General features: G+C 42.2%; 3 protein-coding genes and 2 non-coding genes across 7 annotated transcripts; 4 read left to right on the top strand and 1 right to left on the bottom strand.

Annotated features, from left to right (window-relative positions):
* The first annotated feature begins 6,446 nt into the window (after positions 1-6,446).
* On the top strand, positions 6,447-226,637 carry LOC126458550 (L-threonine 3-dehydrogenase, mitochondrial). Of its 3 annotated transcripts, XM_050095670.1 has the most exons (7): positions 6,447-6,651; positions 70,074-70,253; positions 83,192-83,305; positions 108,444-108,593; positions 200,849-201,109; positions 225,040-225,306; positions 226,136-226,637. In XM_050095670.1, the coding sequence occupies exons 2-7, from the start codon at positions 70,085-70,087 to the stop codon at positions 226,267-226,269; spliced, it is 1,095 nt and encodes a 364-aa protein (XP_049951627.1). In that variant the 5' UTR covers positions 6,447-6,651; positions 70,074-70,084; the 3' UTR covers positions 226,270-226,637. The 3 variants fall into 3 exon arrangements, 1 of the variants encoding a protein (XP_049951627.1); XR_007585657.1 differs by lacking the exons at positions 6,447-6,651; positions 70,074-70,253; positions 83,192-83,305; ... (1 more) ...; positions 225,040-225,306; positions 226,136-226,637 and adding exons at positions 195,755-197,246; positions 198,178-198,382 and having other exon boundaries at positions 200,849-200,987; XR_007585656.1 differs by lacking the exons at positions 6,447-6,651; positions 70,074-70,253; positions 83,192-83,305; ... (1 more) ...; positions 225,040-225,306; positions 226,136-226,637 and adding an exon at positions 195,755-198,382 and having other exon boundaries at positions 200,849-200,987.
* Positions 226,638-304,784: 78,147 nt separating this feature from the next.
* Positions 304,785-390,360, bottom strand: LOC126456707 (DNA primase large subunit). Its single transcript, XM_050092447.1, has 10 exons — positions 390,091-390,360; positions 381,555-381,713; positions 350,636-350,757; positions 341,341-341,559; positions 336,756-336,989; positions 323,062-323,202; positions 317,973-318,155; positions 317,697-317,892; positions 317,438-317,608; positions 304,785-305,295 (listed from the first exon to the last, which is right to left on the bottom strand). Exons 2-10 carry the CDS (start codon positions 381,706-381,708, stop codon positions 305,147-305,149), a joined length of 1,569 nt encoding a protein of 522 aa, XP_049948404.1. The 5' UTR covers positions 381,709-381,713; positions 390,091-390,360; the 3' UTR covers positions 304,785-305,146.
* Positions 347,831-347,905, top strand: Trnas-uga (transfer RNA serine (anticodon UGA)). Its single transcript has one exon. It is a non-coding gene; the product is annotated as a tRNA-Ser (tRNA).
* A 124-nt stretch (positions 390,361-390,484) lies between the features above and the next one.
* On the top strand, positions 390,485-547,242 carry LOC126458549 (Golgi apparatus protein 1). Its single transcript, XM_050095669.1, has 16 exons — positions 390,485-390,875; positions 419,472-419,810; positions 427,108-427,350; positions 427,458-427,638; positions 427,753-427,973; positions 428,051-428,172; positions 449,972-450,236; positions 450,828-450,997; positions 451,086-451,412; positions 461,498-461,705; positions 491,799-491,984; positions 495,106-495,306; positions 502,983-503,102; positions 521,446-521,674; positions 536,815-536,921; positions 544,716-547,242. Exons 1-16 carry the CDS (start codon positions 390,576-390,578, stop codon positions 544,878-544,880), a joined length of 3,384 nt encoding a protein of 1,127 aa, XP_049951626.1. The 5' UTR covers positions 390,485-390,575; the 3' UTR covers positions 544,881-547,242.
* Positions 441,774-441,848, top strand: Trnas-cga (transfer RNA serine (anticodon CGA)). Its single transcript has one exon. It is a non-coding gene; the product is annotated as a tRNA-Ser (tRNA).
* Positions 547,243-551,146: the final 3,904 nt, after the last annotated feature.

The raw sequence follows: 551,146 nt of genomic DNA, 5'->3' as shown, positions 1-551,146 counted from the left end.
GCTGTCACACCACTCTCGCCAATGGGCGAAAATACAAAAAACATTAGCGACGTCTCGATGGAATCTGCAAGGACGAGTGGGAGAGGCTAAAGAAGAAACGCCCTCCACCTCAGCGCAGCAGCGCCCTCACACGGAGGCCAACACAGAGCCGGGCATGGTAGCACTCCGCCCCTGTCCGTGACCTCAGTTGGAGCAGTCAGCATCAGCGAGTGGGACTAGAGAGTTATTCAAGTCACAGATGGAAATGTACTTTTGTCAGGGATGAATATTGTACTTCGAGAGAACAGTTTACTAATAATTGCACCAAGTGATGCCTTAATAGTCAATGACACTTGTAAATCATCAAGTGCTCCTCTGTCAAATGATTCTGTCAAGATAAGTAAATCTTTTTATTCATTCATGTAATAAAGTGAACTAATATTTCATATACTGTAGTTCGATGAGCAACCCCCAGAGCAATCTAAGAACCTACAGCTATGGCCGGATTGCTGTATGGTGTGGCAGGTGGCAGTTGACGCTAAATAACGAAAAGTGTGAGGTGATCCACATGAGTTCCAAAAGAAATCCGTTGGAATTCGATTACTCGATAATAGTACAATTCTCAAGGCTGTCAATTCAACTAAGTACCTGGGTGTTAAAATTACGAACAACTTCAGTTGGAAAGACCACACAGATAATATTGTGGAGAAGGCGAGCCAAAGGTTGCGTTTCATTGGCAGGACACTTAGAAGATGCAACAAGTCCTCTAAAGAGACAGCTTACACTACACTCGTTCGTCCTCTGTTAGAATATTGCTTCGCGGTGTGGGATCCTTACCAGGTGGGATTGACGGAGGACATCGAAAGGGTGCAAAAAAGGGCAGTCCGTTTTGTATTATCACGTAATAGGGGAGAGAATGTGGCAGATATGATACGCGAGTTGGGATGGAAGTCATTAAAGCAAAGACGTTTTTCGTCGCGGCGAGATCTACACTCCTGGAAATTGAAATAAGAACACCGTGAATTCATTGTCCCAGGAAGGGGAAACTTTATTGACACATTCCTGGGGTCAGATACATCACATGATCACACTGACAGAACCACAGGCACATAGACACAGGCAACAGAGCATGCACAATGTCGGCACTAGTACAGTGTATATCCACCTTTCGCAGCAATGCAGGCTGCTATTCTCCCATGGAGACGATCGTAGAGATGCTGGATGTAGTCCTGTGGAACGGCTTGCCATGCCATTTCCACCTGGCGCCTCAGTTGGACCAGCGTTCGTGTTGGACGTGCAGACCGCGTGAGACGACGCTTCATCCAGTCCCAAACATGCTCAATGGGGGACAGATCCGGAGATCTTGCTGGCCAGGGTAGTTGACTTACACCTTCTAGAGCACGTTGGGTGGCACGGGATACATGCGGACGTGCATTGTCCTGTTGGAATAGCAAGTTCCCTTGCCGGTCTAGGAATGGTAGAACGATGGGTTCGATCACGGTTTGGATGTACCGTGCACTATTCAGTGTCCCCTCGACGATCACCAGTGGTGTACGGCCAGTGTAGGAGATCGCTCCCCACACCATGATGCCGGGTGTTGGCCCTGTGTGCCTCGGTCGTATGCAGTCCTGATTGTGGCGCTCACCTGCACGGCGCCAAACACGCATACGACCATCATTGGCACCAAGGCAGAAGCGACTCTCATCGCTGAAGACGACACGTCTCCATTCGTCCCTCCATTCACGCCTGTCGCAACACCACTGGAGGCGGGCTGCACGATGTTGGGGCGTGAGCGGAAGACGGCCTAACGGTGTGCGGGACCGTAGCCCAGCTTCATGGAGACGGTTGCGAATGGTCCTCGCCGATACCCCAGGAGCAACAGTGTCCCTAATTTGCTGGGAAGTGGCGGTGCGGTCCCCTACGGCACTGCGTAGGATCCTACGGTCTTGGCGTGCATCCGTGCGTCGCTGCGGTCCGGTCCCAGGTCGACGGGCACGTGCACCTTCCGCCGACCACTGGCGACAACATCGATGTACTGTGGAGACCTCACGCCCCACGTGTTGAACAATTCGGCGGTACGTCCACCCGGCCTCCCGCATGCCCACTATACGCCCTCGCTCAAAGTCCGTCAACTGCACATACGGTTCACGTCCACGCTGTCGCGGCATGCTACCAGTGTTAAAGACTGCGATGGAGCTCCGTATGCCACGGCAAACTGGCTGACACTGACGGCGGCGGTGCACAAATGCTGCGCAGCTAGCGCCATTCGACGGCCAACACCACGGTTCCTGGTGTGTCCGCTGTGCCGTGCGTGTGATCATTGCTTGTACAGCCGTCTCGCAGTGTCCGGAGCAAGTATGGTGGGTCTGACACACCGGTGTCAATGTGTTCTTTTTTCCATTTCCAGGAGTGTATTTACGAAATTTCAGTCACCAACTTTCTCTTTCGAATGCGAAAATCTTTTGTTGAGCCCAGCCTACATACGTAGGAATGATCGTCAAAATAAAATAAGAGAAATCAGAGCTCGAACAGAAAGGTTTAGGTGTTCGTTTTTCCCGCGCGCTGTTCGAGAGTGGAATGGTAGAGAGATAGTATGATTGTGGATCGATGAACCCTCTGCCAAGCACTTAAATGTGAATTGTAGAGTAATCATGTAGATGTAGATGTAGATGTAGATGATTGCAGTTTCGTCTCGTCATAACATTCTCCGATTCCAGTACCCTTCCTGTTAGCTTCCTATGAAGCGACGAAGGTATATTACAACACACCATCGACAAAACGTCTTTCATTTTAAACGTTTCAGGAATTACTGCAACCAATCGCCGTCTTTGTCTTTCCTCTTACTTTGCCAGCTACCTAAACGTGAAAGGATAGTAGACACTGTTGTAGCAACATTTATTTTATCCTTTTTGAAGTATAGATTATACTGGTTTATTTTTAAGGGGATCCAGGTGATTACGAAAATCTCGGTTTTGAGTCTTTTGTATTCTAAAACAGTAGTGACTTTCCCCTCTAAAAACATTTATTTTGCAGTTAACTTAATCTTGGTATTTTTAATTTATTTCCTAAAAACTCCGCACCCGGTAGCTGAGTGGTCAGCGCGAGAAAATGTCAATCGTAAGGGCACGGGTTCGATTCCCGGGTGGGTCGGAGATTTTCTCCGTTCAGGGACTGGGTGTTGTGTAGTCCTAATCATCATCATTTCATCCCCATCGACGCGCAAGTCGCCGAAGTGGCGTCAACTCGAAAGACTTGCACCCGGCGAACGGTCTACCCGACGGGAGGCCCTAGTCACACGACATTTCCTGAAAGTATGCTGGGACAGATTTGTCGCGACTTCCTTTCTGGAAAAATTTATGACATTCAATCTATTTAGTAATTCCACAGATGAAACACCAGCTCCGACATTCAGTGCAAAGAATCATAGTAAGCACATTGTCCATATCCTCGTTCTCCTTCGGTGTACGACCGTAAACACATTTATTTAATTACACAATATCAGACGTATTTCTCAAAATTATCTTTATAATGTCCATGACAGCTCTTGATACACCGTGGTTAGGTCTACAAAAATGCTCTAATCCTTGGTATCTATTGTATTTGCAGCAAGTTCCTGGACACTTTGGACATATACTGAGGCGCAAAACTTAAACATGAAAGCAATATTCGCGAGTTGTGTCGCTGCCAAGTACATAGCTCACAAATTGTTCAAATGGCTCTGAGAACTATGGGACTTAACATCTTAGGTCATCAGTCCCCTAGAACTTAGAACTACTTAAACCTAACTAACCTAAGGACACCACACACATCCATGCCCGAGGCAGGATTCGAACCTGCGACCGTAGCAGTCGCGCGGTTCCGGACTGAAGCGCCTAGAACCGCTCGGCCACCTTGGCCGGCGTACATAGCTCGATTAAATTTGGACCATACATAGACAGGACTTCTACAGTATAATACAGAAGACAGCTCAAAGATACACACAATGAGACGAACATAAATGGCAGTTTCATTCAAATACAATAGATACACTGAAGTCTCCACGATTCATTATGGTGGACGACGCTGTATGGTTTGCAATGTGCTCCTTTGCCGGCCACCAGTTTGGTGAGGAATCCTTGTGGTAGGGCGTTCCATTCCTCCACCAGAGCGGTTGAAATTACTGGATAGTCGCTGATGAGTGTGAGTGCGCTGCAAACTTCCAGCTTCATTTTGTATTATAATATATCGCTGCTACATGTGTGCAGGAATACATCTTACTTCTGTACGTTGTTGTTGTTGTGGTCTTCAGTCCTGAGACTGATTTGATGCAGCTCTCCATGCCACTCTCTCCTGTGCAAGCTTCTGCATCTCCCAGTACCTTCTGCAGCCTACATCCTTCTGAATATGCTTAGTGTATTCATCTCTTGGTCTCCCTCTACGATTTTCACCCTCCACACTGCCCTCCGATACCAAACTGGTGATCCCTCGATGTCTCAGAACATGTCCTACCAACCGATCCCTTCTTCTAGTCAAGTTGTGCCACAAGCTCCTCTTCTCCCCAATTCTATTCATTACCTCATCATTAGTTATGTGATCTACCCATATAATCTTCAGCATTCTTCTGTAGCACCACATTTCCAAAGTTTCTATTCTCTTCTCGTCTAAACTATTTATCGTCCACATTTCACTTCCATACATTGCTACACTCCATACGAATACTTTCAGAAACGACTTCCTGACATTTAAATCTATACTCAATGTTAACAAATTTGTCTTCTTCAGAAACGCTTTCCTTGCCATTGCCAGTCTACATTTTATATCCTCTCTACTTCGACCATCACCAGTTATTTTGCTCCCCAAATAGCAAAACTCCTTTACTACTTTAAGCGTCTCATTTCCTAATCTAATTCCCTCAGCATCACCCGACTTAATTCGACTACATTCCATTACCCTCGCTTTGCTTTTGTTGATGTTCATCTTATACCCTCCTTTCAAGACACTATCCATTCCGTTCAACTGCTCTTCCAAGTCCTTTGCTGTCTCTGACGGAATTACAATGTCATCGGCGAACATCAAAGTTTTTATTTCTTCTCCATGGACTTTTCTTTTGTTTTCTTTATTGCTTGCTCAATATACAGATTGAAAACATCGGGGATAGGCTACAACCCTGTCTCACTCCCTTCCCAACCGCTGCTTCCCTTTCATACCCTTCTGCTCTTATAACTGCCATCTGGTTTCTGTACAAATTGTAAATAGCCTTTCGCTTCCTGTATTTTACCCCTACCACCTTCAGAATTTGAAAGAGAGTATTCCAGTCAACATTGTCAAAAACTTACTCTAAATCTACAAATGCTAGAAACGTACGTTTGCCTTTCCTTAAGCTTTCTTCTGAGATAAGTCGTAGGTTCAGTATTGCCACACGTGTTCCAAGATTTCTACAGAGTCCAAACTGATCTTCCCCGACGTCGGCTTCTATCAGTTTTTCCTTCGTCTGTAAAGAATTCGCGTTATTATTTTGCAGCTGTGACTTATTAAACTGATAGTTCGGCAATTTTCACATCTGTCAACACCTGCTTTCTTTGGGATTGCAATTATTATATTCTTCTTGAAGTCTGAGGGAATTTCGCCTGTCTCATACATCTTGCTTACCAGATGGTAGATTTTTGTCACGACTGGCTCTCCCAAGGCTGTCAGTAGTTCTAAGGGAATGTTGTCTACTCCGGGGGCCTTGTTTCGACTCAGGTCTTTCAGTGCTCTGTCGTGCTTCTGTACGTATGTTGTACAAAATATGCCACAATTGCACAGAAGATGTATTCCTGTCCACGTGAATATTATAATGTAAAATGAAGCTGGAAGCTTACGATACCTGCTTGAAAATGACCAAAAGTCGAAACTGACCAATCGCATAGATAATTAAAAAAAAAAAAAAAAAAAAAAGACAGCCTACCTGGACCATGTTTTCATTCTTGAAGCTGTCTTGATCCTGCGTGGTGTAAATACGAGTTTTCTTCAGACTGTTTCTCTCTTTAATTAGTGTTAGTGTGGACTGTGATATCCATGGATGTTTTTCACTTTGTTCAGATTTCGGAAGTGACGAGGAAACGACCTCTTTCATTTGGTCGCACGACATAGGGTTGTGAAATCAGACGCTTCTTTTTGAAAGACGAACTGCGTCAACTTGCGCAGTCACGGAACTCGCGTCTCCTGTTACACGAGATTTCAGGAAAAGCTGTCAACATGTATGACACGCCTAGTCGCGAAAACGGACTTATTTTTATGAAATGGTAAGCAGCTGTATCCAACAACGGGTGGCGTGACCCACGCCCAAGGTTCTCCCGTAGTTCATGCTCGCGCAAACTCGTTCTGTTTGTCATCCGCACGCGCCAATACGGAAAAAAAGCAAAAAAACTCTCGGCGGCCGCCGGAGCGAGCCTCAGCAGCGCAGTCGGTGATTGGCGGAGCGGCGGCGCGCCTCCGCGCTCCACAAGGTGAGCAGGTCTCGGCTGGTGGCTGGCGGCTATCCCACTGTACCACGAGCCGGAGGCCCCAGTCACCGCCTGCTTCCTCGAGCTTCAGCAGTCTGGACTAGAGGACGGTCGGCATCCGCATCCAGCGACTAGGAGATCTAATCCGCCAGCTGAACTTCCACGGAGGAATCGCCTCTGCTAATCAGCCATCCCCACAGAGATTGAGGTAGGTCGGGTATTTAAAAATGAAGCAGTCGTTACACTAGTGACAGTTTCAGTACAGTTCTTCACCAGGCTGGGAAACTATATGAAACTCTGTTCTCTCAGCTGCCCGGCACTAATGACTGACATCAGCGAAACATTCAGGGGGTTCAGGTGGAACGCTACTATTTTCATCAAATTTCTGACTAGACTGAGGATAACTTGGTAGGGAAGAGGCAACATGTTATAACGGATGAAGAGTCTGTGACAGATGTAGAAATAATTTCAGGTGTGCCCCACGTAAGTATTTTGGGACCTATGTTTTTAGCCGGCCGGATTGACCAAGTGGTTCTAGGCGCTTCAGTCTGGAACCGCGCGACCGCTAGGGTCGGACGTTCGAATCCTGCCTCGGGCATGGATGTGTGTGATGTCCTTAGGTTAGTTAGGTTTAAGTAGTTCTATGTTCTAGGGGACTGATGACCTCAGATGTTAGGTCCCATAGTGCTCAGAGCCATTTGAACCGTTTTGAACCTATGTTGTTCATGTTGTATATTACTGGTCTTGTAAACAATATTAGTAGTAACCTCAGACTTCTTGCTAATCTAGATCTGCATCTACATGGTTACTCTGCAATTCACTATTAAGAGCTTGGCACAGGGTTCACTGAACCACTTTCAAGCTATTTTTCTACCGTTCCACTCTTGAACAGCGCGCGGGAAAAACGAACACTTAAATATTTCTTTAATTTCTCTCATTTTACTATGATGACTATTTTTCCCTATGTAGGTGGGCGCAAACAAAATATTTTCACGCTCTGAGGAGAAAGTTCAAGTGGTTCAAATGGCTCTGAGCACTATGGGACTTAACATCTGAGGTCATCATCCCCCTAGAACTTAGAACTACTTAAACCCAGTTGTGGTAAGAGGTACCCTCCGCCAAGCACCGTATGGTGGATTGTGGAGTATGTATGTAGATGTAGATGTAGAAATCTCACTAACCTAAGGACATCACACACATCCATGCCCGAGGCAGGATTCGAACCTGCGACCGTAGCAGTCGCGCGGTTCCGGACCGAAGCGCCTAGAACCGCTCGGCCACCTCGGCCGGCTGAGGAGAAAGTGGGTGATGGAAATTTCACTAGAAGATCCTGCCGCAACGAAAAACGCCTTTGCTTTAATAATTGTTACCTCAATTCGCGTATCATATCCGTGCTACTCTCGACTGTTTCATGATAATACAAAACGAGCTGTTCACAAAGGGATGTCCTCCATCATTCCTATCTGATGCGGACTCCAAACCCAAGGCAACACTCCAGAAAAGGGCGGACAAGCGTAGTGTAAGCAATCTCTTTGGCACACCTGTTGCATTTTCTAAGTGCTCTGCCAATAAATCGTAGTTTTTGGTTTGTTTTCCCCACAACATTATCTATGTACTCGTTCCAATTTAAGATATTCGTAATTGTAGTCCCTAAGTATTCAGTTGAATTTAGCCTTTAGATTTGTGAGATTAATCGTGTAACCGAAATTTGGCGGTTTTCTTTTAGTACTCATGTGGATGACTTCGCACTTTTCATTATTTGGAGCAAATTGCCACTTTTCGCACCAAACAGGTATGTTGCCTAAATCATTTTGCTATTGGTTATAATCATATAATGCCTTTGTAAGACGGTAAATGGCAGTATCTTCTGCAAACAATCTAAAAGGGCTTCTCAGATTGTCTCCTATGTCATTTATGTAGATCAAGAACAGCAGAGGGTTTATAACACTTCGTTGGGGAACGCCAGATATTATTTCTCTTTTACGCGATGACTTTCCGCCAGTTACTACGAACTGCGACCCTTTTGACAGGAAATAACGAATCCAGTCTCACAACTAGGAAGGTTTCTCGTAGGCAAATCGCTTATAATGAACAGTGTCAAAAGCCTTCTCGAAACCTAAAGATGTTTAATTTGACGTCCCTTGTTGATAGAACTGATTAATTCGTGAGAATAAGGAGCTAGTTCTGTTTCACAGGAACGATACTTTCTGAAACCGGGTTGACTGTTTGTCAATTAATTCTTTTGTTCGAGATAACTCATAATGTTCGAACACAATGTACGTTCCGAAACCCTATTGCAATTCGACGTTAACGATATGGGTTTGTAATTCTGTGAATTATTCGTATTTTCTTTCTTGGGGATTGGTGTGGCTTGTGCAACTTTCCAGTCTTTAGGTACGAATCTTTCTATGAGCGAGCGGTTGTTTATTACTGTTAACTACGGAGTTATCCTATCAAGATACTCTGGAAGCAACCTGCCTGGTATACAATGCGGATCGGAGGTCTTCCTTTTATTAGGTGATTTAAACTGCTTTACTACACCGAAGGTGTCTACTTGTAAGTTACTCACTATGGCAATTGTTCTTGATTCGAATCCTGGAGTATTTACTTCGTCTTCTTCGGTGAACGAATTTTGGGAAAATGTGTTCACTAACTCCGCCTTAGAGGCACTGTCATCAGTAACACCATCATTGTTATCGTGGAGTGGAGGCACTGATTGCGTCTTCCCCTCGTGTACTCTACATACGTCCAGAATCTCGCTAGGTTTTCTGCTTGGCTTCAAGGCAGAGTTTCATTGTGGAAACTATTAAAAGCATTTTGCATAGATATTCGAGCTAAATTGGAGCTTATGTGAAACTTCACCAATCTTGGAAATTCTGCGTACTTTTAAATTTGACATGCGTTTTTCGTTGCTTCTGCAACAGTGTTCCGACCTGTTTTGTGTGCAATAGGGATCAGTAACATTTATTATTAATTTCTTCGGTATATACACTATGTGATCAAAAGTATCCGGACACCTGACTGAAAATGACTTAAACGTTCGTGGCGCCCTCCATAGGTAATGCTGGAATTCAATACGGTGTTGGCCCATCCTTAGTCTTGATGAAAACTTCCACTCTCGCAGGCATACGTATAATCTGGTGCTGGCAGGTTTTTTGGGGAATGGCAGCCCATTCTTCACGGAGTGCTGCACTGAGGAGATGTATCGATGTCGGTGGGTGAGGCCTGGCACAGAGTCGGCGTTCCAAAACATCCCAAAGGTGTTCTGTGAGTTTCAGGTCAGGACTCTGTGCAGGCCAATCCATTACAGAGATGTTATTGTCTTGTAACACTCCGCCATAGGCCGTGCATTATGAACAGGTGTTCGATCGTGTTGAAAGGTGCAATCGCCATCCCCGAATTGCTCTTCAACAGTGGGAAGCAAGAAGGTGCTTAAAACATTAATGTAGGCCTTTGCTGTGATAGTGCGACGCAAAACAACAAGGGGTGCAAGCCCCCTCCACGAAAAACACGACCATACTTTCACACAATCGCCTCCGAATTTTACTATTGGCACTACACACGCTGGCAGATGACGTTCACTGGGCAATCGCCATACCCACACCCTGCCAGCGGATGGCCACATTGTGTACAGTGATTCGTCACTCCACACAACGTTTTTCCACTGGTCAATCGTCCAATGTTTACGCTCCTTACACCAAGCGAGGCGTCGTTTGGCATTTACCGGCATGATGTGTGGCTTATGAGCAGCCGCTCGACCATGAAATCCAAGTTTTCTCACCCCTCGCCTACCTGTCATAGTACTTGCAGTGGATCCTGATGAAGTTTGGAATTCCTGTGTGATGGTCTGGATAGGTGTCTGCCTATTACACATTACGACCCTCTTCAAAAGTCGGCGGTCTCTGTCAATCAACAGACGAGGCCGGTCTGTACCCTTTCGTGCTGTACGTCTCCCTTCACGTTTCCACTTCCCCATCACATCGGAAACAGTGGACCTATGGATGTTTGGGAGTGTGGAAATCTCACGTACAGACGTATGACACAAGTGACACCCAATCACCTGAACAAGTTCGAAGTCCGTGAGTTCCGCGGAGCGCCCCTTTCTGTTCTCTCACGGTGTCTAATGACTACTGAGGTTGCTGGTATGGAGTACCTGGCAGTAGGTGGCAGCACAATGCACATAGTATGAAAATCGTGTGTTTTTGGATGTGTCCGGATACTTTTGATCATTAGTGTACTTTCAATTGCCGTCAGTGCACGCTTACGTAGTCAGATTGGAAGAAATGGGCGCCGCCACTTAGCAAGGCGTCAGATGACGCAGTTTTCTACGAGTATAATAAGGAACTTTCTGAAAGAAGCTGCACAGATATCCAGTCAGACCTTGGGAAAATTTCAAAGTGCTGCACAAACTGCTAATTAGCTTATAATGTACAGAAACGTAAAACTGTGCACTTCAAAAAACGAAGAAATATATTTAGCCTATAAGATCATTGAATCTCCACTGAAAACCGTGAACTCATAAAAATAGCTGAGTGCAACACTTTTTAGGGATATGAAACGGAATGATGACATAGACTCACTCTTAAGTAAATGCAAATGGCTGTAAGCACTAAGGGACTTAACATCTGAGGTCATCAGTCCCTTAGACTTAGAACTACTTAAACCTAACTAACCTAAGGACATCACACACATCCATGCCCGAGGCAGGATTGGAACCTGCGACCGAAGCAGCAGCGCGGTTCCGGACTGAAGCGCCTAGAACCGCTCGGTCACAGCGGCCGGCAGTCTGAGGTAACACAGGTGGCAATCAGTCTAGAAAGCGCAATGCTTACAAATAACTTGTGCGTCTCATCTTACACTACTGCTATATTGTGTGAGACCCATACCAAACAGAACTAACAGGGTGTAGAGAACGTGTAGAAAGAAGGGCGACACGAATGGCCACAGGTTTTGTTTGTGCCACTTCAATTGGCGGACGCTTGAAGATTGACGCAGACTAACTGGCGAAAGCATCCTCTAAAAGTTTCAAGAACGACCTTGAGGACAGAACTAGACTAATTACATCACGCACGCACATTCATTCCTCCCTCGCTCCATACGCTATTGCAGTGGGAAAAAGCTCTAATATTCGGTATCAAGCTACGGACCGTCTTGCACTTCAGAGTAGTTTGCAGAGTATGTACGTAAATAATAATAATAATAATAATTCCATGTGGCTCGGTGGCCTCTGTCAAGTCTTGTCTACAAGAAAGCAGCAACGCCAGGAGACAGTATAGATTTCAGAACGACCTGAAGATGACTGATGAATGGTACAGGCTCTGGCAGTTGACCCTGAGGGCAAATAAATGTAAAATACAGCGTGTCCCATTCAAACTTCCCTGATTTCAAAGGCCCAGAAAAAAAGAATTTATTTATTTATCTTCAGTACACCTCTATATGTGAATCATTTGTAGCACGAAGAATATCGACTCTGTATTCAATTTATTGCCAAGTTCTTTGTAACATTTCCTCTGTTAATTTTGCAATCGCACTAGTGATACGATGTCGCAACGTGGTAATATCATCCACTTTGGTCACATACACGCGGTCCTTCACGAGTCCCCACATGAAGAAATCAAGCAGCGTAATGTCGGGCGAGCGTCGTGACCAGGCAATGGGTCATCCGCGTCCGAACTAACGACTGGGAAATTTCCTATCCAGGAATTTGCGAACAGCCGTTGACCAATCCGGCGGAACTCCATCTTGTTGAAAAATGGTGTTGGGTTGGAAGTCTTGTATCAAGGGGTACACACACTGCTCCAGCATGTCCAGATACACTGACTCATCCACTGTTTGTTTTGCATAGAAGAACGGTCCAAAAATCCTGTCGTGCATTAGCCCGCACCAGACGTTTAGTTCACAGCTATCACGAACATGTTCAATGAGAATGTGCGGATTTTGCGAACCCCAAATCCGAACATTATGCCTATTAACCGTTCCTGATAGATGAAAGGTTGCCTCATCTGAGAATAAACATCTTTCCAGGAAGCTGGCATCCATATCAATACGCTGCAGCATATTCGCAGCAATTTGTTGTCGGTGTGGTTTGTCGTTTGGCGTCATATGTTGCAGAATTTGCACTTTGTAAGCACACATACGAAGACTCTGGTGTGCTACACGATGCAATGTTGATAGAGAGGTACATCAAGTTGCATAGATGCTTGACGAATTGACTTACGTGGGCTTCTGAGAAACGTCTGTCTGATGTTCTCCACTGTCTCTTCTGAAACTCCGTAACGTGCACCGCCAGAATGTTTCAGAACACTTCCTGTTGCCCGAAACTTCATATACCATACCTTAATTGTTTTCCAATCAGGTAGATCATATTTGTACACACGACGATAATTTTTTTGCACAGTAATCGGCGATTTTGTTTCTGCAAACCACACTACTACTTGCTCGTGCTGATGTGGAGTCGCCATTTTCGCTTCATGTGACCATGCTGCACTCTGGCGACGATACTTGGCATTTCTGATGCGGGAATTTAAATTATTTGAGATGCTCTACAATGTGGTGCATTTTTCAGTGTCGTATCTACTGTCGTTTTTCTCTCCTGGGTCCTTGAAATCAGGGAGGTTTGAGTGGGACACCCTGTAGTGCTCATACATAGGAAAAAAACTACTACTGTAGAACTACATTGTTGATCAAAAATTGCTATAAACATTACCTACCGTAAAACATCTAGGAGTAACTACCCAGACCGACCGTAAGTCAAATGACTACATAAAACAAATAGCAGGAAAAGTATATGCCATACTGAAATTCACACGAAGAATCTTGAGGAAATGTAACTTATCCACGAAGGAAATGGCTTACAAGGCGCTTGTTCGACTATTATTGAGTATTGTTCATCTACCTGGGGCCGTTACCAGGTAGGACTGATAGAAGATACAGAGCAGATCCAATGAAGAGCGGCGCGTGTCGTCACGAAGTAGTTTAGTCGGCGAGAGAGCGATACAGAGCTGCTCAACGAACTCCAGTGATAAACATTACAAGAGAAGCGTTGTGCATCACGGAGAGTTTTACAACTGAAATTTCGAGTAAGCATTTCCAGGGAAGAATCGGACAACTTATTACTTCCCCCCAGATACATCTCATGAAGTGACCACGGCGAGAAAATGAGAGAAATTAGAGCTAATGCAGAGGCTTACCCGACAATCATTCTTACCAAGGGGCATTCGGGAGTGGATCATTACCACGAGGCATTTGGGAGTGGATCAGGAAAGGGGGGGGGGGGATCAGCTACTGGTGCCTGAAGTATCCTCCACCACACACCGTTGGGTGGCTTGCGGAGTATGATGTAGATGATCCATATCATGTGTTTCAGTTACCCGACTGGGAACAGTGGACCTACAGTTCAACGTGGGATCTGATTCTCTTGTCGTTTCTGGGGAACCTTCACTCTATTTGTAGGTGAATGCTAAAAGGCTGAGTGAAAATCCCATGGTCCAACTGGGATTCGATCCCGTGACCTCTGGGTGTCCAAGCTCTGGATTTAATGCTGGGCCACCAGATCCGACTGTATATAGATGTAAATGTGTAACTGTAGATGAGAGAAAAGAAACTCTTAAATTTTTCACATAGAAAGAGTTTTCCTAAAGAAACAATTATCCACGTGTTGAATTTATATCGCGCACAATGACTTTTGTTGGAACATTCGACATTACTGCAAACTGAAGTAGAATTAGAGAATTTTTTTGTTGAAATGTTGATTTGTCTGATGTCTTTCATGCTTTACTAAACACGTCGCCAAGTGCTGATATTTGTAGTGACTTACATACATCCTAAACTGCGTGCAGGTCATCGCTAAATTCCCATTATTGAAAGAGAATCGGTATCAACACGTACAGTAGGAGGATTACGATGTATGCTGTAGGGAACGGGAAAACAGTCGTCCCCTCGCTCCATTCAGCCATACGGCGGCCTGTGGTCTGTTTTATTGGCAGAGAGAGAAAGCATTGCCTAACCAGTACGCTTAATGGACAGCTTTGTTGTGTTCCATTGTTCGCCGTTTATGGTCTCCCCGTGTTTTTATTTATTTTCCCGTACACTGCTAGTGAGAAAGAGGAACATTCTAGTGAAACATTCATGCAGACATCAGATCCAAACTGTAAGCAAGAAATACACGAATAAACCCAAACACTAACCGTATGTTAACTTAATAGAAAGTAAAGTGTATCGTAACGAAAACGCCATTTCAGAATTTGCATAAACAGTTACAGTATCAGTAAATCTTTGAAACAGCAGCTAATGATACCATGTATATACATAAACACACACACACACACACACACACACACACACACACACATATATACACACACATGGAGATATTATTTCAGAGGTATCAATGCACTGAAGAGGTGAGACGATTTAATATATTTACGTCACTCGAACCCCTCCATTCATTCACAGCCATAGCGTTTGCATAATTGCATTCATGAATTCTATTTTTCCTAGTGCATGTCACAATGCACTCCCAACCTTCTGTAACATACCTGTCGCGCGTACTCCTACCAGGTGTAGGCAATACATATAGTAGAATAATTTTCGTTCACGACCGGGCGAGCTGGTCTAATCGTAAAGACACTGAACTCAAATTCAAGAGGGAACTGTATTCAAATCCCAGTCTCGACATCTAGAATATCTGATGTTGCGCTTCATCTATAGCGATTTCGTCCTCAATGAGGAGTTAAACCCCAATTTTCCTTCCTGCTCGACTCCAGTTTAACGAGCTTCTTTTAATGACAGGTTCCATTTTAATCAATTTGTTTTCACCAACTCTACAGTTTTAGTGGTTATTTCTTTTACCACATATTCCGGACGTAATATCGCTTGTAAGAGCGGCCAAGACAGTCACTTTTTATTGTTTTAGTCTGCAGTCGCACTTTATTTTGTCAAATGACTGCTGGTTTCGTTATCACCATAATGATGTACCTCCCGGGAAAGCGATTGTATTGGCAATGCGCCAGGAGATGTACCTGCTTGGTACTGAAACCGGCAGCTGTTTGACAAAATACAGGTGCTGCCATACGCTAAAGAAAAACTAAGCTCAGCCCACAGACATTACTGGATGAGAATATGGAGAGGCATGTAGTCAGAATACCGCTCTCCCGGCCGTATGTCATACACTAAAGCAAATACAAATATTTCTTTCCTGCTGTAGTTTACTGCAAATGCTACCAAGTGCTGTGAGCACGCAGAAAAATGAAAAGTAAATGATGGACAAATCAAAAAATTTGGGAAAAAGATTCTGATTCGTTAACATTCATTCTAGAAAAAGCCACAAGCAGTAAGACATTTTGCCGGTCGGAGTGGCCGAGCGGTTCTAGGCGCTACAGTCTGGAACCGCGCGACCGCTACGGTCGCAGGTTCGAATCCTGCCTCGGGCATGAATGTGTGTGGTGTCCTTAGGTTAGGTAGGTTTAAGTAGTTCTAAGTTCTAGGGGACTGATGACCTTAGAAGTTAGGTCCCATTTGAACCAAGTAAGACATTGTTGACTAGTGGGGCCATCTGTAAAACTGAAAAAAAAATGCCTTTTCAACTTTAAAACTGTACGAAGAATCGAGAATCTAACTCTGTCCCTTGCCTCCAGAAACCAATAATCGCATCGATTAAGTTAGCCACGCACAGCGCACTCACGGTTACAGGCCGAAACTTTCATTTTAAGTAATGTTGACTTTATTCGAGCGCACTGAAACATTCTTCGCGAACTACACTACTGGCCATTAAAATTGCTACACCAGGAAGATAACGTGCTACAGACGCGAAATTTAACCGACAGGAAGAAGATGCTGTGATATGCAAATGATTAGCTTTTCAGAGCATTCACACAAAGTTCGCGCCGGTGGCGTCACCTACAACGTGCTGACATGAGGAAAGTTTCCAACCGATTTCTCATACACAAACAGCAGTTGACCGGCGTTGCCTGGTGAAACGTTGTTGTGATGCCTCGTGTAAGGAGGAGAAATGCGTACCATCACGTTTCCGACTTTGATAAAGGTCGGATTGTAGCCTATCGCGATTGCGGTTTATCGTATCGCGACATTGCTGCTCGCGTTGGTCGAGATCCAATGACTGTTAGCAGAATATGGAATCGGTGGGTTCAGGAGAGTAATACGGAACGCCCTGCTGGATCCCAACGGCCTCGTATCACTAGCATTCGAGATGACAGGCATCTTATCCTCATGGCTGTAACGGATCGTGCAGCCACGCCTCGATCCCTGAGTCAACAGATGGGGACGTTTGCAAGACAACAACCATCTGCACGAACAGTTCGATGACGTTTGCAGCAGCATGGACTATCAGCTCGGAAACCATGGCTGCTGTTACCCTTGACGCTGCATCACAGACAGGAGCGCCTGCGATGGTGTACTCAACGACGAACCTGTGTTCACGAAGGCAAAACGTCATTTTTTCGGATGAATCCAGGTTCTGTTTACAGCATCATGATGGTCACATCCGTGCTTGGCGACATCGCAGTGAACGCACATTGGAAGCGTGTATTCGTCATCGCCATACTGGCGTATCACCCGGCGTGATGGTATGGGGTGCCATTGCGTCGCAGGTATTCATTAGCTCTTGCATAATACCTACAGAGACCGGGCAGTGAACAAAAGTACGGTGAATCGTTGGGCGAGCCGTCTGTCATCAACTCAACAAGGTCGCGCAAACATGTCCATCTACCACGTGCCGGCCGGCAGCTTTGGAACGTGCGGGTACTTTCATCCGCGATGATCGACGCATCACAATCAGACACCTCGCTACCTAACTGGACGTCACTGTTCGTAGTAATGGCGTTTTCGTCCACCAAGTGGGGTACTCAAAAGTGTGAACATGCTGCCAGCTAACGGAAGACTACAAACAGCAACGAAGGACCATCTGTGCAGAATTGCTTGCCTGTTACGAGGCTGAATGTGACAATTTCTTGTTGAGCATCGTCACAGGCCGTGAAACATGAGCTTAATTCCATTGGACTGTTCTTGCTCATCCACCCTAGAGCCCGTGTCTCGTACCTCCCGACTTCAATCTGCTTAGCCCAATGAAGGATGCGCTCCTTGGGAAACATTACAATGATGTTGGGGAGGTTATTGATGCAGCAAGACGTTGGCTCCGAAGGCGACGAGTTGAGTACGCATACAGGCCCCCTCAGTAATTTGGAGCAAGGCCGTCGCATCGAATGGAGATTACGCTGAAAAATATGGTTTTGTAGTCAAAAGAACCAACTGGTTTAAAGAAACTGAGAAAGACGTAGTAGAATTAAAGCTTTCAGAAAATTCACTTATCGATGGAATAGCTAAAGTAATTACTAAAGATGTAAACATAAGGTTCCAGGACAAATCTACACAAAAGTCCAAGCCCTGCATCCCGGAAGAAGAGAGGAAAAGAAGATCATAAAGAATGGGGAAATACTGGACCCTAAGAAAAAAACAACGCACAAAGAAATGATTGATGCAGCGTAAACCTAAAGAGGGTGAAACGAAAGAAGAAGAAGAAGAAGGGGGAATATTATGGTGTACTGGAACCCTGAATAAAACAAACCTGCTTTCAGAAAAAAATATGTTGCATTACTTATTGAACGTCCGTCGTAATACATTTTTTTCTTAAGGTTCTTAACATGGCTGTCAATCACCGACTGTTGTATAATACAAAATTTTGAAAAACACAGACCTCAGTCGCGAACACAATTAATTTGTAACCTAGGTTTTGGTGTCACAAGTGACGTTATGCTGTAACATTTAGTTTTCATTTTGTCCGAAGAAGGTGTCCCTCGTGACACCGAAACCTAGGTTACAAATTAATTGTGTTCGCGACTGAGGGCTGTGTTTTGCAAAATTTTGTTTTACATTTTTTTCTGTTTTTGTCTATCATTTACATTTTTATGCTACAAGCTGATCAATGTGACACGCTACACATACGTTACATCACTTCTAATGTGTCACAAATACGTGACAGCACTTATGTAAAATACTGTAATTCTGTTCTTTCGACTTGTCATATGTCGGAGCACCGGTGATTTTGATCGTACTTTTCTTCAGATGACGTCTTCTTTATCATAACCAAGCGGAAAAATTACCATCACACATGGTTTTATTTGTATGTGTTTCATGGAAGCTGATAGTAGCACTAACTCACTGACCGTTCTACATAGTAGTTGAATTACTGGACTAATATTCGATGGCCAACCATCGCGGTTCTGGTTATCGTAGCCCAGTGTTGGGATAGTCCCTTCTACGATCCCACTGCCAAATCTTTCCTACATCCTTGTTTTGCTGATACAGAAGTCTGTTTTGATGACATCTGTATCAGAGAGATATAAAATTCAAACAGTATTAAAGGATGACTAAGACTTTATTTTCTTGCGTACACAACAACCCTGCTCAGACAAAAAAGGATCTTTCTTCTTGTCTGTAGTCTTTCTGTTTTCTCTTTCGTTACAACCCGCATCTTACTTCCTTTCAGTGTAGCCGGAATATTAATGGTTTCACTAAAATTAGATCATGGCCTCCCACCTTATTTTCTTTTTTTTACTTTCGTCTAATGTGTGACATTAATGTAACAGAATCTTCCTATTGTACTCACAGATCTCTTTTCTTTAGGAATGATAGTGTTTACAAAAATTGTTACGTTCTATTATTACTGTTATTATTGGCATTAGTAACCTCGCAGTTTGATTCCTTAAACCCCTTATAACCAACCAATTAATCAATTATTATTATTATTATTATTATTATTATTATTATTAATGTTATCTTTGTTGTTTTGAGACTGAAGTTTCATAATTTAATGTTTTATTATTGCGCTTGTTCCACGTAAAAACGTACCTAGTTCGTTAAAAAAAATAATAATAACACTAGCCTGAAAAGTTATTTTCTACATTTAATAGATTGAGGTGCTCTAAATGCTATCACTTTTGTATTGTTTTACGATAGGATTCCAAAATAAACACACTAAAATGTTAGAGGTACTAGAGCACCGTTTCCCAGCTAGGGGTTCTTGAAGGATTTGGCACTGGACTTAGCTCAGATCAACATTCGCAGTTGTTTTGACAGCCTCGTGGTCTGGACAACTAGCTTACATGAGTTGCGTTTTTTTTCTGTTTAAAAGAATGATTTGGCCCAGTTACATATATAATTCCGATTACCTTAAAATTTGCTCGCCGGCCGGAGTGGCCGAGCGGTTCTAGGCGCTACAGTCTGGAACCGCGCGACCACTACGGTCGCAGGTTCGAATCCTGCCTCGGGCATGGATGTGTGTGATGTCCTTAGGTTAGTTAGGTTTAAGTAGTTCTAGGTTCTAGGGGACTGATGACCTCAGAAGTTAAGTCCCATAGTGCTCAGAGCCATTTGAACCATTTGAACCAAATTTTGCTCGAATGATTTGGGCCAACTACATGTACAATACTGGTCATCTCAAAATTTGATCGCATTTAAATTGACGCTTTTGGAAAGACCTAGTTTTGATCTTCCGGAAAACATCTTCACTAGAATCAAAATACCTTCATGAATAAAAGCACAAATCGAGTATTATGCGTTTAATCAATGAGTTGCTCTAATTCTTGTGATCTGGTGAGGGTGGGTGCCCGAAGATGCAACAACGATTATGTGAAACATGCGTTTTAAGGTGATTAATACAAAACGAGGGCGCGCTGAAAATAAATGCCTCCGAATTATTTATGTGAAAACTCTTAAAGCTTTTTAAAATAAAACAAACATTATTAACATTCTACACCTTTATTCTTCATGTCTACATCTTTGCGCCGGCCGGGGTGGCCGAGCGGTTCCAGGCGCTACAGTTTGGAACCGCGCGACCACTACGGTCGCAGGTTCGAATCCTGCCTCGGGCATGGATGTGTGTGATGTCCTTAGGTCAGTTAGGTTTAAGTAGTTCTAAGTTCTAGGGGACTGATGACCTCAGAAGTTAAGTCCCATAGTGTTCAGAGCCATTTCAACCATTTGAATCTACATGTTTGCAGGTCTCTACCTTAGAGTACTCCGAATCGCAGAGTGTAACAGTGCGGTGTGTAGCGCAAATGTGTCGGTGGGTGAGAAACAGAGCGCTGTAATCGAGTTACGAATTCGAACAGTCCGTCCACACGTGGAGTACCGTTTCCTTGAGCATGACAATGCCTGACCACACGCGAACGCACCGACACTGCAGCAATCCGACACCTCAGGTTCACTGTCACACACAGTTCCGACTTGGCCCATTAGATTCCCATCTGTTTCCAAAACTTAAAGAACACCTTCGAGGACTTTACTTTCATAGTGATGAAGCGCTGTAAGCAGAGGTGAGGTTGTGGCTTCGTCAACATTGTCATACATTCGGCACTGACGGTACCAACTGGTCTTTTGTTGGGAGAAAAGTCTTCGTCGCCAGGGTGACTATGTTCACATATAAATATGAAGATATGAAGAATAAAGGTGCAGACTCTTAAAAACGTTTTAAAAAGCTGTAAGAGTTCTCAGATAGAAAATTCGGAGCTATTACTTTTCAGCACGCCCCCGTACATACGGTTTGAGCCGAATTATTCTGCTAAACAGTTAATTTCAAACCGCGATATTGCTTCCACCGCTTGTTGGATATAACTGAGTAGCTCTGTTTACTCATAACCTGAATTCTGGTTTCATAGCGTGAAATTTAGTTAATTATATTTTGCTTCAGTAATATCTAACTGAAAGTTCAGTGAAGCGACTGAACGCTGGAACGTGCTTCTGCAAGTCTGCAAGGAAACATCGAATGTCTGTGCGAAAGCTAAGTGTCTGAGAGAGCTAATACGGTGACACCACCAGCCGTGACTAAACATCTTACTGTTTGCCAGTGTTGTTGTCGTTCTGCAACTGCAGAACTGGCACGTGCCGGGAGAGACACGCTTGAAGCACCGCCGCTATCAGCGACTGAGGTCACGTTGGTTTTTCCCTCACTTTTTGTGGCTGTCTTTCTGGTTTTAGATGGTGATCGGCACAGGAGGCCTAGGAATGACTGGCCACTCACGTTTTAATACACAAACGGAGAAATTTTTGGATACGCTGATAGGTGGGACAATGGTTAAGGTACTGAGCTAGAAAGGTATCTCAAGTCTCTGATCTTTGAAAATCCCGAGACCGATTCTCATCCACCTCCTTCTCAAACTTAGCAAATGATTTTTCACTCTGACAATAATTCCTTGGGAGGATCGCCGTATTGTGCGTCAGTCACATCGTAATCCCTTCATCATATCTCCACCTGCCATCTGAGAACAAGTGATCGACTCCCTACAACATCCTGCGTCATCCTGCGCCATTGATCGGAGGCTAGCAGCAACAGAATGAGGCAATTACTGTCCCATGAGCAGCCTGTCCGGTTAACACTACAACAGACGACTGCGTTTGGACTGTTGCCGTGACCGGGAAGCACGGACAGTTGATTAACAGCATGGCATTACGTTCACAGCGATGAATTGCGGTTCGGCCCTAGCGTCAACAAGTACGGCGGCGACCGCGGTAGACGTCCCATTCGTCCAATGGAGGAGCACATAGTGTGGGCAGCCGTTGGTTTGATTTCAGGTGCCAGCTGGTAGTCACTACTCTGACGACACAACGGTACGTCATGGACATCATGCTTCCTCATGTTTCATCTCTCATGACACAGTGTTGAGGTGCCACTTTTCAGCAGAACAATGCTCGTCCACACAGGGCAAGGGCCTCTATGAGCTGTCTGCGTGGTGTTCAGGTACTCCCGTGGCCAGCAAGATGGCCAGATCTGTCCGCTACAGAACATTTGTGTTAGCAGCTCGGGCGTGAACTCCATCCCAGAGCCATTATTGAGAATATCAAGGACCAGTCGGCAACGTGCCTCAGGAGAGGATAAAACAGCATTACGATACCCATTCCAGCCGAATCGGTGCATACACCCAGACTAGACGAGGTGCAATTTCGTACCGATAAGTAGGCTCACACTGCCTACTGATTTTGTAAACAATGAAATAACATTACGTACGGTCTCAACCCGTTTAAATTCATTTCATTTCCTCCTGACGTGTGCAATCATTACACCCTAAAGTACATCAAAATCATCAAATGCCGAGAAAACTCGTGAAATAAAAAAAAAATGGATCAAATGGCTCTGAGCACTACGGGACTTAACATCTGTGGTCATCAGTCCCCCAGAACTTAGAACTACTTAAACCTAACTAACCTAAGGACATCACACACATCCATGCCCGAGGCAGGATTTGAACCTGCGACCGTAACGGTCAGGCGGTTCCAGACTGAAGCGCCTACAACCGCACGGCCACACCGGCCGGCAAACTTATGAAATCACTGTGACAGAAATGCACATGAAAGTTCAGCGGTAACGATCGTAACAAAGACAATGTTGTTCTCTGATCCCTAAACCTGTTTTATAAACCTTGAGAGTCGGTATTCTAGGTAGTCTGTGCGAAAGTCCAACAGCCTGCATAGTACACTACTGGCCATTAAAATTGCTACACCACGAAGATGATGTGCTGCAGACGCGAAATTTAACCGACAGGAACAAGATGCTGTGATATGCAAATGATTAGCTTTTCAGAGCATTCACACAAGGCTGGCCCCGGTGGCGACAGCTACAACGTGCTGACATGAGGAAAGTTTCCAACCGATTTCTCATACACAAATAGCAGTTGACCGGCGTTGCCTCGTGGAACGTTGTTGTGATGTCTCATATAAGGAGGAGAAATGCGTACCATCACGTTTCCGACTTTCGTAATGGTCGGATTGTAGCCTATCGCGATTGCGGTTTATCGTATCGCGACATTGCTGCTCGCGTTGGTCGAGACCCAAAGACTGTTAGCAGAATATGGAATCGGTGGATTCAGGAGGGTAATACGGAACACCGTGCTGGATCCCAACAGCCTCGTATCACTTGCAGTCGAAATGACAGGCATCTTATCCGCATGGCTGTAACGGATCGTGCAGCTACATCTCGATCCCTAAGTCAACAGATGGGGACGTTTGCAAGACAACAACCATCTGCACGAACAATTCGACGACGTTTTGCAGCAGCATGGACTATCAGCTCGGAGACCATGGCTGCGGTTACCCTTGACGCTGCATCACACACAGGAGCGCCTGCGATGGTGAATTCAACGACGAACCTGGGTGCACGAATGGCAAAACGTCATTTTTTTCGGATGAACCCAGGTTCTGTTTACAGCATCATGATGGTAGCATCCGTGTTTGGCGACATCGCGGTGAACGCACATTGGAAGCGTGTATTCGTCATCGCCATACTGGCGTATGACCCGGCATGATGGTATGGAGTGCCATTGGTTACACGCCTCGGTTTCCTCTTGTTCGCACTGACGGCACTTTGAACAGTGGGCGTTACATTTCAGATGTGTTACGACCCGTGGCTCTACCCTTCATTCGTTCCCTGCGAAACCCTACACTTCAGCAGGATAATGCACGACCGCATGTTGCAGGTCCCGTACGGGCCTTTATGGATACTTAAAATGTTCGACTGCTGCGCTGGCCAGCACATTCTCCAGATCTCTCACCAATTGAAAACATCTGGTCGATGATGGCCGAGCAACTGGCTCGTCACAATACGCCAGTCACTGCCCTTGATGAACTGTGGTATCGTGTTGAAGCTGCATGGGCAGCTGTACCTGTACACGCCATCCAAGGTCTGTTTGACTCTATGCCCAGGCGTATCAAGGCCGTTATTACGGCCAGAGGTGGTTGTTCTGGGTACTGATTTCTCAGGATCTACGCACCCAAATTGCGTGAAAATGTAATCACATGTCAGTTCTAGTATAATATATTTGTCCAATGAATACCCGTTTATCATCTGCATTTCTTGTTGGTGTAGCAATTTTAATGGCCAGTAGTGTACATTTCGCGTAACATGAGAGTGATCAGCGCACGGACGAGGAGGACACACATGTGTCGTTTTTCCCTCGCTTAATGTACGTACGGAATAGGAAAAGAATTTTCCAATATTTGATAAGCAGCCGCCTCCTCCGAACACAGTGCAGTGGGTTGTAGAGAATGGAGACGTTAAGGCGGTTCCAAGGAATGTCACCTAGTTGGTCCAGCTGCCGACTGATTGAAAAGGCGTTCCTAGCCCACTTACGAGCCGTATTGTCCGGACAGCCAATCACAGCACTCTACTGTCGCACAGCACTTTAAAGCCGAAGGCCAAGTTCTCACTTAGGATAATTACAAGAATTATTTCTCTGTCGTGCAGCTGTCGTAGTCCATTGCGACAGATCGCTTGTTTTTACGTGCTTACCGCTCCACTTTTCCGAACCTTAGCTTTGTTATCTACATCCCCAAACTTTTATTTATGTTCTGATGTGCATCGCGCACTTTCTATCCGTACAGAAGCGATAGGAGGGGATTGTACTATATTTCTAAATTCTCGCTCAATACGCTTTCTTGAAACTTTCCAAGTAGACGTTAGTGGGTTTGTTGGCGTCTGTCTTCAAAGGTCTGACAGTTCATGTTTCTCATCAACTCAGTAACGTTCTCCCGTGAGTCCAACAAACCTGTGGCCATTCTTTGTATGCATTCGATATTCCCTGTCAGCAGTATTGGTACACATTTACATCTACATGAATACTCTGCAATCACTTTATCACCTGGCAGAGGGTTCATCGAACCACCTTCACAATTCTCTATTATTCCAATCTCGTATTGCGTGCGCAAAGAATGAACACCTATATCTTTCCGTACGAGCTCTGATTTCCCTTATTTTATCGTGTTGATCGTTCCTCCCTATGTAGATCGGTGTTAAAAAAATATATTCGCATTCGGTGGAGAAAGTTGGTGATTGGAATTTCGTGAGAAGATTCCGTCGCAACGAAAACCGCCTTTCTTTTAATGATGCCCATCCCAAATCCTGTATCATTTCTGTGACACTCTCTCCCATATTTCGCGATAATAGAAAACTTGCTGCCTTTCTTGGAACTTCTTCGATGTACTCAGTCAGTCCTATCTGGTAAGGATCCCACACCGCGCAACAGTATTCTAAAAGAGGACGGTCAAGCGTAGTATAGGCACTCTCCTTAGTAGGTCTGTTACATTTTCCAAGTGTCCTTCCAATAAAACGCAGCCTTTGGTTAGCCTTCCCCACAACATTTTCTATGTGTTCTTTCCAAATTAAATTGTTCGTAACTGTAATATCTAGATATTTAGTTGAATTTACGGCTTTTAGATTAGACTGATTTATCGTGTAACCGAAGGTTAAAGAGTTCCTTTTAGCACTCATGTGGATGACCTCACACTCTTCATTATTTAGGGTCAACTGCCACTTTTCGCACCATTCAATATTTTTTCTAAATCGTTTTGCAGTTTGTTTTGATCTTCTGATGACTTTATTAGTCGATAAACGACAGCGTCATCTGCAACCACCTTAAAGTTATTCCTCTACTTTCCACTCTCGAACAGCTCATTGGGAAAACGAACACTATATCTTTCTGTGCGGGCTCTGTTTTCTCTTGTCCTATTAACATGATCATTTCTCCTTATGTAGGTGAGCTCAAACAAAATATTTTCACACTCGGAGGAGAAAGTTGGTGAATGGAGTTTCACGAGATTATCCTGCAGCAACGAAAAAGGCCTTTGTTTTAATTATTGCCACCCCCTTTCGCGTGTCATATTCGTGGCACTCTCTCCTCTACATCGCGACAGTACGCAACGAGCTGCCCTTCTCTGAACTTTTTTGACGTCCTCCGTCAGTGCTATCTGATGACGACCCCACACCGCACACCAGTGCTCCAGAAGACGGCCGACAATCGCAGTGTAAGCAGCCTCTTTAGTAGATCTGCTGAATTTTGTAAGTGTTCTGCCAATAAACCGCAGTCTGTGTATAACACCCCCCTGCTTCCCGGGGTTTGCGAAATTACAAGTTGACGATGACCGTGAATTATGAATTTTGACCCGCGTCGGGACAAGGCATCCTAATCCGAAGTAAATAATGATTATTCCGCGGGAAACACGATACGTTATAACTTGATCGTTATTGAATGAGTAATTTCATTCAATAACGATCGGTAAATGAAATAATGGAAATAATTTGGAAATAAATTTTGCCATTGGAAATTTTGCCGAAAGAAATGATTAAGTTGTAAAAGCAATTAAAAAATCGGTCGCCAGCTCAACTGATGAGCGACAGTGCTGTTAAGTACGTGAATAATTGTGTCAAAAAATAAAGTTTACCTGTTTGTAGCGCAGCAGGTGGAACGGGAACTTTTACGTAAGTGCTGTGTCAGGCTCAGTAGTCGTATAAAACCATGTCGTAACAATCTAACTACACTTATTTTGTTCATAATTTGTCAGCTAAGTGCAATGCTGACAACGCAGATAATTATCTATCGAGATTTTGAATAATGGACTGTCATTCTGTCTTTAAAATTAGGTACTTTGCACAGTTTAATCTACTGATAATGAAATATATGCCCAATAATTGATTAACTATGTTTTAACTGATAATAATTCATTAATTGGGGAATTTTCAGGTGGAATAACCTTTATAGTTTCATGAAATATCCTTGAATTAACTTTAGCTGAATATACATTGAAATAAATCTTAATAATCAAATTTATTACTTCAGTCTATTATTCCAAGTTACTACGGTTGCGAGGTGCCAGGGCTAGCAGTGTATTTAACACTAAATTCTTCTAGAATCTACAAATGTAAATGATGCTCTAAGCCCCCCCCCCCCCCCCCCCCCCTGTTCTAACTCCGACTTTTGCTGTTGCACATGGATTAAAAAGATACGCGAACTGACTGTAATCAACCCTGCAAGTGGAGTAGAAAAAGAGTTTGGCACCTGCAATAATTTAATTTGATAAATAAGTTAAATAGAGGAAGGTTTCATTAACGTAGTGAGAAATGATAGGGTTGCTCTACCGATTAACAGAATGAAAGTTCTGTCCAAAATAACAATATGATTTATTAAGACCAAACACAAAATAACAAACAAAAACACATGAAACATTTACAATACATCAAATTGGCTCAAATTGGATACTCAAATACACGCTGTGAAGGTGAAGTTGTCCCTAAACTAGATTGTGACGTTTATGACGAAGCGGTATGTGGAGCCAATTCCTAGCAACTCAAATCTTAAGAGAGACACACGGCTAACCCAACATTAATTGCTGCTACATTAGTGAGAACTCAGACAATGAACACCCAAGACAGAACAAAGTTAGAAAAGACGAACAGGCGCGCTCTGCTGAGCTCTGATTATCGCCTAGTAAAAATGCCTGCTTTGCTGGTGCTGCGGACGTACATTACCAAGCTGTCCTCTTAGCTGCAAGGACACGATCTGGCGTACTGGAAGCGATGGCTGGTTGCTTCGACGTCCCGTCGTGGTGATGATAATGTCGCGAGTATAGCCCGAAACAAATTGTCCTGCTCTGGTTGTTCCAGACTAAAGACTTCCTAGCAATACAAATGCGCCTCTAAGGGATACGAAGAAGGCTTGCCACACAATCACTGACGGTACAGTGATTGATTTTAACAAGCGAAGTCACACAGTAACTACGATACAGTCAACTTTAGCCAAAACTGCTCAAGACAGACAACATAGGCCTCTTGTACGCAGAACGCTCAATTGCCAACTGTACTTGGAAAGTTACGTTGAAGTCGAAACTTCAGCAACTTTGTCAAGCAGTTACAATTAAATAAACGTATATTAGACAGCCAACGGAAGCAGGCTGACCAGAGCAGCGAGAGCTCAGTCTTGTAACCCACTCCGACCGAAAGGCGAGAGCCGACTACCCCTAGAGCACCCGTACAGGCCGAACACCGAATATTCCCGCCCCCACGACAGTGGCCGTGGTTAAACGTTCCAATCAGCAACTCAAAAACCGGCGGAAAATTCCACTCTATTGCCCGAGCACTACCATTCCACCAATGGAGATTCTTGGCGCCAATTTCTGCGCTGATTTTGCTACGTCACAGAGCTATGCCCTGAGCAAGCCAATCATAGTTACTATTTTGCATAAAGCGCGGGAATTTTCCCGCCACAACTGCCTGGGTACACAAGTCATTCCCACGCCTCGCTGGTAGCCCGCCAGAAAGTGTTTTCGCTAAGTTTCTGCGAAGTAACGGAACCTCTAGCCCAGCCCTACTTCAGGCCCCTCCGGGCGTGTCTTTTGACAATGTCGGCGTCGACTCCCTCACACCCGTCAGCTTACCCTTTCAGGATCAGCAGAGCCCACCTGTCACCGGACCACCTGGGTGACGAGAGACGCTGCGTGAGAAGTCCGCGTGTGAAGTAATAGCAACTTTTCACCGCATGCAATTAGAGAGGAAAATCGTAAGATAGAAATATGAGAGGGGGCTCATGCCACCTCTCATGGTTGGCGTGAGCTTATTAAGTGCAACAGTTAACTACGGTAACCAGTCTGAAATTTACTCTTCACCGTCTATGCAAATAATTTGATAATTAACATATTTTCTATTGATAATGGCGTGACACACTCGGTTCCATACGGTAAGGATTGGAAGGAACCTACTTGGTGTTATTGTGGGGTGGAATGTAACTGCAACACTTCGATTATAAAGTGCTTGTTATTAATGGTTCAACTTCAGAGAAAAGCACAGTCACTCGCAAGCCTTCTACAATTTTATCCTACGAAAATTACGTAGATCTTACTTCCCTCGTTGTCGGTGGATCGACGGAACGCCACGGCAGCGACACAATGTGGCATTGGGCTTTTACTGTTGTGACTTGCACCCACAGTGCGCTTCACATTTAAGTCCTCGTTTGTTCAGCACTATGCCCATTAATCCATAGTAACTTGCCCTGCCATGCTTCCAGATATGCCGACCATTACTTTCCCGTCATACTTAGATCCACACACTAGCCGTTAGATGTAACACAATTAGGACTGGCAGCACTCGACTGTACTTCTTACTCCGATGTAGCGGGACTTTGAATTTCGCCGCGCTACAATCGTTCCCTCAGATATAAATTATACCGTCGCAGCGCTATGAGCGCTCGACGGCAGAGAAAATACTACAATGGTAACTCTTTTTTTCTATCCGTTTCTTTTGTCTCTCGAGAGCGGAAGCTTAATGCAGACGTAAAAAAATTATTAAAGTGTAGACATATTGTGGAAGTTATTATGAAATTTGGAGGATGGAAGTAGCAACGTAAAATAAATTGCATTCAGTGTCAAGATGATTTTAATTTGTATAAATTAGTGATTCCTGGACGATTGAAAGATTTCGGAGCAGCTACTATTTTTATGCAGAAATGAAGTAGGAGATTTTTGAAGACCTGGACGCCGGACGAAAGAAGACATGTTAACATGGTAAAGGATGAACTCTAATCTACGCCATTTCCCTCTGTTAGTCACATTTGTTATTCTCTGTTTTTATTTTCAAATAATTTTTGTAGTGGAAATTGGTTTGACTTTTGCTTAGAAATGCCACAAGGACCACCCCAACAGTAGCTTTTCCGCATCACGAAGTCCGGTAACTTTTCTGTAATACGAGGTGCATTCAAGTTCTAAGGCCTCCGATCTTTTTTCTCCGGACTGGAACGAGATAGAAACATCCGCATTGTTTTAAAATGAGGCCACGTTCATTGTTAATACGTCCCAGGGATGGCAGCACCATACGGCAGATAGAATTTTATCGCCAGCGGCGAGAATGAGAACTGTTTTAAATACTTAAAATGGCGAAGTTTTCTTTACTTGAACAGCGTGCAATCATTCGTTTTCTGAATTTGCGTGGTGTGAAACCAATTGAAATTCATTGACAGTTGAAAGAGACATGTGGTGATGGAGTTGTGGATGTGTCGAAAGTGCGTTCGTGGGTGCGACAGTTTAATGAAGGCAGAACATCGTGTGACAACAAACCGAAACAACCTCGGGCTCGCACAAGCCAGTCTGACGACACGATCAAGAAAGTGGAGAGAATTGTATTGGGGGATCGCCGAATGACTGTTGAACAGATCGCTTCCAGAGTTGGCGTTTCTGTGGGTTCTGTGCACACAATCCTGCATGACGACCTGAAAATGCGAAAAGTGTCATCCAGGTGGGTGCCACGAATACTGACGGACGACCACACGGCTGCCCGTGTGGCATGTTGCCGAGCAATGTTAACGCGCAACGACAGCACGAATGGGACTTTCTTTTCGTCGGTTGTGACAATGGATGAGACGTGGATGCCATTTTTCAATCCAGAAACAAAGCGCCAGTCAGCTCAGTGGAAGCACACAGTTTCACCGCCACCAAAAAAAGTGCGGGTAACCGCCAGTGCTGAAAAAATGATGGTGTCCATGTTCTGGGACAGCGAGGGCGTAATCCTTACCCATTGCGTTCCAAAGGGCACTACGGTAACAGGTGCATCCTACGAAAATGTTATGAAGAACAAATTCCTTCCTGCACTGCAACAAAAACGCCCGGGAAGGACTGCGCGGGTGCTGTTTCACCAAGACAACGCACCCGCACATCGAGCTAACGTTACGCAACAGTTTCTTCGTGATAACAACTTTGAAGTGACTCCTCATTTTCCCTACTCACCTGACCTGTCTCCTAGTGACTTTTGGCTTTTTCCAACAATGAAAGACACTCTCCGTGGCCGCACATTCACCAGCCGTGCTGCTATTGCCTCAGCGATTTTCGAGTGGTCAAAACAGGCTCCTAAAGAAGCCTTCGCCGCTGCCATGGAATCATGGCGTCAGCGTTGTGAAAAATGTGTATGTCTGCAGGGCGATTACGTTGAGAAATAACGCCAGTTTCATCGATTTCGGGCGAGTAGTTAATTAGAAAAAAAATCGGAGGTCTTAGAACTTGAATGCACCTTGTACGAAGTCCGACTTGTATTTCATTCTTTCCCTTTTTTCACGGTCATTAACGATTTTAAAACCCCTTTTTATTCACCATTTCTTCCCACATTTTCAACCTTTTCTTTTCTTCTCTTCTCTTTTTCTTTTTTATTAACCACTGCACCGAGCATGGCGTTACTGCTACTAGTACCCGCTGGCGCGCTCCCGCGCCCAGCGGCGCAACAAAACAATCTCTCTGACTTCAACATTAACTAAATATGCCCTACTTGTCAGTGTTAAATATTACATAATTTAAACATAGTATTTACAATACATATTTACACTAGACAATACATCGTACACAGTTTCATGTATTAAGTAAGCGAAAAAGTTCATAGTAAGGACTGCGTTGTAGCGTCACATGTGGTTTGCTTTCCCCCGTAACATTATCTACGTGATAGTTCCAGTGTAAGGAAATCGTAAAGGTAATCCCTAAGTATTTGCACTGGACCCGCATTCGGGAGGACGACGGTTCAATCCCGTCTCCGGCCATCCTGATTTAGGTTTTCCGTGATTTCCCTAAATCGTTTCAGGCAAATGCCGGGATGGTTCCTTTGAAAGGGCACGGCCGATTTCCTTCCCACTCCTTCCCTAACCCGAGCTTGCGCTCCGTCTCTAATGACCTCGTTGTCGACGGGACGTTAAACACTAACCACCACCACCTAAGTATTTGACTGAATTTGCGGCCTTTAGATAGGGAGAAATACGGATCAATCGACGACGTGCACCCTTACTCGTATTCGGAAGTAGCATCGGTCCGTCCTAAGTCAGATATTTTGTAGAACCCCAGTGACATTTCGTCCGGGACGCCGTGGAGGAGGCCTTCCCCGTGCGAGTGCTTCGTCTCTAATGAGTGTTTGTCGTCACCGCGTCACTTCCCTGCTTGCCGGCAGTCACAGCTTATAAACGAGGTCGGCCCAGCCGGGCCACCGTAGTCCCCCGAGGAGCGGGTGAGGCCCACCGCTTTGACCGGTAGCCGCGTCCGAGGATGACGGAAGCGCAAGTGTCGGCTGCGGGCTACGTACCTCAACTTCAGTCCACGGCAGGCGGCGACCTTGGCGGTCCACAGCTCGCCGCCCGGTCCTGGCAGCGCCCACGCTCCAGCTTAGAGAGAGTCTCGATGGGCGCGGCCGGCATCGCCAGTCTGCAAGCAGGCGGCGCGACCGCAATGGAAATACTGCAGGACTTGCTCAGTTTGGGTCAGTAGCACCTCTCGATACAAGCGGCGATTGTACGCTGCTTCACGTCTACATCTACATACACTCCTGGAAATTGAAATAAGAACACCGTGAATTCATTGTCCCAGGAAGGGGAAACTTTATTGACACATTCCTGGGGTCAGATACGTCACATGATCACACTGACAGAACCACAGGCACATAGACACAGGCAACAGAGCATGCACAACGTCGGCACTAGTACAGTGTATATCCACCTTTCGCAGCAATGCAGGCTGCTATTCTCCCATGGAGACGATCGTAGAGATGCTGGATGTAGTCCTGTGGAACGGCTTGCCATGCCATTTCCACCTGGCGCCTCAGTTGGACCAGCGTTCGTGCTGGACGTGCAGACCGCGTGAGACGACGCTTCATCCAGTCCCAAATATGGTCAATGGGGGACAGATCCGGAGATCTTGCTGGCCAGGGTAGTTGACTTACATCTTCTAGAGCACGTTGGGTGGCACGGGATACATGCGGACGTGCATTGTCCTGTTGGAACAGCAAGTTCCCTTGCCGGTCTAGGAATGATAGAACGATGGGTTCGATGACGGTTTGGATGTACCGTGCACTATTCAGTGTCCCCTCGACGATCACCAGTGGTGTACGGCCAGTGTAGGAGATCGCTCCCCACACCATGATGCCGGGTGTTGGCCCTGTGTGCCTCGGTCGTATGCAGTCCTGATTGTGGCGCTCACCTGCACGGCGCCAAACACGCATACGACCATCATTGGCACCAAGGCAGAAGCGACTCTCATCGCTGAAGACGACACGTCTCCATTCGTCCCTCCATTCACGCCTGTCGCGACACCACTGGAGGCGGGCTGCACGATGTTGGGGCGTGAGCGGAAGACGGCCTAACGGTGTGCGGGACCGTAGCCCAGCTTCATGGAGACGGTTGCGAATGGTCCTCGCCGATACCCCAGGAGCAACAGTGTCCCTAATTTGCTGGGAAGTGGCGGTGCGGTCCCCTACGGCACTGCGTAGGATCCTACGGTCTTGGCGTGCATCCGTGCGTCGCTGCGGTCCGGTCCCAGGTCGACGGGCACGTGCACCTTCCGCCGACCACTGGCGACAACGTCGATGTACTGTGGAGACCTCACGCCCCACGTGTTGAGCAATTCGGCGGTACGTCCACCCGGCCTCCCGCATGCCCACTATACGCCCTCGCTCAAAGTCCGTCAACTGCACATACGGTTCACGTCCACGCTGTCGCGGCATGCTACCAGTGTTAAAGACTGCGATGGAGCTCCGTATGCCACGGCAAACTGGCTGACACTGACGGCGGCGGTGCACAAATGCTGCGCAGCTAGCGCCATTCGATGGCCAACACCGCGGTTCCTGGTGTGTCCGCTGTGCCGTGCGTGTGATCATTGCTTGTACAGCCCTCTCGCAGTGTCCGGAGCAAGTATGGTGGGTCTGACACACCGGTGTCAATGTGTTCTTCTTTCCATTTCCAGGAGTGTATATACTCCGCTAGCCATCAAGAGGTGTGTGGCGGAGGGCACAATTCGTGCCAAAGTCATATCCCCCCCCCCCCCTGTTCCACTCGCGGATCGCGCGAGGGAAAAACGACTGTTTGAACGCCTCAGTACGATATAGCGATATGTTTACGTAATGTGTATACATAAACATACACTTATAAATGTCACCGTTCGTAGTCGCTAATTATAACAATATATTTACATTTGTGCTGTAACATATAGCTATAATCAGCGGTGGAAATATATTTGCGAACGCCGACCGTGTGCGGCTCTCTCTTGTTTTATCGTCTGATCAGTCGGAAGTTGCATTGCAGAGGAGAGTGAATGCCTATTCAAAATATAATTATTTTTGGATAGCTCAACATGAATTTCCTAAGGGACCGTAGTTTATCATGCATTTACCAGTAGAATATGGCGCGGAGAAAATATTTCGCCGCATGCAACTTCCGTCCGAGCTCGACGAAAGAATTCGTGACTGTGAACTCTCTATTTGGCAGAAACGTAAAGAAAATTAAATAACTTCATGAAAGAGTGAGACATAGATTCTATAAAAAATAAAGAGTCCATACACCAGTGCCATTTAACTCTGAATTTGAACCGCGCGAGGTGGCGAAGTGGTTAGCACACTGGACTCGACGGTTCAATCCCGCGTCCGGCCATCCTGATTTAGGTTTTCTGTGATTTCCCTAAATCGCTTCAGGCAAATGCCGGGATGGTTCCTTAGAAAGTGCACGGGCGATTTCCTTCCCCATCCTTCGCTAATCCGAGCGTGTGCTCCGTCTCTAATGACCTCGTTGTCGACGGGACGTTAAACAGTAATCTCCTCCTCCTCCTCTGAATTTGTGGCAATTAATAGATGAACTTACACTGCCATGAAGGATTTAACATGGATGCCGTTTTGACTGGCACTTCTCGTAATGAAAATAATTCCTTTGACGTTTTCACATACACGTCGCACAATAAATCTACTGCTATGCAGTATTGCACTTTTACTTTACACTAAAATAATATTATTTTTAACAATAATAATAATACGGTTAATAATATGCTGAGGGAATTAGATTAGGAAATGAGACACTTAAAGTAGTAAAGGAATTTTGCTATTTGGGGAGCAAAGTAACTGATGATGGTCAAAGTAGGGAGGATATAAAATGTAGACTACCAAAGGCAAGGAAAGCGTTTCTGAAGAAGAGAAATTTGTTAACATGGAGTATAGATTTAAGTGTCAGCAAGTCGTTCCTGAAAGAATTTGTATAAAGAGTAGCCATGTATGGAAGTGAAACATGGACGATAAATAGTTTGGACAAGAAGAGAATAGAAGCTTTCGAAATGTGGTGCTACAGAAGAATGCTGAAGATTAGATGGGTAGATCACATAACTAATGAGGAGGTATTGAATAGAATTGGGGAGAAGAGAAATTTGTGGCACAACTTGACTAGAAGAAGGGATCGGTTGGTAGGACATGTTCTGAGGCATCAAGGGATCACCAATTTAGTATTGGAAGGCAGCGTGTAGGGTAAAAATCGTAGACGGAGACCAAGAGATGAATACACTAAACAGATTCAGAAGTATGTAGATTGCAGTAGGTACTGGGAGATGAAGAAGCTTGCACAGGGTAGAGTAGCATGGAGAGCTGCATCAAACCAGTCTCAGGACTGAAGACCACAACAACAGCAGTAATACGGTGGCAAGACATGCGCGTCCGACACAAGTTACAAGAGACAAGAGAAAATGAGTAACTGCGTAACTGTTCAGCGAGAATATCTCGTACATCAAAAGAATGTGTGAAAGTGTTCTTCTTCTGTCTGTTTTTCGCGCCGCGGTTTTCAAAGTCAGTAGCTCAGTGCATCTGTGATGGCGCTTCAACAATAAACACGTTACGTCACAGGTCGTTCACCTTTTACATTCTCACAACATTATTTGCTAACTGTAGCTGATGCCGAGCGACTGCTCGATTAGTGAATGATTTAAAATGATAAGACAATCACATAATGTTACAACGAGCTCTAATTTCCCTTATCTTTGAATGATGATAATTACGCGATTTGAAAGTTGCTGGTAATAATATATGCTCTACATCCTCGCTGAAGATCGGATTTCGGAATTTTGTGAGCAGCCCCTTCAGTTTAGCGCGCTGTCTATCTGCAAGTGTGATCCACTTCAAACTTTCTGTGAGATTTGTAACGCTCTCGCGATGGCTAAATGTTACCAGTCACGAATCTTGCCCCTCTTCTTTGAACCTTCTCAATCTCTTGAATCACACCCAACTGGTAAGAGCCCCATACAGACGAACAATACTCTAAGACTGGACGAACTAACGTATTGTAAGCTATCTCCTTTGTTGAAGGACCGCATCGCTTCAGGATTCTACCAATAAACCGAAATCTAGAGTTCGCCTTACCCGTTACTTGTGTAATCTGGTCATTCCATTTGAGATCATTTCGAATAGTCACACCCAGATACTTGACTGATGTTACCGCTTCCAAAGACAGGGCATTTATTTTGTACTCATACATTAAGGGGGATTTTCGCCTTGTTATACGCAGTAGGTTACACTTACTAATATTGAGAGATAACTGCCAGTCATTACACCACACATTTATTTTCTGCAAATCCTCATTGATTTGTTCACAACTTTCGTGTGATACTACTTTCCTGTAGACTACAGCATCATCGGCAAACAGTCTAAGGCCGCTGTCAATGCCATCACCCAGATCGTTTATGTCAATCGTAAAAGCAGAGGACCTATTACGCTGCCCTGAGGCACACCTGAAGTTACTCTTGTTTCTGTTGAAGTTACCCCGTTCAGGACGACATACTGCTCCCTGTCTGCTAGAAAACTTTCTACCCAAACGCGTATGTCATCGGACAGACCGTAAGCGCGCACTTTTTGGAGCAAGCGACAGTGCAGAACTGAGTCGAACGCCTTTCGAAAGTCGACAAATATGACATCAACCTGGGAGCCGGTATCTAGAGCGTGTTGTACATCATGCACAAAGAGGGCCAGCTGTGTCTCGCATGACCGCTGTTTCCTAAAACCGTCTTGGTTTCTGCAGATGAGCTTTTCAGAGTCTAGAAAGGTCATTATGTCTGAACACAAAATATGTTCCATGGCCAGTAATTATGTGCATCCGGCTTTCTACCCTTTTCATAGATTGCTATGACCTGGGCCTTCTTCCAGTTCCGTTCCAATGATCTCTGACAGATGACGGATAAGAATGGTGCTATATTTGTAGCATAGTCAACATAAAATCTTACGTGGATACCATCTGGGCCAGATGCCTTTCTGGCGTCTAAGGATCTTAACTGTTTTACAATCACAGATACACTAAACACTATGTCAGCCATCCTTTCGTTTGTTCGATAATTGAAAGGGGGAATGGTGCTGCAGTCCTCTATGGTAAACGAGTTTTTGAAAGCTAGGTTTAGAATTTCGGCCTTCTGTTTATCATCATCAGTTACATTCCCCGTACTGTCAGCAAGAGAAAGTATTGAATTATTTGTAGCGTTCATAGATTTTACGCACGACCAAAATTTTTTGGGGTTATTTTTAGAATCTGCAGATAAAATATTGCTTTCAAATTCGTTAAAAGAGTCTCTCATTGTCCTTCTGACAACTGCTTTCATTTCGCATAATTTCTGTTTGTCAGCGGGGCAGTGACTACGTTTAAAACGACTGTGCAAAATTCTCTGCTTTTTGAGCAACTTCCTAATATGTTTGTTGTACCAAGGTGGATCCTTTCCCTCCCCTATACTTTTGCCAGGCACATACTTCTCTAGCACATGGTGGACAATACCTTTAAATTCCGGCCAAAGACGTTCGATATCTTTGTGTCCCGTCAACTGAATATCTGCCTCAACAGAGAACGTTGTTTATTTCACATCAACATCTATACCCCGCAATCGACCTTGAAGTGTGTGGTGGAGGGTACCTCTGATACCAGTATCACTTGACTTTCCCTGTTCCTTGCGCGGTTGGTGCCTGGAAAGAACGACTGTCGATAAACTGCCGTATGAGCTCTGTAGTCCGATTAAAATTACTTGACAACTGACGTCTGTCACATGGCGCTGCAGTGTTGCCACATCTGCTGACACTCGGTTAAAGGCGACACGCACACCGACCTGTGTGCAGCATCAAAATGGGTACAGGATAAACCTTAAAGCTCAACCCATCCGCCGCGCGGGATTAGCCGAGTGGTCTAAGGCGCTGCAGTCATGGACTGTGCGGTTGGTCCTGGAGCAGGTTCGCGTCCTCCCTTGGGCATGGGTTTGTGTGTTTGTCCTTAGGATAATTTAGGTTAAATAGTGTGTAAGCTTAGGGACTGATGACCTTAGCAGTTAAGTCCCATAAGATTTCACACACATTTTTTTTTCAACCCATCTAAAATGCTAGTGATACTAGTTGATCATTTTAGGCTCATTAGTCCGAAATATCGGGAATCCCTACCATCTTTAACCACAAATGAGACTTATATCAGCTCTCCTTCAGGAATGAGTCTTGGAGTAATAACAGACGAAAATGTAAATTGGACTAAGGACATAACTACAACGTGCAAGAAGGCATCAGTATCTCCCCATACCCTACAAAAATATAAAAAGCTCTTCACTTTTAGCCGGCCGCGGTGGCCGAGCGGTTCTAGGCGCTACAGTCTGGAACCGTGCGACCGCTACGGTCGCAGGTTCGAATCCTGCCTCTGGCATGGGTGTGTGTGGTGTCCTTAGGTTAGTTAGGTTTAAGTAGTTCTAAGTTCTAGGGACTGATGACCTCAGAAGTTAGGTCCCATAGTGCTCAGAGCCATTTGAATTTGAATCTTCCCTTTTGACCTGAAAAAGAAACTTGTACAGACTTTTACACTTCCAGTTATTGATTACAGTGATGTTATCCTACATGGCCTTTCAAAGAAAACCTCACGGCACATGGAACTGGTAATGAATTCCTGTGTTCGTTGCATCTGTGATGTTCGACTCTTTGATCGCTTTTAATTATCTTATGCACAACCATCCTGGTTGCGTACAGACAAGCGCAGATATTTCCATACCTTCTGTCTTCTGTACTGTCTAATGAATGAACACTATCCCTCGTATTTCTCCTCCAACTTAACGCTCTTGTCTGAACAACACGGTAGAAACATCCGCTCCCATCTGAGCAAAATCCTTTCTGTCCCACTCCATCGTTCAGCCGCCTTCTCGAAGTCCATCTCAGTACGAGGTGCATTCAAGTTCTAAGGCCTCCGATTTTTTTTTCTCTGGACTGGAAAGAGATAGAAACATGCGCATTGTTTTAAAATGAGGCCACGTTCATTGTTAATACGTCCCAGGGATGGCAGCACCATACGGCAGATGGAATTTTACCGCCAGCGGCGAGAATGAGAACTGTTTTAAATACTTAAAATGGCGAAGTTTTCTTTACTTGAACAGCGTGCAACATTCGTTTTCTGAATTTGCGTGGTGTGAAACCAATTGAAATTCATTGACAGTTGAAGGAGACAGGTGGTGATGGAGTTATGGATGTGTCGAAAGTGCGTTCGTGGGTGCGACAGTTTAATGAAGGCAGAACATCGTGTGACAACAAACCGAAACAACCTCGGGCTCGCACAAGCCGGTCTGACGACATGATCGAGAAAGTGGAGAGAATTGTTTTGGGGTGTCGCCGAATGACTGTTGAACAGGTCGCCTCCAGAGTTGGCATTTCTGTGGGTTCTGTGCGCACAATCCTGCATGACGACCTGAAAATGCGAAAAGTGTCATCCAAGTAGGTGCCACGAATGCTGACGGACGACCACATGGCTGCCCGTGTGGCATGTTGCCAAGCAATGTTGACGCGCAACGACAGCATGAATGGGACTTTCTTTTCGTCAGTTGTGACAATGGATGAGACGTGGATTCCATTTTTCAATCCAGAAACAAAGCGCCAGTCAGCTCAATGAAAGCACACAGATTCACCACCACCAAAAAAATTTCGAGTAACAGCCAGTGCTGAAAAAATGATGGTGTCCATGTTCTGGGACAGCGAGGGCGTAATCCTTACCCATTGCGTTCCAAAGGGCACTACGGTAACAGTTGCATCTTACGAAAATGTTTTGAAGAACAAATTCCTTCCTGCACTGCAACAAAAACGCCCGGGAAGGGCTGCGCGTGTGCTGTTTCACCAAGACAACGCACCCGCACATCGAGCTAACGTTACGCAACAGTTTCTTCGTGATAACAACTTTGAAGTGATTCCTCATGCTCCCTACTCACCTGACCTGGCTCCTAGTGACTTTTGGCTTTTTCCAACAATGAAAGACACTCTCCGTGGCCGCACATTCACCAGCCGTGCTGCTATTGCCTCAGCGATTTTCCAGTGGTCAAAACAGACTCTTAAAGAAGCCTTCGCCGCTGCCATGGAATCATGGCGTCAGCGTTGTGAAAAATGTATACGTCTGCAGGGCGATTACGTCGAGAAGTAATGCCAGTATCATCGATTTCGGGTGAGTAGTTAATTAGAAAAAAAATCGGAGGCCTTAGAACTTGAATGCACCTCGTAGCAGGAACCCGACTCTGAAACATCCTCCCGCATTATATTAGAGAACTAAGTAACATCGCCATCTGCAGAAGTCAGCAGATTATATATCTACTGAAGCAACAATAATATTACTGTTGTCCCTGTACGCACTCGTGACCCATGTACATCGCTCTTTCTAATCTGTTCTTCCTCATTTTACACGATTCTTACGCGATATAGTCTCCCTAAATTTCATTTTCTCAGATTTCGCTGTATCAGAAAACATCTATTTTGCACATCTATAACTTTTTCTTTTATCTGACACCATTATTGTTGTTGTTAATGTCACAATTATTGTCGTTATTATTATCATTATCATCACTATTAGTGGCTGCAGTTGCAGTAGTAGCAGTAATGACAGTATTAACTTTGTTGTTTCATATCAGTATAATTTGGTCACACCGCCAGTGCAGACAATCAAGTCATTTTAATACTAGTTGTCATATTAGAACTGTTTTAGGTAACTGTGATGTAATGTATACTGCACGTGTGATACCCTGGTCCGACGTAAGAGAGGGCCTGATGGTCCTAACCAGATAGGGTTAAATACATAAACGTACTCGTACACGGCGGGTCACTCCGCGTGCTGAAGTACTGTCCATATAACGTTTTGCAATGTTGGAAGCGACTGCTGCAGTTGTGGCGGGAACGCGAGATGCTCTGCCCACAGTTGATTTTAAGTGACCAATGACTGGATTGCGGCAGATGACGCATTTTGTAGCCCTGTATTTACACTCGTGTTCTAAGCTCTTCACAATCTCGAGATGTGCAATGTCTTCTAGTAAACAGCCGTCAGAAGCCTGCGTTAGAGCTAACAGCTGGAAAGAATAGAATTTGTTAGTAAATGGCTCAGTGTGAAAGCACAATTATGAATACTGCAAGACGAGAGCAGGGTACGTATCTGGCTTCGCAAAAAAAATCCCTGATGCCCTATCCTTGCAGGAATGTCGACATGTGAAAGCTATCTTAATAAAAATTATATGATTGTTGTTGTTCATTAAAAGGTTTGCTTTCTGGCAATTTTCGCTTTGTTCACGGCAATTAAAGCTGAACTCTAAGTGAAAACTCAAGATAGAACAATTTCAGTTTCAGCACTAAAAGCAAACTTTAACTTCTCCCTTTGATCGGTTATCTGAAACTATCTTCGCACTGGCTAATCGAGATGACGCGACACCGACAATGAGTAGTCCTGGTCGACACAGGCAGATTCCAAACGAAAAATGAATGATAGGAAGAAAAAATAAGTTGTTGTTGTGGTCTTCAATCCGGAGACTGGTTTGATGCAGCTCTCCATGCTACTCTATCCTGTGCAAGCTTCTTCATCTGCAAGTAACTACTGCAACCTACATCCTTCTGAATCTGCTTAGTGTATTCATCTCTTGGTCTTCCTCTACGATTTCTACCCTACACGCTGCCCTCCAATACTAAACTGGTGATCCCTTGATGCCTCAGAACATATTCTACCAACCGATCCCTTCTTCTAGTAAAGTTGTGCCACAAATTCCTATTCTCCCCAATTCTATTGAGTACCTCTTCATTATTTACATCATCTACCCACCTAATCTTCAGCATTCTTCTGGAGCACCACGTTTCGAAAGCTTATATTCTCTTCTTGTCCAAACTATTTATCGTCCACGTTTCACTTCCATACATGGCTACTCCTTATACAAATACTTTCAGGAACGACTTCCTGACACTTAAATCTATACTCCATGTTAACAAATTTCTCTTCTTCAGAAACGCTTTCCTTGCCTTTGGTAGTCTACATTTTATCTCCTCTTTACTTCGACCGTCATCAGTTATTTTGCTCCCCAAACAGCAAAACTCGTCTACCACTTTAAGTGTCTAATTTGCTAATCTGATTCCCGAAAAAATAAGAGCAAATAATAGTAGTCAATACAATGATAAAAATGATTTGATCAAAGACTAAAAATACAAAAATTACATTTAACCAGTTAATTGAAATCGATAATAATCAGTCATTTTGATACAAATTTACAAATAAAACAAATTATTTCATCTGGCAAGATTCGAACCCACGACCTTCTGAAAGTCAAAATTCTACATTAACAACAGCACTACGGAATCATATTTATTGCTCCATACAACCAGATGCAAAGATGATTTGCTGCCTTCAGAGAGTTCCGTTTCGTGCAATTCCTTATGAAGCTCATCTACTGCAGGCCGAGCTCTGTGATGATAGTTACTGAATATGCGACGCTGAATAGCGTCTTGTGCCAAAGGATCCAGTAGTGCTGTGTACGAAACATTCGTATTTCGTTAACATCGGTTTGTGTGCGTTGCTTTTGGTGTGGTTATCATGTCTGATGAAATGCAAAATAAACGAGCCATTTCTAGAGTTCAGGGGCCAAACACATCGAGGAAAAAAAGCGAGACAGCCAATTAGAATTGAACTGATCATTTGCTGCGGCAGTTTGACAGCGGCGAACATTTCGGCCGTGACGTTTTGCGTTCTAATTGGAGGAAGGCAGTTCCAGCATGTGAAGTGTCAATCAGACTACAATTTCTCTCATTTGTTCGCAGCCCTCTTGTAGCGATTGGCACTGGAGATTGTGTAACATCCCGTTAACACAGTGGTTCCCATCCTGGGAGTAATTACTCCCTCAGGGGTAAAATGAAATTTTCTGAGCGGTAAAAACAAATGGTTCAAATGGCTCTGAGCACTATGGGACTCAACTGCTGAGGTCATTAGTCCCCTAGAACTTAGAACTAGTTAAACCTAACTAACCTAAGGACATCACAAACATCCATGCCCGAGGCAGGATTCGAACCTGCGACCGTAGTGGTCTTGCGGTTCCAGACTGCAGCGCCTTTAACCGCACGGCCACTTCGACCGGCTTCAAATGGGTTTCAGTGTGTTTATTTTTAAAAGATTATTTCTATTATCAGCATTTTATAATACTGAAATACTGATTACGTAAGATACCAATAATTGCAGTTTTAAGATTCATACTACAACTGGTAAAGACAGAACCCTTAAAGAATCACTTTGTTGTCCTTCTGCCTGTCCGTCTCTTAAGAACACTTTTTCTCAAAAACGAGTAGGAGTATCAAGTTGAAATTTATGTCAAATACGAAAGTCTACGGTTCACCGGCAGTGTAAAAATTGAAGCTTCTAAGCCCAAGTGATCAGAAGATACGCCATTTATGTCACATATTTTGATACTCATACATGGAAAGCTATCTATCTACATTGCGCAATTAAATTAAAGGCATACTTTTTCGAAACCCCGTAGCTGCCTCCCAATGCGACACATAAGTTTGAAATTTCGCACAGGGGTGTCTACAACCGACCTCTGTAATGGTAACCGTCATCCACGGGCTCGGCGACTCTTCAAACAGGAAGGTTCGACACATTCGAAAGAAAGGCCACGGCTTAGAAATTTACGTGAGCTATACGGTGAGTTTAAAATGTCACACAGGTAACAAATTTCGCCACAGTCCCGCACAACACCACTGTAGACGTGTCAGTTGATGAGAAGGTCGTCATAGCCCCTCTCACCCACATTTGACTCCTATTTTTGACGTCTCTGCGGTAGAGCTCAGAACCGTGACACCCAGGGTTTAAATCACGCGGTTCTCTTATGTGTGGCCGAGGAAAACATTGTAGACACATCTCCACCCACAAAAAAAATGTTCAAATGTGTGTGACATCTTGTGGGACTTCCCAGAATGAGATTTTCACTCTGCAGGGGAGTGTGCGCTGATATAAAACTTCCTGGCGGATTTCATATCAGCGCACACTCCGCTGCAGAGTGAAAATCTCATTCTGGAAACATCCCCCAGGCTTGGCTAAGCCATGTCTCCGCAATATCCTTTTTTTTAGGAGTGCTAGTTCTGCAAGATTCGCAGGAGAGCCTCTGTAAAGTTTGGAAGATAGGAGGCGAGGTACTGGCGGAAGTAGAGCTGTGAGGACGGAGCGTAAGTCGTGCTTTAGTAGCTCACTTAGTAGAGCACTTGCCCGCGAAAGGCAAAGGTCCCGAGTTCGAGTCTCGGTCCGGCACACAGTTTTAATCTTGTGGGACTTAACTGCTAAGGTCATCAGTCCCTAAGCTTACACACTACTTAACCTAAATTATCCTAAGGACAAACACACTCACCCATGCCCGAGGGAGGACTCGAACCTCCACCGGGACCAGCCGCACAGTCCATGACTGCAGCGCCATCTCCACTCACAATCGACATGAAAATGTCTCATGGGGTGGCATAAAAGGTTCAGTGAAACCCCCATACATTGAAAAGACATTTTACAGTGCAATAAGCAACAGGAACATTTCTCGACATCCTTTCACATTGCTGACATCCTTGCACCTTTCAATCCTTCTCTAAGGACAATGAGGCCTGCATCACCTGTGAAAGTGATGGCTCACCATTGGAGCGCAGCACGACCGCAGTTTTTGCTCCCGTGTATAGGTTGGAACCACTAAGGACCGTTCAAAACCATTCGACGAAATGTGAGTGTTATCCGAAGCTACTTTTTCAATCCTCCTATTTTCCGCCCTCCTGTGCCGTAATCACGCGGAAGTGCAAGATTAACATGTGCGGGAAGAAAACGGTAAAGAGTCCCTCTACCACGTGTAGAAGTATGAAACCGGAATTTCCCTGTAGATGGTGCTAGCCGTAGGGCCCGTGACACCGCGTCTACCTGTAACGGTTGACGACGAATGACAACACACAGTAACCCAAGTTCCATACATCGGTATCTGTTTCAAACCTGTAAACACGTGGAGATTTATGCCTGCGAATTTCGATTTGCGGACAGCATTGGTTTTCTGTTATCATTTGCAGAATCGCATCGATTGCTCGTCGAAGCTTCCGGCGAACAATCTCTTGCGAATTTTGAGTGGTTCAAAAAATTCAGAACTGGTGATTTTGACGCGAGAAACGATGCGCGCGGGAAACCACCGAAAAAGTTCGAAGACAACGAATTGCAGGCCTTATTGGATGAAGATGATACTCAAACTCAACTGGACCTCGCGTAACAATTGAACGTGACGCAGAAAGCTGTTTCTCTTGGGCAGAACGCTAAGGGAAAGGTGCAGAAAGTGAGAAAATGGATTCTGCATGAATTGAATGAAAGACAACAAGCATATCTAAAGACCACTTGAAAATGCTGCTCGCCAGATAGAAAAGAAAGTATTTTCTCCATCAAATACTGACAGGTGATCAAAAATGGATATATTTTGAGAATCCTATGCATCGTAAATCATGGGTGAATCCAGGCAAACCATCGACGTCCACTGCAAGACCAAATCGCTTTGGAAAGAAGACAATGCTCTGTGTTTGGTGGCATGAGAAGGGTGTCATGTATCATGAGCTGCCAAAACCTGGTAACACATCGTCATATTGGTCCATGATAATGCCCCATCACACACAGCAAAACTGATCAAGGAAACTATCGAGGGGTACAGTTGGGAAATACTAGGGCATGCGGCCTATTCTACAGACTTGGCTCCGTTCGATTATCATCTATTTGCATCACTGGGACACGCTCTCGCTGGACAACGCATCAATTTGAATGAAAATGTACGAAAATGGCTAGCTGACTGGTTCGCTTCAAAAGAAGAACTGTTTTTTGGCGCGGCATTCATAGCCTGCCGGAGAGGTGGGAGAAATACGAGGGCGGTTCAGAAAGTAACCTCCGATTGGTCACAGTGCAGGTTGTGGGGGGAGTAGCGACGCCATCTGTGCGTTCACGCACTCAACAGGTCAGTCGGCATCAAGCCATGGTCGAGTGAACGTCGTACCTGCGCTAGTTTAGTTTTTGTGGCAGTTTGAAATGTGTGCTGCAATAGAAAACCCCGCCAAATGTGAAGTGCGTGCTGTCATAAGGTTTTTTACAGCCAAAGGATATTCTGCAGCAGCTATTCATCGTGAGCTTTGTGCCTTGTACGGACCAAGAGTTATGAGTGAAGGAGTTGTCCGTGAATGGGTACGTTTATTTAAAAGTGGACGAGAAAACGTTCATGATGAAGAAAGGAGTGGTAGACCATCATTGGTGACTGACGAACTCGTTCAGACAGTTGATGCAAAAGTTCGTGAAAATCGACGTTTCTCAATGTCGGAGTTGTCTACTGGTTTTCCACAGATTTCTAAGACACTCTTGTACGAGATAGTGACAGCAAGATTGGGTTACCGTAAGTTCTGTGCACGATGGGTGCCCAAAATTCTTACCGACCACCACAAAACTCAAAGAATGGCCTCTGCATTAGACTTTCTGTCATGTTATGAGGACGAAGGAGAACCATTGTTAAACAGAATCGTGACCGGTGACGAAACCTGGATTAAGTACGTGAACCCTGAGACAAAAGAACAATCAAAGATGTGGGCACATTCAAATTCGCCTACCAAACCAAGAAAAGACTCGCAAGATTTTTCTGCCAGAAAACTGATGGCAACGGTGTTTTGGGATGCCAAAGGGGTGTTGTTGGTTGAATTCATGGAACGTGGTACGACCATTAATCAAGACGTGTACTGTGAAACAATAAAAAAGTTACGACGAGCTATACAGAACAAACGCCGTGGTATGCTGACTTCCGGTATCGTTTTTTTGCACGATAACGCCCGTCCTCACTCTGCTCGCAGAACAACGGCCCTTCTTGAGTCCTTCAAGTGGGACGTTATCAACCATCCACCTTACAGCCCAGACCTGGCGCCAAGTGATTATCACCTCTTCATGCATTTGAAGAAATGGCTCGGGTCACAGCGGTTTGATGACGACGAAGAGCTCAAAGATGCTGTCACAGGCTGGCTCCAGGCACAAGCGGGTGATTTTTATGCAGAAGGAATTTCAAAGCTTGTGAAGAGATACGATAAGTGCCTCAATCGCTATGGAGACTATGTAGAAAAATAGTGCAAAGATGTAGTTGTAAGATGTATATATTAAAATATTTTTATTTAACTTGGTGTATTTTTTTAAATCAACCGGAGGTTACTTTCTGAACGGCCCTTGTATATAACCAGCAATGGAGATTATTTCGAATAAAATATTGTTTATTAGTTTCAAACAGCAGACGTGTAATTCTTGCAACCAAATTCCGGTTTCATACTTGTACACCTGATAAGGCGGCACCTGATAAGGCGGCAACACCATCGGTGCCACCCAGGCAACGTACTGACCACGTTACAAATTTACCTGTCAGAAACTTCAATATCAATTCAGCCTGGCGGCTGCTCTATCTCCTTAAGGTAGCAAACACCACCCAAGGTTGTCGCTCAACAGAATGACAGATTTCTCTAAATACGCTGGTAACATCACATATTTCTGGTTCGTTGAGTCTGAGCACGTATGATAGTCTACAGTTGTGTTTGTGTATTGGTACGAGCGAACACTGATATCAAAGGAGTAGTCGGGGTTACATTCGCATTCAATACTCAGGCAGCTCATTTCTCAAATGACGAAATGGTCAACAAGACAAAGTCCACATTTGTCAATGAAACATCACCAGCAGTGCCTCATAGAATTGCGAACATTGCATAAAGGTTTCGGATTTAAAGAGAACCAGGGTAACAACAGGTTTTTCGCTAGACGAAGGTTCAAAATGTTTCAAATGGCTCTGAGCACTATGGGACTTAACATCTATGGTCATCAGTCCCCTAGAACTTAGAACTACTTAAACCTAACTAACCTAAGGACATCACACAACACCCAGTCATCACGAGACAGAGAAAAATAATCCCTAGAGGATGAAAATTATTTTCTCCATTGGAATTATAACTGCCTATTTTAGGATATAGCATCTGAAGTGTTATCACTGCAGCATTCTTCAAACACATAACTTGTATTCATCATTCATTCCCATGTCCGGTCAGCATTTCCAAAAAATAGCAGCTGCGATAGCTTGGTCATTTTCTTCGTAAACATCTTGTATTGTGCACAGGTTGTTTCGGAGGGGGCATAGAAGTAGGTGGTTTGGACCTTCATCAGCCCCGCAGTCGCAAAAGGTGCCAGCGCTCGCTGGAACGATTCCCCTTTTCTTCAGGTTGGTCTTACATCGGGGGACGCCCACTCTCCGGCGATTGAGAGACCACCATACAGGGTATTGTAGGTTTGCGCCAGGGGCTAGTTCTTCTTTTGGTGAGACGCCTACGGGCAGTGAGGTCTTCCATGTTGCAAAACGAGTTGCGTCTGTTGCTCCCTCCAGTGACGCAGTCCTAGCAAGGAATCTCTAGCGGGATTTAAGGCAGGATCTTGCTGCCTGATGGCCATACAGGGGATGTCGGCGGTCTTGCTCCCCCTTTGTTCTCTCATTGACTGCAGCAGTGGCCCTCCGGATGCTGGGTGGGGCTATTCCAACAATCGGAGACAATTTCTGCACTGGTGTTGGCTTCAAGCATCCTGAGATGATCCTTGCAGTATCGTTGACCGCAATATCGACTTTATTAGCACGAGCTGAAGCGTTCCACACAGGAGCACCACACTCAGCGGCTGATACACAAAGCGCAAGTGCGGAAGTCCTTAGGATGTGCGGGTTGACTCCCCAGTCGGTATGAACGTATGCACGAGCAGCATAAATATCTTACGTAATGCGTTTAACGAGTTTCCTTGGGAATTTCTAACGCAGGAAAGTTGTTTACACTTTACTATACGGTTACGAAACAGCCTTCGGAGGCTTTTTGGCGACCATCTGATGCTTCAGAAACCTGCTACAGTCTGCAGATCTGATGAATGTGTCAGCTAAAGGGCGATGTGACGTAGTCCCAGAAATGGATAATGCCTTTCACTCTACTAAACGTCATAATGCGAAAAGAGCTAACATATTCAGTTGGCTATATATGTGTCGCCGCGTACAATCTTACACGTTTACGGACAGCAATAGTCCAGTCGGCAGGTACAGTAGTCGTTACAAAAAGTTCGAATTTTATGAACTTCTAGTATGTTATGCATACGTTCTGTGTTTTGGACCTCTAGAACCGTGTGCTAACTTGGGTGAAGCCGAAAACCCGCCAAACTTTACAATTTTTGCAGTTTTCCCTCTACGATTTCTTTCCCTTGCGTCCTATAACAAAAGCACCCAGACCTATCCTGCAGAAAGTTAAATTTCTGGCAATTCACATTGGCTAAGTGTACTTTTAACCGTATAGTTACCAAGATTCAGAAGTTCAAAGCAACGATAAAATTCTCAAATTATCAAAAGACTGCAAAAAGGACAAGCTTTAGCATTAGAACTTTACTTTTGCAACTTTTTTAAAAATAATAATGGTAGGTACTCGTACTTGTCAACGCATAACATGAAGAACCACCTCGGCCCCCAACCCCAATGCCATCCCCAACTCGATGCTCATTTCTGTTGGATGCGTACAAACGGAAAAAAAAAAGAAAAAGCAATACGTTTTTCGCAGTATGTGCTTCTAAATACCAAAGTTTAACAACCACAAGAACATCTCCCCCTCCTAATACAATGTCAATGGTAACCAGCTAAATGCATATTTAAACAACTAAATTTACTGGGAATGACAAAGCGCGTAACAGAACACAGAATGAGACAAAAATTTATCACCTTATCTTCTTTGGTCCACGAGACAAGTAAAATCGACCTTCAGCTTTTCCCTCCTGTGCGACGTTATCATCGATTAGGGTTCACTCGTTGTCGACGTATCCCTCGGCGTTTTCTCGTCAACGTCCAGAACGGGTGAACTGTCGCATGCATTGTCACAACAGTGTTTGCCAATGGCAGAGTACAGGTGTCCTGTTTTCTTAAAGTTGCAGGCCCCTGTGCAACATGTTTTCGTACGTTTGCAAGAAATGGTTTTCAGTAAGGAGTCTGGAGCTGCACGGAGATCGCCCCTCTTTCATCAGCGTCCAGCTCCAAGCTGATTGAATGTTTTCGTTACCCCGCCATGCCTGTACCTGTGAGTACGTACGAAAGGAATCTCGACAATATGGCAGTCTCTCAAGTCGGAATTTATGTTTTGCCACAGATCTAGAGAATAGTCAGAGGCAATGATCGTCCGTTGTATCTTTGTTCGTTCCTCCACCTTACAATGTCACAATAAACCTTTCCATTACTCCACATTTCGGTGTGCTATTGTGTCTGATTGTTTCAATGCAGTACAGATTTTTCTCGTAAACGATGCTGACTTTCTTCAGCCTTCGTCCAAATGGGACTGAAGTAGTGTCACACTCGCTTCCTGCGTGAATGTTAAGAGTATTGTGTAAACAGAATTTGCATAATGACAGATCGCTGAAGGAATGTTATTTTGAGGGGACGCTAATGCTATCAGTGGTGCCAGAATATCTACGTCTTCATCTGTGATGGTAACACTGTCATACTGAGCATCCTCTGATATAGCTGTGTTAATTATCATCACTTAGACACCTCTATTGCTTTCTTAACAACAATGCTATTTGCTGCATTGAAATAATGCTCTTTTTTTGTATCGCGTGATAAAAAAAAATCATTGGGACATTATAATGGCTGTTTTAGCGGAGAAGGCTAATTTTGTGACCAAGTGCAGTAAAGCTTGCTGTTTTGGTGTCGGACGTCTCTAGAATATCAGTGAAAAACTACTACAGCATTACATCCTACGTGTTTTAGCACATTAGCCATGTAATTCTTGCACACTGATTCGAACTTCTTGAGGTTTACCGTTGGAGGCATGTAGCATCATGATTTCCAAAAAAAATGTAAAATTGAAGTTATGATGCTAAAAGATGGAGATGATTGCACCAGTTAAATTTCCTTCGAAATCTTAATCGAGTATAAAGCGACAGCATTCAAGCATTTTGTGAAGGACATCATCTCTACGCCAGTGACTGTTATAAGTTTTTACTATACTATTGCAACTTCGGCCTTAGGCCATTATCAAGTGCTGATATTATGGCTTTAAGCCATGTCAACGTAATGTAAGCTGACACATTTGTATGTCGTTGCCACTACTGTTAAATACACTCGTGACGTTGTCTGCTTAAAGCCTTAATATCAGCACTTGATAATGGCCTAAGGTCGAGATTGCAATAGTGTAATAAAAACTTATAACAGTCACTGGCGTAAAGATGATGTCGTTCAAAAATTTTTATGACTGTGAATCACAGCCAGAACAAGCATGCAAGCATGTTTTTAGCATATCACAGTGTACTGACAACACCTTTACGACAGGTTCCTCTGCAACTATAACATACTTTGTACAGTATGTCATACAACTTTCGCACTGTAAGTAGTTTTAAAAAAAAAATTAAGCTTTGCAAACATAGGATCAGAACCCAATTGCAATTGACTGAGTTGTTTAACAGATCTAAAGATGGGCGCCGTTTCCCGAAAGCGGTATCTATGTGTGTATGTTCTACATCTCCTCGAAAACCGCTAAATAGATTTCAATCCACCATTATCGGCAAGTCGCGACGAACATACCACAGCCTTGCAAAATATATTGCCCAGATACGTAGATGGAAAACAAATACACTCCTGGAAATGGAAAAAAGAACACATTGACACCGGTGTGTCAGACCCACCATACTTGCTCCGGACACTGCGAGAGGGCTGTACAAGCAATGATCACACGCACGGCACAGCGGACACACCAGGAACCGCGGTGTTGGCCGTCGAATGGCGCTAGCTGCGCAGCATTTGTGCACCGCCGCCGTCAGTGTCAGCCAGTTTGCCGTGGCTTACGGAGCTCCATCGCAGTCTTTAACACTGGTAGCATGCCGCGACAGCGTGGACGTGAACCGTATGTGCAGTTGACGGACTTTGAGCGAGGGCGTATAGTGGGCATGCGGGAGGCCGGGTGGACGTACCGCCGAATTGCTCAACACGTGGGGCGTGAGGTCTCCACAGTACATCGATGTTGTCGCCAGTGATCGGCGGAAGGTGCACGTGCCCGTCGTTCAGGGACCGGACCGCAGCGACGCACGGATGCACGCCAAGACCGTAGGATCCTACGCAGTGCCGTAGGGGACCGCACCGCCACTTCCCAGCAAATTAGGGACACTGTTGCTCCTGGGGCATCGGCGAGGAACATTCGCAACCGTCTCCATGAAGCTGGGCTACGGTCCCGCACACCGTTAGGCCGTCTTCCGCTCACGCCCCAACATCGTGCAGCCCGCCTCCAGTGGTGTCGCGACAGGCGTGAATGGAGGGACGAATGGAGACGTGTCGTCTTCAGCGATGAGAGTCGCTTCTGCCTTGGTGCCAATGATGGTCGTATGCGTGTTTGGCGCCGTGCAGGTGAGCGCCACAATCAGGACTGCATACGACCGAGGCACACAGGGCCAACACCCGGCATCATGGTGTGGGGAGTGATCTCCTACACTGGCCGTACACTGGTGATCGTCGAGGGGACACTGAATAGTGCACGGTACATCCAAACCGTCATCGAACCCATCGTTCTACCATTCCTAGACCGGCAAGGGAACTTGCTGTTCCAACAGGACAATGCACGTCCGCATGTATCCCGTGCCACCCAACGTGCTCTAGAAGGTGTAAGTCAACTACCCTGGCCAGCAAGATCTCCGGATCTGTCCCCCATTGAGCATGTTTGGGACTGGATGAAGCGTCGTCTCACGCGGTCTGCACGTCCAGCACGAACGCTGGTCCAACTGAGGCGCCAGGTGGAAATGGCATGGCAAGTCGTTCCACAGGACTACATCCAGCATCTCTACGATCGTCTCCATGGGAGAATAGCAGCCTGCATTGCTGCGAAAGGTGGATATACACTGTACTAGTACCGACATTGTGATGCTCTGTTGCCTGTGTCTATGTGCCTGTGGTTCTGTCAGTGTGATCATGTGATGTATCTGACCCCAGGAATGTGTCAATAAAGTTTCCCCTTCCTGGGACAATGAATTCACGGTGTTCTTATTTCAATTTCCAGGAGTGTATCAATCGTGAAAGACAAAGATTTAACGAAACTACTAGATTTCATACCTGGAGTGGGCAGATAGGTTTCTCTGAACCTCATGTCACAGAATGTGCTTAATGAAGATGATAACGAGGATAATGAAGCTGTTGAAATAGGTCATAATTGTGTGTGTGGTGCATTCAGTATCTGTTGTTTAAGTTATGATTCTAGTTTCACATTAATTACGTACTTTACAACTGTCAAAATGACACTATTGTCATTAGCGCTATATAACAAAATTTTGCGAATTAACATTAACAATAACAATCCAAAATATTAATAAAAATTTCATAACATAAAGTGGGTCTTTATTTTTTGTAGGAAATATAGGATGTTGAATCTTGATTAAAAAGCAAGTCAAACCTTTGAGATTGTTGGTTTACCTACAAATATGATTTTCAGAAACATATGTTGTTCTCGAAACTTTGTGTCTGTGCTTTATGCCCTTGTAGTCCTCAGTGTCTCAGCTAATTACACACATCGACTGATTGGAATAACTAGATTTCAATTATTTAGCAGCATCTGCAATAGATCATCAAATATTTACCATCCAATTTATTTAATGTGATTTCTAGCTTGTTGCATGTGTTTCGTTTTGTGGCCTGTGTGCCAATTTCGCTTCCTCATTATTGAAATATCTTCTCCCTTGACCTTACGTGACTAAGTGGAGCCCTTTTCACACTTTCTTGTCCCAGAAAAACTTGAGGTAGTTAGCAGAGACAAGGACCTGAACCTCGTCATCTGCACGCAAATCTGAGATGATGGATCCTGGGTGAGTGTAATCTCAGTGACCTAGAATATGTCTGGAGAGAACCTGAGGAGGACTTTATTCCAGAACAAACTGCTTCAGTATCGGAAGATAACCTTGAAGTGAATTCAGAAGGAAGTGGCATTGCCAGGCGAAACCGATGGGGATTCCGACGGAGGGTATGTGTTTATTGAACAGTCATTTCAGTGTTCCCGCGAGTCGCTGTCATCAACAACAGTGTCAATGAATCTTCCAGGCCAAATAATGCAAGTGATCTTGCACCCACAATGTCCGAAATTTTCAACATGTTCTTTGATAGCCAAATTGTATATACTAAATGCGTCTTCACGAATGCTAAAGCGTTACCTGTTGTTCAGCATTGCAGTGCAAATGCTGCTCTGGACAGAATAAGAATTAGATCAGACCCAGATTGTGCCAAACTGAGAGTGGTTTTCGATATGCTACTTTTGGAGCACTTTACCGCAGAAAGGAATCAATTTCTGAAATGTGGGCAACAGACGAAACTATTCGACGTGTAGTCTTTACAACAGTCCTGGCACGGGTTCGATTTGCGCATATTTTTCAGTTTATCACATTTGACGATAAAGCAACAGACCAACAATTAAATAGATTTGATATGTTAAAGGTTAACTCACTGATCTAATTTCTTCAGAATGTGTAGGTATAAGTGAAGTGTATTGAATCAGGTACGGATGAAAGAAAAATAAATCAACAGTATCTTACATAAGGAGGAATTTCCATAGTACTAGTTGATCTAATTTTTCTTTTTGCTACTATGGAAGACATGTAGCAGAGTATTGCAAAGACGAACGAGCTGTAGCATGGGGATAAAAAGAAACCGTGTTTTATACGGAACTGGAAGTTTCTAACGCCTCACAGTGTACAAATTTTTCTCGTTTTGACGGGGGATTTGGGCTTTATTACGAAATGCGTAATAACGTAAATAACTGCGCTCAAAACTAAAGTCGTCAAAACAAAATTTAATTAAATAACTTCATGCCTTTTCGTACGTGCATGATTCATTGATTTACCTAATATCCAACGTCATAACAGGAATACAACTTGTACAAATCTACAGATTTTACGCTGTAACCGCTCACAATTTAAGACAATAACTTCATATAAAATATTTCAAAGTGTAAAATTTCGTTTCAACGCTAAATTTCTTGACATTAATCTTTTTATATTTGAGCAGTTACAATATATACGAGGTACGACAATAAAGTAATGAGACTGATTTTATTTGCAAGCTATGGCAACCCTGCAGGCTTGCGGAGGCACAATATCTTTGACCTTGGTCTATAAGCTACTTCTAGTCCAAGCAGCATATCGTTGCAACTGTTCAGTCGTGAGTTGTGCTGTAATAAGTTAACACATGTTTGTGTCTCTCGTCACGGAAATGGAACCGTATAATATTGCGCAAAGGTATGCCATTTCTTTTTTAAATTGAGTGAAAACGCGACGACAACTTATGGTAAGCTTCAGAAGGCTTTTTGAGAGGAGGTTATGTCAAGAGCTCAAGTGTTTCGTTCGCATAAAATGTTTAGTGAAGGTAGAACGAATATTGAAGATGAAGACCGCAGTGGGCGACCATCAACCTCACTGACAAATGTCAACTTGGGCAGGGTGCGTGAACTCGTACGATCTGATCGAAGATTATCCGTCAAAATGATTGCAGAAGAACTGAAAATCAACCGAGAAACGGTTCGTCTAATAATAACTGAAGATCTTGGTATGAGAAAGATTTGTGCAAAAATTGTCCCCAAAAATCTCACGCCACAACAGCGAGAATCACGGAAAAGTGTGACAGCCGATCTGTTAGAGCAAACAGAAATCAATCCAGAATTGTTGAGCCGTGTTATCACTGGTGATGGAAGTTTTTTTTTCAGTACGATCCAGAGACAAAACGCCAAAGTTCGCAAAGTTCACCCAGACCAAAAAAAGCTCGCATGTCAAAGTCAAAAGTAAAATGCATGGTTGTGTGCTTCTTTGATTCCAAGGGAATTGTTCATAAAAAGTGGGTGCCTCCTGGACAAACAGTTAACCAATATTACTACAAAGAAATTTTAGAAAGACTTCGTAAAAGATTTCTTCGTGTCCGTGCCAACATTGCTGATAATTGGATTCTGCATCACGATAATGCGCCATCCCATACTGCTCTGTCAGTACAGAAATTTTTAACCTCAAAACAAATTTCAGTACTACCACAGCCAACTTATTCACCAGATATCGCTACGTGCGACTTTTTTCTATTTCCAAGAGTCAAAACGTCGGTCAAGGGACACCATTTTCAAACAACACAAGATGTCCAAAAAGCTGTGACAAGGGTCTTGGAGGATATTACAGAAGATGAGTTCCAGAAATGTTACCATCAATGGCAGAAGCGCTGGAAAAAGTGTGTGCAATCAGAAGGGGACTACTTTGAATGAGACAACACTAAACGTGACTAAAACGGTAAGCAACAATTTTTTTCACATCAGCCTTATTACTTTATTGTCGCACCTCGTATATTACTTTTCATTCGCTAGGTAGGACGTCCCGTTCGAGTAATGATCCACTGTAGAGTGAGGGATTTTTCAGTCAAACATCAAGTGAGCTTGTGGTGCAGCTTTTTCTTTCCATTCCATCTATGAAGGAGATGTACGGTTGCTCTAGGGTGCGGCCCTTTTCAGCCAGTTGTAGTTAATGATGTTGTGGCATTATTTATTTTTGGGATTCTTATTTGCTTTGGACATAGTATCTGATGCTGGTGCATGGGAGGAAGATGTCCGTACAATTATTACTTAACCCCAGCATTCGCCGCACAGATAAGGAAAAATATCCCTGCAGAAAATCCTCAGTTGAGATTGCCTGTCTTATGTCAAAACATTTTGAGTCCTTAAAATTTTGTTATTGTGGGAGTCTACAGCCTCACAACAATTTATAAAATAAAACGTGGCTCGCAGCAGCTTGTAACGCAGACGTTCTTTATTTAAATCGCGCGATTAGCTTATTTCGACCATAAGTCATTTTCAAGTACTTGTTTGATATTACATATTATATACTGCATTTATCAGATGCTTTTTACTTTCCAAGTATAACACCATACGTCACATGTTGATAACTGTACTCTTCAGTACTACAGCTCGACTGGTTGTCAACTAGTACAGTTACCAGTATGTGACGTGAGATTGTAACGTTTTTGATGTGCATTCATTCCTAATGTAATTATGGAATATGCCTCGGTATTGTACGTGTAAAGTAAAAAAATCTAATAAATGCAATATATATAAGAAATGCACTCGAAGTATGAATTAAAAAACGCCTTCAGTCACAACTTTTCGTGTTTTATTCAGTACACGATGCATTTCGGACCCTGTGGATACATCTTCAGGTGTAATTCGTCTTAATACATGCTTTACTTTTTCTCTTGAATGAGATGAAATGCGTATTCCTGTCACGAAAAGGTCTGATGTTAGGTTACGAATTTCGTAAGCCAAACGCGAAAATATGTGCGAAATAGTGGAAAAGATGAACAGTGTAAACTTACCAAATAATCCAAGAAAATCGTTTTTAACGTTTTAGCAACATGCTTCGTAGCCTACACAAGTCCATCAAGAGCGAACGGCCTGGGCTGCTCACGGAGGGAGTGGCTCTGTTCTACGATAACGCGCCTCCAAACGTCTTCAAGGTCACAGGAAGCGCAAGGGCCAAGTTCAAGCTGGAGCAGCTTTGGCATCTACACTGCAGCCTGGACATGTCCCCCTGCGCTTTTCATGTGTTTAATCCGCGGAAAAAGAAACATCTCAGACGGAAGCGCTTTAACTTGGACGATGAACTGAAGGACACCATTAAGGACTGGTTCCTGTTAGACCCACAGAAATTCTGGGAACAGGGAATCCTTTGGTTCATAAGACGGAGGGAACGCTGTGCCCGTGCCTCTGGTTATTAATTTTAAGTAAAGGCTTCAATTACACCCGCAGTGTGGTTTCGTATCTTTTCTTTTAAACAGCCATCATATCATATTTAATGTAAAAAATGTGCCTGAAATGACTTATGGTCAAAATTAGCTAAATGTACGATTTAAATAAAGAACGCTTACGATACAGGCTATTGCAGCCCATGTTTTCTTTTATAAAATTTTGTGTCCTGTTGCTTTGGATAGTCTGACTGACAAATCAATAATTCCTTTTGTCGTGAAGTCATATCTCTTCTATTCTAGCTAATCCCTCTACGCCTCTATGCTAGAGCATCCCATAATTTGGTTCATGTAGCTGATCTATGTAGGCTATGATTTATTTATTTATTTATTGTTTACGAGTGACTCGTAGAGTATATCTGATGTGGCTTCAAGAATGACGTGTGGGCATATGTCGATGTTGTGGTCTTCAGTGTGAAGACTGGTTTGATTCAGCTCTCCATGTTACCCTATCGTGTGCAAACCTCTTCATCTCAGAGTAACCGACATCCTTTTGACTTGCTTACTGTATTCCTCTCTTGGTCTTCCTCACAGCTTTTACCCCCACATCTCACCAGTACAAGTTCATGCTGAAGGAGAGAGTTCTCGGATCCGCAATATTTTAACCTGCTAATCTCAAAAGTAGCTCATTGCTCCTTGAATCTATCTTGTATTTTCTTTGTATAGAGATCAGGCAGGAGAGATGTAATGAAGCAGCAGAAAAGTCATATGCTAGGTCTCCAGCTATCTATTCTCTCTACTTGTCTAATTTCGTATGTTGTATTGTCCCCCAATTTGTCTAACTGAATTCTAACGTATTTCAACACGTTTCTGGATTGATTTCCTGTCTACAGAGACGGATATTTAATTAGTACACTATCTGTGCTTACAGATTAATAATTTGTTAATATCAGAACATTTAATTAGTACATTTTCCGTGCTTACAGATTAATAATTTCTTCGTATCAGAACAATCTTAATTAGCTTTTTGTGGGATTAGGTCTTACCCTCCACTTGCTTAGCACAAATTGATTCATCGCATTGTATCGGTCACCCCTCGGGTCAGGAGGGTAGCGGTCGTCGAGGTTAGACAAGTGAGGCAGTAACATTACAGTGTGTCGGAGGCCGAGTGTTTTCTGCAATGAATACTGTCTGCCCCAGTGCTCAGGAACAGGCCGGGCCGCTCACCCTGTCGTCGGCGAGAAATGCTGGACACAGCACCCAAACAGCTTAGTAGTGTGCGGCAGGTCAGCTACCCTGAGTGGGGGCGGCAGCGGCAACTTGTGTGGCGGCCCGGTGAACTCGATTGCCTCACTCAGCGCATTCGAAGAGGGGAGCGCGCTTAGACCCTGTACCAACGGCATCTTCCGGATGGCGATGGCGTTCGTCGTGAACGCGACAGCCCAGGGCTCCCTCAACACACAGCCAGCATCGGAGACGGCACTCAGGCGTCAACCCAGCAAGTAAAAAATGGCAGCTTGTAATCAGTCGGCTAAGTCCTTCACCAATGGAAGGCTCCATAGGTCTGCATCTTTTGTCAGTCACGGTTGCGACCTATAAGGAGCGACGGCGTGGAGTGGCCAAGTCCACCCACAGACGGCATGCTGCAGTCTCACAAAGTGAAGCGCCAAAGGAGCTGGTATAGGCATGCGCATTCAAATACAGATATATGTAAACAGGCAGAATACAGCGCTGCGGTCGGCAACGTCTATATAAGAAAACAAGTGTCTGGTGCAGTTGTTAGATCGGTTGCTGCTGCTACAATTGCAGGTTATCCAGATTTAAGTGAGTTTGACCGTGGTGTTACAGTCGACGCACGAGCGATGGGACACAGCATCTCCGAGGTAGCGTTGAAGTGGGGATTTACCCGTACGACCTTTCAAGAGTGTACCGTGAATATCAGGATTCCGGTAAAACATCAAATCTCGTAAGTCGCTGCGGCCGGAAAAAGATCCTGCAAGAACGGGAGCAACAACGACTGAAGAGAATCGTTCAACGTGACAAAAGTGCAATCCTTCTGCAAATCGCTGAAAATTCAATGCTGGGCCATCAACAACTGTCAGCTTGCCAGCCATTCAACCCAAACATCATCGATATGGGTTTTCGGAGCCGAAGGCCCACTTGTGTACCCTTGGTGACTGCACGACACAGCTTTACGCCTCGCCTGGACCCGTCAACACTGACATTGAACTGTTGGTGACTGGAAACATGTTGCCTGGTCGGACGAGTCGCGTTTCAAATTGTATCGAGCGGATGGACTTGTACGAGTGTGGAGACAATCTCATGAATCTATGGGGTTGTTCAATCTGGTGGAGGCTCTGTAACGGCGTGGGGCGTGTGCCGTTGGAGTGATATGGGACCCCTGATAGGTCTAGATACGACTCTGACAGGTGACACGTAGGTAAGAATGCTATCTGATCACCTGCTTCCATTCATGTCCATTGTGCATTCCGACGGATTTGAGAAATTCCAGCAGGACCATGCGACATTCCACATGTCCATAATTGCTACAGAGTGGCTCCAGGACACTCTTCTAAGTTTAAACACTTTCGCTGGCCACCAAACTCCCCAGACATGAACATTATTGAGCATATCTTGGATGCCTTGCAACGTGCTGTTCAGAAGAGATCTCTCCCCCTTGTACTCTTACGGAATTTTGGACAGCCCTGCAGAATTCGTTGCGTCACTTCCTTCCAGCACTGCTTCAGACATCAGTCGAGTCCATGCCACGTCGTGTTGCGGCAATTCCGCGTGCTCGCGGGGGCCCTACACGATATTAGGCAGGTGTACCAATTTCTTTGGCTCTTCAGTGTAACTGAAGTCATCAGATCAGCGGCAAGCAGCACATCATGGTACGCCAGCAACGAAACCGTAACTGTCATTCTGTCGGGGCCAGTGACGCAAACGGAATAAATAGACACACTGAGGATGAGCTGTCCTAAGCACAAGTACACAAATATCACGTCAGTTAGCATTTTAGGTGGCTACTTGCTCTTGTTTAAACAGACGTGTCAGCGATACTGTCTGTTGTGGCGTAACAAGACAGCTACGCCACACTGAAGTAGCCGAAAGGCACGCGTTTAGCAGGCAAGTTATAGGTCTGTAACAGGATACGTGATGAATGTGATAAAGAAAAGACCGTAGCTACTAGAACACTTAACTTTTATATCTTCCTTTGGTATACAGCATTCTTGATGATACAAGTGAGACTCATTAAGATACATGCAATGGTACAAATGGCGCCTTGCTAGGTCGTAGCCATTAACTTAGCTGAAGGCTATTCTAACTGTCTCTCGGCAAATGAGAGAAAGGCTTCGTCAGTTTAGTCGCTAGCAATGTCGTCCGTACAACTCGGGCGAGTGCTATTCCGTATCTCGAGACCTGCCTTGTGGTGGCGCTCGGTCTGCGATCACACGGTGGCGACACGCGGGTCCAACATGTACTAATGGACCGCGGCCGATTTAAGCTACCACCTAGCAAGTGTGGTGTCTGGCGGTGACACCACACTGTCCACACCGCGGTGTCTCAAACACGGACGGTTTTTCCTCCGACTGCATTTCTCATTCGTAGTAGCAAGCTTTGGAGCGGCGAAGCTCGTAAGCTGCATGTTATTACTCCGTACTGCAGAGTTTTCAGAACGACGTTCTGGTTGCCGTCATTGTGCACCGTTTGCGCTCCTTGCTGTAGTTCTGCTCGCTGTGTAGCAATGAGGGTTGGGCGTCGCCCTGCTTTTGCAGTGCTGACATTCTTCGTGTACTCTATTGTACGGTCGTGACATAAGGTGTGAGTTGAACTTGGTTCTTTTGCCATCACTGACGAACAATAGCTTCGCAAATTTATTAGTGCACCCGAAAACAGGGTTGCTATGCAACAGCATGTTGGAGTGTGACACCAGTTTGCAGTATCATTAGCGGTTTAGGAAAGTCGGCTCTATAGATTCTGTACGGTAGTGGACACGTGACTGCTCTTTGTGGCGTCCTTGCCATACGCGTAAAGCATGTCGATAGCTGATCAATCGCTTAGCCTTGCACTTTCCTCCGCCTGTGAGGTTCGCAATTAATTGCACTACTTCGCAAGGGAATCTGAAATGTACGTTTTGAAGAGCAACGCACACCCATTCGAACGCGGATTCGATATCCAAGAAGAGCGCTGTTATTGTGTCTGCCATGTTGCATGCTCTGTCGCTTTACTGGTTATCTTAGAACTGGGTGGGCTGTGCTGTGGTTGTCCATGAAACCGGTTTGTTCTAGTGCAATTATATTATTCACTTCCGCGTATTTTAATAGTCTGTGGATTATGATTGTTTCGAAAGTTTTTACTGTCACTGAGAAAACGATAACTGGTCTGTGTAAGTTTGGATTCCTTTTTTGTTTATTAGGCTATTAACACACATTAAGTTGTGGGCTGCCCCGTAACTAAGTTAGGTATTATTATTTAACAATATTCAGTTTTCAATCACATTTTTTGGTTTTGCAGTTATTGTCCAACGCATTTCGAAGCTGCAACCCCATTTCCAAGGACTGTATGCACATAACTGGCGCTACGTCCTCCTCAGTTTTTCACCTAACCGTAACAGATTTAACGAGATACAGTATACCTCAGGCGTGATTAATGAGAGTACGCTAGAGAAATGAGGGAAAACATGACACCTGCATTTGACCGCACAGCAGTGGTCTCCCACATTGGCGAAAAACTTTCACATTGTGCTTACATTCTGAAACTATTTAACATGTTTATGACAGTACTACATGTCTCAAAGGATGCATATTTAACATACGTTATAGTGATGTGATGAAATATTAACTTCAGTATTATTTTATTTACATAACTGACGAAAAAAGTAAGAAATTAAAGAAATAATTAGAGGAATGATAGCCATTTTAGTTTTATATGCTTACATATTCAAAACGAAATTTGACATGCTTATTTACGTACAGAATAGCGTAATATTCAAATGGTTCAAATGGCTCTGAGCACTATGGGACTTAACATCTGAGGTCAGCACTCCCCTAGGACTTAGAACTACTTAAACCTAACTAACCTAAGGACATCACACACATCCTTGCCCGAGGCAGGATTCGAACCTGCGACGGTAACATCTACATCTACATCTACATCTACATGATTAATCTGCAATTCACATTTAAGTGCTTGGCAGAAAGGTTTATCAAACCACAATCATACTATCTCTCTACCATTCCACTCCCGAATAGCGCGTGGGAAAAACGAACACCTAAACATTTCTGTTCGAGCTCTGATTTCTCTTATTTTATGTTGATGATCATTCCTACCTATGTAGGTTGGGCTCAACAAAATATTTTCGCATTCGGAAGAGAAAGTTGGTGTCTGAAATTTCGTAAATACACTCCTGGAAATGGAAAAAAGAACACATTGACACCGGTGTGTCAGACCCACCATACTTGCTCCGGACACTGCGAGAGGGCTGTACAAGCAATGATCACACGCACGGCACAGCGGACACACCAGGAACCGCGGTGTTGGCCGTCGAATGGCGCTAGCTGCGCAGCATTTGTGCACCGCCCCCGCAGTGTCAGCCAGTTTGCCGTGGCATACGGAGCTCCATCGCAGTCTTTAACACTGGTAGCATGCCGCGACAGCGTGGACGTGAACCGTATGTGCAGTTGACGGACTTTGAGCGAGGGTGTATAGTGGGCATGCGGGAGGCCGGGTGGACGTACCGCCGAATTGCTCAACACGTGGGGCGTGAGGTCTCCACAGTACATCGATGTTGTCGCCAGTGGTCGGCGGAAGGTGCACGTGCCCGTCGACCTGGGACCGGACCGCAGCGACGCACGGATGCACGCCAAGACCGTAGGATCCTACGCAGTGCCGTAGGGGACCGCACCGCCACTTCCCAGCAAATTAGGGACACTGTTGCTCCTGGGGTATCGGCGAGGACCATTCGCAACCGTCTCCATGAAGCTGGGCTACGGTCCCGCACACCGTTAGGCCGTCTTCCGCTCACGCCCCAACATCGTGCAGCCCGCCTCCAGTGGTGTCGCGACAGCCGTGAATGGAGGGACGAATGGAGACGCGCCTTCTTCAGCGATGAGAGTCGCTTCTGCCTTGGTGCCAATGATGGTCGTATGCGTGTTTGGCGCCGTGCAGGTGAGCGCCACAATCAGGACTGCATATGACCGAGGCACACAGGGCCAACACCCGGCATCATGGTGTGGGGAGCGATCTCCTACACTGGCCGTACACCACTGGTGATCGTCGAGGGGACACTGAATAGTGCACGGTACATCCAAACCGTCATCGAACCCATCGTTCTACCATTCCTACACCGGCAAGGGAACTTGCTGTTCCAACAGGACAATGCACGTCCGCATGTATCCCGTGCCACCCAACGTGCTCTAGAAGGTGTAAGTCAACTACCCTGGCCAGCAAGATCTCCGGATCTGTCCCCCATTGAGCATGTTTGGGACTGGATGAAGCGTCGTCTCACGCGGTCTGCACGTCCAGCACGAACGCTGGTCCAACTGAGGCGCCAGGTGGAAATGGCATGGCAAGCCGTTCCACAGGACTACATCCAGCATCTCTACGATCGTCTCCATGGGAGAATAGCAGCCTGCATTGCTGCGAAAGGTGGATATACACTGTACTAGTGCCGACATTGTGCATGCTCTGTTGCCTGTGTCTATGTACCTGTGGTTCTGTCAGTGTGATCATGTGATGTATCTGACCCCAGAAATGTGTCAATAAAGTTTCCCCTTCCTGGGACAATGAATTCACGGTGTTCTTATTTCAATTTCCAGGAGTGTAGATCTCGCCGCGACGCAGAACGTCTTCGCTTTAATGACTTCCATCCCAACTCGTGTATCATATCTGCCACACTCTCTCCCCTATTACGTGATAATACAAAACGAGCTGCCCTTTTTTGCACCCTTTCGATGTCCTCCGTCAATCCCACCTGGTAAGGATCCCACACCGCGCAGCAATATTCTAACAGAGGACGAACGACTGTAGTGTAAGCTGTCTCTTTAGTGGACTTGTTGCATCTTCTAAGTGTTCTGCCAATGAAACGCAACCTTTGGCTCGCCTTCCCCACAATATTATCTATGTGGTCTTTCCAACTGAAGTTCTTCGTAATTTTAACACCCCGGTACTTAGTTGAATTGACAGCCTTGAGAATTGTAATATTTATCGAGTAATCAAATTCCAACGGATTTCTTTTGAACTCATTTGGATCACCTCACACTTTTCGTTATTTAGCGTCAACTGCCACCTGCCACACCATACAGCAGTCTTTTCTAAATCGCTTTGCAACTGATACTGGTCTTCGGATGACCTTACTAGACGGTAAATTACAGCATCATCTGCGAACAACCTAAGAGAACGGCTCAGATTGTCACCCAGGTCATTTATATAGATCAGGAACAGCAGAGGTCCCAGGACGCTTCCCTGGGGAACATCTGATATCACTTCAGTTTTACTCGATGATTTGCCGTCTCTTACTACGAACTGCGACCTTCCTGACAGGAAATCACGAATCCAGTCGCACAACTGAGACGATACCCCATAGGCCCGCAGCTTGATTAGAAGTCGCTTGTGAGGAACGGTGTCAAAAGCCTTCCGGAAATCCAGAAACACGGAATCAACTTGAGATCCCCTGTCGATAGCGGCCATTACTTCGTGCGAATAAAGAGCCAGCTGCGTTGTACAAGAACGATGTTTTCTGAAACCATGCTGATTACGTATCAGTAGATCGTTCCCTTCGAGGTGATTCATAATGTTTGAATACAGTATATGCTCCAAAACCCTACTGCAAACGGACGCCAATGATATAGGTCTGTAGTTCAATGGATTACTCCTACTACCCTTCTTAAACACTGGTGCGACAGCGCAATTTTCCAATCTGCAGGTACAGATCTATCGGTGAGCGAGCGGTTGTATATGATTGCTAAGTAGGGAGCTGTTGTATCAGCGTAATCTGAAAGGAACCTAATCGGTACACAATCTGGACCTGAAGACTTGACAGTATCAAGCGATTTGAGTCGCTTCGCAACCCCTAAGGTATCTACTTCTAAGAAACTCATGTTAGCAGCTGATCGTGTTTCAAATTCTGGAATATTCCATTCGTCTTCCCTGGTGAAGGAATTTCGGAAACCTGCGTTCAATAACTCCGCTTTAGCGGCACAGTCGACGGTAACAGTACCATCGGCACTGCGCAGCGAAGGTATTGACTGCGTCTTGCCGCTTGTGTTCTTTACATACAGTCGCACGGTTCTAGACTGAAGCGCCTAGAACCGCTCAGCCACACCGGCCGGCAGCGTAATACTCATTGGAGTTTACTGTTTCTTTTGCTAAGTATTAAGTTATGCTTCTTGAGACTGTAACTTGTTTCATCAACATCTTTGTCCTCCTGATCTTTCATATGCATTTAGTCCCTTCTTCTTTTACTTGTACTGACAGACCATCCACCGGTCTAGGGAGTTGCTCTTTATTACATCACTGTTTCATCCATACATCGAGTCAGATGGGACGATGGGGGGAGGGTGAGGGCGGGGAGAGGAGGGGAGGATGCCTCGCACTGTAGATAAGACCAGACGGGTCCCTACATGCTCCCTGTGGTACAGAACCCTCAGGAAGCGTAGTATAGCAATGAAGGAAGCACGTAACAAAACCCTCATTCGACCGACGCTTGATTATTGTTCGTCAGTGTGCGAGCCTTACCAGATAAGACTGATAGATGAAATACAGAACATCCAAAGAAAGCTAGGTTCGCTTAGTAAACGCAAAAGCGTAATGAAGATCAAATCAAATCCTTTTATTTGTCTGAAGACAATATTTCTGTTGCATGAGACATCGTCACTCATTCACTCTGGTAGACTTTGCAAGAGAGGCACTGTGCACCGCGGCGTAGTTTACTGTTAAAATTGCGAGAGCGAACATTTGTAGACCAGTCACCCAATACATTGTTTCATGCTATACATATTTCGCGATTAGACGATGACGATAGGATCGGAGAGACTCGATTTTTCTCGAAGGCTTAACAACAATCGTGCCTCCCGATCACTATTCGCGACAGGAACAAGAAAAGGCGGGGGAGGGGGAGGGGGTGACAGTAGTAAACCATGTACCCTACGCCACACACGAAAGGTGGTTTGTGCAGTATAGGTATAGATATAGATACAGAAACCGACCCAACCCAGCATCCACTTTACGTCCTACGCAACTACTTTAACTCCAGGCTTCGTTATTGCCCCGAACGCCTCGATCCTACCATAACTACATATCACAGTAACGCGACCAGGTGACCTTCACTACTAGCCGGTGACACTACGCCTCCTAAGGTTTGTTTTGTGAACTAAGGAGAGATGATCTGAATAGCTTGGTTCCTTAGCCTGTACACAACCATACAACGAGACCTGAGTACTGCTCGAGTGTTTGGGATCCCCACCAGATCGGATTAAAGGATGACACTGAAGCAATTCAGAAGCATGCTGCTAGATTTGTTAGCGGGAGATTCGATCAACACCTAGGTGTTACGCAGATACCTCGTAAACACAGATGGGAATCCCTGGAGAGAAGACGACGTTCTTTTCGCGAAACGCTATTGAGGAAATTTAGAGAACAGGCATGTGCAGCTGACTGAAGAACGATTCTACCGCCACCAACGAACATTCCGCGTAAGTACCGCGAAGACAAGATAAGAGAAATTAAGACTTGTGCGGAGGCATATAAACCGTCGTTTTTCCCTCGCTGCAATGGAAACACACCACGGGTTCCGGTAAGGCCATTATGACTTTTTTTCTAACTGCAAGGGCACGCTGCTCTTGCTACTCGAGCGTGGAACCATAATCAGCAACCACGCGGCTGCTGTGGTCGCAAGTTCGAATCCTGCCTCGGGCATGGATGTATGTGATGCCCTTAGATTAGTTAGGTTTACGTAGTTCTAAGTCTAGGGGACTGATGACCTCAGATGTTAAGTTCCATAATGCTTAGAGCCATTTGAACCATAATCAGCGCGCAGCGCTATGAAGACACTGCGGAAACTGCGACGCACCGTAAAGTCAAAACGCCCAGGAATGCTGCCGGACGGAATCTTCCTACTGCACGATAATGTCCGCCCACAAACTGCTAATCTGGCGAAAGCTAAGTTTCAGCGATTTGGTTGGGAAACAATGCAACGTCATCTGTACAGTCCGGATCTTTCTTCGCGACATGGAAGAAGACATGCGTGGACGTCGGTTTCAGTCAGACCAGGAAGTGCAGGAGTGGGTGCCGTTTTGGATCCGTCAGGGACCGACCGCGTTCTACGAAACAGGATTTGATCGACTCGTCTCCCAGTGGGGTAAATGTTGTAATGTGTGTAATGATCACTTTTGAAAGGAACCATTCCACGGTCACATTGTGGCAGGTGCTCGGTTTTGACTTGACTGCCCGATATACGAGGTAGCCTATACCGTATACCATACTGCCGCTTGCGACGCATGTGGGCATACCTAGATGTACACTAATGGCCATTAAAATTGTTACACCACGAAGATGACGTGCTACAGAAGCGAAATTTAACCGACAGGAAGAAGATGCTGTGATATGCAAATGACAAGCTTTACAGAGCATTCACACAAGGTTGGCGCCGGTGGCGACACCTACAACGTGCTGACATGAGGAAAGTTTCCAACCGATTTCTCATACACAGACGGCAGTTGACCGGCGTTGCCTGGTGAAACGTTGTTATGATGCCTCGTGTTAGGAGGAGAAATGCGTACCATCACGTTTCCGACTTTGATAAAGGTCGGATTGTAGCCTATCGCGATTGCGGTTTATCGTATTGCGACATTGCTGCCCGCGTTGGTCGAGATCCAATGACTGTTAGCAGAATATGGAGTCGGTGGGTTCAGGAGGGTAATACGGAACGGTATGCTGGATCCCAACGGCCTCGTATCACTAGAAGTCGAGATGACAGGGATCTTATCCGCATGGCTGTAACGGATCGTGCAGCCACGTCTCGATCCCTGAGTCAACAGATGGGGACGTTTGCAAGACAACAACGATCTGCACGAACAGTTCGACGATGTTTGCAAGCAGCATGGACTATCAGCTCGGAGACCATGGCTGCGGTTACCCTTGACACTGCAACACAGACAGGAGCGCCTGCAGTGGTGTACCCAACGACGAACCTGGGGGCACGAATGGCAAAACGTCATTTTTACGGATGAATCCAGGTTCTGTTTACAGCATCATGATGGTCGCATCCGTGTTTGGCAACATCGCGGTGAACGCACATTGGAAGCGTGTATTCGTCACCGCCACACTGGCGTATCACCTGGCGTGATGGTATGGGGTGCCATTGGTTACACGTCTGGATCACCTCTTGTTCGCATTGACACCAATTTGAAACAGTGGACGTTGCATTTCAGATGTGGCTCTGCCCTTCATTCGATCCCTGCGAAACCCTACATTTCAGCAGGATAATGCACGACCGCATGTTGCGGGTCCTGTACGGGCCTTTCTGGATACAGAAAATGTTCGACTGCTGCCCTGGCCAGCACATTCCCAAGGCCTGTCACCAATTGAAAACGGTGGCCGAGCAACTGGCTCGTCACAATACGCCAGTCACTACTCTTGATGAACTGTGGTATCGTGTTGAAGCTGCATGGGCAGCTGTACCTGTACACACCATCCAACCTCTGTTTGACTCAATGCCCAGGCGTATCAAGGCCGTTATTACGGCCATAGGTGGTTGTTGTGGATACTGATTTCTTAGGATCTATGCACCCAAGTTGCGTGAAAATGTAATGAGATGTCAGTTGTAGTATAATATATTTGTCCAATGAATACCCGTCTATCATCTGCATTCCTTCTTGGTGTAGGAATTTTAATGGCCGGTAGTGTAGATTTAGGTGTGGAATCGTTCTGTCTTCATTCGTTCCTTGCTTCCTTCGGACAGACAGCAACCGGGAAGTAACGTGCTTGTTGATGCAATGTCAACAGGAGAGGCCGTGATGTGGCTGGCTGGGCAGCTGGCGGCAGCGACGAAGAGAGCGGCGAGGAGCTGCCGGAAGTTGCTGGGGGCGGCGGCGGTGACGGCGGCCAGGAGCGAGCCGTCCAGAGAACGAGCCACCAGGGGCTTCTGCTCTGCTGCCGGGCGCCCGCCACGTATCCTCATCACAGGTCAGTGGCCACTGCCTCTCCGTGTGCCTTACATGTATGTACAAATGTTCGTTTACGAAAGAAAATACACACGTGCTGCCCCAGTCTAATTCTCGCACAAAGATGACTTGTGTACACTGATGACTCAGAATATTGCGACGCTGCCCAAAACAAGATTAAATGCCAACTGGTGGGGCTGAGGGCACGTCACAAAGTAAGGAGAATACACTGAATGATTCAGCTGCCCATACCAACCCCATATGAGACAACAGTGTTGCTGGAAATTTCGCTTTGCAGCGGCGAAGCGCGTTGTCAAACTATCGCAGATTAATTGGTGGAGTAAACCAAGACATCTTATACCTAATGTAAAAATTTTGTTTATGAAGCTATTTTAGCGCATTAACGCAGCGAGTCAGTCTTTTTATAGAGTTATATACAGGAAACTTTCTCTTCCACACTTCTCATTTTGATATCACCTGTTACTTTCGTGCCGGCGGTGAAACAGAGTGCATAAGGCAACTTTTCTGAACCATTTGCGAAAGATAAAGTACTATAAATAAAATAAACTTACAGAGACATCCAAAACGTGTATGACTTCACCGCTAATTACACAAAGAAAATGGCTCTGAGCACTATGGGACTTAACAGCTGTGGTCATCAGTCCCCTAGAACTTAGAACTACTTAAACCTAACTAACCTAAGGACATCACACACATCCATGCCCGAGGCAGGATTCGAACCTGCGACCGTAGCACTCGCGCGGTTCCGGACTGCGCGCCTAGAACCGCGAGACCACCGCGGCCGGCAATTACACAAAGAATGACCGGAGACACTTGGATAAGTACGGCAGAAGTACGACACATCTCGGTCCTAAGATACATCTACACCTGCATATATACTCCGCTAGCCACCAAGCAGTGTGTGGCGGAGGGCACAATTCGCACCAAAGTCACATCCCCCCCCCCCCCCCCCCCCCCTGTTCCACTCGCGGATCGCACGACAGAAAAACGATTGTCTGAACGCCTCAGTACGAGCTCTAATTTCCCTTATCTTTGAATGGTGTTCATAGCGCGATTTGAAAGTTGGTGGTAATAATATATGCTCTACATCCTCGGCGAAGATCGTATTTCGGAATTTAGTGAGCAGCCCCTTCCGTGTAGCGCGTCGTCTATCTGCAAGTGTATCCCCGTGCAACTCACGATCAATCTTCACTTGTACGTCTTTTTGACAGTACGATTCCGTTTACCCAAAGCTCTGAGAGGAAACCGATATCGATTACACGGCTGTCGTCTGTCTGGGTCCCATTCCTGATACTGACGTAGTGCAGATCCCATAAAACGACATCGGTAGGGGCAGCTGAACCACCCCGCATAAGCAGAGCAGAGATGAACGGGGAATCAGTCAAGTGAGGTACGAACCCAAATGAGTAAATCCACTGGCATAAGACAGATAAGCGATTTTGATGAAGGGTAGGTTGTTATGGCCCGGCGCCTGAAAATGAGCACCTGATAAACGACGAAGCTGGTTGAGTGTTCACGTGCTACTGCCGTAAGCATTTACAGAAAGTGGTTAACAGACGATTAAACCACTAGTATGTGGCAAGGTGTTGGCTGTCCGTGTCTCGTCACATATCGTGGAGGTCAGAGGCTTGCCCGCTCTGTGAAGCAGGATAGGTTTTTTTTTTTTTTTTTTTTTTTTTTTTTTTTTTTTTTTTTTTTTTTTTTTTTTGCCAGATCTGACGACAGAGTACAGCCCTGGTGCAGGCACAATTCTTTCTGAGCACACTGTTGTTGAGCCCGGGGCTCCACAGCACACAACCGCTACATGTTCCCAAGCTGACCCAACGAAATCGTCAATTACGGTTGCAGTGGGCACTGTTTCACGAGAATGGACCATAAATCAATGAAAACTTGCTGCCTGGTCGGATGAACTGAATTTCTGATTACACTGGATGAATGGTCATACCCAATACGCTGCCATCCTCTGAGCATAGGCCTACGCTCGAAACATCCACCTCGCCACGGACACAAATCGGTGGGGGCAATGCGATGCTGTGGGGGCAGTGACCTGCGATTCCATGAGATTTGTGGCAGTTATCGAAAGCACAATGACAAATGTGGACTACGTGAGATTTTTTTTATTTTTTAAATTAGTTATATGTGCTGACTTCAATATTAATTTAGTATATGACGGTGCAAGAAACAGGATGTTGGTAGATACCCTAAATTCATATGATCTGATGCAGACTGTTTTTTCCAGCTAGGGTGCAGGGGAACAGTAGCACAGCCATAGACAATATTTTTATTCATTCTTCATTACTAGATGGGCATTCTGTTAGTAAAAGCGTGAATGGCCTTTCACACCATGATGCACAAATTTTAACACTAACAAGTTAATTCAACATCAGTAGAGAGTTTTTTAAACCTTTTCAAGGAACAATAGTGGCAGGATGTTTATAGTGCCAATAACATAGATGATAAATACAATGCTTTCCTTAATACATTTCTCATGCTCTTTGAGAGTTGCTTTCCATTAGAGTGTTCTAAACGGGGTACTAGCAGTAATAGGCAGCCAGGGTGGCTGACTAGTGGGATAAGGATATGTTGTAGAACAAACTGGGAATTATATCAAAACGTTAGAAGTAGTCATAATCAAGCTACACTAGCCCATTACAAACAGTATTGTAAGGTGCTTAAAAATGGCCGGCCGGAGTGGCCGAGCGGTTCTAGGCGCTCCAGTCTGGAACCGCGCGACCGCTACTGTCGCAGGTTCGAATCCTGCCTCGGGAATGGATGTGTGTGATGTCCTTAGGTTAGTTAGGTTTAAGTAGTTCTAAGTTCTAGGGGACTAATGACCTCAGAAGTTAAGTCCCATAGCGCTCAGAGCCATTTTTTTGGTTAAAAATGTTATTAGGAAGGCAAAGAGTATGTGGTTGTTGTTGTTGTGGTCTTCAGTCCTGAAACTGGTTTGATGCAGTTCTCCATGCTACTCTATCCTGTGCAATCTTCTTCATCTCCCAGTACCTACTGCAACCTACATCCTTCTGAATCTGCTTGGTGTATTCATCTCTTGGTCTTCCTCTACGATTTTTACCCTCCACGCTGCCCTCCAATGCTAAATTTGTGATCCCTTGATGCCTCAAAACATGTCCTACCAACCGATCCCTTCTTCTAGTCAAGTTGTGCCACAAACTTCTCTTTTCCCCAATCCTACTCAATACCTCCTCATTAGTTACGTGATCTACCCACCTTATCTTCAGCATTCTTCTGTAGCACCACATTTCGAAAGCTTCTATTCTCTTCTTGTCCAAACTATTTATCGTCCATGTTTCACTTCCATACATGGCTACACTCCATACAAATATTTTCAGAAACGACCTCCTGACACTTAAATCTATACTCGACGTTAACAAATTTCTCTTCTTCAAAAACGATTTCCTTGCCATTGCCAGTCTACATTTTATATCCTCTCTACTTCGACCATCATCAGTTATTTTACTCCCTAAATAGCAAAACTCCTTCACTACTTTAAGTGTTTCATTCCCTAATCTAATTCCCTCAGCATCACCCGATTTAATTTGACTACATTCCATTATTCTCGTTTTGCTTTTGTTGATGTTCATCTTATATCCTCCTTTCAAGACACTGTCCATTCCGTTCAACTGCTCTTCCAAGTCCTTTGCTGTCTCTGACAGAATTACAATGTCATCGGCGAACCTCAAAGTTTTTACTTCTTCTCCTTGGTATGTGGTATGCAAATAGAATAGCTAATTCTCTTGTATCTCGCCTGGAAGGCGGCGTGTGGGTCTGCTCCTGGAAACTGAAAGGTAGGCCGAATGAAGGAAGCGAGTAGGAGCAGGTGAGGTAAAACACGTCGGTACTGCGGGTAAAGCAAAAGTGGTTTTACTATAGTATAAACATATGCTAACATATAACATAACTTTAGGTGATGAGCGCGTAGGTGTGCAGTCAAAGTCCAGATAAGAGAGTCTCAATAGCAAGCTAAGCTAAAGCGATGGTTCTCGGGCGTCTGCTCTTCGCGTGGAGCAGCGCTCGTAGAGCTGCACAGCATCGGCTAGAGGGCGCTGTGGTCTGCGGAGATTTTCCGCTCTCGTAGTGCCAACCTACTCTGTGGCATCGGAACTATCGATACCACAGCCCTCCCACTGAAACGGCGCACCGTCGTTGAGTAGGGCTTCCGACGGCAGGTGGTGGCGCAAGTGAGGGGCCGAACAGCGGAACTGCCGGGGCGTGCCGCCCACCCGCGTCCCCGAATTGCTCGCGAGGGGGCGAGGTAAACGCCCCGTTGAAAACCCGCCCAGGACACGCACCGCCACTGGGTATGCTCGGATGAGGAAGCGGAGCAACAACCTCCATGGGCGACGGCGACGGCGGCGGCGTGACGGCAGCCTCAGCGAGAGAACCGTTCCGATGCCGTGAGAAGATGCATCGACAGCCAAAACAACTGGTTTGGAGGGATCGAAAGGAATCAAACAGCGATCACTCGACAAAGCAGATTTGAGCTTGTGAAAAGCAGAGTCACACTCCGAAGACCAAACAAAACAAACGTTCTTACGCCTAAGGCGATGCAAAGGTGCTGCAATCTGCGCTGCATTTGGTATAGCCGCGCGAGATTAGCCGAGCGGTCTAGGGCGCTGTAGTCATAGACTGTGCGGCTGGCCCCGGCGGAGTTCGAGTCCTCTCTCGGGCATGGGTGAGTGTGATTGCCCATAGGATAATTTAGGTCAAATAGTGTGTAAGCTTAGGGACTGATGACCTTAGCAGTTAAGTCCCATAAGATTTCACACACATTTGCATTTTTTTTTTTTTCATTTGGTATAAACCGAACATAATATGTAGTTTTGCGCAACACAGACTGAAGTTTTTTCAAGTTCCTGGGTGCTGGCAAGTCTAATCACACGGGGATGTGACGGCGAGGGTTGGATACCCTGTCCGTTAATCATATGTCCTAAATACCGAACCTCAGTTTGAAAAAATTTGCACTTGTCTGTTGCACTTGCTGAGGACGTCTTCCACCCTGCATGAAACTGTCCTTTCGGAGCATTGCGCCGTGTCTTGCAGTCGGTACAAATTCACGTTCCAGTGCCTGTCTGTAATATTTGTCCGCTGTGACAAGTCCCTCAATGAAAATGGGCCCAGTAATGCGTTGTGCACTGCCAGCGCACCAGTCAGTGAATTTTTTGATGATGAGGTTGAGCAGCAGCTTTAACGCGTGGATTGTCAGAACCCCTGTGATGTCACTTCTGTTAGTTGACAGACCCACGGGGATGGAAGTGTATCTTACCACTGAGCCTCATCAGATCCGTATCGACTGTTCTATTTTTTGTGGACTGGCAAGACAGCCAGTCCACTAGGACGGGAGGTCGAAGGGCACGCGTTTAAGCTCACGCAGGCTGGCGTGAGGTCTGGAACAGGACACGGAAATGAGAACTTAGAAAAACGTACGTAGCTTCTGGAATACTTAACTTTAATCCATAATTGGTGAACACCGGTCTGACGGTACATGCATCACAAGATAAATAGCAATTGATAATGGCGCCTTGCTAGGTCGTAGCAAATGACGTAGCTGAAGGCTATGCTAACTATCGTCTCGGCAAATGAAAGCGTAATTTATCAGTGAACCATCGCTAGCAAAGTCGGCTGTACAACTGGGGCGAGTGCTAGGACGTCTCTCTAGACCTGCCGTGTGGCGGCGCTCGGTCTGCAATCACTGACAGTGGCGACACGCGGGTCCGACGTATACTACCGGACCGCGGCCGATTTAAAGGCTACCACCTAGCAAGTGTGGTGTCTGGCGGTGACACCACACTATTTTCAAATGTCTCAATAACCAGGTTTCCAAAAGAATATCGCCACTTCACATCCATCTCCTTCAGAGGTTGGAGCTGTTGAATTTTGTGACAGAAAAGGTGAAGTTTTTCTTCCATTATCCTCTGGAGAGTGCTATGTACTACTTTGTACAAAACGGTAAGGACAGGTGCAGCAACTGTTGCCATAGGGAAGCTGGACAGGAGCAGAAATTATTAGTCAACAAGTAATACAGCAAACAGTAGTTTTACTTAACAAGTAGCTTTCTCCAGGCGTTGAGAAGAAACATTATAAAAGAACAAACAGCAATAAAGTCCAGCTACAACACGAAGCAAACTAAAAAGGGTCGCGCAGTTTGTGGCTTCCCTTACTGATGCACTAATGAGCTTTCGAAAAGTGACAGAGACTGAAGATTGTCGAAAACTGTTTCTGCAACTGGGCGTACAGCACCCACCGGCCATTCTACATGGTGATTCAGAAAGAATACCACAACTTTAGGAATTTAAAACTCTGCAACGACAAAAGGCAGAGCTAAGCACTATCTGTCGGCGAATTAAGGGAGCTATAAAGTTTCATTTAGTTGTACATTTGTTCGCTTGAGGCGCTGTTGACTAGGCGTCAGCGTCAGTTGATGCTAAGATGGCGACCGCTCAACAGAAAGCTTTTTGTGTTATTGAGTACGGCAGAAGTGAATCGACGACAGTTGTTCAGCGTGCATTTCGAACGAAGTATGGTGTTAAACCTCCTGATAGGTGGTGTATTAAACGTTGGTATAAACAGTTTACAGAGAATGGGTGTTTGTGCAAAGGGAAAACTTCTGGACGGCTGAGAACGAGTGATGAAAATGTATCTGGAGATGTTAGAGAATTGGCTGTTCCCTCAGCTCGAACAAGAAGCACAACAATTCATATTTCAGCAGGATGGAGCGCCACCCCATTGGCACTTATCTGTCCGTAACTACCTGAACGTCAACTACCCGAGGCGATGGATCGGCCGCCAGGCAGCCCGTGACAGAGCACTTCATCACTGGCCTCCAAGAAGCCCTGATCATAGCCCCTGCGATTTTTTCTTACGGGGGTATGTTAAGGATATGGTGTTTCGGCCACCTCTCCCAGCCACCATTGATGATTTGAAACGAGAAATAACAGCAGCTATCCAAACTGTTACGCCTGATATGCTACAGAGAGTGTGGAACGAGTTGGAGTATCGGGTTGATATTGCTCGAGTGTCTGGAGGGGGCCATATTGAACATCTCTGAACTTGTTTTTGAGTGAAAAAAAAACCTTTTTAAATACTCTTTGTAATGATGTATAACAGAAGGTTATATTATGTTTCTTTCATTAAATACACATTTTTAAAGTTGTGGTATTCTTTTTGAATCACCCTGTATAAGGCGGAGGGCATTCGTAGTCGGATCCACTGAAGGCCAGTGAGCGCGCGTCATTGGATCCGCTAGGTCCCCACGCGGCCGATATCGGCGTCTGTCGGAAACGCGTGCTTCCGTTACAAACTGTGAGACGCCGGTGTGGGTCGTATCGATCTATGATACTACAGAGAGACAATCGTGACATTCTCAGTCATTGTCCTGCATGTCTTGCTGATGCATGGGCTCCCCACTGAATCAGGTTTGCACTCTTTCTACATTCTTCAGGGTTACACCTGAGGTCGGTCGTTCTGACTGGCCTTTTGTGGAATCATGTAGGGATTCGGTCTTTTCAAAACATTTCATCAATCTGTTAAAAGATAGAGAAAACATCACACAAAATCTGTGTGAGAGGATGCATAAATTTTGGCATCACAGTTTGACTTGAATTCTGTGCTGTAATCTCATCGAGAAATGGTCACTCCAGATTGTGCTGTTCTGGGACTAGATGTGCTGTTGAGTACACGCCTCATCACATCGATACATCCAGAATTTGAGTAAGATGTCTTTACGATCAACAAATGCTGTTACAGTGTTAGTGCATCCATTCTGAAAATTGAATTGGGGCATCGATGAGAGAGGTATAGAATTTTCAGAGCTACAGAAAAATTATATCACAAGGGAAATCATTTACGGCGCACATTAAAACCACAGGAGACAAATACTTTCTAACGTCTATTTTGTGCCACCCTGTAATTTGTAGGGACGTGGAATGGCAGTGAATCTACAAAAGGGACTGCTTAGAAAGCACTTGTATGCCCCATCTTAGAATATTGTTCGAGTGCGTGGGATCTATACCAAACAGGACTAACAGGATTCATTAAACGTATACAAACATGGCGGCACGAATGGACATGGGTTTGTTTTAGGCATCGCTTCCGTAAAGACTGCAAATGCGAGATTAGACTAACTATAAGCGGACACAAAGATATTTAAGCAGTCGTTCTATTGCTCTGCATGCGCTATTGATATGGGAAGAAACCGTAACGTGTGATGCAATGCTTGACCAAGTGATGCTGATCGGCAAGTCCAAATCTTGTGACATGCGCTTTCCATTTTTTCGACAAGCTTAAAGACATTTTCCAACGGTGAGGACATTCACACAGCGGTTCTCGTATGGCTTCGTGGCCCGGGTTGCTATCGCCGAGGGATTGAACGATTCGTCGAACGTTCCTACTGCTGTTTATAGAAACTGGTCGACTACACTGAAAAACAATGTCTTGTATCTATATGACTTTGAAGTGTAGTGCGACATTCAACAAGAAGTTACTTGGCCTGGCATAGCAATGTGTAACCTACTCTTTGAAGTCCCGTTATATGTTATATGTAGTTGTAGACGTACACTTGACAACGAGAGAACAGACTCAGAGACCGAATGACTTCGAAGGGCATCGGCCTACTATCCTTCTATAATGTGCTCATCATAAGAATAAACCTGACGTAAACATAACACCATCTATTCTTCAGCGTTTGTTTGAATGTCATTGGATTTCGTTTCACAGTGGAGCGGAAGCCAAGCTGTGTCCAGTACAATCAAGTACGATCATTAAGTATACGTTTTGTGCTGTGTTACACCCACACAGGCTGAGCGATAATGCGGGCGCATTTAACTTGAATAACACGGGCCAGCCAGCTGCTCCAACTAACCCGCAATGGCGTGAGCAGTTAAGATGTACAAAGAGACGAGCAGACAAATAATAATGCTTCGAATGTCATTAAATTTTTAAAGAGAATGAAATAATATTCGGCAGAACTCCAGACTACCTCACGCTTCTTAGGTGACCAGACAGGAAGCATAAAATGAGATCGTTCTCACCTAACATAGTATTATAATCACAAGCAAGAGTGGTGAAAATTCCTAACTTAACACAAGAGTAATTTTTCTATGCGTGATGCAAAAGCACACTGCAGGGGTTTCACAGTGTTGTTGAATACTGAAGCCACTGAAGGTGTTAATTACAGTCAGTCGTCTGGTAATCTCTTAGCTCATTCCTTATCGAATCCGAGAAGAGCATTTCAGTTCTGGAACTGTGATCTGCTACGTTAGTAACGAGTCGATCAACAACGCAATCCACGAAGCCATCCAGGCGCTGCATTTTCTCCTCTTCTTTAATGAGGTGACATTCTATAGCCCTCCACCATTTGGCGGTGACATGTGAAAAAGCTGCTTGTGTTAGTTCCAGTACGTCTGTCAGCTTAACAGTCTTGTTATATCTCGCGACAGATCCCTTAACTTGGCTCCAGGTCAGTTCTGTTGGGTTCATATTTTTATGGACAGGGGCAAATGTAAAAATTATGCATTTATATGGTGCGTTCGTAGTTGTGAAAATGATTGTTTTTCATGTTTCTATGACAGTTATCACACTGGTTCGTGTGAAACTACATCTGTGGTATACAACAATGGACATAGTCCAAATAGGGAGTATTTGGTTTTTCACATTTTTCCTAAAAAATTAAATTATGTTTTCTTAATTTAAGTAATATTTATTAACAATCTTTCATTAAACATAGATAATTAAGAATTTATAATCGAAATGAAAACAGAAATTTCACGTGCAATATGAAATTAGAAACAAGAAGACGTCTATTATTCATAACAAATGATAATGAATTTTACAATTACGAGTTGTATGTATTCAAATTGAATGGAAGAAAGGATAATTAAGGTGAGACTTGAACAAGCAAGTGACGTACAGCACGAGATTATCAGTCTAATCCGCTACCGATTACGCTATACATCCATTACGTAGTAGTATTTCGCTACTGATCCCGCTATACATCCACTACATTTATATTAAACAACTGCATCAAATAAATCGACCCGGGAAATTTCAGAGCCGATTTTCTGTAAATTTATGAAAAAAATTAAGAACAACCTTTATCTCGGTTCTTTTTAACAGTGTCGACGCGCGGGTTTCATTACGGAGCAGTAAGCACCTTCAGTATTTTCATACTGGGTATTAACACCGCGACAACAAAGCCTAATAGCACAGAGACTCCGACCGTACACGATTTCTGAACAAAAAACCTACATAGCTAAAGCGTGATTAAGAAAACCGTTGATGGTTGTTAATATATGAGAATATCTTAAATTTTCATTTGACGTAACTTGGTAATAAGATATCAAATACATAAGGACCTACTTCCAAGAGCTTAACAACATCAGTGTACGTGTGCTATGGCTTCTGACCAATCATTCACGACTGTGTTCGTTTACGTCAGGTTTATGTTTATGATGAACGGAATATAGTAAGGGAGTACTAAACGGCAATTCCTGCGAAAGAGTTTGCTCAGATGTTGCTTCCATTTGCAAAAAAAATTACACTTTGTGATCAAAAGTATCCGGACACCTGGCTGAAAATGACTTACTAGTTCGTGGCGCCTTCTGTCGCTAATGCTGGAATTCAGTATGGTGCTGGCCCAGCCTTAGCCTTGATGACAGCTTCAGTCAAGTGCTAGAATGTTTCTTGGGAATGGCAGCCCATTCTTCGCGGAGTGCCGCACTGTGGTGAGGTATCGATGTCGGGCGGTGAGGCCTGACACGAAGTCGGCGTTCCACAACGTCCCAAAGGTGTTCTATAGGACTCAGGTCAGGACTCGGTGCAGACCAGTCCATTACAGGGATGTTATTGTCGTGTAACCACTCCGCCACAGGCCGTGCATTATGAACAGGCGCTCGATCGTGTTGAAAGATGCAATCACCATCCCCGAATTGCTTCAACAGTGGGAAGCAAGAAGGTGCTTAAAATATCATTGGAGACCTGTGCTGTGATAGTTCCACGCAAAACAACAAGGGGTGCAAGGCGCCTCCACGAAAAACACGATCACACCATAACACATTTTACTATTGGCACTACACACGCTGGCAGATGACGTTCACCGGGCAATCGCCATACCCACACCCTGCCACCGGATCGCCACATTGTGTACCGTGATTCGTCACTCCACACAACGTTTTCGTTTTCCCACTGTTCAATCGTCCAATGTTTACGCTCCTTACACCAAGCGAGGCGTCGTTTGGCATTTACCGGCGTGATGTGTGGCTCATGAGCAGCCGCTCGACCATGAAATCCAAGTTTTCTCACCTCCCGCCTAACTGTCGCAGTACTTGCAGTGGATCCTGATGCAGTTTAGAATTCTTGTATGATGGTCTGGATAGATGTCTGCCTATTACACATTACGACCCTCTTCAGGCGTCGGCGTTCTCTGTCAGTCAACAGACGAGGTCGTCCTGTACGCTTTTGTGCTGTACGCGTCCCTTCACGTTTCAACTTCATTATCACATCGGAAACAGTGGACCCAGGGATGTTTAGGAGTGTGGAAATCTCGCGTACAGACGTATGACACAAGTGACACCCAATCACCTGACGAGGTTCGAAGTCCGTGAGTTCCGCGTAGCGCCTCATTCTGCTCTCTCACGATGTCTAATGACTACTGAGGTCACTGATATGGAGTACCTGGCAGCAGGAGGCAGCACAATGCGGCTAATATGAAAAACGTATGTTTTTCGGGGTGTCCGGATACTTTTGATCACATAGTGTGCGTTAAAATGTCATGGCGAAGGATCCGTTTCTGAGTTGGCCGGATCGTTACAGCGCCCAAAAATAGGGAATTTTGTTTATACATAACAGGTCTGCAAGCTGAGAGTTTCCCTGAATTCGGAGAATAGTGATTCCATCCGTAAGAGATATACTTGAGCAGGAAAACATACATAAGTCGGGGCGGTGGCCAGGTGACATAACAGCTGCGTTACGATCTCAGTCATCTTCTGCGTTCGTGGAATCGAATCCCATAAGTTGCACAGATCTTTTACTCTTTCGCAAGACAGTAAAAAATTTCGCAGAATTTGAAATTAAACAAATTTGTTTGTGTGTGAACGAGAAAGGTGATTTGCGTACGTGCCTACTAATTTTGACGTCAAGTGTTTGATCCTCAATGTAGACTATATGTTTTTTGTGTTTCTTCTATGTTTTTGTCATAAAATATGAAATCTTTACTGCTGTGATGTAGTTGAACACATTTATATGTTGCATGGAGTGTAGACTTTTAAGGAAGTGAAACGTGAGCGACATACAGATCAGACCAGAACAGAATAGAATCTTTTCAAATGTTGTGCTGCTGAAGGCTGCTGTAGATTAAAAGGGCAGATGGCATAACTAATGAGAAGGGGAGAAAAGAAACGTATGCAGAATATTATTAAAAGGAGGGCGCGGTTGGAAGGTCACATAATGTTGCACAAAGGAATAATCAATTTGGTAATTGAGGTAAGTGTGGGTGGAAAAAAATTGTAGAGGGAGACCAAGACTTGATACAGTAATCAGATACAAATGAATGCAGGTTGCACTACTTGAGTGGGATAGACTAGAGAAGGGAGCTGCTTCACAACAGTCTGTGGACTGGCGACCATAACAACAGCATCTAACTTGCATATTAACTGGTAAGTTTCGAACAGGCCAAACTCGAAAAGAAAATCTTCATCTGCAACAGCGTTTTTACTTAAGCCGTGTTACGCGTTCTACCGTACAGTCTGCTTAAGTATCATCTTGTTTGACACGTAGTTATTTGAATTATCATTGTGTATACAATTTTCCTCGATTATGGAAATTAGTCTCTGACAAAACGCCACTAAATGTCGAGGCTTGTTCGTACGTTTTACAGAGACGAAGCTAGTGTTTGCGCCATACGTATAACGTGCATTTCTCTTGCAGGGGGGCTGGGCCAGCTAGGCACCGAGCTGGCCAAGTTCCTGAGGAGCAAGTACGGCGCGGAGAACGTCATCCTCTCCGACATCATAAAGGCCAGCGACGAGGTCGCCAAGTGCGGTGAGTGTCCACAAGCAGTCTCCAAACTGCCTCTGCTTACATTGTTAGAAAGAAAATCCTTAAAATACGCGGTGTACATGCCGTATCAATACAAAAAAGTAATCAGGTCATTTCATTTAATACGAGGGCTGATCAATAAAGACTGAGACTGATTTTTTTTTCGAAGATGTTCATGACTTCATTCTGATGTTTACATGATATTTTTCAAAATACTCCTCTCCTACTTGAATGTGTTTTCATAGTGTCTCTGCCAATGTTCGAGCACATGGTGCAGGCTATTCTTTCTCAGGTTCTCGAGAACTGCCTCACTTTTCTTGAGCGCTGCTTCAAAGTTCTCAAATCGAATGCCCCGAAGATTTGCCTTTAGTGACGGTGTAGGGAAGCAGCCTACTCACGCCGTATAAAATTCACATCAGTCTTTCCATTGTGTGCCAGCCAGTCCGCTGTAACTAGCTCTGACGTCATAAATGTTGCGCAATACTTTAAAAATGAAGTAAATAACCTGAAACGTTTCTAGCATGTCAGGAGTAATACTAAATCAATATGTGTTGAATATCAGTTCAATAACTTTAACCATTTTCGAAATTTGGATGTTTTTCTGTAAAAATCATTGGCGCAACAGAAAAGAGCTAGAAACTTAAAAATTTATATTTGGATTCCTTTTTCATAATAATTTAGTAGAAGCAGTATTCTGGATCTCACAAATTAAAATTTTAGTTGAAATTCATGATTTTCTGGTTTTTGTCTTAAAAATTAAGGAAGTAAGATAGATTAAGTAGGCGAATAAATAAGGCTAGGACGTTTAAATTTAAGTAGAAGGGAGATCCGCTATAATCATAAAGATGTGAGAAGTTTCAACTGAATAACTATAAAACTATAGCGATAGCGTATCTCCAAACGGCAAGTTCAGAGCTCGTCTACTGCGTGTAGTGTAATTAAATTAATTCTCTCGCCCAAAATATTTGACTTAGCCACGTCAGACTTTTATTATGATTGCTTACCTCTGTGCTGATTGCACATTTAAATCGAGAGATTCATCAGCCATCAGCAAAGGAAGCAATGATTTATTCGATAACTTAAAGTGGTGCCTTACTAGCCCAGTGGCTAGTCGGGAGAGCCGATTTGATCAGGCGTTGTTCCCTTAGCCGTCCGCACCGCGGCTTTATATATAAGAACGCTGCGCGAGAGAGGAAGGCCCCAGTTCTCTCCAGACACTGATTAGCGCACCATCTGTGCCGGGAGTCGCGTCGCATCGGTATCATTGCTATAAACAGCCTCGGATGCCGTAATAAGTTACTCGGGATACGCGTAACCATGAAATCATTTTCGAGTGAAGTGTTAATTCTGGGATGACTTTAATGGATCATCTTCAGTTTGCGTATGTCGTATTTTCACGTGCCGCTGCGGGACAGACATTCTACCATTACTTAGCGTGGCGTTTGATGAATATTATCATCAAATTATGGCGAGCATTCACTTAAACCTTTAATTTGAACAGTTATAGTTGCATCAGCGCATTAGACTCTGAACTGATCTGGTAGTTGGATTGTGTGGATTCTTTTTTGGTCTGTGACTTTCAGAATATAGTGAACATTTTAGAGAGAATCGTTTTTTGATTATGAATCCCAGACAATCTCCTAATTCCTCAGAGCTATAAGCTGTAGCTATAAGTGTATTTCTCAGATGAAGTGGGCACTAGGAATTCTAATTACAGGCTTCACGTTTTGCTAATCACTTTCTGGTTGCCAATATTGTAGTAAGAGAGCCAGTGTTGAGAATGGCAAACAACAGCATTAAATAAATAAATAATAGGAAACATTTTATATAACAATAATTCCACCCGCCGCCCCACATATGTTGCTAATCGGCCGGGAAATGCATCTTTTCTACATTACAAACCAAACATTATACAACAACAATTATTCCACCCACCACCCCACATATGTTGCTAATCGGCTGCGAAAAACAAAACATTTTATAATAACAATTATTCCACTCGCCGCCCCACAATGGGAATCAAAAATAAAATAAAAAATATCCAGAAACGCACCCCTCCAACAGCAAAGAGACGCAGCACCTCACCGATTGACTCCATTCGCACAGCGTTTTGTTCGCGAATCAACAGACGTGACATCCAACGGGCATAACACGGATCATACAGCGTTGATCATGCGCAGTCGTAAAGACACTGCCATATAAAATATTTCTCAGCACTTCCCTGAGTTTACGTAGCGTTATCCGCCGACCCTCAAGGACAATCATAACAGTTGTGTTGGTGTTGACTTCAGTCGCAGTTGTTGTTGTTGTGGTCTTCAGTCCCGTGACTGGTTTGATGCAGCTCTCCATGCTATTCTACCCTGTGGAAGCTTCTTCATCTCCCAGTACCTACTGCAGCCTACATCCTTCTGAATCTGCTTAGTGTATTCATCTCTTGGTCTCCCTCTACGATTTTTACCCTCCACGCTGCCCTCCAATGCTAAATTTGTGATCCCTTGATGCCTCAGAACATGTCGTACCAACCGATCCCTTCTTCTAGTCAAGTTGTGCCACAAACTTCTCTTCTCCCTAATTCTATTCAATACCTCCTCATTAGTTATGTGATCTACCCATCTAATCTTCAGCATTCTTCTGTAGCACCACATTTCGAAAGCTTCTATTCTCTTCTTGTCTAAACTATTTATCGTCCATGTTTCACTTCCATACATGGCTACACTCCATACAAATACTTTCAGAAACGACTTCCTGACACTTAAATCTATACTCGATGTTAACAAATTTCTCTTTTTCAGAAACGCTTTCCTTGCCATTGCCAGTCTACATTTTATATCCTCTCTACTTCGACCATCATCAGTTATTTTTGCCCGCATCTCGTGGTCGTGCGGTAGCGTTCTCGCTTCCCACGCCCGGGTTCCCGGGTTCGATTCCCGGCGGGGTCAGGAATTTTCTCTGCCTCGTGATGGCTGGGTGTTGTGTGCTATCCTTAGGTTAGTTAGGTTTAAGTAGTTCTAAGTTCTAGGGGACTGATGGCTATAAATGTTAAGTCCCATAGTGCTCAGAGCCATCAGTTATTTTGCTCCCCAAATAGCAAAACTCCTTTACTACTTTAAGTGTCTCATTTCCTAATCTAATTCTCTCAACATCACCCGATTTAATTCGACTACATTCCATTATCCTCGTTTTGCTTTTGTTGATGTTCATCTTATACCCTCCTTTCAAGACACTGTCCATTCCGTTCAATTGCTCTTCGAAGTCCCTTGCTGTCTCTGATAGAATTACAATGTCATCGGCGGACCTCAAAGTTTTTATTTCTTCTCCATGGATTTTAATACCTACTCCGAATTTTTCTTTTGTTTCCTTTACTGCTTGCTCAATATACAGCTTGAATAACATTGAGGAGAGGCTACAACCCTCTCTCACTCCCTTCCCAACCATTGCTTCCCTTTCATGTCCCTCGACTCTTATAACTGCCATCTGGTTTCTGTACAAATTGTAAATAGCCTTTCGCTCCCTTTATTTGACTCCTGCCACATTCAGAATTTGAAAGAGAGTATTCCAGTCAACATTGTCAAAAGCTTTCTCTAAGTCTACAAATGCTAGAAATGTAGGTTTGCCTTTCTCTAAGTCTACAAATGCTAGAAACGTAGGTTTGCCTTCCTAGAAACGTAGGTGTGCCTTTCCTTAATCTTTCTTCTAAGATAAGTCGTAGGGTCAGTATTGCCTCACGTGTTCCAACATTTCTACGGAATCCAAACTGATCTTCCCCGAGGTCAGCTTCTACCAGTTTTTCCATTCGTTTGTAAAGAATACCTGCCCGATTAAGGGATCTGACATTCCACGCTGCGATCCGTAGAACGTCAGTCACAGTAGAAGCCTGAAACACAGGCCCCACCTTGCCTAACACAGACAAGTCGGTCTTCTTTGAAGTCGTTGGACCAGCTAAACACTGCTCCACGGGTAGTGCATCTTCACCGTACGTTTGCTTCAGTTTTTTGTAGGTGTTAGTGGCTGTATGGTTTAAACGAACACAGAATTTTATTGTGCCTTACTGCCCCTCTCGCGTCCCCTCCATTTTTTGGTATGCGAAATGCAAACAGCGTCTGCAAAATAGAGCACTACCACCAACCTACCCAAACGAGAGTGCTGCCACCTGTGGACATTATACATAAAAACCCGCTATTTTCAAATATTCGTGGTACAGGCAGGGAACTACCACGGAAACTAAATGAAAAAATCAGTTGTTGATCTGACGGCGTACAGGCTGCGCCGCTTAAGTCTGGGCAAATGAAACTTTTTTTAAACAAATTTTTAAAACAAAATACAAATGAAAATCATTTAACATATACGTTGTGGTGTCTCTAGAGAGCAACATTACTCGATGTAACCACCTTCAGCCGCAATGACTGCCTCCAATCCTGTCCTGAAGCGATCGCACGCACTCTTTAAAACAGCGCTGTCCATATTCGCGGAAGCTGCCTCGATAGCGGTGCATAGACATGCGACATTAGGGTGCGTCTTATTGATAACTCTTTCGACTACGCTCCAAACATAGCAGTCGAGGGGGTTCAAATCCGGGCTATTCGGGAACCAGAACTCATTTGACCAGAACATGCCAACGGTATCCGAGAGCCAGTTTTCGATTAAATGGCTCGTTTGAGGTCCTCCTCTGCCATCCGAGGCATTGTTCGCTCACTAACATTCAACAACGACGCCAATTTCCCCAGTGATTGCCCCGGTTCCTCCGAAATCTTCACCTGAGCCTTTTCGATGACTGCCGCAGTTCGTAACTCGCGTTTCCTCAAGTAATGTTTCCTTGCCGGGTTAGCGGAACCTTCCCCAGACTTCTCCAAATCATTACGTATACTTGGCCACATCGTAAACAGCTGATCTCGGATACCCGAAGAATCGAACTATTTCAGTGGGCGAACACCCAGCACGAAGACTTTCGATAACCGCAGTTCTGTTGTACTCCGCACTTGTCCGTAACATCTCGGCTATTTTGAGGTTCTGACTGTTTACTAGATGACTATGGATTTCGCGAACGACAATCGCGACCTCCGGCGGAACTACGATATGGCGGTAAATTCAAATTGAAATTTGTCCGGATCTAAGCGCCGCACCCTATACAGAGTGGTCCATTGATCGTGACCGGTCTAAATATCTCACGAAATAAGCATCAACCGAAAAAACTACAAAGAACGAAACTCGTCTAGCTTGAAGGGGGAAACCAGATGGCGCTATGGTTGGCCCGCTAGATGGTCTTGCCATAGGTCAAACGGATATCATCTGCGATTTTTTAAAATAGGAACCCCCATTTTTTATTACATATTCGTGTAGTACGTAAAGAAATATGAATGTTTTAGTTGGACCACTTTTTTCGCTTTGTATCACGTAACAATCCGCCAATGCGGACGGTATTTGCTTCGTGATACATTACCTGTGTTAAAATGGACCGTTTACCAATTGCGGAAAAGGTCGATATCGTGTTGATGTATGGCTATTGTGATCAAAATGCCCAACGTGCGTGTGCTATGTATGCTGCTCGGTATCCTGGACGACATCATCCAAGTGTGCGGACCATTCGCCGGATAGTCATGTTATTTAAGGAAACAGGAAGTGTTCAGTCACACGTCAAACACGACCTGCAACAAATGATGATGACCAAGTAGGTGTTTTAGCTGCTGTTGCGGCTAATCCGCACATCAGTAGCAGACAAACTGCGCGACAATCGGGAATCGACAATCGGAAATCTCAAAAACGTCGGTGTTGAGAATGCTACATCAACATCGATTGCACCCGTACCATATTTCTATGCACCAAGAATTGCATGGCGACGACTTCAAAGTCGTGTGCAGTTCTGTCACTGGGTACAAGAGAAATTACGGGACGATGACAGATTTTTTGCACGCGTTCTATTTAGTGACGAAGCGTCATTCACCGGCAGCGGTAACGTAAACCGGCATAATATGCACTATTGGGCAACGGAAAATCCACGATTGATGCGACAAGTGGAACATAAGCGACCTTGGCGGGTTAATGTATGGTGCGGCATTATGGGAGGAAGGATAATTGGCCCCCATTTTATCGATGGCAATCTAAATGGTACAATGTATGCTGATTTCCTGCGTAATGGTCTACCGATGTTACTACAAGATGTTTAACTGCATGACAGAATGGCGATGTACTTCCAACATGATGGATGTCCGGCACATAGCTCGCGTGCGGTTGAAGCGGTATTGAATAGCATATTTCATAACAGGTGGATTGGTCGTCGAAGCACCGTACCATGGCCCGCACGTTCACCAGATCTGACGTCCCCGGATTTCTTTCTGTGGGGAAAGCTGAAGGATATTTGCTATCGTGATCCACCGACAACGCCTGACAACATGCGTCAGCGCATTGTCAATGCATGTGCGAACATTACGGAAGGCGAACTACTCGCTGTTGAGAGGAATGTCGTTACACGTATTGAGAAATGCATTGAGGTTGACGGACATCATTTTGAGCATTTATTGCATTAATGTGGTATTTACAGGTAATCACGCTGTAACAGCAAGCGTTCTCAGAAATGATAAGTTCACGAAGGTATATGTATCACATTGGAACAACCGAAATAAAATGTTCAAACGTACCTACGTTCTGTATTTTAATTTAAAAAACCTACCTGTTACCAACTGTTCGTCTAAAATTGTGAGCCATTTGTTTGTGACTATTACAGCGCCATCTATCACAAAGCGAAAAAAGTGGACCAACTAAAACATTCATATTTCTTTACGTACAACACGAATATGTAAAAAAAAATGGGGGTTCCTATTTTAAAAAACGCAGTTGATATCCGTTTGACCTATGGCAGCGCCATCTAGCGGTCCGACAATAGCGCCATCTGGTTTCCCCCTTCAAGCTAGGCAAGTTTCGTTCTTTGTAGTTTTTCCGTTTGACGCTTATTCGGTGAGATATTTGGCCCGGTCACGATCAATGGCATTTCCCTGGCATTTTTTTTTTTTTTTTTTTTTTTGTCTGTAGATTTCGTATATAATCTTGCATTGACGAACAGCTAAATTACGTAATAAAATGAAACACTTGCAGCCTTTCTTTCAATATTATTTATTATACAGCTACCAGTTCCGGTGACTCAATAAACAGTCTTCAGACCTTAACTGACGCTGAGCAGGTGATCTCAAATCCTACACGCGAGCACATCAGTGGCCAACAACTATGAACTGGCTTCCGTAGACTTCAGTAACAGTGATGTTGCGCCTGCAGCCATTAATTACCAAGTTTGTAGTTGATGGTTGCAGACATAATATCGCTGTTACTGTAGTCTACGGAAGGCAGTTCATAGATGTAGGCCACTGATATGATCGTGTATACGATTTGAGATCACCTGCTCAGCGTCAGTTAAGGTCTGAAGACTGTGTATTGAGTCACCGGAACTGGTAGCTGTATAATAAATAATATTGAAAGAAAGGCTGCAAGTGTTTCATTTTATTGTGTAAGTGAACGTCCCATAAACCTTTAATCAGAAGGAAGGACATACATCTACATCTACATCTACATCTATACTCCGCGAGCCACCTTACGGTGTGTGGCGGAGGGTACTTATTGTACCACTATCTGATCCCCCCTTCCCTGTTCCATTCACGAATTGTGCGTGGGAAGAACGACTGCTTGTAAGTCTCCGTATTTGCTCTAATTTCTCGGATCTTTTCGTTGTGATCATTACGCGAGATATATGTGGGCGGTAGTAATATGTTGCCCATCTCTTCCCGGAATGTGCTCTCTCGTAATTTCGATAATAAATCTCTCCGTATTGCGTAACGCCTTTCTTGAAGTGTCCGCCACTGGAGCTTGTTCAGCATCTCCGTAACGCTCTCGCGCTGACTAAATGTCCCCATGACGAATCGCGCTGCTTTTCGCTGGATCATGTCTATCTCTTCTATTAATCCAACCTGGTAAGGGTCCCATACTGATGAGCAATACTCAAGAATCGGACGAACAAGCGTTTTGTAAGCTACTTCTTTCGTCGATGAGTCACATTTTCTTAGAATTCTTCATATGAATCTCAATCTGGCGCCTGCTTTTCCCACTATTTGTTTTATGTGATCATTCCACTTCAGATCGCTCCGGATAGTAACTCCTAAGTATTTTACGGTCGTTACCGCTTCCAATGATTTACCACCTATGGCATAATCGTACTGGAATGGATTTCTGCTCCTATGTATGCGCATTATATTACATTTATCTACGTTTAGGGAAAGCTGCCAGCTGTCGCACCATGCATTAATCCTCTGCAGGTCCTCCTGGAGTACGTACGAGTCTTCTGATGTTGCTACTTTCTTGTAGACAACCGTGTCATCTGCAAATAGCCTCACGGAGCTACCGATGTTGTCAACTAAGTCATTTATGTATATTGTAAACAATAAAGGTCCTATCACGCTTCCCTGCGGTACTCCCGAAATTACCTCTACATCTGCAGATTTTGAACCGTTAAGAATGACATGTTGTGTTCTTTCTTCTAGGAAATCCTGAATCCAATCACAAACCTGGTCCGATATTCCGTAAGCTCGTATTTTTTTCACTAAACGTAAGTGCGGAACCGTATCAAATGCCTTCCTGAAGTCCAGGAATACGGCATCAATCTGCTCGCCAGTGTCTACGGCACTGTGAATTTCTTGGGCAAATAGGGCGAGCTGAGTTTCACATGATCTCTGTTTGCGGAATCCATGTTGGTTATGATGAAGGAGATTTGTATTATCTAAGAACGTCATAATACGAGAACACAAAACATGTTCCATTATTCTACAACAGATTGACGTAAGCGAAATAGGCCTATAATTATTCGCATCTGATTTATGACCCTTCTTGAAAATGGGAACGACCTGCGCTTTCTTCCAGTCGCTAGGTACTTTACGTTCTTCCAGCGATCTACGATAAATTGCTGATAGAAAGGGGGCAAGTTCTTTAGCATAATCACTGTAGAATCTTAAGGGTATCTCGTCTGGTCCGGATGCTTTTCCGCTACTAAGTGATAGCAGTTGTTTTTCAATTCCGATATCGTTTATTTCAATATTTTCCATTTTGGCGTCCGTGCGACGGCTGAAGTCAGGGACCGTGTTACGATTTTCCGCAGTGAAACAGTTTCGGAACACTGAATTCAGTATTTCTGCCTTTCTTCGGTCGTCCTGTTTCGGTGCCATCGTGGTCAGCGAGTGACTGAATAGGGGATTTAGATCCGCTTACCGATTTTACATATGACCAAAACTTTTTAGGGTTCTTGTTTAGATTGTTTGCCAATGTTTTATGTTCGAATTCGTTGAATGCTTCTCTCATTGCTCTCTTTACGCTCTTTTTCGCTTCGTTCAGCTTTTCCTTATCAGCTATGATTCGACTACTCTTAAACCTATGATGAAGCTTTCTTTGTTTCCGTAGTACCTTTCGTACATGATTGTTATACCACGGTGGATCTTTCCCCTCGCTTTGGACCTTAGTCGGTACGAACTTATCTAAGGCGTACTGGACGATGTTTCTGAATTTTTTCCATTTTTGTTCCACATCCTCTTCCTCAGAAATGAACGTTTGATGGTGGTCACTCAGATATTCTGCGATTTGTGCACTATCACTCTTGTTAAGCAAATATATTTTCCTTCCTTTCTTGGCATTTCTTATTACACTTGTAGTCATTGATGCAACCACTGACTTATGATCACTGATACCCTCTTCTACATTCACGGAGTCGAAAAGTTCCGGTCTATTTGTTGCTATGAGGTCTAAAACGTTAGCTTCACGAGTTGGTTCTCTAACTATCTGCTCGAAGTAATTCTCGGACAAGGCAGTCAGGATAATGTCACAAGAGTCTCTGTCCCTGGCTCCAGATCTGATTGTGTGACTATCCCATTCTATACCTGGTAGATTGAAGTCTCCCCCTATTACAATAGTATGATCACGAAACTTCTTCACGACGTTCTGCAGGTTCTCTCTGAGGCGCTCAACTACTACGGTTGCTGATGCAGGTGGTCTATAGAAGCATCCGACTATCATATCTGACCCACCTTTGATACTTAACTTAACCCAGATTATTTCACATTCGCATTCGCTAATAACTTCACTGGATATTATTGAATTCTTTACTGCTATAAATACTCCTCCACCATTGGCGTTTATCCTATCCTTGCGGTATATATTCCATTCTGTGTCTAGGATTTCGTTACTGTTCACTTCCGGTTTTAACCAACTTTCCGTTCCTAATACTATATGCGCACTAAAAAAATAGATAAATTATACTGTTCTCGTACATTTCTTTTGAAGTTTTTACAACTTATTTTACCAGTCTCTCTCTTTCCTAGCGCTTTACAAGTTGTACTGTTCCGTGGAACTCATGAGTTGCCAAATTTATTTTATTTCAACTTTGTGGCTGGATGGCCTCCCCGTCGCCCACTGTATTCAATAAACCTAAGGAAGGGAACTCGAGTGCACCATTTTTGTGCGAATCGAGTAAACTTCGTCCCTTGTGTTACCACATTTAACTGTTTCTGTGCCGTATTTTCTGAGGCGGAGATCGCTGTCCAGCCCGGCATTTACCTCACGACCATGGGAGACCGGCTAACTCCACACTCTTGCTGGCCGATGTAGATGACCAACAGCGGTTAATCCGCCTCAAGGTTTCTGCCGTGGCTCGCTCACCTCCCAGACCAGCGAGGTAGCGCACTGCATATTGAGCTGTACGATCAGGCTTAGAACTACTCAAGTATGACAAGATATAAGAGGAAATTAACATTTCGTAACATTTTCTTCGTATTTGCTTAGTGATTACTTGTCTAAGTAGATAGGCACTAATAGGTTAGCACTGACGAACAACAAGAAATACTTTACACCGTGAGTATTCTTCTGCCATAAACTAATACAACCACGTGCTTCTTTCATTCGAACGATTTTGTCGAATAGACTGAATTTTATAAGTTCCTCACAGAAACTACTGCCTTCTAGGTGTCAAAAATAATAATTTTAAGAGCAATAGTATTGTTCATTTATTTCATCTTTATGTGGTTCTGCCATATGTCGTCTTTTAATATTCATGTTTCTCAAAACATGCTTTTAAACATACTGTATTCTCTACATTTATGCGAGCGTCCCAAAATATGGGACAAAATGAAAGAAATGATCGTTCATCTCTCCCTGAACAGGTTACTAAGACCCCTCAAGCAAACAATCCCTGGATTTCGGACAATACTCTACCACTCATCGAAGAACGGAGCACACTAAAGAAATGTAGCATAGAAACGGCTGAAGATGAAGAAGAATACAAAGAACTTCGCTGCAAAATACAGCGCAGCTGCCGAATTGACAACACACTGTATCTCACCACTATTTGTGATGACATAGAACAACATCAAAAAGTAAATGAAACGCATGACCTATTCAAGAAGATAAACAACATCACTCGAGAGTTCAAACCGCGTACGTGGATGGTAGAAGATATAGATGGCACTGTTATTAGTTACAAGCAATTAGCAATAGCTAGGTGGAAACAACACTGTGAAACACTGCATTGCAAAGGGAACAACATCGAAGAAGAGAACATTTGTATGGAATCAAATAAAGAACTTGATATTCTGTACAGTGAAATCGAAAATGCCATCAAGCATCTGAAAAACAACAAACCCCCAGGTATAGATGGTATTTCCAGAAAAATGCTGACTGCTATGGGAGAGGAAGGCAGCATGCCCTACATTTAATATGTAATAAGGTGTGGAAAACCGGTGAATTGTCTAAAGAGTGTCCTAATTCCTCTGCACAAAAGAGGATCAGTTACGGACTGCTCCAACTGTAGGACCATAGCATTAATATCACATGCTAGTAAAGTCCTGCTGCATATAATGAATCAACGCCTAAAAAATTTTCTGCAGTCTCAGATTTCCGCAGAACAAGCGGGCTTCGTGTCAGGTAAAGTTCTCGAGAGGCAGTCTAGAATTTAAGGTAGATAATTGAAAAATGTTATGAGTTCTGTGTCCCTGCCTCCATCTGCTTCCTAGATTATAAAAAGGCCTTTGATTGTGTCATGTGGGACAAGTTGTAGCATGTGCTCAACGAGTCTGGGGTTCTAAAACACCTGCTATCCTTACTAAAAGATCTTTACAACAGTCATACCGCAACCATAAAAGAAGATGGTGAATACTTGGAATTTTTCGATGTGACAAATAGCGTCAGACAAGGTTGCATACTGTCACCTCAGCTCTACAGTATCTATGCAGAGTGTGTAATCAAGAAAGCGCTGGATGGCTGGGACGGTGGGATTTCAATTGGCGGCAGGAAAATCAACAATTTACGCTTCGCAGATGATACTACACTCACAGCAGGAAGTGAGGAAGAACTTGGTAACCTCTTCCCAGGAGTGAAAGATGTTAGTCTAAACCTTGGCCTAGAGGTAAACATGAAAAAAACCAAACTAATGGTTATAAATCGCCTAGACACCGATCAAAATCAACTTACAGGATGCTTAAGGAATCTGGAGATAGTGAGTGATTAAGTATCTCTAGGTTCTCTGATTAACTGCACAGGAAAGTGTGATAAAGAGATAAGACGACGAATCTTTCTTGGCCGAGCCGCAATGGTTCAAAATGGTTCACATGGCTCTGAGCACTATGGGACTTAACATCTGTGGTCATCAGTCCCCTAGAACTTAGAACTACTTAAACCTAAATAACCTAAGGACATCACACACATCCATGCCCGAGGCAGGATTCGAACCTGCGGCCGTAGCAGTCGCGCGGTTGCCGACTGCGCGCCTAGAACCGCTAGACCACCGCGGCCGGCGAGCCGCAATGGTCAAACTCACAATGATATGGCAGAATCTGGCAATATCGAAGACAACTAAGATGCGCTTGGTAAAAGCATTGGCGTTTCCTGTAGTCTTATACTGATGCGAGACCTGGACCGTGAAAGATAGTGATAAGAGCCGCATTGATCCGTTCGAGATGTGGTGTTGGCGGAGGATGCTACGTATACCGTGGACACAAAAAAGAGAACAAATGTTTCAATAATACAAGAACTTAAAATCACAAGAAGGTTATCTTCTCATGTCAGCTAAAGATACCTTCAGTTCCTTGGGAACATCTTGAGAAGGAAAGGGGATAATTTAGAGAAGACCATCGTCCAGGGAAAAATTGAGGGCAGAAGACCGCTTGGGAGAGCAGCAAACAGAACATTACCAGCCTGCCTCTTCACATCATATTAAGAAAGGCCGAAGATCGCTGTGGATGGAGACATTTGTCTGAAGTTTCAACTACGTAAGAATGATGAGGGAATGAGGTCATGACACTCAGCAATGAGTAAAACGACTAATGATGATGAAGCTAGTGTTCACGCGGGTACAACGCTTTTCGTAGTGCTTTGTCAGAATAATCGTAAACAGAATACATACTGCCCATAAAATGAATTGCTGACTCTACATATATGCAGATGTAAATGATAAAACTACAGTTTTAATGAGAAAACATCTATACAGGACAATTCAAAATGAATATAGCGATTGCCGACCGAAGTGGCCGTGCGGTTAAAGGCGCTGCAGTCTGGAACCGCAAGACCGCTACGGTCGCAGGTTCGAATCCTGCCTCGGGCATGAATGTTTGTGATGTCCTTAGGTTAGTTAGGTTTAACTAGTTCTAAGTTCTAGGGGACTAATGACCTCAGCAGTTGAGTCCCATAGTGCTCAGAGCCATTTGAACCATTTTTTTGAATATAGCGATTACAAACGGCTATAATCATTTAATGCATCGCGATACATCGATAAGAATCACAGAGAATATAAATTTAGCGGAAAATTTCGTTCCTTGCATGAGTGAATAGTTCTGTGTCATAAGTGAAAATGACGGATTCTGTACAACAGGCATTCTTCATGTTAACGGTTAAAAATCGTCGTTTTGTCTTCATAGTGCAAAGAGGATTTTGTCAGCGATACTATCAAGCAGCTCCAAATGTCAGTAACATCCGCATAACGCGCCGACAGTCAAAGAAACAGGATGTTTGCACAAAGGATGAAGTACAGGCCAGCAAAGAGTGTCACTATAAAATGTTCAAGGAAATTGCCCTTCGTGTGAACGCAGACCACGGAAGCCGACGTTCGAATATCACCAACAAAGTTCTGACATATTCTGGAAACGAAGCCAGTCGGGGCGGCCGTGCGGTTCTAGGCGCTACAGTCTGGAACCGCGCGACCGCTCCGGTCGCAGGCTCGAATCCTGCCTCGGGCATGGATGTGTGTGGTGTCCTTAGGTTAGTTAGGTTTAAGTAGTTCTAAGTTCTACGGCACTGATGACCTTAGACGTTAAGTCCCATAGTGCTCAGAACCATTTGAACCATTTTTTTTTTAAACGAAGCTGAAAATGAAACCGTACATATTTCAAATTTTGCAGGAAGTGAAACACACGATAATGCAGCAAGCCATAGAGTAAGAAACATTTTCTGCACGTCTCTTTTTTAGCGATAAGGCAGTCTTCCACGTATGTGGCAAGGTTAACCGGCAAATTCGAATACGGGATACAACAGAAAAAGCTTCGTGCGTTACTGAACATCAGCCCAATTCAGCCAAAGCTAATATCTTCTGCGCGACGTCGCATAAAAACTGTACGTTGTATTTTTCTTCATTGAGCAAAGCGTTTCAACAAACTTTTACCTAAATATGAATAAGCAATGGTTGATTCCCGCAGCTTGACGCTTATTCCGCGGATTACATCTTTCAGGAAGATGGAGCACCCCACACTGGTGTTCAGAGGTTCGCACGTTTCAAAATCAACGTCTTCCAAACCGTTGGATCGGCCGTGCTCGACATGACGATGCTGTGTGCTGCTCTTCACTACATCTGTCTTTTTATGGGGTTATATGAAAGATCTTGCGTATGTGCTTCCTCCTTTTGTCGGAAAAGTTATAGAATTCAAAATGCATACCTCTAATGCGCTCGCCCGGATGACTCCAGATTTGCTTCAGAATGTAATGCGTCAAATGGATTACCGCTTAGCGTTGCCCGTGTGACCGAACGGAGTCATATAAGAACACCTCTAAAGCACGTAAAAATTTTGAATTTACTTTGATATTCCCTGTAATTCTTATCGATTTATCTCTATGCATTAAGTAGTTACGTATTTAGAGCCCTTTCTGTTCGCTATATTCATTTTGAATTGCCCTGTTCAATGAAATACTTTTGTTCCAAGCAAGGTGATGAAGCTAATATTGGAAGGGGTAATCTCTTCTCACAAATTCATGGTCTAAATCTACATTTGCACGGAAAGCACCCGTTTAGTGTGTGTTGGTAGGTAAGCTCCCCCCCTCCCGCCCTGCCATTACGTCGTTTTACGATTTGTGGGCTATGCACAGGAAGAGTGAGTCATCACGCCTCGGTACAAGCCAGTGGGTGTGGCTAAGCAACTACACACGGAGCCTTCGGTTTTACCTTACGCAACACTGCAGCAACTACAGGTAGGCTTGCAGATCTTCTTCCTCTTCTTTTTCTTCTTCTTCTTGTATTTCTTCTTCTAGAAGTATTCCTTCAGACATCGTCGGTCATCAGTCACCATGAATCGCTGCCTCACCCTGTTTCTTTCTCAATTTTTCGAGAACCACGTGAATTTCCCGTTTCTCTTGACTGAGACTGAATTTCGGAGAGCTGACCCAAATATTCAGTTTCCATTCTGTGGGGTAGTTATTGTTTGAGTTGCTGTTCCCTAGTCAGACTGATTTCTCAGGCAAAAAGTTCTAATAGCCCGAAGAGAGAAATTACAAAGCAATAGAAACGGCACCACTCATCCTACGAATACTCTAGTGGGGACGATGTGAAAAAAAAGAGAACAGGAGTGATAAAGGGAGAAGAGGCTAAACAAAAGGTCAAAAATAGTGATCAGACCAAGAAATAAAACTTCCCTTGTCATCTGTACTACGAGTTCATTCAGCCTTTTACCAATTATATTCGAAGCAACCCGTAAGGGTACCCACTCTGTAGATGTGAGAGTCCTCCAGACAACATATCATTCACTGCAATAAAAGCCTGTGTCTTTAAAAAATAACAAAACGACATAGCAGTAAAGATTCAATTTATTGTTCATTCCATAACTAAAATAATCAAAATTAAGCATAAGAGATAGAGCACTAAATGGAAAACAAGTAAGAAACTTGTTACTAACGCATGTAAATGGAATTTATATTCTTTTTTGGAGGTATTTATTCGCTTATCACATGATACATTCCATTAACAGAAAATCCAAGATGATATGTTGCTTCTGGTAATATTATTTCTGTATTTTCGGAGGACAGGGCCTTATTGAACGCGCCTTCAGACAGAGCAGGATAATTTAGTGTGCCAAGGACTAGCAAGCCAATGGCCCCCGAAAGCGAAATACCTTAGTGGAGAAGCAGACTTAAGGCTCCTAATTTAAGATAGTTGAATCCAGCACCCAGTAGAGAACTAAACATTGATTAGACAAGCTCTTTCTCCAAACTGGAAGCTGAAGCTATCGATCTGCTGCAAAGTATCTCATAAGGGAGGCCTGTGCCTCGAGTTGAAATTGTGAATGAAAAATTTGCATGAACTTGGTATTTTGGCATGTACAATGAATACGAATCAAAGATAAAAAGGTGTAATAGAATTACGCGCACATAAAATACATATAGTAATACTCAGAAAAAAATAGAGGATATAATATCAAAAGTGACACTACAGTGAAATAAACAGAGTTATTTAGGTAGGGATGTGACTGGTTATGAATACAAGGCTAAGAAGTTAGATAAAAGACTGAACTGCAAATAGAGAAATGATAATAGCAATATAAATGAAGACGAAGGGAAATTGTATTGTGTTAGCTGCTTTCTACTTCCCTTACACAATATCCTCGCAAAAGAGGATATTATGACAACCACTGAAAAACAATGGCAAGACTGAAGAAATTTATGTCTCAGGAAATTTATTCGCAAGAGTAAAGAAGATATTTAAGAGCACGCAATCGGTCGATTAAGCGAATTATTTGCATACAAAAATGATAGCATATTAACTCAAATACGTTGACAGCTTTGTGAGATTTGGTTTAAATTACATCAGCAGTCTTTTTCAGACCGTACGCTGCTCATACACACACGTCCACAACCAGAACAAAAAAGCCAAAAATCAATTGCTAACCTTGTATCCTAACAATAGAGTTTGGGGGTAAAAAGAGGAGCACAATGCGTATCACTCCGCTAAATTTAACCATTTTTTTTCATTTACATGCCTCACCCATGACTGTAATTCAAAAATTAATTTTAGAATGAAATATCATCCCGAATCATAATTATCTTTTATTTTCAGTGTACAATGAATGCCGAAACATAGCAAAGTGTTAAATGACACCTATATTAAAGTTACTCGTTGTTTACTCATTCTGTCAATGAAGAAAAGGATTTACAGTTAATTAGTTCTGCAAGATGATTGTTAGCATCTGAAAATAGCCCACAGGCTTCAAAACGCTTTACGAATAGCTAATAAATTACAGTTGTGACTCGACAACGCAATTCATTACACACTTCTTTACAAGACCATTATTTAGTTACGGTATAAGTATGAAAAATAACTGTAAATATATGATACAGTAAACAGTGCACTAACAGGTGCCTGTAACATAGGAAGCTTCCAAAATAACTCAGAATTATCAGAGCGAATTGGAGACGCGAGTGTTGGTTCAACAACCGAAATTTGTGGGACATGAAACAATATCTGCAAAAAGTACAGAAGAAGTGGACGGGGAAGCGGCGAGATTCAACGAAACAACGAATAAGAAGAAAAATAAATGGAATAAGGGAAAAATGATTAAAAAGGCAGAACCTAACTTACGCTGTCATAGCTGCACTGTCATGGGTATGTTAGATCGTTTAAATTCAGAAGTTGAGTTTAGTTTAGTTGTGTATTGTTCCGTAGATAATTTTCACGATTATTTTATCGATATGATATGGAACAAGTCAGATTACAAGATACATATACACACACATGAGCAGTGCTAATATTAATATTCCTGAAATTTTTAGTTCTACATATGCAACTACAGTTAGAGGTGCATTTTTTTTACCTGTTCTGAAACAGAAACTCGTCCATGGAATAGAAAGTGTTGTCCAAAAAAAATGATTTTAAGCTAGATTTAAAACTTGATCTGTTACCTGCCAGACACTTTATGGTGTTGGGCAAACGATCAAAGATTTTTGTTGCTGAACAATGTACTCCTTTTTGAGCAACTGACAGCTTCAATAACGGATAGGAAAGGTCATTTTCCCTCTAGTGTTGTACGTACGAATATTTCTGTTCTTCGCGAATTGAGATGGATTATTTATAACGAATTTCATTAGCGAATATATGTAGTCTGATGGTGCAGTTAAAATACCTAACTCTTGAATAGGTGCCTATATGACGTCCTTGGGTGAACACCACTAATTGTTCTCACTGCTCTCTTTTGTGCAATCAATACTTTATGTCCCAGCAGTGAGTTACCCCAGAAAACTATTCCATAAGACATTATTGAGTGGAAATATGCAAAGTACGTTAGGAGGCTGATCTGTTTATTAGCAATACTAGCGATTATACGAAAGTGAAAGAAGCTGAACTTAGTTGTCTGAGAAGCTCAGTAATATGCTTCTTCCAGTTCAAGTTGTCATCAATTTGAACACCCAAAAATTTGGAGAAATCTACCCTGTTAACTGAGCCCTGTTCATATGTTACATAAATTGTCGCTATGACTTTATTTTTTGTACAGATATAGCGAGTTTTTTTCAAAATTAAGGGACAGTCCATTTTCTGAGAACCACTTAATAATCCTTTGAAAGACATCCTTAACAATATCTTCAGCTGCTTATTCTGGAATGGGATTTATTATAACACTCGTGTCATCTGCAAAAAATTTCTGCTTGCTGAACGTTAAGTGAGAGGTCATTCACATGAATAAGGAACAGTAGAGGACCCAAAATTGAACCTTTTGGGACTCCCTTCGTCATAACTCCCCATTCACTAGAATTTACCACCCTCCCAACATTATTTGTGTTATTCAGCACAACTTTTTGCTTTGTGTTCATTAAGTATGATCCAAACCAGTTGTGTGTGTAGCCTTCAATTCCATAAAACCTGAGTTTTTCTAAAAGTGTGACATGATCCACACAGTCAAATCCCTTGGAAAGATCACAAAATAATTTGTTATTTAGGGCTTGTACTATTTGATGGGTAAATCCAAACTGTGACATGCTGAGTAAATTATTTTCACTTAATTGTGAGACTACTCTTGAATACATAACTTTCTCGTATATTTTAGAAAATGAAGTCAGCAATGAGATTGGTCTATAATTATTTAAGTCACTCTTGTCCCCTTTCTTATGAAGAGTTTTGACAATTGCATATTTCAATCTGTCTGGAAAAATTCCCTGTGCCAGAGAAGCATCACATATATCACTGAGGACTCCACTTATTAAATTAGAACAAAACTTCGAAATTCTGTTAGAGACTCCATCAACACCACATGAGCTCTGGTTTTTCAGTATATTTATAATTCCCTTAATTTCAGTGGGGGATGTTGGTGCTATTTCTAAAGGCCTGAAGTCCTGGGGAATGACATTTTTAACATATTTTTTGCTTCTTCAACTGAACTCTTTAACCCTATTTTTGCTGCTACATTCAGAAAGTGATTGTTAAAAACACTTGCAACTTGTGAATTATCACACACAACATCATCATTTAGCTTTATTGCTATGGTATGCTGTACACTGTCAGGCTTCCCCATCTCCCGTTTGACAATATTCCATATAGTTTTAATCTTATTATCCGCATTATTAATTTCTGTCAGAACACATATGCTTCTCGACTTCTTAATGACTTTCCTTAAAATATTACAGTATCTTTTGTAGTAAGCAAGTAACATCGGATCCTATCCATATATTTCCCTCTTCCTCTTACACACTATCTTAATTCCCTTAGTAATCCATGGCTTACTTGACTTTGTAATTGCTTTTTTGGATAACGTTTCAGGAAAGCAACTCTCAAATATTGAGACAAACTTACAGGGCATCAGAATCATTTTCTGTGTATACTTCATCCCATTCTACCTTTTCTAGGGTGCTCTTAAAACTCTGTACCCTGTTCGCATCAATAAGCCACCCTGCCTTGCATGAAACTGCCTGAAGCCTATAAGGTGCTACATGTGTTATTTCCATTAACTGTGCATCATGATCAGATATCCCATTAACAACTGCGTAGACATTAATTGTTTCTGCCTAAGCACCATCAATGAAAATGTTATCGATAGGTGACCTACTATCCTGCTGCACACGAGTTGGAAAATTTATAACAGATACTAGATTGAAACAACCAAACAAAGATTCTAGCTAATTTTTCCTCTCTGTATCTTTTAGGAAATCAACATTAAAATCACCACAAACCACTAACTGCTTCTTTCTATCTGAGGTCGTGCGGTAGCGTTCTCGCTTCCCACGCCCGGGTTCCCGGGTTCGATTCCCGGCGGGGTCAGGGATTTTCTCTGCCTCGTGATGACTGGATGTTGTGTGATGTCCTTAGGTTAGTTAGGTTTAAGTAGTTCTAAGTTCTAGGGGATTGATGACCATAGATGTTAAGTCCCATAGTGCTCAGAGCCATTTGAACCATTTTTTTTTTCTATCTGACAGGTAGCTCAATAATGCCTCTAGATTTTTCATGAATAGCTGAAAGCTACCTTGAGGGGATCTGTAGATTGTTACAATTACTATGGAAGCATAATGCAGTAGCAACTTATACAAGCACATGCTTCAAGGATTTGATCTACACAAAAGCTATTTGTTTCAATATTTTTGACTTGTTCCAATTTTTATATAAGTAGGAACTCCTCTTTTTCCATGTTGACTCTACATGAATAAGATGCTAATCTGTAATCCCTGAAATTTAACTTCTCCATCCCTGCAGTTACATGGTGTTCAGAGAGACACAAAACATCTATACCTTCAGAATTTACCCCATTTTCTGTGCATACAAGAAGCTCATCTATCTTATTTTTCAATCCTCTAATGTTCTGATGAAACACACAAATTTTATTTCTTTGGATACTGCTACAGACATTATGGCACTGTTCTGTTTTAATCTCTTTCAATACTCTCTGTCTGTAACCTGACTCTAACCTAAAAAATGTGTCCCTCTGATTCCAGTAATCACAGGTGTTTTGTCTTGTGTGCATGTGGCCCCCCCTTACATTTTCTGCAAGAAGATCAACTAATCTACCCTTCCCCCTCCTAGTCAGGTGCAGGCCATGACTAATGTAACCCCATCTCCAAATTGCATCAACAGGTATGAGATTTAGTTTCTGCCAACAGTAACCACCCGCCTCTGTGTTAACACGGCTGACAACCGTATTAACCTAGGGCTGCTCATGGCCCTGCAAAACATCCACAAACCGCACACGTGTGCGAGCTGTTGCTGCTCCTATTACACTACTGGCCATTAAAACTGCTACACCACGAAGATGACGTGCTACAGACGCGAAATTTAACCGACAGGAAGAAGTTGCTGTGATATGCAAATTATTAGCTTTTCAGACCATTCACACAAGGTTGGCGTCGGTGGCGACACCTACAACGTGCTGACATGAGGAAAGTTTCCAACCGATTTCTCATAAACAAACAGCAGTTGACCGGCGTTGCCTGGTGAAACGTTGTTGTGATACCTCGTGTAAGGAGGAGAAATGGGTACCATCACGTTTCCCACTTTGATAAAGGTCGGATTGTAGCCTATCGCCATTGCGGTTTATCGTATCGCGACACTGCTGCTCGCGTTGGTCGATATCCAATGACTGTTGGCAAAATACGGAATCGGTGGGTTGAGGAGAGAATACGGAACGCCGAGCTGGATCCCAACGGCCTCGTATCACTAGCAGTAGAGATGATAGGCATCTCATTCGCATGGCTGTAACGGATCGTGCAGCCACGTCTCGATCCCTGAGTCAACACATGGGGACGTTTGCAAGACAACAACCATCTGCACGAACAGTTCGACGCCGTTTGCAGCAGTATGACTATCAGCTCGGAGACCATGGCTGCGGTTACCCTTGACGCTGCGTCACAGACAGGAGCGCCTGCGATGGTGTACTCAACGACGAACCTGGGTGCACGAATGGCAAAACGTCATTTTTTCGGATGAATCCAGGTTCTGTTTACAGCATCATGATGGTCGCAACCGTGTTTGGCGACATCGCGGTGAACGCACATTGGAAGCGTGTATTCCTCATCGCCATACTGGTATATCACGCGGCATGATGGTATGGGGTGCCATTGCTTACACGTCTGGGTCACCTCTTGTTCGCATTGACGGCATTTTGAACAGTGGACTTACATTTCAGATGTGTTACGACCAGTGGCTCTACCCTGCGAAACCCTACATTTCAGCAGGATAATGCACGACCGCATGTTGCAAGTCCTGTACGGGCCTTTCTGGATACAGAAAATGTTCGAGTGCTGCCTTGCCCAGCACATTCTCAAGATCTTTCACCAATTGAAAACGTCTGGTCAATGGTGGCAGAGATACTGGCTCGATGAACTGTGGTATCGTGTTGAAGCTGCATGGGCAGCTGTACCTGTACACGCCATCCAAGCTCTGTCTGACTCAATGCCCAGGCGTATCAAGGCCGTTATTACGGCCAGAGGTGGTTGTTCTGGGTACTGATTTCTCAGGAGCTATGCAGCCAAATTGCGTGAAAATATAATCACATGTCAGTTCTAGTATAATATATTTGTCCAATGAATACCCGTTTATCATCTGCATTCCTTCTTGGTGTAGCAATTTTAATGGCCAGTAGTGTACATTCAGGTCACACCTAATACTATAGTCCGAATTGCTAGCCAGGGCTGTTTCCTGCTCCTCCTACTATAAGAACATGGTCCTCACCATCAAAATCTTTGCACAAGGCCCCTAGGTTTTCTGTAACCTAACTAAGCTTAGCACTAGGTTTCAAAATGCTTGTGACCTGGTACTCGACTCCTAGCCTATCCTGTTAGCAACTGGCCTACACCTCTCCCGTGACTGCTACCTAAGAGCGGGACTCTTTTTTTTTGTGCTTGACTTTACTCCCGACCTAGCATTACAATTGTTACTACGAGTCCGCTGCACCCTACTTTGCTCAAAAACTGTTTGAAGCTCTCCTACTTCAGGCAACAAATCAAACTGATTGCTCATTGAAGTCTGAAATTTGATTTCTGGGGTTTTCTCCTCTGACTACGACTTTTTACCTGTTCCCAGCTTCTATTGTCTCTTTCCCTCTTCAACCTGTCTAATTCTAAGTACACCATTTCTAATTCAGCCTGAAGGACACAAATCTTTTTTCCCTGTTCCATGATTTTCTTGTCCCGGCTATATAATCTACAACTCCTTTGGCCATCCTCATCTGGTACAATAGCAGATTCCCCGCTACAATCACCCCAGTGAAACACCAACCCACAATCCGGACATTTCACTCCCGTGCTCACTAATCTACGACAAAATCCGCATTTGTCATACATGAGACAATAACACATCTGATATTAATGAACTATTGAAGACAGTCATTTAGTATTTAATAAAAGCAGCACTGTAAACAACTTTTGGCAGTTATAAGGCAGTCGTCTGCAGGTGTGTCTTAAGAGGCCTCCACGACAAATGCCAAATATTTAACGTAGGATACATGTAAAGAGTACTAAAGCTATGAAAAACAGTTACTCCCCTGGCCATTTGGAATCTTTGAATCTTATCTAGTTAGACGCCCAAACGAAATTAATAACTCTAACATCATCTACGCGTGGCGCCAGTACCTGCATACTTCAAACATGCAAATGAAGTTCTGGTATTTAGAAGGGGCAGAAATTTGTGCTCCAATTACAGAGAAATTCTCTTCTCTACTACCAGACCTTATGAAGTAAAGAAATGTAAACGAGGGCATTCGGAGATCAGAAAACATTCAGGAAAAGAAAACTATGTGGGGACAACTTGTTTGCGATGAAGCGACTTGTAAATAAATCGACAGGGAAGGGGACAAAGGCGACGGTTGCAGGTGGCCGAAATATAGGCCTATAGCTACCTATACACAGAAAAACTAGTATTACGTATGAAACCACCGTGAAATATACGATCGCTCAACTGGAGTGTAACTGGGACTCACTCCAAAAACGATTGTCTTGATGAAAGGTCTTAAACCACGCCTATTCCCGAAACTTCCTGGCATATTAAAACTGTGTGCCGGACCGAGATTCGAACTCACGACCCGTCCTCACAGCTTCAGTTCTGCCAGTACCTTGTCTCCTACCTTCCATACTTCACAGTAGCTCTTCTGCGCCTATACCTGTCACCAACCTTATTTAATATATTCAACGCATTAAAATAATAGTGAAGAAAGAAATTCAAACTGACCTGAAGTTGAAGAAAAATAATATGTGTAACTTGTTTCTTGCCGATGGAAAAGTTATTCTTGCTTAACAACGAGATGCGATCGGATTTAAGGCTAGGAATTTTGTAGAATAAAACATGTTGCTTTGGCATGCACGAAAATACCGTTAGGACACCAAAATGAGTATCAAGGGGTACAAGATATTCCAGTGAGAGAAATAATAAAAATGAATAACATCAAAGAGTAAATATAGCAGTGAGTTACCATCATTTAAGACGAAAAACACTTTCTTTGTTTTAAAGTGGGTACCTGTAAAGGCAATTCTGTTTAATTTCAATGTGCATAACGCTAATATCCAACCAAAATTTTAAAAAAGTGACAACAGAAGATAAATAGTGCAGAGGATGCATTCTTAGAGACAGCAGTGTGGTGTTAAGTCATACGATAAAAATCAGTATGCATAAATTAAAATGTCGGTTATGGAAACACCTCTTGATTCAGTTATAGAAAACGGTAGCATTACCTAGATCCTTCAAAGAGTTAGCACACGTAGAAGACCAAGCAAAGAATGGGCAGAAGAAATAAAACACACTAAGGCAACATGAAGATCACAAGACGAAACCTTTTGAGATATCAAGATATGGAGCTTCGTAAAGCGATAAAAGACGCCAGAAGGGCAAAACCGCCGATAGGTGCTGACAAGCTACGGTCAATTACAAACGCGTTTATTTACACTCATTTTGTTTCCTTTTCAGGGCCGTACATATTCGCTGACATCCTGGACTTCAAAGGCTTACAGAAGATCGTCGTCATGTACCGCATCGACTGGATTATACACTTCAGCGCTTTGCTGAGCGCCATTGGAGAACAGAACGTACCGCTCGCCGTGAGGGTCAACATAGAAGGTACCAGCTTTTGAATTACGCTGCAAACATCACTCATATTACAATATTTCTTATTGCCCTTTGTTTTCAGAGACAAACCAGGAGGAAGACTAATAATATCCTCTGATTCATAGGATAAAGCAATTGAGACTTCCTGTAACGCGTTGTATAGTACAGACGTTGTGTTTACTTTTTTGTTTATGCAACGAAGAATAAAGATAAAAAAGCAATGGAAACTTCCCTTTTGCCAAAGGTGTCTTTATGGCTACACAAGAGACATAGTCCAGTTGCGAACTATCGTAAAAGAAAATTTTGAAAAGACAATATTCTAAAAGCAAATCTCCAACGGCATGTTTTGCAACTCTGGAGTTAATGTAACAGTGTTATACTTCTGGAATGAAATGATCGTGTGACATTATTGGCCAGGACGCCCCATCTGGCGGTCTGGGATTGTTCGGCCGCCTAGAACAAGTCTCTTCATTTTACGCTGCTTCAGCGACTCGCACGTCGATGAAGAGGAATGATGGTGAGGACCACAACCCAGATATGATCTCTGACTCGGCCGGAACCGACCGCGGGTCGCCCGCTTGGTACTCAGTCGCGCTGGCCACATTTTAAAAGATTTTTTTTATTATTTCGATTTACTGGCTCTCGGTTCGCGCCCATTCAGTCATCTCAATAATGGTAAGACGATACGACAGCGTAATGGAGCCGTTTTTCTTGTCAGATATGATGATACAAACCTAAAGACAAGACAACAGCCAGTCCCCGAGCGAAGAACCACTTAACTATCGAGGTGAACGTACTACTAACATCAAAGAAAGATATATTACGCTACGTGTAACATAAAGACAAAATGTTCTGCGTATTTTCTTCGTTTTGAAACAATTACGAAACCATTCTCTGAATAATAACTGATTACAGTTTATTGTCAAACGATAGCTGTATTGGTAAGAGCTCTAGAGGAAAAGTAGCTCTAATTTTATTATTTGATAGCAATTCTACTCCTTACAAATGGTTGCGACAACTGCTGAGCTAAGGAGATGGCACAGCCAAGTTTTAGAAACATGCAGTTCCTATGTTTCGTAGCTGATATCACTCTTCGGATAGGGCTCAAACAAGAATATGATGGCATATTCGAACATTTGATACAAAGAAATACGCCTTGCCTCAGATAAAATCATCAAAACATGTTCAGAGTGCATAATAAGATTTAACGTCTCGACAGCTATCGTAATAAATACAGAACCCGTTTTCAAGGTAAATGGGCTGGTCGAAACGAGTACCTGCCAGCCTGTACGAACCACCGCCGCATTTGTTAAAAGCATTTCAGGTAACACACAAAGTAGATGAAAATGGTTGAATCGCAAAGCAAATGCGGCGCTACCATAGAGGCCGCATCACTTAACGTGGTGGGGTGCCCACAGAAATCATGTTTTTGGTCTCGAACCGATAAAACTGCAGATCACAATTTTCATGTGATATGTTAATAGGTAAACTCAGTGAATTGGAAACTGAATAGGAAGGTTAGAGTTTCAAGTCCGTTGGCAATGAGATTATCGGAAACGGACCACAGGTTCAGTGGGACACGGATGAGGCAAAAAACTATTATAACCCTTTTAAAGGAACCACACAGGCGCTTCGAAGGTAACTGAGAGTGTGGCTAGTAAAGCACTGTATTGATCAGGATTGGCGATTACTTCGCTTTTATAAGATTCTTCAACTTTATTTTATACTGCTCGTTTGATGATATTTTTCCTAGTTCACTCAGTGTCTGCTTTATTACCATCAAAATGGTTCAAATGGCTCTGAGCACAATGGGACTTAACATCTGAGGTCATCAGTCCCCTAGAACTTAGAACTACTTGAACCTAACTAACCTAAGGACATCACACACACCCATGCCCGAGGAAGCATTCGAACCTGCGACCGTAGCGGTCACGCGGTTCCAGACTGTAGCGCCTAGAACCGCTCTGCCACAGTGGCCGGCTATTACCATCACGTACATGGGTGCGAGAAAAGCTGTAATGCCTGTACAGTAAAATAGCAACTACGTTACAGTGTAAAGCGTTACATTCAAGGACAAATACATTAACTGATGAAGCAAATGTGGAAACCAAGCAGAAAATTTAGTAAAAACACATCCATAGCACCTCCTCGTAACTAGCAGTAGCTAACATACTGAAGCACACTGTTTGTCTTTACTGCAGTGTCCCTTCGAGTCATGCGCCAAGCGGCTTTCTCAGGAATATCAGTCACTTTGACTTCCTCGTCTACACAGATACCCCGCAAGCCACCGTGCGGTGCATGGCGGAGGGTACCCTGTGCCACCACTAGTCGTTTCAATTCCGTTCCACTCGCAGATAAGCGAGGATAAAACGACTGTCTGTATGCCTGCGTACGAGCCCTGATTTATCGTATCTTGTCTTCATGGTGCTTAGGCGAAATGTTATGATGCCGGCAATAGGATCGTTCTGCAGTCGGCTTCAAATGCCGTTTCTCTAAATTTTCTCTATAGTGTTCCTCGAAAAGAAGTCGCCTTCTGTCCAGGAATTCCCACTTGAGTAGCACTCGCGTGTTATTCGAACCAACCGGTAACAAATCTAGCAAGTCGCCTCTGAACTGCTTCGCTGTCTTCCTTTAATTCGACCTGGTGCGGGTCCCAAAAACTTCAGCAGTACTTAAGAATAGGTACTACCGTCCTATAGGCGACCTCCTTTACAGACGAACCACACTTTCCTAAAATTATCCCAATAAACCGAACTTCTTGCGGAGGGCCACGTAGAGGACATACATCGTAACTTGGTCCGACGTATTCAGTCGCGTTCAAATCACGAACTTTAGCAAGCCGACCAACTTACATCATTTAACTCTTATGAACAACACCCTCCTAGACACTTCTATTGCCGTATGCTTATTAATGACATTATCAGTGAAACTCAACCACTCTGTTACCTCCATTCTTCAAAAACAGTATATTTTATACTGTATACTGGAGTACTTACATACAAAAACTGCATACACAGTGGGCCTGTACGTGCACCATCGTGCCTTACACGGAGGTCTGTATGTCCCCAAGTCCTTCTTGACATCTTGCGGAGCATCTCAGGCGTTATACTTCAAAACTTTCGTCAACACTTTCGTGGAATTCTTCCATAGTCTTGTACCGACTTTGAGCCACTTGAGACTTGATCATTCCCCATAATGTGTTGTCATTATGCCCTATTCTTCGCCCTGAGATGTTAATCACGTTTGCAACATGTCCAAATGCGGATTTTCATTCACGCACGCTTCAAAGAAATATGGCCCAAACAGTTATCGTGATGAGATCCCGACACGTATAATACTTTAACATAAGAAGGGTCCTCTCCAACTCTTGCACACAACGGGGTTTTACCTTAGACCAGAGAACCACATTCCTTCAATGTGGAATGCAACAAATCGCCCATTTATCATAAAGTAGCGCTATTGAGCGAGAAACGGCCTTTGGAATTAGACTGAGCGATGGTGGCACACCTTTCCTCTCACGGTTTCTTACGTCCATCATGAGGTGGAGCAGTGATAGCACGCTGGACTCACATCCAGAAAGCCGTCACTTCAAATCCTCGTCCACCCATCCAGATGTAGATTTTCCGCGATTTCCCTAAATCATTTTTTGCAAATATCGTGATGGTTCCTTTAAAAGGGCACCGCCGATTCCCTTCCTCATCTTTCCCTAGTCCGAGTTTATGCCCAGTCTCTAATGACCACGTTGTGGACGGGACCTTAAATACTAGTCTTTCTACATTCCTCCCTTGTCTTTGGCACTGCCTAAAACAAAGGCCCCTTTCTCCCCATCAAGCATGGTTACTTTACGAGGCGGAATGCTGCCAAAGTAAGGACACCAATAAAACAACTGTTTATGTCCCCAACCGAACAAAGTCAAGAGAGGTACGGGGACTTCTCGTACACAGTGCGCTACTTTCCCTGTCAAGTAAATTATGTTACCTCTAATGTGCTTAGAATATAAATCGCTCATCTCAGAAACTCTGGTATGAACCACTTGCATGCGAAATTGGGCGTCTTACCACGAGAGACATTGAATGATCACCTTTTCAAAGTGTAAAAGACCCTACACACATACCAGGCTGTCGTCCGGCCAACCAGCCAACCATTTTCGTGGCAGGCTCCACACCTCCCGACCAACTGCATCGATTGTAGCGCCGCCCTGTTCCCTATCGCTGGTTGCGAATTGTTTATAGTAATTTCATTGAGGCTATGTTTGACAAGGGGCTGCTTTTTTTTTTACACAGAAACAAAACTGGTATTTGGTTATTTTAGAGGTAACAAGGCCAAGAAAAGCCGAAAGAAAGCTGTGGGGAAAGAATGGCATATGCAAAGAAACAAATTCACCCACGCTCTTGTTACTTAAGGAGCTAGAAGCCGATGATTTTCGTAATTATCTAAGAATGGATGAAACATGCATTTCGGAGCTGCTGAACATCATGAAAACATTCTTATAGGAAAGGAATACAGTCATGAGCGAGACTGTAATCTGCAAGGATGGTCTGTTAGCTATATTACGGTTTCTAGCCACTGGAAAAGTTACAAGGATCTCAAATTTAGTGCTGTTGTATCTCAACAAATACTATCGAAAATTACTCCTGAAACCTGCAAAATGATTTACAGTTGCCTGAGGGAATATATCAAGGTAATACAAAGCAAACATGAATTTTACGCCCGTACCATAAATAATAGTAATAAATAATAGTAATGAAAGAAACAGAAGATCCCTCATTTTTGGAAAATCACAAACTCTGTAACCACATCTCTATCTGCCTCGCCATCTGCGACATTTTAAACAGCGTATATTTTCGCACGGACGGACAGCGCTATACACGGCACAGTTTGTTGGATGAATTGTGGTGAGGTAGGCTATCGCCAACCGAACGTCCGAAGAGAAAAACTGGTCGTGTAGTGCCCAAACTTGGTACGTAAAAGACGAACTTCGGTAACGTGGCCGCGCGGTTTAGCCGCGCGGTCTTGGGCGGCTTGTCACAATCCGTGCCGCCCCCCCCCCCCCCCCCCGTCTGAGGTTCGAGTCCTCCCTCGGGCGTGGGTGTGTGTCTTTGTCCTTAGGATAATTTAGGTTAAGTTGTGTGTAAGTTAGTTTAAGTTAGATTAAATAGAGTGTAGGCTTAGGGATGACCTCAGCAGATTGGTCCCATAAGACCTTACCACAAATTTCCAATTTTTCGGTAACGTGTGGAAACAAAATATTGGTATAAGAGGACCAAAAACACGTGTTATTCAATGTCGTGACTTATGGCTATCTGTCCCAGTGTTTAATGTAATTACGCTATCTGAACAACGAACTTTTTCCAGTGGCCTGATAGTGTAGCACAGCTATTCAGTCTTCAAAATGCAGGTCTGGGATTTCAGTGAAGTGGTCAAAGCAAAGTGGAACAGAGCAACATGTACATCCGTTAAAGCCATTTTCTCACATTTAACATCTCTTCTGAATTCAAGCAGTCCAATATGAAATGCCACACTAATTACATTTTCAAAAGATGGTACTGGTATGCCTAGGGCTGCTACACGTCCCGATTAATCGGGAATGCCTCGATTTCTCAGTCTTTGTCCCAGTGTTGCAAAAAGGCTCAATCGGGACGCTAAATGTCCCGATCTTCAAGTAAGATTTATGTTCTAATGGTTCAGTATATTAAAACGAATTAATATATGACATATAAGTAGCCACCAGTTGTTGGCTCTCATATTGGGTCTCATGTATTTGATTGCAGTTGGCAACGCTGTATAACAACCATCATTCACTTGTTCATATTTTTGAGTAGCTTGAGTTCCATGAATTCATTTAGCACTGCAGCGCAGTGTGTGAGTTCTCATTGTTTCGTGATGCCAAAAGCGAAACGTATGTAAATGACGGATACAAAAAAAATGTCCTTTCATAAAGAGAGGCAACACAAATGGGAAAGCATTCTCCAAATTTTGTTCCTGTTATTTTTCAGGTAAGTCTAGTGAGAAATGACTTCACACCATACTGAGACTCAAAAGCACGAAAGAAACACTCAAGGAGAGTATCTAAAGTTGCTATGTTATACTGTGCTCTTTTCAAATATATTTTAGTATTATGCTCAGTAATGACACATAGGTCGGTTTTTCGAGCCGTCTGAAGTCTCTCCTCACCCTCATCTTATGATTGGATTTCCGTGGATTTTGTCCCGATTTTAGTACCAACATTTACGGCAATCTCAGACATGCCAATATCATAACCTGGCTTTGGCCAAGCAAACTGTAATGCAGGCTTGTAATTCGGCGTAGAGAGTTAACTTTATAACACAGAGAAAAAGTCTGAGGATGAAAAGACAGTAGTGTAAATTTACTTAAGGTTTCTCACGTTGAAGTCTTACAAAATCAGCGATCCTTCTCATGACGAGCTTTTATTATGTAAAGAAGTACACAGCGTTAAGTCACGATATATAAATATGTGTGGTTTGGTCCTGTTGTTCAGTTCTTTTGTTTCTTCGCGTTACCAAATTTCGTCTCGTATACCTCGAATAGGTGATCATTGAAATATCTCTCTTGGTAAAACGACCAATTTAGCATGCGAGTGGCTCGTATCATTGTTTTTTGGGACGGGCGATTTATATTCTAAGCACATTTTTGTGCGGTTCTGTGCGTAGGAGCCATGTACTTCCCTTGTAGGAGCTGCAGAGTTGCGTAGATGATGTTCATATGACGTGCTACAAACGCACACTCCTCCTAGGAATGTGATTTGGTGTACAGTGATTCAACATTCCATGTGGGAAAACGGCGTCGCTCCATTCAGAACTGAGTCTGTGCCCTCTCACGCAACAGAGTGCCTGAAACGTAGTGACAACAACGAGCACAGAAAACAAAACTAATCAGAAAAGCATACACAGTGCAAAGCCGCCAGTCACCGCAATAACCGGTTCCGTTAGTTGGCCGGCCTTAACACGAGAGTCCTTGCCTTGTCTGGGAGGAGAAATTATTTGAAGGTGAACCACAGCGGGCCGTGAATGTTCGCCAACCGCTTCCGGATAACCGTGGCTCAGTGTTGTTGTTGACACTACGCCGTTCTACCCGTTGATCAGGAATTAGACATAGGCAAGAAACCAAGGATAAGTTCTATTTAGTCCCTGATTCATTAACTGCGTTTATATATCGGTGACTATGACCTAAGTCCGAGCCCAAACAGTTTAGCTTCATTTCGTATCTAATATTATGTAGTTCTTTTTACGTACAGTGGTGTCCAAAATTAAAACGGAAATTTTGCAATGTTTCGTTTATTTTGCCGCAAATGGTTCAAACAGGTGATAGTAAAGTAGAAACAATGTAAAGAATCATAACGTAATCAACTACACCAAGTATAATGGTAGACAAAAATGTTCTTCGTTTTTTTCCAACTTAATGGATTTGCACACACTTTCTGACAATTGGTTAATGTGCTCAGTATGGGGTGTGACCACCTCTGGCACCAATGCAGACCTGATAACGACGGGACTTGCTGTGAGTGATGTCATCAATCTGGTGTTGAGGCAATAACGCCCATTCTTCCTGCAGAGCTAGCCACAAGTTTTGGAGAGTGGTTGATGGATACTGACGTGATGCAACCCGTCTGCTTTGTGCACCCCAGACATGCTCTATGCGATTCAAATCGGGAGAGCGAGCACGCCACGCTATGCGCGCAAAAAACATAAACCATCCATGCTCTATGAGGTCGAGCATTATGGTCCATCAGTACGAAGTCTGGGCCCAGAGCACCTCACAACAGCCCAAGATCTCCTCACGATACCTGACAGCAGTTAAATCTTGCTGATCCAACCGTACAATTTCACGGAGAGATGTTCGAGTGGTCAACCTGCCACACCATTAGGGATGCTCCTCGATGTCGGTCTCTTTCCACAGTGTTTGGGTACCAAAATCGTGTTCCACGTGTCCTCCAGATGCGAATCCGTCGAGAATCACTTTCCAGACCAAATCGGGACTCATCTGTGATAAGAACATTGGCCCACCGTTCGGCGGTTCAGGTGGCATGTTGACAGCTCCACTCTAGACGTTCCCTTCTGTGAAGACACGCCAGAGGTAAACAGAGAGCAGGTCTCCAACAATAAAGGCCACTCTGCTGAAGCCTTCTGTATACCGTTTGCCTCGATACAACACGTCCAGGGGATGCTGCGGGGTCAGATGCCTGTATGTGGTGTGCGTACTGTAAGACCTTCGGTACACACACCATCAGATTATTTGACTTGTCGCTCTAACGAAGTAAGCGAGTGTCAGCAATATGTCTCGTGGTCTTATTGTGGCGTGTTTATCTTCTGCCGTTAGGTCAGACGAAAGAAATGCCTCTTGCACGCTTAGAGTAGCTGATTGATGGTGACCAACTTTAAACAGAACTTGATTAATTTTCACACACATTTATTAAAATAACAAGCATAAAAATTACTTAACTTGGTTCTGGATGCTATTTACAATTGACAATCTGAAGTTCCTTTGGTATTGGTACGTTAATCTTATTCTCACATATATCTCTGATACTTGACAAAAGTATCTACACATTTATCTTCATGGCTATGTACAGAAACATGGTAATCTTATTAGGCGCAGACGGAAACTTGACTATAGACTGGTACAGACAAATGTAGAACTCGTACAGACTGGTGCAGACTGACTGATCGGAGGTCTGTCCACTCGTTATAATACCTCGCGCGTTCAGGTATCACTGCGCAAGTGTGATCCGCGAGGAGAAAAGGTTCTACGCTAGCAGCAATCTCATTGGCTGCGTTACATATTAATATGCGGATCGGCGGAAGCAGAATTTGGTCCATCTCTATGGCAGCGCCATCTCGTAGTGCGGAGACGGACGAGCACTGCGCCTGCGCTGTTGTGCTTAGCGGGGCGCGCTCTAGTGGGAAAGTTGTGTACGCACTGACTACGCGGAACTATGTACACAACACTGTACTAAGGCGATACCGTCGTGTCCTTACAGCCAAATAACGGCCCACTCTTTCTGATGTCACCCGAGGTCGGCCCTGTCCTTGTCTCTGGGATACAGTTTCGGTCTCCATAGACTGTCACCTCATCCGAGAAACAAGAGAACGATCCACATTAAGCCATCGGGCCTCATATGTTTGCGACTCTTCTGCTTCCGTTTTTCCTATGGTCCTCCACATCAAAGAGTCAGTACTTTTGCCGGCCAGAGTGGCCGAGCGGTTCTAGGCGCTACAGTCTGGAACCGCGCGACCGCTACGGCGCAGGTTCGAATCCTGCCTCGGGCATGGATGTGTGTGATGTCCTTAGGTTAGTTAGGTTTAATTAGTTCTAAGTTCTAGGGGACTCATGACCTGAGATGTTAAGTCCCATAGTGCTCAGAGCCATTTGTCCGTTGATCGAAAAGCCATCTTCCGTACAGAACACGATCGTAACAACATCTGTTGACAGTTTGTATGGTTATATCGTGAATTAGACATAGGACGGGGATATAGCAGTTTGTTGCTTTAATTTTGGACTCCAATGTATAGTACCAGACGTTCTGTTCACTCGGTGTTTCTTTACTAAGACGGAGAAAAAAAATCTGCCCGACACAAGATAACTGTAAACAGTTATCTTTGAGATGACGAGCACTGGCCGGCAGCTGTGGCCGAGCGGTTCTAGGCGCTACAGTCCGGAACCGCGCGACTGCTACGGTCGTAGATTCGAATCCTGCCTCGGGCATGGATGTGTGTGATGTCCTTAGGTTAGTTAGGTTTAAGTAGTTCTAGGGGACTGATGACCACAGATGTTAAGTCCCATAGTCCTCAGAGCCATTTGAACCATTTTGACGAGCACTTCTCCAACGTTCTACTTACAATCAACGTCTGGAGTTCGCAACATTTAGATTATACACTGTTCGTCATAAAGGCTGTCACAACTATGGAAATCATTCTAGCGCTTGTTGCAGCTTTCAAGAGAGAAGCTTGTAAATTGCATCCTCCTCAGTATTTTCAGTTATCCTGGGTACTGGTTATCAGAGAATTATCAGCAGAGTCGCAGCGGACTGAGGGAAAAACGTGCATAGTATCTGTTATCACTGCTGTTGTTTTCATATGACCCGGCGTCTAATATTTGTCCTGACTGTATTTGTTCTCAAAGCGCTGCATCCATCCGCGAATGTATACATTGTTGTCCGTGCCCCCACCGCGTGGAGGTAGAGAATTATACTTCCATTTTTATAGTTTCTTTCCTGCTGGTTTCACTGCGGTAATATCGGATCATTTATCAAGGGCTGTCTACACTGTTACATCACATTTCGGTGACTTGCGAATTGTTACCGGGTAGTTGTATACTCCTTGGAGGAGGCTTCATTTTAACTTGACTACCGGATTTAATAATCACTTACGATCAGCAAAAAAAATTCATAGTTTAGCTCTAAATACACACAGCCATAAAAGTAATGTATGAGTCTATGATTCGACATCACTATCATCAGAGTGCGGTAGAACGCAAGAAGAATACTGTTTATATGGCTTTATGCGCTTTTCATTGTACTGATTCTGGAAAATTTGTATGCAGTCATTCGCTGGATAGTTGGTTATATCTTCAAGTGTCTGCTAGTACAGTTTTATCAGCATTTCCGTGAAATTCTCCCGTGAGTCAAACTAACCTGTGGCAATTCATGCTGCCATCTATCTACTATTTATCTTCTATCTTCTACACATATATAAAGTTCTGCCTGCATGTTCAAGCTAATCCCAGCAACTATTAAAAGGATTTTGATACTGTTTTCAGTAATAGAGGAGCTGGTTCAAGCGAACGGTTTCTGTTTATAATTTATAAATATTTCATGCAAACTGACTGAACTATGATGAATTAAATTTCCCCCACTGCTGTGAAAAGACGCTATTGCAATCTAGTGGTGACTGGGAAAACTCCTTGTGATGATCGATACATATTGTAAATTAAAGTCGTCAGGTGCTTCTTTCTATCCGTGTGTGAAGGCTAATCTCAGGAACTACTGCACTGGTTGTGAAACGGTTTTCACCGACAGGTAGACGGATTCACGAGCAAGGTTTGTGGGCACAGGACACACTTGTAAGGCTGTCGAGCTACAATGCCAGGCCGGCACGAGATGGCGCTACTGGGAGGAATGCACGAGCTACTGTTGACTTCTTAAACGACCTGCGATGCACAACAAACAAAAGCTGTTAAGGGTAGATTTTCTTGTATAGAGTTAATGTTTAAGGAGTGCGAATGGGAATGCGGAAAAAAGACACACAGAAAATGTAGCTTGCACCAGACTGTGTTAAAGTTGGGCAACAGACAAGTTGCCATAGCCCGTACCGAACACCATTGCAGTCAGGCAGACCGGGCCGTACTGGCACTGCAGTTGGTTGGACCGGGCAGCACAGCAGCTCGCAGCTCCATCATTGGCACGAGATGTAACTCCAAATGCCAATCAAATACGAAACGGATAACATTAGTGCATCCTGAGAACTTCCCTGGTGCGCACTGCTTATATACACTCCTGGAAATTGAAATAAGAACACCGTGAATTCATTGTCCCAGGAAGGGGAAACTTTATTGACACATTCCTGGGGTCAGATACATCACATGATCACACTGACAGAACCACAGGCACATAGACACAGGCAACAGAGCATGCACAATGTCGGCACCAGTACAGTGTATATCCACCTTTCGCAGCAATGCAGGCTGCTATTCTCCCATGGAGACGATCGTAGAGATGCTGGATGTAGTCCTGTGGAACGGCTTGCCATGCCATTTCCACCTGGCGCCTCAGTTGGACCAGCGTTCGTGCTGGACTTGCAGACCGCGTGAGACGACGCTTCATCCAGTCCCAAACATGCTCAATGGGGGACAGATCCGGAGATCTTGCTGGCCAGGGTAGTTGACTTACACCTTCTAGAGCACGTTGGGTGGCACGGGATACATGCGGACGTGCATTGTCCTGTTGGAACAGCAAGTTCCCTTGCCGGTCTAGGAATGGTAGAACGATGGGTTCGATGACGGTTTGGATGTACCGTGCACTATTCAGTGTCCCCTCGACGATCACCAGTGGTGTACGGCCAGTGTAGGAGATCGCTCCCCACACCATGATGCCGGGTGTTGGCCCTGTGTGCCTCGGTCGTATGCAGTCCTGATTGTGGCGCTCACCTGCACGGCGCCAAACACGCATACGACCATCATTGGCACCAAGGCAGAAGCGACTCTCATCGCTGAAGACGACACGTCTCCATTCGTCCCTCCATTCACGCCTGTCGCGACACCACTGGAGGCGGGCTGCACGATGTTGGGGCGTGAGCGGAAGACGGCCTAACGGTGTGCGGGACCGTAGCCCAGCTTCATGGAGACGGTTGCGAATGGTCCTCGCCGATACCCCAGGAGCAACAGTGTCCCTAATTTGCTGGGAAGTGGCGGTGCGGTCCCCTACGGCACTGCGTAGGATCCTACGGTCTTGGCGTGCATCCGTGCGTCGCTGCGGTCCGGTCCCAGGTCGACGGGCACGTGCACCTTCCGCCGACCACTGGCGACAACATCGATGTACTGTGGAGACCTCACGCCCCACGTGTTGAGCAATTCGGCGGTACGTCCACCCGGCCTCCCGCATGCCCACTATACGCCCTCGCTCAAAGTCCGTCAACTGCACATACGGTTCACGTCCACGCTGTCGCGGCATGCTACCAGTGTTAAAGACTGCGATGAAGCTCCGTATCCCACGGCAAATTGGCTGACACTGACGGCGGCGGTGCACAAATGCTGCGCTGCTAGCGCCATTCGACGGCCAACACCGCGGTTCCTGGTGTGTCCGCTGTGCCGTGCGTGTGATCATTGCTTGTACAGCCCTCTCGCAGTGTCCGGAGCAAGTATGGTGGGTCTGACACACTGGTGTCAATGTGTTCTTTTTTCCATTTCCAGGAGTGTAGTTTAAATTATATGAAAATGATGATATTCAGTTACCTAACGCTGTTCTCTCAATTTTATTCCTAATTCTACACGGTGGACCATAAACTGAATTACCTCTACACAAGACAATTCGTTTGGCTGTACATACTCAATGCTATCCTTGTGAAACCGTTCTGGGTTGTAGTACTTCTATATTTTCAATATCCCCTGTTAGACCTTTTTCGTACAAATCTCACACACTTGCACAATAATCTGGGCTGAGACGCAAAAGTGTTTTCCAGACTGTCTCACTTGTAGATTGACCAAGTTTTTCCAGTCCTCCTACCAATGATAGGAGGTCTGACACCTACTTTATCTGTGACTAGCGGCTCGAGTTGCAAAACTGCCCTAGGCTACCGTAGACTAGCTTATGATAGCGTAGGCTATCGTAGTTTTCCTAGTAGCCTTAGTCAGTTAAGATCGTTGCCTGTACGTTAGGTGTATTGCATATCTTTTGTGCGTTACCTCAGTTCGACTGCTTCGTTTGTGTATGCTATCAGTGTCTTACTAATTACCCTAGACACCCGAAGCAGAGAACTGTCTAGAAACTGAGTGAGGATATATAAAAGGACGATTGGTCTGCATAGTTATGCTCCTGCCTGTTACACAAAAACAAACATTATATATAGTAAAATCGGAACTGTCAATGAATAATTCAAGTTTTATTCGAAAACTATTGATTTGTAACGCGAAACAGAGGGACGATGTAGTAGTGAAATAGAGGGATGTTGTAGTAAAAATTTAAAAAAAATACAGATTTTTCATAGGAGCTAGAAACCGCAGTTTCCTCAAAAAAAAAGGTAAAATAAGAGCAACTAAAAAAAACCATATCAAATATGGTTTTAAAATCTCATCGAGCTTACATAAAATATGTTTCTGTTCTTCGTAAACAATCACGCCTTATCAATAATAAGCCTTCCATCGCGATGACGAGCGTTCTGTTGACTACAAAATAACAACAATAATTATGTAGATTCTTTACGTTTCTGTATGTAAACTGAACTTGCATCGAAAGAGATCGCTTTGATAACATAAAAGCACAGAATTTTCGCAATCAACTCTTTTTAATACTTACTAGCGAACCTAGCAAAGCTTTGCAATTGCTAAATATGTATGGGAATTGCATATACATCTTAAATTCCTTGCCCTCTCTCTCTCTGTGTCCATCTTTTCATCCCCCTTCTCTGTCTGTATATCTCCTTCTTGTCGCTCTCTATGTCCATTTACGTCCAAATGTTCATTGGAGTATTGTGTAAAAATTGAAACTAAATCGGCCAAGAGCTTTTCGAGATTTGCGGTAACAATGCTTGTGTGTGTGTGTGTGTGTGTGTGTGTGTGTGTGTGTGTGTAGTTATCTGACCTATATTTAATTGGCGTTTGGAGTGACATCTCGTAGCAATGCTGGAAGCTATGAGCTGGTCAACTACAGAGGAGGCGGTATCTGGTGGGAAAAGCAGTAATCAGTCGCCTCAACTCCCGAGAACAGTGAAGTTTGACCATAATCTATACATACCTGCTGTACATGTTATAAAGTTCCCCAGCACATTTTTCTGTCGCTATGTGAAGGCTAATCTCAGGAACTACTCGTAGGATTCTGATACGATACTCAATAACAGAGATTCAGAAGGAAGATTTGTGCATTAATTTATTACTGCTTAGTGCTGCTTGCGTAAAGCCGGTGTGGATCGCTGTAGATGAGCCGACGTTAAGCTGATCCCTGAGAGCTGCAGTGTGATGGGCGCGGCAGCTCCGCAGGCCTACCCCAGCCAATAATGCAACACAATTTTGTAAACGTCTCTATGGCAACGCTTCACCGTTGTCACAGTTGTGTAGACGGCTACTGTTTTCGCCTGCAGCCGTTAGAGCTTCGCAGCAACAGCGCTATGAATTGCTATGGAGCTACTTACGCCATCTCAGATATAGTGCTCACTAAGTATTCGCCTGTCATCTACGTAAATAAGGTATTAACAAACGATTAAGACTGCTCAAAGCACATAACGCACCACGCCCCGACAGACTTCTATCTTACACTGAATATGCTGCAGAATTACACACATTCTTAACCCACATGTATCGAGAATTTCTCACACAGCGAATGGATCTATGTGAATGAAAAGAGTGCAGGTCATTCCTGTTTATAATAAGTGTACCGACACCAATAAACAGAATTACGACCAATATTCTTGTGTTGCAAGACCGTCCAGCTTTTTTTTAAGCTCGAACATTATTACATTCCTAGAGGAAATGAAGTGTCTCACAGATCAAGGCAGTCTGATGGATGCAGCGTTTCTTGGTACCCAAAAAGCTTTTGACTCGTCACCACACCAATGTTTATTAACAAAATGTCTATTATGTGGCGCAGAAACGAAAGTGTGGCTTAATGAGAATTTCTTGGCAGGGAGCACACAGAATGTTATAATCGAAGGAGAGTCATAAACAAATGTTGAAGTAACTTCAGGCATGCCCTAGGAATCTGTATTAGGACTCTTGCTATTCATGCTGTATATTAATGACCTGACAGGCAATGTAGTAACCTCAGACAGTTTGCAGAGAACGCTATTATCTGTAACTATCGTTCCATCCTGGCCTCACATAGGTATCTGCTGCAGAACGACTTGTATGCTATTCTCATCAGGTTAGTATCTGCTTTGTATTGCATCACAGGGCATTTAAGAAGTTGATCCATCCTGGCCTCACATAGGTATCTGCTTCAGGACGACTTGTATGCTTTGTATTGCATCACAGGGCATTTGAGAAGATGATGGTAACCCGCACTGGCTTCGTGGTAGTGATTGTTCGCACCAGCCTGGCACTGCAGCTTGGCAGCCTTTTGTCTGTCTCCTGTGCCAACAAGCCGTCCTCGTAAATCAATCTATCTGTTAGTGGAAACCATATAAGAATCTCGGCAGTAGTTCCTAAGATTAGTGTTGTGTATGAAGCGGAACTATGGGCCTCGTGGAAAAAGGGCGACCCGGCTGAGTCGCGATTTGACTCTTAGTATCACAAGGGGGTGGCCATTACTTCACGCGTTGATCACGTACGCTGACATGAGGATCAATGAACTATACTTGACGGAATGTTTCAGGAACATCTTAGGTGATTAGAAGTTAGTAGATAGGAATACAATTAAATACACTCCTGGAAATTGAAATAAGAACACCGTGAATTCATTGTCCCAGGAAGGGGAAACTTTATTGACACGTTCCTGGGGTCAGATACATCACATGATCACACTGACAGAACCACAGGCACATAGACACAGGCAACACAGCATGCACAATGTCGGCACTAGTACAGTGTATATCCACCTTTCGCAGCAATGCAGGCTGCTATTCTCCCATGGAGACGATCGTAGAGATGCTGGATGTAGTCCTGTGGAACGGCTTGCCATGCCATTTCCACCTGGCGCCTCAGTTGGACCAGCGTTCGTGCTGGACGTGCAGACCGCGTGAGACGACGCTTCATCCAGTCCCAAACATGCTCAATGGGGGACAGATCCGGAGATCTTGCTGGCCAGGGTAGTTGACTTACACCTTCTAGAGCACGTTGGGTGGCACGGGATACATGCGGACGTGCATTGTCCTGTTGGAACAGCAAGTTCCCTTGCCGGTCTAGGAATGGTAGAACGATGGGTTCGATGACGGTTTGGATGTACCGTGCACTATTCAGTGTCCCCTCGACGATCACCAGTGGTGTACGGCCAGTGTAGGAGATCGCTCCCCACACCATGATGCCGGGTGTTGGCCCTGTGTGCCTCGGTCGTATGCAGTCCTGATTGTGGCGCTCACCTGCACGGCGCCAAACACGCATACGACCATCATTGGCACCAAGGCAGAAGCGACTCTCATCGCTGAAGACGACACGTCTCCATTCGTCCCTCCATTCACGCCTGTCGCGACACCACTGGAGGCGGGCTGCACGATGTTGGGGCGTGAGCGGAAGACGGCCTAACGGTGTGCGGGACCGTAGCCCAGCTTCATGGAGACGGTTGCGAATGGTCCTCGCCGATACCCCAGGAGCAACAGTGTCCCTAATTTGCTGGGAAGTGGCGGTGCGGTCCCCTACGGCACTGCGTAGGATCCTACGGTCTTGGCGTGCATCCGTGCGTCGCTGCGGTCCGGTCCCAGGTCGACGGGCACGTGCACCTTCCGCCGACCACTGGCGACAACATCGATGTACTGTGGAGACCTCACGCCCCACGTGTTGAGCAATTCGGCGGTACGTCCACCCGGCCTCCCGCATGCCCACTATACGCCCTCGCTCAAAGTCCGTCAACTGCACATACGGTTCACGTCCACGCTGTCGCGGCATGCTACCAGTGTTAAAGACTGCGATGGAGCTCCGTATGCCACGGCAAACTGGCTGACACTGACGGCGGCGGTGCACAAATGCTGCGCAGCTCGCGCCATTCGACGGCCAACACCGCGGTTCCTGGTGTGTCCGCTGTGCCGTGCGTGTGATCATTGCTTGTACAGCCCTCTCGCAGCAAGTATGGTGGGTCTGACACACCGGTGTCAATGTGTTCTTTTTTCCATTTCCAGGAGTGTATTTAGCTTTAATTCACCATCAGCGATGAACGTCGATCTTGACTTTGTACAATAATATTTACAAGAGCAGTTATAGACTAAACTGCGATAACTGCTTTACAATTCTGATCGCTTCACACATATAGATCAATTGTCAATGCATAAACTGTATGTGGCGCCTGGCTAGGTCGTAGCTACTGACTTAGCTGAAGGCTATGCTAACTAGCGTCTCTGCAAATGACATCTCTGAAGCTATAACAAGTGAACAATTCCTATTAAATTCGGCTGTAGAACTGGCCAGTGCGCTAGCTCGTCTCGTAAGACCAGCCGAGTGGCGGCGCTCGGTCTGCTAGCGTCGACAGTGGCGACTCGCGGGTCCGATGTGTACTGATGGACCGCGGCCGATTTGAAGCCTACAACCTAGCAAGTGTGGTGCCTTGCGGTGACACCACAATTAGCCTAAATATAGTTATATAAACTGCATTGTAGCACTTAAATTTATACACTGCCACAAAAAAGTTAGTACACCCTTTTAGAGGTTTCCAGTTAACTCAAGATTTAGTGTTGCAACAGAGCATATGAAGTACATGAAAAGATTACATTTATAGATCAATAGAACAAGGTACCAGGTATCGACTCACGTGAAACCCTCATATTAGTACGTGGTGTAACCTCCACAGGCGGCAATGCAGGCGCTGACTCTGACATCCTGTCCATCATACAAATGGCGAATACTGTCCTGCTACACGCTATGCCACGCCTGCTCGAACTGTTCACGTAGTTCTGTAACTGTTATTGGTTGAAGAGGTGCATCCTGTCTCATCATATCCCACAAGTGCTCAAATGAAGACAAGTCCAGAAATCATGCTGGACATGGAAGTTGACGAACGTCTAGTATAGCATACTGGATTTCACGGGCTGTGTGTGGGCGAACATTATCCTGTTGGAACACCATATCACCTTCCTGTTGAAAGAACAGCAAAAGATTGGGTCTAACAACATGCTGCATGTACCGAGTGCTGATTAGTTCAAATGGTTCAAATGGCTCTGAGCACTATGGGACTTAACTTCTGAGGTCATCAGTCCCCTAGAACTTAGAACTACTTAAACCTAACTAACCTAAGGACATCACACACATCCATGCCCGAGGCAGGATTCGAACCTGCGACCGTAGCGGTCGCGCGGTTCCAGACTGTAGCGCCTAGAACCGCTCGGTCACTCCTGCCGGCTGCTGATTAGTGTCCCATCCAAAAACACCACAGGTGAGCGAGAGCTGTAGCTTGTCACACCCCACACCATAAGGCCTGGGGTGAGCCCAGTGCGTCTTGGACGAATGCATTATTCTGTGACAGAGCTCTCCACATCTAAGTTATATGCTCAAAAGACCATCGCTTGCATGCAGGCAAACTCAGCTTACATCGTTGAAGACCACGGCGCGCCATTCCATTTTTCAAATGATCCTGTGACGGCACCAGTCGAGCCGTACACGTCGAGTGGAAGATGTGATGACCTCAATCCACAGGAAAAATAATTATCAAAATCTGAGCTGTGAAGTCATCCAAAATTCTAGTTGGAAAAACCACACTTTTTGTTATACTTCTCAATTGCTCACGATCCCACTTTGTTTATGTACTGAAAACTCTAATATTCACGAGAAACTGCTCTGAAATTAATCTGAACCGACAAAATTGTGTATATATTCTCTGAAACTTCAAAGACATCTAAGACAATATCTGAAAGGAATTAGAAAAAGTGACAAAATTTCGTGAATCACACACAATACTGTTAATAATTGCATGAACACTGGGGTTCACCATACATCTACCCACTTTTGAGTAGAACCAGTGTCTCTTATTACTACGACTCGTAGCAATACAATATCAAAAACTTTTATTACTGGGTAAACAGTCCCTACGTGATTTGACAGTTAACATTTATAATTCACGCTCAGGTCAGGAAATGCACCAGTACGGGAATAGTAGCTTTTACGTTATTGGTCAGAGCGCAAACAATTACGGCGGTCGCCGTAATTTTCGCGCGACGCCATATTTCGCGACAAAATACTCTTATTAGTCACTGCCATATATCTAGTCTCATAACAATACATAAAATTAGATAAAATAACTACAATAATTTTGACATGCAAGGAGAATTAGTTCTAGTGAGAGGAAGAAGTTTATATTTACTGGTGTTTCAATAATAAATACCAGGCAACTTTTAATTCACTGATTGTAACTTTATTTTCGTTAGCAGAAAGCAAACATAAACTAAACAAAGAATTTATTTGAATAGAGTCTGTAATTCTTATACTTTTAATAGAGAAACCCTCTGGGGTTGTAGGCACATCACGGTACACATTCTCCTTTAACGTACCCCACAGAAAGAAGTCCAGAGGTGTAAGATCAGGAGAACGGGCTGGCCAATTTATGCGTCCTCCACGTCCTATGAAACGCCCGTCGAACATCCTGTCAAGGGTCAGCCTAGTGTTAATTGCGGAATGTGCAGGTGCACCATCATGCTGATACCACATACGTCGACGCGTTTCCAGTGGGACATTTTCGAGCAACGTTGGCAGATCATTCTGTAGAAACGCGATGTATGTTGCAGTTGTTTGGGCCCCTGCAATGAAGTGTTTGTTACAACACGCAACTGAACGTCGGAGGTTTCAAGCGTCAACTTTAGGTTACAATATCTCCGGATGTAATTAACATTTTACAATGCAACAAACGGCACTGATTACGTATTTGTTTATATGTTCAGATGTGCTAACAAAACTAACGTGGTTCCATTTAAAAAAACGTAGGTTCGTGTTAAAAAACATACTTCCGTGCATTTTTTTATGGTTTGTATTAAACAATTACGCTAGCCCCTCTCCTCATGTTCGGTCTGTGGAATCGGTTCGTCAGTATTTGATGTGGTTTACGAAATATATCCAGCGGTAACGTTAGGTGACTCACCCTGTATATATATATATATATATATATATATATATATATATATATATATATATATATATATATATATATATATATATATATATATATATATATATATATATATATATATATTCAAAAGTCATGTCCTATGGTAAAAAGCCTGCCTTGGTGAATCAGTAATCTTGTCCCATAGGAAAAAGTCGTAATTAGCGAAGATAGTGAAAATATGAAGAGACAAACATGCTACAGATATGTTTTAATTGTACAAACAAAATGTTACATCAACTGTCAATGATGGCCTGAAACGTAACAGTACTAAGCAACTACCTTCCGCAGTCAGTTGTTCACACATATCTCTAATGCAAAAGGTCTTCAAACTAACTGCCATCCTGCAGACGACACATCTGAATATGGCGATGGGCACTGTTTGACACTAGCCATAACATCACTATTGGTGTTGCTGTGTAGGCTCTGGTGGTATTCTCCTGCGGCTCAATTAATGTTGTTGGTGTGTTGGTGTCCATGCATGTGACTAATAATTTCGTTGGTGTGGTGTAATGGGTCATTCCTCTCGTTTTAGTTTTCACTGTCTCCACTAATACCGAATTTGTCATCTGAGAAATGACTTTTGAATCACCCTGTATATACAGCAGCAAGCATATATATATGTATTTATGTGCAGGATGTCCTCCTAAATACCTGGATAGATGTCAACCAAATTTGACACACAAACAGCAAACTTTATGAGTATTAGCAGTGTGGGGTTTACAACCTCCTATCTCCAAAACAAGCAAGACACAGGGAGACATGTGTTTTTCTGATCATCCCATACAGGCTACCCTACATGACAGAACTGTTGTGTGGGAGTACTATTGGGCTGTCTTATTGACCTGCTTTATATAGCAGGCTACAAGCGAGGGCAAGAAATGGTTTTCCAGCCTCTGACATTTAGGCAGCCCTGCATGACAGGTGTGTTGTGTTACAATAGTATGAGGCCGTTTTACCGACACACTTTATATGGCAGACTACCCACCAGGAGCAAAAACGGATTTTTAAGTTCCTGATGCGTAGGCTGCCCTGTACAACAGGTGTGTTGTGGGTGTAGTACCAGACTTCTCCATTTGTCTGTTTTGCATGGGCTACATGTGCAAATGGGCACAACTGGGGCAGGGCTGAGAAGGATAAAGAAGGGGATGGACAGAGACAGAAGGCAGGAGGGAGATGTACAGAGAGGCAGGGGTAGGAGGGATGGACAGAGAGGGAAAGAGGGGAGCAACAGAGAGATGGATGGAGAGAGGGAGAGGAAGGAGTGGGGCAAAGAGGTGGAAGAGGATGCAGACAGAGGGGGGGGGGGTGACGTGAGATGGTCATAAGAGAGGAAGTGGGAGCTGGCTTGAGAGAATGGGAAGGAGGAGGCTGGCAGACAGAGTGGAGAGGAGGAGATCGACAAATATAGGGGGAATGATGAGGTCATAAAGGGTGGGAGGAGGAGATGGACAAAGAGAGAGGAGGAATGAGAAATTGGACAATGAACTGGGTGAGAGGGGATGGACAGACGGTAAGGAGGAGGAGGAAATGGACATAGAGAGAGGGAAAGATGATATGAACAGACTGTAATAATAAACACCTCATATCTTCTGCACAGGGAGAAGGAGTGAGGACGAGGTGGACAGAGAGGGGGGGGGGGGCTGGAGGATATGATTGCAACATATGTTTTGGTCACGTACATGGGTGAAGCCGCAGGGAAGACGCTACAAATTAATAGGAGGAGATCATCTGACTGCAAAACGAAATAGAATTCCAAACCAAATTAATTTATTACAATAGTTCTGCTGTTTAAAAACATGTATATAAATTTGATTACAAGGTAAAATTAAAGTTCAGGGATGGCAAGAACATAGAATGAATAATCGCTTAACATGAAGCAAATGAATGTCTTGGCAAAAACTGGAAGGTAATGAAAACATGTGAAGTTGTCACCTACTAACTCCCAACTTCGTTGTGAAAGTACAAACTCTGAGGTGCCTGATCAGTGATTGTGGATTACCCCGAAAGAATGGTGAACTGCCACATTCATACTATGTTGCAGAATGAGTCGTGAATGACCTCTCAAACTTTCCATGAATTTATAAGGTTAGTAACAGTTACTCACTCCTATCATCGTGCCTACAAATTATTTCTGGGACTCATCACCTGTTGCCTAAGCTCACATAGCCTCACGAAACTCTGCAAGCCTTTGCCTGCTGGAGAAAAAGTCCTTACTTGTTGCCCACTGACGAAGAAATGTTTTTCAACGCCAACGAAGGAGAAGTGATTCCTGCTCGTTTTCCAGGCAAAGTCTCACTTCTGAGCCTCTACAACTTTCTGTGCACCAATGATACGGATTTACAATAATCTGACCAAAGATATAGCAGTAAATACACCAACAAATTTCCGAGTTGGCAACAGTTTTGTAGTATTAACCTGTCAACAGATGCAGTTCTTAACAATTCTGTCTGATGTCTCCTCACTACAGTCGAGTTTTCTCACCAGCCAATATGTTGGGCTCCACGTTTAGATTTCCTGCAAACTAGACTTTGCCTCCTCCCCTCTGCTAAATGATTACTGTTAACCAATAGGCACCCAGCGGAAGAGGGCTTTCTCGTTTCTCACGGCGCCGTGAGGTGGCTGGTGCCCAACTCCACTCTCTTCTGGGTTCACTTTCCATGGCGAAAACAAAGTTCTTTTGTGAACACTTTTGGTCGGGTTGCTAAATCTGCGTGTCAGCCCTAACTCAAAACCGAGAGAGGTAGTGCAGTGGTTAGCACACTGGGCTCGCATTCGGGAGGACGAAGTTTCAAACCCACGTCTGGCCATCCAGGTTTAGCTTTCCCGTGATCTCCCTGAATCGCTTAAGGCAAACGCCTGGGATGGTTCCTCTGAAAGGGCACGGCCGATTTCCTTGACCGTCCTTCCCTAATCCGAATTTCTGAGCCTTCTCTAATGACCTCATTGTCGACGGGGCAGTAGACACTAATCTCCTCCTCCAAACTCAAACGTTTCCCGCCGATTTTCTTAGGAAGCCGGCCGGGCGACACTTCACATGCAGTGTAATTAGTGAACCGCTATGCTGCCAGAAGAAGGACGAACGCAAGGCCCAGACAAAGCCATGGCTTTTCCGGCAAGGTCGCCCCACTTCCTGGTTCACAAAAATGGTTGGCTCTGAACACTATGGGACTTAGCATCTGAGGTCATCAGACCCCTAGAACTTAGAACTACTTAAACCTAACCTAAGGACATCACACATATCCGTGCCCGAGACAAGATTCGAACCTGCGACCGTAGCGGTGGCGTGGTTCCAGACTGAAGCGCCTAGAACAGCTCGGCCACACCGGCCGCCACCTCCTGGTTCCTAAGCTAAAAGGGTGGTCGTCCTTGCAGTCCTTATGGGATCTCTACATCGTCGTTCGCAGGCTGTTTACCAGTTCCAAGAAAACTACAGAAAGTATTACATGCAAATCCCACCAGTATATAGAGAGAAGTAACATATCAGTTGACATCCTAATCCTCACAATCACTGAGTTTTCTTGCTATAAACGTGAGCATTTAAGATCTAGCATTTATCGAACTGAAACCAAATGAATTTAAATAAAGATAAGAAAATGAACGTGAGAAGTTTCAATCTACCAGTGGACCGTCATGTACCACAGTATATTCTGGCATGCAAAACTTAAGGACGAAAGTAATTTTTGCTTGATAAGTCACTGTCAAGTGACACAACTCTATGAAACTTGGACCATACATAGAAAGAACTGCTGCTGTATAGTACGGTACGGAAGGTAACTGAAAGAAATACGCAAAGAGACGAAGAGGAATGACACTTTTATTCAAAAACAATATTTACATTGAAGCCACTGCGATTTATGATGGTCCCCTGGGCATTACAAGTGGCTGGACGTGGTGCCTAATAGAGTACGGTATGTGTTCACCATGTACGGCAGTGCATGCAGCGCAACGTGCTTCCACGCTGGCCACACTGGTGGTAGGGAGTTCCTGTGGTAGGGCGCTCCATTCCTCCACTAGCGCCGTTGGCAACTGTTGCCAGGTCGCTGAGCACGTCTTCCAACACGTGCTCGACTGGATTTAAGTTGGGGGAATGGGCAGGCCGGTCCATTTGCTGAATATTTTCTCATTCCAAGAGCTCCTCCACCTGCACTACTAGATGTGGTCGCGCTTTGCCATCCATAAAACTGAAGTCAGGGTCCAATGCACCCTTGAAAAGACCTGCGCTGGAAAGGAATACAGTGATACAATAATGTTGGCTGGTGAATGTACCGTTTTCAAAGATTTGGAGATCAGTACACCCATGCAACATTACGTCTCTCCACAGCGCAACACTTGGGCCACCAAAACGATCATGTTCCACAATGTTCCTGGGTGCATTGTGTGATCCCCCTCTCGACATATGAGAGTATATCCAGCACTGTCAAAAAAGATCGTTTTGATTTTTTAGGTATCATGGTGCAGGCATGATGTTGCATGGGTCGCCATGTGAGAGTATATACAGCACTGTTGAAAAAGATCGTTTTAATGGTCTAGGTATTATGATGTGGGCATAAAGTTACATGGGCACACTGACCTCCAGAAAACTGTACTGTCACCTGTCAACGATATTGTGACTCTAATCCTACCCCATGCGCGTCTTTCCATGGATGCATTGGACTCTAACTTCATTTTTATGTATGACAATATGCATCCGCATCGAAGTGCTCAGGTGGAGCAGTTCTTGGAATGAGCGGATATTCGATGAATATACTGGCTTGCCTGCCCCCCCCCCTTAAATCCCACTGAGTACCAGCAGTAGCCGGCCGCGGTGCCCGAGCGGTTCTAGGTGCTTCAGTCCGGAACCGCTTGACTGCTACAGTCACAGGTTCGAATCCTGCCTCGGGCATGGATGTGTGTGATGTCCTTAGGTTAGTTAGGTTTAAGTAGTTCTAAGTTCTAGGGGACTGATGACCTCAGAAGTTAAGTCCCATAGTGCTCAGAGCCATTTGAACCATTTTTTGAGCACCAGCAATTGTCAACCAAGCTGGTAGAATAATGGAACACCGTCCCACAAGAACTCCTTACCAACCTTGTTGCCAGCCAGCACAGGAGTGTGTTCCAGAGCATGCATTGCCATCCATGGTGCTCATAAACCCTAGGCCAGCATAGGAGTATGTTGCAGAGCATGCATTGCCACCCATGATTAACACAAACCTTATAGGGTGTGTGATCATCACATGCTCTGCAACAGGTATTCCTGTCTGTGGTGATCACACACCCTGTAAGGTGTGTGTTAATCATGAGTGGCAATGCATGCTCTACAACATACTACAATGCTGGCCTAGGGTGTGTGATCATCAAATGGTTCAAATGGCTCTGAGCACTATGAGACTCAACTGCTGTGGTCATCAGTCCCCTAGAACTTAGAACTACTTAAACCTAACTAACCTAAGGACATCACATACACCCATGCCCGAGGCAGGATTCGAACCTGCGACCGTAGCAACAGTGCGGCTCCGGACTGGAGCGCCTAGAGCCGCACCGCCACCGCGGCCGGCTGTGTGATCATCATGGATGCCAATTCATACTCTGCAAGACATTCATGTGCTGCCTGGCCACAAGGTTGGTAAAGAGTTCTTGTGGTAGGGCGTTCCATTCTTCCACCAGTGCAGTCGACAACCTCTGGTGCTCAATGGGATGACATGCCCTGCTGCTTGTAATGCCCAGGGGGTCGTTAAAATCGTGGTGGCTTCAGTTTAATTGAAATAAATAGCTGTAGCTCCTTTATAAACTGCATTGAGAATTATCTTTTTTATTTCTCGATGGTGACTAGTTGCAGACACCTGTGTCCATTTTCTTCCCACCCGTATCGTAGGTCTGACAATACAGGCGATTGCCTATGCACAAAAACTGCTCCCGTTCTCTAATACCCGTGCTGTGTAATCTACTTAATGTTGTTGAGTCGGCCATACTGCCGCTTTGATAGTCACTGCAGTGGCAGTTTTTGTACATAGGCTATCGCCTGTATTGTCGCACTTACGATACGGATGGTTTGAAAATGGACACAGATGTCCGAAACTACTCACCATCGAGGAATAAAAAAAACGGTGTTTCTCAGTGTAACTTGCGACGGAACTGCAAACATTTATTTCAATTATAAAACAAATTGCGGACCTATTTTTCACCTGCAGCATGCTGCAAATTCGTGCGGTGTCATTATTGTCTTCAAATAAAAGTGCCATTTCCCTTCGTCTCATTGCATTTTTTTTCAGTTACCTTCTGTACTATACCGCAGCAGTTCTTTCTATGTATAGCCTATTTTACATGACGACACTAGGTTGCAGGCAACCGCGCTACCGGCCACTGCGCATGCGCTCATGGCGTTTGCGCAATTCGTTGGTGAAACTAAACACTTTCGGCGTGTTCCAACTTTGGCGACACTAGTTTCATGAGGTTAGAGGTTATGTGTGTTCGTAGAGTGTAGACAAACTGAAATATGAAGTGGGGAACGGAGAATAATGTTCGCCTTTTGGATATCTGTGATTTGCATAGGTGTTTGTGGGATTTTAGTTCAAAATGGCTCGGAGCACTATGGGACTTAACATCTTAGGTCATCAGTCCCCTAGAACTTAGAACTACTTAAACCTAACTAACCTAAGGACATAACACACATCCATGCCCGAGGCAGGATTCGAACCTGCGACCGTAGCAGTCCCGCAGTTCCGGACTGCAGCGCCTAGAACCGCACGGCCACCGCGGCAGGCTGGGATTTTAGTGATGCTGATTACAAAAATAAGCAACATATTGCTGCCGCTGAGCCTTCATCATAACATAGATGGTTTGACAGTATCTGAACTGCAGGGCAAAATTTAATGAGATAGGAGCACATATACAACTGAATTAAGAAAAATACAAGCAAATGTAATTCTAGCTGTGGCAATGCTCTCGTCTACAAGACTAAAATCCCTTCGTTTCAGTTGGCCAACTCTTTGTTAAGGAATATTGTTGACAGGAGGAAAGGCTATTCAGATTCAAGAAGCTGCATTCTTTATGCAATATTCATCTGTTTAAAACGTCGCTGCAGTGCTCCCCATTCACATATGTTAGAATTTTGAAATATTGCCACTGTATAGATCTACCTTAAAGAGAGTAGTTTGCAAACCATTCTCTTCTTAATGCGGCCTGCTTCGAATAATTATTGTTGCTAATGTTAATAATTATTGCTGTTAATGAAAAAGCGTCATCGCCAACTAAAAGCGTATCTTATAGCATGCTGAGTGTTCTCGATTGTAATGCACGCAATATGATATGTAATTTCAGTTCTGGCGACAGTGCTTCATGCATTACAGTACCTTTAGTCCTTATCGAATAACTAACTCTATTTAGAAGAAACGTGAACAGTTCTGGTGACATTCTAAGATAATTAAAAGAACTTCTTGGATCTTCCTTTATAAATTATTTCAGCAAGGATGCTGAGCAACCGAGCTGTTGTCTTTTCTTCATCCACTCACGAATAGAAACGTTTCTTTTTTTTTTTCTTATGCAGCGATTCCACGCAACAACCTTTAATTCCATCACAACTCATGCGACGTGCAGCTGCCAAACGTTTCATTTCAGACACGACTCAGGGACCCACAGAACAACGAAACTGACGTGTATACTGGCGTCTCAGTGTCTACAGTCATATATGAAACCACTTGCGTGCAACTCATTCCACGCAACGAGTGGCGCAACCCAATGTTGTCATGTAAACTAGGCTTATGCTACAAGTTTGATCGTGATGTGTTACTCGGCAGTGACATATCATGCACAAGTTACTTTCGTCCTCCAGTTTTGCACACCAGAAAATGTAGTCGTAGAATCAAAGAAAAAGATTGCTTTATTCACATACGATAGCTTGCAAATAGGAAGTGCATGTGAAGAGACAGGGTCAGTCTTCGTGAAGTCCCGACTGGGAGTCGATACTGTATCACGTTGTGGACTGCTAACAAAAATACTACTATACTGGATATCTTCAGGGATATGGCATTGGTTCAGTGAAGTTTTGGCTAAGAGACTAGTAGGTTTTAATTGCTGACGAACGTTCAATAAAAACGAAAGTAATGTTGTGAGCGCCGCAAGGAAAGTCATAAGACCACTATACATCGATCAGAATAATAAGCAATTGACAGTCGAGCTTACGAGGGAGCGATGTTGTCGGTTCACATTTGTCTGCGCATACAATAATGGCCGTGGCAGCAATAGGCGCGCATTTTCCATCTAAATACATTCACATCTGCAGTACTTGGTTTGCTTAGTTGATACTAATGTTGTTATCACTTTTATGGGCACTTACTTAACAAGTTGAGGACGATCTGTCAAGTAAAGTAAACACGCCGCACAGAGAAACAATGTAATCAAAGACAACGAGTCGCGAATCCACCGGCTGCAGCCGTCTTCTGCAGGTGACGCAACAGGGGACCAGAGGCAGCAGGGCAATATAACAATGGTATGCGGAATAGAAGACACGTCTAGCCTCATTCTCTTATTGATTGTTGCTATGGTAGCTGTCCTGTAAACAAATAGCTGTCACTTCCTTATTGTGATCCAGGTATAATGCTCTCAGTGTACATAAACGATATATCAGCGAGGGTGTGGAGCATTTTCAGATTGATCATTAACAACGTTGTTTTCCACAGTGTGCCGCTGGTTGGCACTATTGCAGCCGACTGCCGCGCGGCGGCGATGTCATAGATTTTGTAAGGTCATACCATAGAGTATGTATATCTATGGAGTGAGCAGAGCCTACTGTTCTCAACATAAAACCGGGCTATTCATGTGATTTTGGCACGTCGCTGCTTGTCTACAATTTGAGGTAATAGCGAAACTTGAATATTACATGTAGGTTTTGTGTATGTTTCTGTATGTTGGGCTTTTAGCAACGGCTGTGGTGCACGTTGTTTTTGCTACAGATATAATGTGAGATATGTGAAAGCAGGAGCAGTTACTTTTCATAGGTACATATGTACAACAAATGTATGATTGTAAATCTCGTATTGATATGACGCACTTTATATGTTGAAAAATATCGAGAAATTTTATTATAAAGTCTTATACTGTATATATAATTTCTGCAATTTTATGGCCATGTGTTTACGAGATAAGTGCTACATAAATCTGCAAGTGTGTCTGACGGTGAGTTAACTGCTAATCACTGCATACATATTGGCGCAGATAAAATTTATACATGGCAGCCTGATTAATTTCCTCCAGGTCATGCAGTTCTTCAAATCCTTGAGTGTATCTAAGGATTTCTGCATGAGACAGTTTCCTGTACAGTGTCATTGTAACGTAATTAATTGTAACAGATTCGACAATATCAATCGACGGAATAGAAAACCTAAAAAAATGTTGTTGACTATCACTTCTTTTAGTACTCCAATTTGTGCTTAGTGCGTGGTTTTACTTTTCTGATGAGACGGCGAGAAATTGTTATCGATATTTTACTTGTCTATAAAAAACAGAAGGGCAAACAAAGAAAAACTGAAAATAATAATGCACAAGCAGGTGGTGCGAATCGCTTGCCGTATTTACTGTAATAATTTCATAGTTCCAAATGGATTGTTTTTTCGTGACATTTCGGAGCCGTCTACGGTATCAAATGGTTCAAATGGCTCTGAGCACTATGCGACTTAACTTCTGAGGTCATCAGTCGCCTAGAACTTAGAACTAATTAAACTTAACTAACCCAAGGACATCACACACATCCATGCCCGAGGCAGGATTCGAACCTGCGACCGTAGCGGTCGCTCGGCTCCAGACTGCAGCGCCTAGAACCGCACGGCCACTCCGGCCGGCGTCTACGGTATCATTGTAAAGTAATTAGCTAGTATAGAGATTCGACAATGTGAATAAGTTGCAACAGAAAACGTAAGACAATATGGTTGACTGTCACTTCTTACCCCATTACTGAAAAAAAATTAAATAAAGTGGAACCTGAGCTATGATAGTATTCGAAAAAGCACTATACCATTGCACTTCACATCTCCAAACCAACTTCATTTCCTGCTATACAACGCTTCACGGTACTTCTGAAGGTGATATGTCTGTAGCAGAGAAGAAATAAAATACGCTAAACGCCATACGGGATCAAATGCGCCGTCCCAAAATCACTGATTTAACTTACAGATGTCGCAACAGAATTCCCGTACTGCGTGTCCAAATGCTCACTCTATAGATATTTACGAATGCACTCTATGGGCCAGGTGACTGCTTCGAGACGTTATCTGAGGAATGTGGAGTGGCAGGCAGCCAACGGATGCTGATGTTCCGACCGGAACGACAGAATTATTTTACAAGTCGCTTAGATGGAAACGATGCCGCGGGCAGGCTGTTAGCTCTCAGGAATGGCACACTGTTTCTGCGGCGTCGAACAGTAGCGTGTTGGCTGCACTGTGATAACGGGCTAAGGCCGGTATTACACTATCAAATTTCTTTGTCAAAGATATTTGATAGTGTAATAGGTACTTTGTCAAATGTCGTCCAATATTTGATCAAATGTAGGGCCTCGCTGTATATTTGATCAAAGAAACCGCTTGTCTTCTGTTCACTGCAATGTGACATGTTACCACATGGAGCGCTAGCATCGCTGCAGCGTTCTGTCGTCTGTAGTGTTTTTATAACCATTGCCGGTAAATACAATTGGTGTGTGCCGACAACTACAAAATTAATAGAGATGTCTGAAGCTGATGAGGCGCTTTACAACGTGAGGCACCCTGAATACAAAAATAGATTAAGAAGATTGGAGACCTAACCTAACTTAACCTAACATAACCCTATCCTGTAGCAAGGAATCTTCTGAAGATGTAGCAGTTCTTAAGTGAATATTGTGCTTTGTGATATGAGGATACACTTCTTTGAGCACATACAGAAATGTATGCTCATCCATTCTTAAGTAATTAATGTACGACTTGACGTCTTCCACTGTAAGCTCACATAACATGTTTTATTGAATGCTTTTATCGTGTCGTCGTAAAACCCACGGCTTCACCCAGATTAGATTAGTTTTTCGTTCCATAGATCCGTGCTGAGGAGATCCTCGTGGATGTGGACCATGTCGATTTTTTAAAGCTGAAATAACAATACTAACAGTATGAATAAATACATCATTTGTTTCTATTAAAAGTTTCGCCAATGGAGTAGAAGGAGTTGGCCAGTAGTAAGTCTTTCAGGCTCCTTTTAAACTGATCTTTATTTCTAACTAAATTTTTTATGTTTCCTGGCAAATTATTGAAGATGAGTGTTCCTGAGTAGTGGACCCCTTTTTGAACTAAAGTAAGTGCTTCTAAGTACTTGTGCAGATCATTTTTGTTCCAGGTATTGTATGTATGAACTGAGTTGTTTGTTGGTAAAAGAGATATATTATTTACGACAAATTTCATTAAGAAGTAAACATACTGAGAGGCAGTAGTTAGTATACCCAGTTCTTTGAAGAGGTTTCCGCAGGAGGTCCGTGAATTTACTCCACAAATAATACGTATTACACGCTTTTGGCCCTTGAAAACTTTTGTTTGACTTCAACATTTACCCCAAAATATTATCCCATATGACATTATGGAATGAACGTATGCAAGCTTTTTCATTTTTATGTTGCCTATGTCTGCTAACACTCGAATTGCAAATACAGATTTGTTAAGGCCTTTCTGCAGTTCTGTGGTGTGCTCCTCCCAACTGAATTTATTATCAAATTGTAATCCCAGGACTTTTAAGACTGTCAACCTTGTATGTATGGTTCCATTTTTTCCCCCCACTTCTTTTCCGCATGTGCACACAATGCAATTGGAGTACGTAGAACTGCTGCAGTTAATAACAAGTTGTTGTCAGCCATCTTGAACTTTGACGAAAAATTTGATGACAGTGTAATACCCCTTGTAGCGCTACGTCAAAGATCTTTGTCAAATGTATTGGACGGAATATTGGATCACATCTTTGATCAAATCTTTGACAAAGAAATTTGATAGTGTAATACCGGCCTACTGGCTGGTATTTGCTGCTGTTGTAATGAAATTCCAGTGCTTCCCAGGTGGGAGCAATTCTTTCCAGATACGTACTACGGCTGAGTGTCTGTGCGTGTGTGACCAAGGTGGCCAATGTGCAGCGACCAGTTTTCATGCAAAGAGCTGGGCGAGTTCAGTCGTTTGGTCGGAAGGGGAGGCCGAAAAGCGTTTGGCACCTTTCGGCCGATCAGCCGTGACAAGAAGCGACGTGCACGCCCTGAAATCTTTCTCAAACGATTTTACAGAAACTATTCGCCAAAAAAAATCATTTTTGTTTTACTTATAGCTTTATATGTCAGGTTCATTACGATGTGTTAATGATCATAGTTATTGTGATTTTACATGGTAGTAAGACACTGCGCGAAATTCTAAATAGTTTGCAATGAAAATTTTGCGTCTGGCGTACATTACTTAATACGTAGCCGCAAAGTATTGAATTTTTCTTTAGACTTGGTTGGAGGTCTCTGTCACCAGGGCCGGCCGGCGTGGCCAAGCGGTTCTAGGCGCTTCAGTCTGGAACCGCGCGACCGCTACGGTCCCCAGGTTCTAATCCTGCCTCGGGCATGGATGTGTGTGATGTCCTTAGGTTAGTTAGGTTTAAGTAGTTCTAAGTTCTATGGGACTGATGACCTCATAAGTTAAGTCCCATAGTGCTCAGAGCCATTTGAACCATCTGTCACCAATCTCAAGAAAACTGATCTGACGTAGCGCATTCATTTGCGATAAAACCAGAGTGAAATACACACATATTCCTCATATTTCATAAATGGTTTGAGATATCGAAATGAGATTTTGGCAAATGATGACACTCAAAGAGAAGAATATTTTGCTGTATGGTTATTATGCAAAACTTTATTATCTACCGTGTTATTCCACTAATCACAGTCTTTTCCGATGAAAAAGCGTCATTTTTAAGGACCATCGATAGCTGGTGAAACGAGAAATGCTATGGGTTTTGGAACAACATAAGTGAAGGCATTTATTTTGTTCCGAGGGGGTGTTTTTTTTTTTTATAAGCTACTGACCTCACTTTTCCTCACTTAATCACTTAATAAGAATTCTCTCGCAATTGCGTCTGTACAACATATTAGTGAGGGAAGACTGTCTAAACTCCGCTGAATTTTGAAAAAAGAAGCAAATTTTAACATGGCAACAAGAGAAATGTGTAGGTTTCACTGAAAATTCCCCACTCATGGCTCTTCTCTGAAAGTAACAAATGGTTAATAAACAAGGCGAAAATAAATCGCTGCATTTTCGGCGGAATTCTTTTTAGATATTAATCAAAGAAGAGGTGACAGATCTTTCTGAATGGCCATCGTGCAAGTGTGGGAGTGGAGGGGCTCCGCTTAATATTTCCCAAAAACGTGAGTGTAGGCTTCAGTTTAGAACGGCGCTTCCCCGCCCCCCTGCCATTGTCTCACTCCTCATGCTTCCCCAGCCGACTGCGCATATGGCGGCCACGGCATTCTGCGCGCACTAACACGGCCACATTCGACAAGCAGTGCTGCGTTGGCCGCTCTCATGTGATGTTTGCTGGGTCATATTTGAATTGGATGATGGTGTGATGATGGGGCCTTGGTTTGGAGGCTGTTTTGCGATACATTGTGGTGAGGCATAAAAGACATTTGTGTGTACACTTGCATTTGTGCATTTTAGTCTCAATGATTAATGTAGACGTTAAGGCTGTAATCTGAACAATAATTGTTTCTGCTTGCTTCAAGATACACACGGATTATTGTAGTTCGTCCAAATTGATTTTAAGAATATTATGATGCTTGCCTTGTACAATATTACTGATTTTTAATCTGTCTGAGGCACCAAATAAAACTGTGGTTTATGATTTATACTGTTGCGGTTAATTTAAAGATTGTCGAGTAAATGTAAGACTTGTGTCAAGGCTGAAGTTTCACTATATAGTTTTTGAGGCGAGATTAGAACCATTTTACATGTCTCGCTTGACCTCATAATGATTTATTGGAACTATTGCGCCTCGCCGTAAAAGGCTGATATTTTTCTGTACGAGATTTAAAAAGTTATGCATTGAGCACTACTGCCACTCTCTTGCTTGTGTATGAACTGCCGTTAGCCTGCGTCTAAATTATGCATGTTTCAGGAAACGAAGTGCGTTATATATGTTCAAAGGCATGCTGGTTTATGTTATAACGAAGGCGGACCTCAGTACGCCCACTGGTCATAAAGAGATGTTCAGCATTTGTGGAATATATGACGTGAAGGGTGCAGTGGTTCCGACGGATCGTTTTGCTTTCCAGACAGCCTATCGCTTTTTGTAAAGTTTGTCACTGTTCTACTGAATGGTTTAGTATTTTATTAACAGAACTGAACAGGCTTTACATAATTTTTTTCGGTTTTATGCAGTGTATTGTGCGTCTTGTTTTTAAATTTGTGTTGGCATTCTACTCTAATTAAAACATGGGAAATTTTTTTAAAAATTGTTGTGACATTGTGGGAGATGTTCCAAGTTTTGGCAAGGTATGTATTGTTAGAGATATTGGCCAGTATCTGTGAACTGTACTGTTACACTGATGTTAAGAAGTTTTAGGCGTGATATTTTCTGAGTAACAATTTTCTGGTTTGAAGATCATCATCATCATCATTTAAGACTGATTATGCCTTTCAGCGTTCAGTCTGGAGCATAGCCCCCCTTATAAAATTCCTCCATGATCCCCTATTCAGTGCTAACATTGGTGCCTCTTCTGATGTTAAACCTATTACTTCAAAATCATTCTTAACCGAATCCAGGTACCTTCTCCTTGGTCTGCCCCGACCCCTCCTACCCTCTACTGCTGAACCCATGAGTCTCTTGGGTAACCTTGCTTCTCCCATGCGTGTAACATGACCCCTGACTGCTACATCTATAGGGTTTATTCCCAGTTTTTCTTTGATTTCCTCATTGTGGACACCCTCCTGCCATTGTTCCCATCTACTAGTACCTGCAATCATCCTAGCTACTTTCATATCCGTAACCTCAACCTTATTTATAAGGTAACCTGAATCCACCCAGCTTTCGCTCCCATACAACAAAGTTGGTCGAAAGATTGAACGGTGCACAGATAACTTAGTCTTGGTACTGACTTCCTTCTTGCAGAAGAGAGTAGATCGTAGCTGAGCGCTCACTGCATTAGCCTTGCTACACCTCGCTTCCAGTTCTTTCACTATGTTGCCATCCTGTGAGAATATGCATCTTAAGTACTTGAAACCGTCCACCTGTTCTAACTTTGTTCCTCCTATTTGGCACTCAATCCGTTTATATTTCTTTCCCACTGACATTACTTTCGTTTTGGAGATGCTAATCTTCATACCATAGTCCTTACATTTCTGATCTAGCTCTGAAATATTACTCTGCAAACTTTCAATCGAATCTGCCATCACAACTAAGTCATCCGCATATGCAAGACTGCTTATTTTGTGTTCACATATCTTAATCTCACCCAGCCAGTCTATTGTTTTCAACATATGATCCATAAATAATATGAACAACAGTGGATACAGGTTGCAGCCTTGTCTTACCCCTGAAACTACTCTGAGCCATGAACTCAGTTTACTGTCAACTCTAACTGCTGCCTGACTATCCATGTAAAGACCTTTAATTGCTTGCAAAAGTTTGTTTCCTATTCCATAATCTCGTAGAACAGACAATAACTTCCTCCTAGGAACCCGGTCATATGCCTTTTCTAGATCTATAAAGCATAGATACAATTCCCTGTTCCACTCATAACACTTCTCCATTATTTGTCGTAAGCTAAAGATCTGGTCCTGACAACCTCTAAGAGGCCTAAACCCACACTGATTTTCATCCAATTGCTCCTCAACTAATACTCGCACTTTCCTTTCAACAATACCTGAGAAGATTTTACCCACAACGCTGATTAAAGAGATACCTCTGTAGTTGTTACAATCTTTTCTGTTTCCATGTTTAAAGATTGGTGTGATTACTGCTTTTGTCCAGTCTGATGGAACCTGTCCCGACTCCCAGGCCATTTCAATTATCCTGTGTAGCCATTTAAGACCTGACATTCCACTGTACTTGATGAGTTCCGACTTAATTTCATCCACCCCAGCTGCTTTATTGCACTGCAATCTATTGACCATTTTCTCCACTTCCTCAAACGTGATCCTATTTCCATCATCATTCCTATCCCATTCTACCTCGAAATCTGAAACATTACTGATCGTATTTTCACCTACATTGAGCAACTCTTCAAAATATTCCCTCCATCTGCCCAAGGCATCCACAGGATTCACCAGCAGTTTTCCTGACCTGTCCAAAATACTTGTCATTTCCTTCTTACCTCCCTTTCGAAGACTGCTAATTACACTCCAGAATGGTTTTTCAGCAGCTTGACCCAATGTCTCCAACCTGTTTCCAAAGTCTTCCCAAGATTTCTTCTTGGATGCTGCAATTATCTGTTTGGCTTTGTTTCTTTCTTCAACATAACTTTCTCTGTCTACCTGAGTTCTAGTATGTAGCCATTTTTTATACGCCTTCTTTTTCCTTTTACAGGCTGCCTTGACTGTGTCATTCCACGAAGCTGTTTGCTTCCTCCTACTTTTACACACTACTGTTCCAAGACATTCTTTAGCCACTTCTAGTACTGTGACCCTGTACCTTGTCCAGTCCTTTTCCAATGACTGTAATTGACTACATTCAACTAACTGGTACCTTTCTGAGATCGTTGTTATGTACTTGTGCCTGATTTCCTTATCCTAAAGTTTCTCCACTCTTATCCTCCTACATATGGACCTGACCTCCTGCACTTTCGGCCTCACAATCCCAATTTCACTGCAGATTAAATAATGATCAGTGTCATCAAAGAATCCCCTGAATACACGTGTGTCCCTCACAGCCTTCCTGAATTCCTGATCTGTTATTATATAGTCAATGACAGATCTGGTTCCCCTGCTTTCCCAAGTGTACCGGTGAATGTTCTTATGTTTACAAAAGGAGTTTGTGATTACTAAGCCCATACTGGCACAGAAATCCAAGAGTTGCTGCCCGTTCCTGTTGGCCTCCATATCCTCTCCAAATTTACCCATAACCTTTTCATACCCTTCTGTTCGATTTCCAATCCTGGCGTTAAAATCACCCATGAGCAGAACACTGTCCTTGTCCTTTACTCTAACAACTACATCACTGAGTGCCTCATAAAAACTATCCATCTTATCTTGATCAGTCCCTTCACAATGCGAATATACTGACACAATCCTAATTTTCTTGCTAGACACTGTCAAATCTATCCACATCAGTCGTTCGTTTACATACCTTATTGCAACTACGCTGGGTTCCATTTCTTTCCTGATGTAAAGCCCTACACCCCATTGTGCTATTCCTGCTTTGACTCCTGACAAGTAGACCTTGTATTCTCCCACTTCTTCTTCTTTCTCACCCCTTACCCGAATGTCACTAACAGCTAAAACGTCCAGCCCCATCTTACTTGCAGCCTCTGCCAGCTCTACCTTCTTCCAAGAGTAGCCCCCATTGATATTAATAGCTCCCCATCTCATTACCATTTGTTTGCCAAGTCGTATCTTAGGAGTCCCTGGTTTGTCAGTTAGAGGTGGGACTCCGTCACCTCCAAAGGTCCGAGGCATTTTGCTCTGATTGTTGCCAGCATCATATTTAAAGTACCAGGGAAGCAGGTTGCTAGCCTTACTTGCCCCGAGTCCCATTGGGTTTTACCCCTAACGGCTGAGGGATTAACCGGTGGATTTGGTAGTCTTTGCCGTATGAGCACAAAGGTGACCACGACTCAGAATGTGTCCGAGATGCCCAGCTTTATTCCAAACTAACTGGTATCCCGACTGTCGGGACCACTTACTTGGCCACTCATACTGGTTTGAAGAAATTATAGATATTTGTTAATTGTGGAGGAGTATTTGTTTTTTTTTTAAATAATAAAGTATCTCATTTGCTTGTTAAATAAAATGGATCCTATCAGTGAATAACAGATACCTTTGGTTGTACTCCTATCCTAACGCCACAATGAGCCATGGTACTTTGGATAGAGCGCTTAAATTAACTAATGACACAACAGTCATTTATTGTCTTAGATGATCGTAAAGAAATGCAGAAAGATTTGAATTAAAATTTCTACATCATACTGTTTGTTCCACAAAGATTCAGCCAGTTTCACAAGACTACATCTTCTACGTTAATGAAGATGGAAGCTTGGAGTGAATTTCAACTTACGCATCGAAAATGAAAGTTCACCTAGGCACCAGTTGTAAGATGTCAGTTCGTATGGTTGCCAGTAGGGGTCTCCCTAGTACAACCGACTTGTTCGTTCATTGCCCAATGTGTATTGAGTCTAAAAGGCGATACCACAGGAACAATAGGCGTTTTGTATCCTCAGCCTTAACAGGTGCTCATGTGTATAAGAGCACTTCTTAACAATAAGCTAACTCAACGATGGATGGGCCACAAGGGGCATGCAGATCTTCCGTTGCACCACTGTCTTTCAAGGTCGCCTGATCTCTTAGTATTTAATTTATGTATGGTTTTTTTTGAGAGATTCAATTTATATGCCACGACTTCCATCACCTTTGGGTGAATTGCAATGCCACACTGGAACAGCTGTGAATGCGGCAACTCCTGACATGCTCGCTAAAGTAATGTATGAGTTTGACTATCGTCTGGATGTTTATCAGTCGTCCACTTGACGGTACAGTGAACACTTGTATGGAGAAATAAAAACTTTGATCCCAAATGCAACTTCAAAAAGTAACTCAAGGTTGTATGTTCATCTACATAAAACGTATATCCTTGTAAAACCAGATAGCTCTGTTGAATAAATTTAGAGCAACGCTGTTTGAGGAAGACTGATCGTCAATTCTGCTGTCACCATTATGTATCTTGCACAGTAAGGATGGGTACAAGAAAAAAGAGATGAGGGCACATTTAGAGACAAATATTCTTATAACTCAAACATTGCCATCACCTGCTCAATAGTACAGGGCTATTACAAATGATTGAAGCGATTTCATAAATTCACTGTAGCTCCATTCATTGACATATGGTCACGACACACTACAGATACGTAGAAAAACTCATAAAGTTTTGTTCGGCTGAAGCCGCACTTCAGGTTGCTGCCGCCAGAGCGCTTGAGAACGCAGTGAGACAAAATGGCGACAGGAGCCGAGAAAGCATATGTCGTGCTTGAAATGCACTCACATCAGTCAGTCATAACAGTGCAACGACACTTCAGGACGAAGTTCAACAAAGATCCCCCAACTGCTAACTCCATTCGGCGATGGTATGCGCAGTTTAAAGCTTCTGGATGCCTCTGTAAGGGGAAATCAATGGGTCGGCCTGCAGTGAGCGAAGAAACGGTTGAACGCGTGCGGGCAAGTTTCACGCGTAGCCCGCGGAAGTCGACGAATAAAGCGAGCATGGAGCTAAACGTACCACAGCTGACGGTTTGGAAAATCTTACGGAAAAGGCTAAAGCAGAAGCCTTACGGTTTACAATTGCTACAAGCCCTGACACCCGATGACAAAGTCAAACGCTTTGAATTTTCGGCGCGGTTGCAACAGCTCATGGAAGAGGATGCATTCAGTGCGAAACTTGTTTTCAGTGATGAAGCAACATTTTTTCTTAATGGTGAAGTGAACAGACACAATGTGCGAATCTGGGCGGTAGAGAATCCTCACGCATTCGTGCAGCAAATTCGCAATTCACCAAAAGTTAACGTGTTTTGTGCAATCTCACGGTTTAAAGTTTACGGCCCCTTTTTCTTCTGCGAAAAAAACGTTACAGGACACGTGTATCTGGACACGTTGGAAAATTGGCTCATGCCACAACTGGAGACCGACAGCGCCGACTTCATCTTTCAACAGGATGGTGCTCCACCGCACTTCCATCATGATGTTCGGCATTTCTTAAACAGGAGATTGGAAAACCGATGGATCGGTCGTGGTGGAGATCATGATCAGCAATTCATGTCATGGCCTCCACGCTCTCCCAACTTAACCCCGTGCGATTTCTTTCTGTGGGGTTGTGTGAAAGATTCAGTGTTTAAACCTCGTCTACCAAGAAACGTGCCAGAACTGCGAGCTCGCATCAACGATGCTTTCGAACTCATTGATGGGGACATGCTGCGCCGAGTGTGGGAGGAACTTGATTATCGGCTTGATGTCTGCCGAATCACTAAAGGGACACATATCGAACATTTGTGAATGCCTAAAAAAACTTTTTGAGTTTTTGTATGTGTGTGCAAAGCATTGTGAAAATATCTCAAATAATAAAGTTATTGTAGAGCTGTGAAATCGCTTCAATCATTTGTAATAACCCTGTATTTTGGCCCAGCTATTGAACTCAATACAGCAGCGATTTCGCATGACGTGGATTCGACAAGTCCTTGGTAGGTTTCCACAGGTATGTAGAACCAGACACACAGGTCAAGCAGTCATCGTAAATTAATGGGCCTGTTGTTTCGGAGCATGGGACTGGTGTCCAATAGCGTCCCAGATGTATTCCATATTGGATAAATTTGATGACCAGGATATCAGTGTGAGTTCGCTATCATGCTTCTCAAGCCACTGAAGCCCAAGTCTGTCCTTGTGACGCAGACGGGTGTTCTCATGGAAGACGGTGTTGCCTTTGGGGAAGACATCAAGCATGAAGTGATGTAGGTGGCCTGCAATGCTGTCTCGTGGAAGCCCTGGTGAATGTTCCCCGTAGCATATTACTGTCCCCACATTCTGTGCGCGCGGCACAGTTCCTGTTTCGAGCAGTCTTTCGTGTGGATGATGACGTATACCGACACGACCATCGATCAGGTGTAACAACAATCATAATTCATGCGACCAAGCGACACTTAGAGCTGATTCACAGTCCATCTCGATAATCTAGTGTCCATTGCCATCGTAACTGCCATCTCGATAATCTAGTGTCCATTGCAATCGTTACTGCCATCTCGATAATCAAGTGTCCATTGCAACCGTAACTGCCGGGTTTCGTTGAATCAATGTTGGAACACGCAGAGGTCGTCTGTTGCAGAACCCTACGCCCAACACTGTGCACTGAACGGGTTGCTCCTACAACTTGTGCCAGCACCAACACTGTTCTATGTCGTTAGACCTGCCACAGATCTCCGTCCATCCTGTTTTAAATGCGTGTGCTCCAAAAACTTGTGCCTGCACCAACACTGTTCTACGTCGTCAGGTCTGGCACAGATCATCGCCCACCCTGCATTAAAAGAGCGCAAGCTGCCGACCCCCATATTCTGTAATGAGGCGTGGATGTCCAACACCTTGTCGCTTACTCGTAGTTTCACCGTCCCTCTGCTGCTTTCTGTAAGTGCTAATGAGTAGCACGCGAACAGCCGACCAGCTTTGCCGTTTCCCAGGTGCCAGGCTATAACACTCGCTTATGTCAGTGGATTCCTCTATTTGCGGCCCGTATCATCTCTAGAATGACTCATCCTCCTTCTCTGCTCTGCTTATATACTGTCCTTATTGCGTCACGTGCCGCCATTCAGTTTCGTGTTGGGCAGTAGTCATGATGTTTGAGCTCATCAGTCTAAACATTCATCTTTCGGCACATTAAACATTTTAATAAAATAGGAGGGTCATTCCATGCCAAGTGGTCTAAACCTTCCCACCATCATGTCTCCAATTTTCTTCAAATTTTATCTGTAGCACTAGTCAAGTGCTAAATTAAGTTTCTCAAGATTTCAAGCCTCTAGCTGCAATACTTGCTGATCTACACCCCCTTGTCTGAAGGGTAGTAAGTTCGCATGCGCGCGACATCAGACAAAATGCCATTTTTGGGGTCTCATAAAATTGAAACCAATTCATAAGAATGGTTAGTAAGATGAGACCCTGTACAGTTTTTTGTGCTGATTCAAACGAAATTAATTATAAGATTACTGATGCAAAATCCGGTCAAACAAGTCGACTCAAAGTGTACCCCTAATTCTGTCGTGACTTAATGCGACAAATTTTGACCAATATTCAGACTGCAATAATTTCCTTGCAGATAAAGATATGGACTTGAACTTTTTACCAAGTCTTATCTTTGTGCTGGACATAATACAGCTGGATTTCCAACTACCCAGGCTTTATAGTCGCCTTGCAAAATCTCTTCAAATTTGGCAGTGTCAGCGCAAATGGCTTTATTTACCAAAGTTCAAAGCCCATTACTACAAAATAGTCAGCCTGGATTTAATTGTGAATAGTATCATCTGAAAGAGAAACTCTTGCTCTACAAGATGGATATATTTTTCTTTTGCAACGCTTCCATTAAGTGCTTATTTACTCAGGTCAAAGTATCTTATATTTTGTGTGCGCAGTGCCCTGCGTTGGTCCATGATGGCTGAGCCATTACTGGTTATCACAATAAAACCAGCATCCCCATCGCCATAGGGGCCACGCCCGATAGCCATGCAGTAACAGCCACGGGTGGGTATCTTTACTGCAGGTTCCCAAGCCTGATTACAGGGTGTCTTTACCACAGGATCCCAAGCCTGATTGTGGGTTTCTTTATGCAGGTTCCCAAGCCTGTCTTCCTCAGTTACTTCATCATTCTGGAAGCATCGTTGATTTGCAAGAGAATGCTTTCAGGAAAACTGTATTGCCGACCAGATGATGTCACTGATGGAGCTGGAATAACACCAATGATAAGTTGTTCTGGAATCCAGCAAGTATCACGTCTTAAGGGCCAATAAAATGAACTTGCAGGACCATGAGGATGCATAAAGCTTATGAAAGCATCTTTCTGTTCGACTGAGATTTCAACGATGTTTCCAATCCACCATTTCTTTTCATAAATGCAAGCAACATACTGCCCAGGCTGAAGATCCATGACTTGAACTACTACTTCAGCAGCACTAATTTTGGCCAAAAAAGATGTCGCATCATTAGAAACTCTACTGACCTTAATTGTCGTCATATCAATGGGCAAAAAATGGTGGTTTTCTCTTGTGCCAGCTAGAGTGTGCCCTTGCAGGAATCTTTCTTCTTGAGAAGCTTTTTCTTCTTCAACTTCCTCTTTGCTGATGAAAAAGAATTTGATTCCATTGATATTATCATTGCAGAAGTTGAAAAGATCTTTGGGTGTTAGAATCTGGTTTTCATATGGACGTTGCAAACTTGCTCTTGCTGCCAACCGTTTTGTTGTGCCTCCAATGCCATCACAAGGCGACTTTCCATGGCTTGTTCCAAAGAAATTCCATTCTGCTGTTATTTCAAAATCTTCTTTGTGATAGCATAAGTTGAGAAAATTCTTGAAATTCTTATATTGTGCAGCTGAACCATCACTGAAGTAGTGGATGTGGCTTATTTTGGAAAATTGCATCTTCAGGTAATTGATTACTTTTCCAATGTAAACATGGACAGTAATCGTATCGTGTCGAAGGCAGTCACTAATAACACAAAGATTCACACATTGCACCTCTTCGTTTTCACAGTAGTAGACTACAAATGGATGAACTGTTGCTTGACTGTTTTCCCAGTGAAAGCCTTGCACTGCATCTTGAACAATAAATGAATAGTTTTCAGCAAAATCCATTAGTATTATGAATTCGCCTTCTTTCAAATCAGTTTTGAGAGCTTTCAGGTGCTGGCTTTGATGCTTGGCAATGTAGTGATGACAAGACAGGTTCCAAATTTTTGCTGCAATATCTTCAACATACTCTTCTGTTGAAAGCTGCTTTGTTTCTAAAGTATCCCTGTCGGTATGAATCCATTGTTTGTACTCAATCAGTTCTTCAGGGTCATTATCTTCAAAATATGTTGCAATAACTGCTTCTACACCTTCTGGACCAGGGCAGTTTTCACAACGATGAAGCATACAATCCTTGTTTTCCAAGCTGCAAACAGCTTTGCTAAGAATTTCCTTGTAGTCTTCATTGATTGATGCACCAGTGAGCATAAGCTTGACATTTTGGTGTATTGTACAGACACAAACTGAGTGCATTCCAGCAGAGCCAACTGTAACACACCATTTTGGTCTAAGCTCGCAAAACTTTGAGAAGCCAATTTCTGGTCCATTTTGCTTCTGATAAGACACGTACATTTCCTTCAAATTGCAAAGCAACAACCGCTTTTGCTTGTACACCTTTGTTCCTGAAATTCTCACAGGCACACAGTCTTTCTTCCCTGGACAAAGTCTGCTGAATTCGTCATCTTGAAAAAAGTCATGTACTTTCTGGACAACTTCATCTGAAAGCTTCCTTCCTTGCCGATTTGCTGGAAAAGCTAGAACACCTTGCTCATTCTTCAGTTTTCTCGCTTGCTTTACCATTCTTTCTGATACATTAAATGCTGTTGTCGTATCTTTAATTGTCCAGCTTCTTGGAACCAAGGTCAATATTTGAACTTTTGTCCTACGATTTGACACTTTACATTTTTCTTTCAACTCTTCTATAAGATTATCAAGATCTGCACAATTATTGCATGGGCGACTTTTACTTGAACTTGGCTGTTCATCGTAATTGATTCCTACAGCAGCAGCAATTTGATTCCCAATTAAACTTTGTGCATCCAAGATCTTTCTTTTTGCATAGCTTTGCTTATCTCTTTTACTTAGTTGTCTTCTTTTCAATGGTGAAGCACCAATAAAAGATAAACTTTTGTTGATGGCTGGTTCAGTTTCATCCGTTGTGAAATCTTGTTCAGATTGGGTTGATAGTGATGATGAATCTTCTAGCTTTTGGTTCAGTGCCGACATGCAGCGAGGGCAAAGCTTCTGACCAGGTTTTATATCAATCACTTCTTTTTTCTTTAACAGGCAAAGTTTGGCAGCTGTTTCATTATCAAGCAGTCTAAGTCCAGCTTTTACATTGTGATTCCTCTTCTTGAATGGATTGCAACATTTCTTTTGCATCGCTTGATATTCATGTAGGAAGAGGGCTTCATGGTGGAAGCAAATGATGGAATTTTCGTCAAGTTTGGCTTCTGAACGCGAAACAAGCAATTTCTGGTCACATTCTGTGAAATCACTAAACGCTTTGAATCCAGTCTTCTTAGCATAGAAGATAACATGGCACTTCGATGCAGCAGCATCTTTTCCAATTGAACAGGGGGCCAACGATTCTTCTTCTTCATTAACTTCTGACATCTCTCACTGGCCAATCACTGAATAAAACACGAATGAAATATCCAATTATATCAGTAATTCTAAGCGACTATTAAGATTCAAATTCCTAGAAATGAAGAAAAATTAGTGCATCGCGCATACAAAATATAACAACTTTGATGTGAGTTAATGAGTACTTAATGGTCGCGTTGCAAAAAAAACAAATGTCAGTCATGTAGAGCAAGAGTTTCTCTTTTAGGTGATACTATTCACAAGCAGATTCAGGCCAACTATTTTTTAGTAATTGGCTTGAAACTTTGGTAAATTTTACCGTTTGTGCTGACACTGCCTAATTTGAAGAGATACTGCAGGGCGACCATATGGCCTGGATCATTGCAAATCCGGCTGCATTATGTCTAGCACAAGCATGAAGCTTGGCCAAAAGTTCAAGTCCATATCTTCAACTGCAAGGAAATCATTGCAGTCTTAATATTGGTCAAAATTTGTCGCGTTGTGTCACGACAAATTTTGAAGTATACTTTGAGTCGAGTTATTTGACCGGGGTTTGCATGAGTAATGTTATACATAATTTCGTTGGAATCAGCAAAAAAAACTGTACAGGGTCGCATCTTACTAACCATTCTTATGAATTAGTTTCGATTTTATTAGACTCCAAATATGACATTTTTTTTATGTTGCATGCACACGGACTAAGTACACTTCAGACAAGGGGGTCTAGATCAGCAGCTATTGCAGCTAGAGGCCTGAAATCTTGGGAAACTTACTTCAACACTTGACTAAAGCTACAGTTAAAATTTGACGAAAATTGGAGACCATGATGGTGGGAACTTTTTTCAGTTTTAGACCACTTGGTGTGGAATGACCCAGGAGGAATAGTCAGAAAAGTGGCTGAAACCGCATGTGTATGGGAAACCGCATGTGTATAGCAGCCGAAATTCTAAATTACGATTGGAAGCTCTCGAGGATCTTCTAGATGCCAAAGGTGGAGCCTTATTTATTGCTCTAAAGAACTCGATAGCATTTACTGAGGTTATTACAGATTCCGAATGGGAAATAATCTCACTGAAAGTAGGCACTAAAGTTGGGCCAAATACAGACCACCTTTCTCAGAAGCTCCATTGGCAGATTGCTTCAGAGAACAGTTGGAGAATATAGTGGGTAAATTTCCTAATAATACGACTGTAATAGGGAGGGTCTTCAGTTTGTCGGGGATTCATGCGTGGTTGTTCTAAACTTTTTTTTCCCTATAGAGTACATCAAGCAGTTAGAGAACAAACTCGTGAGTGCAACGTCTTAGACCTGCTAGTAACTAATAGACCCAATTTTTTCGAATCAATTTATGTAGACAAGGGAATTAGTAATCGTGATGCTGTTACGACGTCAATGACTACAGATGTTACGAGCAATGTTACAAAAGATAGGAAAATCTTTTTGCATAGCAAGAATGACAACAATGAAATTGCATAGTATCTGAGCAGTCAATATCAAATATCCATCTCTGGGGTAAATTTGTGGAGCACAAATACATACGATTCAGTGCCATTGTATAATATATCTTAGAGCTGTATGTGACAAGCAAGATTATGAAGGATTGGAAAGACCGTGCATGGTTCAATATCCAAGTTAGAAAGCTGCTACGGCAGCGAGGAGAGTTTCATAGATTGAAGCACAGTTAAAGCTTTGCTGAAAAACGAAGCTGACTGAAGCCTTAAGTGAGTGTAAGCAGAGCAATGCGAGAAGTATTCAATGAATTCGAAAGTGAAATTTTGCTTATCTGACGTAAAATCCCAAGAAGTTGCCGTCTTCCGTAAAGTCAGTAAACGGACCGTTCAGTCACTCAGTGACCATACTGGCACCGAAGACACAAAATGGCAAAGAGAAGTCGAAAATTATGGATTCTGTCTGCCGAAATTGCATCACTGTGGTAAATCTTAATACGGTTTCTCCTTTCAATCATCGCTGGAATTCCGAAATGGCTGATGAGACAAGTGATCGTGGACTAGAAAATAAATTCAATTAGGAAATAAATATATTGTTTTTTCCCTGGGGTATAGATTGTTCGTGAAGTATTGAGACAGCAGGAAGGCATCTGGATCTGGAAAGGCACCTCTAAGATTCCACATAAATTATGCGAAAGAACATACTCCCTACAAGCAGCAGATTATTGTAGGTCGCTGAAGCAAAAAATGATACCAAGTGATTTAAAAAATGAAAACCGTATGTCTCCTCGTTTCCTAGAGGAGTCGTTGCCAGCACGGATGTACATATTCGCAGCTGATGTCAATCTATTATAGAATAATGGAACACTTTTTAGCTCATCCATTATGACGCTTTTGAAGAATGGAAATCTCCTCTTTTAAAAAAACATAATTCTGTAACAGAGATATTGTTGAACTAAACTCTCTTTGTTTCCCACCCATGAGAACCAGACTGTTGTAGACAATGGCGTCTTTCTTTACTTCCGGAAGGCATTCGACATAGTTTTGTACTCTCGCTTAGTGACTAAAATATGAGTTACCATATATCGGGCCAGTTTTTGTGACTGGATTCAGGGCACAACGAACTGTTACAAATCGGTTACTTCAAGGACTGCCCCGAACCACACACCCTTTAGCGTGCATTCCATTGATCCCAAACCACCGCCATTTGCGACTTCAGTAGTGTCAAGTGGGAGGGAGCTCATTGCAGGGCAAGTGGAGGTCCGCTGTGTTTTGATGAAAGCCTTGGGGCCAGTGATGGCCGTGTGTTTGTAAGGAGGCCAGTTGAGGACCTGCAACCAACTTGTCTGCACGCTAGACATACTGGACATACATCTGGAGTTATGAACATGGGTGCGATTTCATATGAAAGCAGGAACACTCTCGTGGTTATCCCATGCACCCAGATTGCGAATTTCTACGTCAATCTGGTGATTCGATCTGTTGTGCTGCGATTAATGAACAGCATTCCTACAGGATAGCCCACACACCGCAGTGGTAACACAACTTGCCACATAGAGCATCAACATGAGCAGTAGAGTACTGGCAGTGCTGGTACAATTTTGATATCAAATTGATATAAAATTGAAATGCAAATTAATTAATTTGATCAATTAATTACTCCCAACCACGCCCCCCCCCCCTGGATGATGTGTGTTTTCCACAGCCAGCACATAGTACCCCGCACCCTCCCCCATCCCCACCCTTACCTCTCCCTCGCCTCTACCTATCCTATTGGGGGGCATTTCGAATTTTGGCGGGAATTTCGAATTTTAGAGGGAATTTTTTTGGTGGGAATTTGTTTTTGTCCCAGGGCTGTTCTGACATCCCACCCCACCCGCGAATTCGCGAGAAATTATAAACGAAGGTGCACTTTTCTCGGACTAAAACGCTGGTCCTCCTGGACGGAAAGCCCAAGCGCATCCCCTAACACAAAAATGGCTCTGAACACTATGGGACTTAACATCTATGGTCATCAGTCCCCTAGAACTTAGAACTACTTAAACCTAAGTAACCTAAGGACATCACACAACACCCAGTCATCACGAGACAGAGAAAATCCCCAGGTGTGCCGCAGGGGAGTGTCATAGGACCGTTGCTATTCACAATATACATAAATGACCTGGTGGATGACATCGGAAGTTCACTGAGGCTTTTTGCAGATGATGCTGTGGTGTATCGAGAGGTTGTAACAATGGAAAATTGTACTGAAATGCAGGAGGATCTGCAGCGAATTGACGCATGGTGCAGGGAATGGCAATTGAATCTCAATGTAGACAAGTGTAATGTGCTGCGAATACATACAAAGATAGATCCCTTATCATTTAGCTACAAAATAGCAGGTCAGCAACTGGAAGCAGTTAATTCCATAAATTATCTGTGAGTACGCATTAGGAGTGATTTAAAATGGAATGATCATATAAAGTTCATCGTCGGTAAAGCAGATGCCAGACTGAGATTCATTGGAAGAATCCTAAGGAAATGCAATCCGAAAACAAAGGAAGTAGGTTACAGTACGCTTGTTCGACCACTGCTTGAATACTGCTCAGCAGTGTGGGATTCGTACCAGATAGGGTTGATAGAAGAGATAGAGAAGATCCAACGGAGAGCAGCGCGCTTCGTTACAGGATCATTTAGTAATCGCGAAAGCGTTACGGAGATTATAGATAAACTCCAGTGGAAGACCCTGCAAAAAATGGTTCAAATGGTTCTGAGCACTATGGGACTTAACAGCTGTGGTCATCAGTCCCCTAGAACTTAGAACTACTTAAACCTAACTAGCCTAAGGACATCACACACATCCATGCCCGAAGCAGGATTCGAACCTGCGACCGTAGCAGTCGCGCGGTTCCGGACTGCGCGCCTAGAACCGCGAGACCACCGCGGCCGGCGAAGACTCTGCAGGAGAGACGCTCAGTAGCTCGGTACGGGCTTTTGTTAAAGTTTCGAGAACATACCTTCACCGAAGAGTCAAGCAGTATATTGCTCCCTCCTACGTATATCTCGCGAAGAGATCATGAGGATAAAATCAGAGAGATTAGAGCCCACACAGAAGCATACCGACAATCCTTCTTTCCACGAACAATACGAGACTGGAACAGAAGGGAGAACCGATAGAGGTACTCAGGGTACCCTCCGCCACACACCGTCAGGCGGCTTGCGGAGTATGGATGTAGATGTAGATGTAGATGTAGATGTAGACCCCGCCGGGAATCGAACCCGGGCGTGGGAAGCGAGAACGCTACCGCACGACCACGAGCTGCGGACCCCCTAACACAATTATATCACCAGATGCGCTTGGAATTGGCAGGAAATTAAAAATGGTGGTGTCCTTTCTGGGATTCGAATCATGGTCCTTCTGGATGGTGGTGGTGGTTAGTGTTTAACGTCCCGTCGACAACGAGGTCATTAGAGACGGAGCGCAAGCTCGGGTTAGGGTAGGATTGGGAAGGAAATCGGCCGTGCCCTTTCAAAGGAACCATCCCGGCATTTGCCTGAAACGATTTAGGGAAATCACGGAAAACCTAAATCAGGATGGCTGGAGACGGGATTGAACCGTCGTCCTCCCGAATGCGAGTCCAGTGTGCTAACCACTGCGCCACCTCGCTCGGTGGTCCTTCTGGACAGAAAGCCCAAGTGCACCCCGCAACACATGAAACTGTCCAGATACAGGAGAGGAAGGTTAGGTTAGTGTACTTTTTTTTCTTTTGGTAGGGAAACTGAGTAATGATCGGTCCTAATTACGTAATTAATCATACAGATCGGTTCTAATTAAACACCTATATGCATAACGCTACATAAGCACTGTCTAAAATCGCGATACAGCTCAAAAATTGACGATGCCATACAACTGGTCTTATCCTGCTGGGAAAAAAATTTCACAATACCACTCGAAACTAGTGGCAGGTACACTCAAGCCCTAACCTTCAGCTACAAGCTGCCGGGTAAAAGGCTGGCTGTAAGGTGCTGCCTTTATTTATTTTTTGTTAGAAATATATTCAACTGACGAAATGCTGCTGTTGGTCAAAGAGGAGTTTAATAAGTGTATTACCTATAAGCATATAGCTGATGACTGTTTCTATCGCCGTTTGATGTGAGAATTCGCTGCTGACGCCTGCTCGACAATCACCCAGCAGTCCAGGTAACCGAAGCCAATACACGCTACCACAACTGATGGAAAAATGCATACTGTTCTAATTACAGTTAGAAATTATTGTAAAAAACCAGAACTCGTAATGAACGGGTCATAATGCAACACATGCACCGAAGAAAATCGTTGTCCCAAAAGACTGCATTGAGGGGCGGTAGTTCTCCTCAATGTACAATCACAGACTGCCAAAATTCGAGGCCCTCTTACCTCCATCCACCTATCGGGGTGGAGGGGAAGGCTTTTTCAAATGATCAACTGCTATCGCCAAACGCCTCATGGCTTTTCTGCAGCCAACAGCCGTCTCCTTGTGATCGCTGGCAGTCCCCAGCCTTCCGCCATACTCCCAGCAATGCTTGCCGCACCCAGTCTGCCTTCAGGTGACGTCCCTTCGACAACACCCCACCCCTGCATGTGTCAGAAACCAAAACACACCGGACCATCCCCCACACCGACATTTTGCGATGGAGAACGATTGATTTAACATCAACGCATATCTTCTAATCGAGCATCTATTAAAAAGAAACGAAAACACAATCGTGACAATAATAAATGTCCTCTTCCCACACAAATAGGCACGGCTCGTTTTCTTCTAGTTTTGTGAGCAAATTAGGTACAGTTTTTACATTCGAGTGCAGGATGCAATTCGCCGTACGCATGTTCACCCTGCGTAAAACAGGGGGAGGGGGGGGGGGGTACTTCCACTATTTTGTTGCAAAAACTACCGATCGCAGCAGAATGTCCTCGTTATTTGGAAACCGTCATTGGAGTAAAGAATAAGCGAAAATTAAAACTCCGAAGAAAAAGCATCTATGTTAAGGAATTTCTTTCAGCTTGATGGACAAATTACACAATCTGAGAGCGTCTCTTGCATTTCGATAAGTGTCTGTAAATAAACTGTCACGCACATGTGCGCTGCAAACATTTGAGAGTCATAACATTAGAGAACAAAATCTTTCACACCATTGGCTCACATGTCAGAAAATTCCTAAGGGACTAAACTGCTCGTGATGACTGGGTGTTGTGTGATGTCCTCAGGTTAGTTAGGATTACGTAGTTCTAAGTTCTAGGGGACCGATGACCAAAGATGTTAAGTCCCATAGTGCTCAGAGACATTGACTAAACTGCTGAGGCCATCGGTCCCTAGACTTACACACTACTTAAACTAACTTATGCTAAGAACAACACACACACACACACACACACACACACACACACACATGCCCGAGGGAGGACTCGCACTTCCAGTGGGAGGGGCCGCGCAATCCGTGACATGACGCCTCTAACCATGCGGCCATTCCGAGCGGTGGTTAGGAATTACGAAATAACACAGGACTTGTGGTAATGCCTGTTTTTTTAAACTCGCCATCGTGACGATAATAATAAAACAGTGATGATTCCACGAGAATAGATACAGCCGATTTCTATTAATTTTTTTAGCAAAGTTGGCGTAGTTTTGAAAGAACTATCTTCGTCCAAACTTTAAAGAGTTATACCACTCCTTATAAATGAACCTCCTATAAGATCTTACAGCGTCTCTCTCTTTCGATATATTGGAAAAACAAATACCGTCTGCATGTTGACATTGATCATATTACACGTACATGTATGGCCCCGCTGGAGCACGTGGCCAGTGCTCGAAGACCCTTGCACAGATCTGCGTAAAGTTTTGTCATCTGTACTAGAGGAAGGCCATATCTAGCATGCTATCAATCACCAAAGAGAGTTCCTTTATTGGTCCTTCATAAGAAGTTTAATACATTGTTTTTTCAGCTGTAACACATCCAAGGGGTGTACGACTACAGTCATACACTTTGTTTTTCTACCATGACTTCGAGGTCTGTGTCAGGTGGTAAAACGATATTAACACTATCCTTTGGCTCTCACAGAAATCTGAACATCGCATGGTGTGAACTATGCAGCTCCCACAACACACGGGTCGGTAGAAATAAAACACTGAGGTGGCGTTTCTCATTGAAAAAAATGTGGAAACTACAAGAGTTTGCGGCATTGTAGAGCATTTCCAACAGCTATCCGAAGTTAATCTCATCTTCCTCAGCGCTCTGGTAGCAGATGACTCGGTGTTCCGTTACGACGAGCATTGTTTCCCCATTTTGCAGTCATGTACATGATTACTGTTCTGGTGTTGACCATCGCTGGAAGGTGCCGTTCACAACACGCGCAAGGTAGCAGAAATAAAAAGAGGTACTGTTATCTTATTGGCGAAAAAAAAACTTGTGGAGAGCATCACAGCGTATGGAAATAGGACGAGTCTGCAGCATTGAGGAAATCTAAACAACTGTCTGAAGGTGATGACCTCTACATTTAATCCCATGCTCCACAGAGGCGACAAGTAGCAGATATCCGGTGATCCGCTAAGGCTCCCTCCAGCTAACCCAAATGGAGTCAGTCAATGATTATGCAGTAATCAACAGTGTACCAGTGGACAGACGGGTTGGGGAAGACACTGCACTGTTGATATGGGATGATGTACTGTAACACACACCGCATTTTGATAGCCTGATCAATTTTAATAATTTTACCAGTTGCTCCGAAATTTCAACGCCAACCAATACACAGCAGAATGCTCCCAATTTCTGCATCATCACTAAATCAACCCTCCAGTACTTTGCAAGTACCATATACTAGATTTCAAATACAGATAGATGACTGCGCAGTACATCCATTCGGTGATATGCGTCAAAGTATACCCGTTGTTCCATAATTTGAACACCAGCCAATGACACAGCAGAATGTTTCCCAATTTCTGTATCATCGCTAAATCAGCCCTCCACTACTTTGCAATTGCCATATGCTAGATTTTGAATGCAGATAGAAGACAGTATAGTATATCCATTCAACCATATACATCAAAGTATATCAGTTGTTCTGTAGTTTCAACGCCAGCCAGTGACACAGTAGAATGCTTCCCAGTTTCTGTATCATCGCTAAATCACCGCTCCACTACTTTGCAGCTACAATAGACTAGATCGCAAATGCAGCTAGATGAGTGTGCAGCACGTCCATTCGACCATATGCACCAAAGGATAAAGTCGGAGACTGATAGATCCCTACCACATTGTCCTTGACCAATCCTCTGTGTAGCACCAACCTTACTCATGGCACCCATCCAAAAGATAAAGATCTCTCCAAATGCATGTGTGTCGAGGAGGGACAGTGATATAACATGGTGAAGCAGAAACATATGGCTTATACGTGATGGAGCTCCAGACAAACGAAGTTTGAAACATTTCACATAAATTAACTATGCCATCAATTCTGTAGCATTACTCCACTGTCTGGCGTCAATACCAGGAAGGTAGCAGCATGAGAGAAATGATCGTAGAGCATAAGCACAAAATCCTTTGGTTACATGGTTCTGCACCTAAAAATGCTATATTGTTAATGCCATATGGTTTCTGAAGTATTAGTCATGCTGAATGCAACGCCCTTAATACTCTAATGCCTGCAGTTGGAAATTGGCAGATGATTGTAATGTACAAAGCTGTTCTCAAGGCATGCTTTGTTGGCCATCTACCACGAACAATAGATTTGTTTTCGAAGGTTAGCGTCTTCCCCCACAGCTCTGTCCTAACGGAAACACCAACATATGTTTCGAGAGATGCAGCTGGCGTTGGGCATACCAGACTATCTATCTGTCTCACAATGAATGAAGAGTGTTTTTCCACAGATAGAAGTACCCAGGTTTCCAGTCACTTGCAAGAAAACAAAGGGTGTTTGTCTCATAATTCTTTTTTCTCCCACACAGCGGCCACCACACCAATCCCGACTAATGTGTTGTTCTGTACCGTAAATAAGAATAATACTCACGAAGGACTGTCTCCACTTCCGACGAACATCTAGTACACATAATAGTAGAATTGGGATGATAATGTGCTACCATTATGGATATGAGTATAAAAGAAGGTGTAAGGGTCGCCGCAGGAAGCCTTGGTTTGTTGTTATTACTGGAGAATCAAAAAAAATGGCTCTGAGCGCTATGGGACTTAACATATATGGTCATCAGTCCCCTAGAACTTAGAACTACTTAAACCTAACTAACATAAGAACATCACACAACACCCAGCCACCACGAGGCAGAGAAAATCCCTGACCCCGCCGGGAATCGAACCCGGGAACCCGGGCGTGGGAAGCGAGAACGCTACCGCACGACCACGAGATGCGGGCTACTGGAGAATCTAGACAATATTGTTATGAAATAACAGGAGTATAACTTGCACCGAAGATGTTATGCTCTTCAGCAGGATGAATTTAGATGTGCTTCCATCTCCTACAGAATCGTTTTGCAACGACTTTTTCGCTCTTTGTGGGTCTGTAGCACTGTCGAAAATAACATATAAGCGGTTGAAATCGAGACTTCGCGATTGGTAATATACATGCATAGTTGTATGTGTGAGAGCTGTCAGCGGCGGATGGTTGTAGTTCTAATGCATAGCTTGCTAACTGTTCGTCTATAAATTAGGTTGCCGGGGATGCGCACTCTGTAGGTACGGGCAAGATAAACTCTCACTTTCCAGGACGCTAAGTGCTGTTGCCACACTGCCAACTAACGAGTAACTTATTACTAAGATAAAAAAAAATACCCGAAATCTACTGTTTGTAGATGTCCTGACATGGTTGTCGGGGCGTATCAGAGTTGGAACGTGTAAACAAAACTAGCAAAGCTCATCTCATAAGCGATAAGAGCACATACTTCTGGGAAAAAATATCAGAGCAGCAGCAGAAATCAACTCTGTACACATTCAACTCCCTGTTGCAGATCTTCTCTCTGCCCAACACTAGCATTTCGTCTGTTCAATTATTTCCCACCAAAAAAAAAAAAAAATACAAATCAAGATAGCACCTTAGAGCCCAGCCCTTTTCCCGCCAGCTTGTAGGTGAAGGGTAGAGTTTGTGTGCGCTAGACACTAGTTTCGAGTGGTATTTTGAAATTTTTTCCCCGCAGGATAACGCCAGTTGTATGGCATCGTCAATTTTTTAGCTGTATCGCGATTTTAGGCAGTTCTTGTGTAGTGCTACGCATATAGTTGTGTAATTAGGACCGATCTGTATGATTAATTACGTAATTAGAACCTATCTTTAGTTTTTTTGTTTTCCAACCACTATAAATAAAGTACACTAACCTAACCTTCCTCTGAATCTGGGCAGTTTCCATGTGTTGGGGGAGGGGGGGGGGGGGCTGCAGTTGGGCTTTTCGCCCAGAAGGACCATGGTTCGAGTCCCAGAAAGGACACCGCCAATTTTAACTTCCCGTTAACTCCGAGCATCTCTGGTGGTATAATTTTGTTTGAGGTGGGGGGGCGGGGGGTGCACTTGGGCTTTCCGTTCTGGAGGACCAGGATTCGAGTCTCGGAAAGGGCACCACCATTTTTATTTTCCCACCAGTTCCTGGGTGGAGGGTGGGGGTGGGACGTTAGCAGAGCCCTGGGACAAAGAAATTCCCACCAAAATTCGAAATTCCCGCCAAAATTCGAAATTCCTGCCAACAGGGTAGGTGGAGAAGGGGAAAGGTGAAGTGGGATGGTGTGGGGACCCATGCGCAGGTTGTAGAGAACACATGATGTCATCTGGAGGTGAAGGTGAGCGTAGTTGGGGGAGAGTAATTAATTGATCAATTTAATTAATTTGCATATCAGTTTTATATCAAGTATCCTACCACTGACATGTTGCCCTGGCCTGCTGCATCATCAAATCTGTCTCCAATCGAGCACCTACGGGACATCAACAAACGACAACTCCAGCGTCATCCACATCCAGCACTAACCATCCTTACGCTGACCGACCAAACGCAACAGGCATGGAACTCCATCCTGCATCCAGCACCTATACATCACAATACATGCAAGTTTGCATGCTTGCATTCAACAATCTGGCAGGTTACACCGGCTATTAATGTACCAGCATTTCACGTTTGGAATGACTTATTTTGCAATAACAATCTTTTAAACGTATTACCTAGGCAATTGTATTCCCCAAACTTCAGTATTCTACGTTACTTATCTTTTAGTGTTGCGATTTTTTTTCGTCTGTGTATATTATTCCACACCCTATAATGGAACAGTCACGGAGTTCAGCTGCATCCATTAAGGATAAAATTCGAGTAAATAAATGTAACGTATTGTCTATAAATAGGCTGAGATATCAATTACTGTTCGATTACACTATAGACGATATAACAGCTGTCACGGTTCCTTTAGTAAGCGTGAGAGCATTACGGGAATGCTCAGACATTCAGGTAGGCGCTGCAAGTGATTTGTTGCGCATCCTGGAGACGTTTACTGCTAAAATAGCAAGAGCGCTCTTTCTGAGAGTCGGCCAATATATTACTTCTTTCCCGTAGTATAGATTGTTGCATGAAGGTTCAGGCCAACTACTAGATGTCGGCTACCAACATCCTGCAGTTTGCACGAAATTTCGTAGAACATGACAATAACGAGAAAATCAGAAAAAATACAGAGGGTTACCAATAACCATTCTCCCCCCCCCCCCCCCTTCTACCCCATTCACGAATGGAACAGGGAAGGGAGGAAATGATAGTGGTATCAGAAATGCCCTCGGCCACATACTGTAAGATGGCTTGCGGAGGGTAGATGCAAATGTCGATGTAGATCAGAAAATATTGGTTTATGTACCCTCCCACACTCTGAACAAAATTATTGAGTCATATGGGCTAAATGATGTTACTTGATAATAATGACTGTAGTTTTATTTGGTGAGATATTTCGTTTGTCTGATGAACACCATCGTCTTATGGTTTTGAACGGAGTACTGGCTTTGCACTCTACGATGTTCCTTGGATCTTGCGAAATCACAAATAACATATCGTTTGCACCTGCTTTAGCTCTCACCCGTTTGGTGTAGGAGGTATTCAATTCCCGTGTCTCAGATCATCATCTCGACGCGATCAAACGTACATTTTTTTATCTTTTCTTGAGGCATAGAAAGTGTTGCGTGTGGAACAAAGGCGTAAGCAGCATTGCAGCCGCGGGGAATAGAACTGTTACGGGGGAAGACCTCGCGCATTGCTTGCAAGATTTTCCGCTCTTGATATTTTTGGACCTCTTGCTGTGACGGAAACGACGCACGAAAGTAACAAGGTTTCGCGAATGCACACTCACTTGTTACACTTAGCTGTAGCAGTGAATATGAAATGAAGTTAATGCCACAGCTCATTGTCAAACAATAAGTTGTTTAATGCTTACTGGTGACTGCAGAGCCACACTGTGTCAGATCGTACTAACTGGCAGCTGTGTTGTAACTGCTACAGTTACTGCAGCTACACCGAAAAAAAAAAGTTTTCAGAAAATACTGCAATTAGTGCTGGGCAAAAATACCTAGTACAATATTTTGCATCATATTTCATCATCAAACCAGTCTCAGGACTGAAGACCACAACAACATTCATCATCTGAGGAAATGAGTAGGTTTAACAGCCAAACTATCTTCCCTCCTTCAAGTGCGCTCCAATCACATCAGCTGATGCTGAACACAGCTTTTCGATGCATAAAATCTTGTTGGCTGATAACTGACAATTTTTCACATTCGACAACCTGAAAATGACATTGCAATTTATCTCAGACTGAAGTGAATTAAGAACGTTATTTATGGTATTGAAGGACCTTATTGTTCCATTTTATGTTTATGGGGGTTTGGGGGAGGAGACCAGACAGCGAGGTCATCGGTCTCATCGGATTAGGGAAGGAGAGGGAAGGAAGTCGGCCGTGCCCTTTCAAAGGAACCATCCCGGCATTTGCCTGGAGCGATTTAGGGAAATCACGGAAAACCTAAATCAGGATGGCCGGACGCGGGATTGAATCGTCGTCCTCCGGAATGCGAGTCAGTGTGCTAGCAACTGCGCCACCTCGCTCGGTTAAGTTTATGCTTATAGTATTAATTTATTACATAATTTTCGAACGTTTTAATGTTATAATGCATTTTCTTATGATTTAAGTTTCTATCGTTTCACGCATTTTTTTAAACTCTTTTAGAACATCAACATTGTGGCTCTAGTTACAAGGGTTCCCAACGGTTTTGGTTTTAGAACTTTAAGCACTTCATATTTTACAACTAAGGGAACAGAATAGGTAGTAAAATGTTGCTCGCCTAACCATCGAAAACATTTTCCAGCAGATCTTAATCCCTGTGCATTTCCAACAGGTCTACTCCAGTGTAAACTTCCGAACAATGAATGTGTACCCCACGACTGGTTAGTTTGGAGCGAAACTCAACAAGCATTGATTTCCTTGGCATTTTATCTCTAGTTAGACTGCACAAGTTCATGCATACTTCTCTTGAAAATCAGGATATTCATGTTAATTAAAGTGGAGAAAACTATATGACAGGGCCACCAGAACACCAATATAGCGCTCTTCATAAAGAATGTTACTTAAAATGGCGAAAACTTTAGTATTCAGTTAAAGTGCTCTGGTACTATATTCCAAAGAATTCAGAAATATTGAAAACGAATCCTACTCGTATGTCTGGAAACATATACTATGACGATTACTTGATGTAGCATTATTTCTTGCTCAAAGAAACTTGGCCTTCCGAGATTCATGTAAAAAAAATTGGAGAGCCAAATAATGGAAATTTCCTCGTAATATCAGTGCTCTTGAGACCCAGATCTTGCAAAAAACACTAGCAAAGTCAGAGACTGACTGGAAGCTGGAAAGCGTATTATCCGCCTACTGATAATCACACTGAATTTGTTTCTAGTTGTGCCCATCGTGTCCGGAGTGGCATCTTGGAACAGAGAGAAAATGCGAAGTATTGTTAAATGATTGCTGATGCAACTCCGGATTAAAATCATGTTGAGAAGAGAACATTCATCTTGCTTTACGTTCATTTCAATAAGGAAATTGATATATCATATGAAATAAATGAACTGTTTCTTAAGTTCGCAGACTGTAGTCGGAAATCAGAAATTACCATTGAACATTTAATTCGATCAATACTTGTGAATCACTCAGTTCATATCAATGAGTGCCGAGGACAGGGTTATGACAGCGGAAATAATGTGAGTAGGGTCTATAAAGCTCAGACACTTTTTTTTTTCAGTGAAATCCTCTTGCAAAGTTTTCTCTGTGTGGTTTTCGTAGCCTAAGTTATGTGGAATACACGGCAGCTGAGTCATGAAGCTTCTACTTTTTTAAGAATGATTCAATAACTGTTCAGCTGCAGTCCACAACGATGGAAAATTTTAAGACAGTGTGTTGTAAATTCTTTATATCCCAAGCCTGACACCCATTGAAGTGCTCGGATTGATGCTGTAAGACCAACTGCAGCTCACTTGGATAAGATTTCCATTGTATTTGAAACTCTCAGTAAGTTTCGGATTATATGAGATCTTTCAAACGATTAATCATGGCATTAGTTTTACTGAAGTTGTTGGTACCCAGTGACTACGGAAACAAATTACTACAAGTTCGAAGTACTATTATTGTTGTTGAGGTAAGAAACAATGTTTTTTAAATGATTTAAAATACTCGTATCTTCTCGCAAATCGGGACACCATTCTTTCTGAATCCAATTTTGTTGCCAGTGTAATTAATAACGAACATGAATTTCCGGATGCACACACTAAGAACAAGAAATCCTTTCTTGATGAAACCAAAAACGAACTGACAGATGTGAATTCTGTATTAAAGATACATGTTTTTATGCCATTATCGACAATCTAGTGTCCAACCTGGAAACCCAGTATGAAGCAATGAAGATTTTAGATGACACATTTGGGCTTGTATGGAAGTACTCGAAGATTACTGACGATCAGTTCGCATAGGCATGCAACTTACTTATCAACGAATACCGTAATGACGTCACAACACATTCAGAAGAAGAAATTACATATCTGAAAATAATTCATACTTCAAACTTTGGAGACATAGTTTGGAACAATTAGGCCTCTTGAATAAGACGCACAATCTTAAAATTTCGAGCTTACTTCCGAATGATCTAGTGATCATGACCACCTGGTTTAAATTTCCACCTAGAAGATTGTTTACATGGAAGTCTCCAATGGACAGGCCTGGGAAATGTGTGAGAAACCAGATTGATTTCATACTAGTGAATAAAAACGTTTCAGGGACAGTTCCAGATCAGTAAAAACATACCTACAAGCAGACACAAGCTCTGATCGCTTGTAGGAGTTCTTAAAGTTTGAATGAAGAGAGTGAAGGGAAAGGAAGGATAAAGTAGACGTACAATTTGAGGAAAATGAAAGACACAAGAGTAAAACGGAATATACAAGCAGAACTCAACTTGGTAATCAACACAGAAGACATCTCAGGTAACGAGGTTAATTTCTAACTGAACAAATTACAGAATGTTGCACGGCAAATAAAAGTACATGAGAGAGAAAGAAGAGGAAGTTATGGCTGATGGATGAGATTCTGAATCTAATGGAGTAAAGGAGATTAAATAAGGGAAACCCAACGGAGTCCAGGAAGATAAAGAAGGACATCAGAAGAAAAATAAGGGAAGCAAAAGAAAATGAAAAAGCGGAGCAATGCGAGGAAATCGAGTTTTATCAAAGTAAATGTGATAGTTTCAATGTACACAAGAAAGTCAAAGAAATAACAGGGAAATAAGGAAGAACATTAGTTGAAAACTAGTGGATGATGCAGGAAACTTGATGGTGGAATTAGAAGACAAGAAAAAGACAAGGAAAAAATAAATAGAACATTTATTTCGTGACATTAGATGTGCTTTTAATTCAAGTAAAAATGAAATAAGTGGTAGAGATGTACTAGAAGTGTAGAGTTTCAAACACCCCATCAATCAGATGAAGGACGAAAAGGCTGTGGGACCAAATAAAGTTTAAGCAGTATTCTTAAAACTGATGGATGAAAATCATGTATAATGGTTAACCCAAATTTTCAATCAAATTTATGTATCTGGAAACATTCCATTGGAGTGGCTGAAATCAGAATTTATTACTCTGCCCACAAATCCAAATTGTTGCAGAGATTATCGTATGATAAATTTAATGAGCTGTATCTTGAAATTGTTTTTGAGGGTGATACAAAGAAGAATATATGGACTACGTGAGGAACAGGCACAGCCCCTAATCAGTTTGGATTTGTTAATGCCATGGGTACTAGGGAAGCCTTGTTCAATGTATAAGTATTATTTCAGAGATGTAGAGATGTAAATAAAAATGATAAAAATGTATTTGCTTGTCTAATAGATTACCAGAAGGCTTTTGATAGAGTAAAACACGACAAGTGGATTTAAATTTTGAGAAATATTGGAATGGAGGAAAGATATCTGCGAATCATCAAGAACCTGTACTGGAATCAAACAGTGGTGTTGTGTATTGGTGGAGAACACACTGAAGCAGTCAAAATTCTCAGGAGAGAAAGACAGGGATGTATCTTGTCACCCATACCATTTAATATATATTCATAATTCATATTTAGAGAATCCCTGGAAGAAGTAGAAGGAATTTTGATAAACGGAATAAGATTAAACAACATTCGATACGCTGATGATACTACTGTATTCAAGAGTTACAGTTATTAATGGATAGAGCTGTAAGAGTTAGTGGTCAGTGTGGGCTTGAAATAAACACCAAAAAGACAAAACTCCTGGTCATAAGTAAGGAAAATACCAGGTGGTTATAGTTAAATTTTCCCTGTTTCACACGTTATAACACAGACACTAATTACCATACAAATACCAAACTTGGTAGCATTTGCATAATTTCCACGCATCACAGGGCCATCGCCCAGTTCGAACTATGGCTACCAAGTGCCGTGATCAGTCATCGTGATTCATAATCTCAAACACCTGAACAGTTGCAGTGCACTTGCTAACATGTCAACATGAGCTTGGACAAAAGGAGTAGGGCATCACTGGTGAAGCTCTATTATCAAACAAAGAGTAATGCTGCAGCTGCACTTCGAGAATATGGTCGACTGAAAAGATTACGGAAGGAACCTCTTTCTCGAATCAACTGGAGAGCTTGATGTCACTCCAGAAGAGGCCGACGATCGGTTGCACCACACTTGGTTGACGAAATCACTGTTGCTGTGGCAGACAACGCTGGGCGCAATTCCCAATCATCAGGCAATGAGCGTGCTGTGTCACGACAGTTGAACATCCTGTGGTCCACTGTACGGAAGGTGCCTCGAACCATTCGCAAATGGTATCTGTACAACATCCGTATCATACAGCAGCTTGCATCCCAGGACGCACAATGATGCGTTGACTTTGCTCTCCACTTTCTCGAAAGGATTGAAGTTGACGAGGCTGGCCCTGGACCATCCTATGGACATACATAGCTCAGTTTTCCCTGACAGGTGAGATGAACACACAGAATTGTTGAGTGTGATGATCTTCTCCTCTAGTCACTGCACTTGAAGTTACTCTGTATGGTGAACTTGTCACCATATGGCGTGACAGCTATGTTCATCATTGGCCCCTTCTTTTTTGAACAGGTTGGCACTCAAGGACGAAAGTGCGACTGGCCAGCATTACTGTGATATGCCAGCATGTCATACGCGCCTTACAGGAGAGAGGCGCATTAAACTCAACAGCTTTCATGCAAGATGGGGCCCCATCGCACCTGCTTCTCTGAAACACATTTGGAAACGATCGGATCATCTGCCAATCGTCATTTCCAAATGCTTGGCTGGCGCGATCACCTGATCTCCTCCCTATGATTTTTGGTTGTGGGGCTATCTGAAGGACAGGATTTACCAGGATAACATTCACCCACGCTCTGATCTGAAGTGCAGTATATCAAGAGAGGTAGCCAGCATACCTACGGACATTCTGCTGTGCACAATGCAATCCTGCACTTTCAGATCCCTCTGGACACGTGGGTGCGATATTGAACCCCTTTTGTAGTAGTAATGGTACCAGTATGTAATGATATGATATACCACAGCAGCACATTAAAAGTATTTCAGTTGAATTGATTCTGCATCATTTCTCTTCCCAATGACCTTGACATTATTGCTCGTATGGTTATTAGTTTCCATGTTATAACATGCTAAATAGGGAAAGTTCAACCATCCGGTATTACAGGAGTAAACTTAGTCATAAACTAAAGAACTATAGAAACGGTAAAACAATATACATACCTTGGAACCATAATAAATGAAAATTGGGATAACTCGCAAGAAATCAGGATTCGCATCGGAAAAGGGAGAAGTGTGTTTCAGAAAATGAGTGCTCTCTTCAAAAGTCATACCCTAACTCTACGAATAAAAGTCAGACTTTTGCACTGCTATGTATATTCTGTCCTATATGTGATGGAGGCATGGACCTTAAATAAAAACAGAGAAGAAGCTGGAGGCCTTTGGACTGTGGCTTCATAGGCGGATCCTGAAATACCCTTTACCCAGAGTGTGACAAACGTAGGAATTTTGATAGGAATAAACACAACATCTAAGTTAATCAAGATAGTGAAATGTTGAAAGTTGCAAATCTAGAACACATCATACGTAATACAAATAGACATGATTTTCTCCAAAAAATAATTCAAAGTAAAATCAATGGCAAAAGAGGTAGGGAAGAATACGAATATTTTGGTCTGATAACCGTACATACTGGTTCGACATGTCTTCAACAGAACTGTTCCGTGTTGCTACCAGCAAGAGAACAATAGCCATCATGGTCGCCAACATCTGAAACAGATACGCACCGAAAATAGAAGAATTTCCGAATATGTGTAGTTTTGAGCTTATTATGCACCCTCCCACTGACTAGCTGAAAGAGAAAGATCATGCAGCACTCTTACTTGTGTTAAGAACTGTCCATATCAACTATTCATCAACAACGTCTCACATTTTTGCCTCCCTTGGCAATTGTGTCAAATTTGGCAAGACAACTAGACTTCGATAATGTGATTCAAACATCTGCTGACCAATAGGCCTCAAAGTGCCATTGGCAGTGTTGTAGGGAAGTGGTTGTAATATACTACCCGATGTTGAACATACTGCGGTTTACATGCGAGAAGGCTGCTGCTGTTTCCTGAAATGTGTCGGCACATCAGGGACCGTGAGGAGTACCACTTCATATCGCAGCATTACCGACACCAGACTTTCATCAATGTACAAATCAGTTTAATAATTAGTCTTGTGTTTTAAAGTGACATAAAAGTAAATTAAACAAATATACAAAATAAAATTAAATGCAGCTTGCATACATTTTACAATAATTCATTATTGAGTAGCGTTTGAAGTCGAATTCTTAATCTGATCAATCATATCAGTTTTCGCTCTTGGTTGAGCGTCATCCAGTTTCCCAGATATGGTAGTCTTGGGTTCCTGGCAACTATCTTCATCGCTACTTTCCAAATCACTATTACTATTTCTTCAGTTTCCTTTTCCATGAAAGCGTCATATTTAACATTTGCACATTCATTCGTGATTCAGCCGAATTGTATGTTAGTTCTTTCAAAGCTGCAGTGGGTAAGTGGGGACGCGAAGAGGTTTGTTAAGCGGTTGAAAAGCGGGCTCAAGTGCATGCTCAGAGCTGGTTTATGACTACTGTTTTGCTTTATTGCATTCCAAATGCTTCTAATTGTAATAAAATGTTATACAACTCGTATCATAATGACTATTCCCCCTCTTCGGTATATAGGGCGTGAAATCAAATATTTTTCTTAACAAAGCGATGTCAAGAAATGCGTCGTTTTGAACTTTCACCAGGATGAAGGAAAGTGTACATTGAAATAAAACTACTGGAAGAACTTCGTTATGAAACGAGTGTGAAACTTAGAGCAAGATCTTAGCGATAGCAGCTCAAACGAGTGTGCTATAAAAGGAATTGTTATAATTAAATGTAATGAAAATTGCAAATATATTTATAAATGTTATTTAAATTTCTAGCTACCGCAGTGTTCTAATTCTGAGAGAAAATGTGTGTGGAAACCGGAAATTTAAATGAAGAAAATGTGCTCGGAAAAAATTACATATTGGTGGCAGGAAATTTACTTTTTTGCGTCAGTTCTGTAAAGAGGAAGACCATCTTTTCATACTGTAGTAGAAGAACAATATTATGAATTTTAACACCCGAAACTAAATAAACTCATAACAACAAACAAACTCCAGTAGTTCATTGTTTCCAAAACAAAACCAATCGAAACTCTGGGTGATGATTAATGGCTTTTGCATAGAGAGCGAAACATTTGCAGACATTGTGTTACTGATAAGTAATGTTTACGTTCACATTCTCTATGGCATCAGAAAATTAGGAACAGTTATTCTGATATATCTGTATATCAACTTTCTGCTCTGCGTCGGAACACATCGCAAGATTTCTTCAGGGGGCGCCTGCTTTCGAGATACAGTACAATGACGTGTTACAGTCTGTATAATTTCCTCTAAATTATACCGGCCCTGTAATACATGAAACAGAACTTTTGATGTTAATTGTGGCTCGACGATACGCGTCCTTTGATTCAGCGTATTACACGAAAAATATTATTACACCAAAAAAACTATTAGCTCGCTCGAATTCCATCGGCATTATCTCGTGCAATGTATATATCACTAGTGCAAGTTTCATTTGTGAAAGTATGTGTACTGTTTAACAAGAAATTATATTTCTTCTATATTTCATCCTAACGAGTATTTTGTGTAGTTCCAGTGCTCTCCCAATTATATTATGTTTAAATCACATTAAATCATCTTTAAAATAACAAGACGAGGTGGTAGTGTGGCGTTGGACTGCTAATCCAGTGTGCTCTGCACGTTTGTGTTCAAATCCCATTCTCGTCGAATGAAAAAAAAAGTGCTAAAAGGGACGGTTTCCAAGTACTTTAGCTATAGGTTTTCATACAAATTTAAGGCGTTCGCGTAAGCATTAAGTGAAGAATTCCGTTTGTTGTCGTTACACATTTATTTAGTATTGCCGTATCTACCGGAGAATTACAGGTTTTAAGTTTTCTCTTTTATTTCTTTTCAAAACGCGTAAAGTCTATATCGCCCATACACTATCTTCGGCCTAATTTTTGGGGTATACAGGTTTTGAGTTTTAACGTTGTTTTAAGTGCATTACGTTACGATACTAATACTATACACATCTATTAGTATTCCACAGAACTTTATGTGACACTGTTATTGTCTAGATAATTTTTTGTAAAAAGATTGTAAACAACCACGGGCGCGAAGTGTTAGAGCTGCCGTAGGAAAGTTGGTTCTGAGGTTCTATACAGCTGTTGTGATAGACGGTTACATTGAGGGGAATCTAGTGGCATTGGAATTGGGGATGTAAATGGGTCTTTTCCATGGTATTGCAAAATATGTTCAAGTTATAGGAAGATAGCTGAACAGGAAGGGAAGATAGAGCCCTTTAATGCCGAAGAGGATAGTGTTAAGGAGGAACTGATGAGGTTAAGAGGAGCGAAGGGTGAAGACAGCTGGGAAGTGGTAGCAAGAAACAGAAGCCACAGGAAGAGAACAGTTTATGACAACTTAATCATTGGCACAATTGGCAGTTAACTGAGGAAGAAGCTCAAGTAGATGTAAGTGTAGTTAATACTCAACAGACTTTTACCAGGAAACCGACTGTTGCAAAAAAAAATTGAAAGTAGGAGGAAAGTTCTGCTGTTAGGTAGTAGCCATGGAAGAAGTGTGGGCCAGATCTTGCAGGAAAAATTAGGTGCCAGGTACCAGGACACAATTTTTTTCAAGCCCAGTGCATGTCTTAGCCAAGTGATCGCTCTGAGGGTTTTACAAAGCATGATCATGTTGTGATAGTGGGCGGAGCAGGAAACAGTATTGATAGTTATCAAGGCTACAATATTGAGTGTGACCTAGTAAAAATAGCATCTCCAACGAACCATACAAATGTTGGCTTGGGTCCTGCTTTCATGCGATATGATCGACCCCAACTGAACATCTCTGTCAGGAGGGTCAATATGGAGTTAGATCAGCTGCTTCAGGTGGCTACTTTGTTAATTATTTGTTTGGTTCCTGTTGATGCTATTGGTAGGTGACGCTTCACAAGGCATGGCTTACATCCCATTTGGAAAGGGAAGGGTAAATTGGCTGAAATGATAGCAAAACCTTCAAGCAGAGCACTGAAATTCATGTAAATGCCTCTTTTTTAGACAAAGACCAGTGTCCAATGATTCAGCATTGAATGGAATTAAGCTTAATGAGAACCTCAGACAGGCAGGTACTAGAGCTGTTAAAATATCATAATATTCTCCTAAAGATAGAGTGAAAAATGGCATTAGTATATTGTATCAGAATATCAGGGGGTTAAAAAACAAAGTAGATGAGATTCTTGTTTGTTTAGAAGATTCAGATACTGAGGGTGGATAGACAAATATACTGCACTTGTCTGACTATCATGTCGTCACAGATATGGAAATGGTAAATGAAGGTGGATGTAAGCTTTCAGCACATATAAGTAGAGAGACTATAGAGAGAGGAGGGGTTGCCTTATATGTTAAAATAATCATAGTGTGAAAAATTTAGAAACTAAAAATGAAGCCACATATAGAAGCTTGTGTCTATGATATTAAACTAAATAATGGTTCTTTTATAATTGTAGTTGTGTGTAGGTCTCCATTGGGAAATTTTCAGCTATTTCTGAAAAACTTGGATTCTTTGTTGTGCTATCTGTCAGACAGAAGGAAGCAAAATTATTGTCTATGGCATTTCAATGTAGATTTTTGAACAAGTCTGATATAAAGAAGGGACTTGAAGTATTACTTGGTGCTTTCAATTTGAAATCGGTTACTGGTTTTCCTACTGGGGCCGTATAGGAAGGCAGCACACTGATAGATACTGTTTTTATAGACCAAGATACATTTCATAAAATAACAACTTTTCTTGTTAAGCATGGTCCTCCTCATCACGATACACAGCTAGCTACAGTATATGACATAGCTCCATAAAGTAATGAAAAAGTCCTCCAAAACAGTGCATTAAATTAACTATTCAACAGTTGCCAATGTTAGTAAAAGCTTTAGCAATAGATAGACTTGGATGAGGTGTACAGGGAACCTGATGCTAATTTAACATTTAACATATTTCATGATTCTTTTGTGAGTATATCTGAAAAAGGTTCCCCTAAGAAAACAGTGAAACATAATTGTAAAAAACCATCTAAAATGTCGTCACTTACTAAAGATATAAAAATACACACATAAAAAATAGTTTTGCGTCACCTGGTTCCCAGAACTGCTGAAGACAGACGTTGACTGTGGATATTGTACCACAAACACAGTCCCTTTGACTGTTCAGAGGTGTCACCAAACCCGTCCAAAGATGTAAGCAACCACGCATGTGGAGCGCCTACTAGACAGAGTGGATCCAACAGCCGATCAGTTCCAGTCATTCCACCAGGAAGGAGGTACACAGCTTGTGTTGTCTGTAGTTCAACCATGCCTCGACGGTCAATACCGCAATTCGATCGCGTCCGCATTGTTACTTTCGCCAGGAAGGGCTCTCAACTAGGGAAGTGTCCAGGCGTCTTGGAGTGAACAAAAGCGATGTTGTTCGGACATGTAGGAGATACAGAGAGACAGGAACTGTCGATGACATGCCTCACTCGGGCGTCCCAAGGACAACTGCAGTGGATGACCGCTATCTACGGATCATGGCTCGGAGGAACCCCAACAGCAACGCCACCATGTTGAATAATGCTTTTCGTGCAGCCACAGGACATAGTGTTATGACTCAAACTGTGCGCAATAGGCTGCATGATGAGCAACTTCACTCCCGACATCCATGGCGAGGTCCATCTTTGCAACCACGACACCACACAGCATGGTACAGATGGGCAACAAAATGCCGAATGGGCTGCTCAGGATTAGCATCACGTTCTCTTCACCAACGAGTGTCGCATGTGCCTCCAACCAGACAATCGTCGGAGATGTGTTTCGAGGCAACCCGATCAGGCTGAACACCTTAGTCACACTGTCCAGCGAGTGCAGCAAGGAGGAGGTTCCCTGCTGTTTTGGGGTGGCATTATGTGGGGCCGACGTACGCTGCTGGTGGCCATGGAAGGCGCCGTAACAGCTGTACAATACGTGAATGCCATGCTCTGACCGATAGTGCAACCATGTCGGCACCATATTGGCGAGGCATTCGTATTCATGGATGATAATTCGCGCCCCCATCATGCACATCTTGCGAATGATTTTCTTCAGGATAATGACATCGCTCGATTAGAGTGGCCAGCCTGTTCTCCAGACATGAAGCCTATCGAATATGCCTGGAATAGATTGAAAAGGGCTGTTTATGGATGACGTGGCACACAACCACTCTGAGGGATCTACGCCGAATCGCCATTGGGGAGTGGGACAATCTGGACAAACAGTGCCTTGATGAACTTGTGGAGAGTATGCCACAACGAATACAGGCATACACCAATGCAAGAGGACGTGCTACTGGGTATTAGAGGTACCGGTGTGTACAGAAATCTGGACCACCACATTTGAAGATCTCGCTGTATGGTGGTACAACATGCAATGTGTGGTTTTCATGAGCAATAAAAATGGCGGAAATGATGTTTATGTTGATCTCTATTCCAATTTTCTGTACAGGATCCGGAGCTCTGGTGATGCAAAACTCTTTTTGATGTGTGTATCTTGTAAACAGAAAAGGGAAATGCATGTCACAGCTAGAAGGAGTAATGATCCAGAAAGAGTCAAACATTATAAAAACTAGTGCACTGTATTAAGAAAAGTTATTAAAAAGTCTGGAAGTATGTGCACTATGTCTGAGATTAGCATCTCTGATAATAAAGCAATTTAGAATATTGTTAAAAGGGAAATGCGGGAACTGAGAACACAGGAAGACTATTTTTATCAAACTGAATGAAAAATTTGGTAACAAAAAGTCAGAAGTAGAAAATCTTTTTAATAATCATTTTTTTAAGTCTTGTAGAGGAAAAAAGTATCCAACTGTTCATTAGAAAACGCAAGGCTGTAGGAGGAAGATGCAATGCCTATGCAATTTGGTAAAACTGAAATTCAATAAACCTCTCCTACCGAAATTAGGAAAATAATAGAGTCACTAAAAAATTAAAAGTTGGCATGGAACTGATGACATTTCCAACAGAGTACTAGAGTTCCCAACAGGTAAGTAGGATTATCAGCCACATATGTAGTAGCTCACTGAAACTGGGCATTTTTCCAGATAGACTGAAATATGCTATTACATAAGAAGGGGGATAGGTCTGACGCTAACAAGAACCACCCAACCTCACATTCGACAGCTTTATCCAAAATTCTTGAAAAGTAAAGTATCCACAAAAAATGCTATATATGCTTTCAATGATCAAACATTAAATGCTCTGAATTGGGTTTTATTGTTATCTCACAAAGGCTTTTGACTGTGTGAATCATGTAATTCTTCTAGATAAGCTCAGTATTGTGGTATGAGTGGGACAGTGCACAACTGGTTTAATTCCTATTTAACTGGAAGAATGCAGAAGGTTGAAGTTAACATCACAGAGTGTCTGCAAAAATTATTAGAGTCCTCTAATTGATGAGGTATCACAAACGGTGTCCCAAAGGGTTTAGTCTTGGTTCCCTTTGTGTTCTTAATATATATTAATGACTTGCCACTCTATATTCATTAAGATGCAAAGCTAGTTCTTTTTGCTGATGGTACAAGTATATCAATCACTCCCAACAACCAAGAAATTGGAAATAACGTCTTTCAGAAAATTATTAAGTGGTTCTCTGCAAATGGATTCTCACTAAATGTTGAGAAAACATAGTACATACAGTAGTGCACTGTAAATGGCTAGCACCATTAATAAATATAGACTTTTAACGTAAATCTGTTGCTAAGGTAGAATATTCAAAATTTCTGGGTGTGTATTGATGAGAAACTGAATTGGAAGAAATACATTGGTGATCTACTGAAATGTTATGCTATTAGGGTTACTGCAAATTTTGGTGATAAACATGTCAGTAAATTAGCCTACTAATCCAATATCATTCACTGCTTTCGTATGGCATTGTATTTTGGGGTAATTCATCATTAAGAGAAAAAGTATTCATTGCACAAAAGCCTGTAATCAGAATAGTAGCTGGAGCCCACACAAGATCTCCTTGCACACATTTATTTAAGATACTAGAGATATTCACAGTATCTTCACAATATGTGGGGGTACCCAAAGAAAACGGAATTACTTTTTTAAGAGCTACATATTTTCAAATTATTTACAAAACAACTTTAGCTACTTCAAAATACTCTACGTTGCAACTAATACATCTGTACCACCAGTGCTTTCACTGTTGGAAATATTTTTTGCAGTCTTCTTTAGAAATGGCTGACAGCTCCTCCTTCGTTTTTTTCTTCACTTCTTAAATTTTGGCAAGTCGGTGTCCTTTCATGCCCCTTCCCATACGTGAAATAAGAAAAAGTCGCACAGAGCCAGGTCAGGAGAGTAAGGTGCGTGAGGCAGCAGAACCATGCCATTTTTAGCCAAAAACTGTCTAACAGAGATGGCTGTGTGCGCAGGTGCGTTGTCATGGGAGAAGAACCAGTCTCCTGTCTGCCACAAATCTGGTCTTTTTTGATTAACACTGTTGCTCAATCTTCTTAAAACTTCCAAATAAAAGGTTTGATTAATGGTCTGACCTGGGGGGAACAAACTCTAAATGAACTACACAGTTGATGGATCCCCAGAGTGAGGTTTGTCATCAATCGACATGTCGTCATTTTTAATCGAACAAACCACTCGACACTTGAGTTTTTTCCACAGCGTGGTCTTGGTAAGCTGTTTTCAATATTAAAACAGTTTCAATAGCATTTTTACCGAGCAGAAAACAAAATTTCACGGCTGCACATTGTTCACTTAAACTAGCCATCACAAAAAACGAAACAAGAACAAAACAACGATGGCAAAAACAATCACAGCGCTGAACAGAACAAGCCAAATCAACAATACAGGCGGCACTGAACCTTGCAATGAGTTGCGCTATGCACACCTAGCGGCAGAAATGCGTACTACACAAGCTCCGCCCACATTAATGTTATTCGGTATTTTTTTTTCTTTTTGGGTGCCCCCTCATAAACATATTCCCTTATAAAATCTGTTATTAATAGCCCATCCTAATCAAAAATAATAGCAAAATGCGTATAGCTACAACACTAGAAGAAATGATGATCTTCACTGTATTGGGTTAAATCTGACTTTGGCACAGAAAAGTGTAAATTATGCTGCCACAAAAGTCTTTCCAACCAGCATTAAAAGTCTGACAGATAGCCGACCAGCATTTAAAAACAAACTAAAAGGATTTTTGGATGACCCTCCTTCTACTCAGCAGATGATTTTTAGATATGAAGTAGTAACTGTAAACTGAATCATTCCACATCATTAGGAAATGTGGAATTCATTATCTATGGAACAAGTATTAATGTAATGTAACAATGAAGCTGGATTTCTGTATTTGAAAATGGGGCCCAATCATACATCCTACCTCGAGACCAATGCTTGCTCTCAGCGGCCGTAACAGCACGTGTATCAGCTACTTGGAAGACAGCATGACTAATTGTGTCATGTAGTGATTTATTCACCTTTCATAGCGCCAAAATCGTTATGGCTGAGGGCATGGATATAACAGAAGAACAAAATTTATATTCCAGCACATTAGGTGTCGTAAGTTTAAGTTCTGAGCCTCAGACAGATTTTGAAGTTACCAGTTTCGCCGCGAGAGGGGCTTAGTACTATGGCGAGGGGCGTAGTACGGTCTATCTGCGTAAGATCGCGCAGTCTCCATCTTGGATTATATGAAGCGTTCGCCTGAAATTTGCACGCCGAAAAACATGTTAATGAATAGTGAGAACTTCATTACCTCCTCTGAATCTAATATTATGTCATTACTGAGACGAATTTCTGCAATGTTTTATTGTGGATGCATCAACATTATAACCGTTCCGTTACCTTTTAGCGCGTACGTTATCGCTCCCGTATATGTTGTGTGGCTGTTTTATTAACAGAATGGAGTTATCTGGTAGGTCTACGATCAGAAACTAAAGCGATTCCTTACCGACGAGTGCTGTAATTTGCAAAATAAACTTTTACACTGCGGGGAAAGTGTATGGCAACGTAAGAATTGTACGATATCTCAGGAACGCAAATGTCCATGCCAGTAATTTTCGCTCAAGTTCGCTTCGTGTGGGAGGGCGGCCAAATTTTCAACCGTTCTGCGCATCCCTCTCTATTAACTGCAAGCAGCCAATAAAATTCTCTCTCCCAGCGGCTAGCAGTTACAACTAGATTGCGAAAATGTCTCTCCCGCATGCTGCGCTGTTGTACTTCGTGACAATGTAGTTCATTCACAGAGCGACCGAATTATTGATTCAGCTGTAATTGTTACATTCTTGTACCACTATAGCTGTGAATGTCCCTCTGTAAATGTTTTGGTGCGATTTCTAAATACATATGTCAAGTGACAGCAATAAATGCGAAGGCCTCACAAGCAGGAGGGTAGATTTGCTTACTGCATTTACAAATTTCTCAAACGTGGATCTGAAACGGGACTCCTATTTTTGACATACTGAAGATAGAGGAACGAACTGCAGAAGTATGTGTTGGCAAGAGAACTGTATAGCGAATAGTAAATGAAAATGTCAAAGCTACAAAAGTCTCAGGAAAATTTCGTTTTGTGTAGCCTGAAAATATCGAAATCGCAAGACGCCTGTAGCTTATCAAATGGCTCTGACAAGGGAACCTCCCCATTGCACTCACCTCAGATTTAGTTATAAGTCGGCACAGTGGACAGGCCTTGAAAAACTGAACACAGATCAATCGAGGAAATAGGAAGAAGTTGTATGGAACTATGAAAAAAAAAGCAAAATATACAAACTGAATAGTCCATGTGGAAGATAGGCAACACCAAGGTTAATCTGAGTTCAGGAGCGCCGCGGTTAGCGTGAGCAGCTGCGGACCGAGAGGTCCATGGTTCAAGTCATCCCTCGAATGAAAAAATTTTTATTTTCAGACAGTTATCAAAGTTCAGGCACTCACACATAATCAACTTCGCTCTCCAAAATTCCAGGACATGTTCAGATTTGCGTGGACATATGCAGGATTTGACGGTCTACACACGGAAAAATTTGAAAACTTTAAAAACATATGTTTTGACAGAGCATAGGGAAAACTGAGCGACTGTGAAACTGTTGCATTCATTTGTTGCAGTTTATGTGACAAACTCTTATGTTTTTTGGGAGTAATTATCACATCCACAAGAAAACCTAAATCGGGCAAGGTAGAAGAATCTTTTTAACCATTCGCCAAGTGTACAAGTTAGGTGGGTCGACAACATATTCCTGTCATGTGACGCACATGCCGTCACCAGTGTAGTATAGAATATATCAGGTGTGTTTTCCTGTGGAGGAATCGGTTGACCTATGGTCTTGCGATGAAATGTTTTCGGTTCACATTGGAGAGGCACGTCCTTTCGTCTACTAATCGCACGGTTTTGCGGTGCGGTCGCAAAACACAGACGCTAAACTTATTACAATGAACAGAGACGTCAATGAACGAACGGACAGATCATAACTTTGCGAAAATAAAGAAAGTAAACTTTTCAGTTAAGGGAAGACTTGACCCATGGACCTCTTACTCCGCAGCTGCTCACGCTAGCAACGGGACCACGACGCTCCTGAGCTTAGCATATCCTTGATGTTGCTTATCTTGCGCATGGACTATTCAGTTTCTATATTTTGCCTTTTTTTTGTCATAGTTCCACACAACTTCTTCCTGTTTTCTCGATTGATCTGTGTTCAGTTTTTCAAGGCCTATCCACTGTGCCAACTTATAACTAAATCTGAGGGGGGTGCGATGGGGAGGTTCCCTTGTGAGCACTATGGGACTTAACTTCTAAGGTCATCAGTCCCCTAGAACTTAGAAGTACTTAAACCTAACTAACCTAAGGACATCACACACATCCATGCCCGAGGCAGGATTCGCGCGGTTCCAGACTTTAGCGCCTAGAACCGCTCGGCCACACCGGCCGGCGCCTGTAGCATAAATGAATGGTTTAAAGCGCTCTGTGTTTAAAATATACATAAGTAGTGAATACCTGGCATCAGATAAAAACTTGTTAAATTACGCATGTGAAAACTGGCTTCAAAGGCGGCCCTTTGTAAATGCACAGAATTTTAAAAGACCTTTTTTTTTTCAAATATATTAAGAACAGAGTTTTTGATTGAAAGAAGTGACATAGGGGCAGCATGAACCACATCCCTTACAATTAGGCACGGTACGGAGAAAGAGCTTGTTCAAAAGTGTATTGCTTTGATGAAGCCTGGGTGAACCAGAATCATTCCATGAATACCTGCTGGAAAACGAGTGGTGGTACTGGCGGTTTTGAAGTCCCATAGGAAAAGGTTCTCCGACAAGTATTCTCTTCTTATAGATTTGTTGTTGAGAGTAAACTCGTATTTAGGTGTAAGATCAACAGCAGTGACTACATTCGGAAATGAACGCTGTCAGTTTCAAGAAGTGATTCAATGAACAATTCTTGCTATAACTTGCTTCGAAGTCGGTCAGTGTAATTACCGCGACGGTTATCATTCAGCTGTTGCGGAGAAAACGGGAAGTACAAACACCAGGAAAGCGGATACTGTGCTGTGCTTAAAAATAAAAATATTCCGCACAGTATAAGCCAGACTCGTATCGAACTTCCGCAGCTCGTTAAGTTATACAATTCAAGAGGACAGAACGTACAAATCTGACTAACTTGCACGTGAATGTGGTCGCACAGTTTGACGTTTACTCGCAAATCATGTCGGTATAAACAGGTAGATCTGATTTGGGCACAGGTCAAAAGATGTGTGTGGTGGGGTGGGGTGGGGTGGGGTGGGGTGGGGGGGGGGGGCAAACTTTGAAGATAACAGACACTGAATCGTTTGTGCGTGAAACAATGAGCACACTGTGTGGGGCCCGTTGAAAAGTTTCAGAAGGAATACTTAAAGCCCTGTACCTGCCACCCTAAATTTACAATCAGGTGATTCGGACACGGACTGATAGCAATGATGATGGTAGATGTAGACTTTGGAACAAAGTAAAGCGTAAGTATTTCTTGGTTTCAAAGATCCGTGGTTTACAAAACGTGTTTGTCAACCTATCAGTTGCCGCGCGGGTTAGCCGCGACGCTTTAGGCGCCTTGCCACACAGGTCGTGCGGCTCCCCCCGTCGGAGGTTCGAGCCCTCCCTCGGGCATGGGTGTGAGCGTTGTCCTTAGCATAAGTTAGATTAAGCAGTGTGTAAGCCTAGGGACCGATGACCTCAGCAGTTTCGTCCCATAGGAACTTATTACAAATTTCCAAAAAAATTCAACATATCAGTTGCATACATAGAGAGAACTTCCCAGCCTTTACTGATTATGAATTTGTATCTTATGATATATGCAGATTATAATGTTCTGCATATTGCCCAAGGAGAAATAAAGTTTTCCCGGCGTGTTGTATGCTCTAATTACTCGCGAGAATGCGGCCGGATGAATACGCCAAATGGCTCTGAGCACTATGGAATTTAACATCGGAGGTCATCAATCTCCTAGAACTTAGAACTACTTAAACCTAACTAACCTAAGGACAGCACACATATCCATGCCCGAGGCAGGATCCGAACCTGTGAACGTAGCGGTCGCGCGGTTCCAGACTGAAGCGCCTAGAACCTCTCGGCCACACCACGGCTGAATACATCTACATCTACATCTACATTGATACTCCGCAAGCCACCCAACGGTGTGTGGCGGAGGGCACTTTACGTGCCACTGTCATTACCTCCCTTTCCTGTTCCAGTCGCGTATGGTTCGCGGGAAGAGCGACTGTCTGAAAGCCTCCGTGCGCGCTCTAATCTCTCTAATTTTACATTCGTGATCTCCTCGGGAGGTATAAGTAGGGGGAAGCAATATATTCGATACCTCATCCAGAAACGCACCCTCTCGAAACCTGGCGAGCAAGCTACACCGCGATGCAGAGCGCCTCTCTTGCAGAGTCTGCCACTTGAGTTTATTAAACATCTCCGTAACGCTATCACGGTTACCAAATAACCCGGTGACAAAACGCGCCGCTCTTCTTTGGATCTTCTCTATCTCCTCCGTCAACCCGACCTGGTACGGATCCCACACTGATGAGCAATACTCAAGTATAGGTCGAACGAGTGTTTTGTAAGCCACCTCCTTTGTTGATGGACTACATTTTCTAAGCACTCTCCCAATGAATCTCAACCTGGTACCCGCCTTACCAACAATTAATTTTATATGATCATTCCACTTCAAATCGTTCCGTACGCACACTCCCAGATATTTTACAGAAGTAACTGCTACCAGTGTTTGTCCCGCTATCATATAATCATACAATAAAGGATCCTTCTTTCTATGTATTCGCAATACATTACATTTGTCTATGTTAAGGGTCAGTTGCCACTCCCTGCACCAAGTGCCTATCCGCTGCAGATCTTCCTGTATTTCGCTACAATTTTCTAATGCAGCAACTTCTCTGTATACTACAGCATCATCCGCGAAAAGCCGCATGGAACTTCCGACACTATCTACTAGGTCATTTATATATATTGTGAAAAGCAATGGTCCCATAACACTCCCCTGTGGCACGCCAGAGGTTACTTTAACGTCTGTAGACGTCTCTCCATTGATAACAACATGCTGTGTTCTGTTTGCTAAAAACTCTTCAATCCAGCCACACAGCTGGTCTGATATTCCGTAGGCTCTTACTTTGTTTATCAGGCGACAGTGCGGAACTGTATCGAACGCCTTCCGGAAGTCAAGAAAAATAGCATCTACCTGGGAGCCTGTATCTAATATTTTCTGGGTCTCATGAACAAATAAGGCGAGTTGGGTCTCACACGATCGCTGTTTCCGGAATCCATGTTGATTCCTACATAGTAGATTCTGGGTTTCCAGAAATGACATGATACGCGAGCAAAAAACATGTTCTAAAATTCTACAAGAGATCGACGTAAGAGATATAGGTCTATAGTTTTGCGCATCTGCTCGACGACCCTTCTTGAAGACTGGGACTATCTGTGCTCTTTTCCAATCATTTGGAACCCTCCGTTCCTCTAGAGACTTGCGGTACACGGCTGTTAGAAGGGGGGCAAGTTCTTTCGCGTACTCTGTGTAGAATCGAATTGGTATCCCGTCAGGTCCAGTGGACTTTCCTCTATTGAGTGATTCCAGTTGCTTTTCTATTCCTTGGACACTTATTTCGATGTCAGCCATTTTTTCGTTTGTGCGAGGATTTAGAGAAGGAACTGCAGTGCGGTCTTCCTCTGTGAAACAGCTTTGGAAAAAGGTGTTTAGTATTTCAGCTTTACGCGTGTCATCCTCTGTTTCAATGCCATCATCATCCCGTAGTGTCTGGATATGCTGTTTCGAGCCACTTACTGATTTAACGTAAGACCAGAACTTCCTAGGATTTTCTGTCAAGTCGGTACATAGAACTTTACTTTCGAATTCAATGAACGCTTCACGCATAGCCCTCCTTACGCTAACTTTGACATCGTTTAGCTTCTGTTTGTCTGAGAGGTTTTGGCTGCGTTTAAACTTGGAGTGGAGCTCTCTTTGCTTTCGCAGTAGTTTCCTAACTTTGTTGTTGTACCACGGTGGATTTTTCCCGTCCCTCACAGTTTTACTCGGCACGTACCTGTCTAAAACGCATTTTACGATTGCCTTGAGCTTTTTCCATAAACACTCAACATTGTCAGTGTCGGAACAGAAATTTTCGTTTTGATCTGTTAGGTAGTCTGAAATCTGCCTTCTATTACTCTTGCTAAACAGATAAACCTTCCTCCCTTTTTTTATATTCCTATTAACTTCCATATTCAGGGATGCTGCAACGGCCTTATGATCACTGATTCCCTGTTCTGTACATACAGAGTCGAAAAGTTCGGGTCTGTTTGTTATCAGTAGGTCCAAGATGTTATCTCCACGAGTCGGTTCTCTGTTTAATTGCTCGAGGTAATTTTCGGATAGTGCACTCAGTATAATGTCACTCGATGCTCTGTCCCTACCACCCGTCCTAAACATCTGAGTGTCCCAGTCTATATCTGGTAAATTGAAATCTCCACCTAAGACTATAACATGCTGAGAAAATTTATGTGAAATGTATTCCAAATTTTCTCTCAGTTGTTCTGCCACTAATGCTGCTGAATCGGGAGGTCGGTAAAAGGAGCCAATTATTAACCTAGTTCGGTTGTTTAGTGTAACCTCCACCCATAATAATTCACAGGAACTAGCCACTTCTACTTCACTACAGGATAAACTACTACTAACAGCGACGAACACTCCACCACCGGTTGCATGCAATCTATCCTTTCTAAACACCGTCTGTACCTTTGTAAAAATTTCGGCAGAATTTATCTCTGGCTTAAGCCAGCTTTCTGTACCTATAACGATTTCCGCTTCGGTGCTTTCTATCAGCGCTTGAAGTTCCGGTGCTTTGCCAACGCAGCTTCGACAGTTGACAATTACAATACCGATTGCTGCTTGGTCCCCGCATGTCCTGACTTTGCCCCGCACCCGTTGAGGCTGTTGCCCTTTCTGTACTTGCCCAAGGCCATCTAACCTAAAAAACCGCCCAGCCCACGCCACACAACCCCTGCTACCCGTGTAGCCGCTTGTTGCGTGTAGTGGACTCCTGACCTATCCAGCGGAACCCGAAACCCCACCACCCTATGGCGCAAGTCGAGGAATCTGCAGCCCACACGGTCGCAGAACCGTCTCAGCCTCTGATTCAGACCCTCCACTCGGCTCTGTACCAAAGGTCCGCAGTCAGTCCTGTCGACGATGCTGCAGATGGTGAGCTCTGCTTTCATCCCGCTAGCGAGACTGGCAGTCTTCACCAAATCAGATAGCCGCCGGAAGCCAGAGAGGATTTCCTCCGATCCATAGCGACACACATCATTGGTGCCGACATGAGCGACCACATGCAGATGGGTGCACCCTGTACCCTTCATGGCATCCGGAAGGACCCTTTCCACATCTGGAATGACTCCCCCCGGTATGCACACGGAGTGCACATTGGTTTTCTTCCCCTCTCTTGCTGCCATTTCCCTAAGGGGCCCCATTACGCGCCTGACGTTGGAGCTCCCAACTACCAGTAAGCCCACCCTCTGCGACTGCCCGGATCTTGCAGACTGAGGGGCAACCTCTGGAAAAACTCCGATTGCGCGAAGTAAACCCGTATCATTTCGAAGGCACGAGTTGGAAAATGTGTTAAAATGACAGGGTGGGTTACCTGTCGAGATATTGGTGATTTTCGACGCTATCGGTCAGTATTCCCTCGAGCTATTCTCAGAAGATGGTTAATTGTTGGCTTGTTCGATGGACCATAAAAGCGTTCTCTCAGTGCAATGTCGAACGGGTTAATTTACACCCATAACGCCCGTTGACAGCGAAAAATATGATAACATACTGAGAATTTTTACGTTTGTCTTTTGCGCTAGTCTTTTCTACTTGTAATTCTTTTTTACGCTCAGTGATTCACATTTAACTACAGTCAAACACACCCACATACACGCATTTAAAAAATTACATTGAGTAGAAACAATTTCACCATATGCAATGATTTCGATTTGAGTTTGTTGTATTACATTTTGACACATAATATAGCCCCAATTGCAGTAAATGACAAGTATCGCAATCAGTTTCGATTATCTTGTTGTCAGACAAGTCATTTTGAGAAAAATTCTACTTGACGTCTTCACAAAACTGCTTCAGTTGTTGTTCTCTTCCTACGTCACGCAGTCCAAACCTGAGGACCAGCTGACGCAATCTCAAGACGTAAAGTGCAATTTCTCTTATGTAGACGCTTGATCGAAATCGGTTTTAAAATGTATTATTCCTCTCATAGCCAAATCCGTTGTAACCACGCAGACCCTGCATCGCTACGGGACTTAGGCGTAAGCGAAAGAAGAAGAAGAAGAAGAAGACTTGAATGTATAATACGATGTACCATAGGCGAATTAACCTGACTGCTGAACGCAGTAACACAGTTCGGCAACGAGTACTTTAATCATCTTGGGGTTGAAGCTCTTTTCTTCCGTGTTTGCTTTAACAATATGTATATTTTGGATAGGGTCCGCCTTTAACAAAACACATTTTTGTTTTTTAACCCAAACATGCTTCACTGCAGTTGCAGCATCTTCAGTGGGCTTTTATTATCCATCTCTTAAAGACAAAGAGTGTTCTTTGCTGTTTGTATACATGTAGCTATTAGTTTTTAAATCGTAATTACAGATATTAGAAAAAACACATAAATTACGAACCTTTTTACCACATGGTGTGGTTTTTCTGATGCGTTGTGTTTCCACAGTGACCCTTTTTTTTTTTTTTTTTTTTTTTTTTTTTTTTTTTTTTTTTTTTTTTTTTTTGCGCAATTTGTCATCTGCAACCACTTATACCTTAAAGTAGACAAATTGTTTCAGCCAAAATTACGATTTGAAAACTTGTTATTTTTATGTCTGAAATTATTTAATTCTATGTGTGTGTCTATTTACATAATGTTTCACTTACGTTTTCCTTTTAATCATCTTCATCACTGTTGAACACTATATTTTGAGTTGTCACTGTCACTGTAACTGTTTCACTGCTTTACCAGCTATAAAAGCAAACATGGCGGGCAATGGAACAATTGAAGGTCTAAAAACAAGATGGCTGACAGTGGAACAGTTGAAGGCGTTCCTGACGGTTGTTTTGAATCTTTCAGAGGTGTTAGTGATTCTTTTTTCCTTTGTGTGTGTTGAGTGTGAAAAGAGAGAGAGAGAGACAGGGTGACAGTAGGTTAAGGGATTTATTTTATTTTTATTTTGTGTGTGTGTGTGGGGGGGGGGGGGGGGTGAGAGCTCTATTGGTTGGGCTTGTCTGATAATTCCTTGAGTGCCATTGCAGAGAGCTGTGTATTCATTTATCACTTGTTTGCCTTCCAATACAGCTTTTTGTATCTGACAATTTTCCTCAATTATTAGTTTTTGTGGGGGGCTGTTGCTGCATTTGGGAAACACCCACAATGACAAACAGATGGTTCACTCTCACCTACAACAACAAAGTGGTCCACAGAATAGGCAACATACTCAAAAAACAAGGGGTAAAAATAGCCTACAGGACAGACAGCTCAACACAGAGAAAACCACACAACCAACCAACACAAGCACAGAGAAACACAACACATCTGGTATTTACCAACTAACATGCCTGGACTGCAAAGCAGTTTATATAGGACAGACAAGCAGAAACGTTAATACCAGATACAAAGAACACAAAAGAGCATTAAAAAGTAACAGCTGTCATTTCGCATTTGCCAAACACCTCATGGACATGAAACATAACCCAACAAACATCAGTATGGATTTGAAAATTCTCAAATGCAGCAACAGCCCCCCACAAAAACTAATAACTGAGGAAAATTTTCAGATACAAAAAGCTATAGTGTACGGCAAACAAGTGATAAATGAATACACAGCTCTCTGCAATGGCACTCTGTTCTCTGCCCCCTGTTCTCTGCCCTCAAGGAATTATCAGACAGGCCAACCAATAGAGCTCTCACCCCCCCCCCCCCATCCCCCCCCCCCCCACACACACACACAAAATAAAAATCCCTAAACCTACTGTCACCCTCTATCTCTATCTCTCTCTCTCTCTCTCTCCCTTTTCACACACACTCACTCACACACACACACACACACACACACACACACACACACACACACGCACACACAAAGGAAAAAAGAATCACTAATACCTCTGAAAGATTCGAAACAACTGCCAGGAATACCTTCAACTGTGCCACTGTCAGCCATCTTGTTTTTACACCTTCAATTGTTCCACTGCTTGCCATGTTTGCTTTTACAGCTGGTAAAGCAGTGAAACAGTTACAGTGACAGAGACAACTCAATATATAGTGTTCAACAGTGATGAAGACGATTAAAAGGAAAACGTAAGTGAAACATTATGTAAATAGACACACACATACGAGGGGGGATCCAAAGGAAACCGGATTGTTGTCATAAAAAATTTATTGATGAACCTTTTTACAAAATTACTTCAGTCACCTTCAAAATACTCTCCATTACATTCGATGCACTTGTCAAGTCTCTTTTCCCACTGTTGGAAGTATGTTTGGAACTCTTCAAGTTTGATATTGTCCAGTGCCCTTTGCGAAGCTGTTTCTACCGCCTCAACATCGTTATAACGCTCCCCTTTTAGCGTTTTTTTCATTCGTGGAAATAGGAAAAAGTCGCATGGGGCTAGGTCCTGCGAATACAGAGCGTGGGGAACGGCAGACCACCTCTGAGATGCCAAATAGTGGGTCAGTTGTAAGGCCGTGTGTGCCGGAGTGTTGCCATGATGCAGAAACCTGTCACCTTATCGCCAAAGTTCCAGGCGTTTCCTCCTCACATCCTCTCGCAGACACCTTAAAACATCCAAGTAGAAGTGCTGGTTAACAGTCTGGGCAGGGGGTACGAATTCCCAATGCACAATTCCACGAACATCAAAAAAAGACAATGATCATCGTCTTCACATTTGACCTCACTTGCCTTGCTTTTTTTTGGTCTGGGAGAGTTGGGAGTCCTCCACTGGCTTGACACTTGCTTGGTTTCTGGGTCATACCCGTAACACCTAATCTCATCCTCTGTAATGACTTTGTTCAAGAAGTTTGGATAACGTGCAATCTCTGTTTTCAAGTCCTGACACACATTCATACAGATGGTTTTTTGCTCCTGTGTGAGAAGGCGCGGAACAAATTTAGTAGCAACACGTCTCGTGCAAATCCTCATTCAAAATCCGCTGGCACGAGCTCCAACTGATTCCTGTATCTGCTGAAATTTGGTCGATCGTTTGGCGACGATCCTCGTTGATCTTTTGGTGGACCTTTTGAATGTTCACATGTTCACATGTGTGTGAAATCTTATGGGACTTAACTGCTAAGCTAAGCTTACACACTACTTAACCTAAATTATCCTAAGGACAAACACAGACAACCATGCCCGAGGGAGAACTCGAACCTCCGCCGGGACCAGCCGCACAGTCCATGACTGCAGCGCCCTAGAACCTTTTGAATGTTCTCCTCAGTTCACGATGTTGAAGGGCGTCCAGAACGAGCTTGGTCTTCAACACACATCTCACCGCGTTTAAAGCGCCCAAACCACTCGAAAACCTGTGTGCGGCTCATAGCGTCCTCCTGGGAAGCTTCCTGAAGCATTTGGTGTGTGTCTGTTGCAGTTTTTTTAAGCAAGAAACAAAATTTCACATACACTCTTTGTTCTTTTAAAGTTGCCATAACGACTTCGCAGAGGTAACCCGCCAACAGACAGAGAAACACAATACCACACTTGCACGTTCAGCTCTACACTGACGCCGGCTGCACAGCTGTTTCATGGTATCTACTAACACCATCTAGCGTGAGAACCCTGCACTACGTCTACTTTATTATTACTTTATTACTATATCTTCGTCGTTTACCAGCCATGGCTGGACAGACTGCGTCACAAATACAATGTTTATCAACTAACATTTATACAACACCATATACAAAATTTATATTGCAAATGAAATAAAATATTTATGCAGTGCACAAAAACACATAGAACATAGAGAAAATGAAATATAACTAAACAGGAAAGTAAAACTTCATAGCAGCAGATGAAAATACCATAAAGCAAAATGTTTACAAGATCACACACATAAAGTTTCATTTTGGCAAAATGTGTACTTTAAGTAAAACACAAAATTAAATGTGCAGCTAACTGAGAACATAAAAAGAAGATTAAATTTAGGCAAAATTATATATAAAACATAACAATATTTATTATTTTGTCCATGCACTAGAACCACTGTTGAAAAACTCTTCCAAGGAATATAGTGGATGTTGTTTCAAGTCCTGAGCAATTTTTTTCCGAAAAAATTCAGGTGGCAGGGATTTTACTTCTGGAGGCAGTTGATTGTACATTTTTAGGGCGACTGTTGGAAAGCTGTCTTGTGCACTTGATAGGCGACACCTTGGCACTTCAATGTTCCTCTTACAGCGAGTGTCATCATTATGTATTTCTTGTCTTATGCTGAAATTCCTTTGATTTTCTTTTATATATATGAGACAGAAAAACATATACTGGCTAAAAACAGTCATTATGCCTAGCCTGGTGAAAACAGGGTTACAGTGGTTCAGTCTTTTGCTAGAGGATATGATCCTGATGGCTTTTTTTTGTAATAGCAACACATCTTTGCTGCCTGAGGAGTGTCCCCATAACAACAGTCCATAGCTAATGTGGCTGTGGAAGAGTGCATGGTAGACTATTGTGAGAAACTGGTCAGTTATTACCCTCTTCAGCTTCCTCAGGAGGTATATCACACGAGAAAGTTTGGTGCATACATCATTCATGGAGAGTTTGCGCCCTCGGAGTTCGGTTTCTTTTGGGTCCCCCCTCGTAGAATTAAATAATTTCAGACATAAAAATAACAAGTTTTCAAATCGTAATTTTGGCTTAAACAGTTTGTCTACTTTAAGGTATAAGTGGTTGCAGATGAAAAACTGTGCAAGAAAACGGTCACTGTAGAAACACAACACATCAGAAAAACCACACCATGTGTAAAAAGGTATCAATTCGTAATTTATGTGGTTTCATTTTTTCAAATATCTGTAATAACGATCTAAAAACTAATAGCTACATGTATACAAACAGAAAAGAACACTCTTTATCTTTAACAGATGGAAAATAAAAGCCCACGGAAGATGCTGCAACTGCAGTGAAACATGTTTGGGTTAAAAAACAAAAATGTGTTTTGCTAAAGGCGGACCCTATCCAAAAACATACATAACGAGTACTTTGTTTGCCCGCTCTCTGCCGCCATGCATGCGCAGACCTCATCCCCTCCACGTTTGCCCCTATCGCTCCGCCTCTATGCGCGGAAGCGCCCTCCGACGTGACACGGCCTGTAATCGAACAGCCCGCTCTGGCGCAGGTCCAATAACATCCTATCTGACAACCTGCGTCATTGGTTTCTACTGTACGCGACTTGTCGCTGTGTCGTAGTGTGGTCAGTGAAAATAAATTTGTCAGTTTGAAGTGTTAATCGTTAATATCATTTTCATTCGTTTCGTAGAGTGTGAGTGGATGCAGTACACGGAAAGAATAAATAAAGAATCAATAGTAGTATAAATATACTATTTTTATTACTCTCATTGACAGTTGTCGAACGTGCTACATCATGTACAATATGTTCGCTGTTCGTGCGCATAGTGCAGTGATTTGAACATTTGTTTTCTCGGTGATACAACTCTAAACTTGCCATGCAGTCGTTGTGCCGGTGGAACATTAGGAGGAACGTCGTTTTTTTGGCGATGATAATGACAGTGGCAGGCGTACTTGTTCTATATAACAGTGAAGAAGATGACCACGACGTCCGGTCTTCTGTAGTTCAGCGTAACGCTGACGATAAATATGATTTTGTCGTGCATGCTTCGATTCATCACACTGACGATTGCTTTAGGAACAATATTAGATACGGAATCGAGCATCTGTATAAAAATGTTTTATTATGGCGTTCATCTAAGAACAGTAAATGTAAAGCAAGTTTTGAGAAATTTGACAAAATTTACAGAGTAGATATAAGAGAAGGAAAGATATATTTCCATCCAAAGTTTGCAAACAAAGTCCATGAGTGGCTAGGATATGATCCAAAACTCTTCGAAGAAGTTAAACGACAAAAAGTCACCCATGTGTATCATAAATATAGCCACAAACTTACAGCATATAATCCGTTAAGGGCGAAGAGACCTACAGCAAAGCCCCAGAAACCTCCGAAACTATACATAGAAGAACTTATAAATCAAACACTGCCAGGGTGTGACTTTTGTAATGCAGCGATTATGACTGCTGGGGAAATATTTGGGCGCGTTCAAGGGAAATCATCAAGAAGTGCTGCGAACACGTTTAAGATTGATAAATGGCACGGACTTTTCATCCCAGATAAACATAGTATATTAGAAATCACTATTCAAGAGTTTGTTGATCTCTTTAACACTTCGTTGCAGTGGTTTGGCACAGTCGCTTCAATTGATAGAAATGCTCGCTTTCCAGTCCTCTTTTGGGATACGTTCCCTGCTGCAGGAGCCAGCCAGGTGCATGTTCATGTACATGGAATACTTGGAGATGAACTTTACCGTGGAGCATTAAATGCACAGTTACGTGTTTCCAATCAATATATATCGGAAACAAGTCGCAATTATTGGCAAGATTTAGTGGAGGTTCATGACAGATTAGGACTAGCAGCGTTTTTTGGTAAAGCTGTGGCAATTGCTCCTTTAACATCAGAGAAAGATCATGAGTTGCTGCTGATTAGTCAGATGCCCAACACTGACATATACAGTTTATTGTATTTTGTTATCCAGACATACCACAGCATTGATAGATTTTGTTACAGTTCAAGTATGGCACTACCACTTATTGGATATGAAAGGTTGCTGCGTAAATCTGAGTCACTTCCTACAATTATTAGAATTGGTACGAGAGGAGAATGTTCTTCAACAGTTAATGATGTAAGTTCTTTAGAACTTTACACAATGTTCAACATTAATGTAGATCCTTACTATACGATAGAGAAACTGAAAGAGACAATTAGAAGAATGGGCAAAACTGCTGTAGTTGGACCATTGGTAGATTTGTGGACTGTACATGAGTAAAATAAAAAGTTGACTGCAGTTTACATTGACTGCAGTCACTGTCAATGGAATGGAATTTGGACTCGTGGGAATTTTGTAGTGTTAGTTGATGTGATTTGAGATATAATTTTGATCTTGCACCTATTACTCGGCATACTTCAAAATGCAGCACATAGATGTTTCTGTGTTTTTTAGATGTTTAATGTTGCTAAAAAATGTGTGTTGACTATATTATGAAATTTTTCCTGACTGGATGAATTTTATTATAGTAGTGCTGTTGCACTATTCTGGTACATTGATTATTACATTATAATAGGAGCAGTGTCTTTATGGACTAAATCATCCATAAAAGGTCCATACACAAACCATAAAGTATGTGTTAGACATATTGTCATGGCATTTGGTGTTTCTCCTTCACGGTCTTATATTTGGGCTTGAAGACAAATATTATAGCATACAGGGTTGTAATGCTGTTTTGTCATCATCAGATGGAAATAAAAGAGAGGGTACCAGCCTCTTGGTCTCATGAATCATTGTCTATAGTAGTCTGTGCCATACATTGAAGAGATCTGAGATAATGGTTAAGGATGTTTTGATTGAATACCAATGTAAAATGACTTTTAATAATGAGACACACAAAGCTTCTGTTGGCTGGACAGGTTCATGGAGGCAGAAACAGATATGGTAGTACTTTTGCCGTAGATAGCCCCCTTGTAAAGTTTAGCCGTACTGTTGGCTTTCTCATAGACTCTTAGATTAATCGCTTCATTGTTCTTTTTTTTTATTTTTTTATTTGTATCACTTTCAGTAAGTGATGAATTAGTAGGATGCAGTAAAATGTGTACATGCTGGAAAAAGTGTGATGTAGGCTGTTATCTACAGACATACCTCACAACGAAAAGTAATTTTTAAGTGCACTTTGTGTGGCTAATAGTGAGTCCACTGTACATCAAGCCCCTTAACTGCTATCAGCTGTGCAGTTCACCTGAAATTGAGCTCAGCTGATGATCAATGTGAGTATGCATGTTTTACGAGACACAATCGTGTCTTTGCGCCTGATTAACCTGAACACATAATAAATATTTAGAAAGCATCATAAGTGTTGCTGAAATTGCATGTGCTTAACTGTAAGGCTCCTTACCTGTAGTTACTTGATGGTATTAGATTTCTTGGAACATTTAAGTTTTACCGTACTGTGAATTTTCATTTTTATTTTAACATATATTAGCCTACACAAATTGGTTCTTGTATGAGTCTGTCTCAACTACTTCATTTTGTGCTGTACTGGGCCAGTTGAGTTAATCATTATGTTTCTATAGTCTTATAGCCCAAATGCTACACATACAGCTTAACATGCAGCATGCTAGCATGTGAAACTGGGTAGTGAGCCACACCAGGTTCAGATCCATGCAGTGGACTAACATCTGTTTGTCTGGTACGCTGACCAGCTTGAGTGTGGTTTTCAGGCAGTTTTCCACTCTCGTTTTGGTAAATAATGGTCTGATCCCCAATCTCTGCCTCATAAAATAGGATATTAAAAAAGTTAAAAAATGTACATAGTTTATACACAGTAATATATCTTGAGTCACAGATGGGCACAACAATAGGACTATCACAAATAAAGCTTTCGGTCAGTAAGGCCTTTGTCAAAAATAGACAAAAGACACATACACTCACGCAAATGCAATTCTCACACACACGACTGCAGTCTCGGGCAACAGAAGCCACATTGCCAGTGCCAGTCTGTCGTCTATTTTTGATGAAGGCCTTGCTGACTGAAAGTTTTATTTGTGACAGTCTCTTTGTTGTGCCTGTCTGTGACTCAGCGTCTCTGCTATATGGCGAATAACAACTTTCCTTTTCATAATATTGTTATATTCCAGCCTGGACTTTCCATTGTTAAAAGTATTCTTGTTATTTTTGCTATGTCAGTCCTGTAGAACCCATAATAAGGAAGCGCCTCCAGGGATGTAGAGGGAGCCAAGTAGTACCTCAACACTTGGAACAGCAACTACCAGAAATTGAGGAGCAAAAGCACTCATAAGACTACTGTTGTGGTGAATGCACCAAAACAAATTACTGCTCTTGTAATTCTGGGACTATAAGAGAGGCATTCTTAACAAATGAAGCCACTGCTATTTGTTAGTTCATTTAGTGTGAATGGAAGTACGATGAAGGTGGTCGTGGTGGTGGTGGTGGTGGTGGTGGTGGTGGTGGTGGTCAGACTGGTGATCTCCAACAAGAAATATAGCCGGTAATCAGGAGAAGAAGCAAGGAAATTTTATAAAGGAAATAAAGAAAGAACTGGCTCATTATGAGAGTAAAGATGCCCTATGTGTATCTAAATTACAGAGACAGGCAGTCATTGTAATGCAAGAAAGCTGTACTTTTGCTGCATCCAAGTGGCCATTGAAGGTGAAATAATTATTAATTTAATGAAAAGTTGATGAGTGACACAGTAATCGGGTATTAATTCCACAAATATGTCAAAGTCAGAATGTTCCTACCTCAGACCCTGTATAATATTGTGCATTACATATTTTTACCTTTCGAGGGTCGTGGCTCACAAACTGTGACAAGTATATTGTCTTCAATGCATTATGAACATGTATTAAATTGAAGTTCTTAAACTTTACTTTTAATTGATATTTTCCCACCTCTCAAATTGGGCATCTTACTGCTGTAGTGTGTCCTTTGTTGCACCACTTCTCATTGATTTTCTGCTCTCCTGTTTTTGCTTCCACCCAGAAATTCTATGTTCATCTTGACCTGCAACGATTCTATAACAAAATATGTACTGAAGTTGCTTATTTATACGGTATCTGTTTTGAGCTTCCTTGAACATGTAAATTACAACTTTCCATCACTTAGTTTACATACTGTATTTCTGTACTGCATAGTAATTTCTTATAACACGCCAATCCTTTGGTTGCTTCTGAATGTAAAGAACTCATTTTTAAGTTCTGTGAGGACAAGACTTGGCTATCTAGAAGAGTGCTGTAGCAGACTAGGGGTAGAACTAGTTGTCAATTTAGTTTCATCTGCTGACATTTTTGTAGAGTTACAATACTTCCCAATGCTTGCCACCTTTTTCAGCATGCCGTGTTCAAGCATTCTTTCCTTTGTTGTTTGTCACAGACATTCAGCCTTAGATGAACATTTTGTATTCAGAAGAACCTTCCACAGGTTTTCTTTGTGATAATCATTTTTGCTTGTTAGTGCAGTGTAGTGTATTAAATATGAGACATCATTCTGAACTTTAGTTAAAATTCTGGGGGTATGGTTTCAGTTAGTAGATTCCACTCCATAGTGTTAAAAAAAAAAAAACAACTGGTGAACAAAATTATTTGCAGTGTTAATTTGAAAACTATCACAGCACATGTTCCCACTTGTCATTATGTCAAATGAATAGCAGTAAATTTGTTCCTAGTTTAATTTTGACAAATTAAATACTGAATATCATCATTTCTTACTAACAGGTGTACACAATGTCATTGAACTGGCAAAACAGTACAAATTGAAGCTGTTTGTTCCAAGCACTATTGGTGCTTTTGGTCCAGAATCACCTCGCTTACCTACTCCAAATGTGACTATACAACGACCAAAGACGATATATGGTGTGTCAAAAGTTCATGCTGAACTTCTTGGAGAATACTATCATCATCGGTTTGGTTTGGATTTCAGATGTCTTCGTTTTCCTGGTGTAATTTCAAGTGATCCCCCTGGAGGTGGCACAACAGGTATGGGGACAACATTTATTTTTCTCATAGTTTATTTGTGTTATCAGTAGTTCACATGAAATTATGTCATTGATAAAATAACATAACTTAGATTCATATTAACTGTTAACAGGAATTGCACTTGAGCCTAAGATAAGAGTAGATACTAAACTTTGTGTTTGAGAAAGCAAAGACCGCAATTTTAAATTCTGTGAAGACATGGCATTATTTGATTAGAAAAGAAGGAAACTAACTTATAAGAAGTTAAAGAAGTGGAAGACAATATGGTGGTGGCTTAGTTTAGTGTTTTGAATGAGGGTTCAGGAGATATTTTTCTTTTTTCAATCACTTGCTTTATCTGGAAGTGGCTATATACTAGGCCCTCCTACCATACATAAAATTTGCTAAATATTTCCTCCACTCTTAAGAATGAACGTATTACATGGAGTCATAATATCATCAGGTGACTCCATGAATTGTTGTTCGCTAGCACAATGTATTCCTGACTGATGACAATAAGCAGCTCCTTCAAGGAATAACCATAAAATTTTACTAGCTGTACATGATACCCAAGATGCTTATAAACATTCGTCACTCCAGGAAATCCACTGACAGCACAGTGCCTATTTTGTCTATCTCATCAATTCATGAAATTCAGCAAGTATAGCTGATGATTGTTGCACGCAGATGTATGCCTTGATTTAAATTAGTCTCATTATTATTTTATACCTACATGATCACTGCACTGTTGGCAAGACCGAATAGAAAACTGTTATGCCATTTGATATTGCAGAGAACATTATCCAATACAAAGCATATAACAATTGTGCATACTTCAACTCGTTGACAATTGGGATTCTTATTATGGAACCTACAACAGTGTCTCAGATTTCTTTTCTCATTGTGTTTTTGAACTACATTAGTTATCAGATAGAGCAATTGTTCTGAACTGTAGACATTCACTTGAGTATGCCTGTCCTAATCAATTGCATATTCTCTTTTGATGTTCAGAAGAAGGCCTTCTAACTGAAAGCTTGTGTGTTTATTAGTCTTTTTGTTGTGCCTGTCTGCGACCCAACATCTCTGCTATATGGTGCATAGCAATCTATTCTTTTCATAGTATTGTCATCTGTGAGTGGTATGTTACGCATCTTTCGTATTAAGTAGACGCAATGGTGTGGGACACGTAGGAAGCAGTTTTCTGTCTTCTTAAATCAAGGAAAATAAATGGGGAAGCAATTTCATGTAAATAATAGTATAAAATGAGTCGGAGATCAAAGACAGAGAATTACTGTTTTTTCTCTAAATGAATTCCAGTTGTGCAGTACTGTGTAGCAGTTGGATTTTATTGGAATGCTGACTAGCATTACAAAGATGCTTTTGAGCCTTCAAGTTTGCATAAACTACTTATCTCAGTTCCTTTCGATGAAGAGAATTGTAGCATACCTTGTTTCCTCCTTTCTTACCTGGCAACAACTGCTGTGTCAATGAACAGCAAATAACCCCCTCCAGACTGACTGTATTGCTTCCATAATGTTTTTTTTTGTGCACCTGCTTACTCTTCCTGTAAATGTGTGCGCAATAGGTGCCTCTTAAGAAGTAGGCATTATGCCCTTAACTAACACGACAGAGGGTTAAGGGGATTAACCAGGGTAGATCCCATAGTAGCCTAATCTCGAGTTTTACGCCATTTTGTTGTTATTATTCTTGGGTTACTTGACAGATAGCTTTGTTGGGAACAAATATGTATGAGATATTCATCAACCCACACTTCAGATGCCGTGGTGAGCCAATGTCTGCCACTCTCTGGATCAATGTTTTATGAATCATACAGTATGCGACTGTTAAATAACAATATTGAATTGCGACATGGCTTTGCTACCATTTTATCAGCATACGAACAAGCCATTTCAAGTCCAGGTTCTGACTCTTAGAATTATTTGAGCCTGCCTCAGACTGCTGTGAGCATAACGTCTACATCTACATGGATACTCTGTGCAAAATCACACTGAAGTGCCTGGCAGAGGGTTCATCGAACCACCTCCACAATAATTCTCAATTGTCCCACTCTTAAACAGAGTGCAGAAGAAACGAACACCTATATCTTTCCATACGGGCTCTGGTTTACCTTATTTTATTATGATGATTGTTTCTCCCTCGGTTGGTGTCAACAAAATATTTTTGCATTCGGAGGAGAAAGTTGGTGATTGAAATTTTGTGAGAAGATTCTGCTGCAACGAAAAATGCCATTGTTTTAATGGTGTCCATCCCAAATCTTGTATCAGGTCCATGACACACTCCCCTATTTCGCGATAATACAAAATGTGCTGCTCTTTGTTGAACTTCCTTGGTGTACTCTGTTAATCCTGTCTGGTAAGGATCCCAGACCACACAGCAGTACTCCTAAAAAGGATGGACAAGCATAGTGTAGGCAGTCTCTTTAATACATATGTTACATTTGTAGCCTGAAGAGCTTTGCCAAGGTTCAGCACTAGTCACATCTAATATATATAAATGAATATTTATTTGTTTGTTCACCTTCTGTAATATCTTACGCTATTCTTACTTTCAGTGAAACAGGTCAAGCCTTACTTTGGCCAAGAGTAATATTCATTAATTTTAATTGTATAAACATTGTGTTTTATATTGGTTAAGTGACATTGTTCATTTAAAAATGTTAAAAAGTACTCTTCTAAATTAATTAACAATATGTTTCTTCGCTTGCAGTTGTTGTTCCTTTCTCTGTTAAAATAATTACACCCCCTAAACATGCATCAGTTGGTAGATCTACAAGCAGAGCACGAAATGAAATGCTTAAAAGCTTCTCAAACACGCGAGGAATGACAAGAAGCAATGAAGCAGATAGTTCAGGAGCTGCTCAATCACATGCATCGGAATCAGAAAAGTTACAAACAGTAAGAGTCAAAGCAGTACATTTACCAGCAACTCAATCGCACACATTGGAATCAAAAGAGCACCAGACAGAAAGAGTGAAAGCAGAACATTTATAAACAATTTGTTCTTGACAAACAATGTAAACAGACTAGAATATTGGTGCATTTCAGTACAGTGTTAATTACAACTAAAAGCGTAAACATTGGCAAAATGGATAAGGTGTTGAGCATTGTGGTGCATGAAAGAACAACAATGAAACACCAGGAATGTACTGTGCAAATTGCAAACTTAGTGTTCTGACTTGCACCATCACCTGAACCCCTGTGATCAATGCATTCAGAAAAATCGAGTAGATTTGAAGAAGTTTTCACATAACATTTGCAGATACGATTAGGCATTTCAAATGACATTCTTTTGAGCTGGTAACGTATTCCACAATTAATATGTGCCAACTGTCAAAATTCAGTGACAAATATATTATTGCATCAATTGAGGTGGTGCAGTGGTTAGCACATTGGACTCACATTCAGGAGGATGACAGTTCAAACCCGTGTCCGGCCATCCTGATTTAGATTCTCCACGATTTCCCTAAATTGCTTCAGGCAAAGGCCAGGATGGTTCCTTTGAAACGGCAGGGCCAATTTTCTTCCACATCCTTCCCTAATCCGAGCTTGTGCACCATCTCATTGTCTTGGGGTTCTTAAACACTAATCTCCTCCTTCTCCTAAATATATCGTTGCATAGTGCTAGATCTCGAATGAGGAGTTGCTAGATAAAAAGTAATAAGACACAGTAAACAAGAACAAGGGTTTATTGTGACCACAGTAGAGAGATTTAATAACAAAGGGAAAACTCTTCTCAATAAAAAATAATAAAACTTCTCAGACAGTAACAGTCATATGTCTGGAACACACAGTGGGACATGAAGACTACACCACAGATAATCCTTAACAACAGGCGTTGATCATTCAGCGTACTTGGCTGACAGATTTGTCTCGGGCTATTGCTGGAAAGTTGTAGGTCCTGCTGTGGTGGATTCTGACCGGGCTCTTGTCATGGGCTGCAAAGACTGGTGCATGAATTGGCCCAGAGCTGTGGTGGAGCGAACTGCTGACATGTTGGCTTGCTGCGCCCTATACTGCCAATCCAGTTCCACACACGACACAGCAGAGGAAGTGGGTCCCCAGCACAGAGGACCTCCAGTGGCACTTGTCCTGCTGTCTGCTGTCCTTCTTGTGATCTACGCAGTCCAGGATGGCGATGCCTTGTACGTATGCAACCCAATGATACTTCAGTGTCTGAGGGGTTGCCAATAACTGTAGGCCAATGTTGGGTACATGACACATACAATCCCTTCTTCTGATTTCCGATGCTGATCATAAATTTTTACAAACCTACTTCATGGGTGACAATGATGTGCAAGTTGACCAATGATGCCATGTGAATCCAAGCACCACATATCATTTTATATCAACTTTGCAACGCCTTAATAAAATTGTTAAAAAGATTAAATTTATCACTTGCTGCCAGATAATTACACAATCCTTATAATAGTCAAAGAAACACCAATCAGGTAACACATCAGATGCTACAACACTCTCACCATCAATGAAGAAATGATTGTTATAGTTGGAGAAGAATGTAGTATGCATGATACAATTTTTCAGGGGGGCAGAATAGCACAACTGTATGTGCCACCAAAACAGATTGATCTTATGGCAAGTCACAGCATCCCCCCTTTTTTTTTTTTATGTCGGAGGATGGATATGACTTAAGTACTATGCAAACTTACAGTATAAACCTGGTTCCTAGACCTCCGTCTTATCATTATATAATCTATCTGAAACCTTTCGGTATCTCCAGGCCTCTTCATTATTCTTAAACAGGTGTGAGCTATGATTAAGTTATGCTCTGTACAAAATTCTACCAGGCAGCTTCCGCTTTCCTTACTCTCAGTCCATATTCACCTAATACTTTTCCTTCTTTTCCATTTCCTGCTATCGAATTCCAGTCCCCTGTGACTATTCAATTTTTGTCTTCCTTAACTATCTGAATAATTCCTTTTATCTCGTAATATGAGGGTGGTTTGAAAAGTTCTCAGAACTGAATTAAAAATAGTAGTTACATCACTGAAACTGTCTTTTATTTTTCAATGTAGTCTCCTTGTAAATTAATGCATTTGGTCCAATGATATTCCAGTGCCTTGATCCCATCTCGAAAATGAGTTTCCTCCAGGCCTGCAAAATAGTTTTCAATTCCAGCTATCAATTCTTCGTTTGGAGTGAATCTTCATCCACCAAGAAAAGTTTTCAGTTTTGGGAAGAGATGGAAGTCTGATGGAGCTATATCAGGTGAATAAGGCACGTGTGGCAACAATTCATACCTCAGTGTGTGTAATTTTGCGGCGGCGGCGGCACATGTATGCAGGCACACATTATCTTGCTGGAAGATGACTTCCTTCCTTGCTAAACCTGGCCTTGTTTCGCGTATATTTTGTTGCAATTTGTCCAGGAGGTTATCATAGTATTCTCCAGTAATTGTTTGCCCAGTGGGAAGATAATCTACAAACAGAATCCCTTTCGCATCCTAGAACACTGATGCCATGACCTTCCCCGCGAAAGGAATTGTCTTTGCTTTCTTTGGTGGTGGAGAATCAGCATGTTTCCACTGCTTTGACTGTTCTTTTGTCTCTGGGGTATTGTAGTGCACCCAAGTTTCATCTCTGGCCACAAACCGGCACAAAAAAATTTTGTTCGTTTCTCCTAAAATGGGCCAAACATTCCAGAATGAGATTTTCACTCTGCAGCGGAGTATGCACTGATATGAAACATCCTGGCAGATTAAAACTTTACAGAAGAGCTTCTGTAAAGTTTGGAAGGTAGGAGACGAGGTACTGGCAGAAGTAAAGCTGTGAGGACGGGGCATGAGTCGTGCTTGAGTAGCTCAGTTGGTAGAGCCCTTGCCCGTGAAAGGCAATGGTCCCGAGTTCGAGTCTCGGTCTGGCACACAGTTTTAATCTGCCAGGAAGTTTCGGGCCAAACATTGTTCCGATATGTCAATCCTCGTGCGTTTTTGATCCAGCGTCAAGAGTCGCGGCACCCATCTTGCAGATAATTTTTTCATTTCTAATTTTTCACTTAAAATGTGATATACCCTTTCAGATGACATCTGGCAAGCGTGAGCAATTTCATGCACTTTCATTTGGCGATCCTTTGTGCGCTTTTGCAATGATTTCTGGAGTAGTGACACATCTTTGTCGACCACTGCATGGATCATCATTTAAGCTCTCTCGACCAAATTTAAATTCATTTGTTCACTTGGCAACAGCTGAATATGGAGGAGCATAGTTCCCTAGTGTATTCTGGAAATCAGCACTAATGTCCTTTGCTTTCATATCTTTCTTTACGAAGTACTTAATCACTGCTCAAATATCAATTTTATTTTTATTTTTTTCATCTTTGCAAATCGCTATGCAGGAACAATAACAGAGCCACGTCACTGCCACAGCTCTCTTCCAAGAGCACTGATGAGGTACGTGTTTACAGGCAACAGTCCAATGAATATCATGTGAACAATTTGTTGTGCTAGCACTGACCTCCTGTGGTGATTCCGAGAACTTTTCAAACCAACTTCGTACATATCTTCAGTCTCTTCATCATCTGCGGAGCTAGTTGGCATATAAACTTCTACTACTGTGGTAGACGTGGGCTTCTTGTTTATCTTGGCTACAATAATGCATTCACTATGCTGTTTGTAGTAGCTTATCTGCATTCCTACTTTATTCATTATTGAATCTACTCCTGAATTACCCATATTTGATTTTGTATTTATAACCCTGTATTCACCTGACCAAAAGTCTTGCTCCTCCTGGTACTGAACTTCTAATTCCCACTATATCTAACTTTAACCTATCCGTTTCCCTTTTTAAATTTTCTAACCTACCTGTTGAATTAAGGGATATGACATTCCATGCCCCGATCCATAGAATGCCAGTTTCGTTTCTCCTGATAATGATGTCCTCCTGAGTAGTCCCTGCCCAGAGATCTGAATGGGGGACTATTTTACCTGCGAAATATTTTGCTCAAGAGGTTGATATCATCATTTAACTATACAGTAGACCTGCATCCCCTTGGGAAAACTTACAGCTGCAGTTTCCCATTGTCTTCTGCTGTTTGCATTACCAACACGGCAATTCTGTTTTGGTCGATGTTGTAAGGCCACTTCAATCAATCATCCAGACTGTTGCCCTGCAACTACTGAAAGGGCCGCTACCCCTCTTCAGGAACCACATATTTGTCTGGCCTCTCAACAGATACCCCTCCGTTGTGGTTGCACATACGGTGTGGCCAACTGTATCGCTGAGGCATTCAAGCCTCTCCACCGACAGCAGGGTCTGTGGCTCATGGGGGCAGAGGCAGATGTGGACGCTGACAATTTATTGGTAATGAATTGTACATTAAAACTGAAGAAACTGCAAAAAGGAAGGAAGTTAAGGAGATGGGACCTGGATAAACTGAAAGAACCAGATGTTTTAGAGAGTCTCACAGGGAGCATTAGGGTACAGTTGACAAGAGAAGGGGAAAGGAATACAGTAGAAGCAGCATGGGTAGTTCTGAGAGATGAAATAGTGAAGGCAGCACAGGATCAAGAAGGTAAAAAGATGAAGGCTAGTAGAAATCCTTGGGTAACACAAGAGACATAGAATTTAATTGATGAAAGGAGAAAATATAAAAATGCAGTAAATAAAGCAGGTGAAAAGGTGTACAAATGCCTCAAAAATGAGATCGACAGAAAGTGCAAAATGGCTAGGCAGTAACAGCTAGAGGATAAATGTAAGGATGTAGAAAAACATATCACTAGGGGTAAGATAGATGCTGCCTACAGGAAAATTAAAGAGACCTTTGGAGAAAAGAGAACCACCTGTATGAATATCAAAAGCTCAGATGGAAAACCCATCCTAAGTAAAGAAGGGAAAGTAGAAAGGTGGAAGGAGTATATAGAGGGTCTATACAAAGGCAGTGTGCTTGAGGGCAATATTATGGAAATGGAAGGGGACGTATATGAAGATGAAATAGGAGATATAATACTGCGAGAAGAATTTGACGGAGCACTGAAAGACCTAAGTCAAAACAATGCCCCGGGGGTAGACAACATTCCATTAGAACTACTGATAGCCTTGGGAGAGCCAGCCATGACAAAACTCTTCCATCTGGTGAGCAAGATGTATGAGATAGGCGAAATACCCTTAGACTTCAAGAAGAATACAATAACTCCAATTCCAAAGAAAGCAGGTGCTGAATGGTGTGAAAATTACTGAACTATCAGTTTAATAAGTCACAGTTGTAAACTGCTAGCATGAATTCTTTACAGGCGAAAGGAAAAACTGGTAGAAGCTGATGTCTGGGAAGATCAGCCTTGATTCCATAGAAATGCATGTGATGCGGCACTGACGCCACAACTTATCTTCAACAATAGTTTAAGAAAAGGCAAACCTATGTTTCTAGCATTTGTAGACACAGAGAAAGCTTTTGACAATGTTGACTGGAATACTCTCTTTCAAATTCTGGTGGTAGCAGGGGTAAAATACAGGGATCAAAAGACTATTTACGATTTGTACAGAAACCACATAGCAGGTACAAGAGTTAATGGGCTTGACAGGGATGCAGTAGTTGAGAAGGGAATGAGACAGGGTTGTAGACTATCCCCAATGTTATTCAATTTGTACTTTGAGCAAGCTGTAAAAAAAAAAAAAAAAAAAAGAATAGAGTAGGAATTAAACTCCAAGGAAAAGAAATAAAAACTTTGATGTTTACCGATGACATTGTAATTCTGTCGTAAACAGCAACACACATGGAAGAGCAGTTGAACGGAAGGGACACTATGTAAGGTGAACATCAACAAAAGTAAAATGAGGATAGTGGAATGTAGTCAAACAAAATCAGGCAATGCTGAGGAATTAGATTAGGAAACGAGACACTTAAGGTAGTAGATGAGTTTTGCTGTTTCGGCAGCAAAATAATGGATGGTGGTCAAAGCAGAGAGGATATAAAATGCAGACTGGCGGTGGCAAGGAAAGCGTTTCTGAAGAAGAGAAATTTGTTAACATTGAGTATAGATTCAAGTGTCTGGAAGTCTTTTCTGAAAGTATTTGTATGGAGTGTAGTAATGTATTGAAGTGTAACATGGATGATAAACAGTTTACACGAGAAGATAATAGAAGCTTTTGAAATGTGGTGCTACAGATGAATGCTGAATATTAGATAGGTAGATGATGTAACTAATGAGGAGGTACTGAATAGAATTGGGATGAAGAGCAATTTGTGGCACAACTTGACTAGAAGATAGGATCGGTTGGTAGGACACATTCTGAGGCATCAAGGGATCACCAATTTAGTATTGGAGGTGCAGTAGCCACCAGAAAGATAGCGGGAGGCGCACATCGGCATGGCGCATCATGGACAGTAGTTGCCGCAAGTAAATTCCCGTCCACCAGAGGGCACGCGAGAATTCGGCTGTGCCCTCTGCCGGCGGAACAACAACTCGGGCAGCACGGGCTGTGCCCGGTCAGTTCACATCGGGCATGCCCAGCAGACAGTTCCCGGTCTACACTATGTGAATTGCGATGGAAAACGTGAATCGTGTTACTACACAATTGGCGAGGATGGGATCGTTCTTTCGCGTGTTGCGTCATTTTTCCGGTTTCGCAGCTTATCCACAGCATGGAGGATTTAGTGCAGGTTTTGGTTGAGCAGCAGACGGAGCTCATGGCAACCATGAAACAAGTGCTTCCGACGTTGTTCTCCACGCAGTCTGCTCCAGCGCCGTTCCCTCCTCCTTTTCCCCCGTATGACGAGACTGAGGAGGATTGGGACGCATATGAACATCGCCTTCGGCAGCATTTCCAGGCATTTCATGTTGCCGTTGCGGAGGTATGTCGTACTCTTTTCTTGTCTTGGATATCTCCCTTGCTGTATCAAGTTTTGCGGCAGCTAGCGCCGTTGCAGGAACCCTCGTCCTTGTCTTTTGATGCATTGTATTCATTGCTGTCTTCATATCATCGCCGCCGTGCGCATGTTGTGGTGGCTAGGGTCGAGTTCTATCAATGCAAGAAACAGCCCCATCAGTCTTACTGGGTGTGGGCCGCTACCCTGCACGGTCTTGGTCGCAAGTGTCATTTTGTCACGGAGCAGTCACGAGAGTCGTATGCCCACGTTATGGTACGCGACGTCATTGTTCGTTCGGCCCCTGATAGGGAGGTCCGGCAACGGGCCCTGCAGTTAGAAGACCCTACCCTTGAGTAAGTCCTGTCCATTGCTCAATCGTATGAAGTCTCTCACGCCGCAGGTCAACAGTTGGAAGCGTGGTGCATCGTAGCGGCGGTTCAGGCGGCACTGCCGTGTCCACTGCGTCCGGGGTGGACGACATGCGAGCAGTACAATCGGGCCGTTACGGCCGCTCCCGCACAGCGCGTAAACAGAGTTCCGGCCACCGGCCCCTGTTGCCGTCCTGTGCATCGTGCTATATCCATCATGATCGGTCAGAGTGCCCCCAGCGTTGAGCCATTTGTCACAAATGTTATAAAAGGGACACATTGCTAAAGTTTGCCGCTCAGCCTCAAAAGAATCGAAGGAAGCAGGTACAGAGGACATGGACATTGACATTCAAGAAGTTTCATCGGGCCAGGCTCCCGACGCATCGGCACAAAAACTCTTTATCGACGTGTCGGTTCAGTCGCGCCGATTACAACTGCAAGTAGATACTGGCGCGGCAGTTTCCTTTTTGAATGCACAAACTTACTCCGACCTTGGGTCGCCCCCGTTGGCGCCAGTTTACCAGCATCTACGCGGTTATGGTAAACAGTTCATCCCCCTACTGGGTCAATTCACTACTAACGTTACTTACAAATCAGTCACTCGGCCTCTTACTTTTACTGTTGTCAGTGATGCGAGCTCCGCTAACCTTTTTGGATTGGATGCCTTTCAAGCTTTCGATTTTTCTATCGCAGACACCATACTGTTGGTCTCCGAAGACGTTCCCTATCAATCATTGGAATCTTTGATCTCTGACTTTAAGGATATCTTTGAGGAGGGCCTGGGGCGTGTTTCAGACTTTGAAGCTCACTTAACGTTGAAGGCATCAGCTCGCCTGTGTTTTCTACGAGCGAGGCAGATCCCCTTGGCTCTCCGCCCTCAGGTAAAGGAAGAGCTTGACCGGCTGACAGCCCTAGGGGTCGTTCTTCCCGTTTCTTCTAGTGAGTGGGCTTCGCCCCTAGTTATTGTCAGGGAACCCTCGGGAAAATTACATCTTTGTGGCGATTTCAAGGCCACCATTAATTTCCAATTGGTGGTGGACACCTATTCCTTGCCTCGTTCTGATGTATTGTTCTCCGCCGTGGCGGCAGGCCAATATTTTTCGAAAATTGATCTTTCAGAGGCTTATCATCAGATACCACTTGATGAGTACTCCAAACGGCTGGTGGTCATCAACACCCCGTTTGGCCTTTACCGATACCAGCGGTTGGCCTTTGGAATATCCAGTGCCTCGGCGATATTTCAGCGTTATCTTGAGCACGTCACGTCGACAATCCCTCATTGTATTAATTACCTGGATGACATAATTGTCACAGGCCACAGCACGAAGGAACACTTGCACAACTTTCGAACTCTCTTTCTCAAATTCAGGTCCGTGGGCCTGCGTTGCAACCTGCATAAGTCGAACTTCTTCCAACCGTCCATTGAGTATGTAGGCTACACCATCTCTCGGCATGGCATCCAGCCGCTAGGAAGTTTGGTCCAAGGTATCGTTGACCTTCCACGGCCTGCTTCGCTGAAGGAGTTACAAGCTTTTTTAGGCAAGATTGCCTATTACCACTGGTTCATTCCCAGGGCTTCCACCATCGCTCGTCCCCTGTACTCCCATCTGCGCAAGGGTGTTCCTTTTGATTGGTCGCCTGCATGCAAGCGAGCGTTCACTTCGTTGAAGGGCCTCCTCATGTCAGCACCTGGTTTGGCTACTTTTGACCCCAATAAGCCGTTGGTCCTGGCTACAGATGCTTCGCAGTATGGGGTGGTGGCGGTCCTGGCCCATCGCAACGCGGATGGCTCCAAGCAGCCACTAGTGTTGGAGTCTAAAACTCTTAGTCCCGCGCAGGCCCATTACTTCCAGGTGGAAAAAGAGGCTTTGGCTATTGTCTACGCTGTTACCAAGTTTCACCTTTTCTTGTATGGCAAGAAGTTTCAGTTAATCACTGACCATAAGCCATTAATATCGTTATTTGGCCCCGCCTCTCAGATTCTGGATAGGGCGGCCCACAGACTGCAGCGCTGGGCCTTGTTCCTCTCTAAGTACCATTATGACATTCATTTTCGCCCTACTGGACAGCATGCCAACACCGATGCTCTTTCCCGTCTTCCGGTGGGCCCGGATCCTAAGTTCGATCGGGAGGAGATTATGTGTTTTCATTTGGATGTGGCGTCCCGCCAAGTGGTTGATGGCTTCCCGATCACTAGTTCTGGAGTCACCAGGGAAACGGCAGCTGACCCGGTTCTCTGGAAAGTAGTTCACCTCGTTCAGCAGGGGTGATCGTCCTGACCTCCAGGCCGGGCCTAGGACCCTCTTCGTAATTATTTTGTTCTACGAGACCGCCTCTGTGTTGGAAGGAGTTCTCCTTCTGGCTACCGATGATACAGCTCCTCGCGTGGTTGTTCCTGCAAGTTTGCGCAGGGAGGTCCTCAGGGGCACTGGGGTGTTTCCCGTACTAAAACCTTGGCTCGCAGACATGTGTACTGGCTTGGTATTGACAGAGAAATAGAGCACTTGGTGGCCGCCTGTTCCCAGTGTGCGAGCCAACAGGCGTCTCCCAGGTCAGCGTTCTCTTCATGGCTGTCTGCAACCCAGGCATGGGAACGTGTTCACATAGATTTTGCGGGCCCGTTTCCCAACGGCTTTTGGCTCATTGTCATTGATGCATATTCCCAATTCCCATATGTGGTTCGCTGCTCCTCAACCACTTCAGAAGTGCAATCCAGGCACTAGCAAAAATCTTTTCTGTGGAAGGTCTGCCAGTCACCCTGGTATCGGACAATGGACCTCAGTTTATTTCGCAGACCTTCCAGGATTTTTGTAGGCGCTTCGGTATTCGGCATGTTTGCTCTCCCCCCTTTCATCCACAATCAAATGGGGAAGCTGAGCGCATGGTGCGCATCTTTAAGAAGCAGATGAAAAAGTATGTGCACAAATTTCCTGTGGAGGAGGCGTAGACGTTTTTCCTGACGGCATACCGGACCACACCGATGGAAGAACGCAGCCCCTCAGAGCTCCTCCACGGGCGCCAACTTAGGAGTCTGCTGCACCTCCTCTGGCGTGGTCCTCGCCAATCTTCGCAAAACGGGGTACCCGGTTTTCCACCGGGTATGTCGGTCTGGGCACGTGGGTTTGGTCACAATCCACGTTGGATACCAGCGGTGGTCTTGCGCCGCAATGGCTGCCGGCTCTATACCTTGCAGGCGGGGGACTGGGAGGTACGTCGTCACAAAAATCAGCTACGTCCACGTTTGGGCACCCACCATTTGACCCCTCGGGACCGGCTTTCCCATTGCCAGCACCCGTGTTGTTTCTCAGGGGACGCTACCGCCCCTCCCACCTGTGGCTCTGCCACACTGCTATGGTTCTCAGCCTTGGTGGCCTCCAGTAGCTCCAGCACCGGCATCACCATTTTTAGTGATGCCCCGGCGAGAGCCGGCCCCCCTTGCAGGCCCGGTTTCTCAGGAGGCTGGTTCACCTGTGGTCGTCCCTTCCCCATCATCCTCGCCACTGGGTCTTGCCCCTCCCGAGGTGGACTGGGATCCGGACTTCGACGGCTTGTCACCCGTTCTGTCCCAGGCTCTGGTGGTGGGACGACGGGGGCCTCTTCGTGTGGGTCATTTCCTACCGTATTTGAAGGTTCCGGCTCAAGGGTTGGCAGATCCCCCTGACTCCAGCCTTCCAATGGACGTGGAAGTCATCGCTACTGCACGACGCTCCACCTTCCGACACAGTGGATCACAGTGGCTTCACCCCCACCCCCTCCGAAGGAGGGGGAGTGCAGTAGCCACCAGAAAGATCGTGGAAGGTGCACATCGGCATGGCGCGTCACGGACAGTAGTTGCCGCAAGTAAAGTCCCGTCCACCAGAGGGCACGCAAGAATTTGGCCACACCCTCTGCCGGTGGAACAACAACAACTCAGGCAGCACAGGCTGTGCCCAGTCAGTTCACATCGGGCATGCCTAGCAGACAGTTCCCGGTCTACACTATGTGAAGTGCGACGGAAAACGTGAATCGTGTTAATACAGGAGGGAAGAGTGGAGGGTAAAAATCATAGATGGCGTCAAAGAGATGAATACACTAAGCAGATACAGAAGAATGTAGGTTGCAGTAATTAGTTTGAGATGAAGAGGCTTGCACAGGATAGAGTAACTTGGAGAGTTGCATTAAGCCAGTCTTTGGACTGAAGACCACAAGAACAATTATGCAAACTAATCCAGATAAAGGTAATTGTATTTATTCTTGTTTCCACACATTGTATCGTATTAAGAAAGTCACCCTTCAGACACTTCTTTCATTTTATTTCTTGTTATAGGTGAACAACTCATTAAAAAAAGTTTGAGTTATGAATTGTTATTAAAACCATGTAATGACACCTCAAAATGGAACAAATTATAGTCTTCAGTGCCATTAACTGTCTTCAATATGTGATACACATGCATGCAGAAAATTAAATCTGCATGTCTCCTCTTCATTTGTTTGAACCAAAGATGAGATGTGATTGCAACTGATGGAAACAGCAGTGATTTTGGCAAAATGGTCATACTTCCAGCACCATTTCTTGGCACTCTGCAACATTTACTGGCAGCCTGCGATACGTGCATGAATATGCACAAGACGCCATGACACATGCATTCATATGGACATCCTGACTTTTTAATCACATTCACTGGGGATGAAATAACAGGACTGCTATTGCTCAGTCAAGCTCCATCTGATCGACATGATTTGACTGCCTGAATACATATGGACTGAGAAGAGATGATAAGTTGTTGGCATGTGTGAAAACCATATCTCCAATTCAATGGATTTTATTCAACAATTGAAATCTTTGAGGCTGGGTCCTTCAGGTGTATTAGTGAGTTTTGGTGTGGTATCTCTGTTTACACGAGTCCCTTAGTTTTGTTAGTGAAAAAGTAGATGAAGAGTTGGTGAAGCTCTATCATCATGTGCTGACATCCATGTATTTTGTATTTAACAGCAACATTTTTGAACAGAAAGACAGAGTGGCAGTGGGTAGTCCTTTATCACCCATAATCACTAATTTATTTATGGAGGACTTCGAGGATATGGCACTGAGGACTTCAGCTTTGCAAGCAACGTGCTTCTGAAGATATGTGGGTGATACCTTTTTCATCTGGTCACATGGATGTGATGTTCTTAATAGATGTTTGGACCACTCCAACTGTCTTCATCCCAGCATTAAATTTGCCATGGAGGTTGAAAGTGATGGGATGCTTCCATTTTTGGATGTTATGGTTTACTAAAAAACCAGATGGGACTTTGGGACATAGTGTTCAAAAAAAGCCGACACACACAGGTAGGTATCTGCATTCTAACAGTTCTCATCCGTCACACAAATGCAGTGGCGTCCTTAGGACTTTGGTACGCAGAGCATATGCTGTTTTTGATGCGGACAGCTTAACCCAAGAACTTAGGCATCTGATGGCTGTTTTTAAGGAAGATGGATACTCTGAGAAGCAGATTCGTCAGGCTATGGAGTTTGGACCATCACTGGAGGTGCATGAAAAGGAACGCAGATTGGTGGCTTTTTTTCCTTATGCTGGGAGCACATTGTTTAAGATTGGAAGAATTTTAAGGAATTTTAACCCACCTTCCAAGATTAGGGCACTACTCGGCTCTGTGAAAGATGATTTGGGGTTTAGGAAACACGGTGTATTCAAAATTCCATGTCAATGTGGGAAGGCTTATATCGGCTGTTCGATTCGCACAGTTCGTAACAGGTGTGTGAAACATCACTGTCAAGTCAGAAAAATCAGCTGTAGCAGAACACTGCTTAAAAGAGGATAACAGTATGAAATTTGACGAAACTGTGATAGCTGCCAACACTCCTGATTTTTGGTGCAGTGTCTATAAAGAGGTATTTGAAATTAGGTTGGTGGATAATTTAAGTACTAGAGACAATGGATTTCCTCTTAGCAGGATGTGGAATCCTGTACTATCCAGCATCAAAACAGAACATTCTTCAGTGCAGCCTGTTTGAAAATCGTTTCTGAGTGTGATATATCGTTGCAGCCGTTGTTCTACTAAGGACGGCACCAACTGCTCAGTCTTGGAGGGCAGCAACTGTGGTGGGCAGCACATGCACCATGTATGGTACAGAGGCCTATACCGGATGTCGATTTTCAGCATGGCATCAGTTCTCAGCGGGATTCATCAGCAGAAGCAGTGTTCTCCTGAAGATGGCAAACAGTTGGATTGCCAAAATACTGAATTGAGTTGATTTTAGAATCCGGCAGCAAACGCGAAGTGACTTTCAACATTTAAGCTGCTAATCAATGCGGAATATTGAAATCTCATCAAACCAATAAATTACATATGCAAATGTGTAAACAAGGACAGTAATACGACAGTATTCAGTGTTGATAATCCTAATGCATACACAGGTGAACCTATTCAATTTCGGACAGGTCGATATATCAGAAGCAATAAGGTTCAGTCGGCATCCCAACATTGTTCATCTTAGTGTCCTCCTTGAAAATAGATTGTAAGCAGCACATGTGTGCCATCTAATCTTAACATTCTATGGGAAAAATTCAGAAATGACTGGAGTGAAGACATTCTGCACCGTATCCATACCATTAACTATGATAATACCATTCCATTTTTGGCCAACATTTTCAATTAAGCTCTGATAAAAATCAAAAATATGTGCTGAACTGTTAACCACAAAACTCTCATTCATCTTGATATGGTTTCACCATAATATCCTATATATGACATTTATCTTAGAGATTTATTGAGTGAACAGCAGTTCAGTTCTGATGACTTGCACATATTTTTTCGAAGCAAATAAACAACTCTTAGTTGCAGATCAAAAATAGGCCTGTGACACAATTGCAAAGGTGATAGCCAATGGCAGAAGTCAAAAACTGTATACAGAATGTAAGAAAATGCTGAACCGGAAACACAAGTGTAATAACTATTCTGAATTATGTTGTCACATACTTAATATATAAATTATCACTGAGCAATGTTTTACAGGCCACTGACAAAGCTTCAAAAATAAAAGATACAAAAAGTGTCACAACAGAGAAAATTGTCCAAATAAGAAAAAACATCACAAGTAGTGTTATGTATTTGCATCAAGCCTTTTCTTATCTCCCTTTTATAAAATTTTCAATCAGTTTGACCCATGAGGTGTTTCACATTTCAATTAAATATCGTTACATTACAGTAATATGCATTTAATGAAAGAAATAAGTTTCATTACAACAAACATTAATGGTTCTTTTTGTTCTGTGTGTATAATTGTGGCTTGAGGCAGCGTAACTTGTAGCGCACAAATCAGCCAGACTATATCCACACAGTATTTGAGAATGGGAGCATTTGGAGACTTCATACAAATTTTACACATAATTTCAAACCTTGCAAAATTTTCTCACTGCCCCCCCCCCCCCCCCCCCCCCCCCGAGCGCGCGCGCGCGCGCACACACACACACACACACACACACACACACACACACACACACACACACAATGCAAAGGAATGAGTTTATTGCTTACTACATTTTGGGGTCCATACAGCAAAACTTCAGCATCACACATGGCATTTTAATTTATTACTTCTTTATTACTAACTCCATTTGCAATGCGTTTTGCAGACAGTATCTATGTACACCACTGATTGTACATGCAAAACTATATTGTGCAACACACAGTTCAGCAGGTATAATGTCATGAACAAAGAGATGTGTGATAAAATAGTTTTGCTTAAAATGGAGTAAAAATTGCCCAGACTATACCCATCCAGTATTTGACAATGAGAGCACTTCCAAAAAACTTTAAACATCATTTCAAACCTTTTCTAATCTTTGTTCACTTGCGTGCTTAATTTAAACAATTTAACACGTTGTTGTTGTGGTCTTCAGTCCTGAGACTGGTTTGATGCAGCTCTCCATGCTATTCTATCCTGTGCAAGCTTCATCATCTCCCAGTACCTACTGCAACCTACATCCTTCTGAATCTGTTTAGTGTATTCATCTCTTGGTCTCCCTCTACGATTTTTATCCTACACGCTACCCTCCAATACTAAATTGGTGCTCCTTTGATGCCTCAGAACATGTCCTACCAGTCGATCCCTTCTTCTAGTCAAGTTGTGGCACAAACTTCTCTTCTCCCCAATCCTATTCAATACCTCCTCATTAGTTATGTGATCTGCCCATCTAATCTTCAGCATTCTTCTGTAGCACCACATTTCGAAAGCTTCTATTCTCTTCTTGTCCAAACTATTTATCATCCATGTTTCACTTCCATACATGGCTACGCTCCATACAAATACTTTCAGAAACGACTTCCTGACACTTAAATCTATACTCGATGTTAACAAATTTCTCTTCTTCAGAAACACTTTCCTTGCCATTGCCAGTCTACATTTTATATCCTCTCTACTTAGACCATCATCAGTTATTTTGCTCCCCAAATAGCAAAACTACTTTAAGTGTCTTATTTCCTAATCTAATACCCACAGCATCACCCGATTTAATTAGACTACATTCCATTATCCTTGTTTTGCTTTTGTTGATGTTCATCTTATATCCTCCTTTCAAGACACTGTCCATTCTGTTCAACTGCTCTTCCAAGTCCTTCGCTATCTCTGACAGAATTACAATGTCATCGGCGAACCTCAAAGTTTTTATTTCTTCTCCATGGATTTTAATACCTACTCCGAATTTTTCTTTTGTTTCATTTATTGCTTGCTCAATATACAGATTGAACAACATCAGTGAGAGGCTACATCCCTGTCTCACTCCCTTCCCAACCACTGCTTCCCTTTCATGTCCCTCGACTCTTATATCTGCCATCTGGTTTCTGTACAAATTGTAAATAGCCTTTCGCTCCCTGTATTTTACCCCTGCCACCTTCAGAAATTGGAATATAGTATTCCAGTCAACATTGTCAAAAGCTTTCTCTAAGTCTACAAATGCTAGAAACGTAGGTTTGTCTTTCCTTAATCTAGATTCTAAGGTAAGTCGTAGAGTCAGTATTGCCTCACGTGTTCCAATATTTCTACGGAATCCAAACTGATCTTCCCCGAGGTCGGCTTCTACCAGTTTTTCCATTCGCCTGTAAAGAATTCGCGTTAGTATTTTGCAGCTGTGACTTATTAAACTGATAGTTCGGTAATTTTCACATCTGTTAGCACCTGCTTTCTTTGGGATTGGAATTATTATATTCTTCCTGAAGTCTGAGGGTATTTCGCCTGTCTCATACACCTTGCTCACCAGATGGTAGAGTTTTGTCAGGACTGGCGCTCCCAAGGCTGTCAGTAGTTCTAATGGAATGTTGTCTACTCCCGGGGCCTTGTTTCAGCTCTGGTCTTTCAGTGCTCTGTCAAACTCTTCATGCAGTATCGTATCTTCCATTTCATCTTCATCTACATCCTCTTCCATTTCCATAATATTTTCTTCAAGTACATCACCCTTGTATAGACCCTCTACATACACCTTCCACCTTTCTGCTTTCCCTTCTTTTCTTAGAACTGGGTTTCCATCTGAGCTCTTGATATTCATACAAGTGGTTCTCTTTTCTCCAAAGGTCTCTTTAATTTTACTGTAGGCAGTATCTGTCTTACCCCTAGTGAGATAAGCCTCTACATCCTTACATTTGTCCTCTAGCCATCCCTGCTTAGCCATTTTGCACTTCCTGACGATCTCATTTTTGAGACATTTGTATTCCTTTTTGCCTGCTTCATTTACTGCATTTTTATATTTTCTCCTTTCATCAATTAAATTCAATATTTCTTCTGTTACCCAAGGATTTCTACTAGCCCTCGTCTTTTTACCTATTTGATCCTCCGCTGCCTTCACTATTTCATCCCTCAAAGCTACCCATTCTTCTTCTACTTTATTTCTTTCCCCCATTCCTGTCAATTGTTCCCTTATGCTCTCCCTGAAACTCTATACAACCTCTGGTTCTTTCAGTTTATCCAGGTCCCATCTCCTTAAATTCCCACCTTTTTGCAGTTTCATCAGTTTTAATCTACAGTTCATAACCAATAGATTGTGGTCACAGTCCACATCTGCCCCTGGAAATGTCTTACAATTTAAAACCTGGTTCCTAAATCTCTGTCTTACCATTATATAATCTGCCTGAAACCTGTCAGTATCTCCAGGCTTCTTCCATGTATACAACCTTCTTTTATGATTCTTGAACCAAGTGTTAGCTGTGATTAAGTTGTGCTCTGTGCAGAATTCTATCAGGCGGCTTCCTCTTTCATTTCTTAGCCCAATCCATATTCACCTACTACGTTTCCTTCTCTCCCTTTTCCTACTACCGAATTCTAGTCACCCATGAGTATTAAATTTTTGTCTCCCTTCACTATCTGAATAATTTCTTTTATTTCATCATACATTTCTTCAATTTCATGATCATCTGCAGAGCTAGTTGGCATATAAACTTGTACTACTGTAGTAGGTGTGGGCTTCGTGTCTATCTTGGCCACAATAATGCGTTCACTATGCTGTTTGTAGTAGCTTACCCACACTCCTATTTTTCTATTCATTATTAAACCGACTCCTGCATTACCCCTATTTGACTTTGTATTTATAATCCTGTAGTCACCTGACCAGAAGTCTTGTTCCTCCTGCCACCGAACTTCACTAATTCCCACTGTATCTAACTTTAACCTATCCATTTCCCTTTTTAAATTTTCTAACCTACCTGCCCGATTAAGGGATCTGACATTCCACGCTCCGATCCGTAGAACACCAGTTTTCTTTCTCCTGATAACGACGTCCTCCTGAGTAGTCCCCACCCAGAGATCCGAATGGGGGACTATTTTACCTGTGGAATATTTTACCCAAGAGGACACCATCATCATTTAACCATACAGTAAAGCTGCATGTCCTCGGGAAAAATTACGGCTGTAGTTTCCCCTTGCTTTCAACTGTTCGCAGTACCAGCGCAGCAAGGCCAGATCATTCAATCATTCAGACTGTTGCCCCTGCAACTATTGAAAAGGCTGCTGCCCCTCTTCAGGATCCACACGTTTGTCTGGCCTCTCAACAGATACCCCTCCGTTGTGGTTGCACCTACGGTACGGCTATCTGTATCGCTGAGGCACGCAAGCATCCCCACCAATGGCAAGGTCCATGGTTCTTGGGGGGGCTAAACACATTAACTAATATGTAATGTAATCTGATATTTTAAGCTGTTTCATACATGAGAGTTTGATTCTTTAAATAATCAGGAGTGGGGAGGTTTACTGGTTTGTTAGAACTTGCAACAATGTTCACAGACATACAGAGTTTAAAAAATGTAGGATTCACTATTTTCAGCTTTTTTAATCCCATTATCAGGAGCAAGCAGAAAACAATGTTTTACCAATAATTTCCACTTCCTCATGGAGTAATAGTAGAAAGTCTTATGGGTTAGAGATACAATCGAGTTTTTTATTCTGTGACAACTGTTACTCTTATGTAGTGTGCCATTTTCAATAATTAGCTAACAGAGTGCTGAAAGATTTAACTTGAAACAAGGCCCTGGAAGTAGACAACATTCCATTAGAACTACTGATAGCCTTGGGAGAGCCAGCCCTGACAGAACTCCACCATCTGGTGAGCAAGATGTATGAGACAGGCGAAATTCCCTCAGACTTCAAGAAGAATATAATAATTCCAATCCCAAAGAAATCAGGTGTTGACAGTTGTGAAAAATACCGAACTATCAGTTTAATAAGTCACAACTGCAAAATACTAACACGAATTCTTTACAGACAAATGGAAAAACTGGTACAAGTCGACCTTGGAGAAGATCAGTTTGGATTCCGTAGAAATGTTGGCACACATGAGGCAATACTGACCCTACGACTTACCTTAGAAGAAAGATTAAGGAAGGCAAACCTACGTTTCTAGCATTTGTAGACACAGAGAAAGCTTTTGACAATGTTAACTGGAATACTCTCTTTCAAATTCTGAAGTTGGCAGAGGTCAAATACAGGGAGCGGAAAGCTATTTACAATTTGTACAGAAACCAGATGGCAGTTATAAGAGTCGAGGGGCACGAAAGGGAAGCAGTGGTTAGGAAGGGAGTGAGACAGGGTTGTAGCCTATCCCCGATGTTATTCAATCTGTATATTGAGCAAGCAGTAAAGAAAAATTCAGAGTAGGTATTAATATCCATGGAGAAGAAATAAAAACTTTAAGGTTCACCGATGACATTGTGATTCTGTCAGAGACAGCAAAGGATCTAGAAGAGCAGTTTAACGGAATGGATAGTGTCTTGAAAGGAGGACATAAGATGAACGTCAACTAAAGAAAAACGAGGATAATGGAATGTAGTCTAATTAAGTCGGGTGATGCTGAGGGAATTAGATCAGGAAATGAGACACTTAAAGTGAAGGAGTTTTGCTATTTGGGGAGCAAAATAACTGATGATGGTCGAAGTAGAGAGGATATAAAATGTAGACTGGCAATGGCAAGGAAAGTGTTTCTGAAGAAGAGAAATTTGTTAACATCGAGTATAGATTTAAGTGTCAGGAAGTCGTTTCTGAAAGTATTTGTATGGAGTGTAGCCATGTAGGGATGTGAAACGTGGACAATAAATAGTTTATACAAGAAGAGAATAGAAGTTTTCAAAATGTGGAGCTACAGAAGAATGGTGAAGATTAGACGGGTAGATCACATAACTAATGAGGAGGTATTGAATACAGTTGGGGAGAAGAGAAATTTGTGGCACAACTTGAGAAGAATGGATCGGTTGGTAGGACAAGTTCTGAGGCATCAAGGGATCACCAATTTAGTATTGGAGGCAGCGTGGAGGGTAAAAATTGTAGAGGGAGACCAAGACATGAATACACTAAGCAAATTCAGAAGGATGTAGGTTGCCGTAGGTACTGGGAGATGAAGAAGCTTGCACAGGATAGAGTAGCATGGGGAGCTGCATCAAACCAGTCTCTGGACTGAAGACAACAACAACAACAACAACAACAACAACAACAATAGCCGACTCTCACATCTAGCCAGTACTTTGCAGAGTGCTCCCAGATTAGAGAGATATGGGAATCCCACAGTAGATCTCGGATCAGAACATTGTGATCAGTGTTACTAAGTGAGGGCAGAATTATCTGACATCACTTTACAGTACTGGTAAAGAAGTGCCTCAACAGACAAGCTAAACAGATTACTAGCGGCTCTCCCAATAAGTTACCATATCCAACACATTAGAAATTACAGGTACAGCTGCCATCACAACATCAGTGAGCCATATATTCTCAAACACCACATCTACTCTTACCTGAAGGACACCAGGCTACATCCACTGCTAACACGCCTTGCTGCTTGCACTCTGCAGTCAACACTCCAGAGCTTGGCTCATTCACAACTGCCATGACATGGCCCTAAGTAATGATATATATCTCCTTCTGTCAGAGTGCGCAAACTCTGTCTGTCCAGCGAATCACCAAGCCTGGGCAGTGCTAATCTTGTAAAATAAACAACATTATGAGTTAAAGATACAGTTAAGTTTTTTTATTCTGTGTCAACTGTTACTCATGTATAGCATCTACTCCATTTTCAATAATTAGAGCCATTCCCCCACATTTAGCCACAATTTGGCTGTAAGGTTAGGGAGACATGGGAATCCCATATCAGATTTTCCTGTATTGTACATATACATATAAGCTGTGGTTTTTGACTCTTTGACAACATTTATTTTCTGCACATCCTACCTAGATATTGATTGTTGTATTTAGCTGTTTGAGTAACATCTTGATACTTTGTATGAATTGCAGATTATGCTGTGGCTATCTTCCACGAAGCCCTGAAGAATGGAAAATATGAATGTTATCTTCGACCGGACACACGCCTTCCTATGATGCATATCAATGATTGCATGCAAGCATTATGGCAATATATGATTACACCGGATGAGAAACTAAAACGACGAGTTTATAATGTGACTGCTATGAGTTTTACACCAGAAGAATTGGCAGAACATGTTGCCAAACATGTGCCGGGATTTCAAATAACATACAAACCTGACAGTCGGCAGAACATAGGTAACATAAATGTTATTTACTTTGTGCTATAAAAGTCTTTTAATTTAATTTTTTAACATTATTCTCCTGTTTCTTTGTCTTTATTCCATGCCCTCATGGAGTAAGCATGTTAACTATTGAATTTGATAATGTTAGTGGTTGAGAGTGGATGTATGCCCTTCCTGCCACCACCCCTTTTTCTCCCCTCAAGATGGAATTTGCATACCCCAACTGTCTGCATCTAGTGCTGTCCCACGTGAATGTGTGCAAAAGTTTTCTGAATGTTCGTGAATTGTGTAACTGAGGCAGGATATTGGTACCAGCCCAGTATTCACCTAATCGGATGTGGAAAACTGCCTAAAAACCACATCCAGGCTGACTAGCACACCGGCCTTTGTATTTAATCTGGACTGGATCCAGGGCCGACGCACCTCCCCAAATCGTAGAGGCAGCGTGCTAAAGCTCTTGGCTATCCAGGCGGGTAACTTGTTAGTATCATTAATCACTGTATTTTCTCTCTGGCATTGTAATTACATTGTAGGAGTGTAACAACAAATGTAGAGAATTCTTTGTGCCTTGAAAATTTGGAGGATTATAATTTGGTGAGTGAAAGTGTATGAAATATCATAATGGGTTGTGAGTTTTGAGTATGCAAACTCTTGTCTTTAGTATTAGGAGATAGTGCAAATTATTGATAGCTGTTTCAAAAGGAGCACTGAAAGTAAAACTAACAATTCCATTACTTATAAGTCATTATCCTCCAAGCTTTCAATAACTGTGACTATGTAATCTTGTGATGTGTAAGCTAATTTCATTTTCAGTTTTTATGACAGAATTGTTTTTCATGCAGCTGACTCCTGGCCACAAGTGTTTGATGATTCAGAAGCCCGTTCTGACTGGGGATGGAAGCACAAGTATGGTATTGAAGATCTAGTCAGCTTCATGATTGCAGATGTCAAAAAGAACCACATAAGGCAAAATTAATGCTCACTTAGGTTCCTTTTATTTTGGGATCGATACAAACTGATGCTGTCTTATGCAATTAGTTAGCAGGATGGACATTTTTATACTGTCTTTTGTCTATTGTATGTGTTTAGAAAACTGTGTAAAGTAGTTAATGAATGTATTTTAAGTTTAATATTTATGTGAAATACAAAAATATAAGAATAATTTATTTGTTAAACCTTCTGTTGTGATTTTTAATTAAATTTCTAACAAGCAGCATGAGAGCAAACCAGTAAAATTTCTCAAGCTGAAAATGCATGAAGCAATTACTTGGTTCATCTTACTGTAAATTAAAAAAGAATATGTAGGTATTCAAGAATTTTCTAAATAAATTTAGAGACATTCTTTCCTGGGGTTATAATTTCTGGTGTTACATCAACAATAGACATATCACTTAATATGGACACTTTTCAACAGATCAGATTAAGATTTCATGGTTATTAAAGCAATGTGGAAGTTGGTTCTCAAGTTGTAGGCCATGTTGCTGGAAGAAATACAGTTTTTGTCATGTAACTAAAATTTCATTTCTACTCTAGGTTTTTAAATTTTGTCTCTACCAAATCTGACACACACACACATTTTTTTCATCTACTTCAAAATTAAAAGAATTTAGGGTAACAATAAATACAAACAATGAGCTAATTTTAGCAGGTATGTGGCAAAGAACTATAGTAGTACAAGCTGCAGCAACATTAGAATTGTATAACATGACTGCAGAAACTGAATTAAGAAATCCTGCACTCTTGTAACAATTACTTTTTGTCATAGTTTGAGTTCCAAAGATTGTGAACAAAAGCATGCGGTCTAATAATGGAAGTACAAACAAGTTAGCCGTTTGGCCAAAGACTAATGAACATTTCATTTACTGTTCTTAAGTAGCATCTCCCACACAGCTCCCCTGCAGTAGAGCAGAATATGCAGCAACTAGAGTTGCCCTCTACCAGAACTATGTTTTGGTAGTTTTGATACATTACATAAATGAAGAAACATAACTGAATGTGTAAGAGAGAAACTGGGAGTCGACAACTCTTCGTTTTTTATTATTCATTTGGTGGTTTGTTTTGCACATAATTAGAAACACACATTGTTCAGTGTTAGTCCATTCTGTATTTAATATCCTTACAAAATATAAACTACATTTTATAAGTAAAAAAAAAAAGGCTGCTCTCATAACCTCTGTGCTTTTATGAACCAAAACAATTAATTTTTATACAACTACATGTTATATGCATAAATACAAAAAGAATCTATGCGATTATTGTTGTTATTTTGTACTCAACTGAATGGCCTTCATCATGATCAAAGGCAAGAGTTTCCTGTTATAATTGATAAATGCAAAAGTTGTTTAGCAATGACAGAAAATTGTTTTATATAAGCTTGAAGATGTACTGAAGTGATGTTTGATATATTTTTGTTTTGTATTTTTTGTAATGTTACTTTTTTGAGGAAATTGCATTTTCTGGCACTATATGATAAATCTTTGATGTTTTGTTTTGTTTTTTTTTTTTTTTAATTTTAGTACAACATCCCTCTATTTACATTCCAAATCAACAATTTTCGAATAACATGGGAACTAAACAATGACAATTCCAGTTTTGCTATAAATGACGATTATTTTTAAGTAAGAGAAGTAGACTAAGTATGTAAATGAAAATGTTCCTTAGGTTACGTGGCCTTTTATATATTCACACTCACTTTCTAGATGGTTCACCACTTTCAGTTTCTAGGGGAGCATAGTAAGCCACTGGTTGCACACACATACAAAGCAATCAAAATGAGATAACACCCAATAGGCATGCAACACACCTAACATATAGGTAATGCGGATATGATCTTAACTGACAAAAGCTTCTAGGAAAATTACCATAGTATAAGCTTACTTACAATGGTCTACAATAGTCTACAGTAGTTTTAAAACCATAGCAAGAACTTATTGCACAGTTGTCAACCTGATCTTGTGTGGCTGATTTTGTTCCGCCCCTTGTCCAGTGGGAGAGCAGTCACTGTAACGTACCTCTTTTTCTCCCGCTGTTGCGTTGGCATGTCCATAGAGAGCACATATTACACAGGTTTAATCCATTCCCATGGCACTGTCAGAAGCCAGTCATACTTTATTTGAACTGTAGGTTCACTGCGTCTTAACACCCATGGAGGTCCCACATATGGAGGTTGCAGTGGAGCACATCCCAGTGAACGTGTGTACAATCACCTTTCAAACTCCATGAAGCAATACTGGCACTGGCTGTAGTTTGGCCTACTTGCAGCTTCACTTTTCACTAGCTGTAACCTGTACCGCAGCTCTGGTTCCATAGGTGTCTGCTTTTCTGAAAAAATTCTGATGGCAGATGCATCATTTCTCCGTAAACCATTTCTTTGGCTGATGCCCCAATATCCAGTTTAAATGCTGTGCACAGTCCTAACAAAACTAATGGTAGTGCTGCTGTCCAACAATTATCATGGCACATAAGAATCACCTTCAGAGTCGTATGCCATCTCTCCACCTTTCTGTTTCTTGAGGGGTAATAGCTTGTCGTACGGTGGTGCTGGAATCCACTTAAGCTAGACATCTTCTGAAACAATGTTCATTACCTGGTCTATTGTGAGATGTGTGAGACAACCAAACCACGAATTCCATGTAGTCATGGATGCTGTTGCTGTCATCTCTTCAGATATATCCTCTACCAGAATTGGTCCTGCCCAACATATATACCTGTCCACGGTCATAAACAAATAAAGGTATCTGTCCAGTGATAGAAGTGGGCCAACGAAGTCTTTGCGCATGTGGGAAAATTAACTTTTCATTTCTGGGAAGTCTCCCACAGGTTGGTTCACGTGTCTGCCAACTTTGCGTCCTGACAGGCTACACAAGCCTTCGCCTCCATGCGGCAGTCATTCTTTATACCTGGCCATACAAACTTCTCTGTCATCAGCTTGACAATGGTGTTCCCAAGGCTGTGGATGCTGCCATAAACTGACTCATAGCGATTGGGTCACAAAAGGCCTTCATACGGTCCTGGATGTATCACACCAAATAAGGTCTGTCCTGCGCAGCAGCTGAGGTTGTTTCATAACAGCTGTTGTAGCTGCTCATCTGGTCATTATATTACCTGCCTCTTTTGTGTGGTTAATATTGGTGGTAAATTGCCCAATAAATTCCAGCTGGTGGAACTGCAAGGATAACAATCCTCTTTCATACCCTGGAAAGCATATGTGATAATCTTGTATACAGCATATATTTTAAATTGCCATGCTGCAACACATGGTCAGAAGTGCCATATCACTTCATAAATGGCCAGTTAACACTCTAGCATATGTATTCCATGTAGTCTGAGCTTCTGATAGCTTTCGTGAAAGAAAACCTAAATGCTTCCAACTGCCCTCCACACTTCACTGGAGTGCTGCGCCAATACACAACTGACTGGCATCCGTGACAATTGCCAGTGGTGCATTATGAACTGAGTGAGACAATAAAATCAGTTTCTGCAAACTTGTCCTTGTCTTTTTGAAGGCTTGTTGCATCATTGGCATCCATAGCAGGGTTGCTTGTCTGTTGGAATGCTCCCTGCTATTGTGTCCCTCAGGAATACCTGCTGCCCCAGGTAGGTGGCGTCCATAAAAGTTGTTACCTATGAATCGACACATGTTTATCACCTGTCAGTCAGGGAATATTCTGTAGTACCTTCACTTTTTCTTGACAGCATGGATATCCACAGCTGATACCTCGTGCCTGAGAAATGTCACTTGTTCCTGTTGAACGCATTGTATCTCTTTTACTACTAAGCCAAATTTCCTTATTCTGTTGAGTACTGCTTTAGGGTGGTGTTCATGCAACTTGACTGTCCTTAAGACTGTTAATATGTTGTCAAGATATACAAAGCAGAAATCCAGACCCCTCAAACTTCATCTACGAATCTCTGCCACATTTGAGCTGAACCCTGCAATCCCAATGGCGTACATAGGTGTTCAAATAGTCCTAAAGGTGTTATTGTGGCCCTCTTGGGAATGTCTTCTTCAGCAACCGGAATCTGGTTATACACTTTTTTGCAGTCAACTACGTTGAAGAACATGGCCCCAGCTACATTCTTACAATCCCCCACTGGGAGACTGGTTGGCCCACAGTAGTCTTCATATGATTCACGGTCGACTGTACTACTTTCTGTCCATTACTTTGAATCTCATGTATTGTGTCCTGTTTGTTTGTTGCTGTGTCCTGTTTGATTGCTGCTTCTGGTAACATGATGGCGTTGCTGGCACCTCTGCCTACATGCCCGTCACAACTTCACATCTCCACCAAACTTGTGGTGAGCTCAGCTGTAACCCCAGCTCGTGGTGATGGATGAAGTCTGCCCCCAAGTGTTGGTTCACGCACATCAGCCAGCACGAATTTCTCATTTAAAACTCTCGTTGAACGCAGTGTCCACAAAACATGTCTTATTCTCCATAAGTCCTGATGAGTGAGTTGCTAGTAGCAGTTAAGCGGACTGATGTGCCTATCACCTCCTCCTATTTCTGCTCCACTGGCAGTGTGCTAATGTCCGAGCCAGAACCAATCAGGTAGCACCAGTTTGTCCCCCTTTCTGCCATGCAACGGCAATCCGACATCTTTTATTTATTTATTTGTGTAATTATTTTTTTTATCCATCTGTTGACAATAAATATTGTATGGATGTTGTCAAGGGTACATGTAAGCCATTTCAAAGAAATGGGACACAAACAATATATATGTAAAAAAGTACAAAACAAAATAATACAATGAAGTTAATAATAATACAAAGAAATTAATATAGCCTATATACATCCTTGCTTGTTATTTTAAATGCATAGTCTGTTTTTCATAAGGCTTTAGTTTTGTCCTCCCTAAACGGCAAGTCCTTATATAAACAACACTACTTAAGTATATATTTACATCACACAACAGCTGTCCTTTAAGTTTGTAAATGTAATGAATGATTAGGTACAGATAAAGTATTTTCCATTTTGCCTTTATAAATATCATCAGAAAAAATTTATTGACCTACATAGTCATTTACACAATAAAAACATTGTTCTACTAGAAATTTTTTAAATTCTGTTTTAAATTTGTTATCATCTTCTAACTGCCTGATGTTGACTGGCAGTGCGTTGTACGGTTTTGCACCGATATGGCTCACATGCCTTTGTGTATTTGTTCTTTTTGTTCGCTGAGTATGGAGTGCTGCACTACCACGAATATTGTAGTTATGAAAGTCGGCATTTGTCTGAAAATCTTCAATGTGGGTCCTGACATACAATACACATTTGTATATGTATAATGATGGTATAGTAAGTATCCTAAGCTTTTTGAATATGGGTTTGCTGTGTCTGTGGATGACTATGAGTTATTATTCGGATGGCCTTCTTCTGCAACAACAAAATTTGTTTTAGGCGCCCTGTTGTGGAACCCCAAAATATTATTCTGTATGTGGCAAGAGATTAAAAATAGCCAAAGTATGCCATTCTGGCACCCTCTGAGGTACAAACATTTGCAATAATTCTGAGAGCAAAACAGGCTGAATTAAGTTTCTGTGCAAGTTTTATTACGTGGTCATTAAAATTTAAGTTTTCATCCACATGAATCCCCAGCAATTTTGTGGATGTCACTCTGTCTAAGGCTTTGTCACACCACACCCGATCGAGATTTACATTTTGACATCTTTTCCCAAACTGCATATAACTTGTTTTATTTACATTCAATGTCAACCAGTTTGCATTGAGCCAAGAGTGGATGTGATTTAGTACTTTATCAGCAGTTGTTGGTAGCAATTGCTTTGGTGCACTTATTATCACACTAGTATCATCTGCAAATATTATTGCTTTGGCTGCATCATCTGAGGTGTGAAAATCATTTATATGGACAAGAAACAATATGGGCCCAAGGATGCTGCCTTGTGGTACTCCTATTTCTACATATTTTTTGCCTCTGACACTGAATTTATTTTGTGGTTGGAGTAAGTTGATGTCAGTCCTACAACCTGTGTTCTGTTTTTTAGGTATGATTTAAACCATTTTTTTCCTATCCCATGTATACCCAACGCTTCCAATTTTTCTAAAAGAATGTCCTGGTTCACAGTGTCAAAAGCTTTGGAGAGGTCTAAATTTACTCCTACTACACTATAATATTTTTCTAGGTTTTTGATTATTTGTTCAGTGTAGCACATTACTGCTGTTTCGGTATTTTTACGTGCTTGGAAGCCATGCTGATTTCTGTTAAGTAAATTATGGTCATTTAGATATTTGTTGATTCAGTGCTTCATCAGTTTTTCTAATATTTTTGAAAATGCTGGGAGGAGAGATATTTCCTCTTTTGAGCGATCAGTTGTAGAATTTTGGAACACGTATTGTGTTCGAGTATAATGACTTTTCTGGAGACTAGAAATCTACTCTGTAGGAATCAGCATGGGTTTCGAAAAAGACGGTCATGTGAAACCGTATCTGGGAATACGCATTAGGAGTGATTTAAAATGGAATGATCATATACTGTTGATCGTCAGTAAAGCAGATGCCAGACTGAGATTCATTGGAAGAATCCTAAGGAAAAGCAATCCGAAAACAAAGGAAGGAGGTTACAGTACGCTTGTTCGCCCACTGCTTGAATACTGCTCAGCAGTGTGGGATCTGTACCAGATAGGGTTGATAGAAGATATAGAGAAGATCCAATGGAGAGCAGCGCGCTTAGTTACAGGATCATTTAGTAATCGCGAAAGCGTTACGGAGATGATAGATAAACTCCAGTGGAAGACTCTGCAGGAGAGACGCTCAGTAGCTCGGTACGGGCTTTTGTCAAAGTTTCGAGAACATACCTTCACCGAAGAGTCAAGCAGTATATTCCTCCCTCCTATGTATATCTCGCGAAGAGACCATGAGGATAAAATCAGAGAGATTAGAGCCCACACAGAGGCATACCGACAATCCTTCTTTCCACGAACAATACGAGACTGGAATAGAAGGGAGAACCGATAGAGGTACTCAAGGTACCCTCCGCCACACACCGTCAGGTGGCTTGCGGAGTATGGATGTAGATGTAGATACTTGTCGCCGTTTTTAAATAATGGCTTCACTTTTGAAATTTTCAGCCTTTCTGGAAAAGCTCCTTCACTGAATGATAAATAGGCTATGTGTGCAAAGGGCTTTGTGATTTGTGGTGCTGTCCTTGTTATTATTGACACAGGCACCTCATCTATGCCAGCCGACATTTTGGGTTTCAAGCTTTGTATCACTTTCAACACTTCACCCTCATTTGTTGGCTCTACCCTCATTCTACAAGCTGTTTTTGGATACTCAGGTTTTTCTTCGTTTGTAAATTTTAAGCTTAATGAAGTTGTTGCATTTATGAAATAATTGTTAATATAATTTGACAAATCTTGTTTATTAATATTGACATTTTTAAAATTTTTGAGGCTAATGTCCTGGTTTTCACAACTCTTCCCCATTTCAGTCTTCACAATACCCCATATGGCTTTTGATTTGTTTTCAGACTGTCTTATAAAACTATCATTACTCATGAATTTTGCTGTAGCAATTACTTTGCTATATACCCTCTTTTAATTCCTGACATATTCTATGAATTGTGGGTCTGTGGATGTTTTCATTTTAGAAATTAGTCTCTCTAGAGTTCCACAGGAAGTTTTGATGCCAGCTGTGATCCAAGAACTTGGCTTTGTATTGCCATGTAACCTGATTTTTGTCAGCTTTTTTGGAAAACACATTTCAAAATATCCCGTGAAAATGGAAGAAAATGTGTTATATCCATCATTTGTATTTGTTAGGGATAGTACTTCTGCCCAAGCCTCATTAGTTAGCATATTTATGAACTCTACACAGTTCTCTGCAGAAAAATTTCTTTTATACATGAAGTGTGTTTTTTCTCTTTCAGTGGCCTTGAAGGGATTTTGAGGACAAGAGCATTGTGGTCTGATAATCCCAAATCAGTATTTGTTACTTCAACTTCTGTGTGTCCTACATTTGAAAATATATTATCAATAAGACTGACTGTATTATTTTTTATTCTTGTGGGTGTGTGTATATGTGGAAGCAGGTTGAAACTACATAACTGATTTAGGAACTGGTCTTTTAGCCTACTTTCACTCATAAGATTAATACTGAAGTCCCCCACACACAACAACAGTGGCTCTATCAGTGAACAGTGTGTTAAGCAATATTTCTAACTGGTTAAAGAATATGTCTGCATCACCAGTAGGTGGTCTGTATATTGCTATGACAATGACTTTTCCCTGTATTTCATTCAACTGCACAGATGCAGCTTCAAAATGATTTTCCTCACTCAATGATTCAGCTTCACACCTTCTTTTATAGCTGATACTTGGTTTGGTAAATATACACACACCTCCATTTTTGGTATTTTTTCTACAATATTGGCTTGCCAACTTAAATGGATGAATATTAATGCTACTTAGTTCAAAACTGCTGCACCAATGCTCCACAATGCACATGCAGTCAATATTTGCACTGTTCATAGCTACCTCAAGTTCTAAAGATTTATTTCTAAGACACTGAATGTTTAAACTTAGAATCTGCAGGTGATGAGGATGAGAACTGGTTACATTTGTATTTACATTTTGTGGTGTCATACTCCATTCCTTGCCCTGGTGAGGTACCAAAAATCCTCCAGAAGGACAGGTTTTCTGCACCTTGTAGGTCGTTCACTGGGATATGGTGAGTTGCTTGCTGCTGCTGCTGCTGCTGGTGTAGCTCCCGATGTCATTGATGCTGTCATTTCTGTTGTTGTTGCTGTTGCTGTTGATGATGATGATGATGGTGGTGGTGTAGCTGTTTCTGATACTTCAGGTGTTGGATCTGTTGTTATTGATAGGCTTCCTTGTGAAATGCTAGCACTCGGGGTGTTTTCTTGCAATGTCAGAACATCACACTTGTCTTGTAGTGGTGATGATTCATTTTCAGATTCACCAAGTAGTTTTGGGTCTTGTCCTTGAGGGAAATTACGTTTGAAGTCTCACGACTTACTTTCGTTTTGGCATTTACTATTTCTATTATTTTTGCAATTATGAAATTTTTTCCTAATCTATTTAAGTGAAAACCATGTCTAGTATGGAATCTCCTTCCTAGTTTGCTTATATCAATGAAAGGCACATTTTCGAATCGTCTGCATATCTGTTTCATCTCACTATTTGCACTTTCCACTTCTTTGTTAACGCAGGACCATTCCGCTAGGTCATGACGATGTGGTACTGAAAATACAATGACGTTAGTACATCTTAGTTCATTCAGTCACCTTTTTAGTGAAAGCAACAGATATTGTTTTTTGTTTCTTGCGACATCGTTTGTTCCCGCCAGGAAAACGGCAAAGTCTTTGTTGCTTAATGTGGGAATTTTTTCGTGGCTTATTGCAGTTGCTGTGCAGAATTTTGCACCTGGTTTCACCATGGAAGTTAAGTTCACATTGCTTTTATTACAAAAGTCAGTAGCTATGTTTCGCCCTTGGCTGTCTGAATATATTTCGATTTTTGTAATTGTTTTGGAGCTACAAAATGTAGGCCTAACTGCGCTGTTTATTTCCTCTTTCTTTTTCACCCAATCCATCGGAACGACATAAGGTTGGCAGATGTTTGTTTACTAAATTTACGTCGGATTTCTTATTTTTCTGCGTCAACGAATTCTTTTGTTCTGGCTTATTTACAAGATCCTTTTGCTTTTCACATGTTTCATGAGCACTATCACTAAACACTGCACTTCCACAATCTGTTGTGGAAAGTACTTGAAATAAGTTGTCGTGCACAAAGCTTACATTTATTTCACAATTCTCTTGATCTTGTACTTTTTGTTTGCGGCCGCTGCACTTCACCTTTGTCCACTTTTCGGAAACTGTCGAACTATCTTGCAGAAAATATGGCGTGTTCACTTCGGTTTTTCTTTCTTGAATTTTAGTAATATCCATTTTCAGGGCATTGATTACGAACTGTAGGCTACTAATTCGTTCATTTAGCCTTGTAATTTCGCCCTTGCAGTTTTCACACGATTTCTTTGTTGTCGCAAAATTTACGTTTTTGTGGAGAGACACATTTCGAACTTTTACCTTCGATGCCATCTTGGCCATGAGATGGCACGCTTGCTTTAGACGTGTGTGTGTGTGTGTGTGTGTGTGTGTGTGTGTGTGTGTGTGTGTGTGTGTGTGTGTGTGTGTGTTGCCTTAATGTCTGTCTCTTCATCACTACTCTGGCACTCTTGTGTAGCTGTGCAGCTTGCCACACCTATTGCAGGTCGCTGTAGTCATCCTTTTGTGGTACCATCAAACTCTAATATCTATCCCTTCAGGACTTTGCCTCCTTTGTACCCACGTATGCCCTTCCATTTTACCACATTGGACATGGTCTGGTTTGTTCAGCTCTAGTGCCATTAATTGCTTTTGCATTGCTTCCAACTGTGATTTCAAAGCACAGAGCTGCTCGTCGGCAGACCTCCTTGTTTCCTGTTGTATAGTTGCAGTCTCGGCTGTATTTCAGTCATCAACTTCCTGTTTTATCACGTACTGTCGCACACACCCTGTCACCACAGAATTAATGTTGTCTTTTCCATAAGAGACTATTGCTGTCTTCACTGGCTGTGGCAGTTGCACGAGCCACACATTGAAAGGTCTTGTCCAACATTGCTGCTTCTCCAATGTACTCCCGAGATGTCACCAGAATTCTGAAGGCTTCCTGTCTCCTATATGTTCGAACTGTAGGACCTGCTGCATCCTTTGCTTTGACTTTCCCCATGCTTCTAACCACCATGTCTTGCAAATGTTGATAATGCTTGTGCACGTGAGGCTTCAAAATGATGTCCGCAACTGTCTACCATTCATACATCTAGGCTGTTACATGCCCCCACAAATTTTGTATCATCATTCATGACTTTGTTCTATGTAAATGCCAATTCTAACATTGTGAACCAAAGCCCTGGTTTCTCCGGTTGGAACTTCTCCACTTGTCTTTTCATCGTTGGTTTGTCGGCCTCATTAAAAGATGTAGTTCCCGTATCTGCATATATACTGATCTCTGTGCTCTTTCCCATCTTACACATGCCATTCCTTAATCTGCCTTGCCAGTGAGAAAGCTGTTTCTCCATTTCATATTGCATCTCTTTGCAATCCGAATGCACTGTACATGTATTTCTTGCTTTTTTCCCTGAGGTCATCATTTTATAAGCACGGCTCATAATAAATTCTGTTGATCAAAACACCAGTGAATGCTGAACAGGAACTATTTTTATTACTCTTGTTCACAAGCAAAAACTATCTTGACAACCAAGAAAATGCTTTGTCAAGAACATTATAAAACAATATATCTAAAAACAAAGATGATGTGACTTACCAAATGAAAGTGCTGGCAGGTCGACAGACACAAACAAACACAAACATACACACAAAATTCAAGCTTTCGCAACAAACTGTTGCCTCATCAGGAAAGAGGGAAGGAGAGGGAAAGACGAAAGGAAGTGGGTTTTAAGGGAGAGGGTAAGGAGTCATTCCAATCCCGGGAGCGGAAAGACTTACCTTAGGGGGAAAAAAGGACGGGTATACACTCGCACACACACACACATATCCATCCACACATATACAGACACAAGCAGACATCTGATATGTTTGCTTGTGTCTGTATATGTGTGGATGGATATGTGTGTGTGTGTGCGAGTGTATACCCGTCCTTTTTTCCCCCTAAGGTAAGTCTTTCCGCTCCCGGGATTGGAATGACTCCTTACCCTCTCCCTTAAAACCCACTTCCTTTCGTCTTTCCCTCTCCTTCCCTCTTTCCTGATGAGGCAACAGTTTGTTGCGAAAGCTTGAATTTTGTGTGTATGTTTGTGTTTGTTTGTGTCTGTCGACCTGCCAGCACTTTCATTTGGTAAGTCACATCATCTTTGTTTTTAGATATATATTTCCTATGTGGAATGTTTCCCTCTATTATAACCACATTATAAAACAAAGAATAAATAAGCACAAACAACTCAGCCACTTGGACAAAGAATAATTAACATTTAATTTATTGTCTGTAACTCGTGCCTCCCACACCAGTGTGAATCCACAAAGGATAACGTTACATATCTGCTGGTACAAAGAGGGTTGTGTGTACTGTGAATGGCTTCCCAGGCTGTGCCCATTTCAGATGGAGTATTGTTGCAGAGAGCTGAGATTCTTTGTGGGCACATTCCACGAAGAAGACCATGATGATGGCATCAGTTGTTGCTACCGCAAGGTAACTCCTATCCATCTATGCCACTAATGTGCTTACTCAATAAATTCTGATGAGCAGAAACACGCTTGTGGTGTAGACAGCTCCATATGCTAAACTTAGTATATTTTGTGAGTGACAGAAAAAGTCTGTTTGAAGGCATTCCACTACATGTAGTGATTGTGCCTTGACAGGACATGCATAATATAATCACGGAAATTATAAACTATAATTGCATTGTGCCAACAATGTGTGTACGATTGTCCAAGAGTCCTAAATGAGCAAATCCAGAGTCATGTTCCAAAAGCTTTGTAAAATCTAATAAAATTTCTATACAAATACGTGAGAAACATAATACAAGGAAGAAATTTTGCAGAAAAAAATAGTATGATTATCATGTCTTTGATACAGAAAAATCCAAATTGAAACCTGTCATACAGGCTGTAGAATATGGGGTGATATTGGAAAGTAGGGTCAATTCTAAAATTTCAGCAGATTTAAGTGAATCGATTGTTATGGGTGATAAAGAGCCTGTAAGGGAATCTTTAAAAAATTTTAAGCTGTGCGTAAACATATGAAAGAACAGTGATAAAATAGAATTTGTGCTAAAAGATTTTAAGGAACAAGTGGCAAATTGTAAGAAACAAATAGTACGGAGTATTGAGAAATTAAAACTAGAAAATGTCCACAAAGGAACATAAGATTTACAGTGGAAATAAATGAAACCGTTGAAGGGATTAAACAGATATGGGTGACAGACTGACTTCCATTAAAAGAAATAACAGAAGCCCTGATAATGCAGTAAAATACCAGATTTCTTTGTTAATGTGAGAAATATAAAATTAAAGTTATTTGCAATCATCTTATCCTTGGATACATTGAAAACTGTGGAAGGAAATTAAAAGAATTACAGAAGCTTACACTAGTGCATGTAGAGAAATTAAAGATGACAACACTGTGCACTGGGAAAATTAAGAGGCGATAAGTATAGCAGAACTATTTTTTCTAACTCAAAGTTTAACTAAAAGTGAAGTTTACTTCCTACAGAATTTACTAGTGGGTTAAGAAGTGGATTCACAAAAGACTGGTCAGAAATAGGTAAAGTTAGACAAATAACAACTGTGTTTCAAGGGAGGCAGTATTGAATGGGTTCAGATATACCAGAGAGGTATGAAAGTTTTCAAGAATCTACCTGTTTATTTTTAGAGAAATATTGGTCTGCAGAAATGTAAAATCGTTCACTTAATGAAACATGGAAAAGTATTATCCTATGACTACTACATCTATCACAGACAATTTGAATCAGTCAGCTCATAAAATACCTTGAGTGAAAAAACTTATAGATATTAAATGAAATGACCACATAGCCTCAATTGCAGGTAAGACAGGTGATAGACTTTGGTTTACTGACAGAATAATGACGTAATACAGCCAGGCTGCGAAGGAAACTGCTTACCTGTAAGTTGTGCATCCCATCATAGAATACTGTTCAAGTGTTATCTGGGATGGAAACTCATCAGCAGATGTAGATGTAACATCAGATGTGCCCCAGGAAAGTGTGCTGGACCTCTTGCTGTTAATGTTGTATATTAATATTCTTGCAGACACTGTTAATAATAACCTCACTTTTTTGGAGATAATGCAGTGAGGTATAATGAAGCACTACCAGAAAAAAGCTGGACAAAAATTCAGTTACATTTTGAATAGATTACAAAGTGGAGTAAAGACTATCAATTTGCTTTAAATGTTCAAAAGTATAAAATGGGCACTTCACAAAATGAAGAAACATAATATCCTATGACTATGGTATCAATAAGTCACATTTTGAATCGGTCAACTCAAAAAAGTACCTGGGTGCAACACTTTGTAGGAATACGAACTAAAGTGATCACATAGGCTTAATTGTAGGAAAAGCAGGTGGCAGACTTCATTTTATAAGCAGACTGCTAGGGAGACCCAATCAGTTTACAAAAGAGATTGCGAATAAATCACTCACGTGATGTGTCCTAGAATATTGTTCAAGTGTGTGGGACCCATACCAAATACTACTAACAGGGGATACTGTACGTGTACACAGAAGGACAGTACAAATAGTTAAGCATTTGTGTGATCCACGGCAGAGTGTCACAGAGATGGTGAAGAAACTGAACTGGCTGACATCTGGAGATACACAAAACCATCCTGAGAAAGCCTGCTTACAAAGTTTCAAGGACTCGGTTTAAATAATGACTCTAGGAATATATTGCAAAACCTTATGTAACACCACTGTATGGATTGTGAGAACAAGATTAGATTAATTACAATGCACACAGAGGCATTTAAACAGTCGTTCTTCCTACATTTCATATGTGAATGGGACAGGAGGAAGCCTTGCATTTCCCAGTGGTTTGCAGAGTATGGATGCAGACGTAGAAGTGTGGGACTCACGCTGATCAGGACTAACACGAAATATTGAATGTATTCATAGAAGAGCAGAAAAAATGGTCATAGGTTTCTTGACTCATAGGGGAGCTTACAGAAATGTTGAAAACCAGAATTGGCAGATGTCAACTCTCCCATGAAAGCCTGTTTACAATGGGTTGAGAAACAGTAGTAATTATAAGTGAGGAATCTAGAAATATCCTATAACCTCCTACATATCACTCCTGTAGGGACCATGAAGAAATGATTAGGCTAACTACAGCACCCATGATGGCACTCAGGCAAGCATTTTTCTGGCATTTCATGTGCTTTTGCAATGGGAAGAAACCCTAACATGTGGTATCCTGCTCTGTGCTCCCTGCTACACACTTCACAACGCTTTGCACAATATATGAGTAAGCCAGAGAGAAAAAAGGATGTAAGACCAACTTTTACAGTAGGCTGAGGGAGAGATATTTTTTTTACAATGAAATGATAGACACTTTAATGGAAAAGCTGGCTGTTAGTAAACAATGTTAGATGTTTCCCAGTGACATATAAATTGATGAATTTTTTAAGAAAGTAAATGAAGTTGACAGGTGAAGTATCTATGGCTACACAACTGATTTTAGGCACAGTAACAGGCCTCAGAACAATAGGAGGCAGATGAAAAGGATAGCCCCAAATAAGTGTACAGTAGAGGTGGCAAAGGTCATGGTTCTTTTAGAGGAGGCCATCATCAATAAAGGTGTGACTCAAGAGAGGAAAAGTATCACCACTTTTTAACTCACATTAATAAGAACTGTGCAAGTTAAATTCATGAAAGGTCTATGCATTTGAAGATACTAAGAAACAAAATATTATTCTCTCTTAGTAACTGCCTTCACTTTGTATTTTTGCAACTGTGTGAATTTGGAATGTTTGAACTGAGATAATTTGATTTCTGCTGCACAACTGGAATTACTTTTAATTACATTCTGAGCAGGTTCTAAACAATTACTACAATTCATAATTATCTCAGTGAGATGGCTGCAATAGTGGCTATTCAAACATTGCCCAAGCCAGTTATTGCAGTCTATACAAAACCAATCACCCAGTTTTCCACTTCGTAATTTGTTAATAACATAATAGAGAGATTAATGTTAAGAAATAATAAAACAAGAGTCGTTACTGGCACAAATTAGATCATTATTCTCACCAATACATTTACAATGATATAGGGTGACAATAATTGAATTATATGAAATAAAATCGTCACAACTTCTGAACAGTTTGTGTTGGGACATTCAAACTACATGGTTGGCCACAGGGGATGGGAATTAGTCTGCACATGCATGTATGGTTTAGCAACAAAGCCCACTTTCATTTGGATGAGTTCATCAACAAGCAAAACGGACGCATTTGGGGGACTGAGAATCTGCATTTCGTGATGAAGTAGTCTCTTCACCCTCAACAGGTGACTGTGTGATGTGCAATGTCCAGTCACAGAATAATCGGTGTGATATTCCTTGATGGCATGGTGATTACCAAGCAGTACGTGAAGGTTTTGGAAGATGATTTCATACCCATAATCCAAAGTGATCCTGATTTTGACAACATGTGGTTCATGCAAGATGGAGCTCAACCCCATTGAAGCAGATGATGATGAACTTTGGGGAGAGCATTCTGGCTCTGGGGTACCAGAGGCCACTGGCAGTGGCCACGATTGGCCACCATATTGTCCACATCTGAACACATGTGACTCCTTTTTGTGGGTCTATATTAAAGACAAGGTGTACAGCAATAACCCCAAAACCATTGCTGAGTTGAAAGCAGCCATTCAGGTGATCATCGACAGCATCAATGTGCTGACACTTCAGCAGGTCATGCAGAATTTCACTATTCGTCTGCACCACACCATTGCCAAAGATGGCAGGCATATCGAACATGTCATAACTTAAATCTAAATGTCTTTAGTGACATTTACATGTTGAATAAAATGTGTGCACACTGTAGTTTGTAACATTTACGTTTCTTTTCATATAGTGCAATAATTGTCACCTTGTACATACATTTTAACACACCAAGGGCAGGAAGTATTGGCTGAAGTAGACATGCAGTAATGAAGAACAAGAAAACAATATGGGCTCAGCAGATCTAGTCAGCCCCTAGAAAATGACAGACATTGGGAAGAAGATAAAGTTAATATATTTCTAATTAATCAGGAAGTCATTGTGGCAGGAGAGCAAGAAGAAGCAGGAGATAGTAAAGTAGAGGTGAAAAAATTGAATGCTAAGACAGAAACGGATAAAGATTCACACGCACAAAGAAAGGAGAGTGACAAGTAGAGCTAAGAGATTGTAGAGAAAGACCTACTGCAGGAAGAGGATGTTGAAGGAAATGTAGGAGTAGGGCAGATATCAGTGTAGACACACACAGTGTAAAGTCAAAAACTTTTAACTGATTGTGGGAATTAGATGAGTGTTGTTTCTGAGAATCTGCTTGAACAGTTGAGAAATATTAGATATATGACACAACTGCCAATGTCAGGTTTGCGGGTAAAGGAGCCACAGAGAAGCAGAGTAAGCTTATTGAGAACAAATAGTCAACAATTTGTGATAAAGTAGAATACAGGTTGCTGGTGATTCCTGACCTTTGAATGGGTGTTGTTATTGGGTTGTACTGGTTAGTTAATATAAGGGAGAAATAAATTGTGAGTGTTATTATTTAAATTTTAAAACTGAAAGTGTAGCAGTAAATGAAACATTACTGGATATGTTACATGTCGAAGAGGTTTAAATAGTTTGTATAACAGAAATCACTGTTGGTGGGGAAGAAATGTCAAGATCAAGAAACCAAGACAAAGAATATAACTGGGGTCAGGAGGAATAAGAAAAGAGTAATGATGAAGCTATCCTGGCGAAAATAAATCAAGTGCAAGAGGTAATGGAGCAGCAAAGTAATCCAGTGGAACAAATATTACGGGCAGAGAGGAAGGTACTTTCAGGGGAGACAGGAACACATGGAGCAAAAGCCAAGCTATCTTGAGTACAGTCACATACGATATCTTGAGTACAGTCACATACGATAACACAGATACATTTTATCTATGCCATTTTATGCTATGTGTTACATGCACATCTACTAGAGATATTATGGGACAACTCTGACATACAGCAAATGCTGATATGCATAAGGGAAATGACAGCAAGGGACAGGAAACAACAGGTGCACTCAGTGTGTATGTCTGGGAGTCTCATTCAACATGTTGAAGAGGCTACTCCAGCAGCCACTGAGGGAACAGAGTGCAACCAACTGACAATTGTAGTAAGCATTGGAACAAATGATGCCTGCCATCTGGGCTCCAAGGTCATTCTTGGGCCAGTCCAGTGACTGTCAGAGAAGGTTGAGTGTGGAGTTTCAACATAGCTCACAATTTGCAGCATTGTCCAGAACTGATCGTCGCCCTTTCATTCTGAGTCAATTGGAAGGTCTGACTCAGAGACTTCGAAAGTTCTGTGGCCAGCTAGACTTGCAGCATAGGGTGGAGAACTGTAGAGTCCCCCTAAATAGGCCAGGTGTGCACTACACATCAGAGGCTGCTATTCAGATAATTGACTGTGAGCAGAGTGCACACAAGGGTTTTTTAGATTTGTTGACTCTCGACCCAATCCAGATAATGATAACTGTAGGAAAACCAGTAGTATCAATGTAAGATCGAAAGAAATGGCTCCCATAGGGGAGAGTATTAAAATCCTACTGGTAAAATGCCGAAGTATTTATGACAAAGTGGCAGAGTTTTAAGCACACACGAAAAGCAATGGAGCTCATATAATACTAGGTACAGAATGCTGGTTGAAAACTGAAATTGATGGCAGTGAGATTTTCGGGGAACATTTAAGTGTATATCGAAAGCATAAACAAATGGTGTATTTGTCACAGTAGACAAGAAACTCAAATCCACCGAGATAGAAATTGAAACTGCATTTGAGACTGTTTGGACAAGACTCGGTATTAGGGGAGGGCATAAAATGATAATTGGATCCTTCTCTCGCCCATCAGACTCAGCTCCTGATGCAACTGAAAACTTTAGAGAAAATCTTAGTTCACTTGTACGTAAGTTCCCCAATCACACTGTAATCATCGGTGGAAATTTTAATCATCCAACTATTAATTGTAAAATTAGAGTTCTGTTAGTGGTGGCTTTGATAAGACATCCTGTGAAACTTTACTAAACGTCTTCTCTGTAAACTAACTAGATGAGATAGTTAGGAGCCCACTCATGATGGAAATATATTGGAGCTAATGGCAACAAATAGACCTGACCCCTTTGAGGATGTCTACATCAAAACAGCTATACAATACAAAGGGCAACTAAAATAAGCAGAAAAAAAGAATATATATATTATTTTGCTGAAATGCTTAACTCCATTTTCAAATGTTCTGTTACAATGGAAAACCCAGAAGAATTGCACCAATTTAATCCTTGTACCACAGAACAGATGAATGAAATAATGTTGAGTGTCAGTGGTGTTGAGAAACAGCTGAAATCATTAAAACTGAACGAAGCTCCAGGCCCCAATGGAATCACTGTCTGATTCTATACTGAATTTATGGCTGAGTTAGCCCCTCTTCTAACTATAATCTATCGTAGATTGTCAAACAAAAAATCATGCCCAGTTCTTGGCAAAAGCCACAGGTCACATCCATATACACTACTGGCCATTAAAATTGCTACACCAAGAAGAAATGCAGATGATAAACGGGTATTCATTGGACAAATACAGGGTGTTACAAAAAGGTACGGCCAAACTTTCAGGAAACATTCCTTACACACCAAGAAAGAAAATATGTTATGTGGACATGTGTCCGGAAACGCTTACTTTCCATGTTAGGGCACATATTATTACTTCACTTCAAATCGCATTAATCATGGAACGGAAACACACAGCAACAGAACGTACCAGCGTGACTTCAAACACTTTGTTACAGGAAATGTTCAAAATGTCCTCCATTAGCGAGGATACATGCATCCACCCTCCATCGCATGGAATCCCTGATGCGCTGATGCAGCCCTGGAGAATGGTGTATTGTATCACACCCGTCCACAATATGAGCATGAAGAGTCTCTACATTTGGTACCGGGGTTGCGTAGACAAGAGCTTTCAAATGCCCCCATAAATGAAAGTCAAGAGGGTTGAGGTCAGGAGAGCGTGGAGGCCATGGAATTGGTCCGCCTCTACCAATCCATCGGTCACTGAATCTGTTGTTGAGAAGCGCACGAACACTTCGACTGAAATGTGCACGAGCTCCATCGTGCATGAACCACATGTTGTGTCATACTTGTAAAGGCACATGTTCTAGCAGCACAGGTAGAGTATCCCGTATGAAATCATGATAACGTGCTCCATTGAGCGTAGGTGGAAGAACATGGGGCCCAATCAAGACATCACCAACAATGCCTGCCCAAACGTTCACAGAAAATCTGTGTTGATGACGTGATTGCACAATTGCGTGCGGATTCTCGTCAGCCCACGCATGTTGATTGTGAAAATTTACACTTTGATCACGTTGGAATGAAGCCTCATCCGTAAAGAGAACATTTGCACTGAAATGAGGATTGACACATTGTTGGATGAACCATTCGCAGAAGTGTACCCGTGGAGGCCAATCAGCTGCTGATAGTGCCTGCACACGCATGGTACGGAAACAACTGGTTCTCCCGTAGCACTCTCCATACAGTAAGAATTGCCTCGTCCATTGCAGCTCTTCCCCAGTCATGAGTCATAGGCTGGAATGTTCCGTGCTCCCTAAGACGCCGATCAATTGCTTCGAACGTCTTCCTGTCGGGACACCTTCGTTCTGGAAATCTGTCTCGATACAAACATACCGCACCATGGCTATTGCCCCGTGCTAATCCATACATCAAATGGGCATGTGCCAACTCCGCATTTGTAAACATTGCACTGACTGCAAAACCACGTTCGTGATGAACACTAACCTGTTGATGCTACGTACTGATGTACTTGATGCTAGTACTGTAGAGCAATGAGTCGCATGTCAACACAAGCACCGAAGTCAACATTACCGTCCTTCAATTGAGCCAACTAGCAGTGAATCGAGGAAGTACAGTACATACTGACGAAACTAAAATGAGCTCTAACATGTAAATTAAGCGTTTCCGGACACATGTCCACATAACATCTTTTCTTTATTTGTGTGTGAGGAATGTTTCCTGAAAGTTTGGCCGTACCTTTTTGTAACACCCTGTATATTATACTAGAACTGACATGTGATTACATTTTCACGCAGTTTGGGTGCATAGATCCTGAGAAATCAGTACCCAGAACAACCACCTCTGACCATAATAACGGCCTTGATACGCCTGGGCATTGAGTCAAACAGAGCTTGGATGGCCTGTACAGGTACAGCTGCCCATGCATCTTCAACACGATACCACAGTTCATCACAAGTAGTGACTGGCACATTGTGACGAGCCAGTTGCTCGGCCACCATTGGCCAGACGTTTTCAATTGGTGAGAGATCTGGAGAATGTGCTGCTCAGGGCAGCAGTCGAACATTTTCTGTATACAGAAAGGCCCCCACAGGACCTGCAACATGCGGTCGTGCGTTATCCTGCTGAAATGTAGGTTTTCACAGGGATCGAATGAAGAGTAGAGCCATGGGTCGTAACACATCTGAAATGTAATGTCCACTGTTAAAAGTGCCAAATGTGAATAAGAGGTGACCGAGACGTGTAACCAATCACACCCCATACCATCACACCGGGTGATATGCCAGTATGGCGATGATGAATACACCCTTGCAATGTGCGTTGACCGCGATGTCGCCAAACATGGATGCGACCATCATCATTGTAAACAGAACCTGGATTCATCTAAAAAAATGTTTTGCCATTCATGCACACAGGTTCATTGTCGAGTACACCATCGCAGGTGCTCCTGTCTGTGATGCAGCATCAAGGGTAACCGGAGCCATGGTTTCCGAGCTGATAGTCCATGCTGCTGTAAACGTCGTTGAACTGTTTGTGCAGATAGTTGTTGTCTTGAAAACGTCCCCATCTGTTGACTCAGGGATCAAGACGTGGCTGCACGATCCGTTACCGCCATGCGCATAAGATGCCTGTCATCTCGACTGCTAGTGATACGCGGCTGTTGGGATCCAGCACGGCATTCCGTATTACCCTCCTTAACCCACCGATTCCATATTCTGTTAAAAGTCATTGGATCTCGACCAACGCGAGCAGCAACGTCGCGATACGATAAACCGCAATCGCGATAGGCTACAATCCGACCTTTCTCAAAGTCGGAAACGTGATGGTACGCATTTCTCCTCCTTACACGAGGCATCACAACAACGTTTCACCAGGCAACGCCGGTCAACTGCTGTTTGTGTATGAGAAATCGGTTGGAAACTTTCCTCATGCCAGCACGTTGTAGGTGTCGCTACTGGCGCCAACCTTGTGTGAATGCTCTGAAAAGCTAATCATTTGCATATCACAGCATCTTCTTCTTGTCGGTTAAATTTCGCGTCTGTGGCACGTCATCTTCGTGGTGTAGCAATTTTAATGACCAGTAGTGTATATGAAGAGTAGTAGAAGTGACCCACCAAACTTGACATCGATTTGTTGTATAATCCTTGAAGATATCCTGAGCTCAAACATAATGAGGTATCTTCAACAGAATGACCTCCTCAGTGCCAACCAGAATGGATTTTTCGAAAACAATGATGATGTGAAACCCAACTCGCACATTTCTCACATGACATACGACACTGAAAGCTTTGGATCAACATAATCAGGTAGATGCAGTTTTCGTTGATTTCTGAAAAGCATTTAACTCAGTCACACACCTACACTTATTATCAAAAGGTCAATCATATTGAATATCTAATGAAATGTATGACTGGATTGAGGACTTTTTGGCAGGGAGGATATAGCATGTTATCTTCGATGGAGAAGTAACTTCGGGTGTTTCCCAAAGTAGTGTGTTGGGACCCTTGCTGTTCATGTTGTATATTAATGACCTTGCAGACAATATTAACAGTAAAATCAGGCTTTTTGCAGATGATGCAGTTATCTACAATGAGGCACTACGGTACATCTTAGATAAGATTTCAAAGTGGTGCTGAGATTGGCAACTTGCTTTAAATGTTCAGAAATGTAAAATTGTGCACTTCACAAAACGGAAAAACGTAATATCGTATGACCATGATATCGATGAATCATTGTTGGAATGGGTCATCTGGTACAAATACCTTGGTGTAGCCCTTTGTAGGGATATGAAATGGAATGATCACAAGGTTCAGTCGTGGGTAAAGCAAGTGGTAGACTTCGTTTATTGGTAGAATATCAGGGAAGTGCAATCAGTCTACAAAGAAGATTGCTTACAAATCACTCATGCGACCCATCATAGAATACTGCTCACGTGTGCGGGTCCCGTACCAGGTAGGACTGGCAGTGGATATTGAATGCATACAAAGAAGTACAGCACGAATGGTCACAGGTTTGTTTGATCCGTGGGAGATGTCACTGAGATACTGTAGGAATTGAACTGGAAGACTCTTGAAGATAGACGTAAACTACCTTGACAAAATATTTCGACAAAGTTTCAAGAACCGGCTTTAAATGATTACTCTAGGATTATACTACAACCTCTATGTCTCGCCCACATGGGGATCATGAGGATAAGATTAGAATAATTACTGCCCGCACAGAGGCATTCAAACCATCATTCTTCCCGCGCTCCAACGTGAACGGAACAGGAAGAAACCGTATTAACTGGCACAGTGGGACGTACCCTCAGCTATGCACCTCACGATGATTTGCAGAGTATAGACGTCGATAAAGATGTAGGCAGCACTGGCTAGCCAGCTGATCCAACTAACCTGCCGTGATATGAACGGCTGCAAGCAGAGAAACAATATAGCTTCGAATGTCACTTAATTTTTTAACGGAATAAAAGAATATAAAGCAAAACTCCGGCAATCCGCTTCTTATGGAGCCAGAAGAAAAACATAAGCTCTCATTCTTATAGTATCGTACTTAGAAACAAGAGTGATGAAAATTCCTAACTTAAAAACAGCCCACAGGGTAATTGTTCCGCGTAAGCTACGGTATGTGTGACACAAAAGTGTATTGCAGGGAATTCACCGTATATTATATGAGGGTATTAGTTAGTTCTCTGGCAATCTCTAAAAACCTTCCATAGCCGAATCCGACAAATATCTTTCAGTACTGAAATTGTCATCTGCGTCGTTGCTAACAAGACGATCAACAATACAATCCCACGGAGCCATTCAAGTGCCACGTTTTTTTTTTTTCCTCTTTTTATGATGATGTGCTGTTCAGCATCCCTCCAGCGTTAGGCACTGCCATGTGAAAGAAGCTTCGTGCATCAGTTCCAGTATGTCTGGCAGCTTGAATGTTTTTGTTATTTTTCGCGACAAATCCTTACCTCGTCTCCAGATTAGTTCTGATGAGTTGAGACTAAAGTGGTACAGTTGCAGCTTCAAAAATGTGTCATCTACATGGTGCGCTCGATGCCGTGAAAACTGTTTTCCATTTTTCTACGACGCTTATCACTAAGGATCGTGTGGGACGACAGCTGTGATATCAGACAATGGAAGTAGTCCAAAAAAGAGTGTTTGATTTTTCATTTTTCTCCCAGAAAATTAATTTGTAATGTTTTCTTGATTTAAAAAATGTTTATCAAACATCTTTTATAGAATATCGGAATTAATAACTTATATTTGCAATGAAAACAGGAATTTAGCATGCGATATGTTATAAAAAAGACGACGTTCATTTTTTACAAAAGATGATTAGATAGCTGCTAATTAGGATGTATTGTATGAATTTTATACGTAAATAATGTAGGTATTCGAACAGAGCGAAAACAAAAAAGACCACAACAAGATTCGAACTAGCGATTCATAGCATACAGGTGCAAGACTGCAAATCGCCAATCGGTTTAGTCACGCACCTCTTTTACAGAAACGACTGTTCTTTGGAAAACTTCAGAACCACTTTTCTCTGTAAACTCGTGAAAAACAATTTAAGAATAACCTCCTCCTCAATAATTTTTAACGGTGTTCCACGCGCTTGTTTCACTATCAAGCAGGAAAAAGTATCAGCCATTTTCGCACTGCTATTAACAACGTGGAGAGAGGGACGTGGCTAAATCGACAAGGCATAGCCTTTAGTTTATGATGGTGATTAACAACGCGACAACCAGAGCACAACAGTACAGATTGCAACTTGTAAACGATTTTTTATGTAAGATCTACATAGTTAAAATACGATTAAGAACATTGATAGCTCTTGATACAGTGGAATACCGTAAAATTTCATTAACAGTAAAATTTTACTAAAAGATATCTAATATAGAAGCAGATCTACATCTAAGAGCTTAACGACAGCAGTGCGCGTTAGTATTTGTTTACATCAGGTTCATTCTTACAATGAACGAAGTTATGTGTGTCACATGATCTCTAGTAAAGGATGTTCTAACAAATTATTAGATATAAGATTTTAAAAGAATTGTTTCTAGGACACATTCCACGCGGAATTATAAGTGGCACCGGAAAACACAGCCTAACTTATCGCAGAACCTCCACAGTTCTGGTTCAAGGAGGGTTGCCTAATCTACTAGAGGCCTCGTCGGGACACCACAGTCTAACATAATATTAGACTGTGGGGACACTGAGAAAGGGGGTATAGAAATGAAGCAAAAATTTATTTAATGTAATTACTGTTTATTTAGAACACAATTACATGGAACTTGTTGCGGTAGGAGTAGTTTGTACATCATATTTTTCGCAAGCTAAGATACGTTTATTAACCTGTGAAGGTCAACAATGACATTTTAGCCATCGAAGTACATATGTCACTATACACTTCACGTCCGATGTAACCGCAGTAAATACTTCAAACATTACTAACGTGTAATCCAACTCGTATTACGTTACGAAAGAATCGACATATCGGATCACGATTCGGATGGGAACTGCCCAATTCTTCACTCACTTTGACTTTAGGCGATCTATGGATTTCGCTACTTTTATAGTTCTGGCACTAGTAGGGCCTTGCGTACTTAACTGCTGTCTTCGTTTGGCTATTTAATTCTTCTCTGTTTGGTGTGTCTGCTCAAGGTATCAGTCTTGTTTGTCACACTATTTCTCTTATTGCGCGCTTTATTCACGCAATAGGTCCGGCCACCTTGTGGTCAGGCGCCAATGTATCTGGTTGCCCAGATTGGGTATTAATGGGTTCAGACCGCTGCGACTCTTCATAGAACGAGCGGCCTGTTTGATGCGGTCCTGTGGCATTGGAACGCCAACCTTCTTGTGAAGCTACCTGGTGGGTAAGCGTCTGGGTAGGTGCAGAGCAAGGCGTAGATCTCAGTTCTCCACTTTCTGCCGTCATTCAGTGTGGATGTTGTAAGCACTGCCACATACCACAGAAGAGTACTCCATAATGGGCCTAATAAGTGCCAGATATAGTGTTAATCCACATTGGGTGGATAGTGTCTTTATTGGGTTTAAGATTGGGTAAAGCATGCATAGGCGACTCAGTGCTTTTCTTCTACTTCACGGTCGTAAGGTCCCAGGTCATGTGCCAATCTAGGGTCACACTGAGGTATTTCCCAGTTCATGTCCATTGGATGGAGCCTCCCATGATACGAAGCAGTATTAAATCTGCAAGAAGCTTCTTCCTGGTAATGACCAGGGCATGGCTTTTAGTCGCGTTCATCTTATTTGATCACCCAAGATCCAAGCTTATCGCATGCTTCTTGCAGATGACGCCTCATTATGTGGTCACTAAAACTGCACACAAAGAGCATTGTGTTTTCTGCAAAAAGTGCAAGTTCGACTCTGGAAGTTTTTGGCATGTCAGACGTATACAGAGTGTACAGCAGGGAGCCGAGAACAGACCCCTGTGGCACTCCCACCCGGATTCATCTTGCTGTGGGTTTGAACACATCCGTTCGAACATGAAAAGTGCGGTCACTTAGGTAGTATTTGGGCAGGCAGACGTGTGACACCGGTACCTCCAGTATGAGAAGCTTGTACAGGAAGACATTATGCCACATGTTGTCAAATGCCTTGGACACATCAAGGAGCACCACCCCAAGGTATTCCCTACAGTCCAGCACTCCCATTGCCTGCTCAACCAACCTAAGGAGCTGTTGTTGGATCGAGTTCCCCCTCCAGAAACCAGCCTGCTCATCTGAAGGAGGCGCTCATCTTTCACGTGTCTGCACAGCTGTTTGGCGTAAACCCTTTTGAAAACCTTAGAAAGGGCTGGCAGTAGGCTTATCAGCCTATAATTGTGCACAAGTCTTGTATCCTCACCGTGGACTGGAATGTTTTCCGCAAAATCTGTTTGGTGACACACTATGGAAGGTGATTTTATAGCCATTTCGTCACAGGTTGCTATGTCAACTTCCACTCACGAAATATGCAGTTTTTCTCCGTAATCAGTTCCAAGATGTTTGGCAGAAGCTGTCGGGAGAAATCTCGCTGTTGTTGAGGTCGCCAGGGAGTGGCTGCATCAACAGCTTGCAGCATGAGTACTGTTCAAAAATGGCTCTGAGCACTATGGGACTCAACTGCTGTGGTCATAAGTCCCCTAGAACTTAGAACTACTTAAACCTAACTAACCTAAGGACATCACACACAGCCATGCCCGAGGCAGGATTCGAACCTGCGACCGTAGCGGTCGTGCGGTTCCAGACTGTAGCGCTTTTAACCGCTCGGCCACTCCGGCCGGCCATGAGTACTGTGAGCATATCCTCCACACCAGCTCTGTCACAGTTAGCAGTGACAGGAAGGGTGTCCTCTAGGTGCACATTAAAGTGATCCCAGTCAACATTCCTTAACTGTCATTCACTGGGGAATTTCCATCCAGGTCAAAGTCAAAGATAACTGGCACATGATCTGACAAAAGTGGAAGAATATGTCTGATAGCCAGCGCCTTTTAAGATAACAGTGTATAGGACATTAGGGTGGGTACAGTGTGGATAAAAAGTTGGGTCATGTTACCACATCATGCACCTCAGCCACATGCAAGAGGCGATGTCCACTGAGATTGATAATGAGCGAGCTCCATTCGGCATGTTTCGCATTCAGATCACCACGTATGAATATTCTGCTGTGCATAGAGAGTAGCTTATTGACATCTCATGGTACTAAGTTCCTTCTAGGTGGGCAGTATGCCACTATAAATGGTACTTGTCCCATTACCATGCTGACTGAGACACCTGTTGCTTCAACACCTTCGAGCTCAGGAAGCTGAACTAAATGATGTCTCAATTTTGTTTTGACAGAGATGGCAGTGCCACCTCCTGCCGTTTCGCAATCAGTGCGGAAGCAGCAGTAGTTAGCAGTCCGCACGTGTACTCTGGTCTTGCGGTGCATTTCACTCATCAAACAGGTACCTATAGCTTCTTCTCATAGGAACTGACATCCCGTGTACGAATGCCATTGGCATTCCAAGCACACATGGTTAAACCTTGTATCTGTGCACCTTCCATATTAGTTCTGTAGTTTTCCCGCAATTATGGCCTCTAGAGCCAGCTTCATTGCAGCCACAGTGGTAACATTCTACATGCTTCTCCAGACAATTGCAGCATTTTGGTTTATCAGTCCATGATATGGACATTCACAACTTGCATGGCTTCCGGCACATTTAAGGCAATGGGTGGGTGTCGTGCAAAATCTAGCCATGTGCTTGAGTCCTTGGCAGTTAAAGCACTGTACCCTCCTGTGCTTCCGTCTCAGTTCTCAACTTCTACTTTTATATTAACGACGAAGTTAACTTGGAATATTTTCCTGTTTGCAATGTTGTCCTGGAGCAACATGCAGAACAGAGGCTGTTCTTTGTGGTTATTAGGAGACTTCATTTTCCTTACGGAACATGCATTGAAACCCAGAAAACTCAGTTCTTCATGCAAATGACCTGGCTTCATATTGAAGGGCAACTTCTGAAACACTGCCTTAATCAGTTTCATTGGCTCTGAGGCATACATTAAACTATGTAGTTTTTTGCCCCCGACCATTTTTATTGCTGCTATGTAGTCACGTTTGGAGCACATTGTAACTTTGTACAAGTCACGTCCAGTAAGACAAATGGTAAAATTATTTTGCATGACCAATTTGATTTAAAGTTGGAGGTATTTGTAATCCTCTTTCCAGTTAATAACTACCAGTGGTGGAGGTGGTAATCGTTTTCCCTGCTCGGCCAGCACGGATACATCCATGTTGGTTATTGTAGCTTCATTAGCATTGTCATTCAGGCTATAAAAACGGTTATTGGTGTCCACTTGTTGCATTGACATGTTAAGAGTAACTGCTCTTGTGGTTAAGTTTGCGGTTTGGCTTGACAAAACCATCTCCATCAGGCATTTCCTGCACTTGCTGTGCCCTAGTGCCTTTCCCAGATGCTTTACTACAAGTTCTTGCTTGTGGCCTCGCTTCAGCAGAGTGTTTAGTGGGTTTGGAAATCTTGGTCATGTCGGCATGGCGCTTCCATGAATTTGTTTTCATGTGTACATCAGGTGGTCTGGTAGCAGGAGTGATTCCCCATCACAATGGCCAGATTTGCTTCTATGATCTGTGAGTTGCCAGCATTCACATTTGCAGTGCTCACAGGTGGTGTGTTTGCACTGCTGTGAGCAACAGCTGGTGGAGAAAGCTCAATGTCATACTGTTGTTCAGTGGTTTCATCTGCTGCATCATCTTCTTGGTGGAGACGAGCTGTCTGCCAGCCCCCAATGTCCAGTGATCTAGCAACTGCATATGACAGCAATGCCATGAATACAAGCCACTTCTGAACTACTTTATGTGTGTGCAAGCCCTTGGACCCATCCACGTTTGGAGTGCATCTGCCTGAGTGGCAGCACGCTCTGGGAAGTCACTGGAACATCACAGGTGCTACCGTCACCTCATGCAGAGATTGTTGCAGCATCTGACGCTGTCAGTCGAGGAGGAGCACATTCTGGAAAGCCATCAGGCACATCAGAGGTGGTACTGTCACCTCTTTGCTTGTGCATGGCCACAGCCATGTCTGCAGAGTGTGTAGATGCGTGCGGAGCTTGTGCTCCATCCACGTAGCGTACCACCTTCCTCAATGTCAAGCTCACTTCTTAGCCAGCCTACCTGATTCTTCCGCATGGCACTGCTTAAATAGTTCCAGCTCTGTACTACTGGAGAAGTCTCGTATCTTCTCAAATAATAGCGCTAGATCTAGAAGGCGCGTGCACCGTCGATACAGAATACACAACGTGCAACAACATCTGTGAGACAAAGGTGTCAACATACACTTGTTGGCGTAAATAAAACTACTGAGCCTATATTTACATCTTGTGCTAACACATGGTGTTAATTCAGTACTTGAGCCAAGCTCTTAATAGTATTTTGCAAAATCGGAACAAAATTGCATTACGTCGGGCAAGAACGTCCATAATGGTGATGGTCCTGGTATATTGGGATGGATGGCAACCCTATGTTCAAGCCTCCTACTCAACTCAGAACCAAAGTTTGTGAACAATGATTCACATTGTGTGCTTCATTGAAACTCTGTAAGCAAGGGTCATCTTCTCAGCTGACCGTAGAATGGGGTGAAGTGGAACAGATTGTCAGGTTTCCAGTAAACTTACCCATCAACTGTGTTTCCATACTTTATTTAACTTTAAATGTTTCATCTTCTAACAATGTGTTACACTACAGTTTGTGTTCATATTTTTTAAATACCGGTATATTAATTAGAGGGACTTTCTATGGGCTGAAGAACTGTCCTACTTCACCCCCATAGTGGGTGAAATACGAGACATTTATTTGCATTGCAATGACCCTCCAGTTCACTATGGATGTGAATGGGACAGAGATTTTGCTCTTTTTTTCATTAACACAACAGAGTATTGAAAGTAGAAAATTGTTTATTGTAACCATATAAGCAAATTTGGTAGAGAACATTTTTTATGTCAATTTCAGGACCTTCCTCTGAAAATAAGACAATTTTAATATACTATAACATGAAATAAATAAACTTACAAATCTATAAGCAGCTTTGCTATGTAGTTCATTGCTAACTTTCACTTATCAGACTTTTGTAATGTCAACATTCTCAGGTAGTGTTGGGAAGAGAAGTCTTCCTCTCCTGATGTCTTGGTACACATCACATTTCCATCCAATGTTAGTGTACAGAACATCTTGGATGTCAAGTACTTGAGCGAAATGGAACATTATAATTTTTTATCCTTCCCTTTCCTTAGAAATTTGATTTGAATCGTCTTATCCTTTAATATGCCCCTTATTTCTCCCACAAAGAGTTTTGTTCAGAGGTCTTCTTCTATGATCAATTTCACCACAATGAAGTCTCTGGGTTGTCCCCTCATTAATAGTGCAAATTTAGGTTTCATTTCACCACTTATGTTCTTAATTGCAGGGATCTGAATGTCTCCATAACAACTTCTTCTCTTCCATTACCAGTGACATTTCAACCTGTTGATTATCAGCAGAAAACTATTGCTTGGAGATACTGGTAATGGTGGCAGAAGTTGTGGAAACATTCAGGTTAAAATCTGCAGGACAAATGTTCATACCTGATTGAACAGTCAGTTTTCTACTTCTGCTTCTTTTGGAATCACTATACTTCGTTCATCATAAGAATAAACCTTGCATAAACAAATACAAATGTCATGATTGGTCAGCAGCGATAGCATACATACACTGTTGTTGTTTTGCTCATGGAAGTAGGTCTACGTCTACGTCTACATCTACATCTACATCTACATGGTTACTCTGCAATTCACACTTAAGTGCCTGGCAGAGGGTTCATCGAACCATTTTCATACTACTTCTCTACCATTCCACTCTCGAATGGCGCTTGGGAAGAAGGATCACCTAAATCTTTCCGTTTGAGCTCTGATTTCTCTTATTTTATTTTGATGATCATTTCTCCCTACGTAGGTGGGTGTCAACAAAATATTTTCGCATTCAGAAGAGAAAGTTGGTGATTGAAATTTCATAAATAGATCTCGCTGCAAAGAAAACTGCCTTTGTTTCAGTAACTGCCACCCGAACTCACGTATGGTATCAGTGACACTGTCACCCCTATTGCACGATAACTCGAAATGAGCTGCCCTTCTTTGCACTTTTTTGATGTCCTCCGTCAATCCTACCTGGTAAGGATCCCACACTGTGCAGCAATATTCCAGCGGAGGATGGAAAAGTGTAATGTAGGCTGTCTCTTTAGTGGGTTTGTCACATCTTCTAAGTGTTCTGCCAACAAAGTACAGCCTTTGTTTTGCCTTCCCCACAATATTATCTATGTGGTCTTTCCAATTTAAGTTGCTCGTAATGGTAATTCCTAGGTATTTAGTCGAATTGACAGCCCTTAGCTTTGTGTGATTTATCATATACCCAAAATTTATCTGATTTCTTTTAGTACCCATGTGGATGACCTCCCACTTTTCTTTGTTTAGTGCCAGTTGCCACTTTTCACACCATACAGAAATTCTCTCTAGATCATTTTGTAATTGGAATTGATCATCTGATGGTTTTACTAGACGGTAAATTACAACGTCATCTGCAAACAATATAAGAGGGCTGCTCAGGTTATCACCTAGATCATTTATGTAATTCAGGAACAGTAGAGGGCCTATGACACTACCTTGCGGAATGCCAGATATCACTTCTGTTTTACTTCTTATGTACTATGTATCTTATAACCATGTTATGATAAATGAAACTTTAAGATATTCTTAAGTATTAACAACCATGGACGTATTTCTTAATCATATTTTAGCTATGTAGCCTTTTTTTTTCAGAAATCATGCACAATCACTGTCTCCGTACTGCTGTGCTTTGATCATTGCACTGTTAATACATAGTGTGAAAATGGCTGACACTGCTGCCTGCTCTGTAGTGAAACATGCATGTGGAACACCATTAGAAAATGGTAAAAAACATGTTGTTCTTAAAGTTTTTCACAAGTTTACAGAAAAATAAATCAGCTTTGAATTCTTCTGAGAAACTGTGTTTACTAATGAAAGGAACATTTTGAACATGGGAAGCATAGCTGAATTGGTAGTGTGTGTAGTATGGTGAACACCTACAATATTCATTGAGCAAGGGATCAAGCCTCATTCTGGCCGTTCCTTTCTTCTTCGTTTAAGCTGGAATACCTACATCTTTTAAATGTAAAATTCATTAAATATATGCCAATTAACACATTTCTAATCACCATGTCGATTTAAAAATACATGTATTCTTGTTTCTAATTACATACTGCATGCAAAATTCCAGTTGTCATTGCAAATATAAAAGCTTAATTATCAATATTTTACAAAAATTGTTAATAGATCATTTAAATTAAGAAAATGTAACAAATTACATTTTTAGAACAAAAATGAAAAATCAAATACTCTTTATTTGGTGTATGTCCAGTGTTTTATACAACAGATGTGGTCTCACATGAGTCAGAATGATAAGTGTCGTGGAAAAATGGACAACAATAATTTTTACAGCATTGAGCATACCATTCAATTGCTGCATTTTTAAGGTTGCCACCATACCACAAATTGAACTAACCTGGAGCCAAGTTAAGGTTTTTGTCTAGAGAAATAACAAGACATTTAAGTTGCCAGATGTACTGGAACTGATGCACTGAGGTTTGTCACACATCAGTGCTCAATGCTGGTGGGATGCAGAACGGCACACATTAAAGGGGAAAACATGGTGCTTGGTTGGCTTTTTGGATTCCGTTGTTGATCTACTCATTATCAATGTAACAGATGATAGTTCCAGTGCCAAAGTGTATTTCTCAGATTCGGATGTGGAAAGAATCGAGAGAATACCAGATGTCTGAATGTAAGTAATACTTTCAGTGCCTTCAGTATTTAACCATATGGTGAAATCCTCACAATACATTTTGTGTCACACCTATCTCTGAAAACTACCTAGAACAGATAGTTAAGAACCCCACTCACGATGGAAATTTATTGGATCTAATGGCAGCGAGTAGACATGACCTCTTTGAGGATGTCCACACCAAAAATAGTACCAGTGACCATAATGTTGTTGTGTCAACAATGATTACCAAATTGCAAAGGACAACTAAAATAAGCAGAAAGATATATGTGTACAGTAGATAAAAAATCAGTAGTGTACTATCTCAGTGAGGAACTTGAAACTTGCACCTTAGAGCAGAAGCATGTACAGGAATCAGTTTAAAAGAATAATTGACTGCACACTGGATAGATATGAGCCCAGTAGAACAGTTCATAATGGGAGGGAACTTACATGGTATACAGTCACTGTAAGGAAACTTCTAAAGAAACAGAGATTACTGCATAATAGGTGCAAAACAAAGTGTAGACCTATAGACAGAGAGATGATGAATGAAACATGATTGACTTTCAAGATGGCAATGCATGATACCTTCAATTACTACTGTAGCAGAAATTGTCAAATGATCTTTCACAGAATGCAAAGAAATTCTGCTTGTATGTGAAGGCTGTTAGTGGCACCAAAGTTAGTGTCCAGCTCTAGCGAATGAAACAGGAACTGAAATTGAGGGTCACAAAGCAAAAGTGAAACGCTTCACTCCATTTTCAAAAGTTTCTTTACAACGGAAAATCAAGAAGAATCTCCGCAATCTAATCCTTGTATCTCTGAAAAAATTGTATTGAACAAGGCTCGAGACCGCGATGGAATCCCTGTTGGATTCTACACTGAATTTGCAACTGAGTTAGCCCCTCTTCTAACTATAATCTATTGTAGATTGCTCAAACAAAAAAGACCTTGCCCACTCCTTGGAAAAAAGCACAAGTCACACCCACCTACAAGAAGGGTAGTTTGAAGTGGTCCACAAAACTGTAGTCCAATATCACTGACATCAATTTGTTGTGGAACCTTAGAACATATTCTGAGCTCAAACTTAACGAGGTATCTTGAACAGAATGACCTCCTCAGCACCAACCAGCATGGATTCTGAAAACATTGGTCATGTGAAACAAAACTTGCACTTTTCTCAGATGACATAATGAAAGTTTCGGTTCAAGGTAATCAGGTAGATGCAGCGTTTCGTGATTTCTGAAAAGCATCTGACTCAGTACCACATCTATGCTTATTGTCAAAAGTACAATCATATGGAAAGTTGCTATTCACCATATAGTGGAGATGCTGACTCACAGATAGGCATAACAGAAAGACTGTCACAAACAAGCTTTTGGCCAGTAAGGCCTTCGTCAAAAAATAGATCTCCACACACACACACACACACACACACACACACACACACACACACACACACACACACACACACATACTATTGCAGTCTCTGGCAAACTGTTTCTTAGGGAGGAGGCAGCATGTCATCTTGGATGGAGAGTCGTCAGTGCCCTAGGTACGTTTTGTTGTGACCCTTGCTATTCATGTTGTAGGGCTATAATAACAACCTTGCAGGCAATATTAGTAGTTTTACATCAGGTCTTTTACAGGTAATGCAGTTATCTGTAATGAAATAGTATATGAAAGAAGCTGCATAAATATCCAGTCAGATCATGATAAGATTTCAAAGTGGTGCAAATACTGGCAACTTCCTTTAAATGTTCAGAAATGTAAAACTGTACACTTCACAAAATGAAAAAAAATTTAGTATCCTATGACTATAACATCAGTCAGTCACTGTAGGAATCGGCCAACTCACACAAATACCAGGGTATAGCACTTTGTTGGGATATGAAATCGAATGATCACATAGGCTCAGTCATGGGTGAGGCCGGTCAAAGATTTGATCAAAGATGTGATCAAATATTCCATCAAATATATTTGACAAAGATCTTTGACGTAGTGCTAGAAGGGGTATTACACTGCCATCATATTTTTCGTCAAAGTTCGAGATGGCTGACAACAACAACTTGTTATTAACCGCAGCAGTTGCACGTACCAAAATTGCACTATGTACACATGCAGAAGAGAAGCGGGGGAAAAAAAGGAAACATACCTGGGTGATGCCGTGGGTTTTACGACAACACTATAAAAGCATTCAACAAAACTTGTTAAGTGAGCTTATAGTGGAGGACGTCAAGTCGTACATCAATTACTTAAGAATGGATGAGCATACATTTCTGTATGTGCTCAATGAAGTGTATCCTCATATCACAAAGCACAATAGTCACTTAAGAACTGCTACATCTGCAGAAGACAGGCTCATTGTAACACTCCGATTCCTTGCTACAGGAGAGGGTTGGGTTAGGTTAGGTTAGGTTAGGTTAGGTTAGGTTAGGTTAGGTCAGGTCTCCAATCTTCGTAATCTATTTTTGTATTTGGCATGCCTCACGTTGTAAAGCGCCTCATCAGGTTCATACATCTCTATTAATTTTGTAGTTGTCTGCACACACCAATTGTATTTACTGGCAATGTTTATCAAAACACTACAGACGACAGAATGCAGCGATGCCAGCGCTCCATGTGGTAACATGTCTCATTGCAGTGAACAGAAGACAAGCGACTTCTTTGATCAAATCTACAGTGAAGCCCTAGATTTCATCAAATATTGGACAACATTTGACAAAGTTCCCTATTACACCATCATATATCTTTGACAAATATATTGGACAAATATATTGGACAAAGATATTTGACAAAGAAATTTGATAGTGTAATACCGGCCTAAAGTAGGTGGTAGACTTCAGTTTACTGGTAGAATACTGGGGAAATGCAATAAGCCTACAGAGAAGATTGCTTACAAATCACTTGTACGACTCATCCTAAATAGTGCTCGTGTGGGACCCATACCAAATAGGACTAACAGGGGATATTGAATGTATACAGAGCAAGGAAGCACGAATGGTCACAGGTTTGTTTAATCTTTGAGAGAGTGTCACAGAGATATTGAAGGAATTGAACTGGAAGACTCTTGAAGATAGACATAAACTATCCTGAGAAAGTCTATTAACAAAGTTCCAAGAACCAGCTTTAATTGATGACTCTAGGAATATACTACAATCCCCTATGTATCACTCACATAGGTATCATGAGTATAAAATTAGAATAGTTACTGCATGCACATAGGCATTCAATCAATCATTCCTGCGGCACACCATATTGAATGAAATGGGGAAGAGACCCTAGAAATTAATACAATGGTACGTACCCTCTGCCATGCCCCTCATGGTGGTTTGCCGAGTGTAGATATAGATGCAGATGTACATGTACATGTAGATACTTAGTGCTGAACAATTACCCTGTGGTTAAAGTTGGGAATTTTTATCACTCTAGGTTTTAATTACAATAGGGCTACTATGTTAGCTAAGGATGAAAGCATGTTATGCTTTCCTTCTGGACCTTTAAGAAGTTTGCGATATTGCTGGAGTTTTGCTGAGTATTATTTCACTCTTTTTAAAAATTAAATGTCGTTCTAAGCTACATTGTCTCTTCATACGTCGTAACTGTGACTTCTTGCATCACTGTAGGTTAGTTGGACCAGCTGGCTAGCCATTGTTGTGCAAGTTAAATGCTCCGGTAAGGCTTTTTTCTTGCATTATTGCTCAGCTGATGTACATGTAATGCACAGCATAAAATGTGTCCTTATTATCGTATGTGACTGTACTCAAGTCAGCTTGGGTTCTGCCCCACATGAAATGAAATCCAGTGAGATTCCAGCAAATGCGAAAATATACATAGTGCAATGTTTACATCATATTTATTATTATGGTGAACACAGTATAGCTCTGTGGATAACAAAGTTTTCAGTTTTAATGCAATTGGATGGATGAAAAATCTGCTCACCAAGAGGCAGCAGAAAACTTTATAATTAGGCAAGCTCTCAGAGCCAGTTGTTTCTTCGTCAGGCAGAAGGGTTGAAGGGGAAGGAAGAAGGGCGAAGGGAAAGGGGTATATTTTGGAAATGTCACCCAGAACCACATGGCAGAGAGATTTACTGGACAGGATGAGAAGGAAAGACTGATTGTTGGGGACTGCACCAGATGAATTTGAAAATCTGAGAGCTTAAAAGACAGAGATTACTGCTAAAACATTGTGTATGAGATAACAAGAGTGAAAAGCTAAGTGCATTGTATGTAACATAGGAGGGTGGGAGACAGTGAAAAACAGACAGGTAAGAAAATGAAAGATATAGCAAACTAAAACAGAGTGAAAAAAGGAGTAGGTACTGTGAATAAATACTGACGCAGAATAAATTAGGCCAGGTGAGTAGCGAGAACCAAGGACATGTAGTTTTCAGCTAGAACATCTGTCCACATTTTCTCAGACTTGGAGTGCTGAACTCTCCTTGGAATTTTCTATAGCACTTTCTCAAGATCTAATGGCATTATACCATTTGCTCTAAAGCCAGAGGTGATGTTCCTACACCTATTCTCACCCTTCTCTGGTGCCTTCCTTCAGTTTTTGGGAAACTGGACTTCAGACAGACAGCCCTTGTACAGTTTCTTCCAGTTCATCAAAACAGCCCTCCTGCTGCTTTAATGGGTCTGAATACTGCAACATCCAGGGGCTGTGCAAGATGTGTAGAATTTGGAGGTAGCTGTATGAAGGCAATGTTATGATCATGACACAATCTTATCACTTCCTGGGAGAGGTGACTTGGAAGATTGTCCCCAATAACAAACAATGGAAAATCCAGGATGAAATGTAACAATACGAGAGAAGGAAAGTTGCTTCTCGCCATATAGCGGAGATGCTGAGTTGCGATAGGCACAATAAAAAGATTAACAAAATGGCTCTGAGCACTATGGGACTCAACTGCTGAGGTCATAAGTCCCCTAGAACTTAGAACTAGTTAAACCTAACTAACCTAAGGACATCACAAACATCCATGCCCGAGGCAGGATTCGAACCTGCGACCGTAGCGGTCTTGCGGTTCCAGACTGCAGCGCCTTTAACCGCACAGCCACTTCAGCCGGCTAAAAGATTAACACAATCATAGCTTTCGGCCATTAAGGCCTTTGTCAGCAGTAGACACACATACACACACGCACACACACACTCACGCAAGTGTAACTTGCACAAACGTCTGCAGTCTCAGAGAGCTGAAACTACACTGCGAGCAGCAGCACCAGTGCATAATGGGAGTGGCGACTGGGTGGGGGTAAGGAGGAGGATGGGGCGGGGAGGGGGAGGGATAGTATGGTGGGAGTGGTGGACAGTGAAGTGTTGCAGTTTAGACGGAGGGTAGGAGAGAAGGTGCGGAGGGAGGAGGGGGTAAGCAGTGGACAGGAGAGAAATAAAAATAAAGGTAAGATTAAAAATAAAAATAAAAGAAATTAAAAGACTGGATGTGGCAGTGAAATGATAGTAGTGTAGTGCTGGAATGGGAACAGGGCGGGGGCTGGATGGGTGAGGACAGTGACTAACGAAGGTTGAGGCCAGGAGGGTTACGGGAACGTAGGATGTACTGCAGGGAAAGTTCCCACCTGTGCAATTCAGAAAAGCTGGTGTTGGTGGGAAGGATCCATATGGCACAGGCTGTGAAGCAGTCATTGAGATGAGGGGTATCATGTCTGGCACCATGTTCAGCTACAGGGTGGTCCACTCGGTTTTTGGCCACAGTTTGTTGGTGGCCATTCATGCGGACAGACAGCGTGTTGGTTGTCATGCCTACATAGAATGCAGCACAGTGGTTGCAGCTTAGCTTGTAGATCACATGACTGGTTTCACAGATAGCCCTGCCTTTGATGTGATAGGCAATGTTAGTGACCGGAATGGAGCAGGTGGTCGTTGGAGGATGTATGGGACAGGTCTTGCATCTAGGTCTATTACAGGGGTATGAGCCATGAGGTAAGGGACTGGGAGCAGGGGTTGTTTAAGAATGGACGAGTATATTGTGTAGGTTCGGTGGACGGCAGAATACCATGGTAGGGGGGGGGGGGGGAAGGATAGTGGGTAGGACATTTCTCATTCAGGGCACGACGAGAAGTAATCGAAACTCTGGCGGAGTATGTAATTCTGTTGATCCAGTCTCGGATGGTACTGAGTTACGAGGGGAATGCTCCTCTGTGGTCAGACTGTGGGATTTGGGGAGGTGGTGGGAGACTGGAAAGATAAAGCATGGGAGATTTGTTTCTACATCTACATCTACATCTACATTGATACTCCGCAAGCCACCCAACGGTGTGTGGCGGAGGGCACTTTACGTGCCACTGTCATTACCTCCCTTTCCTGTTCCAGTCGCGTATGGTTCGCGGGAAGAACGACTGTCTGAAAGCCTCCGTGCGCGCTCTAATCTCTCTAATTTTACATTCGTGATCTCCTCGGGAAGTATAAGTAGGGGGAAGCAATATATTCGATACCTCATCCAGAAACGCACCCTCTCGAAACCTGGCGAGCAAGCTACAACGCGATGCAGAGCGCCTCTCTTGCAGAGTCTGCCACTTGAGTTTATTAAACATCTCCGTAACGCTATCACGGTTACCAAATAACCCAGTGACGAAACGCGCCGCTCTTCTTTGGATCTTCTCTATCTCCTCCGTCAACCCGACCTGGTACGGATCCCTAATAATCCCCCAAGCTAGGGCTGAGTCTCAACAGATCGCAGCGTGGCAACTGCTCTACCGAGTACAACACCCCGCCCGGTACCTAAGTCGTCTACAGACGATTCCGAGTCCCGACATCGAACTATAGACACCCATGGTCGACCGGTAGGGGCAGGGCAGCGCCGGGAACAGATCCCAGACAGCGCCGCCCGAGTGCCCCGTCCGGCAAACAAGTTGGGCCCGTACGGCGCGGCGCCACGTGGGTCGACCGCGCCTAGTAAAGTCACGTATTTTCGAGCCTTTCGACCCTCGGGACTCCTTAGCGATATCGTTGCCACAATTGCTAGACGGGATTCGGCCTTAGAGGCGTTCAGGGTTAATCCCACGGATGGTAGCTTCGCACCACCGGCCGCTCGGCCGAGTGCGTGAACCAAATGTCCGAACCTGCGGTTCCTCTCGTACTGAGCAGGATTACTATCGCAACGACACAGTACAAGGATGGGAGGATAATTAGGGTCAGTGAAGGCTTCAGTGAGACCCTTGGTATATTTAGAGAGGGACTGGTTGTCACTGCAGATGCGATGACCACAGGTGGCTAGGCTGTACGGAGGGAACTTCTTGGTATGAAACGGGTGGCAGCTGCTGAAGTGGAGGTATTGGTGGTGGTTAGTAGGTTTGATATGGACGGAGGTACTGATGTAGCCATCTCTGAGGTGGAGGTCAACATCTAGGAAGGTGGCTTGTTGGGTTGAGTAGGACCAGGTGAAGCAAATGGGGGAGAAGTTGTTGAGGTTCTGGAGGAATGTGAATAAGGTGTCCTCACCTTCCATCCAGATAGAAAAGATGTCATCAATGAATCTGAACCAGGTGAGGGGTTTAGGATTCTGGGTTTTTAGGAAGGATTCCTCTAAATGGCCCATGAATAGGTTAGCATAGGATGGTGCCATGTGGGTGCCCATAGCCATACCGCGGATTTGTTTGTAGGTAATGCCTTCAAAGGAGAAGTAATTGTGGGTGAGGATATAGTTGGTCATGGAGACTAGGAAGGAGGTTGTTGGTTTGAAATCCATAGGGCATCTGGAAAGATAGTGTTCGATAGCAGTAAGGCCATGGGCATTAGGAATGTTAGTGTACAGGGAGGTGGCATCAGTAGAAACGAGCAGGGCACCGTGTGGTAAAGAGAAAGGAACTGTGGAGAGTTGGTCGAGGAAGTGGTTGGTTCTTTTGTATAGGAAGATAGGTTCTGGGTAATAGGTTGAAGGTGTTGGTCTATGAGAGCAGAGATCCTCTCAGTGGGGGCACAGTAACCGGCCACAAAGGGGCGTCCTGGGTGGTTGGGTTTATGGGCTTTAGGAAGCACGTAGAAGGTGGGAGTGCGGGGAGTGGTAGGGGTAAGGAGACAGATGGACTCTGGGGAGAGGTTCTGGGATGGGCCTCAGGATTTGAGTAGTGACTGGAGATCCTGCTGGATTGCTGGAATGGGATCACTGTGGCATGGTTTGTAGGTGGAAGTATCTGACAGCTGACGGAATCCTTCTGCCATGTAATCCTTGCGGTTCAGAACTACGGTGGTGGAGCCTTTGTCTGCAGGTAGGATTATAAGATGGGGATCAATTTTTAGATGGTGGACTGTGGTTCTTTCTGCGGATGTAAGGTTAGTATGCATGTTGAGGGATTTGGGGAATGGTGAGGCAAGGTTCGAGGATAAGAAATTCTGGAAAGTTAACAGGGGGTGGTTTGGAGGCAGTGGGGATGGATCACGGTTGAATGAAGGAGTGAACTGAGTTAGGCAATGTTCAATGTTGGTCTTTGGTTGAGTCTGATTGGTTGGGTTGGTGGCAAAAAAGTGTTTCCACTGTAGGGAACGGGAGAAGGAGAGAAGGTCTTTAACTAGTCCTGCGTGGTTGAATTTGAGAGTGGGGCAAAAGGTGAGGCCTTTGGAAAGGACTGATATTTCTGTGGGACTAAGGCTTCTGGAGGAAAGGTTCATGACTGTGTTGCGGGTCTGTTTAGGTTTTGAGTTCTGTGTGGTGGTGGGAGGAAGTTTCAGTAGTAGGTCTGCGAGACAAGGTTTGTCAGCTATGAGGGGGTGTGGGGGAGGTTTGGAGGTTGTTGTAGAAGTAGTGGACAGTGGTACTCCGAGGCGGGAGTATGAAGTGGGCATCCTTGCTGAGTTGGTATTGTGAATAGCTGAAAGCAATGGGAAACTACAACCATACTTTTTCCTGAGGACATGCAACTCTACTGTATGGTTAAATGATTATGGCATCCTCTTGGGTAGAGTATTTCAGAGGTAAAATAGGCCTCCAGTCAGACCTTTGGGCGGGGACTACTCAGGAGGACGTCATTATCAGGAAAAACAAAACTCATTCTGTGGATTGGAGAGTGGAATGTCAGATCCCTTAATCCATTGGAATGGATAGGTTAAAGTTAGATATAGTGAGAATTAGTGAAGTTCGGTGGCAGGAGGAACAGGACTTCCATTCAGGTATATAGAAAATCAAGTAGGGGTAGTGGAGGAGTAGGTTTAAGAATGAATAAGAAAATAGGAGCACAGACAAAGTGAATGCATTACTCTAGCCAAGATAGACATGAAGCCCTCACCCACCACAATAGTACAAGTTTATACGCCAACCAGCTCCGCAGATGAGGAGGAGATTGAGGAAATGTATGACGAGATAAAAGAAATTATTGAGATAGTTAAGGGAGAAGAAAATCTAATAGTCATGGGAGACTGGATTTTGACAGTGGGAAAAGGAATAGACGGAAAAGTAGTTGGCGAATTCGGACTGGGAGAAAGGAATGAAAGAGGAAGTTGCCTGGTGGAATTTCACACAGAGCATAATTTAGTCATAGCCAAAACCTGGTTTAAGAATCATGCAAGAAGATTGTAGACATGTAAGAGATGTGGAGAAACCAGAAGGTTTCAGACTGATTATATAATGGTAAGACAGAGATTTAGGAACCAGGTTTAAAATTGTAGGACATTTCCAGGTGCAGACGTGGAGTCCAACCACAATTTATTGGTTATAAACTCCAGATTAAAACTGAAGAAACTGCAAAAAGGCAGGAATTTAAGGAGATGGGGCCTGGATAAACTGAAAGAACCAGAGGTTGTAGAGTGTTTCAGACATAGCATTAGGGAACAAGTGACAAGAACAGGGAAAAGCAATACAGTAGAAGAAGAATGGTTAGCTTTGAGAGAAGAAGTAGTGAAGGCAGCAGAGGATAAAGAAGGCAAAAAGACAAAGGCTAGTGGAAAGCCTGGGGTAACACAAGACATATTGAATTTAATTGAGGAAAGAGGAAAATATAAAAATGCAATAAATGTAGCAGGCGAAAGGGAATACAAACGTCCAAAAAATGAGATCGACAGGAAGTGCAAAATGGCTAACCATGAGTGGCTAGATGACAAATGTAAGGATGTAGAAGCATACATCACTATGGTTAACACAGATACTGCCTACAGGAAAACTAAAAAGACCATTGGAGAAAAGAGCACCACCTGTATGAATATCAAGAGCTCAGATGGAAAACCAGTCCTAAACAGAATTGAAAGGATAAAGGTGGAAGGAGTATATAGAGAGTCTATGCTAGAGGGGAATATTAAGGAAATGGAAGAGAATGCAAATGAAAAGAGAAGAATTTGACAAATCACTGAAAAACTTAAGACAAAACAAGGTCCAGAGGGTAGACAATATTCCTTTTGAGTTACTGATAGCCTTGGGAGAGCTAGACATGACAAAGCTCTTCCATATGGTGAGTGAGATGTATGCGACAGGCGAAATACCCTCAGACTTCAAGAGGAATATAATAAATTCTATCCAAAGAAAGCAGATGCTGACAGATGTGAAATCACTGAACTATCAGTTTAATATGTCGCAGTTGCAAAATACTAACACGAATCCTTTACAGAAGAATGAAAAAGCTGGTAGAAACTGACCTTGGGAAAGATCAGTTTGGATTCTGGAAAAAATGTAGAACTATGCGAGGCAACACTGACCGTATGACTTCTCAGAGAAGATTTAAGGAAAGGCAAACCTACATTTATAGCATCTGTAGACCAAAATGTTGAGTAGAATACTCTCTTTAAAATTCTGAAGGTGGCAGGGGTAAAATACAGGGAGTGAAAGGCTATTTACAATTTGTACAAAAACCAGATGGCAATTATAAGAGTCGAGGCGCACAAAAGAGAATCAGTGTTTGAGCAGGGAGTGAGACAGGGTTGTCATTCAATCTGTATATTGAGCAAGAAGTGAAGGAAACAAAAGATAAATTTGGAATTAGGATTAAAGTCCATGGAGAAGAAATAAAAATGTTAAGGTTTGCCGACAACATAATAATTCTGTCAGAGTCAGCAAAGGACCTGGAAGAGCAGCTGAACAGAATAGACAGTGTCTTGAAAGGATGATATTAGATGAACATTAACAAAAGCAAAATGAGGATAATGGAATGTGATTGAATTAAATCAGGTAATGCTGATGAGGGTATCAGATTACACAATGAGACACTTAAAGCAGTAGATGAGTTCTGCTGTTTGGGGAGTAAAATAACTGATGATGGTCAAAGTAGAGAGGATATAAAATGTAGACTGGCCATGGCAAGGAAAGCTTTTCTGAAGAGCCATAATTTGTTAACATTGAGTCTAGATTCAAAAGACTTCATAGACATTTGTGAAAGTTTTTGTATGGAGTGCAGCCATGTATGGAAGTGAAACAAGGACAATAAACAGTTTGGATATGAAAAGAATAGCAGCTTTCGAAATGTGGTGCTGCAAAAGAATGCTGAAGATTATATGGGTAGATCACGTGATGACTGAAGAGGTACTGAACAAATTTGGGGAGAAGGGGAATTTGTGGCACAACTTGACTAGAAGAAGGGATCACGTTCTCAGGCATCAAAGGATTTCTCTAAGTCTACAAATGCTAGAAACATAGGCTTGCTTTTCCTTAATCTATCTTCTAAGGTAAGTCATAGGGTCAGTATTGCCTCGCATGTTCCAATATTTCTACAGAATTCAAACTGATCTTCCCCATGGTCAGCTTCTACCTGTTTTTCCATTCATCTGTAAAGAATTCGTTTTAGTATTTTGCAACCATGACTTACTAAACTAATAGCTTGGTAATTTTCACACCTGTCAACACCTGCTTTCTTTAAGATTGGAATTATTATATTCTTCTTAAAGTCTGAGGGCATTTTGCCTGTCTCATACACTTGGCCCACCAAATGGAGGAGTTTTGTCATAGCTGGCTCTCCCAAGACTATCAGTAGTTCTGATGGAATGTTGTCTACCCATGGGGCCTTGTTTCAACTTAGGTCTTTCAGTGCTCTGTCAAATTCTTCTCCCATTTCATCTTCATCTTCATCTGCATCCGCTTCCATTTCCATGATATTTCCCTCAAGTACATCGCCCTTGTATGTTGTTGTTGTGGTCTTCAGTCCTGAGACTGGTTTGATGCGCTCTCCATGCTACTCTATCCTGTGCAAGCTTCTTCATATCCCAGTACGTACTGCAACCTACATCCTTCTGAATCCGCTTAGTGTATTCATTTCTTGGTCCCCCTCTTCGATTTTTATGCTCCACACTGCCCTCCAATGCTAAATTTGTGATCCCTTGATGCCTCAGAACATGCCCTACCAACTGGTCCCTTCTTCCTGTCAAGTTGTGCCACAAACTCCTCTTCTCCCCTATTCTATTCAATACCTCCTCATAAGTTACGTGATCTACCCATCTAATCTTCAGCATTCTTCTGTAGCACCACATTTCGAAAGCTTCTATTCTCTTCTTGTCCAGACTATTTATCGTCCACGTTTCACTTCCATACATGGCTACACTCCATACAAATACTTTCGGAAATGACTTCCTGACACTTAAATCTATACTCTATGTTAACAAATTTCTCTTCTTCAGAAACGCTTTCCTTACCATTGCCAGTCTACATTTTATATCCTCTCTACTTCGACCATCATCAGTTATTTTGCTCCCCAAATAGCAAAACTACTTTAAGTGTCTTATTTCCTAATCTAATACCCACAGCATCACCCGATTTAATTCAATTACATTCCATTATCCTTGTTTTGCTTTTGTTGATGTTCATCTTATATCCTCCTTTCAAGACACTATCCATTCCGTTCAACTGCTCTTCCAAGTCCTTCGCTGTCTCTGACAGAATTACAATGTCATCGGCGAACCTCAAAGTTTTTATTTCTTCTCCATGGATTTTAATACCTACTCCGAATTTTTCTTTTGTTTCATTTATTGCTTGCTCAATATACAGATTGAACAACATCGGGGAGAGGCTACATCCCTGTCTCACTCCCTTCCCAACCACTGCTTCCCTTTCATGTCCCTCGACTCTTATATCTGCCATCTGGTTTCTGTACAAATTGTAAATAGCCTTTCGCTCCCTGTATTTTACCCCCGCCACCTTTAGAATTTGAAAGAGAGTATTCCAGTCAACAACTGTCAAAAGCTTTCTCTAAGTCTACAAATTCTATAAACGTAGGTTTGCCTTTCCTTAATCTTTCTTCTAAGATAAGGCGTAAGGTCAGTATTGCCTCATGTGATCCAACATTTCTACGGAATCCAAACTGATCTTCCCTGAGGTCGCCTTCTACCAGTTTTTCCATTCGTCTGTAAAGAATTCTTGTTAGTATTTTGCAGCCGTGACTTATTAAACTGATAGTTTGGTAATTTTCACATCTGTCAACACCTGCCTTCTTTGGGATTGGAATTATTATATTCTTCTTGAAGTCTGAGGGTATTTCACCTGTCTCATACATCTTGCTCACCAGATGGTAGAGTTTTGTCATGGCTGGCTCTCCCAACGCCATCAGTAGTTCTAGTGGAAAGTTGTCTACTCCTGGGGCCTTGTTTCAACTCAGATCTTTCAGTGCTCTGTCAAACTCTTCACGCAGTATTGTATCTACCATTTCATCTTCATCTACATCCTCTTCCATTTTCATAATATTGTCCTCAAGTACATCGCCCTTGTATAGACCCTCTATATACTCCTTCCACCTTTCTGCTTTCCCTTCTTTTCTTAGAACTGGGTTTCCATCTGAGCTCTTGATATTCATGCAAGTGGTTCTCTTTTCTCCAAAGGTCTCTTTAATTTTCCTGTAGGCAGTATCTGTCTTACCCCTAGTGAGATAAACCTCTACATCCTTACATTTGTCCTCTAGCCATCCCTGCTTAGCCATTTTGCACTTCCTGTCGATCGCATTTTTGAGACGTTTGTATTCCTTTTTGCCTGCTTCATTTACTGCATTTTTATATTTTCTCCTTTCATCAATTAAATTCAATATTTCTTCTGTTACCCACGGATTTCTACTAGCCCTCATCTTTTTACCTACTTGATCGTCTGCTGCCTACACTACTTCATCCCTCAGAGCTACCCATTCTTCTTCTACTGTATTTCTTTCCCCCATTCCTGTCAATTGTTCCCTTATGCTCTCCCTCAAAGTCTCTGCAACCTCTGGTTTACTCAGTTTATCAAGATCCCATTTCCTTAATTTCCCACCTTTTTGCAGTTTCTTCAGTTTTAATCTACAATTCATAACCAATAGATTGTGGTCAGAGTCCACATCTGCCCCTCGAAATGTCTTACAATTTAAAACCTGGTTCCTAAATCTCTGTCTTACCATTATATAATCTATCTGATACCTTTTAGTATCTCCAGGGTTGTTCCATGTATACAACCTTCTTTCATGATTCTTGATCCAAGTGTTAGCTATAATTAATTTATACTCTGTGCAAAATTCTACCAGACGGCTTCCTCTTTCATTTCTTACCCCCAATCCATATTCACCTACTATGTTTCCTTCTCTCCCTTTTCCTACTCTCGAATTCCAGTCACCCATGGCTATTAAATTATCACATCCCTTCACTACCTGAATAATTTCTTTTATCTCATCATACATTTCATCAATTTCTTCATCATCTGCAGGGCTAGTTGGCATATAAACTTGTACTTCTGTAGTAGGCGGGGGCTTTGTGTCTATCTTGGCCACAATAATGCGTTCACTATGCTGTTTGTAGTAGCTTACCCGCACTCCTATTTTTTTATTCATTATTAAACCTACTCCTGCATTACCCCTATTTGATTTTGTATTTATAACCCTGTATTCACCTGACCAAAAGTCTTGTTCCTCCTGCCACTAAACGTCACTAATTCCCACGGTATCTAACTTTAACCTATCCATTTCCCTTTTTAAATTTTCTAACCTACCTGCCCGATTAAGGGATCTTATATTCAACGCTTTGATCTGTAGAATGCCAGTTTTCTTTCTCCTGATAACGATGTCCTCCTGAGTAGTCCCCGCCCGGAAATCCGAATGGGGGACTATTTTACCTCCGGAATATTTTACCCAGGAGGACGCCATCATCATTAACCATACAGTAAAGCTGCATGCCCTTGGGAAAAATTACGGCTGTAGTTTCCCCTTGCTTTCAGCCGTCCGAGTACAAGCACAGCAAGGCCGTAGCACCAGATCCAGTTGAAGATGACGAGGAGATATCACTTGAAGTCAGACGAGACATGTTTAATCATCTGACTGTTGATCCAATCCAGCCCAGGAGCTGTGTCGGGGCAATATGCAAGGGCACTGAGGAGCTTCCACTCTGTAAATGGGACTTTATAGGGTCACTGTGGCATGTAGTGAACGAGAGGACTTTCCTTTCCATCCGCCGTTTGAGGGTGCAAAAGGCTGGGGGTAGTTCTCTGATGCAGAGGCTTGAGCATAGCGCTCAGCAATCACGTTTGCGTTGATAGAGAGCACGCCATTCATGTTAACTCCAGGGACACCTGTTGGGGTCTGGTACCCAGAAAGACATCTGTTCTTCGTCCAAACTTGGGAAGGTGATGTATGGCACCCAATGGTCGACATGTACCTCTCCCAACACTCCTGTTTCCGTCATTTTATAAGCAGGTGAATGCAGGCACGGAGCCACTTAAAGGCTATTAGGTGCTCTAGGGAAGGGTGCCGCTTATGTCGCTGTAGAGATTGCTGACGCTCTTCAATTGCCTCAGCGACTTCCAGCGACCGCCAAGGGACTATCTTTCACCGGGGACACCCTAGAGAATGAGGGATCGCGTTTTCTACCACAGAAATTATCGTTGTAGTAACCTGCTGAATCACAACATCGATAGCACCACGTGGGGGAGATTCAACAGTGACAGCAGAGGTGAAGGCTACCCAGTCTGCCTTGTTTATAGCCTATCTGGGTAGGTGTCCATGGGCATGACACCAGGGGAGTGATGGGAAGATGGGGAAGTGGTCACTACCATACAGGTCGTCATGTGCTATCCAGAGGGTAGATGGGAGAAGTCCTGGGCTTCAAATTGATAAATCAATGGCTGAGTAACTACCATGAGCCACACTGAAATGAATGGCAGCCCCAGTGTTTAAGAGGCAGAGGTCGAGTGGGGACAGTAAATTTTTGACATCTCTGCCACAGCCAGTAAGCATGGTGCTACCCCAAAAGGGGTTATGGGCATTAAAATCTCCCAAAAGTAGGAAAGGTTTAGGGAGTTGATCAATCATTGCAGGCAATACGTTCAGGGTTACCGCACCATCTGGAGGGAGATGTACGTTGGAGATAGTTATTTCCTGCGCCGTCTGTACTTTGAGGAGTTTGAAGAGGCACAGGTTCACTACATACTGATTTCAGGACATAAACGTAAACTCCACCTGACACCCTGTTATATACACTACGGTTCTTGTAATACCCTCTGTAGCTGCGAAGGGCAGGGGTCGACATTGCCGGGAACCAGCTTTCCTGGAGGGCAATGCAGAAAGCAGGTGTAAAGCTTAACAGTTGCAGTAGCTCAGCCAGGTGGTGGAAAAAACCGCCGCAATTCCACTGAAGGATGATGTGATCGTGAGACTGGGAAGGCATGAAACACTCAATGAGGCAGTCTACGCCTCAGGATCACCTGCTGCCACAGACTTATTTCCTGAGCAGGCTCTATCCATTGTGTCTGAGGGTCTGGTGAGATCTAGGTCCTTAGCGGACACCAAATCTTCACCTCATCCTCAGATGCAGAGCTTGTAGGCAGCGGTGATATGGGTTCCACCGCAATTCCCTTGGGCTTACACTTCTCCAGCTGAGAAGTGGGGACTGATGTCCCTGATGGTTGAGGGGACAGTGCTCCTGAGGTAGGTGGTGCAGGAGCAACAGGGAGGGAAGTGCCCCCCCCCCCCCCCCCAACATCAAGGAGGCAAGTGTAGTCTTCCAGCTCTGAAAACTGACTGGAACTCATGGTACTGATGGGGCTACAACTGTTCTCGTTGTGGTGGCATAAGAGGAGGTCATAGTCACGGGATGTAGGTGCTGAAATTTCCTCTCGGCCTCAGTGTAGGTCAGTTGGTCCAGGGTCTTGTATTCCATGATTTTCCTTTCTTGCTGTAAAATCCTGCAGTCTGGTGAGCAAGGGGAACGATGATCTCCACATTTGACACAGATGGGAGGAGGGGCACATGGAGTATTGGGATGGGATGGAAGTCCACAATCTTGACATGTGATGCTGGAAGTACAGCGGAAGACATATGGACAAACTTCCAGCATTTAAAGCACTGCATTGGGGGAGGGATATCTGGGTTGACATCGCAGCCGTAGACCATCACCTTGACCTTCTCGGGTAATGTGTCACCCTCGAAGGCCAAGATGAAGGCACCGGTGGCAACCTGATTATCCCTCAGACTCCGATGGATGCGTCGGACAAAATGAACTCCTCGTCACTCTAAGCTGGCGTGTAGCTCATTGTAAGACTGCAATAGAAGGTCCCTGTCGAATATAATACCCTGGACCATATTTAAGCTCTTATGAGGTGTGATGGTAATGGTAACATCCCCCAGCTTGTCATAAGCAAGCAATGCCTGTGATTGGGCAGAGAATGCCTTTTTTATCAAAACTGACCCTGACAGTGTTTTGGACAAGCCCTACAACTCCCCAAACTTGTCCTCTAAATGCTCTACAAAAAACTGAGGCTTCATCGAGACAAAGGAGTCCCCATCAGCTCTTGTACATACGAGGTACTGGGGTGAATAAAGTTTGTCGCCATCGTTAGCCTGGCGGTCCTCCCATGGTGTGGCCAGGGAGGGGAACGATTTAGGATCATACTTCCTTGCATTGTACTGAGAGTTGGAATGTCCAGAGACTGCTGGCATTTGATCACCAGCAAGTGGTGATGTGGTAAGCTTCATTACACGTCATCCACCCTGATGCCACCCCTCCGACCAGGGCCCCTCCCCATGGGCACCACTCAGCTGCAGCAAAGGCCACCTGGCAGATGGCTGTTGCTGTGAGTCCCGATACCCCAGGGTGACAAGCATCTACTCCTTGGCATGCAGGGGGAGCTAACAGCGCAGGCATCAGCAGAGCAATCCCTGTGTAGTCAGGGGGCTACAACCAACAGGGAACATGGCAGCCCCACCACAACATACTGGCTACCGTGCTGGACATGAGGTGCAAAGAATTCCATGGTCATCGTCGGCACAGAAAACGACACTGCACAGTGTGTGGAGGAAATTGCACCCAGGAAGGTGTCCTCACTCAAGAGATGGAGGATGAGTGGGACTGCAATGTCACAACAAGAAAGTGGGTAAAGAACTAAATGCACAATGGACACAATGCAACATGTAAGGTGCCCTTTCCTAAGGCTCACTCTTTGGGAAAATTTTGAAAATTGGAGGTCAAACCCTACAGGGGTCCATCACATAAAGGCCAAAAGGTGTAAGAGTCCTTTTTAGTCACTTCTTACGACAGGAAAACCTCGGGCCTAATCTAACCCCCGGGCCTGCAGGGGGAAGTGAAACATGTTTCTACATCCTTACAGTTATCCTCTAGGCACCCCTGCTTAGCCATTTTGCACTTCCTGTTGATCTCATTTTTGAGACGTTTGTATTCCTTTGTGCCTGCTTCATTTACTGCATTTTTATGTTTTCTCCTTTCATCAATTAAATGTAATATCTCTTCTGTTACCCAAAGATTTCTACTAGCCCTCATCTTTTTACCTACTAGATCTTCTGCTGCCTTCACTAATTCATCTCTCAAACCTACCTATTCTTCTTCTATTGTATTTCTTTCCCCTGTTCTTGTCAATCGTCCCCTAATACTCACTCTGAAACTCTCTACAACCTCTGGTTCTTTCAGTTTACCCAGGTCCCATAGCCTTAAATTCTTAAATTGTGGTCAGAGTCCACATCTGCCTCTGGAAATGTCTTACAATTTAAAACCTGGTGCCGAAATCTCTGTATTACCATTATATAATCTATCTGAAACCTTCCAGTGTCTCCAGGCCTCTTCCATGTATACAACTTTCTTTCATGACTCTTAAACCAAATGTTAGCTATGTTTAAGTTACACTCTGTGCAAAATTCTACCAGGCGGTTTCCCCTTTCATTCCTTACCCCCCAGGCCATATTCACCAACTACTTTTTCTTCTCTTTCTTTTCCTGCAGTCGCATTCCAGTCCCCCATGAGTACTAAATTTTCATCTCCCTTAACCATCTGAATAATTTCTTTTATCGCATCATACATTTCTTCAATCTCTTCGTCATCTGTGGAGCTTCTTGGCATATAAACTTGTACTACTGTGGTAGCCGTGGGTTTCATGTATATCTTGGCTACAATGATGCAGTCACTATGCTGTGCATAGTAGTTTATCTGCGTTCCTATTTTTTATTTTTAATTCATTATTAAACCCACTCCTGCTTTGGTAACAGTGTAAGCAGTAATAATCCTGGCATGAAGAGGATGTCAAAATAAGAACTTTGTACGGATGTTTCAGGACTTACATGTTCAGATAATATTAGGAGCAGATTGTCAAAAGATTATGAGGCCAGGGCTCATTTGTCAGAGTGCGTTTTTCAGTTTAAATGCTATTCTTTGATAATAATAGTTTCTCTGAGAAGGGTGAGATTATCCCAAGACTGATTGTTGTACAAAAATACACTGACAGTTGTGATTTAGCACCTTCAAAAAGTATCAGAATACAAAATATTGGTTTGGTATTTTGGTAGAGTACTAAGCTATAACACACTTGATTACTCTTGTCCGAAACATACAGTGACACAGTACAAACAGCTACAGATCTAATGGCAGGGATCAGTGAATTCTGGCAGCATTGTTGGCAGCTTGCAACCATGAAGCACACAAGGCTGCCAGTAGTATTGAAGCTACATGTTCATAGACATACACACAGCTTTGCAGTATTTATAAGGAAAGCAAAGCCCACAAAACTTGCGTACACACAGCTTTGCAACATTTATAAGGAAAGCAAAGTCCTCAAAACTTCATATGAACCAATGAGTCAGAACCTTGCCTTTAATTTTGTTGTTAGAGGAAGGAAACATCAAGGTCATCATTATCAAATTGACATTCCATCTCACTATTACAGTACTTGCCATTTTTTCTTCTCTGATGCCATCATCTTCCTTCAGTCTTTTAATTTCATTCGACAAATGGTTCACGGTCTTCTGCCATTTGTATGGTGTTATTTGCAGGACAGCTTCATTCACCCGTTTCTTCATGTCTTGTAGTGTAAATGTTTTATTTTGATCTGTAACATCTGCTTTAACTGGAGCCCAGAGAAGTTCAATGGCCCTCAAGGTGCCAACGATTTTGTGAAAGACGTATGGCTTCACAGTTTCTGTTTTGTGTGACTAAGTCATTTGCATACTGTGATTTTGTAGTTTCTATTTTTCTACTAACTCAGAAACATTTATTTCTTGCATACTCTGTTCAAAGTCCACATTATTTTTCTTCAATCACACCAAAATTTCAACCTTCCTCATGGACATCTATTTATCTGAGCAGAATTGTATGGCACATTATCCATTTAAAAAATGCTACTCAAATTGACATTTGGTAGCAACTGATAAACAAACCAATCTTTACTACTGAAAAATCAATATAGCACTGGGGACAAAAATGTTCACAGAGCCAGTGTAAACAACACATCACCTGTTCTTCCTTGTCGGCACACTCTTTATTCCACAGCACGCATCATTGGTCCACACAATGGAACATGTATGACATGTTAATCTTCCATCAGATGCAGTTGAAATTCATACATTTTACAATCACTTTCACTCCTGTTGCAATTATCCATATGTAAGGGTCTACGGGTTTGCACGTAGCCGTGCAGTAGGTAACACGCGCTCGCCATCTGACCTATCTTGGAATGCTGACAATTTGCTTGGTCAGTAGATGTGCATCCGGCCGGAGTGCGCCACAAGAGAGTAAGCCACTGGCTGCCATCCGCAGCGTGCCATATAACTAACGTGGCCTCGGGTGCGAAGATGCCTCTTTCCTTAGCTCACTATGGAGCCTTTCGATATGACCGTAATTAGCCGGCGTTAGCATGTCAGACACAATGATGATAGGTGCACATAGCATGCGTGTTTTATAATCAGTCTTTTGTTAATAGGCTGTTTAAACTTACTTCTCGGTGGTCGTGTATTCTGTACCTCAGGGACCCTCTGCTTACGAATCCTGACAAATATTTTGTGTAATTATCATCCGAGGGTAACAACATGCACAACCTCCTTATAGAAGTGGTGTCAGCATGGGGATAATTATGGAAAACCTACAGTCCTGAAGAGGTGCAGCACAACGTGAACTTCGAGCAGCAGCAGCATGAACATGTTCCGACTACGCGGGGACATCCAACGCTGGAATTCAAGTTGGCCTACTCCAGTTTGCCTAGAATATGAAAGGCAGTGACGGATTTTTATTTTACACTTGAGCGACTCATTGGTGTTAAATTAGACAAAATGTCGCAATACAGTGAGAGTAACATTGTCGATCTACAAACTGTTATTAATGAACTGCAAGAAGAGATTTGGCAGTTAAAAGCAGAAAGAAGTGAGCGTAACATTCCAAAAGACTTGTCAAATGATAATTCATGCAGTAAACTACAATAAAGAATTTTTCATTATTGCCATCAGTACCAGTGTTTAGCGGGAAACCCAAAGATTATGTGAAAGTGTTTTTTCGTAAACTTGAAGGTGCTGTCCTGTTAGGATCATGGACAGATTCCAATAAGATAGTGGTTACCAAATTAAGAATTCAGAGAGCAGCACAATATTTCATTAGTGTGGAGCCTACTTGCGTGTAAACAGAAGATTACAATGAGTTTAGAATGGTTGTTGTTCACAGATTTAAATGTAAACATGCAATCAGATTTTACAGAGAGCAGCTTTACAGTTTGCAAATGTGACAAGATGAAGCTATCGAGTAGTTTGCTGACAGAATCCGAAACATCAATGCTCAGGCGTACAAGTTAATAGAAGATGGAAATGAAAATTGCATTCAGCTGTTCGAAGCCGACCAGACAGCCTTGGACACATTTATTCATGGGTTGTATGGAGAGGAAGTAAGCAAAGCTGTTAGATTGGCACAATGTAAAACGTTTCAGGAAGCAGTAGAATCAGCTGTTGGTTTTGTTGAAGCACTAAGACGACCAAATGAGATGCAGACACAAGGGCGCAGTGTTTTCAGCACAACAGTACAATGCTACAGATGTAATAAGCTGGGTCACAAGCGTAAGGGTTGTAAAGAGAATTGAATCTGCTATCACTGTGGGATGCAGGGTCATGTTGCAAGAGATTGTCGCAAAAAGAAGAAAGGTAATGCGAACAGCAAACAATCTGCCAGATCTTTAAACGAGTACGGGGACGTACGGGCCACCACTCTGTACGCCCCCTGCCAGAGACAGTTAGTTCCAGTGAAAAACATTCCGAAAATGACTTCGTGATAGGTGCTGTATATCGTGGGAGAAACATCAAACTAGTTATTGACACAATATAATAGAAGGAAACATTCCACGTGGGAAAAATTATATATAAAAAGAAAGATGAGGTGACTTTCCGAACGAAAGCGCTGGCAGGTCGATAGACACACAAACAAACACAAACATACACACAAAATTCAAGCTTTCGCAACAAACTGTTGCCTCATCAGGAAAGAGGGAAGGAGAGGGGAAGACGAAAGGAAGTGGGTTTTAAGGGAGAGGGTAAGGAGTCATTCCAATCCCGGGAGCGGAAAGACTTACCTTAGGGGGAAAAAAGGACAGGTATTCACTCGCACACACGCACATATCCATCCACACATACAGACATATGTGCGTGTGTGCGAGTGAACACCTGTCCTTTTTTCCCCCTAAGGTAAGTCTTTCCGCTCCCGGGATTGGAATGACTCCTTACCCTCTCCCTTAAAACCCACTTCCTTTCGTCTTCCCCTCTCCTTCCCTCTTTCCTGATGAGGCAACAGTTTGTTGCGAAAGCTTGAATTTTGTGTGTATGTTTGTGTTTGTTTGTGTGTCTATCGACCTGCCAGCACTTTTGTTCGGTAAGTCACCTCATCTTTGTTTTTATATATAGTTATTGACACAGAAGCACAGACCTCATTACTGTGGTGTTGCATAGATAAACGGGATAAATTGAAACCAATGCTATTAAAAGTGCGAGGGTTAAACGGAGAAAACTACGTAACTATGGAGAAGTTGACGTAGAATTAATTCTTGGCCAAGGCCAAGATGAAGGTGAAAATAAAGATAAAGACAAATACACAGCAAGCGTGCAAGTAGTTTCAAATAACAAAATGCATTATGACGGTGTACTTGGATTAGATTTCTTGTCCACTAATGAGGCAGAGATATTTGTTGCAGAAAGAAAGATCAGACTAGGCCGTAGCAACTACAACCTAGGAAATCGTTCTTCACTTCATACTCAAAGGAGCACCAATACTGATGCCGTGGGAGTGGACCACCCAAACGATGCATCAGTTCAAACTGTCCAAGTGGATGTTCATATTGACCAGCCTCAGCAAATTCCCAAGGGAGCAGGAAAGACAATCTACATTGAAGTTAAGTCACCCCAACGCAAGGAAGGTACTTCGTTATTAATTGAGCAACCCGAGAAAAGTGAGTTACTGGATACAGTGCATTGTTATATTGCTAGATGTGTAGGTCTTGCTACAATGGTGAGACAGAATGTCGCAAGAGTCCTGGTTACAATAATGAATAAGAGCAATGAGGATGATGTTTTGTCATGAGGAACGAAAGTGGCTGAAGTGTCAAGCATAACTACACTCCTGGAAATTGAAATAAGAACACCGTGAATTCATTGTCCCAGGAAGGGGAAACTTTATTGACACATTCCTGGGGTCAGATACATCACATGATCACACTGACAGAACCACAGGCACATAGACACAGGCAACAGAGTATGCACAATGTCGGCACTAGTACAGTGTATATCCACCTTTCGCAGCAATGCAGGCTGCTATTCTCCCATGGAGACGATCGTAGAGATGCTGGATGTAGTCCTGTGGAACGGCTTGCCATGCCATTTCCACCTGGCGCCTCAGTTGGACCAGCGTTCGTGCTGGACATGCAGACCGCGTGAGACGACGCTTCATCCAGTCCCAAACATGCTCAATGGGGGACAGATCCGGAGATCTTGCTGGCCAGGGTAGTTGACTTACACCTTCTAGAGCATGTTGGGTGGCACGGGATACATGCGGACGTGCATTGTCCTGTTGGAACAGCAAGTTCCCTTGCCGGTCTAGGAATGGTAGAACGATGGGTTCGATGACGGTTTGGATGTACCGTGCACTATTCAGTGTCCCCTCGATGATCACCAGTGGTGTACGGCCAGTGTAGGAGATCGCTCCCCACACCATGATGCCGGGTGTTGGCCCTGTGTGCCTCGGTCGAATGCAGTCCTGATTGTGGCGCTCACCTGCACGGCGCCAAACACGCATACGACCATCATTGGCACCAAGGCAGAAGCGACTCTCATCGCTGAAGACGACACGTCTCCATTCGTCACTCCATTCACGCCTGTCGTGACGCCACTGGAGGCGGGCTGCACGATGTTGGGGCGTGAGCGGAAGACGGCCTAATGGTGTGCGGGACCGTAGCCCACGGTTGCGAATGGTCCTCGCCGATACCCCAGGAGCAACAGTGTCCCTAATTTGCTGGGAAGTGGCGGTGCGATCCCCTACGGCACTGCGTAGGATCCTACGGTCTTGGCGTGCATCCGTGCGTCGCTGCGGTCCGGTCCCAGGTTGACGGGCACGTGCACCTTCCGCCGACCACTGGCGACAACATCGATGTACTGTGGAGACCTCACGCCCCACGTGTTGAGCAATTCGGCGGTACGTCCACCCGGCCTCCCGCATGCCCACTATACGCCCTCACTCAAAGTCCGTCAACTGCACATACGGTTCACGTCCACGCTGTCGCGGCATGCTACCAGTGTTAAAGACTGCGATGGAGCTCCGTATGCCACGGCAAACTGGCTGACACTGACGGCGGCGGTGCACAAATGCTGCGCAGCTAGCGCCATTCGACGGCCAACACCGCGGTTCCTGGTGTGTCCGCTGTGCCGTGCGTGTGATCATTGCTTGTACAGCCCTCTCGCAGTGTCAGGAGCAAGTATGGTGGGTCTGACACACCGGTGTCTGTGTGTTCTTTTTTCCATTTCCAGGAGTGTATAAGTGATGTGATACAGTTTCCAGATGAAGTAACAAATGCTGCAGTTATAAACACACATTTTGGTAACAGTACTGCAACGAGGAGATGACGTTAATAATGAACTGAAGTGCAAGATTTGGAAGAAGATAGAACATTTGACAGCTGATGAACAGAAGATTTTAGCACCTGTTTTGTTGGAGTATGCAGATATATTCCAAGAACGTGCAAATTTACCTGTCACTCATTTAGTTTAGCATCGTATTCATACAGGGAATGCAGCCCCAATCACACATAAACATTATCGATCTTTGAAAGCTGTGACCACACCCAATATTTACCCCTTACCAAAGTTAGTGGAAACCTTGGATTAGTTGGGCAGATGTCAAATTTTTTCAGTATGTGATTTAACAAGTGGTTATCACCAGTTAACAGTGCATCCAGATGATCAATCAAAAACTTAATTTGTAACCGCAACAGGAGTATACAAGTATCTTCGTATGCCATTTGGACTTCGTAATGCTCCAGTTACATTTCATCACCTGATGGATTCAGTTTTACGAAGGCTCACCCCAACACAATGCAATAATTTTTGGTGGAAACATGAAGCAGCATGCTGAAAGACTACAAGCGGTTTTTGAGCATATAAGAAGTGCAAACCTGTCTTTGTCAATAGATAAATGTCATTTTGCACAAAGTAAGGTTAACTACCTTGGTTATGTTATAACCAGTGAAGATGTTCAACCTGATCCAAAATTAATTGAAGATGTAAAGAATTTTTCTGAACCACAGAATTTGAAAGAATTACAATCATTATTGGGATTGTCAAATTTATACATACGATTTATAGCTGGTTATGCGAATATAGCATGTCCAATGACACAGCTACTGAAGAAAGGAGAATGCCAAAAGATAATGAAAAAACTTAAAACTGCTCTAACCACAGCCCCAGTGTTAGCCTATCCGGATTTCAGTAAACCTTTTATTCTTTCAACAGATGCATCCAATTTTGCCATAGGTGCAATCTTGTCTCAAGAAGTTGATAGTCATGAACATCCAATCTCATTTGCTCCCAAATAAATAAACAAAGCAGAATGTAATTATACTACTACTGAGAAGGAGCTTTGTGCTTTGGTTTTTGGTATAACACATAACAGATGTTTCTTAACAGGAAGAGAATTTACAGTTATTACAGATCATGCCACACTTAAATGGTTATTGAGCTTAAAGGATCCAAGTTCCAGATTAACAAGATGGGCATTAAGACTGAGTGAGTACCAATTTAAAGTTATTCACTGGCCTGGTAAACAACATGTGAATGCTGATGCAATGAGCTGAAAAGTCAATGTTTCTGTTACAATAAGTCGAGAAAAAGAGTAAAAGGCAGCTCAATAAGAAGATCCACAATGCAAATTATGGAAAAATGATCAACGTTTTGTTGAAATAGATGGAGTATTGTACAAAATCAGTAGTAAAGAAAACCGCCTAGTTACTCCAGAAAGCATGAAAGAGCAGATCGTGAGAAAACAACAGAATTCTTTATTATCAGGACATTGCAGTAAAAAAGCAACAAAAATTAAAATAGCTCAAATGTTTTGGTGGTCGAGCCACAAAGCTGACGTTTTCGAGTTTGTTTCACAATGTAACAATGGAATAATGTAGACAAAAGTAGACACCATTGCAAGCACTGCCAGAGACAAGTGAACCATTTGAAAGATTAGGACTAAATGTTGTAGGACCGTTGCCTAAGACTAAAGATGGAAACAAATACATATTGACAATGTTAGATCATTTATCTAAATACCTTCTAATGATAGCAATACCTGATCAGAGTGCTGAGACTATAGCTAAAGTTTATGTAAAAGAATGGATTCTTAAGTTTGGATCACCATTAAGTATAATTAGTGACCAAGGAACGAATTTTATGAGTGAATTACTGAAACAGACTTGTAAGCTCATGAAAATAACTCAGTTAATGAGTACACCAGCATACCCTGAAGGAAACTGAAGAGCTGAGCAAGTCCATAGAACAATTATTAAAATGATTAGCCATTATGTGGGCAGCAAATACGGCAATTGGGATGTCTGTTTACCGTACTTGGTAAGTTGTTACAATGCCAAAAAGCACAGCTCAGCTGGCCTAAGTCCATATGAGATCGTCTACGGAAGAACAGTGCATTCACCATTGGACTTTGCATGATCGACTGCCAGAATCAGCAATGAACACGTAAAGAATCTAGCATGCAAACTAAAGGAAGCATGGAGGGGAGTGAAACAGCGAAATCATCAATCCTTTCTTCAGCAAGCAAGACAATACGACCACCAAGCAGCAGTGCCACTGTATCATGTTGGAGATCTTGTGTATCTGAGCAACGTGATGTTAAAGAAGATTCAAGTCAAAAAGTTTAAGAAGTTTTGGAAAGGACCATATCCAATCCTGGAGGTGTTGTCGCCAGTCATTCTTAAGCCCCAACTGCCCTGTCATTCGATTGTCATTCATGTCAATCGTGTAAAGTCATTTCTAGGTAGATTTCCTGTAGCATCGCAAGACGACGAGGACCGACTGAGAGGCAGACCTGCTGTTCTCAAACCCAGGAAGTGAGAATCGTGAGGTTGGAGTCCAGACTTCGAGGCCGAGGCATCGCCACGGTCCAAGCTATCCTGTTCCAGACACCCCTATAATCTGCGTAAATGTGTGAGCGTGCAATGCATGTGTTTATTTCAACCATGTGCTTATGTGAATGTGTTGTGAAAATTTAGTATTGAAGCTATTACACGAGTGCACAAGTGAAGCTAAACCTTTTATTCCACAGGTTACCAAAAGCAATTCATTTATTTTATGTTCATTGTTATTCTAATGTTTGCTATGATAGCATATTCTACTAATGCTGTAGTAATAGTACCACAGAGTACAGGTGTTTTGTTTGAACCACAATCACACATGGTAGTTTCAACAAGTAATGCAAAACTTGTACTCAAGTACAATGCAAGTAAAGTCTACATTTGCTAATTATGAACAAGAGATTTACTGTTTTTTAAAGCTTTTGCCACACAAAACTTTAATTAGGCATACACGTGCCTGGTTTAATTTTGGAGAGAGTATCCTTCGTACTGTATATGGTACTTTAACTAGTCGAGGTCTACTGGAAGTTAAAGGCAAAATATTATCTCCTGAACAACAGTCCAGTACAAATTCAACTAACCTCCCTAATGAAATTATCGTACTAAAGAATATGCAAAGAAACATTACTAACCCCACAGTTTTCATTGAACAGATGGTAAAGCAATTTATCTTACATTTCCATGTAATTCATAATGAAACGAATGCAAATATCCAAGAACTCTTCAAAGGATTAAATGCTGTGAGTGCACAATTAGATTTAAACACTCTTTTGTTAAGGATTACTGATAGTTTATCAAATGCTAGAATTGATGCTCTTAACTTAAGAACAGCCTTAGAAAGCAGTTCAAAAGATTGTTTGAGCAGTGTACTACTACATGCAGAACAATTTTTACAGTGAACAAAAGCTAGACGCAACATATACTATGATTTACCCTGTTAACTCTTACAATTATATGCTTACTACAAGTTAACCACCACACACACTTTAATGATTGAAGATGAATTAACTGTTATTGTTTCTATACCCATTGCTAGATCAAACCATAATTTTGAAATGTATAAGATTTATACTTACCCTGTGAAATGGAGACAGGCAGGTATTCATGTAAAGTACGTACTAAATGAAAATGATTTGCATATGTGTAAATGTAGTCATAAGTTAATTTGCCCTGGATTGGCAGTATTCTTAGATTGTAGAGCGTACAGCTGTGAGAAAGAATTGTTTATGAATCATCCCCCAAGAGATGATTGCCCAAGAATTTTAACACATCTTTATCATCCATTTCTTAAACGATGTTCTGAAGGCATAATTTTCACATTTAACTCCATCGTTGATGTCACATTTACATGTAAAAATTATAATACATCTGAGCTACCCTTTACACTCAAATTGAATAATAGTGGACTAATCTTGAATGGCACACATTGCGATTTATCATGTCAACTATTTGATATGCCTAGTGTATTGCCAACTACATTTCATGCAACTGGACATTTGCCATTAACGAGAATGTTACCTTTTTATTACAATGATTCATACACATTAACATATGGAAAGCATTCCTTATCAAGTTTCTCTGAAGATAATAATTTAATTAAGGATATCCATGAAAATGTAATTTCTTCCAATATCAAGTTTTTCTGAGGACAATGATTTAATTAAGGATATCCATGAAAATGTAATTTCTTTCAATTATGAGTTGAACTTCATTGAAGCAGCAAATAGAATTAAGTCCTTCGATTCATCCAGTAATGTTAACACATACTTGATTGTCAGTATTGTGTTTTTATTGCTTTTATTAATTTGTCTTTTGTCAACAGCATTTGTCATGTATGAAATTGTTATCCTGAAAGGTCACTTCTCTGTACGGAACGTTACTGTGTCTGCAAATGAAATACATATTGAAACGCCTTCTGATGCCATGAATGGCGAAATAAGTTCATAATGCACAGGAGGTCGTTTTGAGCCACCTGTGGTTGCTCTTTTTCTCTGGGGAGAGTGATGTAAGGGTCTATGGGTTTGCACATAGCCGTACAGTACGTAACATGTGCTCGCCAGCCAACCTATCTTGGAATGCTGACAATGTGCTTGGTCAGTAGACGTGCGTCTGGCCGCAGCACACCATAAGAGTGTAAGCTACTGGCTGCCATCTGCAGCGTGCCATATAACTAGTGCGCCCTCGGGTGCAAATACGTCTCTTTCCTTAGCTCACGATGGAGCCTTTCAATACGACTGTAATTAGCCAGTGTTAGGACATAAGACACAGTGATGATGCGTGGATGTAACATCAGTCTTTTGTTAATAAACTGTTTAAACTTAATTCTCAGTGTTTGTGTATTCTGTACCGTAGGGATCCACTGCTTACGAATCCTGACAAATATTTTGTGTAATTATCATACGGGAGTAACAACACAAACAACCTCCTTATACATAACAAATTTGATAGAAATAACACCTTCTCATTAGTAGGCATTCTTTTCCAAATACTTTCAATTGTTGTTTGCTTTAGTATCGGAGTGACTGCTCTGTCATTGAGATATCTGGTAATGGCTCAATTTAATATGCTGCTTCCATTCCTGTTTAATTTCTGCTTCCATTCCTGTTTAATTTCAACTCAAATCCGCCGAGATACAAATTGAAGCTGTATGTGAGATTGTTTGGGCAAGACTCAGTATCAGGGGTGGGCATAAAATGATAACTGGATCCTTCTGTTGTCCACCAGACTCATCTCCTGATGTAATCGAAAACTTCAGAGAAAACGTCTGTTCAAGTATATGTAAGTTCCCCAATCGTACAGTAATCATCAGCAGAGACTTTAATCATCCAACAATTAATTGGGAAAATTACAGTTACGTTAATGGTGGGTGTAATAAGACATCCTGTGAAACATTACTAAATGCTTCCTCTGGAAACTACATAGAATAGATAGTTAGGAACCCAACACATGATGGAAATGTATTGGATCTAATGGCAGCAAATAGACCTGACCTCTTTGAGGATGTCCACACTGAAACTGGTATCAATTACCAATGATTACCAAAGTACAGAGGACAACTAAAATAAGCAGAATGATATATACTTTCAGTAACCTAGATAAAAAATCAGTAGTGTACTATCTCAATGAGGAACTTGCAACTTGCACCATAGGGTACGAGAATGTACAGGAACTATGGCGCAAATTTAAAAGAATAGTTGACCACACACTGAATAGATATGTACCCAGTAGAACAGTTCATAATGGGAGAGACCCTTCATGATATACAGCCACTGTAAAGAAACTTCTAAAAAAAGCAGAGATTACTGTATAATAGGTGTAAAACCACCCCATGAACCTTGCCGTTGGTGGGGAGGCTTGCGTACCTCAGCGATACACATGGCCGTACCGTACGTGCAACCACAACGGAGTGGTATCTGTTGAGAGGCCAGACAAACATGTGAGGGGCAGCAGCCTTTTCAGTAGTTGCAGGGGCAACAGTCTGGATGATTGACTGATCTGGCCTTGTAACATTAACCAAAACGGCCTTGCTGTGCTGGTACTGCGAACGGCTGAAAGCAAGGGGAAACTACAGCCGTAATTTTTCCCGAGGACATGCAGCTTTACTGTATGATTAAATGATGATGGCGTCCTCTTGGGTAAAATATTCCGGAGGTAAAATAGTCCCCCATTCGGATCTCCGGGCGGGGACTACTCAAGAGGACGTCGTTACCAGGAGAAAGAAAACTGGCATTCTACGGATCGGAGCGTGGAATGTCAGATCCTTTAATCGGGCAGGTAGGTTAGAAAATTTAAAAAGGGAAATGGATAGGTTAAAGTTAGATATAGTGGGAATTAGTGAAGTTCGGTGGCAGGAGGAACAAGACTTCTGGTCAGGTGATTACAGGGTTATAAATACAAAATCAAACAGGGGTAATGCAGGAGTAGGTTTAATAATGAATAAAAAAAATAGGAGTGCGGGTTAGCTACTACAAACAGCATAGTGAACGCATTATTGTGGCCAAGATAGACACAAAGCCCCCGCCTACTACAGTAGTACAAGTTTATATGCCAACTAGCTCTGCAGATGATGAAGAAATTGATGAACTGTATGACGAGATAAAAGAAATTATTCAGGTAGTGAAGGGAGACGAAAATTTAATAGTCATGGGTGACTTGAATTCGTCAGTAGGAAAAGGGAGAGAAGGAAACATAGTAGTTGAATATGGATTGGGGGGAAGAAATGAAAGAGGAAGCCGCCTTGTAGAATTTTGCACAGAGCATAAATTAATCATAGCTAACACTTGGTTCAAGAATCATGAAAGAAGGTTGTATACCTGGAAGAATCCTGGAGATACTAAAAGGTATCAGATAGATTACATAATGGTAAGACAGAGATTTAGGAACCAGGTTTTAAATTGTAAGACATTTCCAGGGGCAGATGTGGATTCTGACCACAATCAATTGGTTATGAACTGCAGATTGAAACTGAAGAAACTGCAAAAAGGCGGGAATTTAAGGAGATGGGACCTGGATAAACTGAAAGAACCAGAGGTTGTACAGAGTTTCAGGGAGAGCATAAGGGAACAACTGACAGGAATGGGGGAAAGAAATACAGTAGAAGAAGAATGGGTAGCTCTGAGGGATGAAGTAGTGAAGGCAGCAGAGAATCAAGTAGGTAAAAAGACGAGGGCTAATAGAAATCCTTGGGTAACAGAAGAAATATTGAATTTAATTGATGAAAGGAGAAAATATAAAAATGCAGTAAATGAAGCAGGCAAAAAGGAATACAAACGTCTCAAAAATGAGATCGACAGGAAGTGCAAAATGGCTAAGCAGGGATGGCTAGAGGACAAATGTAAGGATGTAGAGGCTTGTCTCACTAGGGGTAAGATAGATACTGCCTACAGGAAAATTAAAGAGACCTTTGGAGAGAAGAGAACCACTTGTATGAATATCAAGAGCTCAGTTGGCAACCCAGTTCTAAGCAAAGAAGGGAAGGCAGAAAGGTGGAAGGAGTATATAGAGGGTTTATACAAGGGCGATGTACTTGAGGACAATATTGTGGAAATGGAAGAGGATGTAGATGAAGATGAAATGGGAGATAAGATACTGCGTGAAGAGTTTGACAGAGCACTGAAAGACCTGAGTCGAAACAAGGCCCCGGGAGTAGACAACATTCCATTAGAACTACTGATGGCCTTGGGAGAGCCAGTCATGACAAAACTCTACCATCTGGTGAGCAAGATGTATGAGACAGGCGAAATACCCACAGACTTCAAGAATATAATAATTCCAATCCCAAAGAAAGCAGGTGTTGACAGATGTGAAAATTACTGAACTATCAGTTTAATAAGTCACAGCTGCAAAATACTAACGCGAATTCTTTACAGACGAATGGAAAAAGTGGTAGAAGTGGACCTCGGGGAAGATCAGTTTGGATTCCGTAGAAATGTTGGAACACGACTTATCTTAGAAGAAAGATTAAGAAAAGGCAAACCTACGTTTCTAGCATTTGTAGACCTAGAGAAAGCTTTTGACAACGGTAACTGGAATACTCTCTTTCAAATTCTATAGGTGGCAGGGGTAAAATACAGGGAGCGAAAGGCTATTTACAATTTGTACAGAAACCAGATGGCAGTTATAAGAGTCGAGGGGCATGAAAGGGAAGCAGTGGTTGGGAAAGGAGTGAGACGGGGTTGTAGCCTCTCCCCCAATGTTATTCAATCTGTATATTGAGCAAGCAGTAAAGGAAACAAAAGAAAAATTCGGAGTAGGTATTAAAATCCATGGAGAAGAAATAAAAACTTTGAGGTTCGCCGATGACATTGTAATTCTGTCAGAGACAGCAAAGGACTTGGAAGAGCAGTTGAACGGAATGGACAGTGTCTTGAAAGGAGGATATAAGATGAACATCAACAAAAGCAAAACGAGGATAATGGAATGTAGTCAAATTAAATCGGGTGATGCTGAGGGGATTAGATTAGGAAATGAGACACTTGAAGTAGTAAAGGAGTTTTGCTATTTAGGGAGTAAAATAACTGATGATGGTCGAAGTAGAGAGGATATAAAATGTAGACTGGCAATGGGAAGGAAATCGTTTCTGAAGAAGAGAAATTTGTTAACACCGAGTATAGATTTAAGTGTCAGGAAGTCGTTTCTGAAAGTATTTGTATGGAGTGTAGCCATGTATGGAAGTGAAACACGGACGATAACCAGTTTGGACAAGAAGAGAATAGAAGCTTTCGAAATGTGGTGCTACAGAAGAATGCTGAAGATAAGGTGGATAGATCACGTAACTAATGAGGAGGTATTGAATAGGATTGGGGAGAAGAGAAGTTTGTGGCACAATTTGACTAGAAGAAGGGATCGGTTGGTAGGACATGTTTTGAGGCATCAAGGGGTCACAAATTTAGCATTGGAGGGCAGTGTGGAGGGTAATAATCGTAGAGGGAGACCAAGAGATGAATACACTAAGCAGATTCAGAAGGATGTAGGTTGCAGTAGGTACTGGGAGATGAAGAAGCTTGCACAGGATAGAGTAGCATGGAGAACTGCATCAAACCAGTCTCAGGACTGAAGACCACAACAACAACAGGTGTAAAACAAAGTGTAGGGCTGTAGATAGGGAGATCATGAATGAACCATGATTGGCTGTCAAGAGAGCAATGCGTGATAACTTCAATGACTACCGTAGCAGTATATTGTCAAATGAACTTTCACAGAACACAAAGAAATTCTGGTTGTATATAAAGGGTGCTATTAGCACAAAAGTTAGTGCCCAGTCGCTAGTGAATGAGACAGGAACTGAAATTGAGGGCAGCAAAGCATAAGCTGAAATGCTTAACTCCATTTTCAAATGTTCCTCTACAAAGGAAAACCCAGGAGAATTGCCCCAATTTAATCCTCATACCACTAAAAATATGAATGAAATAAGAATCAGTGTCAGTGGTGTTGAGAAACAGCTGAAATCATTAAAACTGAACAAAGTTCCAGGCCCTGATGGAATCCCTGTCTGGTTCTATACTGAATTTGCAGCTGAGTTAGGCCCTCTTCTCACTATAATCTACTGTAGATCCCTCGAACAAAAACCCATGCCCAGTTCTTGGAAAAAGCCACAGGTCACACCCATCTACAAGAATGATAGTAGAACTGATCCACAAAACTACCATCCAGTAACCTTGATATCAATTTGTTGTAGAATCCTAGAACATATTCTGAGGTCAAACATAATGAGGTACCTTGAACAGAATGACCTCCTCAATGCCAACCAACATGATTTTCGAAAACTTCAATCATGTGAAACCCAATTTATATTTTTCTTAGATGACATACTGACAGCTTTGGATCAAAGCAAACCGGTGCATGCAGTGTTTCTTGATTTTTGAAAAGTATTTGACTCAGTACCCCACCTACACTTGTCAAAAATATGATCATGTGAGGTATCAAGTGAAATTTGTGGCTGGATTGAGGACTTTTTGGTAGGATGGATGCAGCATATTACCTTGGATGGAGATTCTTCGTCAGCTGCCACACGTAAGTTTTGTTGCAGCCCTTGCTGATCACGTTGTAGTCCTATAATAATGACCCAGCAGACAATATCAGTAGTTACATCAGGCCTTTTGCAGATGATGAAATAATATCTGAAAGAACCTGCATAGATATTCAGTCAGATCTTGATAAGATTTCAACATGGTGCAGAGATGAGCAACTTACTTTAAATGTTCAGAAATTTAAAATTTTGCACTTCACTTCACAAAATGAGAAAACATAGTATCCTATGATTATAATATCAATGAGTCACTGTTGGAATCGGCCAACTCATACAAATACCTGAGTGTAATACTTTGTAGGGATATGAAATGCAATGATCACATAGGTTCAGTTGTGGGTAACGCAGGTGATAGACTTTGGTTTAGTGACAGAACACTGGGGAATTGCAGTCAGTCTACAAAAGAGATTGCTTACAAATGACTCGTGTGGCCCATCCTAGAATATTGCTCAAGTGTGTGGGACCCATTCAAAATAGAACTAACAGGGGATATTGAACATATACAGGAAGGGCAGCACAAATGGTCACAGATTTGTTTAATCTATGGGAGAGTGTCACAGAGATATTGAAGGAACTGAAATGGCAGACTCTTGAAGACAAACTATTCTGAGAAAGTCTATTAACACAGTTTCAAGAACCGTCTTTAAATGATTACTCTAGGAGTATACTACAACCCTGTACATATTGCTCACACAGAGATCATGAGGATAAGATTAGAATAATTAATGCATGCACAGAGGCATTCAAACAATCATTCTTCTCGTGCTCCATATGTGAATGGAACAGAAGGAAACCCTCATAACTAGTACAATGGGATGTACCCTCTGCCATGCAACTCATGGTGGTTTACAGTGTATAGGTGTAGATGTAGACATAAATGCATTTGTTTGGTTATGAATGTACCAGTAATTTATTTTGGTAACAATGAAAATTGTACCAAAAGAAAAATTACTGAAACAACCATCTATGGACATCTCAAGAATTCATAAGGAACTACAGCAGAGGCTAAATCATTATAGGCCAAAATGTGAAGAAGAAACAGAAGAGAAAAACATAAATAAAGGAAGTGCCTTCCAGATGATGCCACCAGCTTTCCTACAGGAAAACCTAAAATCACACACAAAGACATGGAACTGGGGTCAAGAGAAAAGGTATAACGGGGGAAAAAGTCCTCATTTGTTACCACAGTGACAATGACTCAACTGAGTGATTAATATTTCTATTGTTAGTTTGCTCTTATGTCACCTTTGTCTTTCTCTAAAGATATTTGCCATTTATAATGTGTTCTATTGTTGAAATATAATAAACAACAAATTAATAATGGGTGTGATTAACTTGGTATACTGCACATTGTCTTGTTGTGGAGGACACTGTGCCCAACAGAAGGCTAATAAATGTTTCAAATACCTGCATTATATGCTCTGGATTTATTTCTTGCAACTCATGAAGAAAGTGAAATCTCTATGCCACAATATCTTCATATTACATTAGTACTTTTCTTCCAAATGATCTTTTCCACATGACTTAAATTTTTCTCAAAATAATACAAAGGCTTGTCATACTGTCTGCCAGTTTCTTTCTGACAAGAAACAATTAACTTTCTAAGTGCAGGGTGCCTTTTCCTAAAAAAACAGTGACTCCTGCCCAAAATATGACAGAAGCACATTTCATTTCTTGCTTTAAAACATGTGTATGCTTTAGAGGAGGAAAAAGTATTCCACACTTAGAAAAGTTGGTTGTTTCATGTGCGTCTTTTACCCAATTACACTTTCATAAAAAAGCCAATATTTGTCATGTGGGATGATTTCTTCTTGTATTTCCAAGCACAAGAAAAACAGAACTTCCTGCTGAATTTGCTACCTCCCCCTCATTTGTCACTCTCTTCACTGTCATTTTGTAGAGATATTAAACAATTCTGCCTCTCTGTTAGTTGCTTTGCTGGCTGCTATTTAAGGACCACCATTTGTATAGAATCCATGGAATATTTACATGCAAACCTCTAGAGCAAAATGAACTGCTACACAGACTGAAAAGCCGAGTTGCCTAGAACTGCAGCAACACTGATGTGTTGTCATACACATATAAACAAAACCATCTGAAGTGCCTCGTTGTGCGCACACACAAAGCCCACTATAACTGTGGGTGATCTACTCTGAACTACAGTGACAGTTGTCAAAAAATTTACGAGTATTCACTTTTTGTAAATAATAGTTCAACACTGGTTTTTAATGATCTTGTGGGACTAGATGATCAATAAATCAAGTTTTATGTATTTTCTGTGAAAGTGATGTTTTTCCTCATTTATTGTTCGCCTTGTTTATGTTCCTAGTGAGTTTCTCAATAAAAGTTGTCATTGTCATATCTGGGTATTAATTTCTCCTGCATAACCAGTGACCCCTACATAAGCGTAGCTGCGCTGTGTAACACAACTTTCCGGATAATCTGCTATGTGCCTTGACTTTTAATGTGCAATCATCTGCAATGGGTACTCCCACTATGCCGGGAAGTGACATCAAACCAGATATAAAGAGGTTATCGTTTCTGGTGTTCTCATCCGCATCGCAACAGCACACATGGCAAAGACTTCCTGCCAGCTAGCTTGTGTGATTCTTCTCTGCACACATGCAGTTGAGTGCCTTGCTGTTCAAGCCTGAACAATCTAAAATATGGTTTGTGATTCTGGAGAACATCAACAAGTCACTGAAGCAGTTTACACAGGTAATCAGCAACCTGGACTAACGAGTGACCGCTTCAGTTTCGGGCATTATTTGCACCCATACCACTAACGAGCCTACTGTGCTCTCAAAATGGCTTTAGTTGCTCACTGCATTAAACTGCCTGATCAAAAGCTTACACAAATATGTTCTATGAAAAACATGGTTACAAAAACACATCAGAGCTCTGGAGACATTTAGTTATTATGGCTGATACAAGTGTGATTTCTAATGATATATTGTTACATGTCTGGCAACAACAGCTGCCTTCAAAAGTGCATTTAGCTTTGATAATGCACAAAAGAAAACCTATACATCTGTTGCTGCCAGTGGCCGACAGGGTGCACACAATGCTAAACTGAACTGCTGTGGGGGCTGCGGTCTCGGCAACTACCAACATTCCAGCTGAATACACCAATGACCGCCAAGATCACATGAAGATGCTACACTTCATTGTGTTGCCCCCTCATACCAACACTCACCGAGCACAGCCAAAGAGCTCGTTAAGTCTATGCACAACAGTTGAGACAATGGCCAAACAGTTACAGGTTTTACAGTTAAGGACTGACCCCAAAAACTTGACTTGCTCACAACATTCTTCTGTCCCTCAGTCTCAAGATCGCAGCCAATTTGAAGCTAGCTTCACTAGTAACTGCTGGTGTCATAGATATTTAGGATGTCATGCTGCAAAGTGCTCAAAGCCGTGCACCCATCCAAACAGCCGGGACAATTTGGATTAGGCATGACAGATTGCAACACCTACAGACTGCACCGTACAGATGGCACAGACATCTTCTATAGCAGTACAAAACCTGCTCAAATGACAAACACTGCTACTTCTGGTGTGTACTACAGCGGCACGGCACTTACATATTTCTGATGAAATTTCTGATCTGGTTTTCTCGATCAACATCTACACGGAGGTCAAAAAACTGACTGCCTCGTGCACAACTGATGTCAAGCCTTTAAGTTTAATGGCTGTAAACAATTCCATTATCCACACTCATGGTCACAAAAATCTAACGATCAATAGAGATTTTGGTACCCATTTCACGTGAAATTTTATGGTCGCCGAAGTCACTCAGTCTATTCAGTTTCTCATTTTCTTTCAGATTTGGCACTTTCTGTGGGCTTGACAAATCCATGTTTAACAAATAGGTTCGACAACTGCAAAGTGACTGAAATTCATGTTCTTTCTTGCTGTGTATGAGCTGTTCGCCTACTCTACCAGCAATCTTTCTCACACCATTGCCAAGCAAGGGGACTACACAGTGAAGTCACGGGCCCCACACCTGCAGACGACAGCCAAAAGGCCTCTAGTGAGGCAGCATGAGCACCACCAGTAGTCGCTAGTCCCGCGGCCTTGCTTGCTTCTGTGGGGTCATGTGGCTGCAAATAGATCCAGAGTTCGCTAAAGAAATTATCTGAATCTCCGATGGCATGCTACTGCCCTGTGCCACTGCAGTGTGGAGCCACCAATGACTATTTCAGGCATCACCAGGAAGTGACCTCTACACCAGAGATCGCATTTTTGATGGTTTTGCAGGGACTGGCACTTTGTTTTGCATATTTGGGTGATATCCTTTCATCTAACACTGTTACATGATAGACATGTTCACAAAGAATGAGAGAGACTATACGGCCACTGCATTGTGATAAATGACAAATATATTGTCACTGGCCCCTTGGCTGATGGTATCTACTTATTACTAGAGAAGTTATACATTTTACATGATCTTCCAAAGCCAATAGATTACCAATAACTGGGATGGGGCTGGGCATTGTGAATTTTTATTGCAGTCATCTTCTGAGAAAGGGCAAATGAGAACTCAAGTGGGCTCTGAATGAAAATGGACAAGGCTTTTTGTGATTTACAGGTGTCTCTCACAGAGGCACAGCTTCTCATCCATCTTTTACCATCCACTCCATTGGCTATTGCTGTAGGTGCCAGAAAAATTGCAATTGAAGGCACTCTGCCCCAGAAAGTCAACAATCATTGGCAGCCGTTAAGCTAGCCCCTCTTTCCTTACAGCCAGGGCAAAGGAAATGGGAGTGATTCAAATGGAGAGCTGTTGGCAATATACAAGAGCGTGAGGTATTTTTGCCCTCAAATCAAAGCTCGCCCAGTGATGATCTGTACAGATCACAAGGCAATCGTGCCGGCTTTTCAAAACATCAGTGATAAACGTTACCCTCTTCAATAAAGGCACTACTATTCTTGCATTTGTAGTTTGGCAAACATTTTGAACAACAATCTTGCCAAGGCCCAAGCAACAGAGCAACAATTGCAACTTTCACAAAACGATACTTCACTGGCTCAGAGACTGAAGCAAGTCGAGAATCCAGATCTCAACTCTAAAATATGGTGTTACAACTCACAACAGAAGCCACAGCCCTAAGGCTCGCCACAATTTCGCAAAGTGTTACTCGACAGTGTCTACAACCTGGCACATCCAGGTGCAAATGCCATGAATAAATTATTAACTGACCGTTTTGCGTGGCCCTCAATAAAGAAAGATGCTTGGGCCTGGGCTCATGCATGCTTCAGTGCCTGTGCTGCAAGGTGAGAGGCTGCTTTCATACAGACATCAGACATTTCCCTGAATCTCCAAGGAGGTTTGATCACATGCACATATCACTTTATTGGCCCTATGCCTTGCCTTCAGAAGTTCCAGGTATTTGTTCACGGCAGTTGACATATGCACGATAGGCAGAAGATATACCAGTCACAGACATACCTGCGGAGATAATTATAAAAATGTTCAGGATAAACTCGTTAGTGGACTTTGGTTGTCCTCTCGATATTACAACAGACCAGATCCAGCAATTTCAATACAATCTTCACAACGAATTGTCTAAACTGTGCAGTTTCCAACAACATCACACTACAAGATGTCATCCTGTCAGCAATGGAATAGTTGAAAGGTGGCATAGGACTTTAAAGCCCACTCTCATGTCTCCCAGAGAAGCCCTAGAAATGCTTCCTTTGGCCCTTTTCGGGCTAAGGTTTGCTTAAAAATCTAACACAGGTGCACTACTGGCTGAAAAGGTTATGGGGAGCCGCTGAGGATTCCCACGGGCTACCTCTCACCTGCACCACTGCCATACCAGGAGGAACTGCCACCACTGGTACAGCAAATTCAGGAACATATCGCCAATATATACATAGCCACCCGCTTTGCACCACAGCAAACGGCCAGTTTTTGTTGTACGTAAAGCATTGGCAGACTGTTCCCATGTCACGCTCTGCACTGATTCGCTTTGAGGTCCTCTTCAGCCCCCATACACCAGACCTTTCCAAGTGTTGTGACAAAGGGACCACACATAAGACATTTTGCAAAATTACAAATGCAGTAAGGTATTTATCAAGAAATGAAACCAACAATGATCATACTGTCACCACCTTTGGACAGCACACCAATAGCTACTATTCCACAATGTCCTGACTCATCAACACAGACCTCAGCTACAGGGTCAATGCTCACCCGTCCACATTTTTGACCACATTTACAACAGCACCGATGTCACAACCAAATGCCCGCAAAAGAGCTGGACAACAAGTTAGGTTCAAGTACCCCTTTATATCAAGTGCTTTGCACATTAAGGGGGCAGGAGGGTGGGGGCAGCGTGGGAATATACAATCAATCGATCAGGTTTTACATACGTCCTGTGAGAGTGTTGATTGTTTCCTTTCTAATATATTGTTTATCTTCTTCACGTATGAGTTTGCCAATAAAAGAGACTGTTATTATATAGGGTTTCGCACATAAAACTGGTACACCTCAAGCCCGAGATTCAAGTAACAATGATCTAACTAAAATGAACAGATAATAGTAAAGTTAAAAATCATGTAGTTTCCTGTTTATAAGAGATACTGGAGGTTTGGCCACAGACATCCAGGCATTGGAGACTTTGTGTGATGACATTATCAACACCAAACTGCAATTCTGCAGGTGTTATGTTCTTCATTTTTTCCAGTAATGTTCTATTTAAGATCGTCTATTGTGTGAGACTTGTCAGCATGAACTTTGCTTTTTAGTGTGCCCCATAAATAAAAATCACATGATGTTAAGTCTGGGGACTTTGGGGGCCAGAGGCCTCTATTGACAAGCCTGTCTTCAGGGGACACATTGGTGATGTGCACTATATTTTCGCTTGATGGGTGAGTAATAGCTCAGTCTTCTTCAATACTGCATACAGCTTCTCTGCATCTGTTAACTGGGCATAGAAAGAGTCAAGGTTCTCTCTATATCGGGCACTGTTAAAGGTGTAATTGAAAAATACGGGGCCAATAATGTGCATGCAGGACAACACACACCAAACACCTATCTTCTTTGAGTGGAGAGGTTCTTCATGCAGAATGTATGGGTAGTCCTGCGACCAGTATCTGCAATTCTGGGAGTTTACATAACCTGACAAATGAAACCAGGTCTCATCCGACATGGAAGTATACCATATTTACTCGAATCTAAGCCGCACTTTTTTTCCGGTTTTTGTAATCCAAAAAAATCGCCTGCGGCTTAGAATCGAGTGCAAAGTAAGTGGAAGTTCTGAAAAATGTTGGTAGGTGCCGCCAGAACTAACTTCTGCCATCAAATATATGTAGCACTACACAGGCATGCTTTGCAGGCACAAAGATAAATACTGGCGCCAAAACTTCTGCGTCACTAAATAAATTTTTTTTAAAAAAAGGTGTAAGACGAGCTTTTTTCTCCGCCCCGAGTTTCGACCACTGCATTTTCGTACATTATCCAACGAAGTAAATACAAATTCCGTGTTGTTCATCTTCGAATGTAGCAGCATTTCAATGTACTACGAAAATCCGACTGGCAAGACTATTTGGGATGTTTGTCAATATGGCCAACTCTACGTTCTGAATTTTTTCCTACCTGTGAGAAGAGATGGTTGCTAATAGGAACTTTTATGAATTGCGAATCACACGCAGTATTTTCTTCAACATAAGAATAATACGGATATAAACATTTTGCCATGTATTCTTTCGTGTTTGCTGCTATCTCATTTAAATCGTGTCTACCTAATAACCTACGAAACTAGTGTGAGGCAGCAGCAAATACGGAAGAATATACATATCATGTCATGTTTATATTCGTATTATTCTGATGCCTAATAGTGATACAATCAGAAATGAAGCACAGCAATTGACTAGATTTTTAAATCTAAGATGACTAATTTCTGTGCAGAATGTAATGTACAAAAGAGGCGTCTGCAAAGATTTTCAGACGGAGAAAAATTTTAGCTAAACTGTCGTTCAGAACATCTATCATACGCAGTCTATTATTTGGTTCTTGTTGATCATTATCAAAGAAAACACCAGTATAATTAACAACAAATAGCAGTCTCTTGCCATTGTTTCGCTAATGAGACAATTCCTTTCTTTTTATTATTGTAAGCGACGGTAGCGCGCACCTAAGCAAGACATGCCGCGAGCGGCGACAGGTCGTAAACACTTACTATCAGAATGCGACAAACAACACATGACACAGTACAATAATGCATTTTCAGCCTAGAGTGACGTAAACACCTATAACAAAGAGAACGGCACTTATCAGATCAAAGAAAAATAAGCAACCCATTCAAACCAGGCGAAGCACGCCTGACGCATAGCAATGGCTACCTGGTAAAGCTTAACTGCTAAGCTTACGACTCGAACCAAACTACTGTAGCTGTATCGTCATTTATTCTACCTAAATTGTGTCTCATATTGCAGTAGACCAACTTTGTTTCGATTTGGAGGTGCGGCCTAAAACTTTTCTCTCCCCTTGAATTTCGAGTCTCAAATTTCAGGTGCGGCTTAGATTCGGGAAATTTGTTTTCCTTGATTTCGAGTCCATTTTTCAGGTGCGGCTTATATTCGAGTGCAGCTTAGATTCGAGTAAATACGGTAGTAAGGGGTCCAAGTACCTGTTAGCAGTTGATGTCAACAGCCAGCTACAATAATGAACTCTTTTTTCCCTGATCCTCAAATTTCAACTCTTGCACCACACTTACGTGATAGGCTTTTAATTTCATATTTTTTAGTACATGACACGATATATGAGATACATCAACCTGCTGCGATAACCCCCTTACCAACTTGCGGGGTCTTCTTGTAATGTCCATGTGAATTCTGTCTGTAGTTTCAGTGGTCCTCACTGTCAGTCACCTGTTGTTCTGTGCATTCTGAACGGATACTACAGCTCTCCATTTCTTCTGCAGATCTTGAAATGTGCTGGGTGTGGGGAGTTTCCTACCAGGATACTTCACTCGAAACATTTCTTTATGTTCTTTGATGGAGCCTGTCTCCATGTAACACAATGCAAACTGCTCCATTTCTATAATAACTCAACAACATGAGATTCTCACAACTCAAGCAAGAACATACAGCTGCAACACCTTTCTGATAAAATGCAGTGAAGCCAACTTTCGAGACAAGTGTTGCTACTTCATATGCAATTCGACTACAGATGTTTAACTAGTGCATGACGCGTTCCATTTTTATGTGGGCTACTCTCCTATATTCTAAACACACGTTTTGATGCATTTGCTGTGTTTAATTGTCAGCATATAATTGTCATCAACCACAACAAAAAATTGCTGTTACTAAAGGAAATTTCAATGTACAGAATTCCATATTTGTACAAAGTAAAAGCACCAATTGTTGCTTGGGCAAATTCAGTCATGGAACTTACTGAACCTACTGTTCGTAAACATCTCGATGAAGATAAACATGTAATGGTGTAACAAAGAATTCATTGCTGACTGCATTCTTCACTTTCCCCTTGCAGCCACAGTTCCTCTCCTTCTCCATATCAGAATAGTAAAATTTCTTCTATCTTTCATTCTCTCTTAACAGATGAAGAAATTGACATTTCCCACAACCTAGAATTTTCGTTGTTTCATTTGACTGCTGCTGTCTTTTAACTATCATATGTTCCTGGAGTAAATTAGGCAAAAATAAATTAAATTTGATCATCACTTCACTGCTGATTTTAATGAGTAGCACCAGATTTGTACAAGAGACATCAAAGGATTAAAAAAAAAAAAAACAGTCACATGTACATCAGATCAGCAGTCATTACACATTAATATTTTACAACACACAACATATAGTACATAACAGTTATAGTCCAGTTCACCAATGATCAACCCAAGTGAAAGGACAAATAAATTTAAAGAGAAGCAGAGGTTACTACACAGAAGATAAAGACAGGAAAACCATTGATTATTTACATTCTGTTATAAAATGTGCTCCTACTCATCACAACATTATACTGTATAATACTCTTTCTGAAAACCTTTATCACTATCTCTGGTTACGAAGACAGGAAGGAAGCTATTAGCCACTACTGCACACAGTATGAGTCTGTATGACTTTTAGTTATTTTGAGGCATACAAAAAATATGTTTACGAAATGATAGGAGCACAATCACTTTCATTAGGTTCTGTTTTTATGTTTGCTTCAATTTTTGTTAACTCCAGTGAAGTCATATCTATATCATCTCCCCACATGTCTTCTTTTGGCTTTGGCTTTGAAGATGGTTTTAGTGACTCACCTGAAAAAAAATATTTATAAGTAAGCCACACATTAAACCAGATTTGGAATACACACAGACAAAACAAGCTACTCTTGGTTAGGATTAAAAATAATTTCTGTGTGGCCTTCTCCAATGAGAGTTAAAGTTTGAAACAATTGCATTTGAGACAATAACCAAGTACCAGAAATACTCTTTCACTGAACCTGAAACAGCTGCTTACCTTTAATGTAGACTAAATATAAAACTCAACTTAAGTTTATTTAAAGTTTGTAAAAATAAATAAATAATTGCAAATTGATCTTTCGCTGTTAATTATGAATATCTCAGTATAGCGAGCATTAGAATACATTCTTTCTTCAAACAAAATTGTTGAATAGTGTGAACGAAGGCCACCGCTCGAACCACTGTAAAGAAACAGCCAGCAGAAATTCATGATTCCATAGGTACTTAGTTCAGAGTGAGTGCATCTGATGGCGAAACACCCCAAAAACATTTTGCAGCCAGATAATGAAGGCTAAACACAGTGAGGCTCTCGTGTGAATAACTCCAAACGTTCTTGCAATTTCGTGTACTGCCAAGGATGAAATAAAATGCCATACACAGTGATTTATCCTTGTACAAGACCTAGAAAACAAACTGTAACAAACACATGTTGATTTGCCACAGGCTGCCATCCAACTCAACTGATAATTTAAGTAATGGAAATTGCAGATGTGTGAAAAATATTTTTCTTTTAAAATGCATTAATGTTTCTTTTAGCTACTTCCTCATAAAGCTGCTTCAATAAAGAGGCATAAAATGTACTTGTGAAAGTTTTCTGTTTTTCAAGTAACTGATAATATCCGCAATAAAAAGACATAATACCTTTTTCACCTGAAGCGTGTTATGGATCACTAGACCAGGCTCCATTCCTTTAAAGTTTCTGATGTGAGTGCATTCTATTGGGAAACAGCATAAGGTGTTGGAAAAACATCGCCATTGTCATCACAGCTATGAAATGTTCGAAAAGACAAGTGCCACTTTGTCTACGTTTGATTTCCAATTTTTCATCCTAAATCCACAAGCCACAATTCAATTTGTAGTTTGGTAACAGTAGACCAAGTGCCACTTACCGATCTCTGGACCAGCGACAGTATATGTAACCTGTGGCAATTATCAGCCGTTCTGCACATCCCCCTCCACTAGCCACTGGCAGCCAATAATATTCATTCTCTTTCCGACCAGTTAGCAGCAAGTTACAGCAAGAACCTCGCTCTTACATGCTGCACTGTTGCCATACTTCGTGACAGCCAGATTATTCATTCAACTTCGTTTGTGTGCACAGACCAATGCCTTCTTTTCTTGGTCTGTGAGCTGTGTGGTGTCTTTTTATTGTGGGTATTATCAGTTATTTGAAAAACAGAAAACTTTCACAAGTATATTTTATGCCTCTTTATTGAATCAGTTTTATGAGGAAGTAACTAAAAGAAACATTAATGCATTTTAAAATAAAAATATTTTTCACACACCTGCAATTTCCATGGCTAAAATTATCAGTTGAGTTGGATGGCAGCCTGTGGCAAATCAACACGTGTTTGTTACAATTTGTTTTCTAGGTCTTGGACGAGGATAAATCACTGTGTAGGGCATTTTATTTCATCCTTGGCAGATCACAAAATTTTTTTTGCATTCTTTTTTTCTCGTAGCAGTATAGGTGTGAATGTGTACCTGTAAACGTTTAAGTGTGATTAAAAAATGAGCCAGGTGATGGCAATACATCTGAAGTGCTTCACAAGCCGGCGAGGAGGATTACTTACCACATTTATAACTTTAGCAAAGTGAATTTGAAAGTTGGTGTCCTACTGTTGACATCTGAAGTCACAAGAATGTACTCCAGAACCATGTGGTGTTGGCAAGCATTTTTTTTATGGCTTACTTTCATGTCATTCATAATATCATCAGTGTGCAACCATTGTAGCTTCAGTACACTTTCAATGCTTCCAAAATCATTGTCATTCAGCAAAAAGCTGTGCCCTGGAAGACATAATGCAAAGTAATCTTTCCTAACGTAGGGTGATTTACCTACACCGTTACAAATAACAAGACTATTTTATGTTACAATTTCGGCTTCCTCACAAGTCCGACCAAAGAATAAGTTTCATTCCAGTAACATAGTCTTTTGTGTGTTGTTTGAGACAGCTGCCAACCTCTTGTCCATTATCGGACATGCTAATCGTAACATTCACAATGTTACATGTACTGTTGCTGGTCCAGAGATCAGTAAGTGGCACTTGGTCTACTATTACCAAACTACAAATTGAATTGTGGCACATAGTATTAGGTCTGTAAACACCACACACGAAACTGCAAGAAAGTTTGGAGTTATTCACATGAGAGCCTCAATGTGGTTAGCCTTCATTTTCTGGCTGCAAAATGTTTTGGGGAATTATCCATAGAGATGAAAAGAGAGAATTTGTTGGAACACAAATGCTGGAAAAACTAATAACAAATTGCAAAGTTGACACAGAAAAGGACAATATAAATTGGCTAAAAACAAGAGAAATTGTACTGAGAAAGAACAAACCTCTAAGCATTTTTACAAAAATATTGAGACTGCAGTTAAAATAAGCATTCAGAAAGTGGAAAAAAAGTAAGACCTTCCCACCTCTTGAAATTGGTTGAACCTTTAATTCCACTGTGCCCAAGAGGAAAACTGATTTCCAAAGAAAAAGTTGAAATCCCTTCTGCCATTGATCCCAAAAGATGCAAGGCAAACATACTGGTCTTTTCAAGTGATACTAATGCGTAAGACGACATTGAGAGTTTCAATGGACATGTGGTGACTACGACCGCCAAACATTAGCTTTGCCATCAAAACTTATTAAGTGACTATGTTCCTCGATTTTAGTCTGTATTATTCCATATGTTTTTGTGTGCATAACATTCAACCAATAAGTAACACACATACATTCAACTGTTTCATTAGTTCTAGTTCATTTATCCCCCTATCGCCAACAGTGACTCGATTAACCACATTGGTGACACCGAGCTTCTGTGTACTATATCAACGATTGTGTGTTCGCTATAAGCAGTGGATCAGCTGCCATCCAACGATCTGCATTCGGTGTGCCCTGTACCCACTTCAGATTTCGACTGTGAAGCCTATGTGCCATCACTGATGCAAGAGACATATACGACAGATCGTGTACATTTCCCTTTCATCTACACCACAAATGATGCATTTAACCTATCCCGGACATCAATGGTGAGAACAGTGCATGCCATCTGCTTCGTTCACACACGGTCACGCCGACCCTAGTGCTTTGAATACTGCACAGTATCGTGATTTTCTGTCTATGAACCCTGACGTTACTGCACATTGTACAAATGTGTGACATGCATCATTGCCTGTGTTTAGTGATCAGCACATAAGGGGCGGCTACCGACACAATACCTCAGTGCATTGTGCAATTGCCAGGTCCGCTCTGTGCATATTCCCCTGTGGTTGGCACAGCTGTGGCTGGCACACACGCACTGGTCAACCATGGGCACAAGCCATTCACACCGCATTCCTTCTGAGGTTTTGATCCTGCCCTACCCCGTGGACATGCATCTTATGTGGCCACTGACTTCAACTGTCCACCAGGACCTTGGCGACACACTGCTCTGACCTTCGACCCTGCACGATATTTTCAATCAAGATTTTACTTCTGCCAATGTATCGATCTCCCCTTGGCTGCCCACACCTCAGAATGCACCAGCTCATCCACACTTAAACAGCACGTTATGACAAGCAGCGTTCCAACAATGCTGCTCCTACAGAAAGACAATCCCAAGATATGGTTTGCATTGGTACACAACTTACTCGACATACATGACGTCAGTGATGACACACGCTCCATCTGCTTTGTTATGATCACATTGATCTCATCAGCAATTTGACACTTTGCCCTCCCACCTAGCCTAAGTATGCCACCGCTAAAACTACTGTTATCAAATGCATATCATGTCCTGAAGATGTCACTCATCATATCATTCACAATGAACATCTGGGATCCTGAACTCCATCGAAACTCTAGCGCCACTTGTCAGTCCAAGTCAACTGTGGGATCATACCAGACATTGTGTTGTGGATGCTGTAGCTTGTCAAACTTCATGAACTGCAGTTAAGCTTCTTTAGCACTTGTCTAATACACTGGAGATCAAACTTCACCTCGCTGGCTAAGTGAACTAGATCATCTGCCATAGAAAGAGCAATTCCCTAGCACCAGCAGTTATTCTGATGACAAAGTTGGCAACAGCATCCCCCCTCCCCCAGCACCACCTGTCTGTTCGCTCAAAGGCAAATGTAACACAGCACAGCGATACACAGCCATCTTGTGGTAACCAGTGCACACTGCCTCCACTAGACCCCCAACCGACACCAACTCCACTCAAAGCCAACACTGAATGCATGGCAGACTTCCACTGAACTCAACAAAGGGCATGCACAAAAGGCTGCAACGCCGATCTATTTGGCCTGCTGGTTTCATACCACATTTGGTGATGCAGCAAGGAATTGCCACTCACCTTGCATATTCCCAAACTGTATGCGCAGGCCAGTGTAGGCAGCCCAATCCACAACGATCCCGAACAGCAACCTTGTCAAACATCTTTCATTGAACATTTCGAACAACTCGAGCAGGAGGCTCTATGTATCTAAACACAACTTGAAGATTCAATTCCTTGTCAACACATGAGCAGAGGTCAGCATCATCCCTGCATCCTTGACACCAGCTCACATCTCTCCAACCTAACTTGTGCTATGCACAGCTAACATGTCGCACATCAGCGTACATGGGGCAGCTGACCTCTGGGTCTACCTTTAGGCTCGACCTAAACTTTACGTCGACATTTCGTATTGCCAAAATTGATGAACCCGTGCTTGGTGTGAACTCTCTCAGGCATATTGGTTTATCTCCCGACATCTTGACACTGTCTCAGCTGCTTCACGCAGTTGGCTCATGTATACGAAGCTCATTCTGCCTCACTTACACTGCCACACAAGTTCGCAGGACCCACTGTTTCACACTCGCTCCAAGTGCTATAAGTTGCCAGCTTGATTCACTTCCTCCCTGGTCGAGCTTACGGTCAAGCACTCTACTGCTGTCAGTCTCTGAGCTCACAACATTGAGTTCTGAATATTAATGAATGACAGTTCACAGAACTGTTGTGCACTCATCGCACACTGTGCCGCATCACTGTCACACAGCTACATCGTACCCGCAGCTGCTGCCACATCCCCCTACAGCAGTTCAGCAACTACAACAATGACAGCGAACTAAGGTTAGTGACCTTATGCTATCCCCAATGTGTTCTCCCAGTGCATTCCTCCCCAGCAAATCAACAACAGTTCTCCTCCCATGTGTGTGCATGATGCTACAATAGCCACAATTACGAGCAATACTTGTCACATGATTAACACAATGGAGGGTCTCCTTGTGTGCCATAAAGGCCCGCCGCCTCACTCTGACGAAATTACGTCAAGTGAAAGCAATCATTCAAGAACTTCTTAACACTGGTATCATCCGCCCTTCAGACAGTAACTAGTCATCTCCCATCCACCTACAGGGTTTTGAATTCACTCCATTCAGTATCTTTTAAATACTGCTTTATGCCTTACGGTCTCAAAAATGTGACTCTTTACTATTCAACCTCCCATTCCTGTATGCCCATCTCGATGACATTCGATATTCTGATCCCCCCTCCCCCTTCTGTCGAGAAATGTGAATCCTACCTGGCTCATATACAGGCTACACTCCGCTACAACAGCATTGAGATCAACTGTGAAAGATCAAAACCAGCATTTGACTCCGTAATTTCCCTTGGCTATTCTGTGACTGCCAAACATATCTGTCCGATATCCAACCGAGGAGATTTCAATCGTTACCTCTCACTACCTACAGATCATCATGAATGGGCCGATTTTTCAGACTATAAAGTTCTACCGCCAACGCCTGCCACATGCAGCTCCATCCACGCACCTCTTACAGATGCTTCGGCCGGGAAGAATATCTCCAGCAAACGGAAAGTATGCTGGACGGAAGAAATGATCTAAGCTTTCAAGGGTCTCAAATAAGCTCATGACGTTTAGGTGCTTGGTCTAGTGACGCATAACACTGTCCCTATGTAGGAAGGTTTTCACATTACTGGTGATACTTTCAACTTGAAAGTAATTTATCCACTCATCATCGATCATGCACAGCACCACAAAACTCACTTCAATTTCTTCATTTTAATACATCAAATTACTGCTAGAAAACACGTACATAGAATTTGAGATTTTGGTCAACAGACAGCAACTGTAGCACACCCTCTCCTTCCTGCCTTCATAACAACTTCCTCATAATCAAATGTTTGTGCAGTACATTTAAAGTCTTCACTACCTCATAGATCTCCACTCACAATTAGCATTAAATGTTAGATTTTATTGAGCGTCACTCCAGTGAATGTCCCAAATGTTTGGGATCATCAGACCTAACGCAACCACAACTTATTGCAAAAGCCAAAACACTGAACCAGAGTTCTTTTAATACTTTCCCAATTTACTTGATAATCTTTCATTGCAAGACAGTGTTTTACAGATAATTTGTTGGATTCATATTTCTCCATCTCAGAACAGAAATACATATTTGAGTTATTTTTGTTATGTGGGCATCAGGCTGCAGTCTAAAACATGTTTCTGTGCCTAATGTTTCATCTCCTAATGCTGAAGGCATCATCTGAGGCTATGAAGGTACAATTACTATTCTCAAACTTGAGCGAGCTCAGCAAACAGCACTGTTTATATAGTAAACACACAATGATTGAGTCACAATGTTGCCAGACTGCTGCTTAAGATCGCTTAGTACCACTGACGTGTGTCACTGAGCTTGTACTGTGGAAGAGTTGGTGCTGTTTGCTTCACTTAATACTAAGACCCAAAGCTCATTTAATTTCAATCCTGCTCCTGTTCTGTTATTGCCACTTTTGTGCTTTTGAAATTCTATGGCCTCTGTACATCCCTGCATGTTGTGATTCCCTGGTCTCAGTGCATCACTGGCTTCAACAGTAAGCGCTTCACAAAGTATAGAATTTTAAAAGACGTTGGTTCCTGATATGTCAACAAGTGAGTTTTTAGTTCAAAGAAGTGACACAGATGCAGCACAAACTGCATCCCACAAAGATTCACGATACAAGAGAAGGAGGTAGTTCAGCAGTGTATTACCTTGATGAAACATGGGTCAATTAGAATCATTCCAGGAAGACCAGCTGAGAAAATAAGTGATGGTACTGGCAGTTTTAAAGTTTTCATGGAATAGGTTTTCTCAGATAATTATTCTGCATGCTGGCTATTCATCTGGTTTTGTTTCCGAGAATAAAATTGTATTAACTTGTAAGAAAAACAGCAGTGACTGCCATTCAGTAATGAACGCTGTCAGTTTTGTGATGCGATTCACAATTCTTGTCATATTTGCTTCGAAGTCAGCCACTGCCAGTTATAATTCAACTGTTACAGAGAAAACATCAAGTATAAACACCAGAAAAGCAGATATTTTCCAACCCGAAACATCGGTCTATCAGACCTCTCGTTTTTCTTAGATGTCGAGTGTGGCAGCACTGCAAAAAAGGGCGGCTTCACTTTCCTAATACCTTCGCCGCAATACTTGTTGCTTGTAAAGCAGCAGTCAACAATCAGTTTTACTTAGTCAGTGAAGACATACAGAGTATTGTTTAGAGGAGTGTGCGAAGTCGTGTGCCTGAGATACCTCACGTTTCGTATTACGTACAAGAATTTGGTACGTCCAATAGACAGCATGTTTCAAATTATGACATATTCTGCTTTAAGAGGCAGTTATTTTATAGTGTCTTCTTCTACGCGTAAATTTATGTCATATTTCATGTATAACATGGATCGACTTTCTAAGAAGAGTAACGTATCTGCAGCTAGACCAGATTTGGAAGCTTGGGTGCAAGCGCAGTTACGGGATTTAGATGAAGAGGAAAATGGGATTGATGACAACACATTTGACGATTCTGATGCTGATCCAGATTTCGTGATAGGTGACAGTCACCATGAAACAGAGGGTGATACTAATGAATTTTTATTGGAAGAAGAGCCTGGAGTATTCTATACTACAGATAATACCTTACAGCAAACACAGTATTTTTATGGTAAAAATAATTTCCAATGGGAACGTTCTGAGTGTGTTAGAACGAGAAGAGCACCAGACCACAACATTCTGAAAGGAGGAATGCCTGGCCTAACAGCCAAAAGTCGAAGTTTGGGATAAAGTCTACTAAATCTCAAATGTGGGATATTTATTTGATGATGACATTATAGATGAAATAGTTTTACATACAAACGTGAAACTGAATACAATAAGGGCAAACTTGCAGGAAACAACCAATCCGTCCAATTACAAAGATACTGACAATGTTGAAATCAAAGCTTCCATAGGCCTTCTAATGATGACATCAATATTCAAATCGTCTCATGAAGATATGTTGTCTCTTTTCGAAAAGGTCTGACCGGTCATCCTATATCTGTGGTGACAATGTCAGCAAAGAACTTTGAAATACTTCTAAGTAGCCTAGCCTGAGACTTGATGATGTGATTACCATAGACAAAAGAAAAAAGTCAGATCGAGAAGCTGCAATATCAAACATTTTTGAGAAATTCATTTTCAATTCTCAGCAATTATACTGTGTAAAAGGCAAAGTTACAGTGGATGAAATGTTCTGAGAAATAGAAGACTAACATACATAGGAACGGACCAGAAAGAAAAAACATGAAATTCCTCAAGAGCTTTTTGCTGATAAAAGTAGGCCAGTTGGGTCATCAGCATTATATGGATTCTCTGAGAATACAACACTGGTTTAATTTTAAAGAGAAACAAGGCAGTAATTCCTGTGTCTTCAATGCATCATTCCATTGAAAATGATACCATAAAAAATAAGGCAGAAATTATTTGTTTCTACAATGCAACAAAATCTGGAGTAGATTTGCTCGACATGAAACGTGCCAATTATTTGCCAAACAGATGTACGAGGCGCTGGCTGATGGCAGTCTTTTACACACTTGTAAACATCAGTTGCGTGAACAGTTTCGTTCTGTATTTGTGCTGCAGAGGATACTCCATGCTAACTCATCTCAAATTCATCAAAAAGTCTGGCCATGGAGCTGACAGAGCAACATCTAAGAAGATGCCTGGAAATTCAAAATTTACCTAGAAATATCAAGGAAATGATCTACAAAGTTCTGGGAGACACTCACCAATCAAGTGAAGGTATACCAAGTGATAGAATGGACAAAAGGAAGATGTGTATGAAGTGCCCTGCATCCAAGAAGAGGAAAATGGCGTATGAGAGCATCAAATGTGGTCACCCAGTTTGCATGGAATGCAGCAGGAAGATGTGCGTCGACTGTGCAAAAGAGATGTGATTTAATATTTCAGTTCAGTTGATTATTATCTTTTTTTTTTTTTTTTTTTTTACATTTTCTGCAACATTTTATTTATATTTATGAATATATTTTCTGGTACAACAGTGTTGAAAATCATATGAAATCTGACAGTGAATGACTGCATGTACTTGTGATAGTTAATGTTTATTTTATATAATTTAAACAACAAAGTGTTTATATGGGCTGAAAAGTACTAAATTTAATTATAACATGAATTAAGTGACTATTTACTTGATTTCTGTCAACATATGTGGAGTTTTGTGAGATAAACTATTAGGTGGTCTGAGAGACGGCATGTTTCTAGTTACGCACATTTCAGAGATGTTTCGGGTAAGCGTTAAAAATAAAAATATCAAGCACGGTATAAACCATACTTGTGCCGATCTCCTGTAGCTCTTTAATTTATACAAGTCAAGTGACAAAATGTACAAACTTGACTTCCTTGCATGTGAATGGGGTGACAAAGTTTTGCATTTACCCACATCTCACTGTAGCCCTATGGAATTAATTTGGGAAAAGGATAAGGCTGTGTATGTGTGTGTGTGTGTGTGTGTGTGTGTGTGTGTGTGTGTGTGTGTTTGTGGGGAAGGGGGGGGCGCAAGGAGGGGGGGGGGGGGAGGAGAGAGAAAGATAACATTCACTGAATCACTTGTGCATGAGGCAATAAACAGTACCCCACCTGTATCGTGGGCACAGTCTGTTTGGCATGCTGAAAAGCTTCAGAAAGAATAATTTGACAGGGAAGTGATGATGAATATAAGCCTTGAACCTATCATCATAAATATACGTTCAGGTTGTTCAGAAACAGATTCAAATAGAAGTCACTGTGGTATTGCGATGTAGACTTTGGAACAAAGTAATAATATTTCTTAGTTTTAAAAAATGTGTTTGTCAACATATCAGTTGCGTACATAATGAGACCTTCCTAGCCTCTTTGATTAGGACGTTGTATCCTTGGAATTATGCAGGCTATAATGTTCACATATTACCCATAGAGAAGTTAAGCTTCGCACACCATGTTGTATGCTCTAATAACACATGAGAATGCAGCTGGATAAATCTGTCAAAAGTCCGATATTTCCACATGTAAACACCTGCCATTTTCGAGGCACGAATTGGATAAGGCCCTAAAATGACAGTATCTGTTACTTGTTGAGATATTGGTCATTTTCAATGTTATAGGTCATCATTCCCTGGAGTTGTTTGCAGGTGATGATTAATTGTTTGCTTATTCGATGCATTATAAATGTGGTCTCTCACTGTAATGTCGAACAAGTTAGTTTACACTCTTAACGCCCGTTAACCGCGAAAAATAAGACAACTTACAGACCATTTTTACAATAGTCTTTTCTATCACTAATTCTTTTTTATGCGCAATGATTACACTTAACTACAGACAAACACATCAACACACACGCCTTATACACAATTTTAAAAATTCTATTGAGTAGAAACAGTTGTCAAGCAAATATCATGATTTCAGATTTTGCTAGGAGTTAATTTTGTTACATATTAAATTTTTAATTATAATACAGTTCAAATAGCAATAAATGATAATTATTGCAAGCATTTTCAATGATCTTGTCATTAGACAATTGTCATGTTGAGAAAAATGGTACTTCACGTCTTCACAAAGCTGTCAGATGTTTTCGCCTCCCAATGTTACGCCGAGGAAATCTGTGGGGCAGTGGAGGTAATTAATATTTCTCTCATGACAACTGTTCGAAATTAGTTTTAATATTTCCTATTACCCTCATAGATTTGAACAGATAATGTGATGCACTGTAGGCAAATGAGCCTGACTTTCACCCGCAGCAGTGCAGTTCGGCAACATGGATTTTGTTTGTTTGACTGCTCTCTGCTGGCGCGCATGTGCAGCTCTCACCCCTTCGCTGCTCCGCCTATACCCATGGAAGCACCGTCTTACATGACGCGAGCTATAGTTTTGAGGTAGAAATTACAATTCATCCTAAGTTTCTGTCTTCATTTTCGGTCTTGTGAAATCAGATAAAATCTGTTTGAAACTTGCTGTATATTATATTTTGTGCCTGTTCATCCTACAAAAATACCAAAAAACTGAGGGGAATTTGGAAAAGTAGGAAATATGTAAGCATTCACAGAAACTTTTCATCCATGTCTGAGGTAAGCTCAGACATTTAGTTGCCAGAGAACATCCTGCGAAAAGGAAATTGTTAGCTCAGATTGCAATGTGGTACACAATTACAGTTTTATAGAAGAAGTAAGATTAGAGTCTAATATCCTATTGGCGACAAGGTCTTTAACAACTTGCCCTATATCATATTGAAGAAGGGTGGGGAAGGAAATTGCTTATGCCCTTTCACCAGAACCATCCCAGAATTCGTCTTTATCAACTTAAAGATGCCATGATAACTTAAAACGTGGATCGATGGGTGGGGACTTGAGCCACTGACCTGCTGAGTATGCGTCCTGTGTGTTACCACTCCGATACCTTACTCAGACTTACCAGAAGACAGGAAATCCGATACTGTTCTTGCAAAAGGCCTACATGTCTCTCTCAGTCTCAGTCATGGGAACAGTTATCATTCTGAAGGCATCACAACAAGAGTGAAACAAGCAAATAAACATAAGCAAACAAGTCACACAAAGAGTACTTCCGTAAACAGCTTGCTTGAAAATGTAAGGCAGGAAAAAGATGGAAAGGTGGAATGTACATACCATTTTCTGATTTGAAATGTTTTCCAGCGATAAGCTTCTGACTCTCTTCAAAATATTTATTGGGATGATTAACACCACTGTCAATAGGTGCACTGTGAGTGATTTCGAAATACTTGGCACATGCAATTTGAAAGTGACCACGAGATACATAATCTGCCATTTCTTGAATACCTGCAAAAGGATAAACATTAGTACTAAAATATTCCAGACGATGACAGCTATTATTTAAACATATAATAACTCTCCAGATATTTTTTACCTGCTGCAGGTAATCCATAACTTAGGAGTAGCTGTTTGAGGGACGATAAATCATTATGTTTAAAAGGGCAGCCATGAGTGTCACCAGGTCCAACTGATGACATTATGATTTTGGCACAGCTGTAAGGTGTGTAGTTCACCCTTTTCCCTTCTTTTCCATAATTGTGGCGTATGTTGTAGGCATACTGTTTGTCAAACTGCAATAACCAAATCACAGAGTCAAAGAACTGAAACATTACATCAACTAGATGACAAGTGTACAGTTATTGTGACATACCTTATCTGCATCCATTGCTTTTACAAATTCTTCTCTCCAGAATTTCATAGCATTTTCCAGAGATAAACCAATGCCTTTTAAGAAAAGACCATACTGCATACGGCCACCATATTTCAAATGATGAGCTTCTCGCAACTTCTCATGAATGCGACGCATGCATAATGGGAATGATGATCGCGACAACTAAAATGAATAAAGAAGAAACTTAAAAAAAAAAAAATACATAAAGTAAAATAAAATTTAAGACCCAATCACAGGTATTATAACAAGTGGATACTTCATAATTTAACAAGAAATGGGGAGGGGGAGAACTTCAGTATGTTAGTTTCATTACTGCCACTGCTTCAGAAACTGTTGTTATTTATGTGGCATGCAGCAGGAGTATAACTCAGTATTTCTAACTACATGTCAGTTTGTTTATCAGTAGACTATATAAATAGGGAAAATTTCTTGGGGAACAGATGAACACGGAAAATAAGACACTAATTTAAGGACATAAATGTTCAACATTTTTATAAATGGTGGTTAGGCAGAGCATATTGGTTTCATTTTTGAAACATCAATACACCAAATGTTTTGACTCAAGTAACTACTCCAAAAAGTGTTTACCCTAGTCCATGTCCAGAAGCATTATTCCATAAACAGCTCAACCTGGAGCAAAGACTGTCAGCTGGCCTCAAATGTAAGGATAAATTTCTATATTTTACAAATACGTAAATTTAATACAAGTTGTGTACATGATTTAAGATCCACAACCAGTGTTATTCGTGCCACAAACACCTTGAGTAATAAAGCATCAGGCTATGAAATGTGTCAATTCAGTCACAAGTGAAGACAATGGCACATTCACAGTTATTGGCAAGAAAATGGAGGACTGTTGGATTAAAATGGGACAACGAATGAATACAAGAAAGGGCAGCATGGATAATCTTGTTCGTTTTCCTTATGAGCTCCTTGTCCAAAAGTCGCACATGTGCGATGGAGTTGCTTCCAGAACAATGATGGGACTGTGTCCAGACATGTCACCATTTCAGCATGTGCCAGGTCACTAGTGCTGTTGCTGAGTATTATTATTGCCGGTAGCACAAACCAAAGTTGTAGCGATAGATCCTCCACTGTGTTTCAATTGAACAGTCACCAAAAATTCTTGTTTTACCAAATTCAAGGGCAGCAACTGCAGGTTTCCCTTTTGTACTTAACTGGAATACTGATTCCCTGTTTGTTAGGTAATCTGTTGTGTGAATACATGTTGTCTCTTTTATCGCACAGGCCCAAAAATATGAAACTGAGAATACAGTCTCTCTCTCTTCTTGTCTTGTCTTGTCCTGCAGATTTATCTGGTTAGCTCAGATGTATACAATGGCGGTCTTGCATTACAAATGTTTGTAGCAATGCACACCATTCTACATACCAAGACACACGTATAATCTTTTCAAAAGCCAATAATAAAAAAAGCATCAAAAATTTCAACCAATGTCAAAATACATCAACGATAAGCAAAGACACACAATAAAAAATTATATATACACACACACAATATATTTCGTGTTCCTGTAACGCTCCTGGCCCTAATCTTCGTTAGCCATTGTCCTTACCCATATAACCCCTCATCTGTTCCCATTCCAGCACTACACAGCCCTGTATTCCACCAACACACTCAAGTCTTTTTACTGCTCTCCTTTACTGCTAACTTGTTCTCTGTCAAACCTCCTGACTGCACCTAGCCACCGTACCCTCTCTCCATCTCATCCCTGTATGCTTCCGCAGGCAGTACTTCATCGTCCCCCCACACCTACCCTACTATCCCACCCCTTCTCTGCCCCAGCCTCTTCCTTACCCCCACTATGGCCTCAGCAGCCAGAGACTGCAGTTTTGTGTGTGTGTGTGTGTGTGTGTGTGTGTGTGTGTGTGTGTGTTGTTTTTGCGTGAATATGCATGTGTATGATGTGTATCTCTGACGAAGGCCTTGTTGGCCAGAAGCTCACTCTCTGTCAGTCTCTTTGTTATGCCTATCTGTGACTCAGCATCTCCACTATAACATGAGTAGCAACTATCCTTTCCATAATATTATTACAATAAACAATTGTGACAATTAGATGAACACAGCCCGTAATGCGAAACAATTTCTCACATTTTTCAATCAAATCTCCTATAACACGTTTTTGGATGGTACCTGAATATTTCTGATAAATGGCGTATTTCATACAAATATTTTTCCCCTTTAATGCAGTCAATCCACATTTCAATGCCATTTATTTTTTGCTTTATTACCTCTCAATAAGAAAATCTGAAAATCAAGAATATTTTCTTCTCTTTTCCTCATTTAATCAAATCTTTATTATGGCATAAAAAGCCCCATACAATCAAAGAGTGTTCCTATGTTCTTGCCCAGTTTCTTACTAGCTGTTCTCGGACAGTTTCTAAGCATAAGAAAGACATTACTAGCAAAAATGCTTCAGCTTTTAAACTCACATTGTACCATATTCAGAATCAAAAGTGAACATGCTTACATACTCCCTCTTCTGGGAGTTTTTGAAAGTTTACATACTACTTAATAATTTAATTTTTTGTTTTTTCTTCTGACAGAAGAATATAGGTACTACTTTGTCCAACTGTTTCACTAGATTAGAATAGATATATTGTTTGTTCCAGTGAGTAACGGTAAGGAGATCCTCAAGGGCAGGCTGTTCCAGCTCGTTGGCTCCGTTGTGAGCCGCGGAGCGCTCCCTGCTCCAGGGAGCTGTATCAGTCGCTGTGACCATTAACGTGGGCCGGCACGGCTGGCTGAGGCAGGCGGCAAGGCAAGCATTTTGATGTGCCAGCTGCGTCTTATAAGATCGGCAACCTCATACTCTTAGATGCTAAGATGTGGTGACATGCTACACCAGAAAATACGATGTTCAGGAAATAAATAAGAAACAACTGTTTTACAAGAAATTGCATACTAAATTTATTGGGCCTCTGTAGCTTGTCATTTTCTTTTCATTACAAGATCGGAAATATCAGGCGTCAAAGTGTTCGCAGCGATAATTCGGAGGATGGCCTTCGTTGTTGCATCCTGAAGAAATGATCGTTCCTTACTTTTTACTCTCTTCGTTGCTGAGAAAAGCTGCTCACAACAGTACGTAGATCCAAACATGCACATGATCTGAGCGGCATTGTTGTGAAGCTTGGGAAATGTTTTTTGCTGTAATGAATGATACCATAGTGACAAATCCAACGTGTTGTAGTACCTCTCTTTCAACAAAGTTGAATTTTGCAAATCAATAATCTCCAATTGAAGTGACGATGACAAGTCATAGGGTGAAACTGAAAAAGGAGTGCTGAACACCTTAAGTGCCATTTTAAAACTAGTGAGGTCTCGGAATCGTGTTCAAACGACGTGATGAGCTACTTTAACTTCGCTTGGTAATCGCCGAAAGTAGTACCTTCAGGTAGTTTTAAAGAAGCAAGACGATTTAAGAACGTTAAATGTTCATTACTCATCTGCCTCTCAAATAAACGTAACTTTTCCATGAACGCTTTGATCTTGTCGTGCATGTCAACGATTAGCTGCCCTTTGCCCTGCAATGACAGATTTAAATTATTCAGATGCATAGTTATGTCAGCTAGAAACGCCAGGTCTGATATCCATTTTATATCTTCCAGACAACGCATTTCTTCCCCTTTCATTTTGAGAAAAAGGGATATTTCCTCACGAATGGGAAAGAAAACATCAAGAACTTTTCCCCGACTCACCCAACGAACTGTACTGTGGTAAGGTATATCCTCATACTCCGCTTCCATATCTTTCAGGAATCCTTTGAATTGGCGATGATTCATACCGTGACGCCGCACAAAATTCACACACTTCACGACATCTTTCATTACGCCACCTAGCTCTACTGTTTCAACACACAGTACCTCTTGCTGAATAAAACAATGAAGAGTCAAAATGTCTTTCCCGAGTTTGTCTCTGAGTTTATTTTTCAAACGAGAGGCAAAACCTTGGTGACGCCCGATCATTTGTGGTGCACCGTCTGTCGCTACAGAATGGAGCTTATCCCACGGCAAAATTCATATTGTCCGCCGAGTCACAAACAGCTTCAAAAATGTCACGTCCTGTAGCAGTGTAATCGAGTGGTACCACATCCAAGAGTTCTTCAGTTACTTGCAGCTCCATGTCGACACCACGCACAAAGACTGCAAGCTGAGTACAGTCCGATATGTCGGTACTTTCGTCAAGCGCTAGCGAAAATGCAACAAAGCTCTCCGCCTTTTTCCTGTGCCGTCCAGGATTGGACGAGACATTGTTTGCTTCGACAGGCAAACCCCTTCAATTGCCTGCACCTCCCTTGGAAACAAACATTCAGCAACTGCTACCATGCATGATTTTACGAGTGGTCCCACCGAAAACGGCTTGCCACTCATCGCAACGATGTGAGCGACCCCGCAGCTTGCTCGAATTGCAGATTCAGTAGTGTTTTCTCCGCTCTCGTTCACCTGAAAATTATAAACGCATTACAGAACACGAACTATGTTGCATGTTTTGATACCCTCCGTATTACGAAACCGTTTTCAAACTTACGTTTCCTAGTATGTCGTTCTTAAGCCTGGCTACCAGTTCTCTGCGTGCAATGCCTTCTACCTGATCGTAGTGCGCTACTTGAAGACGTGTACACTGTCGTTGTATATTGTACCTCTTCGCAGAATTAAATACTTTATGACATACAAGACACTGCGGACAACCACCCCTCTCAATGAACAGAAAGGTATCCTCCAATAGAGGTACAGGGATCCCGCGGCTAGTCATAGCTGTCATTGAACACGGATTATTGCGTTAGTTGCGGCTGCATGCGGCCAGGGGGCAGTGAGTTCGCTTTCCCCCTCCACGCAGTCTCCGAGCTGCCGCAGTGAGCGCTCCGGCTCCCTGGAGCTCGGTTGGAACAGCCTGCTCAAGGGAGTATACCAGAAAATCAAAAATACATAAAACTTATTTAGAAAATAACTCACTGTAACATCCTCAAACACGTTCTCAGTAGAGTTTCATTACTGTTAAAAATATTTACATACTTCTAAGTTAATTAAACAAAATGCTTCTCAAACTAACCTTATCCAAATCCTCTACTTGGATATCATCACCATCTTTCTTTGCCAAATACTCTTCTCCTGTGTAACTATGATGAAGGCCACGCAGTAATGGATATATACGTTCATCTTGTTCCACAACAGCCAAATGCCGAAATGTGAGCTGTGAATTTTATTTTTACATATCAGCTCTGAAATATTTGAAATATTGTCTCTCTCTCTCTCTCTAAAACACACACACACACACACACACACTGGAAGTTGTATTGTACAGAATAGAATAATACACTATTTCCAATAAACACAAATATTTTTATCAAAATAAGCAGTGATCTAAGTCACAAAATGAAATTTGTAATGCAGGAGAAAGGCACTGGGAGAACTGCTTGGATTCTGAGCTGTGGCTTTGTATGTGAAGACACTGCCCATGTTACGTAAGGGTCCATGCTCAAGTGCTGGACTAAGGGTCCCTGCTCAAGTGCTGGACTAAGGCACAGTTCCTAACAGTCAGAGGTATAATCCGCCCTTAAGAGGTTTTAATTTGATTTTATTTGTATGCATGGATGTTAAGGCACTTGCGTCAACCTTCTCTATATTTTCATTCATTTCTTCTTCCTCCTCTTCCTCTGGCCTCTCAACCTGCTCCTGACTCAGTTATTATTTATTTGTAAGGACTTATTTACAATTGAAGCCAGTTTATAACTTAGACATTACATAAAGACATGATGACTGAAGAAATGCTTACTATTAAGAAAAACTTGTGAAACTCAAATAATTTTATTGAAAAATGATGAACTACTCTAGCTATGTCTTCTTGAAAACCTGTTCAATGCATCCACCCAGCACATTCTTTTCCGACCCTGTCATTTGTATATCCCATACCACCAGAGGCAAGCCACTTGTTCAGTCAGCCATGTCATATATCAAGTTGATGTACTGCCTGTCTACCTCTGATCGGGTTCTTCGGTCAATGTTTGTTTACGGACCTTTCTGATGTTTCATTAGCCACTTGTGTCAACACCTGTATATGATTTTTCTGACACATTGCCAACATGAGTGGCTCGCGAAATATCAGAAAAATTGTTGCACAAATGTTGGCCAACGAACTTGAGAAAGATGCCAACAGACAGTAAGTCAAAAAAGGAACCACAAAAGCCTTCACTGTTTTGTATATACCAAGTTTATTGCAGCCACTGCAATCAGACTATGGCTAAGGGCACATTTTATCACCCAGTGGTAGTACATGCTGTTCAGCACAACATGGTCAACTTTAAAGGCTGCTTTACATACCATGTCACCTCTGTCATCCTCCACCGCTCACACATTCCTCATCACCACAATTTATGGGCAGTGCTAGTGGGAACCACACCTCCAACACAGCCCTCAGCATCACAGTCCCCATAGCCTGTTTAGTTAAGTGACCCTATCCTTAGGCAGCTGCCATGTGCCCATGGGACTGGGGCCTGACTTGACAGATTTTAATCAGCCTGAAATACATGCTTCGCAGCCATGTAGCTGTTGGTTCAGTGAAACGCTTTCAAAGCAAAAGTGTGTTGTTCACCGGTCCACAATGCCATCTCAACTGAACATCAATATCAGGATCAATGGCAAAGGCTTGTTGTCCACATGCCACAATTTGTGTTTTCTGATTCTTAAGGTAACATTCCATTTCCGGGATTGACATATCTTCCATTTCAACCTGTTACATGCAAATTCTTCATCAAAATATGAAACCACAAAATTATTCAACAAGTGCTATTTCATAGCGAATGCTTCTCTGTTGATGAACCATTTTACCAGAGATAATAATGTTATGAAGAGGACAGTTGCTACTCACCATATAGCAGAGATGCTGAGTCACAGATAGGCACGACAAAGACTGACACAAAGTAAGCTTTCAGCCAACAAGGCCTTTGTCAAAAATAGACGACACACACACACACACACACACACACACACACACACACACACACTGGCTTCAGCTGCCAGAGACTGGTGTGTGTGTGTGTGTGTGTGTGTGTGTGTGTGTGTGTGTGTGTGTGTGTGTGTGTGTGTGTTTCTTGACAATGGCCTTTTCGACCAAAAGCTTTTTTTGTGACAGTCTTTTTGTTGTGCCTATCTGCGACTCAGCATCTCTGTTATACAGTGATTAGCAACTATCCTCTTCATGATATTGTTATATTCTAAAAATCATGATATTGTTATATTCTATCTTGGATTTTCCATTGTTTGATTTTATCAGAGGTTGTTTGAAATAGCCTTATTTACGGCACACCATCTGGTAAACCACAATTTCGAAAGATAGTGCGCATAAGCACGTGTCACAAAATAAAAAGTGCATGAAAGCAACAATGCATCAGTGCATCTGGTGTCAAGCCAACTGGAGCAGCTGAATGGTCTGTGTAATACACACGCTGCGTAATGCAACATAGTACTTAGCCGTGGAACCTAGCATCTCAGTACAAAGAAAAATGTACATCTGTCTGAAGCTAGTATGACATAAACATGTTAACATGGCAGTTTTAGGGTGTGGGTGCTCTGAACTGTGATTGTATAAAATACCGGTAGAGATCAGATCTGAACTACATTGTTTTTGACACTGTCAACAACAGCAGGCAATTGTGCGGTAGCTATTACTGAATGCTTTGTGTTGTGAGTTGCTCATTGTTTTCTTTTCTTATTTTGACATGAGTGAAGAGACTAGTCTTGGCCCATCATTGAGACTGATTATGACCCTTACAACACAAGAAGGGATCCAGTGACTATAACTCAGTTCTGCTTTCTTGGAAGAACAGAACACAGGTGTAGGCTGGCTGACCTGCAAGAGGAAGGTGGGACTTGTTTCTCCACACTTCTCCTCACTTTTTTTGCAGTGAAAAGCCTAGTTTGTTTATGCTTGCACCCAAATGTCAGTTTATAGTGTCCACACTCTGCACTGTAACAACCAAAAAACAAAACCTACCAATGTCTTTTGACCATGCCGAAAGTCTTCCCATAAGTGTGAATAAAGTTATTTTTTATTCTACTTCTATGCTAAGTACCTTGTTGGTTCTATTTGTACCACTGTCAAGTATGGGTTGCATAGGTACAAAAGCCCATGAAAGGTCGAAATCAATATTCTCAGATTTTGTAATTATTGAATTATGGGGAAAAGAATAACAAAGTCGAGAAGCACCTTGAATCAGAGAAGCACTATGTTCACTGGCAAAAAATGCAGTAGTTTCTTGACAGAAATAATCATTTGTTACAACAACAACAATTATTTAAATGTGAATTTTGCCAAAAATAGACGCATTTTCAGATCACAATATATTATTTACATTTATTAGATCTCCCGTCAATTAAAATTTAGTCCACAAAAATTGGTGTGACAATGTAACAATAACTGCTATAGATTCAAAACTAAGTTGGTCAATGACAGGACTGCAATTAACTTAAGGCACAGTCAACATCCTGGTAGAAATATGACATCCTTAGCTCTCAGCCTATCAGCATCGATATCACCACTACCCATTCTCTCCCGATATATATCTCTATGAATACTTATTAATTACTGCCCTCTACCTTGCTCCGCTCCTGTGCCTATTCCATATTGAACATTGAGACGTTTGAAGATTAGACAGCAACTAAATCGCAAAAGCCTGCTTTAAAAGTTACATGAACCAGCAGTGAGGCATCTAAGAGTACGCTACAAGCCCCTACATATCAGTCCCACAGGCAGAAAGCAATTGCTGACTAAATACTAACATGAATTTTTTACAGAAGGATGGAAAAACTGGTAGAAGCTAACCTTGGGGGAGATCAGCTTGGACTCTGGAGAAATGTAGAAACACGCAAGGCAATGCTGACTCTACGACTTATCTTAGAAGATAGGTTAAGGAAAGGTAAACCTATGTATTAGCATTTGTAGACTTAGAGAAAGTTTTTGATAATGTTGACTGGAATACTCTCTTTGAAATTCTAAAGGTAGCAGGGATTGAAAGACTGTTTACAACTTGTACAGAAACCAGACGGCAGTGGTAAGAGTCAAGGGGCATGGAAGGGAAGCTATGGTTGAGAAGGCAGTAAGACAGGGTTGTAGCCAATCCCTGATGTTATTCAATACCTACATTGAACAAGCAGTAAAGAAACAAAAGCAAAATTTGGAATTGGAATTAAAGTTCGGGGAGAGGAAATAAAAACTTTGAGGTTTGTCAATGCAACTGTAATTCTGTCAATATCAGCAAAGGACTTGGAAGAGCAATTGAACGGGATGGACATTGTCTTAAAAGGAGGACATAAGATGAACATCCACAAAAGCAAAACATGGTTAATGGAATGTAGCCAAATTAAATCAGGTGATGCTAAGGGAATCAGATTAGGAAATGAGACACTCAAAGTAGTACATGAATTGTGCTATTCGGGCAGCAAAATAACGGATGGTGGTCAAAGTAGAGAGGATACAAAATGCAGACTGGCGATGGCAAGGAAAGCGTTTCTGAAGAAGAGAAATTTGTTAACATTAATATAGATTTAAGTGTTCGGAAGTCTTTTCTGAAGATATCTGTCTGGAGTGTAGTCATGTGTGGAGATGAAACACCGATGACAAATAGTTTAGACAAAAAGAGAATTGAAGCTTTTGAAATGTGGTGTTACAGAAGAACATTGACAATTAGATGGGTAGATCACGTAACTAATGAGATGGTACTGAATAGAATTGAGGAGACAAGAAATTTGTGGCATAACTCGACCAAAAGAAGGGATTGGTTAACAGGACACATTCAGAGACACCAATGGAGGATCACCAATTTAGTATCTGAGGGAAGTGTGGGAGGTAAAAATCGTAGAGTGAGACCCAGGAACAAATACAGTAAGCAGATTCAGAAGGATGTTGGTTACGGTACTTATTTGGAGATGAAGATGATTTGCACAGGATAGGATAGTATGGAGAGCTGCATCAAACCAGTCTTTGGAGTGAAGACCACAACAACAACATGGACCATTCAGACATGATTAGACTAATTACCGTGCACTCAAAGGCACTTATTTCCAATACCGAACGAGTTGCAAGCATGCTTTCTCTTTTTACCCACTGACATTATGGTTTATCCACTGATCACAGTGTTATATGTTTCAGTATAATGACTGTTATTGGGTGTACCACTGTGGTAACAATAAATAGATAGCCCTTTTATTTGAGACCTACCTTCAAAATTTTACAGCATATTCAAAACGAACACATTTTGTCTTTGCATTGTATTTTTAAGAAAATGACAGAATTTATAAGGAAAAAGGATTATCAAAAAATAGAATAAAGGCACAAAAGGTTTGTTAGCAACCAGCTGATTGTACACATAAAACATGAACTTCAGTATCTAAAGTTGTGCCTGCTTCACAAACAGAAGCTTTTATATCAATCTCAAGAATTCAAATTATTTTAACATAATATTTAATCATTAACTATGAAGTAAACAAATTACTGAATGTCATCCTCAAGTCTGAGGTTAGTTGCGCAAAGTTACCATATTACATTACTGTTGTTGTTGTGGTCTTCAGTCCAGAGACTGGTTTGATGCAGCTCTCCATGCTACTCTATCCTGTGCAAGCTTCTTCATCTCCACATACCTACTGCAACCTACATCCTCCTGAATTTGCTTAGTGTATTCATCTCTTGGTCTCCCTCTACAATTTTTACCCTCCACGCTGCCCTCCAATAGTAAATTCGTGATCTCTTGATGCCTCAGAACATGTCCTACCAACCGATTCCTTCTTCTAGTCAAGTTGTGCCACTAATCTCTCTTCTCCCCAATTCTATTCAATACCTCCTCATTAGTTACGTAATCTACCCATCTAATCTTCAGCATTCTTCTGTAGCTCCACATTTCGAAAGCTTCTATTCTCTTCTTGTCTAAACTATTATCGTCCATGTTTCACTTCCATACATGGATACACTCTATACAAATACTTTCAGAAACGCCTTCCTGAAACTTAAATCTATACTCGAGGTTAACAAATTTCTGTTCTTGAAAAATGCTTTCCTTGCCATAACCAGTCTACATTTTATATCCTCTCTACTTCGACCATCATCAGTTATTTTGCTCCCCAAATAGCAAAACTCCTTTACTACTTTAAGCGTCTCATTTCCTAACCTAATTCCCTCAGCATCACCTGATTTAATTAGACTACATTCCATTATCCTCGTTTTGCTTTTGTTGATATTCATCTTATACCCTCCTTTCAAGACACTGTCCATTCCATTCAACTGCTCTTCCAAGTTCTTTGCTGTCTCTGACAGAATTACAATGTAATCGGCAAACCTTTAAGTTTTTATTTCTTCTCCATGGATTTTAATACCTACCCCGAACTTTTCTTTTGTTTCCTTTACTGCTTGCTTAGTATACAGATTGAATAGCATTGGGGAGAGGCTACAACCCTGTCTCACTCCCTTCCCAGCCACTGCTTCCCTCTCATGTCCCCCACCTCTTATAACTGTCATCTGGTTTCTGTACAAATTGTAAATAGCTTTTTGCTTCCTGTATTAGACCCCCGCCAACTTCAGAATTTGAAAGAGAGTATTCCAGTTAACATTGTCAAAAGCTTTCTCTATGTCTACAAATGCTAGAAACATAATTTGCCTTTCCTTAATCTATCTTCTAAGATAAGTCGTAGGGTCATATTGCCTCATGTGTTCCAACATTTCTACGGAATCCAAATTGATCTTCCCCGAGGTTGGCTTCTACCAGTTTTTCCATTTGGCTGTAAAGAATTCGCGTTAGTATTTTACAGCTGTGACTTATTAAACTGATAAGTCTGAGGGTATTTTGCCTGTCTCATACATCTTGCTCCCCAGATGGTAGAGTTTTGTCAGGGCGAGCTCTCCCAAGGCTGTCAGTAGTTCTAATGGAATGTTGTCTACTCACGGGGCCTTGTTTCGAGTTAGGTTTTTCAGTGCCCTGTCAAAATCTTCATGCAGTATCATATCTCCCATTTCATCTTCATCTACATCCTTTTCCATTTCCATAATATTGTCATTAAGAACATCGCCCTTGTATGGATCCGCTATATACTCCTTCCACCTTTCTGCTTTCCCTTCTTTGCTTAGAACTGGGCTTCCATCTGAGCTCTTGATATTCATATAAGTGGTTCTCTTTTCTCCAAAAGTCTCTTTAATTTTCCTGTAGGCAGTATCTATCTTACCCCTAGTGAGATATACCTCTACATCCTTACATTTGTCCTCTAGCCATCCCTGTTTTGCCATTTTGCGCTTTCTGTCTATCTCATTCTTGAGACGTTTGCACTCCTTTTTGCCTGCTTCAATTACTGCATTTTTATATTTTCTCCTTTCATCAATTAAATTCACTATATCTTCTGTTACCCAAGGATTTCTACTAGCCCTTGTCTTTTTACCTCCTCGGTCCTCTGCTGCCTTCACTATTTCATCCCTCAAAGCTATCCATTCTTCTTCTACTGTATTTCTTTCCCCCATTTCTGTCAATCGTTCCCTAATGCTCTCCCTGAAACTCTATACAACCTCTGGTTCTGTCAATATATCCAGGCCCCATCTCCTTAAAATCCCATGTTTTTGCAGTTTCTTCAGTTTTAATCTACATTACATAACCAACAGATTGTGGTCAGAGTCCACATCCACTCCTGGAAATGTCTTACAATTTAAAACCTGGTTCCGAAATCTGTGTCTTACCATTATATAATCTATCTGAAACCTTCCAGTATCTCCAGGCCTCTTCCATGTATACAACCTTCTTTCATGATTCTTGAACCAAGTGTTAGCTATGATTAAGTTACGCTCTGTGCAAAATTCTACCAGGTGGCTTCCTCTTTCATTTCTTATCCCCATTCCATATTCACCTACTACGTTTCCTTCTCTTCCTTTTCCTACTATTGAATTCCAGTCACCCATGACTATTAAATTTTCACCTCCCTTCACTATCTGAATAATTTCTTTTATCTTATCATACATTTCATCAATCTCTTAGTCATTTGCGGAGCTAGTTGGCATATAAACTTGTACTACTGTGGTAGGCTTGGGCTTCATGTCTATCTTGGCCACAATAATGCATTCACTATGCTGTTTGTAGTAGCTTATCTGTACTCCTATATTTTTATTCATTATTCTACTCCTGCATTACCCCTATTTGATATTGTACTTATAACCCTGTATTCACCTGACCATAAGTCTTGTTCCTCCTGCCACCAAACTTCACTAATTCCCACTATATCTTGCCACCAAACTTCACTAATTCCCACTATATCTAACTTTAACCTATCCATTTCCCTTTTTATATTTTCTAAACTATCTGTCCGACTAAGGTATCTGACGTTCCACACTCTGATCTGTAGAACACCAGTTTTCTTTCTCCTGATAATGATGTCCTCCTGAGTCAGGGTGTATACGTGGACGAGGAAGAAAAATTCCCCAATTTCCCAGTTAAAAATACTTTCTCCCGGATGAAAATACACTTTTTCCATGTTAAGTAACAGTATACTTTTCCTCGGAACTGTAAAACTTATCAATCCCTTCAATGGTTGTGGTTTTATACACCGGCATAGAATTTCCCGGCACTTTAGAAAATGAAACTCGAGGGAAAACACACATTTTGGAAAGATGTCTGATGTGCAGCAACATGTAGACTGCATATTTTAGTATTACGACAGAATAAATTCAAATTCCACCAAACACTGCATGTTACTTTCTGAAGGATTGAAATTGAGATTGTGATGCACTTTTGTAAGACAGTCGTAGCTCATGTCAGGCGATCTCTCCAGCCGATGATGGCGGATATTCAGAGCATAGGACACGTGATGTAGTCAGCCAATATCAACGTCACTGTTAAGTAGTGCGATCACACGAAGAGGAAAAGGTAATGGTTTAAATTAATATACATAGGGTTGCTACAAGAAAAGAAAAGCTTTCACATATAATATTTGTCTCTAAGATTAATAAGGTGCAAGAGAAGCTAAGCTTTTACACATAATGTTGATCTTTTTTGCGCATGTTATGCTGCAAGATACATCACACAAATGTGCCAGTAAAATTTTTCACGACATAAATGTCTGATCTTCTGGGCTCAAAAATATTCTACATAGTCATCCTCAAAGATCTGATTTTTGAATGAGAGTTAAACACTCTGTGATTTAAGTAATTCATCGGACATTCACGCACAGAGTTCATCTTGTGTAAAAGGAAATTTACTTTGAAAGTAATGCTTTTAAAACAACCATTGGGAATATTTTCCCACGACCTGTTAGAAATAGATCTGTTTCAGCAGTTGCCAGAGAGCGCCAGATAACAGCCGTTGCTGCGCTTGCGCAGCTATGATGGTGCAGGAAGCCCGTATGTTCGTATGTGTAAAACATTAAAAGATCTTACATTATGTCACTAAAGAAACAAGACATTTTAGGATACTCCACGAGCATGGGAATTTTGTGGACCAAACTAAAATGCATAATTCAGCTTAAAGTGCACATTCGTATGTCCAGATTCAGATGTAAATTTTCTTGGAGTACCAGTACTGTTTGATCTCATGTTTGGTTCTTATTATGGCATAATGCCATACGAGCTAGAAGATGAAAACATGAACTTCAAATACAGCCAACAGTTGGACTAGCCAATAGTGTGGAATTAAACACTTCGTTTGAAATGAATTGACTGCTTCAGCAGAAAAGATAGAGTAGAATTTCTTAAAAAAACCGACAAAAACAACTTCATTGTTCCGTAAGGTGATTAACGCTTGACTGTCAGAAAGGTGGAAAAAAATAAAATCTGAAACTAACAACATATTTTGATGACGATGAGGTCCCATACTCCGAGGAGCGTAAGGGACGATGCGGGAGACCCTTCCATAATTATGTGAATGTATTTTAAATCACTTGATAGCTCCCGGCCACATAAATCCATTTTCTTTTCATTTGATGTGAGAGCAACAAACGAAGAGGAAACAGCAAAATCACTTAACATAAACATGGGTCACATGGACGCTACCACCTCCCCACCAACTCAGACTGCTCTGTGCTTCAGGTCCAGATCTACAATATTTCTGAACCTCTACAATATTTCTGAACCGCAGCAATATTAGATAGTGGCGCTCCCTCTCCCTTGAGCGTTTGAGGTGGGACACCAAAAATTTAGAAAATCAACTTTTCAAAAATATCTTCATTTTGTAGCGCACATCTTTCTGAAGAGTCTGATACATAGAACATATATGTTCGAGGGAACGTAAGACATGTTATTTGGTCTTAAGTGTGCTGAAGTGCAGTGCCACGCCTCTTCACACAGCATTCTTCCATCACACGTCTCTGTATTCCACTCTGGGGAATTCATAGGTGTAATTGTAATGGGTGCCATCAAATTATATTCAGGCCAGTGGAAATTAAAATCTCTCGTGGTGCCTCTCCTGCTAGCAGTCGGCCGGTTTGACATCCTGCCCCTCTTTTAAAAAAATCTCATAATTAATACTGGATGAGATTATTTGTAACCGGCAGAACAAGAACTCAGACCGATCTGGTACGGATCCCACACTGATGAGCAATACTCAAGTATAGGTCGAACAAGTGTTTTGTAAGCCACCACCTTTGTTGATGGACTACATTTTCTAAGCACTTTCCCAATGAATCTCAACCTGGTACCCGCCTTACCAACAATTAATTTTATATGATCATTCCACTTCAAATCGTTCCGCACGCATACTCCCAGATATTTTACAGAAGTAACTGCTACCAGTGTTTGTTCCGCTATCATATAATCATACAATAAAGGATCCTTCTGTCTATGTATTCGCAATACATTACATTTGTCTATGTTAAGGGTCAGTTGCCACTCCCTGCACCAAGTGCCTATCCGCTGCAGATCTTCCTGCATTTCGCTACAATTTTCTAATGCTGCAACTTCTCTGTATACTACAGCATCATCCGCGAAAAGCCGCATGGAACTTCCGACACTATCTACTAAGTCATTTATATATATTGTGAAAAGCAATGGTCCCATAACACTCCCCTGTGGCACGCCAGAGGTTACTTTAACGTCTGTAGACGTCTCTCCATTGATAACAACATGCTGTGTTCTATTTGCTAAAAACTCTTCAATACAGCCACACAGCTGGTCTGATATTCCGTAGGCTCTTACTTTGTTTATCAGGCGACAGTGCGGAACTGTATCGAACGCCTTCCGGAAGTCAAGAAAAATAGCATCTACCTGGGAGCCTGTATCTAATATTTTCTGGGTCTCATGAACAAATAAAGCGAGTTGGGTCTCACACGATCGCTGTTTCCTGAATCCATGTTGATTCCTACATAGTAGATTCTGGGTTTCCAGAAATGACATGATACGCGAGCAAAAAACATGTTCTAAAATTCTACAAGAGATCGACGTAAGAGATATAGGTCTATAGTTTTGCGCATCTGCTCGACGACCCTTCTTGAAGACTGGGACTATCTGTGCTCTTTTCCAATCATTTGGAACACTCCGTTCCTCTAGAGACTTGCGGTACACGGCTGTTAGAAGGGGGGCAAGTTCTTTCGCGTACTCTGTGTAGAATCGAATTGGTATCCCGTCAGGTCCAGTGGACTTTCCTCTGTTGAGTGATTCCAGTTGCTTTTCTATTCCTTGGACACTTATTTCGATGTCAGCCATTTTTTTGTTTGTGCAAGGATTTAGAGAAGGGACTGCAGTGCGGTCTTCCTCTGTGAAACAGCTTTGGAAAAAGGTGTTTAGTATTTCAGCTCTACGCGTGTCATCCTCTGTTTCAATGCCATCATCATCCCGTAGTGTCTGGATATGCTGTTTCGAGCCACTTACTGATTTAACGTAAGACCAGAACTTCCTAGGATTTTCTGTCAAGTCGGTACATAGAATTTCACTTTCGAATTCAATGAACGCTTCACGCATAGCCCTCCTTACGCTAACTTTGACATCGTTTAGCTTCTGTTTGTCTGAGAGGTTTTGGCTGCGTTTAAACTCTGCCAAAAATTTTCTGTCAAAATTTCATTTTCTTGGATACACGGAGAAGACAATACATAATCTTTGTTGCCTGTTATTCCTGTTAGTTGTTTATTTCCACTCTGGTAGTCTGAATCTATGGAATTCGCTAGTAATTATAACAATAACTTAAAATGTGTTCAAACTCATACGAGTAATCAATAGACCAATGTGCACTGGATGCTAGGCGCTTTGTGAAACAAGGTCTTTTTCCTCAATATGAATTTGGTGTGTAACTGATATTTAGCGAATTGTTTTTAGTGTTCATGTGGATAACTTCAAACTTTTCATGATTTAGATTTAACTGCCACATTTTGCATCATACAGATATCTTGTCTATATACGGATATCTTGTCTACATCATTTTGCAATTCAGAACATTACATGACAGTAAATAACAGCATCAACTGCAAACAATCTAAGAGGACTGCTCCGATTGTCTCCTAAATCATTTACATACATCAGGAACAACAGCATTCCATAGGTTTGCAATTTAATTAGAAGCCGCTTGTGAGGAATGGTGTCAAAAGCCTTCTGGAAGTCTAAAAATAGGAAATCAATTTGAAGTGCCCTATCAATAGCCCTCATTACTGTGTGAGAATAAAGAGCTAGGTGTGTTTCACAAGAATGATATTTTCTGAATCTGTTGGCTATCTGCCAATAAATCATTTTATTTGAGGTGATTCGTAATGTTCAAGCACAGCATATATTCCAAAATCCTACAGCAAATTGACGTTAGAGATATGGGTCTGTAATTCAGCAAATTATTCCCATTTCCTTTCCTGGGTACTGGTGTGGCTTGTGCAACTTTCCATTCTCTGGGTAGGGATCTTTCTACAAGTGAGTGATTTTATATGACTGCTAAGTATCAAGCTATTGTATCAACATACTCTGAAAGGAACCTGACGGGTCCGGAAGACTTGCCTTTCTTAAGTATTTTAAGATGCTTCACCACACGGAAGTATATCTACTTCTAAGTTACCCATATTGGCAGTTGTTCTTTATTCAAATTCTAAAAGTATTTACTTCATCTTCTTTTGTGAAGGCATTTCGGAAAACTGAGTTTAGTAACAATGTCAGCAATAACATAACCATCGTTATCACACAGTAAAGGTATTGATCGTGTCTTGCCAGTGGTGTACTTAACACATGACCAGAATCTCTCCGAGTTCTCTGGCAGATTTCGAAACAGAGTTTTGTTGTGGTAACTATTAAATGCATCTCGCACTGAAGTTCATATTAAATTTCGAGCTCCTGTAAAACTTTGGCAATCTTGAGGATTTTGCATTCTTTCAAAATTGGCATCCTTTTTTTCATTGCTTGTACAACAGTGTTCTGGGCTGTTTAGTGTGACAAGGGATATCAGTACCATCTCTTAATAATTTACCTGGTACATATCTCTCAACTGCTGTCGATACTATTTCTCTGAATTTAAACCACATCTGGTCTACACTTACACAGTCAGACTGGAAGGCATGGAGACGGTTTCTATACAGTTCTCCCACCGTAAGCTTTTTAATAACTGACCATTTTTTAACCAAAGATGATATATGGGGTCAAATTATATGAGACATGAATTAAGTTGCACCTGTGCTCAGCTGTTCCACTAAAAATAGGCCCCAAACAGTGCAGAAATAACACAAAGTAAGCAGAAAAGACCAAGAGCTAAATGTAATACTTGCTTTTGATTCTTGCATGACTTATATTCATTAAATTGATCTTTGGTTGGAAGAATCAATACTTACTGTTAAAGCATGTGATAGGTTTGCCCGGAATACTGACATGAGAACAGATATCAAATCTGAACTTGGTATATATGCAAAACCAGAGGACAAATAGACTTTTCGGTTACGAACTAGATCCAGTACCTCAATGAAAGGCACTTTGTAGAAATCAACAATATCAATTGTTGACGGTGAAATTGATGTGGAAGAACAGCAAAGATGTTCTTTTAACTCGTCTTTCTCAGTTTTGTGGATCTGGAACCAAATCAAAGATTCAAAATTACAGTGTGAAACAAATGAATAATAATTGTATAAAAAGAAAAATTCACTTGAGAAAACTAAAGAGTTTCAAAGAGAATGAACAACAGGTCAGTACCAACTTTCTGGTAGTGATATTCTAGTACCAACTACAGACATCTTTGAAAGTATATCACTAGTTTTTCCTTTCAGAGCAACTCTTTTCTACCTCAAGCAGGAAAGGACAGGTTGGTGAAGAAGGTTAGAAAGGTGCAACAGGTCACTCATCTCCCCGTACAGAGATCCCCTTGTCGTGAAGACAAGGGGAAAGATAGATGAAGGGGGAATGTCAGAGAGTGTAGACTATTGTTGTTGTTGTGGTCTTCAGTCCTGAGACTGCTTTGATGCAGCTCTCCATGCTACTCTATCCTGTGCAAGCAACAAATTACTCCGCCAGGGATATGACTTTCTCAAGTCAACCCCTGAAATGAGATCATCCCTTGACAAAATTATCCCCACACCACCCAGAGTTGCCTTTTGTCGCCCCCCTAACCTCCGTAACATCCTTGTTAAATCCTACAATATTCCCAGACTACCTTCTCCACCCAGCGGTTCCTACCCCTGTAACCGACCCCACTGCAAAACCTGCCCCATGCATCCCCCCACAACCACCTACTCCAGCCCAGCTACTGGTAAAACATACACAATTCAAGGCAGGGCCACGTGTGAAACTACACATGTCATTTATCAACTGACATGCCTGCACTGCACAGCCTTTTACATCGGCATGACAACAACTAAACTGGCTGAGCGCATGAACGGACACAGACGAACTGTCCGCCTAGGAGGTGCCCAATGCCCTCCAGCATAATTCTAGGGACCTAGGAACCTGCTACACCGTATGTGCCACTTGGCTTCTCCCACCCAACACCAGTCCCTCTGAACTGCGGAGATGGGAACTTGCACTCCAACACATCCTTTCATCCCACCATCCCCCTGGACTGAACCTACGTTAAACAACCTCAATCCCATTTACTCTTCAGTCTTCTCCTCCTTCCCTTTCCTCTTTAGCCATTCACGCATCTTTTGATCCTACATAGTTGTGTTTATCTTTATACTATATACCTCTTTACTTCTGTATGCATCCTCTTTGGTTTGAAGCTGGCACAGTACTTACAGTAGAATATCTTTGGCTTCCCTCTGACAACCATGCCTCCATTCTTGCTACCCTCCCTATTTTCCTTTCCCTGTTGCTTCATAACCTGGGTTGTGAGTACTGAATCTTCTTTCCCTTCTTCCCTTTCTTTCCCCTCTCTCCTCCTCGATGAAGGAACATTTGTTCCAAAAGCTAGGAACGTAAATTTTCGGTTCTGTTTTATGTGTATCTATCGGCTGTACTGAGCTGAGGTAAGTACTGGCCAGCCCCTCTATCTCTTTGTTAGTATTTGTTTAACATCTCATATGAGATTTTCCATTACTCATTTAGTATTGCAGTCAACATTGTCAAAAGCTTTCTCTCTAAGTCTACAAATGCTAGAAACGTAGGTTTGCCTTTCCTTAATCTTTCTTCTATGATAGAGTGTAGACTTAAGATACTATGTTGTTATGCACTGTCATTTTCAGTCCAGAGATGCAGTAGTTCCCCATTCTGTCCTTTTATTATCTCTGCTCTGAAACTGGCACAGTGATTGCCAATGTGCCACTTTTTATGAGCAACTCTTTTTGAGATCTCCCCTTCTTTGCTTAACCTTGTCCTCACAATAGGTGGGGGTCCCTCTTACACAGGAGTCTGAGTGACCTGCAGCTTCTCACATACATGTAGGGCCACCACTGCCAACAGCTGCTTGGGCCCAACTGTGGGCTGCGCCTGTGTCTGATTAGAACAGCATTCTGGAGTGTGTGACAAGAGTGAAGAGGAGGTACATGAGGGGGGAGAGGGAGGGATAACAGGGCAGGGATGCAGGAAGATGTTGTGCTGCTATGGGAGTGAGCGTGGACGTGCTGGGGACAAGACGCAGAGTTAAAATGTTGTGCTGAGAGAGGGTGAAGGGAAGAGGGGAGAGGCGTGACGTTGAAAAGGGGAAAAGACTAACTGGAGCATTGTTGAAATACAAGGTGCAAAGTGCTGGAGTGGGAACAGGGAAAGGGGTGGGGCAGAGGGGAGTTACTAGAATGAAGGGTATTTTGTAGGGAGAGTGCCCACTTGCACCCCTCAGAAAAGATGGTGTTGGTACGAAGGATCCAGATGGCGCAGCCTGTGCAGCAGACAGTTAGGTGAAGCACATCGTGTTGGGAAAAATGTTCAGAAACTGGTCGGTCTAGCTGTCTCTTGGCAGTGGACATTCATGCTGACAAATGGTCTGTTAGCTGTAATGCCCACATAGAAAGCATCGCAGTGGTTGCAGCTTCCTCTGTATATCACACGACTGCTTTCGTAAGTAGCCCTACCTCTGATGGGATAGGTGATGCCTGCGACCAGACTGGAGTAGGTCGAAGTGGCAGGATGTATACGAAAGGTTTAGCATCAAAGTCTACTGCAGGGATATGTGCCAGAAGGAAAGCAGTAAGGTAGCAAGGATAGAGTGGGGACGGGCAAGAATTTTTCGTAGCTTAGTGGGCGGAGCAGTATCATTGTGGGTGGAGTGCAGAAGATAGTGAGTATGATATTCCTTATTTCAGGCAGGTTGAGAGGTAGTCAAAACCCTGGTATGGCATGTGATTAATATGCTCTTGAGTGGTTCTGAATCATGAGAGGAGGGCCCCTTTGTGGCCAGACAGTGGGCATGAGAGCGGTGGTAGTTCTGTGAAGGCCTCAGTGAAACATTTGGCATATCTGGAGAGGGACTGCTCAGTACTACAGATGCAGTGACCACGAGTCATTACGCTGTAAGGGAGGGACTTCTTGGTATGGAATGCTAACCCACACAATGTGCTCCACGGCCTGCAACAACTGGATCCTTTCTACCAACACCAGCTTTTCTGAATTATGCTATTCTTACTATTTATCCTTCATTCTCATAAACTCTCTGGTTTCAACCTTTGCTAATCTCTGTACTCCATCCCCTTCCCTGCTCCCAGTCCAACAATATGTACACCTTCTATTCCATAAATACATCTACTTGTCTTACCCCCTTCTCTATGTTTCTCCTCTTCCCTTTTCTCTCCCTCAACAAAGCCTCCCCACTGTGTATCCTGCCCCCCCCCCCCCCCAATGTCCTAGCTTGCTCACACAGCAGCACATCATCATCTCCCCTCACGCCCCCCCCCCCAACCCTGCTATCCCTCCCCTCACCCCTCCCTTACTCACCACATGCCACCTCCTTACACTACCACCCATCCTGGACTGCTATTCTCAACAGATGCAGATCCAGCCCAGTCAGGCCCAAGTAGCAACAGACAGTTCTGTGTGTGTGTGTGTGTGTGTGTGTGTGATTCTGAAGAAGGGCTTTTTTTTGTCAGAAAGCTAATAGTTTAGTAACAATATCATTTACAGAAAGCGTCAATCAAAAGAACAATGCAAAAAATATCAATAAAACAAGTTGTATGCAGCAGCACACAAACCAATAACTTTTAAAGTTGTGGAGGTATTTCTCGAAGTGTAAACAGTAGTAAATACTTTGTAAGTAAAGCTGAGATTCTGATGCAAATAACCGAGTGCAAGGTTACCAGAAAGTTACAAGGAGACAGAAAACCTGGTCTCGCTGGGATAGGGATGTGCAATAGCTTGCCACTTCCACAATTCAGAGAGGCTTGCTGGCCCCAGATCGAATCAGCCCGGCGTATTAACTATAACGGCTCGTGTGCTGCACAACCTGGACATGGTTTTCAAGCAGGTAGGTGAATACTGGGCTGATATCCATGTTCCACCTCAGTTCAGGATTCATATACATGTTGAAAACATTCACATATTTTCACACGGGATAACAGTAGACTAACACTGTCAAATACAGATTAATATGCTGACCCCATGAGGACATGGGATCAAGGTCAGGAAATAGAAGAAATGCCTGGTCAGTACTTAACCAGAACTGTCAATAGGTGAAATTCTATATACTGTTGATAGAGATGCACAAAAGTAGACATGTTATTCTAATTCTGAGAGAGCCTATATCAAATATTAAACAAGGAGAGATAACGGATGCTGCAGATAGGAAAAACCAGCTAAGGATTCAGAAAGGGAAAGAGCTGTAAGGCAGTCTTCAACGGCAGAAAAACCAACGTCCAAAAGATGGGCAACAATGGCCACAGTTATGAGAGAAGCAGTACTTTTAAACATATTGTTATGTCCATCATCTACACCCTTCACAAAAAATGTTTTCATTCAAACTACTTTACTTATTCTGGATTAATAAAAAAAAGCAGCACTTACTGGTGAATAATCCAATTTGTTTTCCTTAAGGAAAGTTGTAATTCCTTTTGCTTTTAAATAATGAAAACGCAATCGAAATAAGTCCACCTCTCTGGCAATAAACCACCGCCTCAAGTCTTCTGACCGACAGTATGCAAGACGTAGAAGATAATGAGATATATGATCCTTTCTTCTGGCTTCCACTTCCTGTTCTGACTGACCATCACCTTCACTACCTTCCTGAAATTAGAAAATTAACCCTTTGCGCATCACATTTAAAAAAAAAAAAAAAAAGGAGGGGGGGGGGGGGGAATTTTTTTGTGATGAATATTTACTGTTTACGTTGCACATATGCCATATCCATTGCAAAAGTTCTTTTGAAGCTATTGGTTAATAAATAAAATAATGATTCCAAATCATTAGAAATTACATAATAATTACTCAAAAAATGCATACATAACTGTACTGTAAACTTCCCATATTTCTTTCCCTTGCCCTTGAGGAACTACATAAAGTTGGTTCCATAACCAAGAATTTCACTATACACAGAATAAAACTAAACACAACAGTTATTGTTCACTCACAAATGCAGTAGCACAACACATGACACTTCTCTGTTCTGTACTTCAAACAAACGGCGAGTCACGAAAGTAAACATGACTGTGATCTGTTGGCCAAACTTGGAACTACGTGAAGCGATGCAAAATGGTATCATTGAAGCATTGGGAAGCTCAAAAAAGCCAGGAATACTTAATGATGACATTTGGAATCGCAGACGCAGAAAGGGTTAAAATTAAAGATGAAAAATTAATTTACAGCAGTAGGTGACAGGAGTTAAAATACTGTTTGCTTTCTGATTCTTTTTGAGTGTACAAACTTTGGCTGAGCCAATGTTTTGTTTCTCAAGGGCTGTCATACAGATTTTGTTGAAACTGAGCCAAAAGATTTCTCAAAATGTATGAATCCCATGTAAAGTGGTGACTCATATTCATGGCTCCATTCTAAAACTTCATTCACAGATTACAAAAGGTCTGTTGCGCTTTATCCACTTCTAAAGCCAGTATGGTCCTTTGTTTGATTAAAATCTGAAACTTTTTCAATGTTCAGTCTTACAAATTATGGACGGGAGACTGACAGGTATTTCTGTTACCTCTCTTTGCAAAATTGTTTTACTCCACTTTGCAAGTTTATGTTGTTATGTTGTACCACTCCCCTCCTCCCTCCCCCCCCCCCCCTTTTCTTTAAAGGTTCATCTACAGGCATTTGTCCTTTCTTCGTATGTTGGAGGGCTTCATGTAACTCATCTGGTATTATTTTCGGAATGTTGTTATCTGAGTCGTTAATTGTGTTTGTGTTGCTCTTGGAAGTGCATAAATATGTCAGTTGGTTGCATGTTCCATTGATCAGTTGCACGGTACAGTAGCCGTTATGATGTGGACCGTGTCAAGTGCACAAGAAATGCACATATGAAACAAGATTTTTTAACATGAAACATAGTTAAGGATTAATATTTCTATTATTTACTCTATTCCATTAAATGGCACAAAATGCATATACTATATTTACAGATTTATTTACTCCTATTCAAGAATTCATCTATGGTACAGAAAGAGTTGTCAAGGATATATGATTTCAATTTATTTTTGAAGTTATTACTGCTGTCTGTCAGACATTTTATTTCATCTGGTAATTTGTCGAAAATTTTTATAGCAGCATATTTTACCCCTTTCTGTGCCAATGATAGGTTGAGAAATAGATAGTGTAAGTCTTTCTTTTTTCTGGTATTATAATTATGAACGTCACTGTTGTTTTTAAACTGGTCCATGTTGTTGAGAACAAATTTCATTAGAGAGTAAATGTACTGTGAGGCTGTTGTAAGAACTCCCAATCTTTTAAAACGATGCTTGCAAGATGTGCGACTATGAACATCACACATTATTCTAACCACTTTCTTCTGAGCAGAGAATGCTTTTTGTCTAAATGTTGAGTTGCCCACAAAATATTATTCCGTATGACATCTGAGAGTTAAAGTAAGCAGAGTACGTTAGCTTACTAATTTCTATATTCTCAAAATTGGCAATTATTCTGATTGCAAAAGTTGCTGAACCTAGTCACTTTAGAAGATCCAAAATATGAATTTTCCAATTAAGATTCTCATCTATATGCACACCCAAAAAACAGTATGCTCTACCCTGCCTACTGACTTCTGTTGCTGTGTTATATTTATTGAAGGAACTGTACTTTTTGCACAGAAAATTGGATGTACTGTGTTTTTTCAAAGTTTAGAGCAAGCCCATTTGCAGAAAACCAATTAATGATTTTTCCAAATACCTTACTTGTATCATTTTCAATTGGAGTTTCTTTTACTGGATTAATAATGATGCTCGTATCATCTGCAAACAGTGTCAGTTCAGCTTCCTGTTTCAGATAGGAAGGGATTTCGTTCACATGTATCAAGAACAGAAGGGGACCCATGATTGAACCCTGTGGAACACCTAATATTATTTTACCCCAGTTAGATGAAGTGGCAAACTTATTTAAATCACTTGACCCATATAAGGAAACTTTTTGCTTCCTGTTCTGTAGGTTTTGCTGTCTCAGTGGAACAGCATTTTTGAAATCCGAACTGTGATTTACTAAGTATCCCACTACTGTTGAGATGGTTAACCACTCTAGTACATTACTTTCTCGAAGTTTTTTGAAAATGCTATAAGCAAGGATACTGGACGATAATTATTGACATCTGTGATGTCCCCATTTTTGTAGAGCAGCCTGACAATTTCTCTGGGAAAGTACTTAGAGTTAAAGATGCATTACATATGTGACTCAAAACATCAGCTGTAATTGCTCCACATTGTTTTAATATCTTATTAGAGATGTCATCTACTCCAACAGAACATTTATTTTTCAAAGATTTATAATTTTACTTATTTCACAAGAGGTTGTTATGAGAAACTTAATCTGACTAATTTTTTCAAAACAGACTCTTCCATGTACTGCCTGGCTTTTTCTTTTGAACTGTTCTCACCAATTTTTTCTCCTACACTTAAGAAATGGTTGTTAAATAAATCAGCTACTTGTGTACTGTTGGTTAGGATGCTCTCGTTCTCCTTAATAGTAATACTACCTACCGCAGTGGTTACTTTTCCTTTCTCCCTTCTAACAACATTCCATATTGATTTTATTTTATTGCCGGAGTTGTTAATTTCTTCTCTAACATACATATTTCTTCATTTCCTTACAACTTTTCTCAGTAAGTTATAATAGTTTTTATAGTGTAAAACTACTTCTGGATCTATACTAGTTCTCGCTGTCTCATATAAAGTTTTCTTTTTCTTTCTGAAGACACTTTAATACTTGTAGTAATCCAAGATTTCTTTGAAAAGTATGTGGTGTTACATTTAGTAATTTTCTTTGGGAAACTGTTCAAAAATGGATATAAATTTATCAAGAAATATGTTGCATTTATCATTAGTCTTTGGCTCATTTATACATCTCACCAATTAACATATCTTAAGCTTTCTTTGAAGTGCTCTATAGATATCGGGTTGAGCGACCTTACACTTTTACTTAATGGTTTCCAAACTGTACACCCTGTTAGGTTTTGTAAGTTAATCAGTTGTGCATCATGGTCTGACAACCCATTTACCACAGGGAAAGCATGTGTTTGTTTTACATCATCGTTCTGTACAAATACATTATCTATTAGTGTGCTACTGTCTTGAGCTATACCTGTATGGAAATTGATCACTGATTCTACGTTATATGTTGTTAATTACACTTCTAGTTCACTTTTCCTATCAGAATTATTTAGAAAGTTTACATTGAAATCACCACAGATTAATAACTTCTTATTTTTGTCTGACAGGCAGCATAATAGAGAGTCAAACTTTTTTATGAATAGCTCCCGGTTTCCTAATGGGGACCTGTACAGTGTTGCTAATATCAATACTACATTATCTAGCTGAAGTTCACATGCACAAACATCAAAGTGCTGATCAACACAAAATTTGCTTACTTCTACAGTTTTGCATTTATATCCTTGTTTTATGAAAATGGCAACTCCTCCTTTATCCATCCTAGATCTATAAGTGTAAGATGCTAAATTATACCCACTTATACTGACACTATCCATGCCCACGGTTACATGGAGTTCAGACAGACAGAGTATACCAATCTCATTCTTATTTTTGAGATCATCTAAAAACACTAATAGCCCATCTACTTTATTTTTTATTCCCCTGATATTTTGATGAAGTAAGTTGATACTGCCCTTAGCTGTACTCCTATTTACTGTACATGAAGTTTCTTTTATTCTATTTATCTTGACTGTCATCTGTCTGGACTTTGGCTTTAACCTAAAAAATCTGTCTGCCTGGACCCATTAACCACAGGGATCACCCCTTGTGTGACTGTGGACCCCCTTACAGTTTCTGCTAATAGAGAAGCTAACTTATTTTTCCCCATCCTCTTTAGGTGCAGGCCATGGTGTAGTGTATCCCCACCTACCATCAACACTTATGTGAGATTTTGCCAGTGTCTGGAGCATCCTGTTCAGCTCAGTGTTAACATGCCTTACAGCAGTGTTTACCCAGGGCTGATCATGGCGCTGAAAGACCTCCACAAACCCCACATTTGTGTGTTCAGTTTCTGCTCCTATTTTATCAATCCTAATACTGTATCCTGGATTCATAGCCACGCTGTTTACTGCTCCCCCAACTACAATTACCTGATCTTCCTTCTCAAAGTCCCTGCATAGCTGACCTAAGTTTTCTGTCACCTGGCTAAGGCTAGCACTTGGTTTCACAAAACTTGTGACCTGGTACCCTGCACCTAATTTCCCCTGCAGCTGCTGGCCCACACTCCTACCATGACTGCTGCCTATAAGCAGAATTCTTCTTTTCCTATTCTGGTTTCATCCCAACCTGTCTTTTTTCTTTAAGCTAATATTCGGCTTCAACCTACTTTCAACTACATCTGGATGAGGCCTTTCCTTCACTTCAGATAGCAAGCCGAACTGATTTACTAATTGAATTACTGGAGTTTTTTCAAGTGTTTCCATATTTCGCCCTTGCTTGCTATCTTTTCCCAGTCTCTTTTTCCTCCCTTAACCTACATAATTCCAAGCTCACATTTTCTAATTTAGCCTTAAGGGCACAAATTTTGCCCCCTGTTCAGTGATTTTTCTGTCCTTTCTACATAACCCACACTGCCATGGAAGAGCCTCATTTTCTATCCTCGTTTCCTCACCGCTACATTCGCCCCAATGAAACCCTAATTTAAAGTCTACACAGAACACCCCCTCTTTCAAATTTCTATGGCAACCACCACATTTGTCACACATGGTTTGATAGACAAACTTAACACAAAAGCAGAGAATAAGTTGGACGAGACCACATTAGTTTCGTAACCTGTAGCCTACTAATGTAAACAAACTTTTAAATTTACTTCTGAAACTTTTAACTACCTAGCTCTGTATGACCGGCATGAATTAATTTGACTTTGAAGCGATAACTCTAGTCAAAAACAAAAATCTACACTCGCGCAAAATTTACACAAAAAAAAAAAAAAAACATAAACAAAACTAGTGACTGCCGGCCTTTTATGCAATACTTCCTTTTCGATCTAAATACAGTCAGAAAGGCGAAACCTTCAACAGATAGCCTAGAGAAGAAGTATATACACTAGTCTAAAATGTAACTTAACTAAATTAGCTCTTATTTCAATATTAATCACTTAACTTTGCGAGAGCTTCGTTTATGCGCGTCTGCCTTATAAATGCCTATAAAATTTCCTTTCTCTTTTTAGTTAGGTCTATGAAGGAAATTGCCATCTTCGCTGACGAAATGGGAAATCTACCCAACATACAATGATAAGTAAAAACATTATATGCACTTGCTTAATGTCATCTTGGCCCACCTTTGGAACACAATAGAGCAATGATTCAAAGGGAATGGATTCGACAAATTCTTGGTAAGTTTTCGAAGGTACGCAGCATAAGACTTCAACAGACACATCATGCAATTCCCCAACATTACGAGTTGGTAGTTTGTGGTTGCGGAGCTGGTGCCTGATAATGGATTAAACTGTGTGACGGACCGAGACTCGAACTCGAGACCTTTGCCTTTTGTGGGCAAGTGCTCTACCAACTGAGCTACCCAAGCATGACTCACGCCCTGTCCTCACAGCTTTACTTCAGCCAGTACCTCGTGCTTGGGTAGGTCAGTTGGTAGAGCACTTGCCCGCGAAAGGCAAAGGTCTCGAGTTCGAGTCTCGGTGCGTCACACAGTTTTAATCTGCCAGGAAGTTTCATATCAGCGCACACTCTGTTGCAGAGTGAAGATCTCATTCTGGAAACATCCCCCAGGCTGTGGCTAAGCCATGTCTCCGCAATATCCTTTCTTTCAGGAGCGCTAGTTCTGCAAGGTTCGCAGGAGAGCTTCTGTAAAGATTGGAAGGTAGGAGACGAGGTACTGGCAGAAGTAAAGCTGTGAGGACAGGGCGTGAGTCGTGCTTGGGTAGCTCAGTTGGTAGAGCACTTGCCCGTGAAAGGCAAAGGTCCCGAGTTCGAGTCTCGGTCCGGCACACAGTTTTAATCTGCCAGGAAGTTTCATGATGAAAGATGCCACTAATTTTGGGAAAGAAATCAAGCACGAAGTAATGCAGATGACCAGCAATAATATTCATGCAGTCCACAGCTGTCATGGTGCCTTCAATTGCTACCACATATCACATGGAATCCCAGGTGTACATCCACCATAACTTAGCACTGCCCCCACCAGCCTGAACCTGTGGCGAAGCGCATATTCTGAATGGCAGTTTGGGTGGATGTGAGCACATCTAGACACAACCCTTGACCTGGTGTAACAACGGATGTTATTCAACCAACCAGGTGATGCAAGTGGGCTGAAGGGTGTGCTCCAAAACATTTATACCTGCATCAACAACATACTCTACCAAACAGACCTGCCACAGAACACCGTATACCCTGCTCTATAGAGAGGGCAAGCCTCCAACCTCCACATTCTGTGATGAGATTTGAGCAACAAACATCTTGTTGTTGACTAGTGGTTTCACCATCATTCAACCACTTTCAATAGTTGCTCACAACAATAGCATGTTAACAGCATTGTCGGTTCTGGGATAATCATTCCCACGCATCTGGAGATAACAATCTGCTCTTTGTCAAAGTCGTCTCCATTCATCTCTGCATGGGTACTATACTCTCTGCACAGCAGTGGTCATAGTGTTTCGTCTCACCGGTGTAAGTTTCAATTTTGTCTAAACCACATTTGTTATTATTTTCAGTTCTATCTCTAATCAAATATTTGTTACATCTCCTTGCATCCTGTCTAAGACTTTTCTGTTAAGTTCTCATATTGTATTCTTATTATTATTTACAGGAAAATGGCACCTTCTCTTCTGTATGGGACTCCATTCAATTTGAGATTCTCACTTCATTCGTCTCTTTCATACCTACTAAGTTTTTTTTTCCCCAATCTTTGTTAAGTATTTGCCACACCTGTACAAATCTTCACTTTTCAAGGTTCTGAACTTGTTGCCTCATTTAATCTGTGTAACCTTTCTATTATGAAATAAATTCTCATAATCTATATTTCCGATTTCCTGCATTTTGAGTTTGTTTCTTTCTAGCTTTGTAGCTACAGTATGTCACGAAAAGTATTACATATTTTCAGAGGCAGTAGTATGGAACAAAGCAAGACAGAAATGTGTAGAGTTAAGAGCATTAGGTCACCTTCATTATTGTGAAGTACGCCTCTTTGGCTGCAATAAAAAGTAGCAGAGCAGTTGGATTTTTTAAAAGTCCAATTTCTTGTTTATTTACCCAGTTTTCAAGTAGCGAGGTAGATGGCCTTAAGTCATCACCTGATTTTCCTCAGTCCTCTACACCCAATTTTCTGTTACCCAAACTGCAATACAAATATCCCAGAAACTTACAAATGGAATTAGGATATCTGACAGTTCTATCAGTTATACACTAAACTATCAGGACCCTGAGAATTCTGTGAGGCATGGGAATAACACTATGGATCACATGCTTATCAGGTGTCAACAGGACTCTCAAATTCTCCAGTCAATATTGTCATTTAGCATTCAGTCAGTTTAATATGACTTGTAAAGAACTTACATTTAGAGAGTAGCAGGCATTGGCACTAATCATGTTGCTACAAGGCTGGATGGTGGTCAAACTATCTTTAGATAAACCACTGGATGTGAAACTGGAAGATACGGATGTACCAAATTGTGTGACATCACCCACGTCTCGTGAGGGCAACTGCAGTGGAACGTTCGCCGACATTGTAAATAAAAATGTGAAATTTCGGAGCGTGTAAATATGAGAGTGCCCAACAGCTGACTTGCTCTTAGTTGTTATTATCTGATTTCTCTTCTACAATGAACTATTAACAGCTGCTGCCGTTTACCTGACCTAATTCCACCTTATGTGGTTTCCACCACCACGATCCTTAAGTCGAATGTTGCTTAATATTACAATTTCAATATGAGTGCACAATGAGGTAGAAGTGCTTGGACTTCAATAAATTTCAGTCAGAAATAACTGCTTATTAATTTCTAACAGGAAGTAAGGCTTACAATGTTTCCTACCAAAAACTATCATTGTTGGTTTCTGAATTAGTATCACATTGTCTGTTGTTACAGGAGGTACACATTTGTGCTCCGTATATGTTGTTGGACCTAATGTGAGGGTTACAATACTATCTGTATTGGTCCATCCAGCTGCATTGTATTAATGACTGCACTGGACACTGGGTTCTATCTGGGTTGGTCCTAATACATATTAACACAGTAACAATCAGCACCGTATTTTTGAATAGTAGTCCAGTATTCTGGAGAAATATTGTAACAATTTGCCTGGTGACTGATAACATAATTGTGAAATATTAATAATTTAAAGTTTTTAATTTAAACACACCTCTCTAGCCATTTCTCCTGGGTATCAAATATCTGGAGTCTGATACTGTTTTAACGTTAGCATTGTATGGCAGTATTCTTTGCAAAAGAGCCACTATTCTTGTAATACACACACAATTAATTTACTGCACACTTGTATAAATTTTTAGAAGTAGACAATTACAATCAATCCAATTAAAAAAGCAGCAAATTTTTGTAAACAAGTTAAAGATTTATTTTCCCTTTTTAGAAAGAGAGAAATACATTTAAAGCAGCAGCGAATCATTCTAAAGCATATGTGTAACAATGGAAAGTACAGAAGCAGTTCTATTAGTAAAACACTTCAGGCAACTGAGGTATTTGTACATTCTGAACAGTTACATACTGCAAATCGGGGAAAAGCCTTTATGCCCTGTTTCTTGATCTCCGCGACAATTTTTTTCCTCCACTCTTCAGAATATTTAGGAACATTCTTTTGAAGATTTGCTTGATCTATAATCCTTAGAACTGAAAATAAAAAAAGGAGGGATGTCATTAAGCAACATGTTTACTTCACCTGAGAGGATTAATTTATAGTGTAAAGGAATTGCACTAGAACAGGACTTCCTTCTTTGGTGACAGGTAGTATAAATTAATGGTGAAAGGAATAGAAGATTTTGGGTGGATAGGAAGGACTTTTATAAGTAGTTCTTAAACAAGTTTGTAGAGGAAGAAGGCTTATCACTGACTGTCACAGTGTTACCAACTTTTATATAAAGGATAAGAGTAGTCACCCAAACTGGTATGCATGTAAGTAATGGAGTCACCAATTGGTGGGACACTGGAAAAGGTGAATTTTCATGGGAGTGAGACCATTGCTACTAATGAGGCATGTCATGTGAACCTTCTTGTGGACTGTCGAAAAGAACTCTCCCACTTCACACAAATTCTTAAATGTTCACCCACTCCACACAAATTCTTAAATTCTGTTCTGGTACAATTATGGTGAGAGTTCCACAATTTGTTTGGTTCCATGGCTTTAAGATACACGCTCTACATTTCTCTGAAACCATTAACATTCTTTCCCTGACCGTTGTTGTGGTCTTCAGTCCTGAAACTGGTTTGATGCAGCTCTCCACGCTACTCTAACCTGTGCAAGTTTCTTCATCTCCCAGTACCTACTGCAGCCTACATCCTTCTGAATCTGCTTAGTGTATTCATCTCTTGGTCTCCCTCTACGATTTTTACCCTCCACGCTGCCCTCCAGTACCAAATTGGTGATCCCTTGATGCCTCAGAACATGTCCTACCAACCAATCCCTTCTTCTAGTCTAGTTGTGCCACAAAATCCTCTTCTCCCCAATTCTATTCAATACTTCCTCATTAGTTATGTGATCTACCCAGCTAATCTTCAGCAATCTTCTGTAGCACCACATTTCGAAAGCTTCTATTCTCTTCTTGTCTAAACTATTTATCAGCCATGTTTCACTTCCATACATGGCTACACTCCATACAAATACTTTCAGAAACTACTTCATGACAAATCTATACTCGATGTTAACGAATTTCTCTTATTCAGAAATGTTTTCCTTGCCATTGCCAGTCTACATTTTATATCCTCTCTACTTGGACCATCATCAGTTATTTTGCTCCCCAAATAGCAAAACTCCTTTACTACTTTAAGTGTCTCATTACCTAATCTAATTCCCTCAGTATCACCTGATTTAATTGACTACATTCCATTATCCTCGTTTTGCTTTTGTTTATATTCATCTTATACCCTCCTTTCAAGACACTGTCCATTCCGTTCAACTGCTCTTCCAAGTCCTTTGCTGTCTCTGACATAATTACAATGTCATCGGCAAACCTCTAAGTTTTTATTTCTTCTCCATGGATTTTAATGCCTACTCCGAACTTTTCTTTTGTTTCCTTTACTGTTTGCTCAATATAAAGATTGAATAGCATTGGGGAGAGGCTACAACCCTGTCTCACTCCCTTCCCAACCACTGCTTCCCTTCCATACCCCCTCGACTCTTAAAACTGATATCTGGTTTCTGTACAAATTGTAAATAGCCTTTCGCTCCCTGTATTTTACCCCTGCCACCTTCAGATTTAGAAAGAGAGTATTCCAGTCAACATTGTCAAAAGCTTTCTCTACGTCTCCAAATGCTAGAAACGTAGGTTTGCCTTTCCTTAATCTTTCTTCTAAAATAAGTCGTAGGGTCAGTATTGCCTCACGTGTTCCAACATTTCTACGGAATCCAAACTGATCTTCCCCGAGGTCAGCTTCTACCAGTTTTTCCATTCGTCTGTAAAGAATTTGTGTTAGTATTTTGCAGCCGTGACTTATTAAACTGATAGTTCGGTAATTTTCACATCTGTCAACACCTCCTTTCTTTGGGACTGGAATTACTATATTCTTCTTGAAGTCTGAGGGAACTTCGCCTGTCTCATACATCTTGCTCACCAGATGGTAGAGCTTTGTTAGGCCTGGCTCTCCCAAGGCTGTCAGTAGTTCTAACGGGATGTTGTCTACTCCCGGGGCCTTGTTTCGACTTACGTCTTTCAGTGCTCTGTAAAACTCTTCACGCAGTACCATATCTCCCATTTCATCTTCATCTACCTCCTCTTCCATTTCCATAATATTGTCCTCAAGAACATCGCCCCTGATAGACCCTCTATATACTCTTTCCACCTTTCTGCTTTCCCTTCTTTGCTTAGAACTGGGTTTCCACCTGAGCTCTTGATATTCATGCAAGTGGTTCTCTTTTCTCCAAAGGTCTTTTTAATTTTCCTGTAGGCAGTATCTATCTTACCCCTGGTGAGATAAGCCTCTACATCCTTACATTTGTCCTCTAGCCATCCCTGCTTAGCCATTTTGCACTTCCTGTCGATCTCATTTTTGAGACGTTTGTATTCCTTTTTGCCTGCTTCACTTACTGCATTTTTGTATTTTCTCCTTTCATCAATTAAATTCAGTATCTCTTCTGTTACCCAAGGATTTCTACTAGCCCTCGTCTTTTTACCTACTGGATCCTCTGCTGCCTTCACTATTTCATTCCTCAAAGCTACCCATTCTTCTTCTATTGTATTTCTTTCCCCCATTACTGTCAATAGTTCCCTTATGCTCTCCCTGAAACTCTCTACAACCTTTGGTTCTTTCAGTTTATCCAGGTGCATCTCCTTAAATTCCCACTTTTTTGCAGTTTCTTCAGTTTTAATCTACAGTTTATAACCAATAGATTGTGGTCAGAGTCCACATCTGCCCCTGGAAATGTCTTACAATTTAAAATCTGGTTCCTAAATCTCTGTCTTACCATTATAAAATCTATCTGAAACCTTTTAGTATCTCCAGGGTTCATCCATGTATACAACCTTCTTTCATGATGCTTGAACCAAGTGTTAGCTATGATTAAGTTATGCTCTGTGCAAAATTCTACCAGGCAGCTTCCTCTTTCATCCATATTCACCTACTACGTTTCCTTCTCTTCCTTTCCCTACTGTTGAATTTCAGTCACCCATGACTATTAAATTTTCGTCTCTCTTCACTACCTGAATAATTTCTTTTATCTCATCATACATTTCATCAATTTCTAATCAGCCATGTCAAATTCTCAATGAGGACTTTTACTCACTTCAAAACCACTAGCTTCCAGCAGTAGTACCACTTCAACAATATCACACCTTTTATACTAAAAGTATCCCATGTAAAGCCTTGGTAATCAATCACATTAATTATATCTATTTTGATCATCAGTGTCAGTCCTAATATTCTTGCAACCCCTCCCCCCACTTCCTTTTCATAAAAGAGGGTTGACAAGTTTTCAGAAATATTTGTGCAGTTTTTTTTACAGGTAATTCACCACTATCCACAAGTCCATTTGCTGAATATTACTGCTGACACATCTGCTGAGCTTTTTAGACAGGAGAAATTAAACAAAAATCTAGGAAAGCTGGGGAGGGGGGATTGAGGGGGAAAATTCAGGATGTTTGCGACAAGAAGGAGACAAAATTAGAGCTAGTAACATAAGTGAGAACAGTCACTTAAAGCGTTATAAATTAAATAGTAGGTTGAGTGAAGTTTGAAGGCTGCAAAGTAGGAGTTAGGAATTATTTATTTAAGTGAGCTGTGATGTATCCTAAAAGTTGTTGTGATGGTAGAACACCCAAGGTTAGTTTAACTGCATTATTGTTGGGAAATCAGATAGCAGCACTGGTGACAAGATTGGAAGAAGGTAAGCAAAATAATTAGAAAATTAAGGGTGTTAAAATAAGATAAGAATAATGGGCACAACAACAGTGAAGAAGAAAAATAAATTTCATTCTATTAAATGGATAGAGAGAGAGAAATGGTTGGTTGGTTTGTGGGATTAAAGGGACCAGACTGCTACGGTCATCGGTCCCTTTTTCCAAGTACTAAAAACACCCACAGAGAATAAAAACGATTAACAGAATAGAGCACAGATGACACAGAACAAGAGAAACTGAGACAAAGACCAGACAAAATGAACACAGAGTGTAACGGTGGTTGGCCGACCATAGAAATAAAAAAGGAAAAACCAACCACTTAAAACACATTAAAAAAATCAGTTTAAAACCGGAGGCCAAAGGCCAGAATCCACACAAAACAATAAGATAAAACAGAAACACTTAGATTAAATGATAAAAACCCCCTGCCCGAATAAAACGTAAAACTAAGTCAGCCGTAGCAGAATCATCTGTTAAAAGGGCAGGGAGCGTGTCAGGCAGTGCGAACGACTGCCTGAGCACAGCTAAAAGCGGACACTCCAATAAAATATGGACCACTGATAAAACGAAGCCGCAGCGACATAGAGGTGCGTCCTCACGGCGCAATAAGTGGCCGTGCGTAAGCCGAGTGTGCCCAATGCACAGCCGGCAGAGGACAACAGTATCCTTGCGGGAGACCCGCATGGACGACCGCCACACAGTTGTCGTCGCCTTGATTGGATGGAGTTTGTTGGGCGTGGGCAGATTGCGCCATTCAGCGTCCCAAACCGAAAGAACGGCGCGGCGTAAGACTGCCCGCAAATCAGTCTCCGGGAGGCCAATCTCCAGGGGTGGTTGACTGGTGGCCTCTTTCGCCAGGCGGTCAACATAGAGAGAGAGAAATGATTTGTACAATTATTACTGAAATGCAAGCTACACAATGTGGATGAAGAGGAAAACCGGAAAAGTTTGTTATATAAATAGAAGATGAAGTACATCATTCACAGAGCAGTAAGCAATGAAGTGATTACTACTGACTGGGGTGAAAGTGTTGAGACTATTTGCCAAAAATTTAAACTGAATGAATTGTGATGTTCATCCCGACCATTTTTGTAAAGTCTCTGAAAGACTTCTCATCACACAGATCACAAAAGGAAGAAATGACATGACGCTACAGGGAAATCTGGGATGGTATCTCTCTCTCTCTCTCTCTCTCTCTCTCTCTCTCTCTCTCTCTCACACACACACACACACACACACACACACACACACACACACACACACACACGGTCATCACTGGGATTTCAGATCAACATCAGTGCCTGGAGATTACAGTGCTTTTAAATATGTCTGTCCACTGCCCAATTCCTATGTGGCGAGTAGCAATCTATGTTAATTGATATTGCTAAAGGGAGGGGTATGGAGGTCTGGCAATGGGTCCAACCAGCCCTTGTGAAGCCAAATGAGGAGCTGCTTGAATAAAGAAGTAGTGGGATCATGACGATTCATCTACTGAAAATGACAGCTAGAGCGAGGGTGACATGCTGATCCCACGTCCCACAATCATAAATCGCCCCTTGTACTGCAGCAGTCAGCCAATCCGAACAGACCTAAAGCCTAATCCATGAATGGTGTTAATGTTACATTTACAAGGGAAGAGTTGTACCTAGAGAAGTGATAAGAGAAAAGACTAAAAGTTTTTAACAACTCACCAGCACTTTTCCTAATAATAAGTACAAAAAAAAACGTACGGAGGGGCCAACAATGACACGGAAAGGGGAGAGAGGGAGGGGGGAAGGGGAGGGTCTTGCAACATTCTTAGAGAAACAGTTGAGGAATTAGAGTGCCTCAATGACTCAACTGTGGGCGAGAAAATAAAAGAGGTTTTGAAGCTGAAGGAGACTTGAAATATGAGTACGCGAATATCCACAAAAGTATATCAATGTTGAGCAGAATTATATGAAAGGATTGAGTAACTCGACTGATTTAGTAGGAGATGCCGAGATAATTAGGATTTCAATTTTATGAGATGCTGTGGGGAGCGAAGGTATATGAATGCATTTGGAACAGACAGTGCTAGGAATTGAAAATTTAGAGGAAAATGAATAGCTTATCAGTGTAATGATGATAGTCCTTTGTATGAATGTGGGCAGGAGTATGCAATTTTGTAGACAATCACCACAATAATTTGAGAGATCTATCAGATTACAGAAAAGTTGTACAAAATGACATTTAACTTTGTGCTGAGATTCCTTAATGTTGTTGGAGAGGAGGAGGAGGTCGTCAGCAAATCCCAGGCAGTTTAAATTTTTTGTCTTTGACATTTTCAATTCTGATGTTCCTAGATTCCAGCACAAAGTTGAGCAGTAGTGGTCACAAGCAGTCTCCCTGTCTCAAAATCTTCATGGGGAATTGCTCAGAAAATCTCCTCTGTAAGTGACTAGATTTTCAGTTGGTAATGGGGAGTTCTACCAATTTAACTTTTGGTGGAGCCAGAAATTTTTGTAAGATTTTCTGTTAAGATGCATGAGTACAGTCACATGGCTTCTTAAATTATACAAAAGGTGATTGCAAAGATGCTTGTTTTGTTTACTGTAATATGCCACAAGTAATTTTTAAGACGATGGTTTGTTCTGTACATCGTCTCCAGAGTCTGAAGCCTTACTGGGATTCACCTGTTTTGTGATGCAGTTGTTATTTAACCCAACCATTTAAAACTTGTATGTGCAGTTCAAGAAAGATGTACCTTCATTTATTTGGATTGCTCTTGTTTGCTGTTTTGTGGAGTGGGTAGATTAATAGCTGTGGTCCAATGTTTAGGGAATTTTTATGTTATCCATTGTTTTGAATTTTTGATAAAGCCATATTTCTACAAAAACTTGGGCCTTCTCCACATTTCTTTTAGTTTCCCAGTGTTTTGACTGCTGCTTCCACCTCTTGGGCCATTGGGGGGTTTCTGTGTTGCGTTGGTGTTTATTGACTTTTACTACTACTACTATTGTTATTGTTATTATTAATATTGTAACTAAATAATGGAAATTCCTGGATGGAGTAAAAAAAGTATTCTGAAAATGATAAATTGCTACTAACCACACAGAGGAGGCAATGAGTCATAGACAAGCGCAACGAAAAGACTCTCTCTCTCTCTCTCTCTCTCTCTCTCTCTCTCTCTCTCTCTGTGTGTGTGTGTGTGTGTGTGTGTGTGGGCACGCGCGCGCAATGCCTCTTCTATGTGGTGGGCAGGAGCATTTATTATTGTCTGAATTAGGTCAACTCAGTACAGTGCGACACAGCTGATTCATGATATCATATTGTTCTCCTTTTCTCGGCTTCCCAATACTTCTTTCTTCTGTCCATGTCCCTCCTCTCTTCTTTTGCGTTATCTTCTGGAAACCCTTGACCATTGTACTTTTTGCCTGAACTCATGTCTATTTTCTCTGTTTCTCTCTGTTATTCCTTACTCCTGTAAATCTTTCTTAACATCTATAAATCACGAAATTCGGGCTTCTGGATTTTTGTCAAAGTTGTTGAATATCTCTTTGGTTACACTCTTGATATCCATTCTTTCTAAGTGGCCATAAAATGTGACCCTCTGCTTCCTTATTGTATCTATTATATTCTCAGTTTTTTCGTATACCTCTTTGTTGCTTTTTAGTTTCCAAATCCCGCATTCATACTACAGACCCCTCTTGGGCTTTTGTGTCAGTTTTTATAAGTTTTCTGGGTTCTTCACATTTCAAAATTTTATTAACACTTTTATCTCGATTTTGCCATTTTCTTGTTACTATGTGCCATTTTTCTATCCTTACTTTTCAGCCTTAACTAGGGGGGTTATACTTTTGGGGTTGTCTTCCAAAGCTTTTGTACCAGTCTCTGGAACTAGCTTTTTAGTAGTTTTTGTCTGGTGAGTTGATCACACTGTAACAAAGCAGGTGGATTGTTTTTCCACTGTCATGTTTCCCCCCCCCCCCCCCCCCCAACATCTTTTTTGCAGTTTTTTTATTTTTTTATTTTTTTTGCAAATATTTTGAAAAGTGTTATATTTATGATGATGCACAATACCAAAAATTTCAAATATTAACTAAAGGTTTAGCAAACTTCACTTTTACTATGATTTGGTTAATTAGAAGCCACTGGTGTAATAAGATTACCTAGAAACTGTTTTAACTGCAAAATACCAGTAATATAAATTCATCATTGTCCTAAGGGAACATGTAATCAACTGCTAACTTTCAAATAAAATAGATCAAAAGTAGAGAGATAAATGAAGCATTTATGCAGCTAATGCTGGAAATATGGTAGTAACTTTTGCCTTCGTTTAGTCTCAGAGTAATTAGCATACTTAGTTAAAACATTGTTACTGAAACAGAATGCCATATTTTGGCAAACTAGATCGAATAATCCAATAGCAATTATTATTTCATGTAAAGGTCCTCCGTCAAACAAATCTTATTCCACTATTCAACAGAAATCATTAATTATAACTTGTAAAAAGACAGTGGACATTTTAGCCACTCTGTGAAAATTATGCTATGGGCAATATCTGTGATTACTGGTTTTCATTAGCGATGACCATCTTTGGATCTGCAGCAAAACTTGGGAAAACAAAATGCAGCTAGTAGACAGTAAACAACATAAAACAATAAAATAGGCCCCAAATGAAAAGTATTACCTCAATAAATGTGGACAGCATGCATTTAAAATATGTCCTAATACAATGAAACCATAGTGGCACTGCCAAAAAACACATACAAAATCAGTTTAGCATCACCGCAAATATTTAACATGTTCGCTGCCACTGTAATTGGCCTTGCATTGCAATGTAAGCAATCAAATTTTTTTGGGGGTGCACTAAGGTGTCAGTGGCAATTACGTAACATTCTGTATTGGTTGGCCATGGACGCGCTAGTGCGTCTCGTTTATTTATCCTGAAAATTGTGACAGTTTGGAGTACTACATTTTTATTTTATATTCAAAAATAAAACAAAACATCCTACTGAGAACAAAAATTATAGTAGAAACAGCATTAAAAAACGAACACAAGATCTTGAAGAAACTTCTGAAATACAATGTATGTCAAATCTCAGAAAAGATACAGTCAAGAACTTTACCGATTACACCCAAACAAATAAAATAAATACAAAGTTCAAGAATAGTACCTACACATAACTGTCGAAAAATGAAAGAACAGAGAAAGTGCTATCTGCCTTTAGAGGTGATTAATAACACAACAATTCAAACAATACCCTGCTTTATTCGGGCAATCTGGGCACTCGTAAATCGTGTCTGTTCGTTGTCCTCGGCTGGCGCATGATCTGCACTTTTTTCTCAGTGTTTCTGATTTTCCAGTTGATTCTCGTTTTACCACAACATGTTGCGGATTTCTGACTGGCCGTCCTACCTGCTTTTGTGGCAATAGTGCTGAGTCCGAATTCTTGGAGGGGCATTTTTGTACCAAAATATTTTTGTGTAGGGCATGTGCATCTGTCAGCATCATTTCCGTAATGTGAATAAAATGTTTCTTGTACCAGCGTATGGTTTTTCATTGTGAGAGGTAATATGATAACACCTGATCGTGCTGATTAACTGCAGACATAAATTTATTGTAGTTTACAATGCCCAAGGGCTTAGATTTCTTCTCCTTTCTTTTGTTTTCAACGTCAAGCATTTCACTTGTAAATGCATTAGAAATGTAGCAAACCTCCCCCTTATCACACCACTTACCTATCATAGCTCCTTCCGCAAATCTGGCAACGGCTTCACCTTTTTGTAACTTTGCCTTCTGTAGTTCCTTGGTGTATCCTTCCTATTCGCCCTCAGAGTTCCCGTGCATGAGTCTTCTTATACGAGAGCAACTTAGCCAATGTGAAGCTATTATAGTAATTGTCCATGTACACGTGGTGACCAGCATTCAACTTTTCATCCAGTAAATGAAGAACAATTTTTTGTGCATGGCCTCTTTCTCCTAAATTGTTCAGCATGCCAGTGTATACCGCGAATTTTAGGACCATTCCAGTGGGAGTTGTCAAAATATATAGCTTTATGCCCTATTTGTGCTTTTTATTTTTGACCTATTGGAGGAAAAATAATCTTCCATGCCAAAACATCATTGATTCATCCAGTGACAGTTCCCGTCCAGGGTAGTACACTTGGCACATCCTTTCATAGAAAAAAATTGATAACTGGACAAATTTTATACAACCTGTTGGATGGTTTCGGTTCGCCCTGTTTTGGATTCCTACATCTACATCTACATACATACTCCGCAATCCACCATACGGTGCGTGGCGGAGGGTACCTCATACCACAACTAGCATCTTCTCTCCCTGTTCCACTCCCAAACAGAACGAGGGAAAAATGACTGCCTATATGACTCTGTACGAGCCCTAATCTCTCTTATCTTATCTTTGTGGTCTTTCTGCAAAATGTAAGTTGGCGGCAGTAAAATTGTACTGCAGTCAGCCTCAAATGCTGGTTCTCCAAATTTCCTCAGTAGCGATTCATGAAAAGAACGCCTCCATTCCTCTAGAGACTCCCACCCAAGTTCCTGAAGCATTTCCGTAGCACTCGCATGATGATCAAACCTACCAGTAACAAATCTAGCAGCCCACCTCTGAATTGCTTCTATGTCCTCTCTTAATCCGACTTGATAGGGATCCCAAACGCTTGAGCAGTACTAAAGAATAGGTCGTATTAGTGTTTTATAAGCTGTCTCCTTTACAGATGAACCACATCTTCCCAAAATTCTACCAATGAACCAAAGACGACTATCTGCCTTCCCCACAACTGCCATTACATGCTTGTCCCACTTCATATCGCTCTGCAATGTTACGTCCAAATATTTAATCGACGTGACCGTGTCAAGTGCTGCACTACTAATGGAGTATTCAAACATTACAGGATTCTTTTTCCTATTCATCTGCATTAGTTTACATATATCTATATTTAGAGTTAGCTGCCATTCTTTACACCAATCACAAATCCTGTCCAAGTCATCTTGTATCCTCCTACAGTCACTCAACGACGATACATTCCCATACACCACAGCATCATCTGCAAACAGCCGCACATTGCTATCCACCCTATCCAAAGGATCATTTATGTAGATAGAAAACAACAGCGGACCTACCACACTTCCCTGGGGCACTCCAGATGATACCCTCACCTCCGATGAACACTCACCATTGAGGACAACGTACTGGGTTCTATTACTTAACAAGTCTTCGAGCCACTCACATACTTGGGGAACCAATCCCATATGCTCGTACCTTAGTTAGGAATCTGCAGTGGGGCACCGAATCAAGTGCTTTCCGGAAGTCAAGGAAGATGGAATCCGTCTGATACCCTTCATCCATGGTTCGCAAGATATCATGTGAAAAAAGGGCGAGTTGCGTTTTGCATGATGTATCATGCAGCGTAACTTGCTGTGACATTGCGAGAGAGAGACAAAGATATTGTTTATTACTCTGTGGCGGTCAGCGCTCACTAAGAGTAATTTTGAGGAGAGGAGAGCCATTCTTGTGATGTAAAAAATCGACGCCATTGCGAGTTTTGATTCAAATTGTAAAATATAAGTGCATATGGAAGGAAATCAGTTAGTAGAACAATAAAATATTGTTCATTTCAAGAAGGTACGTCTTATTATACACCCAGCGATATACTGCTATTGTGATTTACTAATAAACACCAGCTGAGAACAGTTCCGACGGGAGCGTTCAGTTCTAGTGAAATAGTTCGATGTTTTCTTCGGAAAAGAAGTCACTTCATGGATCATTCAAATCCACAATAGTAACTGGACATTTCTCAGAACTGAAAGCAATCTGATTGCTATGCAACAGAGCCCCGAAGAATATTTCTCCGTACTTTGGTTACCACTTTCAGCTCAACACGGTATCTGGAGCAGATTTCTACAACAGCGGAAGCGTGTAATCGCTATCAGTTTCACACACTGCCCTGTGTACGCTGTATGTATTTACCCACAACAGTGAACATACAGTTACTCACACACATAGAAAGACAATACTAGGTGGTGTGGGGAAACATTTCAGTATATAGGCCCTGTAGAGCTAAACAGTAATTAGCCTAGTAAGAAAGGAGTCAATATATATGTCTACCGTTAGACAGGACACGATCCTGATACAACACTCATAGTGAACCTGCAATATAAATATGTTAGTAATTTAGTAATTAAATGTTTCATTGTGTGTGTATATGTCTAGTTTTATAGAGTAACTACATTATGGTCCTTTGTATGTTTAATGCTAACTGAAAGTGCGGGAGTATCTTGTGAAGAGAACGAGTACGCCGTCCCAGCAGCCGAGCAGAAACTTCAAAAAGGCCAGAACATTTGAATTACTAGCTTTCTGGAGCATTTATGCATTTAGTGATCTTTCATCTATTAATTTTCTAAGTATAAATAGTGTTGCTATATTACTTGTACTAGAATTCCAGTATTTCAGTAGATACCAAGATAATATTTTATGTGTTATCTATGTACTGTGTTTGTGTCACATTGTAAAGTGTACATTAGCAGCATTAGGACATTAACGTCTTTTTTGCGTGTGTAAAAGTTCAATAGTCACTTTTGTGGGACTTATTTAGAGGAGAAACTGTCAATTGCTCATTTACATGGTGATAACTAGATCTATGTTCAAAGCCAATAAGCAAGCACGCATCACTATGCCACAAGATGAATTAAATAGTGTGAATGCATCGTCAACCAGTGCCACAGAATTTAATACCGCCGTAGTTTGCGATATGTCGATTACGGCTGAGCAACCAGCAATAATTAATGCGCTCACGCCGTCGACACAAACGGTTGCTAGTTCCGACATTCATATGTCGAAAGAAGTCCAGAGAAATATGCAGCAACCAACAAACAACATGAATTTCATCTCTGACACAGACGCGTGCGAAAACGAAATGACTGTACCGAAAATTGTGTCAGTACAATCCTCATTAAGCCCAGTGCAATCGCCAATTGCTGAGAATACCGATTTGTTATCCCAGCTGATGTCAAGTTTGACTGTCATAACACAAGGGATTAAGGCATTGGAAACATCGCAATCTAATCTTGAAACGGCACAATACACTTTTGCAAATGACATGAATCGTAGATTCCAAGTATTGGAGAGTGCGCAATTTAATTTGGCTCAGGAGCAATCTAATAAACTAAAAGAAATAAATGATAAGATTACTGAAAAATTCCAGAGTTTGGAAACAAAGCAGAGTCACTTGATTACCAGTCAGGCACAACTCATAGTTACACAAGAACAACAGTATCAGGAATTAACAAACAAATACAAAGACATCTTATGTCATCAAGATACACTAAATCATCAAGTGCAGGAAGTTATTCATGTACAGAACACTATTGCGCAAGGCGTGAATACAATTAAGCACGATAACGAGCAAGCTGTCATTGAGCTTACTCGGAGGATAGACACTCTCAGTCTCGAAGGCGAGAAACACATAGAGAAACTTTTCAATGAACATAAGATTGCATTCTCTAAGGACATTCAAGATTGGGCGAAAGAGCAAACTGAAACAGTGCGAAATTATGTTGACAAAACCTTGAAAGAAACGGTTTCTAACGTGCAAGTTAACAACGAAGCTGCACAAGAACAACTTAAAGCAGAAGTTAAAGAGATCAAGGAGAATATAGGAGATGAATTTCCTGCTTGGAAAGCAAAGATAGAAAATACATTAAAAGCATGCCAGCAAGGTCTAGTTAATACTAGAGGGGCACATACTACTTGCAGTTTATCAAAAGCAGACATTATTCCTGATGAAACCAGTGAAACCGAATCCATGCAACAATATCCATGTATTGGTGCATATTTACGTAATCAACCAGAAACAAATTATCGAGATTATCATTCGCCGCGAAGTAGCCACCAGAATGCACCTGTGACTATGAATGAAGAAAAAATGCTTAAATATCGTCAATTCCAGATATTTATTCCCGAAAGGAAGTCGATCAATCCCGTGGTATTTATCAAGCAATTTAAAGGGATATTGCCGCGAATGTGGACTGAGCAACAAAAAATTATGTACGTTGCAGGATTCATACATGGAGATGGATCGATGTGGGTGTCAGAAGCATCCAATTGGTGTCAAGATTATGACCAATTTGAACGCGCTTTCTTGCACAAATACTGGAATAAGGGAGTACAAGAAAGACTACAAAAGGAAGTTTTTGACCCACAAACTTTTTCTTTCAAAAATGGATCTTTAAGAAAGTATTTCGAGAAGTATATAAATAAAAGCAAATACTGGAATGAACCAATCCCGACGCAGGATATCATTCGAATATTAAAGGGCAAACTTCCACTTGAGGTTAAGGAAAAACTTCTACATGTGCCTGAACAACATGTGGAAGATTTTCTAGCCACATTGGATTCAATAGACATTCTGTTCGAAGAATCACGTGTGCGCTATAACCAGCCAAGTTACCAACCTAACAAATACAATAGTAACAACAAACAGTGTGGAAACAAACCTATTGCACACAATTCACCAAACCCACAGGTGAGTTTTTTCCAGAAAAACGTGAAATTTGGTAACGAAAATCCCGACCAGTGTAATCATGACCAACAATGTGAACAAACATATAAACGGAAATGGAGGAAGAATAATAAGAAGAGGAAAGGATACTATCAAGAAGGGAATTATCAGCAAAAATGCCGATATCAGCAACCAACCCAAGAATATCACAACCAACCACAAACTTCAGGTTGGGTACCAAATGATAATGCAAATGAATGGAGAAATCAACCACCAACAATAACCGACGTAACGGAGCAGACATCTACTAATAATGGACAATCGTCAAACTAAACTCGACTGTCAGAAGCCCCGACGGTGCAGTCGAGGAAGTTTTCAGGGGCGAAAATTCAAGCGTCAGTTTTTTTCGGTACAATGATGGCAGATTATTAATAGAAGAACTTCAGCAGGATATGATGCCTTGTCAAGAGGAACATATCACTGTACCTGTTGCGAAAATTCAGGCGGCAATTGAAGGCATTACTGTGCAAGTTACTTTAGATACAGGAGCAGCAGTAAATGTCGTTTCTGAGAAGTTATTTCAAAGAATACTTCAGAAAGCAAATCCACCGATTTTTCCTGTTCAGTGTTGTAGAATTGTAGGTCCTACTGGTCATAAGTCTTCTCAGGTTAAAGTGCAGACTCAACTCCAGTTAGATATAGGAAATGTAGCTATAAATTGCACGTTCCTTGTAATAGAAAAATTGGTTGAGGACTGTATCCTGGGTATAGATGAATTTAGAGAGAGAAATTGGCATATCGATTTTTCTCTAGGCCGTGCCAGTTTTACAACAATGGATCAGAAACATCAACTGAATCTTCTCAGGGAATATAGTACCCATGGAAAGTATTGTCAGGGACGAAAGCTGCAAATAAAGTGGATACATAGCAAACCTGTACGGTATTACCAAATTAATTACTTGCAACCAGTTTTAAACCCTGAAGATATGGTATATGAAAAGGTGCAAGAACCTGAATATTTGCAACAACACCAAAGAAAGCAATTATACGATCTTCTACAGGAATATCATGAAGTCTTTCAAGAAAGACCTGGTGTAATCAAGGGATACACATGCCATTTAGATGTGATACCCCACCAAGTTTTCTGCCGTATTTTTTATCCAGTACCGTGGCACCAACGAAAGGCAGTTGATGCGGAAATCCACCAGATGCTTGAATGGGATCTGATCGAACCTTCGACGAGTCCATACTGTAGTCCGCTTCATGTTGTCTCGAAAAAGGGAGGAAAAGTTCATCTCGTGCTAGACGCACGGCAGATAAATAAGATTATCGTGCCCGTGCGAACTCATCCGGAAAATATCGATGAGCTAATTCAAAAGTTCGAGGGGATGAAATACTTAACAAATATTGATTTGAGAAGTTCATTTTGGCAGGTGGCTCTAGACGAACCATCAAAAAAGTACACCGCATTTGTACATGCAGGTAGAAGCTATCAATTTAAGGTTTTACCTTTCGGGCTAAACGTGAGCTCAGGAGTTTTTATAAATGCTCTAGATTACGCATTGGGACCCGCACTTCGAAGCAATTTAACTTTGTTTGTGGACGACATGCTCATAGCTACGACCACATGGAAGGAGCACGTTGATTTATTGAGAAGAGTGTTAGAACGTTTCAAGGAAGCAGGCATAACCGCAAATCTGCAAAAGTCCCATTTTGCTCGAGATAAAATCAAATTTTTGGGTCATCTTATAAATGGAAAAGGCATCTTACCGGACTCCGAGAAACTAAAGGCAATCAAAAACTTTGCAGTTCCAACAACAAAAAGGCAGTTAAAGGGCTTCCTTGGAGTTGTTTCTTTTTTCCGGCGTTTCATTCACGACCACTCTATTAATGCAGAACCGTTGTACAGCTTGTTGTGCAAAAATACTCCGTGGGTGTGGACGCAACAATGTCAGAATGCATTTGAAGCAATAAAACATGCCTTAGTCAATTCACAAATATTATATCATCCAGATATGAGCCAAGAATTCGGTTTAATGGCAGATGCTTCGGAAATTGGAATAGGTTCATGCCTCTTCCAAGTAAAGATGATAGACAGAAAATCAACTTTCTGTCCAATAGCCTTTGCTAGCCAACTCTTAACTGCTTGTGAAAGAACATATACGACTACCAAAAGGGAAGCATTGGCCGTAGTCTGGTCATTTAAGAAATTTTACTATTACTTATATGGAGCGAAGACAACAGTATACTGTGACCACAAAGCGTTAAGTTTTTTGCAAACATGTAAATTATTACATCCAAGATTAGCAAGATGGACGCTCTCACTCCAAGAGTTTCAATTTGAAATTAAATACCTAAGCGGACAGGATAATTTCATCGCTGATGCACTGTCTAGAATGCCAGATGGAGATTTGTCAACTATCAACATCACAGACAATCCGTCCGAATTTAATGTTCTTATAATGACTGATAGAATATATAGGAAACATTTTCTTGACATGTGTAAGAACATGGAAAAACTTCAGAATGAAGATCCTCGTTGGCATTCAATAAAGGGAACTTTAGCAAAGCCTGGAAACGATGATCTGAAGAGACTGTACAAAGTTGAGGACGACGTCTTATTTTTCAAAGGGCATCTTGATTCAGATAATTGGAAGGTGTGTATTCCCGAGAAGAATGAGAATGACTTAATTTTGCACACACACATCACTTGGGGACATTTTGGAGTATTAAAGTGTGCTCGGAAGATTCAAGCATATTGCTACTTCCCAAACATTTGCAGGAAAGTACACAGACAGTTAAGGAAATGTAAAATTTGTCAGCTAGCCAAACCAGGAAATTTTTGTGTGAAAGATTTCCTACATCCTATTATACCCACTAAACCGCTGTCAATCATTTCGGTCGACGTCTGTGGTCCTCTACCATCATCAAGGGGAGGATGCAAATATATTGTAGCTTTTCTTGATATATTCACTAAGTACGTCAAATTTTATCCATTAAAATCAGCTACTGCTGCATCCATAGCCAAGAAGCTGGTCAAGGATTATATAGTCAAGGTAGGCAAACATTAGCCAGTTGTGGTATAAAACAAATTCTAACATCAGTGTACCACCCTTCGGCGAATCCCGTGGAACGAATTTTTCGTGAATTAAACCGGTTCATGAGAACAAATTGCCACAACCAGCAACCCAAATGGATCGATTATCTTCACAATTTTCAGGAAATTGTAAACAATATGCCACATACTACGACAGAATACACCCCATACGAACTGATGTTTGGAAAACAGGAACAGAATGACTGGATTCGACCAATTCCTAAAGTGGCTATTAACAAAATAGACCTACAAAATAAAGTACGACAATCCTTACTCAATATAATGGACAAGGCAAGAAAAAGGAAAATATATTTTGACAATCGACTTGGAAAAATAAAAACATATAAAGTGAAAGACCAAGTTTTTACTAAAACTCATCCTAAGGCTTCACTTATACAGAGGAAGAACACAAAATGGCAATTATTGTATCAAGGACCATTTGTGATTACCAAAATACCCCATCCAGGAACTTATGTTTTGAAGGATGTGAAGAATGGAAAGGTGAAAGGAATGTATCCTCATCACTTGTTAAAGCAATTTCATGATGACTGAAGATTGTGAAGATTGAAAATACTATTCTTATCAAATAATACTGATTAGAGAATTTTCATTAAACCTATGAATCATACTTAGGATAGTTTCTTTCTTTTTGCAATTTAGTAGTTAGTTTTTCTTTTCAGGCATGATGTACGAGAGATATGCAGACATTATGTATTTGTTTTGCACTGTAAAGATAAGTTTTCTTTTCAGTATGCAGAGAATTTAGCAATAGTATGAATGATTTCTTTTAAAAAATTTTTTATTCAGTAGATAGTAACTTCAATCGGGTTTCACAATGCATAATGACCATGGGTTAGTGACTCAAATGAATCTGGTCTATGGCAAGATATTTTTTCTTATGTCAATTTAACAATGTCAGTGTATGTTTGTATTTGCTTTTTGACTCGCTGAGCTGAAGTCATGCTGTTCGGAAGGGGTAATTGTTTCAATCTTTTGTGACGAACATTGTCTTTATAATTGTACTATTGCTGTAACATACCTGTGTATGTAAATTATGTTATGTCAATTGTTTCTCGCGAAGTTACCAACTGAGCGAATGCCTTTCAGTTATAAGCACATCAACAAGTGTTAAAGTCCATCTGAAAGATGACGAGCATAAGTTGACACGGCAGCACCAGTTGGATTTGTGTATAGTGCATTCTAGGGTTGTTGATAGAAATGAAGAACACCTTACGACTTCCGAATATTTCAAATTCAGGACAGAGAATTAGAAAGAACTTTAGATTATATTCTATTTCAGCTCAGCATAGATCAAACACCTTTTCCACGGAACTTACACTGACTCTTATTTTCATGTCAACCATATGCGGAAAACCGTAATACCCACGAGGAGAATAGAATTCAATCAGTTACCCGGAGATGACAGATAGAAGGGAATCGTAGATGGACGTAAACCAACGCGTCGACGGTTCACCTCAAGACACAGAAGATTAACAGTGTTGTGTTTCTTTTGTGAACAGTGTTTAAATTCATTAAAAAAATACATATTGTAAATATTTTTTTTATTTTCCATTGTAATTCAATTAATTTTCTTTGCAAATGAGAAATACGAGGATGGTAAATCTACCCCGAGGTTTTCCTTTGTGGGGCTTGGCCGAATGGCTAGATTATCCGTTTGAGACATCCCAAGGCGAGTAACAGAAGCTTTGAGTGATGATGAAAAAGGTTTCTGATCACATCTCATGCCATCCTCGACGAATGAATAAAAGCAAGCATGGAAGCTGTGCATATAAGCTGCGTCAGGAATTCAGCACAGGCTTCGTCAGCAGTATATGCATCCAAATCTATAATTTACATTTAGATAGTCATTCACTAATACCAAAATATCATAAGAAATACAGTGGACATTAATACTCTAGTGGACATTAATACAGCGTCATAAACAATAACCGATACAGTGTTGTGTGAACGCTCGTGTCTGTTTTTGCCCAAAAAAAGTTCGTCCACAAGAGGGGCATATATGATGTATCATGCAGCGTAACTTGCTGTGACACTGCGAGAGAGAGACAAAGATATTGTTTATTACTCTGTGGCGGTCAGCGCTCACATAATTATTCTTAGGATATAGAGTTTTTTGTTCTTGTTAAGAGTAATTTTGAGGAGAGGAGAGCCATTCTTGTGATTTAAAAAAATCGACGCCATTGCGAGTTTTGATTCAAATTGTAAAATATAAGTGCATATGGAAGGAAATCAGTTAATAGAACAATAAAATATTGTTCATTTCAAGAAGGTACGTCTTATTATACACCCAGCGATATACTGCTATTGTGATTTACTAATAAACACCAGCTGAGAACAGTTCCGACGGGAGCGTTCAGTTCTAGTGAAATAGTTCGATGTTTTCTTCGGAAAAGAAGTCACTTCATGGATCATTCAAATCCACAATAGTAACTGGACATTTCTCAGAACTGAAAGCAATCTGACTGCTATGCAACAGAGCCCCGAAGAATATTTCTCCGTACTTTGGTTACCACTTTCAGCTCAACACGGTATCTGGAGCAGATTTCTACAACAGCGGAAGCGTGTAATCGCTATCAGTTTCACACACTGCCCTGTGTACGCTGTATGTATTTACCCACAACAGTGAACATACAGTTACTCACACACATAGAAAGACAATACTAGGTGGTGTGGGGAAACATTTCAGTATAAAGGCCCTGTAGAGCTAAACAGTAATTAGCCTAGTAAGAAAGGAGTCAATATAATTGCTATCCACCCTATCCAAAAGATCATTTATGTAGATAGAAAATAACAGCGGACCTACCACACTTCCCTGGGGCACTCCAGATGATACCCTCACCTCCGATGAACACTCACCATTGAGGACAACGTACTGGGTTCTATTACTTAACAAGTCTTCGAGCCACTCACATACTTGGGGAACCAATCCCATATGCTCGTACCTTAGTTAGGAATCTGCAGTGGGGCACCGAATCAAGTGCTTTCCGGAAGTCAAGGAAGATGGAATCCGTCTGATACCCTTCATCCATGGTTCGCAAGATATCATGTGAAAAAAGGGCGAGTTGCGTTTTGCAGGAACGATGCTTTCTAAAGCCGTGCTGATGCATGGACAGCAACTTCTCTGTCTCAAAGAAATTCATTATATTCGAACTGAGAATATGTTCGAGAATCCTGCAACAAACCGATGTCAAGGATATTGGTCTGTAATTTTGAAGATCTGTCCTTCTACTCTTCTTATTTACAGGCCTTACCTGAGCTTTTTTCCAGTCGCTCGGGACTTTACGTTGGGCAAGAGATTCGCGATAAATGCAAGCTAAGTGAGGAGCCAATGCAGTAGAGTACTCTCTGTAAAACCGAATTGGAATCCCATCAGGACCTGGCGATATATTTATTTTCAACCCATTCAGCTGCTTCACAACCCCAGGGATGTCTATCACTACGTCCTCCATACGGGAATCTGTATGAGACTCAAACGGCGGTATGTTTGTACAATCCTCCTGCGTGAAAGATTTCTCAAATGCTAAATTTAAAATTTCAGCTTTCGTTTTGCTGTCTTCCAATGCCAGGTCAGACTGATCAGTGAGTGACTGGATGGAAGCCTTCGACCCACCTACCAATTTTACGTAAGACCAGAATTTCCTAGGGTTTTCAGCAAGATCTTTTGCTAAGGTATGATGGTGGTAGTGGTTGAATGCTTCGCCCATCGTTCTTTTTACAGCTGCACGAATCTCTACTAACTTTTGTCTGTCCTCATTCTCCCGATCTTTCTTGTACCGCGAGTGCAACTGCCTTTGCTTCCTGAGCATTCTCCGAATTTCGCTGTTAAACCACGGTGGGTCTTTTCCGTCCGTAACCCACTTTTCGGCACATACTTGTCCAATGCGTGATTTACAATTTGTTTAAAATTTGCCCATAATTCTTCCACCTCCATCGTAGCGGAAGTAAATGAAGTCGATTCATTTACTAAGTGGGATGCTAACAACTGCTTATCTGCTCTTTCTAGTAAGAATACTCTCCTAGCCTTCTCGACCGACTTTTTAACTTTCGTAACCGTAGTCGTAATGATATCATGATCACTAATCCCTGTCTCAACACCGACTCCGTCGATGAGGTCTGGTCTGTTCATGGCTACCAGATCTAAAATATTTCCATTAACGTTGGCTGTCAATTTAGCTGCTCAAGACAGTTTTCGGATAATGTGTTCAAAAGTAATTCACACGACGGCTTGTCTGTACCACCTGTAATGAATCCATACTAGGTAGGTTGAAGTCGCCTCCGACTAATATAGCATGACCCGGGTACTTCTGCGATACAGAATGTAGACTCGCTTTGAATGATTCTAGAACTGTCACAGCGGAACCTGGTGGCCGGTAATAACACCCAACAATTAACTTTATTTCCCCTAGCCCTGTTAAGTGTGTCCAGATAACTTCACAATCACACTCTACTTCGACCTCAGTAGACACAATATACTTGTCAACTACAATAAGACACCACCTCCTACGGTGTCTAATCTGTCTTTCTGATACACGTTCCAACCCTCACTAAATATTTCAGAACTTCCTGTCTCAGGGTTCAGCCAGGTTTTTCAGAAAAATGCAATGCACATAGTATCAGAAGAAAACGATTTCTTGAAATACTATCGGCAATTCCTTTCACATGAAATAAAGGGCTCTTTTTCCAATAGTCCTGCAACTTCCTCACCTTTACATTTCCCATGTGCAGGAAAACTCCCAAGAACACTAACAATTAGCCAACCGTCACATCTTTCCAACAATTTATTCATGATTGCTCTTTGGTTTCCACAGAAAGGAATAATTCAATTGCATTTTGATTTGTTCCTTCTACAACTTTCAATAGAAATTCATCCGTCAGCAAAAGATGAAAATAATCTAAGGGAGTGTTTCCCGTTGGTTGAATTAGCAGTCCCTAATTTTTTATAAATGGGTAATTTACCATTCCAACTGGCTCACCTTCCCATGCAACACTTGTATCAGCTACGTTACCACTCCTTCTGCCCTTTCCCTGTCACTTGGATTCACAGCCATTTCTAGTCTCACCTAAAGCAAACCTGGCTCCGTCAGACTCTTTACTGGATTCCCACCCACACTCCCCACTGGCCAATTCCGTTTCCGATTGCTTTCTTCTAACAGGGTGTATACATGTACAAGGAAAAAAATTCCCGGATTTCCCGGTTAAAAATACACTTTATCCCAGATGAAAATACACTTTTTCTGTGTTATACTCTTCCTTGGCACTGTAAAACTCATCAGTCCTATGGTTTTGTATGCAGGTGTAGAATTTCCCGGCACTTTAGAAAATGAAACTCAGAGGGGGGGAAGACACGTTTTGAAAGACCTTTGATGTGCAACATGTACGCTGCATATTTTCGTATTACGAAGGTATAAATTTGAATTCCACCAAACACCACATGTTACTTTCCGAAACATTGAAATCGAGATTGCGATGCGCTTTTGTAAGATGGCCATAGCTCCCGTCACGTGATCTCACCAGCTGATGGCAGCATAGGACCCATGATGTAGTGAGCCAATAGCAAGATCACTCTAAGTAGCGCAAACACACAAATTAGAAAAGTTAATGGTTTAAATTAATATACACAGCATTCACATATAATGTTGGTCTCGAAGATTAATAAACTGGAAAAGAAGCTAAGCTACCACATATAATGTTGATCTTTTTTGCGCGTGTTACACTTTAAGATACATCACACAAATGTGCCAGTAAAATTACGTAAATGTCTGATCTTTTGGGCTCGAAATTCTTCTAAATGGTCGTCCTCAAAGAGTTGATTTTTAAATGAGAGTAAAACGCTTTGTGATTTAAGAAACTCATCGTACATTCTCGCACATAGTTCATCTTGCGTAAAAGGAAATCTGCTTTGAATGTAACGCTTTTCAAACCACCATTCACAATATTTTCCCGTGACCTGTTGGAAATAAGTTCGTTTCAGCAGTTGCAAGAGAACGACAGTAACAGGCGTCACCGCGCTTGCGCAGCTAAGATGACGTAGGAAGCCCATATGTTCGTACGTGTAAAACATTAAAAGATCTTACGTATGGCATAAAAGAAACAAGACATCAGATGATACTTCAAGAGCGTCGAAATTTCGTGAACCATACTAAAACGCATAATTCGGCTTAAAATGCACATTCATATGTAAATTTTCTTGGAGTACCAGTACTGTATTATCTCATGTTTGGTTCTTTATTATGGCATAACGCCATACGTGAACTTGAAATACAGCGAACAGTTGAAACTAGCCAATAGTGCGAAATTAAACACTTAGTTTCAAATAAATTGACTGCCTTGGCAGTAAAGATTAACTTTAAGCCAAATCTCTTTACCAAACCGGCAAAAGTAACTTCATTGTTCTGTCAGAAAGGTAGAAATAAAATCTGAAGCTAATAACATATTTTAGCCTTCCATAATTATGCGAACGTATTTTAATTCATTTGATAGCTCCCAGCCACAAAAATCCTAACAGGCATAGGATTAAAAAAACAGCATAATCAAATGTCCTTGGAGAGGTTTGTCAAGTTGATAAAACGAAGAACGCGAGCAGCTGCTCGTGGGTCATCCGCTAAAAGGCATCTAGAGTACATGGCAGGCCAAGATCAAGGTGCAGTGTGTTAAAATCCGGACAGGACGTTAAAATGTGGCGGACCGTCAGCAATTGCCCACATGGGCAGAACGGCGCCGGCGCAGCCGTCAGCCGATGGTGATGGCTGAACCGGCAGTGTCCAATTCGTAACCGGGCCAAAACGACCTCCTCCCGCCGAGAAGGGCGTGAGGAGGACGGCCAAGCCGCGGGAAGAGGTTTCAAGGCCCGGTAAGTGCAGCCCAATCGGCATGCCACAGCGATAAAATGCGCCGACAAAGGACCCTGCTACAATCTGATGAAGGGACACAACAAGAAGCTGTCTGAGGCTGGAGGACCGCAGCCTTGGCCGCGGCATCTGCAGCTTCGTTCCCAGGGATACCGACATGGCCAGGAACCCACATAAAGCTAACCGGAGAACCGTCGTCCACCATCTGCTGAAGAGAGCGTTGGATCCGGTGCATGAAAGGGTGAACCGGATACGGATCACTAAGGCTCTGGAGTGCGCTCAGGGAATCGGAGCAGATGACATAAGCAGAATGTCGGTGGCGGCAGATGTAAAGAACAGCCTGGTAGAGGGCAAAAAAGCTCAGCTGTGAAGACCGAACAATGGCCATGGAGCCGGTACTTGAAACTTTGTGCCTCGACAATAAAAGAATACCCGACCCCGTCATTGGTCTTAGAGCCATCTGTATAAATGAAGGTCATATTAATGAACTTCAAACGAAGTTCGACAAAACGGGAGTGGTATACTGAACCGGGGGTAACCTCCTTTGGGAGCCAGCTGAGGTCAAGGTGAACGCGAACCTGAGCCTGGAGCCAAGGTGGCGTGTGGCTCTCGCCCACTCGAAAGGTTGCAGGGAGTGAAAAATCAAGGTGTTGAAGGAGGCGATGAAAGCGAACTCCAGGGGGTAGCAGGGCAGAGACATACAACCCGTATTGACGGTCGAGAGAGTCGTCAAAAAAGGAATGATAAGACGGGTGGTCGGGCATTGACAGTAGCCAACAGGCATACCGACAAAGCAGTATATCGCGCCGGTAGGTTAGTGGCAATTCACCAGTTTCAGCCTGAAGACTCTCGACGGGACTAGTATAAAACGCTCCGATCGCAAGACGTAAACCCCGATGTTGTATGGAGTTGAGGTGGCGTAAGATGGATGGCCGTGCAGAGGAGTATACGAAGCTCCCATAATCCAGCTTGGAGCAGACGATCGACCGATATAGGCGAAGTAGGACGGTTCGATCCCCTCCCCACGACATACCACTGAGAACACGGAGGACATTTAGAGAACGGGTACAACGGGCAGCCAAATATGACACATGTGGAGACCAGCTAAGTTTCCTGTCAAATGTAAGACCTAAAAATTTTGTTGTCTCCACGAATGGGAGAGCAACGGGACCGAGTCGTAAGGACGGTGGGAGAAACTCTTTGTAGCGCCAGAAGTTAATACAGACCGTCTTCTCGGCAGAAAAACGGAAGCCATTGGCGACACTCCAGGAGTAAAGATGGTCAAGAGAACGCTGAAGACAGCGCTCCAGGAAACATGTACGCTGCGCGCTGCAATAGATGGTAAAATCGTCCACGAAAAGGGAGCCTGATACTTCAGCTGGGAGGCAATCCATTATTGGATTGATCGCTATGGCGAAGAGAGCGATACTCAAAACTGAGCCCTGTGGCACCCCGTTCTCCCGGCGAAAGGTGTCTGACAGGACAGAACCCACATGTATCCTGAACTGTCGATCCATTAAAAAGGAACGAATAAAAAGAGGGAGGCGACCGCGAAGGCCCCATGTATGCATGGTGCGGAGAATGCCCGCCCTCCAACAGGTGTCGTAAGCCTTCTCCAAATCAAAGAACACAGCCGCGGTCGGGCGCTTCCGCAAGAAGTTATTCATAATGAAGGTCGACAAGGTAACCAGATGGTCAACAGCAGAGCGGCGCCTACGAAATCCACATTGTACATTGGTAAGTAGGCGTCGAGATTCGAGCAGCCAAACCAAACAAGAGTTAACCATTCGCTCCATCACCTTAAAGACACAGCTGGTAAGCGAGATGCGTCGATAACTGGAAGGCAAGTGCTTGTCCTTCCCCGGCTTAGGAGTCGGTACAACAATAGACTCGCGCCAGCATGCGGGAACATGTCCCTCAATCCAGATGCGATTATAAGTACGAAGAAGGAAACCTTTACCCGCAGGAGAAAGGTTCTTCAGCATCTGAATATGAATAGAATCAGGCCCTGGAGCGGAGGACCGTGATCGGCCAAGTGCGTTTTCGAGTTCCCGCACGGTGAATGGGGCATTATAACTTTCACGATTCGAAGAGCGGAAGTTAGGTGGCCTGGCCTCCTCTGCCTGTTTGCGGGGGAGGAAGGCAGGGTGGTAATGAGCGGAGCTCGAAACCTCTGCGAAAAAGCGGCCGAAGGCATTGGAGACAGCCTCAGGGGCCACAAGGACGTCATTCGCGACTGTCAAGCCAGAAACTGGTGAGTGGACCTTAGTGCCAGATAGCCGGCGCAGGCTACCCCAGACAACAGAAGAAGGAGTAAAACTGTTGTGTCCGAAAGAAAAGTAGGGGCGCCAGTATTGAGGCAGACAAGATTGAGCTGGTTGAAAAGGTCTGCTAACAGGGAGCCCCTCGGGCAGGATGCTGGAGAGCCCCAAAGGGGATGGTGGGCATTGAAGTCTCCAGTTAACAAAAATGGTGCAGGTAGCTGAGCAATATTTTGAATCATGTCTGCCCTGGTAACGGCAGACGACGATGGAGTGTAAACGGTACAAATGGAAAATGTGAACGTGGGGAGAATAATTTGGACGGCAACTGCCTGCAGGCCGGTGTGCAATGTGATGGGATCGTAGTAAATATCATCTCAGACCAGCAACATAACCCCTCCATGAGCCGGAATACCTGCCACAGGGGGTAGGTCAAAACGCACAGAGGCTTTGTGTGCCAAGTCAATTTGATCGCATGGGCGTAGCTTCGTTTCCTGGAGAGCTACGACGAGCGGACAGTGCAAGCGCAGCAGCAACGTTAAGTCCTCTCGGTTGGAGCGAATGCCGCGAATATTCCAATGAAGAAGTGCCATCGTGAGAAGAAAAAGAAAAAGGAGAAGCAAGAAGGGGTCACCTCGAAGGCCGCTGAGGGCCCGGCTTCGAGCGAGCACTGCCGCTGCTATCAGTAGGCAGACAGTCATCGTCCATTGGTTCTATAGGTTCATCGGCCATCTTGGTAAGATGGCCGGGAGGGGGAGCTTCCTCCGGCAGTGATCGGCCAGATGGTCGGCTACCAGCAGTGCGGCCAGGCGAAACGGATGACGGCCTGGGGCGGCAACCGCTGGGTGGCGCAGAAGGAGAACTGTGCTTCCTATGAGCCTTCTTGGAAGGTCGTTTGGTGGAAGTACTGGTCGATGGCTGGGAGTTCGAGGTACGTAGGAAGTCTGCACGGGACGGTTCCTTCTTGAAGGCCCATGCATCTGACTTCTGGGTCTTCATCGTGGCAGAAGCTGATGAAGGGGCTTGTGTCTGTGGGGTGACGGGAGGAAGAGGAGACATCGACCGCGCGATCTTAGCACTGGCCGAATGGACGACCGTGGTGCTGAAGGTCAGATCGCATGTCTGGGTTGCCACCTCCCTGGCAGTCCGAGGAGAGGCGAGGACAGTACTGTATTTCCCCGCTGGAAGCAGTGTGGGCTTCCTACTAGCAAATAGCTTGCGAGCAGCCAAGGTGGACACTTCCTCTTTGACCCGAATTTCTTGGATACAGCGTTCTTCCTTATAGATGGGACAGTCGCGGGAGGACGAAGAGACGGAGGTGGACAGTCACCCTCATGGGCATCCCTGCCACAAGTGACACATTTAGCCGCATTGGAACAAGACTGGCGAGTGTGATTAAAACGCTGACACTGGTAGCAGTGCGTAGGTGTCGGGACATAGGGGCGAACAGAAATAACCTCGTAGCCCGCTTTGATGCGCGGTGGTAGCTTAACACTATCAAAGGTCAAGAAAAGTGTCCAGGTCGGTACAAGGTCATTGTTGACCTTTTTCATGACCCTATGGACAGCCGCCACGCCCTGCTCAGCGAGGAAAGACTGAATCTCCTCGTCAGTCAATCCACCGAGTGATATAGTATAAACCACACCACGAGACGAATTCAAAGTTCGGTGAGCCTCCAGCCGGACAGGAAACGTGTACAGGAGTGTGGCTCGAAGCAGTTTTTGTGCCTGAAAGGCGCTCTCAGTTTCTAGTAACAAGGTACCATTACGCAACCTGGTACAAGACTTAACAGTTCCGGCTATGGCATCTACGCCCTTCTGGATAACGAAAGGGTTGACAGAGGAAAAATCCTTTCCGTCCTCAGATCGAGAAACGACGAGGAACTGTGGGGCAGGCGGTAGTACTTTTGTCACTGGTGGCTGGTCAAGTTTCCGTTTGTGGGCAGAAGTTGAGAGAGAAGAAGAAGAGAAATCCATTGCGGAGGAATCCCCCATGATTGCCAGCATCTCCGACGGCGCGCTCCTTCCTTGTGGGGACCCTCTCAGAGGGCACTCCCGCCTTAGGTGAATGTTGACACCTCAGGTCACACCTCCCGAGAAACAGACGGAGGGACCTATCGGCATGGTCAGAAGGTATCAGCTCAGGCAATCACCCCTCCCTGGGCCTGGGGGTACGTGTGTGCCTTACTTGTCTACCCAGGGCAGGGAATTACGCATTACCCCGTCACCGGCTACGCGTGCGAACGCGTGGGTCGGCCTTCAGGCGCGCACAGGGAGGAAGGAAGAAGAGGAAAAAGAAGAGAGAGAGGACAGACTGTCTCAAACGCCGCGGCGGAGACCAGAGAAGGCAAGGAGAAGAAGGCAAGGGAAAGAGTAAGGAAGACAGTGAGATGGAGAAGAACAAAGAAAGGAACCAACCAAAGGAAGGAAGAAACGAGAAGAAGTGAAAAACCAAAATGACCTCAAATATAGGTCGTGGAACCGTCCGTCTCCGGACGCAGGCGCTAACTACCCCCTTGAGGGGGAGGGACTCCTTTTAGTCACCTCTTACGACAGGCAGGAATACCTCGGGCCTATTCTAACCCCCGGACCCGCAGGGGGAAACATTCACTGAACGTAAACACAGGTCATGCGGACGCTCCCCACCACAACTCAGACTGCTCTGTGCATCAGCCCCAGATTTACTATTATTTCCCAACTGGGGCAATATTAAATAGTGGCGCCCAGCCACATTTCAGTAACCAGAAGCGGGAGAAGTATTACTCAAACGCGACTCAACTGCGCATGCGCAAGAGCCCGCCCGCAACAGCTCAAACGAATCTAATTCAAACAGTTGTCACATCATGGTGATCGTAGGCAGTTTGTTGTTATAAAGCATTGCATAGTCTTCCTAAAGCCTTTGACACACTTTGCTGTTGGCAGACGCTTGTATGAGCACTGATTTGTTGTTGTATACGGTGCAATTCCTTTGCAACTTAAGTTTTATTTTTGTTTTCTTTTTTCTCTCATTCATGTTTTGTTGCTGCAGTATTATTCTGCAGTAGCGGGATACAGTAATATCCTTTGTTAGAGTATTGGTTCTTACCAGTCAAAATCACAAAAATTTAACTGAAAGCTAAAACAATGAAAAATTCCCGGAATTCTAAACAATTCCCGGGTTTTTCCCAGTTTTCTCCAGGATGAAAAAATTCCCGGGTTTTTCCCAGATTTCCCGGGTTGTGTACACCCTTTCTAATATTCATAATAATTCTGCATCCATTAGTTTTTGTATGTTTATTGTGTCCCATATTTTACGTTTCTTAGGTTCTGAAGGGTCCGCCGTGTCACGATCGTTTTCCATTTTCAGTCTCACAACAGAGAAAAACTATAGGGAAAATACGCGAACCACATCCGTAAAAATTGAAAACAATACATTCTTAGAGTGCCTGCGAAATAAACCACACCAAATGGCTGTGCCCAACTAAACTGTGGTGCCTCGCAACAGCCGAGTCTCTCGCCGCGCAGGCGCATCTACAACATGTGCACCAGTATTGGCTGGGTGCGCTGGTGCGCCGATGGCAGCAAATGTGTTAAAATAATAAGGTGTAAACTAGGTCACAGTGGCAGCGAGTCATACTGTAACAGTGCTACTGCTCTGAAACTGTGGTACAGAAGCCACGAAACACGTTTGTGTTGTAAGCTCATTAGATGTCATGGTAAATCAACACATATTTGTCAATTATAAAATTGTACAGAATGCAACAGGTTATGTCTGCCATGGGCTTAATAAATGTATATGTTATTATAGTGATACAACATAATACATTAAAAACACTAATAAATTTTAAATTGTTAAAAAGGAAATAGTTAAGTGATAATATGTGATTCTGATATGCTCTTGTAGTATGTTTAGATAAAAAATAATAACATACGCAAGAAGAACCTGCCTTATGGAGCTACAAAATAATACAAAATTGATAAAATAATTAGGGAAATATGCCAAACGCATGAACCAAACAACTGAAGTAAGTAATCAACATCCTGTGTTGGCGTAGCTGCCAGAATGTAGCATACACAAGAAGTCTGAGGAACTTAAACCGCTGGAGGGTCTCTTGTACCCTGTGACGCACCATTCCAAGGAAAGAATAATAAAACACTGTAGCAGTCACTTAATAAGATTAATATAGTATATTACTTAAACAGACAAGGGACAATCAATGAGAGTAATACAATCAATACAGGAAAATGAAGCAATTATGTAGTGAACTCTCATAATATATACTAATAAGATGTAGATGTTAATCAACGTTGGAACACAAACATTTCCATTCAAAAAGGCTAATTCATTAGATCCACCTTACAATTTAATAATATCTCAATTAAGGTACCTTTCAGTCTAGCCACTGCTAATTCCTCAAATTCAGAAAGAGAAATAGTCATCAAAGGAGGCTTTCTATACAGCTGCACATCATGTGGATACAGTTCTGCCAGTCCATCCACAATGGCTTTTGCTACTCTCCTTTTCTTTCGTGATATATCCATGGTAACTGGTAATAAAAATGTGGAAATTAATATTCACTGCTCAATAATATGAAAATATACACTGATCAGCCACAACATTATGACCACCAACCTCCTAGTGATATAAACCCGTCCAGTTGACAGCAACGTCACCTGACGAGGAATAACAGCTAGTCAGAGACCCACACGATGCGTGCAATATCAGTGAACATGTTGTCCGTGTGTAGAATGGGGAAGGCTTGTGATCTATCCAAGTTTGACCAAGGGCAGACTGTGACTGCCTGGAGGCATGGCATGGGCATTTCAGAAACTGCGCGACTATTAGAGTGTTCAAGAATTGCTTTGGTGAGTTTCTTCAACACGTGGCTAAACAAAGGTGAAACCATGTCCACACATCGTGGCGTTGGGCACTGACCCCTCACTGCAGATACTGGATGTTGCAGAATGGACATACCGGTAAAATAGGACAGACAGTGCACTGTGGTAGAACTAACTTAAATGCTGGGCAGAGTACATGTGTCTATCAACACACAGTGCACCAAACACTTCTCACAATGGACCTCTGCAGCCAACAACCCATGCATGTGCCAAAGTTAACACCACGACACTGGCAACTACGACTGAAATGGACATGTGACCATCAGCACTGGAAGTTGGTGCAAAGGCAGTTCGTTGCACGGTCTGACGAATTCCAATATTTCTTCATCATGCTGATGGGTGGGCACACACATCCATCGTCTTCCAGGGGAACAGCTCCCTGACACATGTACTGCAGGACGATGACAAACTGGAGGCAGCTGCATTATGCTCTGGGAAACATTCACATGGGCATCTGTGGATCTAGTGGAGCTTGTGCAAGATGCCATGAAAGCCAAGGAGTATCTTACATGGTTGCAGACCATGTCCACCCCTTCATGATGATCATATTTCCCCACAGAAATGGCATTTTTCAACAAGAAAATACGCCACATCACAAATCCAGCAGTGTGAGAGTGGTTCAAGGAACACAGTGGTGAGTTCCAACTGATGTGCTGACCTCCCAACTCACCAGACCTGAAGCCGATCAAACACACCTGGGATGTGATTGAATGTAGTAGCAGAGCTCATTGCCACATTCCCTGAAATTCACGGGAAACAGGTGACACGTGTGCAGATGTGGTTGCGTCATTGTTATCCGTGCCAAAGGTGGACATACTGGCTATTACATAGGTGGTTGTAATGTTCTAGCTGATCAGTGTATTAGTAAAGCAATAAACAATAGGAAGTCCAGGATGGAATAACAACAATATGGGAAGGCTAGAATGCTATTCGTTATGTATAGGAGGCATTGAGTCACAGATACAGGAAAAAATCTAGAAATATTTTACCTTTTGCATAAAGTATTTCTTCAGGAATAGAAAACCCTCTCATATTCACATAATAACTTACACACTTAAGGCAAATGTCTCTTTAGCGGAGATAATGGCCACGTATGTATGCGAGTTTTCTACTTCTGATGAAATACTTTGCACGATAGCTGAAATATTTCTAGCATTCTTTTTCATTATGCCTATCTGTGACTCCATGACTCCACTATGTGGGGAGTAGCAATATATCCTTTTCATGCGGTTGTTAATGGAGCATTGGTTTAATCAGATATACTATCCAGAATAACACTGAAGAATAACTTCTTACTGAGTATTTCAGAGCAATCACATTTCTGTGGTGTTTGTTGCTCAAATTTTACAGTGTTATTCCTTTCCATACCACCCTATAGTAAATTTAAGAAAAGCAAGATTCCACAACATACTGAGCACACAGAAGCTCACACTGTCATACATTACCTTTTCCTGAAAGGAAAAATTGCTGCAAGTAGTCGTGATGAGCTTATTGCTATGCATGACGACAAAATACATTGAAGTATGACATTCTGTTAATGTTGCATAGGTGTTTATGTGGGCAAACAAGTTTTGAATATGACCTAAGAAAAATACTGACCAGCTCTCAGTGAGGAACCACGGATTGCTACGGAAGTGAATGCCATGGATGTTTACGGCTGTATCGTTTCTGAAGCCAAAAATAGAAAAGGTTCCCACTAGTAATGAGTGAATATAGGCCTAATATGGATAGAAAAAAATCTGCTTACCAAGAGGCAGCAGCAGGAGAGAACACACAAGAGATGTAGAAATGTATGAGCTTTCAGAGGTGGTGGGTCCTTCTGGCAGAAGGTTGAAGGGAATAGAACAGGAATGAAGAAAGAGGATCGGTGAGATTTTAGAGCTGGGAAGAGTTCAGGAAAATTCACCCACGACCACAGATCAAGGGAGACTTATAGGACACAATGAGAATGAAAGACCAATTGTTGGAACCTCCACAGAACAAGATTTGAATGCCACAGAACTTAAAAGTTGGAAGGGAAAACCAAACCCCGAAGATTCTTAAGAGTGGAAAACTAAGTGTATTACACATTACACATGGTAGACAGGTATTTGGAGGGGGGGGGGGGGGGGGGGGGAGTGGAGGAAGGCAAAATAATACAGGTCCGGAAAAAAAAAAAAAAAGTAAGATAAAAGGAAATGCAGAAAAGGAGTAGCTAATTAAAAGAAATGCTGAAACCACAGAAATTAACGAAAGGTAGGTGGTGAGAACCTAGCACATATTGTAAAGCCATTTGCCACCTGTGATGTTCAGAGAAACCGGTGTCATGAGGGGGAATCCAGTAGTAAAGAGACAGTAATAAACATAACACACAATCTTGTGCATACACCTGCTTGGCAAGTACTGTGCTTCCTTACACCTGAGCAACAACAGCACCAAAAGAGAAAATGCTGCAGCTTTCCCAGATAGCCTTTCCTGGGTTTCCGATCACCATGCTTAGTGTGCCATTAAGACTCAAAGACCAAGCAGCAAGCAAGTAAGTAAGTAATGGAACAGTGCCATAAAGTGGCTTGCAGAGTGTCGAAGACGTAGATGTAGGTGAAGCACTAACATGACCATTACAAGCAAAAATGCAAATAGTTTTATTTTAGTTTTTCACGTCCTCTGTGGTTGCATTCACTGCAAGTCGCCATGATGTGGAATGTGTCAGCAGGTACAAACCAGACACATTTTCTCCGTGAGACCAATGGCTACATGATGGCCATTTACATAAACAGATTAATTCTTAATCTACAACAAACACTGATAAACTTAATCTGACCTTTATCTGCAAGAGTAAGTTAAGTTGTGAACAAAAGACACTTCGTACATAATGTTATATTTACAAATACTAGCAATTATTTATAAACTGTGTCTGATTTTTACAGCAATTTTCATAAGAGTGTAAATGTGCTGTGAGGCAGTTGTTAGTGTTACCTAAATTTTTACACAGTGCCTAGTACTTGAAGTTCGTGTATGGACACCACGTTATTCCTTACACGACATTTCTGTAAGAGTACTTTGTGGCTGTGCATGGAACTGTGCCAAAAAATTGTTCCATATGACATCAATAAATGTAAGTTTGCAAAGCTGATTTTCTAATGCTTCCATCTATATCTCCACTTATACGCTGCAAGCTACCATGAAGAGCGTGTCAGAAGCTACATCCTATTGTACCAGTTATTAGAGTTTCTTCCCATTCCATTCATGTATGGAGTGCAGGAAGGATTGTCTGAATGCCTCTATGCATGCTCTACTTATTCTAAGCTTATCCTCACAATCCCTTTTGATCAATATGCCTATATTGTAGTATATTCCTAGAGTTCATCATTTAATGTTGGATCTTGAAACTTTGTTAGTAGACTTTCTCGGGATAGCTTACGTCTATCTTCAAGAGTCTGCCACTCCAGTTCTTTCAACATCTCACTGAACCTGTCCCATGGGTCAGACAAAACCAGGAACCATTTGTGCTGCTCTTCACTGAATAATTTCAATATCCCCGTCAATCCCCTTCAGTAACAGCCACACACACTTGAGCAATAGTCTAGTCAGTTGAACGAGTGATTTGTAAGCAATCTCCTTTGTAGCCTTTGTAGTCTCATCGCATTTCCCCAGGATTCTACCAATAAACTGAAGTCTACCACCCACTTTATCCATGACTCAGTCTATATGATCATTCAATTTCATATCCCTACACAAAGGTATCAGGTCTAGAAGTATGAAACCGGAATTTCAGTATAGATGGTGCTAGCCGTCAGTGTAGGACCTGTGAGACTGCTCCTGCGGGGCCATCTGCTTCCTGTAACGGCTGACGAGGAATGTCAACACACCATAACCCAAGTTCCATACATCGGTATCTGTTTCAAACCTGTGTAAACATGTCGAGTTTTGTGCCTGCGAACTACATTTTGCGGACAGCAATGGTTTTCTGTTATCATTTGAAGAAAACTGTTGCAGAATCGCATCAAATGCTTGTCGAAGCTTTCAGTGAACATGCTCTTGGGAAAACAGTGTTTCAAGCAGTTCAAAAACTTCAAAAGTGGTGATTTTGACATGAGAAACGACAAGCACAGGAAACCACCACAAAGTTTGAAGACAAAGAATTGCAGGCCTAATTGGATGAAGATGATACTCAGACTCAACAGGAACTTGTGGAACATTGAATGTTACGGGGGGGGGGGGGGGGGGGGGGGGAATTTCTCTTCGGTTGAAAGCTACGGGGAAGGTGCAGAAAGTGAGAAAATGGGTTCCAGATGAATTGAATGAAAGACAGCAAGCAAATCAGAAGACCACATGTGAAATGCTGGTGATGAAAAATGGATATATGTTGAGAATCCTACGCACTGTAAATCATGGGTGAATCCAGGCAAACCATCAACATCCACTACAAGACCAACTTGCTTTGGAAAGAAGACGATGCTCTGTGTTTGGTGGGATCAGAAGGGAGTAACGTATTATGAGCTGCTAAAACCTGGTGAAACCATTAACACTGATAGCTATCAACAGCAAATGATTGTTTTAGATAGAGCATAACATGAAAAATGACGGGAATATGGAAAAAGGCAACACAAAATCATATTGCTACGTGATAAAGCACCATCACACAGCAAAACAGGTGAGGGAAACGATTGAGGCATTCAGTTGGGAAATACTAGGGCATGTGCTTATTCTCCAAACTTGGCTCCATCTGATTATCACCCATTTGTATCACTGGGAGACACACCCAATGAATAACGCTTCAATTCGCATGAAAATGTACAAAAATTGCTCACTGACTGGTTCGCTTCAGAAGAAGAACTGTTTCTTTGGTGTGGCATTCATAGCCTGCTGGAGAGGTGGGAGAAATGTATAAATAGCAAGTTGCCAATCTTTGCATCACTTAGAAATCTTATCAAGATCTGGCTGAATATTTATGCAGCTTCTTTCAGACAGTACTTCATTATAGATAACTGCATCATCTGCAAGAAGTCTAAATTACTATTTATATTGTCTAGATCACTAATATACAACATGAACAGCAAGGAATCCAACACACTTCCCTGGGGCACACTCGAAGTTACTTCTACATCTCACGAAATACCAATCACCAACTTTCTCCTCCAAATGCAAAAATATTTTGTTGACACCGACCTACGTAGGGAGAAACGATCGCCACTATAAAATAAGGGAAATCAGAGCTCGTACAGAAAGATATAGGTGTTTCTTTATGTGTGTTATACGAGATTGGAATAATTATGAATTGTGAAGGATGAACCCTCTGCCAGGCACTTAAATGTGATTTGCAGAGTATCCATGTAGCTGTCTCACTATTGACTTCCTGCCCAAAAGTATGTGCAGAGAGTAGACAAAAACATGGAAACACCAAAATCACAACACATTGCCATGCCTAATATAATGTAGGAAAACTATTGCCATTCAAAACAGTAGTGGCTGCCCTGACAACTTGGAACACAGTATGACCTCTTTGTCAGTGCACTCCTGCTTAATCTCTGATGTGTCCACATGCATGATGCCACTGCATGTTTCTATTCCTTGACCACAGGTAAGGGTATGGGGGATTTCATATACAATATGATACTCAACTAACAGTTTTTGACTTCAGCAGGTTGGTGGCTTGTTATGACGTCACTATTGCTTTTTGAAATTTTGTAGGTAGCAGGAGTAAAAGGCTATTTACAACTTTAACAGAAAGCAGATGGCAGCTAGAAGAATTGAGGGACATGAAAGAAAGATGTGGTTGAGAAGGGAGTGAGACAGGGTTGCACATAACCCCAATATTACTCAGTCTGTACATTTAGTAAACAGTAAAGAAAACCAAAGAAAAATCTGGAGTAGGAATCAAATTCCAAGGAGAAGAAATAAAAACAATGAGGTCTGCTGATGACACTGTAATTCTGTCAGAGACTGTATACGATTTGGAAGAGCAGTTGAAAGGAATGGGCAAGGTCTTAAAAGTAGGATATAAGATGACAATCAATAAAAGCAAAATAAGGATATGTACACAAATTTAATCAGGTGGTAATGAGGGAATTAGATTAGGGAATGATACCCTTTAAGCAGTAGATCCATTTTGCTATTTGGCCAGCAAAATAACAGATGACCTGGCAATGGCAAGAACAGCATTTCTGAAGGAAAGAAATTTAATATCAAATAGTCATTAAGTCTTTTCTGAAGGTATCTGTATGAAGTGCAGCTATGTACAGAAGTGAAAGATGGAAGATAAACAGTGCAGACAAGAAGAGAGTAGAAGCTTCTGAAATGTGGTGCTACAGAAGAATGCTGAAGATCAGATAGGTAGATCATGTAAGTACTGAAGCAGAACTGGTGAGAAAAGAAATTTGTGACAGAACCTGACTAGAGGAAGAGATTGGTTGATTAGACACGTTCTGAGATATCAGGGGATCATCAATTTAGTATTGGAGGAAAGGGTGAGTGGTAAAAATCATAGAGGGAGACCAAGAGATGAATACAGTGAGCAGATTCAGAAGGATGTAAACTGCAGTAGTTATTGGGAGATGATGAGGCTTCCAGAGGACAGAGTACCCTGTACATCTGCATCAAACCAGTCTTTGGATAGAAGCAGACATATATGTCTGCTTGTGTCTGTATATGTGTGGATGGATATGTGTGTGTGTGTGTGCGCGCGCGCGCAAGTGTATACCCGTCCTTTTTTTCCCCTCAGGTAAGTCTTTCCGCTCCCGGGATTGGAATGACTCCTTACCCTCTCCCTTAAAACCTAAATCCTTTCGTCTTTCCCTCTCCTTCCCTCTTTCCTGACGAAGCAACCGTTGGTTGCAAAAGCTAGAATTTTGTGTGTATGTTTGTGTGTCTATCGACGTGCCAGCGCTTTCGTTTGGTAAGTCACATCATCTTTGTTTTTAGATATACTGTATGCAGTTTGTTGCATGCTGTTCCCTCAATGGCAGCCAGAACAGCCTCTTCAAGATCTTGATTGGGGCCTCCAGGTCCCTTTAGTACTTGCTGAAACCAACTGCACTTATATTCAATCAGATCTTGATAAGTTTTCAAAACGATGTTACGACTGGCATCTTGCTTTTTACCTTCTGAAATGAAAAACCACAACTTTACAAAACAAAAAATAAGCATGCTATGATCACAACAACAATGGGTCACAACAGGATTCAGTCCACTCATAGACATACTTAGTGCAGCAATTTGTAGGGATGAGAAAAATAACATAGGTTCAGTTTTGTAGGGACATGAAATATAACATAGGTTCAGTTGTTGGTATAGCAAATGGCAGATGTCGTCAATTACTAGCATACATGGAAAGTGCAGTCCTTCTATATAGAAAGCTGCTTAGAAATCACTCGTGAAACTCATCCTAAAATATTGCTAAATCGTATGGGATCTGCACCAAACTGGCGGATACTTAACATCTACAAAAGAGGGCAGCATGAATTTTAATATGTTCGATGACACAAGGTAGACGATCACAAAGACACTGGAAAAACTTGAGATGGTAGATACTTTAAGACAGACGTCAACTATCACGTGAAGGCCAATTTACGAAGTTTCAACTACCAGTTTTTAGTGAATAATCTGTGAATACATCGCAACGTTACAGAACATGCAGACAAGAGTAGACTAATTACATCGTGCACGTAGGCATTCAAGCAACATTCTTCCCGCACTTCGCAAACAAATAGTACGAGGAGTCAAGCTAATGGTACAATGGGGAGTACCCTTTGCCACTAACTTCGCAGTACTTTCCTGAGATGCAAAAACAAAATGCTACAGATTTTGAACACACCGTTTTTTCTTTGATAGAAAGGAAAATTACGTATGATGTGTAGTGAAAAGGTGTTAGTTGTGCAGTGGGTGTGGCCCAATATCTGAAACGATTAAAAGATAACATAACACGAGAAGTGAGATCACAGAAAATGCTACAGTAATCATACTTCAGCAAATGTCTCTACAAGCAACTGACATACAGCCGCTTACAATACAATTATTCCTGATTTTACTGTGGATTGTGATAATTACCTCAAACAGGAGCAACAACCTTTTCTTTTCTTTTCTTCTTTTTAGTTCAGTATTATCGGATGTCCAATAATGAGCAACTAACACTTGGCACAAAACTATATGATCTACATAATGCGATCTAAATATGTTAAAAACAGACTGCCGTCTTAGATGTCCTGCATGAATTTTCGAAACATTGGTGTTATTAGTACTGATGGATTAATGAACTGCATATACACTTCACCAGCTCAACACAAAAACAATACTCCACAGTCCGCTAAGCTTTCCCGCCCAAATTCACAGTATCGATATACGTGGTCGCAAATTCTCCTGATGTATATCGCAATCACTTCGATTTATCAACTTCGATGTACGTGGCGTTAATCTGGTATATTATCTCTGGTTCGGACTAGTATATACAGAACTTGTGTGTAGTGGTGATGTGTGATTGTTGACATTTCTATAACATGCAACATTTCTGTTGACACTTCTGTAGAAAAAAAAGTATGGGGTGGCGTGACATTTCTGTTTTAATTTTACATGTACAATTTCAGATTTTTTGTGCTTTGCATGGGGGCGGCATCCAAGCAAATGAAATAATTACATTTGGGAAAAGTCTCAATAGATTAGAACCCAATAAAGTTTCAGCTGGCAGTGATGCAGTTAATGCAATTAGAAATAAAAGAAGCCCAGTTGTGATTCCATTATTACATGATGAACATTGTAAACTGGATTTACAGAGATGGTGCGGTAATCTCCCAAACAACGATGACTTGACGGTGCTGGAATGCATACAGTCTTTCAAGGTGAGAATTTACACCATTGTTTTTTATTTGGCTACACGCACATCCATTCAGTAATTATATTGTCGCTTTGTTTACATTTGAAATCTGACAGGTGTAGTTGGTACCATTATGTTTATATCAGTTGCTTTGTCGTTACCATTACTTTCACTGCCTCTCAGACGTGGAACTTGTTAAGCTTCATGTACCGATTAATTTATATTCAACCATGACATTTTGGACCGTCAGGTCCCATTTTCGGTGAGCTGTAACCGAATATCACATGTCATATTGCCGGCCTTCTTTTCAGGCCTTCGGAAATAGCAGAATATAAAAAAGTAACACACTGAAACAGTATAATTCATTTACGGGGTAATGGCCCCCCACCCCATTCGTTTATTTACTAGTAAGCATTTACGTTGTAATAGCCCCCACCCCCATACCTTTATTTACTAGTATGGTTTTCAACTGAGATATTTTGACTATAAAAAACTTAAATAAAGTAATTATCACGAAGGTCTCAATTTTCAATCTTAATTAGTGGTTTGATTCACTCAGCTATACTAGGTGCGATGGCACCTAGAATTTCCTTGTTGTGAGAGACGAAAATAGGAAGAAAAAGAAAGTCGTAATTCTCTTTCTGACTGGGTGGTTTTGTGGTGCGGTATATTCAGCAACAAGCTTACCGCATTTTACAGACGTCATCATATCTTATTTCGTCTAGAACATCTAAAGAAACAGTTGAGACACTCTTGGGTACCAGTACAAATGGGGATTTGCACACGATTACAGCAGTGGATCAGGGTGGCTTGTGTGGAACAAGAGACTGTAGTCTGCAAAACTAAGTACACATTCATGAGAAAGTTTATTTCAGCCAGAGATATGAATGAAAATGCTGCTTACTTTCCCTCAGAATTTGATGTTATTGTATAGTACATGGATTCCTTCCCAACTGTAATGTCCCACAAGTGTATCTTTCTTGTGGCATACATCAATCATGTCAACTGAACCTACCAGTACCAGACATCTGCTTCATCGTTTAGCATAATGATAATATGGCATATGACATTAGATGTGCTCAAACAGAACATTGAAAAAATTTCTTTACTGTCAATATTGCTGTTTTGGAATGGAGATTGCAGTGACATACTGATGTGTAACATAACCCAAGGCATAGGTTAGATTGAAAGGTGACAATTTAGTTTGAACTGACCAAGCAGTATCAAATGCTGTGGATAATCCCTAAATCACTTTGCAAATGGTAGCTCAGATTATAATTTGGCTTGGATCTGACTATCTATTTTGAATAATGACACAATATAACAAAATTTATCCAATTTCTTTGCTTTTACACATAGTGTGTTAAGAAGAAAGACTTGGGCTAGTTTGGTCATCAAGGTTCTAATTCTGGAGTGCTTTTTTCTGTCCCTCCTCCAAATGGTTATTTTATTCCTCTGTAATTTTATTTTACTGTGACCACGCATTAATTTACATTAGGCTCTGATCATCACTTTTTTTTTATGACATTGACCGAAACAATCAGGTCCCACAAGTAGGCATGGATTTTATGGACTGGCTGGCCTAAGGATATGTCTGTCTAGATGTAATGCACATATGACTCTCCCTGTGCTAGTTGCCTGCCATGTAGCAGAAGTAGTCACTTCAGTGACATCTAGAAAATGTATGTAGGGACAGATATTTCAAGCTGACGTTAGCCCTTTGTGAAATGCTAGGACTTCTGCTTCCTCAGTTATGTTAAGTAGCTCCTGCTTGTCTCTTTCGCTTAACTTAATATTTGCATGACAACATCGATATTTATCCTATGCCTAGCTGTAGGGCCTATATATGTGTGGTATTAGAATTAAGCCCACTGTACAACAAGCATTGATATTGGTCATATAGCACGTAGGGATCATCAATTCTTTGGTGTAGGTAATGTCATAATTTGTAGGAGTAATTACTAAGAAAACATGTTTGCAATTTTCATTAGAATTTATTGGATCACTCAGTTTTGAGCTGCATGACTAGTGGGAACTTATTGAAAACTTTTGCACCAGAACACAGACCCTAATTCTGATTTGTAGACTACAGGAAGGAAAAGTCTATCCAGAACTAATTTCTTTGTCCAGTACTGTGTTTGTGTTAACCACATGATGATCAGATAGTGGAAAGTCCCGGATAGAATAACAACTGAATGTCTCCTTTGCATGATGATCTGTTTTCTGGTATACACAGTATCCTTACTGCTTGCTTTTTCCAAGTAAGTGCTGCATTTACTTTCCATTCTACATCACAGAAAGTAATTTGATATGAAAATAGGACATAAAAAGTATGCTCCAATAAAAGGGTCCGATTCTGCCTGTCTACTTTGACCTGTGATGTAGCTGTGTTGTGTTGTGTGATGCCATTGAGGTGCGGCATGTTAGTAATGGATTGTGTTTGCAAAGGGTGTGTTAATATGTGGTTTTTGTTTCTAAATTGTTTGTGAGTGATGTTAGTGCAATATGACCTTTGTGCTGCGTGTTACTTGATGTTGTGGGAGTTTGTTTTTTGCTGGCTTGGCAGTATGTTATTTCAGTGTCATTGGTTACTGGGTACTGATTTATTTTTGGTTTTGAAATTGTTAGTTCACCATGTTGTTAGTGGTTTGAAAATCATTTTTTTATTACAGTTTTGTTTGGTACTATCTATCTATGGATGTTCCGATGAAGTTTACTAGTCATTGGTTGGTTGCTGATATGAGTAACATTACGGCGTATGCAATTAAAGTTCTCCAGTTATGTGGCTATTTGGTGGAAGGTATAAGTGTCAGCAGTGACTGCGAATTTGACATTGAGCTAAGTCTCTTCATCTCAAACCAGGTACAGGTGTATGTGGCAATGTTTTCAATGTGTTTCAGTAATGGTTATGTAGGTCAAATGAAATTTTTTATTCCAGGTTGTTTGGTGTTTCTTGTTTGGTTTATTCTCGAGGATTTCCTGTTTGTTATTTTTCGGTATTGTTTGCTGTAGAATGATGCCTTTCTTACTGTATATTTAGCTTGTCCCCACCTGAGACCCTCTACTTTCCACACCATTAATTTCACTTCATTGCTGAAGTTAAATATTTTGCATGGTTAATTATCTTTGTTCGTGGGTATATGTAGTGACCTTATGGGTGCCATTTTTGTATACACTGGCAATAGGGAGTGTCCGCCATCTTGATGACGTCACAGGTCAAAAAGCAGACGGGCAGAATCGGACATGTCCATGTTGCCAAAAATCATATTAAGTATGATGTGCACAGGCAGATTGGCAACTACCAAAAGTTTAAGTCTGAAAGAAGTGTAGAACCGCATAAAGCAGTACTGATCCGCAAGTCTTATAATAAATAATAAATTGAAGAAAGATAAATTTAAGTTCTGAGCGGTTGTAGATCCAGAAAACACTTACAACACTATTGAATAGAATACACTAATTGAAATTATCAGAAATACAGTACAGAAAGCAAAAGGTTGTCAGCAACTTGTAAAGAAACCAGACTTCAGTTACAAGAATCAGTGCTGCTTCAACTTGTTTTTTTAAAATGTGCTCCACTGACCCTATCAACATTCCTCCAGAACCTCATCAACTTCTCCCCCATTTGCTTCACCTGGTCTTACTCAACCCATCAAGTAACCTTCCTAGGTGTTGACCTCCACCCCATAGATGGCTACATCAGTACCTCCATCCATATCAAACCTACTAACCACCAGCAATACCTCCACTTTGACAGCTGCCACCCATTCTATACCAAGAAGTCCCTTCCATACAGGCTAGCCACCCGGGGTCGTCCCATCTGCAGTGACAAGCAGTCCCTCTCGGAATATACCAATGGTCTCACTGAAGCCTTCACTGACTGTAATTATCCTCCCAACCTTGTACAAAAACAAATCTGCCATGCCTTATCTTTCCAGTCCCCCCCTCCCACAGAGGAGCATTCCCCTCATAACTCAGTACCATCCACGACTGGAGCAACTGAATTATGTTCTCCGCCAGGGTTTCGAGTATCTCTCGTCGTACCCTGAAATGAGAAGTGTCCTGCCCACTACATTCCCACCCTTCCTACAGTGGTATTCCGATGTCCACTGAACCTACACAGTATACTTGTCCAGCCTTACACAACCCCTGCTCCCAATCCCATACCTCATGGTTCATACCCTTGTAATAGAACTAGATGGAAGACCTGTCCCATTCATCCTCCTGCCACCAGCTACTCCAGTGTGGTCACTAACATCACCTATCCCATCAAAGGCAGGGCTACCTGTGAAACCAGTCATGTGATTTACAAGCTAAGCTGCGACCACTGTGAAGCATTCTCTGTAGGGATGACAACCAAAAAGCTGTCTGTCCGTATGAATGGCCACCAACAGACTGTGGCCACGAAACAAGTGGACCACCCTGTTGCTGAACACACTGCCAAACATGGTATCCTTCATTTCAGTGACTGCTTCACAGCTTATGCCATATGGATCCTTCCCACCAACACCACCTATTCTGAACTGTGCAGGTGGGAACTTTCCCTGCAATATATCCTATGTTCCGGTAACCCTCCTGGCCTGAACCTTAGTTAGTCACTGTCCTCACCCATCCAACCCTCTCCCTGTTCCCATTCGAGAACTACACAGCAATCATTTCACCACCACACCCAGTCATTTTATTTCTCTCCTTTCCGCTACTTCCCCCCGGCCCCCTCCGCATCTTCCCCTGCCCACCGTCCAAACTGCAGCACTTCACTGTCTGCTACACCCACCATACTATCCCTCCCCACCTAAGCCTCCTCCTTACCCCCATCCAGCTGCCACTCCCATCATGCACTGGTGCTGCTACTTGCAGCGCAGTTTCAGTTGCCTGAGACTGCAGTCATGTGTGCGAATTGTGTTTGTGAGAGTGTGTGGGTGTGTGTATGTGTGCCTGTTGTTGACAAAGGCCTTAATGGCTGAAAGCTTTAATTGTGTGAATCTTTTTGTTGTGTCTATCTGCGACTCAGCATCTCTGCTATATGGTGAGTAGCAACTTTTCTTCTCTAATATTGTTACATTCCATTGACTGATTAGTCATTTACACTGTTGGTGTCTTCAGAATTTGAGTCCAGAAAAATCCACAATGTACAGTACACAAGTACTGCTATTCAGAAATCACTGGAGTGCATGAGATATGATCACAGTGAAAATTATCTCATCTGCTCAAAATCCTGAAGGACATGAGTAGTGGTTATTTAGATGTAACTAGCAGCAAAAATAACCTGGATGATTAATGACATGCTACAGCTACCAAAAAATTGGAAGGTTGTAAATTTCTGCTAGGTATAATACACATCACATTCCTGGAAACTTGTGAATTGACCTACTGGCCAGGAACATTTGTCGAAGGTATAGTACCATGATATGTGATTTCTCTTTGAGGTCTGCAGCTCATGGTCTCACGGTCGCATTCTCGCTTCTCGAGCATGGGGACTCGGGTTCGATTCCCAGCAGGGTCAGGGATTTCCACCTGCTTCGAGAGGTGTTTGTGTTGTTGTCGTCATTTCATCATCATTCTTGAAAGTGGCGGGATTGGACTGCGCAACAGTTGGAAATTTGTACGGGCGCTGATAACTGCGCAGTTGAGAGCACCCCACAGACCAAATGTCATTATCATTCTCTATGAGAACTACTACCTTTAAGTTGAATCAAGTCATGTGCTACAACAAACAGTGTTCCTGTAAATGATGTTCAACAAGACGTTGATGAAACCAAGTGTCTGGCCATAGTTAGTCGCTTTCACATTGTTCTACCAGGATGCAATAGTTTCAGCAAATAACAAATACGATGAAACTTCCTGGCAGATTAAAACTGTGTGCCCGACCGAGACTCGAACTCGGGACCTTTGCCTTTCTTTCAGGAGTTCTAGTTCTGCAAGGTTCGCAGGAGAGCTTCTGTAAAGTTTGGAAGGTAGGAGACGAGGTACTGGCAGAAGTAAAGCTGTGAGTACCGGGCGTGAGTCGTGCTTTGGTAGCTCAGTTGGTAGAGCACTTGCCCGCGAAAGGCAAAGGTCCCGAGTTCGAGTCTCGGTCGGGCACACAGTTTTAATCTGCCAGGAAGTTTCATATCAGCGCACACTCCGCTGCAGAGTGAAAATATCATTCTGGAAACATCCCCCAGGCTGTGGTTAAGCCATGTCTCCGCAATATCCTTTCTTTCAGGAGTTCTAGTTCTGCAAGGTTCGCAGGAGAGCTTCTGTAAAGTTTGGAAGGTAGGAGACGAGGTACTGGCAGAAGTAAAGCTGTGAGTACCGGGCGTGAGTCATGCTGCAGTAGCTCAGTTGGTAGAGCACTTGACCGCGAAAGGCAAAGGTCCCGAGTTCGAGTCTCGGTCGGGCACACAGTTTTAATCTGCCAGGAAGTTTCATATCAGCGCACACTCCGCTGCAGAGTGAAAATCTCATTCTGGGAACAAATACGATGTAACTGGATAGATATAAGAATCTAGTCAACAACCGGCAGCAGGAGAACACACACATATAAAGGTTACAGAAGAGTCTTTCCTTATCATCCCTTCCGGTAAGTTTTGCCTGACCCGGGGTTCTGGGTGATTTTTTTTTTAAACTCTCCCCATTTCTTAACCCTCAACAGTCCTTTTTCATCACCCCTCTTCCTTCCCCATCAATACTTCTGCCATAAGAAGAAGCCACTGGTTCCAAAAGAATGGAAATTTCCTTACCCTGCATACGTGTGTGTGTGTGTGGGGGGGGGGGGTGGTCCTACTGCTGCTTGGTAAGTAGATTTTAAACGTTATGAAACATTATGAAAAGAATATGGAATATGGCACTACTTACACACACACACACACACACACACACACACACACACACACACACACACACACACACACGACTACTGTCTCCGGCCACTGGCCAGGCTTAGTTGTAACTGTGCCTGATGGGAGCAGCGATCTGGTGCCGAGGTTTAAGGTGGAGGCATGGAGTGAGGAGAGGGGGGAGGTGACTGAATAGCAGGGTGGGGTGGGTGATGGTGTAGTGCAGCTTGTGGGAATGTGCAGGGATGTGGTGGGGACGGGGTAGGGCTGCTCAGTGCTGGAGTAGGTTTGGAATGAGGGGGAGGGGTAGGAGAGAAGGGGGGGGGGGAAGGACTAATGGGTCCATTGGTGAAATGAAAGCTGTTTTGTGCTGGAGTGAGAGCAGGGACGATGACAGCTAAGTGGAGGACAGGGACTAGCGAAGGTTGAGGCCAGGGGGGCTACTGCAATGTAATCTATATTGCAGGGGAGTTCCTACCTGCACAGTTCAGAAAAGCTGGTGTTGGTAGGAAGGGTTCATCTGGTACAGTCTGTGAAGCAGTTAATGAACTGAAGCACATTGTGTTGGACAGCATTTTTAGCATTTGGATGCTCCAGATGTCTCTTGGCCACAGTTTCAGTGGCCATTGATGTGACATACAGTTTGTCATCATGCCCACGTAGAGAGTAGCACAGTGGTTTCAGATTAGTTGGAAGATCACATCACTGCTTTCACAGGTAGCCCTTTGATCGGGTAGGAGATGCCTGTGTCCAGACTAGTGTAAGTAGTGGTGGGAGGATGTGTGGGACAGGTCTTGCATCGTGCTCCATTGCAGGGATATGAGCACGAATCAAGCGATTGTGGGTGAGGGTGGAGACCTTCACAGACCAAAATTACCTTCCCAACCTTGCCTAGAAACAGATCTCCTGTGCCTTGTCTCTTCAGTCATCTAGCACATCCCACATGCCCACTGCTTGCCCACAAAGAGTCACTCCTCTTGTGATTCAGTACCACCCAGGACTGGAGCAACCGTATCGCATTCTCCGATAGGGTTGCGACTGTTTTTCATCGTGCCCTGAATTGAGGAATATTCTACCCACTATCCTCAAGAAGAAAAAGTTGTTAACATCGAGTATAGATTTAAATGTCAGGAAGTCTTTTCTGAAAGTATTTGTATGGAGAGTAGCCATGTATGGAAGTGAAACGTGGACGATAAATAGTTTACACAAGAAGAGAATAGAAGCTTTTGAAATGTGGTGCTACAGAAGAATGCTGAAGATTAGATGGGTAGATCACATGAGGAGGTATTGAATAGAATTGGGGAGAAGAGGAGCTTGTGGCACAACTTGACTAGAAGAAGGGATCGGTTGGTAGGACATGCTCTGAGACATCGAGGGATCACCAATTTAGTATTGGAGGGCAGCATGGAGGGTAAAAATCGTAGAGGGAGATGAATACACTAAGCAGATTCAGAAGGATGTAGGCTGCAGTAGGTACTGGGAGATGAAGCAGCTTGTACAGGATAGAGTAGCTTGGAGAGCTGCATCAAACCAGTCTCGGGACTGAAGACCACAACAACAACAATCCTTCCCACCCCTCCCACAGTGGTATTGTACAGCCCACCAAACCTATGCAATATCCTTGTCCATCCCTACTCCAAACCTACATCCAACCCCTTGCATCAGGGCTAATATCCCTACAGTAGAGCAAGATGAAAGACTTGTCCCATACATCCTCCCCCCACTGCCTACACTAGTATGGTTGCAGGCATCTCCCACCCCATCAAAGGCAGGGCTACTTGTGAAAGCATCACGTGATCTACAAACCCTGCAACCCCTAAGCTACTTTCTTTGTGGGCATGATAACTAACAAAATGTCTGTTCACGTGGCCAAGAGGCAGCGAAACCACCCAATTGCCGAACAAGCTGCCCAACATGATGTGCTCCACTTCGATGACTGCTTCACAGCGTGTGCTATTTGAATTATTCCTACCAACACTAGGTTTCTGGATTGGATAGCAGGGAATTCCTGCTGCAATATATTCTTTGTTACTGTAAACCCCCCGCCCCCCACGGCCTCACCTTTGCTAGTCCCTGTCCTCCACTTACCTGGCCCCTTCCTGCTCCCACTGCAGCACAACACAGCCTTCTATTCCAGCTATGCACCCACTAGTCCTTTTTCCTCTTCTCCCCTCCCATTCCCAGCCCCTCCCCCCGCCCCCCCCCCCCCCCCCAAGCCTAGTGCTACACCTGGCAGCCCTACACTGATCCCTGCACATTCACACTAGCTGCACTACACCATCACCCACCTCATTCTGCTATTCATCTCCCTCCCCCCCCCCCCCCCCCCCCCCCCCTCTCTCCTCACCCCAGGCTTCCTCCTTAAACTACACGATCAGCTTGCTGCTCCCATCAGGAATAGTTATAACTCAGTCTGTTTGCAGAAGCAAGAGACAGTGATCGTGTATGTGTCAGTTGTGCTTGTGTGTGTATTTTCTAATTCAGAAGAAGACCTTTTGGCTGAAAGCTAAAATGTGTAGCAGTCCTTTTTATTGTACTTGTCTGCAACTCGATGTTGCCTCTTTATGGTGAGTAGCTATCTGTCCTTTTCATAAGACTGTTGTTATTCTATCCTAGACTTTCCAGTGAATTACCTCTACTCTCTTGTTCAATTTTTAGCACATTTACTGATGCATACAGATACACAAAAGCATTAGCCACAACAACTGTATTTTGTCGGTAACTTTATTATGAAATAACACTGTTATACAAATGTACTGATTATGGGAACTAATTTAACTAATTTGTAAAATTTATAACTTATCTTACAAAATCCGTTTAACTTAAAGTATTACATAATAAAAATAAATGAAAGAATGCTGTAAAAAAAAGTGATAGATTGATTGACTGATTATACATAAACAGAGATAAGTTAAGGTTGGAAGGAACTGGATGAGAACTACAGTATGTGTTGTATGTGTTTGGAAACTTCTCTGTACTGTGGAATCTGCAACAAGGGACGCCACTGACCAGGGTGCCACAAACAGAGTTGATTACAATGTCGGTGCAGCATCCCACACATTGTAGCCACTGACACTACCTGGCACACTCACTGCCCCCCCCCCCCCCCCCTGCAGGTCCCGGGGTTAGAATAAGCCCGAGGTATTCCTGCCCATCATATGTCATGACTAAAACGATTTTCACATGTTTCGGCCTTTATGTGATGGTCCCCTGTAGGGTTTGACCTCCATTCTTCAAAATTTTCCCGAAGAGTGAGCCAATTGGGGAAGGGCACCTTACAAGGTGCATCGTGTTCATCGTGCATTGAGATCTTTAGCCCACTTTCTTGTTGTCACATTGCAGTCCTGCCCATTATCCATCTCTTGGGCGAGGACACCTTCCTGGGTGCGTTTTCCACCATGCACTATACAGTGTCGCCTTCTGCGTCGACAATGACCATGGACTTCTTTGCACCGATATCCAGCTCAGTAGCCAGTCCGTTGTGGTGAGGCCACCATGTACCCTGTTGGATGTAGCTCTCTGACCACACAGGGATCGCTCTGCTGATTCCTGCGCCGTTAACTCCCCACGTATGCCAAGGGGTAGATGCCCATCCCCCTGGTGCATTGGGATTCCCAGCAATGGCCATTCTGCCAGGTGGCCTTTGCTGCGGCTGGGTGGTGCCCGTGGGGGAGGGCCCCAGGTCGGAGTGGGTGGCATCAAGGTGGATGACACGTGATGAAGCGTAGTCCATCATCTCTTGCTGGTGGTGAAACACCAGCAGTCTCCAAGCGATCACGAGCTCAATTCAATGCACACAAGTACGAGCCCAAATCGTCCCCTCCCTGGCCACACCATGGGAGGAACGTCAAGCTAAGGATGGCAGCGGATCTTATTTGCCCCGGTACCGTGTATGTTCGAGAGCTGATAGGGAATCTTTCATGGCGATGATGCCACAATTCTTCATTGGCTATTTAGAGGACAAGTTTGGGGAGATGGATGGCTTGGCCAAAATGAGGACTGGGTCGGTCTTGATCAATACAGCATCCTCTGCCCAGTCATGGGACTTACTCGCTTGTGACAAGCTGGGGATGTTTCTGTAACCATCACACCCCATAAAAGCTTAAATATGGTCCAGGGTATCATATTTCACAGAGACCTTCTTTTGCAGTCCGATGATCAGCTGCGCGCCAGTTTAGAGCGGCAAGTTGTACATTTCGTCCGGCGTGTCCACCAGAGTCTGAAGGATAATCAGGTTGCCACCAGTGCCTTCATCTTGCCCTTTGAGGGTGGTGCATTGCCCGAGAAGGTCAAGGTGATGGTCTACCGGTGTGATGTAAAGCCCTATATCCCTCCCCCGATGTAGTGCTTTAAGTGCTGGAAGTTTGGCCATATGTCTTCCCACTGTACTTCCAGCATCACATGCTGAGATTGCGGACACCCATAACATCCCAATACTCCATATGCCCTGCCGCCCATCTTTGTCAACTGCAGAGAGCCACATTTGCCTTGCTCGCCTGACTGCAGGATTCTCCAGAAAGGTAAATTGTGGAGTACAAGACCCTGGACAGACTGACCTACACTGAGGCTGAGAGAAAATTTGAACACCTGCATCCTGTGCATATGATATCGTCTTACATCGCTGCTCCAACAGTTCTGGCACCATCAGCTCCACCAACCCAGGCCACCTCTCAGAGCCGGAAGACTACACTGCCCCCTTGATGGTTGGGGGTATTTCCCTCCCTGTTGCTCCTGCACCACCTACCTTGGAAGCACTGTCCCCCTACCCATAGGGTACACCAGTCCCCCCTTCTCAGCCAGAGAAGCTTAAGTCTTCTTCAGCTCATCTCACTGGAAAGGCGTCCCTTGGGTCACTCCATTCCCAAATTTCTACTAGTGGGAAAGATGACACCCGCTAGTGGCTGAATGCCCAAAAGCAGCTGGTTGTAGGGCTTCATGTTTATCATCAGTCCCAGAGACTGAGCCAGTGAAGTCCTCCCAGCCAGGGAAACCCAAGGAGCAGTGAGAGAAATCCAAAAAGAAAACCCCTAAGACCAAGGAAATTGAGGTGGCAGCCACACCACCGCTACCTACAAGCTCTGCAGCTGAGGATGGGGTGGAGATTTTGGCGTCCACTGAGGACCTAGATCTCGCCAGACTCTCAGACACAATGGATATAGATCGCTCAGGTAGTAAATCGGTGGCAGCAGGTGACTCTGGAGCGTAAACTGCCTCAATGAATGTTCCATGCCCTCCCAGTCTCACGATCACGTCATCCTCCAGTGGAATTGTGGCAATTTTTTCCACCGCCTGGCTGAGCTACAGCAACTGTTAAGCTTTATACCTGCTTTTTGCATTGCCCTCCAGGAAACCTGGTTCCCAGCAATGCAGACCCCTACCCTCCATGGCTATAAGCGTTATTACAGGAACCGTAGCAATTATAATGGAGTGTCAGGCGGAGTTTGGGTTTATGTCCTAAAGTCGGTCTGTAGTGAACATGTGCCCCTTCAAACCCCTCTTGAAGCTGTGGCTGTCAGAATAAGGACGGCACAGGAAATAAGTGTCTGCAATGTATATCTTCCTCCAGATGGTGCAGTACTCCTGAATGTATTAGCTGCACTGATTGATCAACTCCTTAAACATGTCCTACTTTTGGGAGATTTTAACACTCATAACCCCCTTGTGCGGTGGCACTGTGCTTACTGGCCGAGGCAGAGATGACTATACTTTACTGTCTCAGTTCGACCTCTGCCTCTTAATTACTGGGGCCGCCACACATTTCAGTGTGGCTCATGGTAGTTACTCGGCCATTGATATATCAATTTGCGTCCCAGGACTTCTCCCATCTATCTGCTGGCGAGTGCATGATGACTTGTGTGGTAGTGACCACTTCCCCATCTTCCTGTCACTCCCCCGGCATCGTGCCCACAGACACCTACCCAGATGGGCTCTAAACAAGGCAGACTGGTAAGCCTTCACTTATGTTGTCACCACTGAATCTCCCGCACATGGTGCCATTGATGATGTCGTTGAGCAGGTCACTACAACAGTCGTTTCTGCAGCGGAAAACACAATCCCTCGTTCTTTAGGGTGCCCTGGCAAAAGACAGTCCCTTGGAGGTTACCGGAAGTCGCTGTGGCAATTAAAGAGTGTTGGCAAGCTCTACAGCAACATAAGCTGCACCCTTCCCTAGAGCACCTAATAATCTTTAAGCGGCTCCGTGCCCATGTTCGCCTGCTTATAAAACTACGGAAACAGGAGTGTTGGGAGAGGTACGTGTCGACCATTGGGTGCCATACATCAGCTTCCCAAGTCTGGCCGAAGAACAGATGTCTTTTTGGGTACCAGACCCCAACAGGTGTCCCTGGTGTTAACATCAATGGCGTGCTCTCTACCGATGCAAACGCTATTGCCAAGCACTTAAGTGAGCACTATGCTCGAGCCTTTGCTCTGAGAACTACCCCCCAGCCTTTTGCACCCTCAAACGGCTGTTGGAAAGGAATGTCCTCTCATTCACTACATGCCTCAGTGAACCCTTTAACGTGCCATTTACAGAATGGGAGCTCCTCAGCACCCTTGCACATTGCCCTAACACAGCTCCTCGCTGGATCAGATCCACAGTCAGATGATTAAACATCTCTAGTCTGACTAAAAGTGATATTTCCTTGTTATCTTCAAATGGATCTGGTGTGATGGTGTCTTTCCATCGGAATGGCAGGAGAGCACCATCATTCCGGTGCTAAAACCTGGTAAAAATCCGCTTGATGCGGATAGCTACCGGCCCATCAGCCTTGCCAACATTCTCTGTAAGCTGCTGGAACATATGTCGTGTTGGCAGTTGGGTTGGGTCCTGGAGTCACGTGGCCTACTGGCTCCATGTCAGGGTGGCTGTGGCTTCCGCCAGGGGCGCTCTACCACTGATAATATTGTGCCCCTCGCGTCTGCCATCCGAACAGCCTCTTCCAGACGCTACCACCTGGTTGCCATCTTTTTTTACTTACGTAAAGCTTTGCTACATTGTATGAGTGGGGTCTTTGGGGACCGCTCGTGATTTTTATCCAAAACTACCTGTCGCTCTGTACTTTCTGTGACCAAGTTGGTGCCACCCATAGTTTCCCTCGTATTCAGGAGAATGGCGTTCCGCTGGGCTCCGTTTTGAGTGTATCTCTATTTTTAATGGCCATTAACAGCCTAGCAGCAGCTGTAGGGCCATCAGTCTCCCTTTCTCTGTATGCAGATGACTTCTGCATTTCATATTGCTCCTCCAGTACTGGTGTTGCTGAGTGGTGCCTACAGGGAGCCATTCACAAGGCGCAGTCAAGGGCTCTAGCCTACTGCTTCCAGTTTTCAGCCGTGAAGTCGTGTGTCATGCTCTTCTGTCGGTGTTGTACCGTTCATCCATAACCTGAACTTTATCTTGATGACGATGCACTCACTGTAATGTAGAGGTATCGATTCTTAGGACTGGCTTTCAATGCCTGATTGACTTGGCTTCCTCACCTTTGTCAGCTTAAGCTGAAGTGCTGGCAGCACCTCAATGCCCCCCGCTGCCTGAGCAACACTAACTGGGGTGCAGATCGCTCTATGCTGCTGCAGCTCTACAGAGCCCTTGTTCAATCCCTCCTTGACTATGGGAGTCTGGTTTACAGTTCGGTGGTGCCCTTAGTGTTGCATTTACTCGAGCCAGTGCACGACTGTGGCGTTCGCCTAGCAGTGGGAGCTTACAGAATGAGTCCGGTGACCATGTCCTGGTAGGGGCCAGATTACCTCCACTGCGGATCTGATGTGCACAACTGCTGGCCAGTTACATTGCACACATTCGTAGTTCTCCTGAGCATCCGAATTACCATCTCCTTTTCCTGCCCACGGCAGTTCATCTCCCACATCGGCGGCCCAGGTCAGGGTTCATGATTTCAGCTTGCGTGTGATCCCTTCTCTCCAAACTGGAGTCCTTCCCTTTACCACCTCTACTTGAGGACCATTCACATTCACCTCCATGGTATGCACCTCGGCTGAAGCGTTGACTGGACCTTTTGAACCCCATTGCTCTCTGCTATCACTTCCTCTCGATTCTTGATGTGTTCCGGGGCTCTGAAGTTGTTTACACTGTCAGCTCGATGGCTGATGGTAATGTTGGCTTTGCCTATGTCCACAGAGGCCATATTGAACAGCGTTCCTTGCCCCCTGTCTGCAGTGTATTCACTGCAGAGCTTGTGGCCATATCTTGTGCACTTCGGTACATCTGTTCCTGTTCTGGTGAGTTCGTTTCTACTCTGGTCGGACTCCCTGAGCAGCCTACGAGCTATTGACCAGTGCTACCCTCGCCATTCTTTGGTGGTGTCCATTCAGGAGTCCATTTATGTTCTGGAACAGCCCTGTCATTCAGAGGTGTTTGTGTGGACCCCAGGAGACGTCACAATCCCAGGCTACGAACTTGCCGACAGGCTGACCAAACAGGCTATGCGGAAACCGCTCCTGGAGATGGGCATCTCTGAAAGACCTGCGTTCTGTCTTAGGCCGCAAGGTTTTTTGGCTTTGGGAGACAAGAGAGGCATAACAGTATGCACAACAAAGTGCATGTCATTAAGGAGATGGTGAATGTGTGGAAGTCTTCCTTGCGGGCTTCTCACAGGGAATCTGTTGTCCTCTGCCGGTTCTGCATTGGCCATATGTGGCTAACGCACGGTTACCTCCTCCGTTGCGAGGACCCACCTCAGTGTTGCTGTGGCTCACAAATGACTGTCATCGACCTCTTGCTGGACTGCCCACTTTTAGCCGCTCTGTGGCAGACTTTTAACTTTCCCAGCACCCTACCTTCGGTGTTGGGTGACAATGCCTCAACAGCAGCTTTAGTTTTACATTTTATTCGTGAGAGTGGGTTTTATCATTTCATCTGAGTTTTAGTGCATGTCCTTTGTCCCTCTGTGTCCTCCACCCTAGGGCTTTTAGAGTGGAGGTTTTAATGTGTTGCAGAGTGGCTGGCTTCTCCTTTTTTATTCTCACAGTCAACCAGCCATGGTTTTTAATCTCTTCTCCCTGTTTCTTGTGTCTCTCTGTGGTTTCCTTGTCCTGTTTTGTCCATTGCAGTGTTTGTTGCCCCTCTGTCGTTCTTCTGGTTCTTATTTTCTCCTGTTATTGTGCTGTACATCTTTGTTTTCTTCTTTCCCTTGGGTAATTGTTCTACTGGAAGAAGGGACTGATGGCCTTGCAGTTTGGTTCCTTTCCCTCCCCTTTCAATCCAACCAACTAACCAACCAACCAACCAATCTTCATGCTTGTCATCGTCTTGGTGACGTTCCGTGTCTATTACTGCTCACCAGTCTCTGAATATGGTCGAGGGATTGATTTTTCATAGGAACCTCATCCTTCAAACTGATGAGGAACTCTTGGCTAATCTGGAGCGATGCGACATTCATTTTGTTCAACATGCACAGAAGGTTCGTAAAGACCACTACACCAATATCAATGCCTTTATTTTGGATTTCAAGGGAGATACCTCCCAGAGGAGGTCAAGATTATGTTTTACTGATGTGACGTGAATCTGTACATCATGCCACTCATGAGGTGCTTTTGGTTCTTGCATTTTGGGCATATGTCTTCCCACTATATGGTGGACCATGTATTTGGTGACTGTGGACACTCACTCTGCGAGGTTCCGTCACCTGTCTGTGTAAATTGTCATAACCAACATTCTTCACACTTGCCAGATTGGCCAGCGTACAAGAAAGAAAAGAAGATGCGAGAGTATATGTCCCTGGATCGTTTTTCTTATACAGAGGCTCGTCAAAAATATGACCGACACAACCCAGTGTCAATGTCTTCTACTTTAGCCTGTGCTGCGTCCTTTCCCCCTCCTACCTCTTCCTTATCCCAGGCTCATCACCCTCTCCTCTCCGTGCAGTTCCCACACCTTCCTTTCCAATTGCCACACCCCTCCCCTTCTTCAGCACATGCCAGTGATGAGGGACGAACCCCTCCTTCTGGCATCTCTCAGGCCGGAGGCCTGCTACCGTAACTTAGCCACGGGATGCACAGTTTGTCTCCTACCGAGTTGCCTTCCTCGTTTGGGAATAGTAGGCTCAAGCCTCCCGCTTACGTTTTACCCATTGTCAGGCGAAATTCCTAATGAACCTTGCACTGAATGGGAGCTTTTTCTGGCACTGTCTTCTTCCCATGATTCAGCTCCTGGCCCTTATTCCATCCATAACCAGATGTTTAACTGTAATTGGCTCCAAGGTATTTTCCCCCTCTCAATGGAGAGATAGTATTGTGGTTCCTGTCCTTAATCCTGGCAAGGTTCCATTGTCCCTTGATAGTTACTGGCCCATCAGCTTGACCAGTGCTCCGTGTAAGTTATTTGAATGGATGGTGGCCTGTCGGCTCATTTGAGTCCTTGAACCTCGGGACCTTTTATCTCCTTACTAGTGTGGCTTTTTGGAGGGGTGGTCTGTCAGTAATCGTCTGCTTTGATTGGAAACCACAGTTCACTAGGCCTTTTCTCAGTGCTGCCACCTTGTCGCAATTTTCTTCAATCTTCCTAAGGCCTATGACACAGCTTCGTGCCATCGCATTCTCCTTACGCTTCATGAGTGGGGTCTTCGGCGCCACCTCCAGATTTTTATTCACCAGTTCCTGTCCTACTGGTTGTTCAGAGTCTATGTTGCCACTGTTCCCAGCTCTCTGTGGATGCAGGAGAATGGTTTCCACAAGGCTCATTATTAAGTGTCCTTTGTCTAATCTCTATTAATGGACTTGTGGCCTCTGCCGGACTGGTTGGTCACCACTGCTCTGTAAGTGGATGACTTCTGTACTTGGGCTTGCTCCCAATCGGGGGGGCTCTGTGGAATGACAGCTCCAGGGTGGCATCTGGCATGCTTCCAGGTTTTCAATTATCTCCTCTTAATTCAAGGATGGTGCATTCCAGTTGCCCCTTACTACAGTCCATCCTGATTCTGAGCTCTCCCTCGATGCCCAATGCCTGACTGTGGTCCCCCAGTTGTTTCTTGGGTCTTATTTTTGACAACAAGCTTACTTAGTGGCCCCATATCCATCATCTAAAGGTTGGAGTTTTTTGTAAACTCGATACTCTTCGCTTCCTTGCCCACACCTCTTAGGTGCGGATCGTTTGACACTTATTCGGCTTTAGTGGATGTTGGTTTTGTCCTGTCTGGACTATGGCTGTCAAGTTCATGGATCAGCTGCCCCTTCCATGTTGCTTCTCTTATTCCTGGTTCACCATTTTGGCATCCATTTAGCCACTAGCCTTATCAATAATCTTCTGGCTGATGCCGGGATCTCTCCCCTTTCAGTTCAGTGGTCCCAGCTCGTGCTTTCGTATGCCATCACTATCAGCTCTTCCTCTGCTCACCATTGCAATTCTATTCCTTTCATGGCTTCAGGCCATTGCCCACCCACTGTCCACCCTCAGGTGGGTTTACCGGATTGGCTCCGCCTCACTTCTCTCTGATATAACTTCCATTTGCCCTCCTTGTCCTCTCCTGACCACCCCTTCCATGAATAGTTCCTCAGTCACAGATTCAGCTGGATCTTTTCCAGGGACTGAAAGCCTCCATTGCTCCAGTGGTGTTCCGTTGTTTGTTCCAAACACTCTTACATGAATTTAGGATGCCATTGCTTTTTACACCAATGGCTCTAAATCCACTGATCATGTGGGATATGCCTTCATATTTTCCAGTGGCACAGAACACCATTTCTTGTCTGCCATGTGTGGGGTGTTTACTGTGGAATTGATGGCCATCTATCAGGCCTCACTTGAGTTTTGTTACATGTGGACTCAATGAATGGCCTTCAGGCTATTGCTCGGTGATTTTCCTGCCACCCCTTGGTCCCTGCCATCCACGACCTTTTCATTGATTTTGGTGATGCTGCTAGTTTGGTTGATTTCATATGGGTTCATAGATACATAGTTATCCCAGGCAATGGATTTGCTGATCATCTGGCTGGCAGGTGGGAGGGGGAGAACGACCACCTAACCCCACCCCCAACCCCCGATCTTCAGGGGCAGATTTACGGCTTTATATCAAGTCCCTTTTTGCTCAATCATGGTCTAGCTCTTGGGAGGCCATCCCCCCTTTTATAGTAAACTGTGCACTATCATGGAGACTCTCACCATGTGGCACCCTTACCTATGCCTCTCCTGAGTTAAGTCCCATAGTGCTCAGAGCCATTTGAACCATTTATGAGCCTTTCCTGACTGGAATCTACTATCCTCTGCTGTCTTTGTATTGGCTGACCCATGGTTTTTTATTCTGCAATCAGCCCCCTCCCCCCGTCTCTGCCCCTCTTTGTAGTTGCGTGGCTCCACTGATGGTGACCTGTTTTGCTGGACTGCCCCTGCCTTTTGGCCCTTTACACTAAATGTGCCCTCCCACCTTCCTTGTCTCAGGTGTTTGTGAACGATACATCTGTCCTCAGTTTTCTTCATGAAAGTGGCTTGTACCCTCAGTCGTTGAATCTTCCTCTGGAATTATTCCCTCGGTCAGGCTTTGGTTATGGAGGCCTTGACCTTGCCTCCACACCAGCTGGGTTCTCCTCACCTGTTATGTACATTTTTACATTTTTGTCTAGTCCATTGTGCAGTTTTGTTTCTCCTTTTCTTTTGTCTTCTTCCCCTGTGTTGCCCCTGTTGTATTGTGATAATGGTATGGTATGGGTGTCGGGAGAGGTCAGTGGGGTGCCCCACTGCACGTAATGTTTCTGGGGCACCTCTGCTTTCCCTGTTTTCACCCACCCCCCTCCTATTCTTTCCTCTTCCTTCTGCCCTGACCATTCCTTTTCCCCTCTTTGTTTGCATGTTGACTGGGCTGTGTTGTTTCTGTTGTTCCTCCCTTGCTTCCTGCCGCCCTCGATCATGGGACCGATGACCTTGCTGTTTGGTCCTCTCCCCCAAATCAACCAACCAACTAGTTGGGGTACTCAGAGGAGGGTGCTTGCTATGTTCCTTGCCACCTAAAAACCCGATCATAAAGAGCAACGAAGACCATCCATGTGGAATTGCTTGTACATTAAGAGGTTGATCATGACAATTTTTTGTCATCATCATCATCACAGGCAATGAAACGTGGATTGATCACTTCTAACCAGAGACAAAATGGCAGTGCATGGAGTGGTGCCAGCCACCTCTCCTCTGAAGAAAAAGTTCAAAGTCTCAGCCTCAAGTGGTAAAGTCGTGGCGATAGTCTTCTGGGACTCTGACTGGGTAAATAAATGTAAATGTTGTGTGACTAGGGCATCCTGTCGGGTAGATAGTTCGCCGGGTCCAAGTCTTTTGAGTTGATGTAACTTCGGTGACTTGCGTGTCGATGGGGATGAAATGATGATGATTAGGACAACACAACACCCAGTCCCTGAGTGGAGAAAATCTCCGACCCAGCCGGGAATCGAACCCGAGCCCTTAGGATTGACATTCTGTCGCACTGGCCACTCAGCTATAGGGGGCGGACTCTGACTGGGTTATTCTGTTTGATGTCTGCCCTCATGGTGCAATGATCCACTCAGAAGTGTATATGCTACCCTCAGGAAATTGAAGAAATGATTTCAGTGTGTTCGTTGCTACAAAAATGCAAAAATTTCTCCTTCTTTATGACAATGCAAGGCCTCATACAAGTCTGCGCACCCAAGAGGAGCTCACAAAATAAATGAAAAGGACCAGTTTGCTTTTGTTCTACATTACTACTTCAGACATTTATCGAATATTGTCACCGAAAAAGTTGAGACATTTGTAAACAACACTGGAAGAAAAATTACACTCTAGATTGAAACAGAGACATACAGTAACAGCTTCGACAGTGTGGTGGTAATGCAATGAAAAAGTAAAAAAATTGAGCACTAAATAAATAAAAATGGAGTAAGTAAAAAATTGAACACTAAATAAATAAAAAATGGAGTAGTCAGGAAAAACTTTAACACAAATTAGGAACAGCATGCCTACATAACAGTTTTTATTAATAAACAAATAAAATAAAATTAGTGCTTGACAAGGCTACTTCAGGAGGTATAAAACAGGGAGAGTGATACACAAACCAATTAAAAGAAACAATTATCAAAGTAATTACAGAATACATAAGGAACTTAAACAATATCAATAAGATAAACAGAAATAAATAAATAAATAAATGCAGGAAAATGGAAGAGTTTGAGGGAACATACAGTAAATGCAGTCTTTGAGAGTGTGGTGGTACTGCAATTTTAAAAGGTAAAAAGGCTGAACAATACACAAATACAAAAAGGAGCAAACAGGAAACATTAACATTATATTCAAAACTGTGGCTATGTAACAGTTTGCATTAAATAAACGAACCAAGTAAAATATAAACACTATTTGATGAGACAAGAACATGGGCAGTAAGAGGCATTGAACATGGGCAGTAAGACAAGTACCAGTTCAATTAAAGCCTTAACGATGTACAGTTGGTCAGTGGTGTGTGTACAGTTGGTCAATGGTGAGATCTAAGAAGTTTATGGATTTATTGCCAATCCCCATTGTGAGCTGAATATTTTTATGTTGACTGTCTAGGTTTTTCAAAAATGTGTTGGGTTGTCTTGTAGTAGCAGTCCACATACATAGGACAACATCCAAATACCTAAACCAGTATTTGATATTTGCACTCAAAGGTTCTGTTTTTAGAAAACTTTGTTCAAAATGATCCATAAATATTTCAGCCAACACCCAAAGCTAAGCCATATTATTGTTTATAAAGAGTCCCTTGGAACTGGAAATAGTTCTGTGCCAAGCATGTCTAAGGAGCCAGTCTCAAGTCATTCAATTCCACAGGATTGACATTAGACTTGTGCATCAGCTCTGTCAGAGTATCAATGCATTCCACCACTGGTGTGTTGTTATAATGTTGTACTACCAAGAACTGACAGAAGATTCAGTTAACCTGAGCTCACAAAACTTCATTGGACTGTTCTTTGTCATCCTCTCTACAGCCCGGATCTTGCACCTTCCAACTTCCATCTGTCTGGCCCAATGGAGGACTGCACTCCACAGGAAGCAAAATTTGGATGATGAGATTATTGATGCTGCAGGACGTTGGCTCTGATGCTGACCACTTGAGCGATACCATGCGAACATACAGGTCCTCCCCGTAATGTGGCATAAGGCCATCACATTGAATGGAAATTATGTTGGAAAAAATAAGGTTTTGTAGCCAAAAGAGTGGGGAATAATATGGTGTATTGGAATCTTGATTGAAACCAACCTGCTTTCAGAAAAAAGTGTTGCATTACTTGTTGAACACCCCCTGTAATGATGAGACACCTTTGTAATTATTAGGTGTTTTTTTTTTTTTTTTTTTTTTTTTTTTTTTTTTTTTTTTTTTTTTTTTTTTTTTTTTGTGGAGTAGGTGAATGAGCTTGCATTCCATCCCTGAGAGATTTTCTGTGTAATTCACATTTCTGAGAGATTCTTATGAATTTTCTTTGTGGTGTTTTGATTTTTAAGTTTCCTGATCTCAGCAATAATACCATCTTTCTGGGGGCTCTGTTGTTTTTAAGTTGTTTTATAATCTCCTCTGCTTCTGTGATTGTGAGTGGTTTTGAATCCACATTTGGCATGGTTTTTTTTTTTAAGTTTAATTTATATTCAAGCTTCTTGCAGTTGAGGAGTTTATCAAAATATTTTTAAGAGTTTTCCAGTTTTCTGTAGTATTTGTTGCTAGATAACAATCTGCTCTTTTGAAGCCAATATTTGGGGGCTGATAACCATTAATATGTCTCCTGAAATTCTGTACAAATTTCTCTTGTCATTTCCTTCAGTTCTTCCTCGATTTCATTTGATCTACTTTTGTTGTATACTCTTTTCATCCTTTTGATATCTATTAAGGATTGTTTTTTGAACTTTGTTGAAATCCTGCGATGTTCTTCTGTTACTGCTAAACTTCTTCTGTGCCTGCATTTTTCGTTCAGTGGTCTGATTGCAAGTTCATTCCACCATCTATGTTTTTGTTTCCTGAGAAGTTGACACCAATGCATTGCCTTCTGAACTGTTGTCTTCTTGAGGTCTGCCCGATTTTTACATTTTATTTTGATTAATTTCTGAAATAATTTTGTCTTCATTTGTTTTCAGATATTCTGGCTCATCTTGTAATTGTGTTCTGTATTGTTGGATTGGCCTAATCTTTACTTGTAGTAAGTGATGCTCAGACTCGAAGAATCCTTTGCGTGTTCTCACATTCAAAATTTATCTTGTATATTTGTTTGTTATTGCGACCTGATAAATTTATGTTCTTCCCTTTTGTTTTTGGTTGTTTTCCATCATTTTAGTTTCCTTCTTGAATTTTGAAATTGTTTTGACATAATTTTTAAGTTAAAAGTTTGACAATAATGTACAAGATAGTCTCCATTCTTGTCCGTGCAATGTTGTTTATGGGCATGTGATTCAATTGTACTTTTTCTTTTTGCCTAATTGTGCACTTAAGTCTCTTAATGCAATTTTAACATCTGTTTCTGGTATTTTGTTTGTTATTTTTTCCAAGTCTTCTCAGAAAAAGTCTCATACTTCTCTAATTGCTTTCTGTTGTGATCATTTGTCAGTGTGAGTGCATTGGTGATCATGTTTCTTTTGTTTCCTGATTTGGTTATTGTGAAGATCCTTTCTGACATTGAGCTGAACTCTAGGATGTTGTCTGTGATTGATTTGTGTACAGCAAATCCTGTGTCAAACATTGTTGGTGTTCCCCTTCTGACAGCAGGTTTTCTTTTGTGTGTCTTGTAGTTTTCTTTGTTGAAGTGGTTTTTATCTGTGAAACATGTCTCTTGTATAGTGAGGATTTTGATGTGAAGTTCATGCAGTGTATCCACAAATTTGCCTAGTTTTACCAGTTTATTTGCATTATATGCCAATATAGTGTCTTCAAAATGGTTTTGAGAAACCCTGAATCTTCTCCTTTTCATGATGTTCCTGGCCCGCCAGAATCTACTTGCCAGGAAAGTCCAACACATTTACTGCAACTCTTGTTAGTTGATATCTTTCCTGTTGCTCCGTCATGCTTATTTGAAGTTGAAAGTGGCTGTAGTGATCTTTGTTGGAGATCGCAAATGTTAGAGACTTGATTGTTGAGATTAGATCATATTTGTGAACAGATACTGACCACGAGCTATTGGTTGCCAGACATATTGGGTTTAAGTTTGTGTTAATATGGGTATTGTATTTCCCCAGTAGCATCCATATTTGGGAGGCTTTTCCCTGTCCACCGCCTGAGGAGGTGCCTGATGTAGGATCTGACAATCCCACAATGAAATAATAGTCATTTTGCACAAAATATATGTAAATGCACAATATGTGAAAAAAATAGTTTATAAGTAAAATTTATGTGTTAAAATCACTTTAACTGACTCTTAAACAACTGACTTAACACAGTGCCAATCAGTTCTTTCAATTTCAGTTCAGAAAATAGCCACTTATAACATTTTACAAAAGGAATTGACAACTCTGTAAGGTGAAAGGCTGTACTACTGGTATGTTACCAACAAAGTGTCACTTTATATGTGCGTTAAAATGTGCAGCACAGGTTTTGTAGTTGACAGTATGCATTCATTCTTGAGACAAAACTGCATTGATTTGAAACATTAACAAACCAGTTACCTGTTAACAAACTTGGCACAGGGTCATTCCATGTCAAGTCACCCAGGCCTTGACACCAACCATGTCAGATTTTGATGAAAATTGGTACAATTACTTCTTTTATCATCCTGAAAGCACTTGTAAAATTTTTTTGCTCTATCTCTTATAGTTTTTTTTATAAATTTTTAAAGTTTTTAGATTTGGCGTTGTTTCAGCAGTCTGAAATCATAACTTAAACGTGTCCTCACAACTAAAAAAATGTGTATGTTAAAGAATACTCAAGATACCAGTATGAAATTTTGGAATAAGTTTGTATATGATATCTAAATGTTAAAAAAATTACCATAAAGATATATTAAAATCTTCCAAATGAAAAAAATTACAATTAGTTGTTGGTTTTTTTTTTTTTTTGTTTTTTGTTTTTTTTTTTTTTTTTTTTTGTTTAGTTTTACAAAAACTGCAATATCTAGAGTCTCAGACCTGATAGAAAGCTCAAATTTGTTTTAAAATACTCTTAATTGTATAGGCTATTAGAGAAAAGAAAAATTATGTTGGCTTTTTAACCTGTTCAATAGTTATCTAATTTTTTAAATAATATTAATTATATTTTAAAAATAAAAAGTACCAAGTGACTTAGACACCAAAAATAAGTTTTTGTCTTCTTGGAGTAACAATGTATGCTTGGATTTTGTTTTGTTATTCCTGTGTTTTGAAGTAAAAAATTATTACAGTGTTAAATAGTGCTTGGATAGTATTTTATTAAATTTATTCGAACTTTCAGTAAGTACTGTTAGTTACAGAGATTCTTTTCCAATATCCTATAAAAGTAACCAGAACAGTAATCAGACAAAAAGTGAAATCAGTATGTCAGATATTCAAACCTGTAGCGTAGGGTTATTTAAAAAATCTGACTGTTTCCAAACAACCTACACACCTTCAAAAAAGTTGCAACCGGTACCTGAATTGAGTGAGGAAGAAAAAAATTTGATCCACTTACGATCTGGAATTAATCTCTGTGAATTTAAGAATATATGTTCACACCACAGCTACTACTTTTTAAATGTTTTTGAAAAGTATCAAACAACATGTGTAGACCCACTAAAAAAAACAACACAAAAAGCCCATCAAAAGTTGTTGAGAAGTGTAGGCTTGGATCTTTCTAAACAATTACCGACAAAAAATAGTAGCATAAAACCTGGACAAAAGCTTTGCTCAACATGCCGCAACTTTTGTGAGGAAAAATTAAGAGTTGAAGTCAAAGGAAGTGAAACAGATGATGAAGTCATGGTTGAATTAGAATCATTGGAATCCAGAAATGAATCCCTCGTACAAACAAACATAGCTATTGATAATTTAGGTTTAACACCGATAAAGCTTCATGGCTTGTCAGAACAAAGTAAAGGGTCTTATTTTAAAAGGAAGGTTAGTAGTATTGAAAAGACTGCAAAAAAGGCGGTTTCAAAAGCATTAAAATATGATGCACCAAGTTCTGATGATGACGAAGAAGATACAAGTGTGGTTGAGAAAGCAAAGGATTTTGATGTAATGATTTCTCTTATGAAAGAGAAGATGTCATCTGTTGGAGGTCTAGAAAAATCCAGATTCTGACCTTGGCTCCAGATTCTTGGAGTCGAAATAAAGTGATGAAAGAATTTAATGTAAGTGAGTACATGGTGCGACAAGCTAGAAAGCTAAACTCTGAAAAGGGTATTTTGGAAACTCCTGGTCCAAAAAAAGGTAAAACTCTTTCTGAAAATACAGTAAGACTTGTAACAGATTTTTATGAAAAGGATGAAAGTTCCAGAGTGCTACCTGGAACAAAAGACAAATTAAGTGTTCGAAAAAATGTGTACATGCAAAACAGACTCATTTTGTGTAACTTGAGAGAACTCTATTATTCTTTCAAATGGGATAATCCCGAGGTAGAAGTAGGATTTTCAAAATTTTGTTTCTTGAGACCTAAATGGTGTATCCTTGCTGGTGCTGCAGGCACACACACTGTATGTGTATGCAGTATCCACCAGAATGTTAAACTATTATTGGATGCTGTGAAAATTGAAGAATCTTATAAAGACCTAATTAAGATGCTTGTGTGCAGCACGGAAAACCAAAACTGCATGCTACATCATTGCGACACCTGTCCTGCAAATGCTGCACTAACTGAGTACTTAACTGAAAAACTAAGTGAAGATTATGATTTAGAAGAAGAAATTGTAATCAGTCAGTGGGTTAACACAGACAGGGCATAAATGATCAAACAGTCTATCAGTGTTGAAGACTACATTTCTTTATTGGTTAGGTCATTGGAAAAGCTCACCCCGCACTCGTTTATAGCAAAATCCCAATCAACAGCCTTCAAAAGATTGAAAGAAGACCCACCACCCAAAACAGCAATTATTGTGATGGATTTCAGTGAAAATTATTCCTTTGTTATACAAAATGAGAGCCAAAGTTACCACTGGAATAGAGGTGGTTGTACTCTACACCCAGTTGGAATTTTCCTAGGATATGAGGAAAACAATGTTTTTGGTTCCAACCACTGTTTTATTAGTGATGACCAAGAACATGACACTGGTTTTGTTAACTTTGTACAAAAAGAAATTACAAAGTGGCTGTCATTAAATCATACTGACATTGACTCAGTTCACTACTTTACAGATGGTTGTGCTGGGCAGTACAAAAATAGAAACAGTTTTAAAAATTTGACTGAACACTTGAGAGACTTTAATTTGAAGGCCCAACACTCTTTTTTTGCAACAAGTCATGGGAAGTCAATTTGTGATGGCCTAGGAGGAACTATTTAAAGAATTTTAAGGAAAGCCAGTCTACAGCTTTCGGATGAAGAACAAATAATGACAGCAATCGATGTGTACAAGTTTTGTGAAAAAAATATTGAAAACATTCATTTTCACTTTATTGACAAAAAAGAAGCTGATTTGCTACGGTTAAAACTAGAAAAACGTTTTTTCAGCAACCCGAACCATTCCTGGAACAAGAAGTTTTCATAACTTCAAACCACTTCCAACAAACAACCTTGAAATTAGAAGGACTACAGATAGTGTAAAACCCTCCTTAGTCTTTTCTTTCCATTCTTCTTCTGATTGGGTTCGTGTTGAACCATGCAAATCATGATGGTAACTGGTACTTTGGACAGGTAAAAACAATATTCAATGATGAAGAAGATGCAGAAATTCTATTTCTACATCCTTCAGGACCAGCTGCATCATTTTATTGGCCTGAAAGAGAAGATTCTTGCATAGTGCCTTTGGAGCACATAGTCTGTGTAGTAGACGCACCTCAATCAAGCGGCACTGGAAGAATGTATTACTTTAAAAAAGACTGTATCAAAAGAACTGAAAGCTCTTGGATGAAGTGGAAAAACAGTTTGAATCAGCATTAATGTTTATTAAAAAGACAAAATTACTCAAAAAATTCAATGTTTCAAGCAATCAGTTGGGTTATACATAAGTGTTGTAAGAACACTATCTTTGTACATAATTCTAATGTAATCTACTATAATTAATAAACATGTTAAAAAGCCATCATTATTTTTGTTTTATCAAGTAGCCTATATGTTTAAGAGTAAATTAAAAAAATTTGAGCATTCTATCAGGTCTGAGACTCTAGATATTGCAATTCTTATAAAAAATAAAAAAAAAAAAAAAAAAAAAAAAAAAAAAAAATACATATATATTTTTTTTCATAGAAAATATTAATATATTTTAATAGTATCATTTTTATCTTCAAATATGTATAATAAATAAACTTGCTGCAAAAAATTCATGATGTTATCTAAAAGAGTTTTTAAGATAAGCAATTTTAAAGTTTTGAATACAAATTAAATTTACAATTTCCGAAGGTTCGGAAAACGCAAAACATAAAAACTTTAAAAATTTATAAAAAAAAACTATAAGAGATACAGCAAAAAAAAATTTGCAGGTGTTGTCAGGATGGTATTAGAACCATTTGAGCCAAATTTCATGAAAATCTAAGGAGGTGGGTGTAAAATTTATTTTTTATTAGGTGATTTGATATGGAATGACCCCACAATGAAATTGCAAAGATGTGCATTCTGTTTAAAAGGGCAGTAGTTATGGCATAATTCAGTTGGACCTAAATGCAAAATGACATATTATGCAACAGAAAAAGACTTACAAAATATTTGATCTGTATATAGTGTTCATTTTCCCAGTAAATTTGGTGAATTTTCAGAAACCTCAACTTACATTGTTTGTTTCAGGGCAGCGAACTAGCAGAGCTGACAAAAGAATGTCAGAACAAGATATGGGAACGAACATTGCATATGATAAGTGATCAAAACATGACACAGCTTGCAAAGGACTATTGTTCAAGCCAGTTGATACAGAGCCTTGGCTGTCAGCCTTCATCATCAGTTGTGGGTAATATATTAGCCTGTATGATTGATAAACGGGAAAAGATAGAAGAAGATAAATGTCATACATTTGTTCAGCGTATGGAATGGATTGCTTTTAGTGACTTCAGAATGATGCCAGCATTTTATAAAGAGTGTAGTGGAGATGTGAAAACTTTTCAGTGTGGACGACTTCACACAAATGAGGTAATCATCATTGTATATAACTCTCTTACTCCATTTTCTCTATAAAAAAATGGAACTGAGACAGTGAACTCACAGTCTTATTTATTTATTTGTGTATTTATTATAATTTGAGCAAATCAGCATGATGTGTTAATGCACTTCTTATTTCTTGTCATAAAAAATGATGGCTGTTATCTTCTTTAGATTACAGGAGACATACATTGGGGTGATATGGAAAATGTTCTGTTAGCTTGGAGCTCTATGAAATAGAAAGCCTTATAATGCTTAGCATCCAACAGCACTATGTCTTGTAGATACATAATGATTGGCATAAAAAGAGTAGCACCCAGAAGAACAAAGCAGATTTCACTCATTGTTGGCAGACAGTTAGATAGTACTACACACATGAAATGATTACACTTCCAGCTTTGAAGGAGCAACATCTATTATGCTACACAGCCACAAATCATACCTGTTAGTATGGCATCATGCCCACATGGTTGTGACTATGTGTGTCCAGACACCACATCATGGAGTTGTATAGGTCTTGGATGTAATTCTGTGATACTCCATCCCATGCTATTTGCACACGAGTGCACAGTTCCTGAATACTGATAGGCGGGGGTGGAATCCTGATGACATGCTCAATGGTGGTCCCCACATTCTCAGTTGGGGAGAAATTGGGTGATGCCATTGGCTATGGCAGTGTGTCCACAGCAGCAATGTATGCTGAGGAAGTGGTTGCAGGATGATGACGAGTGTTGTCCTGTCGAAATAGGGCATGGGAATGGGCATTCTCGGATGGCAGAGCCATCAGCTACAGTACCTCCTCTATGTACATGTGGCTCTCACGTAAGAAAATTTGACCGTTAAAGGTCACCACAGAATATTGCTACACACACCATCGCATGAGGATGTGTGCTGCTCCTCATGGCACTCTCCACTGCACCTCCAGACACAGACTTGATGTTGGTCGCCGCCTCTAAGGCAAAAACAGGACTCTCACTACAGATGACTGGTCTGCAGGGTCCCACCTTAGTTGTTGCCCACATCGGGCCTGTGGAGCATGATCCTGCGGGGTTGTGAGCGCCAGGTGTCAAAACAATCAGTATGCGGTGAACCATTTGTAATGCAACTGCCTGCCAATGGTACTAGCACTTACAGGATGTTGTATAGAAGGCAGAAAAGCCCACTGAATGGCCACTCTTATTACCGCTGGATCTTTCCCCACATGGTGAGATCCTCTCCAGGAACTGCAGGTTATGTAGCAAGAGTAAGTTGATAGAGGAGCAGGAGCATAAGATCTGTGCCCTTCAAGTGCAGTTCAAAAACACACAGGAGGAGCTAGATAGGATGAGGAGGGAGAAGGGGGTTGGGGAATGGGAGCTGGCTGTTGGCAAGAGATCTGCTAGGAGAAGGAGATTTTCAGATAGTTTTACTATTGGTGTTTGCAATAGATATGACCAACTGTCAGAGTCTTGTGCAGAGGAATCTCTAGTAGCTGTAGATGTAGGAAGTATGCAGCAGACCTCAGCAGTTACGGTGGCTAGGACAGTTGCAAAGTCTAAGAGAAAGAAGAAGGTTCTACTGTTAGGTAGTTCTTGTGGTAGAGGTGTAGGCCAGCAGTTGCAGGAAGTGTTGGGGAGTGAGTACCAGGTCACCAGCATTGTGAAGCCTAATGCAGGATTGGCTCAGGTGACTGTTAACATAGGGGGGTTATGTAGGGATTTTACTAAAGAGGATCAGGTAGTGATTGTGGGTGGGGCTGGTAATAGTAGTGATTGGGATGGGGAGTATGACATAGATGGTGACCTGTAAAAGATAGCCACTCAGACTGGCAACACGAATGTGCATTTCGTGGAACTGTTTCAGCGTAACGATCGGCCTCATCTTAATACAGCCGTAATAACATGAGACTTGGGGGTGTGCTGATGAGAGAAGGCATGAGTCACATTTCAGTGGCGTCGGTGGAGTCTATCAGCAGGACGGGTTTAACTAGACATGGCCTGCACCTCAACAGGTATGGAAAGGGGAGGTTGGCAAAGTTTATAGGTGACAGAATAGGTGGGGGTGGTGGGATCACTCACGGGAAAATTCCTGTACTAGTGGGTGTTAGAGCTGCACCTTTTTTTAGATTGAAGTCAGCTGATAGGTATTCCTGCTTAAGGGAAGTCTCTCTAACAAAGAAACCACTTTTGACAAAGCTTAGGTATCCGAGTAATGAGGGAATTAGTATATTTCATCAAAATATACAAGATATTAGAGATAAAGTTAGTGAACTGCTTTTAGATGTTGACTCTAAAATTATGGGTATATCTGAACACTTCTTACATAAGGAGATAATTCAGAGGCTTCCTTTACCAGGATAGAGGTTGGCTGGCAGCTTTTCTAGGAGCTCTTTGCGGTGTGGGGGAGTAGCCATGTATGTGAAAAACGGTATCCCATTTGAGTCAATTGATGTTTCAAAGTACTGCACTGAAAAGGTGCTTGAATGTTGTGCAGGTGTGGTTAAATTTAGTAGAGTTAAACTTCTAACTGTTGTTATTTATAGATCCCCAGACTCCGATTTCACAACATTTTTGCTAAAGCTAGAGGAGGTTCCTGGTTCACTTTATAGGAAATACAAAAAGTTAGTTATATATGGTGACTTCAATATTAATTGTATAAGTGATTGTGCAAGGAAAAGGATGCTGGTAGACCTCTTAATTCATATAATCTTATGCAAATCGTATTCTTTCCAACGAGAGTGCAAGGGAACAGTAGAACAACCATAGACAACATTTTTGTTCATTCCTCATTACTAGAAGGGCATTCTGTTAGCATAAAGGTGAATGGCCTTTCAGATCATGATGCACAAGTTTTAACTCTAAAGGATTTTTGTGCTACAACACATGTTAAATATAGTTGTCAACTTTTTAGGAAAGCTGATCCAGTTGCTGTAGAGACGTTTGTAAACCTTATCAAGGAACAAGAGTGGCAAGATGTTTATAGTGCTGATACAGTAGACGATAAATATAATGCTTTCCTCAAGACTTTTCTCGTGCTCTTTGAAAGTTGCTTTCCATTAAAACGTTCGAAATATGGTACTAGCACAAACAGGCAGCCTGGGTGGCTGACTTGAGGGATAAGAATATCCTGTAGAACAAAGTGACAGTTATATCAAAACGCTAGAAACAGTCAAAATGTAAATGCAGCAGCGCATTACAAACAGTATTGTAAGGTGCCTCAAAAAGTTATTAGGAAGGCAAAAAGTATGTGGTATGCAGATAGAATAGCAAAGTCTCAGGATAAAATTAAAACCATATGGTCAGTCGTAAAGGAAGTGGCTGGTCTGCAGAGACAGGTCGAGGATATAGAATCAGTGCGTAGTGGGAATGTCCATGTTACTGATAAGTCGCATATATGTACAGTATTTAATAATCACTTTCTGAATATAGCAGGTGAACTAAATAGAAACCTAGTCCCAACAGGGAATCATATAGCGCTTGTAGAAAAAAGTGTTCCGAGACTGTTACCTGAAATGCTCCTCCATGATACTGACAAGAGGGAGATTGAGTTAATAATTAAATCACTAAAGACCAAGGACTCTCATGGATATGATGGGGTATCTAGCAGAATACTGAAGTATTGTTCTATGTATGGTAGCCCAGTACTTAGCCATATCTGTAACTTTTCCTTTAGGAGTGGTCAGTTTCCTGACCGATTAAAGTACTCGGTAGTGAAGCCACTTTATAAAAAGGGAGATATTGATAACGTTGACAATTTTAGACCTATTTCTATGCCATCGGTGTTTGCTAAAGTTATCGAGAAGGTTGTATATACAAGGTTGCTGGAGCATTTAAATTCACATAATTTGCTGTCAAATGTTCAGTTTGGTTTTAGAAATGGTTTAACAACTGAAAATGCTATATTCTCTTTTCTCTGTGAGGTTTTGGACGGATTAAATAAAAGGTTGTGAACGCTAGGTGTTTTCTTTGATTTAACAAAGGCTTTTGACTGTGTTGACCACAAAATATTACTGCAGAAGTTGAACCATTATGGAGTAAGGGGAGTAGCTTACAATTGGTTCGCCTCTTACTTTAAGAACAGAAAGCAGAAGGTAATTCTCCGCAATATTGAGAGTGGTAGTGATTTCAGTCCCAATGGGACACTGTTAAGTGGGACGTTCCCCAAGGGTCGGTGCTGGGGCCACTGCTGTTTCTCATTTATATAAATGATATGCCTTCTAGTATTACAGGTGATTCAAAAATATTTCTGTTTGCTGATGATGCCAGCTTGGTAGTGAAGGATCTTGTGTGTAATATTGAAACATTATCAAATAATGTAGTTCATGAAATAACTTCGTGGCTTGTGGAAAATAATTTGATGCTAAATCACAGTAAGACTCAGTTTTTACAGTTTCTAACTCGCAATTCGACAAGAACCGATATTTCCATCAGACAGAATGGACATATTATAAACAAGACAGAACAGTTCAAGTTCCTAGGCATTTGGATAGATAGTAAGCTGTTGTGGAAAGCCCATGTTCAGGATCTTGTTCAGAAACTAAATGCTGCTTTATTTACCATTAGCACAGTATCTGAAATAAGTGACAGTTCAACACGAAAAGTAGTCTACTTCGCATATTTTCATATGCTTATGTCATATGGTATTATTTTTTTAGGTAATTCTTCTGATTCAAAAAGGGTATTTTTGGCTCAAAAACGGGTTGTTCGAGCTATATGTGGTGTAAGTTCGGAACCTCTTGTCGACCCATATTCAATAGTCTGGGAATTCTGACATTGCCCTCACAGCATATATTTTCTTTAATGTTGTTTGTTGTTAGAAATTTTAGCTTATTCCCAAGAGTTAGCAGCTTTCACTCAGTTAATACTAGGCAGAAATCAAATCTGCATGTGGAATGCACTTCCTTGACTCTTGTGCAGAAAGGAGTGCACTATTCTGCTGCATCCATTTTCAGTAAGCTATCACAAGAACTCAAAAATCTTAGCGGTAGCCCAAACACTTTTAAGTCTAAACTGAAGAGTTTCCTCATGGCTCACTGCTTCTATTCTGTCGAGGAGCTCCTGGAAGAGCTGAAAAATTAAGCAAATTCCAGTCTTACATTGTTGATTTTCTTTATTTAAACTTACGAATTGTTGCGTGAAAACGTTTCTTATATTTCATTTTATCTGTTTCTACTATCGTGTTATAATTTCATGTATTGACTCGTTCCATAACCATGGAGACTTCTTGTTAATTTGGTCCCATGGAACAATACATAAATAAATAAATAAATAAAATTGGCAGTCCTCCATCCTTGTAGTGCAAATCAGACATCCAGATCCTGTATGCCAAGCATGTGTGTCTTCCAGTATCTGTTGCTGTCAACTGTGGGCAGTAGTGGTGTGTGTATGACTGGTATTGCGCGCAGTATGACAATAGGACTACCTGGCCTCCTGTAGTCCCATGATACTGTCCCTCTTGAATTCGTCTAGCTAAGCAATCGGCTACCAAAATGTTGCCTGCCTGGACATAGTGCATGTTCAGGTGATGCTCTAGTGGCCTTACATGCTGTCTTACTGGCCAGCATGGCTGTTTGGGGCCCTCTTTTCATAATATTGTTATATGTTAAATTTGTTTATCTTGAGGGTCGATCACCCTTCCCTGCCCCAAGTGTTGGATCCTCTACAGGTCTTCCTGAGTTAAACTGCAAATTTCTACCATTGTAACTCCTCTGTATGAAACAGCATCATTGGTGAAAAGCCTCATGGAACTTCAGACATTGTCTACTAGGTTATTTATATATATTGTGAAAAGTAATGGTCCTATAGCACTATTTTGGGGCACACCTGAAGTTACTTTTACATACGAAGATTTCTGTCTGTTGAAAATGACACACTGTGTTTTGTTTGCTAGAAACCCTTCAGTCCACTCACACTGTTGGTTTAATATTCTGTATTCTCTAATTTTATTCATTAGGCAGCAGTGTGGAACTGTATCGCACGCCTCCCAGAAATGAAGGAATACAGCCTATACATGGGTGCCTGATTTCAGGGTCTCGTGGATGAACAGAGCAAGTGGGGATGGATTACACCTGATCATTGTTTTAGGAATCCAAGTTTATTCACCTATTGAACATTTTTGGTCTCCATAAATGTCATAATATACAGACTTAAAAAAATGTTGCAAAATTCTAAAACAGATGGACATCGGAAATAGAGGCCTATAGTTTTGCACGTCTGTTCATTGAACTTTTTTGAAAATGAGAATGACATGTGCTTTCTCTTATCATTAGGAACTTTTTGCTCCTCCAGAGTCCTATGGTACTCTTCTGCTAGAAGAGGGACAAGTTCTTTTACATACTCTATGTAGAGTCCTGTTGGAATCATGTCAGCTCCAGTGGCCTTTCCTCTGTTGAGCGAGTTCAGTTGCTTTTCTATTCCATGGAAACTTGTTTCAATACCTGTCATTTTGTCATTCACGATATGATTTAAAGGAGGTACTACAGGGAAATCTTCCTCTGTGCTTCTTAGAAAATGACAATTAATATTTCAGACTTTACTGTGTCATTCTTTTTCAGTGCCACTGTGGTCACAGTGTGTCTGGACAGATTGCTTCAATCTGTTTACTGATTTAAAATAAGGAGAAAACTTTCTAGGATTTCCTGTCAAGCCAGCAGATAGAATTTTATTTTCAAATTGGTTAACCGTTCTCCTGATGCTAGTTTTAGTTGTGTTCAGTCTGTTCATCTGTGAGGCTTTGGCTACATTCAGACTTGCAGCAAACCTCTTTTTGCTTTTGTAGTAGCTTTCTGACACTACTCTTGAACCAGGCGGGTGTTTTCCATCTCTCACAACTTTACTTGTTTAAAGCGTATAGCACAGCTCTCTCGAACTTTGTCCAGTGTTACTTACATTGTTAGTGCTGGAGATGAAATTTTCGTGTTGATATGAAATCATATACACAAAAAGATAATACACGAAAATGCCATTTTCACTCTTAGCATAGTCATAGTATGATGTTTTTTACTTTAAAAATATATGTATGTGTGTAACATTTATGATATCTAATAAACATTGTCCAATGTAAATGTTTGGTTTTTGCAAGTGGAACATATTAAGAATTTGTCCAAAGAAGTAAAATTATTTGTCCTCCTGTCAGCCTAGCATGTCTTTTCATATAAAATATTTTTTTGTCTTCACTTACTATATATTATCATAGGCACTTGTAAGGGGAAATACCATTACACAATCGCAGTTAAGGAATTGGTATACAATATTATTTAGTTGTTGTAATCTGGTTTTTGTTTCCATGCCATATTTTCAAATTGAAATAGGCTTTCAGACAAGGAAAAACATTAGCCTGTCTCCAAAAGTATATAAGGAAGTTAAGTGCTGGATGCCACAGGCAAGTACTTCATCTATCAGAAATACAAGCTGATGATATCAAACTGGACAGACAGTTATTTTTGGCATGTGCAAATGATCATCAGCGTTTCTGCCCTAACATGCCAAGGGGTAGTGGGAGAGTCTATAAATGCTTGATGGAGCACAAACTTGACAAAACAATGAGTAAAGAGGTGAGTTTTCCTTTTTTGCCCAATTGCCAAAAAGGCGTTATCATGAAATTAGAATTATGTTTGAATAGTTAAAGAGCACTAAACTATTTTCTCTCATAAACTTCTAGTGCCAAGATCAGCTGATGCGTCGACAGAAATTGATTTCTGAAGATTTCAAAGTCAGTAGAGGCTTAGCTAGGACTTGTAAGGACGACATTAGGTTATTTCACTGCAGGCGGTCTGTATCTGATGATAAAGAGATACGTCTAGTGCAAATACTGTTGTGCTTGGAAGGTGTTATAAGAAATGGTTAGTATTTTGAATTTTTAATCACTGCAGTACAAGATTTTATTTGCATATCTATAACTTATTCAGAATATTTTATTACACCTTATAATCGTTGTACATTTTTTCCACTCAAAGGAACAAAAGTGACTCCTGAATGTCAGTCTGAAATGATTGAGCACAGAAAGATCCTAATGGAAGATTATCGCCTGTCTCCGGAAATCGTCTTAAGTTGCCCAGATGACATTTCAAAATATTGTAAAGGGTTAGAAGTAGGAGGGAGAACCATACATTGCCTTATGGAACATGCGAGACAAAAAAGGAAAGAAGAGCGTATCTCTCCTGCTTGTCAAAGAGCCGTGAGTAAATATCAGAGTTGTGAAATTTGTTACTCCTTTCTATATTATAAGAGAAATTAATGAAATGTCTCCTCCAGCTGGAAGTTTTGGTGAAAGAGGCCGACGCAGGTGAAGACTGGCGTGTTGACCCAGTCTTGAGAGAAGCTTGTAAACCAGTAGTGGATTCTGCTTGCAAGGAAGTCCGTGGAGGAGATGCGAGGTACATTGAGCTTTGTTTTCTCCTGTTAAGTAGGAATTATTTCATTTAACACCTATTAATATGTTTATGGAAATATTTCAGTGTTGGGTAGTTAGTTAATTCTGCATTCCAGAGAAAATAAATGTTGTCAGTTGACTAGCTGCCATGTATGTACAGATTGTATACATTCTGGGACAACTGGGAAATTCAGGCAAAACACAGGAATTTTTCCATCCTGGAACATCTGGGGAATTTTTTAGAATGCCAGGAATTTTTCATTGTTTCAGTTTTCAGTTAAATTTTTGGAACTGGTAAGAACTGATACTCTAACAATGAATTTTACTGTAGTCTGCTACTGCAGAGTAATACTCCAGCAATAAAATGCAGAAATAAAAGTTGAAAAGTTCCAAAGAAAATGCGCCATTTACAGCAACAAAACACAGTGCACCTACAAGCGACTGCCAACAGCAAGAGGTGTCAAAGGCTTTAGGATGAAGATTATGAAATACTTTGTAACAAAAAAACTACTTTTGATTACCATGATGTCACAGCTGTTTACACTTCTACCGGGTTGTGGGAAAATGTTGCAGATGGTGGTTTGAGAAAGCTTATTTTCAAAGTAAATTTTGTTTTACGCAAGATAAGTTATGTTGCAGTGGTGACCCTGAAATTTCAACCATGCCTCATTTAAAATGTAAAATCTCCCGTGCTGGGCCATTGTCCTATATTGCCGCAGCTATCTCCAGCTCAACTGTTTCCTACTCCGAGGGATGTCAGTCTGACCTCTTCGTGAACACCTGTGAATTCCATGAACTTTCCAGGCCTCAGTTTGGTACAACTTTGCCAAAACGTGGGTGAAGTGTCCAGCCTGCAGTGTGTACTGAACCGACAACAATGCTTTCATTGTTTCCACATCTACCACACCATACTCGTGCTGCTTCACACACAACCAGCCAACGACATAAGTCGAATTCTCATGTGAACTTACCAGTGACGGCACTGTAATGATGCTGGGTAACTATTTGTGTAGCAATTCTACTATGACAACAGATGTTATTCCGGGCCAACAGTGGCTTCCTACTGCCCCATTTGTCAGACACACAGTTCTCCAAGCTTCCACATGGGAAATAATGACACTTATTCCTGAAGATACTCCTTTAGTGCCAGTGAATCTGTATGCATTAACATTCCCAGTGTTTTGCAAAACTGTACGGACACCCGTCACAGTGCCACGATAGTTGGTCAACAGTGGCCCCCACTAAATGATCCTCAAACCATTTCCAACTATTAACTACTTCCTGGACAAAATAACATGGGTTTGAGTGATCTTCCTGCACGCAAAAGCACACTGATTGTCATGGACTATGTTGTCTTGCAGCATTTGTCTGTGTCATCAGCAGCAGTACTGCCACCACATCATCTGAGTGACATCACATCTCCACCACCCGCCTCGCATTCGCTTGTAGCTGCCACTGCTATATATGATATATATATATATATATCTCTCTCTCTCTCTCTCTCTCTCTCGCCCCCCCCCTTCCCCCCCCCCCCCCCCCCCCCCCCACACACACGCACACACACACTCTGTGACTCCTCCACGCATGTGTAATGCCTGAATTCAGCACAACTGCCTTACCAGACTCATTACCTTGTGAGCGTACCATATAGTCACAGCCTCCAATGGCTCCTATGGAGCAAAACTACGCATCATCCTGCCAGTCATGCCCACCTTCATGCTCAGCTCCCATCTAATGCACCCCACATGCCATCATTTCATCTCGATACACCGCTTCCCGACACTTTCGTGCCTGCCATGCCTACCATACTGTGTTTCTCTTCACCTCTTGACGAAACACCACTCCCCGACACTTCCCTGCCCCATATCTCTTTGCCACTTTATGATGTGCAGGTCCGCAATGCTTCTGCTCCTGCCATATCTACCACGCCGGCAGTGCCCACGTCATGATGGTGCTAGCTTCACATAACCGTGGACCTTACCATTGCGAACATCGTCAATCAAAACTCCCACTCGCCTACACTGTGGTTCATGCTTAGTGAGTGCATAATGCAGTCCACAGGTGTCACTAAGGACAATGGAAAAACTTGCGGTACTTGTCAACAACCTCGGTGATAACATTGATCTCATTATTGACGTTCTGCTTGATGTGCACACACAAACAAATAAGTACGAGACTGTCAAGCCACTTCTGCTTCAGCACCTGTCCCGCTTGTCAGAGCGGCAACTTCATCTAGTGATAAGTGAAAGCTCACTTAGTCACAGAACGCTTTTCGTGCTTTGGTGCAAGCTTCAACTTTGTGGCTATCAAAACTGCTGGAAAGCATTCAAATGGCAATGCTGGTGTACAAGGACACTCAACTTGATTTCAAGCTACACCTGACTGACAGAATGCTAGCACTCACACACACACACACACACACACACACACACACACACACACACACACACAGCCGGTCAGTGTTGTTAATTCTCATTGTGACCGTGCTACAGTTTTGACAGCCACAGTGCCAGCATCACATGACCCCAGCCAGACCTAGCCGACACCCGACCTGTCCTCCTGAACACTACTGCGCACCTCCTTTTGCACAGACACCAGCCACCTGACATCTGCTGGGAAACGCCGAACCTTGCCGAGCGTTGGCACCCGCTACTGCTCCGTGCAGTATTGTTGGCATCCAACATAACAAACACCTACAGTCCGACTACCACCAGTGTGCCTCCGCCTGGTCACAGACCTGTGCCTGCCAGTCAAATCAGTGTGATTTGGTTGGGCACTATGTCCACCCACATGCACCAACTCTGCTGGTTCCACATTCACTTCGGCTCCGATGCTCTACAGTGGAAACGGCCTTGCTCGTACCCAGACTGATGTCGCAACCTGATATCAGCACACCAGGTCGCTCGTCCTTTTCAAGTCACCGCAAATCACTGCTTCGTGATAGCTTCTGTAGGCCTCATCTATGACTGGATGGCCCTCGCATCTTTATCTACGATGCACAACTGAATTCTTACCTTCTAGTTGACACCGGAGCTGACGTCAGTAAGATTCCATCATCTCTTGGTTCCACTACACTTTCACCTTCACCTGTGCGGTTGCACCACCTACATCACTCTCTATCTCGGCAACCACACACTTGTGCCTCGGACATTCGTGCTGGCTGAAATGGTGGAATGCTTCATAGGAGCCAACTTCCTCAGGCAATACCTTTACTGTCAGAAATGAACCACACTTTGCTCCTGAACCACGGTGGGTAATGGCCAATTAGCAGCAAGGTCAGTGATTCCCTTCCTGCCAATGATACACTGCTGTATCCTACTTTGCAGAGATGCCTCTCAATCTTATCTTGAAATGTCAAACACTTCTGGATGAGCCCCGCATGACATTTGCCACGCGCTCTGAACTCCGGCGTTCCAACACGGATATGCGAGCAACCAAGGACCTTCTCCGCTTACTCATTGCCAAGACATTTTGCGAGTACATTTGTCTTAGCAGCAGCTCATTATTATGCAATATCTACACCCACTGCCTGATGACAGTCATTACGTTGGCCTCAAAATGGGTCAGTCAAGTGCCATTATCTAATTGTGCTCACCCGACCACACCCAGTGTTGTTGACAGTGCCTCTGCGACTGATTTGTCTATTTATGATGGTGTTAGAATAACACCTATTGCTTTGCCCTCGGCCCCCACTTCATGCCAGTCCATCTGGTTGCAGACTGTTTGTACTGTCTGTGACTGGCTAGTTCATCGCATCAACACCATCCCTGGCTCTCCAGTCCGCTGTCACCCCCATCCCCACCACCTACATCCCCACAAACTCAATGCGGCAAAAGCCATCGTGGACGAACTTTGCCATGCTGGTATTGTACGGCTATCCAACATTACTCGGGCTTCGCCTATCAAGCTTGTCCTCAAAGAGGATAATAATTGGTGATTGTGTGACAATTATTGGTACCTCAACGCCCAGACTATAATAGACAGCTACCCTGTACCAAACCTACTAAACTTCACACATGAACTGGATGGTGCCACTATTTACAGTGCTGTTGGCTGTAAAAGGGCCTATCTATCTATACCTATGGCTGATGATGATATACCAAAAGCTGCAGTAATCGCGCCATTTAGTCTGTTCAAGTTTTCATTAATGCCGTATGGGTTAAGGAACATGACCTAGACATGGCAGAGGTTTATTGATGGTGTGCCTTCTGTGTGTTTACCAGATGACATAATAATTTTCTCACATTTTCCAATGAACATGAGATTCATTTATGCACCATGTTGGAGAAGTTAACAGCACACGGAGTTGTAATCAATAATGATAAATGCCAACTATGGCAGTTGTGTGTCACCTTCGTTGGACATTTAGTTGATCTTTTGGGGATATACCTCATGTAGGAGGAAAGGGAACAAATCTGCCTCCTCCCTCCCCTCTCGGATATAAAAAACTAAGACATTTCCTTGGTGTCATCAGTTTTTAAAGGCATCATTTCCCACTTGCTGCTGAAACACTCTTGACTCTTGAGAGAGCCACTAGACGGCAAGAACACCATCGGCAAATAATGCCTGATGTGGTTCCCTAAAATGGCCTTTAACAAGATTAAATCCAGCCTCACACAAACTGTCACCCTCACCCTTCCGTCACCAGATGCACATCTCATAATCACCACAGATGCCAACGGCCTGTGATTGGCATGGTACTGCAACAAGAGACAGCTGGCATAAAACAGCTGTTGTGTTTCTTCACTTGAAAATTGACCGATACTCAGAAGAAGTGGTCACCATTCAATAGAGGGCTCTTGGCCATCCATGAGGTGGTCTGCTATTTCCAGGATGACATTGAAGGATGCCCTCTAACCATTTACACTGACCACAAGCCTATTGCAGACATGGTCAAAAACCCTACTGTTAATGCCATGCCAAGGCGATTTCACCACCTCGACCTGGTTTCCGATTTACCACCACCGTCAGACAAGTCTGAGATGTGGAAAATATAGTCGTGGAACTGCTTGTCTTGCTTGTTGTCCACCTGGCTAAGGATTCGAAGACCCTTCCCACTACACCACTGTTCCTCGTGGTCTCATATACTTCACCACGGTAAATCCGTTTATTATTCGCAAAGGTGTTGATGCAATTACTGGCACTTTGAAATCCTGCTCTCGTTTACAAAATGGCCCTTCCCTGATTCTCAAGCACGACGTCTACTTGCTGCCTCGTTTCTCCACGACCACCCTGTTCATGTCGACGACCATAGAACTTTGAATCCTTCTCGTAGTGTAATTTACATCAGGCTGCTCGATGGTCTAACTGAGGCTGAAATCCAGCCTTACCTCTCTGATCAGGGTGTCATTGCCGTCCTCCGTGTAATGAAACAGATAGATTCCTCCTTAGTGCCCACCCGCACTCTTTTCCTCACCTTTGATAGAGTAGTGCTGCCATCAAAGATCATAGCAGGCTATGAAATTATCACAGTCCTGCTTTACATTCCGAACCCAATGCACTGCTGCCAGTGTCATAGTTTCAACCGCACTAGAATGTCTTGTTGACACTCAGCCAAATGTGTAACCTTTCGTAGGGATGCACACGAGGGCGATTGTCCACGTCCTTCTCCCCACTGTATCAACTGCAATGGTGGCCATGCTGCCTCCTCTCAGGATTGTATCTTGATGAGCAGACTGTCCAAGAGATTTGGGTAAAGGAAAAAGTGCCTTACCCTGTAGTTTGCAAGTTACTGGCTATTCACAAACACTGTATTGTCCCGTTATGTTCTTGTTACCCCTCGCTCCATGAAGGACATGGCCACACAGACATGCAACCCCAAATTCAGCTCTGAGGTTGTGAAATCGCCCAATATCAAGGTTGTATTGCCATTCCCCTCCTGCTGTGCAACAAACCGCCAAACTCTCGTCTCGGGGGGTTAAGCCACCTGTTACATAACCAGTTGGCAGGAAAAGACAGAAGGAGTACTCCCAGGAAGACTTCCTCTGACTCTCCTGCCAAACAACACCCTAGTCTTCCTCTAACCGGAAAGGCTCAAAGAAGTCCACCAAAGGCAAACCGTCTTTTCCTTCGCCAACTTGAAGATCCTGTTCGACGGTGTCGCCATGTGGTACCTTAGCCCAGCCAGCCTCTGTCTTGGCGGTGTGCACCACCAATCGTTTTTCTGCGTTGGACTCCACGAACCAACCGCACAAGCAAGCCGATGCCTTTGTGAACCCCATGGAGCAAGATCCTCCTGCTTCTGTGCCCTGTAGCTTCAGGCAGTGTTGGCTTCGGTCACACAGCTTGAGGCTGTTGCCAGTGGGCATCACTGTGGGGGTCCGGATGGGGGTTTGTCGGGGACTGCCAGCTCGTCGCAAGCATCCCCCGATCGGACTAAGACTGTGGCTGCCCAGGATACTGCCCACATTGAGGCTGATCCCTCACCTGTGGTAGAGTGGGAGGTCGTCTCGAGGTGTGGCAGGGGGCGAAAGACATTTCGGATGGCTGAACGGAAGGCCTCTCCAGTTTGTCTGACGAACCGGTTTCAGGCTCTGTCTCAGGCTGATACTGATCTTCGGCCGGACGTGGCTGCTTGTCCTGTTTTAGAGGTTGCCCCTCAGTCTGCAAGATCTGGGCGGTCGCAGAGGGTGGGCTTATTGGTAGTTGGGAGCTCCAACGTCAGGTGCGTAATGGGGCCCCTTAGGGATATGGCAGCAAGAGAGGGGAAGAAAAGCAATGTGCACTCCGTGTGCGTACTGGGGGGAGTCATTCCAGATGTGGAAAGGGTCCTTCCGGATGCCATGAAGGGTACAGGGTGCACCCATCTGCAGGTGGTCGCTCATGTTGGCACCAATGATGTGTGTCGCTATGGATTGGAGGAAATCCTCTCTGGCTTCCGGCGGCTATCTGATTTGGTGAAGACTGCCAGTCTCGCTAGTGAGATGAAAGCAGAGCTCACCATCTGCAGCATCGTCGACAGGACTGACTGCGGACCTTTGGTACAGAGCCGAGTGGAGGGTCTGAATCAGAGGCTGAGACGGTTCTGCGGCCGTGTGGGCTGCAAATTCCTCGACTTGCGCTGTAGGGTGGTGGGATTTCGGGTTCCGCTGGATAGGTCAGGAGTCCACTACACGCAGCAAGCGGCTACACGGGTAGCAGGGGTTGTGTGGCGTGGACTGGGCAGTTTTTTAGATTAGATGGCCTCGGGCAAGTACAGAAAGGGCAGCAGCCTCAAAGGTTGCGGGGCAAAGTCAGGACATGCGGGGGCCAAGCAGCAATCGATATTGTAATTGTAAACTGTCGAGGCTGCATTGGTAAAGTACCGGAACTTCAAGCGCTGATAGAAAGCACCGAAGCTGAAATCGTTATCGGTACAGAAAGCTGGCTGAAGCCAGAGATAAATTCAGCCGAAATTTTTACAAAGGCACTGACGGTGCTTAGAAAGGATAGATTGCATGCAACTGGTGGTGGCGTTTTTGTTGCTGTTAGTAGTTTATCCTGTAGTGAAGTAGAAGTTGATAGTTCCTGTGAATTATTATGGGTGGAGGTTACACTCAACAACCGAGCTAGGTTAATAGTTGGCTCCTTTTACCGACCTCCTGACTCAGCAGTATTAGTGGCAGAACAACTGAGAGAAAATTTGGAATACATTTCACATAAATTTTCTCAGCATGTTATAGTCTTAGGTGGAGATTTCAATTTACCAGATATAGACTGGGACACTCAAATGTTTAGGATGGGTGGTAGGGACAGAGCATCGAGTGACATTATACTGAGTGCACTATCCGAAAATTACCTCGAGCAATTAAACAGAGAACCGACTCGTGGAGATAACATCTTGGACCTACTGATAACAAACAGACCCGAACTTTTCGACTCTTTAAGTGCAGAACAGGGAATCAGTGATCATAAGGCCGTTGCAGCATCCCTGAATATGGAAGTTAATAGGAATATAAAAAAAGGGAGGAAGGTTTATCTGTTTAGCAAGAGTAATAGAAGGCAGATTTCAGACTACCTAACAGATCAAAACGAAAATTTCTGTTCCGACACTGACAATGTTGAGTGTTTATGGAAAAAGTTCAAGGCAATCGTAAAATGCGTTTTAGACAGGTACGTGCCGAGTAAAACTGTGAGGGACGGGAAAAACCCACCGTGGTTCAACAACAAAGTTAGGAAACTACTGCGAAAGCAAAGAGAGCTTCACTCCAAGTTTAAACGCAGCCAAAACCTCTCAGACAAACAGAAGCTAAACAATGTCAAAAGTTAGCGTAAGGAGGGCTATGCGTGAAGCGTTCATTGAATTCGAAAGTGAAATTCTATGTACCGACTTGACAGAAAATCCTAGGAAGTTCAGGTCTTATGTTAAATCAGTAAGTGGCTCAAAACAGCATATCCAGACACTCCGGGATGATGATGGCATTGAAACAGAGGATGACACGCGTAAAGCTGAAATACTAAACACATTTTTCCAAAGCTGTTTCACAGGGGAAGACCCCACTGCAGTTCCTTCTCTAAATCCTTGCACAAACGGAAAAATGGCTGACATCGAAATAAGTGTCCCAGGAATAGAAAAGCAACTGGAATCACTCAACAGAGGAAAGTCCACTGGACCTGACGGGATACCAATTCGATTCTACACAGAGTAAGCGAAAGAACTTGCCCCCCCCTTCTAACAGTCTTGTACCGTAAGTCTCTAGAGGAACGGAAGGTTCCAAATGATTGGAAAAGAGCACAGGTAGTTCCAGTTTTTAAGAAGGGTCGTCGAGCAGATGCGCAAAACTATAGACCTATATCTCTGACATCGATCTGTTGTAGAATTTTAGAACATGTTTTTTGCTCACGTATCGTGTCGTTTTTGGAAACCCAGAATCTACTCTGTAGGAATCAACATGGATTCCGGAAACAGCGATCGTGTGAGACCCAACTCGCTTTATTTGTTCATGAGACCCAGAAAATATTAGATACAGGCTCCCAGGTAGATGCTATTTTCCTTGACTTCTGGAAGGCGTTCAATACAGTTCCGCACTGTCGCCTGATAAACAAAGTAAGAGCCTACAGAATATCAGACCAGCTGTGTGGCTGGATTGAAGAGTTATTAGCAAACAGAACACAGCATGTTGTTATCAATGGGGAGACGTCTACAGACGTTAAAGTAACCTCTGGCATGCCACAGGGGAGTGTTATGGGACCATTGCTTTTCACAATGTATATAAATGACCTGGTGGATAGTGTCGGAAGTTCCGTGCGGCTTTTTGCGGATGATGCTGTAGTATACAGAGAAGTTGCAGCATTAGAAAATTGTAGCGAAATGCAGGAAGATCTGCAGTGGATAGGCACTTGGTGCAGGGAGTGGCAACTGACCCTTAACATAGACAAATGTAATGTATTGCAAATACATAGAAAGAAGGATCCTTTATTGTATGATTATATGATAGCGGAACAAACACTGGTAGCAGTTACTTCTGTAAAATATCTGGGAGTATGCGTGCGGAACGATTTGAAGTGGAATGATCATATAAAATTAATTGTTGGTAAGGCGGGTGCCAGGTTGAGATTCATTGGGAGAGTCCTTAGAAAATGTAGTCCATCAACAATGGAGGTGGCTTACAAAACACTCGTTCGACCTATGCTTGAGTATTGCTCGTCAGTGTGGGATCCGTACCAGATCGGCTTGACAGAGGAGATAGAGAAGATCCAAAGAAGAGCGGCGCGTTTCGTCACAGGGTTATTTGGTAAGCGTGATAGCGTTACGGAGATGTTTAGCAAACTCAAGTGGCAGACTCTGCAAGAGAGGCGCTCTGCATCGCGGTGTAGCTTGCTGCCCAGGTTTCGAGAGGGTGGGTTTCTGGATGAGGTATCGAATATATTGCTTCCCCCTACTTATACCTCCCGAGGAGATCACGAATGTAAAATTAGAGAGATTAGAGCGCGCACGGAGGCTTTCAGACAGTCGTTCTTCCCGCGAACCATACGCGACTGTAACAGAATAGGGAGGAAATGACCGTGGCATGTAAAGTGGGTGGCTTGCGGAGTATAAATGTAGATGTAGATGTAGTAGCGACTCTACACTGGCTGTCATTCGGCAACCGCCGATTTGAGAGCTCTACATCTCTTCCTCATCATGACTCTCCTCCAATGCAACATTCATGGACTTCGGTCCCAGAAAGAGGACTTATGGCTGCTTTTAGCATCACAGTGTCCCCTTGTACTCTGCCTTCAGGGAAAGAATTGCACCCTCACTACCACTTTGAGCTTTCACATTACTTACCAATTCATTTTGACCTTCCTCTTGAAGTCGGCATTCCATCTCATGGGAGCATCATGCTGCTCATACGGGATGAAATTCTTAGTCAACTCATCTCCTTGGCTACTCGTCTTCAAGCTGTTGCAGTTCACCTTTTCCTTCCCCACCTGACCTTTTCCCTCTGTACCATTTATATACCTCCGTCATTTGATGTCACCAGGTCATACTCCCTTAGCTTATTGGGCAGCTACCTCCCCCAATTTTGCTACTCAGTGACTCTAAAGCACATCATCCCCTTTCAGGTGCTCCCAGGACCTGTCAGAGAGGTGCCCTCTTGGGTGACGTACTTAACCAACTTAACATCTTCTGCCTTAACACTGGAGCACCAACTTACCTTTCAGACTCCTCGCCCACTTATTCCTGTTTGGACCTATCCTTTTGCACTGCCTACCTTGCCCATCATCTCAAGTAGTCCGTTCTTTCTGACACCTACTCGGGCGACCATTTCCCCTGTGCTCTCCTTTTGCTGACTCCTATGCCACCCGCTTGCATGTCCAAATGGCAGCTTACTAAGGCTGACTGACAGCTTTACTCCTCCCTGGTGACCTTCAAAGAATGAGATTTCCCCAGTTGTGATGACCAGGTGGACTATCTTCTTACTGTTGCAGAATGTTCCATTCCTTGCACTTCCTCTTTACCACATCGTGTCCCAGTCCCTTGGTGGATTGAGGCATGCCGGAATGCAATTCGCGCACAGAGACATGCTCTCCGTGTTTTTAACCATCATCCTACGAGGCAAACTGCATTCATTATAAACAGATGTGTGCAAAGTGTCGTCGCATTCTTCGGGATAGCAAATGAGATAGCTGGGTTTCATCTACTATTTCTTTTAACAGTACCATCCTTTCCTCTGTCATTTGGGACAACCTCCGACAGCTTTCTGGGACCAAGATCCATTCCTCCGTTTCTGGCCTCACATAGCACACAAAGTTATCGTGGACCCAATTGCTATTTCCAACAACTTGGGCCACCATTTTGTGGAAGTTTAGAGTTCTTCCCACTATCACCCTGTCTTCCTCCATTGGAAACGAGCAGAGGATGCTCGGGCGATACCCTTCGCTTCTCCGAATCATGAATGCTACAATGCCACCTTTACTATGAGGGAGCTCGATTGTGCTCTCGGTTCATCCCGATCCTCTGCCCCAGGGCCGGACACCATCCACATTCAGATGTTGCAGCACCTTTCTCCTGTGGGCAAGCACTTTCTGCTTAACACGTACAACTGCATCTGGGTAGAGGGCACATTTCCCAGACGTTGGTGTGAAGCCACTGTCATACTCATACCTAAGCCCAGTAAGGACAAAACCTTCCTTCTAGCTACCACCCCATCTCTCATACCAGCTGCGTTTGCAAGGTGATGGAATGTATGATTCATGCCCGGCTGGTATGGTGGTTTGAGTCTCGCAATTTACTGACAAATGAGCAGTGGATTTTGAGCACAGCATTCTGCAGTTGCCCATCTCTTTACTTTGTCCACCCATGTCATGAATGGTTTTCTGTAGAAATCCCAGACTGCAGCCACGTTTTTCGATTTGGAGAAGGCCTATGACAGATGCTGAAGAAATTGTATCCTCCATATTCTTTACACTTGGGTCTTCCATGGCCTCCTGCCCCGTTTCCTTCAGGAATTTTTACAAGATCGAGTTTTCAAGGTGCGTGTGGGTTCTGCCTTGTCGGACACCTTTATCCAGAAAAATGGTGTGCCTCAGGGTTCCGTTCTGAGTGTCGTCCTCTTTGCTATCGCCATTAACCCTATCATGGCCGGTCTCCCACCGGGCATCTCTGGCTCCCTTTTCGTGGACGATTTTGCCATCTATTGCAGTTCTCCATGGACCTGTCTCACTGAGCGACATTTTAAGTGGTGTCTTAGTCATCTTTACTCCTGCAGCATCGCCAATGGCTTTCGCTTTTCCACTGACAAAACCGTCTGTATGAATTTCTGGTGATGCCAGTGGTTTCTCCCATCATCTTTACATCTTGGGCCTGTTGCCCTTCTGTTCTTTGAAACTACAAAATTCCTGGGGCTCATGCTCGATAGGAAACTCTCATGGTCTTCCCATGTATCTTACCTGGCAGCTCACTGTACGCGTTTCCTCAGTGTCCTATGTGTCCTCAATGGTACTTCCTGGGGTGCCGATTGAACCACTCTCCTCCGTTTTTACTGGTCCCTTGTCCATTCGAAACTAGACTATGGGTGCTTTGTTTATGCGTCTGCACGCCCATCCCTCTTACGCCATCTCAACACTATCTACCATTGTGGCATCCATTTGGCCACAGGCACCTTTTACACCAGCCCAGTTGAGAATCTGATGAGCCTTAAGAATTTTGCACTTTGCCCTTTTCCACTGTTTCCCCAGCTGCTGAGGTTCAATGTTCTCAGGTAGCAGATCCCTAATGGACCATAGGTTACTCAGAGGAGTGGAAGTCTTAAAGTTCAATATTACCTCCCCAGGAGTCAACAGATGCGTTTCATGCTTGGCCGTGTTAAACACCATCATAAGCCAAGGGAGTGTGCGATCCCAGTTCTCCTGGTCTTTACTGTGATAGGCAATTAATGCCACCCTGAGATTGCGATTTACCCTTTCGGCATACGATGGGTTTGGGTAATAGGGAGTCGTGGTCCCATGGGTAATGCCCATTCCCGTGCAAAAGTTCTTAAACCCTCCTGAGGTAAAACATGAAGCATTGTCTCTTATCAAATACTGCGGCAGCCCAAACATGCCGTATATATTTTTCAAATTCTGAATAACAATTTCAGTTGTCGCTGCCTGTGGTGTGCGTACTGTAAGACCTTCGGTACACACACAATCAGATTATTTGACTTGTCACTCTAACGAAGTGAGCGAGTGTCAGCAATATGTCTCATGGTCTTATCATGGCGTGTTTCTCTTCTGCCGTTAGGTCAGATGATAGAAATGCCACTTGCACGCTTAGAGTAGCAGATTGACGGTGACCAACTTCAAACAGAACTTGATTAATTTTCACACACATTTATTAATATCGTAACAAGCATAAACCTTACGTAACTTGATTCTGGATGCTATTTACAATTGACAATCTGAAGTTCCTTTGGTCTTAGTACGTCAATCTTATTCTCACATATCTCTGATACTTGACAATGTGTCTGTACATTTATCTTCATGGCTATGTACGAGAATATGATAATCTAATGGGGGATGTGGCTAACCCATGTCTCTGCAATATCCTTTCTTTCAGGAGTGCTAGTTCTGCACGTTTCGCAGGAGAGCTTCTGTAAAGTTTGGAAGGTAGGAGACGAGGTACTGGCAGAAGTAAAGCTGTGGGTACCGGGCGTGAGTCGTGCGTCGGTAGCTCAGTTGGTAGAGCACTTGCCCTCGAAAGGCAAAGGTCCCGAGTTCGAGTCTCGGTCGGGCACACAGTTTTAATCTGCCAGGAAGTTTCATATCAGCTACTTGGTTTTCCGATCCTTTAATGTTCTTGACCTGGAACTTAAATGCCAAGATCCGTGTTGCCCATCTAGCTATCCTTCCGGTCTTATGAGGACGTGCAAGGACCCAGCTCAGCGCCTGGTTATCGGTCTCTGAGAAAAACTGTGTGTGTTCTAGGTAATACCGAAATTTCTCCATGCCAAATAATACTGTGAGCGCCTCCAGCTTGTAAATAGAATAGTTCTTTTCTAAATGGTTCAAAGCACACGAAGCATAGGCAATAGGCCTCCTTCCTGCGTCCCCTTCCTGAAGAAGGACCGCCCCCAACCACCTCATTTGAGGCATCAGTCTGAAGTATAAACAGAGCATCGAAATCAGGAAGTGCGAGTACTGGTGCTGATGCCAAGGACTGTTTCAGGGATTCCTGCATGGCTTCCTGTGGAGGACCCCACTCAAATTTTTGCCACTTCTTATGCAAGGCATTCAATGGAGCCGTATTCTCCGCAAACCCCGGAATGAAATTTGCTACCCCTGACACACTTCGCAACCTCCTTCACATTTATAGTAATGGGCAACTGCTTTAGAGCTCACAACTGTTCCGCAGCAGTGCTTATCCCCTCCGAAGAGACCACATGACCAGGGAAGTGCATAGATTCACGAGCACACTTTACCTTGGCTGGATTCACCGTAAGATCCGCCTTCCTTAACCTCACTAAAACCTCCCTTAAATGTCGATAATGTTCCTGCATGCGGATCGGGAAGAGGTACTAACCACAATACCACTTTTTTATTCAAATCCCTATAATCGACCGTTGGGCGATAATTCCCATCAGGTTTCCGGACCAGAATTATGGGCGCAGCATATGGCGTATTAGAGGGCCAAATTACTTCCTAATCTAACATCTTTTCAATCTTTTCCTTCAACAGTTTCATTCAAGGTGGAGCCAGCCTATACGGTGCTTTCTTAATAGCATGTTATCAGATAATTCGATGTGATATTCCACGAGACATGTCACCCTCAACCTCTTCGTCAAAACATCTGGGAATTCACTACATAATCTCTGTATTTTCTCTTTCTGTGCATATTCCAAATGTTCTAACCGCAACCCTTTCTCTTGTCTCTTTTCGGTTTGTAATGCCTCTTCACTAGTCACAACTGCCACAGAAACTTCCCTTTGGTGCTTACAAAATTCAAAACTCTTCTCCGGCTTAAATCTGAAGCCAAATTGCCTTGCACCCCAATCAGTCACCAAATCCGATCTTTTTAATAACATCAGCTTCTAGAATGCATGTCGTGGCAAGCCTGCTTACCACTCTCAACCTCACCCTCCACGTGAAATTCCTAATTCTCAGTTTAGCCCATACGGCACCCTTCACTCTTACACTGGACTGATTTATTGCCTTGTATTTAACTGTATCCTTTTCTATTTTACTCCACTTACAAATAGCACTGTTAACGGTTAAACCAATTTTCTTCGATCGCCGTAATAGCACTACCAGAGTCCAACAACATACACACAGGTTCCTCATTCACAACACAGCATACAAAAGGTAAACCCTGTTCCTCCCCTCTACTTATTGCATAAATATCTTTCCGTTCCATTCCTACCTCTTGTTGTAATTGTCAGGACGTCTTCGGCTTACTCTTTCAACAATTCCTACTAATGTGCGGAACACTTCATATGTTGTTTCAAAGAGGGTAATCTCATGGTAATTGCTGCACTCTGCCTTGTTGCCTTTCTTATGTAATTTGTAGATGCTCCTATCCTAAGGCATGTCTTTCTTTATCCAAGTTTCCTTTATTAATTCATTAGCAGTCGTCTCCACCTTCTTTCCCCCGAATTTTAATAAATTGCCTCCATGTCGTCCTCTGCAGCTGCTTTGTAATTGTTTAAGTTTTTTAACTGCATTCTTCACCGTCTCTAAGTCTGGTGGTTTCAACTTCCTGCACCTCCCCCCTCCCTTCCCCATCCACTTCTGATTCTAATTCCAGTTCCAAGTTTAGTTCCTCCTCTTCCTCATTGAAGATTACATGGATTTTAGTGATTGTACAGACGTGTTGAGCATGCATCTTGAGGACTATGGTCCCAACATTGTTTTTCAGAAATGGACATAGGCTCCATTCTTTCAAACAGGTGATATAGTATGTTTACCTGTGCTTACATTTCCTTGTGGTTCATATGACACTTTCAGCATTACTTTTCATTGTTTGACCACTGTCTGAAGTGTTGAAACTGCAGGTCACTATATTTGTTCAGTACTAATTCCTGAGTAAACACAACTTCTGTAGACTTTCTTAAGGTTCATTCTGCTAAGTGTTGTGGAAAGTTCTGGTAGAATGTAAAGAGTTTAGGAGCAAAGGAAACCACTCACTGAAAAGCAGAAGCATTGAGTCGTCAGAATGCAAACACAAAAATAGAGAGAAAACTTGCTAGCTTTTGGTGTACATAATTTCTCAAGCTAGAGACATACATAATTTCTCAAGCTAGAGACAGCTAGCCAGATTTCTTTCTTTCTGTCTGTGTGTATATATGTGTGTGTGTGTGTGTGTGTGTGTGTGTGTGTGTGTGTGTGTGTGTGTGTGTGTGTGTGTGTGTGAAGGATATTCTTCAAAAGCTAGCAAGTTTTCTTTCTTTCTGTGTGTACCTGTTGAAAACTCAGTGGTTCTCCTATTCAGTAAATGGTCTCCTTTACATCTAAAGCATTTACATTCTGCCAAATGTGTTGTTCAAAAGTATTTGCTGAAGCTTTTAGATAGTTGCACAAGTTCATAGCAATTTTGTTTTGCATGTTGGTATTCCAGTTACTATGGGTTTATTCATCAATTGTCATTTTTTGTTTGTAGTTCTCTGTTGCTATCTGAGTGTACGTAGTGTCAGTTTGTCATTTGGAGATGGTGAGTGGAGCTGTGGGTGCTAGAAAATGGACTGCCAAGTGGAGAAATCAGAACATTTCTGACATATTCTTCTGTACGAGTTCAGTAGAAGGCAGTCAGAAACATTTGCGCCATGTATGAGGATAATGCCATTGGACAGAGCTTGGCAAAAAAAAAGGTTATTTTTTTTTAAGGAGGATCATTTTGACATCAATGACTCTACTTGTTCATAAAAACCTTTGAGTGTTTGAACATTGTTTAAACACATTAATCCACAGTAATCCACTTCGGTGTACTCAAGAACTGGCAAATGTGAAGAAGTTGATCATTACATCATCATGTGAGACACTTGCATGTAGTGGCAAGATTAAAAAATCAGGGATATGGGTACCACATGCTCTAAGCCAAAATCACAAAAATCAGTGGGTTGCTATATGTGCATCTCTGCTTGCTCACCGTCAACTGACTTGTGAAAAACTTTTGACCTTTCCTATCCTTCATCGTTACTGGTGATGAGAATGGTATCTGTTTGCTGACATAAGGAAAAGAAAAGAATGTTTGAGCCCAAAGCAAGCAGCAACTTTCCATACAAAAACCTGAGCACATCCATAGAAGACCATATTATGCGTCTTATGGAACAACGAAGGTGTTGTGTGCTACGAATTGCTTTCCCAAGGTGTAACCATCACTGCTGACATTGTCAACAACTGAGAAATATTGCAGGTGCAATTCAAGAAAAACTATCAGGAAGACTACATAAAGTAATGCTATGCCTGCCTGGATTATGCTAGACTGACAAAAAATGCTATACAGGAGTTGGGTTAGAAAGTCATTCTGCACCCACCTTGTTCACCTGATCTTGTGCTTTCAGATTTTCACCTTTTTCACTGTCTATTGAACTACCTTCAAGAAACTTCCTTCCTGGATGAAAATGCACTCCGAACGTTGCTTGATGAGTTCCTTGCCTCAAAACCGTCTGATTTCTGCAGCCGTCGAATCGGCAAGTTACCCCAGCATTGGGAGACTGTTGTAAATAGTGAAGGAGAATATATTATTCGTGACTGAAGTCTCTGTTATGTGTATCTATTGTGTTATTAAGCATATGGGAAAAAGCTACGAACTTACGCACTGGCCTAATAATGCTTCTTTCGTGAAGGGATTCGAGTTTTAACGTGTTGAGATCGAGGGCCTCTTCTGAAACATGTGCAGTAACTATTTTCAAAATCTAGTATCCGTATATGATTTGTCACAACCTGTTTTGGTGTACTGGAATTATATTTACTGAGCCACTGCACGTTTGTAATTGATCGAATGTAAGCTCTTTGATAGCATAAGAAAGGCCAATGTGGGTGACATGGCCTGGATATCAATTTCAAAAAAATTTATACAGTTTTTCTGCCTTTATTTTTTGAGATGACAGAGTGGTATTTAAATTGAGTCACTTTTCAGACATAACTTTTTTAAAAAAGATGTGTAATTCTTTCAGATACTACTAGAGATTTCTTGCCTTTGAAGCTTCATGACATATCTAGAAGACAATAAAGTGTTGCTTAAGCCATTTCATATCATTATTCCAATCTTTTTTATTAAACATCTGACAACTGTGCCAGATTCATTGATTCTGTGGCTGCAGTTGTATGTTGTTAAGAGAAGCAACCATCATTGTAGTTACAGTATGTACTGTATCTGTTGTCTTTCTATGAATTGTTGATTGATTGCTGTTTTTGTTGTTACTATTGCCAAAGCTACAAAAGATCTTGATCTGTTGTCATAGCATGTTGTGCTGCTAAGTTCAGATAGTTCTTTTTATTGTCTTGTAACAGAAACATATTCTTTCACTTCACAGGTTCACCATCTTTGACACACATTCCTGTTGAGGAAACACTTTTATAAACCTCAGTCATATCCAGAAATGTGCATTAATTGCAGTAAAATGTATAAACTAATAAATTATTAGTCTCTAAGTAGAGTTCAACACTGATTGTTTCAGCATTCTGTGCATGAAATGAGTTAAACCTGATGTTTAGTTGCATACCAAATAAAAATTAAAGATGCCTTGACAGCCAGTGAGCAAGACTTGAGAAATCCAGACAGGTGGAACAGGGTCCAGAAAGTAGTGAAAGAGCAAGTAGAAGAAACAGTTGGTATAAGAAGAAAGGAAAGAAATGAGTGGATTGATCATGAATGTACACAAGTTATAGAATGTAAAAATGCAGCAAGACTGAAAATGTTACATAGAAAGACAAGAAGAAACATGAAGGTGTATAAAGAATTAAGGTCTAATGTGCATAGGACACATAAGAAAAAGGAGGAGGAGTACTAAAGGAACAGATTGAAACAAGAAAATTCTGTCATGCAATAGGAAAGATGAGAAAAATTTTCAGCCAATACAAAATGCATGAAAAAATAAAAATGGTAAGATAATTAGAGACAAACTAAAGTATTGCAGAGATGGGCATAAGATTTTGAAGATATGCTCAATATCAACTCGGACCATGAATCCAAAAATTCACAAGAACAGCAAGAGAATGTAGAGGCTAGAGAGGTTAAAAGGGAAGAATCAAAGAGACCAACAATGCAGGATTTGAAGACGGTTATACATAAATTGAAAAGTAACCATGCACCTGATGAAGATGGGATAGGATGAGAATTTACGAAATTTGGTAGTCATATGCTAATATGTGAAATACGTGCACTAATAAATAGCATATGGAAAAATGAAAACATGCATGAGGACTGCAAAACTGAATAAGGTGCCGTATACATAAGAGTGGAGAAAAGTTAGCTTGTGAAAATTATAAAGGAATAACTTTATTAGATACAGCCTACAAGATTTTTCCAGGGTCCTGAATGAAAGGATAAAGAAGTGCGCTGAGAATATCCTCAGAGATTACCAATGCAGTTTCTGACCAAGTAGAACCACTTCTAATCAGATGTTTGTTGTTAGACAAATAATAGAGAAATTTTGGGAGTGTGACAAGATGTCCACTTCCTGTTTATTGATTTTAACAAACTTTTGATAGTGTTAACTAGCCAGCATTGTATAACATACTAAAAGAATTGGGCATCTGTGATGTGCTAAGAAGGTTAGTGGAGTTAACAATTATGGACACAAAGGCAAAAGTAAAAGTTAGCAACAAAATGATCAAGAGCTTTAAGTTTAAAGATTGAGTGAAACAGGGTGACAGTGTCTCTGCAGTCCTGTTCAACTTAGTGCTGTATAGTGTGATACAATAAATAGATGAGAGAGGAACAGTAATGATGAAATTCAGTCATATATGTGCATATGCAGATTATTTTGCAATTGTGGCAAAATATCTAAACACCCTTAAAGAATTGTATGAAATAATGGAAGCAGAAGAAAGAAAAATATGACTTATACTGAGTGAAAACCAGATCAAATACATGGTAATGTCCATTTCTGAGGAATGCACAACACTACATGACCTCAAGGCCCCTAAGAAATGTTTTAGAGCTGTCGGCTGCTTCAGTTATTTAGGTGCCCTCTTGATCAGTGATAATAATGTGAGACAATGTATTAGAGAATGATAAAAGCAGGAAACAGCCTATTATGCAAACTTACAGGTTTTAAAGAATTCTCTATTAGAAGGTCAACCAGGTCAAGAGTATGCTATTCCCTTGTGTGACCAGTTGTTATATATGGGTCAGAAATGTTGACAATGACAGAAGCAGATCTAAACAACCTAAGGGCATTTGAAAGGAAACCCTACCAAAAATTTATGAGCCCATGAGAGGGCAGGTGGTGGGGAACAATGTACAACCATGAAATACAAGAGCTTATAAAAGGGAAAGATATAGTGAAAGTTGTTGAATCACAAAGAAAATGGTGGTTAGAACATATGGGGAAGATGACACATGTCAGGATGCCCAAACAAATTATGAAAGGCAGATTTTACTCCAGAACGAGGAAGGGCTATGCAAGAGCTAGGTGGTTGGAAAATGTTGGCTTACCTTATCAAGATGGAGATCCAAGAATGGAAGAGAAAAACAAAGATTTATGGAGGAAGATTGTTGAGAAGGCAAGGCCCATCAAGCACTGTAGTGAAGAAGAAGAAGAAGAAGAAATGATGATGATGATGATGATGATGATGATGATGATGATGATGATGATTAGTTAACATAAGTCTGTTTTGTAGTGGTTAATAAAAAAAATGGGAGAAGAGAGACCGTGAAAAAGGGAAAGAATGAAGAGCAAATCGGACATTGTATTACAGAAAAGCTATCGGACTTCGTTATTCGGAAAAGCTATTGTTGGGGTGGTCCTTGTGGCGTTTTTGAGCAAAAGTTAAACCAATTTTCACTACAAAAGTTATTGAAAAGAAACAGAGAATAACAGAATGTAACGGACAGGGAGAAGTGGCGTAGACGAGAGATCATCCTTTACCAGATTAACTTATCTTCTTTAGGGCGGCGTCCACGTCTTCAAAAATCTCATTCATTTCAGCGTGAAAAAATCTGCTCCGAAATCTTGCAATAGTCCAGGGACCACTAATTTATACCAATTAAAATCATCTTGATACTGTATGCAATTTAATTCACTTTGCTACTTCCATCCACCGAATTTCTTAATAATTTCCACAATGTCTACACATTACAATAAGATCAAGATTAGCCATTAAGTTTTTACGTCAGCATCCGATCACGCCTGCCTTAAGCTACCGCTATCAAGAGACAATTGAAAACGGAATAAAAAAACAAAAAAAGTTAACAATTTTGGTAGTTTCTCTGCCGTCGAGCGCTCATACCGCTGCGACGAGATATTTTTTATCTGAGGGAACGAGTGTAGCGCGGCGAAATTCAAAGCCCCGCTACAGTTTCCCAGAGCCTGTGCTGAGGTTATTAAGCTTGATGTGCTACCTGTCATGAGTAACAGTGACTTACGGCGGGGTTTCACATAGCAAGGATTACTTGCTGTGACTGAGCAGCGTGCATCCACATTAAAACAGTTAAGCAAAGGTATTTGCTACATCTGGTTTATGGTTTCCAGCACCTTTGGTGGTAGCCTGTGTCATTGACACAAGTGGTAGTTCCATATCTGTCAAATCAATTGATTCTTTGGAGGGCATCAAAAGAGGACTGAACAGTTAACTAAACCTGGCTCTACTGATGTGATAATTATCGACAGAAGTGGCAGACCTATTCATCTGATATATTGTATTTTCTCCTCCATTCCTTTTCTTTTTTCCAAATTTATTCATTTCCTCCCGTCTTTCAGGGTTTTGTCCTGCTTGATGGAGAAGCTTGGCACTGACCACATGAATGAAGCATGTGAAACAGCACTTCTTCAGATCCAGTATTTTGTTGCTCGAGACTTTAAACTAGACCCACAACTCTTTAGGAACTGTCGTGAAGATGCAGCTCGTTTATGCCACGCAAAGAGATTTTGGATTGATGCAGATGGTCAAATGGACCCTGAACGTGGCCCCTTGGTGCTGCCTTGCCTGTATCGCTATGCTTATCACACTCAGGAAACATTGAAAGTAAGCAGATTCTTTATAATCTAGATGTACTTTTATTACAAAAATTGTCACACTGCATTCTTGTTAATTATTAAACATGGTTTGAAGCGCATGAGTATGCCACGGATTGTGAAGGGTTACACGCAGTGTCAGGAAGAGAGGAAGAGGGTGTAAAATGTGTGAGACAAGTGGTATCTGTAGCAGCAGACAGCTATATCTTAGCCGGCCGCGGTGGTCTAGCGGTTCTAGGCGCGCAGTCCGGAACCGCGCGACTGCTACGGTCGCAGGTTCGAATCCTGCCTCGGGCATGGATGTGTGTGATGTGCTTAGGTTAGTTAGGTGTAAGTAGTTCTAAGTTCTAGGGGACTGATGACCACAGATGTTAAGTCCCATAGTGCTCAGAGCCATTTGAACCATTTTGAGCTATATCTTAAGTGAATGTTGTATGGTCTGGACTATTACAACAGAACTAATTTAATAAAAAAAAGTTATCAGGGACTATTTATTTATTTTGTTTATTATTGCTGATGAATTACATGCATAGAAAAAATATGTTGTCTTACCTGAAATCACTTTTAATATACCTCTGTTAATGTCTGTAACTTCATACAGCTGAAATCTGAATGTCTTGCTGAGATACGTAGAGTTATGCGCCAGAGGGCTGTTAGTGTTGATCTGTTGCCTGAGGTGGAGGAAGTATGCATGGAAGACATAGCTATTCACTGTTATGAGAAGACTGGAAAGGGTGAAGAAATGGTATGCCTACAGGATAATCTGGAACGGTACGTAGCACTAAGCCGCTAAAGACTGACGCATTTTTTTATTTTAATATAGTGGAAATTAATAACTTATTCTGCTTGTTATTTCCAGTCTTGATCCTAAGTGTAAAACTGCAGTTGCAAATTTCACAGAAGAACAGGCAGAGCACATTGAACTGAATCCTATAATTCTCTCAGTCTGTCAAAAAGTCATGGAGAAACATTGTGAAGCAGAACTGGAAACTGGCAAGGATGAGGGAGATGTTATGGATTGCCTCATTGCACATAAAAATGAACCTGATGTCAGATCAAACTACAAATGTAGAGCTGCTGTTGAACATTTTCAGCTTATATCCTTAAAAGATTACCATTTCACGTACAAATTCAAAGAAGCATGTCGACAATCTGTCATTCGCTACTGTCCTGCTATTAAGACAAAGTAAGTTTGCTTTTCTTATTTGTTATTCTCTCTTTTGCATATTAAGGCCCTCGTAAAGGATTTGAATTATTTGTCAAATTCTCTCTTATGGCTGTGTCAAACAAGCTTGTACACATACCAACAAAATTTGTCAGTTGAACCTCACTTTCGAAGCAGATGCTGTTTGTGTGCGATATATTTTGACACAAGGGGATTGGTAACAAATGCAGATAAATCATTCCTGTAACACTGTCTCTGGCACTGTGTTTGAAGGAGAAGGAGAAGAAGAAGAAGAAGAAGAAGAAGAAAGCAAGGTGCTGGTCCAGGGAATGGTTTACAATGAGAAGGAAACATATTAAAATGTTCCAAAGGAAATGATAAGATCGAAACCTGTTGATTATGTCAACTGTCTGTGGACGGACAGCCAAACTTCTGATAATTGTTTTACTTCGCCTCACATTCAAAAGGAAGACAGAAGTATAAAATTATTTATTCTCTTCTACTTGGCCCTCTGATGACAATTCGTTAAACTACCACAACATGGAAACGTAGAGTCTATATCATATGTTGAAGAACTGGAGCGCTTCAGTTGTTTTATGTTATTACTATCCTGCTTGGATATTATGTGTGGAGTACTGATTTTTTTTCGTAACTTCTTTCTGTCCAGTGTATGGACACAAAAGATGAGACGCACTACCATGTTGATAAATGCCAGTGCTATTCTGTTTTTATCCTTGATCGTAGTTTCCATAGTTGTGGAAACTCATGATACTAAGAAAAACATTGTAATAGAACTACTTTTCACTAAAAGCGTGCAGTGAAACGTAAGTGCAAACAACATCCATCACCTTGTCAAATTTTCTGTCATTCAGAATTTCTGTTAAACTTCAGCACTGTAAGTGTGCCAATATTTGGCAAACATAGGAAGATTAGACAAATTATTTGACTGCGTACTGGGGCCTTAATAAAGCTGAGAACGAATCAGTGTAGAAAGTGAGTGAACTCTCTTTTTCTGTAAATAATTTCCACTGTGTTCATGTTGATACGATCTTCGTGAAGAAGTCACCTTTGGGGCAGAAAGTGAAATATTTTATGCTAATTAATAATGTTACCTCACAAATAAATGCTACTGCTCTTACTTTCATAGCAGCTGAGTTATAGCACAACAATTAAGCTTATAAGCACATAAATCCTGAGGAACAATCAAATGTATATAAAAGAAGTAGAAAACCATGAGGTTTGGGTTATTTCATAGATTCGTAGTTTCAATCTGAAGCAGTTGGCATCATAGCAGGGTGTTTCCATAAATGTTGACAAAATGCTTGATTTCGTAGAACATTGAAATTTTAAATTTTGCTGTTGCACTTTTTGTTGTACTGCCTTTGCTTGGCTTGTTGACTGATTGTCACAATTATTCATTTGTACCTATGGCCAGTATCGGTCGTCTGCTTACACTTTTACTTTTGTGTAACACAGACTTACCATTCTTTTTTAGCTTGAGAATTTGACATTATTATGTTTTAAACAAAGAGTTCAGTTGACAGTTAGTTTACGTATTTTCAAACTTGCTACATGGATAGCATTATGGGAACTGGTAGGCAAAATAATGTTGTAGCAAACCATCCAGATAGTTTTTTCCATAAATAAAAAGTAAATACCGTGAGATGAAAGATTACCCTTTTACGATCTCTTACGTATTAAAACTTGTAGTTTTTAGATGGATATTTCTTTTTCACTAGTTTTATGTATTTTCATTGTGTGTTTGACTCACCTTATTTATTCATTGTGAATCTGTTGACTTTTTCATTAATAGTTTGACTGCTAGGTATAGTTAAATCACAACTGAAAAATTTTGGAGACCTACTTAACGAATATGTGGAATGAACAGACATGGTGACAAGATAAAACAGACAGAGTTAGGTCAGGAGTCTGTAAGGAAAACCAAATGATAGAAGACTATGAAGACAGCTAGAAGGAGGAGGTATTCAGACAGTTTTACTTTGCATATATGCGATAGATTTGACCAACTATCAGAGTTGAGTGGAGGGGAGTGTCTTGTAGATGTATGTGTAGGAAACATGCAGCAGTCCTCAGCAGTTAGGTGGCCCAAGTCAGTTGCAAAGTGCAACAGAAAGAAGAAGGTTCTGTTGCTAGGTAGTTCGCACGGTAGAGGTGTGGGCCAGCAGTTGCAGGAAGTGTTGGGGAGTGAGTACCAGGTCACCAGCATTAATCCCCAGGGATCAGTGTTGGGGCCAGGGCCACTCCTGTAATTCTAAAATATTTCTGTTTACTGATGACACTAATTTGGTAGTAAAGGATGTGTACAACATTGGCTCAGTTTCAATAGTGCAGTTCATGACATAAGTTCATGGCTTGTAGAAAATAAACTAATGCTAAATCACAGTAAGACTCGCTTTTTACAGTTTCTAACACACAATTCAACAAAACCTGACGTGTTTTTATTTCACAGAATGGGCATATAATTAGTGAAACTGAACTCTTTTGCAGAAATGTGTTCTGTATATTGCTGCACCCATTTTCAGTAAGCTACCACGAGAATTCAAAAATCTTAGCTCCAATCCAGGCACTTTTAAATCAAAACTGAAGAGTTTCTCATGGGTCACTCCTTCTATTCTGTTGAGGAGGTCCTTGAATAATTAAGCTGATTCTTATGTTATATTGTTGATTGTGTTTACTTAAACTTGTAGCGTGACATTTTTGGGGTCATAAACATTTTACTTTATCTGTTATTACTTTTATGTTTTAATTTCATGTACTGACACATTTCATGACCTTGGAGATTTGCTCCTCAATTTGGTCCTACAGAACTAGACGTGTAAATAAACAAATAAAATCTTTTTTGAGTTGTTTGTGATGCATCCAGAAATTACAAACAAGGGTAGAAGGTTACTAGTGTAGATTGTGTTTGAACTTAATCTTTTTGCTGTTTTACTCATTTGTGTTTTATTCATGCAGCTGTAGTGATTCTTGTGCTCTGTATATCAAATAAGCTGAAGATGCAAAATGATTGTTAAACAACATTATTGCTGAGATTTGTTCATTCTTTGGTTTTTATAATTATTCCATCTGTTGATTTTTGCTTTATATTCTCAGGCTGTTTTTATGCCTTTCCAAGCTGTCATTAAATGTTGCAGTAAAATAATTTACTCAAAACCTCAACAGCTTCATTGACCCCAACATTATTCCTGGATTTGATCGATGTTTTGTACAGTTCTACTGTGAACATCAAATACGAACCAACTGTGCCATCTGCATTGTGCACAATCTGCATATTAAATCATAGTTTTGCAATGTCGGATCTGCCACAGTGTGAATGTGCTGATTAACAGTGTGGCATGCAGAAGATACTCTGCAAATATGGCATTCCAGTCACCAGCTGCAACACTACTGATCACTGAGGAAATGCAACCTATTGCCTCAGCTGCGAAATTTTGCTGGTACCACAGGCAGTTTGCCTCTGAAGCACAGAAATGCAGTCCTCCCTGTGCAATGAGAAATGCACTTTTAGGTTAGTAACGATAACAACTGCATTCCAAAATGGCAGCCGTTAACTGTTTGTCACAGAGTTTTGTATGAAACTGCAATTCTTTACTGGACACAGGAGCTGATGTACCTTCCCATCTGCCTCGCCACAGCAATGACGTCTGTCATCTCCTTGCTTCTACTGGTTCTATCATCCTGACATATGGTCACATGACACTATCACTAAACTCAGGTCAATTTCATAAGTTTGGATGGCAATTTATTCTGCCAGATGTGGTTCACACTATCCTTGGAGCAGAGTTTCTGTCATTTTAGGTCCTGCTATTGGACCTCCACCACCATCATCTCTTCGACACCATCATTAATTTGGGCAGCCACGGATCTGTATTCTGTGTGGACAGTACTACTGTGAGAATGATCACAGGTGATTTCCGTATGTAGAAGTTCTGAAACAGTTCTTGGAGATAACTTAGCAGCTACTTTCACTAACACCAATATGACAGTCGACAATACATTATATACTGACAAGACTAGGATTGCTAATTTGCATTCAGCCTAATTTCTTAACACCAAAAAATTGAAAGTAGCAAAACAAGAGTTTTGTTTATGTTTGCATAGGGAATTTGATGCCTGTCAAGCAGTAGCTGGGCATTGTTGCAGCATGTAGTCCCCAAGTAAACCAATGGTTGACATCAGTATGCTGATTACCACCAGCTCAATGCTAGAACAATTCCTGATTGCTGTCCTATCTTGCACATTCAAGACCTCGCATTTAACATCCATGGCAAGCTCATCTTTTCCACGTTAGATTTAATATGTGTATTTTACCAGGAATCTGTTGCTTCAGATTACATAGACCTTCTGTACTCCATTCAGTCTCTTTGAATTGATGAGGATGCCTTTTGAACTGCTCAACACCATGGACCTTCCATCATTTCATCGATAAAGTTACACAAGATCTCAACTTAAGTTATGTTTATATTCGCGATGTGTTGGTGATGGCCAATGCCGAAACTGAACACATGTGATATTTACACCAGATCTTTACTCACCTTCATCCACAAGGATGACTCATAAACCCATCAAAGTGCATCTTTGGGGCACCATAAGCCTGCTTTGTAGTTTACACCATCAATGCCGAAGGAATACGGTCACCACTGGAGAAGGTAGAAGCTATAACAAACTTCCAGCAGCCTGTTACTGACTGAGTTGCGAAGATTCCTTGGCATCACTGATTTATACCATCATTTCATGTGCAACTGTGCACTCTTGGCCATTTCATTGAAAGAACTTTTACAAGGCTCACAGAAATCCTAGTGACAAACTGCCTTGGACAAGCAAAGGTGAGACAGTCTTCAACAAAATGAAGACTTCTATCACTGAGGCTGCACTGTTAACTCAACCCTTCCCACAAGCACCACTCACATTAATGTTTGATATGTCTGCAACTGCAATAGGTGCTGCATTTCAGCAGCAAGTAGATCAGCTTTGGAGCCCTTAGTATTCTTCAGCCAGAAGCTATCCCCATCACAGCAGAGCTGGTAAAGATACAATTGCAAGCTTATGCACCATACAGTTCACTCAAGAAATTCTGGCACATGCTCGAGGGGCAACATTTTACAGTTGTTGCTGACAACAAGTTACTGATGTATGCTTTGTGTCACAAACCAGACAAATTAATTGCCATGTCAGCTGCACCACTATATATAGGATAATTTAGGACTCATATAGTCCACATTGAGGGAGAACTGTTTTATAGATTAACATAGGAGTCATCTTACATTTAAAGGTGAAGCTTTGGCTTTTAAGGTTCTGTAAAAATTTATTTTGAAGAATCCTGAAGGGTAGGGCTTAACAAACAATACTTGCATTTGAATAGGGTGTAAATATCCTGATATACGGTAGCACTCTATGCAGTATCATCCTTACTCGAACAGTTGTGTGACATTTGACAAGCCGTACAAGTGCAAGGGATATGCGAGAAACTATGAACTAGCCACTACAACAGTCTATTGCTCTGGTTAAAAATTGACAATTTTGTGAAACACAGGGGGAAATAGCATTAAATTCTATCAGCTCACAAACTTCTGTTGTCTTTCAACAGGTCTGCAATAAAAGTTCTCATACCTATATGGATAATGTATACATACATTTATGCTGCAGGTAACACTGTAAGGCAAAACTCTTGTCCTTGGAAAAACCATTACTTGATTCGGAACCCAACTCAGTATTTTATTTGGTTATGAGAAACTGTAATGATTTACCAAGTGGGTTTCAAATGAGAAATTCGGTCGCTCTTCTCATATTGAAATACCGGGGAAAAATGGTACCCTGTTTTAATCAGCTTTAGAATAAGATGGTGACATTCAGATAAAATGAAAAAGAAAATTAATACAGAATTAAATATCTAACAAACAGAATAAAATGTGTTAAGCTGATTGCAATTGTTATTTCAAGACTAAATTACTGAGGAAAGACCCATTGTGATGATAGTACCAACAGATTTCACTAGATCATAGGATGACCAAAAGTTCAAGAGCTGGACTGAATTGTGAGTACAGCCTTTTATTTATGTATTAGTTGCTGTTGTTGCCTATGATCTGCACCCTAGAGTAATTATATTGCTTGTTCATGTTTCACTGTTGCTCAAGTACAGCACTACAGAGCATTAAGAGGTGGAACAGGACACCAGCTTGACTGAGAACTACATTCAGCAGGGGGAGGAGAGTGCTAAGCAGCCAGCAGATTTCATTGTGCTACCAACCATGGGAGTCTATACCGTATTCTTTCATTGTGCTACCAGCCATGGGAATCTATACTGCATACTTTGACTTTTATAAACGTCTACCATGTTTAAACTGCAGTTTGCCTGAATCCACTTGTACTCAGAATCGAACTAGCTTTAAAATTTGAGAAATGTTCAACAATAGCATACATTTATGCAGGAGATGCTGAAAGTCTAGATTGGGGGCAGTGGCATACTTGTGTGTTTCATGCAGCTGCTGTTGATGCTCACCGTGAGTATGTTGAGAATAATTGGGGGTGTGTCAGCTGCCGATTCTATACAATGAATGAGAGTGTGGTGGGCAGACATTATGTTTGGAAGCAAGAGACACTGTAACATTTTTACATCAGTGTAGAAATAAAATCCACTATGTGTTCCGAAAAAAACATCTATGTCCTCAAGCCCTACCATAACCACAACCTCAGAAATCCCAACATATTCAGAAGAAACTGCCAAATATTTGTGACAACAAAGATTTAAGTTTCACAGCTGTCATGTTAGGATGATGCCGACGATGATTAAAAATAGAAATAACACAGACGACAAGCTTGTATTATCAAAATGTAGACTGTCAGTAAATGGTGTAAGTTAGGATTAGATGTAATGTTAATTTTTTAAGCAGATGCCTTATGTCAAAAAAGTTTGTAACTTTGATTAGCCAAAATATGTTAAAAAATAAATTCTTTCTCAAGGAGCCTCTTAAAAAAGGGGGAGGGGGTCGTCTTGTATCCAGTGTTGTCTTATACCCAATAACTACAGTGCCAGCAGACACCCTCTCTTGTGCAGTTGATTATGGAGCACTCACTTTGACCCAGCAACCCAATAACGAGCTGAAAGATTTACTGACACAGCGATCTAGTCTGCAGTTCAATCATGTCCAAGTACCACTGTTAAACGTGCTGTTGAATTGTGAGATATTCACGTAGATGCCGTACCCATTTGTGACTATCAACTTTCAGCAACAGGCACTCTCATCCCTGCACGATTTGTCTCATCCAGAGGCCAAGGTATAACAAGTTTGGTTAAACAAATTTTTGTGAGGCCAAGTATTGACAAAGATTGCAAGATATTAGTGCAAAAGTGTATGGCCTATCAGCAGAGTAAGAGCTCTTGCCATGTCAGTGCACCCCTTGGCCCATTTGTCCCACCTAGCCAGTGATTCGACCACATACACATTGATGTCATTGGATCTTTACCACCATCTAAAGGATATACTTACTGCCCAACTGCCATCGACTGCTTCACTTGTTGGACTGAAGTCTTTCCCATGGTCAACCATCAATGCTGAAGTAGTCCCAGCCACATTCTTCTGTGGATTGAGTGCTCTTTTTGGTGTGCACCTTCGCATTAACACTGACCAGGGCAGGCAATTTGAATCTTACTGGTTCAAGGCACTTGGTGCCCTGCTAGGCATGAAATGCATTCAAACAATGGTGTATCATCTTGCAGCAAATGGTTTAGAAGAATGCCTGGACTGACCGTGAAGAGATATCCCTTCAGTGCATGAATCGCAATGTTGGACAAAAAAAGCTGCTGTTTATCATCCTCCTGGGTCTTCTTGTCCATCAAGGATGATTTGTAATCTACAGCAGGAGATATTGTCTATAGCCAACCGATCTAAATGCTTGGTGAGTTCCTCAGGGACACACTTATTGAGGCATCAGACTTTGTCAGCAAACTACGCACACAGATACGGCAGCTCTGGCCTGTTGCGTCGAGAGATGAACAGACTCACTTACCTTTCATCTTCATTGACCTCTGCAAGTTTTTGTTCACCACAATGCTTTCTATAAGCCTTTTCAGCCACCATAGGATGGACTGTATCCAGTTCTCAGCAGAGCTGTCAAAATGTTTAGGTTGATGTCATGGATACCCGAACAACAATCTTTGTCATCCATCTTAAATCTGCGCTCAGCACTGCATGTGCTGGTATGAGCAAATCACCTTACTCATCAATCACATGCAAGACAGAATCGCTTGCTGTTCCACCACCTATCACAAACAAGGTGCAACAGACATTGGATGCAGACCCTGATGCCTCAGCAGCAGCAAAACCAGTTGTCACATGACCCAGATGTCGCATCTGCTTCAGTCAAAGATGCCATTAACACTAAGAGGAGAGATGATGTGATGACTGTGCCTTGTATATCAATTACATTCAAGACACAAAGTGTTTATACTAAGCAACATTATCACTGATATTCATTTATTCTTTGATTTTTATAACTACTCCCAGCATTGATTCTTGCTTTATATTCTCACACTATTTTTATGCCTTTGTGTGCTGTGTCATTAAATGTTGCAGTAATGCAGTTCACTCTAAACTGCAGCACAGCTCTTGGTTGTTGCTACAACATGTATTTGTCTTGAAGCTTCCTTTTTAGCTGATAACCCTTCACCAAGTAATCTCTTCAGCATTTAATTCAGATTCACTCCACGTCAAAACACACAATAATTCGAGGATTTTTAATCCTCTGTCTCAGATTTTCACAAAACTGTGCACATTTGCTTACACTTATAATATAGGGACTTCTGCAAAATCTTTATGGTCTCAGACTACAGCTGTAATTTATATTGAATTTCAAGTGTTGTGATATTCTAATAACTGGACTCTACAAGAATGTCAGTGCAAAATGGTGGTTACCTACATAAATGCAAATAACTCGGGTATTTATGAAGCTTTTGATTTGGAATTTTTTTTTCAGAAGTTAAGTAAGGCATATAGTCAACAGATATGCAGTTATTGAAGCAGCAAAGTAACAAAGAAAATTTTAAAAAAAAAAATATTAATGTACTTCAATTTTTGATTTCAGAAAAATTGTGAGGATGTGGAAAAGTGCTGATATCACATTTCACCAACCTGCCGGGAACCCGATTTTGGTCTTAAATAATCCCCTAGATTGTAATCTTTTTAATAAAATAAAAATTTTAATGGGTCTTCTGCTAACTGACACACAGATCTCAAATCGAAATACTTTTTGCTGTGATGTAAAAGAATCATTTTAAGTAAGTTCATCCACTCACTGTCTCACTGCCTCAGATGCAAGGGTATCAAATTAGCATATTTAAGTATAATTCATTCTAGGCAGACAAGTTAACTTCAGGTGTAAAAATTTATTTCCTGTCATTTAACTAATTCAGTAATTTTTAAAGACTATAGTAATACCAGAGAAGGAAAGTTGCTATTCACCATATAGCAGAGATGCTGAGTCGTGATAGGCACAACAAAAAGATTCACACAGTTATAGCTCAGAGAGCTGAAACCATACTGTTGTTTCAGCTCTCTGACTGCAGACTTGGGTTCAAGTTGTGTGTGTGTGTGTGTGTGTGTGTGTGTGTGTGTACTGCTGAAGTTTGTATGTTATAAGAATAAGCAAATGTGCAATGTTTCTTGAAAATCTGAGATGATGGGTGACATGACCTGCATGGTATGATGTGGAATAACCCCTTACTGTACTAGAATCTGTATCTCAGATGTTATCTTTTGTACATTTCCTATTGCATGTAGTGCTATAAATTTGTTTGTACATAGATAACTTCACAATAAAAAAAACTCTGATTTGCTGTTACTTCCATTCCTTATACCTTTAACTTTCTTGTTATTAACTTCACGTACAAAGGACAGAGAGTTTATCTCTAACTGCCTCATCTCGTTGCATGTGCTGCCCATGGACTGCTTGCAGTTAAGTGAAACATAAGATATTTTTTATTTTCTGATTACAATATACAAACTGTGACTTCTGGCTTTTATGTTTTATTTAGTTACAGTCTATGATGTTCATATATATTTATGTATGTGAATTAATTATGATTACAGAGCAGATGTTATACGATGTCTAAGTGAAATTGTTCGCAATGATACGTTGCGAAATGTGAAACAAAACATACCCAAAGATTGCAGGCAACAACTGAGAGCTCAGTTATTTCAACAAAGAGAGAATATTGATTTTGATCCCAGGATTAAGAAGAATTGCTATAAAGATGTACAGCAGTTTTGCAAAGGGATTCCAAAAGGAGCTGCACAGGTAAGTTGCAGTTTAATTTATGACACTGTGCTGTAGGGTGTAATAAATGTTGACTACAAAATATATGTATTACATATGAATTTCTTATTGTTTTTCTGATTTCAGAAGCTCAGATAACTCCACCATTTTTGCTAACTATGATTCACTCCTTTTATCTGTGGTGAAAGATAGCACAAAAAATAGAACAGAATTAGTGTAAGAAATACTAACAAGGAGATAGAGGGGCTGGCCAGTACTTACCTCAGCTCAGTACAGCCGATAGATACACAAAAAACAGAACCAAAAATTTACGTTCCTAGCTTTCGGAACAAATGTTTCTTCATCAGGGAGGAGAGAGGGGAAAGAAAGGGAAGAAGGGAAAGTAGATTCAGTTACTCACAACCCAGGTTATGAAGCAACAGGGAAAGGAAAACAGGGAGGGTAGCAAGGATGGAGGCATGGTTGTCAGCTGAGTAACTGAATCTACTTTCCCTTCTTCCCTTTCTTTCCCCTCTCTCCTCCCTGATGAAGAAACATTTGTTCCGAAATCTAGGAACGTAAATTTTTGGTTCTGTTTTTTGTGTATCTATCGGCTGTACTGAGCTGAGGTAAGTACTGGCCAGCCCCTCTATCTCTTTGTTAGTATTTGTTTCACGTCTTTATATGAGATTTTCCATTAATCATTTAGTGTAAGAAATGGTAACTAAAATTTATGGAAGAGAATATAATCATAAATAACGTTCAGTTATTATTTTTTTTATTTTGGCATGAAACAAACTGTATTTTTTCATCCAATTGCAACATGAAATGCCATATTCAGAAGATAAAATAAACATTTATTCTGTTTCCTCGTTCATAACTTCAGATGTGGTTCAATCACTTATGAGGGTTGTAAAATATTTCTTGTGCTGGTAAACTGCTGTCAACAGTGGATAACTTATCTTCTCTTACCTCCACCTAAAGTTTTAGTTTCATTGCGCTCATCTTGCACCTTCTCTTTCTCTGCTTTTTTTTATTATTCATTTTTTTAATTTATTTTTGCCTGTTTCCCTCCCCTTTCATTAATTGTACATCCTTTGCCCTTTATACCTTTCGTTTCCTAAGCTACTGCTACCCTCCAGTTAACTTTAAACCATTGTTTATCCTCGTTATTATTATCTTTGTTTAATAATGTCCATACATTGTGCTGATTGTTGTTTTCATAATCATGTGTGTTCGAACAATAATTACTCCATATTCAAAACTACCAACATGAATTATTGGAATTTGTACCTTTCAATCTTGTACGTTGTTAGCATTTTTGATCAACATTCTTACCTCAAGAACCTGGTACACTTACTGCATTCTGCTAACTACTTAAGCCCCATCTTATTCTATTATTTGCTCCTGTAAATGTGTATGCGTTATGCAAGTCTTGGAGTCACTCACGTCCATCTAGAAAGTATATACTGAGGTTAACGAAGGTGATGTTGGCCTGATGTACTTGATGATGCCCTTTAGCTACAGTGTTTAAAGGATTGTCCTAAGAAATACCAAATTAAGATCAGCCTGAAGATGCCTAAATAAGGTGAAACGCGTTGATAAATAAAAAAAACTAAAATTGCAACCAAGACTGTTTTCAACTAATACTATTAAACACTGGTTTGCTGATTCATGCCACAGATGAATTGGAAGAATGTCCCAGGCATGTATCTGCATTAGCTTTCCAGAACAACCAGAAAAGCAAAGATTATTATACAAGTAAATTTAAGAATGTAGAGACATTAATGTCATCGTTGGCATCCAGTAGTGAGTTGTTTCAGTCTTTCCTAACCTTGAAACGAGTTAGTTTTCTGTATTGTTCAGTGAAAGAGCATAATAACAACACTATATTTAAGTGAAACCACATAGTGACTGTTGTAGTTTGTTGATTATTTATGAAATAGGGATGCCTTACAAATTTATGACAGGAGAATACACATTCATTCAGTTTCAGTTTTTCCAAAATTAAATTCTCTACAACTTCTGTTCAAAACTTTGTGCAGTTATCTGGAATTTAAAGAATGAATTGGGCCACGTAACTGATAAATTAAATTTTTTTTGAAATTACGTCTTTGCTTCTCTGGATGTTCAGGAAAACTACGCAGATACACATCTGGGACATGTTTTATTAGATTCACCAGATCAATAACAACAAAATAAATGGAAATTGTGCTTTACTTTAATCTCGTTCAGTTTTGTGAAGGCTTCATATTAGTGAAGTTGCTAAATTTCAAGCAAAATCTTTTATTAGCCGTAAATCTGTAACCAAACATTTGTGGACCAATGTTCATATGAACTTTTTTCTTTAGTTTTACTTGTAGAAGAACATATTAAAATATCCAAATATATTCGTGAATCACCCTGTATATGGGCTGCCAAAATAAACACACAAATATTTCGATCTTTTCTTTCAGCAGTGAGGGAGTTGCATAGTTACATATTTATGGGTTAATGACAGCTTCTTATTCGAATCAAAAGTGTTGTGTTGTAATGTCACTACAGTTGATCCACAAATTTTAACAAGTCAAAATTGATTCTACTTCAGAGCAATATCACCCAGGATTGACAATTATACAACACATATTTCTGGGTTAAGCTTGATCAGAAGCCGTTTTCAGTTACAATCTAAGGTCAGAGCCTATATACAATCAGCCCTATATCTTTCAAGAGCTGCATCATTGATATACATTGCCGGGAAAAAAAATGCAAAACCCTCTAGGACAGGGTCATTTTATTGGTGAGTGATGCGACTGGTAGTGCATCATTTTAGGAGCATATCATAACAAAATCAGACTAAATGAAACACGTAACAGTAAATAGTACCCAAACATCTGCATCAAAATACAATGTATTCCTGTCTGGTGACAACACAAGTACGCAATCATAAAGATGCCATTAAGTAAACAATTATAAAGGTGCTGAATGGCATCCAGGGATAGATGGTTCCAAACATCTTGCACCCTTTGTTGCATTTCAGTAATTGTTCTTGGCAGGCTCTGGAGAACGAGTAATTTCTCGCTTCATCATGTCCCGTACATGTTCAGTTGGCAAGAGATCTGGTGATTTTATTGGCCAGGACATGAAGGACACATTGCGTCACAACAAGCATATGTGGACATGTAATGTCGAAAAAGCAATCACCTTCCAGTTGAAAAAATTGCAGTAGCACAGGTATAGCAACCGATGCAACATAGCAGGTACTTGTTACTTCACTGTCCAGAAACACCACATGCGACCACGAGTTGTAACTGATGCCCTCCACTTCGTGAAGCCTGTGGTGGGACCTGTGCTTCTTGGGCAGATACACTCGACAATAGGCCACTTGCCAGGTATACGCCACGCACATGTCCGTCTATCACTCGCACGCACACACAACCTACTCTCGTTACTGAAGACCGCAGAGCACCATTCCACTCTCCAATCTACTCTTTCACAATGCCAGTATAGGCATGCTTTGCAGTATTGTGGTGTCAGTGATAGCCTGGCTAGAGGCACTCCTGATCGTATTCATGCTGTAAGCAAATGGTTCCCAATGGTGCTTGGTGATACAGCAGGTGCAAGATGTGTCCAGATTTCTTCCCTGGATGATAGTTGGTCGACCGTTACTGATTGCACAAGCACCCGTCTTGACATGCATTTGTACTTCGTGTATGTCCAGAACCTGGTCTATGGATGTGGGGATTTTCCACTGACTACTGCTAAATGCAGCAATACACCGCTGATACATTGTGCTCAAAATGTGCAGCAATCTGTGAATATGTCCATCAAGTTTCCCACAGGCCCACAGTGTGACCCTGTTCAAGTGGCTGAATCTGTTAACAGGAGTACATACTAAATGGTGGCGCATGGTTGTAACTGATAATGAGTATGGCAGACTGTGTCCATCACTAAACTAAGAACAGTTACTGCCTGCAGAGTCAAAGTAGTGTGTGCTCAGGCAGGTCTCCTGAGTGCTATCCAGATGCCGATGAATGTGACAAATGAATCACTAACACGACAACTCCTCATTATACACATATTATATATCCTAGTGCTACTGAGCACAGTCCTTGAGAGAGTTGCAGTTTATTTTCCCGGAAGTGTATAAACAGCTTACTGACCTGAAGGCTGTGGTTACTGGTCTATATCTCACCCTACTCATCTGAGGAACACTGGTGCTATGGAGTTGTGTGGTTTAGCTCCAAGTGTAATGTCAGGACAGAGATTCAGATCTGTTAGACTATGGCTTATCAGCACATTAAACCCTTCACTTAACTGTGAATTTTACTAAAGAATTCTTCACTACATTATCATACCATTATATACGTGCAAGTGAATCCAAAATGTCATTGTCGGTGAAGGGGTATTGTGTGTGAGAGAGAAAAAAATACAGATTAGTTGCTTAAGATCCTATTAATGTAGAAGTCATTACAGACAGAACACATGCTCAAACTGGAGAGGGGTAGGAAAGGAAGTTAGCAGTATCCTTTTCTAAGGAACCTTGTCTTCATATATATATATGACGTGTTAACTGTAAATTGAGTGGAGCCTCATTCAGATGTAGAAAAGATTAGGGTGCAGTAGAGATGCGAAAGAAAAGAAGCTGAGATGAGTAGAAAAGGAAAGGTATTGTTGTTAGACAGTAGTAATGGGATGTGTATTGACCAACATCTGCAGCAAAAAGTACGATCAAAATACCTTATCTGAGTATTGTAAAACCTACCGCTAGCCTTAGCAGGTTAAGAGAGGATATTGAGGCACTAACTGTTAAATAAAGCAGTTAGCACCCTATCCAAAAATATGGAGGAGTGAACTGAATAGAGTAACTTCAGTAACTTCACATGCACAAATGGGAGTTTTGTTGAGGTTCTGCAGTGGTGTGATCAATCCTAGATGATCAAAGCCATCAGACAAGTTAACCAGGAGCTGACCGGGTTGCTGCTGACGGTGAGCAGGGCTTGTATCTTTGTGGTGCCAGTTGCTGTTATTTGAAGGTATGGATACACAAAACATTGCCTACATGTAACAGGAGGAGGAAAAGTAAATTAACTAATATGATAATCAAAGATGTGTGTGTGTGGGGGGAGGGGGGGGGGGGGTTATATAGAAAAGGAAGTTGACTCATGGTATCTGCCTGAGCACCATGTAAATACAGGAATTCATATGTTAAAGGCCGAGGGCTATAATTTTTTCTTTAATGAAAATATGGAGAAAGGTGGAGTTGTCATGTATGTTAAAAATAACACAAAGCTACAATATACTGAAACCAGCAGTTTCCACTTAGAAGAATGAGTAGAAGCTTGTACATGTAGATTGCTGCTATCAAAAAACTCATCTATAATTGTAGATACCAACTGCAAAATTTTCAAACATTTTTAGAAATTTTGAATCATTATTATGCCAACTAGCACACAAAAGAAAGCAAATGAGAGTACATTCTGATTTTAGCACTAATTTTATGAAAGACTGATATAAAAGAAATGATTGGAGAATGTTACTGTATACTTATATCTTGAGTTCTGTTTTTTTCCCCACGAGAACTGCACAGGAAATCAGAACACAAATAGGAAATTAGAACACAAATAGACATCATGTTTGTAAGTGAACACTTAATCAATGATACAACTGTTCATCCAGTAACATAAGGCTTCTCTGAATATGGAGGGATGTTAGTAATGTGGTGGATGTCAATTCAAAGATCATTCTCCCCTCATCTTCGTGTCCTAGGGCTTGAATGACCTGCTACTACCTGCTTCCTCCTTGAGGAAGGAACAAGTAGCTCTGAAAGCTACAATAGTTTTTGTACTTTACTCATTGTGCTGATATTTTTTCAAGATCAATATTAATTCATAACATACTACTTCCTCATGGATAACGACATCAGTTGCATTTGCTGCTTAGGCTATTGCACGTGAAGTGTGTGCAGTATGTTTCACATTATTGATATGTTCTGAATCCATGTGAGTGTTCTGCCAGTTGCTGTTATTTGGAGGTGTGGATACACAGAGCGTGGCCTACACCCAACGGGAAGAGGAAAGTAAATTATCTGAGGTGATAAAGTTTGGGGAAAGGGACGGGGGGGAGGGGGGGTGGAAGGGGAGGGTGCTGGTCACTTGTGATCACAGGTGTCAATGGAAAGTTTGTGTATGTCAGTCCTGCCGATAATTTTTTTCAGTTGGTAAGTGTGATCTGTGCTTTTTTCCTCTGTTCAAGGAATTGGCAGTAGATTTGCTGAAGATACAGATCTAATTCAGTTACAAGTTTTATATCTGCACTAGCGCCTAGCATTGTGTATTATGAGGGTACTTCTGGTACCACTAACTGATCCCCCATTCCAAGTTCCATTCGTAAACGGCTTGTGGGAAGAATGAGTGTCAGCAGACATCCTTACTAGCTCAAAAGTTCTTGAAGTTTCTCATTGTGGTATAGTTTTCCAAGACACTTTTGGGAGGTAATATGTCATCTGGCTCTTCCTGGAATGTACTCTTTCAGAATTTCAGCCAACTTAAGTCCGATCTGTATGGTTACTCTAGATATTTTATGGTAGTTACTGTCTCCAGCAATTTGTCATCAAAAGTGGAATTGCCCAGTACTGGATTTCTTCTCCTACATATGCACAATATGTTACATTTATTTACATTCAGAGTCAACTGCCAGTCCCAGCACCAATCCTCAATCCTCTGCAAGTCTTCAGCAAATCACTACTGTCTTTTGGCATTGCTACTTCTTCTAGATAATCATATCATTTGTGAACAGTCTTATACAGCTTCTGACATTATCCATTAGATCATTAATATAAATTATAAGCAGTAATGGTCCTATCACAATTCCTTGGGATTCTCCCGAAATGACTTTTGCATCTGTAGATTTTGTTTCATTAAGAGCAATTTATCGAATTCTGTCAAGTCTTGAATCCAATCACAAATCTGGTCCAGTACTTCATAAGCTCATATTCTTCACCAAATGGTAATGAGGGACTGTAAGAAATGTCTTCCTGACGTCAATTAACACAGCATCATCCTAGGCACACATGTCTACAATGCTGTGGATCTAATGAAGGAACAGAATGAACTGAGTTACCCAAGATTTCTGTTTGAGGAATCCATGTTGGTTTTCGTAGAGGAGATTTTCATTCTCAAAAAAAAAAAAAAAAAAAAAAATTGAGTTTAGAAAATATTCCAAAATTCTAAAACAGATTGATGTCAACTATAGGGGCCTACAATTATGTGGATTGATTCTTTGACCATTCTTCAAAGTGGGAATGACCTGTACTTCTGCCCAACACTAGGTACCCTTTATTGCTTCAGTGAACTACAATAAAGTGTTGCTATAAGGAGAGCAAGTTCTTTCGCATAATCTATGTCGAATTTTATAGTATCTGACCTGGTCCGGGTTCCTTTTCACAACTAAGCAACTATAGTTGCTTTTCTATACCACTGTCACTCATCTCAGTATCTGCAATTTGTCTTTCGTGTGGTGCCTGAAAAGAGGAAGTGTGTTGTGATATTTTGTGGTGAAACAACTTTGGAAGAACTAGTTCAGTTTTTTGGCCTGTTCTCTGTCATCTTCCATTTTTGTGCCAATATGATCACTGAGTGACTAAATAGATGATTTAAAGCAGCTTATTGATTTTATAAGAGACAGAAACTTAGGGTTTTGATAAGGTCAGTTGGCAAAATTTTTCTTTCAAAATCATTGAACACTTCTCTCAGTGCTCTCCTTTTTCTCATTTTCATTTCATTCATCTTTTGTTTGCCAACTAAATTCTGACTTCTCTTAAATCTATGGTGAAGTTTTCTAACTTGGCTATTAAACCACTGTGAGTCTTTCTAAGCCCTAGCAATTTTGTTTGGAACATACTTGTTTGAGGCATGTTGAACAATGATTTTGAATTTTATCCATTTGTGTTCCACATCTTCGTGCTCAGCACTAAATATCTGATTTTGACTACCTTTCTTAAATGTCTTATAAAACCCATGGTCATTGATGCTACCACAATCTTATAATCACTGACATCTTCCTCCATATTAACTGATTCAGAAAGTTCAGGTCTTCTGTTGTTAGAGGCCCTAAGATATTACATTCACAAATTGGCTTTTTATCTATCTGCTTGCAGTAATTTTTGGATAAGATCTCCAGAATGATGTGAAACGAATCACTGTCTCTGGCAGCAGTTTTAATCACAGGACTCACCCATTCTATAGCTGAAAAATTCCAGTCTCCCCCTACTACAGTAAACTTGATTAGGAAATGTATTTACAATATTTTGCAAGTTCTCTCTGAAGGTGTCAGCCACAACAGCTCCTGATGCAGGTGGTCTATAAAAGCATCCAATTACCGTGTTTGACCCTCCTTTAATGTTTAAAATGAGTGAGATGGCACACTTGCTAGCACACTAGGCTCACATTCTGGAGGATAACAGTTCAAATCCACACCCAGTCACCAAAACCTCATTACATATTGTTGACTTATGTACTAAAATACACTGCCACAAATGGCTTATGGCCTTGCCTTATGATAGATAGTCCAATCCGAGTGAAGTATTTCAATGCTATTCCTTCTGCTTTCAACCGACAATACTATTCCTTATATTATATGGGCGTTATAACTTTTGATGTTGTTGTTGTGGTGGTCTTCAGTCCCGAGACTGGTTTGATGCAGCTCTCCATGCTACTCTATCCTGTGCAAGCTTCTTCATCTCCCAGTACCTACTGCAACCTACATCCTTCTGAATCTGCTTAGTGTATTCATCTCTTGGTCTCCCTCTACGATTTTTACCCTCCACCCTGCCCTCCAGTACTAAATTGGTGATCCCTTGATGCCTCAGAACATGTCCTACCAACCGATCTCTTCTTCTAGTCAGGTTGTGCCACAAACTCCTCTTCTCCCAATTCTATTCAATACCTCCTCATTAGTTATGTGATCTACCCATCTAATCTTCAGCATTCTTCTGTAGCACCACATTTCAAAAGCTTCTATTCTCTTCTTGTCTAAACTATTTATCGTCCATGTTTCACTTCCATACATGGCTACACTCCATACAAATACTTTCAGAAACGACTTCCTGACACTTAAATCAATACTCGATGTTAACAAATTTCTCTTCTTCAGAAATGCTTTCCTTGCCATTGGCAATCTAAATTTTATATCCTCTCTACTTGGACCATCATCAGTTATTTTGCTCCCCAAATAGCAAAACTCCTTTACTACTTTAAGTGTCTCATTTCCTAATCTAATTCCCTCAGCATCACCCGACTTAATTTGACTACATTCCATTATCCTCGTTTTGCTTTTGTTGATGTTCATCTTGTACCCTCCTTTCAAGACACTGTCCATTCCGTCCAGCTGCTCTTACAGGTCCTTTGCTGTCTCTTACACAATTACCATGTCATCGGCGAACCTCAAAGTTTTTATTTCTTCTCCATGGATTTTAATACCTACTCCGAACTTCTCTTTTGTTTCCTTTACTGTTTGCTCAATATGCAGATTGAATAGCATCGGGGAGAGGCTACAACCCTGTTGAATAGCATCGGGGAGAGGCTACAACCCTGTCTCACTCCCATCCCAACCTCTGCCTCCCTTTCATGTCCCTCGACTCTTATAACTGCCATCTGCTTTCTGTACAAATTGTAAATAGGCTTTCGCTCCCTGTGTTTTACCCCTGCCACCTTCAGAATTTGAAAGAGAGTATTCCAGTCAACATTGTCAAAAGCTTTCTCCAAGTCTACAAATGCTAGAAACGCAGGTTTGCCTTTCCTTAATCTTTCTTCTAAGATAAGTCGTAAGGTCAGTATTGCCTCACGTGTTCCAACATTTCTACGGAATCCAAACTGATCTTCCCTGAGGTCTGCTTCTACCAGTTTTTCCATTCGTCTGTAAAGAATTTGCGTTAGTATTTTGCAGCTGTGATTTATTAAACTGATAGTTCGGTAATTTTCACATCTGTCAACACCTGCTTTCTTTGGGATTGGAATTGTTATATTGTTCTTGAAGTCTGAGGGTATTCCGCCTGTCTCATACATCTTGCTCACCAGATGGTAGAGTTTTGTCAGGACTGGCTCTCCCAAGGCTATCAGTAGTTCTGATGGAATGTTGTCTACTCCCGGGGCCTTGTTTCGACTTAGGTCTTTCAGTGCTCTGTCAAACTCTTCACGCAGTATCGTATCTCCCATTTCATCTTCATCTACATCCTCTTCCATTTCCATAATATTGTCCTCGTGAACATCGCCACTGTATAGACCCTCTATATACTCCTTCCACCTTTCTGCTTTCCCTTCTTTGCTTAGAACTGGGTTTCCATCTGAGCTCTTGATATTCATACAAGTGGTTCTCTTTTCTCCAAAGGTCTCTTTAATTTTCTTGTAGGCAGTATCTATCTTATTCCTCGTGAGATAAGCCTCTACATCCTTACATTTGTCCTCTAGCCATCCCTGGTTAGCCATTTTGCACTTCATGTCGATCTCATTTTTGAGACGTTTGTATTCCTTTCTGCCTGCTTCATTTACTGCATTTTTATATTTTCTCCTTTCATCAATTAAATTCAGTATCTCTTCTGTTACCCAAGGATTTCTACTAGCCCTCATCTTTTTACCTATTTGATCCTCTGCTGCCTTCACTACTTCATCCCTCAGAGCTACCCATTCTTCTTCTACTGTATTTCTTTCCCCCATTCCTGTCAATTGTTCCCTTATGCTCTCCCTGAAACTCTGTACAACCTCTGGTTCTTTCAGTTTATCCAGGTCCCATCTCCTTAAATTCCCACCTTTTTGCAGTTTCTTCAGTTTTAATCTATAGTTCATAACCAATAGATTGTGGTCAGAGTCCACATCTGCCCCTGGAAATGTCTTACAATTTAAAACCTGGTTCCTAAATCTCTGTCTTACCATTATATAATCTATCTGAAACCTTCTAGTATCTCCAGGGATCTTCCATGTATACAACCTTCTTTCATGATTCTTGAACCAAGTGTTAGCTATGATTTATTTACACTCTGTGCAAAATTCTACCAGGCGGCGTCCTCTTTCATTTCTTAGCCCCAATCCATATTCACCTACTATGTTTCCTTCTCTTCCTTTTCCTACTGTCAAATTCCAGTCACCCATGACTATTAAATTTTCGCCTCCCTTAACTACTTGAATAATTTCTTTTATCTCGTCATACATTTCATCAATTTCTTCATCATCTGCAGAGCTAGTTGGCATATAAACTTGTACTACTGTAGTTGGCGTGGGCTTTGTGTCTATCTTGGCCACAATAATGTGTTCACTATGCTGTTTGTAGTAGCTTACCCGCACTCCTATTTTTTTATTCATTATTAAAGTTACTCCTGCATTACCCCTATTTGATTTTGTATTTATAACCCTGCATTCACCTTACCAAAAGTCTTGTTCCTCCTGCCACCAAACTTCACTAATTCCCACTATATCTAGCTTTAACCTATCCATTTCCCTTTTTAAATTTTCTAATCTACCTGCCCGATTAAGGGATCTGACATTCCACGCTCCGATCCGTAGAACAACAGTTTTCTTTCTCCTGATAACGACGTCCTCTTGAGGAGTCCCCGCCCGGAGATCCAAATGGGGGACTATTTTACCTCTGGAATATTTTACCCAAGAGGACGCCATCATCATTTAATCATACAGTAAAGCTGCATGCCCTCAGGAAAAATGACCACTATAGTTTCCCCTTGCTTTCAGCTGTTCACAGTACCACAATAGCAAGGCCGTTTTCATTAGTGTTACAAGGCCAGATCAGTCAATCATCCAGACTGTTGCCCCTGCAACTACTGAAAAGGCTGCTGCCCCTCTTCAGGAACCACACATTTGTCTGGCCTCTCAACAGATACCCCTCCGTTGTGGTTGCACCTACAGTAAGGTTATCTGTATCGTTGAGGCACGCAAGCCTCCCTACCAACGGCAAGGTCCATGGTTCATGGGGGGGGGGGGGGGGGGGGGGGGATAACCTTTGATAAGTGATACTAATTCTCCGACCTTACCATCTATTCTCTTCCAGTTTACTAATATCATATTTCCGTTCTGATTTCTAGTCTGTAAGGACAACTACTCTCTCAGAATAACCTAGCCAATCAGTCTTTTAGTTCATCAGGCATGCTTGACCTATTGAGGGAACCTTACAGTTATGTACCCAATAGCAGATGTCTAGAAATTCGAATCTGATATTGTCACAGAAATGTCTGAGACTGCATTTGGACCCTACCTACCTTCACCAAATTGATCATCTGCCGAATGAAACTGAGGATGCCATCAGAATGCAAGCAGAAAGCATCAAGTTGGAACAATTTGCAGCTGGTTGCACCCAGAGTGTTCAGTAGCCACTGGCAAAGCCTTCTCCAAGTCTCGTACGAGACACCCCAGCAAACATGCCAAGTACACACAGGCATTCTTTATTGATCTGGATGCTAGTTCCTTGAGGCGCTCCATTTCCTGCGTAACTTTAGAGCTCCCAGTGATTAACATATACACGCTTCACACTTGTCCGGAATGGACAGGGGCCCACAGTCCCTTTTGTGGGTACATGTGTGGTGCGCATGGGGCCCCGAGCTATTGCAATATCCTTCCTTTTTCCAGATGCATTACTGTCCCTGTTCCTCTCCTCCCTGTCCTTGCTCCTTTCTCCCTACCCCCTCCCTTCCCTCTTGGTGTACTTCTTTATATCTACCTGGCTATCCTCCCAGCCTTGTTTTTGGTATGTGCTATTGTTTAGTTCGCTGTTTCCCTCTCCTTTTTGGCGTTCTTGGGGTTTTTGGGGTTTGACCTCCATTTCCAACATTTTCTGTTCAGTGTGATCAGTTTTGGGATGAACTCCCAACCTAGTTTCCATATTGCAGGCTCCTCTCCCCCTCCCCTCTCTTTTCCCCTTGCACCCTGGCCCCCTCCCTGCTAGGTCACCAGCACGGTAGCCAGTCCGTGTGGTGGGGCTGTTAAGTATCCACTTGGCTGAGCCCCCTGACAACACAGTGATCACACTGCAAGTACCTGAGCTGTTAACACCTTGTCTACATCTACATCTACATTTATACTCCGCAAGCCATCCAACGGTGTGTGGCGGAGGGCACTTTACGTGCCACTGTCATTACCTCCCTTTCCTGTTCCAGTCGCGTATGGTTCGCGGGAAGAACGACTGTCTGAAAGCCTCCGTGCGCGCTCTAATCTCTCTAATTTTACATTCGTGATCTCCCCGGGAGGTATAAGTAGGGGGAAGCAATATATTCGATACCTCATCCAGAAACGCACCCTCTCGAAACCTGGCGAGCAAGCTACACCACGATGCAGAGCGCCTCTCTTGCAGAGTCTGCCACTTGAGTTTGTTAAACATCTCCGTAACGCTATCACGCTTACCAAATAACCCTGTGACGAAACGCGCCGCTCTTCTTTGGATCTTCTCTATCTCCTCCGTCAACCTGATCTGGTACGGATCCGACACTGATGAGCAATACTCAAGTATAGGTCGAACGAGTGTTTTGTAAGCCACCTCCTTTGTTGATGGACTACATTTTCTAAGGACTCTCCCAATGAATCTCAACCTGGTACCCGCCTTACCAACAATTAATTTTATATGATCATTCCACTTCAAATCGTTCCGCACGCATACTCCCAGATATTTTACACAAGTAACTGCTACCAGTGTTTGTTCCGCTATCATATAATCATACAATAAAGGATCCTTCTTTCTATGTATTCGCAATACATTACATTTGTCTATGTTAAGGGTCAGTTGCCACTCCCTGCACCAAGTGCCTATCCGCTGCAGATCTTCCTGCATTTCGCTACAATTTTCTAATGCTGCAACTTCTCTGTATACTACAGCATCATCCGCGAAAAGCCGCATGGGACTTCCGACACTATCTACTAGGTCATTTATATATATTGTGAAAAGCAATGGTCCCATAACAGTCCCCTGTGGCACGCCAGAGGTTACTTTAACGTCTGTAGACATCTCCCCATTGATAACAACATGCTGTGTTCTGTTTGCTAAAAACTCTTCAATCCAGCCACACAGCTGGTCTGATATTCCGTAGGCTCTTACTTTGTTTATCAGGCGACAGTGCGGAACTGTATTGAACGCCTTCCGGAAGTCAAGAAAAATAGCATCTACCTGGGAGCCTGTATCTAATATTTTCTTTGTCTCATGAACAAATAAAGCGAGTTGGGTCTCACACGATCGCTGTTTCCGGAATCCATGTTGATTCCTACATAGTAGATTCTGGGTTTCCAAAAACGACATGATACTCGACCAAAAAACATGTTCTAAAATTCTACAACAGATCGACGTCAGAGATATAGGTCTATAGTTTTGCGCATCTGCTCGACGACCCTTCTTGAAGACTGGGACTACCTGTGCTCTTTTCCAATCATTTGGAACCTTCCGTTCCTCTAGAGACTTGCGGTACACGGCTGTTAGAAGGGGGGCAAGTTCTTTCGCGTACTCTGTGTAGAATCGAATTGGTATGCCGTCAGGTCCAGTGGACTTTCCTCTGTTGAGTGGGTCCAGTTGCTTTTCTATTCCTTGGACACTTATTTCGATGTCAGCCATTTTTTTGTTTGTGCGAGGATTTAGAGAAGGAACTGCAGTGCGGTCTTCCTCTGTGAAACAGCTTTGGAAAAAGGTGTTTAGTATTTCAGCTTTACGCGTGTCATCCTCTGTTTCAATGCCATCATCATCCCTGAGTGTCTGGATATGCTGTTTTGAGCCACTTACTGATTTAACATAAGACCTGAACTTCCTAGGATTTTCTGTCAAGTCAGTACATAGAATTTTACTTTCGAATTCACTGAACGCTTCACGCATAGCCCTCCTTATGCTAACTTTTGACATTGTTTAGCTTCTGTTTGTCTGAGAGGTTTTGGCTGCGTTTACACTTGGAGTGAAGCTCTCTTTGCTTTCGCAGTAGTTTTCTAACTTTGTTGTTGTACCACGGTGGATTTTTCACGTCCCTCACAGTTTTACTCGGCACGTACCTGTCTGAAACGCATTTTACGATTGCCTTGAACTTTTTCCATAAACACTCAACATTGTCAGTGTCGGAACAGAAATTTTCATTTTGATCTGTTAGGTAGTCTGAAATCTGCCTTCTATTACTCTTGCTAAACAGATAAACCTTCCTCCCTTTTTTTATATTCCTACTAACTTCCATATTCAGGGATGCTGCAATGGCCTTATGATCACTGATTCCCTGTTCTGTACATACAGAGTCGAAAAGTTCGGGTCTGTTAGTTATCAGTAGGTCCAAGATGTTATCTCCACGAGTCGGTTCTCTGTTTAATTGCTCGAGGTAATTTTCGGATAGTGCACTCAGTATAATGTCACTCGATGCTCTGTCCCTACCACCCGTCCCAAACATCTGAGTGTCCCAGTCTATATCTGGTAAATTGAAATCTCCACCTAAGACTATAACATGCTGAGAAAATTTATGTGAAGTGTATTCCATATTTTCTCTCAGTTGTTCTGCCACTAATGCTGCTGAGTCGGGAGGTCGGTAAAAGGAGCCAATTATTAACCTAGCTCGGTTGTTGAGTGTAACCTCCACCCATAATAATTCACAGGAACTATCCACTTCTACTTCACTACAGGATAAACTACTGCTAACAGTGACGAACACTCCACCACCGGTTGCATGCAATCTATCCTTTCTAAACACCGTCTGTACCTTTGTAAAAATTTCGGCAGAATTTATCTCTGGCTTCAGCCAGATTTCTGTACCTATAACGATTTCAGCTTCGGTGCTTTCTATCAGCGTTTGAAGTTCCGGTACTTTACCAACGCAGCTTCGACAGTTTACAATTACAATACCGATTGCTGCTTGGTCCCCGCATGTCCTGACTTTGCCCCACACCCGTTGAGGCTGTTGCCCTTTCTGTACTTGCCCAAGGCCATCTAACCTAAAAAAACCGCCCAGCCCACGCCACACAACCCCTGCTACCCGTGTAGCCGCTTGTTGCGTGTAGTCGACTCCTGACCTATCCAGCGGAACCCGAAACCCCACCACCCTATGGCGCAAGTCGAGGAATCTGCAGCCCACACGGTCGCAGAACCGTCTCAGCCTCTGATTCAGACCCTCCACTCGGCTCTATACCAAAGGTCCGCAGTCAGTCCTGTCGACGATGTTGCAGATGGTGAGCTCTGCTTTCATCCCGCTAGCGAGACTGGCAGTCTTCACCAAATCAGATAGCCGCCGGAAGCCAGAGAGGATTTCCTCGGATCCATAGCGACACATATCATTGGTGCCAACATGAGCGACCACCTGCAGATGGGTGCACCCTATACCCTTCATGGCATCCGGAAGGACCCTTTCCACATCTGGAATGACTCCCCCCGGTATGCACAAGGAATGCACTTTGGTTTTCTTCCCCTCTCTTGCTGCCATATCCCTAAGGGGCCCCATTATGCGCCTGACGTTGGAGCTCCCAACTACCAGTAAGCCCACCCTCTGCGACTGCCCGGATCTTGCAGACTTAGGGGCAACCTCTGGAACAGGACAAGCAGCCACGTCAGGCCGAAGATCAGTATCAGCCTGAGACAGAGCCTGAAACCGGTTCGTCAGACAAACTGGAGAGGCCTTCCGTTCAGCCCTCCGGAACGTCTTTCGCCCCCTGCCACACCTTGAGATGACCTCCCACTCTACCACAGGTGAGGGATCAGCCTCAATGCGGGCAGTATCGCGGGCAACCACAGTCATAGTCCGATCGGGGGATGCGTGGGACGAGCTGGCCGTCCCCGACAAACCCCCATCCGGAACGCCTCAGTGATGCCCATTGGCAACAACCTCAAGCTGTGTGACCGAAGCCAACACTGCCTGAAGCTGGGAGCGAAGGGATGCCTACTCAGCCTGCACCCGAACGCAGCAGTTGCAGTCCCTATCCATGCTAAAAACTGTTGTGCAAAGAACGTCTGAACTAATCTACAGAGAGCGCAAACAAATCGACACAAAATTTAAATGGTTATTAAAATACAAGATTGCCTAGTAAATGCAGTAATGCTGCTACTTGCGCACTGCTGACACACTGCTCGGCGGCGGAAGGAGACTACGCGATTTTACACTATTCAGGTACTAAAACGCGATGCTACAACTCTCAAATACTATAATACGCCCGAAATTTATGAATTAGACAATGCAAGTACCAAAAACACGCAAAGAAATTAAGAATTAAACTATGTAACAAATGAGTGAGCTAGGAGTATACGACTTGCTGCTGCAGCTGCTTATCCAACGGCGGCAGGGAGCACACTGACTGTGACCAACCGACACTGGCCGCTCAAAACAAAAACAGAAGACAAGGGGTCGATGCTCATCACTTTGGGGCATCAGAACTCCCAGCAATGGCTGCTGTGCCAGACAGCCCTTGCTGTGGCTGGGTGGCCCCCAGGGGGTGAGCCCCTGGTCGGAGTGGGTGGTACTAAGGTGGACGCCTTGCACATGAAGCGACAAAAGCGTCAACATCCTGGCCATTCTGTGGCCGTCTCTACGAGTGATAGAAGACATGACACTCCTTCTTCTGAACCTTAAGCCATCCCCTCCCTGACCGCCCCCTGGGAAGAGGGTCAAGCTCGCCGGCCTGGGTTGAAACCTTTCCGTCGGTACCTGGTTTGTACCAAGGCAGATGGCAAAAGTTTTGCCATGACCAAGCCTTTGTTTTTCGTGAAAACGATTGAAGATAAGTATGGCGAAGTGAAATCCTTGAGTGAAATGCGGTCCGGTTCTTTGCTCATAAAGACATCTTCTGCTACCCAGTCTGACGCCCTGCGTACTTGTGACCATCTCGGTGACATCCCAGTCTCCGTCGCATCCCACCAATCTTTGAACTCAGTACAGGGCATCATTGTCCACTACGATCTTCTTCAAATTGATGAGGAGCTCCGTGCAAACCTTGAGCGGCAAGGAGTTCGGTTTATCCACCGTGTACAACGAGGTCCTAAAAACCATCGCACCGATACAGGTGCCTTTATCCTGGCCTTCAAAGGGGATACCCTCGCAGAGATCAAGGTGATGGTGTATCGGTGTGATGTAAAACCATACATTTCACCACCGATGAGATGCTTTAAATGCTTACAGTTTGGACACATGTCTTCTCGCTGCACCCATGATCCCCTCTGCAGTGATCCCCCTGCAGGTTCAGGGGTTAGAATAGGCCCGCGGTATTCCTGCCTGTCGTAAGAGGCGACTAAAAGGAGTCTCAAACGTTTCGGGCTTATGTGATGGTCCCCTGTCGGGTTTGACCTCCATATCTCAAAATTTTTCCGAAGAGCGAGCCGATTGGGGAAGGGCGCCTTACTTGGTGCGTTGTGTCCATGTTGTGTTGAGAACTTTCGCCATCTTATTCGTCGTTGTATTGCAGTCTTGCCCGCTCTCCATCGCTTGGGCATGGATGCGCTCCTGCGTGCACTTTCTGCCAAGCACTGTGCAGGGCCATTTTCTGCACTGACGGCGACCATGGATCACATGTCACCTAACATCCAGCACGGTAGCCAGTGCGTTGTGGTGTGGCCGCCATGTACCCTCTTGGTTGTAGCCCCCTGACAACACAGGGATCGCTCTACTGATGCCTGCGCCGTTCACTCCCCACGTATGCCAAGGAGTAGATGCCCATCTCCCTGGGGCATCAGGACTCCCGGCAATGGCCATCCTGCCAGGTGGCTATTGCTGTGGCTGGGTGGCGCCCGTGGGGAGGGCCCTTGGTCGGAGTAGGTGGCATCAGGGCGGATGACCCGCAATGAAGCGTGGTACATCATCTATCGCTGGTGGGCCTCCACCAGCAGTCTCTAAGCGATCGAGGTCTAACCTCAACGGGAAGAAATTTGATCAGAGATCGTTTCCCTCCCTAGCTACTCCATGGGAGGAACGTCTTGCTAAAGAAGGCAGTGGCGAATATTCACCCCAGTACCTTGTGTGTACGCGGGCTGATGGAGAATCGTTTGTGTCGACCAAGCCTCAGTTTTTTGTGGAGCATTTAGAGGACAAGTTCGGGGAGGTGGAGGGCTTGTCCAAGATGCGCTCTGGTTCTGTGCTCATCAAAACGGCATCCTCTGCCCAGCCACGGAGGTTGCTCAATTGTGACAAGTTGGGGGATGTTTCAGTTACCATCACGCCGCATAAGAGTCTCAACATGGTCCAGGGTATTATATTCCACAGGGATCTTCTGCAGTCCGACGATGAATTACGCACCAACCTCGAACGACGAGGTGTTCACTTCGTCCGGCGCGTCCATCGGGGTCCGAGGGATAATCAGGTGGCCACCGGTGCCTTCATCTTGGCCTTTGAGGGTGATGTCTTACCCGAAAATGTTAAGGTGATGGTTTACCGTTGTGATGTGAAACCATGTATCCCTCCTCCGATGTGGTGTTTTAAATGCTGGAAGTTCGGGCACATGTCATCTCGCTGTACTTCCAGCCTCACGTGTCGGGATTGTGGACGTCCTTCGCATCCTGATACTCCATGTGCCCCGCCTCCTATCTGTGTTAACTGCGGAGAACACCATTCCCCCTGCTCGCCGGACTGTAGGATCTTCCAGAAAGAAAGGAAGATAATGGAATATAAGACTCTGGACCGCCTGACCTACACCGAGGCAAGGCGGAAATATGAGCGGCTACATCCCGTGCCCATGACATCCACCTATGCCGCTGCTGCACAAGCGGTCCGACCCTCTCCCATGTCGTCACGTACTGTTGCCTCTCAGCTATGTCACAATGAACCGGCCCCCTTGGTTGTGGGGGGCACTTCGCCCTCTGTTGCTCCATCTACTCCAGGAGCAACACCACCCCAACCATCGGGGACATTCGTCCCCCCTTCCCAGCCGGAGAAACGTAGGGCTTCTTCGGCTACTCTAGCCAGGAAGGGGTCTCTTGGGGCCCTCCCTTCCCAGGCTTTGACCAGTGTCAAATCGGACACCCGCAAAGTTATTAAACAACAACCGGTCGCTGGTCATAGGGCTTCACGGTTGTCGTCCGTCCCTGAGACTGACCCAGTGGGGCCCTCCCAGCCAGACCCTCCCAAGGCACAGCGTGCGAAGCAGTTGAAGAAAAAGGCTCCCAAGCATCCTGACATTGCAGTGGCACCTGTCCCACCGCAGCCTTCAAACTCTGCGTCTGAGGACGAGGTGGAGATCCTGGCGTCTGCTGAGGACCTCGATCTCGCCAGTCCCTCTGACGCCATGGAAAGCACTGGCACAGGTGCTCACTTGGAGGCAGCAGGTGACCCAGCGGCGTAATCTGCCTTCCCCGACCCGTCACACCTTTCCCAGCCATGGCCAATACCATCCTCCAGTGGATCTGCAGCAGTTTCTTCCACCATTTAGCTGAGCTCCGCCAACTTTTCAGCCTTCGTCCTTTCTTCTGCATTGCTCTCCAGGAAACTTGGTTTCCAGCTATGCGAACCCCCGCCCTTCGTGGCTATCGGGGTTATTATAAGAACCGAGCAGCTTATGAAAGGGTGTCTGGTGGCGTCTGCATATATGTTCTTCACACTCTGCACAGCGAGTCTGTCGCTCTCCAGACGCCTTTAGAGGCTGTCGCTGTATGCGTGTGGACGCCACAGGCTGTTACCATCTGCAGTCTTTACATTCCACCGGATGGTGATGTCTCGCAGCATGTCCTGGCTGCACTGGTCGCCCAATTGCCGCCACCCTTCTTGCTATTGGACGACTTCAACGCCCATAACCCTCTGTGGGGAGGGTCAGTGGCCACAGGTCGAGGCGCCATTGTTGAGCATTTATTGTCGCAGCTCAATCTCTCGCTGTTAAATGATGGTGCCTTCACACACTTCAGTGTGGCGCATGGCACCTACTCCGCCATTGACCTTTCCATCTGTAGCCATAGCATCTTACCATCTGTCCAATGGAGTGTGCATGACGACCTGTGTGGTAGTGACCACTTTCCGCTCTTTTTGTCACTACCACAGCGTCACTCTCCTGGGCGCCCTAGCAGATGGGCTATGAATAAGGCTGACTGGGATTTGTTCTCCTCCACTGCCGCTTTTGAGCCTCTCTCTACTGATGACATTGATGCGGTGGTTCAATCGGTCACCACCGGCATCGTTACTGCCGCCGAATCTGCCATTCCCCGTTCTTCTGGGTCCCCTCGGCGGAAGGCTGTGCCTTGGTGGTCGCCTGAGATCGCTGAAGCGATTAAAGATCGCCGGCGGGCGCTCCAGCGTCACAAGCGACATCCCTCCTTAGCCCACCTTATCGCCTTCAAACGGCTGCGTGCGCGGGCCCGCCTCCTTATCCGCCAAGGCAAGAAGGAGTGCTGGGAGCGGTATGTGTCCACCATTGGCCTCCATGTCACTCCCTCGCAGGTCTGGGCCAAGATTCGATGCGTCTACGGCTATCGGACCCCTGCCAGCGTCCCTGCGCTCTCACTGAATGGAGCCGTTTGTACTGACTCCGACGTCATTGCAAATCGCTTAGCAGCGCATTTTGCTATGAGTTCCGCTTCTGCGAATTACCCCCAGGCCTTCCGCTCCATTAAAGAGCGGCTGGAACGTCGGAGCCTTTCGTTTCGCACCAACCACCCGGAATCTTACAATGCTCCATTCAATGAGTGGGAATTTCGCAGTGCCCTAGCTGCTTGCCCTGATACCGCTCCTGGGCCAGATGGCATCCACTGTCAGATGCTGAAACACCTTTCAGTGGACTGCCAGCGGCGCCTTCTCGATCTTTACAACCGTCTTTGGGTCGAGGGGGAGTTTCCGTCGCAATGGCGGGAAGGCATTGTCATCCCCGTTTTGAAACCCGGAAAGACCCCTCTGGAGGTGGACAGCTACCGTCCCATTAGCCTCACCAACGTTCTTTGCAAGTTGCTTGAACGGATGGTGAGCCGGCGCTTGCATTGGGTACTGGAGTCTCGGGGCCTTCTGGCTCCGTCTCAGGGTGGGTTCCGTAGCGGCCGCTCCGCCTTCGACAATCTGGTGAGCCTGGAGTCGACCATCCGTACTGCTTTTGCCCGCCGTCAGCACCTGGTCGCTGTCTTTTTCGACATGCGGAAGGCGTACGATACGACTTGGCGTCATCACATTCTTTCTACGCTTCATGGATGGGGTCTTCGGGGTCCTCTGCCGATTTTTATCCGCAATTTTCTGTCATGTCGTACCTTCCGCGTGCAAGTCGCGGCCTCGTATAGTTCCTCCCACGTCCAGGAGAACGGTGTGCCACAGGGCTCTGTTTTAAGTGTCTGTCTGTTTTTAATAGCCATTAACGGGCTTGCTGCGGCCGTGGGAAATTCTGTCTCCGCTTCCCTGTATGCTGACGACTTCTGCCTTTACTACAGCTCTACTGGCATTGCAGCTGTTGAACGTCAGCTACAGGGCGCTATCCGTAAGGCGCAGTCTTGGGCTGTAGCGCATGGGTTTCAGTTTTCGGCAGTTCTGCCGGCGCCGAACAGTCCATCCTGAGCCGCGGCTTTATCTTGCCGACGAACTCCTTGCTGTGGTGGAGACCCACAGGTTTTTGGGGATGGTTTTCGATGCCCGGTTGACTTGGCTGCCTCATATCCGGCAGCTTAAACAGACGTGTTGGCGGCATCTAAACGCTCTGAGATGCTTGAGCCACACCCGCTGGGGCGCCGACCGCTCTACCCTGTTGCGGCTCTACCAGGCGTTAATCCAGTCCCGTCTGGATTATGGGAGCCTGGCTTATGGCTCAGCATCCCCATCTGCGTTACGGGTGCTGGACCCAATTCTCCACAGCGGGATACGCCTTGCCACTGGTGCTTTCCGCACCAGCCCTGTGGACAGCGTACTAGTGGAGGCAGGTGTACCTCCACTGCGGTTCCGACGCCAACGTTTGCTGGCCGTTTATGCTGCCCATGTTCTAAGCTCGCCCGGGCATCCCAACTATCGTCTCCTGTTCCCACAGTCAGTCGTCCGTATGCCAGAACGTCGGCCCCGGTCTGGTTGTACAATAGCGGTCCGCGTCAATGAGCTACTCTCTGGGCTTCAGGTTTTCACTGTTCCACCTCCTTTCCGGGCTACTTTGCATACACCCCCATGGTGTGTTCGTCGCCCTTGCCTTCGGCTCGACTTGGCACAGGGCCTTAAGAACTCAGTCCCTCCAGAGGCCTTCCGCCGCCGCTTTTATTCCATCCTGGCCACGTATCAGGGCTCTGGTGTTGTTTACACTGACGGTTCGATGGTTGCTGGTCGTGTCGGATATGCGCTCACTCTAGGGGACCATTCCGAACAACGTTCCTTGCCGGATGGCTGCAGCGTTTACACTGCTGAACTGGCCGCCATCTTTCGTGCCCTAGAGTATATCCGCTCCTGCTCAGGTGAGTCCTTCGTCATCTGTAGCGATTCCCTGAGCGGTTTACGAGCTCTCGACCAGTGTTTCCCTCGTTCTCGTCTGGTGATGGCTATCCAGGAGTCTCTGCATACTCTCGCCCGTTGCGGCCGCTCTGTGGTCTTTGTGTGGACCCCCGGTCATGTCGGTATCCTAGGTAACGAACATGTTGACCGCCTGGCGAATGAGGCCACGTGTAAACCATCTCTGGATGTTGGCCTCCCAGAGACTGATTTGCGGGCAGTCCTCCGCCGAAAAGTTTTTGCGCTTTGGGACGCTGAATGGTGCGATCGGATCACACCCAATAAACTCCGTGCCATTAAGGAGACGACGACTGTGTGGCGGTCATCCATGCGAGCCAACCGCAGGGACTCAGTCGTGCTTTGTCGGCTCCGCATTGGCCACTCCCGGCTAACACACAGTTATTTACTGCGCCGGGAGGACCCTCCTGTATGTTGCTGCGGGGCGGCTTTGACAGTGGCCCACATTCTGTTGGCCTGCCCCCTTTTAGCTGTGGTCAGGCAGACATTTGCGCTGCCTGATACTCTCCCTGCCGTTTTATCTGATGACCCTGCTATGGCTGCCTTAGTTTTACGTTTTATTAGGGCAGAGAGTTTTTATTCTTTAATCTGAGTGTTTCTGTTTTATTTTATTGTTTTGTGTTGATTCTGGCCTTCGGCCTACGGTTTTAACCTAAGTTTTAAATGTGTTTTCGGTGGTTAGCTTTTCCATTTTTTTGTTCCTATGGTTGGCCAACCACCGTCACACTCAGTGTGATTTTATTTCGTTTTGTCTGGTCCTTGTCTATGTTTCTTTTGTTCGGTGTCGTCTGTCTCCTATTCTGTTGAACATTTTTTATCCTCTGTGGGTATTTTTAGTATTTGGAAAAAGGGACCGATGACCTCTGCAGTTTGGTCCCTTTAATCCTTACCAACCAACCCCTCTGCAGTGACTGTGGGCACCCCCTCCATGAGGGGAGTGCCTGTGCTCCCCTGCCAGTGAGCATAAATTGTAATGTGCAGCATCCTCCAAGCTCGCCACAGTGGCCGGTGTATGTGAAAGAACGACGGATTCAAGAGTACAAGACCTTAGCTCAACGTACCTTCACTGACACTTGTCAAAAGTATGACCGGCTCCATCTCGTACCTGTAACTTCTACTTTTGCTTCAGTTATGTCCGTTCCCCCTCCTACCCCTTCCTCTTCCCAGCCTCTCGCCATTTGCCCCACACCTTCCTCCTCACCCACCCTCTCCTACTCCCCTTCCCGTTCTCCCTCCTCATAAGTACCCACATCCACCAATTCGGGTGCTGCTCCCCCTCCCCCGCTAGAGAAGTCCTCCCCTTCTTCGGCATCCACCGGTGCTGGAGCTCCCTCCTGGGAGTACTCTTCCCGGCACCCCCCTCTGAAAGGCGATCTGCAGCTCCACATCGGCCGCGAAATCCACGGCCAGTGGGCACCAAGATTTGCCAAGTGTAATCTGTGCCTGACCTCACTGCAGTCTGCCCTTCTCTTCCTTCACAAGAGAAGAAGCAGAAACAGAAGAACAAGGGCAAGGCCCCTCTGGTACCCCCTGAGGTGCCGCCTTCCCCTCCTCCAGCCAATGAACCAACAGAGTCTGACCCCACCTATATGGACATTACCCCATCCTTATCGGTGACAGATGGCGACTGGACGGCGTGACCGGCTCCGGTCCGTTCGCTTCCCATTTGGACTCCAGCTTGAGAATCTTCCAGCGAAATTGTAATCGATATTTCTGTCAACTCCCGGAGTTGCAGCCCCTTCTTTCCTCCTGCTCTGCTGCTTGCGTTGCTCTCCAGGAGATCCATTTTGTCAGTTCTTACTCACCCACACTTCATGGGTTCCACGCTTTCTGTCAGAACCGAATTGCCCCCTTGTGTGCTTCTGGTGGTGTTTGCACCTTGGTGCGCAAGGACATTGTTAGTAAATGAGTTCCGCTCCATACCACTCTATAAGCAATTGCTGTCAGGGTCCATCTGGCCACTCCAGTCACAATCTGTAATCTCTACCTCCCGCCTGACAGGCCACCCACATCCCTTGCCCTAACCACCCTTCTTCAACAACTCCCTTCTCCCTTCCTGCCCCCTCCTGCTTCTAGGGGCTTTAACACCCACAACCCTTTTTGGCGTAGTCACACGACTACTGCCCTGGGCAGGACAGTTGAAGCTGTTCTGGCAGGACTTGCCCTCTGTCTACTAAACACCGGCACTCCCACACACTTTAGTGTGGCACAAGGCACTTTCTCTGCCATTGACCTCTCCATCTGCAATCCCGGCCTTCTTCCCTCCATTCAGTGGGGTGTCCACGATGACCTATGTGACAGCGATCATTACCCGATTGTTTTGAACTTCCTTCAGTGTATCTTGCTCCATCACCCTCCCAGGTGGGCCTTCTCTAAAGCCAATTGGGGTGCCTTCTCCTCTGCTACCATCCCCCCTGTACTACCACACAGCAGTATTGATGAGTCTTCACAGACTTCGACTGCCACAATCCTTTCCGCAGCTTTTTCAGCCATCCCTTCTTCCTCGGGTTCCCCCCGTCGGAATATGGTCTGTTGGTTGACTCCAAAAATTGCTGTGGCCATAAAAGACTGCCGCCATGCTCTTCAACACGTGGCACCCTTCTGCTGCTCTCCTTCTGGTCTTTAAACGATTCCGTGCCTGGGCCTGCTATATAATCAAATTTCAGAAACTGATTTGCTGGAAACGATTTGCGGCTGCCATGGGACCGCACACCCTCTCTTCACAAGTCTGGGCAAAACTCAGGCGAATTTTTGGCTGTCGTCATCCCACCGGTATTGCAGGAATTTCTGTGCATGATGTTGTCCTTACCCATCTGGACTTTGTCACAGAGCATTTTGCTCAACACTTTGCCCAAGCCTCTGCATCTACTCAGTAACCGCCCACATTCTTCCTCCTGGAAGAGCACTTGGAAGACTGCCTTTGTCTTTTGTTTTTCACTGCATGGAGCCTTATAATTGCTCCATTTAGTGAGTGAGTATTCGCCAGCACCCTCGCCCTTTTCCCAACACGGCTCCTGGACCAGATCGGAAACATAACCAAATGCTCCAACACTTATCGGTGCCTGGCCACCGTCATATACTGACCCTTTTCAATCGTCTGTGGAGTGAGGGGGTATTTCCTACCCAGTGGGAGGAAAGCATTGTTATTCCGGTGTTGAAGCCTGGGAGCCACCTCTTCAGTTGGATAGCTACTGTCCAATTAGCCTTACCAGCAACCTCTACAAGCAGCTGATTTGGATCCTAGAATCCTGCGACCTATTGTCATCGACACAAGGTGGTTTTCGCTGTGACCGCTCTACAGTGGATAACTTGATAACTTGATCCACCTGGAGTCTGCTATCCGGTCGGCTTTTGCCCATCGGCAGCACCTCAATGCAGTCTTCTTTGACTTGCATAAAGCCTACGATACCACCTGGTGTCACCACATCCTCCCAGCCTTCACGAATGGGGCCTTTGTGGCACTCTGCCCATTTTTATCCATAACTTTCTTTCTTGTTGCTCTTTCCGGGTCCAAGTTGGTTCCTCCTACAGCACTTCCCATCACCATGAAAATGAGGTTCCACAGGGTTGCATGCTAAGCATCCCTCTCCTTCTCATAGCCATAAATGGACTGGTTGCATCTGCTGGGATGACAGTGTCCCCCCTCTTTGTATGCTGTTGAATTTTGTATCTATGTCGCTTCCTCTGTTATGGGCACTGCAGAACACCGTCTACATGGGGCAATCTACCGGGTGCAATCTTGGGCTCTCTTGCACGGTTTTCAGTTTTCGGTGGCCAAGTCGTGTGTCATGCATTTCTGCCATTGCTGTACAGTCCATCCCCATATGGACCTGTTCCTTGATGGCCAGTCTCTCGAGGTGGTGGACACCCATCCCTTCTTGGGTGTGGTCTTCGATGCCCAGTTGACATGGCTCCCTCATCTTTACCAGCTGAAGAGGACATGCTGGTTAAATCTCAGTGTTCTTAGAGGTCTGTGCAATACCACCTGGGGTGCAGACTGCTCTATTCTTCTGGGATTGTACAAAGCACTGGTCCAGTCTCGTTTAGACTATGGGAGTCCTGTCTTTGGTTCTGCATCACCATCCACCATTGTGGGGTATGACTTGTGACTGGTGCCTTCTGGACTAGCCCTGTGATTAGCCTTCTGGCAGAGGCGGGGATTCCATCACTGCAAGTTTTGCACCAACGACAGCTGATATCTTATGCACTTCACATTTGCTGCACTCCAAAGCACCTTAATTATGGTCTCCTTTATCCAGACAGGGAGATAAACCTCCCGCGGCGGCAGCCACGATGAGGGCTTACCATGGCTGCCTGCATTCACTTGCTCTTTTCTGAGGTCCAGCACTTCCCTTTAACGACTCTTTTCTCCACTCATGCACATACCCCTCCGTGGTGCGTCTCTCGGCCACAGCTCTGTCTTGATCTCTCCATAAATTCAAAGGATTCTGTTCCTGCGGAGGCCCTCCACCACCAATTCTACTGTCTCCTCAGTTCATTCCAGGGTTCTGAAGTGATTTATACTGATGGCTCCATGGTTGCTGGTCACACTCGTTAAGCTTACACCTATGCAGGATATGGAACTTCATTCCTTGCCAGATGGCTGTAGTGTTTTTACTGCAGAATTGGTAGCCATCTTGTGCACACTGGACCCTGTCCACTTCTGCTCAGGACTGTCTTTCACTATCTGTAGTTACTCCTTGAGCAGTTTGCAAGTTATCGGCCCGTGCTTCCCTCGCCACCCATTGGTCATAGCTATCCAGGACTCTCTTTCTCTCCTTGATCAACGTGAATGCCCATTGGTTTTCATTTGGACCCCAGGCCATGTTGGGATCCCTGGCAATGAACTTGCTGATCGACTGGCTAAATTTGCTACTAACAGGCCATCTCCTGCTATTGACATTCTGGTAATAGACCTTCGCTCGGCATTACATGTCAGATTTTGGGACTTTGGAATGCAGAATGGCACACTCTTTCTTCGCCGAACAAGCTCAGGGCAATAAAGGATTCTACAACTACATGGCAGTTCTCCTTACTTGCTTCTCGTAAGGCGTCTGTCGTCCTTTGCCGGCTCTGCATCGGCCATACTTGGCTGACTCATGGTTATCTCCTCTCTCATGATGACCCCCCCCCCCCCTCTGTCGTTGTGGATTGATGTTGAGTGTGGTTCACCTCTTATTGGACTGTGGACTGTCCCAACTTAACTGCCCTGCGACGGACTCTTAGCTTTCCTGACTCGCTAGCTCTGGTGTTAGCTGACAATGCCTCAGTGGCTGATCTTGTTTTACAGTTTCTTCGTAATGGGGTTTTTTTATCGCTTTATTGAAGGGTGGGACCTTCAACCTTATTGGTGGATGGAGGGGTGGCAGGCCGTCTTGCTCCCCCCCTCGCCCCGATTGGACTGGCTTCGAGTGGACTTGGTGGTTCACCCCCTCCCTCTGCCTTCCCACTCCTTTCCTTATTGGGTCTGCTTTATCTTGAGTGTCTATCTTGTCTACCTGTGCTTCTTCCTTTATGCTCCTGCCATTTGTCACTTTCTTTCCCTCCTCTCTTCTTCTGCCTTCTTCCTTCCTTCTCTGTCAATTGTTTGTAATTTTATGGCCATTGTAGTAGTTCCTTCTTATAGTGTGAGGTTTTATCAGTTTTAGTTATTTCAAGGACAGAGGGACTGATGACCACGTAGTTTGGTCCCTTCTCCAGTCCAACCAACGAACCCAACAAGAGAGACATCCTGTGCTGGCTCAAAAGTGTTATCAACATTGAGTAGCACCTCGTACCTGTTGCTAAGCCATAAGGAGCCAGCCATACTACCAGTTCCCAGTTTTGACGTCTGGCCAGAGATATGTGAACCAATCACTGTCTGCCACTTGCTTTCAAATAAAAGCAAACTGCCAGATGTTGTGTATTGGAAGACAGTTGATAAAGTGGTTCCAGCAGCACAGAGTGTGGCCCAGGTCTCATCACTAGTGCCCAGTGCAGCCGCAGCCTTGAGCAGTAGCCAGGAACTTGTCAATTATAGCCAACATAGCTTTTGACTCTTTATGACAGTGACCAATTCTCAGTCTCCATACACAAAAAGAACACCCGCTATCCTTATTGTACTGTGTATAAAACTATATAAAATTTCAAAAAATACAAACAGAGCAGGTAGGACTAATGGAGAAGAACAAAAAGACCTCAACAAGAGAGAAAACTTCCAGGCTGTGGCACTGCTAAAGTTGAGGTGTCCACAAAATATAAATGAGAAGAATAAACAAACACTAAAATCTGCTCTGCTAAATTTGCACTATACACTAAGGTTGCAAAATACACATGCTCTCAAATCAAAAATAAATTACACTACTGAAAATAGTTGTATCAACCATCACCTTTCACTAGAAACACAGCATACATAAAACCTGAAACTATAAATAGAAATGCAAGCTCTAATTATCAAGTAACAGTAATAAGTCAGATAAAAACACAGGGAATATTCACTTCATTATGGAAGCTCATGAGAAAAGCACTAAACTGAACCCTGTGTACAACACAAACTGTTGCTGCTGTTTGCTCCTTTCACCTGGGCAGTTGGGCATATAGAATCTGGCAAAATAGATTTATTTTGTACTAGATGAGATTATACAACTTTATTGTGTGCAGTAGAAACTGTTATGCTGACTATTTTTATAATACTTACAATGTTTTTCTATCAATACAGTCACCATATTGACTACTTGTAAGTTGATCTTCTTATTAACATTGTTTATTCAAATGTTTTACTTACACATTTATATTTTCGTTCGTAGACTTTGGAATGCCTTCAAATAAACAAGGATAAACTGTCAGATGGATGTCACATGGTTATTTTCAATGTAGAACGCCAAGAACTACAAGATAGCTCTGTCGATTATGCACTTATCACAACTTGCAGACATATGATTAATCAGTTTTGCCATGGTGAAGATCCTTCACAGGCGTTGATCTGCCTTAAGGTAATGTATGTTGTCTAAGATTAATATTTCATCTCTCACAATTTCTGACAGTCACTACTAACAAAATAGGTTTAATAAATTGGACAAATAATTATGTAAATATTTACTGGTTGGAACTCTAAAGCTTGTGTTAGATGTCAAATAAATGAGAGAACAATAGTTTAAGCCATGCTAGGGGTAAACTGCCCAGTATACTAGCAGACCTTTATGAAATATTGTACACCTATTGACTATTTTACGAGGTAAATATATTCTCCACATACATCTTAGGTGATGCCAGAACAGACCAACAGTGTACTGTGTCGACACCAGAAGCTAAAGAGCAATTCTTACATCGACATCTACATCTGTACTGTGCAAATCGCACTTAAGTGCCTGGCAGAGGGTTCATCGAACCACCTTCACAAAAATTCTCTATTATTCCAGTTTCAAACAATGCACGGAAAAACAAACACCTATATCTTTCCATGTGAACTCTGATTTCCCTTATTTTATTATGATGATCATTCTCCCTATGTAGGTCATTGCCATCAAAATATTTTCACATTCGGAGGAGAAAGTTGGTGATTGAAATTGTGTGAGAAGATTCCGCTGCAATGAAAAATGCCTTTGTTTTATTGTTGTCCATCCCAAATTCTGTATCATGTCCATGACACTGTGTCCCCTATTTTGGGATAATACAAATGTGCTGATCTTTGAACTTTCTCAATGAACTCCATTAATCCTATCTGGTCGCAATCCCAGACTGCGCAGCAGTTCTCTAAAAGAGGATGGACAAGTGTAGTGTAGGTAGTCTTATTAGTAGATCTGTTACATTTTGTAGGTGTTCTGCCAATAAATGCAGTCTTTGGTTTGCCTTCCCTGCAACATTTTCTGTGTGTTCTTTCCAATTTAAATTGCTTGTATTTGTAATTCCTAGGTATTTAATTGAATTGATGCCCTTTTTATTTGACTGATTTATCATGTAAACGAAGTTTAACAGATTCCTGTTAGCACTCGTGCAGATGACCTCACACTTCTCATTATTTAGGGTCAATTGCCAGTTTACACACCATTCAGATATCTTTTCTAAATCATTTTGCAATTTGTTTTGATTCTCTGGTGAGTTTGCTAGGCAATAAATGGCAGCATCCCTTCCTGATAGCACTCAACTCTTCATGTGAGTAAAGAGCTAATTAGTGTTTCACAAGAACAGTGTTTTCTAAATCTGTGTTTCAATAGACCATTCTCTTCAAAGTAATTCATAATGTTTGAACACAATATATGTTCCAAAATCATGCTGCATGTTAATGATATGGACTTGTAATTTAATGGATACAGGAAAACCTCAAGGAGGGAGCGCTAAAGATATCTTGAGCTACCTTTACTTTTACCGTGATAAAAAATAATCAAGTGACATGCAAAAGGTTAAGAAAATTTTATTTAAACTGATTATACACATATACAAGACAATGCCATCTTATGATATAAAAAAGTTTCAATTGTGGTTCTCTTTCTGCTTCTGAATGTAAACTAGCTTCCTATTCGTCAAATAGTCCGTATTGATAATGCTACGTATCAAAGGTTCTCTGTACAAGAAAAAAGAATATTCGCAACTTTCTTGAACAAATACCAGACAGAATAATGTACTTAGATCACTAGACTGGCCGCGACTTTTCTCGTAGGTATGTGTTAGTTATCTATGTGCCAGACAGAAACATACAAAATACGATGTCGCAGATGCACATGCTACATAGGACATGCTACATAGGAAAGTACAACTACTCGATAACTTGATTCAGTCGAGTCGACTGATGAAAGAAACGAACAAATAGCGTGCGGGCTGACTGGTGGGGGCTGTGCGGGTGGCAAAGCAGGCAGCCCCAGAAGCGGTCGGGGCACACATTCTGCGCGCACCCCATATGTATCCGCCACTCGACCTGTGCAACTTTCCAGTCTTTGGGTATCCATCTTTCGTCGAGCAAGCAGTTGATTTTAGATGATCTTTCGCTCATTCATTCATTCATCATAACGCAGTCATAAGTGATTCTAGGGGTAAGCAATAGCAGTTTGCAGTTACATGACATTTGAAAGAAAGTTCTTTTCTGAATTCATCATCATGTCGTAACCAGAGATCAAGCACTAGTCATTATTTTCCATGACATAGAAAATGGCTGGACAGCAGTTAGCCATCTAGAATATCAGCATCTTGACATTGCTAAAAAATTTGTGGATGTTGTTTAAGGTGGTCCATTTCTTGATACCAAAGCAAGAGGAGGGGGTAAGGGAGTGGGTTTTCCTTGCTGTAAGGGGCCCTTCTTTAATGAAGAATACATGTGCTTGTTATATTATTTAAAACATTTCCATTCATCCTGTAATTTTGGTGCCATAAACTCCATTCCATAAATGATATGTACTGATAGCAAATCTCATCTTTCGGTACTATTTCCAAATATATCTGTCAAATATAATTCAGTTCCCAGTTTGCTTTACAGTGTCATTAATGCACTGTCATTGCCTTATGCCAAATATGAAATTCATTTGCTGCAACTGTGATGTGACACTGTTACGGTCAATCTCGGTGAAAAGTATTGTGTTTCTCTGTATTTTTGTTTGTAATTACTTACCTTAAAATTTGTTCTGGGTGTTAAAGATTCAAATGACATGTTATTATTTTAAAAAAGGTGTGATTTCTGCCCTCCTGTTGCCCTGAAAATGCTTGTTACTGTCAGACATTGTTTATTTATGCACACACAGACTTTAAGTACTGTTAATAATTTTGTTTTTAATTTATTTGTTTAGTTAAGTGATTTACCCCTATAAACATAAAGACTTCTAGTTGTAATAATAAAATACAAAATTTTTCACAGCAGAGACCAGTGTCTCATTCTCCTTTGTTGGATTTAACAAATTTTTCCTTTTTATAGATGTGTAGCTTGACAGTTATTGTGTTATATTAAATGACTGTTTTACAGTTCTGTGTTATTAATGTTACAGTAATGTTTGTATACCTGTTGTATTTATCTATATAATTTGGCTGTGTTGTTATTGTTCACAAGGCACCATGTTTAATTTGAAGATACCCAAGTTCTGTGTTGCTGCTGCTGTTTTTTAGTGACACTCTCTCTCTTTCAAATTACAGAGGTACAAGGATGATCCAACATTTGATTCAAAATGCAAATCCATTGTAGTTCGCAGAATGATTGAACAGAGTTCCGACTATCGCTTTAATCCACTGCTGCAGAAAAGTTGTCGAATGGATATATCCAAATTTTGTGCAGACATTGTCGCCTCTGAAAAGGAAGAAAAGGAACTAAATGGGAAAGTTGTAAAATGTCTAAAAGTAAGTGTCCATATGAATCCAATGTTTTTCTATATATAAATAAATATTCCTCATTATTAATTATTGCCTTACCTAAGGAGATGTTGCCATTTGGTGTATTAATTTCTTATTTTGGAGGTCATGGCACTATTTAGGGTAATGATGTGGTCTCCCTCCCTCCCTCCCTCCCTCCCTCCCTCTCTCTCTCTCTCTCTCTCTCTCTCTCTCCCTCCCTCCCTCCCTCCCTCCCTCCCTCCCTCCCTCCCTCCACCCTCCCTCCCTGGCAGGAATGGGAAGTAAGTCAGTTTTATTTTTTATCATCATTTATGACAAATTTTGCCAATAGATTGCACTTACTTTTAGGAACTGTTACGCCTGTGATTTGGATCACATAACAGATTACATATTTCATTTAAATAGGCTGTGCTTAACATGTGACGTTCACCTGCTTTATTTCTTTGTTTGTTGTCCTCAGCATTGACGCACTGTGTTGCTATACTGGCTGAAAAATGGGGAGGGGGGGGGGGGGGGTGTTTGAAAGTCAAACACAGACTACATTAAATGATGTAGCCGACAGGTGCACATTTGCGTTTCACAGTTGTTTACTGTTACTTTTCACTCCCCCCCCCCCCCCCCCCCCCCCCCCCCCCAATACACACATTTAATACGGCCAGTGCACTACTGTTTACTTTCGATAAGCCTCATTAATAGTTTGCAGATGAACATCCACATACCGCTACAATAGTTTACCAATGAACATCTGCAAGCAGTAAAAACCTAACCACACATTTCTTGAGGAATAATAAGGTACGTATGGAACAGACACAGTCATTGTTTTAACTTATGGCTTATGTGTGTTACACTTCTTTCACGGATGCATTGTTGTTGATCTAACCAGTACAGGTTTTTCGTCTGAAACTTGGTCATGGACTGACGCTCTCGTGACCAGAAATCGGGCCCATATATATCCTCACAAAAATAGGTGCTGGAACTACACATTGTTTCAAGTTTAATTTACAGAAATTACAGTTAAAACTTAACTCATTAAATTAACTGAATACATCAAAAAATTAGTTCCTTTTAACAGTTTCTTTTACTTCAAGGGTTAGGCCAAATTATTTGTTTAAATGATGAAATTAACAAATATCATTACACAAACAATACTTTTGACAAAATTGTTAGTTACTTTGGAATCAATTAAGGGCTGGCTTTGCTAACATGTTTTTGAATAGAGCCAAATAGATCCTTTAAAATTATTATTTGTTCCCAAATGTTTATAATTAGTACAGAATTTATATTTGTTTATAAGTCAACAATAGAATTCACCCTATAACAAAAGATATTAACTAGGAATAGTCAAAATAAATGAGAAAACCAATTACATACATAAAACTTAGTACAAAATGAGATCTTGTGTTATATTCTTTAAAACTGAGGGCTAATCTTTCTCTTTTATGAAAATGCAGATTATACTCACATATGTTAATGGTGATTAATTAAAAATAAAAAAAAAACGAATTTAAGGAGGCAGATGGCAAAACAAGAGGGAAAGTAAAAATATCCCAGCTTGCTTTGTCCCAAACACAAATCTATAACAGGTATTAGCCACCTACTCACACTTTGCACGGGTAGCATTAAGCATCTACAACCAGACAACTTGTCTGGTGAAGCAGTAATAGATAGTGTACACAAACGTTCCCTGTGAATTGTTCTAACTATAAGTGAAAATTATTTCAAAATCCCCACAGAATTTCCTCAAATTAGCATTCACTTACAGGCAGAAAAACACGACTTGGAACTTCAAATTAGTAATGTGTATAGATTATTGTAATATTGACAAATGTGCTCATGGAACTTTATTTTCTGTCAAGTAGGGACACACAGAATATTCATTGTAATAAAATTATTTCTGGTTGATAAATTACTATATTAAGCTATGTCATTGTTTAGGGAGTCCAACAATGGAAAATCCAGGATGGAATATAACAATATTATGAAAAGGATAGTTGCTACTCATCATATAGCGGAGATGTTGAGTCACAATAGGCACCACAAAAAGACTGTCACAAAATCTATGAAAAGGATAGTTGCTGTACACCATGTAGGGGAGATGTTGAATTGCGATAGGCACCAAAAAAGACTGTCACAGAATGAGCTTTTGGCCAACAAGGCCTTTGTCGAAAATACACACACACACACACACACACACACACACACACACGACCACAGTCTCTGGCGGCTGAAGCCAGACTTAGCACCTCTGCTTATGGTGAGTAGCAATTTCATAATATTATTTATGGCATCCATTTGAATCAAACAGTGGATATTTTAGGTCTCCAAAAAGATTGTAGTAAGTGAGCATAAAACTTGGTACGTTATTCCGTGATTCATCACTCCACACAATGTTTTTCCACTGTTCAATTGTCCAATGTTTATGCTCCTTACACCAAGCGAAACATTGTTTGGCATTTACCAGCATGATGTGTGGCTTATGAGCAGCCGCTCAACCATGAAATCCAAGTTTTCTCACCTGTCTAAGTGTCGTAGTACTTGCAGTGGATCCTGACGCAATTTGGAATTCCTGTGTGATGGTCTGGATAGACATCTGCCTATTACACAATATGACCGTCTTCAGCTGTCGGCAATCTCTGTCAGTCAACAAATGAGGTTGGCCTGTATGCTTTTGTGCTGTACATGTCCATTCACATTTCCACTTCACTATCACATTGGAAACAGTGGACCTAGGGATGTTTAGGAGTGTGGAAATCTCGCGTACAGACATATGACACAATTGACACCTGCCAATCACCTGACCATGTTCGAACTCCATGTGCTCCACAGAGCACCTCAGTCTGCTCTCTCATGATGTGTAATGACTACTGAGGTTGCTGATATGGAGCATCTGGCAGTAGGTGGCAGCACAATGCACCTAATATGAAAAACATATGTTTTGGGAGGGAGGGGGACGTCCGGATACTTTTGATCACATAGTGTACGTTACAGGGTTGAGCAAGAGGAGTAAATTTTAATTGAATGATATTCACAGTAAAGTCACGTCAAGCTCCTCACTGATGAATATCTCATCATACAATGTCAGGTCTGCTCGGTCACCCCACAAATCCACCACCACAAGGAATTTGTCGTACGCAGTGTCTGGTTTTAATGTTGTTTCCAAGAATTTTGTGTAAAGCTCCTTTGGTAGTGTTCCTGACTTTGAGCCAGTAATGATTACGTTGTTATATTCTTCTTCTAACTTCTTGATGGTATCAGCAACTTTAGGACCAAATTTATTGGCAAGCTCTTACATACACAAAAATACAACGGGTAACAGTTTCCCTGAAGTGGTTGAACTTTGTTGCACTCTATAAGAGTGGAAGGTTTTGGAGAGATTGTGTCTTTTCACTAAAGCATTAGCTGTACCCTTGTAATCCAGGGTCGTGTTATATGTTGATTCATACAGGCATCCAGTCTGGTTGGTGTTAATTACATAATCAAGATTTAAGTTTGGCATTATACATCTCGTCTGTATACAAATCTTCTCTGCTGTTTCCACTGTTTCTTTCGAAGATGCAACATGATTTTTGCTGATGAATTTTGTGATTTTTTGCTGTCTTACTGAATTTTTATGTTTGAAGGATGCCATCCATGTGTCACTAAAGTGCGCGTCATTTATGTTGGCGGCCGAGTTTAGGTTCGTTCTGCGCATCTGACGTCACAAAACACAGTCAGCCAATGAACAGAGAACGACGTTGCCAGATCTCGACTGCAGTGCAGAGCACGGACGAGTGTCTTCAGTTTTAGAAACGTTCAGTCATAAATAAAGTAATAGAACAAAAGCAATGTCTTGATAGCAGACTTTCTTTTATAGAAAGTTTGGAAAAATCATTCTTTATACCAATTGCTTCATATTCTATTAATTAATTAAACCAAACAAGCAATAAGACTCCTAATTCAGGCAATAGCAAGGAAAGGTGTTTGTATCAATCTCCCGAACCGCTTTTTCGCAATAAAGAACAGCGGTAATTGTTTATTTCCTATTGTACTTCGACGAAGTGTGAGTAATTCATAGTCATACCAACAGTGTCTGTCAGTATTTTGCATGACGTGTTAAAGTCCTCATGATGGTAAATTGTGAGACAAGCTCCGTTAGCGTAATGGTGAAGGTGCTAGGCTACTAAATGAAAGGTTATGAGTTCAAACCTATTGCAGTGCTTAATATTTTATTTATTTAAAAACAATATTGAAGTGTCTTACTTCACGAATTTTAATCTTTTGAATGCAATTTTTTTTTTTAAATGTCTAGTGCTTTGTCTCTTCATTTACCCTTTCGCTGCTGCAGACACGTGCTCCCCGCATTCCGCGCTGTGCGCGATTTTGACATCACTGCACTGCTCGTCTGTGCGGGCACATGGTGTTCCCACTGCTTTGACACTCTTATCATTCGATTTCACAAAAACTATTTGGCCCAAAAATTTGATTTTTACACATCTTCTTGACTGATACCTTCCCCCCATAAATGACTTAATTTTGTTTCGATGTTCAACACAGTTATTGTGCAGCATTAAATACGGTAAACCATTGCACGAAATTTTGAAGAGTTTGCAGAGGTAAAAGTCCATAACGTATACTTTCCGTATGGTCGATTTTAGTTGCCACAATGTTGAAAATGAAATGTGGACAAGATACCTAAATTTCATATAAAATTTACTGTATAACAATATCTCATTTAACTTAAGTACCACATAGGTGTCGTATGTAATATTGAGAAATATTCCGTCTTTCGCGACTGTAATAAAAGTTTCATTTACACGGGCGCGTTTGGCTTTATTTTAAAGCACTTCAATCAATGAAAGGTATGGCACATACACAATGTTACTCATCTTCTCTTTCTTGTTTTTGTTCCACAGTCGCAGTTTTACCAATGGTATTGAAATATGTTCCTCTTCTGCAACTGTAATAAGCGACTTATTTAGACGAGATGCGTTTGTCTCTATTGAAGCATCTTCAGTGGACAGTATTTTGTCTCCTCCATTGCCAAGTCACCTTTCGTAGTTTTGTGCTGCGGTAACACAATATGCAACGTTTGTGTCGGCTGACCAGTGTTTTAGCAAATAAATGCTGTTTGTGTGTGCCACACACAAAAATTATATTTGATATAGCTCAGAGCACTTCACTGATAGACGGTATATTCAAGTCCTAATGTTTTTGTAAGTCCACAGTTTTGTTTAATGTATTTTGTCTACTTCCTTTTGATTGACTGAAGTGCTTTAAAATAAAGCCAAACGTGCCCGATGTAAATAAAACTTTAGTTACAGTCAAGAAAGATGGAATATTTCTCAATATTATATACGACACTTATGTGGTACTTAAATTAAATGAGATATTGTTATACAGTAAATTTTATATGAAATTTAGGTATCTTGTCCACATTTCATTCTCAACATTGTGGCAACTAAAATCAACCATAAGGAAAGTATACGCTATGGACTTTTACCTCTGCAAACTCTTCAAAATTTCGTGCAGTGGTTTACCGTATTTAATGCTGCACAATAACTGCGTTGAACATCGAAACAAAATTAAGTCATTTATGGGGAGAAGGTATCAGTCAAGAAGGTGTGTAAAAATCAAATTTTTGGGCCAAACAGTTTTTGTGGAATCGCATGATAAGAGTGTCAAAGCAGTCGGAACACCATGTGTCTGCACAGGCGAGCAGTGCAGTGACAAAATCGCGCACAGCGCGGAATGCAGGGAGCACGTCTTTGTAGCAGTGAAAGGGTTAATGCGGCCGTGGTGGCTTTACTTCATGAACTGCGCACTCCCCCCTAAACGTAAGCTTGCGAACTATGCTATACTATGGCGCTGCTTCTCTTGGCGCGTGCGTCGTGTGCAACTGGCAACGCAGCAATCTCCCGCGTCTGGGCGGGCATGCGCGAGCCGCCAAGATAAAAGAATTGAACTATAGCAATAAACCAAAATTTTTCTGACAAATAAGGGATGCGACTGCCATTTTCCACTATTGTAATGTTCTACTTGTCACTTGTTCGCGACGGCTTCATGCATCCTGAGATCTTTCCCATGCTTGAGTTAATGAATGCATTTTTGTCTTGTCTAGTGCCACCTTGTTCTATTTCTTTCCTCCAAATTTGAAGATAATTCATTTGGGTGAGCATTAGCAAAGTCAATCACTTTCTTCCTGTATTCAAGGTGTCCAAAGTATTAGAAGTATCGTAATTATCATTGTTCATATTTGTACTTGAAGATGGAACCTGTTAGAAATAAAATAGAGTGCGCGGGGGAGTGCACATCAAATTGCTGAATTTCCAGTCTGTAGACTTAGCTGAAACATCCCTCTCTGTCTACACAAAACTCTTGAAAGGGCATTTTCTCTTTTCCTATGGCTCACTCAGGTGAGATATCCAAGGAAATTGAAAGGATCGTCTAGCTGCTTCTACTCTCACAGTTTGAGCCATATCGGTCAGACCCATCCTGTGCCCTTCACATGTCAGTCACCTGCAACGAGATGCTGTCAGGTGACTGAGTATGCACAAGTACTGTGTTGACTACCAAGTGAATTACAGCATATGGCCTCTGTGACACAGACCAAGTAGACATATCTAAATATGATAATAGGCAGCTAAATAACTGATTATCATCGAAGTAGAGAGGATATAAAATGTAAACTGGCAATGGCAAGAAAAACAAAGAAAGGGAATTTGTTAGTATCAAATACAAATTCAAATGTTAGGAAGTCTTTTTTGAAAGTATTTGTGTAGAGTGAAGCCATGTGTAGAACTGCAAACAAGGATGATAAACAGTTTGGACAAGAAGAGAATAGAGACTTGTGCTACAGAAGAATGCTGAAGATTAGATGGATAGATCATATACCTAATGAGGAGATACTGAATATAAATGGGGAGAGAAGAAATTTGTGGCACAACCTGAGTAAAAGGAGGGACTGGTTGATAGGCTACATTTTGAGGCTTCAAGGGATCATCAATTTGGTATTGGAGAGTGGTGTAGGGGATGAAAATCGTGACGGATACGAACAGATGACTACAATAAACAGATTCAGAAGGATATAGGTTGGAGTAATTAATACAGAGATGAAGGGACTTGCACAGGATAGAGTAGCATGGAGAGCTGCATCAAACTAGTCTTCAGACTGAAGACCACAACAGCAACATGATAATGGAAAGTCGTGGTTGAGTATTGATGATTTAGGAGTGAAAAAGACCACTCACCAATAGTAGAAGTGCTGAGTGATTGACAGGTGCACAAAACAGAATGAAAGCTAGAAAAGTTTTCATTCCTTCCCCTTCCCCTCCCCCCTCGTTACAGCAAGAACAAACATGATTTATGGGACATAGTACTTCATAGATCCAACATAAGATACCACGATGTACAGGTTGCGTGTAGCACTGAACACATTGAATGGACAACATTAATACAGGTTACAGAATAGACTGAGTGCTCATTTGCGATCGCTTAAATAATACTGTTTCCTCGGAGAATCACCAGCGCGCGCCAGGTGGCCTCTATTTTAGAAGTGGCTGGTTATGTTATTAACCAATACCCTTTTTATTTTTACATATTTTGCACATTTTGTTTTATTCCAAAAATTTTCTTGGTTAAGTATCATTTTGTGGATGTTAATGTATTTTCCTTTGAATTATTTGTAATCAGACTTGTCTTAACAGGTGAAATTTCGGGAACAGAAGCTGAGTCAAGATTGTGAGTCTGAAATGACTAACATACTTCGTGAAGCTGCTTTGAACTACAGACTGAACCCTCTTCTTGCAACCATGTGCAGAAAGGAGGTAAGATCATCACAGACAATGAGCTTTTCTTTTTGAATGGTGCGCCTAATAATGCAGAATGTACAATTAACATTTTTATAGCGATCAGCATTTGTTACTTGTCAGACAGAGGCTCCTCAAATAAAAAATTAAAATATATCCATTTGATATGCAGAAAAAAGTAGAATACCTTCCTTTTCGTAACGCAGATGTCAGCAAATAGAAAATTATGATATAAACTCTCTTCAGTGACCTTGAGTTAGTGAATGTTGTTGAAAGATCCTAGCCAACAGTAGTAGAGCTTATTCAAGCAGATAAAGCGCACAATATGCAGAGAAGAGACCCCTACTGGAAGAATATCATAGAAATTAGAGGAAATGTATGCTGTAAATAATACAACAAATTTTGGATAACCATTTAGAGTATTCAAAGACAAAAGTGCCTACAACTTGTGGAAATTGTATACCAAATCTTTGAGCAGAATGGTATATGCCAATCCACTTTTATTATGAAAAATATTTTCAGTTGAAATTAACTCCGTTGACAATGATGTTGAATCACATATTAACATTATTATTGATTTATTAGATGATCTGAAATTTTGAAGTTAGTTAATTAGATGAACTGTCATCAATGACAGAATTTGTCTGGCATGTCGCTAAGTGGAAGCATCAAAGTAACAAACACGTCTGAGCATGTTTGGGCCAAAGAACAAATCTTGGCTCAGATACACTTGGTACTGACGTAGCAAACAGTTTATATGTGAGCACAATGCCAAGAAAAATTACCATGAAATCTTAAATGTAACAGGTCCAAAAGTTTGTAGAAATAAATAAAAACAAAGATGAGGTGACTTAGCGAACGAAAGCGTTGGCAGGTCGATAGACACACAAACAAACATACACACAAAATCCAAGCTTTCGCAACAAACTGTTGCCTCATCAGGAAAGAGGGAAGGAGAGGGGAAGACGAAAGGAAGTGGGTTTTAAGGGAGAGGGTAAGGAGTCATTCCAATCCCGGGAGCGGAAAGACTTACCTTAGGGGGAAAAAAGGACAGGTATACACTCGTACACACGCACATATCCATCCACACATACAGACACAAGCAGACATATTTAAGTTTTTATATATAATTTTTGTTTGTGTTTTTATATATAATTTTTCCCACGTTGAATGTTTCCCTCATCATATTTAAAGACAAAGAGTCTTTGTCTTTAAATATGTCTGCTTGTGTCTGTATATGTGTGGATGGATATGTGTGTGTGTGCGAGTGTATACCCGTCCCTTTTTCCCCCTAAGGTAAGTCTTTGCACTCCCGGGATTGGAATGACTCCTTACCCTCTCCCTTAAAACCCACATCCTTTCGTCTTTCCCTCTCCTTCCCTCTTTCCTGATGAGGCAACAGTTTGTTGCGAAAGCTTGAATTTTGTGTGTATGTTTGTGTTCGTTTGTGTGTCTGTCGACCTGCCAGCACTTTCATTGGGTAAGTCACATCATCTTTGTGTGTGTATGGTAACATTCCACGTAGGAAAAATATATCTAAAAACAAAGATGATGTGACTTACCAAATGAAAGTGCTGGCAGGTCGACAGACACACAAACGAACACCTTCCCTACCCTCTGGCTCCTACCCTTGTAACCGCCCCCGGTGTAAAACCTGTCCCATGCACCCTCCCACCACCACCTACTCCAGTCCTGTAACCCGGAAGGTGTACACGATCAAAGGCAGAGCCACGTGTGAAAGCACTCACGTGATCTACCAACTGACCTGCCTACACTGTGATGCATTCTATGTGGGAATGACCAGCAACAAACTGTCCATTCGCATGAATGGACACAGGCAGACAGTGTTTGTTGGTAATGAGGATCACCCTGTGGGTAAACATGCCTTGGTGCATGGCCAGCACATCTTGGCGCAGTGTTACACCGTCCGGGTTATCTGGATACTTCCCACTAACACCAACCTATCCGAACTCCGGAGATGGGAACTTGCTCTTCAATATATCCTCTCTTCCCGTTATCCACCAGGCCTCAATCTCCGCTAATTTCAAGTTGCCGCCACTCATACCTCACCTGTCATTCAACAACATCTTTGGCTCTGCACTTCTGCCTCAACTGACATCTCTGCCCAAACTCTTTGTCTTTAAATATGTCTGCTTGTGTCTGTATATGTGTGGATGGATATGTGTGTGTGTGTGTGTGTGTGTGTGTGTGTGTGTGTGTGTGTGTGTGTGTGTGTGTGTGTGTGCAAGTGTATACCCGTCCTTTTTTCCCCCTAAGGTAAGTCTTTCTGCTCCCGGGATTGGAATGACTCCTTACCCTCTCCCTTAAAACCCACATCCTTTTGTCTTTCCCTCTCCTTCCCTCTTTCCTGATGAGGCAACAGTTTGTTGCGAAAGCTTGGATTTTGTGTGTATGTTTGTGTCTGTTTGTGTGTCTATCGACATGCCAGCGATATCACTTTGCCACGAAGAAAAATGATCCTAATCCTACCCCTAATGATCCAACTCCCCAAGACACTATTCAAATTGAACCCTGCCTGGAACAGTTCTGTCCTCGGTCAAAGCGGGACCCACCTCCTCTTCCTCAAAATCACCCTCTCCAAACCTTCCAGGAATTTCTGACTTCCAGCCTTGCCTCTCAATCCTTCTTAAAAAAACCTTAATCCTACTCCCATCATCACCACTGCTGAAGCCCAGGCTATCCGTGATCTGAAGGCTGACCGGTCCATCATCATTCTTCCGGCGGACAAGGGTTCCACGACCGTGGTACTTGATCATCGGGAGTATGTGGCTGAGGGACTGCGTCAGCTTTCAGACAACAGCACATACAAAGTTTGCCAAGGTAATCCCATTCCTGATGTCCAGGCGGAGCTTCAAGGAATCCTCAGAACCTTAGGCTCCCTACAAAACCTTTCACCTGACTCCATCAACCTCCTGACCCCACCGACACCCCGCACCCCTACCTTCTACCTTCTTCCTAAAATTCACAAACCCAATCATCCCGGCCGCCCCATTGTAGCTGGTTACCAAGCCCCCACAGAACATATCTCTGCCTACGTAGATCAACACCTTCAACCCATTATGTGCAGTCTCCCATCCTTCATCAAAGACACAAACCACTTTCTCGAACGCCTGGAATCCTTACCCAATCTGTTACCCCCAGAAACCATCCTTGTAACCATTGATGCCACTTCCTTATACACAAATATCCCGCATGTCCAGGGCCTCGCTGCGATGGAGCACTTCCTTTCACGCTGATCACCTGCCACCCTACCTAAAACCTCTTTCCTCATTACCTTAGCCAGCTTCATCCTGACCCACAACTTCTTCACTTTTGAAGGCCAGGCATACCAACAATTAAAGGGAACAGACATGGGTACCAGGATGGCCCCTTCGTACGCCAACCTATTCATGGGTCGCTTAGAGGAAGCCTTCTTGGTTACCCAGGCCTGCCAACCCAAAGTTTGGTACAGATTTATTGATGACATCTTCATGATCTGGACTCAGAGTGAAGAAGAACTCCAGAATTTCCTCTCCAACCTCAACTCCTTTGGTTCCATCAGATTCACCTGGTCCTACTCCAAATCCCATGCCACTTTCCTTGATGTTGACCTCCACCTGTCCAATGGCCAGCTTCACACGTCCGTCCACATCAAACCCACCAACAAGCAACAGTACCTCCATTACGACAGCTGCCACCCATTCCACATCAAACGGTCCCTTCCCTACAGCCTACGTCTTCGTGGCAAACGAATCTGCTCCAGTCCGGAATCCCTGAAGCATTACACCAACAACCTGACAACAGCTTTCGCATCCCGCAACTACCCTCCCGACCTGGTACAGAAGCAAATAACCAGAGCCACATCCTCATCATCTCAAACCCCTGAACCTCCCACAGAAGAACCACAAAAGTGCCCCACTTGTGACAGGATACTTTCCGGGACTGGATCAGATTCTGAATGTGGCTCTCCAGCAGGGATATGACTTCCTCAAATCCTGCCCTGAAATGAGATCCATCCTTCATGAAATCCTCCCCACTCCACCAAGAGTGTCTTTCCGCCGTCCACCTAACCTTCGTAACCTCTTAGTTCATCCCTATGAAATCCCCAAACCACCTTCCCTACCCTCTGGCTCCTACCCTTGTAACCGGCCCCGGTGTAAAACCTGTCCCATGCACCCTCCCACCACCACCTACTCCAGTCCTGTAACCCGGAGGGTGTACACGATCAAAGGCAGAGCCACGTGTGAAAGCACCTACGTGATCTACCAACTGACCTGCCTACACTGTGACGCATTCTATGTGGGAATGACCAGCAACAAACTGTCCATTCGCATGAATGGACACAGGCAAACAGTGTTTGTTGGTAATGAGGATCACCCTGTGGCTAAAAATGCCTTGGTGCACGGCCAGCACATCTTGGCGCAGTGTTACACCGTCCAGGTTATCTGGATACTTCCCACTAACACCAACCTGTCAGAACTCCGGAGATGGGAACTTGCTCTTCAATATATCCTCTCTTCCCGTTATCCACCAGGCCTCAATCTCCGCTAATTTCAAGTTGCCGCCACTCATACCTCACCTGTCATTCAACAACATCTTTGCCTCTGCACTTCTGCCTCGACTGACATCTCTGCCCAAACTCTTTGTCTTTAAATGTGTCTGCTTGTGTCTGTATATGTGTGGATGGATATGCGTGTGTGTGTGTGTGTGTGTGTGTGTGTGTGTGTGTGTGAGTGTATACCCGTCCTTTTTTCCCCCTAAGGTAAGTCTTTCTGCTCCCGGGATTGGAATGACTCCTTACCCTCTCCCTTAAAACCCACATCCTTTTGTCTTTCCCTCTCCTTCCCTCTTTCCTGATGAGGCAACAGTTTGTTGCGAAAGCTTGAATTTTGTGTGTATGTTTGTGTTTGTCTGTGTGTCTATCGACCTGCCAGCGCTTTTGATATATATATATATATATATATATATATATATATATATATATATATATATATATATATATATATATATAAGGAAGGAACAGGATGTCACAGTGGCCTTGTCAGATGCCTAAGATAGAACCCTTTGGTTTAGGAGTAGTTGATGCCATCATGACCAGTAGGTAGGAAGCTTGGGCCTGGGAGGAGTGTCTGGCCTTCCGTGTTGTACAATGTGAGCGAGACAGTGTAACATCAGATTCTTGCAGATGCTGGGTAGACATTATGTTGAATTCAGATCTAATGAAGCTGGAGACCATAATTCATGTCGATTGAAGGCTGTGCTGGGTCCCATCGGGAATCAGGGCAGTGTGAATGGATTTGCAAGTAATGTTGTTGCTCGATAGTGGATAGAATAATGAAATCTAGACAAGTATAGTGCCCAGCACTGCAGGCAGTGGATGGTCCAGTCTGGTAAACAAAGGTTGGGGCCAAAGGCGGTGAGCAATGGGCAATGATCTGTGAAAAGATGAAATTTATGTCCATAAAGGAATAATTTAAATTTCTGAACTGCATAAATCATAGTGAAGGCCTCGCACTTACTGGAAAATAGCATTGCTGAGAAGCAGACAGGCTCTTAGAAGCATATGCCGTAGGGCACTCAGTGCTGTCGGGCTGCTCGTATGACATGATTGCGCTGGTACTGTGGAGAAAGACGTCAGTTGCTACTGCTATGGGCAGAACAGCAGTGTATGTTGTCAAACACAGTGCCCCCCTAAGGCAAGCTATTAAAGCCTGAAAAACTAGTTGAGCATTCCATGCCAAGTAGTGTAACTTCAGAAAATGTGCCTGCTTCACTGACCAATTTTCTTTAAATTTTTTGTCAATGTTCAGACTTGTTCTCAGTAAACATTGGTAAAGTTTTACTTTTGCCAATTCAATACTTGTAAAGGTATAGTCATTTGTTTTACCCCAAATCACGGCAGGGTTTCAATAGGCATTCACGTGCGGCAGGCTCTGTCGGAAGTTCAGTGTTGCTCTTTCATGGCGCATTCACACGGATGACAACACACTGCTAATGCATGCAGCTTTCAAATGTGCGCACATTACTTCATTCCTCTTCCCTTGGAGAACAGCTTGGATTCTAGAGATGTCCACAGCGTCTTCCTCTGCGAGACTCTGACTGAGATGACGTTCTGACACTCGGGCTTATGGTTGGAAGTACTCGGGGCATGGGCAGTGTCGCAGTCCGCCTTCTTGTTTCAACACATACAGTAGGATGGGTGACCTTGGCGTGAGCTCCATGTCCACATCAGGCCCAGGGCCTGGTGGTGGTGGTGGTGGTGCCCACACAGTTGATGGCTGAGGCGGAAGAGATAGCTACAGGTCACACAGAGTGTCGTGGCGACATCGGTGTTGCAGCAGGAGTTGCCCAGTTGTTCACGTGCAGGCACAACTGGTCGTAATCACGTGCGCAGAGGCCCTCCTCCATACAGACATCGCAGAGATGCAGCCACAGCATTGGGAATATGACGGCAGGAATCCATTTTGGGTGATGAACAAACCTGCATGCCCAGGCTGGAAATGGGACGATGGCTGCATGGGTTGGTCTCCCTGGCTGGGCCACAGGAGAGAGCAGAAGCATCCAGGGTTGACACCCGTGGAGCAGTTTGTTGGGGCTGTTGTCACCGCACAGCGTGAACAGATAGGAAAATCCAAGGCAATGTCGGATGGGGACCAAGTCACATACTTTTTCATTTGCGTTTTGAATGCCCTAACTAGCCTTTTTGCCTCACTGTTGGACTACAGATGGAAGGGCGGGATGCAAATGTGGCAAATCCCGTGGGCATTGCAGGAGGTGGTAAACTCCGATGACACAAACTGAGGGCCGTTTTTAGAGACCAACATTGCTGGAAGTCCTTCGATGTAAAACATTTTTAAAGGGCTACAAAGGTTTCAGGGACCAATGTTGACAGGCAGTGAACAACATATTGAAACTGAGAGAATGCACCAGTTACTATTAGCTAGTATGCATTAAGGAAAGGGCTGACAATATTTATGTGGAGACAGTCCCAGGCCTGCAGAGATTGTGCCCATGGAGACAATGCTGCCCACAGGGCAGCTTGCTGCAATGTGCATTGAGAACATGCTGTAACCAAACGAGTAATGTTTCCGTCAAAACCAGGTCAAAAAACATGATGGTGGGCTAACACCTTAGTGCGTGACACCCCACCAGTGATCAGCGTACAGCAATTGCTGGATCTCTGAATCGAGAGCCAAGAGAACCACTATGTGATGAGCTGAATAGTCCATATCAAGGAATAGAACACCATCAGTGACAGAGTAATGATGCCGAAACACACAGTAGTTACAGAGGGAGTCAGAAGTCTGCAATGGAGGTGCCTCAGGTCAGCGTGAACAGATAGGAAAATCCAAGGCAATGTCGGATGGGGACCAAGTCACATACTTTTTCATTTGTACACTGTATATCACTTTCCGTAAAATCGGATTGGTAGCACTACTCTGCGCAACCAGAGGGCTAGCTATTAGAAAACCACCGACAATTAGGTGAGTGCATTCATCAATGTGGAAACAGAGTAACTCCTCCTGATCAAAAACTCAGTCTGGACTGACCGGAAGATGGGAGAGTGCGTCAGCAATCATATGTAGAAGCCTGGGGCAGAAGTGAATCTCATAGTTGTACCAAGAGAGGAAATGCGCCCAGTGTTGAAGGTGATGCGTTGCTTTGTTTGACAACAACACTGATGGGTTAAACAGCGAAACTAACATCTTCCGATCCATGATGAAATGGAATTTTACAACATGCAGGAAAACATGAAACTTCTGTAAGGCATAAACTATGGCGAGGGCTTCTTTCTCGATTTGTGAATATCTAATCTGAGCTGAATTAAGCATCTTTGACGTGGACGCAATAGGCAGCCTGGAGTCATCAGAATATTTGTGAGCGAACACTGCCCCTGCCCATTCTGGGATGCATTCGTTGCTAATGCCAAATTTGACCTGGTTGGTATGTTATGAGGTAAGGTGCAGATTGAAAAATAGAAAATTTGGAAAATGCAGTTTCACAAGCCTGTGAACAGTGGAAAGATGTCCCGTTATGCAGCAAGGCATGTAACAGCTGTGCAGTTGGTGCCACCTCTTCAAAAACTGATGATAATGAGCTGTCTTACTTTAAAAAAAAAACACTGAGTTCCTTGACCAACATAGGACGCGGAAGAGCCACAATGGCAGAGACGTTATGACAGAGGTTCGATACCAGCACTAGAGACTTTGAACCCAAAATAAGCAACAGAAGGTTGAAAGAAACGGCACGTTTCCAAATTGCAAATACTGGAAAGAGTGTACATAAGTTGTTAAGGTGTATGGCAGTGGAGGAGTCGGAGACCACAATTTCATCAACATAGTTAGCACAGCGAGGCACAGGCGTCTTTAGTTGTTCAAGAAACCACTGAAAAATCGCTGGGGCACCGGCCACACCAAAGGGTAACGACAACTATTGATACAAGCCAAAAGGCATGTTAACAACCAAGAAAAAATTGAGTCAGCATCAGTGGGAAGCTGCAGATATGTATCGGAGAAGTCGATCTTGGAAAAGTACTGACCGCCAGTGAACTTCACAAAAAGTTCATCAGGATGTGGCAAGTGATATACATCAGTGACAGACTGAGCATTCACAGAAACTCTGAAATTGCTGCAAAGGCTTAATAGTTCCGACAGCTTTTTGTCAATGACTGAGGGTGTAGCCCATTCGCTGGATGCGATCGGTTAAATGACCCCGGAGGCTGTGAGGCGGTCGAACTCCGTCTTGACTTGTTCACATAACGCCATTAGCACAGGGCAAGTCCTAAAGAAAGGTTGATGTGAATTTTGAAATTATTGACACAACTCAAGCCCACAGAAAACAAGACGGAAAATTCAGATTGTAAAGAGTCGGGTTGTGTATAAAGCACTTGATAGAGATGAGATGAACTTCATCAGAAGTTGTAAACCCTAAAAGGTTAAAGGTGTCCAAGCCAAACAAATTTTTAGTGCTTGCGTTTTTCACCACCAGAAAAGTCAGCAGAGGAACCACAGATTAGGTCTGAGAAACTACCCAATATCGGAATGCTTTGTTTATTGTGTGTGACTAATGTACGTGACACTGGTGCTGAAGGGTGAGAACCCAAGTCCATGTACATTTGCAAGTTGAGTAATGACACGGCGGCACCAGTGTCAACTTCCGTGTACAAAACCTTGTCATCTATAAAAAGCTCATTGGGTGCAATGAAGATGGCCGATACACAATTAATGTCCATGTCATGCAATAGACTGTTGAAATTTTGCATTACAAACAGAAGCAATGTGGCCCATTTCATTGCGCTGGCCGCAAATGGCCCACTGCTTAGGACAATCCAGCCTGTCATAAGCAAAAAAACATGACAGACAAGAGGGAAGCATGGAATGCTTGTGTTGTTGTTCATTACTGGACTTGCTGCTGCTACTGCGGTCATGGCTGCCACAGTGCATTGGGCCGGCCGCCATGATGTTTTGCTCATGTGCAGACTACTGCCACTATATCGTTCTCCTGTGAACTGTCCGACAAACGACAGGGGGAAGTGAGTCGAACTTCTGCAACCTCACACTACAATTCAATTTAAGTACACCCAGCTCTCGAAACCTCAAACGATTGTCCAGTAATCAGAACGTCAGAGAGGGAGGGGTTTTTCACATTGAAGGCCCTAAAAAACAACAAGGTGAAGGTGCTCTGAAAATGGGTATATTCCAGTGGTATTCAGATTAAATCTAACACATTTTATTACGCTCTACAACTGTTTAGTGCTCTATGCGGAAGATAGTATCAAAAGTCATGATGACTGGGAAATGAGTCTTACTGAGAAAAACTGTAAATAAATAGTCTTACAAAATTATTTTTATAAAAAATAAAGTTGAATAAGGAATCAAAGAAAAAGAATAGTTTTTTCGTTTGTGGCTCTAATAATGTGAGATAATCGCATTTGAAAAGTTAGGTTTGTGTGTGTGTGTGTGTGTGTGTGTGTGTGTGTGTGTGTGTGTGTTAATCAAAATTTCTTCCCAAACAATCCTATCAGTCACATCATGTGACTGGCAGTGAAGTTTTTCTCATGACATTCTATTGCAAATTAATGAACCCTGTAAAAATTGAAGTAACTTACAGCAAACACAAGCTTAGGAGACTAAGAGAGACCTCTTCTAGATTTGTTCTCTGACACTTGTAGATATACATCATCAGCTTGGGATTCTGTGTAAAGAAACCCTTACCAGCCTTTTGAGAATCTGTGGTTAAGAAATCCACCTGTGGTTGCTCTTGCACAGATATCGGCTATGGCACCTATGGCAATGGCGATGCTGGTTTTGTCACTGTGATAATAACCAGCAGTGGTTAAGCCACCATGGACCAAAGCAACACAGTTATACAATTTTTCATCAGCACGATAATGTCCCACATAAATCATAATTTATGGTAACACAAAGTACACTATACCTTAGACTGGAATTAAACTAGCACATCAGTAGAATTGCACAATAAAAAGACATACTAGTAATTCTCTGTTAATGAATCCATTCCAAACAATGTCAGGAAGACTGCTGTGAACTTCACCGAAATTTACACAGTGTGATAATGGTATAAAGATGATGGCTATTCAAACAAAGTATGCTGATGCTGTTATGCAGCAGTTTTACTACCGTGATCTCCACTGCCTTAGTAATCCATAGTTAAATTGTGGAATTTATATCCAGTTTGAGTCTGTACTTAAAGCAGAAATCGGACTGAAAAGCTGTCGTGAGTCATGACAAAAGTCACACTTTTTTGAAGTTTTGTGAATTATTCCTTATCTCACTTCCTGGTCATTAAGCCTTTTGATATCATCATCCAAAGAGAGCACAAAAGAATTGTAGAACATAGTAAAAGATGTCGGACTTAATTTGAAATCCACAGGAATATGGGCCCATTTTCAATGCACCTCCAACTTGTTTTTTTTAAAGCCTTATATGTTTGCATTGCAAAACCAAATCTAGTTTTTTGGGTGGCTCAGAACATGATCTTCTAATGAAAGTAGTTTAAAAGTGTTTGCACCATAAGTAGCCATTTTTGACAACTTTAGGAAAGCCATCAACTTTGTGCTCAACATGTGTAGAGTACTTGGATGAAGTAGGAGAATGAAATTATGTATTCTGAGACCATGTTTTTGTAAGTTTGTACATGCCAATTTTCAGGTTTATCCCGCAGTTACTTTGAGAGACGTACAATGCTAAACTTTACATTTTTTCGAACATGTATTTTTGCAGCTGACTTTGCTTCATTTTATCCATATGAAAATTGCTGAGAGTTTTTTTATTATTCTTTCACTTAAGAGAGTGCAAAGTGTTGTACAATATGGCCTAATTTCATTTCTTTAAAGAAAGTACTGGCAGAGGTACTACATCTCAAAGTTGCAGTAAACTCTCAGGTTGATAGCTGCATTATGGTGTTGAACAAGTGACTGTATTTCCAAAAGTGTAGAAACAGTCATTTTGAAACTTTACCTATGTTTATTGGAAATGTATCCAAATGTTCATAAAAAATTCCATCAAAATCCGTGATGGTCATGACGTAACCTCTGGATGAACTGGCATGGAATGACTCAGCTGACAGCAAGGTGTTCCTTTGAAACGTGCACCGTGGCATCTTAGCTGGTTCAGTGTGTAAGGTTTCCACTAATTTTGCAATGAATCGACCATAATAGTTGATCTTACCCAGAAACACTTTTAAGTCTTTTATGTTTTTGGGCTGGGGGCAGAGACTGCAGTAACTTGTTTTTGTAGAAAAATCTTCTTGTAATAAAGAAAATGTTGTAGACGACAAAAGTTCCGCCAGATTTGTTAAGGAATCAGATTTTTGTATGAGGTGGCATGTTTCAAGATTTCCTGACATCATCTACATCTACATGATTACTCTGCAATTCACATTTAAGTGCTTGGCAGAGGGTTCATTGAACCACAATCATACTATCTCTTTACCATTCCACTCCCGAACAGCGCGCAGGAAAAACGAACACCTAAACCTTTCTGTTCGAGCTCTAATTTCTCTTATTTTATTTTGATGATCATTCCTACCTATGTAGGTTGGACCCATAAAATATTTCCGCATTCAGAAGAGAAAGTTGGTGACTGAAATTTCGTAAATAGATCTCGCCACGACGAAAAACGTCTTTGCTTTAATGACTTCCATCCCAACTCGCGTATCATATCTGCCACACTCTCTCACCTATTACGTGATAATACAAAAAGAGCTGCCCTTTTTTGCACCCTTTCGATGTCCTCCGTCAATCCCACCTGGTAAGGATCCCACACCGCGCAGCAATATTCTAACAGAGGACGAACGAGTGTAGTTTAAGCTGTCTCTTTAGTGGACTTGCTGCATCTTCTAAGTGTCCTGCCAATGAAACGCAACCTTTGGCTCGCCTTCCCCACAATATTATCTATGTGGTCTTTCCAACTGAAATTGTTCATAATTTTAACTCCCAAGTACTTAGTTGAATTGACAGCCTTGAGAATTTACTATTTATCAAGTAATCGAATTCCAACGGATTTCTTTTGGAACTCATGTGGATCACCTCACACTTTTCATTATTTAGCGTCAACTGCCACCTGCCACACCATACAGCAATCTTTTCTAAATTGCTTTGCAACTGATACTGGTCTTCAGATGACCTTACTATTCGGTAAATTACAGCATCATCTGCGAACAACCTAAGAGAACTGCTCAGATTGCCACCCAGGTCATTTATATAGATCAGGAACAGCAGAGGTCCCAGGACGCTTCCCTGGGGAACACCTGATATCACTTCACTTTTACTCGATGATTTGCTGTCTATTACTACAAACTGCGACCTTCCTGACAGGAAATCACGAATCCAGTCGCACAACTGAGACGATACCCCATAGGCCCGCAGCTTGATTAGAAGTCGCTTGTGAGGAACGGTGTCAAAAGCTTTTCGGAAATCTAGAAATACGGAATCAACTTGAGATCCCCTGTCGATAGTGGCCATTACGTCGTGCGAATAAAGAGCTAGCTGCGTTGCACAAGAACAATGTTTGCTAAAACCATGCTGATTACGTATCAATAGATCGTTCCCTTTGAGGTGATTCATAATGTTTGAATACAGTATATGCTCCAAAACCCTACTGCAAACCGACGTCAGTGATATAGGTCTGTAGTTCAATGGATTACTCCTACTACCCTTCTTAAACACTGGTGCGACCTGCAATTTTCCAATCTGTAGGTACAGATCTATCAGTGAGCGAGCGGTTGTATATAATTGCTAAGTAGGGAGCTATTGCATCAGCGTAATCTGAAAGGAACCTAATTGGTATAAAATCTGGACCTGAAGACTTGCCCGTATCAAGCGATTTGAGTTGCTTCGCAACCCCTAAGGTATCTACTTCTAAGAAACTCTTGCTATCAGCTTTTCGTGTTCCAAATTCTGGAATATTCCATTCGTCGTCCCTGGTGAAGGAATTTCGGAAAACTGCGTTCAATAACTCCACTTTAGCGGCACAGTCGTCGGTAACAGTACCATCGGCACTGCACAGCGAAGGTATTGACTGCGTCTTGCCGCTTGTGTACTTTACATACGACCAGAATTTCTTCAGATTTTTTACCAAATTTCAAGACAATGTTTAGTTGTGGAACCTATTAAAGGCATCTCGCATTGAAGTCCGTGCCAAATTTCACGTGTCTGTAAATTTTAGCCAATCTTCGGGATTTTGCGTTCTTCTGAACTTCGCATGCTTTTTCCGTTGCCTCTGCAACAGCGTTCGGACCTGTTTTGTGTACCATGGGGTATCAGTTCCATCTCTCACCAATTTATGAGGTACGAATCTCTCAATTTCTGTTGCTACTATATCTTTGAATTTGAGCCACATCTCGTCTACATTTGCATAGGCAGTTTGGAAAGAATGGAGATTGTCTCTTAGGAAGGCTTATAGTGACACTTTATCCGCTTTTTTAAATAAAATAATTTTGCGTTTGTTTCTGGTGTATTTGGAAGAAATGGTATGGAGCCTAGCTACAACGACCTTGTGATCACTAATCCCTGTATCAGTCATGATGCTGTCTATTAGCTCTGGATTGTTTGTGGCTAAGAGGTCAAGTGTGTTTTCGCAACCATTTACAATTCGCATGGGTTCGTGGACTAACAGCTCGAAATAATTTTCGGAGAAAGCATTTAGGACAATCTCGGAGGATATTTTCCGCCTACCACCGGTTTTGAACAAGTATTTTTGCCAACATATCAAGGGAAGGTTGAAGTCCCCACCAACTATAACCGTATGTTACGAGACTCAAATTTTCTCTGAACTGTTCAGGAACTATGTCATCGGAGTCTGGGGGTCGGTAGAAGGAGCCAATTATTAACTTAGTTCGGCTGTTGAGTATAACCTCCACCCATACCAATTCGCATGGAGTATCTACTTCGACTTCACTACAAGATAAACCACTACTGACAGACACAAACACTCCACCACCAATTCTGCCTAATCTACCTTTCCTGAACACCGTCTGAGACTTCGTAAAAATTTCTGCAGGACTTATTTCAGGCTTTAGCCAGCTTTCTGTACCTGTAACGATTTCAGCTTCTGTGCTTTCTATTAGCGCTTGAAGTTCAGGCACTTTCCCAGCACAACTACAACAATTTACAACTACAATTCCGACTGTTCCTTGATCCAAGCACTTCCTGTATTTGCCATGCACCCTTTGAGATTGCAGCCCATCCCGTACTTTCCCGACACCAGCTGACTGTAGTGAACTCCTGACCTATTCAGCGGAACCCGAAACCCCACCACCCTATGGCGCAAGTCAAGGAATCTGCAGCCAACACGGTCGCAAAAACCGTCTGAGCCTCTGATTCAGACCCTCCACCCGGCTCTGCACCGAAGGTCCGCAGTCAGTTCTGTCAACAATGCTGCAGATGGTGAGCTCTGCCTTCGTCTCGTAAGCAAGACCGGCAGCCTTCGCCAAACCAGATAGCCACTGGAATCCAGAGAGAATTTCCTCAGATCCAAAGCGACACACGTCATTAGTGCCAACATGTGCCACCACCTGCAGCTGGCTGCACCCTGTGCTGTTCATGGCATCCGGAAGGACCCTTTCCACATCAGGAATGACTCCACCCGAATGCACGCGGAGTGCACACTGGATTTCTTCCCCTTATTAGCCGCCATATCCCTAAGGGTCCCCATTACGCGCCTAACATTGGAGCTCCCAACTACCAATAAGCCCACCCTCTGCGATTGCCCGGACCTTGAAGGCTGAGAATCATCCTCTCAAACAGGGCAGGTAGCTGCATCTGGCTCAGCCAGAGACAGCATCTGAAATCTGTTTGTCAGACGCACCGGGGAGGCTTTCTGATCAGCCTTCGGGGACGTCTTTCGCTGCCTACCACGCCTTGGAACGACCTCCCAATCAACCACAGGTGAGGGCTCGGCCCCACTGCGGGCAGCAACCGGGCAACCACAGCGGCAGACCGATCTGGGGACAGACGGGACGAGGTTGACATCGCCGTGATACCAAAGCCCGGCTCCCCACAGTGGTGCCCATTGGCAACAGCCTCAAGCTGCGCGACCGAAGTCAGCACCGCCTGCAGTCATGAGCGAAGGGATGCCAACTCAGCGCTCATCCTAACACAGCAATCACAGTCCCTGTCCACCTCCTCTCTTTCCAAATCAAAATTTTCAGAATCTGAAAAATAGAATTGCAATCAGTGTGTCCCGCTCTTCATGGTGTTCATTAAATGGTTGAAAAGCCGTAAACACAAGTGATGTGGGAGACTGTCAGTAATATAGCTGTCACTAGTTCCTGACAACCCTGCTCAGCTTTCATTGGTAGTTGCTGTATGTGTTGCATGAGTGAAAACTCACAGTCGCTTACAAAAATGATCAATGTCCACCTTACACGCATCTTGGATCCCATCCTAGAAGCATGCCCCACCCTCCCTCCAGTTTATTCACGAGAAGTGTATGTGGGGTTCTCCTAAGAACCACTCCTAGCTGTCTTAAATCGCCATTCCAAAATAAAGTCCACTCCAATCTGTGTCAAAATTCTGCCTATGGCAATTAATGCCCCTGCATTCCACAGGTCACACCACAATTGCCTCAGATGGGCTCAGAGTCAGATTGATCCCAGATTCTGATGTAGTTTAGACAGTGTGTGCCTCCACTCGGTAGTGGCGTCTCAGCAGCTGACAGTAGTGTTGTGTCAGCTCTTTGGTTTCCACAGTAACATCAGGTGGCCCACAATTCCATTAGTCGGAAAGACTGGCAAAATAAAATTTGAAAGCTCTGATTGTGCAAAAACTACAATTTTTTTAAAAAAATGCTCTTGTATTCCCAGAGTACTAAATAGTCTTTTCTGAGTCTGTAAATTACAATTGGAAGGTTACAATTTCATTTCTGTGTGCAAAAAATCAGTTGGCTAGCTTCTGAAACCTGCTAAAGTTATTTTTGTAGCTAACAGAAAAGATTTGGGATTATTGCTTTCAAGTTAAAACAAACAAATGCTATAATAATTACTGGTGTTACAGACAGTAATTATGTAGACGTATGGTGTAAGAGCTCAGGATATTTGAACATTGAAAATATGAAAAAATATTCTTTTAACTTATGGTTGGGACAGTTTGAAAGTTTGCAACCTGTAAATAATGTTTGATGTATATGGAGGGCAGAAAGACATTGTTACTATGCACTCACTCTCATATTCTAGTCGCAGTCACTTGAACGGATACTTAGTAACGTTTGTTCATGTAGCACATGACTACATATCAAAAGGTGGCATACTGATAAGATGACATGACAACAAGGAGGCAAATGACTCAGTTGTTTGCCTCAGTATAAATAAGAACCTCTTTTTGGACCATGAATTAACATTGCCTGCTTATTAAACAAACAGTTGTACCGAATGTATTTTTACATCTTGAAATAACTGAAGAAATTTATATGTAAGTGCCTCAAGAAGTCAAAAATACGATGGGACTTTATATAAACTTAATGAAACCTTATGAGGATTAATCAGACAGAGGGAGCATGGAACTACACATTTGATAATTTTATGAAGGAAACTGGTTTTTGACAATCTGAAGTTGATAGCTTTAATAACTGATGATATTCTGATCAGCTCAGAAATTATAAAAATAAACCTGCATATATTAATTGAAAACGAAATTTCAAACTAAATTAGCAAACTGAAGGAACCCAAATTCTCCACGATAATTATTATACTGAGATGGTTCCTTAATGTGCAGGAAAGATACAGAGCAGTTCCATAACAAAGATGAATGGAAGTTGGTCGAGTTCCTACAGTTTCAACCTAAGGCTGTATTTGTAATACCCATACATTGCTTCATTTGCGGAAGAAGAGCAACAGTCCCACTCCCACCCACAGCCGATTTAGCCAGTGTTAAATGAACATGCTCGTTTTTAAAACTGCCTACATTGGCCATGGACGGGAGAAAGGCTTTGTCCTTCCACAAAGAAGCAATGTATGGATACTGCAAATCTGGGTGTAAGTTAAAACTGCAGAAATTGGACTTGAACACCTTCACCTCTCATGTATGGGATATCATTCCATGCAAGAGAGGTAAAGGGGTAATAGAAATAGAAATCCAGTCATCCCTTGGTACGGTGATGATAAGAGAATGAATCTACAATGGGATATAGACTCCAGCTTGTTGGAAATACTGTCTGTTGGACTACAATGAGATACTCAAGTGTTCTCCAGTCTCCTACAGAAGCTGAATATGTTGCATTATCTAGAACTGCAGTAGTGATTCTGTGATTGCAGACTCTTTTTGAAGATATACCTTTAGTGAAATGGGAACACTGACTAAAACATGTGATCAGATGTGGTTTTATATGCTAACTCTACAATGAAAGCCAGCTAGATATCGGCATGTCTGGACAACAAATAGCTTATATTTTGACAAAATCAGTTGTGAATGTGCAGTTCAGATCTTACTGTTTTGTATGGGCATAATAAAATTGGGAGATATTGGATTTGTTTTTCTTCTACTAATTTGTATTCAAAGTTTCATACTGATCTAGGCTTATATCTAACAGTAAACATATGTCATGCTTTGGAAAACTTCATTGGAACTATTGAATTGAATTGGTAGAGGAGGGGGATGTTGAAATTGATCTCTCTATCTTTGTAATATTTTTGGGACTTCCATCTTCTTCTTCTTTCTTTTTTTCCCAGTGGGTATCAGCATAGAAATTTTTTGTTCTTGTACCTGTACATTTTTATCTTATTTCCTAAGACTTCTGTTTCTTGCTTTTGTAAGTTGTTTATTCAGTTAAAGGTAATGATACATGTGTCAAAATTACTACACCAGAATTTGCACTTTATGACTGAAATGTTGTCTGTAATTCAGATTGAAGACATGTGCCCTCCAGATGAAAATGCTGATGGGGGAGCAGTAGAAGAGTGCCTCAAGAATGCATTCAACAAACATCGCATTTCTAATAGAGAATGCCAGATAGAAGTAGCAGGTCTTATTGAGGAAGCAAAAGCTGACATCCATGTAGATCCACTTCTTCACAAAGCATGTGGAGTAGATGTGTCGAAGTTCTGCAGTGATATACCACAGGGCAATGGAAGACGTAAGTGTTAATATTAATCATAAAATGTAAATATGTGATGAAATCTTCCCTTGTTTGCCTGCTTAGTTTTGCAGCTCAAAGAGTAATCCAGAGTGGTTAGTGCACCCTAAATCTAAGGAAAATTTACAAACATCTTCAAACATGTAATTAGTTGAACTATTATAGTCTGATCAACGAATGACGGCAGTTCACGCATGTTGAGGCATGGACAAGGATTTCATTGTTGACGGTTCCAAGTGACAGTTGCTGTATGCACTTGCTAGCAGAAAGCATACATATACTGCAAATTATGTCTCACCCTTTCTTATGCGGAATGTATCACTTACGAGCACCATCAGCGGTGACAACTCTCAACAAATGGACTAAACAATTTGCTATGATCATGTTTAAAGCTCACATTAGCTATGGCATTCAGAGCAGAGCGCTTAGAACAGTACTGAAAGCTCATTGCCTGTTGGAGAATGCATGAGATAGGTTCGCAGAACAAGCCTAAACTCAACCGTCATCGTTCATGACTCCAACTGTAGTAGTACAGGTTGTTGACTGTATATTTACTCCAGGGGCTTCAGAGAAATTTCATTTGCAGCCAGAGGTTTGTTTTTTTAAATATATAAAGAATTTGAGTGCATTGTTATTTTCAAATGTTAGTTTAATGCTTTAGTCAGAAGTTATGACTATCTCTTTTGCTTTTGAGATTTAACCATAAAAGTTTGTGGTTTTTTTTTTTTTTTTTTTTTTTTTTCCAGGGAATTTTGTAAATCCAAACTGCTATAATATTTAGGTTCCTTAACTTTACAGAATGGCTCTCAAATATACACTCTTCATAAATGTAGAAAAGGTGTTGAGTAGCAGAAGACACAGTGGAAAGGCTGCTAAATTTGTAGTTTTCAGAAAAAAAAGTCCTTCAGAAGCAGAAAATGCACAAACAATTGCTCAAACATGACTCTCACACACATGGATACTATTTGTGGCCACTCGTGCTGACTACGGGCTGTGCCTGCAACTGATAAGAGCAGCAATTCGGGATGGTTGGTGGGGCTAGGGAGGAGGGGTGGAGTGGGTAGGGGGAAGACTAGTATGGTAGACGTGAGGAGAAGATTTTGTGCTTTCTGGGAGCAAGCAGAGGTGTGATGAGGACAGGATAAGGCTGCTAGGTGCAAAGTCCAAAGGCTCTGTTGGGGAGAGGGAGTAGGTCTGAGGAAAGCTGTAGAGAAGGGGGAAAGACTAGTAAGTCCACTGGTGAAATAGAAGACATGTGTAGTGCTGCAGCCCCTTCCAAAGTGACCTCTATCTGTCCAAATTCCATCAGTCAGAGCCCTCACCAACCTAGTCCCATAAAACCAAATAAATCGGGCCCAAACATCCTTGCAAAACCAGCTCTCCATCCATAAAATTCTGCTTCTCTGCAATCTAAATTCATGCATCCCATCTACCAGGTTGGAACTCATTCGCTCTAGGAACTAGAGCAGCATGCACAATGCCACCCCAAAAAACTCTTCAACTTGGTCACATCCTACTCATGCCTTGGACTTCCACTGTCCACCACATCTACAAGAGCCTCCATCAGACTTCCTCCTCATCTCACCATAGCCGACAAACTCTGTCTCTTAGACCTACATTTACCTCACCCTCCAAATCTCCCTGCTACCACCATACAGAAACTAGAACCTAAACAGACGTGAAACGTAGTCACGAACCTTTGATCTAAAAACCTCAGTCTCATTGAAGTATCTGTCCTTTCCAAAGGCCTTTCCTTTCACCCCGCTCCCAAATTCAATCAGGCTGAACTTGTTAAAGCCTACTCTTCTTTTCCTGGTCCCTACAAGTGAAACACTTTTTCTCCATCAACCCTACCAACTAGACTCAACCCAGAACCAATATTGAACCCTACCTGACCCAGTTCACCTATCCACCCACTGTGAACCACTCAAACTGGCCCCAAATCACACCTTGTTAACTTTCCAGAATTTCCAAATTTCATAACCTTGAACCTGGCTTCACCATCACTCCCCAAATTGCTCGACATAGAAACCAACCTTACACCCGCAATAAAGAACCACACTCCACTACCTAAAAACTGGACTTTCTAATCCTTCCTGCCAGCAATGACTCCACATTGTGGCTATGAACAACAAGGATTATGTGTGGAGGATCTCTGTCAGCTGTCCACCTACGAACCCTGTCACTGTGACCCCATTCCAGAACCTCTGACAGGGGCTCCAGTTCCTCTTCAAATCCTTAGGTCTGTCCTACTATATATATACCAGGGTGTCCCAAAATAATGTATACACTCTTTGAAACTAAACATTTCTTTAATGAAAGGGGTTAGAAATACAATTTTAGTGGTGTTAGGTGCCTGACGGTCCGACTTAAGGTGGATGTTCAAACTGGTGTCCGTCCATCGCAATACACCATTGATAATGACTTATGACTGAGCGACGTGCCAACTTCATTGTTTCCAATGGAATAGCATCACAGGCTTGCTCAATTTCCTCTCTAAGATCATCCAGTGTATCTGGTCTCGCAGCGTAAACTGTGTTCTTGAGAGTACCCCACAGAAAGAGATCTAGAGGAGTTCAATCTGGAGATCGATTGGGATACTCCACACTCCCTCTTTGTCCTATCCATATGGCAGGGAATGTACAACTGAGAAATGCCCTCACATCCAGGTGAAAGTGAGGTGGTGCTCCATACTGTTGAAAGTAATAATCTTCATTTGCAAACATAGTGCTAAGACCAGGACACTGCTTCTGCAGATCCCAGTCTCACAAGAGCATTTCCTCATAAGATTTCTTCAGGGATTGTGTGTATGCCTGGATTACTGCATCAACACTCTGATTGTATGTACTTTTTCGTCTGCTAAGTCCCGTCTTCAAATTGTGCACCATTCCTTCGATTTCACACTTATCTCTGATTCTGGTAATTATTACTCTTGTCAGTGGTGGTGTTCCAAATTCAACTCTCCAATGTCGACGTACCGCACTCACATTCTCTGTTTTCCACTAACACTTTAGCACCCATTTCTGTTGTTCAAATGATAATGCCATGTTTGCTGACAATCCTGAAACAAAAGTAAGCATTGTTATGTTTTTCACCACCTTCTACATTATTACCTATAAAAATTGTATTTCTGTCTCCTTTAATTAAAGAGATATTCTGTTTCAAAGAGTGTATACATTATTTTGGGACACCCTGTATGTATCCTCCCCCACTCCTTTCCCTCAGCCACACCATTCATTGTAGTCCTATCTTCTGCATGCTTCCTAAAACCAAACTAAGCAGAGCACCTTATTGTGGCCAGTTACTGTGCTGCAACTGAAAGAATCTCTTTGCTCTCATGCACCAACACCATCAGTGTATTATCTGTCACATGTGCTCCTATATAAGACAGCAATCGTTTTCTCGACCAACTCTCCACAGTTCCTGATCTTTACCACCCAGCACCATGATTGTCATTGTTGATACCATCTCACTTTGCACTAACATTGCCAGTATTTTTCCCAGTGACCACTGACTCCAAATCATACTTCACTTTCTGGTCACCATGACCAGCTATATCCTTATCCACTCACCACCACCAATTAAATCCTCACCCACAATTACTCACCTTTTTTGAAAGCATCACTACAGCAATGAGCACCTGCATGGCTCCATCCTAAGTCAACCTATTTATTGACCAACTAGAGGTATCCTTCCCACCAACCAGAATCCCAAACCCCTCACCTGGTTCAGATTCATTAATAACATCCTTATGATCTGGACTGAAGGTGAGGACACCCTGTCCACATTCCTACAGAATGTCAACACCTTATCCCCCATTTGCTTCACCTTGTCCTCTTGAACCCAACAAGCTATCTTTCTCGATACTGACGTCCACCTTAAGGATGGCTATACATCAGTACCCCCACCCTCCCCAAACGTACCATCCACGAACAGTACCTCCACTTTGACAGCTGCCACCCGTTTCATGTGGAGAAGTCCCTTCTGTAGATCCTAGCCACCTGTGGTCATCACATGTATAGTGACAAGCAGTCTCTCTCCAAATATGCCGTTGAGGCCTTTACAGACTGAAATTACCCTCCCAACCTTGACCTGAAATTGATCTCCCAAGCCTCCTCGCTCCAGTCACCTACTGCTTCCCATATGCCAACTGTCCAGCCCCAAAGGAGCAGCCCCCTCATGACTCAGTACTACTCAGGACTGGAGTAGCTGAATCACATTCTTTGCCAGGGTTTAAATTCTCTCTCATCATGCCCTGATATGAGGAATATCCTACCCACTATTCTCCTCACCCTTCCCACAGTGGTATCTGGATGATCATCGAACCAACACAATATCCCTGTCCATTCCTACTCCACCTGTGCTCCCAACCCCTTGGCTCATGGCTCCTATCCCTACAGTAGATCTAGATGCAATCCTCCCAAGACAACCTATTCCAGTCTGATCACAGGCATCTTCTATCACATCAGAGGCAGGGCTAGCCTTGAAAGCAACCAAGTGACCTACAAACTAAGCTGCAGTCACTGTGCTGCTTTCTACGTGGGCATGATATTCAACAAGTTGTCTGTCCACACGAATAGCATCTGCCAAACTGTGGCCAAGAGATGGCTGCACCCCCCAGATACTGAACATGCTGCCCAATACGATGTGCTTCACTTCAATGACTGCTTCACAGCCTATGCTACCTGGACTCTTCCCACAGCTTTTGTGAACTTTGCAGGTGGTAACTCTTCCTTCAACACACCGTTCGTTCTCATAACCTTCCTGGCCTCAGCCATTGCTAGTCCCTGTCCTCTAACCTCTTCCCTGTTCCAACCCCACCTCAGCACTACACATGTCTTCTATTCCACCCACTGACCTACTTATCTATGTCTCTTTGACCCCTTCCCCCAACTCACCTACATCTCTCTGTCTCTGTCTCTCCTGTCCACTTCCCCCAAACAGCCTCCCAACTCTGCATCTAATAGCCCTGTCCTGTCCCCACCATGTCCCTGCTCACTCCCACAGCAACACAATTCCTGCTGTGTTCTCTCTCCCCATCCTTGCCCCATGCCTTCTTCTTGCCTCCGCCACCCACCCAGGATTGCTGTTCTTGTCAGATGCAAGCGCAGCCCACAGCTGGGCCCGAGTTGCCATAGGCAGTAGCTCTGTGTGTGTGTGTGTGTGTGTGTGTGTGTGTGTGTGTGTGTGTGTGTGTCGGCGCGCGCGCTCGCATGTTTTCTGCTTTGTCCAAAAGCAGAAAGTTTAGCAATCTTTTCATAGTGTCTGTCTGTGATTCAGTGCGTCTTCTATGTTGTGAGTAGCAATCTATCTGTTTGATTTGGTTGTTATTCTATCCCGGACTTAACATTGTTTATGTAAGTAATATCTTAAAATAATTTCTTATTCCACAATTTGTAGCAAAATGAACAAGTACGTGTGAAGTGCTACATTACTTATTTCTTCTACAGAACTGTTGACTTGTTCAAATTTTTAGGTTTTAACAATTTATTTTAACATTGTCATTTGAAATACAATGTTCTTTTAGACAAAAGATCTTTGATGTTTTTATATTGCAAAAGTGCTATTTGGAGGTGGTGAACTTTATAACTTTTGTTGAAACGGTTAACACCACTAATATTCTAGTGAATAATGTAACATCCTCATCATTACTTATTAGTTTGGCTATTTTTAGAATTTTGCAAGTCACACAAGGAGACCACAAGGCAATCAGATATTTATAACTAAAAACAAAGATGCTGTAACTTACCAAACGAAAGTGTTGGTACGTTGATAGAGACAATAAAAACACACACCCAAATTTCAAGCTTTTGCAACCCAAGGTTGTCAGGAAAGAGGGAAGGAGAGGGAAAGACGAAAGGATGTGGGTTTTAAGGGAGAGGGTAAGGAATCATCCCAATCCCGGGAGCAGAAAGACTTACCTTAGGGGGGGAAAAAAGAACAGGTGACGAAGGCCTTACTGGCCAAAAGCTAGTATTTGTGACAGCCTTTTTGTTGTACCTATCTGCGACTCAGCATCTCTGTTATATGGTGAGCGGCAACTTTCCTTTTCACGATATTGTTACATTCCATCTTGGATTTTCCATTGTTTGACTTTTCATGATATTTTATTTGTTCTTAAATATGTTTCTCTTTTTATTTCTAATTCCCTACCACTCACTAATGCAAATATGAATTCTTAGTTACTGATCTTGTTAAAATTAAGAAAAATTACAAATTGAATTGTTTTCATCTTTATGTATTTTACCCATCATTGAAGTGCTCGTAGAACATGTGCCATTGTTTAAAAGTTTGTGTTGAATGGAAATCCGTGTGGCACACAAGCATGCTATCACAGAGCCACATGGGCTGTCAAAAAGTTGACTTGGATTTATTGCATTGAAGGTGCTCAGAAAACTTAGTCGATTTTCTCAAGAATTTTTGAGAATTGCATTGAACTACCTGCAAAGATTGATATTTCATTTGTGAACTATAGATACCATAAATATAAAAAGTTACAATAATCCAATTGCTCTTTGTTCTTTTCAGTGAATGTTTCATTAAGAATTTTGGATTCTAACACATTTCAAAGTAAACCGTATCAAAACCAACACTTATTTGAGTTTATAAAATATTGCATCCAAATTGTTCCACTTAACATGTAAATAAGAGTTTGTTCTCTCTGTAGCTCAATCATGTTCAGATTTTCTGTGAACAGATTCGCTCATTATAGTTATACTTGTTTATAGATGATTCTGACAGATCAGAGTAAGGTGGTGGTGTGTTCCACCCCCTCCTCCCCCCCCCCTTTACTGTGTAACAACTGTTTGTTTCTGGTTACTTGCAGGTTTTAAGCCTTTCGGCCAAACTTTCAGGAAACATTCCTCACACACAAATAAGCAAAAGATGTTATGTGGACATGTGTCCGGAAATGCTTAATTTCCATGTTAGAGCTCATTTTAGTTTCGTCAGTATGTACTGTACTTCCTCGATTCACCGCCAGTTGGCCCAATTGAAGGAAGGTAATGTTGACTTCGGTGCTTGTGTTGACATGCGACTCATTGCTCTACAGTACTAGCATCAAGCACATCAGTAAGTAGTACCAACAGGTTAGTATTCATCACGAACGTGGTTTTGCAGTCAGTGCAATGTTTACAAATGTGGAGTTGCCAGATGCCCATTTGATGTATGGATTAGTACGGGACAATAGCAGTGGCACAGTACGTTTGTATCGACACAGATTTCCAGAACGAAGGTGTCCCGACAGGAAGACGTTCGAAGCAATTGATCGGCATTTTAGGGAGCACGGAACATTCCAGCGTATGACTGCGAATGGGGAAGACCTAGAACGACGAGGACACCTGCAATGGATGAGGCAATTCTTCGTGCAGTTGACGATAACTCTAATGTCAGCGTCAGAGAAGTTGCTGCTGTACAAGGTAACGTTGACCACGTCACTGTATGGAGAGTGCTACAGGAGAACCAGTTGTTTCCGTACCATGTACAGCATTTGCAGGCACTATCAGCAGCTGATTGGCCTCCACGAGTACACTTCTGCGAATGTTTCATCCAACAGTGTGTCAATCCTCATTTCGGTGCAAATGTTCTCTTTACGGATGAGGCTTCATTCCAACGTGATACAACATACTGACGAAACTAAAATGAGCTCTAACATGGAAATTAAATGTTTCCAGACACATGTCCACATAACATCTTTTCTTTATTTGTGTGTGAGGAATGTTTCCTGAAAGTTTGGCCGTACCTTTTTGTAACACCCTGTATATCAAGGACGCAAACCACATTCATCATCAACTCTTCACCATCTTACCCCAGTACCATTTGAATCCCCCCCTCCACATGAACCTACAGCACTTTTGTGTGTGTTTGGCGGGGGGGGGGGGGGGGGGGGGGGGCGGTGAGCTATTGCAGCCCTTCTTCTCTCCCAGGCTGCATTCACCATCTGAATCCCCCCCCTCCACATGAACCTGCAGCACTTTTGTGTGTGTGTGTGGGGGGGGGGGGGGGGGGGGGGGGCTGAGCTATTGCAGCCTATCATCTCTCGCAGGCTGCATGCCCTTCCCCATATCCGCTCCTTCCCATCTTTGCTCTTCCCCATATCCGCTCCTTCCCATCTTAGAGCTCTTCCCACTCCTGTCCCCCTCTCCCTTTTTTCTCTGCTTTTTCTGGTCCTCTTGGGTTGTACCTCCATTTTTAAATGGTTTTCATAGTACACACCGTGTGAAGAACTCCCTCCCTAGCGTCTCTGGTGCAGGTTGCTCTCCCCCTCCCATCCTTCCTCCTTTCCTTCCCTGCCGTTGCTCCCCCCCCCCCCCCCCCCCCCTCCCTCCCCGTCCGCCCAAGTCACCAGCATGGTAGCCAGTCCATGTGGTGGGGCTGTTGCTTTCTATCCATCTTGCCAAGCCCACTGACAACACAGGGATTGCACTTCTGGTACCTGAGCTGCCATTACCTTGTGTAAGCCTAGTAGTGGTCGCTCATCTTTTTCGGGGCATTAGAACTCCCAGCAATGACTGCCGTCACACTGGACTCGCATTCGGAAGGACGACGGTTCAATCCCGCGTCCGGCCATCCTGATTTAGGTTTTCCGTGATTTCCCTAAATCACGCCAGGCAAATGCCGGGATGGTTCCTCTGAAAGGGCACGGCCGACTTCCTTCCCCATCCTTCCCTAATTCGGTGAGACCGATGACCACGCTGTCTGGTCTCCTTCCCCAAACCAACCAACCAACCAATGACTGCCGTGTCAGGAGGCCCTTGCTGCAGCTGGGTGGGGCGAGCCCCTGATCGGAGTGGGTGACACCAGGGCGGAAGCTTTGCACGTGAAGCATGCTAAGCTTCCTACTTCTGACCACTCTTCTGCAACTGTCTCGTCAAAAAGGAAAAGTTCTCTGTCTGCTCTCATTCTTGCTGCCTCAGCCCTCCCCTCTCTGGTCACCCCCTGGGAGGCCGGCCAGGCCAGCCAGCTTGGGATGAAATCCTTTTCCTGTTACTTGGTTTGTTTCAGGACAGATGGGGAGACTTTCACCACTATCAAACTGTTCTTTTTAGTCGAACACATAGGAAATTTGGTGAAGTAGACTCACTGGGTTAGATGTGATCTGTTTCCCTAATGCTTAAAACATTTTCTCCCAGTCAATCAACTTCTCTTTGTGCTGGCAAACACTTAGGAGACATCCCAGTGAACTTCACTCCTCACCAGTCCTTAAGTACGAGTCAGGGTGTTATCTTCCATAGGGACCTCTTCCTTCAATCTGACAAGAACTGGGACTAATCTAGCATGGCATGGTGTTCATTTCGCCAGAGTCCAGAGAAGTTCTAAGGGCAATCTTATTGACACCGGCACTTTGATTCTGGCTTTTGAGGAGGTACCCTTCCGGAAAAAGACAGGGCTATAGTTTACTGTTGCAACATGAAGCCTTATACCCCACCTCTCATTCACCATTTCTGATGCCTCTGTTATGGTCACGTGCCTTCACAATGTGACACGAATCCTATTTGCAGCAACTGTGGCCACCCTCTCCATCCGGAGAGTCATTTGCACCCCGCCACCTGAGTGTGTGAACTGTTCTGGCTCACACTGTTCTCACTCAGACACAGTGCCCACACAAGAATCTGCCAACAGCAAAATGTGGTAAATGCGTTAGGATGAAGGCTATGCAAAACTTCATAACAAGAAACTGCTTCCGATGAGCTTGACATCACAACAGGTTTGTTTGAGCAATTGACAGCGGGCTCATGCACATGTGCAGTACTTTCTCCCCCTTTGTGGCTGCTTGAAGTTCTGCTGTTAGTTGTATCAGCAAGAGCAACAAGCAGCCAGATGTTACCCGGAAAAAATTTTTCTGTTGTACCCAAGATGCCAGATTCGTGAATGCACAGAGCTGTCAAAGTTGTAGTGGGGAGGAGGGTAGTCTCCTTTGTTTACATTTAGTGTTTTTGCTGTTTCCTCTTTGTTTACAACTCTCACCTCAGATGAAAACAAAATGGATTTCTGTGGCTGGGAGCTATCAAGTTAATTAAAATAAATTCACATAATTATGGAAGGCTAAATTTTGTGATTAGTTTCAGTTTTCTGATTTTATTTTATTTCCAGGCTGTAAACAACAACAATTAGAAGTTTAGTTTCACTAAATTCAACTGCCTCGCACATCATTCAAACATCTGTTCAGTGCAGTGCCGTGATATGTCTATGGACTCAAATGGAATACTTCCCGACCCCGCAAGGAACTCCTTGAAAAACAGCCAGCTAATCTGTATCCTGGTAAAGGAAGCCTCTGAATTGTCAAATTATTTAAGTGGTGCTCCAACATATCAATAATTTCAGAGTCAACATCTATAAGCAGTTCACTAACTTTATCTCTAATGCTTCTTATATTTTGATGAAATATGCTAATTCCTTCTCTACTTGGAAGCCTTTAATTAGAGGGACTTCCTTTTAGCAGGTATATCTATCATCTGACTTCAATCTAAAAAAAGGTGCAGCTGTAACACCAACTACTACAGGAATTTTTCCATGAGTGATCCCACCACCACCCACTACACTGTCACCTATAAGCTTTGCCACCCTCCCCTTCGCATACCTATTGAGGTGCAGGCCATGCCTGGTTCCTCTGGACACAGACTGCAGGAAGCAATACATAGAGTGCAATCTTGGGCTCTGCTCATGGCTTCCCATTTTCACCTGCCAAAACATGTGTTATGAATTTCTGCCATCACCATAAAGTGCTTCCCCATCTGGATCTGTACCTTGATCACCTCAGTGTGGTGGATTCTCATTGTTCCTTGTGACTGGTCTTTGATGCCTGATTGAGATGGTTGCCCCATCTCCGTCAACTAAAGCAGACATGTTGGTCACAATTCAGTTAGCAGACAATGCCTCAGCGGCTGACCTGGCTTTGTGGGTTATTCGTGAAGGGGGTTTTCACCAACCTCTCTAAGAGTAGGTGCCTCAGCTTTGTCAGCCCATTGAGGGTTTGGCAGGATGCCCTGTTGCTCCCTCTGCCCCAAATGGGCAACATCTGTCTGAGCTTGGTGGTCTTCCCCAGTACTCACCCTACCCATGCTTTTGCTCTTTTTCCTCCTCTTCACATGTTCTGTTTGACTTGGCATTTTCCTGTGGTTCTGTTGCCCGTCCATGTCACTAATCATTTCTGGGTATTGTTGGGTGGGGTGCTTCTGGTAAGTGGGGGTTGGGGGGGAGTGGTATGTCCCCATTCACACTTTCTGTCTTTGGGGGCTTTTGGCTTCTCCCTGAACAGGGCACCTTATCTTCATTCCTTCATTTCCCCCCTTTTCTTCTTCCTTGTTCTTTCTCTCAGCTTTATTGACATTCAGTACATCTTGAGGTTTTCTTTCCATGGGTTTCACACACTAGACCTTTCTTTGTTATGTAATTTTGTTGACTTACCTATTCCAGCTAAGTGGGACTGATGACCTCTTAGTTTATCCTTTTAATCATTAAATCAACCAACCACCTGTATCCTTGTTTGTCACTGTCAATGCCACCTCCCTGTACACTGATATCTCCCACAGCAATGTTTATAGTAGTAAATCTCCCACTGTCTTGCCCACCCCAAACCCACTACCTCGTTCCTTATACATTGATATATCCTTAACTACAACTAATCCTTTGAGGGGAAATTTTCCATGGCTTCACGAAAATCTCCATCCATTTAGAGCTCATCAACCATCAACAGTACCTCCAGTGCAATAGCTGTGATTTCTTCCTCACTTAGCAGTGTCTCTTCCATACAGTGAAGCCACCTGCACACTGCCTTAATGAGTAGTCCTGTTCCCAGCATGCTCAAGGTCTCACTGAGATCTGCACAGACAAGCTTTTGTCCTTCAAATCTAGTCCATAAACATATTTTCTGTGCCGTGTCCACAGATGTTTCTAATCATCCAGATACACCACCAACCACTGCACAGAACCATCCTTCCATTACCCGATGTCACTCAGATTGGAACAACTTAACCACATCACCTGCCAGAGCATTGTCTACGTTTCATCGTACTCTGAAATGAGGAAAATTCTTCAAACCTCTCCCAAAGCAGCATTCTCCCACCCACTTAATCTAAATACATCCTGGTCCACTGTTATGCCACAGCCAAGCCCAATCAAATGACTTATGAGTTGCCAAAGTCAGTTGCCGTGGGCAAGTCGCATCCACCACCACCACCACCACCACCCATAGCTATCTTTTCCCTACAGTGTGCAGAAGTCACTGCTCCACACATGTGACAATTCTTTCTTCGTATCACAGAACAATGGCTGGATAGGGACTGGAACTCCACCATTGAATGTTCAAGATGTGGAGATAGATAGCCGGAACTGATGAGTCGTGGTGTGCAGGAATGGCATGGTTAAAGTGTATCAAAAACCACACAAGGTGATGCTCACCAAGAGGTTACCAATCAGATAAATAGAGGACATTACATGGACTACATCAGCCATTCTCTCTCTCATATGAACAATACAGCAGCTAACTGTCTCGTTACGTGCATCTGTTAGTTTGTGTACCCACCCATCAGACAACCTATACTTTGGAGCAATATATGACCCTATTGTTCCTGTAATGCATCAAAGTAGATTGAGAAATATTACAAAGTCATTTGAAACACCATCAAATATAGTTCCTAACCATTGCCGTAAGCTGTGTATGACAGCTTTGTGGTTGCGGAATCAGGATGACTGTCCACTGTTTTCAGTATCTCTATAACTACTTCCAACTGGTTTCATATATCAGTTCACAGATCGAATGAAGCAAGGGCTTATCATCTCCAATGCGAATATACAAAGTAAAGTACCTTCTGATTGAGGGCAGCAAAAGTACACTGTGCAACAAGATTAAAGGGCCACTGTTTTGAAGTCCAGTCATTTTTTCCCCCATTGTGATACAGAAGTACAAAATTTGACTTGAAAGTGCCTCCTACCTTCCTCTGCAGTGATGCAAAAACGTTGTGCCCTGTAACCTTACCCTCGGGTAAAACTTCAAACAGTAAGGTATCCATACATGTGAAAAAATGGCCAGAGCTCACAATTTTCTGTGAGATGTAATTTGGTTAATGGTTTCTCATTGGCACCAAATTTCACTACTATTCTCCCAATATCACACAAAGGGAAGGTCTTTACACCTCCTCTTATCCATGTCTCACCCCTTCTCCTGATGCTTCTGCGCTGACCAGGGAGGGGGTGGGGATCAGAAAAATGGTGCACAGTGTTAAAATCATGCCGTTTTCTTATGGGTGACTGAGGAAAACATTTCGGACATAGCACTGCTCAGAACTGACACAAAAGGGCTCAGGATGTGTCATAAAGGGCATGAATCAAACCCTCCCATTCCTTGGGGTGTTCATTTTCACAAATTTTGTGTCCAAAATTGACAGTTTGCAGTTTGATGTACAACAGGATGACAAACCCTCCCCCATCCCAGATGATTCAATCCTTTTCTAAGGACTGCACAGGTCTGCAACCCCATTGAATGCGATATGACACCTTGAGTGTGTAGGGTGACCATAGATTTTTCTCACTGTACATGGTGAAACCATTAGGGTCCATTCAGAACCATTCAATAAATCTGAACATGATATGAAGCAGAAAAGTTTATCTATGCCTTTTCATCCTTCTTTTTTCATCTCACCCTCCTGTGGGTTGTGGGTAGGGAGGTGAGGGGATTATGAAGTTGACACTATTGACACATGTGTGAATAAAATGCCATGTCTCAGATTTCGTGTGCAGCTGCTAGTGTAGAGAGGGTTACCTGTCCTGTTCGTGGGTAGGGATCGGTGGATGGGTGTCTCTCTACAAAGACATTTTTAAAGTGCCCAACAAAGGTGCGCGCAGGTGGCATCAAGAGTGTTGCCGAATGGAGTTTATTAGAGGGATCCTTTGCTGTTGTAGTCACATGTGTATCAACGTCGCATACCCTTGCTGTGCACATGCCACAGGAGGGTGTGAAAAAAGGATATATGGAAAAGCATAAACACCCTCTTCTGCTTTAGGTTATGTCTAAATCCCATCATACGATTTTGAACAGTTCCCAGTGGTTGCATAACTACACTCCAAAGGTGTGAGATCATGTTCAATGGGTTGAAGCCCCATGATGCCCTTAGCGAAGAATTGGATCTCTTGCGGGAGGGGCTGGGAAAGCAGCAGTGTCAAAAGTTGTCAAGAACATCGTACTGTTGCTCACTGCAGATGCAGACTGTCATTTTCTGCTGTGAAATATGTGAACAGAAATGCTTCGAGAGAAGGGATGGATTCAGTCATGTCCTGTAACACATCTTTAGGCCTTTTCGTCTCAGCTCTGAGCAGTGGTGTATCCAGAATGTTTTCCTGGCCACCCATAAGAAAAGTGCACATTTTTAATGCTGGATGTCACTGTTCTGACACATGTCACAGAGGTGTCAGGAGGAGGAGTGGAGATGTAGGTAAGGGGAGGTGTGACAACCTCCCCGTAGTGTGACACATCCCCTGACACCATTAAGCCACAATATGCATCATATAAGCTTCTGAGCTCTGGCTTTCTTTTAGTACATGCCGAGCATGCGGGTGATGTTGCAGGGTACCATGTTTTGCAACAGTACGGAGGAATGCTGTAGTGATGTTCAGGCCAAATTTCGAACTTTTGTGTCACAATGGGAGAAAATCATGGGATTTCAAAAAAGTGGTTCTTTTTGTTACACTGTGTACTTGTCTATGTAGGTTTTTGGCTACATTTCAATTGTGGCTACAGATATATAAAAAAGTTATTGGTAATGAGAACTGCTGCTGCACCAGTCTGTTGCTCCCTCCTATATCAGGCAGTTCATGTTGTTGATGCAGTAACTATAGAAGAGAGGGTCAAATAGGAAAGCTGAAATGTAGTTTTTTGTAAAAGGGCATTTTGTTGCTGTGTAATTGTTTCATTAGTAATTATAAAAAGATATATGTACATATAAGAACATAAGATTTATGTGACCAGAGCCAGTAAGCTATAATTCCTACATAAAACACAAACCAGAATCTCCAATAACTGTGACAAAATGTATGAAATACTGGAAGCATCTGAATAGTTATTCACTCTGCTGAGGATATTGTAGTGAAACAACAGACCTGCAAATTCCAGCTTAATTTACTAATTCAAATTTTACATTTTACAGATGTCCAGTGTTTACAAGAGGTACTCCAGGATCCAACAAAAACTCTTAAACCAGATTGTCAGGAGATGTTGACGAAAAGAATAGAGATGTTCAGGAATGCTGCCTTGGTATGTTACTAATACTTGTATATCTGTGTCTATGCAATCTGTCCATCGAAACAAAAAAATCACTTGAGAAAACTAAAACTATGAGGTAGGACAAAAAATTTAGTACTGCTGATATCTATGCTACTATATAAACACAAGCTGTTGTGTAACGTTATTACCAAAGATCTCAAAAAGTTCTTGGCTGATATACTTAAAATTTTTACACGTTACTAATATAGTATAACAGGGAGACATTGTTACCAAAACATCTCGAGAAGTTGTTGATCATCTTGCTTCAAATCTTTACATGATACTTTAATAAATTTAAGATGGGCACAGGTTATATATATTTCTGTAAACAACAAAGATGCTGTAACTTACTAAACGAGAAAGTGCTGGTATGTTGATAGACACAATAAAAAACACACAAATTTCAAGCTTTCGCAACCCGAGATTGCTTCATCAGGAAAGAGGGAAGGAGAGGGAAAGACGAAAGGATGTGGGTTTTAAGGGAGAGGGTAAGGAGTCATTCCAATCCCGGGAGCGAAAAGACTTACCTTAGGGGGAAAAAAGGACAGATATACACCTCCCCCCCCCCCCCCCCCCCCCCCCACACACACACATCCATCCACACATATACAGACACAGGCAGACATATGTAAATGCAAAGAGGTTGGGCAGAGATGTCAGTCGAGGCGGAAGTACAGAGGCAAAGATGTTGTTGAATGACAGGTGAGGTACGAGGGGCGGAACTTGAAATTAGCGGAGGTTGAGGCCTGGTGGGTAATGGGAAGAGAGAATATATTGAAGGGCAAGTTCCTGTCTCCGGAGTTCTGATAGGTTGGTGTCAGTGGGAAGTATCCAGATAACCTGGACGGTGTAACACTGTGCCAAGATGTGCTGGCCGTGCACCAAGGCATGTTTAGCCACAGGGTGATCCTCATTACCAACAAACACTGTGTGCCTGTGTCCGTTCATGCGAATGGACAATTTGTTGCTGGTCATTCCCACATAGAAGGCTTCACAGTGTAGGCATGTCAGGGAATTTACACCATTAGACAAATTTTATTTAAAACTATGCAAAATACTGTCACTGAAGCTACTGTCCTCAGTGATGTAGCAGAAGGAGACATCCCGCAACCCCGTATACAAAATGATTCCTACTGATTTACTCAAACATTTTAAGCGACTTCAATTCCCAGTCAAGGCTTTGTTGGCAATAACAATAAACAAGGCTCAAGGTCAGAGAGAGGGGGGAAGAGGACATGGACAGAGAGAGGGGGAGGAGGTGGTGGAGAGAGGGGGAGAAAGGGGGGGGGGGGAAGGAGGTTAGGATTTCCCATAGATGTTTAGCAGTTTCGAAGCATTGCCAGGACCACTGATACTCATGTAAAAGTATACAACACTGTCATAGCTTTCAGAACAATTAGTTTCTTCCTCAGGGTAGTGAGAGGGGTAGGTTGGGAAAGATTAAAAAAGAGGGCCAGAGCACTCTGATCAGTGAATGAGAGGATCCCACCAATGTATAGGCAATTTTTGTTTATACATTTAACAGAAGTCACAAGATGCCAGAAAATAAGCATAAACATGAGTAAAACATACTGATACAACATGAAATGAATTCTTAGGTTAGAAAAATTTGATTGCTAACTCTTTAATGAGAATCCCCTACGGTGTAATTTCTAGTAGTAGTAATCAGTGTGTCAAAGACCTTCCTAAGAGATCAGAACAGTGAGAATTTTTTTTAAACACACTAAAGTCTAGAATGATGACCAGCATATTGTTATTTAAGATGTTAGGCTGTGTGTCATCTAGCTGAGAATGTGATATCTTCCTATACATTTTATTTATGTTTTCGTTGTCTGTGCAGTCTGTGTTTGGGTTTGTTAACTACCAGAAATCGCATGACCATTATATCGCAATAATTTTTATTTGATGCTTTGGCTGGATACCCTTTCTGTTTCTACAAATGTGAAGTAGCCTAATAGTAAATACAAGGGCTATCTAGAAAGTAACAGACATTAATAAAAAATTAACAATATGCAAAAACGAAATGTTATTGTAACAGGTTTGTCAGTACCATCTGAAGAAATGTGCCACTTGAAATTGGATTTTGGGAACCCACTTAGCAAAAAATTGTGGTAATCAAGCTTGTCCACTACAATTTCATGCACCAAACTCCATGAAATTTTTGGGAAAATGTGAAAGTTCCATAATTGCGAAATAAGGATTTTCAGGAATTCTGTCTGTGATTTTCATCACCAGTTCATCAGTCATTGTGCTAGTCCTACCATTCTGGTCCCCACTGTGAACATTGGTAGGGCCATTTTAAAATCAGTGCACAATTGGCTCACTCAGTTTTCACTCATTATTTCTTTTCCATACACATCACAAAGGTCACAATAAATTTCAGTTGGTTTGCAGTTTTTTGCCAACAAAATCCTAGTCGCAGAACGCGCCTCATACGTGGTGGGATTTTCTATTGCAGTGTACATTTTAACACATCACAGAAAGCAAAGTAGCAGACACAGACCACATGCTACCACGGCTGGATGCGTGCTGATTTTAGAAACATTATGGCATCAAGATGGCAGATGCAGCCCCACCCACTACCACAATAGATCAAAATGTCTGTTACTTTCTGGATAGTCCTCGTAGTTTGTGAACTGTGTAAACTACATTCTGTATGTGTTCTTATTTTAACTGTTTGTATGTTATTTACTTGAGATGGAAATGAGAAACCAGCGTGGCATTTGACAAGTGTAGAAAACCACCTAAATATTATGCTCAGTCTGGCTAGTGTACCATACCATCAGTGATCAGTAATCAAGCATATGCATTCAGTACAGTTCTGTCTCACTTCCTCGTCACAAGTAATCACACCCTGTGTTAAGCTATGTGAACTTCACTTGCATTTTCAGATGTGAGGGTGGTTTGAAAAGTTCTCGGAATGGAATAGAAAAAAAGTACTTACAGCACTGAAACTATTTTTATTTTTCAATGTAACCTCCTTGTAGATTAATGCACTTGGTCCAACAGTGTTCCAGTGCGTTGATCCCATCTTGAAAATGAGTTTCCAACAGGCCTGCAAAATTGTTGTCAACTCCGGCTATCAGTTCTTCATTTGAAACGAATCTTTGTCCACCAAGAAAAATTTTCAGTTTTGTGAAAAAATGGATGTCTGATAGGGCCATATCAGGTGAAGAAGGCAGCTGTGGCAACAATTCATACCTCAGTTCATGTAATTTTGCTATGGCGATGGCACGTGTATGTGGGTGCACATTGTCTTGATGGAAGATAACTTTCTTCATGCTAAACTTGGCCTTTTTTCGTGTATCTTTTGTTGGAATTTGTCCAGGAGGTTAGCATAGTATTCTCCAGTAATTGTTTACCCAGTAGGGACATAATCTACAAACAGAATCCCCTTCGTATCCCCGAACATTGGTGCCATGACCTTTCCTGCTGAAGGAATTGTCTTTGCTTTCTTTGGTGGTGGCAGAAAATCAGCATGTTTCCACTGCTTTGACTGTTGTTTTGTCTCTTTGGTATAGTAGTGCATCCAAGTTTCATCTGTGGTCACAAACTGGCACAAAAAATCTTGGTTGTTTCTCCTAAAACGGGCCAAACATTGTTCCGATATGTCCAGTGTCAAGAGTCATGGCACCCATCTTGCAGATAATTTTTTCATTTCTAATTCTTCACTTAAAATGTGATATACACCTTTAGATGACATCTGGCAAGCATGAGCAATTTCACACACTTTCAGCCGGCAGTCATCCATGACCATTTTGTGCACTTTTGCATTGATTTCTGGAGTAGTGACACATCTTGGCTGACCACTGCGTGGATCATCATCTAAGCTGCCCTGACCAAATTTAAATTTAAATTCATTTGTCCACTTGGCAACAGTTGTAATGAAGGAGCAAAGCCCCCAGTGTATTCTGGAAATCGGCATGAATGTCATTTGCTTTCATACATTTCTTTATGAAGTCACTATGTGGGAACAACAACAGAGCCACATCACCACTACAGCTCTCTTCCAAGAGCACTGACGTGGCATGTGTTTACAGACAACAGTCCAATGAGTATCATGTGAACAAGTCGTTGCGCTAGTGCTGACCTCTCATTGTGATTCTGAGAACTTTTCAAACCACCCTCATGTAATGCGACATTCACTGTTCTCGTGAGAAAGAAGATTTAATTGTTAATGGCTCTAACCAAGCATAGTTTCCACTTCCACAAATCATTACAGTAACAGTGTGGGAATCGTTTATGTACCAAATCCACACGATTTTCTTGGAAATGTGCATTGTAACCTGCAAGGAGTACAAAATGCTTATGAGAAAATCAGCCATGCTGCTGATACATCCAGTATAAATTTAGTAAACCAGTATTGCTATTGTTATCTTTCAGCTACAGTTACAAAATTTCTGACAATACTTTATGAATATGTAAAATTGCAAGTCGACAATGTATGAGATTCACTTAAAAGCTGTAGATTTGCCCATCAGTGATGGGGCTGGGGGGAGGGGGGGGTGTTAGTTACATAGATTATTTGCAGAATTTATCAGACAGAACTATGCCATAAGAATTTTGTGTGTGTGTGTGTGTGTGTGTGTGTGTGTGTGTGTGTGTGTGTGTGTACTGCATACTGCCACTGGGTGGTCCACCTTGCTTTTGGCAACAGTATGGCAGTGGCCATTCATTCTGGTTGACAGCTTGTTGGTTGCTGTACCAATGTAAAATGCTGTGCAGTAGTTGCAGCAGAGCTGGTATATAACATGGCTGCTTTCAAAGGTGGTCCATCCTCTGATGGCATAGGATAAGTCTGTAACAGGACTGGAGTATGAGGTGCTGTGTTGGTGGATGGAACAGGTCTTGCATCTGGGTCTTCCACAAGGGTATGATCCCTGTAGCAGGGGACGGGGATGGGACTGGCATAGGGATAGACTAGGATGTTGTGGAGGTTGGGTGGGTGTCAGAACACTACTTCGGGAGGGGATGGAAGCATCTTGGGTAGGATGTACCTCATTTCAGGGCATGGTGATCCCTGTGGCAAGGGATTAAGGATGGGAGTAGCACAAGGACGGACTAGAATGTTGTGAAGGTTGGGTGGGCGGCAGAACACTACTTTGGGAGGGGATGGAAGTATCTTGGTTAGGATGTCCCTCATTTCAGGGCATGATGATAGGTAGTCAAAGCCCTGACAAAGGACGTGGTTCAGTTGTTCCAGTCCTGGGTGGTATTGGGTGACAAGGGGGAGTGCTTCTTTGTGGTTGGTTCTTGGGAGGGATCTGAGGTTCATGTGTGTCTGGGGATGTGACACAGGAGATCTGTTTGTGTATTATGTCTGGGGGTCATTGCCTGTCTGTGAAGGCCTTTGTGATGCCTTCAGCATATTGGGCTAGGTAGTTCTCATCGCTGCAGATGCATCTGCTATGGGTGGCCGGGCTGTATGGGAGGGGTTTTTTAGGGTGGAAGGGGTGGCAGCCGTTAAAGTACAGGTAGTGTTGGTGGGTTTGATGTAGACTGAGGTGTGGATGGATCCATCTGAGAGTAGGAAATCAACATCTAAGAAGGTGTCACAATGGGTGGAGGAGGACCAGATGAAGTGTGTGGGAGATAAGGTGTTGAGACTGTGGAGGAATGGGGATAAGGTGTCCTGGCCTTGGGTCTAGATTATAAAGATGTCATCAGTAAACATGAACCAGACCAGGGGTTTGGGGAAGCTAAGAATGTTTCCTCTAGGTGTCCCATGAAGAGGATGACACAACAGGGCGGCATGCAGGTCCCATGGCTGTGCCACGAATTTGTTTGTGTGGCTTCCCTTCAAAGATGAAGTAGTTATGGGTTAGGATGTAATTGGTTAGGTGTATGAGGAGTGAAGTGGTGTATTTGGAATCTGCAGGGTGTTGGGAGAGCTAGTGTTCAATTGTGGCAAGACCGGGGCAAGAGGGATGTTGGTGAATAAGGAGGTAGCATGTACAGTGACGAGTAGGGACCTGGAAGGTAAGGGTGTGGGAGTGGCAGAGAACCAGTGCAGGAAGTGGTTGGTATCTGTAATGTGGGAGGCTATGTTTTAGACAATTGGTTGCAGGTGTCAGTCAATAAGGGCTGACATTATTCGGTGGGAGCACTGTAACTAGTCACAATGGTGTTTCACTGCCCATCCAACCTCCATAACATCCCATAGCACCCCTATGACATTCCCAAATCCTATGCCACAGGGATCATACCCTTGCAGAAAAGACGTGCCCTATTCACCCACCCAGCACCACCTACTCCAGTCCCGTCATAGGCTTAACCTACTCCATCAGAGGTGGGGACACCTGTAAAAGCAACCATGTAATATACCAGCTCTGCTGCAACACTGCACACCATTTTACACTGGTATGACATCCAACCAGCTGTCAACCAGAATGATTAGCCACTGCCAAAGTGTTGCCAGAAGCAGGGTGAACCACTTTGTGGCACAAAATGCAGCAGAGCACTAAATGCGAGATTTCAATGGCTACATCCAACTTTTGTCATCTGGATCCTCCCCACCAGAACTAGCTTTTCTGAGCTGCTCAGATGGGAGCTATCCTTGCATCACATCCTGTGCTCCTGTAACCTCCCTGTCCTAAACATAAGGTAACTCGCTGTCCTCCACCCCCCACCCATTAGTGTGTGTGTGTGTGTGTGTGTGTGTGTGTGTGTGTGTGTGTGTGTACACCATTCACCATCCCAGTACCCCCGCCTAATACGTGCCAAGTAGTTTTGTGCTGCCATCTCATACCCTAATCTGTGAAATCGCATGTACAGCCACCTGCCACCTGCCCCCTCTACTTGCACTCCTAGCTAACCCACAGACTGCTCCCACACTCCCATGAACTGCTACACACTGCCCCACAATCCCCTCCCTGCCTCCTACCACTTGCATCTTTCACCCCACCCCATCCCACCCTGCACCACCACTTCACTCCACTACACTCACAGTGGGCCAGGAAAGAGCTGGCAGTCAACTGAGCAGAATGCAGGGAGACAGGCATGTGCAGTGTGTGTGTGTGTGTGTGTGTGTGTGTGTGTGTGTGTTTGTTTCTCCTACAAACTTGAGAAGGGAAATTTTATTCCGAAAGCTAGCAAAGCACATATCTTTTGTTCGTGTGCCTGTCAACGGCACAGCACTTCTGCCTTTTGGTGAGTCGTCTCCTTTGTTCCTAAATAATACAATTTTACTGAAACATCTGAAGATTTCTCTGCATTACAGTGAAGAAAACTGTGTGTACCATCTATTTTAAGACATTAGGTGCATCAGTTGTACATTCCAAATCAATATTGGACTCTTCTGGTAAGGAACTACTTTCTCTGTATTATCTATGTCACCTGTTCATGAAGTAATCCAGAGCTCATAATAAAGTAGTGAGCCTATTTGTTCACTTAAAGAATCCTAAGTGCTTCATAACTTCTTAATTTACAACCCCACTCCTGATGCAAAGTCCATGTAGATTTCTGTGATAGTGCCAAATGGAGTCTTAAAAGTTAGTGAATGTTTTCTTTTTTCTCTCAAGGTTTTCCAGATCTTGAAGTACTGCTGTCTGCTCACTTAGTGGAATGTTTATTTTTGTTTTACTTTTTTATTGTTGAGACCATTACTATCAGCTTTTTTTTCTTTTTAAATGAAAATCAACAATACAGAAATCATGTTCTTGTAGAAATATATTCCTATCCAAAAGCCAAATACTGCTGGAAGTAGAATTTTTACAGCCTCGAGAAGATTTCTTATTTAAAGTTACTATGTGACTATCGATTCACAGTTTCTTTTCACCGTTCCAGGTAGTGGCACCAGAAACTATTGAAGAGTTGTATGCAACAGTTTCACGATCACCTTCAAAAACTTATTTCATGATCGTGGCCCTGACAATGATTGGTGTTATCTTCATAATGGGTCTCTCATGTGGACGTCTCACACGAAGAACTCTGTTAATGAAAAATAAGTAGTGCATTGTGTAACAGTGAATATTGTGTATGTATATATATATATATCCTGTATATGTGAATTGTTTATAAATGACTGAAGACAATTTGTTTTGTAAGCGATAATGTACATATGGATGAATGTTTGGCACGGCTGAATTTTTAGTTGTTACTGTGTGTCCTGTTCCATGAACTAAATAAGACATATCAGAAGAACATTTTTGACACTGGAACTAAATCAAGTTTAAACTGTTGTTCTTTCTTACAAACATTTTTTCTTTTTGTATGCTGTAAAATTAGTATATTATTTGCATTTAGATCTTTTAATTTTCCTGTTGTAATGAATGGAGAAAATAACACCATAAGCCACTACACCAGTAGTTTGTATGCTGCAAGAAATGATGTGGACTTTTAAGTGTGTTGTATCTTACTGTAATTAAGTCATTTGTCAGTGCCATGTCTGTGTTATAGTTTCCAGTCAGTAATATGCTTACAACGAATACAGATTTTGGGTTATGAGGGTATTAACAGGACATTTAAGAACTTGTTTCTAGAGGTAGATAATTAGAAGCTACATGAAATAATGGTGTCAGAAGGAAAGCCACTTCAGGACAAAAGAGAAGTGTGTCCCATTATGTTTTGTCTCGTGCTGTTTTCGATTCTTGGAGCAAATTGTTGTACTACTTTATATCTTTAAGGTTTTACACCAATTTGCTTCTTGGGAAGTAAGTTAAATTCAGAGTTTTGCCATAATTTCCTATACTATTTCAAATTTAAACTGAACAGAGCTGGCACATTCTTTGTATAAAATTTCTGTATTACTTTGCAATTTTTAAGATATCATCAGATTGTTATGTAGCTTTCCTCTGTTATGGATAATCTGGTAAACATTGTTTTTCAAATTAAAACAATAGAACCAAGGGGTACATGTAGTGAAAATTATTTAATACTTTTGTGTAAGTTTTGGTAAATTTAATGCTTAACAGGTATAATTTCATTGCAAGTCTGCACCAGTTTTCTTGCTATTCTTTACAATGAGAAAGTTTACAGAATAACCACAGTAGCAAAGACACGATAAGTGTTTTTTTGTGTTTTGGCGTTACTGCTCACACAACAAAAACAGACTTCTGTATTATAAAAAATAATAAGGCAATCATTTGAAAATCAGCTAAATTACAGAGGAACTGTATCCCAGACAGTGCAAACAGCAAATTTTGTGTAAATTTCTGTTGTCCCGTTACTGCTTTTTTTCTGATTTAAATATATTTTGATGATATATATGTTAGTTTTATAACTTTCATGTTAATGACAAAGAATGTTTACACCAAAATTATTAAATATAATCAGATTTTTGTATTTCCAGCTAATATTGCTCATAGGTAAGAACAGTGTGTATCCTTCATGTGTCTTTTACATATATATATATCATGTTTCGGGATACTTTGAGGGGCTTTGACTCACAAGAAAACTTTCACCTTGAATTGGATTAAAGTGAATAAAAGTATCCATTAAATGAATAAAAGATCTTGAATTGGATTAAAATGATTAAAAGTATCCATTAAAATGAGTAAAACATCTTGCATTATCAATCTTCTGGTAGGAATGTCACTATTTCCACTATTTCTAAGACAATACCAGGTACAGAATAAGAAGAATCATATTTAGAATCAGTTAGTCTGTATTCAAACCTTGGTCCTTAAGCACTGCCTTTCATACACAAATATGTAATTTTTTGTTTTTCATTGCAGTATCAATTTTGAAATTATGTTCCTCTCCTTTTCGTTAAAGACAAAGGCTTGGTGAATTTGTAAGCTACAAATGCCATCTACTTAATTTTATTGTTTGTATTAACAACCTCTTTGTATTTAGAGTAATTGGTTTCTGTACCACTCCTTAATCTGCATGTGACTTTTTGTGGTGTGTGTTATATTTTCCAGATATATTGCAAGTTTCCATGAATTCTGCAACTTAATGTACAGTAAGAATTATAATAAAGGTGAGAAAACTTTCTATTATGATGAAGAAACGTGTGTATTATGTAATTTATTTGGTGATGTATACAAAAAACACAGTGGAAATATCAGATAAAATTGAAATGAGATAAATGTTTCTCACTCCATTGACTGATGAACACATGGTGTTGTTCTTTATTTCTGATCAAATGTAGTGTCATCATATCTTCTCTTTCTCCTTTCACTGTTTCTGTTTCAATAAACTAGAAGATCTGCTGTTGGTCTTTTATAGCTTTGTATGATGATGAATCAGGTCCACTGATTCTGCACGAATTGTATGGGTTGTTATTACCCAACAGTTTTATGAGATGTGAAATCTCAAGCTGCTGACACACACACACACACACACACACACACACACACACACACACACACACACACACACACACACGTCAAAAAAAAACTAATGTTTGGCAGGGTTCTAGTTCCGTCACTGTGATGCATCTCTAAACCTTTAAATGCTTCAGACTGCATTTACACTCAAATGGCTGAAAAAACTGTTCATTTTAGTCTTGCAACCTTAAGTAATATAACTGCTCCCACATGACATTAAAGACACCATGTGTTACCATTTTAAGTTTTGCAAATGTCCCCTTTTGAGTTTTATTAATATATTTGTTTAACTGTAATTGTACAGTCAGAAAAGAATTGCTTGTATATTGTTTGTACTGCATGTAAATATTGTCACTGATTCTCAGCAATGAGATTCTTTTCCCCTAAATGTATTAGAGATTGAAAGAAGAATTTTTACTGTTTATATTTTTAACACATTTTATAAAGGATTATTTTGTAATGAAAATAAATGATGATTTAAACTATCATTATTTTAAGTAAAAATGTGAATAATATTGTCATTTTAGCAACCATTTTGACACCAGGCATTAAATATATGTATAAGTTTTTAAATGAAAGGCTCTAATTCTGTAGTTCTGTGAAATATTGTAAATGTCCTTGTCATCCCACCATGGGGAAAAATGAATATGAGTTTAGGTATTGTTTAGAGTTTCCTAGAAAGATTTAAAAAGTTCATGTTATCATGTGCTTCTGGAGATGAGTAGCTTCCAACATGCTCATAAAAGATTAGGCATATTTCTCACTTCAGTTGTAATTGGCTAATTTTGATCAATTGACCCACGTAGTCTTTATATTTGATTTGTGTTAGTACTAGAACAGAAACTATGCACACTGAAAATGTATGCAGTATTTTCTTCTGTAAAGAAACTGAGGTGCTATTGAAATAAATTCTTTTATATAAAAATTATTATTTTGTTCTGAGTTATGAGCGGGAATGTCTTAATACATTATAATTTCGAACTTCTTTCTTTATTTTACTTAGTACCCGATATTCTGATAATGCACTCACTGCATCAGGACTTCACAAGTGGTTTTCAGGTGACTTATGGTGAGCCTTGCCTTATTGAACTTTGGAGAAATGCACACCACTTGTCCTGTTCCACTGTTAATATCCAAAATAGGAAATGTATGTTGCAGTTTAGCAAGAACCAAGTCTCTCGAGCCAAACATTTGCGGAGCAGGAGAGCTACATGCCCTTTGGAGTGTTCTAATTGTGCTTCTGGCTAGTGAAGAAAATGATACAATCATCCATAATGCAACACAGTGTCATAGCAAAGTGGCACTACTGTTGGATAATATAAAATTTTTAAACATGTTCCTACTCTGCCACACAGCAGGAAGTCTGTGGCGGCATTGAAGACTAGTGGCCTACCTGAGAGCTCAACCTCATAGATCTTGTAGACTGTATGGCTTGCCTAAAATCCATTAAAAAAATGGTCCATTGAGATGATCATTAGGGATATTGGTTCTCACACCTATAGGGTAGCCAGATATAGAACCAAGTTAATGACCACCATATTTGGTCATTGTGAATGTCGCACTGAAAATTCTCAGATGTTTACTGACATAACTGAGCAAATAAGAGTTGGATCAAACAACATTATGGTTGAATTGGATGTAGTCTCTCTGTTTACAAAAGTCCTCGTGGGAGGTACGTTGAACCTGTTGGTAGACCACTTTTCTCCCGAGATCAAAAGTTGTTTAATCACACTCTGATGACCAATTGTTCTTTGTATGTTAGAAAATTTTATTAAATAATTGATGGATTGACCATGGATTTCTCCTGTAGTGGCTAACTGCTTTATGGAGCAATTCAAGCAATGCAGTTTAAATTTGGCTTCTCTTTCCCTGTCTTCCCTCTAGCCTTTGTTTTACATCATATTTGTGATAAGGCCACAAGGATGGAGAGGACTTAAATCAGGTGGCGGCTCAGCCTCTCTCTGCACCACAAGCCGATGCACACCGACTTACACCTCAGTGTACAGTTTCCACCACCCAGGCCACAAGTGTGTGCTTTCTAAAATACACTACTGTGTGCAAACGTTTGCATAATGTGTCACTAGACACTGAGGCAACGCATCTTTTTCAGCAAATAAGAATTGTTTTCCCCAACAAAGGGAAAACGGTAGGTGCCTATTTCGAGAAGTTATCATTAAGCTAGGTTCACCAAGACGTGTGAAGCATTAATTATCATATGATGCCAAGCTTAGGCGTGCGTCAGGTACTGTCAAGTGTTGTACACACAACAGAGCAATGTGTGAACTCAGTGCAATAGGGCTGCCTAGCAGGTTGCCTATCCAACCTGCGCTTGACCATCGACAAACTGAGTGGTGCTCTAAGTGGTGCTTTTGGACTGCCAATGATGAACAGATCCCCCTTCCACGTTTTGCTTTTGCTTCACCCCGACACGGGTTGCAACAGGTGGCTTGTCTCCCAGACTTGGATCAGTGGGAGACAGCACTTCAAATTTGTTCACGTATCCTAGATCTGCCACTAACACACCATTCACTGTCAAGTCAATGAGTGATGATAGACCCTGTGCTTTCTGTAGAGGAGATGATATCTGCAGGAATGTATTGTACTTGAAGTACGTTAGGTATGTATGGTGCATGTCTCTTGATGGTTTGCCCAGCATGACTACATGTAGTAACTTTCATTTGCTTTGCAGCAGTAAGGGCAATTCCTAGCAACTAACTCACCCAATGCATGAGAACAACATTCGCAGTGGATCTGCATTGTAACTAGAATGAGATTTTCACTCTGCAGCGGAGTGTGCGCTGATATGAAACTTCCTGGCAGATTAAAACTGTGTGCCCGACCGAGACTCGAACTCGGGACCTTCGCCTTTCGCGGGCAAGTGCTCTACCCCGCGAAAGGCAAAGGTCCCGAGTCCGAGTCTCGGTCGGGCACACAGTTTTAATCTGCCAGGAAGTTGCATTGTAACTAGTGGTTTGTTTTGATACTCACTAACAAAATCAAACTTGAAAATTTTGGTAATTTACTATAAATGCAGACAATATACTCTGCTACTATACGGGAAAACTAAATGTAACATTATGTGACAGTTATAGTGGGTTCAGAACAAATTATTATGCCCAGCTGTAGACCTTTTAAGAGCTACATGTATAATGTGATAGTATACTTTCTCTAAACTGGTTATTTATTGGAGTGAAATTCGGATACAGCTCCGGTACTCACCTGTCAAGGGAAACCTCTGAAAACCCTGGATAGAACTGTCATACCTGCTGTGCGACAGCCTTCTGATGTTGAATAATTGGTCTATGGTTGGTCGACCTATTTCAGCAAGGCCTCATGCAGACAGGGAGTGAGTTGTCTGTGATGGACAGACACTTGTTGTGCCACCATTCACTTTGAACTGTCAGTAGCTCTATGAATTTCCCAAGTTTCTCTCAAAGTTGAGAGCCCACATCAGTGCACCATGAAGATTATAGCCATTGTCCTGGATTAAGTTGTTGTCACATGTACATGTTGCGTATTTAATTTTTGGGCCTACTTTTATAACCTATATTACTCATTGCACATTCTGGTCTCATTTGATTATAGAGTCCCAATAGGTTGACACATGGGACATGATTTTTGTTTCATTAAACAGAATTTCATGTGCCAAGTGACAAATAATTTCTCCCAATCTTGATTTTTAACATACTGTTGGTGTTCTGCATAATCAGAAACTGTATGGATTACTGCTTCCCCACTGATGAGGAATGTCATAAATTTTGGGGACCCTGAGGCCAAGACTGTCTTTAACTGTTTGCAACACCTCTTATCTTCTAGGGTATTTGGAAAGTAGTTCTTAAGACCTGACTGCCCATGAATCTAACTGCTTTATTAGATTGAGCCCCACAGAGATGGAAGAAGTGAAATAGATGAGTCATCTCATTATTGTTGAGCATTATTATTATT

Source organism: Schistocerca serialis, chromosome 2 (genome assembly GCF_023864345.2).
Source record: "Schistocerca serialis cubense isolate TAMUIC-IGC-003099 chromosome 2, iqSchSeri2.2, whole genome shotgun sequence".
Taxonomy (NCBI): Eukaryota; Metazoa; Arthropoda; class Insecta; order Orthoptera; family Acrididae; genus Schistocerca; species Schistocerca serialis.
Note: the sequence above shows the minus strand (reverse complement) of the source record. Positions and strands in the feature narration are given on the sequence as shown.

Excerpts from the sequence above, each read along its gene's own strand:
- LOC126458550 (XM_050095670.1), top strand. The coding sequence starts at position 70,085 with ATGTGGCTGGCTGGGCAGCTGGCGGCAGCGACGAAGAGAGCGGCGAGG. Across the intron at positions 83,306-108,443 it reads CGACGAGGTCGCCAAGTGCG|GGCCGTACATATTCGCTGAC; the intron begins GTGAGTGTCCAC and ends TTTCCTTTTCAG. Across the intron at positions 225,307-226,135 it reads TGACAGTCGGCAGAACATAG|CTGACTCCTGGCCACAAGTG; the intron begins GTAACATAAATG and ends TTTTTCATGCAG.
- LOC126456707 (XM_050092447.1), bottom strand. The coding sequence starts at position 381,708 with ATGGATATATCACGAAAGAAAAGGAGAGTAGCAAAAGCCATTGTGGAT. Across the intron at positions 336,990-341,340 it reads ACAAATTGGATTATTCACCA|ATCCACAAAACTGAGAAAGA; the intron begins GTAAGTGCTGCT and ends ATTTGGTTCCAG. Across the intron at positions 323,203-336,755 it reads ACCTATCACATGCTTTAACA|CTCACATTTCGGCATTTGGC; the intron begins GTAAGTATTGAT and ends TAAAATTCACAG.
- LOC126458549 (XM_050095669.1), top strand. The coding sequence starts at position 390,576 with ATGGGGTGGCGTGACATTTCTGTTTTAATTTTACATGTACAATTTCAG. Across the intron at positions 419,811-427,107 it reads GACGACTTCACACAAATGAG|GCTTTCAGACAAGGAAAAAC; the intron begins GTAATCATCATT and ends AAATTGAAATAG. Across the intron at positions 536,922-544,715 it reads TGTTCAGGAATGCTGCCTTG|GTAGTGGCACCAGAAACTAT; the intron begins GTATGTTACTAA and ends TCACCGTTCCAG.